The following is a 576716-nucleotide window of genomic DNA, read 5'->3' as shown; positions in this document are numbered from 1 at the left end:
TGGGTGAGATGGTGGCTAAAGAAAGAATGCATGAGAGGCTGCTCTAGTGTCTGTCATGTGGCAGAGGGAAGAGGGGAGTGGGGTGGTGAAGGACAGAGTCAGGAGAAACAGAATAACCTGAAAACAAAATAAATAACCCAACTGGCTAGACCTATCCACTTATCAGGGATGTTATAAAGGAAATTCCAGAGTCCCAGCTTGGAATGCTGTGTTTCTATGATGCTTCCAAGATCTGTCTGCTCACACATTCAGCGACACCTGCTTGGCCACTGGCATACTCAGGCAGGTCTAGCTGGTTTGAGGAACCTGTCAAAGCCCTCGCTTAAACTTCTTTCTCCTTCCTCTTTTTAATGGCTCCCTTCTTTTTTCCAACTAAAAGTGGGAACGTTTCTTATGGGAGACAAGTCAGAGAGACTGACTGATGACAACATTTTCTGAACCAAAGGTAGGAACCCCTGCGTTGACTCATAATCTGGTAAGGGAGTGGAAGAGCTGACGTGGGTTGTGTCCAGCAAACCTTGCACACATAACCCAGAACCTCCGGCACTGTTCTGAATGAACAGTCCCACTGCTCCACCTGCTGTGGGCTCTCACTAAGACCCTAACAGATGTTACAAAGAGGGAGAGTTGAAGAGGTGGAAGAAACAAAGCAGAGACTGCCCCTTCCTCCTGTAAAAAAAAGAAAAGGCCCTCTGGGAGGTTTTGTACCTGAAGTTCTCAGCAAATACATTAAATAGAGTTCACGCTTTGGCAAGAGCTCATTGTTGAAAGTCACTGAAACTGAGGACTAGACACAGGAGAGGCCCTGGGGGGGCGGGGGGGGGGGAGGGCAGTAGAGGGTAGGAGTGGCAGAAGGAAGGAAAGGAGGCTGATAAGGGAGGTGGGAAGGGCACCAGGGTTACCCTTTGCCCCAGGGCTGGCAGTTCATTCCTCCTGTCTTATCTTGCCCTTACACTGTTAGAGAAGTTGGTTTCCTTTCCCAGAGAAATTCAGTAGAGGATAAGTCTACTTATCCTGCTAGTCTCCCCAGAGAACGGTGTGTAGCAGCTTGGACTATTTGTAGCTGGGGTGTGTTAGCCTTTGTGTGCATTCCAGTGTGTTGGTGGATGTCTGAGGGCTGCGTGTCTTGCAACATCAACTAATCTAGAGAAGCACAGGTCTTTTTTTAAATTTTTCTAAATTTTTAATTCTATTTTTTTAATTTAGATTGCAGTTATCATATAATATAGCATATAATATTGGTTTCAGGAGAATTTAGTAATTTGTCACTTACATATAACACCCAGTGCTCATCCCATCAAGTGTCCTCCTTAATGCCCATCACCCAATTAGCCCAACTTCTACCTAACACCCCTCCAGCAACCCTCAGTTTGTTCTCTATATTTAAAAGTCTGCCTCTCTTTCTGGTTTTATCTTATTTTTCCTTCCCTTTCCCTATGTTCATCTGTTTTGTTTCTTAAATTCCATATATAAGTGAAATCATATATTTGTCTTTCTCTGACTTATTTTGCTTAATATAATACCCTCAAGTTCCATCCACGTCGTTGCAAATGGCAAGATTTCTTTTTGGCTGCTGAGTAATAGTCCATTGTATATACATACCACATCTTCTTTACCCATTCATCCATCAATGGACATTTGGGCTCTTTCCATAATTTGGCTATTGTCAATAGTGCTGCTATAAACATTGGGGTATGTGCCCCTTTAAATCAGCATTTTTGTATCCTTTGGATAAATACCTAGTAGTGCAATTGCTGGCTCCTAGGGTAGTTCTATTTTTAACTTTTTAAGGAACTTCCATACCGTTTTCCAGAGTGGCTACACCAGTTTTCCATCCCCACCAACAGTTCAAAAGGATTCCCCTTTCTCCACATCCTGGCCAACATCTGTTGTTTCCTGAGTTGTTCATTTTTGCCATTCTGACAGGTGTGAGGTGATATCTCATTGTGGTTTTGATTTGTATTTCCCTGATGATGAGTGGCGTTGAGCACCTTTTCATGTGTCTGTTAGCCATCTGGCTTCTTTGGGAAAGTGTCTATTCATGTCCTCTGCCCATTTCTTCACTGGATTATTTGTTCTTGGGTGTTGAGTTTGATAAGTTATTTATAGATTTTGGATATTAACCCTTTATCCAATATAGCTTCTGCAAATATCTTCTCCCATTCCATCGTTTGCCTTTTAGTTTTGTTTATTGTTTAGAGAAGCACATGTCTTTAACAACCCAAGCAGTGATAATGATGATGATGGTGGTGATGATGATAGCTAATATTTACATGGCTCTTTCTTTTTTTGAAAATTTTTTAAGTTTTATTTTATTTTATTTGAGAGAGACAGAGACAGTGAGAGTGGGGGCAGGATAGATAGTGGGAGAGAGAGAATCCCAAGCAATGTGGGGCTTGAACTCACCAAACCGTGAAATCATGACCTGAGCTGAAACCCAGAGTCAGGCACTTAACCCACTGAACCACCCAGGCTCCTCTACATGCTCTTTCTACATGGTAGTATGCTAGAGGCTTTACAGACATTTACTCACTCAGTCTTCACAACAACACTATGAGTAGGAACTGTATAATCTCCACTTTGCAGACAATGGAATTGAGGAACAATGTGGGTAAGTAACTTGTTCAGTCATGCAGCCTGCCAAAGGCAGAAACTGGGTTCGAACTCTGGCTGTCTGGTTCTAGAGACCATTTTTGTAACCATCAGGCTTTACCATCTCCTATATTAACTACAAACAGAGTTAAATAGGTGTTCAAGTAAAGAATACCAATTTTTTTTTTTTTGGCTGAAAGTTTATTTATTTATTTTGAGAGAGAGAGAGTGCGCACACATGAGCAGGGGAGGGACAAAGAGAGAGGGAGAGAGAAAATCCCAAGCAGGCTCCACGCTGTCAGCACAGAGCCCGAAGTGGGGCTTGAACTCACCAACTATGAGACCATCATAAGCCAAAATCAAGAGTTCATCGCTTAACCTACTGAGCCATCCAGGTGCCCCAAGAATACGAATCCTTAACAAGAGCTAAGAAGTAGTAAGCAGTAAGTGCCAGGCTCTATTTAAGCTTGTATCTCATGTAATCCACACAACAATCCTATGAGATTGGTACTATCATCCCTGTTTTACAAGTGATGATACAAGACTGAGGAGGTTAAGTTACTTGCCCACATTCATCTTGCGTGGATAAGACTAGAATTTGGGTATATTTAGTTAACAAAGCCGATGCTTGTAAGCAGGACCCTATACAAAAAGAAAGAATAAATGGCATCTAACTTACTATTTTAGGTTCTTCATTAAAGTCAACAAACAATTCGGGAATGTCCCTCTTCACTGGCATTTTTACTCCCATTATAGGACATTCTTTTACTTTGTTTCTATTTAGAAAATGGGTTGCCTGTGTCCCCCCTCCCCATGCTAGCATATCCACCTTTCATCTCCAAAAATCTACTTCAGTGTGTACCTTATGTTTTTAATGGCTTTCAGATGCCCACTCAACATGGATTTAGGTAACTCGGGCAAGCTATCAAAGGAATTAACTGGATAACTATTTCAGTCACTTTGCCACTTGCATAGGAACAAAATAGCAAAACAAACACTCTAATAATTAACGGGACTTATAAGCTCGGAAGATCTTCATGACTAAAACTGTATTTCATCCATCTCTTTTTAATCAAGCAGTAAAGTGCCTACTATATCTCTTTTTAAACAAATAGTAGAGTGCCTGGTAAGCACTCCATCAACATTTATTAAACCAGTGAATGACAAAACGGAGTTATGCTAGAATGGAGGAAGAGTTTCTAATTGTTTTGTCCTGTTCTATTTCAAATATTTATAGCATACAGAAAAAGAAACACAGGCAGTACAAGCAGACCGGTCTGAGTTTGAATTCAGCTTAGCTGCTGTCTAGGAAATCTTGACTGCCCCAACCCCTCCCGGCCTGTTTAAGAATGTATGGTGAACTTTGATACCTCACTATGTCTCCTGGCTTCTTTTTATTTTGCTGCTTCACTAAAGAAAGGAATGACTGGAAAGCAAAGGAAATGAGATTCAAATTCTTCCATTCTAGTTTTTCAAGCTCAAGAGTCAGACAAGTCAGAACGATGAGAACCCTAGAATCCTTCCTTTTATATTCCTTCCTGTTTATGACATGAAGCACACTGGGCTGTATTTAAAAATAATTCTCCCAAGGATTTTCTACTTCTGCATTTATATTTATTGAGTATGCACTGATACATGATGTGGAATTGTAAGGCCTACTTTAAGTCCGTACTGCAGAGGACACCATGGGACACTGTCCATGTCCCCCTTTAGAGGCCCACAGAAGCCCTCATTTATCTGCTGTCTTACAGAAATAGCTCAGCTACAGAAAGCGGATTCTCCCAAGGTCACACTCTGTTCCCGCCACGTTCGGCATCCAACGACTGGGCCACAAGCCGGTAAAAAGATAGCCCCTCACCCTAACTCAAGACAACTCTGAAGGGCCATCACAACCTCAGGGCTCCCTAAGGGGTTGCTTAGGCCCTCTCTGAGACTGTGCCATAGTCCCACTTATCTGTTCCCTAGTATTGCTTCCTTACCTTCTTCAAATGTGGATCCCAAGAGCACTCCCTAATAAACTTTCTGCTCATTAATCTCAGTCTTGGATTCCTCCCCAGAGAACCCAACCCTCGACAGATAACCTAATTGATTGATTATTAAACATTTTTGGTAACTTGGACCAAGATTCTCTTTATACAGCAAACACAAGGGGTGTCTTTCATTTCAACCTATATAATAAGAATGGCAACAAATGTATTGTAGATGGTTAAAACTTAAGCATATTTAAGGGCTATGCCCCTGGCAGTCCCGGATCTGTCTCTTGGGTCAACAGACCTCAGGGACGCCCCTTCATCCGGCCTCCCGCCACCCTCCTTTCCGGTCACAACCCACGCCACCATCTTCTCAGTCACCCTCGGCCCCGGGGATCAGCTAGCACCCTGTTTTCAGCCGGACTCCGGACTGCCGGTCACCCCTGAGCTCCCAGACTCGCCGGAATCGTTCCCCGGGACAACCACCCGCTGCACGCGCACCGCGGCTCCCTACTCACGGGTCTTCGGGCCCCCGTCTGCCGCCAGGCCCGGGCTCCGGACGGCGGGTGCCTCGTCCCCCGGGTGGCCCGGGAGAAACCCGACGGCGCCCGCGGCCCCTCAGCGTGCAGACCCGGAGGGCGTGCGGAAGCCCCTGCTCCCCGAGCCGCGAGGGCCCGAAGCCTGGACGCCGTGGGAGCGCCTGCGGCCCCGGAGAAGCGCCCGCGGAGCCCCTCGTGCGGCTCGTGCAGGCCCGGGGCCGCCCGCGCACGCGCACGGCTCCCCGCTGCCCGCACGACCGCGGGCCTGGGCGCGGGGCCCTGCCCCAGGCGCCCCCCAAGCACGACGAGGATCCCGGCAGCCTTTGGGGGCCCCTCGGGCCTCCGCCCGGGTACGGGCTTCTGCCTGAGCCTCTCTGGGCGGCCGCGAGGCCCCTCAGACAACCGTGGATTGAGGGGAAACAATGAAGCTTTTTGCAACAAAAACAAAACCAAAATCCAAAACTCAACTCCCCCCCCCCCAAAAAAAACCCATGCACATAAGGTTCTTATTTATGATTTATGCTTTCCTAATATAGAAACGTAATTTACCTAAAACTGGCTGCCTTAGTTGAGAACGGTTAACATAATTCATTTATTATTATTTTTTTAAAGTATTTATGGGGCTGGGGGGGCAGGGCTGGCTGGCTCAGTCCGTACAGCACTCAACTCTTGATTTCTGGGTTGTGAGTTCAAGCCCCACCTTTGAGTATCGTATCACTTAAAAATGAAATCTTAAAAAAATAAGAAGTATCTTGGTGCAAAGTTAATTTTCTATGAATTAATTTAGGAAAATTCGTTACCTTCTGATTGTATGGTATATTTCTCAATGTATGCAGTACTTCATTTATATATTAGACAATTTTCATGTTCACTTTTTAAAGTGTATTTTGTTTGTTTGTAATCTCTAGGCCCAATGTGGGTTCCGGGATTTACAACCCCAAGATCAAGAACCACATGCCTTACCAACTGAGCCAGCCAGGCACCCCTATATGTTCAAAATTACAGAAAGAGAGCCTACACATTTCTTTTCAAGGGAATTCCTAGATTTTTATGTGTTTTTATTGTAAATGTTTTATGTGTGTGTTTGCATTGACTTATAGACATAATAAAAGTCCAAATCTAGGGGTTTTGTTTTATTGTCTTCGTAATGATCCTAAAATTCACCCGGAATAATAGAGAAGAAGAGCTAAGAAAAATATAAAAAGACTTGTGCCCTAGCTGATATTAAAACACACAAGGAGGGTCTACTAAATACATATAGGTGATAAAAGAGTGGACAGATCAGCAGACAGAATAGTTAGATCAGGAGTAGAACCTTATTACATATATATATTTTAAAATATAATAAAATCTGATAAAGGAGGCACCACAGCTGAGGGGAAAAGAGAAGGAATTTTCACAACTGGTACTGGAATAATTGGTTAGTGATTTGGAACAAATCAATTTAGATTCTTAACTCTTACTCCTAGGTGGATGAAACAAATGGTGGAAGGGAACCCAAGTCATAGGAACTAAGGCCAAATTCTGGTGAATATTGTGTCTGTATGAGAAATAAACTTGTAGATGTACGAAAAAAATTCAACAGTTCATTGACATAGAAAGTTTAAACTTCTGAAGATAAAAAATAAAAAGAAAAAATTGAAAAGATGTATAATTAGCTACAATTATGTCTTTTGAAGTATAAAAAGCTTGCACAAATAGATTTAAAAACATCAAAATATTAGAACAATGAGTAAAGCATATGATACACAATTCATAGAAGAAATAAAAGGTCTAATAAGCACATTTTAAAAGTTCAATAAAATCAGTAACAAAAGAAATGCAAATTCAATCCAGAAATTCTTTTTCACTTACTAAGTTAATAAAAATGAGTGAAATTATAATACTCAAGACTGCTAAAGATGTAACGTCACAAGCACCTTCACATACTATCAATGTTTTAATGCATACTTTTTCTAGAAAGTGATTTTAAATTTATATCAAATATTTTAAAATATTGCTACACTTAAACCCTTTGATTCTACTTCTAGAAATTTATCTACGGAAATAGTCAAGGGTGCTTGGGTGGCTCAGTCGGTTAAGCATCCAACTCTTGATTTTGGCTCAGGTTGTGATCTCACAGTTCCTGAGTTCCAGCCTGGTGTCAGCTCTGTGCTGACAGCATGGATCCTTCTCTCCCTCTGTCCCTTTCCTGCCCGTGCGCATGTTCCCATCCCCCCTTCAAAATAAATAAATAAACATAAAAAAAGAAATAATCAGAGATGGGGGAAAAGTATTATGTGCATAAAATAAAATAAAAATCTGAAGTTAATGAGAATGCAAAAACCATATGATAGGATATTTTGTAGTCATTAAACTTTATGTTTTTGAAGAATCATTAATGATATAGTAAAATGATCATAATTTAATGTTGCTAAAAAATGCAAAACTGGACATGATTCTGAATTTTAAAAAGATGGGCACATATACAAAATTAACCAAATATCAATAGTGTTTATTTAATGGTCTATGAACTTAGAGATGAGTTTGGGTTTTTTTAGATTTTACTGCATTTTCCAACTTTTTTACAGTGAGAAACAATTTTGCAATTTTGTGTGTGTACATGTGTGTGTTAAATTTTTTTTAAATGTTTATTTATTTTTGACAGAGAGAGACAGAGCATGAGCGGGGGGGGGGGGGGGGGGGTCGGGTGCAAAGAGACAGGGAGACACAGAATCGGAAGCAGGCTCCAGGCTCTGAGTTGTCAGCACAGAGCCCCAAGCGGGCCGTGAACTCACAAGCCACGAGATCATGACCTGAGCCAAAGTCCGACGCTCAACCAACTGAACCACCCAGGTGCCCCTATGTGTGTGTTTAAAGAATGAACGGGAGGTAAAAACTTGGAAACATATTGTTAGCTATTCTTGGGGGAAACTTGTTCTTAAAGAGAAGGAAGATAAAAGCTGTACCTAGAGAGAAGTAAAATCCAGGGACATTTACTCCCTTTCTTTTTCCCTGTCTTCCTGTCTTCTCTTGTTTCCTTGCCCTTCCTTCCTATCTTATTTTTTTTTTATTATTATTTTTTTTAACGTTTATTTATTTTTGAGACAGAGAGAGACAGAGCATGAACGGGGGAGGGTCACAGAGAGAGGGAGACACAGAATCTGAAACAGGCTCCAGGCTCTGAGGTGTCGGCACAGAGCCCGATGTGGGGCTCGAACTCACGGACCGCGAGATCGTGACCTGAGCCGAAGTCGGACGCTTAACCGACCAAGCCACCCAGGCACCCCTCTATCTTATTTTTTTAATGATGAGAGGTTAGAATATTTTACCCTCTCAGTAGAGAAGGGAGTGAAAATACAGTAGTAAACAAATAAATTCAGGAGCAAGTTTCCAAAGGTGAGAGAACCCGATAAAGAATGCTGCCTTTAAAAGGAAGTAACTTTGAACACATCCGTTGAACACACGAATGAATGAACGAATGAATGCCAAGCAGTAATAAGACTGTTTCCTATAATTCTGCTCCTTTTCAAAATTGAGATCAGTGGATTAAAAATGAGAATCTGAATATAGACAAAGAACTATCATATTCATCATTAAATTGATATTGCTGAATGGTTTCTATCTTAACTATAGGATTATGTCTAAATTCTCATTTTTATATGAAAAGCAAGAAGGAAAAACAGAACAAACTGTAACTTTTTTTTTAGCACAAAATTTAATTAGACTGCGTTTACAAATGTTAATATCATGCAGAGAATGTGACTTGGAGAACACTGGCACATATCCAGAAAATTCTGGAAGTAAAAACGATACTTATTATTAAGGAAGTGGTTGGGGTTCTGAATTTCCCAGATAATTCACATAAACTAGAAAACTGTTAAACCAAATATATTACTTAAGAAAAATTTTTTAATGTTTATTTATTTTTGAGAGAGAAAGAGACAGAGCATGAGTGGGGGATGGGCAAAGAGAGAGGGAGACACAGAATATGAAGCAGGGTCCAGGCTCCGAGCTGTCAGCACAGAGCCAGATGCGGGGCTCGAACCCACCAACTGTGAGATTATGACCTGAGCCGAAGTCGGATGCTTAACCAACTGAGTCACCCAGGTACCCCTAAATATATTATTTTTTTAAACATAGGCTGAGGTTTCTTTTTTCCCTTTTAAGAATGACGTTCAATAGACACCCTTGGCATTTTAAAATTGCAATTTATTCATCACAAGATTCTAAAAATGGCTCTTCAGGGGCGCCTGGGTTACTCAGTTGGTTGACTGTCCAACTTTAGCTCAGGTCATGATCTCACAGTTCGTGGGTTCAAGCCCCACATTGGTCTAGCTGCTGTCACCACGGAGCCTGCTTTGAATCTTCTGTCCCCACCCCCCTCTGCCCCTTCCCCATTTCAATGCTCACTCTCTCAAAAATAAATAAATCTAAATAAATAAATCTAAATAAATAAATAAATAAGGCTATTCACTTGATACACATATACAGACTGCTAAACTTTCAAAACTTAGTTAAATGTACATTTGATATATATTTTGTATTTTTGTTATATTCCTTGTCCTTTTAGGGACCTGACATTTAAAGTTAATATGAAAGAATTAGAGCTATTTAGCTATAGAGATATTCTATTTAGTCATTCATACATTCATTAATTGGACAAATAATATGTATTGAACTTCCATTATGTCTGAGGAACTTGGAAACAGTTGAAAACACGCTATCTGCCTTTATGACGCTTGTCGACTAGTGGGGAAGGTGGTCTTTGAATAAATAATTTCAGAGAAGCATTTAAGCTAGTTTGGATTTCAGAAATGGCAATAGCTTCTAAACTGCAGTGGAGAGATTAAGTGATAAGAGAAGGGAGAAGGAGTTGCTAGAAGGCTCTGGGGGAAGCCTGACATGGAGTAACAAAGTAGACTGCAGGGAGAAAATATTGGAACTCCTCTTTAGATTAATACATAGATCATTGGTGACCCTCCCTCAGCCCACACATTAGATGGCCCCCTGTCACTTGCAGCACTCAGGGTATCTTGAGGAAGGAACCCAGGGGGGTGACAATGATGCCCTTGTTAATTTGTCACTTTTTGGCATATTGTGATGTATTGCATTTCTGTGTGCTTAGTTGATTAAAATTTTAAATTATGTTTTAGTTTAACTTGTCCTCCAAAAATGGACAATACAAGCATAAGGAAATAAGAAAAAGTAGAGCTGACACTTTCACTTCTCATAAGAGCTCTTTGGCCACATTGCAAGGTAAAGAAATGCCCATCTAAACAAAGGTGTTAAGAAGTCCATCAAAACCAATACGGAAGTATCAAGTAGGGTTTATGGGCTCACTTCCATAGTTATTAATGATGACCTTCATCTAAGCATACATTTGTAGATGAACAATGAATAAAATACATCTTTGTAAATTAGCGGATGGGATGAAGAAATGACTGGCTTCATCTGGTAAGTGTAGCCATCTCTGCACTGTCTCCACTGGGTCCACATGTGTCTATGAGGTTTCTTTTCTAGCTGCCACAGCCACTAAATTCAGAGTCAAAATAAATCAAATCTGGAACCAGACTTGTGAATTGCTGTATCACAGAGTGTTAAACACAATTTAAAAAGTGAAGTATACTGGGGTGCCTGGGTGGTGCAGTCAGTTGGGCATCTGGCTTTTGATTTTGGCTCAGGTCATGATGTCACTGTTTGTGGGATTGAGCCCTCCATCCGGCTCTGTGCTCACAGCACGAAGCTTGCTTGGGATTCTGTCTTCCTCTCTCTCTCTCTGCCCCTCCCCTGCTTGCTCTCTCTCTCTCAAAAATAAATAAATAAATATTTAAAAAATAAAAATAAAGTATACTAAATCAATTTACATCATTAAAATGTTAATATTTTGGGGCACCTGGTCAGTTGAGCGTCTGACTTCAGCTCAGGTCATGATCTCACGGTTCATAGGTTTGAGCCCTGTGTAAGGCTGCGTGCTGACAGCTCAGAGCCTGGATCCTGCTTCAGATTCTGTATCTCCCTTGCTCTCTGCCCCTCCCCTGCTCATACTTTGTCTCTTTCAAAAATAAAGATTGAAAAAAAATTTTAAAGTTAAATGTTAATGTTTTAATGACCATTAGGAATCTTTTTAGTAATAGAATAAAATAGTTAACAAATAAATACAAAATGTAAAATCCTATTTAATTGTTAAAAATTTGGGGGAACGTTTTTAAGGTACATAATAAGTGGGACAGTAATACATATATGTTATTGAGAAATACGTACATGTACATATTGTGTTGAGTAAGTATAATCCAGATCTTTTTAATGATTAAGTACATAATCAATGTTCTTTGGAAGGAACTTGGCCAGGAGTGAGTTGATGGAAGCTCACGCTAGTGATGGCCATGAGGATAGAGAAAAAGGAACAGATGCCAGAAGTATTTAGGCAGCAGAGCAATGGGACTGGCAATTATTCCTTTGAAAATGCACACTGGACCATGTTCATCACCCCTTCCCTATTAAAACCCTTAGTAAAGGGGCGCATGGGCGTCTCAGTCAGTTTAGTGTCCAACTTCGGTTCAAGTCATGATCTCACCGTTTGTGAGTTCGAGCCCAATGTTGGGCTCTGTGCCCACAGCTCAGAGCCTGGAGCCTGCTTCAGATTCTGTGTCTCCCTCTCTCTCTGCCCCTCCCCCAATCATGCTCTGTCTCTCTCCCTCAAAAATACATAAACACTAAAAAAAATTAAAAAAAAAAACACCCACCTTAGTAAGAAGAGGACAGAATCCAAGAAGGCTCATATCCTCAGGGGAGCCTCCCTGACTCCCAGGCCAGTACATGTTCCTCTGTTACGCTCACAGGGTCATGCTCTTTTCCTCTGAGCACTCCTTTCCATCTGTAATTTTCACATCCACTGCCAAAACCACCTCAGGAATATTGGCCTCCCACTCTAACTCCAAGCTCCATGATAGACCAGCAAAATGCCTGACACTTAGTAAATGTCAATTCGAAGAATTAATTAACTTAACATGAAGAGTGAGGGAGACAGCTAAGATACTCCCCTTCTCCTAGCTTGAGTGATTGTGTCCGTGGTGGTGCTGTTTCCCAAGATGGCGTCTACAGGAGGAGAAGGCCCTTTGGGTTGGGGAAAGAAATGATGAGTTCAATCTTGGACATGTTACATTTGAATAAAAACCTTGAGCATTTTATTTTAGAAGTACATAAATATATGCTGGTATAAAAAACTATAAATACTTATCAACAGAGGACTATCAGTTTTAAATCTCTTGTTAAAATTATCCCCTTTGTGATTATGAAGTAGCTTCGTGTGCCTAAAATATAACTGAATAAAGAGTCCTTCAAAATGGATATTTCTGGGTATTTCCTATTTTAAGAACAATCATTTAGAATAGAATCTTATTTTAGTAAAGCGTGTTACTCTACTCAAGTAATGAATAGGACTCTTCCCCCTAAGTACTGCCAGCAGTAAAAAATAAAATAACATAAAATAAAAACAAAAAACAGCCCCTCCTTCTCAAAGCTATCTTGTCATCAGAAAAGACAAAAACCCTTATTTCTCCCCAGTAAGATTGTAGCATCAAATAGCAGCATGAAAGCCTCCAACATCCTGAGATGAGCCCAGCTCTAGTCCTGCCCTGCCAGGTGACTTGTTTCAGACATTCCCGTCTCCTGATCTTGTCATTCATTTTCTCATTTTCTTATCTTTCTAATCTTTCCCTGATGCCTTTCAACCCTCACTCTTGGATGCAGATCCTCTCTCTAGGTCTATTGCCTTTGGGCACCCAAACTGATAAGAAAGAAAGAAGGATCACATTGGATCAGGATAAAGGACAGGTCAGCCCTGTATCCTCTTTCCCAAAGTATCTCTAAGGGCTTATGGAGGGTTTATAGCTCTGTCCAAGCCTAGCCAGTGTAGTATTTTATTTCAATAGGTCATTTATGAATTTATGTCATCCTTGCTTTATTTTATTAAAACAAAAATTTTTAGTGTTTATTTATTTTTGAGAGAGAGGCACACTGCAAGCAGGGGGAGGGGCAGAGAGAGAGGGAGACACAGAATCGGAAGCAGGTTCCATGCTCTTAGCTGTCAGCACAGAGCCCGAAGCAGGGCTCAAACCCACAAACTGTGAGATCATGACCTGAGCTGAAGTCAGTTGCTTAACCAACTGAACCACCCAGGTGTCCCTATGTCATCCTTGCTTTAAATGAATATTTATAAACATGCTTTTAACCTTTACTTGCCTGTGCCTATGCCCTCTGTGCTAGTAGTGAACATCTTTGTGCATTTTTCTTAGGATACAGGGTCTCAGAAGTGACACCAATGAAATCCAAGTTCTATTTATTGCCATACTGTTTTCCACTAACAATTTTCATTATTTGTTGAATACTTAAGATATGTGGTGAACTATTTTAAGTGTTTACACTTACTAACATACAAATTTCACATAACCTTGTGAGATAGGTATTATTGTTCATTACTGTTTTAAAGAAGAGGAAACTGAGGCACAAAGACATTAAGTAACTTCCCCAGTGTCACAGAGCTAGTAAGCTATGGAGTCAGAATTAGAACACAGAAAATCTGGCCCAGAGCCTACCCTCAACCACCTAACTTACTACCTTACAAAAAGTGGTACCAATTTACACTGGCACCATTAATAAGTAGAGACCATACTGTTTGGGAACACTTCTACTTTTTAATTAATACATTATTAGGTAGATCCTAAACTTTGCTTTCTCACCTTAAAGATAAGGTTGAGAGTTGAAATGGAGGGCTAACTATTCTCTGACACCGTCTGCCTCCCCATTCCCACAGTGGGACAAATGGGCTTAGAGGTGTGGGCTTGATAGTTTGTGCCTCTAAACTCAGGCTTTGAAAAGTCATTGCTCCATGCTTTTTTCTGCAAAGTGTGAAAATAATAACAGATACCATTTATTCAGCATTTACTATGTACTAAGCATCGTGGTAAGTACTCTGTACACACTGATGCACTTGACCATAAGATGGGTATCATTACCCCATTTGGCAACAAGCTAGGGAAATACACTCAGGCTGACCTGTACAATGATGCATAAGTGTCAGGTAAATTACACATCAATGACACTGATCTCAGCCCTGGTTCTCTATCAGCTTGCCATACAGTCACAATACTTAATGAGTCCTACTCCCTGCTTCCCCAAGATAAACAAACAAACAAACAAACAAACAAAGGACCCCACTAAGGTGCCCTGGGCCAAAATCAGAGACAATACACACTTTGAAAGAGGCCCACTCAGAGATTTTAATTTAAATTCAGTTTAGAGTCAGGGGGATTGTTGACCTCCTACCAGGACCAATCAATTACAAATCCAATGAGGTAGAATGTTCATTTTACTGCTGGAAGAGGTGACAGCAGGCTGTGTCACAGTGCTGTGGAGAGGGGTTAGAACACACAGTGCTATGTATCTGCAGAAAGATGGCTAAGACAACTGGGAACTTCAGTTGCAAATTGCTTTTTGCTGTGGCTGCTTAACTAATTCCTAGTGTCAAAATATTGTCATCTATGGATAAGATCCAAAGACCAACGATGGTAAAAAGGGTTAATGAGGCAAAGAAATGTGATTACATCAGTCAAAGGAAAGACCAGTAATGTTAAGGACCATCTGTTATTTTAGAGTGGACCCTATACATAGGAACAAAAAACTGATTTCAGAATAAATAACTTATTTTCTAACAAGGTAAGGTTTGTTCACAGATGGCTGTACTGCTTCTGTTACAAGCAGAAAAAGTACAGGACGCTTAGTCTGAATTAACCTCACCAGTTGACTTTTCTGGTTTCGCCATTCTTAAAATTCAGACTGTCCTAAAACAGTTCTTTACAGATTAAAAAGAAAAACTACATATTCAGAAGACAGTTTTTATCCCATTACTCAAAATTCATCCACAAGAAATATTGGAAAGCTCTGGAAATGCAAGGAGGAAGGCATAGTGTCTCTGTAAGTGAGCAGCTAGTGGTGACCCTTCCCACTGTCCTCCTGGGCAACCTGCAGCCCAGGTGAGTACGGGGTGAAGCTGGATTGAGAGCAGATGTGACTCAAGTTCAGGCTGAATCTCCTTTGGGGATCTTTCTTCACAAAGCCACCCCTCCTTCCTGGAACCATCCAGAAAGGACCCATGGGGTACTAGAAAACTCCCAGGTGACCCGAGAGGACTAAACTCTCCCTTCACAGTATAGATTCCTTTTCCGGCATTACATTCAGGGCAGACAGAGAATTTTTATTTTCTCAGTTCCATAGGGCAGCCCACAATACCACCGTTAATGTGTCCTGACCACCTTAGTACCTTTTGGGAACAATGCCCTTGGAACTCAGAAAGCCGTCACAGAGCAAACTAACTCCGTGGGCTCTCCGGAAACAGGGCCGTCATAAGGACCTGAAGGTGGAGTGGCCTGGGGCCTGTCCCACCTCCTGGCCCTCCAAAGAAAGCTGTTCACACGTCGGGGAACATGTTAGAGCCAGACACACAGAGAATCAGCTTTGGAGTCAGCTTGGGATTCTAGAGCTAGATGTGCCAATTAGACCTGTGTGAACTTGCGATGATTTGCTGAACATCTGAATCAGAGATTCAGATGGTCTGTACGTCTTAGGAATGTCTCGAGGATTAAATAAGAAACCATCTGTAAAGTGCTTATCCTGATGCTGATCTCTCAGTAAGCATCAAGTGAGTGGGGGAGTTGTCCCCATGACACCCTTGGTCCCCATTTGAGGCCACAGCTTTTGGGTTTAAGTGCTAAGCTACTCAAAGGAAGTTTCACCTACAAGCAGTCCTGAAGAAAAACACACTAACTGCAGTTACTGGCCGCTTGTCCTGAACACTACCTCTTCCCTCCTTTCCCCAAGCTCTCCACACAGCAGAAGTCCTTCATTTCAGCTTCCATGTTGATGCTTGCACTCCCCTTCCAGGTTGTCAACTAACATCCAGATGAGGCCAAAGATCTTTCTCAGCTCCAGGACCAAGAGTGTCTAGTTGCAAAAGGCTAAGACTCGAGCACAGACTTTCAGTTGAGACCTCACCAGGAATCACTTCCCGGTTTCCACCTTCACCTTGTTCTGCCTTCAGTGAACAAGGCCAATTCAGCCTCTTTGAACCTGCTTTCTTGTTTATACAAAGAGGATAATACCCAATTAATTGAGTGGTTGAAGGGATTAAATTAGATAATATTTATGTGTAAAGGACATAGCCCAGAAGCTGGCAAGGAGTAGAATTCAATTCATCACTATTGAATCCAATTCAAAAAAATGCCAGGTAATTGCAGCATTTTTGGTACCCTGAAACTGGCAAATAAGTTAATCAAAGGATGAGCTTGAGATCATATGTTCTCCAAACAAATATTGGTGAATATACCTTCTGTCCCATACGGTAAAGATTTCAAGAGACTTATAGAACCATGCTCACAGTTTAACCTACCTTGCCTATTCGGATTTCTTTCCTTATTTATCAGAATTATTTTGCCAGGCAAGATGCACACACTACTTGAAATTAGTAAGTCCATACTAAATTAGCTTCCTGTAGGAAAGAAATCAACTTTTTGAGGACCTGTAGAACATTACTATGATGTGGGTACAATTAACCCTCTGTTAGCAAGTTGGGAAAACAGGGCTAGGACAAAAGTGAGGCCTGGGAGGGCAGCACTGTCAGAGGCAGAATTTGAACACAGGTCCATGGGAGGTAAGCGACCATCATTCTGCCCCCTTCTGTTTGCACTGCATTTTCAATTTCTCGGGTTTATGCAAGAACATTACCTTCGAAATAGGGTTCTCAGGAGGCTACTGCTAAATTAACGAAACCCATTTACTGCCGCTCGAAAGGAAAAAGGATTTTAGTTGTCAAGAGTCTGAAATTTGGTTGTCTTCTCACTTTTCCAGCAGTGATTAAAAAATAAAAAATAAAAAAGTGATAGCCACTCCACTACTATAAGGGCGTATTCAGTCTGCCCGGTTGAAACGCTCCAGGTAGATTAATTTCTGAATTATGATTCACCTTCCCTTTCCTGTTTTGATGGAACACGGAGACTGAACGATTCCTGTCAATAAAAAGCTCGAGTTTCCACCCCGCAACTTCGCTCTATAATGACAGCCTAATTGGCTGGGACGCAGGTGGGATTTCCTGTCGCCATTTTACGGAAACACAACTCCCCTGCAGGGAAGTGCCCAGTTAAAAGGGTCTGTGTCTGAAACAAAGAGGAAGCAAAAGAAAGGGAAACTGGCCGAATTGCCCACTCCCCTGCATCCTGATCCCTCGCTCCCCACTGCCCCTGAATGAAGAGCGCCCCTTCGCGCCCAGGCAGGTGCGCGTTGCGAGCTCGGCAAATCTATGGGGTCGCGTCACACCCAGACCCCCAAACACAGCGCGAAAGCACAGGTCTCAGGGAAGGCTGGCTAGGTCTGCGGGTGCTGGATCCGGAAGAGGGGAGGCACCTCCCACCGCGGGGTGGGACAAAGGGTTTCTAAAGGTGCCCTTGCTGCCCCTCACCCCCGTCCCCAGCCGATCCGGCCCGTCTCGGTGCGGTCCCCCGAGCCAACACACCGCTCCATCGCCACCCGCAGCTCCAGACGCTGCCAGCCGCCTGCAGGGCTGCGCGCGGACCAGCCACTCCCGCGGCCATCCTCACGCTGCGCCCTTCCCACAATGCAACTCCCCTGGCTCCCTCGGCCCATCTGCGCTCTGGCGTACCCCGAAATGCTGCCCCCTAACACAGCCCTCCTTCGCCGGCGCCCTCTTAGCCGCCCCCACTTCCATTCCCAAGGGCTCCGCGTCTCCAGCCGGCCCCGCAGCAGGGTTCTGGGCCCGCCGCCAGGCCCCAGGGGGTCGTGGGGCAGGTGTCCAGGCTGCACGCCGCCTCCGCTCCCGGTGCCGCCGTCAGTGCGCCCGGCACACGCACGCCCCGCAACCCCTCCCTCGCCCCTTCCCCGATGCTCGGTCTCCGCCAGTCGCAGTCGCTGCATCCTCTGAGAGCGGCAAGAGGGAGGTCGCCAGGCGCGGCCGCCAGCGGAGACACCATGTGACGGGCACCGCTCAGTGACACGCAGCTTTGGTTAAAGAGCGGGCGCGCGGGAGGGGAGGCGGCGGGACGCGGGACGCGGAGGAATGGCCTGACTTTCCCCCTTTAAACCATCACGAGCCATGGATGCGCAAAGGCGACGCGCCCCCCAGTAGGAGAATGACTGCGATTCGAGACCCTCCGCGCCCTAGCGTGTGGATGTAAGTGCGAGGCTGGCGAGCAGAGTGTGGGTGGGGGTTGGCGGTGGGGGGAGACTCTGATGCAATCGGCCCAGAAAGGAGGAGGAGAGCCAGAGAGCGCGGGCTGGGGTGGCCACGCCGCTCTGCCTGAAGGTCGCCGGGAACCTCCGCCCTTCACCTTCCTCGGAAATCCGCCACGCCACGCCAAGCTTCCCCGCCCAGCCCTCGCTGACGGAGGCCACCTTTTCCCGGCCGAGACAGCCAGACCTTGATACAAAGGACATCACACGGCCGGGGGGGAATCCCGGAAGGGCGGACACCTGGTCTCCTTTGGCCACTTTTCCCTTTATTGCCCGAGGTAAGGCAATTTTGCTTTTCTAGGGGAGCTTGAGGGAGCGGCGGCGGGAAGGAAAGGGATGTTTTAGATGCGAGAGAGGCGGTAACGTACAAGGCACCCATGCGGGCATGGAAGGAATGAGTGTGCGGCTCTACCGGATGCGTTCGGATTTTGCTTTTAGGAAAAGTCCAGGTCCTCTGTTCTTTCAGACGCACTCGGCAGCGTAAGGAGGCGCAGGGGCCTCTGATTTCACCTTTGCGTGAGCTGTGGCTTACTTTTTGGGTCTGTTTTCATAGCGGGAGAGTGTGGCTCCAGATCTAGTTATCTAGTTAAACGATACGAGGGGTCAGGGACCACGCGGGTCTGGGGCGGGGGGGGGGGGGAGGAGTATAGCGGGCGTGAGGGCGCTGCTGCGTACGCGAGAAGTGCTCGAATCCTGGACTTTTGGGGGGAATTTCCTGCGTCCGCTTGGCCCAGAGGAGGGCAGGTGATGCCCCCGGGGGTATGCGTGCGTCCGGCTGGGGCTGGAGGCCTCGGCGCCGCGGGGAACCGAGCCGCCGAGCGCGAGTAAACAGGAGCACGTTTGCAGTCTCTCCTCCAGGTCTGCCTCTCTCCGTAGGGAGACTAGAGTAGGAGGATGCGGGGGGAAGGTTACTAAACGATGCCGGCGGTGATTCACTGCCCTTTCCCGCCCCGAAGAGGTGCTTTCTTAAATGAAGAAGGGGAGAAAGAGAAGTGATGTTCTGAGAGCTGGATTCCGCTGGCGAACAAAAGGCCACCGCTCGCGCGGGGCCCGGGCGCGGACTGCCCTCGCCTCCTCTGCTCCCGCCTCCCCCCAGTCCCCGGCACCTAGCTCGCGTTCCTAAATGTTGCCACAAAAGGCCTTTGAACTCGCCGCGTCGGTGCCGGAAGGAAAGCGCTCCTCGGTCCTAATGCACGCCCTGGGCGCCCGGCCCCCCCCCCCCCCAACTAATCCGCCTCCCTAGCGTCGAACTGCTGAGCACCCACTGCGACCCCACAGGTTACGGGGCTGCATGGGCGCTGCTTCCCTGCGGAATCGCCCGCCCCTGGGTTTGGGGTGAACTGTAATCAGGGTGTACGGGAGCCTATGGCGGCAAAAGGAATTTCGCGGTCACAGCGTCACCGCATTTCGGGATGCCTTTCACAGGCTGTCTGGGGCTTGAGAAGGTGGTGCTACAGTTGAGAGTCCTTTGTGTCTCGCTCTGCGGCGCGGACCCGGTTTTTATAGCACTGCTTCTCCGGTGGAAACCTTAGAGCCGCCAGGATCACGTACTTTCTGTGACGAATCCGTGGCGATGTTAGGTAGTTAAGAGTGAAAAAGACCCCCAGCACTAAGAAACGGTATTTATTTACACGCAAATGGGGATTTGACATCTCTGCAGTGAAGTTTAAAATTTTTCTTTTTTTTTTTTTTAACATAAGGGGGAGGAGAGAATAAATGTATGGTTTGCAGACTGCGGGGCACAGCGAGGCTGTAATTGTCACCTTGATAGAAGAAACTGTGCGGCAACTCGTGCTTTTTCTGACGTCAGAGGAACAACGGAAATAAAACCTGAGCTAGGTGACCGGCCGGCCTCATTCTTAAACATCTCACGCGGGGTGGGTTGAAAGCTATGTGAAACAGTCCAGCTGGGACACCGACCGGTTGTGGGTCCCAACTTCAAAACGGGTTTTACTCTTCAGAGTGGCTTCAATTCTCGGCATCTAGGAGGCTTGCCTAGTTTGGTTTGAGGTCTTGAAACCTTGATGAGGTTTATTTACTCTCCCCACCCCCCAGCACATTCAATAAATATATCGTACTGAGGACTTAACTATTTGTAACTGTATAAAGTTCCTGCTTCTGTGGGGGAAACATACAATAAACGCACATATAATGAATTTCAGATCTTTGTTAGCGCATTGAAGAAGTAAAACAGGATCACATGATAGGGATGGGTGCTTGAAATAGATAACCCTCTAGCGGGGCCTGTGTGGGAGGGTGACATTTGTCCAGAGACTAGGAGGCCAGGCATCTGGCTATCTAGTTTTATATTTTCCTCCCTCCTGGTGATAGTTGAGGACAAAAACCAATCTTACTCACTGTTGTTCCCCTAGTGCCCAGCACAGAGCAGCAGCTTAATAAATGCCTCTTGGATTGAGACCTTAGCCACCTCCTTCATTTCTTTATGCTACTGGTGACCATCCCTTCCTTTTTCTATCTCATTTGTTCCCTTTTCTCCCAAGTTTAAATATGAGAGGTTTTTTTTTCTTCCTTTCTTTAAACTCTGCTTCCCTTTCTTTAAAAAAAAGGTTTTTTTAATGTTTGTTTATTTTTGAGGGAGAGGGAGTGACAGAGCGTGAGTGGGGGAGGGGCAGAGAGAGAGGGAGACACAGAATCGGAAGCAGGCTCCAGGCTCCCAGCTGTCAGCACAGAGCCTGACGCAGGGCTCGAACTCACGAACTGTGAGATCTTGACCTGAGCTGAAGTTGGATGCCCAACCAACTGAGCCAACTAGGCTCCCCTGCTTCTCCTTCTTTCTTACCGTCTCCCTACTTCTCACCCACTCCCCTATCCCCTGGGTTACAAGGCCCTTGCAAATGCCTCTCCAACCTGTCTTCTCATCTCCATTCCCACTTGCCCAAGTTCAGGTTCCTGTCACCTGACCTAGACATGGCAATTCGAGTAGTGTGTTGGGATATGAGGACCATGAAACAGATGTGGAGGTGCCCTGAAGAAATCAGTGCTTCATGGAAGTGCGACATGTGGTTAAGAGTGAAGCAGGGAATGAATGAGGTGTTAACAGCTTTCTGGTTGCTCTCTTCCAGTACCAAGCTCTGCTCCCCTAATTCAATCTCCACATTTCCATGAGATCTGTATTTCTAAAACTCAGTTTGCTTTCCTAATGACTTTGCTTCTAAAAACCTTCAGGGGGTTCTTGGGGCGCCTGGGTGGTTCAGTCGGTTGAGCGTCCGACTTCGGCTCAGGTCACGATCTCGCGGTCCGTGAGTTCTAGCCCCGCGTCAGGCTCTGGGCTGATGGCTCGGAGCCTGGAGCCTGCTTCCGATTCTGTGTCTCCCTCTCTCTCTCTGCCCCTCCCCCGTTCATGCTCTGTCTCTCTCTGTCTCAAAAATAAATAAAACGTTAAAAAAAAATAAAAAAAAAAAACCTTCAGGGGGTTCCCATTGCCTAAAATCAGTCTCAATTCCTTGGCTGGACACTCAGGACCCTCCATGATCTGACTCCTTGAATCTTTCCCTCTCTTTCTCTCAGTTCACCCAATGCTCTTCCTGTTGCTTTTCTGCTTCAATATCGGTGTTGATTGTGGACTGGAATGCCTACTAAAATCCTACGTATCTGTGAAGGCCTAGCCCAAATGCCACTTCTCTGCCCTTTCAAATAAGTGTTCACTGATCATCTCTTAGCATTTCCTTTTACTTTTTACGTAGGATTTATCTTTTACTTCTTGCACTTTTGTCACTCCCGGTGATGGAAGGTAGGGGGGATGAGGCCAGAGGCTTTGAGTCAGATATGAATTCCAGATCCCAATGTACCGCCCAGGGATATTGGGCAGCTTGTTTAGCATCTCTAAACCTCAGGGTTTCTGCCTTGTTTTCTGTTTGTTAAATGGGAATGAAGAGAATGACAATGGTGGTGGTAGTGGTACCCATCTCATTGAGTTAGCCTGACGATGTAGTTAAGATAACGGGTATGAAGTGCTTGGCACCATGTTAGTGTTGCGTATGTATTGAATTAAAAGGGACTTTCGGTTTGTCATCTATCAGAGGTGCTGGGAAAGTTGATCAGCAAAGCTCCCCTTACCTCTGAAATTGTGTGCATAGTTAATCATTCAAAATGCTTTTCTCAAAATAATACCTTAATGGAAACTCTGAGAGGGGATGTGGGGGTGGGGGGAAGGGTGCGTGTAGAAGTAAGCACTTTCAAAATCACATCATAGACTTCAGAAAAAGACACCTTGGACCACTGACCCTAGACTGAGGCTTTTAAAAACGTTGTTATACTTATTTCTGAAATCGGACCACATTATAGTCACTGACTTCCTAGTGCCCACCTATGTGTTAGGGTTACCTACTGAGAGTGAAGGAATTTGGTGATCACAAAGGCACTATGTTTTGGGGAAATTTAGCGAGCACCAAGTTCACAATCCAGGAACTCTGCCTCAAGTAAAGTTACAATGTGTCTTTGCCAATTAACTAGCTGGGCACACTTGGGCAAATCATTTAACGTTTTTATGCCTCATTTTCTCATCTCTCCAATGCTAGTAATAGTTTTTGAGCTCCCTGACTCGCAGAGTTATGAAGATAACAATGAAAATATTGCTGAGGAAACCCTTGAACAAGTTAAAAGATCTATTCAAGATGTCATCCAAGATGACCAGTTATCTGGAGTTAAATGTGCTGCTAATCCACTGCTTTAGGGGATGAGTTAGATTAGTGATTCTCAACTCTGGTTTCATATTAGACCTACTTGGGGTCTTTGAAAAGCTACCAGTGAATGCCCAGATTCCATTTCTAGATCTTTAGATTTAGTTGACCTGGGGTGGAGCCCAGATTTAGGAGCTTTTTAAAAACACCAAGGATGATTCTAATCACAGTGGCTTAGATTTTATTTTATTAATTTTTTTTTTTTTTTTTTTTTTTTAGAGAGAGAGAATGCATGCGCGAGCAGGGGAGGGACAGAGGGGAGAGAGACAAAATCTTAAGCAGGCTCCATGATCCTCGCAAGCTTGACGCAAAGCTTGATCCCACGACCCTGGGGTCGTGACCTGAGCCTAAATCAAAGGTCAGATGCTCAACTGACTGAGTTGACTGAGTGGCTTAGATTTTAAAGCAAACAAAACAAAGTCAGAAATCAAATGAAGACCTCCGTATGTTGCTTGATAAAGTCTAAGTAATGCAGAATTGTGAGCTTGACTGACTTTTTCCCTGACTTGACTAACCCAACCAGTTTTGACATCATGGGACCATAGCCTTAGGTTACAATTTACAACCTGAATTTTCCCAGGCACAAAATCCTGTCCAGTGATACAGCCAGGGCCACACATAAAAGATTAAATGTGTGGATCTCAGTTTCCATGTTTTAGGAGTGATGAAGAAGATTGGAAAAGAAAGAGACAATGGAAAGGAAAAGGAAAGGGATAGGTTCTGACCCAGGTATAGGAGGAAGAGGCTCTGAGCAGGAGAGACAGGACAGAGTGCAGAGAAAAAGTTGTGTTTGATTGATGGGACTCATTTTGTTGAGGTTGTACACTGGTGACTATAAAGCCAAATAAAGTCTGTGAGTACATTTTGTGTGACCTACACTTTCTCTTAAAATTGTTTGGAATTAGTTGTCAGTATTTAAACATCAGATTTTCACTTAAAATCTGCATCTGTTGGAAAAAAAAAAAAGGGACAATCTGGCTTATTCCCACTGAACTAGATAGGGTACATTTTCTCCGGTTCCTTATGCCAGTCTGTCTTGCCCATTTTCTCGTGGACCTGGGCACTGTTTGCATTTGCAACCCTTGGTCTGCATCTGTAGACCTTAGTACTGGCTGCACGTTACACTCTCCTGGAAGCATTTAAAATATCCATGCTTGATCCCACCCTAGACCAATTAAATCAGAAACTGGTGTGTGTTAGGTTATTAAAAAAAAAAAAACAAAAAAAACTCCCAAGGTGATTCCTCTCTGTCTAGAACTGACAACTTCTAGCCTAAGTCACCTATTCAGAAGATTTGTCCACAAGCCCATTTCTTATCTCTGAAAGCGATCCATTAAGAAACATTATAGAATCATAAATTCAGGGGGGTTTAAAACTGGAGGAGATCTTTGAGAGAGCATCAGTTAATGTGATCTTCCTATTTTAAAGTGAGAAAACAGGCCTAGAGGGAAGAAAAACCTGTCCAAGGATTATTACATCATTTGGTATTAGGGAATAGTGTGTTTTCCATTTTCTATTTTCATGTAAAGGCATATTTGTAAATTTTTTTTTCTTTTACAAATGATCCTTTTTACATGTACCACTTTGTGATGCTTTAAAATTCTCCTTATTTCTATTATTTCTTGAGTATTTTTGTTGGGAGCTAGCTGTCATAGCTTAGCTAAGCCTTAATAACAAAGAAAATCCCATCCAGTGTTTTAGTTCAACCGTAATCAAAAATATAATTAGAGCAAAAATATACATGTGCAAAGAAAGAGAATTTTCTCAAAGGCTGAACTATTGCAGGTTGCTTTCAACTGTGTGTTTTTAGGAATTACTTACATCTATGAATTTTCAGTAGATGAGGAAGATTTTTTTAAATGTTTATTTATTTGTTTTAAGAGAGAGAGAGAGAATACACGTGTGGAGGAAGGGTAGAGAGGGAGAGAGAATCCCAAGCAGGCTCCGTGCTGTCAGCATGGAGTCCACTCGGGGCTTGATCTCCATGACCTGAGCAGAGATCAAGAGTCTGATGTTAACCTACTGAGCCACCCAGGAACCCATTGAGGAAGATTTTTAATTTTGTGGTATACACACTGGTCAGATACACTCGCTGTTCTCATTAAATTAAGTTTCAAGTGGATTTTTTTTAATGTAACATACAGTTTGTCGTCTTAAATTTACAGTTAAATACAGAGACTTCATTGACTTCTGAAGTTTATCAGTATTTTCTGTCTTAGAGAAATCACAGTAGTTTCAAAACATCTGAATGTGGATTAGGTTAATTCCCGGACATCATAGTCTGGGCATTTTGATAACAGACATTTGAAAGAGCATATAGGAACCAGAAAAGAAGAGGAATTCTGGGAGCCGTGAGAGCAAGGGTTGGGATACTGTGAACAAGGTAGGATGCACAGAGGTCAACCTGTTATTTTGTTTTCCTGAGAAAGTGTGTTTGTGGGGATCACTGATACATTATCTGCAGACAGATGATCATAGCTTGCTTTTTAAATTTAGTTATCATTATTATTGTTAACATATTTGCTGCTACCATGTGCTAGGGAGCTGTGAGGTTTATGGTCCCTGCCTCAAGGAGTTGAGATTATAATTAGGAAGGATGATAGAATGCAAGAAGACTATTAAGATATATAAGAATCCTTGTGTAAGCCAATGAGTAATCTATACAAAAGTCCTGAAAGAATTCATCACAGGTAAACAATCTGTCGTGGGTTGGTCATGGGAAAAAGATATCACAGAGAAGGTTGGTTTGAAATTAAAAAGAAAAAAAAAGCATGAAAGTCAACAAGCTGGGCTTTGAAAGAAATGTTGTCCTTAAGTAAGCATGGGCTTCACGGGAAGGGGGAAGGAAGCATGTTCAGGGCCAAAGGAATGGTGTGAACAAAGCAGAAGACTGCGTACAACTAGATCCGTGGTGGGGAATGGAAAGTTCAGGAGGAACATCACAGGAGAGAAAATTAAAAAGATTGTTATGAGCAATCCGTGTTGCATTGTAAGGGTCCAGAGATTAGACTTCATCCTGTAGACATTGGGAAGTTACAGTTGGCAAGAGGGGAAGAGAAGTGGGCCAGAACGTGTGTCTGCAGCAGGGAGAGGGTAGAGTCAGCAGGTAGCACGGAGGCACTGAACTCTGCAAGTTAGGATTGTGGGTGGAGAGGAATGAGGGGCAGAGAGGATGGGGGCACGTATGAAAGAATGTTGATGGGGGCTGGTGACTGATTAGATACTCAGCAGCATTAAAGTAATACCCAGACTCCAAGTCTGAGTGATGAGGAGAGGGAACGTTATCTTTAACAGGAATAGGACAGCTGATGCGTGAGGTCAGTGATGTGTTCAGCTCGGCATGCAGAGTTTGAGGTAATGGCAAACATCCACGTGGAGAAGTCCAGCGGGCAGCTGGAGTCTACAAAGAACTTGTGGAAATTTTTCTGAGCAGGAAGAAGCCTGAGAGATCCACTTTCCCTCCAGCCTTCTCATTTTACAGATGAAGAAACATGTGATGTTAAGTGACTCGATCATTATCAAGTAGTATTTACAAGGGAGATCCTATTGCGTAATGCAAAGGAATGCTAGTTTTATAAGATGAAAAAGACTGGGGAAAGAAATCGGAAAGATGCCTTTGTGGGATGAAGCCTGACACTACGAGCTTGAAACCTTAAGAAGGAAAGAATTTGGAGCGTGTGCCCGAAGAGCTACCCCTCTTCCCGCATAAGGGAGGAGTGAGGGGGCTGGTAAAGGAGGCCTGGAGGCAGTGCTCCGGAGCATGTTGGAGGAGGTCAGGAAGCAGTGCTCCCTGTTGTGGAAGGAATTGAGGAAAATGAGGACTGAGACAAGGCCACTTGCCTTGACTAGAAGTCATAGCAGTGGTAGCAAGCATAGTCACAGTAGCCTGTAGGCACCAGGCCAGGTACTGGTGTATGTGCTGCCCATGTGCCCAATAGCGGAATCTCCTTTTTTTTTTTTTTTAAATTTTAAGTTTACTTATTTATTTTGAGAGAGACAGTGTGAGCTGGGGAGGGGAAGAGAGAGAGAGAGAGAGAGAGAGAGAGAGAGAGAGAGAGAGAGAGAGAATCCCAAGCAGGCTCTGCACGCTCAGCACAGAGCCCGATGTGGGCCCCGAACTCATGAAGTGAGATCATGACCTGAGCCTAAACCGAGAGTTGGACACTCAATTGACTGAGCCACCCAGGCACCGCCCCCCCCCTCGCCGATCATGGAATCTTTATAACGACCGAATGAGGTGGGTATTCCACGTCTCCTGTTTGCAGATGAAGAAACTGAGGCAAAGAGAAAACCTCCTTGCCCAGGGTCCACAGCTCCTAATTGGTATAGCCAGAATTTGCCACTTGAGTGTGGTTTCAGGGGAGTGATGAAGACAGGAGCAAGTTGTTCAGACTGTTGGCAGTAAAGGGGGTGGGGGTGGTATTTCAAGGTTATAGGCAAAGTCACTTCCCAGATATGGAGCTGAGAGTAACTGGCGGAAGTCAGGGAAACCGGCGGAGAGGAAGTGGTGATTCAAACTGCTGGCACGGCTGAGGCCACTTGCACTTGGTTAAGACGTGAGTCTTGAGTAAGAAAGAGAGAAAACATCTACAGTTTGAGATTGCTTACTGGCTCCCAGCCTGTTCACTACCAAAAGGCACTTGTATTATTCCCCATGGTCCAAAGATCACAGATTTTCAAAGATTCTATCAGTTTTAAGCTTTTCTTTTTTTAAATTTTTAAAAAATATTTATTCATTTTTGAGAGACAAAGAGATACGGAGTGCGAGCAAGGGAGGGGCAGAGAGAGAGGGAGATACAGAATCTGAAGCAGGCTCCAGGCTCTGAGCTATCAGCACAGAGCCCGACATGGGCTCGAACCCACAAACCATGAGATCATGACCTGAGCTGAAGTTGGACGCTTAACCAACTGAGCCACCCAGGCACCCCTTTAAGCTTTTGTTTTAATTGAAATATAATTTATATGAGATACAATATCTAGATCTTAAGGATACCGTTTAATGAGTTTTGACTATAACCTTAATATATGAATTTATTTCCTATTTTTGTTATTCAAAGAAACATAAAATTGCCAGTTAGAATTTAGGATCATCACACCAAGTTAATGCAATCTAGTTAAAAGCAAGGATACCTGACATTTAGTCAACCTGTTTGGCATGTTTGAGGCCTTTTGAGATACACAAAAGCAGCTCATGGGTTCGCATTATTACCAGCTAAGAGCCAGGTGATCCAAGGATCCCAGGTGGGTAAACTGGCTCAGGCCCGGGAAGAGACGGCAGGAGGAAGAGGACCATCACTGGTCCGAAGGCCTAACACTCTCTAAAAACTACCGGCCCAGTTATTATAATTGATTCTCAGGAGTTGAACTAGGAAAGGTTTGATCTTACTAGTTTTTCAGAATAATAATAATAAAAAAAAACAAGAGGGATTCATAACAATTTTAGAATTAAGTATGTGTGACCAGACATTTAGTGATATTAAGGAATTATTGTTAGTTTTTAGGTTTGATAGTGATCTGTTGGTATTGTTTTATAAAAGCATTCTTTCACAAATATGTGCTAAAATATTTTACAGATGATACAATATCAGAATGCTTTAAAATAATTCTATGTGATGGTGGGGGTAAAACTTCAATAAGATTGGCCTGACCTGATAATTGTTGAAGTTGGTACATGAGGGTTCATTATTCTATTCTGTCTACTATTCTGTATATGTATTTAGAAGTTCCCATCATAAAAGTTTGAAAGGGGGGAAATAAAAATAAGAATATCAATTAGGGTTTAGTTGCATGTTGCATAGGAAGAGATCTTCCTATGTATGTTAAGTGAAAGAGATTTAATACAGACCACTAAATACCTGTAAGATTGTTAGAAGAGATGGCAGATGGCCTGAGGCTGGGTCTTTAGAAATAATTACCAGAATACCACCACTTAAAAACAGTCTGCTAAGGGAACTGCTACTTGTGCCTCTGTCACGAAGGCAGGAAACCATGAAGCCAGTTTCTTATTGTCTCAGCTGCGTGCTCCAGGAACACATTGCTTGAGCCACATCCAATGATCAGGAATCCATAGCCACACTGTTGGCTCCAGAACTCTCTGCTGCACCTGTTAGAATTGTACCAGCAGAATGGATGCCATCAACTTTCCATCATCTACAGAACTAGACTAGAAAGAAGTAGGAGCAAATATTGAGCAGGATCCACCACAAACTACATGAGCAATTGAAATTGTATTTATCCCTAAAAGTGATTTTGGACATTGTTTAAGTTATAGTATATTCTTTGGTTTGGTTTTCTTTCAGTTGGCTTTTACCAAACCTGTAAAACTTCTACTACTTAAGAACATGTACCTTGCTCCCTTTACTCTAGGTAGGTTCATGTAAATGGTCACTCAGGGCTGTTCTGTGTATATTTGGCCTGTGTTGTTCCCAGTACAAGCAATGCCTTCCCAACCCCCTGGTCTAAATCCACCTGTTTTTAGACATTGTTCAAGTTCTAACTCTTTGTAAAACCTTAGCAATTTCTCCAGGCAACCATTTATTTTCCTTCCTTCCTTCCTTCCTTCCTTCCTTCCTTCCTTCCTTCCTTCCTTCTTCCCTCCCTCCCTCCCTCCCTTTCGCCCTCCCTCCCTCTCTCCTTCCGTCCCTCCCTTCATACCTGTCTCCTTCCCTCCTTCCCTTCCTTCCCACCTTCCCATCTCCCTTCTTCCTTCCTTCCTTCCTTCCTTCCTTCCTTCCTTCCTTCCTTCCTTCTTCCTTCTCTCCGTCCCTCCCTCCTTCCCTTCCTTCTTCCTTCTCTCCATCCCTCCCTCCTTTCCTCCCTTCCTTCCTTCCTCCCTTCCTTCCTTCCTCTCAGCTCTCTTTCTTGCCGCCTTCCTTCCCTCCCACTCTCTCACTCTCCCTTTCCTCCCTTCCTCCCTCCCTCCCTCCCTTCCTTCCTTCCTCCCTTCCTCCCTCCCTCCCTCCCTCCCTTCCTTCCTTCCTCCCTCCCTTCTTTCCTTCCTTCCTTCCTTCCTTCCTTCCTTCCTTCCTTCCTTCCTTCCTTCTGTACATCGGTATGTCTGTATATCTCTGAAATCTTTCTGGATTTTTTCTTTATTCTGCCATATAGTTTGGTCTCTATCATGCAGATATTTTATAGTATACTGTCACTTTATATGGGATGGCCTTGCTTGCTTAAACAGGGTCAAAGCAATGTAAGGCCAGACAAGTTTTTCTGTAGATCTTCTCCTTTGATATATAACACTATGAAGAATAGAGAATAAGTTTATGTATTTTATGTTGGTACTATTAGTAAAATGTACTAATAAGCATACCAAGATCATGCTTGCTTAAGAGTACCTCACAAGATTGTGGTAAAGGATAAAAGATGTTCTGTGCTGAGTAAATTTTAATTTATAAGCTATTATAAAAGTTGAGAGATAGTAATTATGGTTGGGCTAACATCATGATCTTCACACAATGATCCTATTAGGTCTTTTAATTAATTGTATGTGATCTGATAATTGGCTCTGTATTTCAGTGAAACTGTAATTTTTTGCTTCTTGAGCTCAACTTGCACTTCCTGCCTCTGTGCCATTGACCATGTTCTCCTTTACTGAGACGTCTCAGCTCAGGCCCCATCTCTAGTCAGTCACTTGTCTGTCAAGCAGTGTGACTGTCCAGCAGTAAAGGTTGGATGTCAGTTTATCGCACAGTCAAGCAGATAAGCAAGCATTTGCAGTAATGGTGTAGGCCCGTGTTCACTTTCTCGACATAACTCAGGATAGGAGATCATATCTTGTTAAGTGAAAAAATACGTTTTAAAAACTCTGGTACAATTTCCATGTTTGTAAATGTATACCTATTTTTTATTTGTATTCATTCTTTTCATTTCACAGGTATTTATTGAGTGCCTGCTGTATGCCAGGCACTGTATCTATGTGCATAGAAAAGCCCTGGAAGGTCATACTCCTGTATATGTACAGTGATCGTCTCTGTTTGCTGAGATACGAGGTGACTTTTTTCTTTTTACTTGTGTTACAAACATGTATTTTCTAATTTTTCTATAAAGGTTTATATTACTGGTTAATAAGGAAGTAATGTTTTTAAAAAAACATTTCTATTCTCCAAAATGCCTATAATGTAATGCTACATGAAGAAAAGTAGGTTAAAAAGAGTCTAAAATCCCAATGTTAATAAAAGAGAAAGAGGAGGAGAGGGAGCTAGAGAGGGAAAAAGAAAAAGAAGGAAAGGGGAATAAAAAAGAAGAAAAGAAGAGAGGAAACACACCAGTATCTAACAGTGGCCCAATTTTGGATGGTGGGATTTCTTTTTTTTTTTTAATGTTATTTTAAGTTTATTTTTATTTATTTTGAGAGAGAGTTAGAGGGCAAGGCGAGGGGCAGAGAGGGATATAGAGAGCAGAGGAGGGGCAGAGAGAGATCAGCACAGAGGGGCTTGAACTCACAAGCCTGTGAGATCATGACCTGAGCCGAAATCAAGAGTTGGATGCTCAACCCACTGAGTCACTCAGGCTCCCCCGCAGGTGGGATTTCTTTTGCAAGTTCTGTTCTAAAGATTATACAGTGAGTATGTATTAGTTTTAGAATCAGTAAAAAAAAAATTCTTTTTCAAGAGGCAGTCCAAATGTGACTTTTCTACAAAGCTGCCTCAGATCCCTGAATTTGACCTTTTTCAACCTTTTAAATTCCTTAATCATCTAGCCTCAATAAATAAACTGAATAGAGAGTAATTTCTAAATGTGACCTCAGCCTTGGTGAGAGGTGTCACTAACTTTGTTAATTTACCCCATTTTCCAGTTTTCATTTTCAAGAACAAGTTAGATTTCAGATAGGTTATTTCATAACAATAAAAATTTATTCTAAAAAAAAAAAAGAAAGAAAGGAGATTAAGACACAGACAACACACAGACAGTGGGAAGACCACGTGAGGACACAGAGAGAAGGCAGCTGGCCAGAAGCCATGGACAAAAGCCTCAGGAGAAACCAAACTTGCTGACACCTTAATCTTGGACTTCTGGTCTCCAGAACTGTGAAAAAATATTTTCTCTTTAAGCCAAAGGGCGGGGGGGAAATTAATTCTGTGTGATTAACTTTGTACTGGGATTTGCCTAATACATATTTTCGTGGCCAGGACTTCCTCTAGTCTTTTTATTCTTTTGCTTTTATGCCCATTTATTAAATGATTTGTATACACACATGCACACACACACACACATATATATATTGATATGAAAGTTGAAATTCAAACAGGAGACTTTAGATCTATTATCAGTCCATCTTTCCTGTCCCCAGAAAATTTTTGTCCAGTGTCCTATTTTCTACCAATTTGGAGAGAGAAAAGGACTCAACCCAAATTGGAAACGCCATCCAGTGAATCAACTTTCTACCAGCCCTGTAGTGTCACTTCAGTATCTGAATCGGTATCACTTCATGTCACTTCAGACTCTGAGGAAGTTGTACAGGAGACAGCTAGTGTGGCAAGACTCCTGGGAAGTGCCCAGTCTAGCCCATCCATGCAGCTTTCATTAAGGCGGTCAGCAAGTAAGAGCACATGTTAACGCACTTCAGCTTTTATGAAGTAAAGGCAGTTGTAAACATTGCTGCTGTGTGAAGGCACAGAAAACAGAGAGGCCCTGTTGCTAGCTGGCTAGAAGAATCAGCCCTGAGCTGCCAGGTTTGCCTTAGCCCAGGAGACATGGCATTCAACTCTCCCTGTCCTGGCTTCCTGTTTTCCAGGAGAGGCCCTGCCCTGCAGGCAGGTGAGGCTCTCAAAACATGAGGCATTAGGAAATGTTTTCTTCCTTTTTTTTTTTTTTTTTTTTTTTTGAAGCCTACCTTCCCCAGTCTCACTGCTAGTGGGCAGTGAGAGTGTCTTCACAAGCAGAGGACAAAGATGTCCCCCTCTCTCTGGGGGTGTGGGAGGAAGCTCCAGGCCCCCATTCTGGGGTCCATTTACCCTGGCCCCATGGATCCCCATCCATGCCTGGTGTCTAAGGTTCTCCCCATCCTTTTGGGGGTCTAGGCTCAAGAGGACAGGTGCAAAGGGGAACAGAAGGTCCCCAGCACTGGGGGAATCTCCCTGCTGGAAGTTGTAAAGGATTCTGGAGCCAGGAAAGTTTCATTCTAGATGTGAGTCTGCATGAACAAACGGGAATACTGTGTGGCCTGGTTGTGGGAAAGAGAAGAAGAAAATTTCTAAAAAAGGTATCATTCTAAGGTACTTTCTATGGGTCCTGAAAATTTTATCAATTCGCAAAATGCTTCTTGGGATATACTAGGATGCTTAGCTGGGCACATTAGAGTTTTGACCCTTTATTTTTTTTAAGTTTATTTACTTATTTTGAGAGAGAGTATGTGTGTGAGTGGGGAGGGGCAGAGAGAGAGGGAGAGACAGAGAATCCCAAGCAGGCTCCACATTGTCAACGCAGAGCCGGATGCAGGGCTCAAACCCACAAACCGCAAGATCATGACCTGAGCCAAAATCAAGAGCCAGATGCTGAACCAACTGAGCCACCTAGGAGCCCCTAGAGTTTTGACTCTTAACTAGGCTACCGTCATCTTACAGGATTCAGGATCAGACAAAATGTCATCCAAAAGGGTTTACCATTGGAGGTAAAAAGAACAAACTTATTGGCATTCTGCTTCATTCCATGGTCTCTGTCCCCTCACTGGGATGATCCTGCTGAGGCTCCTCTATGTGCATAGACCTGGCTTTTTAGGTTGCGTTTCTTTTTTTAATTTTTTTAACGTTTATTTATTTATTTTGAGAGAGAGAGTGAACAAGGGAGGGGCAGAGAGAGAGGGAGAGAGAGAATCCTAAGCGTAGAGCCCAACACAGGGCTTGACTCCGTGGACCACGAGATCATGACCTGAGCTGAAATCAAGAGTCGGCTGCATAACCGACTGAGCCACCCAGGCACTCTGCCATCTGTTTCTTAATTTGTGATGTTGTGTGTCTGAAACTCTTTTCCTTCTTCTACACCATTGAAATGTAAGTTCTGCTCATCCATGTGGGGGAGAATATGAACTCTGCAAGTCTTTCGTTTCTGGAGAGGAAATATAGTTTTAGGTGGATTAACCTAAATCCCCAGAGTATGAGTTTTTAATTCCCTAATTCCCTGACATGGAGTGATTTCATTGAAGAGATTGATTTAATCTCTCGCAGTTGATGGATAAAGTGTTTGCTAAATTTCAAAACACAGATTTGTCCTTTGCTGCTTGACCTCCAGGTTGGGTAGTTGATCCCTCATGATGCCATTTATTGAGGATTTGCATTGTTATTAAACTGGGATTGCTAAATCAGAGGTGCTTTTGTGTCTTTGTCGTCTGCACCCACGATGTGTGTGCCCTGTGATCAGATGCACTAAAATAACTGAGTCGCTTTCATTTTAAACACACTGTTTCATAAAAGGGCATCGGTATTGCCTGCAGCTGACATGGTGTTCCTATAAACGTGAACACAAAGATTACAGGACATGATTCACTCTGTAGTTAAGATGGAGAGAGATTTATGACAGGCATAAAATTTAGAGATAAGCCTCTATAACTAGATGTACAAAGATTGCTTTAATGCATTAGATAGCAAAATGTGTTAAATTATCGGTAAACTTTTTTTTTTTTGCTTGTAATAGTTTATCTTTAATCAGTGGCGGTATTCATATGTTTAATAATGTTTTCTTGTGTTGTATTTTAGGGGTGTCAAGCTTCTATTTTTGCTGCTATCCCTTTGTAATACACTCAGAGCAGAATTTGGACTAATTTTTTGACCACAGATACTCTCTAAACATGATGCATTTCAAAAGTGGACTCGAATTAACAGAGTTGCAAAACATGACCGTGCCCGAAGATGATAACATTAGCAACGATTCCAATGACTTCACTGAAGTAGAAAATGGTCAGATAAATAGGTGAGTATTTTTCCACTAACACTTTCTATCCAATGAAAGAAATGTCTCTAAAATATTATTCTGGTTTTCAGTTTTTCCCTTGAATTATTCATTACTAAAGTTATGCTCCATTTGAAAATCTAATCTGAATTTCTTATGTGACATCTGTTGGGCACAGTATGCAATAGCAGATGAAACAAATAGGAAAGTAATTTATTCATCCTTTCAATTGAGTCTAATAAAAAAATATCAATACACTGGACCCCAACCAGCTCTAACTTTTCAAAGCTCTGTGCTTGTGAATTAGACAGACTACTGGAATTTCGCCGCATCCCGTATCTGAGTGTGTAACACTCTCGTCTGCCCTCACCCACATACTAATCAACAATGGTCCACGTCTTATTTGCCAATATTCCCATTTTAAAACTGCAAACACATTATTGCAAGCATCATTTATGACACAGCTTTTAAATAATAATAACAATGGGTTAGCCCCAGTGGCTCTCTGAGAAAATGTAGTAGAGAATTAGTACATGAAACAGAAAGAAAACAGAGCACGAGTGAGAGAAAGTAGGGAGGCAGATGGGAAGAGTCTGCCCTCAGAGTTCTCGGCCCCAGTTGTGACCTCAGCGTGTCCTTGCAGCTCTCGGGTCCTATGTTTCTTAAGTTAGAAGAGTAGGACCAGTGTCTTTTTTCTTTTTGGTTTGTTTATTTATTTATTTTGAGAGAGAGAGAGAGTGCAAGCAGTATAGGGGCAGAGAAAGAAGAGAGAATCTGTCAGCACAGGGCCTGACATAGGGCTCTAACCCATGAACTGTGAGATCATGACCTGAGCTGAGTGCAGATGCTTAACCAACTGAACCACCCAGGTGTCCCAGGACCAGTGTCTTTTTTAAAAAAGTGATCTGAGGCATTCTCTGACATACTGATTTTATAGCCAGCATATGTAGATCCCTTAGCAGGACGCTCTCCAGCTTGGGACTCAGTGTTGTGGTTTGCTTGAAGAATGCAGCCCTCCTAAAAGACCAGGGGAAGAGAGCAGAGTAGACACGACCCCTTATTAGAACACCACCGATCGACACATTTGGGGGGTGGGTGGTCAGAAGGAAATTGGGATCACCACCGATCTATACATTTGTGGGGTGGTCAGAAGGAAATTGGGATTGAGGAAAAGGAAAACATGTCAGCTCACCAGGCATCTTTGTGGAAAGTGTTTCTGGAAATCTGCTCTGTGTTCTGATACGGCGTACAGTTGGAAGTCCAGCAAAGGACTCAGCTGCCATCATTTACAAACTCAGAAATTCCGACCCTGCCTCGTCTCCCTTTTCCCTTCCTTAAATGTTCTTAGAGGTTAAGTCTGCAACCCAGACACTTCCTCGTTATTATCCAAGTTCACTGTGTTATGATGTTTCTTATTGTTGGATGCAAATTTGCTTCTTGCACCTCTTCTGAGTCATTATCAATAATATTTACCATTTCTTGAGCGCCAGGTGTTTTTACATATATTGCCATTTTTCCTTATAACCTCATGCAATGCATTCTTTTGCAAATAAGGATGGTTTAAAAATGCGTTTTACAAATAAGGAAACTCAGGCACCGAGAAATAAAGTAACTTGTCCAAGGGCACACGCAGGACTGTGAGAAATCCCTGTCATTCTGCTCCTCTCCTGCTGCCTCTGACTATAATGCTGGGGCATTAGTGAAAAAGATCGTCTTTACTGGTTTTATTTAACTCTACCAGTGCTATTTTAAGCTCTGTATACCTGGAGCGTCCCGCAGTCACTGCTGACCTCCACTTAATGGTGCATGGGATTCTAACCATTTCACAACTAGGACACTTTGGTTTGATAATGAAGCTTCATTCCCAAAGCAGTGCAAACCTGGAGGACCTTCAAGTGAGTCATTGATAATATTCAGTTTAGAATCTGAGCCAGATCTTTAAATGTTGTACTTACTAAACTGAAAATACTAAGTTTTTGAGGAGGTTACAGCTTGCAGTGACTGGAAATATCCATTCTCGCCTGTGGCTTGGGCACCTTGCCTGGGTGAGCTCACTTCCTCACAGGCTGTGACTCAGGCAGTAAGCAGCTACAGCGGGAGAGCTGGCTGGTGCTGACCGCTTGCTTTGTGGAATTTGGTTCCGCTGCTGCAAATACAGTGTGAGGCATTTCTTTCTTTAATATCCTCTCTTTCACTGACACAGTTCATGAATCTTGCTTCATTCCTGGCTCTAGGACAATTCAAATTAAAAACAGGATATGACAACGAGAAGCCAAAAAAAAAAAAAAAAAGGCAAATTAAAAACAAAAAAACAAAAAAGACACCCATCATGATTCCTGCAAAAGCTGTACCTAAATACCTTTCACACTTCTTGTGGCTTTTTCACATTGGTGAGAGGGAAGTAGGCTCAATTATATGAATCTAAGAGAGCCAACTCCCAAAGGAGTGAGTTTTTAGGTCACACTGCCTCTTTTTAGGAAGCTAGAGAGAATGTTGAAAACAAATGTTGGTCTCTCCTTACCTGGCATGTAACTGGTAACTTTGCCCAGAAACTCCCCACGAGGATACTATGAGAATCATCTTTTTTTGGGGCACCTGGTGGCTCAGTTGGTTAAGCATCCGACTCTTGGTTTTGGCACAGGTCATGATCTCGTGGTTTCATGAGTTCAAGCCCTGCATCAGGCCCTGCATTGGCATTGAAGAGCCTGCTTGGGATTCTCTGTCTCCTCCCTCTCTCTGCACCTCCCCAGCTAGCACTGTCTTTGTCTCTCTCAAAAAATAAAAAAAATAAACTTAAAAAAAAAAAAGAATAGTCTTTTTAAGTTTAGTTAAAAATAGAGTAGAGCCATTTTGGTATTAGGACACCTGCCCTTATTCCAGTTCATTTGTTTTCTTTCATGCCCTAATTTTTGGGTTGTAGTCATAGAAATCTATACCTGAAACAGCAAATCCTTTCAAAATGTCCACTAGACCAGTAGTGGTGATATTTTAACATGCGTATGAAACACCTGGAAACCTTGTTAAAATGCAGATTCTGGTTCAGGAAGTCTGGGATGGGTCCTGACATTCTAATTTCCAGCTAGCTCCCAGGTGATGCCTGTATTGTTGATCCATGGATTACACTTTAGTAGTGGCAAGCTCTAAACTTTCTAGGTGTAAGCTTAAGAGAAAGAGTCATCTTAATCATCTTTCTATTTCTTATACCTTGTAATGGTATGATATGGTATGATAATAGTGCGTGGTACAGGGTGGATGTTACAAAATATCTGTTAAATGAGAGAGAGACAGACAAAGACACACACACACACACACACACACACACACAGAGAACAGTTAGTGCATGGTTTGGATTTAGACTTGTATTGAATCCTGGCTCCATCAATAGATGTTGTGTGGTCTGATGCTTCGAACCTTAGTGCCATCCCTGTGGGACAGGGATGATAATAATACCTTACCTCATGGGATCGTTGGGGAATATTAAATGCAATACTGTTATACTGTTTGTAGGTTAAAATTCAGGCTCTGCATTCAGCCAGCTCATATTCAAATCCTGGCTCAACAGTTTTAGTTGTTAGCAATGTGACTTCGGTCAAGTTACTTAATTTCTCTAAAATGGAGCTAATAATAGTACTAGCCCGTGTAATTATTGTGAAAACAGATGAGAAAACCCATGTAAAGTACTTGGCAGTGTCCAGCAATAGTAAGCCTTTTAGTATGAGAAAAGTATGTATCAATAACAGTGCAACCCTCTTTCTTTGGTAAGCACGTCTGTCTTCTCCACCCCAAGGAATAACAGCATTGCTTAAGGTTTTGCATGGTGGCCAGTTATTGTTACCTTAAAGCTGTTGAAATGTTAAAGTTGTCGAAATATTAGTAGATTATTCTGTGTCCATGCACATATTCATGTATTTTAATATCTATCTACTGCTGTTCTCATCTCGATGTAGAGTTAGTGTTGTTACGACCCTAGAAGCATCTAACAAAATTTGAGTGTCTTACTAAGATTTTTCTTAAAAGAATCTGGGACAACTCTTGTCACTATGCCCTGTACTAGCCTTTGTTTTGGTCCCTCTGTATCTTTCAGAATTTATGTACTAAATATGTATCACTTGGAAGGACCCTTGAAAATTTAATTATCTTGTCTAAACCTTAGGGAAGGAGATTCCATAACTTCTTGAATTCAGTTTTCATGTCAGAAAATTCTTTCCTTTCTTTAATGGATCCTGTTCCAGTTAAAGTCTCCTTCCCCTCCTTTTTTTCTCTTTTCAGTAGAGTTTACCCATCAAGTAAGGCTTTGTTTACTTCTCAGTCTTCTCTTTATTTTTAATTTTTCATTAATTTATTTTTTAATTCCAGTATAGTTAACATACAGTGTAATATTAGTTTCAGGCGTGCAATATAGTGATTCAACAATTGTATACATTTTGTACATTACTCAGTGTTCATCACAGTAAGTGCACTCTTTGATCCCAGTCCCCTATTTCCCCTATCCCCCCACCCACCTGCCCTCTGGTAACCATCAGTTTGTTCTTTATAGTTAAGAGTCTGTTTTTTTGTCTCTTTTTTTCTTTATTCATTTGTTTTGTTACTTAAATTCCACATATGAGTGAAATCATGGTATTTGTCTTTCAGTGACTGACATTGTACTTAGCATAATACCCTCTAGGTCCATTCATGTTGTTGTGAATGGCAAGATTTCATTCTTTTTTGTGGCTGAGAAATATTCCATTGTAGATATATACCACATTTTCTTTATCCATTCATCTGTGAATGGATACTGGGGTGGCTTCCATAATTTGGCTACTATAAATAATGCTGCAATAAACATAGGGGCGCATATATCTTTTCAAATTAGTGTTTTCATAATCTTGGGGTAAATACCTGATAGTGGAATTACTGGATCATATGGTATTTCTATCTTTAACTTTTTGAGGAACTTCTGTACTGTTTCCCACAGTGGCTGCACCAGCTTGCATTCCCACCAACAGTACAAAAGGGTTCCTTTGTTTTCACATCTTCACCAACACTTACTGTTTCTTGTGTTTTTTAATTTAAGCCATTCTGACAAGTGTGGAGTGATATCTGATTGTGGTTTTGATTTGCATTTCCCTGATGATGAGTGATGTTGATCATCTTTTCATGTGTCGTTGACCATCTGTATCAGTCTTCTCTTGAAATGCCTTCCTGTGTCTTTCATTCTTTCATGTTTTCCAGTCTCTTTGTTACCTGCTTCTTTGCTCTTGTTCTTTTTTCCTTTTCCTTTTTAATAGATTGTTAACATTTCAGGGAAGGAACTCACAAAGGTCATTTAAGTTCAACCACTCATCCCTTTTGTGTGACGAATCTTCAAATGAAACACTATAATCTAGTAAGAACCTGATTGGTGGAGATTACAATAGGAAGATTTTCTTCTTGTTGTACAACCCATCCTTAACTGGATTGTTGTTGTTGCTGATTTATTTTTGGTTTTAAATAACTGTTCTATGTTTCTCTCCTCCTTTCACACTACCTCAGTATAACGCCTACATCCTCTTTAAGGCTTTGTCTATTGAAGGTCACCACGACAGACACTGTAGGTTTTTGTTTTGTTTTGTTTTGTTTGCAGAACAATTGGCTACCTAAGAGTTGGTTGAATTCTGCTTTGTGGGTACAGACCGACCCTGTGGAAACTCTTTTTTTAATAATACCTTTATCATCTGAGACCACATGTCAAAGGCACCCTTGCCCATAGCCCATTTTTAAGTCAGTAAATAGAAATTTTATTTCAGTTTCTTTGCCAGAGGTCAGTGCTTTTTAACACGCAATTGCATTTTTTAAATGGTGAGATAACAGAAACTTGTGATAAGCTGCATGACCTAGTTATTTTGAATAGACTTTTCCATTACAAAAAAGGTTGGCTTCATTTGTTTTTAGAAAATAGTTTACAGAAATACAAAGATATAAAGAGATATAAAGAGGAGAACATTTTGGAACAACACAAAGAGAATAAAGAGGCGTTCTTTCAGTACTTCATTCTTACTGAGCTAGATTTCCCTGCAGCCTAAGCTACTCCATAATTCCTAAAAAGAAGATGCATATTTGGTTTGTGGAGGGTCTTCTGAGTTGCTACTGCATGGGCAGGTACATTTGGAAGGAGAGGGAGTGAGGACACCACATAACCGCTCGGGATGCAAAGTGACCTCATGGCTCAGTCTGTGCCACAGAAAAATAGTAAATAGGTCAGAGTCAGAAAACTCCATTCAGACCAGAGTATAAGAAGACTCATGGAAGATGAGGGCTTTGAACTGGGAGGACAGGGGTGCCTGGGTGGCTCAGTCAGTTAAGTGTCCAGCTCTTGATTTCAGCTCAGGTCATGATATCAAGGTTCTTGAGTTTGAGCCCTGCGTCAGTCTCTGTGCTATCAGTGCAGAGCCTGCTTGGGATTCTGTCTCTGCCTCTCTCTCTCTCTCTCTCTCTCTCTGCCCCTCTTGCAGTCTCTCTCTCTCTTTGTCTCTCTAAATAAATAAATAAATACACTTTTTAAAATCTTAAAAAAAGAAAAAAAATGTATTTTGAACAGGCAGAACTGCACTGGCTGAGAGGAGGGTCTCCTGAAGAGAAAGTGGATTCCGACTGTAGTTGACCCTCGAACAACACAGGTTTGAACTGCACGGGTCCAATTTTTTTAGCAAATACAGTACAGTACTGGCAATAATTTTTTTTTTATTTTTTAGAAGTTTTTATTTGTTTTTGAGAGAAAGAGAGAGAGAGCAGGGGAGGGGCAGAGAGAGAGGGACAGAGAGAGAATCCCAAGCAGGCTCCACACTGTCAGTGCAGAGCCTGATGGAGGGCTCAAACTCACAAACTGTGAGATCATGACCTGAGCCAAAGCCACGAGTCGGACACTTAACTGACTGAGCCACCCAGACACCCCTGGAAATAATTTTCTTAATACAGTTTTTTCTCTAGCTCACTTCAGTGTAAGAATACAGTATATAATACATGTAACACACAAAGTATGTGTAATCCATTGTTTGTGTTATCGGTAAGTCTTCCAGTAGGCTATTACTAGTTAAGTGTTGGGGGAGTCAAAAGTGATACGTGGATTTCTGTTGCAGACTATGAGTCTGGAGTGCCCTCTTGTCCAGAAAGAGAGCAGATGCAGAATTGAATACAAGAGAGGCTAATGTCAGGGAGGAGACAAGAGCCCCAAACAGGTGTTTTGTCTCCGTATTTATTGAGCTCACAGGATATTACCCACATGGTGAGCATGAAGAAAACCAGATATTACACACTTGAGCATGGAGAAAACAGTCAGACAGTTATCATTAACTTATGTGTGTAAGAAGCAAAGGGTCTGGGGGGCAAGTGGAGTTTGTGATCAAAGCACAATAGTATATTGGCATCAGATGGAAAGTAATTTCCTGCAAGTGATATCACTCGTGATCCCATTATAATATCTTGCTAGCTAACCTTGGGTGCTTTCGCCCCATGGTGGTGGCTTTCTGTCCTAAACTTCTAACCCATTTATGGAAGCAAAACCTGTTTCCCCACAGATTTCCAACTGCACAGGAGGTCAGCATTCTTAACCCCTGTGTTGTTCAAGGGTCAACTGTACTTGTTTTTCAGAGTTTTCAGTCTCTGTTCTCAAAATGCACTGGTCTTGTCTCAGGCCTCACCCCTCTTGGGAAGATCATTTTGAGAAGCAGGGGGAGCTAAGATTGGGACATTGAGACAAAATTAAATTAAGCAGTACAGGGAATCCATACTTGAAGCTTTTTCAGTGGGGGAGCCAGTGAAGATTTTTGGGAAAACCTATTAAGCCTAACCTCCGCAGAAAGTAGACTGGAAGAGGCAGAATCAGGGAGACACTTGATACACATGTTTTCTAATGTGCTTTTTAATGGTTACTTGCTACTGTATGTCAGTTTATCATACTCCCCCTGTAGAAGTTCCGTAGGAAAGACCCAGCAATCATGCAGGGACTTTATTCTTTATCCTTTTACGTTGCACAATGTTTGACCCTACTGAATGCCCCTGGTGTCAAGGTGTCTGTGGCCCATCCCCTGCCCACCAGTCCTCTGCCACCAGCTCTGAGTGCCGCCAGGCTAGGAACTTAGATCTGCTGTCACAGGCGTTTTATCGGTGTTTGGTTTGGTTTCTTTGAAAATGTTGGGGTTTTTCTTTTGACTTAAAAATAATAGAAATTCTTGGGGGCACCTGGGTGGCTCAGTCAGTTAAACATCCGACTGTATTTCAGCTCAGGTTATGATCTCATGGTTTGTGAGTTCAAGCCCTGCAATGGGTTCTGTGCTGATGGCACGGAGCCTGCTTGGGATTCTCTCTCTCTCTCTCTCTCTCTCTCTCTCTCTCTCTCTCTCCCCCTCCCCTGCTTGTGTGCTCACTTGCGCACGCGCGCTCTCTCTCTCTCTCAAAATAAATAAGTAAACATTAAAAGAATAATGGAAATTCTATTTGGAAAACAGGTCCCTCCACAAGAAAGGCAAATGAGGGATCTTCTAGATGAAGATTTGGTTAGAATTGAGTTATTAAAATTAACCTGATTAAATAGAGCCTTTTACTTAATAGCAACGCCAAATAGGAGTCCATTTCACCCTAGCAAGTCCAGCATCCACTTTCTTTGGGCTGCCTGTGTGAAAAGGAAGACACCTTTCCCTTGCCCCTCTTCAGCCAGATCCGTAAACCTCAGTTCTGTGTAAAGATTTAAAATGTTAAGGGCAAAAGAAGGGCCACACCAATCATTAATAACAATGCTATCCAGCTGCCAGATTGGTCTCCAAAGATAATTTCATTATGTTCTCTTGCTAAGAGCCTGCAATACTATTTCTTAGGCGTCTGCCTTTGAGTTTCCTCTGGCTAGTCCCACCCAATAGAAGAAGCGTTTCCTTCTCTGGATTCCTTATCTAATCTCAGGTTTGCACAGTCAAACCTATTCTGGTTTTAGTGGCACAGTTTCTCCTGAGTTTCAGGAGACCGAGGTTTCCTTCTACCTCCTTTCGCTCTCTCACGGTAACTGGACAGGTTGTAGACACAGGCAGATGCTGAAGGGAATAAGCCAGAGATTGTGCTGCTTATATGAGGTGATGGTCCCAGAGGAAGTTTATAGTATGTATATTGCTTGTCTTTAGTTTGTCAGGGCAAAATGAAGCAAACTTGGGGAAGTAATGCCAGGGAGAAGCCAGACCTCTTAGATTAAAGGTGAAAAAGGTAGGTAGCTATAGTAAACCAACATTGATGATATCTGTCTTTCATTTAAAAATGTTTTATTGTGAAATACCACATCATTCAAAACAGCTTATGAAAATCTAGTGTACGGTTTAAAGATACCTGCTTGAAAATAGTCCAGTTCAAGCGGCTTCATGTTTATTAGTGAAAAAATTCACTGTGACTAGTTCTTGCTGAGGCCGGACAATGACATTTTCAGAAGAAGAGCCTAAAAGCATCCCTAACGTGTTTTACTAATACATACAACAGTTTACCTATGAATGGCCCTTTCTTTGACAATAACATTTGTTTTCTTAATGGGGAATTTTCTTTTTTAATTAGAAATTTAGGCCATAAAGTTCTTATATTAACCCTGAATATATTTGATGATTCTTAGAGCTTTCTGAATTCCTGCTTCAATTTTTTAAAACATACTTTTTAAAATTTTACTTATTAATTTTTTAAAGATTTATTTATTTATTTATTTATTTATTTACTTTTTAACGTTTATTTATTTTTCAGACAGAGAGAGACAGAACATGAACGGGGGAGGGTCAGAGAGAGGGAGACACAGAATCTGAAGCAGGCTCCAGGCTCTGCACTGTCAGCACAGAGCCCGACGCGGGGCTCGAGCTCACGGACCGCGAGATCATGACCTGAGCCGAAGTCGGCCGCTTAACCGACTGAGCCACCCAGGCGCCCCTCTTTTTTTTTTTTTTTTTTAACGTTTATTTATTTTTGAGACAGAGAGAGACAGAGCATGAGTGGGGGAGGGTCAAGTTTTTGTTTTTGTTTTTTTTTAGAGAGAGACAGAGCATGAGCAGGGAAGGGGCAGAGAGAGAGACACACAGAATCTGAAGCAGGCTCCAGGCTCTGAGCTATCAGCACAGAGCCTGACGTGGGGCTTGAACCCTCGGACTGCCAGGTCACGACCTGAGCCAAAGTCAGACGTTTAACCGACTGAGCCCCACAGGCGCCCCTATTTTTATTTTTTTTTAAATGTTTTTATGTATTTTGAGAGAGAGTGTGTGTGTGTGAGTGGGGGAGGGGTAGAGAGAGGGAGAGAGAGAATCCCAAGCAGGCTGTTAGCTAGGAGCCCAACACAAGGCTCGAACTCACAAACCTTGAGATCATGCCCTGAGCCAAAATCAAGAGTCAGACACTTAACCAACTGAAACCCAGGCGCCGCTCCAGTATTCTTTTAAATGCCAGCTTTATAGGGCATCTGGGTGGCTGTTGGTTAAGCATCCGACTCATGGTCTCACGGTTTGTGAGTTCGAACCCCACATCGGGCTCTTTGCTGTCAGTGTGGAGCCCACTTTGGATCCTCTGTCTCTCTCTCTCTCTCTCTCTCTCTGCCCCTCCCCCACTCTCAAAAATAAATAATCATTTAAAAAAATAAATGCCAGCTTTATAGTATCCTTGACATTACCTAATTTTCAGTTAGAGAAAAATCTACATAAAAGTTAACTTGTATTGTGTATAGTCATTTATTAGTATTGAATGATTCGAATCTGAATGATTCGAGATTATAGTTCTTTTTGATTTAGGGTTGTCTTTCATATCATCTCAGGATGAGCACCTGCTGTTAATAGTGTTTTGTACTAAGTACAGTGAGGGGTATAAAAACAAATGAGGTGGGGCCCCTGGGTGGCTCAGTCAGTTGAGCGTCCGACTTCGGCTCAGGTCATGGTCTGGTGGTCTGTGAGTTCGAGCCCCTTGTTGGGCTCTGTGCTGACAGCTCAGAGCCTGGAGCCTGCTTCGGATTCTGTGTCTCCCTCTCTTTCTGCCCCTCCCCTGCTCATGCTCTGTCTCTGTGTCAAAAATAAATAAACATTAAAAAAAAATTTAAAAACAAATGAGGCAAAGTATCTGCCCTTGGGACACTCATAGTTTACTTGGTAAAACAAGAGTGTAAACAACTAATACTGGCAAGGGACAAAGCAAAATAAAACAGAAAGGTGGTTGAATGGGGCTGTAAACTCTTAAGTAATTGACTGATAACTTTCCCTGTGTGATGTTTTGATAAGTAATAATGTTAACCTTCGATCATTATTGTGAAATTAAATTATTCTGCATGTCTTTACAGCAAATTTATTTCTGATCGCGAAAGTAGAAGAAGTCTCACTAACAGCCACTTGGAAAAAAAGAAATGTGATGACTATGTAAGTGTCATTATAATAAAGTTTGCTTATTTGTTTTAATCCCATAAATTGGGACAGATGTTTTTAATGCATGTAGCATCCTACCAAAAGTATAGCTATTTATATTCCCCAGGATATTCTATGGACCCTGTGTGTTTTCTCCTGAAACCCATTTTGGAAAATAACCAGACCACTAAACAAGTATTTCTTGAATTTTATTTCTGCACTGGTTCCTAATAGTGCTTTAAAGACTTTGACATGATGAACTTTCTTGGGGACGGTTTTGCTTATGTTTGTCTCTGTGTTTAGATTCCAGGAACAACCTCCTTAGGCATGTCTGTTTTTAACCTAAGCAATGCCATTATGGGCAGTGGGATTTTGGGACTCGCCTTTGCCCTGGCAAACACCGGAATTCTACTTTTTCTGTGAGTGTTGACAGTGCTGTAATTTCCATTTTAAAACTGTATTTTCTGTATGTTCCTGTTCATGTACAGAAGACACTGGAAATATTTCCAAGTAGTTTTTATTTCATTTTATGTTTTTACTAACTTGGCTAAGTTGTGAGTACATACTTTTATATTGTTTATTGGAATGATTTTCCAAGTTGCACCTAATGTTTATAAGAAAGTGGAAGGAGAAAATCTTTTCATTAATCAAAAACACCAAAATAAGCATTTATAAAAAGGGTTAAAAGATTTCAAGATAGCATTTTTTTGGTATTTTTGGATTCTTTACCTGTCATTTTAAATCTCAGCTAAAAGGTCAAAATATTAAGAGGTATTTAATCCAACCACTCACCACTTCGGTGTTTGGATTGCAGTGGAACATGTACTATATCCAAAGGTGATTGTAAATTTGTTTGTAATAAATAGCCAAGAAGCACAGATGAGAAATTAGCATGTACTTTTCTCTGAGAGTTAGTTAAAAGAAATTAGGCAATTTTGTTTTTAAATAACTTTTTCTCACACTGTTGAATGGGATTTTCTGCAAATGTACAGAGAGCTTATTTTTAGTTGGAACAAGATGAAAACAGACATAGAATTTATACCAGGAAAATTCTCACCCAGCCTGATTCCCTTCTCAAACCTCTAAGGAGTGTCAGGGGTGTTTTGCCTGATGAGGCAAGGAGGACATTCTCTTCTTCTAGCCTTTTCCCCACAAGACTACACTCACGTCTTTGTTGGCCTTGCTGAGTAGTCTGTATCCCTGGGTCGTTTAGATAGGAGCATCATCTATGCTTGGAAGCAGTGACCGAAATGGCTAGTAATCCTACAAATTGTGTATATACCTTTAGAAAGACTTAGAAAACTGCAGTGAAAGTACATTGTTACCCATTCCATTACTCAGGGATCAGTGATGTCCAGCCATGCTGTGCCATACTGGTCAGTAGCACTAGGGATTAATACTCTTTATAAATTAAAAAAAAAAAAGTTTTTATTTATTTTTGAGAGATAGAGCACTAGCTGGGGAGGGGCAGAGAGAGAGGGAGACACAGAATCCGAAGCAGGCTTCAGGCTCTGAGCTCTCAGCACAGAGCCCGATGCGGGGCTCAAACTCGTGGAACTCGTGAACTTCGAGATCTTGACCTGAGCCGAAGTCAGACGCTCAACCGACTGAGCCACCCAGGTGCCTCTAGGGATTAATACTCTTATGTGTAAATCACTAAAGATGTCCTTCCTAGACTTAAAACTCTGTATAGGACAGTGAATTCAATGCATTTCTTCTTCATTGTCCATCCAACTCAGTAAATCCAACTGTAGCCTCTTCTCTTTATTGCCCTGGGTGGATCTTTCTATGTAGCCTTTCTGTTTATGTATATCTTGAGCCAGGTGCCAGGTTTTAGGGTAAAATGATAAGAGTTGGACAAAATATTTCTCTGGCGATTTTTTTATTGGTATCTGTGGAATTCTGACCCTCTGAGGATGCCACGGGGTGGCTTGTGCAGCTGCGCTTGTGGTTTTCAGAGCAGTGGCAGGAAACACCCGACTGCTAGTCCCAATTCCTCTTCTAAATGGCTGTGTAGTCTTAAGCAAGTGACTTGGCCACTCTGAGCTTCAGTTTCCTATTCTGTAAAACAAGGAAATTGCCCTAGAAAAATCTCAGAACCTGCCAACCTCCGAAACCCTATGGTTCTGTGACTAATTTTAGTTATTCCAAAGCTGGAAATATGTTCAGCTCAGAAATGTGTTTTACATTGATTTACTTTTTTTTTTTTTTTTTTTTAGTTACTGCAGTATATCAAGTAGTTAGTTCTATGTTTAACATAGTGAAGGGTCCATTCTTTGATGATGGTAACAACAGCAACTCTTGCAGCTCTTACTTTGTAGCAGGTACTATTCTTAAGTGTTCTCTGCTGAATCCTTGCAAGTTTGTGAGATAGGTCCTATTAGTACTTCCCTGCTTGATGGATGAGGGAACCGAGACAGAGAGAACAGACTTCTAGTTTGGAATCTCTCTTTGTCACCATTCTGGGAATCCCCTTCACCTCTCTTCTCTGCTAGATCCCTTCCCTTGTTCCCCATGTTCCATTTCTTCCTCTTTCTGAATGTTCTTCCTTTTGTTGCTGAGAAGGGATGAATAGAAACAATTTTTTGAGGCCTCCATGTCTGCAACATGACTTTATTCTGACTTCACCTTTGATTGGCAGATTGGCTGGATATAGAACTCTATATTGGCAGTAAGTTCCCTTCAGAATTTTGAACGTATTGCTCCATTGTTTTCCGGTCTCTTCTGGTGTGAAGTCCCATGTCCTCCTGATTCCCCGTCCTTGTATAGCCAGGGTTTTTGTTTTATTTTATTTTGTTTCTGGAAATTTGTTGAATCTCTTTGTCCCCCATGTTCTGCAGCTTTACAGTGATGTGTCTTGATGTGGGCCTGTTTTCATCCATTGTGTCAGGCTGTTGGTACATCCTTTTCTTTTGGAAGTTCATGGTCTTCAGTTTGGGGACATTTTCTAATATGTTTTTAACGTTTATCTATTTTTGAGACAGAGAGACAGAGGCTAGGGAGGGAGGGGCAGAGAGAGAGAGAGGGAGACACAGAATCTGAAACAGCCTCCAGGCTCTGAGCTGTCAGCACAGAGCCCAACATGGGGCTTGTACTCAAAAACTGTGAGATCATGACCTGAGCCAAAGTCGGAAGCCTAACTGACTGAGCCACCCAGGTGCCCCAGGGGACATTTTCGTATACATTATTGTGTTAATGAATTTCTTCCTCCTCTTTCCCCTTTTTACTCTTTCTGGAACTACTCCCCGGATTCTGGACCTTTCTGGACTTGTCCTCTAATTTTTATTCTTTTCTTAAATTTTCATTTCGATAATTTTTCTCTTTAGTTTCTGGAATATGTGCTCAAATTTTTTCCCAGCTCTTTACTGAGTATTATTTCTGTTATTATTTTTTTATTTACAGGAGCTTTTAAAAAATTCTTGGAATGTTCTTTTTTGATATTCTGTTATTTTGTTTTATGATTTCAGTGTATTCTCCAAGGATTCTAATGACAGTCTTCCTCTTTTACGGAAAATTTTGAACATAAAGTAGAAAGAATAGTATGAGATTCCCATGTTCCCGTCATCTCCTGGCCTCACCTATTTAATCATCCACCTCACCTAGATTCTCTCAAAGCAAATCCCAGCTCTCATATCATTTCATCCATAAATATTTCAGTATATTTCTCATTATATATATATATATATGTGTGTGTGTGTGTGTGTGTATTACATATGTATGTATTACATATGTATACATATGTATATTTATTACATATATATATGTATTGCATATATATGTGTGTGTGTGTGTATATATATATAATGGACTAAAACATAACCATAATAGTTGTACCTAAAAATTATCAACAGTTCCTTAATATCATCAAATAGCCAAACAATATTTGAATCGCCTGTTTATCTCATTTTAAAAAAACCAATTGGATTTTCCAAATCAGTACTCAGATAAAGTCCATATAGTGCAATTGGTTGACATGTGTTCTAATTTCTTTTAATCTATAGGTTCCCCCAATTCTCTCTCTCCTTTGTATTCTATGCCATATATTTGTTGAAGAAACTGGGCCATTTGTCCTATAGAGGTCCCACAGTCTGAATTGTGCTGATTGTATCTCTGTTGCAAGTTCATTTTTAGTTTGTTTGTTGGCTTTGGATTCTTTCATTTTGGAATCTTTCCTCAGGTATCAGGTGGTCCTTCTTTGTCTGTTATATTTAAAAATAAGGGATGGGGGAAACCAGCCTAATTCAAGCCCGGCACAGGTGAGTGGGAGCTTGTTGGCAATAGCTTCACTTAAAAGGGTTGTCTACAGCCCTTTACTTGGGGAACCACCAGTGTCAGTAACTCTTTGGCTGTTTCAGATTGCCCAGCATCTTCCTGTCTCCTGCCGGAGGGTCTGAGCATTTCTGCCATCTTTCTGGGAACCAAGGTGGGGGTAGGGCTTGTGGTGAATATCTCACTTGCATGTGTTCACCGAATCCCAGCTTTCATGACAGTACCCACTCCCCAACAAGTTGTATTGAGTCCCTCACCCAGACACCTATATTTTATACTTTCCAGAGAATGTATCTTCACGTATATACTTCTGCCAGATGGAGGGGGAGCAATCATAGCTTTACAGAACAGGGGCCTGGTCTGGGAAATCTCACTATCTCTTGAAGATCCCCTTTATTCTAGCTCATCCCTTCCAGTGTTCCCTATTTCCAGTAATGCTCTCAGGGCCTTTTGGGAATTCTGTGGTGAAAATTAGATTGGTCTTGGCTTTCTCTACTGCTAATTTAAGGTTTAGCTTTGTCTGCTTTCCAGTTCTGAAATTTTGTTATTATTGTCCTCTCATGCTCTTAGGAGAGAGCAGGAGTAAGTTCTTGTATTCAATCTACCATTCCTAGAATTCAGTTGACTTTTAATTATAGTGATTCGGGCATAATTGATCTCTTGTCTCATGACTCTTTAGTTTCCAACTGAAGCAAAGAACTGGAAAAACTTGACTCTTATGGTTGCAGGAAGACTTCCCCTACATAAAATTATTATAGATCATTCGGTTATTTGCAAGATGCATGAAAAGCGGGCGCAACAAATCATCAAGTGAAAGCTCACGAAGGTAGCTGTATAAAGACCCAAACTTAAAGTTTTTCACAAAATGTAGAACAAGGACTCACTCTGTGTGTTGTAAAACCAGCTGCTCCTACAGCTGCTCAAAGCCAAGAAGCAGTTGGCAGGATCAAGATATTTCATCTGGTACAAGGCCCTGTTCCAGACTCATATTAGCCAACATGGAAAAAGAGTCCAAGCCTGTCCAAACTTCTTTAGAAAAGCAGCCGGAAGGCTCCTCCGAGTCTCCCTGAGGCTGGGTGCGGAGCTCTTCACTGGAGTCATCTGAAAACTTGCGGGAGTGATTTCTTTTTCTTGGATGAGTTTGGGGCTCATTTTTTTTTTGACCTAACCATAATGGCTGTCATCCCTGTTTAACACACATCTGATTCAGTTGGATTCGGCGAACTCTGCCCTGTTGTAAGAATACAGTTCAGTTTTGTGTTTTCCTGAATTCCGAAGCCCTATAATTCCATCTGAGGAACAGGAGGTATGGGAATGGGGAATCTCAGCTGACCATTGTTCTGACAGTAGGTGTTCTCTGTTGGAAACAAAACGGGGCCGTACCCGGAGGCAGCCGTTTGGGGATGTGCTGAGGCACAAGTATCTCAGGGTAAAATGCACCCACTGAAGTGAGTTTTCCTAAGAGTGGGTATCCTAGGAAAATGCAATGGGTACTGAAGAGTCTTCCACCGTAACTTCCTGTTCTACCACTGATTTTTTTTTTTTTTACATAGTTTCTCCTTAACTCTGTCATAGCCAAAGTGGCATCAAAAGTAAATATTGGCATGTAAGAATGGCGGGTTTTGTTTTTTATTTCACTTTACCGTCTCCCTCACTCTGGCCCAAAACAGGAAAGTTACATTTCTAAAGATATCTATTAAAGGCATACATTATATAGAAAGTTAATGTCTTTAGAACCTATCATCTCATAGTAGTAGGTAAATGAGAGGTTTATTAAACTACACAGAATCTGACAAAGCAATAAATGCTTTATGTTTTCCCATAACTTCTTAGCAGGTGTTATTGTTTATTATTATTTTAATAATGTAGCCCTTAGGTATAAAAGCATGAAAAAGGAGAATGTAATTCATGATACTTCTGAGAGCTCAGTGATGTCATCATTTATTGTAAACAGTGTGTTTTTAAACCATCTGTTTGAAATATGATTCTAAAACAACGTAACAATCTATGTAGACAATAGTTTAAATTTTATTATGGTTCATTACAACTCCAGACTTTTTTGAGTCTTGTTTTCTATTTTCTATGGCTGTAAGGATACAAAAGATAAATAGCTAAAAACACTTTGAAAAGTGGCACGCAAGAAGATTATGTACTGTTCCAACCTAATAGGGCTGCTATGAGAGAGTGTGTGGGTGTGTGGGTGTGGGTGTGTATGTTGTGAGTGTGTGTGTGAGCGAGAGAAAGAGACGAAGAGAGTACCAGTAATGTAACACCTGGTATTCAGTAGCACTATATAGTAAGTATTTGCTGAAGTATTAATTAGGTAGTCACTAAATAACAGTTAACATTTATTGAACACTATTCTACTTGCCATATTATCTCATTTAATCTTCATCACCACTCAGAAGTATTAGCTCCATTTTACAGATGAAGTAATAACTGAGGCTTAATAACTACTTAGCAAGTTGGGGAACCAGGGTTCCATCCAGGCTTTCTTGACTCTAGAACCTGTGTGATCTAAAACTATATACTATAAAACTAAAACTATATACTGCTTGGGTGCCTGGCTGGCTTAGTTATTAAAGTGTCTGACTTCGGCTTAGGTCATGATATCATGGTTCATGAATTCGAGCTCCACATTAGGCTCTCTCCTGTCAGCACAGAGCTTGCTTTGGACCCTCTGTCCTCCTCTTTCTTTGCACCCCCCTCTTCTCCTCGCGTGCTCTCTCTCTCTCTCTCTCTCTCAAATAAACATTAAAAAGAAAAAGGGACAAAACACTATACTGCCTTTTAGTGATGCCTCTTCCATAACCAAATTTGCATTATTACTGTACATCACAAGAGAAATTTTATTCTTATCAATAGATACTAGCAAGTTAATATTTTAGCTTTAAAATCACTTTGTATAGGAGGGCACTTGTTGTGATGAGCACTGGGTGTTATATGTAAGTAATGAATCACTAAATTCTACTCCTGAAACCAATGCTATATGTTAACTAACTTGAATTTAAATAAAATCTTGGAAGAAAAAAAAAATAAAGTCATCTTGTATAATCTGTCAGTATTCCTGGATTATTTTACTGTTTCGAAAAGAACCATTGTAATGGAAATAGTTCTGCAATATCAAATGCACCAAATTGTAGATCAGCAGTGGTCAAGTTCCTGGTCACAGCCAGTAAAATATATGCCTAAAGTATATTATAAAACCAATATAACTTCTGAACTGCTTCATATTTGTCATATCTACACCTGACTTGGTCTCATGTGGCTATTTAAGATTCCCCACTGTCTTCATGAGCCCTTGAATTTAATTCCTTCCAAAGATTTAAATTTTCTTACTGAGAATTAAAACACAAGTGCTAGCAATGTCAGATGATGCCAAGTCCATTATTAGGGAATTGCTTACATAATCATAGTAGTTCTATAAAATAAAATATTAGGCTACTATGTCAAAGAGTAAACTAGATTTATATGTACTGATGTGGAAAAATTTCCCCGGAATATTAATATGTGAAAAAACCTGAATGCTGGGTGGAAGTGAGCAGAGAGGAAGACTGTATACGTATATACCCTACAGACTAGTTGGGAGGGCACACAAGCAAGCTGTGGACAGTGGATACTTCTGGAGAGTGACACGGGGTCTAGGGTGGAGCAGAAGTGCAAAGTTTACACTCTTTGTATTTTCTTTCTCTCTCTTTTTTTTTTTTTTTAAAGTAAAGTTTATTTATCCTGTGAGAGACAGAGAGAATGCTAGTGGGGGAAGGGCACAGAGGGAGAGAATCCCAAGCAGGCTCCAAGCTGTCAGCACAGAGCCTGATGCAGGGCTTGAACTCATGAACCGTGAGATCATGACTGGAGCTGAAACCAAGATTTGGATTCTTAACCAGCTAAGACACCCAGGTGCCCCTGTATTCTCTTTTCTACCATGTGTTTTTGGGGGACGAATCTAGTTGGAAAAAAACCTTGTGTTTTAGAGAACTTAAAACCAATGCAATAAGGCTTTTTTTCTTCCCTCTTGCCTACAGAAAACTTGAGGAAAAACAGATTTTCAGTGTTGATGTTTAGACCACGAGAGCGAGAATAAGCCGTTGGTGCCGTGCCACCCGTTCCAAACTATATTTTCAACCCCATCTCCCTTTAGATTGCCTCCCTTTCAGCTACACTAATCCCCTTCTTTTCTGTAAAGGTCACCTGCACTGTCCTCGTTGCCTTGATTTTTTCACCTCCCTATTCCCGTGCCCGTCTCTGCTGCTGAATGCCAATAGGCCTGTAAAGCCCAGTTGGATGCCATCTCCAAAAATGCTTCCCTGATCCTCCTACGTGCAGGGGAAGCTCTCCCTCTCTTGTGTTTCCAGTGTAATCTCTACCTTTCTAATTACAAGTATTACTTCCATTAATTAGGCATATATTTTACCTTCCCAATTGAACTCTGAGCCCTACAAGAGCAGGACTAATGTCTAATTCTTACTTGTTCAAACATCCCCTCTGCCCCGACAAGATCTAGAATAGTTGCTTGCATATAAGATGATGCTCAATAAAGTTTCATTGAAATGAATGAATGAATGAATGAATGAATGAATATATAAGAATTAGATTTTGCAAAACAAAAAACAAGGCTTTAGGGAAAAACAAGGGCTCTCATAATTATTGCAGACTTATCAGAGGGAAAATATCAACCAAAACCCTTAGTTCACCCTCAAATTTGGAATGGGCTTTGGAGATGTAATGATAATAACAAGGTTAGCACGGGACTCACCACCAAGTGGTTACTTGGTTACTTTCCTGGGATTGCCTCCTTCATGTGAAAATTCTAAATAGTTCTGAGGCTGTTAAATACTGTAAGAGGTTGGTATTGCGTTGCTAAAAGGGCATTTGTTGTTAAATTGCTACTTGCAAAAAGGACAGTAATTGTCATTTTTAGTTTACAGCAATTACCTTCACTTTGTGGTTGAGTGTTTGCCTCAATTGTAGGTGAATTCTCTCTGTCTATTTCTTAATATTTACCTTTGTGGGGCGTTTTTTTTCATTATCCTTCCACCAAAAAGATGCAACATTGTATTACCTATAATTACAGTGTTTACAAACATACCAGTAAATAGCCATGCCAGTAAGGGTAAATCTAAAATATAAGGATCTCTGTAAACCAAGATCAGACTTCCAGGGGCCTTCGCCTACATAAAGGAAGACAGAAATGGAATTGGAACCAGAGACCCATCAGCACAGTGCCCTAAGTCCTGTTCGTGTCTTACAGGTATTTCATCATTATTATCCTGTCACCAAAAATGGGCTTCTCCTGATATCAGGAGGCTTGCATAAGGCTTACATAAGTGCCTCAGCATAGCTCTGAAGTCTGCATCTTTTCGAGCAAATTCTATGAGTTCGGGTGAGATTGCAGCACAGCTTCACAAATATGTACTCTGCAAGTTCAAGAACCGCCATTGCTTCGTTACTTTATGTAGATTCCCAAAAGTATGAATCACACTCGCCAAGAGGGTCACTTTGCTCTTAGCAGTAATGAAGATGGTCTGCGTGGCTATTTATCAGGTTCTTCCTTGTAAATGTTAAGTTGTCTTCCCCTGTGCACTCCTAAGCCGGCAGTTCTTTGCCTCTTGAGGAGAGACGACGCTGGATCTTGTGATATAAAAATGATGCGATTAAAGAGGAAGTCAATAGGGAAGCCCTGCTCTTCCAGTGATCCTGGGAGGCCCATCCGTATAGTCACATTCATCTACCCTCTTGTCAATCAGTTACTTGTTTTTAAAATTCTTTGAGTTATAGTCACCGTTCCTTAGAAATGATCTGAAGAGAAAATCGTTGCCCTTCAGCTGGCAGGGAAAATCACTGGCATCAGAGCCTCTTGTTTTGGGAATAATAATGCTGGAAGGGGAGAAGTGGCACATTCAGGCTTGCCAACATTTGAAATACATGTAGAAAGGACAGTGGCAGTGCCATTGAACTCTATTGAAATGCATTGGATTAAGAAGCTTTTCAGAAATAGGGAAATAGGAAAGTGGTTAATGTTGTGCTTAAAACGAGTGCCTCTTTTCTAAACGGAGAGCGTTGGCAAGCGTAGGAGAGGAGTCCCACCCATTGTTTTTAAAAGTTGAGCAGTTATGCTTAGTTGGTGAGTCATCTAAGATGTGTCTGATAAGGGGTTCCAAGAAGGCAGTTCTCGGGGCCCCAGAGAGGTGGGCGTGTGTGTGCAGCGCGCGGGCGCAAGAGCATGTGCGGAGAGTGGGCTCCGTCCTGTCGACGCTGAGTTGCACCTGCTGTCGGGCAAGGACGAGGACCCAAGGAGAAGAGCATGGCCTCTATTTTGTAGCACTGTGTTTTTCGTAGCCTGCAAGAGGCAACTTAAGTGTACTCTCTAAGGTCTTACCAGTGTTAATACCTCCATCATGCACACGGCCTTTTCGTTCACTTTCCTGGGTTGCAGTAGCCCAGATGTGTATCCGCACTGCAGATCAGCATAGTTCAGAAATTGGGATTTCCGAGTTAGCTTGAACTTTTACTACTCAGAGTGGTAGTTGGTTTAGTAGAGTGGAAAACTGCCCTGGTGTGGGCCAGTTAGTTTTGCTTTGTTCTATGGCCACAAGCTTCACCTCACATCAGGTACCTTGTATCAGTGATCTACGTCTATAGCCAGGGGTTGGCAAACTACAACGTACTGACCAAAACCTCTTCTGACCTGCAGCCTCTTTTTTTTGCGTGGCTTGCTGACTGAGAATAGCTTTTATTTTTTTTAAGAGTTAGAAAAAAAAAAGAAGATAGTTATAAAGTATACATGTGTCATGGGATCTTTAGAACAATCCCTAGTTATCATTCCTGTTTTATAGGTAAAGAAACTTAAGAACTCATGAGGCTAAGGAACTTGTTAGGATGACAGTGTGATTGGTGGTGGGGCTGGGGAGGGAGGGGAACAAGCCCCTGGTGTAGTCCTCTGAACTCTTCCATCTCTCTTTAGATGTGCATTGTTACCATGGAAACAGAATAATAGGGGGGGCACCTGGGGGGCTCAGTCTATTAAGGGTCTGACTCTTGACATCCGCCCAAGTCATGACTTCATGGTCATGGGATAGAGCCCCACATAGGGCTCTGCCCTGAATGTGGGGCTTGTTTGGGATTCTCTCTCTTTCTCTCTCTCAGCCCCTCATCTGCTCACTCCCACGTTACAGAATAAGGAAATAAACATTAAAAAAAAAAGAGACAGGGGCGCCTGGGTGGCTCAGTAGGTTAAGCCTCCGACTTCGACTCAGGTCATGATCTTGCAGTCCATAGGTTTGAGCCCCATGTTGGGCTCTGTGCTGACAGCTCAGGGCCTGGAGCCTGCTGGGGATTCTGTGTCTCCCTCTCACTGCCCCTCCCCCTCCCTCTCTCTCTCTCTCTCTCTCTCTCTGTCTCTCAAATGAATAAACATTAGGAAAGTATGAATGAAGCCCCAGATCCACCATTCCTGCTGGAGTGGAAGTCCAAAATACCCACCCAAAACAGCACACACCTTTATTTAATGGTTATATGGCATTTTTCTGTCACTCAGGAGATACATTTTAAGAATGTGATAAAGGGGGCATCACTTTCAAAAGTAAGGATCTAGGTTTGAGGGGAAAGTAAGCTAGTTATTCTTGTGGAGTGGAAGAAGAGGAAGGAGGACATGTCAAGTTATAAAGGGAGAGCTCATAAAACCCACAACCCCCTCTAAGGACTGGAGGCAAAAACAGGAAGTGGTGGTGGTGCACAGTTTTCTTTCTTACCAGTACAGCTTCCTCATTTAAAGTCAGACCTCCTCCTAAATTTTTTACCTCTTAAAGCACTAACTAAACCGACAAGTTCTATCTGCATACCTCTTTTCAATACTTCTTTTTTTTTTTTTTTAGGATTATACTAGATATTATTTGATTTGGTCATCAGTGAGACATATTTCTTTCCTTAGACAAAACAAAATACTTAACCAGCAGTGAGGTTAGTTTAAGAGCAACTTTGCACCAATTTAGACTTATCTACGAGGAAATAAATGGAAGGAATTGTACAAAGAATTTATCCCTGCCTGTTCCTGGCTCAGCCTTTAAAAACCATCCCTTTCATTCCCTAGTTTAATGTGTAAATATTACAAATAATTGCATGCTATCAGACCTGGTGTGCTGGTCCTCTGCTCCTTAGAATGTTGAAAGTCAATCAGGATCTAATGATAAAAAGTGCACTTTGGGACTGAATATTTACATTTTTGCTTCTTTTTCTTTTCTTTTCTTTTCTTTTCTTTTCTTTTCTTTTCTTTTCTTTTCTTTTCTCCTTCCTTCCTTCCTTCCTTCCTTCCTTCCTTCCTTCCTTCCCTTTTTCATGTTTATGTATTTAATTTGAGAGAGAGAGAGCAAAAGAGAGCACATGAGCAAGAAAGGGGCAAAGAGAGAGAGACAGGGAGAATCCCAATAGGCTCCATTCTGTTAGCCCAGTGCAGGGCTCGAACTCATGAACTGTGGGATCATGACCTGAGCTGAAAAAAATCAAGAGTTGGATGCTTAACTGACTGAGCCACCCAGGTGTCCCTCTGCTCCTTTAAAGTATTTTGTGAGCTCTTTAAATGAAATAGGGACAATATTAATGAATGACCTTGGGGGTTTAAACAAATGCAACTCTTCTCCCTCCCCCGCAAAAAAAGTTTCGAATAATAATACTACCATTTGAAATATTTTTCATTTTAATACTATTACTGTAAAAGTAAGATAATCATTAAAGACCATTTTGAAAGTACATAAAATAAATTAACTGTAAAGAAATCACCTGGAGTCTCACTGTTAGAACAGGCTCTGGTAACATTGTGGCGTATTTCATTCCAAGTTTTTTTGTCTTTGCTTAGGTTTTACCTTTTATACTCTCATTCTTCTGTGGACATTTGACTTTGGCAGACAATATAGCATGGTGGGTAAGGACTTTGGAATCAGACTATGAGGGTTTGGGGCTCTGATGCCAGCTGTGTGACCTTAGACAAATATTTACCCTCTCTGAACTTCGATTTCCTTATCTGTAAAGTAGTAATAGTACTACCCATAAGTGAAATATTTAATAAAAAAGGGCTTAGTGTGGGCCTGGCATAGTGGAAATATGCTAAATTTATTATTAGTAATGATCAGTGAAGTGTTTTAGTAATTATATTGAGTCCCTATTAAAGTTCTAGGAAATGCATTTGTATACAAAAGATAATTTTGAATTTTCCAAAATATTTAAAATTTTCACTGAATTAGGGACTCAGACACCTCATTCTTCTCTCCTCACTTTCAGGGATGTCTCCTTCCATCTGGGCTCTCATTAAATAGACAATCCTTCCTCTTGTCTCCTTCTGCTGGCATGCACCACCCTACCTCTGCAGTTACCCGCCGGACATCCTACTACTGACCACAGCCCCCTCCAGTTCCAGGCTCCTCCCTTGGATATTGCCACTGTGCCTGTCCTCTACTGTCATGGAGAACCTCTGGACTGTGCTGCTTTTCCTGTCCCATGTAGCTGTCACAAGCCCTTCACTTGAAAACCCCTCTCTTTCCCACACGCTAAAATTCCCTTCTCCACTGGCTCTCTGTCACACTAGCTGGAAACCCCCCAAAACTGAGCTCTATCTAACCACACAGATGGGTAACACTTTCAATTCCTCCTCAGTTGGGTTCTCCATGCTGCCCAACCCTTCCCTCATCCCCAGCTAGCGCTCTGCTCTCTGTGTTTTTAAATCCTTACTCACCTCATTTTGATACTTCCCTTCGGAGGAGTTGGCAGGGAGGGGATGGAAGAGTAGGGAGAGTTAGTGGAGATTAGAGATGAGGGAAAAGTGGAGAGGGGGAAGACAGGAAGGGGGAGACAGTTTGGAAAGGTAGGACCAGGGGAAGGGGTAGAAGAGAGTGAGGGAGAGACCAGTAATAAGGATAAGGACTGGAGAAAGATGGCGGGCCAGAAAACAATATGTTTCCTACAGTTTGTCCAATTCCCTTGTATTGGAGTTTTAAATTTTCTTGTAAGTATTCTGCCTCAACCAGCTTACATGTCTCTGAGTTTTGGAGAGAGGGGCTGTGGATTTGGCGGGAGATGATGGTAGGTAAAAGCAAGACTAATATTAAAGACTACTTTTCTTCCAGTGCTGGGAGTTTTTATATGGACTGTTCTAGCCATGAGGACAGTAAAAGTTTTAAGCTTTTTTTAAAAAATTAATTAATTTTGAGAGAGAGAGAGAGAATGCGATCAGGGGAGGGGCAGAGAGAGAATCCCAAGCAGGCTCCACATGGTCAGTGCACAGAGCACGATGTGGGGCTCGAACTCAAAAGGTGAGATCATGACCTGAGCCAAAATCAAGAGTCGGACGCTCAACCAACTGAGCCACCCAGGTGCCCCAAAAGTTTTATACTTTTAACCTGGTTTAGAAGAGGAAGAATTAAAAAGTGTGGTGAGCCTCAGATCCCTTTTGGAAGGAAAGAGACCTGGCTGGGGGGTGGGGTTGGGGGGAGAGGTCTGGCGTTGAAAATCATTTAAAAATATACACGTTGGTGAAGTAAGTGATGCCCTAATGCCCTGAGGAAGTCGACCAGACCTTGCATTCACACTGAGAGCCAGTCAGTGTCCCACGGGAACAATAATGATTCAGCTGTAAATGGTTCCCTTCACTGCAGTCTCACCTGGACAGCCTTGGGGTCCGTGTTACAGCTAATCACGTTGTGGTGCTGGCATGGCCCCTCACCCAGACAGTGTGGCAAGGCGATGCGGCACCAGTTCAGCGGTTGTGAGAAACAGAAACACTGCATTGTGTATGCCACAGGGCCAGAGCTTGCAGATTTAGATACGTGCTGGACCAGCAGCATCCGCAATACCTGGTAGCTTGGGAGAAATGCAGAATCTCGGGTCCCACCCCAGACCGACTGAGTTAGAACCTTCATTTTAACAAGATCCTAAGGAGATCTGTATAGAGCATTAAAGTCTGAGGACAGCTGCCTTAAACTTTGGCAAGGGAAGAGGACAGGGAGAATAATGCGGGGAGAGTAGTTGGGAAGGGTTCCCTTATGTTTTAAGAGGAGTGGGTGGGTCCTGGAGGAGTTGAAAGCGCTCACCTGCACGGCAGCCCCGAACACCCCCTTCTGCACACCCCCATCAATGCTATTTCTGGATCCGCAGCAGTGACTGCTGCCTCATCTCCACCTCTTTCCAGGGCTCTGGTGCTGGGTGGGGAGTGTGTCATATGATTTCTTGTTATTCAGCTAGGCTTTTAAAAGATAATCTCATCATCCATAAAGTGATGTGGCGTTGGTCCTTTGTTTTGTTTTGTTTTAGGTATAGTTTATATACAACAAAATTTTCCAATTTAAAGGATAGGATTTGATAAGTTTGCCCAAATCCAGTTGTGAAATCACCACCACAGTCATGGGATAGAACATTTCAATTGCCTTGAATGTTTTGGTTCCGTTTATTCTCATGGTTTTCCATTTTCTAAGCATACAGTGCTTTAAGAAATGAAATTATTATAAGGTCACCCATGTAATCTTTGGGTAAGTTATGGAAGAACAAAGAATTACTGTCTTATCAATGTGATTCAAAACAATCAATAAATGTTTTTGAAATAGATGTTTAGATGTTACTGTTTAAGGTAGGAGTCAAAATTTTCTTGCACCAAATACAGTAAATATATCGTGGACCGTGGAGAACAGTAGTATCGCCAGAGAACTAGAGACAGGCAAGTTTCATCCCAGCTTTCAGAAGTGGTAAAAAGTAGATCCCAAGTAATATTCTAGGGCAATTTATTAAATAGCTTGTTTATGTGCAAATACCGTAGAAAATATTGCTCCACAGAGGCCAGTAGTGTTTTCCTAAATAGTTGTGTTAAACTAGCTTCATCTTTTGAGACAACAGTGAACTAGTAGGTCACAGGACTGTCTTAGGCAAAGTGTATCTTGATTTTAGCAGGACATTTGGCATAATCTCACATGACTTACAAATGAGATTCTAATATTTTGTAAATGCACTTATTCTTCTTAGCTAAGAGTGTGCTTCGTTTGGTATTGTATGTAAACAGGCAAAGAGGATAGGCCATGACTCCAAATTAAACTGTCATGGCCTGTCCAGTAATGGAGGAACATAATAAAGCAATGAAATAAAAAGATTACTTGGGTGCTTGGGTAGAGGATGGATCATTGGGGGCAAGAAACAGGAGACAGATAGAGACTACTGTAATTGCCCAGAAATTATGGGTGATAGTGACTTGGATTGGAGTAGTGGCCATGGAGATTGGGGGGAAAAAGCATATGGATTTAGGATGTGTTTTGGAGGTAGAAGTGATAGGACATTTGCCAGTGAATTAGATATGAGGGATAAGAGAGTAGATAAAAGATCAAGGGTGACTCCCAGGTTTCTGGCTTGAGCAGTTGACTGGATGGTGGGCCCTTTTCTAGATGGTCTTGTTCTATTCAAAGTTGGTACCAGTGACTTGGATGAAGGCAAATTCAAGATATGAAGCTTGATGAGGTAGTTGGCACATAAGGAGAAAGGATCAACGATTCTAAAAGATGTCACAAGACTGGAAAGCTAAAATGTAGTGGAAATAAGTGCAGAGTCCTACACTTAGCTTTCAAAAAAAGTACATAGGATAGAACCAGGAAGAGTAGCCTAATAGCAGTTTACAGCAGAAGCTCAAGAATGAAGAATGTGGCATGGCCACCATAAAAACAAACACTGAAATAGGTTGCCTTAAAGAAAGCATGATGTCCAACTCAAGTTAATACTCTTAACATGCTTTGTACTGTTGGGCCTGAAACTGAGGTGACAGCATTGTGCTTTTCTTGGCATACAGCCATTAAAAAGTACAGTGGAGGAACTGGACCATGACTGAGATGTAGAGCCCGAGCACTCCATCACAGGACAAAAGCTGGAAGAACTGGAGAGGTTTGGGTCAAACGGTACAGTCTTAAAGTGAGTGCCCATCAGATGGACCGTTTAGTGGGAGAGGGTTTCAAGTAGATTCAAGTAGGTTTACAGGATGAAATGAGGACCCAAGGGTAGAAATAGCAGCGGTAGTTTCAGCTCAGCCTCAGTTCCCGTGCATGGCACTTTCCAGAAACACGATGGGTTGCATATGTGTCCCCTGTAAGATAACTCTATAGATCTGGATGTCTGTGTGTTGGATGGAGCATAGATGTTTCCTGTGCTGGGTGCAAAGCTGGACAGGGTGGCCTCTAAGCTGTCTCCCTGATCCAGGAGTCTAGAATTGTTTCCTAACAGGCCTCTTTCTTCTCAGGGGACACAAACTCTCCGAGGATGTCCCCACACCATACATATCTTCAAAGTGTTAATGACACAAGGGTTCTCAGAAGTTCCTGACCACATTCTTAACAAGAGAACTCTCCTGCCACTGCTTCCCCAGTGCCCATGTCCAGACAGACACATGTTCTGAATCCCCTTCTCTTCAAGGCTAAACATAAGTCTGAAATACCAACATTGACAGCTCAGTTCCTATTGCTGAGGTTTAGTTCCCACCGGAACACCTTTTTCAGCATGCAGCTTTTGCCGTAACCATGTTAAAACTTTTGGTCAATATGACAAGTGTGTCTAGATATCCACATGAGACGAAAACAATGCATCACATGTTCCTCTCAGAACACGAATTCCAGCTTATATTTCTCTTCCAACAAACCACAACTGTATACAAATATCTAACTGGACAAACAGAGGCACAATCACAATGCTCAAGACAGGAGAAATGTTCAAATAAGTCATTACATTCTCTCCCAACTCATTCTTCCTACTCTTGTTGATGTTATGTTTTGTGTCTTTGACATCTCTGGATCCCCTTACACTATTCTAGGATCTATGATAGCCAATTATACAACTTAGTGTTTCTAAGAATCTAGACAAGAAGGTGTCCTTCTCTAAATTTTAATTCTGTGAATACCACCAGATTCTCTTACAGCCTAAAGCAGTCTTAACATTTTACATACAGAATTTGTCTCTTATGACCTGATAGAAAAAGGGCTTTGTTTTATGTTAGTTTTCAGTTTTCGAAGGGAAGATTTATATTTTGGGAGGAATGGAGAAGATAGTCTTAGAGACTGGGTGGTTAAAGGCAGAGGTTGTCAGGCTCCTACTACAGGTCCTTTTGTGGGGGTGCAATGCTATGTCTCTTAAACATGGGAGTGGGAGGGTCATTTCCTTCACCGTGGGAGGACCTCGCTGTGCTGCTGTTCAGTGTGGGGAAAAAAATAGGTGAACTCCCTGCTAATATTTTCCCTGACCAACACTTTTCTCCCACTTGCAAAAGAAAAAGAGGTGATAGGAGTTTATGAAGAAATCCTTTTCTTCTTGCCAAGGGCCACAGGCCAGCTGAGCATCACCTACAAAGAGATTCAACCAAGTAGAACATGTTAAGAGGCAACCATGTGTGAGAACCATGTGGTCCCATGAGCTACTTAGCTGAGTAACCGATGTTTCCTGATAATGTTTCTTTTGCTAATAAATACCCAGTTCTTCTAGGCTTAGGGCCTTTGGTTAATCATTATGTAGACGTTGGTAAGTCTCTCTCCTGCTAGGCACATAGTCCCTGCAAGGCCATGCTCTTTACTCATTAGCCTGGGGCTCAGTGGCAATATCCCCTCTCCTCCCCAGGTCAGTTGCGGGAGAACAGACTCAATGGGGGACATGTCGGTCACTCCATGGCGATTCCTAAAATGACATCTATCCTGTCCCCAACTGGAAGTCCATGCTATTCTGTGTCACACAGAATTTCTCTGTGGCTTGTTGCATGCTCATGTAGGAGTTGCCAGTGTGTGTTCAGTGTCCCAAAAAATATGAGTGAGCTCTGAGTGAACTTCATAGCTTGCTTCTTTAAAATAAATATTGTTTATCTCTTCAAGATGAAAGAAAAGTCATACCACAATTGTGTCCTATATCTTCCTATCTGGCAGAGCATATAAAATCATGTTCCATTACCATATCTCAAAACTACTGGATTGGTTAATAAATGCTTGCTCTCAGTTTCTTGAGAAACTATCTATTTCTCGAGTCCCTCAGCCAGAATAGATAATAAGGGACTTACCCTCTTAATCACCCTCCTACTCAAGGATCTTAGCTAGGTCAATCTGTGTCTGAATGCACTTTCTTACAATCCTATCTTAACCTAAATTCCCCTTTTTATTAGCTGGTCAGTTTGGTCTTCACCCAAAGTGTTAGGTTTTTCTATTATTTCTCCCAGTGTTTTGTTTTACCTCTACTGAGCTCTGTCCCTCTTTTATGTTTTGTGGCCAGTCTCTGGCATTCCATCTACTTTGCAGTTAACCATTCTGTAGTCCCCACTTATCTCCTGATGGCCACACTGCACACAAGAGAAGCAAACTGCCATGAGAGATATAAGACAAGAGAGAGCCACAGAACTGTCTTTCTGCCTGGGGCAAGGGAAGGCACCCAAGGAGGTGACATCTGAGCTGGGCCCAAGGGCAGTGGTTCAGAGGGTGTGCAAGGTGGGGGAAGGGTTGGGAAGAGAGAGCCCACACATGATGTGCCAAGTACCTCTCAATGGCACTTGCTATAAAAATCATTGCCTTAATTACTCAAACGTTGAATCAACTGCAGTAACGTATTGTTCTAAGGTTGTATTTCTCTACCTCAGGAAAGTGAGTGGTTTCACTACGGGGACTAGAATTTTTTTCTTTTTAGTAAATAGGCTTTATTGTCAATTACTAAATATGAACCAAATGATTCCGAAATAATCTGTGTAATCTCCTGCATCATTTTAACTGTGCTTTTTCTTGAGGAGGGTTTGATAATGAGCCGGATGTACTAAAACAAAAACATGAGGTCGTCATTCAAAAAAGTCTTTTTATTTTTCTTATCAAAGTTTTCCCATCAGTTAAAAGAAGTGCTTTTTCTTTAAGAGTAAGGTACCAGGTGCAAAAAAAAGTGGATTATCTTTGTGGTCCAGTGTATAGATTCAAAAGTAGCCACAGAGTCATTAGAGTAATTAGATGAAAAGTACCTTAGACATCATTGAGCCTGTGTCTATGCTATAGGTAAGGAATCTAGGGATGGGAGAAATTGAGCAAGTTGCCTAAAGTCACACAGTCATTGACCTAAGAGTCACAAAAGCCTTTTCCTCAGCCCCCACCCTCACCCTATCCCCTCACCCCTTTCTCACACTTTCTCACTCGGATGTAAGGGAAAGTGCATCATAGACCATAAAAGCTATCTTTCATAATATTGTTTGAAAGTCATCTCAACTGAAATGACCTCAGAGAGCTATTTAGACTTTGAATTATGTAGGGGATTTGCACTGTTAGGGCTACTCTGATTCTAAATAGCAGTTCTTTATTGGGTAGAACATTTTTATTCAGGATTTTAAAGAGGGCATGACTAATAGTTCCCAAAATTTGGGTGCTACTAACGAATAGTGTTAACAATATAAACAAGCCTTTGCCCTTCTAAAAAATGTAAGGTCAGGGTATGTTCTTTTATAGTTATTACAAGACTTATTTTCTTTGCTTTAGGATACTTTTGACTTCTGTGACACTGCTGTCTATATATTCAATAAACCTTCTTTTGATCTGTTCAAAGGAAACAGGTAAGCTGATAATACGTCTATTTTGTGAAAGCCAGGGTACTGTGAACAAATGATGCCCTCCCAGTTCAGCCACCGATTATTGAAGAGCACGTTGGCCTACAGTCACTCGAAAACCTCTAGTGGTATTTACCCAGAGAAATAGATACAGCACCATAGAAATTAAATTGTCATGAACATTGAGAAAATAGCATTGCCATTTAAAGTGAACCCTCAATTATACCTGTTTTTCTAGTTTAAGATGACTCTATGTGAAAGGCTTCAGTTTTTCCTTAGTTCTTTATAAATTCAGAACAAGGATCCCATGTTTTGATATTATAACCTTCACGATTTTAAAAGTAAACAGAGCTTTCATTCTTTTTTGTGTATATTCCAAGGAGAAAATGTTACTCCCAAGGCAACGTGGGAGTGAGGGTACTGTGGAAAGGCTCCAAGTCCTGGGCAGTGTCCTACCTGAAGTGTTTATTTTCTATTCCTGGGACGAATGGATTCTGTTTGTAATACTCTGACTTTTACATTGGCTAAAACCACATTGGCCAGCTATTATTGTACATAGACGGCTCCATTTAACTGGGACATTTTGTAATAGATGGAGGATCTACCATTGTCTAGTTTAAACACCAGTCTTATGAAGGATTAAACAAAGGTTTAATTATAGTCTGACCCATATTGCTTTCTGTAAACATTTTGAAAACATGAGCTGAACCGTCATAAAGAAATGTAAACATGTTTTTTTAATGAATGGTTTAACAGTTTAGTATTTACTGAGATGAGCCAGTTGAACACTTTAGGATTTTGCTGTAGCCAAATTATTCTTTTGACAGATTTATCTATTGGTCTCTTTTGTGAGTGGCATATCTTTGAAGTAAATTTTACAAATGATCAAAATTCTGATGTTGACTATTATGTTTCTAAGTTTGTTACTCTATTTAGGACACATGAGGCATTCATGGAATATTATTAAGATAATTCCTTGTTAGCCTAATCAGTTCATGTAATTAATTCAAAAGGAAACTTTCATCTCAGTCATCAGGATTTTTATTTTTAAATCAAATCTTTATTTTAATGATATGCACCAAACCTGAGAATGAGGTCAGAGTAGGAATTTCCCCCCAGTAAAGTAGGAAGACTCTTTGAGATAGTCAAAAATAAGCCTTACGACCTAACAATTTAATTGGAATGCTTTTGTAGCCAACCTGAAAAAGGAGAAATAGTGGTCATGTCTGACATTTTAAAATGTCAAGAGGTTGCAACACCTTAACCCTTGCAAAGCCATAAAGGCCATTTGTGTAATTTTGAGAAAGACACAGAATAACTTGGGGAATAGTCAATAGAACGATGAAATCTTGGCTTTCTTTAGCTTTTAGAACGCTGTCATTTCTTGTGTCCTCAACTATGATTTTTAAATAGGCTGCATGGTTTATGAGAAGCTGGGAGAACAGGTCTTTGGCACCACAGGGAAGCTCGTAATCTTCGGAGCCACCTCTCTACAGAACACTGGAGGTAAAAAGAACTCGCTTTTCTATACATAACTTTGAAGTATGTGAATATTATTATCTTTTCTAATTCTGGTGGTTGGGTGGCCACATGAATTTTAACAAAATGGAAGCAGTGTCCTTCTCATTGCTTAAATGGCACAAGGAAAGTGAAGCAGAGAGAGCCCTTACTCAAAACCAAGTATACTGAGTATCTAAAACTGTCTTTGTGTCCTATTGAAGGTCAGTGTAAGAACAGGCTGTTAGCCTTTTATGCAGCCTGCAACGTGAGCCTTAGTATCTCCTTTCTAACAATGTTCTCATCTTCCTCTAGCAATGCTGAGCTACCTCTTCATCGTAAAAAATGAACTACCCTCTGCCATAAAGTTTCTGATGGGAAAGGAAGAGGCATTTTCGTAAGTTATGGACCATTTTTTTTCCTTTGTGAGATAACTAAAATATTTTTAACTTAAATGTGGACTGACCAAAGTTTGTGTTTTCTGAAAACCGCAGAAACCCTAGCTTTCCCTACGTTGTTTTTCTCTCTCTTCCTAGCTCCAACAAATTTCCCTGGGGTTATGTAAATGAAAGAAGCAGGGAAAGCTATTTGAATATGAACATTTAAAAGGTAGATTTATCTGTCATGCTGCAAACAATAGATGCTACATCTCCCCAAGCGCCTAAAATCTATGTCTGGTTTCTAGAAAATAGAACAGATAGGGAGTATTTTTAACACAGAAGTATATTTAACACAGAAGTGGAACATGCAACAACATGAAGACCCTAGTCTCTGTCTTGGAGAGCGAAATTTACATGAGCCAACTGGAAGACGCTACAGCTGCACCTGACATATCCCTTGTTTTGACTTCCTCTTTGACTGCTCTTGTTAGTCTTAGTTTCTCTGTTTTCTTTCAAGGGAGAATCCTAGAAGCCAGAGTTCCTAGTGGTGTAGCACCAGGGCTCAAGGTCAAGTACAAGAGATTAGGGAGAAAGCAATGCCTACCTGTGGTGACTTGTTTTTCAAGGGTATTAGCCAAACACAACAAAAAGGAACTTCTCCTTAAATAATTGATCAGACATGTTGTAATCTGACTGAATGCAGTGTATGCATTCAGCTTTGAAACCAGGTAACTAATTCAAAGGAATGCCACAGTTAGCGGATGGGGGAAGGGGAAATAATCCCTTTCTTCCATCACTTGGGAGAGACTGTAGTAAACAGGAGTGGTTGGTTGGGTTATAGTGCTTGGGTAAACCTGAATAATGATAGAAATTCATGGTAAAAATTAATAATAGCAAAAAATAGCAAAATAATAATAGCAATAATAGAAAATAACGATGGCAAAAAAATTAGTAAAATTGTGAAATGTTACATTTGAGAAAAAATAATACTTCCTAAGAAAATATGACCCAACCACTTAAATGCCTTTTTCAGAGCCTGGTATGTGGATGGCCGTGTTTTGGTGGTGGTAGTTACCTTTGGCATTATCCTCCCTCTGTGTCTCTTGAAGAACTTAGGTAAGGAAAGATCTTGCTTTTATCATAGTCTCTACAGTGCCCAACCCAGATGAATCAGAAACCTAATACAAATGAACAACTTTGCCCTCTACTTTCCCTTGTAGGGTCAAGATTAAGTGAGTGATAAATTACAAGTATTAATCAGGCTTTACTTTAATATGAGATAAAACACTGGTCAATATGTGACCTCCTTAGCAATCCCTCTACCGGGCTGTGGAGGGAAAAGGGAGGTTCTGGGGTCAGGAACACACACAGTGCTATGTCCAATAGCATAACCTACAGGCTCCTCTGAGAAAAGTTCCAAAAATGGAATTCTCCTTACACAAAATCTTATATATCCTGATTATTTAGATACGTAGATTTTAAAATCTGTTATCAAGACAGAAAGTTGCTTATATTTATCCCCAAAAGTATTATGAATCACTCTTAAATTATCAGTCTAACCATTTTCAATTATTTGCTTTACTGAGGAGGAAGGAAGAAGTGAAAAGTCAAACTCAATAGATAATCACTAAGTCCCATCCATTTGGTTCTGACATTTTTTTGTGTGTATTCAGAGACAAATGTGCCTGATGTTATGGGAATTTTACACATTGAGTAATGTGGCCAAACTGCTATCCAATCCAAAATGCATTTCCTTTAATTCTGGGCTAACTCCAGGCAGACATTTACCTTTAAAAACATTTTTTTTTAATGTTTATATTTATTTTTGAGAGAGACAGAGTGTGAGCAGGGGAGGGGCAGAGAGAGAGGGAGACACAGAATCTGAAGCAGGCTCCAGGCTCCAAACTGTCAGCACAGAGCCCGACGCCAGGCTCAAACCCATGAACTGTGAAATCATGACCTGAGCCAAAGTCGACATGCAACCGACTGAGCCACCCAGGCACCCCTCAAGGCAGACATTTTTAGATTAACGTTCTTCCCCAAATGATTGCTAACCATAGTGTTTTGTATGAAAAATATCAAGCCTCTGTAGCTGTTCTGTAAAATCTATAAATAGATATTTCTTTTTTTTTTTTTAATGTTTTTATTTGTTGTGAGAGACAGAGAGGGAGAGAGAGAGGGAGATTGAGAATGCAAGCCAGAGAGGGGCAGAAAGAAAGGAGAAAGAATTCCAATCTGCTGATAGCGCAGAGCCCACTGCAGGGCTTGATCTCAAGAACTGTGAGATCATGACCAGAGCCAAAATTGAGAGTTGGACGCTTAACCACTTGACCACCCAGGTGCCCCTATAAATAGGTATATTTCTTAAAAAATGACTTAATTTTCTGGTTTCGAGGTCTGTGTTTTGGCTTTTCTATGTATATACACATAGCTCTTTGCAGTTTAAGGAGGGAAGGCCTCTTCTTCTCCAGGGATAAGAATAGCGCATCCTCCCAGAAACAACTTAACTCTGCCCATGTGGAGGTTACGGGGTTGGGGGATTCCAAGGGCAGCCAGTGTGAAGATCCCCAGATGCTCAGTTTATTCCTAGAAATCACTTCATCTCCTCTGTGCATCCCCTTCATCTGAGAAGAGAAGCATTATAGCTGATATTCACCACGTGCACAATAGGTGCATAGTAAAGAACTATTGAGTAGATCAGAGTCAAAGAGTAAATGGATTTGGCAATAGGAATCCATCAGAGTATAGCAAAAGAGAGCAATGGCCACATTTGGGAGTCTCTTTTTCCCTAGATCTGGGAATCTGCGTTGTCTGGTGTTATCAGCGAAAACTGGAATCAAAACATTAATATGATGTTTTTATTTAAAGTCACCATTATATTGCCAAATCAAGTAGCACTCTCAAGTAATAAGTCTTATATTTACATAAGCATATTTGTATATTATTGGAACTATGCTTGAAATGATGCATTGGAGGAAACAAGGTGATATGTGAAATAATGACAATAAATTTTTTCAACTTTTCTTTTAGGGTATCTTGGCTATACCAGTGGCTTTTCTTTGAGCTGTATGGTTTTTTTCCTAATAGTGGTAAGTGCTGACGAAAATGGTTGGCTTGGTTTTGCCATAGTACAAGGCCACACAGCAATTTTTCATTGTTTGGCTTTATTTGATAAAGTCTATATTGTTTTTCCCATATTTCTTAATACCAGGTTATCTACAAGAAATTTCAAATTCCCTGCATTGTTCCAGAGCTAAATTCAACAATAAGTGCTAATTTAACCAATCCTGACATGTGTACACCAAAATATGTTACCTTCAATTCAAAGGTAAGTTTCCCTATCTTTTAAGTATAATAAAGAGCATTTTGTTAAGGGAATTATATTTTTCATATTTGTAGTTAAATTGCCTTGATGAAAATATTCATTCTCGATAGAACAGCATACCAGTACTTCCAAATTCCCACAATCTAGAGACCTTTGGGAAATAGACAAATATTATATTTCATGCTCTGTCTTGTCCAGTTTACATATAGGGCAACTTTAAGCTTTCTCTGCGAAAATCTCTCTCTGGATAATTGTCTCAGCTCCTCTCTTGCTTGTAGATCTTTAAAAATGATAAATAACATCTTTAGCCCACTGCACCTTATCTGCTGGTGGCAGAAATACAGATACCACCACAAACTGGCGCTTAAGAAACTTGCATACTGTTGAGATATTGTTAATAGTATGGGGAACAGTGGACTATAGAACCAGTCAGGCTTGGATCTAAATCCTTAGTCAAGTTACCAAACCCTGTGAAAAACAGGATTCTGTTCTGTATCTTACGGGATTTTTTAGAATGTGCCTGGTATAGTGCTCGGGCAGAATTGGAGCATGATATATTGTTACTTTTCTTCCTTCTTTTTGCATAAGAAGTCTCACTGAGTTTGAGTTTTAAAAAGTCTTATCTAAGAAAACTAAATAGATCTCTCTCTCTCTCAACTCTAATGATACAGCCAAAGTAGTGAATGTGGAAGTAGTTTTCTTTTTCGAGCCATCTTTTATGTCTGATTTGACACGCCCTATAAAGCAAAGAGCAGTGAAATAGAGGCGGAAGTCCTGGGCATGTCACCTAACCTGTTGGAGGGAGTAAGGAGAAAAGCAGTGGTTTGTCTACTAATCAGTGTTGTTGTAGAGACTCAGTGAAATAACGTAGGAAACATGCTGTGTGACCAGCCAGCACGATGCTATGCCTGAAGTATGTGAAATATGCTATAGGTGAGGTGAACCTCTAACCCCTCTGTGCCAAGTGCCTAATGTCTCCAGCTAGATAAGACCTCTTAGAAAAGCTGCTTCTATTTTAGAGATCAAAGCCCTCCTAATAACCAAATAATCCAGGGATTCTGAAGAGCTATCAGACAAAAAGACAGCTCAGAAAGGGGCATCTGGGTGGCTCAGTCTGTTAGACATCCGACTTGGGCTCAGGTCATGATCTCACCATTCATGGGTTCGAGCCCCGGGTCGGGTTCTGTGCTGACAGCTCAGAGCCTGGATCCTGCTTCAGATTCTGTGTCTCCCTCTCTCTCTGCCCCTCTCCAACCCACTCTGTCTGTCTCTCAAAAATAACTAAACATATTAATAATAATAAAAAATACTGGAGCTGAATAATGTTTATGGTAAGAATGCTTTTTCTTAATGTTTATTTCTCTCTTCCCAATAGACCGTGTATGCTTTGCCAACCATTGCGTTTGCTTTTGTCTGCCACCCATCAGTCCTACCGATTTACAGTGAGCTTAAAGAGTAAGAGATTTTTTTTCTCCCCTTAATCATTTTTCTCCCCATAATCTCCCTCATTAATGGGAAAAGCCTATATTAAAATAAATAGACTTGTATAATGAACCCCACAGACTCATCACCCAGCTTCAGCATTTACTTTCTCACATTCTTGAGCAAGTAGTATATTTAAAAAAAAAAAAAAAAAAAGAGCAAGAAACATCAGAAAGCTGCAGCATATTTTGACCATAAATATATAAAGCGGCCAAGTGTGTGGACTTTTTTGTTAAATTGATTTTTCAGGTACTGTGTTACTTAGGCGAGTTCAAGTATTTGTGTTGCTTTACGTAACTTATGCTTATTTTATAAGTGTATAATAATAATCAGGTTGCAAAATGCGCTGTGTCTGATTTGCCTCTTGGTTTAGATGGAAAAGGCTGTTCAATCAGGCAGAAAGAAATTAATGTTAAGGCCACAAACTGGACAAAAGTATATTATTATTCATTTTAAACTCTTAAGATGATTCTATAGATACGGTTTTGATTGCTGTTCTTGAGAAAATTAAAGTCCTGCTTATAAATTCCATCCTGGGTTCTCTTTTTAGCCCACTGTCAGCAGACTTTCCATACAAAAATAGTCATCATGGCATAGTCTTAAGCTCAGCAAATGTATACAGTATAGCTGTCTATTTCCATTTTGAAACAAAAATAAAATAGATGTCATTTAGCATTGATTCACTCAGGACTCTTTCATATGTAATTGATATATGGGTAAATTTTGAAATACCTACAGCTACCTATGTGTACATCAATCATAATGTACATCAATCATACTTTATGATCCCATACTTAGGGTATTTACATATGTCTTTAACATCTTTTAAATTTAATAGTCCAGCTTTTAATTTGTAATTTTCTGATGTGTGTAATTCTTAATTTTTCTTGTTTGCCATATTTCCTGTTATGACACAAACAACAGTTAGGACTATCATGGTCTCTTATTGAGCACAAGTCTTGTAGATTAATTATTTGGGCCATTAAAGCAACTTACAGGTTTGTCCAAACTCTCAGGGTAAACTTGACCTAAGAGTTAGGAGCCCTTCATCATCGTATCCATAACCACTTGTGTACTAATCGCTCTGGAAACGGAGACTTTCTGGTGCATCCCTGGCTACTCAGTGGGAAAAAAGGAACCTAAACTGCAGCTTTAGCAACAGAACACCTGAGGTCAAGTTCCAGCTTTGCCCCTGATCTCTGGGGCTGGGAGAACAGCATCTGAATTTATTCTGCCCTTTTCCTCGTACATGCTGAGTATGGAGATATCAAAAACAAATACTAAAAAATATTCTCTGCCCTTCAGATGAGAACCTGATATTCTTTCAAAAGAATGGGGAAGAACACTCAAGGGATTGTTAGTTCCATGAATCTCTCTGTCACAATACCCATTTGGTATAAAAGAAGTTATTCTAAGCTGGCGAAATTGCAGGGGGCAGGGGAGGGTTCAGGAAAGGGAGGTAATTTCAGCTGGTCAGATCTGTCCTAGCCTGATAGAAGGCTGTTATTATTCTTCAGTATTAACACTGGTGCTTAAATTCAGTAACATGGTTGTTAATTTTTAAAATTCCTTTATCTTTGTTCATAGTCGATCACAGAAAAAGATGCAGATGGTTTCCAATATCTCCTTTTTCGCCATGTTTGTTATGTACTTCCTGACTGCCATTTTTGGCTACTTGACATTCTATGGTAAGTTTCTTCTGTTAGCACATAAATAGAGGTGTTTGTAAATAAATCAGCAAAAATTAGTATCCAAATAACTTTTAACATGATAGCCCAAAAAAGCCACAAATCTACCCATTGATTTTGCTGGTCTTTCCTGATACAAATGGTGATGACTCCTTTATATATCTGTGCAGACTGCACAGTAGAATAATTACTGAAACAAGATACTGTATTTTTTTTCTCCTACTACTGTCTTTAAAAGAAATTGCATTTTATAAGTATTCCACCTTTACCGAGGAAAGTTTAAAACTATACCAGAGGAGGCTTTCTTAATTGCTATTGCGAATTGGGTCAGATTCCATTAATAGAAAAGAGACAGAGACAGATTTTGCAAGTGAGAAAGAGCAGGGCGCTACCCTCCTGACACTTGTGTTAATTAAAAATAAAACGCCTGACTGTTCACTGCAATTTGGAGCCCTGCAAAGATTTGAAGGAATGGCAGAGAAGGTTAAAAGGAATGAAACCTGAAAAAGAGATATACTGTATTTCATTTGTAATTTATTGACCTTGTATGAATAGTTTACCTTCTTTTACTAAGTCTTCATCCTCTCCTATTCAAATTATCCTCCAGCTGTATTTAACATGTTTCATTATTATTATAATTTGGGACCTGATTTAAATTTGAATACATATATTTCACATTGTTCTCTATTAAGTAATATTTCTCTGGGGCATTTTTTTTTCATAAACACAAATGCCTCAAAATTTAAACATGTTTAGAGATGATTAATTCAGCCTGGAGAGAAAGGCTACCTTGATTATATAGTTGTATTATTACCATTTTCACAAGCAGTGGCAGACAGCATTGTCTGATGAATCCATAAATGCCACATTAAATTTTTGTATAAAAATGGTGTTTCTAAGTTTCCTGCAGAGTTGCAGGCCTGGGAAAGGGGGTGGTAAAGGGAGGGAGGGAGAGCTTCATGTTAGTTGAACAGTCTCACTGTTATCTCCTCCAAGCTTTGAGTTTTCTTTGCAAATCCGTTTCTTTTTCCACATAAAGTAGAATACAAACCCTTTCATACTCTTAGGTTAAAGCGAAAGGCTCAGCTATTTTTAGATGGTTATGAGTTTTGAATCAAGAAAATTAAAACCAATGAGATTTTTATTACAACCTAGGCTCCTTTTTCCAAAACTGAGGCCAGTCTATGGCCCAGCATAGAATTGGAATCCCACCCCCAGACTCTTGAGATTGGTTCATTCTAGCTTTGGTTGTCTTTGAAATAACATTCAGAAGCTCAGAGTTAAGAAAAAGTTCAAAGTGGTACAGAAGATAAATACTTTTTTTAAATAAGAAAACCATACATGAAAGAGAATTACTTCCTGATTGTGGTGAAGTTCCATTACAACCTCTGTTGCTTGGCCACTGGAAGTTGTGTGAAAAGAGGAGGGTTTGAAAAACGCTCTATGTAGCCTATAGTCCCCTCAGCAAGACTGCAGCAATTTAGCATTGTTTGATGAATGGCAACAAGGGAGGGAAAATCTAGATTATTAGAAGAGTTTTTAAAGCATTTTAAAACATTTTTTAAAATATTAATTTTTGAGAGAGAGGGAGTGCGTGTGAGTGACGCAGGGGCAGAGAGAGAGTGAGACAGAGGATCCGGCATGGGCTCTGCACTGAGAGCAGAGAGCCCAACACGGGGCGCAAACCCACAAACCCTAAGATCATGAGCTGAGCCAAAGTCGGACGCTTAACTGACTGAGCCACTCAGGTGCTCCAGAAGGGTTTTGTTCTTCAGCTGTATGTTATTTTTAATCCCAATTCACACCTAGGTTGAATTTAGTATAAATTAAGCATCCCGACACTGTGTAGCTTCTTTCTAGTGATTACTATAAATTCCTTTTGAAGTTACATATGGACAGGTGGAGCATGTCTCACACCGGGGATTTTTCTTTTCAACTTTATAAATTGTTTTAATAGTTATTTCAACACCCAGAACATTGCTTTCCTTGCCCTTTAGTTTATAAATTCTTTGATGTTCAGAAAAACTGTCATTCGGCCATGTGCTTTCTTTCTAATACTCTCTTTTCCTCGGTTTAGAAAATGTGCAATCAGACCTCCTTCACAAGTACCAGAGTAAAGATGACATTCTCATCCTGACAGTGCGGCTGGCTGTAATTGTTGCTGTCATCCTCACAGTGCCGGTGTTATTCTTCACGGTGAGTAAAAGGCCTCGGTGCAACATGAGAAAAGTTGAGGTCTCGCCTTTCCTTCTGTGTTAAGGAGGCTGTTCCAGAGAAAGCCTGCTGCAGGTAACTATCCTGTGTCACTGAAACTGTATCAGGAAAGGACCCCGAGACTCGGTTGAGGCTCTTCAGAAAGAAAGTAGGATCAGTGAGATAGGGTAGCCTTTGATGGAATGAATCTTAATTCTAATTAATCTGTTCCTCCTTTACAGAGAAATGTAGATAGAATGTTTGAATCTTGATTGTCCATGATGAGAGAACATAAAAGGACCAGAAGAGAATACTTAGTCATAGATAAAAACAGAAATTACCAGGGGTGCCTGCGTGGCTCAGTCGGTTAAGTGTCCAACTTCGGCTCAGGTCATGCATGATCTCATCATGGTTCGTGAGTTTGAGCCCTGTGTTGGGCTCTGTGCTGACAGCTCAGAGCCTGGAGCCTGCTTCGGATTCTACCTCTCCCTCCCTGTCTCTCTCTCTCTCTCTCTCTCTCTCTCTCTCGGCCTCTCCCCCACTTGTGCTCTGTCTCTGTCTCTGTCTATCAAAAATAAATAAACATTAAAAAAATTTTTTTAAAAAGTGGGGGGCACCTGGGTGGCTCAGTCGGTTAAGTGTCTGGCTTCAGCTCAGGTCATGATCTCATGCTTCATGGGTTCAAGCCCCACATCAGGCTCTGTGCTGACAGCTCAGAGCCTGGAGCCTGTCAGATTCTGTGTCTTCCTCTCTCTCTGACCCTCCCCCTCTTGCACTCTGTCTCTCAAAAATGAATAAACATTAAAAAAATATATTTATCAGGGCCCCTGGGTAACTCAGTCAGTTAAGCTTCTGACACTTGATTTCGGCTCAGGTCATGACTTCATGGTTCATGAGTTTGAGCTCCTCATGAGGCTCACACCCTCTCCCTCTCTCTCTGCCCCTCCCCCTACTCTCTCTATCTCAAAATAAATAAATAAACTTAAAACACACACACACAGAAATTATTCCCCACAAAATAAAACTACCTATTTATAAATAAAAATACCTGCCTGAAATCAAGACCCCTGGTTGTAATACTGCACAAGGTCTTAGAAAACACTTCACAGATTCCCATGCACCAGTATGTTCGTTTCTGCTGAGAATGTGAGGGTTGCCAGGCCAGAGGCCCTCACAGAATCTTTGTTTTTTGATCCTGTAGGTTCGTTCATCTTTATTTGAACTGGCTAAGAAAACAAAGTTTAATTTATGTCGTCATGTCTTGGTTACCTTCATACTCTTGGTTATTATCAACTTGTTGGTGATCTTCATACCCTCCATGAAGGATATTTTTGGAGTCGTAGGTATGGCTTTATTTTATGCTCCTCATTCTACAACAGCTGCTTAGAATGCTACAGTTTCACCGTAACAACTTCAAACTTTTTTTTTTTTCTTATTTTACAGGAGTTACATCTGCTAATATGCTTATTTTCATTCTTCCTTCATCTCTTTATTTAAAAATCACAAGTCAGGATGGAGATAAAGGGACTCAAAGAATTTGGGTATGTCTCATGCCGGCCACTCTAAGTTTTCTGATTAGTTTTTCATTTAAATTTACCAAATTAATAGTCCATCTCCACCACCTAATCCTACTGTTAGTGACCTCAAAAGGGGACACCAGTCCTATAGTTTTCCCCTTTAGGAGATTTAAAATATCACATCAGAATCTTCTCTATTCTCTCAAAATGTGTTACTCTTACTGTGCCTTAGATTTTGCTCTGAGCTAGGGTTAGGGCCAGCTGTCATCCTATTTCTCTGTAAGGCAATGCTTTGTCTTTATCAAGACAGGAAAGGGAAAGAGACTCAAAGATTTCATGTAGCCCACTGTTTTCTGTAGAATTCCTAGTCATGCAACTCCTTCCGACAACCCAGGGAACATGGGACACCTTAATTAAGGTGGCTGAGTTAGCTTAAAGAGCCTTTTTATGATTTGACAAAAATACTTTGGAACAACAGACCTGGATTCAGAAACTACCTTTCTATATTGGGATTCTTGTTTCCAGGTCTAGTGAAGTTCAAAGGCATCTTGGAGGTGGTGCACTTGGAGACAGTGAGGGAAGCAGGGGTGAAGTGGCTGCTACATGAGTACCTTCTGGAGCACCATTTTGTTTGGCCTCGGAGAAGGCTTCTCAGCTGCCCTCCCAAATAGTGTAAGCGCTCCAACTGCACGTATTACAGAGTCAGCAGAGATGTAGGCAGGAGGGATCATCCTTGTACATTTAGGAGAGGCAGCACTGATGCTGATACAGCACCTACCTCCCCAACAGGATTATCCCTGAAGCCGCAAGTCCCAAACCCTTCTAAACCTTCCCAGTAGGGGTTTCACAAGGACAGAGAAGGAGCAGTCACTTTGGCGCAGCAGTAAAATATACTCAGATTAAATCAGAAAATGGTAGAGGCCTGTTGCCCATGAATTCGCTGGGCCTCCCCAACCCTGCTCCCATGTTAAAGCTGGTCATAGGATCTACCAGATAGCATTAGACAAGGGATCCTGTCCATGTGGGGACCCACTGGGAGTCAGACCAGCTCTCTGACGGTAAAGTCTGTACAACTCCACCATTCACCTTTTCTCCTTCCCTTCCTTAGCTCTGTCCTCCAGGCTCCAGTCCAGCCCCTTGGCTCTTCTGTTGCTTTATCCTTCTCCCTGCAAAGCTCTCATTGGACACTTTTAAGGCCAAGCAATTTCTAACCTCACGTTCTTCAGATTCTGGATTTAGCAACCTATCCCCACGCTGGCCTTCCTCAACCCTTAAAATAACTTAGTTGTGGATACTCACTTCCTATTTCACTTGATCAAATCTACTTTGCTCTTATATATCTTTTCCCCCCACTTTTTCAAACAGAAATGTTTGCCTGCCAGCGATAACCTAGGTTGGTTGGTAAAAAGCAACAAAATGACCTGTATGGTTTTAAAGGCCATTTTTCCCTTTTAGTTGTAGTCTGAGTTTGAAAGAAACTGTAAGGATACCCAGTGCGTTACAGAATGGATTCATTCTGAGGTGACCATGAAGTCAAAGAACTAGAATGGAGAGGATGGCCCTGCATAGCTTAGTCCTTGTTTCCCCATCCTTGGAGAATCAGATCCATACAGCCTTGGAATGATTCTCACAGGTCAGCAATGGCTGTAACAAACCCCAAATACAAGGGGACACAAAAAGAGAGGGAAGGCATTTCTCTTTTTTTCCCAGGTGTATGTGGTTGGCTTCACTGAAAATAACCCTTGCCTTTGTGTTGCTCCAGGCTGCCCTCTTCTTGGGCCTGGGGGTGTTGTTTTCCCTGGTCAGCATCCCATTGGTCATCTATGACTGGGCCTGCTCATCAAATAGTGACGAAGGCCACTGAGACCAGCTGAGGACAGGAGACATTTCCAGACCGCTGCTCGGCCATGTCACCCCACATCAGCAGTCTTCATCACTTCTTTTGCAAGTTTACAGAAGCAAACAGAAATTCACAAGATACTTAAAATGGAATAACATTTTGGTAGCAAAACAGAAACCAGTTTCTATAATGGTTCCAGTCCCTCTAAGATTTCAGATCAATTTAAGGATTGTGGATATTTTTTTTTTTTTTTTAAGTTTCATGCAATTGTGTATCTCCGTGCTCTTCACAGTTATTTTTCACTCTTCTAACTCTATTTTTTTGTTACTTCCTGGTCCCTTAAAACTTTGAAAACATGATCATCAATCATGTTTATTTATTACACATCCAGATTCTGTAATAATTTTCCTGCCGATGTTCCACTCACATCATCTGTACCTTTTTAGAAAAGAATCTTGAATTGTATATAGTTATTTTGCTTTACAGAAAAAAAAAATGGTTTCATAAGTATTTTGCCTACTTTGGTTAACATAGCACACAGGGATACTTGTAAGAGAGTGACAGGGTGTGTGCCATTGCTGGATCAGAACCTGCCCAATATTTGAGGTGGCTCTGATCACCCGGCAGCCGGGGGCTCTAGCAGTCCAGTGGCCTCATTGGTACTACATCCTGCTTTATGTAGAGACATTCTCCAATGAATGTTCTCAGCTGGGAAGGGGGTGAGAATGACTTCTTACCTTGGTAAACATATTAAACCACACATTTGGGTTACCTAGCAAGTGAAGTTTTGTTTCCCTCTTGGCAAATTGTGTCAAAGTTACTCTAAGCTGAGTCACCTTCCACTGAGGGAGACCCATGACACCTTTGTAATAAATTGAGAAGCAAGAGTATCCAAAATGCTTAAGAAAATATTCCTCTGATACAAATAGCCTTCAACCCTACACCTGTATTGTTGAAAGGAGAAAAAACATTTTCTTAAATTATGAACCCAGCAGCTTTTACTCATGTCCACCAGCTTTTTGCACAGGGAATAATGTGTATCTAGCCAAGGACGATCTAAGAGAAGTAATTCCTGTTTTATATTGGGTACTTTAGGGGGGTCTTTAAAAGACTTGTTTTATATCTATAAATTTAGGTTATTACAAATACAAGATTTTTGTACCTTAAATATAAGCCTCATTCCTATTTCTTCTCCATTAACAATCCACCCAGAGTCTTGAAAAAAAAAAAAAAAAAAGAAAAAAAGAAAAGAAACATAGCACCCTCAGAAATAGCCTTTGAGAAGAACTTGTGACAAAATCAGTGTACCTTGCTTCCCTCAGATGGGGACTCTGGTGCCTGTGCTGTTTCTTCTTCTTGTCCCTAACCAAGGAGTGGGCCATTACTGCCTGCCTGACGTGACCCACACAGAGGACAGAGTTGCCTCACACTCTTACCCCAGCCCCACTGTCCCCTAAACAGGGTAGAGGGAAAATCCACAGAGACTGAAAAAGAAGAGAGTTGGGGACAAGTCACACAGCTTGGAAAGTTGGGGGAAAGTAAGGAAACCTAGAACCACATGTTCCCTAAGCTGGACAATCACCTGTGATTGGACAGTCTATATCACACAGTAAGAAATGTTTGTGTTCTGTGAGCTGGTCTCTTGAAACAGGATTTGTATTTCATTTATATTCTGGTTGAATTTCTCAAAACACCTAAGTTCACCGAGCACGGATTTCTTATCCAGAGATCAGAATCTAACTGCAGACTCTTAGCAGGATTTCCAAGCACTTAGCTCTGAGTTCTGTTCCTCCTTCACTCAAATCCCCAAAGGCCTCTGCTCACCATTCACTGGGAGTAACCAGGAACTGTCCGCTCCCCCTTTACAGACTAATGTCCCATAGAAAAGGCATCATCAAAGTACCTTGTTGTGATCCTCTTTGGGAGAAGGAAAGGTTGTTTCCTGCATTTCCTGGTAGGATCATTATAGCTTTTAATGTAATGCTCCTGAATTACATCCACATTAGGTCAGACAGAGTCCAGGTAATTAGATATGAATGCCTACCTATACATGAATACCTAACCTAGTAAAATCCACAGCCACCTCTGTCCCTTTCAGCAGTATCTTCCATATTGGATGAAAAGCAAAGCAAGTCCTTTGGCCCTTGGAGGCTTGTCTAGAGCACCGAGTAGTGAAATAGCCAGGTAGTGGACTGACCCTCCATAAAAAAATACATAAGTTTAGTTTACAAGCAATATTAGGCTACTTTGTATTTTCCTCATTAATTTATAACAATTCATTTTACACTCACAAAGTCAGTTTAGAAAATTATCATGAACTCTTGGGATGTGTAGTGGTATTTTTGGATCTCTGGATTTTATGTGTCAGCACAAGGAATTTTTATTATTATTTAAAATATTTATTTAGAGGAGGCACGTTGTTGATGTCTGTGATACCATGGGTTTTTAAAATCTTTGTGTGTGATCTAAGTTCATTATCAACTGAATATAATAGACCCCACTGTTCATTTGTTATTTACCGCTGATTAATTACATCATTTGTGTGGGATTAGCTGTCAATGTACTGCAATAATTCTTGTTCAGAATAGTGAACTGGTAGCCAAAAATACATGTATCACAGATGTTAGGTAGAATTTAAACAACAGTCAAGTGCTATAGAAGTTTTTTCTGCTAAATTAGTAGACTAAAGAATATTATACTTTAGCCATTGGGAGCAGCACGTTTTCCTTTGGTAGATAGAACCTTAACACTAGTGAACAGTGCCAGTTTCATACTTTGGATTTAGAACTGTTCTCTAGTTCTTATAACACAATATACTGTAAATCCCTAATTTACTTAACGTTACTTACTGGGAGTGGAGTAGTAAACTGTGTACAGGAAAGAAATCTAGTCTTGTTAAACACGGGCTGTCCCCAATTTATAAGCAGATCATGTTACAAAGCCCTGTTAGTTGGTTGTTTGCAAGCCAGAATGTATTTTCCTCCAGGAACTATGTTATACATGTTGTTTAGGCTCCCAGAGCAGCTAGGAAAGATGATCAGACCCATGGTTTAGCAGAATAGGATAATGTAACATGATTGCTAAAAAGCCTAACCACCAAAAATAATATTGTTTCTAAGGGGTATTTGTTCAGAGTTGCCAAGAATATGTCATTCCTGTGAATGAAGTCTGGACTGCCCACGCCAGCCACACACCAGCTGCTGGATGGTGGGGGTAGAGCCACCACCAGTTAGTGGTGACCACAGTGGCCTGAAGCAGGGTGTCCAGCACAGGAGGGGGAGAATAAATCCAGGGCCACCAGAGAGTCTGGTGGTAGAAGGAGGATGAAGGAGGATGAGGGGACCTCTTGTGGGCTGGAAACCACCAGGGACGTGCCTCCCCTGCTATCCTTTCTTTTGCCTGGAGTTCTCAGGCTTGGCCTGACTCTTCTGTTCGTAGGACCTGTTGCTCCTATCGTTTGTCTCCTTCCCTGCCCATTACAGAAGAGGATGTTGCTGCCTAGCTTCTCCTATATGCCAGTCGTTGAAGCACACAGCACTTTTAATGGGTTTAGTGCTAACAAACCATTGTTTAACTGCCTAGTAATCAGATCAGTGTAAAAAAGCTCTCTGCTGACCTTCCTTCTTTATACTTCCAGACCGTGTTGAGAAAGGTGCACATGGGTGATGGTCATGGGGCTGGGGGTGGACAAGGAGCTGTGGTAAGATTGCTCAGTGTCTCAGGGGACACGTAAGACAGTTGCCCTGCAACGGACTTCTTTCTGGAGTTGGACTCAGGCCTCTAAGCCAGTGGTTCTCAAAGTATGGCCCCCAGATAAGCAGTGACAGCATCACCTGAGGCCTTGTCAGAATGCAGGTTCTTGGGCCCCACCCCAGAACTAATGAAATCAGAAGTTGTCAGGGTGGAAGCCTTCAGCAGTCTGGGTTTGAATGAGCCCTTTGGGCAATCTTGATGCACATCAAGTTTGAGAACCACTCCAGGTCACTTTGTCTTTCATTTGTTCTCCCCATTAGTCCTACCTCAGAGTATGTTACCTAGGAAACGTCGGTGCAGGTGCACAATCATAAAGGAAGGCTGCCTGCACTCGGGGGTATCTGGGCTGAGGCGCGCTAAGATTACATTTTTTGAAGCTGCGAAGGAGGTGAGGTGTTTGTGTGTGTGTGTGTGTGTGTGTGTGTGTGTGTGTGTGTGGAGAATGAAAACACACTCTGTACATGCATTCTTGGATACTGAATTCGTGTCATGAGTAAGCTCTCCACAGTGTTGGTGTGCGTTGTGTAATGACCCATTCTGTCCCTCTTTTAAATTGAATTCTCTAGAAAGTTCTGCACTTCATAAGCATCTCCAAGCTGCTCAGAAAAGGATGTAGAGCCCAGCTCCATTTCAACAGATCGGAATGCTGAAGGGCACATTTATTGGAGTGGGGAGGAAGTTGATGATAAGATCAGATTTGATTTTATGCCTTAGAGCAAAAGCCATTAGTTTCCCTCAGTTTATCAATGTAAATGGCTTGAGGCTTAGAAAGGGCGGAAGCTTTAAGAATAGAATTCCTCCATTCTGGTTGTGTAAACTTGTAGCTGCTCTCAAAACAAAGAAGGTACAGACTATATCATTTAGCAATGCTAATACATGGTTTTCCTTAGGGATGGCAGATCTGAGAATCCTTTAGCGAAGAACACACTTCCTCTAAAATATACACAGTGGATTATTTATGATGACATAGGGCTTTCAGGTACAAATTGGGAATGGGGTGTCTAACAACTGAAAAATATCACTAAATCTAAAAGGGAAAGTTCTTGAAAATTGTAACATTCACAAGGCTCAGACATTCTCCTTCTTTAGGGTTTTCTCAGAGGAAGGGGTTTGAACTGGGCCTGGCTGTCTACAAGTTTGAATTTGTGTTTTTAAAAGGAAGAATCTATGCAGCTGAGGTTTATTGTAGGAAGTACTTCGTTTGTATGTAAATATGTTGTAAATAAACAGGAGGCTGTATATTTTTTCAGTCGTTGGTCCACACTGAAATAGAAGTCTGCATATCAAGAATCTAGTCTACATATCAAGAATAAATGTTGTCCTAGATATTAGTGGTTTTGTTTGGGAACTAGACAGATTTACATTTTCTCCCAGGTAACATTGTTCTCTCAGTGTAAACTTGGAATCTAAAAATCTTAATTGTTTTAGAAAGCAAAATGTCTGAGAAATAGCTGTATTGATTTCTTATACTGGTATTAAGCTCAGTTATTTAAGAGATAATCCTCTGAGCTACAAATAAGGAATATTTAAACCCAAGTTATTGTCATATAGATATACTCAAAATGACAAATTGTTTCTTCATACTGCTCTTTCACTGTTAACACTGATACCACTATACAGTGTTTATAAAAACAGAAGTTGGGGAGAATTTTTTCCAAAATTGAATTGCTGCATTTCCCAAACTTTGGGATCTTTGAAAGGGGGGAAAAAACCTGCACATTAACTATGAACACGAATTTGAAGGGGCTGGGGGGGTGGGGGGAAGGACCATTTTATCAAGTTTTTGAAAATCTCGCATGTCTGCCTTTCATTTTCAGTGTTGACGCCAACATAGACTGTCTGAAGCCATTTTTACCCAAAACATTTGAATCTTGATCATTGGTACTTAATCCACTCTCCAGAGTCCAGTTGTATTTTAGACTTCATATAAGTCCAATATATGTAGCACACCACAGTTTTATTAATGTAAAAACTTGTAAATGACTTTCAGATGGGTGATAGAAGTGAATGTCACAAGTCACAAAATTTTGCTATTCATGGTTAATCAAATAGTTTATTTTCCCCCCAGGATGTGGTGTAAATAAAGAAATATAAGAAGTTCTGTTCTATAATTGTTCTGTTAACATAGTTTTTAAACATTAAAAATGTGAACTAAAAGTATTTTTGAACTTGCCTTCATTCTTTTGGGATGCAATACTAAAATGGGGGGCATTTGGTTGTTGGAGACAGATTTGCACACATTTGTCAGTGTTCTAGAACACTGTTATGTTCATGAGAGCTTATATTTACCTCCCCAAACTTAAAGTACTTCTGATAGAAATATATCTGATCTGAAACATTACATATTTCTCCATTCCTTGTAATCAGAGTAGGTTGAACATAATTCTTTCTTTTTAAACTCAGGTTCTTCAGGGGCGCCTGGGTGGCGCAGTCGGTTAAGCGTCCGACTTCAGCCAGGTCACGATCTCGCGGACCGTGAGTTCGAGCCCAGCGTCAGGCTCTGGGCTGATGGCTCGGAGCCTGGAGCCTGTTTCCGATTCTGTGTCTCCCTCTCTCTCTGCCCCTCCCCCGTTCATGCTCTGTCTCTCTCTGTCCCAAAAATAAATAAAAAACGTTGAAAAAAAAAATTAAAAAAAAAAAATAAACTCAGGTTCTTCTTTATGAATATTAATTTCTGTGGTATGTTGTAATCGAGACTTTAGTCTTCCTCTACTCATATTGTAGCCACCATGAAACAGAAACTTATATCAGTACTTCCATTTCTCCAGGAACTATTAAGAGAAAAGCTTCTGCAGCCTGGCCTTTGCTTTGTCCATCACTGACTCCTCCTCTCCATGATCTTAGGAAAGTTTTATCAGACCAGCAACATGGCCAGAGTCTGATACCCAAATTCCTTTTTTGGACAGGGTTACTGCAAAAACAACCTCATATGACTGGGTATGAGGCCCTTCTTGACTCTCCCTGAGCTGCCTGGTTGATAGCCAATTCTGCAGAGCACATGTGGATCTCAAGGTGGAAATTTGGGGCACAGGAGTCCAAGCTGTGCATTCCAATTTAGCTTCATTAACAATAAAGTTGATATTTTTATGCATATGAGCCTCTTGTCTCTATGTCTTAATTGATCAAAACTCCAAAGGTAAAGGGTGTAAGTAATTATTACTTTTCAAACTCAAGCAGTCGTTAAAAGTATGAACACCCAAAAGGCCATTGAGTGCATGAGCAGGTTTTGTTCTAAATCAAAAGGTCTAATCCACTAGTGGTTTTAATAGTTCTGACTTCCACTATCCATGAATGTCTGCCATTACCGTTCTAGTCTGCTCTGTTTTATATATAATTGTTGGGGTAAGAGTTATTCTCTACCTCCCCTAGGGAATAAACTATGGGTTTACTAACCCTGCAACTCAGAAGACCTGTTCGCCTACCTTCTGGACCTCTAGTTGTATTCTGTCTGAGTAGGATAGTCTGGAAGGAGTTATGAGGCCCAAATAACTGGGCCAACTTTTTGTATACCAATGTTTTATCTTTAAATGGTTTACATTTTAGACTAATCCAAATTGGCAGGGTAATCTCTTCTTCCTCTATGGGCTCAGTGCAACATCAAAATAACCTGTCAGATTATCAAAGCATATTATAAAGCTACTGCACTTACAACAGATTTTTACTGATGTGGAAATAAATGACTGGATCATAATAGCACATAAATGGCCCAAATAACATCAGAACAGTGGCCTTTAAATCAATAGGGAAAGTAAGGGTTACTCAATAAATACTGAAAAAAGGACTAGCTTTTAGAAGAAAAGTAAATCTAGGTCCCTGTTTTACCCCTTATATCTAAAGAGCTCAAATATATTTAAGACTTTAAACACAACACATGCATTAAATATGTCTTTTCACAAGTGTAAATCTATGACTCTCATAAAGCGGCCATGTATTGGAAATTTTATTTAGCTCATTATTAATGAAGGAACAAGATGTTTAACAAAATGGTTCAAAGGAGAATTCAAAGAACAGACACATACATAAGCAATCAGGAGCTGAAATGAATTTGCTAATAGATGCAAAACAGGCCTCCACAGTGAAATCAATTGTATCTCCACCAGCAGAATTCTTTTACTTCTCTGGGCAATGCTCATTTCTACATCAATTTTCTGTAATTTACAGGGCTATAAAATAACTTAAAGGCCAAAAAAAAAAGCAAAATGTGTATAGAATCAGATAACCCAGAAGAGGTATCTGGTATACCATCAAAGTATTCCCAGTAATTTTTTTTTTTTTTTTTTTTGCCCCTTTCAAAGTCTCCAATTTTCCTAACAACTTCCCCTTTTGTGACCATAAAAATCCCAAAGATTATTTTTGGTCATAAAAAAAGGCTGGACTCATTTGGTTTGGCCTGATCATTTTCATAGGTGCAACAAGTATTAATTAATCATATAGGATTCCCTGGTTTTGCTTTGAAAACTGAGAGCCAATGCAGTATTGAACAGCTACTGGAGCCACAGCTAATTGCACTTTTAAAAGTTTCTATTGTTTGCTAGCTCAAGACTTGGGAAGCAAGCCCAAGAAACTCTACCATATTTCACTTGCAGTATCTGTAAATTTGGGTGAATTCCTCTCTACTTGAGTCCCTCAGAAAAGTACCCCCCTACTTCTTACCACCTTTAAGGGCAGTACTAGGCCAGTTTTCCTGGAATGGTTTTGTAGGCATTGGCTCCATAAGTAAAATCAACCTTTGTTCCTTTGAGTTGTTGGACATAACTGATTACATGTGCATCATTCTCAAAAATGACATTCCAAAAAAGGCCATGGTTATACCATCAATTTTTTCCAATTATGTACCAGTAGAAAGGAAAATATTCTTGTTGAACCTATGCAAATAAGTGTATTGCTGTGAAAAAGTAAGGGAACTCAGAGCTTTTTAATTTAGGAGTGGTAAGAAGTTCAGTGAGAGGCAGAAAAAAATTTTAATGTCACTTTACAAAAGCTGAGTCTACTGGATTGTAGATTAAAAATCTCATAAGAAGAGGAATGGCCTCCTCATATATACAGAAAATAGAGCATTGAAACAGCCTCAACACAACCACAATAAAATTTCCCTCATCAGCTCATTTCATCCTGTGAAATTCTATTCTGTGGGATCTTGGGTTCAGCATTCTGCTCAAGTTGTCTGCTTCTGGAATAGAGTCCTGGATGTCCACACTTCTGCCACAGGTACAGACTGAAAGTTGTCGAAGCTGTGGCTGCTCAAGCTTGTACCCAAGGGTCTACTCTTTGAAGCATCAATAATTTAATGTACTTGGTACAGTCCAACTCCATGAGATTCTGGGGGAGTCTGTCTTTGCTTGAGAACCAGATTTTGGCCTGTAGTTAGTTACAGAACTTCAGGCAAAGTTTCAGGAAGCAGAAACCTATTTGATAATGAGACTGAAAGCTATGGCTAACATACTATGATAATTAATGGGCATCCATTCTATCATAGGTATTCTTCCACATCACCTTGAAAAGCCGGGTAATGTGCCACTGAAAGATCATTCAGTAATCTTTTTTACTCATTTCAAGGTCTTTCACAATTTTCCTGGCACTATCATTCTGTATCTCATATATATAAAATCTTAGAAGAAGGGAAGGCCTTTCTTGGTACAAAACACAAGAGTCACAAAGGAAGTAACTGACTAATAAATATTTTAAAACTCTCTACGATTATAAAAGTGCCAAAATGCAAAAACAAAAACAAAAACAAAAATCCCAGATTAGAGGTGAAACACATTCGCCACACATATGCTGCACTAGGTAAGATATCTCTCAAGTTTAAGGTCAAAATTATTCAAAATATTCCCTCGGTCAAATTACCAGATTATTCAACATCTCTTTCTTGATATTCCTACCTCCAAATTGTCTAAAAACCCTTGAGGCATTTGATCCCAGAGTTGCCTGCTTCCAAATTCCAGGCAAAAGAGAACTGGTGAATTTAATCCGTTCACATCAGGCCCCTTTCCCCACTGCAGTGCAGCTTCTGTTGCTGTCACATGGGGTCACTGTTGAACACCAGCACTGCACAGTTTGTTACATGTGTCTACTGCAACAATGGTGCCCTCACAGGTCACCTTCCATCACCTCATAGGAAGGAGGAAGGATGGTTTTAATCCATGCAGTGCTATGGTAGCTGTCACCTTGAGAGCTCAAGCAATGAATAGCTCCTCAGTTTGCCAGAAATCTCCTCCCAGTTCATGCCCTCCAGGCCATCTGGCTCAAAAGGGGCTCCAATTAGAGCTGCTCACTGTATCAGAGCCAACCCTTCCCCTTTCGGAATCCATGGGCATTTAAACCTGATATTGATCTCAGGTCTCAATTCCAAATGTTCCTTATGGTGAGTTTCCCTTTGAGACTCTTAGGACTGTTTCCTGCCCCTTCTGAGACTATCTCAATCTATAAGAGGGGTTTGAAAACTAGTAAAACTCAAAAGGGAAGGAATTGGGTAGAAGATACAACACTATCTTCCCAGGAGGTTTCCTGGTGCCTCTGCAAATTTGCCTGACCCTTTCAACAGTTCCTGTGTCAACACACCAAGGGATGTGTGGTTTTGGACAGTCATAGTTAAACCACAAAATGTTCCAGTTACATCTTTCCCTAGGGGTGATGCCTGCCAGTTTGGCTCCTATATAGAACTTAAGAAGGGCCATTCAGTTGAGTCTTCCTTGTTTAAAAGTGACTAAATTGTCTTCAAAAAGAAGTACTGAGAAGCTTCTTAAGGTTCTGCCCACACAGTCCTTGACTACACAGCATAGAGCTAATCTCCTTAATAAATCAAGTTTTAAAAATCACTAAGAAAAAAGCAATTTAAAGCCCAGTAGAAAAATGGGATCCACAGATATAAAAAGCTGACAGAAAAAGAAACACTTGAAAAGATGTTCAATCTAACAGTCTAAGTCATAGGTAAACAGATGGAAATTAGAGGGGGCACCTGAGTGGCTCAGTTGGTTAAGTGTCCAACTTCAGCTCAGGTCATGATCTCACATTCATGGGTTTGAGCCCCACGTCGGGCTCTGTGCTGACAGCTCAGAGCCTGGGGCCTGCTTTGGATTCTGTGTCTCCCTCTCTCTGTGTATCTCCCCTGCTCTCTCTCTCTCTCTCTAAAATAAACAAACATTTTAAAAAGTTTATATTAAATCAATGAAAATTAGAACATCTGTGTATGCCTTTTAAAATTATTCCTTTCATATTGGCAAAAATCAAAACAGTTGCTCTTATAGTTCTGGTAAGGATTTAAGAAACATCCATTTTCATATTTGGCCAATGGGAGTGTAAACTGTTACAACTTTTTTGGAGAGAAACTTGGCAAAATCTATTAATATTGTAAATGCTCTTAACTTTTGCCCTATCAATTCTGTCTGTGAATTTTTCTAACTCAGAAGGTACAAAAATATGTGAACAATATACTGTCAGATTCTCTTCCTCTCTCTTTATCTCAATTCATACTCCGGTCTTTCTTCTACTGTTTCTGTTGTCCTTTATTCTGTTTCTTCATCTCTTCTCTTAATAAGCCCTAGGACAGTCCGTATGTTAACATTCCCCAGACATAAACCCAGCCCCCAGCCCTTATTTTCCATACTCAGACTCCCAGTTAGCTTAGCTCCATATCATAGATAGAAACTGGAGACATTTCCTGGTCTTATGCATCAGAAAATTTTTGTTGGTAGATCCCTGCTCATCCACAGCTTGGCTCTTCATAGCCAGTTCCAAAATGGTGGTGGGTAGGGTTTTATGTATTTTATGAATTTAGGATAGCTTTTAAAAAATAATTATGCCAGGGTCCTTCTTCAGACCAATTAAATTATAATCTCTAGTGGCATAGCCAGAAATGTTTTAAAAACTACCCCCAAATTTAAAAATAAGACAAAGGAAGGATATAATATTGGACCAGGACATTATTTACCAATCCCACCCATACATTATTTAATCATCTAGAGGAATGTACTTTTTTTTTAACTTACTATTATTTTTTTTAACATTTATTCATTTTTGAGAGACAGCATGAGCAGGGGAGGGGCAGAGAGAGAGGAAGACACAGAATCTGAAACAGGCTCCAGGTTGTTAACACAGAACCCAATGTGGGGCTCGAACTCACCAGCTGTGAGATCCTGCCCTGAGCCAAAGTTGGACCCTTAACAGACTGAGCCACCCAGGCGCCCCTAGAGGAATGTACTTTTGTTTGATGCACTGTTTACTATTGACTAAAGGCCCAGGTTTTGTGATAAACCTATATGTTGTGATATTACATATTGTAATACTTAAATGTAATATGTAATTACATATTTACATATGTGGTCTGTAATATGTAATAACGTAATTACATATATGTTTTTATGAAAATATTACATGTTAGGATGTGTACTTTGCATGTTAAATGTTTACTTCTCGTTTTTTGTCTAATAGAGATGCAAATGATTTTGTCCAAGTGAAATACAACCTCAAAAACTTAGTATCTACTTTAGCAATCTTATTCTATCACCCCTTTTAAAAGGCCAATAGACAATCAGTTCCTCAAAATGCCCCTTAAATTGGTTTCACCATCTTACTCCAGGTTGGCTGTGTGTTACCTTTGGCTTATTATGTTTTTTAAGGAAACTATCCGAAGGATGTGAAATTCCTATCTCTGTTGTGATATTTTATATTGCCATACTCACTGTCCCCTAGCATAGGTTATTTTTTTTTAAAGGATTTTTTTAAAATTTATTTGAGAGAGAGCATGTTTGCACACACACACACATGTGCTCAGAGAGAGAGACAGAGAGAGAGAGAGAGAGAGAGAGAGAGAGAGAGAGAGAGAGAGAGAGAGAGAGAATCCCAAGCAGGCTCCACGCTGTCAGCATAGAGCACCACTTGGGGCTCAATCCCATGACTGAGGGATCATGACCTGAGCCAAAATCAAGAGTCAGACACTTAACCGACTGAGCCACCCAGACCAGCATTGCTTCTTTTATATCTTTGATTCTCAGCCTTTTATTCATAATATGAACACTCCGAACACAGAATAAATTGATACATTCTTTGGGGGCAAGATATATGCAGACAAATATTGCAATTCCAATTTTTAAACATAAGCAGCCAAACAAAGCATGTCTGAGAGCAGGATAGGTTCTTGACCACTAGTGGGTGCCTTTTTCCTCAGTCAGACAAGTGGCAACCAAGTCTGCATGAACTTGGATATTGGGCATCAGAGAAAGTATTATATACCGTCTATACCTTTTGAAAAGACAGCTCTTCTAAGTAGTTAAAAAAAAAAGCTGTCTTTTCTACTAGAGAAGCATCTTGCTTTCACTCTTCAAACATCTAAGTTGATGTTTGAGGCAAAGGTTTATTTTCCTGTGGAAGCATGATGGTTCGGAAGAGCATGAAAGGAAAACAGTGAGATATACTTTCCACTAATAGTTTTCAAAGACTCCTATGGCAGTCAAATGATGTCTTTATCCTGGACCTTTTCTCTCAGAGATTTTCAGTGGAGTCCGTTCTGTGATCTGTATGCCTTAGGATTTAGCATTTCCTCCCTTCCTACAGCACTTGACCAATGATGACATAAGGTGTCACTGATGTTAAGGTGTGAGCTAAATAGTGCAGCAAACTTGCCCTGATGGGGCCAACATGGAGGTGTGCCTCCTGTCTGCAGAACTCTCCTGTGCCATGGTGCCTGTTTCCGAACCTCGGACTTGATACTAGATGTTTCCTTGCTTAGTTCCATCCCTTCCCAGCCCCACTCTTGTAGCTCTTCTTAGGAACACTCCCCAATAAATAACTTCTACACAAATCAGCCTCAAGATTTGCTTCTGGGGAACCAACCTAAGACACTAAGCTTGCCTGGGCCTACCGTGTGTAAAACATATTTGAAATAATCATTTCCCCCATATTGTTGTGAGCTTTCTTGACCAATCAAAATCCTGGGGGTTTTATTTGTTTTGTTTTCGTTTTGAGGGGAAGAATTCAGGCCTTAGATAAGTCCTGTGAAGCCATCTCACCTTTGCTGAAAGTCAAACAAACAAACAAACAAACAATCCTCCTCTTGGAATAAAATGTCCTTATCAATTTTCCAAGATTCTTTCTCTGAATGGGATAACCACAAAACAAGCCACAGGACAGCACATTCTGTCAAGCAGGGTCCATTCCAATGAGGGTGGGATTTCTAATCGCTCTCTGGGATCCCACCTGGTTGCCCTCTCAGACTTCCCTGAAAACATTCCCAGGCCATTTGAAAATTCTCTTTTCAAATAATGCTCTCAGGAGACAATCACTGCAGCATTTGTGTGTGCAAATGGCAAATACTGTACTACCTTCAAATTTGAAATGACCAACTAATATCCATCATTGGTTAGTAAGTCACATCATGTCATTATCTGTTCGACATCCTCCAATTGGCTTCCCATACCACTCACAGAAAAAGCTAAATCCTTTATTTACATGGTTTTCCCATGATCTCTTCCTCCCTACCACCCCCACCCCAAAATGATCTTCTTAGTCCCTGAATATACCAAGCATACTGACCTCAGAGCATTTGCACTTGCTGTTCTTTCTCCTGTCACACTATTCCCACAGTTATCCACATGGCAGTTAGCCTCACTGCCTTCAGTTCTCTTCCCAAATACCACCTTTTCCCTAAGACCTTCTCTGACCATTCTACAACAGACAGCAGCTCACCTACCTACAGCACTCACTCATACCTCACTTCCAATACTCCTTATTTTGTTTTATTTTTGTTGCTAGAACCCTTATTTCCATCTGAAATGTGTTAGGTAGCTTGTTTATTTGTATATTTCTAGCTAGAATTTAACTCTGTCAGAGCAGGGTCTATGTCTATTTTCTTCACTGCTATATTCCCCAGTACCTGGAACAGGGTAGGTGTTCAAAACATATTTGTTGAATGAGTGAATGCATAAATAAAAGGGTTTACATTAAGTTACTTTCCCTCTGTAAGTGGAATAATTAGATGCAGGATTCAACATCATGTTCCCAGCTTTGTTTTTCTTCCCCTTTTTAATTTTCTTTTTGAGTTTTTATTTTAATTCCCCTTAGTTAATGTACAGTGTTATATTAGTTTCAAGTGTACAAAATAGCAATTAAAAGCCTTTAAAAATTTTTAGTTTAATTTTAAGATGTTTTTCTTTATAAGGGTTTTAAAAACTTATAAACCCCTCCTTGCAACAAGTCAAACATTACAGAGATGTATTAAGAAAGAAATGGTTAATGACAGGTGCCTGGGTGGCTCAGTATGACTCTTGATTTTGAGTCAAGTGTCTGACTCTTGATTTTGGCTCAGGTCATGATCTCACAATTCAGGAGTTGAAGGCCCGCACAGGGTTCTGTGCTGACAGCACGGAGTCTGCTTGGGATTCTCTGTCTCCCTCTCTCTCTGCCCCTTCCCAGATTGTGCCCTCTTTCTTTCTCTAAATAAAATAACATAAAATAACATAAAATAACATAAAATAACATAGAATAACATAAAATAACATAAAATAAAATAAAATAAATAAAATAAAATAAAATAAATAAAATAAAATAAAATAAAAAAGGAATGGTTAATGATTCTCTCTCCCTCTTCCTCTGCCCCTTCCCTGCTCATGCTCACTTATGGGTGCACACTGTCTTTATCTCTCTCTAAAGAAAAATAAATCAAATCAACTCAAAATTTTTAAATGGGTAATAATCTTCTTATAATCCCACACCTTGAGGTAGCCAAAATTATCACCTTTATTCCCTATGCTCATACAGATGTACATAGATGTAGGACTGGCTTTGTTTGTTTCCTTTTGGAACACTAGATTGATATACTAAACATCCAAAATATGACTTTCAGCATGGTGGTTGGACACACGGATTCTGAAGTCAGACTGCGTGGATTCAAATTTATCAGATCTGCAAGCTCAGACATGTTACTTTAGTATCTTAATGTCTGATTTTGCCTTTGTAAAATGGAAGTAATAACAGAACCTCTCCAGAGAATTGCTGTGAGGATTAACTGACTTAATTAAAATAGGAACAGAAACTCACAATAGTATACATCATAATGTAAATGCTAAGCAAATTATCTAGTTTGTTCCCCATTTAACAATAGATCTTGGATATCTCTCCAACACAGTACCTACAGATTAAACTCCTTCTATGAATAGGTACATTAGCATTCCCTGGTATGAATTAGCCAGGGATGTGTATTTTTTCAATCTTTTTCCTATGATAGACATAAGATTTTTACAGTATATATGCTACAATAAATATCCATGACTGTAGGACCTTATAAATTGGTGTATTATTTCTCTAGGATAAAAATCCCAAAGCTAAGATTGCTGGACCAAAAGGTCTGTTACTGAATTTTAATAGAAATTACCAAATTGCTTTCTAAACTATTAGTAGTAATCCACACACCCACAAATCATATACAATCTGCCCCTTTTTCGGCCTCTTCACTAGAAATGGAAGTTGTGCCACTTTGAAAGTTTTTGTCAAGTGATGACCAAAAAATGGGATATTGCTTTTATTTTATTTTAAATTGCTAAACTACCAATGAAATTGGTCATTGTCCCCATATATTTATTGCCATTTAAAAAAATTTTTTTTAAAGTTTACCTTTCCATTTTGAAAAAGGGTGCATGACCAAGGGGAGAGGCAGAGACAGAGGGAGAGAGAAATCCCAAGCAAGGTCTGACCTGTCAGTACAGATCCCAATGCAGGGCTCCATCCCACAAACCATGAGATCAGGACCTGTGTGGAAATCAAGCATATACTTAAACGACTGAGCCACTCACATCCCCCTATTCATTGCCATTTTGATTTCCTTTCTTATGAAATGCCTATTCAAATTCTTTATCCATTGTCCAATAGGATTGTTTGTCTTTTTCTTATTAATTTGTGTAAAAGGGACAAAGGAATGCTTTGTTCACAGCATGTGTTGTAAAATATTAATTTCTCCCCAGGCTATCATGTTTGTTTTGGGACTTTATGATATCTGGAATCCTTTTTTTTTTTTTTTTTTTTGCTTTCACACAGTCAAATAAAGCTACCTTTATTGTATGGGTTTTGGTTTTCCTGTTTCTATATTTATAGTCTTTATAAGAAATTCTCTCTTAGTAGTAATAAACATATCCTCCTAATTCCATTTAACATGTTTATCATTTTATTTATAATAGTCAAGGTTTTAATCCATCTGTAGTATATGTGTGTATGTGAGGTGGGACTAGAACTTTTCTTATAGATGAATATGTAATGAACTCAGCACCACTTATTATATAAACCACGATTTGTCCATTTTTTATGAAGTTCCTGTATTTGGATCTGTTTCTGGACTCTATTCTTCCTATCAATATTTGTAGTCCTGTGCTAAAACTTTCTGAATTACAGTCTTTTTTTAATTTTTATTTTTTGGTTTTCAATTGACTTAATGTACTTTTTTTTTTAAATGTCTGTTTATTTATATCAAGAGAAAGAGAGCACAACTAGGGGAGGGGCAGAGAGAGAGGGAGAGGGAGAGAGAACTGAAGGCAGGTTTTGTGCTGTCAGTGCTGAGCTCCCAACACAGGGCTCGATCTTAGGAACCAAGAGATCATGACCTGAGCCAAAACCAAGAGTTGGGACACTTAACCGCCTGAGCCACCCAGGTGCCCCTCTTTATTGTGTTGTAATTGACAAAATGGTAGGATATTTAAAGTGTATGACATGATGATTTGATACGTATATACTTTGCGCAAGGGGTCCTCCCATCTAGTTAATTAACACAACCATCAACTCACATATTTATCTTTTTGTGGTTGAGAATATTTAATTTCTACTCTCTTAGCAAATTTTAATTACACAATACAGTGTTAACTACAGTCACAGTTGTTTCATATAGTATTTTAATAACCAGTGAGGCATGCCCCCTCAGTCCTTCTTTTAAAAACATTATTGGATGGGGCGCCTGGGTGGCTCAGTCGGTTTAGTGTCCGACTTTGGCTCGGTTCATTATCTCTCAGTCTGTGAGTTCAAGCCCCGCTTTGAGCTCTGTGCTGACGGCTTGGAGCCTGGAGCCTATTTCAGATTCTGTATCTCCCTCTCTCTCTGCCCCTCCCCTGCTCTCACTCTAGCACACTCTCTCTCTCTCTCTCTCTCTCAAAAATAAATAAACATTAAAAATATTTAAAAAGAAAGAAAAAAATAAAAACATTATTGGTCACTTTTAGATTCTATTTTCACTCTAAATTATTTTGCCCAGCTTTTTAAAAACTTACTGGGATTCAAGCTGGAATGCCAATACTTGACTCTTATTTATTTGGGAAGAACAGACATTTTTCTTATAGTAAGTCTCCCTCCCATCCAGAACAAAAATATCTCCCAATTCATGTGAATCTTATTTTATATCTTTCAGCAGGATTTTCTAGTCTGCCTCATATAGGTCCTGTACCTTCCTTTTTAAAAAAGTTAATTCCTAAGAATTTTATAGTCCTTGTCACTATTTAAACTGAGTATTTTTCTGTCCTTATTTCTGATTATTAGCAGACTCCAGATGCTTTGTTTTATTATGTCAGTTAGAAGCACCTCATTCCCAGCATTGTCAAATTATCACTGACATTTTTTTTTCTTTTTAGCATTATCATTATTCTAGATCTGAAAATCTATAGTACATTTGGTAAGCTATTTCTGCTTTATATTACGTGCTTTACATATAACTCATATGATTTTCCTTTACCAGAACGGTTTCACATAGTGCTTAATTTTTAGCCATGGACTAAAGGAATGTTATGTGATCAAAATATTTATGAGAAAGATTTCTAGGTGTGGAGGATTTGGAGTTGGATCTAGGATTCCTCTGAAAAAGACTGTTATGTGTTTAGTACCTGCCATTTTTCCTGTGTCCATTTATAGATCCCCCCTTTGGTAGTATCTCATAACTCAGTCCTCTGACTCAAGTTATAAAATGGCCTGGTAGCATTCTGAACAGGCAGGGAGGTTAAGAGGTTCTGCGTGAGGATAGGCTCTTGAGGGAACACACCCAGCTGCCAAAACTGACTCTGAAGGTTTGGGGAGGTGAGGGAGGCCCAGAAGGAGTGTTGTACCAGTTTCAGTCATGATCAGCTATCTGTCAAAGCTACAGAGTCCAGGAGGAAAGTGGCTAGGTTCCTCCTAGTGGTGCAACCCTACAACAGGAAATCAGAAGTGATTCCCAGGTCAGGACAACTATGGGCATTGGCCAGGAAACTTTCCAAAGAAAACAGAGCCAGAGTCAACTGTCCTGGACTTCAGGGCAAGTCTCCAAGAAGGGACCAGAGTACTAAACAGGGTACTGGTTGGAACTTAGAAACCAGTACTTAGGCAAAAACAGGTGACACTGGTTGAGGCAGCAAGCAGGCAGAGCAACAGGAGGACCTCGCTGTCATATCTGATAATACCAAGCAGTGGTCTGGGAGTAGCTCTTGAGCCCAGTGGCCAATATAACGCCAGATCCCAGGTCTGACCTCTTAGTTCCTTGACATCCCCACCCTTGATGACTTCGTCTTTCACCCTACCCTAACCACTCACTCACAGCACAATATCCAGACCATCTCATTGTCAATACCTGCAATACCTCCATGATCTCACTTTTGACCTTTTTGAACGCCACCTACCTTCTACCTTTACTTCCTGTCTTTACTCCTTCTATTACCTGGGGGCCAGCTATCTTTTACTCTCACTGATGGCAATTCCTCTGTATTCTCACCATTCCTCATGCCCTTGATGTCCTCCTTTCCCTCTTTACACATCTGAATTCCATAGGCAACTCTTAAAATCACTCCCTTGCATATTGGCTTGACTCACGTGCCCCTCTCTTAGTCCAGTGCACTCATTCAGCGAAAGCACAACTCTGGTCCAACTGTGTTTGCTCCTCCAGATCCCTCTCCATCCTTCTCCACTCTGCTCTGTCTGTTAAGAGCTGCCCTTTACAGATGGGTCCACGAGGCTCCTTTACCCTTTAGCTACCAGTTAGGTTCAGCCAATGAAAGGTGCCAGCAGGAAAGGGGAGGAGAAAAAGGAGAAGAGGTATTAATCCTCTGCTCCCTCCAGGTCAGGCTGCAGTTCAGCAGTGGCTGTGTTTCTCTAAGGCCACATCCCTGGGTTGACAGGTCCTTCTGCTGCAACTGCACCTCTCACAGGGTTCAGATAACTACTCATCTCTTGCCCTTTCAGCCTGGAGGTGGTAATGGCTTCCTACTGTTGTTAACCCTGAGGTGCTGCACCACCCTTGCTGATTTCCTTGACATTGCTGGAGCCTTTGAAAACTGTCCCTCCGTTACATTTTCTTCAATCAACTCCTCTTGAAAGTGCCTTCCCTTTTCTCCCTGGGTTAAACCCAATCATCAGCCTATTCTGTGCCTACACCTGTGTAGCTAAATATGACTGGAGAAAAACCACAAACTCCTGACAAGTTGTACTTTAACTTCATACCCAGAAACCACAACTGGGCCCCTGACACCTACAGGCAATCATACCATATATGTCAAGATCACTCATTCTCCCGCTCAGATAACATTTTCACACCTTCTCTTCTTTTCTTAAACCCCAAAAACCTCATCCTCATCTTCATTCTTAACAGATGGTTTTATTTCCTACTTCACTGAGAAAATGGAAGTATCAGAAGAGAACTTCCCCAAACTCATACCGTCTCATGTGCCCAAATGGCATCATCTCCTACATGCTTGGCTTTCCTGCCCATTACCATAGATGAGCTACGTGAACTCTCTTACAAAGCCAGTCCCTCTGGCTTTGGGATTCCTACTCCTTTCATCTAATCAAGGATGTTACTCTAGCAATTTTACTTTGTCTCACCCACACTTTCAATCCTTTTCTTTCTATTGGATCGTTCTTATTAGTCATATAGGCGTATTTATATTTCTCCCACTTGAAAACAATGGTGATAACAACACCTCTCTTAACCCCATATGAGCTCCTACCTCATTTCTTTTCCTTTCCATTTGTAGCAGGATTCCTAGAAAGAATTGTGTATATTTATTTGTCTCCACTTACCTTACTTTTATTCCATTTGAACCCCCTCCAATCAGGTTTTACCCCCATTACTCTGCAGACATTGCTTTCAGCAGTGTTATCAATGACCTTCATGTGGTTAATTACAATGGTCAGACCTCAGACCTTGACCCGTTAGCAGCTTATGGTGCTCTCTCTCTGTTAATATTCTCCTGGCATACCACATTTTCTCATTGTGTCCTATCTCTCTGATTGCTTCCTTTCTGTTGCTGTTTGCTTTGCTTAGTTTATCCTCTTAATGTTTGAATTCCCCAAAGCTCAGAATTTGAACCTCTTCTTTATCTTTATCTTGATAATTTAAATCAGTCCCATGTCTTTAAATAAAAACTATATGCTAATGATTTCCATATTTACATTGCTCTTGAACTCCAAGCTCAAGAACTCGAGTGCCTACTCAAAGTCTCCACTTGGAGGTCTGACATTTCCAAAACAAACCTTTTGATTTCTCCGTTTCCTAAACTCGCTCCATGTCAGCCCTCCTACCCATAGCCCTCCCTGCCTCAGCTGATGTCAACTCCAGTCTTCTAGCAACTGGCAGAAAACAGTTGACGTTTTTCTTGACTTTCCCTACCATTATCTCTTATTTTGTCTCCTTCTATTAGCCTCTTATTCAATCTGTTCCAGTGACACTGGCTTCCTGACGATTCTTTGAGCAGGCCAGGCACAACCCTGCCATAGGGTCTTTGCCCTAGCTCATCCCTCTGACTACAGTGCTTTCCTCACAAATATCCTTTAACTCCCTCCCATCCTTTAATCCTTGCACAATTCTCAATTTCTCAATAAGGCTGACCCACATCACTCCATGCAAAACATGTGAAAACACACAGACATACACACACATGTGCGAACCTCCTGCTCTACTTTTTCATTTTTTCATAGCACTTATTGCCTTAATTATGTTGTTTGCTGTCTGTCTCCTGTACTGGAATATAAACTCTACAAGATTAGCGATCTTTCTTCTGGGTTCACTATGTATCCCAAATGTTTAGAACAATGCCTAGCACATAGTAGGCAGTCAGATATTGAGTAGGCACTCATATGTTGTTGAATGAATTGAAAGTGATTTAAAAACTAATCCTGCTGGTTTAGAGTAGGAACCTAAATCTGTTAACATCCTGCTTATTTCAGACAAAATGGGATTGGGAACTGGGCCAGGTCAGAGCTTATAGATGAAGTCTACCTGACAGATCTGAACAAGAGAGTCTAATCAGTGCAGAAGTAGGTGTAAGGAGGGGCGCTTAGGTGGCTCGGTCAGTTAAGCATCTGACTTCAGCTCAGGTCATGATCTCGTGGTTCATGAGTTCCAGCCCCGCGTCCGGCTCTGTGCTGACAGCTCAGATCCTGGAGCCTGTTCCAGATTCCGTGTCTCCTTCTCTCTCTGCCCCTTCCCAATTAACACTCTGTCTCTCTCTCCTTCAAAAATAAATAAACATTAAAAAAATTTATAAAAAAAAGAAAGGAGTAGGTATACAGAAAGGAAAAAAAAAAGGTCAGCAGCTCCCTTACACCCCCACAAGCTTGGAGAAGTGGAAGTGTTAGCTGAGAGGTCCCTTATCAGTCCTGGTTGGAGTTTGCAGAGTTCTACACGGTCCAGATATGAAGAAAGTAAGAAAGGTCAAAGGTTTATTCAATGTAAAGAAAGACTTTGCTAATGATGAAATAAGTACCTTAGAATATATTTGTAGAAAATATTAATAAGTCTAGAAATTGTAGGGGTGTGTGTGTGTGTGTGTGTGTGTGTGTGTGTGTGTATTGATGTTGCTCCCATTTTTTCCTGGATGTGGTTTATCTAATCCAGAGGGAATGAACCAAAGACGGTTCCCAAGAATCTAATCCTGCTGGTTTAGAGTAGGAATCTAAATCTCTGCTCCCAAGATACTCTGCTCAGCCTTCTCTCCCTGAAGCTTCTCTCCCTGAAGGACTATATTAGCATCTACAGACATTAATCTTTTCTTGAATGATTTCAATGTCTTTCAAAGTACGATCTGTGGTTGCCTGAATCAGAATAGTTGGATGTCTCTTAAAAATGTAAATTCCTGAGTCCTTCCCAAACTTATTAAATCATGTGGTAAGGCCAGAAACATATACACTCAATAAGCTCCCTACATACTTTTGATTCATACTGAAGTTTGAGAAACACTGCTATAAATGAAGGGGATTATTTTGCCCTAGTTTAATGTGTCTAGGCTGTTTAATTTTTTATTTGGTGTTTCACACTTCTTATTTCACTTTTAAAAACATAAAAAAGAAGAATTTATTTTGAAAAGAACCCATGTTTGGGATTAGTTAGGAGCTTAACGGATGAAATTGACTTGATTCAATAATTTCTGTGACCCATTTTATTCTGCTCTGCTTACTATTAGGTGGAGGAGTAGAAGCACCAATCCATATACTAACCAGGCATACAAATTACTCTTTTCTTCTGGCTGAACTTTTAAATTGCCTTGCCCCTAACTCCAGACCAATACTTCCTTTGAATTTAAGGATTGCCTCTTGGAGAAAGTGGACAGCTTCACACCAAATACAAGAACACAGAAGAAACTAAAGCTAAAATATGACTCCAGATATCAGTTAGCTCAAGATCAAATTATGCTAGGCAGCCTGTCATCTGTGACATCATCCATTATTTATGGCAATGTATTCACGAACCGCAGTCCTTGGCTATGCTTCCCTTGCAGACCAACCCATGGACTGAGCAGCACAGATATAAGGTCATATCTAAGAAAGTTCCTCCAAAAGCTATCACTTAATTTTATTTTAGCAAATAATTGGATAATCTTAAGATCCTCCAGAATATTTCTCAAAGAGAAGTTCAATAGAAGAAATTTATGTACTAAAATTCCTATCATTCCAGCTTTTCTCTAAAATAAAACAAGTCAGCTTTCATCAAAGAGACATTCAAAGGAAGCTCTTTTTGCCCAGTTCATTTCTCTTATCCTTGAGGCTGAAGAGAATTTAGCAGATTCTGGGATAATTCCAAACAGACCCATTTTTGGTGTTGAGTTATCTCACTATCTAAATCATACTCCAACTACCTCTGGCAATCAAGCAGAATGCCAAAACCCTTTCAGAGAATAGGAAACTTTCAACATACCCTGTTTCTGCAGAACCCAGTTGTCTTGAGAAAGAAAAGCTCTCTTTATCACCATTTCAGAAGAGTACACTGAAATGTTTGCCATTTTGGAATTCCTATTTATTTAGTATTTTATTTATTTATCTATCTATCTATCTATCTATCTATTTAAGTAATCTTTACGCCCACCATGGGGCTCTGACTCACAACCCCAAGATTAAGAGTTACATGCTCTACCGACTGAGCCAGCCAGGCATCCCTATTTCTGTATCATGTTTTAGTTGTGAGTTCTCAAAATTTTCCTCTCTTTGGGAGAGGTGGTCGAATACTTTGTAAATTTATTAAATCTAGGGTTGCATAACACTAATTACTACAGAGAGGAATTTGGTAGGCAGGGTCCATCTTATATGGCAAGTTGGTAAAGAGAATTGTTAATTGACAAAGGAGGTTGTCCTCATAAGGCAGTGTCGCCTACATATCAGTACTACAATACTGCCTCCAAAGAAGCCTTAGATCAAACCTCTACAGAAAATGAGAATAACACAGGAAACATGTCTTCCATGTTGCCAAAGAGGCATCCATGAGACCCTGCTTTTTAGAAAACTGGCTTGGGTCTCCCATTTGGAAAGTGGTCCTTAGGTGGTTTGGGTAGGGGAAAAGCTTCATTCTTGGGGTGGAGAACTGCCCTGAACAAAATGGTGTATCAGGGCCACCCACCACCAGCAGAGGCTTCAGGAAAGGAATGTCTTTTGGAGAGAGTTGGTGCCCTAAGCAGAGTGGAGACTCCCCCTCAGTCAACTCTACAAGTACTAATCCCATGTTGGATTGGGAGCAAACCTAGACTCGTGTGTGTGTGTGTGTGTGTGTGTGTGTGTGTGTGTGAGTGTGTGTGTGATACCTGATCTTCTCTTCCAGAATTACCCACACAGAACAAGGACAAATGTCTTGCCTTGGAGAAATTGTACATGGCTTTGAACTCAGACTGACCTTAGCTGGGATCAGGCCTCTACCACATACAAGCGATGTGATTTTGGGCAGGTTTCCTTAGTCTTTCTCAGTCTCAATTTCCTCAGTCATAAAATGGGAATAATCATAGCCATTCCACAGAGTGGTTGTGAGGAAGAGAGGGGACATTGTATATTGCTCAGTGCAGTACCTGTCACATAGTAAGCCTGTAACAAAGGTTACCTGTTATCATTGTGATGATCTTATCTGTGGGCCTGCATTCCACGTTTTGGCAGAAACCAGTGAGAAAACTCTACTCAGCAAGAACAAAATCACTGTGTATACCATGTTTGAGGCCAGAAGAAAAGCCAAAAGAATGTTGTAGTTAAAGAGAGTCCAAATGCAGCCCTAGCTCTTCTGGATTCCCAAATGGGCTACTCAAGGTAGAGTTGTCACAGTTTGTGACTAGACCATTGTATAAAAGCCAAACACACTGCTTGCTTTGAAGGAGTTCTTTTCACAGGGGTAATTGGCAGAGACTGATGCAGTCAAGAGTCAAAGCAGTGTAGATTCTTATTGGGAAAGTGTGCACAGAGCAGAGACTCCTGGCAGAGGACAGGGAGACTTACACTGTAACATCAGATCTGTGGTCTGCTGAGCCATAGAAACAGGGCCACAAGGGCAAAAGCTTAACAGTAAAAATTAATGCCAGTGGAAGTTTAAGGACACTAGTCTCCAAGAAACATGAAAAATTCACATGTGCTGTAGGACAGCCTGTTCCTTCAGTGCCTGAGATCATCGTCAGATTCAATCTTTTCCCATAATAATATATTACCCCTATTAATTTGCAGATGCCTGGGTGAGATAATATGAAAAGTACTAGATGCTGTGCAAATGGCCACTTATCCATAACTAGAAATTACGTATGTGGTAATTAGTTGGCTGTAGCTAAAACTGCGAGCCCCAACACGTCAATCTTGTACTCCACGGCATTAGATGCTTGAGCAATTTTATTTCAGTTTATTTTTTAAACTGTGTTTGGCAACTGCCCAATAATACTGAGAGTGAAGCAGTCCCCCCACCCCAGCTCTACATTTAGCTTGTTAAATAAGCTCCTTGAGCAGTAAGGGCAGAAGAGTGAAATCTTTTTCCCCTTCAGTTAACCTTTCCTTAATTGGGCAACAATGCATATTTCCATTCCTGACAAAAGAGAAATGCAGTTTTGGTTTTCCAGGAGCATGCTATTAAGACTGCAATTCATTTATCTAAATTCTAGCTTCTTAGGCACGCAGACTTAACATCAAAGAAATGAGCTCACTTAGATATACATACTCATTTTCATACTTCATGCTTCTTCAGACTTCCCCTTTCTTGCTTTTTCAGCAAGCAGATATTTAAAATCATCAGATCAAATAAAAAAACACTCTTAATTGTCTTTTAAAGTTTACTTATTTTATTTTGAGAGAGAGCGAGCAAGTGCAAGTTGGGGAGGGGCAAAGAGAGAGGAAGAGAGAGAATTTCAGGCAGGACACGGGGCCAAAAGGAACCATGAGATCATGACTTGAGCCAAAGTCAGATGCCCAACTGACTGAGCCACTCAGGTGCTCCCAAAAAACTTTTAACTTTTAAACATTAGCCTTTTATTCACCTCAGCATCATTCAGATTTGTGATTGAAGTAATAGCCAAAAACAGCTATTTGAGTGATTATAATTGCACAAATATTTTTGAAAGAATAGTGAACTCAAATAAGACATTACTGGTGAAGTCTTCTGAGTAATTAGTTGCACAAGTGTATTCACAATGGAGAGCTTTTGTTCACTTTCATATTCCCACATAGTAGGTGCTGTTTAAACATCTGGAATGGATTTGCAGATTCAAAAATTACAAGCTACTCCATGGACTAGGAACAGGGGTTTTCACACATCTGTTTGTGTGTCTCAGTACTGACCCAAGATCTGATATTTATTGGTCAAGAAAAAAAAATGAGAAAATGGAAGATATACAGTGAAAATTTTTATATATTTGAAATTTAAAGGGCTGACTTTTATTCCAAGATTTTGGTCTTCTATTTATCTCCATATTTCTTTTATTTTTTTGATTGCACTTGTCCATGTAATCTACATTCTGGGAACCACTGCTGGAATGCCTAGAAACATGAGAGTCAGTCAGTTGAGAATTGGCTGAGCTCAGTATATTCATACTGTGCAGGCCACAGAAAAGCTGCCAGCTTTAGGTTAATAACAATCTGGCTGATCTGGCTGAAAATGACCCCAGATGGAGTCCAGTCTCTTGTCCTTCTTCTGGTCTATTAAATCCACTCCCTCCCTGAATCCTGACCATCACTAGGTTCCTTAATTAAAAAAACCCATTTTTTAAAGTTTATTTATTTACTTAGAGAGAGAGAGAGAGAGAGAGAGAACAGAGGAGGGGCAGAGAAAGACAGAGAATCCCAAGCAGGCTCCACACTGTCAGCACAGAGCCCAATGTGGAGCTTGAACTCACAAACCATGAGATCATGACCTGAGCTGAAATCAAGAGTCGGACACTTAACCGACTGAGCCACCCAGGCACCCTTTAAAATACAGGAAACCTTGGACCAAACTCATCCTTTATGAATAGTGAGTGAGGGCTGGGTAAACCATGCTGAAACCTGTATGACAAAATAATCCCTGAATGAAAATGGAGGGAAACAAATATTCAAATATTCTCTCCTTCCTAAAGAAAAAAACAAACAAAAAAACAATAATCAGCCAACATAAGAAATCTGTATGCAGGCAGCATCATTTTGATTCAGCTAGACATTTTCACACTAGTAAAGAAAACGTTTTGGCAAAGAATTATTTTAAACAAGAAGTAAAACACAGAATTCCAATCTTAGCTAAGGCCATCTGTTATAACCCATATGAAAGCACACTGGAAGGAAATCTCTGTATCCATTGCATTGTAGTATTATCGATTCTCATTGGACCTCTTAACATTGAGCCCCAAAGTCAGTACTGTAACTGTAGCACATCTTGGGCTGAACTGCCTAAGAAATTGCATTCCCTAAAGAAAGGAAGAGCATGAGAATCCTCTGAGGAGAGAGATCCTCGTGGGGACTCTGGTTATGAGTCCAGCCCACAAGGATTTCAGATTGTTTGAAGTGTTTATGGTTCTATCCAGTTTTTCATCGAGGGGAAAAAACCCCACTACAAAGTCCTCACTTCATAGAAGATATTTTCAGATCCATATTTTAGATAATTCCAAGTTCTTTTACACAGAGAGCAAGATATATACAAAACTGTCACTTTGAAAAAGTCCTAGGGAAAAGTTAATCTGAGTTTATAATCCTATCTACTAGGATTATTATCACTAGCCATCCCTTCCCCTCTTCTCCCCCATAACTCTGATTAAATGAGAATCTTCACAGTGATTCTTTTGACTACATTTTATACCATAAAGAAAGTAGGCTTTCTGGATTTGACACGTGGAAAATTTTAGTTTTAAAAAGTCTATGGAATTGAGGGTAGTGATTATAAAACAGAAGTTTGGGGCAAGACCTTGTGGCAGTCTCCTCCTCTCCCATCTTGGTTGTTTTGGTCATTTCTCATGCTCTCCTACTTTCTCATGTTCTTCTCTTTCCTTCATGTAGTACTTCCTACTCCTCCCCACCCCAGAGTCTGAGGAGGCATTATTTAGTGTAATGAATAATGGCTTTTCAGTAGCTCTTTGACACTCACAAAATATGTTCACTTTCCTGCCATATTTCATCCTCACAGAACACATGCAGCAGATAATCTTATTATCCTCAATGCCTTGATGAAGAAAAAATAAGAAATTGAGGTTCAGAAATGGGTCACAACACCTAGAAAAAGTGGCAGAAGTGAAACTCCTATCAGTTTTCCTAATTTCATATCCTGCATTTTAACTAGCATTGGAGGCTAAAGAAGTCAGCACTACGTAGTCTGAGGTAGGGATCCCAACTTTGTTGGTTAAACATACTTTCTTTTTTTCTTCCAATTTGTGGAGATTTGTAACTCCCTGAGTTCCTAAGAGATGCTAAAACAACAACAATGAATCTGAGGGTAGCAAAGACCTCATCATCCAATTCTCTTCGTCTCAGGAAATGTCAGCCAATAGCGGGAAAGGGGCAGTGGGCAAGCCAAGTAAGGGTCTGAAAGATACAGGGAAATGTACAAAATCAGGACAAAAGTAGTAGTATCAATCCATTGGCTAAATCAGAAAGCTGTGCCCTGGAGCTGGAGAAGCAGGGCAAGAAACCAAAAAGAGCACCCTCTAGGGGTGGGAGAAGACAGGCTACCAGCACCAACCTGAACCCCTAGCACATCTTGCCTGTCCCACACAGACAGTGTTTGAACAGAACAGACAAAGGTACTGATTCTCAAAAGACAAACAAACAACCAAGATTATGCAAACATTTCAGGAAAAGTTAACACCTTGCAACAAAGGCCAAAATTCAACAAATAAAGAATTTTGAAGAATAAGATGTAAGAGAACTCACAAGGTTTCAGAATAAGTGTAAAAATATCTCTGGAAAAGTGTAGGAAACTGTAACTAAAACAGTTAATTAACTGAATATTGTAGAAATAAAAAAATTGATAATTAAAATAAAAGGATCAGTTTGGGAGTTAATAGTAGAATGGACACATAATGAGTAGCATTTTGAAATACCAAGCTGAAGAATTGTCTCAAAACATAGTAGGAGGGGGGCCTGGATGGCTCAGTCGGTTGAGCATCTGACTTCGGCTCAGAATGTGGTCTCGTGCTTCATGGGTTTGAGCCCTGCATTAGGCTCTGCACTGGCGGTGTGGAGCCTGACTGGGATTCTCTCTTTCTGCCTCTCCTTCATTTGCTCACATGCTCTCTCTCTCTCTCAAAATAAATGAATAAACTTAAAAAAAAAAACAAAACATGGTGGGAAACGACAAAGAGAATATGAAAGAAAAGTTAACAAAGATTGAGTCACAGATTCCCATAGCCATTTAATAGGGGTTCCAGAAAGAGAACAGAGAATATAAGAGAGGAAATAATTGAAGAATTAATAAAATAAAATTTCTCTCAGAAAAAAATTCATATTGGTGTCTAATGGGATTTAAGCAGGAAAAATGAAAAAAGACTTTACATCTAGATCCATTCTTGTGAAATTTCAGAACAAAAATAATAAAGAGGGTATTCTAAAGGCTCTAGAGAGTTGGGGCACCTGGTTGACTCAGTCAGTGGAGCATGCAACTCTTGATCTCAGGGTCATGAGTTCAAGCCCCATGCTGGACATAGAGCTTACTTTAAAAAAAAATAATGAAGGCTTTAGAGAGTAAAAAACAGATAACCTACATAAGAACAAAGATAATATTAACATCAGACCTCATCAATAATACTGAAATCAAGAAGATATTATACAACTTCAAAGCTCTAAGGAAAACAATTGACCCCCAAATTTTGACTTAATCAAAGTATAACTTCACTTTGAAAGCAAAGACATGTTTGTAAATATAAAGACTCAAAAAATTTATCAACCATAAATCATTTCTGAAAAAATTAGTAAAGAATGTAATTGCAAATAATGAAAAATAAACCCAAAGAGAAGACCTATAGGATAGATAAAACAAGAAAGGGTGGTGTGTTAAGAAACCAAAATAAATTATACTTAAACCTTAATAATTGTTGGAGGAGCAATAAAAAAATAACCATCAGAAATTAAAATCCCAGATGATCTCAGTGCTGGAGCAGAGGGAGCTAGTAAATGAAAGTTAATCTCATTTAAGGGCAAAGTTAAATGCTGCCTCATACCAGATGTAGATTAAAAATATGCTGAATAGGCATATTAAACATATAAAAATAACCATTAGAAAAGTAGAAATAGATTTTCTAACTTCCAAGCAGCTAGAGAAACTAAATGTAACTGAGACCAAACCAAAACGAACAGAAAACTTCAACAATTGAATAAAAGACCAAGAAGAAGAGAAAACAAGCAATGGAAAATACAAAACCCACAAAACAAGGTGATAGGAAATCCAAATCGAGGTACATTCTAGGATATAACTGACCTGTGCTCTTCAAAATGTCAAAATTGGGGCACCTGAATGGCTCAGTCGGTTAAGTGTCCAACTCTTGGTTTCAGCTCAGGTCATGATTTCATGGTTCATGAGTTCAAGCCCCATGTGGGGCTCTGAGCTGGCAGTGTGGAGCCTGCTTGGGATCCTCTCTCTCCTCTCTCTTTGCTCCTCTCCCATTCACGTGTGTGCACACGCATTCTCTCAAAATAAATAAACTTTAAAAAATAAATAAAATGTCAAAATAATGAAAATTAAAAGAAAGGCTAAAGAACTGTTCTGGATTAAAGGACACTAAAGAAACATGATAACTAAATGCAATGCACAATCCTGGAATGGAAGCAGGGGTGGAAAAAAATTGCCATAAGGCATATTACTGGGAAAAATTTGCAGATGGATTGTAGATTAGAGAATAGTAACATAACAATGTTTAATATCCTTATTTTAATAATGGTACTGTGATCTGTAGGATAATTTTCCTTTTCTTAGAATATTCACACTGAAGTATACGGGAATAAAGGGATATGATCTTTGCAGTGTACTCTCAAACGGTACATAAATGAAAAATAACGATGTATGTATAACTATATAATATATAATACATACCCATGACATAGGGCTACGTATATATCAAGAGACAGAATGATAAAGAATGTGGCAAAATATTAACAGATGGTGAATCTGGGTGAAAAGTATATTGGAGTCCTTTGGACTATTCTTACAAGTATTCTGTAAGTATGAAACTATTACAAAAAATAAATAATAAAGTTATAGGGCAGAAAGGAGTATAATAATCAATAGTCATAGCAATCTGAATGGATTGAGTTCCTTTATTAAAAAGCAGAGATTCTCAGGCTGGTCTAAAACAAAGCAAAATAAAGCAAAGAAAGAGACCTCAACTACATGTTATTTGTAAGAGACACGTTTGAAACAAAAAGGAAAATAAAGGCATTTTCCAGGCAAATGCTAAGAAATAGAAAGCAAGTATAGCAACATTCATATAAAGCAAAATAGCATTCAAGATGCAATGTACCAAGAAGAAGAACAAGGGATATTTCACATTACTAGAAAGAACAATTCACAAAGAGGGTAGAGCAGTCATAAATCCATTATGTCTCTAACATTACAGCATTCATAAATAAGGGAAAGACTGGTGGGCATGCAAAGAGATGTCAAAAAACTCCTCAGTTATAGTGGAAATCTCTAACATACTTCTCTTAGAGATGGATAAAGCAAGTTGGCCAAAAGTAAATTGCATATGATTTGAACCATGGTTAGAAAGCAGGTCTAATATATATAAAGAAGCTTGTGCTCAGAAAGTAAAGATTATACATTTTTTATAAATTTACCTGAAATATTGAGAGCAATGAAAATAAGCCCTTAGAAGGATGTTTTATTTCAGAATAAGTCAACCTAGATGGAGGGACCCCTTGGTCTTACAACTTTTGTTCCAGTAAAGGATAATATCGATCCCAGTCCTGTCCAAAGTACCTGCCTCAAAACCAGACACTTGAAAAATCAGATTACTGTTTTGCATATTCATACATTTCCTTTTCATAGGAATCACACCTTCCTACAACATGTTATGCATGTGACAGCTCTAAGATCATGCTACAATGGTATAATGCCAAGGAATTATCACAGGAACTCCATGCTACTTTAGAATTTATATAGATAGGTATATGTGTATGTGCATATACACATGTATACATATATGGATGCACATGCTTTTAAGCTTTATTATGATATAATTTATATACTACCAATTTCACTCATTTAGGGTGTACAATCCAATGGCTTTAGTATCCTTTCAGAGTTGTGCTGTCATCACTATAACCTAATTTTAGAACATTTCATCGCCCCCAAAAGAAACCTTTCATCCATTAAGTCAATTCCTATTCTACTCTCTGTTCCCTCATTCTCCAAAGTGGCTGGACCATTTTATATCCCTGTCAGCAGTGTGCAAGGGTTCTTTAAAAAAAATTTTTTTATTACATTTCTTTATTTTTGAGAGGCAGAGAGAGACAGAGCGTGAGTGGGGGAGGGGCAGAGGGAGAGGGAGACAGAATCCGAGGCAGGCTCCAAACTCTGAGCTGTCAGCACAGAGCTCAACATAGGGCTCGAACTCACCAACCATGAGTTCATGACCTGAGCTGAAGTCAGACGCTCAACCCACTGAGCCACCCAAGTGCCCCAAGGGTTCTAATTTCTTCATATCCTCATCAAGATCTGTTATGTCTGTCTTTTTAATTACAGACATTCTAGTACATTTGAAGTGGTATCTTAATTGTGGTTTTGATTTGTATTTCCCTTGTGAGTAATGATAAGATCTTTTCATGTGCTTATTAGCTATTCATATATCTTCTTTGGAGAAATGTCCACTCTAGCCCTTTGCCCATTTTTAAATTGGGTTATTTTTTTTTTTAATTATTATTGAGTTGTAAGGGTTCTTTATATATTCTAGATACAAGGGTCTTATTAGGTATATGACTTTCAAATATTTTCTCCCATGTGGTTGTCCTTTAATTGTCCTTTGAAGCATGAATATTTTTAATTTTTATGAAGTCAAATTTATCAATCATCTAAGATATATACTTTTGGTGTTGTATCTGAGAGGTGATTGCCTAACCCAAAGTCATGAAGATTTATTTATTCTTGTTTTGCTCTAGGGGTTTTTATAGCTTTAGCTTTTACATTTAGATCTATGATCCACTACAATTTATATTCTAAGTGTTGTCACACAACAGCCTGGGAGTTGGGAAAGGGGCCTGCTGGGCTTGGGTGGGGTAATGTGATATGTTCAGCTGTGGTCCCTTTGCTTTCTTCCAGCTCTGGTTGAAACAGTTAGAGATATTGTGAAAGAAAGGTATGTAGTGACCCATGGAATAAACCTTGTGGCCATGATTCTTTAATACTGTGTCTCACTACAAAAATCGGAGTACCTTAGGATTTGGGGGACAAGCTCCAGTAAAACCCCATAACCCAAGTTTTACTGATCCTTTGCTGATGACCAGTTTCCCAATAGATCAAAATTTCTTCTGTAATGTATTGTTCTTCAATGAAAGTTAATTTTCCTTCTGTATACACATCTCATTCTATGAATAAATAATTTTGTATTCCAAAGCAGAACTCTGCTTGAATTCTGATAAGTGTGATACTTATTCTCTTCTTTCCCTAGAGAATGGTGTTGCTAACCAGAAACCTGCCCCTTTGTGGGATTTTCTACTAGATTCCATAATTCTGCTAATGCTCTCTTTAGTAACTCTCCCCAGTCACTTGGCCTTGATGTTCCTAAATATTATCAGTTTGACACTCTTCCATAAAATGCAAGGTTGAACACTCCTAGGAAACATTTCACTTTGTCAGAGTTCTACCTTATTTTTGACATGTCTCAGATGATGAATTTTTTTTTGAAGATGATGAAATCCGCTTTCTTCAAGCTTTGTATGCATTCCAACCAACCATGCAGAGAAACCCCTTATTTGATCATCAAAACTTTGAGATGGTGCAATTGCTTTCTCACAAGGTTCCTGTTGCATCACCTTCGTGCACAGGTTCCTTTTTCCTGGTCAGAATTCAGGCCAGGATGGTCTTTGGAGTCTCCCAGGAGACAAAGCTGGCTAGCAAGAGAAGCTTGAAAAAGTGTATCCTATTCATCATTTCTGTAATATCATGCCTTAGTTTGGGTTTTGTAATCAGCAGTAGGAACACATCATCTCTTCCTTCCATTTGGCCAGTAATTCTTTGATCTCTGCCACAGCAATTTCTCTATTCCTGTTTCTTTTAAGTTGATATTTTTCACATTGCTCTACCCTAAAATTCAATGTTATTTGACAAATATTTACTGGGAGTTTACTGTATGCTAAGTACTACTCTCTGAAAAAAAACATACATCTACATATAGATATATTACTTCTCTATATACTTCTACCTTTTCACCACTTCAGTGAGATCTATTCCTTTTGACAAAGGTATGTGTCACAATCTTCTCAAAGAAGAGAATCATATATACTTGTTTTTATTTCTCTTGCTAAGCAGTTTGTCTCTTGGTAAGCTCAGAATTTTGGCCAACAATGGATATAATATATACCACTATTATGGGTACAACTAATGAGCAACTGCTTTTCTCTTTAAACTTTGGATACAAAATTATATTGAAACTTTAAGAATTGCCTACAATCAAGCTCTCACTTAGTTGTTCACTCTCTCTCATTCTTTCTCTCTCTCAGATTTACAGCATTATTTTTATGATAATCCTGCCAAGGGGAGCCTGGGTGGCTCAGTTGGTTAGCGTTTGACGCTTAATTTCAGCTCAAGTCATGATCTCACACTTTATGACTTCAACCCCCACATTCGGCTCTGCACTGACAGTGTGGAACCTGCTTGGGACTCCCTTTCTTTCCCCCTCTGGCCCTCTGCTGCTCTCTCTCTCAAAATAAATAAACTTTTTTTTTTTTGAAAAAAAAAAAATGAATCCTGTCCAAAAAATGCATCACCTGCATCTAATCATGAGGCAACATCAGACACACCCATACTGAAAAGTACTTTACAAAATAACTGGCTTACAAACTTCAAAAGTGTCAAGGTCATGAAACTCAAAGAAAGATTGAGGAATACTGTTCCAAATTGAAGGACACAACTAAGTGCAACACACGATCTTGAATTGGATCTTATAACTTTGAAGAATGTTATTGGGACAACAAATAAACTTGAATCATTTCTGAGAACTAGGTGGTAGTAATGTATCAGTGTTAATTTCCTGATTTTGATGGACATATTGTAATTATGTAGGAGAATATCCATGTTTGTAGGAATTATACTGTAAAGTATTTGTGAGTAATGGGGCATCATGTTGGCAATTTAAGACTAAATGGTGGTGGGGTGGAATTATTTTTCTTGCCCCACCCCAAAATTAACATATGATGTTGAATATGTGACTCATTTAACAGTCATACCATTATTAATTAATGATATCTATCATGGGTACAGGATATTTCTACCCATGTGATATATTTCTGATCTTAGTCTATAGACTGGTGACATCAAACAAGCCCCATTTAGCAGTGTGGCTGGCCCTGTTGATAGCCTACCTGTCATTCCTTCCTTCAACTCTTTCTTGTTAATAAACCCTAATTTCATTGAAATATGGATATCTAGTCCTTTCTTCCCCCAGAAAGTGAATTTTTATTGGTCTAAGCCAGTCATGGTTTAGGCATGGACATGTGTTGTATAATTTTGGCTAATGATATATGATATGTGAAAGCAGGTCTGCTGGGGTGGGAGTAGGGGTGCTTTAAGGAAAGATTTTCCCTCTTAATAACAGGAGGTCACAGAATGAAATGGCTCTTCTTCTGTTTGATGAGGTCATGCCTCCATGCCACACCTAGAAACTAAAGCAGTCATTTTGCAACCATGTGAAGAACAAGCCTAAGGAGAAAAGCCAAGATAGTGAAGATGACAGAGCAGAAAGATAGAAAACAATCTATGTCCTTGATAATGTCACTGACTACTAAATTAAGCAAGCCTGTAATCACCCTATCCCCTTGCCTGTTATATGAGATAATAGACTTTGCTTAGTATTTAAATATATGTTCAATATGCATAATTAACATATAGTTAATATATATTTACATCTCTATTATTGTCTTTGACCAGAATTATAGATTTGGAAGTGGTCTTGGAGGTCATTTATATTCTAGTCCAACTCTTTTATTTATTTATAAGAACAGTTTAGACAAGTGAGGCACCTTGCCCAAGACCAAACAATAGTAGTTGATGAGATTCTAGAATCCAAGTCTTTGGATTCCTTTCTGAGTCCACTGTGCTATCTACTCCTCTAAAAACAGAAAGTAGTTCCAAAACTTTCAGGACATTTTGACAGAAGGAAGGGGCATGGGAAATCTGATGCCTGGATAGGGAGTGGCTGATTTTCCTACAGTAAGTGTTCCATTCAATCATTTTTATATGGGCTTATACCACGGTAACAAATTCCGCACTAGAGACCAGCCCCTGCCCAGATTCACAGAACTGCTGAAGATCTTTCCCAAGAAACATTTGGCTTTTATCTAATTTAAGTAAATATGTGGTGATATTTTTTCCCTTAAGCATCCACAGTTATTCAGAGGGCCACATACATATATTCAGGCATTATTTCATATAGGAAATTTTATGGAAAGAAATTTTCACCTCTTGGGAAGTGACTTTTGAAAATAAAGACATGCAAGCATTTACTTTTCTCTCTTTACCACTTTCACACCAAGGAGGCCAAGCTGAAAAAAACAACACACAATAACAATAAAATGTTATCTAAGGCGAAAACAGCACTATTGGCAGTTACATATTGTGTGGCTTTAACAGTTTGCTTCCTTGTGTGAATTTGAATAGCACTGCCATTTTAACCACCTTAGACATGCTTTTGTCTTGAATTTTGCACCTTTTCCACAGGTTTTTATATCTTCATAAATGCAGCACGGTGTTTTGCAAAGATAAGGGCATTTTCTGGGCATTTTGCTTTTCAAATACAAAGGAGAGTGATGCACATTTTTACATTACTAGTCACTATAAATAAATATCCCACTGTCTTTTTGCTAAGTACATTGCTGATTAATCACTACAGATTAAAATAATCCCACACTGAAACAGTAATTTCTTAAGGTTAATAGAAATTGTATCCATATGGTATTGTTGTTTAAATGGCTTAATTTGCAAATAAAGGAGCAATTATAATAATCTACCTCTTAAAAAAATAAAAGATTTATAGAATATTTTCCTTCATGAAAACAGCACCACCATCTGGAACCCTACAGTTTGTGCAATGAAAGAATTAAATTGCAAGGTTTCGTCTTGTTTTGTTTTAGCTGGTAGAAGAGTAATTTGTCTCTTCCTGAGAGATTTTACCAATAAAAATAATGCAGAAATAGCATTTTGTTATCAAGTAAGAAATAACTGTGGTCTCTGCCTCCCCCAGTCCTACCACAAGAGATTCATGTAGTTTGTGTCCTATAGAAATGAACTGATTTGAATGGTATCAGACTCTCACATGGTTTCTTTTATAGCTAAAGTTATTATAAAATTAACATTTCAACAGGCATTAATTTTATATGACCTCCTGACTGCATTTTCTTCATGACAGAAAAATACATTTTTTTCTTTAACCTCATGTTAAATAAGTTTGATGTTCCAATCTTTTCCAAGAGATTAATCTGTATACATGAAAAACAATCGAAGCAACTCTCAAACATTTAAAAAAAAACTGTAAAAGAATTTTAAGCACTATACAAGTGTACAGAATTAAATTCGTTATAATTATTATCTAAATTAAAGGAACCATGAATAGTGTAACATATATAAGTATATACATGTGGATCAAATATAGCTTTCTATAATAGCTTTGCTAAACAGTATATAAAATTATGCAAACTTTAAGCTCTTCAAAAATGGAAAACACTATATAACGTTTGTTAAAATCCCTACTATTCTCATGAATGGAACAAAGCAATTCATTCAAGAATCAAAAATCACATCCAACACTCTATAAACAATCATTTTCTTGTATTGTTGGATTAGGATGTTTTAATCAATGGCCTTATTGCCATTGTTTTTTCATAAATCAGCCTTAAAACTGAACACTCCAGTGTTCCATTCAGTTGCCAAAATCAGTCTCATCCTGCATTGAGCCATGTGCATCCTCTAAAGTGGAGCCAAGTACAACTGAAACAACTGTTTCCTGAAAAACAAAGGCAAAGATTCTCCAGCTATGTCAGATGAACACTACGGATAAACATGCTTTTATATCTATTCCTAAACTCACTCTTGCATTTCAGCCTCTAGTCTGTGAGTATGTTACCAATTATCTCATTTGATCATCTTTTCTCCTTTACTAACATTCAAATGGCATTTAACCTAGTGGCTAACATTTACTGAGCACTTACATACAGTGTATCAACCCTGCTCTAAGTGTTTCACATGTATTCATTCATTCTCATACAATCTTATGAAGTGGGCACTATTATTTCCTCCCACATTTAAAGATGAGGGAGCTGAGGCCCAGAGAAGTTAAGCAAATTTGCCCAGGGTCACACAACTAAGAGGCACACCATGGATTTAAACACAGGAAGTCACATTTCTAATGCCCTAATTTAAACTACTCTAACGCTGCTTTCCAACCAGTATATGATGTCAGGGTCCTCAATGGTCTTTGACCTTGGCTACCACTTTACATTTTATTAATTTTAATCCCAGCTTATCTTGTTTTCAGTAAATATCAAATCAATTTGTAAGCCTTTTTTCCATACATAGTATTTGTTTTTGTCTACACATGTTTAAATTGCTTTTTCTTCAAAAGTCTTTCAGTATTCAATCACTATTGAAAGCCAACTATGCAATTTCTAAAATATTATCTAACTTTCAAAACTCTATGGTTTCGTTTGGCATTATCTATCAAAATTTATGATGCACACATACTTTGAGCTAGCAATTCTACTGCTATAACTTTATCATATATATATTCTCCCATATGTCCTTAAAGACAAATGTACAAGAATGTTCATTTTATCAATGTAAAACCAAAAGTTTGGAAGAAATCTAAATACCCACCCATAGGGGACTGGTTAAATAAATTAGGGCCCTTCCTTGCAATGGATACTATAACATCATTAAAAAGAATGAGTTAGAGCTTTATGTATACATATGAAAGTAGGTTCAAGATATATGAATTGAAAAAAAGATACTTAGAATATTCCTAATTACAAGAAATAAAATATATACACATATACCTATATTTAAATAGGAAAATGTCTAGTAAATGCCTTTGGAGGGCATTTGTAGGAGCAAAGACATATTTCAGTGTTACTCTTGTGCTATATAAATGCTTACTATGAACATATATCATTTTCCAATTAAAATAGAAACTAATCACACAGAAAGGAATCATTTATGCTTCTATGAGCAAAGCACAGCATTTGGAGCAAATATAGTTAATTCTGTCCCTGCCACCAAGGAAAGTAGCATTATTGTTATGGAATAGGAGCCATATACACACGCAGTTTTACTGCCAGGCAGGAATTTAAATGCTGTGAGTAGGAAGAATTCAAGTCAAAGGAGGGAAAGCATGTCTCATTAGGGTGAATAGAGAAGGTGCTGGGAGAAGCAGTGTTAGGACTGGATCTTGAGGCTTTTCACTGAGGCGGCAGCATAGGTTTAGGTGAGTGGATTCTGGACCTGAGCTCCCTGAATTCCAATCCGGCTTCAGCAATGATTTGTCATGTGATCTTGGGCAAGTTACTTAGCTTCTCTGTCCTCAGTTCCCTTGTTAATAAATTGAGGATAATAATAGAACCTATTTCACCATGTGATGGCAAGGTTTAAATGAGTTCGTACACATAAAGCATGCAGAACAGTGTGTATAATCACTACTGAAGTATTTGCTATAACAATTTAATTGAATAGGAGAAGGGCTAATTATTTTATGATAAACAATTAAAAAAATTAAGTTAGAACTCTACTTTATTTTTTTTTAATTTTTTTTTAACATTTATTTATTTTTGAGACAGAGAGAGAGCATGAACAGGGGAGGCTCAGAGAAAGAGGGAGACACAGAATCTGAAACAGGCTCTAGGCTCTGAGCTGTCAGCACAGAGCCCGACGCGGGGCCTGAACCCACGGACCGCGAGATCATGACCTGAGCCGAAGTCGGACACTTAACCAACTGAGCCACCCAGGCTCCCCTAGAACTCTACTTTATACGTTACCCCAAAATAATTGTCAGGTGGATCAAAGATTTAAATATTAAAAAACCAAAAGGGGGTTACATGGGTGGCTCAGTTGGTTGAGAGTCCTTTTGATTTTGGCTCAGGTCATGATAACAGGGTTATGGGATCGAGCTTCCTGTTGGGCTCCATGCTGAGCATAGAACCTGCTTGGGATTCTCTCTCTTTTTCCCTCTGCCCCTCTCCCAGTAAAGATATGAAAGAAAACATAGGTGCACTAATTTATCACAGTCATGAAAGACACATTTCTAAATATGATCTCAAAAGCCAATACCTTAAAAAATACGACAGACTGAACATATAAAAAGGAAAAACTTTTTCAACACACACACACACACACACACACACACACACACACACACACTGCCATAATCAAAGTTCAAAGAAAAACAATGAGAAAATATTTGACTTCACTAGTGATCAAAGAAATGCAAAATAAAAGAATGATAAAACTCAGTACTACAGGTAAATGTAGCAAAATAGGCACTTGCCTACAGTGTTGACCAGAGTAGAAACAGAACTTTTCTGGACAAAAATTTGGCATTATTTTTCCAAAACTTTGAAATGTATGTGTCTTTTGGCCTAGCAATTCCACCATTAGGAATTTATCATAGGAAAATAATCAGACAAGTGCAGAATTCAAGATAGCAATCCCAAGACATGTTTCTATATCAGCAAAAAATTAGAAACAACTTAAAATGTCCATTAATAGGAAATCAGTCCAATAATTTATGACACATCCAGATAGGAAATCATACTAAGAGAGATGATTCAGATCTATATTTATTAATAAGCAAAATGACCAGATTTATTTTAAGTGAAAAAAATCAGATTGCAAAATTGTATGATTAATACAATCCTTTTTTTGTAAAAATATTTGTGGGTATGGGTGCACACACACACAGCCTGAAATAATACATATTGCTAAATGCTTAATTGCTATGTAATAAGATTCCAGGTGAGTTTCACGTTCCTCTTTATAAATTTCTGCAGTATGTATTCTTTTTTTTTTTACAACGATTAGGTATTACTTTCATAGCCATTACATTTTTTGTGATGTTTTTTATTCATTTTTGAGACAAGACAGAAAGCATGAGCTGGGGAGGGGCAGAGAGAGACAGGCAGACAGGAACTAAAGCAAGCTCCACACTGACAGCAGAGAGCCCGATGTGGGGCTCGAACTCAAGAGGCTGAGATCATGACCTGAGCCAAAGTTGGACATTAATAGCCAACTGAGCCACGAGGTGCCCCACATGGCAATTTTTTTAAGCAGTATTTTTCACTGGAGAAATAAAAACGAAGTAAACCTTGAAAGGTGGGCATAATACACCCCCTCCCTATCACTCACTGCCTTTTAGGTCTGTCAGTGATGTTTGCTTGTGTTTGGTAGCAGAAGAGTGAATGCAGAACAGGGGGAAAAGTCTATTTCTATTACACATGTAAATACTTGATATGATGGCTTAACCTCTCAAGGCTAATTTAAATATAACCATCCTAGAGATTTTTTTTACTAAGGTTCAGAGGAAGAGGGTTTATAATTTCCTTAATCATCAAGTTTTTTAAAGGTTGCTGACTGGAACAATGATATTTTTGAACAGCACCATAAATAGGCTCATGAACTATAGCAGACAAGGTCTCTCCTTCAAAGATTTAGCCTCTTCACCAAACAAACATTTATTAAGCCCTGACTCTATGCCAGGCACAGAGGATACTAAATAAGTAAAACAGAGTCTCTATTTTCAATAGGTTTACTTTCTAGCAAAGGTCAGACAGACAAGAAAGCAAATAACAAGTCAACTCTGCTAGGTGCTGAAGTAACAGTAGCAAACACAGGGGTGCAAAAAAAAAAAGTCTACCTGCGCAGCAAGTGAAAAAAAGCTTCATAATGGGGTAACTCTTGAGCTGGAGCTGTCGAGATGAAAATATTTGTCTTAAGTCAGGAAGAGAAAATAATGACAGAATATTAGCAGCTAATGAAGGAAAGATGAAAAATACACCAGGGTTGGAGTGCTCAAAGAACAGGTTGCTTTAGCTTACAAAAGTAGTATGTCCTCCTAACAAATTAAACATTATCAAAAGCATTTTCTTTTATTTTTCAAATTTTTATTTAAATTCTAGTTAACATTTGGCATAATATTGGTTTCAGGAGTAGAATTTAGTGATTCATCAGTTACATATAACACACAGTGCTCCTCCCAACAACTGCCCTCCTTTACACCCATTGCCCATTTAGCCCATCCCCCCCACCCTCTTCCGTCCATCAGTCCTAAGTTTGTTCTCTATCGTTAAGAGTCTCTTATGGTTTGTTTCCCTCTCTCTCTTTTTCCCCCTTTCTGTATGGTCACATATGTTTCTTAAATTCCACTTATGAATGAAATCATATGGTATTTGTCTTTCTCTGACTGACTTATTTTGCTTAGCATAATACATTCTAGCTCCATCCACATTGTTGCAAATGGCAATATTTCATTCTTTTTATGGCTGAGTAATATTCCATTGTACATATATGCCACATCTTCTTTATTCATTCATCAGTTGCTGAATATTTGGTCTCTTCCCATAATTTGGCTATTGTTGATACTGCTGCTATAAACATCGGGGTGCATGTGCCCCTTTGAATCAGCATTTTTGTATCCTTTGGATAAATACTTAGTAGTACAATTGTTGGATTGTTAGGGTGGTTCTATTTGTAACTTTTGAGGAACATCCGTACTGTTCTCCAGAGTGGCTGCACCAGTTTGCAATCACACAAACAGTGTAAGAGGGTACCCTTTCTCCACATCCTCACCAACATTTGTTGCTTCCTGAGTTGTTAATGTTAGCCATTCTGATGGGTGTGAGGTGGTATCTCAGTGTGGTTTTTACTTGTATTTCTCTAACCATGAGTGATGTTGAGCATCTTTTCATGTGTCTGCTAGCCATTTGGATGTCTTCTTTGGAAAAATTTCTATTCATGTCTTCTGCCCATTTCTTCACTGGATTATTTGTTTTTTTGGGGGGTTGAGTTTTATAAGTCCTTCATAGATTTTTGGATATTAACTCCTTATTAGGTATGTCATTTGCAAATATCTTCTCAAAAGCATTTAAATAAAAAGCCCAAAAGTTTCATTATTTTTCCTATCCCCATTCCTCCATTCTCACTTCCTGAGGTAATAGAATTAACAGCTTGAGTGATTCCTTCTACACTTTCTGCACCAAACACAAGCCACATGCTTGCTTTTGGTTTGCTCTACTTTGGCAAACACGGAACCATGCTACACACATTATCATTCAACTTTTAGAAAATTATCTAATGGGGTGCCTGGGTGGCTCAGTCGGCTAGGTGCCTGACTCTTGATTTTGGCTCAGGTCATGATATCATGGTTTGTGAGCTGGAGCCCCACATTGTGCTCTGTGCTGACAGTGCAGAGCCTGTTGGGGATTCTCTCTCTCTACCCCTCCCCCTGCTCTTGCTTTCTCAAAATATATAAATAAAGTTAAAAAAATTATCTAACAATCTACCCAAGGATGTCTCTCCTGGTCAATGAATACAGATTTGACATATTTTTCAAATAACTGTATATTATTGCATAGTGTGGAATTTATTTAGTTATGTTCCTATTTTTTAGATATTCAGATTGTATTCATTTCATTCTTTTCCCCTCCCAATACAAACAATGATTTTATGACCACCACCCTTTTGTGTGTCCTACCTTTTATGCGTTTTTTATTTGCATGGGATGGATGTCTGAGTATGTATTTACCAAGTCAAAGCCTGTGTAGACTTTAAATCTTAATAGATATTAAAGATACATCTAAGGGAATAGCACACTATGCTGGAAATATTCCACCCTTTCCCACTAAATTGGAACATCATCTTAACCATGAATCTATTTCTGGAGTCTGTTCTATTCCAGTGATCTATGTATCTATTTCTATGTCAATATCATATATTTTTTTATTTCTGTACTTTTTATGACTAGCTTAGTAATCTTGAACAGGATGGTATTGTAGTTAAGGACGTGGGTTCCTGAAACCAAAGGCCTAAGTTTAGATCAGATTCCACCAACTTTGTGATCTTGGGCAAATTACTTCAATACCGTCAACCATAAAAGGGGGATAATAACAGTATCTAACTCATGGAGTTGTTGTGAGGATTAAGGACTGATGTATGTAGAGTGTTCAGAGCCGTGCCTGGCTCAGGGTAAGTGGGAAGTGTTAGCTGTGATTAGGGTAACTAGTAAGGCATGTCATTGATGGGATTTAGGAAATGCTAGCCCCCAAAATGGCACCTTGGCTGAAGGAGTTTGAGAAAACAGTGGAAGCAAGGTCACTCTCAACTTCCTGTGCCCTTTCCCCCTGAAACAGCTCATAAGACTCTCAAGTGAGAGGTGTCCTCCCTACTCTTAAGGGAAAGAAGCATCCTTATCTCTGAAGACAAAGGGATCCCAAGAAGAATCCTGATGAACAGGTCTTGCTGTTTCCCCCAGTTTACCATACTAATCTCATACTCTTTGACCTATCCTATTTCTTCACACCTATCTAATATTCATCAAAATAAAAAATACATAAAAATACTCAGGTCTAGAAGTGCCTGGGTGGCTCAGTCAGTTGAGCATCCAACTCTTGATATTGGCTCAAGTCATGATCCCACAGTTGTGGGACTGAGCTCCACATCGGGATACACATTGTACATGGAGCCTGCTTAAGATTCTCTCTCTCTCCCTCTACCTCTCTTCCCTATGCTGCCCCTCTCCACTACTCATGCTCTCTCTCTCTTTAAAAAAAATACTCAAGTCTAACTGTTTTTCCTGGTCTTTATTTTCTTAAGAAGACTCTTGTGTCACATGAAACTGACATTAAATAAATCTGCATGCTTTTTCTCCTATAAATTTGTCCTTGTCAGTTTTGTCAGTTTAATTTTCAGGCCCAGCCAGGGACCCTAAGAAGGTTGAGAATATTTTTTTTCTTCCTCTACATCATCTTTCACTATTCTTACACATAGTTTTCTTGTGTCTTCACTGATTTTTATGTTTCTCAATGAACTGAAATAATTTTGTCCAGTCCCCCCTCACAAAATTTTTAGGATTCCTCTTCATATATGCATCAAATATGCATTTGGAAAAGATTACAACAGACTTATAACCATAGTTTCCTCTATGGAAGGGAGTAACCTGGGACTTCATACAACTGAATTTTTAGCATATACATATATTACTTAAAAAATAAAAATATCTTCTGAGTATTTCTTTTTTATATTAGTATTCTAAGTTTAGTATTTTAATCTGAATTGCATTCATGTATACTCTAGACTGGTCTTGTGCCCTTAAATAAGAAATTAGGTGGTCCTGCACACTTCAAAATGGGTTCCTGTGGCTGAGGACTGGAAAGCTTCATAAGGAAGAAATGTGTTGTCTAGACCTTGAAGGATGAATGGGTGTCTTCCTGACAGAGAAGAGTGATTAGGACATTCCAGAGTTTGAGAATAGCCTTGCATGAAGACACAAAGATATGAATAAACACTGCATGTGAGGGGGCTGGGAATGTGGGGAGAAGAGAGAAGACTGACTTTGAGCAGAAGCCAGGGCTGAGTCCTGGAACGTAAGAAAGAATGTGATGGGATGGAAAAAAGTGCTTCCCCTCACCCCTTCTCACCCAGATAATTTCAGGGTGAGTTAGAGAAGGGCAGAACCAAGATAGCCAGTACAATGCTAGGCTGTAATCTCTGTGAAGACAAGGACCGCACCTGTCTCATTCAGCACTCTGTCCCCAGTTCCTAGGATGGTGCGCATAGAGGCCCCCACAAGTATTTGCTAAATGAATGAATGAGTGAATGAAAAGCACATCTAACAACAACAGCACATTTTTGAGAAAGAAATGAAAGCAAATGATAATGTTGAGTCAATTAAAATAATAAATGATAATAAGATAAATAGAAGAAACATCACCGAGCCATCTGTTGCATTACCAATGATAAATATGTGATGAATACCCACTGAATCAATGAATGCATATGATATGGGCATGAGAGCATTAGAAAAACACTTTATTTGAAGGAGATGCTCTTCCAAGTTCCTACTTGAAAACTAATACTTGAAAATGAGCTTTTAACAGCTCATTTTAACATAGAACTACAATAATTGAGACGGGATGGAAAAGCAAAATTGAGGGACTTTGGACAGTGGTCATAGATGCAGAACTGGCCAGAGAATCTGTTGAACAGCTACTTTATGGTATATTGTCGCCACTGCCAGGCTGGAGATAACAGGTAAATCAGTGGGACGAAGAGGCTGCCTAGTCTGGTGGAAGCAGCTCTGGTGCGGAGCCAGGAAACCTGGGCTCGCGTCCCAGCTCTCACGCTCATCCAGCAGCCCCTGTTCTCAGTTCCTCCAGCTGCTTATGTTCTCTAAATTCCCAGCCAGCTCTAATATTCGTTGGTGCTAAATCATGAAGAAAAAAGAGAGGAGAGGTTCCACAGGCTGGCAGTTGAAAGCTACAACGTTATCCACTGGCCACTGCAGTCATTTTAGGAAAGAAACATCCATTTGGTCAACAAATGTCTACCTCATAAGGCAGCGTGCACTGTCCAATGATAGAAAATTAAAACAGCATAACGCCCACTCTCAGGAGCTTACAGTTTAGTAGAGAAGAAGGCAATAAATATCTAGGAATAAGTAAAATTCAAGGCAGAGTGTGGTAGACACCATGGAAGAGACAGAAAATGTTACTAAGCGTGTAAGTGCTGTTGGGTGAGGCTCCCGGCCACTGTGGAGCAGAGCGTGGAGGTGAGTGCTGGGGAGAGGCTGATGTGGCTCCCCCTGCTACTCCTCTGCACCTGTGCCTGCTCAGTTTGCAGACAGCATCGACCTGTGGAGCTGTCTTCCTTCCTAGAGCTTCAGCTGCTTTCAGTGTATAAACAGTTCCCAACCAGCAAACAGTTGAACTCCATTCATTAGTTAGATGTTTGGATATTCAGAAGCCACATGTAATTCCTAATTGGTGGTCAGGTCCCAGAGCAGCCAATAAGAGCCAATTTAAGCCATGAGGTAAGTGAGATGTTAGTACTGGCAAGACTGTTTTGACATCATTTAACCCCAGACATTCAATACTGTACAAAATGCAATTTCAAAAGTAAGAACACATAATTTCAGGGCAGAACAGCCTTCCCCAAAAGCAGCTCCTAAGGAGATTGTCCCACTTATCTATTGATGGGGCACAAACTACCTTAAAACATAATAGCTCAAAACAACAACTATTTTGTTATAGCATGATTTTATGGGTTTGAAAAGATTTGAAGGAGACATTTTCTCTATTTATCTAGTTCCTACTTGAAAACTTTTAATTGAAATGGGATTTTTAAATGAAATAAGCCATAATAATTGAGATGAGAAGGAAAGGCAATATTTTTGACTGATTTTGGGTGATTTATATATTTCTCATGGTGTTGATGGAGGCCACTCTGTAGTCAGCTGGCATACAGTAGGTCTGGAGGATCCAAGATGGCTCATTTGCATGTCTGATGCCTTGACAGGGATGTCTGGAAGGCTGGAGTCAGCTGAGACTGTCCACCAGAGCACTTACATGTTGCCTGTCCATCATGGTGGTCATAGGTAGTGAGACTTCTTACATGGCAGCTCAGGGCTCCAAGAGGCAAGGCAGAAGCCACAATGTCTTTTCTGTCTTAGCCTCAGAAGTCACACAGCACCATTTACACACATTTACATCTATTGAGAAGTCACAAATCTCCTCAGATTCAGGGAATGGAACATAGATGCCTCCTCTTAATAGAAGGTGGATCAAAGAATCTGAGGCCTTGTTTTTAAAACTACCAAAGGGATGGAATCCATTGAAGGATAGAGGCACATATATCAAAGCATAAAAGCTTGCTCATTCTATGTATTGTAGTTCCTAAACAAAGGGACTTCTATAAATGTTTAATTGTAGGGAAAAGGGCAGTTACCCTAATGAGGCAGAGGATTTCTAAACTCTCCGAGTACCTGTTAATTCACATGTACCAATTGTTGGTAAAACACGTTAAAGGAAAACTTGGCCTCAGATCTCTTTTTTATTTTAAAAGATGAATGTACATCTAAATATATGGTAGCATATTCCTTTAAGTACCTCTGACAATTTAAAAGTAATTTTACCTATTTTCAAATAAGGAGTGATTACATAATAACACAACTTAATTAATATTTCACAGTTCAAATTTTCTTTATATTTGGCAAACACAAGCTTGGTTTTTGTGTGTCATATTTGATTTTCTTTCTCATTAGTGCCCTCTTATCACCCTAAAAATGAAGACACATATCATATAATTGTGAAGAAAACATTGTAAAATATGAAATCTTGGTCCTTTTCCCTTTTGTTCCCATTTGTCTGTTAAGTGATTTATTTCTTTAGAATGAATTCCAAAATACTGTTCCTGGACTGGGGAATTGCTTTCATAATTGACAATGTCAGATGTTGTACAAGATGAGCAGCCTACAAGAGAGAAGTGCCTTGTTTCACCTATCAAAGAGGAACTGCGTCTTCGAATCAGTGATGAGGCTAAGGATGGTCCTTTTTAAAAATGCCACTGACATTGTACCTCCCCTGCTTTCCACAGGCAATGATATGTGTATATCAAGACAATGAATCCTGGCTTTATCTATTTAGGATTCCAATTTGAAAGAGAATTAAGATAACTAAGTAACTAGTGGATCCAGTATAAAGGGCATCTAGTGAGAATTGGACTGGAACTGGGAAAGGAAGCTGACAAAAACAAGAATTTGATTTAGGTTTACATTAAGAGTTCTTCCCAGTTTGTGAATAGAGGATTCATTAATATTTATACTGAATCCTGATTGTGCTAACCCACTACCAGTTCATAAAGGAACACCACTGTGAGATCCTTTGGGAGTTTAATGGGGGTTTCCAAGGAGGGTCTTTCAATACACTTAAGAATCAGTCTGGGTCTCCATTTGCACTCGTCTCTATGATGCCATTTCATGCAATATTTGTGAGGGATCTTAGACAATGTTGAAAGGTGCAAAACTAAAGAAATACCATGCAGAAGGTGTGTGATGGCATATGGCTGTGTCTGCTCGCTCTGGTAATCCAAGCCATTCAGAACCACTGGCCTCAGCCATTCCAAGCTCTGCATGGTCTCTACTGTGATTCAGATTACTGATCATTGCCTTGACTACTAATGCTAGACATCTTCACTGTGCTCCTTCACAAAGTGAAGGAGATGCACTTTATTCTCTGTTGTGGGTTACTTGGAGGGTCCCACTGTGGAGAGTTACTTGAACTTCAAAACAAGAGGAATTTTAAATTCACACACAGAGATCCAGGCACGCTAGAAAAGGTTAAATGAGTACAGAGCCCATTGCCACACCATATATGAAACAAAAACTTCTCTCTATCCCTCAGTCAGTCCTCTTGCTAAATTTGGGTCATCATACCAGAGTCAACCTTCCTGCAATGTGACTGTATCATGTCCCCTGACACACTTCAAATGTAGCACGCGTGCACACACACACACACACACACACACACCTGTACCAAATATGTTTGAATATATCTACATTGAATTTTAAACACATTTCCAAGTTCTTATCCACTCTTTTGTGCAGATAAAGTAGATTCTGAAGGAAAGAAACGTTGGTTTGTTTCATACTTTAAACTTAGCCAAACCTCAGTTTCAACCTAACTAGGATGGCTACTCTGCTCTTGTTTTACCATTACAATTGAGTATTGTAACTCCTCCCTTGTTTATTTTCACTTCTAGACTGTGAGCTACCATAAGGGAGGAGACAAACCCAAGTCTCTTGGTCCACAAATACCTTCCTATATTCCTAATACCCAGTGTGATCTGGGGCATAAAATATTTGTTGAATAAATGACAAAGGAGAATTCAAAATGATGCCATAAGTCTACAAATCAGAAGAATTTCAGTCATTTAAATAACTGTCAACAATCTGTCTTCAATAATAATCATTTAAAACTTTTTTTATAAATTACAATGTATCTTATTTAATAAGCATGTCATAAAAAGATGACAACAATATCAGCTGGATTTCTAAGCACAACCTCACCAAAATGTGGGGTTTAATAGTCTATTCATCTTTGTATCATCTCTGAAATGTCATTGTTTCATATGTATAATCACAGCCCTGCCTACAAATGATTTTTTTTTGTCTCGGAAGTGAAGAGGACAGAGAGCCTGAGGAGGATTAAGTTCAAGAGAAATGGTGCTCACGGATTCTGTATGGGAAGGAGCATTAGGATGTGAAGAGGCATTTATGATTTTTTACTATAAATGGATAACATATCAATTTAATGTAAGTTATATGCAAACCAGAGTCTATTATTTCCAATAAACATCTTAAAAAGGTATTTCTATAATAAGGCTACTGTAGCAAAATCACATTACTAATAATAATCTCTCCAAAATTTTGTAATCAATATGATACTTTTTCAGTGGGACTTGGGAAATGAGACATTTCCTAAAACGAAGTCCATCAAACAAATCAAAGACAAAATGCACTGATTCTCCTAAGTGATGTGTGGGCTTGAGTTTGCCTTTCATGCCAGAGCTGAGGTGCCCTGGTACTGTTCATTTGGGGGCCACATGCGCAGGACAACAAGCCTTACAATGGTGTACCAGTGTTTCCTCACCCGGCCGCAGAGATGTAGCCCAGTGATGACTACCCTGTCCCTGGCCTCCCACTGGGCCTTCCAACAATGGTGCCACTTGGTACCAGCTCTGAGGCCCTGTGGCACTGAGACAGGACCACCTCATCTCCCGTGGATGAGAAAATAGTCTGCAGATGTCTACAGCCAAGTCATCACCAGCCTAGGTTGGATTTTAACGTAATCTAGAGATCCCCAAAATCAGCCTGTCAAATAGTACATACTTCCTAGATTAACAGCCATCCTTCAAAGGACATGTTTGTTAGATGAGTCTAATATAAAGATATTCCATTTGGTAATTTGACCTCATTGGACCATAAGGAAAAGCCAGGAGACATACAAAGGCCTGAAATTATCATAGGCCCCCAAAATAAAATAAAATGCTCAGCACAAAGGATAATGTATCTTACTCACAATTAAAAACAAAAACAAAAACAAAAAATGCTGGATTGTGGATTCTTTCAAACATTTCCACACAAAACTGGAAATGTAGACAAAACTTTATTATGTTGTGATTTGACAGAGAAAAAGAGGCTGTCTGTATCCACAGGGCTGCTGGATTAACAACCCCGACAGAACTGAGGTCAATTCTCTTAAGCAGTGAGGCAATTCAGATAAACAATAAGTCATTTAAATAAATGCTTGGTCTGATTATCTCTTTTTCAATGAATTAACTGGTTGCTTGATGAAAATGCTCAAAGGGGTCTGATATTTTAACATTGAAAGACATAAGTTGAGAATCTTTGTTAACTTTCTTTTTAAGATTTTATGCTTAAGTAATCTCTATACCCAACTTGGGGCTAGAACTCACAACCCAGAATTGCATGCTCCACCAACGGAGTCAGCCAGGCACCACTTTGTTAACAACTTTTTAAAAAGGAGAAAGAGAAATCAAAGCTACCTACCATATATTTTAAGTACCTCTGTAGGTAAAATACACCACAGTAACCACCACTACTTTTCATAAAAAAGATATGAAAACCTCCCCCCGCCTTTCACCTCAATTGTTCAGTTCAACAGCATTCCAGAGTGAAATGTCTGATGTATGATCAATGTCTGATTTTACTAAATGGTATAAGAAAGGGGATTAAAATAAAATATATTCTCTTCCACAACTCAAGTTCCTGCCTTGGCCCAGACAGTAGGAGCTTCTGCCCTCCCTTCCATTCCTGTCATTGTCCCCACCCAAGGGAAGAGAAGTGACTCACCCAAAGAGTGTGACTGCAACACCTGGGAAGCAGGACCTGAGGTCGCAGGGGCAGCTTCTGTCTGTCTCTTTCTTTCAGTCTCTCCGTGGCTCTGAATGTCCTGACCTGGGGATAAACACTCTTAGCTCAAACATTCAGGAAGTGGAGGGGGCCTCATAGTCTGTGATGGCCCCGTCCTGCCTGCAACAGGATGTGTGAACTCAGTGTAGAGACAAGGAGTTAGGAAGCCCACATGGGCACAGAGCTATGCTGTGGCCTCTAATCTGGTTTTTTAGTAATTAAGTTGAGATATTGGTCTTCTATCCCTCTGTCAGTTCCAAACTCAGGAGGCAAAGAGAGGGATATTATTTATTGCCCTTCCCTGAAAATCCAATACATTTAAAGTTTAATTATCTATTATAGTTAATATTTTGATTCTCCATTTGACTTTCTAATGCTGGCAACAGATTAAACCTGAATACAAGAATGGGAAAGCCTTGAATATCTATCTATGAATACTGATGTGCTGGTAAACATTCAACAACCAGCTTTTGGCATTGGGGGTGGGTGGGTGGGGAGGAAGTCCTGGTTTTCATACTTGATCCCTTCTGTGGTGTGAATACTGCTAAAATGGCCCATTTCAAGCTGCCACTGTGAGCGACATCACTGCTCACAATGGGCTCTCAGAAACTGGTATTAACTGGCTATAACACACCATTATCTATAATGAGGAGTATGAGGAGTTTCTGTTATATCCTGAAAATTAAATGCCAATGATTATTGTGCTTTTATAAACAAACAACCACTGTATCATCTATGGAAACTAATAAAGTGACTAGAATACTTATTATCCAGCTATATGTTAAAGAAGAATCACCCACTTCAACATCCAGTTCAAATAAAATAAGTTTAATTGTCCTTCCCTTCTTCTCTACATCATTTTTTTTTTTTTTTTTTTTTTTTTTTTTGGTCTCTCTCTTCTCTCTTCTACAAATCAGACTGGTTGTCAGTAAGTAGCAGCAGAAACAACCCTATGAAGGACTATTTGTGGCAATGTTCGTGAAAATTAAGAGTGGAGACACATTAAGAAGTATGAATACTTGTGAAGTCCCAAAGCTAGGTCCTCCTGAAGTCTAGAGAAAGTATGGTGCCTTGGAAAGAACGGGCTTGCAAGTGACAGAACTGGGTTTGAATGCTAGCTCTGGCATTTACTGGTGTTGCCACCTTGGCAAGGTGGTTAACAGCAGGCCTGTAACACACTCTTTCTCTTTCCTGAGGAAATGCCCCTAGGAAAGAAAGAAGATAATTTGGTCAAACTTCCTTGTAAGCATGTAACACAGACATCTAAGCAAACACACCAGCACTGTTTGTAGTGGGAGAATCCTTATCTATGGAATGCTTTGGGCAGGATGAGCTTGATCTGTTTAAGATTGATTACTATGGTAATCAGATCTATAACTTCTGTAATTTTCCTCCCTAAAAAATGTCATGTAATCCATTTAACTATTGGAGTATAACATGGAGATGTGTCATGAAAGAAACGGCTCTCTTCTGGGTGAAGCGATGTGACTGAGCACATCATGTAGAGATCCTATTTGTTGCTTAGGGCCAAAATTAGAGCCAGTGCAGCAGGAAATGCCCTGGGAGCTGTGTTGGTGGGTCCCAGACTTCTCCCTGCTTCATCAGTGCCTTGAAGTTATTTGTATCCTTGAAACTATTGGCAAAGCCTGCTACTGTGTGAGATATATGATCCTGTGGGCCTGATTTGATTATCTGGATCTCTGTGCTATCTCACACCCTAGCAGGTTAGGTAATCCTTTGATCATCAGTTTTTGTCTGTCATCTGCAAAATGGGGATGATGAGGCTTACCTTCCATAAATGCTAAAAGGAATAAACCAGATATGAGATGGAAAGCACCTAATGCATAGCAAAGTATAATAGATGTCCCTAAATCCTCTGACTCTCCACTACAGAAATCACGTTCTTGGGTGTAGGTGTTAAGTCTCCAGAACTCATTCTGTGATACTGTGATTTATTTATTTATATTTTAAATGTTTGTTTATTTTTGAGAGAACGAGAGACAGAGTGAGCGGAGGAGGGGTAGAGAGAGAGGGAGACACAGAATCTGAAGCAGGCTTCAGGCTCTGAACTGATAGCACACAGTCGGAAACCATGAACTTTGAGATCATGATCTGAGCTGAAGCTGGACACTTAACCGACTGAGCCACCCAGGCGCCCCTGTGATATTGTGATTTGTAATAAAAAATAGGGCACCTGGGTGGCTCAGTCGGTTGAGTGTCTGACTCTTGATTTCAGCTCAGGTCGTGATCCCAGGGTCGTAGAATTGAGCCTTGCGTCAGGCTCTGTGCTGGGTGTGGAGACTGCTTAAGATTCTCACTCCTCTCTCTGCCCCTCCCCTGATCTCTCTCACCCTCAAAATAAATAAATAAACTTATAATAAAAAATAAATGCAGATCTTCCTTGACTTGTGATGGGGTTATGTCCCAATAAAACCATCATTAAGTTGAAGGGTAGCATAAGTCAAAAATGCATTTAAAATGTCTAACCTACCAAATGTCATAGCTTAGCCTATCCTAGCCTAAATATGCTCAGAACACTTACATTAGCCTACATTGGGCAAAATCATCTAACACCACATCTATTTCATAATAAAGTGTTGAATAACTCATGCAGTTTATTGAATACTGTACTGAAAGTGAAAGACAAAATGGTTGTATGAATACAAAGTGGTTATAAGTCTATCAGTTGTTTACCCTTGTGATTGTATGCTTGTGACTGGGAGCCCTGGCTTGCTGCCACTGCCCAACATCACGAAAATTGGACTTAAAATTGGCATCTAAAGTAGGAGTGGACAGTAGCAGTGAGGGGTGGGGGAAGTCAGTCCTGTGAGACAGCCTTTAACCTGTGGGATCTGATGATATTTCCAGATAGGTAGTGATGAGGTTTTGGGGTGATGGTGGGGTTCGGAGCTTACCATGAAGAAAGAATTCTTGAAGACGTCTTTGATGTAAAAAGGTGATTTTATTAAAGCTCGGGGTCAGGACCCATAGGCAGAAAGAGCTGCCCAGGACCACAAGGAGATACTGATTATATACTTGGGAATTGGGGGAGGTAAAGTCAAGGGGAAGCTTCCAAAGGGATTTTCATATGCTAAAGAAGATTTACAGGGTAACTGAAGGCCTAGCTATTGTCAAGCTAAGGTTGTTTTTCCCTCTGGCAAAGCATTAGCATTAAGACAGTAGGGAGTTCCTAGAGAACTGTTCTAATCTGCCTGCCTCAAGTATCTGTTAATGGGATGTTTAATTTTACTCTCTTTTCCTTCTTGCCTTCATTCCCCACATCACTATGAAGGGGAGGGTAATACTAGGAACTCCAGGAAACTGAGTCTATAGGTTTCTGGAGATTAGGCTATTGATAAGATTGCCTTTTTTCTTGTAATTTACTAAGATATTTGTAAACTGATTGAGACCCATGTCCTGTATGACTGTGATGTCTATCAGTTAACCATTTGTTCCCTTTCCTTTCCTTTGTTCTTGGGCAACCAGGAGTACCTGAGGAATATCAACATATCCCACCTGGGGATGGGGAGTGCTAGCTTGTATTTTGCCTCAGCTTGCCTTATGCTCCCTCATCAGGTAGTATCAGAATTGAGTTAAATTGCAGGACACCTAGCTGGTTGGTGTTGCAGTATGCTTGGTGTAAAGAAAATCCCAGACGCATTGGGTATCAGAAGCGTTCAGAGAGTACTGTATATAATGTAAATGAAAAACAGTAGTTTTCTTTATAATTAACTTTATTAATAAAGTATCAGATGAAAGAGAAAGAGAAAGGTGTGTTGATTACGCAAATAGTGGAATATGTCAACTCTTTTCTGTATATTCCCTATCCCCCAAATTATGCACAAAGTCAATGGCGTGACAACTATAAGCATACTTTTTTTTCTTCTCTAAAGAAGAAACCCTGCTCTCTCCAGCTCCCACTGCCTCAGCAAGAGGAGCTGCCTCCACATCCAAGTCTCTACAACAGCTGTTCATGGGCAACTGCTCTCATTTTCCAGTCAAGAGGAACAAGCAGACACATAGCACCAAACACAGCAATCTGGAGACTCTCAATTGCTGCTACTAACAGGTGTGATACACCACAAGACTGTGGGCGAGGAGCTAGCAGCCCAGGGCAAAGGTGCCCCTAGTGGTCATGAAGTAGAGATCTGGCCCGTGAAAGCTGGCCACCTCCTACTTGGGGATTACTATCAACCAGAACACCCAGGACACCCTCAGCAGCATCTGGCACATGATCCACAAGAACAAGTACTGCTCCCCATCTGCAAACCACAGCCATCTGCAGAATGGGCATCATCTGTGCAGCCAGTAGCCAGTGACAGTGAGGAGGAAGCAGACCCACCCACCAAGAGCCCCAGACGATGCTCCTCCAACCCCCACAGTAATAAAGGTGTCACCTGGCTTGTCAAGGAAGGATGGAAGGAAGGAAGGGAGGAAGGAAGGAAGAAGGGGAAAGGAAAGGAAAGGAAAGGAAAGGAAAGGAAAGGAAAGGAAAGGAAAGGAAAGGAAAGAAAGGAAAGGAAAGGAAAAAAGAAAAGAGAAGAGAAAAGAAGGAAGGAAGGATCCTGAAATATGAATCAGTTAAAAAACTTCCAAATAAATGAAGTAGAAGATTTCTGGATTAAAATTCTGTCTAGCATGACTCAAATTCTGTAATAAAATAGATGGTTTGGTAAAGGTAAAACAACAAACAAACAAGCAGAGTCTCCACTTGTTTCCATAAGCATTTACTCATGAAGCATTTATTAAGCACCTCCTACATGCCATGTACATGCAAAGCCCTGATAATAGAGAGGTGAACAAAACAACATGATTCCTGCTCTTTCATACAACGTTTATTATCTGGTAGAGGAACCATCTTTAAACAAATATCACACAAGTAAATTTATTATTACAAATCCTGTTTAGTGCTGAGAAGAGAAAGCACAGACAGTATGAGAGAGTAGACAGGAGGACTATTTTGATAATGGGGCTTGGAGAGCAGGACCTTGAAGCCAGGACTCTAAGGATTAAAAGTGTTAGCCAGGAGATAGGTGAGGCATAGGGAGACAGGAAGAAAAGCCTCCCCAGTTAATTCTAAAAAAAAATTTTTTTTAACGTTTTATTTATTTTTGAGACAGAGAGAGACAGAGAATGAACGGGGGAGGGGCAGAGAGAGAGGGAGACACAGAATCGGAAGCAGGCTCCAGGCTCTGAGCTGTCAGCCCAGAGCCTGACGCGGGGCTCGAACTCACGGACCGCGAGATCGTGACCTGAGCTGAAGTCGGCCGCTTAACCGACTGAGCCACCCAGGCGCCCCGTCCCCAGTTAATTCTAATGTTCAGGCAAGCAGAGAACAACTACACACATAATTTCCCCCTCTTTGATTTCTTCCTCTCTTCGATGTTAGGCAGCCACACTCTCAGTTTTCCTTGTACTTCACTGTCCACTTCTTTTCATGGTCTCTTTTACTGGATCTGCTTTCTATACTGATTTCTATATGAAAGAACTCTACACGATTTGCCCCTGTTCTCTCTTCTCTTCTATTCTTTCCATTTAAGATTTCATCCACCCGTGGCCTTATACAATCTTATATGCTGTTAAAAAATCAAATATACTAAAAAATTTTTAATGTTTATTTTTGAGACAGAGACAGACAGACAGAGCACAAGCAGGGGAGGGGCATAGAGAGAGAGGGAGACACAGAATCCAAAGCAGGCTCCAGGCTCTGAGCTGTCAGCACAGAACGCAACACGGGGCTCAAACTCACTGACCACGAGATCATGACCTGAACTGAAGTTGGACACTCAACCAACTGAGCCACCCAGGCAGCCCCCAAAAATCAAATATATTAAAAAAATTTTTTTAATGTTTTTATTTTTGAGACAGAGACAGAGCATGAGCAGGGGAGGGGCAGAGAGAGAGGGAGACACAGATTCTGAAGCAGGCTCCAGGTTCTGAGGTGTCAGCACAGAGCCCAACGCTGGGCTCGAACTCACGGACTGTGAAATCATGACCTGAGCTGAAGTTGGATGCTTAACCGGCTGAGCCACACAGGCGCCCCTGAAGTCAAATATATTTTAAAGACCTTATTGGCTTTATTCAATGATTCATGAGTTGAGCACCATCCAATCTAGAAGACAGAAAGGAGCTCTGAGGAGTTGTGCAAAATGAAAGACTTTTTAGAGGCAGAATAGAGAAGAAACAAGAAAGTAATACCAGACAAAAAGCAGATTGGTTGTTACAAGTTTACTTTCCTTTTGGATATGGCAGGGGTCCGTCAGGCCAATTACCTAAGTAGTGAAGATAAGGCAATTCCTGATTGACTGGCTTAAGATTCTATTTCTGGGAGAGCTGAAACTATAATTAAGTTAAATCTTGGTTTGGTGAGGTGAGGCATAATATAAGCAACTCCATTTTGAGACTGTTGTCTTATTTTTTACCAATGCTGACAATGTCTGACTCCCTTCTCACCTCCAGATCCAAATATTCAACTATGTGCTTCAGTCTCTACCTGAGTATAGGTATGAACATGCCTGACTTAACATGGCAATACTGAGCTCTTGAGCCCCATCTGCCACTCTCTCCTATCTGCGTCCTCTCCTGAGTTCTGCATCCTAGTAAATGGTCCCACCAACCACCAATCACATATGCCAGAAACGTATGAATCATCTTGACACCTGCCTCTCCCCTCATCCAATCAGTCACTGAATTCTATTGAATCTATTCTCAAATGCATCTTACTTTTCCCCATCCCTAAGGCTACAGTCCTAGTTCAAGTCATCAAATTATGTTACTATCCTACTTAAAGCCCCTGAGTACTGCCCATTGTTAATGAAGTTCCACCCTAGACCAACTGAACCACAGTCTCAGGAAATCTTTTTCTCAGGGAAAATATCTGAGACCTGGATATATATTTTTTAATGCTCTGTGAGTGATTCTAATATGTAGCCATTGTTAAAAAGCATTGACCTATCATGTTGAAAGCTCTTGAAGGTTCCAATAAAACTCCTCTCACTGGTGTAAGGCCCTTGGTGGCCCAAGCACTAGCACCTTCAGTGGCCGGTGGGGATAAAGCTGGAGGGAGTGAAGAATGAATGAAAGTGAGGAAGTGGTGGCCAAATATGGGGGTAGCTCTTTCCAGAAACCTGACTAAGAAGGAGATCAGAGACATTGAAAGGAGAAGAAACTAGAGTAACTAGAGTAGGTTTGATTTTTTACCTTTGGCATTTACAAAATGTATAGGATCTGCACTAATTTATCATGAGATGTTTTTAAAGTTTTTTTTTTTTTTTTTTTTTTTTTTTTTTTTTTTTTTTTAGAGAGAGAGAGAGAGCGAGCAAATGTGTATGCACTTGTGCAAGCTGGGGAGGGGCAGAGAGAGTCAGAGAGAGAGAGAATCCCAAGCAGACTCCACACTGTCGTGCAGAGCCAGATGTGGGGCTCCAACTCATGAACCGTGAGATATGGCCTGAGCTGAAAACAAGAGTTGGATGCTTAGCCAACTGAGCTACCCAGACAGCCCACATGAGATGAATTTTTAATTAAATATAAAATATAAAATATGAGCAAAGTCAAACTGCCCAGCAGAAGGTGATGTGGGAAAGTAGGAAAGTTCTGGATTGGTGTTCAGAAGCCTCCAATGACACCTTGGCATCACCACTTTCTAACGATGTGCTCTTGGACAAATTAAGTTATCAGAGCCTCAGTTTTTTTTTCTCTTTGAAATAGAAAACAACACTTGGCTCACAGAAGGTTGTTGTGAGATTTAACAAAATGACATATACAAAGAATATGCGGCACTGGTCACATCAGTTCCCAAGTTCTCCATAGTCCTCCAGTGCCCTCGAGTGGCTTCCGAGACAGCTTGGAACCCTACAGTGCACCCCACAATACCACCCTCATGGGCAACTCAATATATTTTGGCACTTCTTGACCCTCTCCTCTACCACCAAACTTCATTATCTCTTATGCATCCCTTTACTCCACGATCTTAATCTAACTGGACAGACGTGAACTAGGGACACTGATACCCGGAATGAAATACATCAGCACTGCAGATGGTGCCGGGCACTGCAAGTGGGATATTCCAAACCTTAATAGAAGGATGGTCTTGCATGCAAATTTCAAACACTGAAGCTGGAAAGAGCTGGTTATTAAACTGAGGATAGTGTTTAGCACCTCCAAAATTGCACCATGAAGTGGTACCCCAAACACCTACTTTATGTCACATCACAGTTCTACCATGGTTAATTTTTGTGTGACACATTGGATCACCTCTTTGCTCAAAATCATTTAGAGGCTCTTTTCCTCCTCCCATCCTACCCTCCTTCAGCTGGCAGAACACTCCTTGCCAGTGCCCCCATCCATACCACTGTGGAGGGGAGTTGTTAGCACCAAAGAATAGAATATATTCTTACACTTCTCTTCCTCTTTAAACATTACAGAAGAATTTTCTGCCTGAAAATCTACTGAGGGTCCAAAAGTAAAGAAAGATTTCTTATCTTTCTCTTCCTTCTTCTCCTCCTCCTTCTTTGTCTTGGGGGTTGGGTGGGGGAGGTTGAGGCAATTTTTCCTTCTTCATTTTTTATTTTTATTTATTTTTTTATTTTAGGGAGAGAGAGTGAGTGGGGGAGAGGAGTGGATGTGGAGGAAAAAGACACACAGAGAGAAAGAGAGAGAGAGAATCTCAAGCGGATTCCACACTTAGCATGGAGCCCAAGACAGGGCTCGATCCCATGACCCTGAGATCATGACCTGAGCCAAAATTAACAGTTGGATGCTCAAATGACTGAGCCACCCAGGAGTCCCACCCCCCTTCACTTTTTAATAGGAGTTTTTACTGAGAAAATTGTAGATTCACATGCAGTTGTAAGTAATAATTGAGAAAGAGAGATCCCTTGTCCAGTTTCCACCAATGGTAACATTTTATAAAACTATAGAATAATACACATGCAATCAGTATATTGACATTGACACCACCCACCTATTTATTCGGATTATATTTCCCTAGTTTTACTTGTACTCTTTTGCATCTGTGTGTATTAAGTTCCATACAATTTTATCACCTGTGTGGATTGGAATATCCACCATTACATTTAAGATAATGAATAGTTCCAACACCACAAGGATCCTTCATGTTGTCCTTTTATAATCACACCACCTCCCTTCCCCCCAACCCCTATTCCTAAAACCTAGTGGTTACTAATCTGTTCTCCAATTGGAAAATCTGGCCTCTCATAAATGTTATATAAATGAATCATATGGCATGTAACCTTTTGGGATTGGTTTTTTTTTTTTTTTTTGACTAAGAATGATTCCCTGGAGATTCCTTCAAGTTATTGCACGTATCAGTAGTTCAATCCTTTTTATTGCTTAGTAATATTTCATGGCATATATGTACCACAGTTTGTTTAACCAGTCACCTGCTGAAAAACATCTGGATTGATTCCAAGTTTTAGCTATTACAAATAAAACTGCTATGAACATTTGCGTATAAGTTTTTGTATGAACATAAGTTTTCATTTTTCTGGGGCAAATGCCCAAGAGTACAATTGCTGAGTTGAATGGTAACTGTATGTTTCATTTTTTTAATAAACTGTCAAACTGCTTTCCAGAATGACTGTATCATTTACATTCTAACCATCAATGTATGTGATCCATGTTTTTACTTTCAGATCTTCTTTATTCCTTGCTTAGCCAAGATTCACTATCAGAAGGTGGATGGCTCTTTAATGGCTCTCACTCATAAAGATTCTGGATCAAACTCTGAAAACAGGAGGAAAAATTACTGCTACTCTTTTGGATGAGAGTAGCATTTTGGCATTTATTACATCATTAACTGTATGCCAGGCACTGTGCTAAATGCTTCCTGTGTACAAATCCATTTATGACTCAAAACAGCTCTATGGATAGATTCTATTATTTTCCCCAATTTGGAAGCTGAGGCTTAGAAACAGAAGTATCTTGTTCATGGTTACACAGCTAGTTAGGTGGCAGAACTAGGATTTGAATGTAAGGGGCTGTGCTCTCAAGCACCACATTATACTGTCTCCTGAATAATAATGAAAGAAACATCCCTATGTTTCCAGAAGCAGCTGTACAGGTTATTTTGTAGTTAGGATAATGTTTTTCTTTTGAAATATAAATGTAGATTTTATCATTTCTGGGAATTAATGTGTATCATTGAAGAGAGGGGGGGAGAGGGAGGGAAGGAGAGAGAGAGAGAGAGAGAGAGAGAGAGAGAGAGAGAGAGAGATTCAATAGGTATGCATTGACTTCCCCTCAAAGGCTGCACCCAGCTCCAGCTGATGTCTATTCCCATCCCCTCTATGTACACCTCGGGCAGCAGGAGAATGGTCCTCACCAGCAACTTGGAGAGGACAACAACATATCCTAGGTAGTATGGGAAGGAAGTATCTCAGAGTAAATAGAAGGTCTTGGCAAACGTTTTCTCTGTTAAGCATGAACAAGAGGAAAATAAATGATATGATGATGATGCAAATATACTACAGCAAAAAATAATAACAATTTAAAAGGTGAACAAATAAGAAGAAGCATATAAAAGGTGAAGGACCCAGTCTGAAAGAAAATATGACTCAAAAATTTAAAAAATTTCCCTGCCAGTATTTTTGTATTATATGAAAACACAATAAGACTTCAAAGACAAAAATTTGTAAAACAGCAGAGGTAAAAGGGATAGCGCTGATTGTTACTTGAGGACCCAAACAACACCATGAGAGAACTAATATATGCAAAAGATAAAGATCAAATAGACTGAGAATGGAATCGCAGTGCTGATAGAGAGGGAAGGTTCAGGGCTGTCACTGCACATTCAGAGAAAAAGGATAAAGGATTTTGACAATCAGAGAGGAAGTAACAGATGTGAAACAGAGGTGGTAATGATCCTATACAAGGATAATTGGTGTCTCTGATGTAGAGAACCAGACAAATGAAAGAGAAAACAGCTATTTTTTTTTTAAAGTTTTACTTACTTATTTTGAGAAAGAGAGAGGAAGAAAGAATGAACGGGAGGGGCAGAGAGAGAGGGAGAGAATTCCAAGCAGACTCTATGCTCAGCACTGAGCCTGACATGGGACTCTCCCACGATTGCAAGATCAGGACCTGTGCTGAGATCAAGAGTTGGATGCTTAACCAACTGAGCCACCCAGGTGCCCCAACAGGTATTTTTTAAAAGAAAAATTTCCCAAAAGTAATGAACAAGTAATTTTGCAGATGAAATAGGGAGTCCATGTTCCTGGAAAAACTGATAGATAATTATTAAAATGGATACATAACCTGGTTAGGCCAATTACCTTTGGGGATTAAAAGGAAGAGTTCAAGGAATCCAGGTAGAACAAATAAGTCACCTACAAGAGAGAACAAAATTAGACTGGCCAGCCTTCTCCACAAGAGTCAAGGAGGATAATGTTGATTCTTTGTCTACAAAATTCTGAAGGAAAGAAAGTGTAATTCAGGAATACCCAGATGTTTTTGTTGTTTGAGAATAAAGGCAATAGCACACATTCTCAACCATGAGAGGCCTTAGCAGATATAGCCCTTCTTGGGAAAAACTACCAGAGATGAAATCAACCTGGATATGCCAGGGAAAAAGCACTGGTATTCTCTTCAGTATTAAAAGGAAGCAGTGTATTCAGCGGGTAGTTCAGGAATTAGACCACCTGAGTTTAAATCTTGGCTCTGTCTACTCTGACTTTTGGCCTCAAACAAAGTATTTATCTCAGTTCCCTTGAAGATGATAATGTTGTTGTGGGTAGCAAATGTAATAATTCATGTACATTTCTTAGTATAGTGCCCAGCATTAGATACTATTATAAAAAAATTAAAACACAATTATTAAAACATAATAGCGCCAAAATTTTATGGCCTTTTGTAATCTTTTATAAATCTCTTACAATCAGTTTTCCTTAATTTTAGGGACTAATATTTTTGTGGTAAAGGAATTTTAAAAACACTGAATTCTGAAAAGGTGGACAACAAATTGGTAACATGGATACCTCTGGGGAAGAACACTGGATAGATGGGAGATAGAGTGAAAGGGAGAATTTTCATGACTTTTCACTAACATGCAGCTTTTGAAATTTGTACCACATGAATTTATTTCATTTTATTTTATTATTTATTTTATTTTATTTAGTGTTTATTCATTTTTGAGAGACAGAGCACCAGGAGGGGAGGGGCAGAGAGAGAGGAAGATACAGAATCTGAAGCAGGCTGCAGGCTCTGAGCTGTCAACACAGAGCCTGATGTGGGGCTCGAACCCACAAACCATGAGATCATGACCTGAGCCAAAGTCAGATGTTTAACTGACTGAACCACCCAGACACCCTTATTATCTATTTTTTAAGGCAACTAAAATTAAAGAAACATTTACCTAAGTTTCCATAATTCCTTCATTTTGATCATAGTTTCTTGTTTTACTTTTTAAATTCAAGTAGAATTAAATTTAATAATTTATGTAAAATTAGCATGTACTATAGTCCCATTTTTGCAAAACTATTCCTAGCCAGACAGCCTTTCACCTGCATATCTGCAAAGAAAGGGATCTGAAGTGATATCTAATGTTAACAATGATTATTTCCTAGGTGATGAAATTTGAGGTATTTTTTTTCTTACTCATACTTTTTAGAATGCTTGAATTTTTTACTAACTATTTATCATTTAAAAAATATCAGTGTTCCAAAGAAAGAAAAATTGTTACCAATTGTTAACTTGGTTGACAAGGAAGAACAAGGGGTTTGTCCCTACCTCATAAGGGACCGGGCTCTGAATGCCAAAGGCCACCCTGGAGGGCCCTTAATCTAGTCCCTTACTCTGGATTTAGTAACTGCATTGGCAGGGGGTTATTATGTACCACCGTGTGCCTTGCTGATTCTTTAAGTGGGAGCCTGATGCCTTGAGCTACTTTACAGCCACACTGGACTATCTGCTGTTTCCCAATACGCTTTTTGCTCCTTGTGTTCCAAACACCTATGAGAGCCTCTGCCTCACTGATCCTTAATTGCATATACCCTCCAAAGCCATGGCAGAAACTCTATCTTCCACATACCTTTTCCTAACCTGTCTCCTCGACTTCCCCCCTTGGAAGCCCCATAGCACCTTTTAACAACTATTATGGCAATGTATTAATTCAACAAATGTTTCCTGAACACACGCATGTGCCTTATATTTGTATTACATGTCTTACCCTCTGATTTAGAATAATTACCAGAGGGCAGGAAGTATGTCACACTCATTTGGTATTTCTATAGCAGCCAGCATAATACCCTTTACAGAATAAAAGTCAAAAAATGTTTGCTGGATAATTAAATAAAGGAGCACTATGATATGATAGAAAATATACGTATTGGTCCCAGTTTCTAGCACAGAGCTCCTAAAACCCTTATAAATTCCTAACTGAAAGAGCATGAGGAGTATCTTTTGTTGTAATCAGGTGACTCTGGGTATGTCCTAGATGGCTCCTGGATGGGGGCTGGTCACCAGAAACACCAACCCATGATTACAAGTTTAGACTTTTCAGCCCTGCTCCACATCCTTGAGAGAGGAGAGGAGCTGGAAATTGAGCTGGTAATTGATCATGCCTACATGAGAAAACCTCTGTAAAACCCAGTAATAAGAGGTTTGGATAGCTTGCAGGTGTGGACCTGAATGGTGAAGCACCCAACAGCATGAGGACAGAGCTTCTGCAGTTGGGACGCTCCCAGACCTCACCCTATGTCTGTCTTGATCTGGAACTAGTAAACATTTAAGTGTTTCCCTGAGTTCTGTGTGACACGCTAGCAAATTAACTGAACCTGAGAGGAGGTTGTGGGACCCCCCTGATTTGTGGCCAAGTCAGACAGAACTTGTGATTGGCATCTGAAATAGAATGGGAGCAGTCTTGTGGGACTGAGCCCTTAACCTGTGGAATCTGGCACTATCTCCAGGTAGACATTGTTAGAATTGAGTTAAATTGTAGAATACCTACCTGGTGTCACAGAGAATTGCTTGGTATGGGGAAAAGAACCCACACATTTGGTGACCAGAATAGTCAGAAAGAAGTGTTCTGTGTGAGTAGTAAAGGAGACAAAACTGAGTCTTTCCTAGAACAAGCACTCAGTAAGTATTTGTTGAATTGAACTGATTGCTTCGTCCTTATACATTTTTTTGAAGTTTGGAAGTCTTTTAGCTTTAAAACGCAAGTGTTTTACATTCCTTCAAAATTGAGTTTTTTTAAACAGCAAATATGTTCCCTTTCTCTAAAAGCACTGGCATGGATCAAAATCCTTGGAAAGAGGTAAGGTCCAAAGAGCTAAATAATATATTAGTGATTTTTATTTCCATCTGTTTTGCCCTAAGGAGGTACATCCACAATCCTGAAAACTGACATAGAGAAGACAACTTTTCTCTAGCCCCTGGGTCCCTAATGTCCAACATTTGCTCAGAGATAGCTTTCCAGAACAAGTTCACATTACTCAGGGTTTTCATTCCTTAACTGGCTCTTTAATTACAAAAGGCTAATTTCTCAAAACCTAAATAAAGCTAATTTGGTACATACAATTGTGTGCCAATGATGAGATAATGTGAATAGAATTTGAAATAAAGGCACAACAAATACAAAATAATGCATAGAATTAAAGGAAAACTTTTATGAGATAATGAAGATTATATATGGAAACTATTTGCCTTTGTTCTAGCTAAGGCTGGCTTTCCACAACAGGGTTTGTTGAAAAATCGATTTCCCCTTTTTCCTCCAGTGAACAAAAAATAATGTGCTGCCACCTACTGACACCTGAATGAAAGTGTAGCTCAGAACACAGAAAAGTAATTTTTAAAAAACTGTCAAACCAAAACTTCAGGATAGGTGTTTACATTATTTTAAACACAGTAACTGAAACCTGCAATACTCTTAACTCTAGGGGGGATAAGCATCATGCAGACTGGTTAAACTGAAAAAGAAAATCAATGGATGTGTTGTGAATGACCACATAAATTAAAGGTTAGAAAGTTTAGCTGCACACTTGAGTGGAGGATTGAAATAACAGTTGAATCATTCTGTTAACAAGAAAAAGGGACAAGGGAACATAAACATTTCTAGACTAAGATAAACTAGTGGTCCAGTCAGTCTAACAGAGGTTCAGTCATGTCACAGAGGAATTTTGTGCAGGGAGGTTATGGTCATTGGTGAGGACAGGGTAGGCTATTACTCACAGGGAGAGGGATCTGTTCCTAAATAACTCTACTTCCCCCTTAATGACCCTTTACATATCTATCCAATGAACCTACACCCTTTTTGAAAGCATGCTTCCAGTTGGTCCTCTCTTTGGGTGAGCAAAGTTTCACATCAACACAGAATGAATGAATGATGTAAACAGAGGAGAGCAAGGACCTGAAATTTTGTCTTCACCAATATATGTCTGGCTCTTTGTGAAGTCCCTACCACATGGTAGGTACTTTATCAATATTAGTTGAATGAACAAATAAGTAGAGCCTCTATTGCTCTTAAATTTTCTGTGTTTGAGCTCCAATGAGTGCATCAGAATCCAAATGATCCTATTTATATTTTGCTTTGGTTATTTGGATATTCCTGGTGAAAAAAATTAGCTTGGGCCTGAATCACTAAGATAGCTCCTCAATTTTCCACTTCAGTCAACATTATTTATCAATTAAGTTTTTAGTAAATTGTAAACTGAAGTATAAAACTTGGCTCAGTGCTGAAGGTTAACCTTCAATGTGTCACCCAAGAATGACAAAATCTAGGAAGAAAGTTGAAGAGGAGCCTATGTATAATTAGGAGGATTAGAAAGAGCTTTGAAAACAATTTGCTGAGACTTCATGATTAAAAGAAAATTATTTAGTTTGGTGAGGCACTTTCTCTTTTTTAATCCACTAAAACTAGACTCAGATAGCCAAAGTCAGGAAGGGGCCAAGCAATTTTATATTAAATTCATCCCCTAGTAATCACCTGTTTACATTGGCCAGAAGCCCATTATGGTCTAGATGTCTATTCCATTCAGGGTAGTTTTAAAGTGTCCATTGACTAAGAAGATAAATATACAGACACAGGCACAGAATATAACACCCTGAGGCATCACAGTTTTTTTCTGGGATCTTTGTATCAAAACATCCAACTTAATGCATTTCACAATGCATGAGTAAGAAAAGAGCTCCTGCCTTAGAAGAAAATGGGATTTAATTAGCAACAATAAAGTCAACAAGTGATTATAATACTTGAAGCTTAAGTTTCAAAGGAGTCTAAGATCACATCTGGTTGGAGGGTTTGTGAATGACCTCATGAAGGAAGTACAATTTGAATAGGTCTTTAAGGATAAAAAGAATTTTGTAGTTTGGGATTTGGGTAGGAAGAAAATTCACAAACAACATTTAGGAGACACCAAATATATCTGTGAACAGGATGTGTTCAATTAGTCTGCTAATAGCCTAGTTTTCACTGCTAAAAAGTGGCAACTAAGTTGATACAGCAACATAAGGCATAAGCTCTGGAATCAGGTGCCTGGAATTAAGTCCTGGCCTCCTTGTTTGCTGTGTGACCTTAAGCAAGTTACTTAGCATCCCTGTTCCTCAACCTCCTTTTTTGTAAAATGACACAATAGAAGGGCCTACCTCATAGAACTGTTTTCAATTTTAAATAAAGAATCCATGTGCTGCAGTCTGTGCCTAGGATATAGTAAATGTTCAATAAATATTGCTTACTGTATTTGGTGAGTTTGTACTTGATTTATGAAACAATGGGAAGCTATCAAAGGTTTCTGAGCAGCAGCGCTATATGTCTGAAGCTGAACCTTTAGAGTGATTAATTTCTCAATGAGACTTAAGAGGAATTAAAGGAAGTTGAAGAGGCCACAATTAAGGATACCAGATGAAGAATTTTACAATTGTCCAGAGCAGGAGTGACAATCAGAATTATAGGTAAGGGGATGGAAGATAGAAGGAGGAGAAGATAAAGAAAGGACAATTTTGAAAAACTTTGAGAGAAAGAATTCATAGGACTGCATATGAAGCATAAGGGATGGGGAGGAGGCAAGGCAACTCTAAGCCTTTGAACTTGGGTACAAAAAAAGCATTAGTGAGGAAAAACAGAGATATGAGGAAACAGTGCTTCAGAGGAAAGTCACCCAGGTGGAGATCCCAATAGACAGTCACAACTTTAAATATGCACCTTAGAAGAAAAGTCAAACTTAGATTAAGCATCTCCAATTTAAGAGGTGAAAGTGAAGCCTTGGATGGAGATAAAATCACTGGGGATGTGAAGGCTGAATAATCTGACTCAGAATTCCTTGTTCTTCCTACCTGTGGATATTACATGAATTCATATCTATCAACAGAAAGAGAAAGGGGCTTGTGTATTTTTAAAAGTGAGGTTCAGGAGCACCTGGGTGGCTCAGTTGGTTAAGGCTCTGACTTCGGCTCAGGTCATGAACTCACAGTTGGTGAGTTCGAGCCCTATGTTGGGCTCTGTGTTGACAGCTCAGAGCCTGGAGCCTGCTTTGGATTCCTGCTTTGGATCTACTTCTCTCCCTGTCCCCTCTGCCTTTCATGCTCTGTCTCTCAAAAATAAATAAACATTGGGACCTCATCAAAATAAAAAGCTTCTGCACAGGAAAGGAAACAATCAGCAAAACTAAAAGGCAACTGACAGAATGGGAGAAGAAATTTGTAAACAACATATCAGATAAAGGGTTAGTATCCAAAATCGACAAAGAATTTATCAAATTCAACACCCAAAAAACAAATAATCCAGTGAAGAAATGGGCAGAAGACATGAATAGACACTTCTCCAAAGAAGACATCTAGATGGCCAACCAACACATGAAAAAATGCTCAACATCCCTCATCACCAGGGAAATACAAATCAGAACCACAATGAGATACCACCTGACACCTGTCATAATGGCTAACATGAACAACTCAGGCAACAGATGTTGGCAAGGATGCAGAGAAAGAGGATCTCTTTTGCATTGTTGGTGGGAAGGCAAGCTGGTGTAGCCACTCTAGAAAACAGTATGGAGGTTCCACAAAAAACTAAAAATAGAACTACCCTACGACCCAGCAATTGCACTACTAGGTATTTATCCAAGGGATACAGGTATGCTGTTTCAAAGGGACACATGGACCCCAACGTTTATAGCAGCACTATCGACAATAGCCAAAGTATGGAAAGAGCCCAAATGTCTATCGATGGATGAATGGATAAAGAAGATGTGGTATATATCTATATGATGGAGTATTACTCAGCAATCAAAAAGAATGAAATCTTGCCATTTGCAACTACGTGGATGGAACCGGAGGCTATTATGCTAAGTGAAATTAGTCAGTCAGAGAAAGATAAATATCATATGACTTCACTCATAAGAGGACTTTACGAGACAAAACAGATGAACATAAGGGAAGGGAAACAAAAATAATATAAAAACAGGGAGGGGGACAAAACAGAAGAGACTCATAAATATGGAGAACAAACTGAGGGTTACTGGGAGGGGTGTGGGAGGAGTGATGGACTAAATGGGTAAGGGGCATAAAGGAATCTACTCTTGAGGTCATTGTTGCACTATATGCTAACTAATTTGGATGTAAATTAAAAAAAATAAAATTAAGTTAAAAAAATAAATTACTTAAATAAATAAATAAACATTAAAAACTTCTTTAAAATAAATAAATAAAAGTGAGGTTCAATTCCTGGATTTTCCATCTGATTCATTCCAGGAATCAGCTTACTCATCTGGAAAATAAAAACAATGCTAATACTTTCCTCAAGAGTATGATGAGGGCCTGGTCTTCTTCTGTCAAGTTCAACACAATCATCCTCAGGTATGAGATGAAATTTCTCTTCCTGAAGGTCCCTGATGCCCTGGGCTTGTTCCTAAATACTTCTATGCCCACAGTCTCTTTCTTTTCTTCACCAGTGAACACTAGAACTCATCTCTCCCAAATCTTCCAAGTCTTGGTCAAATTCTACAGGCTGCTATACCAACCACTCCTAACCAATTCCTGGACCTCTTCTGCCTCACTGCTTCCACTCCCACACAAATTCCGATGCTTCCACCAAACTACAAAAGATTATTCTTTTAACTTCCTCATTCTCTCCTTTCCCATTGTTTTTTCTTTCCTTTTCCATTTCCTTTTTCCATTTTCATTTTATTGTGAAAAGTCTAATCCCATAGTCATATCTAATCTTAGGTTATCAGCCTCATAATTATAGTTGTCTGTCAGTTAACTTTCACCTCAGTTCAAAGTCAGCATTCTCTACACACTTAAATTCATCATACATACACTCACATGTACATGTAACAAAGTTATCTTGTCCATAGGAAAAAATAACTATTGATCTCAGAACAAATTTTGTCTACTCTTTGACCATGAGAAGAGGAGATATAAAGATACCAATGTGAGTCGATTTGTCCACTGATCCATTCTCCCCTTCCCTCATCTTATCCAAAAAATTCTAAGCAAGTAGTTTTTGAATCTGCTTAATTTCATCTTGAGTAGGTCCCAGGACCTCCATAAATGATATTGTTTCTACTTAACATGAAACAGCTCAACAAGCTCAACAAGGCACCTTCAAATTTATTGCAAATTGCTGCAGAGTTGGGGTATCTTTCAGTTTCCAGGAAAGCCAGAATGTTCCTTTCTGTATTTTCTCAGCATGGTGACCTATAATTTCAGAATACTCTGCAGGCTGTATTTTGGTTCCCTCCCATTCGTTAGTCTGACAAATGTCTGCTATCACCTGAAGCATTTACATTCCAAGACTAAAATCAGTCTTCTACTCAGCATCTCTTTGTTCTCTAGAAAGCATCTGGGTCCTGCCAATAGATTTTCAAGTAAAAGCACACATTATAGTATATCTAGTACCGTGGGGCCTGGATTCTCACTCCAGACTTCAACACCAGCATCAAGTATAGCCTGGATATGTATCTTGCATCATAAGATAATCAATAGCATGTGTTATTAGGTGCCAGTTATGGACTCTGCACTACTTTATGTGATGTGGGAGATTCAAAGTAGAAATAATGCCTGCTTCTGTTTTGAATATGATTATATTCAGCCCCTTATGTAGGTCCTTGGCACATAGGAGATAATAAAAATATCAACTGAATGAGTGAATAGGAGTGCTGAAAAAACTAACACGTGAGAAGCTATAGATAATGATGCAAGTTAATTCACAGTTAATGACTCCCTTAGGTGGTGGTGCAGCTATAAGGGATACGGTAATTCAAAGAAGAAAGAAATTAATATGGACTGAAGCCATTATGGTGTGGCATGCACACACCATTTCACGGTAAGTGCTATTGGCAGAAGGACTAGAAAGACAGCCTGTATTTCAAGTGAAAAAAGAAGATCATAAGTGAAGGCCGAAAGGTAAAGTATTGAGTCAGTGAAAAAACTGGCTAACTAGACCATGGAGATATGAAGTACAGTCAAAAACAAGGTTAGATAATAATGGGACCAGATAATAAAAGCCGTTAAAAGACAGAGGAACCATCAGTAGATCAAGTGCCAAAATTTGTTTTATAGTTTGTTGTTTATAATTCAGAATATTTTTTTCCTATAAAACAAGGACACAAATCATGATCTAACTCATGAGTAGCCCTATATATACGCTCTTGTCTTCGTGAGATGTCTAGATTAGCCGGATCCATAATTATCAAGCATGTCTGTTCTTGGAAAATTTGTTTTCATCCTTTCACAACATTGAAATAAGTTCAGCTAAGCTCCAGAAACAACTCAGCAAGTCTTGCAAACAGACTTTAGTCAGCTCACCTTCCTTCAGTCCTCATCATTTCAAACATCAGCAGTCTCCTTAAGATCCTTGCCACCTTGCTTGGTAGCAAATGACTTGAGCTGTCACTTTTTGATCAAATAAAAAGCATCAGTGAACTTCTTCAATGTCTCAGCATGGCCTCAAAAGTGTATCTATTGCTCTTCTTTTTTGTTATTTTTATGTTTTATTATAAATTTAAAATTTATTTTTATGTTTTGTATTTTTATATATTATGTATCTTCTTTTTTATTATGTTATATATTTTTTTTATTATTTCTCTTCCCATACCTTCTCTCCTTGACTTTTCCCTCCCTGACCCTCCCCTTACCTCCCTTCCCTTCCTTCTCTTATCAGTCTATTCACCCTTCCATCTTGAGCTCCTCCCCATCCATAGCTCCAACTAGAAATATATCAGTACTTCCTAAAATCTGTATCACCAGGTAATTTTTTTTTTTTTTTTACCAAGCTCCGGGTTCCTCTTTACAGCTACACATAAGAAATTTCACTTGTATATACCATAGAGACTTCAAACTCAACTTGTCTAAAATGTAATTTTCCATCTCAGGGAGCATAATGGCCCCTCAAAGATGTCTACATCCTAAACCCCAGAACCTGTGAATATGTTAGGCTACATGGTAAAGGGGAATTAAGACTGCTAATCAACTGAACTTAAACTAGAGACACTATCCTGAATTATCCAGGTGGACCCAATGCAATCACAAGGGTTCTTCTTCCTCCTCCTCTTCTTCTTCCTTCTTTTTCTTCTTTCTTTTTCTTCTTCCTCTTCCTCTTCTTTCTTCTTCTTCTTCCTCTTCCTCTTCTTCTTTCTCTTCTTTTTTTTTTTTAAATAATCTCTATGCCCAACGTGGGGTATGAACTCACAATCCTGAGGTCAAGAGTCTTACACCCTACCAACAGAGCCAGCCAAGCACCTCCACAAGGGTTCTTAAAGGTAGAAGAGAGAGGCAGAAGAAGGGAGTTACAGGGAGATTAACTAGGGAAGAATGGTCAGAGACATACAATGTTACTGGCTTTGAGGATGTAGGTAGGGGAGTCAGATATGAACCAAGGAATGTGGGCAGCCTTTACAAAATGGAAAAGGCAAGGAAATGGAGTCTTAGAGCCTACAAAAAGAAATACAGTCCTGCTGACATCTTGATTTTAGCTTAGTAAGACCCATGTCAGATTTCTAACCAACAGAACTGTAAAACAATAAATTCATGTTGCTTTAAGCCATTAAGTCTATGGTAATAAGTCACAGTGGCAATAGAGAATTAACACATCATTTCTACCCCAAATCTCTGCCCTCGTGTATTTTGTTTGTTTTAGAGAGTAACACTTTGGTTGGTCATATTAATTTTTTCCTATCAGAAGATTTTAGCTCGTCTATAAGTTCATAGAATGTCAAAATAAACTATCTTTATATTGTTAAATTTTCAAGATAAAAATATGAAAATATAATTCTTTAAAGAGGAGGGGTAGAGAAACTTGGTAGTATTTGTTCAGAACATTCAAGGTCTAACACTTTCACATATCTTCTCTAATAAAATTTTATGCAAACCAATTTTTTTTTACTTAATTTAATACAGTAATGGGAATGGTAACATTCTTTTTATTAATAAGCTAATAGATTTGTAACACAGAGTATAAATATTGTTTTCCCCTGTGTTTTGAAGTATGCTAGATGAAATTGAGACCTTTAATACTATGTTGCTGAACTGCTGCTTATCTAAAAATCTATTTCTTAACTGATTCCTTATCACTTTTGAGTGTACTCTTCGCTTTAACTATTTTTCTGAGAAAATAGTTTATGTTTCCTTGCTTAAGAGGCATCTTTGTTTTGGTGGTTACAGTGTTGAGTGGATACTCATTCTGTTCATCTTCACATTTGCATTTTTTACTTCTACCTACTAGTATTTTTGAGAAAAACAAAGAAAGTGGGGTTGTGGTCAAATGGTAGACCAAGAAGACATAGAGAATTCTTTCTATAGACATTTAGAACACAAAAACAAATAAAAGTAAATGTGTATCTGAGCTTGCAGAAAAGGAATAAATTCCAGGTGCAGAAATGAAGCAGGAACTGAAAACTGGGACAGTGGTTACATAAGCAGATGCTGCAATGCTCTGGGGAGTGTTTACTAATCTCCATAATCCTCTTTGTTTTAACATCTCAAGAAGCAATAGAAGATGAATTCTTCAGGCCCATGGGAGGTGGGGTTGGAAGTAAAATCCCTGCATAAAAAAACAGGAATCTCAAAAGGCCACCCCTCAGTGAAACTGCACTCTAGACAAGCAGGAAGCAGGCAAGGAAGCCATTCTCTCTGGGTAGGAAAGCATGTCTCTGAGAAATCAAACCCCTGGTTCTATGCCTTGCACAAACCCAGGACTGAAATCGCACAACACTTATGGTAAAGGAACTCCTGTGCCAAGAAATCCACACTAAAACTGTCCCATGCAAGTGCTTCCCTGTTTGTGGAGCACACACAGCTAGTGTGGAGGGGCACTCTATCAACACACATCACATGTGTTTATCAAAAAACAAACAAATCCACAATAAAATATAACCAAACATGAGAAACAACCTGCCACTAGTGAGTGCCAAAAGACACACAAAAAAGACACAGCCCAAGGACTTGAGATGAAAAAGCAGTCAGAAAAAGACTATAAGACTATAAAGCCAGTAAGTTTGAAATTATTAGAATCATATATTATCAAAATACTAAGAAAATAATATTCCAATATAAAATTTGAAATTTTATAAGGCATTAAATAGAACTTTTAGAAAGAAAAAAATTCATAGTCCTTGAGAACTAGTAAAACATGGCACATTTAACACAGGCATTTACGACTACTCCTTGAAACCCCAACAAAATGAAAGTGAAGAAATAAAAAAGGCTTAAACATGTAAGGACAAGACAATAGGAGAACAGATAACAAGCGCCAACAGAAAGTTTACAAGCTGGAACTCAGATCTACAAGTGACAACTGGGTTGGTTATTGGGTTGGAGACAACATAAATCCAAATCTCTGGTGTTGGTGGTAAGAGGGAGACTGGTGGAGAGGAAGAGAAGCTACAAAGAAGCAAGGTAATTCAAGCCATTGAACCCCGGGAAGTCTCAGAATTGAGGGCACCAGGGGTACTAAAAGGGTCTGAAGGAACAAGGACTGGTTGGAAGCCTTTAAAAGGTAGGATTCAATCCCCCAAATACTCTTCTAACACCCAAGTAGCCAAACAACTACCTTTAACCCATTAGGCAGAAGAGTGAAAATTAAACCAGAAACGTTCTGGGCTAGGGGATACCAGGCTTGCTGAAGGCACATACTGAAAAAAGGAGAATTAAAAGAAAGTTTACATGCTGGGCAGTGAGACATCCCTTCCCTCTATTACCCACCCCTCACCTCAGTTCCCAGAATGCTGGCAACCAAGTTTATGCACACACTGAAAACAAAGAGAAAACCTTAAAAAAATAACCAAAAAATACAGGACAAGGAATAAAAATTAGGCACACAATCAGATTTCTGCTAGTCAGAAAATTCCAGACTGACTGGTTCAAAAATTCTGCTCCTGGGAGGGGCTCTTGGATGGCTCAGCTGGTTAAGCATCTCACTTTGGCTCAGGTCATGATCTCAAGGTTGGTGGGTTCAAGCCCCATGTTGGGCTCTGTGCTGACAGCTCAGAGCCTGGAACCTGCTTGGGATTCTGTGTCTCCCTTTCTCTCTCTATCCCTCCTCAGCTCATGCTCTGTCTTTCCCTCTCTCTCTCTCTCTCTCAAAAATAAATAAACATTAAAAAAATTTTTTTAATTAAAAAAAAAATTTCTATTCCTGGGAGAGGGTAAAACTGCATTTAGGTTAAGTATTAAGTCTTGGTGGGGCTTAGCAAAAGTGACTCTGTTTTGAGATTATTGTTTCTTTTTAACAATCTGAAACTAATAATAATGTCAATTATACCTTAAAAATTCTTTTTAAAAAACCATAAAGTGGACATTAAGGCAAAACCATTAACAGGAAAATCATCAATAAACATATAAAAAGTTCTTAACCCCACTAGCAATCAGGGGAATTCTTATTAAAACAATGATTGGATATCATTTCGCACTAGCCTGGCAGAGATTGATGTCTGATAACAAGGGTTGGAGAGGATATAAGAAATGGAAGCTATTTTTTCTTTTTTAATGTTTATTTATCTTTGAGAGAGAGAGTGTGAGTGAGCATGGGGGAGGGGCGCACAGAGAGACAGGGAAACAGAGAATCCCAAGCAAGCTCTGCACTGTCAGTGCACCCAGGTACCCCATGGAAGCTCTTATAACACATTGTTTGGCAGAAGTACACTAGGGCAACCACTTGGGAGGAGAATTTGGCAATAGCTAATAAAGCTGAAGATAAAAACTCTTTTAATCATATGCCCCTAGAGCAATTCTGTCCATTAGAAATATAAATGTGAACCACGTATATAACTTTAAGTTTTCTAGTAGCCACATTAAAAGAGTAAAAAGAAACAAGGGAAATTAATTTTAATATTTTTATTTAACTCAATGTATTCAAAACATTATCATCTCAATATGTAATCAATATTAAAAAGTATTGAAGCATTTTATGTATTTTTGTACTAAATCTTCAAAATCTTGTATGTACTTTATAATTAGATCACATTCAACTTGAATTTCCAGTGTCCAATAGCCACATGTAGCAAATGGCTCCATACTGGACAGAGTAGTCCTACAGAAATTCTTACACTTGTATCCAAGGGGAAGTATGTACGAGGAGTTTGCAGCAACATTTTTTTTTTTTAAATGCTTATTTATTTTTCAAGGAGAGAGAGACAGAGCATGAGCAGGGGAAGAGCAGCGAGAGAGGGAGACACAGAATCCGAAGCAGGCTCCAGGATCCAAGCTGTCAGCACAGAGCCCAACACGGGGCTTGAACTCACGAACCGTGACATCATGACCTGAGCTGAAGTCAGACGCTTAACCGACTGAGCTGCCCAGGAGCCCCTGCAGCAACATTTTTTTAATAAAAGAAAGTGTGTGTGTGTGTGTGTGTGTGTGTGTGTGTGTGTGTGTGTGTGAAATTGATAAATAAATGATAGTTTATACATACAAAATAATTCTATTCAATAGTTTAAATGAACCACAGCTACATTTACAAATATGTATACATCTCAAAAACATAATGATTAGTAAAAAGAGAAAGTTGCAAATAGACTTGAGCTATAAATCATCATATATGTGCAAATTCAAAACACATAAAACTCCGGCATATATTGTTTATTGTATCAACGCATGGGATTGAGATACAACAGCTTTAGGAAAATGATTACCTTTGGGAAAGGAGTGATGTGATAGGATAATAGGACTTGCACTTTAACAGTAATGTTATCTTTCTTTAGGAGAAAGATATAAAGACAATTAAAGGGAAAATGCTTACATCTATTAAATCTCAGCAGTGGGTACACACAGTGGACTAAAAATGAGCGTGAATTCTTTGACACTCTTCCCTTCAATTGCTGGGGGTCTCTGTCCCTTCCTCTTGACTCTGGGTGAGCTCTGTGATTACTTTAACAATTAAAATATGGAGAACATAACACTGTATCTGTTTTCAAGCCAACGTTGTAAGAGACTGAGTTTCCACTTTTGTCTCTTGGGATGTTCCCTTTGGGGAAAAACCAGAAGCGTGACTACTCTAAGATCACCATACTGTGAGGAAACCCAAGCTAGTCATGTGGAGATGACGTGCACGGAGTGAGAAAAAGAGGTCCCCTACTGTTCCCAACTATCCTAGCCTAGGCACCAAGCTAATAGTGAAGAAACCATCTTGGACACAACAGGCCCAGAAGATGTAATGTGAGAAGAAGTGAGAAACCCAGATGAAAGATATAATTGAGGTCCCAGACATTTAGCCCCACCTAAACTGTTCCAGCTTTCAAAAGCCACCATTACAGAAGCTGAAGCACTTTTAAACAAGCGATCCCCTCTGTGCTCGGCCAGAATTCTTCCTGATCCATCATATCATGAGCACAGGTACTATTTTAAGTCTCTCTATCTTTGGAGATGGTTTGTTGAGTAGCAACAGATGACCAATCAGCACACGAATTATGATATTATTTTCTGTACTTCATATTTAAAATAACTTATACTTAAATTTCTTCAAAAAGTTTTTTTTAAGTAGAGAAACACACCAGATTTTCTAAAGAATAAGAAATAAATCGGAGGGCCAGAACTGACTGAGCCAAAAACACAGCAATCGGTTGTCTTGCCAAAATTGAATGAATTATTTAAACACTGGATTTCCTTTTTCTCTGTAGACATAGCTACATTTTTTTTTAATTTTCTGTAGTTTCAGTTGTGTTATTAAAATACACAAGTATTGGTTCTTGCTCAAGTTTTAGAAACTCCACTGGGGAAGCAGCCAGAGCTCCAATCAACATTAATTTCTTCCACAAGTTTCTTTAAAAACTAACATTGCTAATCCTCCACCATCTATCTGGCCCAGATACTTAAGTACTATCTTAGATTCTTCACTTTCCTTTACCCTTTAAATACAGTTGATTCCAATTATTTGCAGATTCTGTATTTGCAAATTTGCCTACTTGCTAAAATTTATTTGTAACCTCCCAAATTAATATTTGTGGCACTGTTGTGGTCATTTGTGAACATGTGCTGAGCAGCAAAAAATCTGAGTCATCCCGTGAGCACATTCCCAGCTGAGGTCAAATAAGGTGACACTCTGCCTTCTTATTTCAGTTCTCATACTATAAACAAGTGTTTTTTTTACAGTGTATTTAGTGCCATTTTTTTTCTATTTTTCCTTTTTGTTGGTGATATCACTATTTAATATGGTTCACAAACATAGTGCTGAAGTGCTGTCTCATGCTCCTACCACAAGGCTGTGATGTGACTTTTAGAGAAAAATACATGTTTTAGATAAGCTTTATTCAGGTATGAGCTATAGTGCTTTTGGCCATGAGTTCAAATGCTGATGAATCAACAGTGTATATTAAATAAGAGAAACACACATAAAACAAGGTTATTTCTTGATCCGTTGATGAAAATGTTGTGGTCCGAGTCTAACAGAAACTTAACCCTGTATTTCCCTTAGGAACAATGGTTCAGTATTTGCTCATTGACTGTTCATGGTGACCTTATAAAATATAACTTCTGTAAATAACAAGAATTGACTGTAACTTATTATCAAGGCTCAGAGGGCTATGGCAGGGTGATTGTAAAACATAGAGCTTTCTGGAGATTTGGAGCAATTAATATTTGCATATTGAAGTTACAGGAACACATCTAAACTGCACTCACGAGAAAGGGCAGCTGGCATCACATTCTTGCCCACTAGACTGTAAACATCACAAAGACAGACAACAGATCTTTTGAATTATTATTAAATAATAAATGTCTGACAATAAATATCTGATTCAATAATTTCTTTATTCATTTAAAAAATATTAATTGAGCCTCTACTATGTGTCAGACTTTATGCTAGACAATGTACACATAAAGCAGTAATAAAATAGGCAACTTTCTTGTCCTCAGCTTACATTCTGGTGGTTGAAGACAAACAATAAACAACACTGAGAAACATAATATGTCATGTAATTAAATGAAGAAACATAAAAAAGCATGAACAGAATAGGAAGTATGGGTTTGGGGAAGGTTGCTGTTTTCCATAACTTGGTCAAAAGGCCTTTCTTATAAGAAAATTTTTGAAAAAGGAACCTAAAGGAAGTGAGGGAGGTGGTCCATCTGGATCTCTGGGAGAAGTGCAAAAAGCTTGAGCCAGGACAAAACCTGGCATATTTGTGGAGCAAATGCTAAGGAGGATGGCTTTCCATAGTGCCACACTTAAAAAAAAAGAGCCTCTCAAAATAAGATGGAAAGTGTATGGCTGGTTCTGTAAAGATACTGAATATTCCTACTTATACTCTTTTGGTAAGAAAGTCAAATAGTAATATTAAATAAAGATAGTATTTATTATCAAGCAGGATTACCCATCATGTGAGATGGGTCATCCCTTCTGGGAAGGCAGAAAGGGAGAAACATGATTTGACTGATATGGAAGAAAAATAGAAATATTTTTTCTCATATTATAAGCCTGAATAATACACAAAATATAATCCCTGGAGGATATTAACTACATAAATCCTTGGATTGCGAGTAACTTGTTCTGTAAGTGTTCAAAAGATAAGCACACATTTCTACTAAATTTTAACTTGATAAATGAGCGATGTCTTGCAATACGAGTAGTAAGTACGTGAAGCTGAACATCACATGATCACAACTGAGCCAATGGTTCTTCTCTCTCTCTCTTTCTCACTGTGTGATTGTGGGTGATCATCTCCCATTCTTAGATGCTGGGTCTCAGACCAAGGTGTTTGGCAGAAATCAGTGATTTTTCAGAACATTGGAAGGTGCCCACACTGACACTAGTGTATTTTTTGTCACTTCAAAGCACGTATGGACAGCCCTTTACTTTTCCATACAAGAGTAAGATTAGGAATGCTTTGCTTCATTCTAGGTCAGGCTGCCTGCAGATTTAAACCCTTTCCTCTGCTGCCTTGTTGCCAGTTACATCAAATACAGTGTATGACAAGAGTTTATTAATACTTTACTGTAGTCAACATCCATGCGAGCATATATAATGGCCCCCATGCAGAAAAAGATTCCACTGAGCCAATAGATAGCAGTGATTCTTAGTGATAGTGAAAGTTGTCCTACACAAGAATCTTCCTCTCTCTTGTCTCTCTCACACTAGCCAGGAAGGTTTTCAAAGGTAAGTGCATGTGAATTCATTTATTTTTCTTTATATTTTGTATTTTCTTTACTACTTTATATTATATTACAATATTATAATCATTTTTTTATATGAATATTTTTGAGTTGTGGACTGAATCATCTGAGTTCCCACTGTTTCTTACAGGGAAATTCACTTTGATATACAAGTGCTTTGGATTACAAGCCTGTTTCTGGAACGAATTATGCTTGCAAACCAAGGTTTCACTGTGCAAGCCAAACATATACTTTTAAACTATGACACCTGAGTTCTGAGCAAGAGGGTGCAACTGCTGTTTTTTTCATAACTTGGTTTCTCAGGAAAGCAAAAATCAAAAAGAAACGATACAAGGAAAAACAAAGCAAATTATAAGCTAACCTTCTGTAATGTTTCAGTTTTATTAGATATACATGGCTTTAAGAAAGAAGATATTTCTAGAAGTTCCTACAGATAATATTTATGCATTGTCTTACCATTTCTTATGTCAATTGATCAACAAATAATGTAACTAAGTAATTATAAACCTGGCCATTAGAGACTATGAGGTTATATTTCAAAGTTATTCACCTTTGTGATGAACAAATAAAATTTCATTTATTGTTACAACTTACATCATCATCAAAAATTCTATAGTTAGATACAAAATGTTAAAATCCCCATTGAAATAAAAAACAGGGAGGCCATAGTATATTTGTGTAGCTGTCATCTAATCACTGATAAAGCTGTCCACCCTTCTTTGTTTCCCTGGGTCTTTATACATCTCAAAAGAGTAATCCCCTAGAGGCCTTCACTTCTGATACATAAGGGAAGGAAAACATTAGCAGAGGGACACTGAATTTTGGGAAAGACTGCACCCAGTCATCAGTGCAGCTAGCAAGAATATTCCATTAAAGCCCATTACTTCTCTGCATATAAACTGTGGGGTAGACTCACAAACACTTAATTACAGCTTCGTAGAAATTGTGCATTCATATTAGTAAACGAAAATGAATTTCAAGCCTCAAGCTAGTAAGTAGTTAACAGAATTTGGGTCTCAGTACCATAAAAATCTACCTAGCAATTCCACCCAAAGCTTTAGGATGGAACCACATACACCAGATTGATTGCCTATCAGCCAAAGGCCAACAGAAATCCATTGGCACTCCATTGCCCTTCTAAAAACACTGTTAATGAGGGAGTGAGTCAACATGGTGGAAAAGTAGGGGGACCCGAAGTTCCCTTGTCCCTTGAACACAGGAATATTGAGGCCAGAAAACTTGGAATTCTAGGAATCCAGGCTGCACGGTGACAGAAACATCTCTAGGGGCCCACGGGGACAACTTGGCAGGCCATAGGTTTGTGACTGAATTGGGAGAGATAAAACAGATGGCATAGGCACAGAGGGGAGGGATCCCCTTCTGTGGAGAAATAAAAGGAAGAGAGAGCCTGCAGGATGTCCACTCTCACCACTGTTATTCAGCATAGTATTGGAAGTCTTAGCTTCAGCAATCAGACAACACAAAGGATTAAAAGGCATCCAAATTGGCCAGAAGGAAGTCAAACTTTCACTTTTCATAGATGACATGATACTTTATGTGGAGAACCCAAAAGATTCCACCAAAAAACTACCGGAACTGATCCATGAACTCAGCAAAGTTGCAGGATATAAAGTCAATGCGCAGAAATCAATTGCATTCCTATACACCAATTATGAAGCAACAGAAAGAGAAATCAAGAAATTGATCCCATTTACAATTGCACAAAAAAACCATAAAATATCTAGGAATAAACCTAACCAAAGAGGTAAAAGATCTGTATGCTGAAAACTATAGAAAACTTATGAAATAAATTGAAGAAGACACAAAGAAATGGAAAAAGATTCCATGCTCCTGGATTAGAAGAACAAACATTGTTGAAATGCCGATACTACCCAAAGCAATCTACATATTCAATGCAATCCCAATCAAAATCACACTGGCATTCTTCACAGAGCTAGAACAAGCAATCCTAAAATTTGTATGGAACCAGAAAAGACCCTGAATAGTCAAAGTAATGTTGAAAAAGAAAACCAAAGTGGGAGGCATCACAATCCTGGACTTTAGCCTCTACTACAAAGCTGTAATCATCAAGATAGTATGGTATTGGCACAAAACAGACACATAGATCAATGGAATAGAACAGAGAACCCAGAATTTGACCCACAAATGTATGGCCAACTAATCTTTGACAAAGCAGGAACGAGTATCCAATGGAAAAAAGACAGTCTCTTTAACCAATGGTGCTGGAAAAACTGGACAGCAACATGCAGAAAAATGAACCTGGACCATACACAAAATACACCATACACAAAATAAACTTTCTTACACCATACACAAAAATAAACTCAAAATGGATGAAAGACCAAAATGTAAGATAGGAAGCATCAAAATCCTAGAGGAGAAAGCAGGTAAAAACCTCTTTGACCTTGGCCACAGCACCTTCTTACTCAACAACTTCCCTTACTCTCTGGAGGCAAGGGAAACAAAAGCAAAATGAACTATTGGGACCTCATCAAAATGAAAAGCTTCTGCACAGGGAAGAAAACAATCAGCAAAACTAATAGGCAACTGACAGAATGGGAGAAGATATTTGCAAATGACATATCAAATAAAGGGTTAGTATCTAAAATCTATAAAGAACTTATCAAACTCAACACCCAAAAAACAAATAATCCGGTGAAGAAATGGGCAGAAGACATGAATAGACACTTTTCCAAAGAATACATCCAGATGACTAACAGACACATGAAAAGATGCTCAACATCACTCATCATCAGGGAAATACATATCAAAACCACACTGAGATACCACCTCACGCCGGTCAGAGTGGCTAAAATGAACAAACCAGGAGACTGTAGATGCTGGTGAGGATGTGGAGAAATGGGAACCCTCTTGCACTGCTGGTGGGAATGCAAACTGATGCAGCCGCTCTGGAAAACAGTGTGGAGGTTCCTTAAAAAATTAAAAATAGAACTACCCTAGGACCCAGCAATTGCACTACTAGGTATTTATCCAAGGGTTACAGGCATGCTGTTTCGAAGGGACACATGCATCGCAATGTTTATAGCAGTGCTATCGACAATAGCCAAAGTATGGAAAGAGCCCAAATGTCCATTGAGGGATGAATGGAGAAAGAAGATTTTATATATATATATATATATATATATATATATATATATATATACACACACACACACACACACACACACACACATACATACAATGGAGTACTTGGCAATCAGTAAGAATGAAATCTTGCCATTTGCAACTACGTGGATGGAACTGGAGTGTATTATGCTAAGTGAAATAAGTCAGTTAGAGAAAGATATCATATGTTTTCACTTATATGTGGAACTTGAGAAACTTAATGGAAGACCATGGGGGAAAGGTAGGGGGAAAAATAGTTTCAAACAGAGGGTGGCAAGCCATAAGAGACTCTTAAATATAGAGAACAAACTGAGGGTTGATGGGGGAGAGGTAGGGGAGAGGGGAAAATGGATGACGGGCATTGAGGAGGGCACTTGTTGGGATGAGCACTGGGTGTTGTATGTAAGTGATGAATCATGGGAAGCCAAGAGCACACTGTATACACTGTATGTTAGCTAACTTGACAATAAATTATATTTTAAAAATAATAAATAACTAAAATAAAAGCACTATTTATGAGGTGCTTGGGTGAATCAGTCGGTTGAGTGTCCGACTCTTGATCTCACCTCAGATCATCTCAGCATTGGGAGTTCAAGCCCCATATTGGGCTCCATGCTGGATGTGGAGCCTACTTAAAAAATTTTTTTTTAAACAACAACAACAAAACCCCCCAAAACACTGTTTACTTGAAAGACATTTAAGAGGAGGAGGTAGGGAAGATGGCGGCTTAGGAGGACGCTGGGCACACCGCGCATCCTGCTGATCACTTAGATTGCACCTACACCTGCCTAACTAACCCAGAAAACCACCAGAAGACTAGCAGAATGGAGTCTCCAGAGCCAAGCGCAGACGAGAGGCCCACGGAAGAGGGTAGGAAGGGCGGAGAGGCGGTGCGCGCTGCACGGACTGGCGGGAGGGAGCCAGGGCAGAGGGGCAGCCTGCTGGCCAAGCAGAGCCCCCGAGTCTGGCTGGCAAAAGCGGAGGGGCCGGACGGAGTGTGTTCCGACAGCAAGCGGGACCTGACATCTGGAAGGTTATAAGCTAACAGCTCTGCTCGGAAAGCGCGAAGGCTGGAGGACAAAGGGAGAGAGAGTTGCTGAGCCCCGCGACGACAGACCTCAGTTTGGCGGGGAACAAAGGCGCTCGCCAGCGCCATCTCCCTCGCCCATCCCCCAGCCAAAATCCCAAAGGGAATTAGTCCCTGCCAGGGAACTTGCTCGCTGCATGCAAACACCCAATGCTGTGCTTCTGCGGAGCCACCCCTCCGGCAGCGGGTCTGACTCCCTCCCGCTGCCACAGGGCCCCTCCTGAAGTGGATCACCTAAGGAGAAGCAAGCTAAGCCTGCCCCTCCTGCTCCCGTGCACCTTGCCTACCCACCCCAGCTAATATGCCAGATCCCCAGCACCACAAGCCTGGCAGTGTGCAAGTAGTCCAGATGGGCCACGCCACCCCACAGTGAATCCCGCCCCTAGGAGAGGGGAAGAGAAGGCACACACCAGTCTGACTGTGGCCCCATGGGTGGGCTGGGGGCAGACGTCAGGTCTGACTGCGGCCACGCCCACCAACTCCAGTTATACACCACAGCACAGGGGAAGTGCCCTGCAGGTCCGCACCACTCCAGGGACTATCCAAAATGACCAAACGGAAGAATTCCCCTCAAAAGAATCTCCAGGAAATAACAACAGCTAATGAACTGATCAAAAAGGATTTAAATAATATAACAGAAAGTGAATTTAGAATAATAGTCATAAAATTAATCGCTGGGCTTGAAAACAGTATAGAGGAGAGCAGAGAATCTCTTGCTACAGAGATCAAGGGACTAAGGAACAGTCAGGAGGAGCTGAAAAATGCTTTAAATGAAATGCAAAATAAAATGGAAACGACGACGGCTCGGATTGAAGAGGCAGAGGAGAGAATAGGTGAACTAGAAGATAAAGTTATGGAAAAAGAGGAAACTGAGAAAAAGATAAAAAAATCCAGGAGTATGAGGAGAAAATTAGAGAACTAAGTGATACACTAAAAAGAAATAATATATGCATAATTGGTACCCCAGAGGAGGAAGAGAGAGGGAAAGGTGCTGAAGGGGTACTTGAAGAAATTATAGCTGAGAACTTCCCTGAACTGGGGAAGGAAAAAGGCATTGAAATCCAAGAGGCACAGAGAACTCCCTTCAGACGTAACTTGAATCGATCTTCTGCACGACATATCATAGTCAAACTGGCAAAATACAAGGATAAAGAGAAAATTCTGAAAGCAGCAAGGGATAAACGTGCCCTAACTTATAAAGGGAGACCTATAAGACTCGTGACTGATCTCTCTTTTGAAACTTGGCAGGCCAGAAAGGATTGGCACGAGATCTTCAATGTATTGAACAGAAAAATTATGCAGCCGAGAATCCTTTATCCAGCAAGTCTGTCTGTCATTTAGAATAGAAGGAGAGATAAAGGTCTTCCCAAACAAACAAAAACTGAAGGAATTCGTCACCACTAAACCAGCCCTACAAGAGATCCTAAGGGGGATCCTGTGAGACAAAGTACCAGAGACATAGCTACAAGCATAAAACATACAGACATCACAATGACTCTAAACCCGTATCTTTCTATAATAACACTGAATGTAAATAGATTAAATGCACCAACCAAAAGACATAGGGTATCAGAATGGATAAAAAAACAAGACCCATCTATTTGCTGTCTACAAGAGACTCATTTTAGATCTGAGGACACCTTTAGATTGAGAGTGAGGGGATGGAGAACTATTTATCATGCTACTGGAAGCCAAAAGAAAGCTGGAGTGGCCATACTTATATCAGACAAACTAGACTTTAAATTAAAGGCTGTAACAAGAGATGAAGAAGGGCATTATATAATAATTACAGGGTCTATCCATCAGGAAGAGCTAACAATTATAAATGTCTATGTGCCGAATACCGGAGCCCCCAGATATATAAAACAATTACTCACAAACATAAGCAACCTTATTGATAAGAATGTGGTAATTGCAGGGGACTTTAACACTCCACTTACAGAAATGGATAGATCATCTGGACACACGGTCAATAAAGAAACAAGGGCCCTGAATGACACATTGGATCGGATGGACTTGACAGATATATTTAGAACTCTGCATCCCAAAGCAACAGAATATACTTTCTTCTCGAGTGTGCATGGAACATTCTCCAAGATAGATCATATACTGGGCCACAAAACAGCCCTTCATAAGTATACAAGAATTGAAATTATACCATGCATACTTTCAGACCACAATGCTATGAAGCTTGAAATCAACCACAGGAAAAAGTCTGGAAAACCTCCAAAAGCATGGAGGTTAAAGAACACCCTACTAAAGAATGAGTGGGTCAACCAGGCAATTAGAGAAGAAATTAAAAAATATATGGAAACAAACGAAAATGAAAATACAACAATCCAAACGCTTTGGGACGCAGCGAAGGCAGTCCTGAGAGGAAAATACATTGCAGTCCAGGACTATCTCAAGAAACAAGAAAAATCCCAAATACAAAATCTAACAGCACACCTAAAGGAAATAGAAGCAGAACAGCAAAGGCAGCCTAAACCCAGCAGAAGAAGAGAAATAATAAAGATCAGAGCAGAAATAAACAATATAGAATCTAAAAAAAACTGTAGAGCAGATCAACAAAACCAAGAGTTGGTTTTTTGAAAAAATAAACAAAATTGACAAACCTCTAGCCAGGCTTCTCAAAAAGAAAAGGGAGATGACCCAAATAGATAAAATCATGAATGAAAATGGAATTATTACAACCAATCCCTCAGAGATACAAACAATTATCAGGGAATACTATGAAAAATTATATGCCAACAAATTGGACAACCTGGAAGAAATGGACAAATTCCTAAACAACCACACTCTTCCAAAACTCAATCAGGAGGAAATAGAAAGCTTGAACAGACCTATAACCAGCGAAGAAATTGAATCGGTTATCAAAAATCTCCCAACAAATAAGAGTCCAGGACCACATGGCTTCCCAGGGGAGTTCTACCAGACGTTTAAAGCAGAGATAATACCTATCCTTCTCAAGCTATTCCAAGAAATAGAAAGGGAAGGAAAACTTCCAGACTCATTCTATGAAGCCAGGATTACTTTGATTCCTAAACCAGACAGAGACCCAGTAAAAAAAGAGAACTACAGGCCAATATCCCTGATGAATATGGATGCAAAAATTCTCAATAAGATACTAGCAAATCGAATTCAACAGCATATAAAAAGAATTATTCACCATGATCAAGTGGGATTCATTCCTGGGATGCAGGGCTGGTTCAACATCCGCAAATCAATCAACGTGATACATCACATTAATAAAAGAAAAGAGAAGAACCATATGATCCTGTCAATCAATGCAGAAAAGGCCTTTGACAAAATCCAGCACCCTTTCTTAATAAAAACCCCCGAGAAAGTCGGGATAGAAGGAACATACTTAAACATCATAAAAGCCATTTATGAAAAGCCCACAGCTAACATCATCCTCAATGGGGAAAAACTGAGAGCTTTTTCCCTGAGACCAGGAACATGACAGGGATGCGCACTCTCACCGCTGTTGTTTAACATAGTGTTGGAAGTTCTAGCATCAGCAATCAGACAACAAAAGGAAATCAAAGGCATCAAAATTGGCAAAGATGAAGTCAAGCTTTCGCTTTTTGCAGATGACATGATATTATACATGGAAAATCCGATAGACTCCACCAAAAGTCTGCTAGAACTGATACATGAATTCAGCAAAGTTGCAGGATACAAAATCAATGTACAGAAATCAGTTGTATTCTTATACACTAACAATGAAGCAACAGAAAGACAAATAAAGAAACTGATCCCATTCACAACTGCACCAAGAAGCATAAAATACCTAGGAATAAATCTAATCAAAGATGTAAAAGATCTGTATGCTGAAAACTATAGAAAGCTTATGAAGGATATTGAAGAAGATATAAAGAAATGGAAAGACATTCCCTGCTCATGGATTGGAAGAATAAATATTGTCAAAATGTCAATACTACCCAAAGCTATCTACACATTCAATGCAATCCCAATCAAAATTGCACCAGCATTCTTCTTGAAACTAGAACAAGCAATTCTAAAATTCATATGGAACCACAAAAGGCCCCAAATAGCCAAAGTAATTTTGAAGAAGAAGACCAAAGCAGGAGGCATCACAATCCCAGACTTTAGCCTCTACTACAAAGCTGTAATCATCAAGACAGCATGGTATGGGCACAAAAACAGACACATAGACCAATGGAATAGAATAGAAACCCCAGAACTAGACCCACAAACGTATGGCCAACTCATCTTTGACAAAGCAGGAAATAACATCCAATGGAAAAAAGACAGTCTCTTTAACAAATGGTGCTGGGAGAACTGGACAGCAACATGCAGAAAGTTGAAACTAGACCACTTTCTCACACCATTCACAAAAATAAACTCAAAATGGATAAAGGACCTGAATGTGAGACAGGAAACCATCAAAACCCTAGAGGAGAAAGCAGGAAAAGACCTCTCTGACCTCAGCCGTAGCAATCTCTTACTCGACACATCCCCAAAGGCAAGGGAATTAAAAGCAAAAATGAATTACTGGGACCTTATGAAGATAAAAAGCTTCTGCACAGCAAAGGAAACAACCAACAAAACTAAAAGGCAACCAACGGAATGGGAAAAGATATTTGCAAATGACATATCGGACAAAGGGCTAGTATCCAAAATCTATAAAGAGCTCACCAAACTCCATACCCGAAAAACAAATAACCCAGTGAAGAAATGGGCAGAAAACATGAATAGACACTTCTCTAAAGAAGACATCCGGATGGCCAACAGGCACATGAAAAGATGTTCAACGTCGCTCCTTATCAGGGAAATACAAATCAAAACCACACTCAGATATCACCTCACGCCAGTCAGAGTGGCCAAAATGAACAAATAAGGAGACTATAGATGCTGGAGAGGATGTGGAGGAACGGGAACCCTCTTGCACTGTTGGTGGGAATGCAAACTGGTGCAGCCACTCTGGAAAACAGTGTGGAGGGTCCTCAGAAAATTAAAAATAGACCTACCCTATGACCCAGCAATAGCACTGCTAGGAATTTACCCAAGGGATACAGGAGTACTGATGCATAGGGGCACTTGTACCCCAATGTTTATAGCAGCACTCTCAACAATAGCCAAATTATGGAAAGAGCCTAAATGTCCATCAACTGATGAATGGATAAAGAAATTGTGGTTTATATACACAATGGAGTACTACGTGGCAATGAGAAAGAATGAAATATGGCCTTTTGTAGCAACGTGGATGGAACTGGAGAGTGTGATGCTAAGTGAAATAAGCCATACGGAGAAAGACAGATACCATATGTTTTCAGTCTTATGTGGATCCTGAGAAACTTAAGAGAAACCCATGGGGGAGGGGAAGGAAAAAAAAAAGAGGTTAGAGTGGGAGAGAGCCAAAGCATAAGAGACTCTTAAAAACTGAGAACAACCTGAGGGTTGATGGGGGGTGGGAGGGAGGGGAGGGTGGGTGATGGGTATTGAGGAGGGCACCTTTTGGGATGAGCACTGGGTGTTGTATGGAAACCAATTTGACAATAAATTTCATATATTGAAAAAAAAAATCAATCTTATTCTCCTCTAAAAAAAAAAAAAAAAAAAAAAAAAAGAAAGACATTTAAGAGACCTCAATAGCGACATGTGCCATTTTGTGAAAATAATAATGAGCTAATACAGACACAAATTCTGATCCCAAATGTAAATTTTACAGAAAAGGGAGTAAGGCCATTTGTATTTTGTTCTGGCTTCTCCCCCTCTAGCTCTGCCAGGATTCTCTCACACTATGTTTGCCTTCAGGGTTCATGGCAGCAGCATCTCTGTGGTCTGCCCTATGCACATGAGTAAAAGTCAGTTTGCCATTTGCTAAATTATTTATGAGCTCAGCTGCTGTTTGGATTTTTTATTGCATAATTTTTTTAAGTAAATATTTTATAAGCAGCCAGAGGCTACTGGTATTTGACATATTTCAGAAAATTAAACAATAAAATTTAAATTTTGTAAAAAGACAAAAGGATCACCATGTCTTTGTTGATAGACCACTCACACTACACACACAGTGGATGGATTTAGGCATTTTTTTAATAGACTGATTATCAAACCATGCTTTTGAATGTAAATTCTCCTTTAATAGAGAAATAAAAAAAAATGCAGCACTTCATTTTCTTCTTTGATATTTAGTACAAAATTTGATTTTGATGTTCTTGGTGCTTTCAGAATTTTATGTGGGTTCTGGGTGCTACTCTGCATCTCAAATTTGCTAGTTTGCATTGCTTTAAAACCACTGCTCTAGTAGCAAATTTTATCAATAATAAATTGCCTACTATTTTCCAACTCTCCTGTATTTTGCCTAAAACTGAAAGTTTGGCTTCTTTTTAAAATATGAATCTAGTGTTGCAGTGCCTGGGTGGCTCAGTTGTTTAAGCGTCTGACTTCAGCTCCAGGTCAAGATCTCATGGTTTGTGGGTTTGAGCCCCGCATCAGGCCCTGTGCTGACAGCTTAGAGCCTAGAGCCTGCTTTGGATTCTGTCTCCCTCTCCCTCTGCCCCTCCCCTGCTCACGCTCTGTCTCTGTCTCTCTCAAAAATAAATAAGCATTTAAAAAAATTGTTTTTAAATATGAATCTAGTGCTTGCCAGCTATAGGATGAAATAAAAAAGATGAAAACCCAGAAGTTAAGTGCCTTTAGAAGCTGACTGAATAAGGACAAGAGAGAAGCCAAATAAAACCCTGAGATCTCAAGCTGATCTGTCTGGGAGAATGCTGATGCAGCAGCAGAAATAGAAACATCAGGAGAGGATTTCACTTGTGGGACAGATGATTAGTTTATTATCAGGAATGTTGAAGATGATATAAGTTGCTAACAGAATATTCAGGTTGTGTCTAACAAGTACCTGGTAATGTGGGGCCACAGCTTTGAATTGTGGACAAAATAAAGGAATGAATGAAATAATCAAATCCAGCAAATATTCACATTATCAGCAAATTATGTTGCCATTAGTACTGCTTTCTTTTACTTCTCTTGCCCTGGATTGCATAGCATAGCATAGTATCTTTCATGATGTGAAATATGTTTAGTTTGTGTGAAACTTTAAGGAAAATAGCTAGTGTTTCACCTTTAAGCTGATTGTTAACCAAAAGGCTATTTCTTCATGTAGATTTTAGTCAGTGTTTTCACCAAAAGTGTTATGTTTGTGTTTATACAAAATGTGGATGCACAATGCTTTATAGTTACATGATCCTTTCAACCAAAGAACAACAATATGCTGTGTTTATTATTTCCCTGAGTACATTACACATTGAGAATTGAGCTGCAGGACTGCAGATCATTATAGAAATTTATCTTGTGCAGTTTTCCTTGCAAATTGCCTTTCTTCTCCAGGATGTGCCTGCTTCCTAGGCTCTCTTATCTTCACACCCCTAGCCTTAGCCTATTACTAGGCCCCAATTCAACAAGGTAGAGACAAAGGTCAGTGTTCTTAGTTGCAAACAACAGAGTGCCTTCTAATTAGTTTAAGCCAAAAATTATTTTTATTAGAGGCTAAGTAGAAGGGTTGGAGAAATAGACTTGAGACTATAACTCCAGGAACAGTGCCCATGACCATCCCAAAGAATGGGTCCAATGAAAACTCGTCACTAAGAGCCAGAGACTCACCTTCACTTAAACAACTACTGTTGCTGCTTTGGTAACAAAACTCACCCCTGCAATTGATGCTGCTACCACACCAACAAAACAGAGGTGCCACACAGTCAGTATACACTCCCTATCATTGCTCATTTCCAAGCTGAAGTCTCCCTCACGGTCATCTATTTGGTGAAGAGTAGATCATCCCAGGTGCATGGGCAGCTGTGACTTATGTTCTGACTTCTGGTTCCTCTATCCTGAGTCTCCTTTGTTGTTCATGTGACTGAGGATTCAGGATCCCAGTGATGACCATTGAACTTCCCTGATAATCTCCTGCTGAGTCACAGCCTCCCCTGCTTCTGGGGCCCAAGTGTCCAGGACTGGCTCCTGCTTTTGGACAGCTGTACTGACTGTTCTTGCTCACTTACTTCCCTAGAGATTGGAATGCTGGCCTTTTGATTAGCCTAGCGCTTGGAGTTCTGCTAACCTGCCTTGCTCTGGCCAGTCTTTTTCATAAAGACCTCTGAACCCCAAGGCACATAGTAAGTGTACAATAAATGTTGGATAAAGAAAACATTCTACCAATGAAAAGACCTCCTAGATGACAACTACATATCTTTCCAAATCCTTTCTACTGGGAATCCTGATACTTCTCATCTAGAACCACCAATCTGCTGTGTTACTTGGATAGGGCACCTCCCCACCTGCTACCTTCCAGCGGTCCCAATTCCTGTCCCCTCAACCAGTAGATATCTGGCTGTTCCAGCACCATGTGATATGACTTTGCACAAATCTTTAATCATCACAGACCTTGTGTTTCCTCCCTATAGGGCAAGAGTTGTCTAGATTATATGCACAGTTCTTTGAAATAATTTTTCAACTGTACACAGTATCTATATGGGATATTACTATTAAATATTACATATTTCTTTTCCTTTCCCCTCTCATACAGTGAAGATCTGTGGTATTCAATACTATCATATTTTTTAAAACAGGTACACAGATATTCTTGAACTTACAGTAGGGGTGATGTCTTGATAAACCCATTGTAAGTTGAAAATATCGTAAGTTGAAAATGCATTTAATACACCTCACTTACCAAACATCATTGCTAGCCAAGCTTCCCTTAAACATACTCCGAACACTTAGACTACAGTTTGATAAAAATCATCTGACATAAAGCCTATTGTATAATAAAGTGTTGAATATCTCATGTAACTTATTGAATATTGCGCTGAAAATGAAAAACAGAATGGATGTATGGGTACAGCATGGTTGTAAGTGTATTGGCTGTCTATCCTTGTGATTGTGTGGTTGACTGAGAGCTGTGGCTCACTACTGCTGTCCAGCAACAAGATTGAGTATCATTCTGCATATGGCTAGCCTGGGAAAAGATCAAAATCCAAAATGTGAAGTATGGTTTCTACTGAATGCATATCACTTCTGCACCATCGTAAAGCTGAAAAATTGTTAAGTTGAACCATTGTAAATGGGGGGTCATCTGTATTGAATTTTCTCAAACAAAGGGGTGACACCAGCTGCAAAGAACCCTGTAGTTGTAGCTTGACCATCTTAGGACAAGTCCTAACTTCTCTACTCACTAGCTGTGTGTCACTGAGCAAGTTAGTTAAAATTTATGAGTTATCTTTTAACTCCTGTGAAATAAGGATATTAAGCCTGTGATGTTGTGATTTTTAATAAATATATTTTTGGGGTTTTGTCCACAGTTCCAGGCTCACAGCTTCCAAAACCCTTGCATTTTCCTGAGCATTAAGAACAATGGGAGCATCTTTCATCACATTTGGTCTTTTGTCCTCAGTTCCTGAAATTGTTTCAGATCCCTAAAGGTGAAATGGGTGTCTTGCTGTTCAATAACTAGCCCCTTTTTGGGGCGCCTGGGGGGGTGCTCAGTCAGTTAAGCGTTCGACTTTGGCTCAGGTCATGATCTCACGGTTCATGAGTTCGAGCCCTGCATCAGGGTCTGTGCTGACAGCTCAGAGCCCTGCTTCGGATTCTGTGTCTCTCCCTCTCTCTGCCCCTCCCCCACTCATGGTCTGTCTCTGTCTCTCAAAAAGAAATAAAACGTTAAAAAAAAAAAACAAAAAACAAGCCCCTTTCAACTACAAGAGTTTATATTAATGAGGTAACTTCTGGAAAAATCCCTAAAGATGGAGTGGTGGTACTGGCTGCCAAGGGAACAAACTATGATAGAAAGGTTGGAACTTTCAGTTTCACCCCCTAATTTCTGGGAAGAGGAGAAGGACTAGAGTTTGAATCACTTGCCAATGGCAAATGATTTAATCAATCATGCCTTTGTAATGGAGTCTTCATAAAAATCCCAAGGGATTCAAGAGACCTTCAGGCTGGTGATCCAGAATGCTACCACAAGCTACTATGCTGGGTCCCAGAGTCCACAGGGATACAACTCCTTTGTTTGGGACTTTGCCCCATGTATCTCTTCATCTGGCTGTTGATTTATGCCCTTTAATATCCTTTGTAATAAACTGGTAATCTAGTGAGTAAACTGGTTTCCTGAGTTTTGTGAGCTGTTCTAGAAAATTAATTGAACCCAAGAAAGGAGGTGTGGGAACCTCTGATTTATAGCCAGTTAGTAAGAAGCACAAGTAACAACCTGGACTTGCACCTGGCATCTGAAGTGGAGGGCAGTCTTGTGGGACTGAGCCCTTAACCTGTGGAAGCTGATGCTATCTCTGGATAGTGTCAGAACTGACTTGATTGTAGGATACCCATCTTGTGTTCGAAAATTTCTTGGGGATGTGTGATGGGAAACCTCACCACCATGGAATTTGGAGCAGAATTGTACACCTATCACGCATTTACTGTGAGCTTCAAATAAGACCATTTATGCTCAAACAAGACCAAAATGCTCTATAAATATAAAAAGCATAAAACAAATATGATATTATTAGTGTTGATGTCAAGAGTTTATAATCATCCATATTTGTAAAACTGCCTCCAAAATAGGAAATGAGATAGGCATTGAATTGCAGAATAAAGTCTCTCCTTTTAAGTTTATACCCATAATTTCTATAAAGGAACCTGAAACATCTACCATGTAAACCTCCTCATGGAAGCTTAGGAAATAGTCACAAAAGAGCAAGTGGGTCCATAAAAGTCATGCAATGATTGCTATGTACCTATAGATATTTGTCACGAGATGGAAGCAGAATATTTAAGTTGGTAGCACAATTTTCATTGAATTCTCTTAATTAGCTCACACCAGGGGAGTGAACATAATCCACTCTCCCCATTTCCAGAGACTTCCAATGTGTCAGGAGTCTATCTATTTTGATTACATGAATTGCTTTACAAATAAGCACAGTGTGAAGCATCAGTGCTTTATAAAAACTGCATTAATGCACCAACTTGTTCAGAAACCAAGATGAGAATAAGAGCAGAGCCTAGAGAGAATTTAATGGGCCCAGCTTGAACTTTTTTCCAGCCAACACCATTGAACACCTGTTAACAATCATGAAGAAGTTACAGAGAATATTGAGTGTCTAAGCACACTGCACTAAATTCCATACTCCAGCAGTGTTGATTTATTTTCTCCTGAGGTTCCTATGACTAAACTTTCTTATCAAAGGTTTATCCTTAAAAAAAAACAAAACAAAACATATCTCTCCCTACCAGACTTTCAGAGACATGTAGGATAGACTAAAACTGAAAGGTAACAATTTCAGTAAATTGGACTATGTTATGAGTTGAGGAATTACATAATAATAAAAATCTTTTGCTTGGAAAGAGACACTATACAAGTTTTTAAAAATGACAAATTTTTTTAGGGAGAAAATCATTGAGAGAAAATCAATGCAACATCACAGAAAAAAAAGTAATGGTCTTAATATGTAAAGAACTTCTTTTTTTAATGTTTATTTATTTTGAGAGTGTGTGTGTGCAATCACATGAGCAGGGGAGGGGCAGAAAGAGAGAGTGAGAGAGAGAGAGAGGGAGAGGGAGAATCCCAAGCAGGCTCTGTGCTGTAGCTCGATCTCACAAACAGTGAGATCATGACCTGAGCAGAAGTCAAGAGTAGGATGCTTAACCTACTGAGCCACCCAGGTTCACCCCATGTAAAGAACTTCTAAAAATAGGTATCAAAATCTCCACTAACCCTAGAGAAAAATAGGCTAGAGTCTAAAAAAAAAAAAAAAAAAAAAAAAAAAAAAAAGAAAGAAAATACAAATGGTTCTCAACCATATTAAAAATGCAAATAAAAACTTCAATGAGATATTGTTTCTTAAATATCCAAAAGTATATCTAAAGTACAATAAGGTAGTTGTTGGAAAAGCCTAAGGAACTAACACTTATATGTGGCAATATTTAGCAAAATTATATATTATATATGAGCTTATCCTTTATCCAAGAATCCCATATCTAGGCATCTGTCCCAAAGACAATACTAGCAGAATTATGAACAGATAGATATATGTATAAGGGATTCATTACACAGTTATTTGAAATAGAAAATACTTAAAGCAAACCTGCTGTGCATCAAGAGAGGAATAACTGAATGAACTATAGTCCAGTGATTTTCAAACTGATTTCCAGTGTATCAGAATCACCTGGAGATCTTTTTAACAGATTGCTGGGCCCCAACTCCAGAGTTTCTGATTCAGTACATGTGCAGTGGAGCCTGAAAATTTGCATTTTTACCACATTTCCAGGTGATGGTTGGTGATACTACTGGTCCAGGAGCCACACTTTGAGAACCATGGCTTAGTATGTCCACACAATGCAAAACTTTGCAGTTGTAAAAAGGAAGAGTATCATTATATGTTACTTTGGAGTCATCTTTGGGTCATAATTTTAGGGAAATAAGCAAAATAGAAAAAAAAGTTTGCTAATATTAAAAAGATCATAAAATTTTTTCAAGTGGTTATATCTGTGGGAGAAAAAATGGAGTGGAGTTAGACTTCTTGGTATAGATCTTGTTTTATAAACTTGACTTTGGAAGAATGTAAATATTTTAGTTAATTATAAAGCAAAATAAGTTTTCAGTAAAACTTCTAAAAATAAAAAAAATGATATGATACAAATGGACCTAAATGTGTTTTTAGTTGGTGGCAGAGCTACACAAAGAAATAATTCCAAGTGACTTTACAACGCAGTTATTTGAATGTACAGTTCTAGTTGAATAAGCCTTACAAAAAGATGTGTCAAAAATGAAATAAAATTTCAAACTCTTTTCACTAATCATACTGTTGGCAATAGTGTAGGTATTGTTATTCAAAGACTGCTATATGTAACAAAAAAAATTAGTAATTATAGGATATTTTAAGATATACCATTCTCAGTGTCATTGATAAACAGGATCCTTGGCATGAGAGAAAGGAGACACAATATAACATAGAAGAGTTCATATACAAATATTATGATCTTGAATTTTTATTTGAAGTATCAGTATGAACTCATAGCTCATTTTATCTTTTAAGAAACAACACAAAATAGGGGCATCTGGATGGTTCAGTCAGTTAAGCGTCCCACTTCAGCTCAGGTCATTATCTCACAGTAGGTGGGTTTGAGCCCCTCATCGGGCTCTGTACTGACAGCTCAGAGCCTGAAGCCTACCTCGGATTCTGTGTCTCCCTCTCTCTCTGCCCCTCTCCTGCTCGTGCTCTGTCACTCTCTCCCTCTCAAAAATAAACATTAGAAAAATTAAAACAACAACAACAACAACACAAAATAAAATATTTATTAGCTCTGTTTTCTAAAAAGGCAACTGCCATTTTCCACTAAAAGGAAACAGGGCTACTTGGAAAAAACGGTTGATTCAAGGTCAGAGTTAGATAATAAATGAGATCTCCAGGAAACCCTAAAGCACAACTGGGATCACATCACGAGGACTCAAGCCAACTAGAAACTCTCACTATTCAAAGAGATGATATCTTGAGGCTCAAAGAAAATAACTGTAATGGATTGAAGGACATCACTTATGCTTAAATCCATGAATTCATAATAATACTCAAAAAGAAATAAAGAAAAAAAAAGGAAAGAAAGAAAAAGAGGGCTGAATTGATCACCATTAACACATGCCAGTATACCAATTTATTACATGCTTCCTCTGTTATCTGAAAGTAGAGCATTCCTATGAAGCTTTTTGTAAACTGAAATGGCATAAAGTCAACAATTACCATTAATTTATATGGAAAAATTTTGAGCATTCCCAGACTCAAAAAATAACTTCTCTTAGGCTTTCTTACACTTTAGGACACATCTTGCTAACTGAGGCACAAAATAAATAGAGATAAACATAGAGCATAGATGTCCAGACACAGTTCAAAGCTATGGCAGCTTGATGCTGAGATGCTAAGTGTAGTTCTTGAAGAAGGAGCTTGGGGGCGCCACTCTCGCTGCTGTGGAGCACGCTGCTGCTGCTAATGGCTGGCTGCAAAGCAAATGCCTTTCTTTCTAAAAGAGAAGATCCTCATGGGATTTCTCCAAGTTAGCAAAAAACAGGTACTAATGTAAATCGTTGGTAAAAGCAAAGTGGTGCAACGTGAACGTTCAAAAAGCAGTTTAAAAACTGTTAAATAAATGAGAAGGATTCAAACACTCATTCTGCCTTACACATACAAACTGTACTACTGGGTTACCAAGTAGAAGATGAAGGGAGAGCCTTATTTATAGAAGTGTTCTACAATGAATTAGAATGAGAACATCAGCATTTGAACCTGTAATGAAATAATAGATTTGGTAGTAATCATCAACAGCTGACAACATCACCAACGTAGAGATCACCAAATATTATGTAACTTCTAATGAAATAACATACCACTTTATGAAGCAGTCTGGCTAAAGCCTGAACCTTGGTCTGATTAAAACTCTGGATCCAGCAACCAATTTACAGGACATTGAAAGGACAAAGAAACACTATAAAAATACAACAGTAAAATCCGCACTAGGGAATTATCAGAGAAACAAATTTGGTTCTTCAACAAATTGCACAACAAAAAAGAAAAAAGATGGAGGTGGAATCTATACATTAAAAGAGATAGTCTCTTAAGACATATCTACTAATTACAATAAGGGGACTTTATTTGAATCCTAATTCAAACAATCTTTAAAAAAAAAAGAGAGATACCTAAAAATTTGATGGCTGATGGGCAATTTGATATTAAAGAATTACTATTAATTTTTATATAGTATTATGGTTATGTTAAATAATTCTTTGGGGGGGCTGAAATATTTATAAAGGAAGTAATATCATGTCTGGAATTTGTTTCAAATAATATGGGCAGGAAAAGTGAGAAGGGTAGTGTGCTGGTAAATGCTAGCTTGGGGATGGGTTTCGAGGAGGCCTGATTTGTAGCATTTGCCCCATCTCTGATTGCCCTGGTGTAAGTACTCACCCTCTGACTGATTTCAAGCTACCAAGCTGTGAGACAGAACTTGGTAGTGTGAAAAGATGCTCACAATCCACTCTTGAGGAGATATGAGCTGATTCCAGCCTTGCACTGGAGACGGATACAGGCTAAAGAAGGCTGGCCAAGAGTTGGTAAGTTGCTCACCTCAGTGGCTGGCGGGGGGGTGGGGTGGGTAACAAGCAACTTCATCACCTTATCCTATAGGTTCGAAATTCTCCATAATGAAACATTTTAAAATGAAATTATTCGCTTTCCTTTCCTCAGAAAATATGCAAAATAGTTAGACCATTAGATACCTAAGGTAATAAGAAAATTCAGTAAGAGTTTTTTTCTGTTGTTAAGTGCTGCTTTGGACATAAATTGGTTTTTGGTCATCATCTGAATTAAGAGTCTTGCTTTTTCCTAAATCACAGGGATGATTTAGGAAGTTATTTAAAATAATATTTTAGAAATATGTGTGTGTGTGTGTGTGTGTGTGTGTGTGTGTGTGTGTGTGTGTGTCTCCAATCATCTAAGGGGCTTTGAAGTCCTTCCCTTACATTCCTGATTTAGGCAATGAGGATTAGAGACTACCTTCACAGGCATTTCAAGGTAAACTATGCAGAAAATATATACAAAGTTTCCCAGCTAAAAATAACTTGGAATATCTCTTTATGCTATTTTCCCAAGTAAAATAATCAAGAAAAACTTATAAAGGTAGAGGCCCCTATTATATTTGGGACACAGTAAATGACACAGCTTTATTGGACAGTAAGTTGTTACTTTTTTTCATAAATTCCAAGAACACTTCTCAAAAAACTCTATGATGTTTTATATTAAATTTAATGGCACGAAATCTAGACTTTTAATCATGAATATAACAATAATGACATTTATTTAACATTTACCAGGTGCCAGGAAATTGTTCTAGGCATTTTACACAAGCTAACTAACTTAATCTTTTCAACAGCACTATGAAGCAGGTTCTATTATGATCTTCATTGTATAGATTAGGAAACAGAGAGAGAGAGATTAAGGTTATATTACTAGTAAAGGGTAGAAGCAGGATGTGAACCTAGGTAGCTAAGTAGCTTGAGTCCCAGAGTTAAGCTGGGGACCCAGTGCTCATCAAGGAGAGAGATTAGTCATAATATTTACATCAGCACTTGCTCAGTGGCCAGTTGCGGTAGAGTGAAAAGTGCTGTCTTGAAATGACTGTGTCATTCTGAGCAAGTTACTAAATTACTTTGAGTTTCAATTTCTCATATATAAATTTTTTTAATGTTTATTTATTTTTGAGAGAGAGAGACAGACAGAGCACGAGCAGGAGAGGGGCAGAGACAGAGGAAGATACAGAATCCGAAGCAGGCTCCAGGCTCTGAGCTGTCATCACAGAGTCCAATGCGGGGCTTAAACTCACGAACCATGAGATCATGACCTGAGCTGAATGAAGTTGGACGCATAACCGACTGAGCCACCCAGGCACTCCTCAATTTCTCATTTATAAAATGCAGATCTCTTAAGGTTTTTTTCCAGGCTCCAGATTATAATGTTATCAATGGCAATTTTTATGAGTGATGTTGATCTTTAGCACACATTTAATCTATTTCCAAGATTCAAGCATATTTCCTCAATTTTGTCTAAAATGAAATATGTCTAAAGTTATAGAACCACATACCTCAGAGGGCTCTTCTGCAATCTAGACCCTGCATTTATTGGGCTTCATTTTGCTACAAATTTCCTGCAAAATGTTCCAATCCTCAATTTCAATCCAGTATCTCTGATACTTAATTTTTTAAAATTGTTACCTAAACAAATAAGAAAGCACTGTCCTTTGAAAAGTTAAATCCTGCTTTATCAATTAACTTATATAGAGTCTTTATTTACAAATTATAATGCTATTGTTATTCAGTTAATATTTTAATGGCTAATTCCTAATTTTTCCTATTTTACAAAGTATATAGGCATCTACATATACTTTGGACCCTTTTGGTTGAGAGGATTAGGAGGCACAGAAACTGTCATCATGAATTTATTTCAAATTTCCTGCCTGCCATTATCTAATTGCTTCATAGGCAGATATTCTTAATAAACCATGCATATCAGAATACTTTATACCACATTATTTACTTTAAATTTTACAACCTAAAGGGCAGCTTTTTATTTTCTGCTGCAGTTTTAAATTTCTCAGGGTCTCTATTTCCATTGTTCTTTTTTTCTTTACATTCAAAATTCTCCTGAAAAAGGACCTAATGCAACATTTTATATTGCTATTCCATCACCTAGTCTATTACTCAAGATATTAAACGTGGAGAGAGCAATCCCACTCAAACCTCACTTGGAGCTTCACATATTATTACCATGACCTTGTTATCTACAGACCCTCAGCCAGTTTTCATTGACTCATTCCATTTGTGATTGCTCATGTTTAAGTCTAATCTGAGTTATTTAAAATTGCATGAGGAATTGGCAAATGATTTGATAATGTTCAAATATAACTGCTGTCCCATAAGGGAATGATTTCATAATTCTATCAAAACTGCAATTGGTTTTGTCAGAAGCAATTTGTTTTATAGAACCCATTGCTTACTCCAAATTACAATTCCCTCAGCCTTTAGATATTTGCATTTCCTTTTTAATGTTTCTAACATTATGTGATGGTGCTGGGCTTAGATGAAAAAGATTTACTGCTGTCCTACATATTTAAATATGATGGTACACTATGTATTGAAGGTGTGTAGGGTCTGAGTGTTACACAGAAAGATATTTATCAACTATTCTCTTTGTGTGTTTGATTTTGCTCTGAAGGCCGCATGGAATTTGTGCGGGACTTCAGCCACCCAAATCTCCAGTTAGAGTATCTCAACCTCACCTGCCTGCTATTGTCAATGCCTTGTAATAATCTACCAAGATCCATTACCCACAGTGGTCTTTTTCCTGGACCACTTTCTTTCAGTTGTTAACATTTCTGGGGTATCTTGTCATCATTACTGCTGTTCTTACCGTTTCATTGTCATTACAATCACCATCATTAGGTAACATATCCTGAACTTCTATATATGCTAGAGTGGCACATATTACATAGAAGTCTCATTTTCTGCCTTGAAAGAAGATGAAATGGCTATATAGATTTTTCTGATCACTAACCTTGTTTTACTGACAACTACCATTCATTATTATGTGCCAGATACCATGTTAAGCAATTTATAAGCATTATTTTATTTAATCCTAAAGATAGGAACTTTTAGCTGCAGTTAAGAGATGATAAATTGAAATTTAGTGAGGGCAGGTAATTGGCTCAAAATCATACAGAAATGTATTAATGGAGCCCCACTTTAACTCTCGTGGGTGGTGGATAGATAGAGATAGAGGGACTTCTGACTACAAGAAGACAGAAGAGGGAGCTGAGGGGCATCTGGGTGGCTCAGTTGATTAAGCTTCTGACTCTTGGCTTCCGCTCAGGTTGTGATCTCACAGTTTGTGAATTCAAGCCCCACATCTGGCTCTGTGCTGACAACACAGAGCCTGCTTGGGATTCTCTCTCCCCCTCTCTCTCTGCCCTTCTGGTGTTTCTGTGCATTCTCTCTCTCTCAAAATAAATAAATAAACTTAAAAAACAAAACAAAACAAAATAAGGGAGCTGAAACCCATGTCACATTTATAGAATGTAAAGTATGAGCAGATTGGAGGCTCAGGGAAGAGAAAGTCTTCCAAGTGGATGGACGGAAAGAGAACAGGAGGTATATAGAAAAGAGGAACCTTGTTATAGAGGTCTTTACTTCATTAATATGAAATATCCTCCTTGGTTTAATTTCATACTTTTCACCTTGAATTCTAATTCATCTTATTTTAATGCAATAATTATATTGAATAAGTTGAGCTTAATAGGATAGTTATAAAGCAAATTCACTCTTTCCCACCACTCCACACTAAACTTGCTCCATCAGACAATTCATTCCCTGACTTCGGATGAAATCTTGGACAGGTCCCATGGTTCTTTGGATCACTCTTAGATAATATACGAATTATCTTTTTGTTTTGACCTGTAGATGACTAATCCAGTGCAATAATGAGAACTCCAAACTCCATTTTACCCAGTCTCTCCTTTACACAAGTTTGATTCTGCTCCAGTGTGGAAGTCTGCAACAGAGCAGAGGGATACGGTCAACCTCTCTCTCCTTTGCTTACCTCTTTCCACCAGGTCTGGACCTGGAGGAAAGGGACAAGGTATTATCTGCTTCTATTGTGATCTGGATGTCCCCAGCCCACTGGAATTTTGTGGGTTTCTCAGAGATTCCCCCCAGTGAAACATCCCACTGTTGATCTGCTGACACCAGCTGGCTATTTTCCATTTCATTCTCACTCCCGGGGGTTCCAATGGATTACCATTCAACTGGGTGCCATCATCCCTCTCAGCGGTCCTTTGGGGGAAGGGAGCTTTTCTAGACTTCAGGCCAGCTCCCTCATCCCACCCCCAACCCATGTGGTTCATTTTTGGTCCACAGGAAACATGCACCTTGCCCCAGCTGTCATGCCGCCACTAACAACTATGGGTTGCTCCCTAAGCAACCTTGCTCTCTCTCCTCTTCTGCTTCAAGCCAATCTAGCCACAGCTTCTTACATAGCCCATATGCTCTCCTAGTTCCAGGGACTCCAATCAAACACTCCAAATGAGAGTTTGTCATGAAGTGAAGGGGAATCACACCCCCCACTTTGCTCATGAGAGTTGAAGAAGCTCACAGCATCCAACAACTGTCTCCAATATAACCTTTCCTTCCTCTACTCTTTTGGAGGCTGAGGAAGCAGTTTTACCATTTCTTAGTATGTCCTATTTAGAGAGTCTTGATACTTCACTTTAGACTGTGGAGTCCCTAGTACCCACTATATTATCTTTAGCATTTGGGCCCTTAACCAAAACTGAGACACAGAAGTCACTTCAACATTCTCTTACATCCAAACTGCTACTCCTGTCTTCTTTTTTGTTAGTATTTGCTCATACAGCTTTTCCTATCCTTTATTTTCAACTTCCCCATATCATTTTGTTTTAGACATTTCTTATAAACAATCAATTGATTTTTTAACCCAATATATAAGTCTCTGAAATTTAATTAGGTACATTTAACTCATTCATGGTGATACTGAATTTATTTCGGTCATCTTATCTTTTCTGTTTTCCATGCTTTCTGGTTGTTTCTTCTCCCTATCTCCTTTTTTTTTTTTTTTGGCTTTGGATGAACAGATCGAATTTTCTTTGTTAATTTTTTTCCTTAAATGATTTGAAAATTGTACAGTTTATTTTTTAATGACTTCCCTTATTTACATATTAATTTTTTTCTAACAATACCTAATATTAATCAGAATCTATATCCCCTAAACAATATAAGGACCAAAATGAGATTTCATTGCTGTCTACACTTGACCAACCCTCTTCCCATCACCCATGTTGATTTAAATCTTCTTGGATTTTAATTACAGGTTATTATTTTTACAACCTAGGCCAGTTTCTAGGCTATCGGGTCAATTTCATAATGTCATTTTCCTAAATAGGCTCTTGAGCAAATGATCATTTTCCTCTGGACTCCACACATTTTCTCTTTACTTTGAGAAATTTCTAAAGCAAACTGGGACAGTTATCATTGGGAGAGGCAGAGACTAGAATGGCAAAGTCTCTGTGGCTGACCTTTGGCCCTTGTCCTTGCATTCCATTGCACCCTCGGAAGGAGCATTTTTAACCTTCCCTTGTTTCCTGAACTGCTCTCATCTGAACATGATCCTGACCACTCTCTACCCAAGCTCCTACACATCTATCCAATCCTTCTTTATTTTACTTCCTAGCACTTGAAAGAAAAAATGCAAAAAAAAAATGTATTTAATAATTTCAACATAGAATCCATAAAGTAGTTTGCTGGTTTCATTGTAGCTCAATTTCATGAGATGCCAGTTTTGGTCATTGTCTCCTGACAAAGTAGGAAGTCACTTGGTCTGCTGTACTTTAAAGCTTCTGATTCTTTGAGATCCTGCTCATCTTGTTCCACATGGTCAGGTAGAGCAGTATCCTTATGGTCCATTGTTTTTGCTTCTTGGGTGGCTAATAATTCTGCAGGCTGTGTAAGGAGAGGACTCTTTGGGCTCCCACACTTCAGGCTCTGGCACCCTCTAGTGGCCATTGACAGGCTTGCAACATCAGCTCTGGGTTCTAGAGTCTAGCCTCTAGTCTAGGCTAGAGTCTAGCCTTTTTTTTGATTTTTTTTTTTTAACGTTTATTTATTTTTGAGACAGAGAGAGACAGAGCATGAACAGGGGAGGGGCAGAGAGAGAGGGAGACACAGAATCGGAAACAGGCTCCAGGCTCTGAGCTGTCAGCACAGAGTCCGACGCGGGGCTCGAACTCACGGACCGTGAGATCATGACCTGAGCCGAAGTCGGACGCTTAACCGACCGAGCCACCCAGGCGCCCCACCTCTGAGCTGTTCTAACTGCAGGAGCAAGGATAAGGACTAAAAAGGAAAACTCAGCACACTCTCTTGCCATCACCTCCAACATTATCCTTCCTCCCACTATCACTCTTCCTGAAGAAATTCACAGATAGCTTGGACATTCCAATCTTCCTCTTTTAGAAGTGGATTTTATCTCTTTTATCTATAATTTTCAGGCAAGGCATAAAAGGGTGGTCCTCCGGGTCTCAAAAATTGAGTATCTGAAGATCAGCACTGTCTCTATTTGGTAGTGAACAGCCAGAAAACCCTCTTGGTTTCTTAGCAGCATTAACCTGAAGGTTTAGTGTCCCTACCTAGTGATATGCATACTGACACTACCTGTGACTTTGCCAGGAATCTGTCAGCAAACTCTACCCACAAGAGAGATACCTCATCTAAAAGCTGAAAGGGAAGAATTCAGTCATGAGGTTTTAGTTCCTAGAAGGAGTCCAGTGGGACTGAGTGGGAGGAGGGAATGCATACTGCCAGTATCTTGGGATTGCCTTCCCTCCAAAGGCCCCTACTCTGACACTTGCAGTGCTCCAGCCACATGCAGCATTCTACTCTCTCATGGCAGTGTGGTTATTGAGGGGCCTTCTACTCAGTAGGAAGAGACTCAGAGATGTTGGGCAGGTCTGCACCTCATGTGACATGAGGCTACACCACTATCGATAAATACTAACAGTGGGTCACAGAGGATGTTGTCGGGAGAGGAAGTGCTGCTTTTGCCACCTTGTGGGCCTTGGCCTTTCTTGACTCAAGGCCCATGATCAGTGATCTTCTAGGACAGAGGTTGGGAAAGTATAGCTCAAGGGTCAATTCAGCCTGCTACCTGTTTTTGTATGGCCCACAAACAAAGAATGCTTTTTACATTTGTAAAAGGTTGAGAAAAAAAATCAAAAGAATAACATTTCATGACACGTGAAAATTATATGAAATTAAAACTTCCATCCCGTAAATAAGGTTTTATTGGAACATGGGCATATTCATTTATGTATTGCCTATGGCTGCTTTCATGTCACAACGGCAGAGGTAAATAGTTGCGACAGAGACTATATGGCCCAAAAAGCCAAAAATGTTTACTATCACCCCTTAAGAGGAAAAGTTTGCTGACATTGCTCCTAGAAGATCCATATGTTCTAGTTCGTCACAGACTGCAGGGACCTGAGTGGATGGAGTAAGAATGTGTATGGAGCCTTGCGGGGAATGAAAATGAAATTACATAGTGAAGGTCCTAACTGAAGATTTTGGATTTAATCCAGTTGGCTATGGGGAGCCTTTAAAGTTGGTGCCAGGATCAAAGCAGTATATTCTGAAGACTTAACATGGTATAAGTGGGTAAGAAGGATCAAATGAGAAGAGAATTCTGAGGTAGCGAGACCAGTGGTGAGGAGAAACAATTGAGGGCCTGGAGTAAGGAGTGTCCAGGAAGAGGAAGAAGTGGTTACTGGAGACATGTTGGGGACAATGGCAGAGGGCGTCAAATAGGCTGTGACCAAAGAGGTGGAGACAAAGAGGCCAGGGCCATCAGTAGAATGTAGTCATGAGACACCAATAGCATGTGTTCACAAGACACAGTCACAAGACTATTTCTAAGAGTAATAGAGTTTTGCCAACAGGTATCATTCTTATCAGATGACCCTGCAGTAGATGGGATTTACGTCTGCTTTCCACTAGCATCTTTAAAATGCAACTTAGCACCTGACAGATTATGGACATGGAAGAAAGAGATGAACAGATGAGGTAAGCAGTTTGAGAGAGATGGGCATCGTTGTATAAATTCATGGGTAGAAATGGTTGGGGAACTCTCCAAACTAATAAGTCTTTTCCTAATCCCCATAAAGTAATAATGCTTCTGTCCAGATACCTCTAGGCTCCTTGCCATATGTTTCCAAAGAAAAGAAAGCTTACACAGTTTTTCCTATAAAACTATATCAGAAGATAAACTATTATTTCAGCCTTGAAAAGCTCTATAAGCAAATCTGTTAACTGTAAGGAAGGGGAAAGTAATGAAGTTAATATTTTTAAGAGGAAGGACACTGCAAAGTGAAAATAATTTTTCACATTACATGAACTTGGTATAGAGTACTATCTACACGACTCAGAACTTCATCTTTAGTTTGTGAATGTATTAGCAATTATAAGGTCAATTTTAAACTTTGAGTTTAAGACTTTGGTGAAGTGAACTGCAGTGGAAAGAAGTTAATTTTTATGTTTTACATTTCAGTTTTAGGGTGGAGAACTTTTTCTACAAGAACAGTTTAATGGCAGATTAGATTTTTGAAATAGATATAGATGGGATTTTTAAAAATGGCCATTCATTGTTGTAAAATAGTTACATAGCATAAATTTGAGGGTAAGTCCCTAAAATTTTGTACACGTTTAATTTTCTCTTACCACCTTTGAACTTCTTTTTTTAAAAAATTTTTTTAATGTTTATTTATTTTTGAGAGAGAGAGAGAGAGAGAGAGAGAGCGCATGAGTAGGGGAGGGGCAGACAGAGAGGGAGACTCAGAATCCAAAGCAGGCTCCAGGCTCTGAGCTGTCAGCACAGAGCCCAACATGGGACTTGAACCCACCAACCTTGAGATCATGACCTGAGCTTAAATCAGGTATTTATTTACCAACTGAGCCACTCAGGCTCCCCATCACCTTTGAATTTCTTACATTACTCTTAGTTCATCAACTTCCTACTACACAACTTACTCTCTCAAAATACTTTCCAAAATGAAAATTTATATTTAAAAGTGTATAAGAAGGCTATCTGAGATTTTTAGCCACAAAAAGCCAGTGATGCCCATAACATGCCCAGTGCCATACTAGAAGCAGTGATTAGGATCAGATTAAGACTTTCAGAATACCTAAACTATACAGATGTGAAAGTGTCCAAATGACTTAAAAATCATTTGAGAGGCAATTCTTTTTTTTTTTTTTTTTAATTTGAATTCAAGTTAGTTAACATACAGTGTAGTCTTGGCTTCAGGAGTAGAACGCAGTGATTCATCTCTTACATATGACACCTAGTTTTCATCTCAAGAAGTGTCCTCCTTAATGCCCATCACCCATTTAACCCCACCCCCCTACCTCCCCTCCAGCAACCCTCAGTTTGTTCTCTGGATTTTTTTTTTTTTATTTTTATTTTTTTAACGTTTTATTTATTTTTGAGACAGAGAGAGACAGAGCATGAACGGGGGAGGGGCAGAGAGAGAGGGAGACACAGAATCGGAAGCAGGCTCCAGGCTCTGAGCCGTCAGCCCAGAGCCCGACGCGGGGCTCGAACTCACGGACCGCGAGATCGTGACCTGAGCTGAAGTCGGACGCTTAACCGACTGAGCCACCCAGGCGCCCCTGTTCTCTGGATTTAAGAGTCTCTTATGGTTTGCCTCCCTCTCTGTTTTTATCTTATTTTTCCTTCCCTTCCCTTGTGTTCATCTGTTGAGTTTCTCAAATTCCACATATGAGTGAATATGACACGTCTTTCTCTGACTGACTTATTTATTTTAGCATAATAGCAAAACATAAACACTTTAGATGTGATTACAGAAATACCACACTACAAGAGGGAAAGAAGGAGAGAAATTTCAAAATCAGAAAGATACAAGAATAAAAGACAAAAACAGAGCAAACACAGTAAACTATTCTTGATGTTCTTTCTGCCCTGGCCTCTCCCAGCACTGAATGATTCACATCCATTCTCCTTTCTCACAAAAGTCTGTCAATAAAACTTCTGGTTTCTGGCTACTGTTGGCTATTGGTCCAGTTTGGTTATTGCTTAAAACACAGTATTTTCTTTGGAGAAAAGCAGATAAGTAAGTCATAAGTGCCAAGATAATCTGTGGGAGTTTGAGAGTACTCAGGAGAGCATTTTAGCCAGACTACCATTTTAGAATAATATAATACACCTAAATAGAGTTAAGTGTTCATACTTTGGGGTCAGAGGGTTTTATTCTGAATTCTGTCACTTCCTAGCTCATCTGAATGAGTTAATCTCTCTGAGCCTCAGACTCATAATAGGAAAATACTATGATGCATTATATATTTGCATGACACATGTAAATATATAACATATATTAATAGCTGTCTTTATAAGATTATTTAAAGGAATAACTGAAGTAAAGTAATAAAGCTTAGCATTGTGTTTGGCATATAATAATTACACAATAAATGTAAATTATTATTAGCTTCACTTTTCTGACAACCAAACCTAAAGGGTAATGGTGAGGCAACTTGTTACTTTTGCATGATAACAGGGTTTTGTCTCTAATTTTAATAACAGTCACTACAATTTATTAAGTGTCTACTATATGCCAGGTGGCTTATATACTGCATCGCATTTACTTGTCAAAGGATCCTGCTGAATATGTATTATTATTCTCACTTTGTAAGTTAAGAGCATGAACTAGAGAAGTTAACTTTCTCAGGGTTTCACAGATATTATAACTGTTAAACCTGGAATTAAACCCAGATATGTCTGGGTTATGGGTTTCATAGCCCATATTTTACAGCATAGATGGCAAATAGGTTTAATTCAAATTTTAAATAAAGAATACAAAAAAGCTATTGAAGACTACTGGGCCATGTCAGTAGAACTTAAGATACCTGTTGAGAGGGCTCTTACTTGCCAAATATAAGACAACTTCAGCATCAGAAACATTAATGACTGCCTTAAGTTGAAACACACAGGATGTATTATGAGTTCATTTTAATCCTTTTCTTTTAAAAAAAAAGTTCATTTGACATTTTTGGAGGCTGCTAGAGTACTAGGTCATTATTCTGAAAACGACAAACAAAAGAATAAAGGGAAAGTATCAAGCACTATTCTTGCTTTCCTAGCACAAACTATCTGGGAAAGATACGTGAATACATAACGAAAGCATTCCAGGCAAGTGTAAAGGTCCTGAAAAGGCATATGCCTGCCATAATAAAGAAAAAGCAGAGAAGCCATGTGGATGGACCCTAGCAAGAGAGGACAAGAGTACTGTAAAATGAAGGCAGAAGGGAAATCAGAGTGGGAGTTGCTATGTAGAGTTTTCTAGGTCACTGTAAAGGCATTAGCTTTTACTCTGAGAAAAATAGGGAGCCACAGGGGGGTTTTGAAAAAAGAAGTGACAAAATTTGACTTTTAGTTTAAGAGTCACTCCGACTGGTGTGTTGAGACTACACTACAGGGGGAACAAGAGTAAAATCAGGGAGGCCAGGTCATTATAACAATCCTATGTGAGATGATGGTGGTTTGAACCAAGATGGTAGCAGGGAAGAAGGTGAGGATGGTTGAATTCTAGATTTATCTCTTTTCTTAAAAAAGTAAACCTTTTTAAAAAATGTTTATTATTTTTAGAGAGAGAGCGAGAGCATGCATGAGTGAGGGAGGGGCAGAGAGAAAGGGAGAGAAAGAGAATCCCAAGTAGGCTCCACACTGTCAGAGCAGAGCCTGACTCGGGGCTTGATCTCACAAAATGTGAGATCATGCCCAGAGCTGAAATCAAGAGCCAGACCCTTAACTTACTGAGCCACTTGGAATAGCTGGTGCCCCTCTAGATTTATCTTGAAGGGAGACCTGGGAGAAGTTGCTAATGGATTGGATGTGGGAAATATGAGAAAGAGGAAAGATAAGGATGACTCCTGGGCTTTAGTTCTGTGTATACAGAAGTATGGTGTGCCTTTAGCTGAGATGGAGAAAACCACAGGAGGAATGGATTTGGGCAGAAGGTGGCATGGGGAATACTAGAGGCTAAATTTGGATATGTGAAGTTTGTGAAGCTTATTATACATCCAAACAAAATGACAAATAGACATCTGGATTCATAGGGTCTGGAGTTCAAGGGAGATGTCTGAGCTAGAGATACAGTCAAGAAATTGTTTCAAAAAAAGAAGGTGTCATCTATGTCAAATCCTGCTGATTGGTAAGAAATATGAGGCCTAAAATTAACCACTGAATTAAGCAACATAGAGGCCACTGATGTTCCTGGTAAGAGTAGCTCCATTGGCATGGTGAGACAAAAGTCTGACTGGAGAGATGTCAAGAGGAAATCAGAGGAGAGAAACTGGCAAGAGTCAAGGTATTCTGTTTGCAGAGTACCTGAGAAAAGAAGGAAAGAAATGGGACAGTAACCAGAGAGAAAGATGGGATCCACAGGGGGGTTGTTTGTTTGGTTGTTTTGGTTTAGTTTGGTTGTATGCGTGTGTGTGTGTGTGTGTGTGTGTTTTTAGATTGGAGAAATAATAGCATGTTTGTACCCGCATGAAAAAGATATAGTAGAGAGGGGAAATTATCAGCACATGAGAGGAAAACTGCTAAAGTGATGTCACTGAACAGGTGCTTGTTAATGGGAAAGGCTGCCTTTGCCAGAAGCAGATGGTTCCGCCATGATGCTGGAGAGAAGGTAAGAAGGTAAGAGACTAGACATGCTGTTGCCAACTGCAACGGGGTCTGGATGCATAAAAGGATGACGCTAAAGCTTACAGATACCTTCCAGAACTTCAAGCAACTGCAAATTTCCCAAAAGCAGTATTGTTGTTCTAAAAGGCAGTGCTGTCCTGAGGCAGAAATCTGCTGTCAGCTTTAGGTTCCTTCTAGGCCTGGAGTCTACAGGGTCAAGCATCCATGGCCACCTAGTGTCCACTCACCCTCCCAACCCCAGAACACCCTCCAGGTATGTGAGACTTTAGAATTCTCTTCACCTAAACAAACCATCTTCTAGAATCTGTATATGCCTCTTCCTGTTGTCTGTCCTGCTGAGAGCAGAGGTGACTTCTCCCACCCACCCCACCCCCTCTTCTTCAGGGTGTGGACACATAGGCATAAGAGATGGCTATTGGTAACTTCTGGGAAGTGGGGAGGAAAGGAGCTTAGACAAGTGGGATAGAGGGTCCATTCACACCCTTGAGTTATAGAGCAGAGCCACAGAGCCTCCATTTACAAATGGGGAGGGTCTGCTGAAAGGAATAGCTGGTTATTCTTGATAAGCAAGACAATAAAATCTAGTGGTCTCAGCCATCCATGAGGACAGAGGGTGCTATCCTGTAGAGATTCAATTTTACAACAACAAATGATAGTGAAGCAGGAGAGATTATATTATTTCTAATACCTAAGTCCAAGCCATCTGACTTAAATTCCTCACTGAAATGAGGTAGGATAAAGGAAGAAGATCCCAGGAGCCTTTGCTATAAGGCCCATCAATCTCTGGAAAGCCAGAAACAGGTTAAATGGACCCCCAGGGATTTAGAGAGAAGGTACTGGCAAAAAACAAAAACAAAAACAAAAACAAAAAACCCTTAGGAATAGGCTTGCCAGATAAAATATAGTATGCAATATTCACTATATTCTTATACTAAGAAATTATTCATTGTTTATCTGAAATTTAAATTTAACTGGGCATCCTGTATTTTAATTGACTACATCTAGCAATCCTTTCTAGGAGAGGTAGCAGGTCTGCTCTGGCTCATGCCTCAGCATTTTACCTTACTCTGCTCCCACCGTCTTTCCTACCTTATTCAGCAAACATGAATAATAGTCAGAAAGGCAGACAGAAAGAAGTGAAGGAGGGAGAGACAGAGAGAAGAGAGACAAAGAGAAGGACAAAAGAAAGGAAGGAAAGCCAAGGGAAGAAATGAGAAACAAGAAGAAATACAAGGAAGAACTTGAAGTTGTGGAAGGCATCTGTAAACTTTAGCTTCATCCTTTTATGCATCCAGACTACTCTGCAATTTTTTAGATACATGGCATATACCTAAAAAACAAAAATAAGGGGCGCCTGGGTGGCTCAGTCGGTTAAGCATCTGACCTTGGCTCAGGTCATGATCTTAGGGTTCACAAGTTCGAGCCCTGCGTTGGGTTCTGTGCTGACAGCTCAGAGCCTGGAGCCTGCTTTAGATTCTGTGTCTCCCTCTCTCTGCCCCTCCCCCTCTCATGCTCTGTCTCTCAAAAATAAACAAATATTAAAAAAATAATAATTCCAGGGAAATAGATTTTTAAAAGTTAAAGAAACAGCTTCAAAGAAATTACAAACATAACTTTACATTAAAAAGAGCTGAAAAAAGAAGTAAAATAATTCAAAGAAGAGCTTATAAGGCAATAGAAGGAGACAAAAAGTGAGCCAGCAAAGCTTAGGAAAGAAATGAGAGAAAAATTAAAATGTCATTGAGATAAAAAGTCACATTAGAAATAGAATAAACAGAAGTTAAACACAGTTCTGGGGAATAGTATGTATGAGAAAATAAAAGAGAACAAACTACTGGGATAGTTCTTGTGAACATGTTATGAATGGTAGACACAGCAGATATAAAATAGCTAGTATTTGCATCTCTGAAGCAGAAAGATAAAATGAAAAAAATTAAAAATCTAATAATAACATTAATGATAACAATGATAATTATAATAGCTACTCTTTATTTGAGCCCTTATGTGCCAGGCACTGTTCTAAAACTTCTGACAATTATCTCAGTTAACCTTCATAACAATCCTATTAGCTATTATTATTCTCCTCATTTTATACATGAGGTAGTTGAAACAGAGAGAAGTTAAATAATTTGCTTAAAGTTACACAGTTAGTGGTAGATTCAGGATTTAAAACTGCCTTATTTAACAATCTGTACTCTTAAACACTCAAAGTATTTCTAAAATAAGGAAGTCTTAAAACTGCAAATCTATAAAGCAAGAAAAATTTGATTCAGGATAAGTAACAATAGTTCATCTCTTGGCATAGTGACTAAAATTTAAGGCTAAAGAATGATGGGAGCATCCAGGTAGAAAAAAGCAGGTCATAGAAAAGGGAAAAAATTGTATTGGCCTTAGACTTCATCATAACAAAAGGCAATGCTAAATGATAGTGCTGCAATGCTTGTAAGGATCTGAATGACAGGGAGTGGAAGATGAAAAGCATGTAAGAAGCTGGATTGTCTTGTAAGTATAAAGGTAATAAGAAATCTTTTCAGCATGTGAAATTTCAGGAAATTCAGTACCAGTTAGCTTGTATCATTCTTCAGCTTTAGACCATTCAAGACTATGGGATGAAGTCCAAACTATGGTCAGCCTTCATAGATTCCTTTACAATCTCTCTTCTGTCTGCCTTTTCAATCTTCTCTATATCTACTCATTCCAGAGCTCTTGCTCTACTGAACATGTTTAGTCCTAAACCTTCCTTCATTGTTTTCAACACAACAAATACTTATCGAACACCTCTGATATTGCAGGCTCTATGCTAGGCATTGGGATACAGCAGTGCCGTCCTTAGGCAGCTTACAATCTACTAGGGAAGTCTGACTAAAGAAGCAATTATAGGAAAGTGTGGTTCAACATAGTAACCTAGGAAAACCCTGAACTCACGTCCACCTATGGACACACCACATCCACAGCTACACAGAGGACAATTCTTTTTGAAAAAGAACTGAAAACTAGCTGAACAGCTACTCTACAACAAAGGACAAAAAGACCACATTGAGATGGATAGAAGAGGCAGAGATGTGGTCTTGCCAAAACCCCACCCCAAACACAGTGGCCCACAAGTTGGAGAAATCTCACAAATATGGAGTATATCCCTCAAGAGAGAAGCATTTGAGTCCCACATCAGGCACTCCCAATCCTTAGGACCTACACCAGAGAAGTGAGCCCCCAGAATATCTGGCTTTGGAAATCACTGTGACTTATATTCAGGAGACCCAAAGGGATGGAGCAAACTAAGACTCCACTCCTAGGGCTGCCTGGATGGCTCAGTTGGTTAAGCATCTGGCTTCGGCTCAGGTCATGATCGCCCGGTTCGTGGGTTCAAGCCCTATGTTGGGCTCTGTGCTGACAGTTCAGAACCTGGAGCCTGCTTCAGATTCTGTGTCGTTCTCTCTCTCTGCCCCTCCTCTGCTCATGTTCTGTCCCTCTCTCCTTCTCTATCAAAAATAAATAAATATTGGGGTGCCTGGGTGGCTCAGTCGGTTGAGCATCCGACTTTGGCTCAGGTCATGATCTCACGGCTTGTGAGTTCGAGCCCCACGTCGGGCTCTGTGCTGGCAGCTCAGAGCCTGGAGCCTGCTTCAAATTCTATGTCTCCCTCTCTCTCTCTCCTCCTCCCCAGTTCATGCTCTGTCTCTCTCTCCTTCAAAAATAAATAAAAACATTAAAAAAATAAATATTTAAAAAATTAAAAAAAAAAAAAAAGACTCTACTCCTAAAGGGCTTGTGCACAGACTCACTCCACCTGGGTCCCAGTGCAAAAGTAGCAATTTGAAAAGCACTTAGACCATATGTAAAGAAGATTCATTGGCTACTTGTAAAGGGTCTGCTGGTGGGACAGAGGTCTGTTGAAACTCTGTCCAGGGATAGAGGCATGGTGGGCACCAGTTTTGCACTCTATCTCTACCTTGGCCTGGCCCAGCACCACCACCACCCCTGACAGCCCTGCCCCACTAAACCTAGCAGATAGGTCTGCCCTAGCCAATGACTCAAGCAACCCTACGCTGTTAAACCCAGCAGGTATAACCTGGCCTGGTACCCATGCTCCAAACTGTGGCCCTGCCCCACCAAAAGTGGCAGACACGTTTGCCCCAACCCAGCACTTTTCCACAGCCCCACCAAAACCAACAGGGGCATGTAGCCTACACAGGGACCCTTTGAATGCCTGGCTCTGGCGCCAGGCAGGCTTGCATTTCTGGGTCCCACAGGACTGAAACAATCAGAGTTCTTGTCAGGCTACAACTCTCCGGGAACTGCACAGACAAGAGACACAAATGCATCCCCAGTTTCCTGTGACCACTCCGTCAAGACTGGGAGAGATACCTGTTTTGCCTAATACATAGAAACAAACACAGAGAATCAAACAAATGAGGGAACAGAGGAATATGTTCCAAACTAAAGAACAAGATAAAACCCCAGAAAAAACAAACAAAAAAACAACAAACAACAACAACAACAACAAAAGCTTAATGAAACAAAGATAATTTACCTAATCAAAAATTCAAATGGTCATAAATACACTCACCAATCTCAGGAGAAGAATGGATAAACACTTATATAAAATATAAGAAAGTACCAAACAGAAGTAACAGAGCTGAGGAACACAATAAGTGAATTGAAAAATACTCTATAAATGGGTTCACTAGTAGGCTGGACAAAGCAGAAGAAAGGATCATTGACATGGAAGACAAGGTAATGGAACCCACTCAAACAGAGCAGCAAAAAGAAAAATTAATTTTAAAAAGTAAAGATAGCTTAAATCAGCTATGGGAAAACATCCATAGGAACATAGTCACATTATAGGGGACCTCAAAAAGCTTATTTGAAGAAATAATTATTGAAAACTTCCCTAACCTGGGGAAGGAAATAGACATCTAGATCCAGGAAGCCCAGAGTTCAAAATAAGATGAACCCAGAGAGATCCACTTCAGAACACATAATAATTAAAATGTTAAAAGTTAAAAATAAAGAGTAGGGAGCCAAGATGGTGGAACAACATGGAAGTTTTTTATGTGTCTCGTGTCCATGAAACACAGCCAGACCAACACTAAACCATCCCGCACACCTAGAAAACTGATTTAAGGATTAACACAACAATCTGCACAGCCTGAACCATAGAATTCAGCAGGTACACGGCACGGAGAGGTGAACTTGGGGAGAGAGAAGCTGCGGAGGGCAGGGAGCCGCTTTTGTGGGCAGAGAGAGGATAGAGACAGGTGTGGGGGTGGAGAATACAGGAAAAGCACCGCTCCCCAAAAATAGCTGGAGAGAAAGTGGAAAATTGGAAATAGCCACAGGGACTGAACTAAAAAAGGAGGAAGGAGAAAGGAGAGGATTTAAATTCCATTAAACTGTAAACAGGGAGAGTGCAGAGTCCACAACTCCACAGCTAGATACCTGGCAGTGCTCTGGTGGGAAGGGCAAATCCCCAGGAGCAGAATGGGGTCTGGGAGGTTCTCAGGCCACACAGGGAGAAGCGGTTCCACTGCTGGAAGGACATTTGGTAGAGACTGTGAGGCCACCTGGTCCCAGCAGACCCCAGAGAACGGCACATTCACTGGTGCTGGCACAAGGTCATTAAGGGTGAAGCCTGGTGCCAGATGTGTGTTGTGATTTTCCATAATCCCTGAAGGCTGCTGCTACACTATCTCCCGGACTTTTTCTGGGGTGGGCTGGCACCTGGCCGCAGTCTCTGGGCATTGGCAGCAGCATGGTCCTGCGAACATTCCTGGGTATGGCTGGCATTCGGCCATTGCTCAGTGAGACCCTCTTCAGAGGAGCAGAACGGGTCAAAGCCTCAGTCCCTCAGAAGTAAGGGGCCAGGGAAAACAGCCGCATCTGAGACAAAACTCGGGAGAGAGGTACTACCTGGGGCTTGGTCACGGATAGTGTAAAAGCAGGGAATGGACAAAAGGTGAAGACAAATGATGGGTGCGCGATTGCTAATCGGGGAGAACAGAGTTCCAATACTAGAGACTGGGTAGCTGGGTGACACCATTTTCACCGCTCCTGCGCATGTGCTTATGCACCTATGAGCGCCACAACAATCCACCCTGGTAGGCTAGCAGCACCATCTAGTGCAGAATGGAGCCATTACATTAAGCCCTGCCCAACTAGGCCAACCTTGCTCTTCAAGAACAGAAGTCTCACTGCCTGCTTAGTTTATGGACTATAAAGTGCTTCATAGTCTAACTTCTGGGGGAAAACGAAGTAATTTCAGTCATATTTCAGTCTGTTAGCAGGTCCATCTATTCAATTTTCTTTCTTTTTTCCTTTTTTCCCCCTCTTTTTGATTTCTTTTCTTTTTCTTGAAAACAGAAAGAGAAAAAATTCATGTCTATTTTTAATTTTTATTAACAATATTTTTATTTTTTTTACTATATTTTTTACTTTTGTGTAAATTTTTTCAAATTCTATTTTACTTCCATCATTTTATTTTAGTCTACTTCAGTGTATTCACTTTTTCAAATTTTCAAATGATTTCCTTTTTTTCTTTTTTCTCTTTTTCATTTCTTTTCTTTTTCTTGAATACAGAAGGAGAAAAATTCATTTTAATTTTTATTAAAAATATTTTTAATTTTTTTCTACTATATTCTTTACTTTTGTGTAAATTTTTTCAAATTCTATTTTACTTCCATCATTTCAACTTAGTCTACTTCAGTGTATTCATTTTTTCAAATTTTCAAACGATTTCCTTTTTTTTCCTTTTTTTCCCCCTTTTTCTCTATCAAGCCACTTTCTTTTTTTTCTAATTTTTTTTAACGTTTATTTATTTTTGAGACAGAGAGAGACAGAGCATGAACGGGGGAGGGTCAGAGAGAGGGAGACACAGAATCTGAAACAGGCTCCAGGCTCTGAGCTGTCAGCACAGAGCCCGATGCGGGGCTCGAACTCACGGACTGCGAGATCATGACCCGAGCCGAAGTCGGCCGCTTAACTGACTGAGCCACCCAGGCACCCCTCAAGCCACTTTCAACACCCAAAGCACACCTACGATCTAGCATCATTTATTCGATTTTGTGTGTGTGTGTGTTTTTAATTTTTTAATTTTAATATTAATTTTTTTTTTACATTTATTTATTTTTGAGAGACAGAGAGAGATAGAGCACAAGCAGGGGAAGAGCAGAGAGAGAGGGAGATACAGAATCCAAAGCAGGCTCCAGGCTCTGAGCTGTCAGCAGCCCCCAATGTGGGGTTCGAACTCATGGATGGTGAGATCATGACCTGGGCTGAAGTCAGCTGCTTAACCAACTGCGCCACCCAGGCACCCCAATATTTGTTTAATTTTTTTTTTTTTTAATTTTAATTTTTTCTACCTCATCAATTCCTTTTTCCCTTCAAAATGATGAAACGAAGGAATTCATCCCAAAAGAAAGAACAGGAAGAAACGACAGCCAGGGACTTAACCAACACAGATACAAGCAAGATGTCTGAACCAGAATTTAGAATCACTAGCTGGAGTCAAAAATAGATTAGAATCCCTTTCTGCAGAGGTAAAAGAAGTAAAAACTAGTCAGGATGAAATAAAAATGCTATAACTGAGCTTCAATCACAGATGGATTGCTGTGGGGGCAAGGATGGATGAGTCAGAACAGAGAATCAGTGATATAGAGGACAAACTTATGGACAATAATGAAGCAGAAAAATAGAGGGAGATTAAGGCAAAAGAGCATGATTTAAGAATTAGAGAAATCAGTGACTCATTAAAAAGGAACAACATCAGAATCATAGGGTTCCAGAAGAGGAAGAGAGAGAAATAAGGGTAGAAGGGTTATGTGAGCAAATCATAGTGGAAAACTTTACTAACTGGGGGAAAGACACAGACATCAAAATCCAGGAAGCACAGAGGATCCCCCATTAGATTCAACAAAAACCAACCATCAACAAGGCATATCATAGTCAAATTCACAAAATACTCAGGCAAAGATAGAATCATGAAAGCAGCAAGGGAAAAAAAAGTCTTTAACCTACAAGCCAGATCAGGTTTGCAGCAGACCTATCCACAGAAACTTGGCAGGCCAGAAAGGACTGGCAGGATATATTCAATGTGCTGAATCAGAAAAATATGCAGCCAAGCAGAAAAATATGCAGTCTTTATCCAGCAGGGCTGTCATTCAAAATAGAAGGAGAGATAAAAAGTTTCCCAGACAAACTAAAATTAAAGGAGTTTGTGACCACTGAACCAGACCTGCAAGAAATTTTAAGGGGGAATCTCTGAGGTGAGAAAAGATAAAAACATAAATAAATAAATAAATAAATAAATAAATAAATACGTACATATCAAAAGCAACAAAGATTAGAAAGGACCAGAGAACACCACCAGAAACTCCAACTCGACAAGCAACATAATAGCAATAAATTCATATCTTTCAGTACTCACTTTAAACATCAATGGACTCAATACTCCAATCAAAAGACACAGGGTAACAGAATGGATAAGAAAACAAGATCCATCTATATGCTGTTTACAAGAGACCCACTTTAGATCTAAAGACATCTTCAGATTGAAAGTAAGGGGATGGAGAACCATCTCCATGGTTCCATGCTAACGGTCAACAAAAGAAAGCCGGAGTAGCCATACTTACATCAGACAGTCTAGACTTTAAAATAAAGACTGTATCAAGAGATGCAGAGGGCATTATATCATAATTAAGGGGTCTATCCACAAAGAAGACCTAACAATTGTAAACATTTATGCGCCAAATGTGGAAGAACCCAAATATATAAATCAATTAATCACAAACATAAAGAAACTCATTGATAATAATACCATAATAGTAGGAGACTTCAACACTCCACTCACAGCAATGGACAGATCATCTAATCAAAAAATCAACAAGGAAACAATGGCTTTGAATGACACACTGGACCAGATGGACTTAACAGATATATTCAGAACATTTCATCCTAAGGAAGCAGAATATACATTCTTCTCCAGTGCACAGTATAGACCACATAGTGGGACACAAATCAGCCCTCAGCAAGTACAAACAGATCGAGATCATACTGTGCGTATTTTCAGACCACAGCGCTACTAAACTCGAAATCAACCACAAGAAAAAAAAATTTGGAAAGGTAACAAATACTTGGAGACTGAAGAACATCCTACTAAAGAATGAATGGGCTAACCAATAAGTTAAAGAGGAAATTAAAAAGTATATGGAAGCCAATGAAAATGATAATACCACAACCCAAAACCTCTGGGATGCAGCAAATGTGGTCATAAGAGGAAAGTATATAGCAATCCAGGCCTTCCTAAACAAGGAAGAAAGGTCTCAGATACACAACCTAACCTTATGCCTTAAAGAGCTGGAAAAAGAATGGCAAATAAAACCCAAAACCAGAAGAAGACAGGAAATAATAAAGATTAGAGAAGAAATTAATGCTATCAAAACCAAAAAAACAATAGAACAGATCAATGAAACCAGAAGCTGGTTCTTTGAAAAAATTAACAAAATTGAGAAACCACTAGCCAGTTTGATCAAAAAGAAAAAGGAAAGGGACTTTTAACAAGAGCAAAGTAATAATCTGAAAAAAAATTTTATAAATTGCTTTTTTTGTTGTTGTTTTCCTGAAGAGAAAACAAAAGCCCATGGTATAAATTAAAATAATTAATTAATTAATTAATAAAAATAAAATCAAGAATGAAAGGGGAGAGATCACAACCAACACAGCAGAAATAAAAACAATAAGAGAATATTATGAGCAATTATATACCAAAAAATGGTCAATCTGTAAGAAATGGACAAATTCCTAGAAACATATACACTACCAGAGCTGAAACAGGAAGAAATAGAAAATTTGAACAGACCCATAACCAGTAAGGAAATCAAATTATTAATCAAAACTCTCCCAAAAAACCAGAGTCCAGAGCCAGGTGACTTTCTAGGGGAATTCTACCAAACATTTAAGGAAGAGTTAACACCTATTCTCTTGAAGCTGTTCCAAAAAATAGAAATGGAAGGAAAACTTCCAAACTCATTCTATGAAGCCAGCATTACCTTGATTCCAAAATCAGACAGAGACCCCAATAAAAAGGAGAACTATAGACCAATTTCCCTGATGAACACGGATGCAAAAATCCTCAACAAGATATTAGCCAACTGGATCCAACAATACATTAAAAAAATTATTCACCATGACCAAGTGGGATTTACACCTGGGATGCAGGGCTGGTTCAATATCTGAAAAACTAAAATTAATGTGATTCATCACATCAATAAAAGAAAGGACAATAACCATATGATCCTCTCAATAGATGCAGAGAAAGCATTTGACAAAATACAGCAGCCTTTCTTGACAAAAAACCTCAAGAAAGTATGGATAGAAGGATCATACCTCGAGATCATAAAAGCCATATATGAACGACCCAACACTAATATCATCCTCAATGGGGAAACACTGAGAGCTTTCCCTCTAAGGTCAGGAACAAGACAGGGATGTCTACTCTCACCACTGTTATTCAATATAGTATTGGAAGTCTTAGCCTCTGCAATCAGACAACACAAAGAAATAAAAGGCATCCAAATCGGCCAGGAGGAGGTCAAACTTACACTCTTCGCAGATGACATGATACTCTATATGGAAAACCCTCAAGATTCCACCAAAAAACTGTTAGAACTGATTAATGAATTCAGCAAAGTTGCAGGATATAAAATCAACACACAGAAATCAGTTGCATTCCTATACACCAACAATGAAGCAACAGAAAGAGAAATCAAGGAATCGATCCCATTACAATTGAACCAAAAACCATAAAATACCTAGGAATAAATGTAACCAAAGAGGTGAAAAATCTATACACTGAAAACTATAGAAAGCTTATGAAAGAAATTGGAGAAGACACAAAAAAATGGAAAAAGATTCCATGCTCCTGGATAGGAAGAACAAATATTGTTAAAATGTAGATACTACCCAAAGTAATCTACATATTCAATGCAATTCCTATCAAAATAACACCAGCATTCTTCACAGAGCTAGAACAAACAATACTAAAATTTGTACGGAACCAGAAAAGACCCCAAATAGCCAAAGCAATCTTGAAAAAGAAAACCAAAGCAGGAGACATCACAATCCAGGACTTCAAGCTATACTACAAAGTTGTAATCATCAAGACAGTATGGTAGTGGCACAAGAACAGACACTCAGATCAATGGAACAGAATAGAGAACCCAGAAATGGACCCACAAACATATGGCCAACTAATCTTTGACAAAGCAGGAAAGAATATCCAAGGGAATAAAGACAGTCTCTCAGCAAGTGGTGCTGGGAAAAGTGGACAGCAACGTGCAGAAGAATGAACTTGGACCACTTTCTTACACCATACACAAAAATAAACTCAAAATGGATGAAAGACCTCAATGTAAGACAGGAAGCCATCAAAATCCTCGAGGAGAAAGCAGGCAAAAACCTCTTTGGTCTTGGCCGCAGCAACTTCTTACTCAACACGTCTCTGGAGGCAAGGGAAACAAAAGCAAAAATGAACTACTGGGACCTCATCAAAATAAAAAGCTTCTGCACAGCGAAGGAAACAATCAGCAAAACTAAAAGGCAACTGACAGAATGGGAGAAGATATTTGCAAACAACATATCAGATAAAAGGTTAGTATCCAAAATCTATAAAGAACTTATCAAACTCAACACCCAAAAAACAAATAATCCAGTGAAGAAATGGGCAAAAGATATGAATAGACACTTCTCCAAAGAAGACATCCAGATAGCCAACTGACACATGAAAAAATGCTCAACGTCACTCATCATCAGGGAAATACAAATCAAAACCACAATGAGATACCACCTTACACCTGTCAGAATGGCTAACATGAACAACTCCGGCAACAACCGATATCGGAGAGGATGCAGAGAAAGAGGATCTCTTTTGCATTATTGGTGGTAATGCAAGCTGGTGCAGCCATTCTGGAAAACAGTATGGAGGTTCCTCAAAAAACTAAAAATAGAACTACCCTACACCCCAGCAATTGCACTACTAGGCATTTATCCAAGGGATACAGGTGTGCTGTTTTAAAGGGACACATGCACCCCCATGTTTATAGCCGCACTATCAACAATAGCCCAAGTATGGAAAGAGCCCAAATGTCCACTGACGGATGAATGGATAAAGAAAATGTGGTATATATATACAATGGAGTATTACTCGGCAATCAAAAATAATGAAATCTTGCCATTTGTAACTACATGGATGGAACTGGAGGGTATTATGCTAAGTGAAATCAGTCAGTTAGAGAAAGACAAAAATCATATGACTTCACTCATATGAGGACTTTAAGAGACAAAACAGATGAACATAAGGGAAGGGAAACAAAAATAATATAAAAACAGGGAGGGGGACAAAACATAAGAGACTCATAAATATGTTGAACAAACAGAGGGTTACTGGAGGGGGTGTGGGAGGGGGGATGGGCTAAATGGCTAAGGGGCATTAAGGAATCTACTCCTGAAATCATTGTTGCAGTATATGCTAATTTGGATGTAAATTAAAAAAAATAAAACTAAAAAATAATAATAATGAATGAATAAAATGTTCATCTTAAAAAAGAAGTTAAAAATAAAGACAGAACCTTAAAAGCAGCAAGAGAAAAATAACTTTTTTACATAAAAGGGAAAACCCTATAAGACTTAGCAGATTTTCAGCAGAAACTTTTTAGGCCAAACAGGACACAATATATTGTAATCCAGAAATGGCACAATAAATTCAGAGTGCTAAAAGCAAAAACTCTTCAAGCCAAAAATACTCTACTGAGCAAGATTACCTTACAGAATAGAAGGAGCAATAAAGAGTTTTCTAGACAAGCAAAAACTAAAGGAGCTCACCACCACTAAACTGGCCTTACAAGAAATGTTAAAGGAATATCTTTAAGCTGAAAAGAAGGGACACTAGTTAGTAACAAGAAAACATGTGAAAGTAAAAATCTCATTGGTAAAGGTAAATATATAATAATGCTAGTGGATTAATCACTATAAAGCTAGCATGAAGGTTAAAAGACAAAAGCAGTAAAAATAATCATAACAACAATTAAAGGATACACAAAATAAAAAGATGTAAAATTTGACATCAAAAACATAAAATGTGGTGGTGGGGGGAGAGTTAAAAATATAGTTTTAGAATACATTGAAATATAACTTGCTACTGATCTAAAATAAACAGGTTTATATATAGCTGATATACGTAAGTCATATAATAACCACAAAGCAAATCCCATAGTAGATACACAAAAGATTGAGAATGGAATAAAAATATAACACCAAAGAAAGGCATCAAACCAAAAGGGAAGAGATCATGAGAAGAAAAAAGGTGCAGAGAGGTACTACAGAACAGATAGAAAACAAGTAACAAAATGGCAATAATCACATACCTATCTATAATTACTTTATATGTAAACAGCTAAGCACTCCAAGCAAAAGACAGAGTAGCTGAGTAGATAAAAACCACAAAACTCATCTATATACTTCCTACAAGAGACGTCAGGTGTAAGGGCACACACAGACTGAAAGTAAAGGGATGGAAAAAGCTGTTTCATGCAAATGGAAATTAAAAGCTGGGGTAGCTATACTTATGTCAGACAAAACAGACTTTAAAATAAAAACTGTAATAAAAGACAAAATGGGCTTATATAATGATAAAGAGTCAATCCAGCAAGAAGATATAACATTTAAAAATATTTATGTGCCCGACATATAAGCAGCAGAATATATAAAGGGGAGAGTTTTGTGGGGTGGGAGAAATGGGAGAAGGGGGACAAGAGGTACAAACTTCCTGTCATAAAAAGAAATGTCATGAAGATGTAATGTATAGCATGGTGACTAGAGTCTATAATATTGTGTTGCATATTATATAAATTCAATGGCAACAGGGGGAACTAGACTTATTGTGATCATTTCACAGTGTATACAAATATTGAATCACTGCTCTCAACAAAGCAGGTATAAAGGAGATGTACCTCAACCTAACAAAGCCCATATATGACAAGTCTACAGCTAACATTATATTCAATGGTGAAATGCTAAAAGCTTTTCTTCTAAGATCAGGAACAAGAGGAGGACTATTCTCACAGCTTTTATTCAACACAGAATTAGAAGTCTTAGCCAGAGCAATTTGGCAAGAAAAAGAAATAAAAGGTATCAACATTGGAAAGAAAAAAATAAAATTGTCACTATTTGTGGACAACACATTTTTTATATCTAGAAAACCCTAAAGACTGCACCCAAAACCTGTTAGAATGAATAAATTCAATAAAGTTGCAGAACACAAAGACAGTATGCAAAAATCGATTGCATTTTTATACACTAACAATGAACTATCAGGGAAATTAAGAAAACAATCACACCTGCAGTTGCATCAAAAAGAAAAAAATGACTATGAATACATTTAACCAAGAAAGTGAAAGACTTGTACACTAAAAACTACAAGACATTGATGAAAGCAACTAAAGAAGACAGATAAATAGAAAGATAATCCATGCTTATGGATTGGAAGAATTAATATTGTTAAAAATTCCATATTACTGGGGCGCCTAGATGGTTCATTTGTTTAAATATCTGACTTCAGGGGCGCCTGGGTGGCTCAGTCAGTTGAGCATCCAACTTCATTTCAGGTCATGATCTCACCATCCGTGAGTTTGAGCCCTGTGTCAGGCTGTGCTGACAGCTCAGAGCCTGGAGCCTGCTTTGGATTCTGTGTCTCCCTCTCTCTCTCTGCCCCTCCCCTGCTCATGGTCTGTCTCTCTCTGTCTCAAAAATAAATAAAAACATTAAAAAAATTTTTTTAAATAAATGTCTGACTTCAGCTCAGTTTATGGTCTTGCAGTTCATGGGTTCAAGTCCCACATTGAGCTCTGTGCTGACACTAAGAGCCCGGAGCCTGCTTAGGATTCTGTATCTTCCTCTCTCTCTGTCCCTCCCCCACTTGCACTCTGTCTCTCTAATGTTAATTAATAAACATTACAAAAAATTCCATATTACTAAAAGCAACGTATGGATTCAGTGCAATCCCTTTCAAATCCCAATAGCATTTTTCACAGAAATACAATAAACAATCATAAGATTTGTATGAAACCACAGAAGATCCTTAAAAGCCAAAGCAATCATGAGAAATAAAAACAAAGCTGGAGGCATCATGCTCCCTGATTTCAAACTATATTACCAAGCTAAAATAATCAAAAAAGTATGGTACTGATATAAAAATAAGACACACCAATGAATGGAACACAATAGAAAGCACAGAACCCCCTGCCCACCACATATATGGCTAATTAATATATGATAAAAGAGAAAGAATATATAATGAGGAGAGGACAATCTCTTCAATAAGTGGTGCTCGAAAAATTGGACAGTCACATGCCAAAGAATAAAACTGAGATGCTATCTTACACTATATGCAAGAACTAACTCAAAATGGATAAAGATTTGAATATAAGATCAGAAACCATAAAATTCCTAGAAGAAAACATAGTTTGTAAGCTCCTAGACATCCTTCTTTGTGATATTTTTTTGGATGTGACTCCAAAAGCAATGTCAACAAAAGCAAAAAATAAATGAGAATATATCAAACTAAAAAGCTTCTGAAAACTGAAGGAAACCATCAGCAAACTAAATAGGCAACCTACTGAATGGGAGAAAATAATTGCAAATCATATGTTCAATAAGGGGTAAATATCCAGTATATATAGAGAGAATTCATGCAACTCAATAACAAGAAAATGAACAATTTAATTAAAAATGGGCAGAGGATTTAAAAAGATCCTTTTCTTTTTCTTCAAATTTTTATTTAAATTCTAGCTAGTTAACATATAGTGTAATATTGTAGAGTAGAATTTAGTGATTCATCACTTACATATAATACCCAATGCTGAACACAAGTGCCCTCCTTAATACCCACCACTCATATAGCCCACCCCCTCACCCACCTTCCTCCATCAACCCTCAGTTTGTTCTCTATCATTAAAAAGAGTCTCTTATGGTTTCTCTCTCTCTTTTCCCTTCCCATATGTTCATCTGTTTGTTTCTTAGATTCCACATGAGTGAAATCATGTGGTATTTGTTTTTCTCTGACTTATTTTGCTTAGCATAATATACTCTAGCTTCATCCATGTCATTGCAAATGGCACAATTTCATTCCTTTTGATGGCTGAGTAATATTCCATCACACACACACACACACACACACACACACACACACACACACGCGCGCGCGCGCGCTATTCAGCCATAACAGTGAAATCTTACTATTTGGGACAAAATGGATGGATCTTGAGGGCACTATGCTAAGTGAAATAAGTCAGCCAGAGAAAGACAAGTATTGTATTATTTCACTTACATGTGGAAACTAAAACAAACAAACAAACAAAAGAAATGAACAAACAAAACAAAACTCACAGATGCAGAAAACAGACTGGTGGTTGTCAGAAGGAAGTGTTTTGTGATGTAAGAAAAATGGGAGAAAAGTGTCAAGAGGTACAAGCTTCCAGTAATAAAGAAGATAAGTCATGAGGATGTAATTACAGAATGGTGACTATAGTCAACAATATTGTATTACATATTATGCAAATTTATATGACAACAGGAGGAACTAGACTTATTGTAGTGATTTCATGGTATATACAAATATTGAATCATTATGTTGTATGCCTCAATTATTCTTTAATTAAAAAGAAACAAGCAATTACAAGTAGGATGCATGTCACAAATGGAGAAATATAGTCAGTGTATTGTCAAGGATGGCAGGGAAGACCTTCCTGAAAATATGGCATTTCAACTGAAGGATGAGGTAGAATTAATTGGGCAAAGGTGGGGCTTCAGACTTGGAAAGAACTGCAGGTAGAAGAAAAAGACATAGAGGTGAGGGAGGGTATTGCATCTATAAGGAACTAAAAAATTCCAGTGTAGCTAGATGTAACAATCAAGAAAAGAATGCTATGAGAAGTGGCTGCAGAGGAAGCAAAGGAAATCTGAGCAGCTGTACCTACAAGTCATGTGAACATATTGTTTGTGCTCAGTAAGAGTTATTAACAACCAAGTCTACTATGACTGTTGAGGGCAAGGCTCTAAGCCCAGAGCACCCTATCACTGCAGTCTCTTCTGACTCAGTGGGTACAGTCTTACTAGCACTATTAATGCATACGTCCAGTTGGAAGACCTTATCTACTTATATCACCCATGAATGCATCCTTACATGAGAAGTTCTATATATTTTCATTTTAGAAGAGTTATAGAACAGTAGCAAAAATAGAACATGATTTTCCATATACCTCCTATTTTCCCCTTTTGTTAACATTTTACATTAATATGGTACATTTGATACAACGAATAAACCAATATTGATATGTAATTTTTAACTGAAGTCTACCTTTTATCCTAATTTTCTTCATTTTTACCTGATGCCATTTCCATGATCCCATCCAGGATATCATATTACATTTATTCATTCATGTTTCCTAATGCTCCTCTATACAGTGCCAGTTTCTCAGACTTTCCTCATGTTTAATGACCTTCAGTTTTGAAATGTCCTGGTCATTATTTTGTAGAATGTTCCTCAGTTGGGTTATGTCTGATGTTTTTCTCATGATTGGACTGGGGTGTAATGCATTTTGGAAAGAAAGACTACAGATGTAAAGTGCCTTTTTCATCACATCACATCAAGTGGTACATACTATCAACATGACTTATCACTGTTGGTATTGACCTTAACCTCCTGGCTAAGGTAGTATTTGCCAGGTTTCTATACTGTGAAGTTGCTCTTTTTTCCTCCTTTTCATACCTTATTCCTTGGGAGGAAATTACTATGCACAGCCAACACTTGAGGGGTAGAGAGATATGTTCCACCTCCTTAACAGCAAAATATTTATATAAATAATTTGGAATGATTCTGCACAGAAAATTTGTATATTGTCTCACATTTAGTTTTTATTTAATCATTCCCTTATATCAATCATGGATATTTATTTTATACTTTGGGTTATAATCCAGTATTACCTTATTTATTTTGTTGCTAAAATTGTTCCAACTTTGGCCATTGGGAGCTCTTTCAGTTGGCTCTTGTGTCCTTTTGACACACTCACATTGTCTCAGTATTTACTTGAGAGCTCCTTTACTTACTGGAACTACAAAACACTCCAGGATCACCTTGTATATATTCCTTGCACCAGCTCTACTATCAGCCATTTCTCCAAGGAGCCCTGGTTCCTTTTGTTGAAGAGTCATATTAGAAATCAAGATCTGGATGTTGGGTGTGCTCATTGCTACTAGTGTGTCATTGCTTCTAAGCCCTGTTAGCTGACAGAGAAAGGAAATATATGTGTGTACTCACCCATATTACATACATATTTATAAATATTTCTTTATGCACCCATCTGTATCTACATTAAGCTAAACATGAATTCATACTGATGTCATACCTCTATGAGAAACATCTTTACCAACTAGAGTACAGTGCTTATTATGTACAGTTCTTTTTGCCTTTAACCTTAGTTCCCACTCTTTACCAAAGTTGGTAACGTGAGCACCTCCCCTCACTCCAATTTTCTTTTCTCAGAGTGTGCATTCCATCTTGAGATTGCCCAACCTCCTAAATGGGTATTTTAAAATTTACTACATTAAGGTTCACTCTGTGCTGTAGTTCTACGGGTTTTAACAAATATATAATGTCATATATTCACCACTGGCATTGTTTACAGAATATTTTCCACCATAAAAAAATCCCCTGTGCCTCACCTGTTCAACCCTCCCTGCTCCAAACACCTGTGGCAGAACTGATCTGTTTACCATCTCTATACGTTTGCCTTTTCCCAAATGTGACATAAATGGGTTCATACAACATACAGCCTTTTCAGACACTTCTTTTTCTTAACAATATGAATTTATTACTTAACAATATGAATGATTCACCCATGTTTTGCGTTGTTGCTAGCACATTCTTTTTATGACCGAATAGTATTCCATTATGTGGACGTACCACAGTTTGTTTATGCATTCACTTATTGAAAAATATGTTAAATTGTCCCAGTTTTTGGCAATTATGAATAAACTGGCTTTAAACATTTGCATGTGGGCTTTTGTGTGGACATAATTTGTTCAAATCAGTTTGGTAAATACTTAGGAGCATAATTCCTGAATCATATGATAAAACTATATTTAGTTTCATAAACTCTAATCTTTATTATTTCCTTCTTCTTGCTTTGGGTTTAATTTAGTCTTCTTATTCTAGCTCCTTAAGGTGGAAGCGTAGGTTATTGATTTGAGACCTTCCTTCTTTTCTTAATGTAATTGTTTAAAGCTAAAAATTTCCCTCTTAGCATTGCCTTTACTGCATTCCACAAATTTGGGTAAGCTTATTTTTCTTCCCCCACCCCCCACCAGCTTTTTTGAGATACACTTGATTTATAACATTGTATAAGTTTAAGGTGCACAATGTGTTGATTTGATATATATTGCTAAATTATTATTACCACAGAGTTAGCTAAACCTCCATCATGTCACATAATAACCATTTCTATTTTGTAGTCAGAACATTAAGGATCTACCTCTTGCCAATTTTCACTTATATAATACATATTAGCTATAATCACCAAGCTATACATTAGATCCCCAGAACTTATTCATCTTATAACTGTAAGTTTTACCTTTTGACTAACACTTCATTTCCCGCCCCCCCCCCAACCGCTAGTAACTGCTGTGTTTTCATTTTAATTTGTTTCAAGATATTGTCTCATTTCTCTTTGTGATATCTCCTTCTTTGGTTTTTCAAGGGCGTGTTGTTTAATATCCATCTGTCTGTGAATTATCTGGACTTCCTTCTGTTATTGATATCTACTTTGATTCCATTGTGATTGGAGAAGAAACTTTGAATGGTTTCTATCACTTTAAGTTTATTGAGACTTGTTTTGTGGCATAACATATAATCTATCCTGTAGAATGTCCTATGTGCACTTAGTAAGAGTGCAGAGTATTCTTCTGTTGTTGGGTAGGTTTACTTATCTTATAGTGTTGTTAAAGTCCTCTATTTACTTCTTGATTATCTAATTGTTTTACCCATTATTGAAAATGAGACATGGAAGTCTCCAACTACTATTATTGAACTGTCTATTTCTGTCTTCAATTCTGTTTTGCTTCATATAGTTAGGGGCTCTGTTGTTAGGTGCATATATAATTGTTACAACTTTTTGATGTATTCACCCTTTTATCAATGTATCATGCTCCTCTTTGTATTTTGAAACAATTTTTGGCTTAAAGTCTTTCTGATCTGATATTAGTATAGCCACTCCATATCTCCTTTGGTTAGAATTTGTATAGCACAACCTTTTCCATCCTTTCACTTATGATGCATTTGTGTTTTTAGATCTAAAGTGTGTTTCTTATAGACAGCATACAGTTGGATCATTTTAAAAATTAATTCTACTATCTCTGTGTTTTAATTGAGTTTAATCCATTAACATTTCATGTAATTATTGATAACTATTCTTAATGGTTACCTGGTGATCACAATTAACAATTTAACTTCTAAGAATTTAAAATACAACTGAATTTCAGTAGTATATAAAAACTTAGCTTCTACATAGCCCCATCACCTTTATGCTGTTATTGTCACAATTAGCTCTTTATGTATTGTGTACCTATTAATATATATTTACAATTATTGTTTTATACGTCTCTTAAATCATATTAAAAAAAGAGGAGTTACAAGCCAAAAATACATTAATACTTACTTTATATTCATCTACATAATTATCTTTACCCAGGTTCCTTATTTCTTCATATGGACTTGAAGTACTGTTTTTTTCATGTTTATTGATTTATTTTGTGAGAGAGAGCGAGAGAGAGCGCACAAGCAGTGGAGGGACAGAGAGAGAGGGAGAGAGAGAATGCCAAGCTGACAGCATGGAGCCCAGTGTGGGGTTCAATCTCATGAACTACAAGACCATGACCTGAGCTGAAATCAAGAGCCAGATTCTCAACTGACTCAGCCATCCAGGCACCCCTGAAATACTGTTTAATGTCATTTCATTTGAGCAAGAAGGAATCCCTTAGCATTTCTTGTAGAGCAGGTCAGTTAGCTCCCTCAGAGTTTATCTGTGAATGTCTTAATTCATCCATCTTTGAAAAATAGTTTGATTGGATATAGGATTCTCAGTCATCTTAGACTGCTAGGGCTACCATAACAAAATACGACAGTCTGAATGGCTTAAGCAACAGAAATTTATTTTTCTCACAGTTCTGAAGGCTGGAAGTCTAAGATCAAAGTATCAGGCAGAGTTTGTTTCCGGTGAGGCCTCTCTCTCTTTGGCTTTGTAGACAGAATCTTTTCACTGTGTCTTCAGACGGTCTGTTCTCTGTGCATGCATGCACTGAAAGAGATCTCTGGCATCTCTACCAGATTAGGCCCTACCCATATGACCTTATTTATCCTCTCACTAAAAGTAAGCTTTTCTTTTTTCTTTTTTATTAAAGGTTGCTCTGCTTCTTGCAAGCTTTTGTTAGATTCTAGAATCCCTTAAAAAGGTTTATTGTTTTTGTTGGTTTTTGTTTTTGTTTTTGTGTGTGTGTGTTTGTTTTTTCCCACTTACTCATTGCGTTTATGGAGAGAAGAACTTCTAGAGTTCTCTACTATGCCATTTCACTGATATCTCTCTTTTGCCCATTTTAATTTTTATTATTTTATTTTCAAAATTTTATTTAAATTCTAGTTACAGTGCAATATTGGTTTCAGGAGTAGAATTCAGGGATTCATCACTTACACACAACACCCAATGCTCATCACACCATTTAGCCCATCACCCATTTAGCCCATCTCCCACCCATCTCCCTCCATCAACCCCCAGTTTGTTCTCTATCATTAAGAGTCTCTTATGGCTTATTTCCCTCTCTCTCTACTTTGTTTCTTAAATTTCACATGAGTGAAATCATGTGGTTTGTCTTTCTCTGACTGACTTGTTTTGTTCAGCGTAATATACTCTAGTTCCATCCATGTCATTGCAAATGGTAAGATTTCATTCTTTTTGATGGCTGAGTAATATTCCATTGTGCATATATAACTACATCTTCTTTATCCATTCATTACTCAATGGACATTTAGGACCTTTCCATAGTTTGGCTATTGTTGACAATGCCTCTATAAACATTGGGGTGTATGTACCCATTCAAATCTGTATTTTAAGTTCATTTATTTAATTTTGAGAGAGAGAGTAGGGGAGGGGCAGAGAGAGAGGGAGAGAGAATCCCAAGTAGGGTCCATGCTGTCAGCATGGAGTCCCACATGGGGCTTGATCCCACAAACCACATGACCATGATCTGCGCTAAAATCAAGAGTCAGACACTTAACTGACTGAGCCACCCAGACATCCCTCAAATCTGTATTTTTACATCCTTTGGGTAAATACCTAGCAGTGCAATTGCTGGAATGTATGGTAGTCCCATTTTTAACTTTTTGAGGAACCTCCATACTGTTTTACAGAGTGGCTGCACCAGCTTGCATTCCCACCAACAGTGCATCCTCACCAACACTTGTTTCTTGGGTTGTTAATTTTAGCCATCCTGATAGGTGTGAGGTGGTATCTCAATGTGGTTTTGAATTGCATTTCCCTGATGATGAGTGATGTTGAGCATCTTTCCATGTGTCTATTAGCCATCTGGAAGTCTTCTTTGTAAATGTGTCTTCTGTCCATTTCTCAATTGGATTGTTTTTTGGGGTGTTGAGTTTTTGATAAGTTCTTTATAGATTTTGGATACTAGCCCTTTATACAATATGTTACCTGCAAATATCTTCTCCCATTCTGTAGGCTGACTTTTAGTTTTGTGTATTGTTTCCTTTGCTGTACAGAAGCTTTTTATCTTGATGAAGTCCCAATAGTTCATTTTTGTTTTTGTTTCCCTTTCCTAGTAATGTGTCTAGTAAGAAGTTAGTGCAGTCGAGGTCAAAGAGGTTTCTCTTGTTTTCTCCTGTAGGACTTCTATGGTTTTCTGTCTCACACTAGGTCTTTCATCCATTTTGAATTTATTTTTGTGTATGGTATAAGAAAGTGGTCCAGTTTCATTCTTCTGCATGTTGCTGTCTGTTTTTCCCAACAACATTTTTTTGAAGGGACTGTCTTTTTTTCCATTAGATATTCTTTCCTGCTTTGTCAAAGATTAGTTGACCTTATAGTTTTAGGTCCATTTCTGGGCTTTCTATTCTGTTCCATTGTTCTACGTGTCTTTTTTTTTGGTGCCAGTACCATACTGTCTTGATGACTATGGCTTTCTAATATAGCTTGAAGTTCAGAATCATGATGCCTCTAGCTTTGCTTTGCTTTTTCAGGATTGCTTTGGCCATCAGGGTTTTTTGTGATTCCATACAAATTTTAGGATTGTTTGTTCTAGCTTTGTGAAAAATGCTGGCGGTTCTTTTACCTATTTTTAAATGTTTGTTTTCTCATTGTTGAGTTTTAAGAGCTCTTTTGTATATATTTTGGATACAAGTCCTTTATCTGATATGTGATTTGCAAGTATCTTCTACCAGACAGTGATTTGTCCTTTCATTCTTCTAACAGGATCTTTTGCAGAGCAAAATTTTTGAATTTTAATAGAGGTCAACATCCATTTGTTCTTTTATGAATCATGTTTTTGGTGTTGTATATAAAACCTTATCACTAAGCTCAAAATCATGAATATTTTCTTATATGTTTTCTTCTATAAGCTTTACAGTTTTGCATTTTATATTTAGATGTATGATATGCTTTGAATTAATTTTTGTGAAGGGTATAAATTCTGTGTCTACATTAATTTTTTTGCTTGTGGATGTCCAATTGTACCAGCAGTATTTGTTGAAAAGACTATTATTTCTCCATTGAATAAAATCACCTTTGTACCTTTGTCAATAATCAGTTGACTATATTTGTGAAATTCTATTTCTGGGTTCTCTATTCTGTTTCATTGAGTTATGTGTCTATTATCTTGTCAATACCATCCTGCTTGATTAGTGTAGTTTTATAGTAAGCATGGTGGTGTGAGTTCTCCAATTTTATTCTTCTTTTTCAGTTTTGTGTTGGTTACTATATGTTCAGATCTGTGTCTGTGACCTTAATTATCTTTTTCAAACACACCATAACAGAACAACTGCCAGGCATGGTAAACTTTAAAGTATATAATATTAGGTAAATGTGTTTGAGAAAGAGGGATAGACACATTCCAAGGATCCCTTGCCATACAATCACAAAAAACAACAGGAAGATGTGTTGTAAAGGCATAAGGAAGGGCAGAAAATTTATGAGGATTACTGCTCTACACCACTGGAAAATGTACAGTTATTAACACTACGATCCTAGATCCCTAGGTTGCATATATGATTATCAGTTCAAAGACTTTTTATTTATTTATTTATTTATTTATTTATTTATTTTAAGTTTATTTATTTTTGAGACAGAGAGAGAGCATGAACGGGGGAGGGGCAGAGAGAGAGGGAGAAGCAGACTCCAGGCTCTGAGCCATCAGCCCAGAGCCCAACGCGGGGCTGGAACTCAGGGACCACGAGATCGTGACCTGAGCTGAAGTCGGGCGCTTAACTGACTGAGCCACCCAGGCGCCCCCAAAGACTTATTTAGGTCAATGTGTGAAGTAGTAAATCTACTCACTATCACCAAAACAATTTATAACACCTTGATCATGACAGAGATCTAATTTTGCTAGAATTAACACAAAATCTTTCAAATAAGTCTATCCTTTAAAAATAGAATAACTAAGAGCCTTGGGATTTTTATGTAAAAGTAATGTCTGTGACAAAAAGCACATAAGAGATGGTCTGTCATAATCCATACTAGTTTTTCAAGTGAAGAAATTTTAAAGTGAATTTGTTGCTAAGGTCAACAAGTGCCCTATACTTATTCCTCATGTTTCTGTAAAACTTGAGTAAATCTGAGAAAAAGAGCCAATGTGACAGAAGTTTCTTCTAAAGGACTGTAAAATGTTCTTAAGCTTAAGGGACAATTCAAGGCTGCCACAGAATTAATGTTCCTGATTCCAAATTAGTCCAAGTACTCAGAATGATGGATTTTCAAACAAGCAAGAAAGCTCAGGAAATTTTATTTTTATCACCATTTAGAAAGAAACATAATGCTCATTTCTTCCCTTGAGTCATATAAATTTTAGTGTCTTCTCTTTAGTAACTAAGTGTTTCAGAATCTTCAGGAAATGTTAAATGTTAGAACTAAAACAATATGATATTAAAATAATCAGTGGGGATTCCACTTGAAATAGCTTGGTCTCTACTTAAAGAAAACCATCTATTCAGTATCTTCCTCAGGAGACAATATGGCAAAATAGCATTATATGGTCAATTATCTAACATCTCATTTCGTTGTTCCTCCATAATATAGGAGCTCTTTGTTATAGGTTTTATAATGAGATAACTTTTTCTATTGGATGCTATTACAATTTCCTTTGTGTGTTTTAATTTGAAAGGAACAATGTTGATGTTGGTGGTGTCTAAATTAAGATTGCATTTTTTATAAAATATATTTGTTAGTGGAGTGAGTCATCAATTTTGTTTTAAAAAGTTAGAATGTGTCTTTTCTTTAACATGCATTATAAAATGCATTCTAATATGCATTATAAAAATATAAAAGTTCATTTTGAAAATGGCATATTGTGACTTACGGATAATCAATATTGGCTTGCTTTACCCCTTTGACATTATATGTAAGGCAACATGAGTTTTACTTTATCCTCTTAGCAGTTGAGTGACGACATTTAAGCAGAGGTTCTTTTACTTATTTGCTTCATACACTTATTGATAACAATCTTAAACCTATGATAAAAATCTGCTTCTTCTCACTAATGGTAAAAAGAGTAGAAAGGGCTTACGTGTCAAGACATTGAATGGATATTAATATAACATAGCCAAATTTCACTTGCATCACAAATTATGTCACGGTTTTATTAAGGCACAAGTTTTACTTCCTAGTTACTTACTAATGATGATATAACTTCTCTGATTCCTTCCAAAGTATCCCCTAAGTAATCCTAGGATATCTCACTTGTCCTAAACTCCCATATTTGTTCTACTGTGCTACAAAAAACCTCTCCTACTGTTTCATGTAGCAAAGCAATTCTTTGCTGATGACTACTGCTGCTCTGTTGAGCACTGGTGGGAACTTAACACCATCATATGTTGTTCCTCTGCATTTTGTAGTCCTTCCTGCAGCTATGCCAGGCACGGCAGTTTTCCAAAGACAAATACCACACTTAGCTCTCAAGGTGCCCAAACTGCATTGTTGTCCATAGCAGGGGTGGGCAGATCGCTCCCTCAGATTTCTAACTTACTCTATGAGTACAGTACCAAAGACATATGGGACCCAGCGGGTTAAAAATTTTAATGAAACAACACTTTTAACTTTTTCTTAAAGTCATTTAGTTTTGTCTCCCTGGGACTCAGAAATGTATTCAAGGGGCTAGACCCAAGATAGATTGAGTAATAATTATTGAACTGTACTAAGAATCCTTATTCGACCAACAGAAAATATAGTCAAATCTCAAGCTGAGAATCTATTATGCTTAATTAGAGAGAAGCATTAACAAATTGTTTTTTCTTTTCCTTTTTTAAAAATGTTTTATTTATTTTTGAGAGAGAGAGGGGGAGAGAGAGAGAAACAGCATTAGCAGGGGAGGGACAGAGAGAGAGGGAGACACAGAATCTGAAGACAGGTTCTAGGCTCTGAGCTAGCTGTCAGCACAGAGTCTGACGTGGGGCTCAAACTCATGAATGGTGAGATCATGACCCGAGCTGAAGTTGGATGCCCAACCAACTGAGCCACCCAGGTGCCCCACAAATTGTTTTTTCTTATTAAATATACAAATGAATAATATATTTGAATTGAATATTGATGATATTTGAATTGAAATGTACAGAGGAATAATATTTTCTTGAATTTTAAACTACCTTACATTTTATTCAACAATTCTTCATTACTCCTTCAATTTTCTTCATCATTAAAATGACATCATGGTACTTCTGGTTTCTAGTCCAACATATAAGGAGCATAGAAGTCACCACTCAATCCTGACAACAAGTAAAAGCTGAACAGATTGAAAAACCAAAAACTATTCTTATGACTGATGAATTTATGGAAACTCAGTGTGGACAATTCTGATAGTTAAGAATTTCAGGAAGACCCACTTATAGAAGGGCTTCCATACTTTGGTGAGAACTCCTGGAGCTCTACTCAATTCTCATAGTGAATATCAGAGAAAAATACCCTCATGCTTACAGCAGGGGGAAGGGAAAGTAAACATTTTTAAATATGCCAGAGCATTCTGTTCTTAACAAGGCCTATCCTCAAGAGAAACTGTTTCAGCAGAGCATGAGCTATTGGGAGTTTCATCAGATACTAACTGACCCGGAGGGAAGGAAATACCTAACACCAGTCCACTCTTCCCACCTAAGCAGGAAATGGGGGCACTGAGAAGCACTTGTGAAGCCCACAGTCCAGAGGGCAATCTTTACTAAAAGATTGAGACTAATCAGGGTGCCTGGCTGGCTCAAACAGTAAAGCATGCAGCTCTTGATCTCAGGGCTGTAAGTTCCAGCCCCACGTTAAGTATAGAGATTACCTAAAAATAAATATTTTAAAAAAGAAAAAAAAAGATTGAGATCAATCATAGGACTATAGAACACTTCTCCCCACCCCCTACAATTTACTATCATATTCTTAAAGGCCTACTTAAAGTAGTCACTTTCACCCAGTATGTCTCAGTCCATTGGGACCACCAAATTTTTGTTATAGTAGCTTATAAACTGAGTGGGTTAGAAACCACAAAAATTTAGTTCTTACAATTGTGAAGGCTAAAAAGTTCAAGATCAAGGTATCCTGTAGGTGCCTACTTCCTGGTTCACAGAAGTCATCTTCTGGCTAGGTCCTCAAATGGCAGAAGGACAAGGCAGCTCTCTGGGGTCTCTTTTTTATTTTTAGTTTCTTTAATTTATTTTGAGAGAGAGAGGGAGAGAGAGAGCAAGAGAGAGAGAGAGAGCGTGCGCACTGGAGCAGGGGAGGAGCAGAGAGAGAGAGAGAGGGAGAGAGAGAATCCTAGGCAGGCTCCGTGATGACAGCTGGAGGCTGACAGCATAGAGCCCCATGTGGGGCTCGGCCTCATGAATTGTGAAATTACGACCTGAGCCAAAATCAAGGGTTGGATGGATGCTTAACCAACTGAGCCACCCAGGTGCCCCTGGGGTTTCTTTTATAAGTCCATTTGTAAGGGCTCCACCCTCATGAAATAATCACCTTCCCAAAAGCCCTACTGCCAAATATCATCCCATTGGGGATTAGGTTTCAACACTTTGGGGAAAATTTTGAATTTGGGGAGAATGAAAATATTCAGTCTATAGTAGAATATATTAATATATTATGAATGGCTATAAAAAAATCACAAAGCATACTGAAAGGCAATAAACACAGTTTGAAGAGACAAAGAAAGCATCAGAACCAGAACTCGGATATGACAAGGATAACAGAGTAATCTGACCAGGAATTTAAAACAACAACTACAATTAGCATGCTAAGGGCTCTACTGCATAGACACATGCAAGAACACATAATAGGCCATGTAAGCAAAGAGATGAAAGTTCTAAGAAACAAAAGAAATACTAGAAGTCAAAAATATTGTAATAGAAATGAAGACACAGCTGAGAAAAGGATAGCCAAGCTTGAAGATATCACAATAGAAACTTTCAAAAAATGAAAGGAAAAGAGAACAACAACACTGACAAAAAAAACCAACAGAACAGGCTGTCCAAGAAGTGTGGGACAATTACTGTGTATGTATATTTTCTACATAATAGAAAATATATGTATATTGGTCTCTTCTTCTAGTTCCTGGTACAGAGATCATAAAACACTTTATTATTTCCTAAGTGGTAATGTATTAGGAGCATCTTTTCTTCTGCTATTTGGTCTTTTGGTCTTTGACCCCAGTCAGTGACACAAAGCTCCTAAATCTCCTGGAATTCCTGGGTGACAGGAGTGTCTTCTGTTCTAATAAGGTGACTCTTGGTGGGCTCCTGGATAGCTTCAGGATGGGAGTTGTTCAGCAGAAATGAACCAGAAATTTCCAAACCCCATCTCCTGTCAGGAAGGGGTGAGATACTAGAGACTGAGTTACTGACTGATCATACCTACATGATGAGGCCTCCATAAAAACTCCCAAAGTACAGGGGTCAGAGAGCTTCCAGGTTGGTGAATACATCCATGTGCCAGGAAGGTGATACATTCAACTCCACGGGAACAGAAATTCCTGCACTCAGGACTCTTCAGGACCTCACCCAAGGTATCTCTTCATGTGGCTGTTCATCTATATCCTTTTTCATATCCTTTATTATATAACAAACACAGAAGTAACTGTTTCCCTGGGTTCAATGAGCTGTTCTACCCAAAATTGAACCCAAGGAGGGAGGGGTCACAGAAATCTTGTTTATAGCTGGTTGGTCAGAAGAAAAGGTGACAAGCTGGGACTTGCAAATGACATCTAAAGTGGGAAGGGCAGTCTTCTGGGACCAAGCTCTTAACCTGTAGAGTTTGCACTAACTCCAGATAGTGTCAAAATTGAATTGAATTATAGGACACCCAGATGGTGTTGCTGAAAATTGCTTGGTTAGCGGGGGCAAAGCCCACATATCTGGTTTCAGAAGTAAAGTGTGGTAGTAGTGTGAGAGTAAAGTAAAACCAAGGATTGTTTTGTCCTAGACAACTACCAAAGGTGTAACATACTTGTAATGGGGATATCAGAAGGAAGAAAGGAGAAAAAAAGAAAGAATGAAAAGAGAAAGAAGGAGAGAGAATGGGAGAATAAAGAAAAAGGAAGAGAAAAAATTTGTGAAGCAATAATGACAGAATCTCCACCCAATTAATATCAGACACCAAACAATAAATTCAGGAGGCTCAGAGAACATAAACAATAGATTCAGGAGGCTCAGAGAACACTAAGCAGGAAAAACGCAAAAAAATTACAAAAAAGACTAAACCTAGGCATAGAAAAAACCTGTAGAAAATCAAAGATAAAGATAAAATGCTGAAAGAAGCCAGAGTTAAATAACACCTTACCTATAAAGGAGCAAAGATGAGAATCACATCCAACTTCTCAGAAACCATGCAAGCAAGAAGACAGTGGGGAATGACATTAACAAAATGGCCAGGTAAGATATGGCTCATTTGTAAGCACCCCCAAAATTTGGTATCCAAAGGACCTGGGAGGAGTACTGTCCACCCCATACATTTGGTAGTAGCCGTACTGACCTTGGTCTTGGCTATTGACCCTGTGATGGTCCATAAACCAGCTCCAATCCCTCTTGGTTGTGGTCTGGAAGCCCGTGAAGCATGCTGTCTTAGACAATCACCTGCAGAGCCTTTGTGAAAGTTCAGAAGTCCAGCAGAAAAGTTGCAGCACACTGCTGGAACAAAAAGATATAAGTTTGGACACGTTGGAGAGGGTAAGAAAAAGTCTGACTTTATTCACGTCACCCCTCCTATGAGGTAACACAGCTCAGTGTCAAGAGAGAGCTAATCAGCATGTTATTTCTCCTGCAGGGGAAAGTGACTGTGTATGAGTGAGTATCTGCTTTCTCAGTTGTGTGTGATGGAGTCAAAGAGGTTCATTTCTCTCTCCCCCACCCAAAGTAGTACTGAGTCCTGAGCTTCGCAACTGGCAGATGGGAAGTGGTTGGAAGGGCAGCAGATGGGATTCTCCGAGGGCATTAAACGGACATGGATCCTACTATCAGCAGCATGAACTCCATCAAGAAGCCTTCTCATAAGTCACTGGGGACACCTTATCTGAAGATCACCTCCAACTGCACACAGGTATCCCCAGCATTCAACCTGCCTCACCCACATACCCCACTCTGTGGCTGGCTCCCTATGTGCATTCTCAATGACAATGAGAGTAAGCTAATGAGTATAAACAGAAAGCCAGACTGTAACAGTGAGTCAAAGAGAGACCACAAATTTGAGCTTTAGTACTGCCCTTGGGAAAGCAAAGGGTAGGCTATTGGTGTCTGGCCTGTGTTGCAGTAGGCAAAGAGGCTTAAGAATTCTGCCACAAGATGAAAAGGAAAAGGAAGTTGAGCAGGCATATCCATGAAAGGTCTGAGAAAGTCTCAGAATCTGTAGCAAGGCTGATGGAAGGGATTTGTCTCTCAAAGTCACCCAGTAAAGGCTGAAGGAAGTGTGTGAAGACAATAATGCAAGACATTGGGGAACATGAAAATCAAGGAAACATGACACTATCAAATGATCACAAAAATCCTCTAGTCACCAACCATAAAGACACAGAAATTTGTGTTTTACCCAACAAACAATTCAAAATGGCTGTTTTAAGAAATCTCAATTAGCTTAAAGAAAACAAAGAGAACACATGAAATTGGAAAAATATATGAATAAAATGAGAAGTTAAGCAAAGAGATATAAATAATTAAAAACAAAAATTCTGGAGCTGATGAATATAATGGATGAAATAAAAAATGCAATAGATTACATCACATCAGAATGAATAAAACAAGAAAAAAATCTGTGAATCAGAAGACATAACCTTTATATTATCCAGTCAGAGGAAAATAAATAAAGAAAATGAAAAAGAATGGATTTCTGAGAGTTAAGGTGGCGGAGAAGTAGGGGGATCCTGGGCTTGCCACATCCCTCAAACACAGCTGTATTGAGGCAGATTACTTGGAATACCTGGGAAATCGATCTGCGGAGTGACAGAAGGATCTCCACAGTTGGAGGGAGATAGCTTGGCGGATATCTTGGGGGAGGGAAAGTGGTGGACCTGTGGAGGGGAGGGAACCCCTTCTGTGGCGAGACAAAAGGGAGAGAAGGAGGAAGGGGTTGAGATAGTGCAGAATCAAGTTAGCACAAGAGGAAAAGCTCTCTGGACTACAAACTGGGGAGCAAGAAGTACTGAGTTTCCCAGTTTTTGCAAACAGCTTCTGGAGTGAAACTCTGAGGTTTTGGAAGTGCATGAGTTTCCCCAGAGTGGAGCTATGGAGTGTACTCCTTGGGAGAAGGAGGGAGTGCATAGCGTGGTGTAGCAATCTTCTGGGTGCCCTGGAAGAGAACAATCCATTTCCTGGAACACTTTTGGAATAGGGTTTATTGCCTCCTCAAGGACAAAAGACCCTATAGGTGCCGGCCAAATGCCTTTCATCAAAAGGGTGGAGAGGCTCTACTCTGGGGCAGGGGAATGGATCCGCATTGTGTTGGGTGCCTTAAGACTGGGTTTTAAACCCCAGCCATGCATCAAGTGCTGGGTCCTTTAAGATCTTGGGTTTTGAATCCCAGCCATGCATCAAGGAAAGGGCTCAGGATAGTTGTGGCACAGGGTGAGCTAATGGCCCTCACTATTCTGTGAAGCCTGCCTGAGGAGCTAGGGTTGAGATTCCTGGTGCAGGGATGAGAGATTGAGATGATGCCATTTTTTCCCCCAACACCAAAATAGTGGGACTTCAGAGGGAAGCAGAGCAGCCCCTAGTGGACGTAGGATCCACCACTTACAGCAAACCTGCCCCTTCATGCCTGGCAACTGCTTATTTACTGGGCCAAGACTGACTCTGAGCCTACATAGCTGGCCTCTTTTCCAGACCAGCATAGCCACCACCCCCCAGGCACCAATAGAAACTCCTTTCCCCCCCCCTTTTTTTTTTTTTCTTGTGGAATCAGGCTCAGATTTTTTTTTGTCATTTCATCTTATTTTTCTTTTCTTTTTTTGAATCAGGCTTTTTTATTCCTTACTTTTTCCTTCTATCTTTTCTTTTTTCTTTTTTTTCCTTTTTTTCTCCTTTCTTTTCCTTGATATCAGCCTTATAGCTTTATGATTGTTTGGTTTTCTTCTGTTCCCTTTCTCTCTTTTTATGAGATCAGGCTTCCCCCACCTTTTCCTTTTTTCCAGTGTTACTTTAACAAACAAATCGAAGCAGACCTAGTTAAAGGCCCAAACACTCCACCACTGTAAGCAAGGAGGAGCTCTGCAGAGGACTGACTAGTGGGAAAGAGCAGCCTAAATGCAACAGCATAGTGCACATAACATATACCAGAAACACTTCTTGAAGTACCCGGGCCCTGGACAGTGTATGACCCTTTTTTAATATAGATGTACTCTCAGGTGCAGGAAACATAACAAGCTTTCAAGATACATAAAAGACAGAAACTTAGCCAAAAGGACAAGACTCAGGAATTCTCCCCAAAAGAAAGGTCAAGAAGAAATTACAGCCAGGGACTGACTCAAAAAAGATATAAACAAGTACATAGAACAAGAATTTAGAACAACAATCATAAGACTACTGGCTATGCTTGAAAAAAGCATAGAAGACACCAGAGAAACCCTTCCTGCAAAGATTAAAGACCTAAGAACTAGTCATTATGAATTAAACATGTTATAACTGAGATGCAAAATAAGCTAGACACAGTGACAGAGAGAATTGAGGAAGTAGAGGAGAGAATAGGTGGAATAGAAGATAAAATTATGGAGAATAATGAAGCTGAAAAAAAGAGGGAAAGAAAATTACTAGAGCACAAGGGGACACTTAGAGAACTAAGTGATTTCATGAAACAAAACAATATCCATATCATAGGAGTCTTAGAAGAAGAGTGAGAAAAGGGGGCAGAAGGTTTATTTGAACAAACTATATTCCCTAATCTGGGAATGAAACAGGCATCTAAGTCCAAGAGGCAGAGAGAAATCCCTTCAAAATCAACAAAACAGGTCAACACCATGACATACCATAGTGAAACTGACAAAATAGAAAGATAAAGAGAGAATTCTATTCTCTATTTCTCTAGGGACAAAGGTCTTTAACCTACAAGGGTAGACACATAAGGTTAGTAGCAGACCTTTCCACTGAAACTTGGCAGGCCAGAAGGGAGTGGCAGGAAATATTTAATGTGCTAAATAGGAAAAATATGCAGCCAAGAATCCTTTATCCAGCAAGGCTGCCATTCAGAATAGAAGGAGAGATAAAGGCTTTCCCAGACAAACAAAAACTAAAGTTCATGACAACTAAACTGGCCCTGCAAGAAATTTTAAAGGGAACTTTCTGAGTGGAAAGAAGCAAAGACTACAAAGGAACAGAGAACATCACCAGAAACACCAAATCTACAGATAATACAATGGCACTAAATTCACAACTTTCAATAACCTGAATGTAAATGGACTAAATACTCCAATCAAAAGGCATAGGGTAGCAGAATGGATTAAAAAAAAAACAAACAAGATCCATCTATATGCTGCCTACAAGAGACTCATTTTATTTTTTTTAATTATTTTTTTAATGTTTATTTTTGAGAGAGAGAGACAGAGACAGAGTGTGAGTGAGAGAGGGGCAGATAGAAAGAGAGAGAGAGAGAGGGAGACACAGAATCTGAAGCAGCTCCAGGCTCCAAGCTGTCAGCACAGAGCCCGATGTGGGGCTCAAACCCATGAACTGCAAGATCAGAGCTGAAGTCAGACACTTAACTGACTGAGCAATCCTGGCGCCCCAACAAGAAACTCATTTTAGACCTAAAGACACCTGCAGATTGAAAGTGAGGGGATACAGAACAATCTATTATGCTAGGACAGGTCAAAAGAAAGTCAGAGTAGCCATACTTACATCAGACAAACTGGATTTTAAACAAAGACAATACAAAGAGATGAAGAAGGGCATTATACCATAATTAAGGTTCTATCCATTAAGAATATCTAACGATTGTAAATATTTATGCCCCCAACTTGATCGAACCCAAAAATATAAATCAATTAATCACAAACATAAACAACTCATTGATAATAATACCCCATTATAGTAGGAGACTTTAATACCCCTCTTACAACAATGGACAGGACGACTAAGCAGGAAATCAAGAAGGAAACAATGGCTTTGAATGACACACTGGACCAGACGTACTTAACAGATATATTCAGAACATTTCATCCTAAAGAAGCAGAATACACATTCTTCTTGAGTGCACATGGAACATTCTCCAGAATAGATTGCATACAAGGTCATGAGTCAACCCTCAACTGGTACAAAAAGACTGAGACCATACCATGCATATTTTCAGATCACAAAGTTATTAAACTTAAAATCAACCACAAGAAAAAATTTGGATAGACCAAAAATACATAGAGGTTAAAGAACATCCTACGAAAGAATAAATGGGTTAATGAATAAATTAAAGAAGAAATTTAAAAAATACATGGAAGCAAATGAAAATGAAAACATGACAGTCTAAAAACCTTTGGAATTCAGCAAAAGCAGTCTTAAGAGGAAAGTACATTGCAATTCAGGCCTATCTCAAGAAGCAAGAAAGGTCCCAAATATACAACCTAACCTTACACCTAAAGGAGCTACAGAATAGAAAAGCAGCAGCAAATAAAGCCCAAATCCAGCAGAAGGGGAATAATTAAAATTACAGCAGAAATAAATGATATATAAACAAACAAACAAACAAACAAAAAACAGAACAGATCAATGAAACTAAAAGCTGGTTTTTGAAAGAATAAACAAAATTGATAAACCCTTAGCCAGTCTTCTCAAAAAGAAATGAGAAAGGACCCAAAGAGATAAAATCATGAATGAAAGAGGAGATCACAACCAACACCACAGAAATATAAACAATTATAAGAGAATACTATGAAGAATTATATGCCAAAAAACTGGACAATCTGGAAGAAATGGACAAAGTCCTAGACACTCACACACTACCAAAACTCAAACAGGAAAACATAGAAAATTTGAACGGGCCCATAAATAGAAAATAAATTGGATCAGTTATCAAAAATCTCCCAACAAATAAGAGTCCTGGGCCAGACAGCTTCACAGGGGAATTCTACCAGACATTTAAAGAAGAGTTAATACTTATTCTTCTCAAAGTATTTTGAAAAATTGAAATGGAAGGAAAGCTTCCAAACACATTCTATGAAGCCAGCATTACCTTGATTCCAAAACCAGACAAAGACCTTAGTAAAAAGGAGAATTACAGGCCAATATCCCTGATGAACATGGATGTAAAATTTCTCAACAAGATACTAGCAAACTGAATCTAACAGTACATTAAAAGAATTATTCACCATGATCAAGTGGAATTTATTCCTGGGCTGCAGGGCTGGTTCAATATTCATAAATCAATCAATGTGATATACCACATTAATAAAAGAAAGGTTAAAAACCATATAATCTTTACAATATATGCAGAAAAAGCATTTGACAAAATACAGCAACCTCTCTTGATAAAAAACCTTAAGACAGTAGGGGTAGAAGGAACATACCTCAATATCATAAAAGCCATATATGAAAGACCCACAGCTAACATTGTCTTCAATGGGGAAAAACTGACAGCCTTCTCCATAAAGTCAGGACCATGGCAGTGATGTCTACTCTCACCACTGTTGTTCAACATGGTACTGGAAGTCCTAGCCTCAGAAGTCAGACAACACAAAGAAATAAAAGGCATACAAATTGGTAAAGAAGAAGTCAAACTTTCAGTCTTTGCAGATGACATGATACACTACATAGAAAAACTGAAAGACTCCACCAGAAAACGGCTAGAACTAGTATGTGAATTCAGCAAAGTTGCTGGATATAAAATCTGCATACAGAAATTGGTTGCATTTCTATGCTCCAATAATGAAGCGGCAGAAAGAGAAATCAAGAAATCGATTCCATTTACGATTGCACCAAAAACCATCAGATACCTAGCAATAAACCTAACCAAGGAGGTAAAAGATCTACACACTGAAAACTATAGAAAACTTATGAAAGAAACTAAAGACACAAAGAAATGTAAAAAACATCCATCCTCATGGATTGGAAGAACAAATATTGTTAAAATGTCAATACTACCCAAAGTAATCTACACATTCAATGCAATCCCTATCAAAATAATACCAGAATTCTTCACAGAGCTAGAACAAATAATCCTAATATTTGTATGGAAGTAGGAAAGACCTCGAATAGCCAAAGTAATGTTGAAAACCAAAGCTGGAGGCATCACAATTCCGGACTTTAAGCTGTATTACAAAGCTGTAATCATCAGTACAGTATGGTACGGGTACAAAAACAGACACATAGACCAATGGAACAGAATAGAGACCCCAGACCACAAATGTATGGCCAACTAATCTTTGACAAAGCAGGAAACAGTATCCAATAGACAAATTCTCTTCAGCTAATGGTACTAGGAAAATTGAACAGTGACATGCAGAAGAATGAAACTGGACCACTTTCTTACACCATACACAAACTAAAAAATGAATGCAACCTAAATGTGAGACAGGAAACCATCAGAATCCTACAGAAGAACACAGGCAGCAACCCCTTTGACCTCAACCGCAGCAACTACTTTACTAAACATGTCTCCGGAGGCAAGGGAAATAAAAGCAAAAATGAGCCATCATCAGGATAAAAAGCTTCTGCACAGCAAAGGAAACAATCCACAAAACTAAAAGGCTACTGATGGAATGGGAGAAGATATTTGCAAATGACATATCAAATAAAGGGTTAGTATCCAAAATATATAAAGAACTTAACAACTCAACACCCAAAAAACAAATAATCCAGTGAAGAAATGGGCAGAAGACATGAATAGACATTTTTCCAAAGAAGACATCCAGATGGCTAGCAGACACAGGAAAAGATGCTCAACATTGCTCATCATCAGGGAAATACAAATCAAAACCACAGTGAGATACCACCTCACACCTGTGAGAATGGCTAAATTAACTCAGTAAACAACAGATGTTGGTAAGGATTTAGAGAAAGGGGAACCATTTTGTACTGTTGCTGGGAATGCAAACTGGTGTAGCCACTCTGGAAAACAGTATGGCGGTTCCTCAAAAAATGAAAAATAGAACTACCCTAAGACCCAATAATTGCACTAGTAGGTATTTATTGAAAGGATACAAAAGAGCTGATTCAAAGGGGCACATGCCTCCCCCCCAAAATGTTGATAGCAGCACCATCAACAGTAGTCAAATTATGAAAAGAGCCCAAATATCCATCAAATGATGAATAGATTAAGATGTGATATGTATATGTATATGTGTACATATGTATGTATATGTGTACATACACACACACACACACACACACACACACACACAATGGAATATTACTCAGTGATGAAAAAGAATGAAATCTTGCCATTTGCAACAACGTGGATAGAACAAAGGTATTATGCTAAGCAAAATAAGTCAGTCAGAGAAAGACAAATATCATATGATTTCACTCATGTGGAATTTAAGAAACACAACAGATGAACACAGGGGAAGGGAAGCAAAAATAAAAGCAGAGAGGGAAGCAAACTATAAGAGACTCTTAAATACACAGAACAAACTGAGGGTTGCTAGAAGGGAGGTGGGTGGGGGAGATGGGCTAGATGGGTGATGGGCATTAAGGAGGGCACTTGTTGGAATGAGGACTGCATGTCATATGTAAGTAATGAATCAATGAGTTTACTCCTGAAACCAATACTACATTGTATGTTAACCAACTTGAATTTAAATAAATGAATTTTTAAAAAAGAACAAGAATGAAGACACCCTAAGTGATCTGTGGGATAACACTGAAAGATACAATCTGTGAATTATTGGAGTCCAAGGAAGAGAAGGGGGCAGAAAAGTTATTTAAAATTATGTTAAAGAAACAATGGCTGAGAAGTTTCCAAATCAGGGGAGAGATTTGGGCATCCATGTTCATGAAGCTCATAAACATGAGGCAGTTTATCCCACTAGAACTGCTTTACAAGAAATGTCAAAAGAAGTTTTTCAAGCTGAAATGAAAAAAAAAAAACATTGAATTAGTACCATGAAAACATACAACACATGGGTAAAGGTAAACGTATAATCAAATTCAGAGTACTTTAATACTATAATATGGTAGCGTGTTAACCACTTAACTCTAGTATAAAGCTTAAGCAACAAAAAATTAAAAATACATATAGCTTCTTTAGAGAAGTGTCTATTCATGTCTTCTGCCCATTTCGTCACTGGATTATTTGTTTTTTGGGTGTGGAGCTTGGTGAGTTCTTTATAGATTTTTGGATACTAGCCTTTTGTCCGAATGTCATTTGCAAATATCTTTTCCCATTCCGTCGGTTGCCTTTTAGTTTTGTTGATTGTTTCCTTTGCAGTGCAGAAGCTTTTTATCTTCATGAGGTCCCGATAGTTAAATTTTGCTTTTAATTCCCTTGCCTTTGATGTGTCAAGTAAGAGATGGCCAACAGGTACATGAAAAGATGCTCAACGTCACCCCTCATCAGGGAAATACAAGTCAAAACCACACTCAGATACCCCCTCACGCCAGTCAGAGTGGCTAAAGTGAACAAATCAGGAGCCTATAGATGCTGGAGAGGATGTGGAGAAATGGAAACCCTCTTGCACTGTTGGTGGGAATGCACACTGGTGCAGCTGCTCTGGAAAAACAGTGTGGAGGTTCCTCAAAAAATTAAAAATAGATCTATCGTATGACCCAGCAATAGTACTGCTAGGAATTTACCCAAGGGATACAGGAGTGCTGATGCATAGGGGCACTTGTACCCCAATGTTTATAGTAGCACTTTCAACAATAGCCAAATTATGGAAAGAGCCTAAATGTCCATCAACTGATGAATAGATAAAGAAGTTGTGGTTTATATATACAATGGAATACTACCTGGCAATGTGAAAAAATGAAATATGGCCTTTTGTAGCAATGTGGATGGAACTGGATAGTGTGATGCTAAGTGAAATAAGTCATACAGAGAAAGACAGATACCATATGTTTTCACTCTTATGTGGATCCTGAGAAACTTAACAGAAGACCATGGGGGAGGGGAAGGGGGAAAAAAAAGTTAGAGAGGGAGGGAGGCAAACCATAAGAGACTCTTAAAAACTGAGAATAAACTGAGGGTTGAGGGGGGGTGGAAGGGAGGGGAAAGTGGGTGATGGGCATTGAGGGGGGCACCTATTGGGATGAGCACTGGGTGTTATATGGGAACAAATTTGACAATAAATTTCATATTAAAAATAAATAAATAAACAAACATGAAAAATTAAAGAAAATAAAAACAAAACAAAAAATACATATAGCTACCATACATTGTTAATGAATACACAATACAAAAAGAGGTATATTGCAACATAAGAAATATAAACAGAGAAGGAATAAAAGGGTTGAGATTTTTTATGCAATCAAAATTAAGTTTCAGCCACTATGGAGAACAGTATGGAAGTTCCTCAAAATATTAAAAATAGAACTACCTCATGATTCTTCAATTCCTCTCTTGAGTGTATATCTGAAGGAAATGAATTTACCATTTTGGAGAGATATCTGCACCCCTATACTCATTGCATCACTATTTATAATAGTCAAAGCATATTCATATTCAGAATATAATACCCAGAATGAATGTTCTGGCATTGTGTTTAAACAACCTGATACAAAGTTCTCTCAGGAAAAAGTCTCATATCTCTGGAAAAGAGCTAGTTTTATATGATCAAAAGGGAAAAAACCTAAATGTGTTATAAAGATCTCAATTGATGTCAGATTTAGGAAAATTTATTCCTTGAGCACTTCAAGTGACAACATGATTAGATAGGCATCAGATAAGATAAACTTATAATTCATAGCCAAAAATTCCACAAATGACCATGAAATCATCTGGCTTTAACTAAAAACAAAAACAAAAACAAAAACACCCCAGTCATATTATTCTAAGTTTCCTATTTCATCATGGAACTACTTTCACTTGACTCTAATGACCCCACCATCCTAAGAAATCAGTTACATAAAACTTTAGAGTGTTGTCATAAAAAGCACTTCATCAGTTTTTTAAATGTTTATTTTGAGAGAGCATGTGTGTGCACCCGTGCATGCACGAGAGAGAGAGAGAGAGAGAGAGAGAGAGAGAGAGAGAATCCCAAGCAGGTGGGGCTCAGTCTCACAAACTGTGAGACCATGAACCTGAGCAGAAATTGAGAGTCTGATGTTTAACTGAGCCACCCAGGTACCGCAATCAGTGGTTTAATAATGTAAAATTCTCTTCTGTTTTGCTGATTATTTATAATACTCTCAGAAAATTCTTTTTTGCATGAGGAAGACACTACACAATTTCCACTGTAGTGACTCTAATCCTCTGTAGAAAGAAACCCTAGTCTTCTTTAACCTAGAGGGATTCTAGAACCATATTGAGGTTGCTGTTTCTTCCTTCCTGCTAATCCAGACTAGGGTTGGAGTCTGAGCTTGCAAGAACTGATGGGAAATGTTATTTCTATCTTCAAGATATCTACCAATGTTCTATATGGACAGTCAAAAATGTAGACTTCTGGAGTTATTAAAAATGTATTAGATGTGTCTATGCTAACCTAGAAATCTAAGACACACTAAGAAAAGAAAGCTACATAGTATTAGGTATAGCTCAATTCAATTTTTTAAAAAGGAAAATCCTTTACATTTTAATATAACTGCGTGTTGAGTCTGGAGAGCTGGTAAGGAGGGAGATAGACTATATTGTTAATAATAGATACTTCCAAGCAGGTGGGAACTGACTAGGAGAGGAAAAGGGGAGTAATTTTTTCTTTGCATACGTCCATGTTCTTTTGCAGTCTGAAGAGGGCATTTGAGAAAAAATTTTAAATATATTTAAAAAGAAAAAGCTGAATAGAGAATTTTTTAGATGACTGAGTTAGCTCCTAAAACATTAACTCTTCTACAGATAACAAACTTTGGACAAAATACAGTAACTTGACGATTCTAAAGAGTAAGTAAAAAAACAACAGGAAGTTTGGGGAGGAAAATTGCAAAATTAGAAGAGAATGGCACAAGGCATTTTACATTTTTGGGTGGAAGATGGTTTAGCCTGAGGTCAGGCCAAAGTTGTGGCACAGTGCAGGGCTCCAATAACCTGTAGGCTTTCTGGCCTGAAGACCCAAAATACAGAGTTCAGGGCAACCTGTATCATTAAGGTGAGAGTGGAACCTTAAAAAAGACAGAACCAAAGACAGACCTCTAAATTCTGTTTCTAAAATAAAACCGAGTTTCTAGCTGACCCGCAAACTCTGAATACACTGCAAATAACTTAGATATAGGAGCTAAACTGAAATTTGACCTGTCACCAAAGAGTTTGCTGTCTTAATCCAACTGAATAAATTGCACACTTAAACAAAAAGATCAGCACTCTTTGGATGAGTATGACAGAAAACAAAATCTCCACAACATTAAATTCAAAATATTCAAGATACAATGCAAAATTATATGACATATAAAAGGATCAGGAAACTGTGATGTATTCACCAAAGAAAAGCTAATGAATGGAGGCTAATTTAAAGATGACTCAGATGTTGGTACCAGCAGACTGAAGCCAGCAGACAAGCACTTAATCAAGCTACTATAACTATGCCTAATGAGGTAAAGAAAAGTTCACGATAATAAACTAAAAATGGAAAGTCTCAGAAAAGAAATAAAAATTATGAAAAAGAACCAAATGGAAACTCCGATACACAAAAAAACAATAACTGAAGCAAAAAAATGCTTCATTGGATGGTCTTCACAGCAGAATGGTGATAAAGAGGGAAAGAATCAGTAAACCGGAAAATAAATCAATAGAAATGCTCCAATCTGAAAAACAGAGAAAGAATGATTGAAAGAAAATAAACAGATATTCATGAACCTGTGTGACAATACCAAAGGTCCAAAATTTAATAAACTGAAGTTATATACAGAAGGAAAATACAGAGGATGAAGCAGAAAAAAAAAAGTTAAAAAAAATAATGTCTGAAAATGTGCTCAATTTGTTGAAATAATAAAAAATACAGATACAAGAAACTCCCCAGTTCCCAAGGATAATAAATATGAGGAAAATAATGACTAGGCATACTATAGTTAAACTGATGAAAACAAAAGATAAAGAGAATCTTGAAAGCAGCAAGAGAAAAATGATATGTAACATATAGATGATATGGTTAATGGTTGACTTCTCATCAGAAACAATGGAAGCCAAAAGGCATTGGAACAACACAAAGTACTAACAATAAAAAACTCATCAAACTGAATTATTTATCCAGTGAAAATACCCTTCAAAATGGAGGTAAAATAAAAATGTGGATAAAAAAATAACTCAGAAAATTTATCTCCATCAGATTTTCACTGTGAGAAATGCTGAAGGAAGTTTTTTACACTGAAGAAAAATGGCACCAGAGAGTCTTAGATCTTCAGAAAAGAATGAAGATAATTAGAAATGCTAAATATCTGGATAAATATAAAAGGCTATTTTCCTCTTAATTTCTTTAAAATACATAGGATAATTCAAAGCAAAAATTATAATTTTTTCTTATGAATTTTTTTAAAAAATTTTTTTTAACCTTTATTTATTTTTGAGACAGAGAGAGACAGAGCATGAACGGGGGAGGGTCACAGAGAGAGGGAGACACAGAATCTGAAACAGGCTCCAGGCTCTGAGCTGTCAGCACAGAGCCCGAGGCGGGGCTCGAACCCACGGACCGTGAGATCATGACCTGAGCCGAAGTCGGACGCTTGACCGACTGAGCCACCCAGGCGCCCCTTCTTATGAAATTTTTAATATAGGTAAATATAACGCATGGCAATTATAGCCAAGAGGACAATAAGGGAGCAAAAAGATGGACCAATACAATTGCAAAGTTTTTACATTTTATGTGAAGTGATATATTTTTATTTATTTAAAGTTTATTTATTATTGAAACACAGAGAGAGAGACAGAGCATGAGCAGGGGAGGGGCAGAGAGAGGAGGAGACACAGAATCTGAAGCAGGCTCCAGGCTTTGAGTGGTCAGCACAGAGCCCGATGTGGGGCTGGAGCTCACGAACCCGTGAGATCATGACCTGAGCCGAAGTCAGACACTTAACTGACTGAGCCACCCAGGTGACCCTGTGAAGTGATATAATATTAATTCAAGATAGACTGTGAAAAGCTAAAGGTATATATTGTAATCCCTAGAGCAACTACTAAAAAAAAATGCAAAAATGTAATTAAAAAGACTAGATAAAATAAAGCCTAGGTAAAAATTTTAAAAATACAAGATAAAATGAAGTGAAATTTTAAAAAATAATTAAATAATCCAAAAGAAGTCAAGAAAGGAGGAAGTGAGGAACCAAATAGGGTGGACAATCAGTAAACAAAATAATAAAATTGGAACTAAATCCAATCATATTGATAATTGTATTATATGTTAATTGACTAAACAATCCAATTAAAGACAAAGATTATCAGAATTGATTTTTATAAAGGGAGACCCAACCATACGCTCTCTACAAGACACTTTAAATATAAATAACAGATGAGTTGAAAGTAAATAGGAAAAAAACCACATGAAATTATAAGTACAAGAAAGATAGAGTGGCCAAATTAGTACGTTAAATAGCTTCAAATGATTATTTCCAGAGACATAAGGGGGCATTTCAAACTGATAAAAAAAGGGCCAATTCATAGGAAGACATAACAATCATAATTCAATAACTGAGCTTCAAATTCATGAAGCAAAATTGACAGAATTAAAGAGAAAGATAATACCATAAATACATTTGGAGATATTAACATCTCTTTCTTACCAATTTATGGAACAAATAGGTAAAATATCAGTAAGAACATGGATGAGCTGAACACACGATCATCTATCTGACCTAATACAGAACACTATACTCAACAACTACAGAATAGATGTTCTTTTAACATACACATGGTACTTTTTTATCAAGATAGAGAAATACACTTGGTTATAGATAATGTCTCAGTAAATGCTGTATGATTGACATCAGAGAAATTATGCTCTTGGAGAACAGTGAAACTGGGAATCAGTAAGAGTAAGATATGTATGTTATCGAAGAAACTTCCAAATATTTGGAAATTAAATAACACCCTTATAAATACATGGATGAAGGGGAAATGACAAAAGAAATCAGAAAATATTTAGAATTTGGCAAAACTGAAAACACAATATATCAGAATTTGTGGGATGCAGTTAAAGCAGTGTTCAGTGTAAAGTTTATAGCTTTAAAATGTTTATATCAGAGAAGTTAAAATCAATGACTTAAGGATCCCTCTTCAAAAGTTTTTTTTTTTTTAACGTTTATTTATTTTTGAGACAGAGAAAGACAGAGCATGAACGGGGGAGGGTCAGAGAGAGGGAGACACAGAATCTGAAACAGGCTCCAGGCTCTGAGCTGTAGCACAGAGCCCGACGCGGAGCTTGAACTCATGAACTGTGAGATCGTGACCTGAGCCGAAGTCGGACGCTTAACCGACTGAGCCACCCAGGCGCCCCAAAAGTTTTTTTTTTAAGAGCAAATCAAACCTTGAGTAGAAAGAAGGAACTAATAATAAGCAGAAATCAGTAAAATAGAAAATAACTGAGAAAAGTCATAGGGGCAATTCTTTTCTTTGAAAAGATCAGTTAAATCACTTAAGTCTTAGCTGCACTGATCAAGATAGAAAGACGGCACAAATTACCAATATCAGGCATGAAAGAAGGGGTCCTCACCACAAACTTTACAGATATCAGAAGGAAAATAAGAGAAAGACAAATACCATATGATTTAACTCATATGCAGAATTTAAGAAAAAAAGAAACAGATGAACATATGAGAAAGTGGGGGGTGGGAAGAGAAGAGAGGGAAACAAACCACAAGAGACTCTTAATGATAGAGAACAAACTGTGGGTTGATGGAGGGAGGTGGGTGGGAGATGGGCTAGATGGGTGATGGGTACTAAGGAGGGCTCTTGTGATGAGCACTGGGTGTTTTACGTAGATGATGAATCACTGAATTCTACTCCTGAAACAAGATTGAATTGCATGTTAACTAAAATTTAAATAAAAAAATAAAAGTAAAATTCTAAAAAAAAGGAAAGGGAACATTTTTAATAATTTTATGCCAACAATTTCAAAACTTAGACAAAATGGACAATTTCCTTAAGAAATCCAACTTACCAAATTTGACACAAGATGAAAAGAAATTATCTTTTTTTTTTTCAGTTTATTTATTTTAAGAGAGAGAGAGAGAGTGCACAAGCAGGGGAGAGGCAGAGAGAGAGGGAGAGAAAGAATCTCAAGCAGGCTCCACTCAGTGCAGAACCTGATGCGGGGCTCAATCCCATGATTGCAAGATCACGGCCTGAGCCGATATGAAGAGTTGGACACTTAACTGCATCAGGAGTGCTGATGCATAGGGGCACTTGTACCCCAATGTTTATAGCAGCCCTTTCAACAATAGCCAAATTGTGGAAAAAGCCTAAATGTCCATCAACTGACGAATGGATAAAGAAGATGTGGTTTATATATATGATGGAATACTACTTGGCAATGAGAAAGAAGGAAATATGGCCATTTGTAGCAACGTGGATGGAACTGGAGATTATTATGCTAAGTGAAATAAGTCAGGCAGAGAAAGACAGATACCATATGTTTTCACTCATATGTGGATCCTAAGAAACTTAACAAAGACCATGGAGGAGGGGAAGCAGGAAGAAAAAAAGTTACAGAGAGGGAAGGAGGCAAACCATAAGAGACTCTTAAATACTGAGAACAAACTGAGGGTTGACGGAGGGTGGGGGAGAGGGGAAAGTGGGTGATGGGCATTCAGGAGAGTACCTGTTGGGATGAGCACTGGGTGTTGTATGGAAACCAATTTGACAATAAATTATATATAAAAAAATAAAGAACCATAATTAAAGCTTTATTGCAAAAAAAATAAAAAAATATAAAATAAAAATTTGGTTCAAAGAAAATGTCAGGCTCATATGGGTTCACTAGTGAATATTATGAAATATTTAAGGAAGAAATAATACTAACATTATACAAAACTTTCAAAAATTAGAGAATAAGGGAACACTTTTCAACTCATTTTATGAGGCTAGCATTACTGAAATACAAAATCTGACCAAGACAATATTGAACAAAACAAAGAAACTTCCTTTTTCAAAGCAGCTGGCAGTAAATATTTCTGTAAAAAAATATTCACTCCCAAAGGTTTGTAGACTCACACTTAAGTACCTGTAGGCTCACACTTTTTTACTTAGGTTGACTTATGATAGACATGGCTGTTTGAAAGTATATACTGGAATGAAATTTAGAGATAATTAAATAACACGGGTTTTTAGCATATTTATGTATGAATCCTTGTATAAAGCTTTCTTTATTTATATTTCAATTATCTTTGTATTGTTTTTATATAGTTTTGAATCCTTTTTAAAGTATGTGTAATAGAAACAACAAAGACATAATTGAAATATTCTAGTAGTTGGAAAGAAACATAGTTAATTAAATTGGGAGACATCCTCATAGGAATACTGTGGTGATTTAATTCATGTCAATCAAATGTCAATAACAAAAGTTTTATCACATACTAGTAACAAAAAATTAACACTTAAATTTGAACTATATGCAATGTATACTATACAAAGAAATATTGAAAGAAAACATGCATACATGAAAAAATATTTAAGTGAGATGTGATTGTCCATCATTCCTGCTCTGTATTCCAAAGTTACTTCACTGTTGTTGACTGTTCATCATAATTGTTAGAAGGTATGTTCCAATAAGGCAGGTTCTGAAGATGTTTCTTGGAAGTTAAAACTTAATCAAAGTAAAGACTGTATTTAAAATTTTTTATCGTTAGAGGCATTTGGGTGGCTCAGTCAGTTCAGTGTCTGACTCTTGGTCTTGACTCAGGTCATGATCTCAGGGTCGTGAGATCAAGCCCTAAGGTGGCTCCACTCTAAGCATGGAGCCTGCTTGAGAATCTCTCTCTCTGTCTCTCTATGCCCCTCCCCTGCTCCCTTGCTTTCTCTCTCTCTCTCTCTTTCTCGAAAAAAAAAAAAAGTTAACAAAGGGTTTTATTGTTACAGAAAGCATAAAGACTAAATTATTTTGAAACCAAATTCACCTAGGAAAATGTTTAATTTGGAAAATAACCAATTATTGCTTGCCTATATATTAATAGATCCTTCTGAGAATGACTTCATCTCAGAGACTTGCTATGTTATTTTAAAAATAAATCTATGATATAAAGCAGAAATCAGTGGATCTATTGAATGTTAGCATTCTGTCGCCTTGAGAGGTGTGCAAATACACTTGTTAAAAATAAGAGGGGTGTCTGGGTGGCTCATTTGGGTAGGCATTCAACTCTTGGTTTTGGCTCAGGTCATGATCTCACAGTTCATGGGATCAGGTCCTGCATGGGATTCCTTGCTGATAGCACAGAGCCTGCTTGGGATTTTCTCTCTGTCTCCCTCTCTCTCCGCCCCTCCCCCACTCTCATGTGCTCTCTTGCTGTCTCCAAATAAATAAACTTAAAAAAAAAAAAAAAAAAGTATTGCTGTCAGCTGAAAATTAGTGTGTAAATAATTTTTATATGCCAGATACCATTTTAAGAAAGAATATAGCCTTTTTAAAAAAAAATAATCTGTCTTTGATTGGCTCTATTATAGGACAGCTCTAGGGAAATGAGACTTCAGAGGAGTGGCTGGTTTATTAAACTGATGCAAATTTTCCCATATGTTTTCTTTCTTATGTTTTAATAAAGGAATTTCTCAAGAGTGAGTATATAATTGTCTAATAAAACCCACTGTGTCTTTTGGGTTACCAGTGTTTGAGAGAGTATTTTTTTTTTTTATTTCCTAAACAAGCTTCTAGAAAATTGCCAAAATTTTTAAAGAGTGACAATCTCACTTAATATTAAAAAATTTTTATTTAATTAGATAAAGTACCACTCTTTAGGACTGCTTTGAAAAGAACTGCCATCTTCTCTGCAGACTATTCCTAACTTTAATTAGTTGCATGATCATGAGCAAGTCATTTTATCAATCTGGGCTTCAGTTTCTTAATTTTTAATGAAGTACAGGTAGAGAAGAAAAGATAGGTAAACAAATATGATCTTGGGGCCAGAGGCAGTGAGTGGGAGAAGCTTTTCTAAGCATGACACAAAATCCAGAAGCCATAAAATAAAAGCCAGGAGGTTTTATTTCCTAAAAAATAAAACCAAAATTTCCACTTGGTGAAACAAACAAAACTTCATCATAAACAATGATGATGACAAATAACAACCAAGTGAAAGTATTTGCAACAAATATGATCATGTACTAATACTCCCTGTATATAGAGCTTAAAAGTATTTATAGGGATGCCTGGGTGGCTCATTTGATTAAGTGTCTGACTCTTGATTTCGGTTTAGGTCATGATCTCACGGTTCATGGGTTCCAGCCCCACACTGGGCTCTGCACTGAGTGTGGAGTCTGCTTGGGATTGTCTCTATCTCTCTCTCTCTAAGCCTCTGCCATGCAAGTGCATGCATACACACATGTGCTCTCTGTCTCTCTCAAAATAAAGAAATAAACTTTAAAAAAATTCACAAAATAACAAGAAAAAGACAAATATTCCGATAGGGAAAGGAGTAAAATCACAGGCAATTTCCAAAGGAAATGTTAGTCCCCAAATAATTTTAAAAAATGGAATACCCCTGGGCGCCTGGGTGGCTCAGTCAGTTAGGCATCCGACTTTAGCTCAGGTCATGATCTCAATGGTTTGTGAGTCTGAGCCCTGCATTGGGCTTTGTGCTGACAGCTCAGAACCTGGAGCCTGCTTCGGAGTCTGTGTCTCCCTCTCTCTGCCCTCCCCAACTTGCACTCTGTCTGTCTGTCTGTCTCTCTCTCAAATATAAACATTAAAAAGAGCTTTTTAAATTAAAAAAATGGCATAATCCAATGAATGCAAGTTTTTACAAGTGTAATATCCTTTGTTACTCGTCATTTGTTACAATAAAACATGGAATATCCAATGTGATGGAATGAAAAAAATTATGTGACTGGTTTGTCTTAAGAAAAAAGCTGTTTTTATTTACAAAAAGATCTTGATAACTTATCTGGGATTGGCAGGAGAAAGCAGAATTAGATAAAGTCTCTACTTAAAAAATGAACAGGAATTTTGGGATGTGGTAGGAAGAATTAAAAATAAAGAGAATGGAATAAAGCACTTGCGGAAAGCTAGAGCTTGGGTTAGGAGAAACGATCAAGGTTCTTTTTTAAAAAAGAGAAGTCAAATATTCAATTTTAAATTATTTCCTGTATGGTTCTTTGATGCAATAACTATCATAATCTCCTAAATTAGTAGTACAAGTCAAGTAACAGTAATGCCTTGCCTATATCTACTAGTTAATGTTAGTAAGAATGGACTCTGGTTGAATTAATAATAAAGGGTTTTAATACAAGGATATTGGGCAGCTCATCAAAGCACTAGGAGGGCTTGAGAACTAGGCTTGGGAGTAAGCAGCTGGTAAAAAGACCCAAATCATATCCAAACCTGGTTCTGATAGGGAAACACTTAACAGTGTGCAGAGAAAGAGAGAGAGCAACAGTGAGAGAATTTAACCTATTAGTGTCATTAGATCCCAAATTATATACAAACTAAGTGTTTCCAATTGATCATATGCCTCTGCTATAGCAACAAGGGAGATTGCAAAAGTGAATTGTTCTAATTCCTGATCCCTATCAGGACTCACAGAATTCAGATTCTAGGTACCAGAATAAATGAGAAATGATCACTACAGTGATATTTGGAGAAAAATTAATGAGAAACAGCTGTGCCCTATATTTGGGCTAATACCTGAACACTGATAAAGAATAAACTGCAAAATACAGAGGCAAACTAGGAAACCGAATCCAGCAACACAAAAAAGGACTGTACACCCTGATCACATGGATTTATCTTAGAAATGCAAGGTGGTTAATATCCAAAAAGTCAATTCATATACCATAACATTAGAATAAAGGAGAAAATGGCATGATTGTCTCAATAAATTCAAAAAGAGTATTTGACAAAATCCAACACCCTTTCATGATAAAAGTAGTCAACAAACTAAACAGAGAAGGAACTTCAGCAATGTAAAAAACTTCTATGAAAACCCACAGTTAACATCATACTTAATGATGAAACAATGAATGCTTTCCTCCTAAGATCAAGGACAAGGATGTAAGCTCATACCACTTTTATTCAAGAGTGTCATGAAGATTCTAGCAAGGGCAATTAGGCAAGAAAAGGAAATACAAGGCATCAAATTGGAAAGGAAGAAGTACAACTATTTCTATTCACAGATGACATGATCTTGTATGCAGAAAATCCTAAGGAATCCACTAAGAAACTATTAGAACTAATACATGTTTTCAGCAAAATTTCAGGATACACGATCAATACACAAAAATCAATTGTATTTCTATATACCTGTAATGAACAAACCGAAAATGAAAGAGAACAATTCCATTTTCAATAGCATCCAAAAAAATAATAGTAATAAATTTAACAACAAAAAAAAAGGCAAAACCTATACTCTGTAAACTATAAAAACATTGTTGAAAAAAATTAAAGATCTAAATAAATGGAAAGGCATCTCATGTGCTGGTCTGGAAAACTTAATACTGTTAAAATGGCAATAGTCCCCAAACTGATCTATAGATTTAGCCTGATCACTATCAAAATCCCAACTGCCTTTTTTGCAGAAATTGACAGGCTGATCCTAAAATTCTTAAGAAAATTCAAGAGAACCAGAATAACCGAAAGAATCTTGAAAAAGAACACAGTGGAAGGACCTATACTTTCCAACCTCAAAGCTTACTACAAAGCTATTTGTAATCAAGACAAAAGATCAACTGGCATAAGGACAGACATAAAGATCAATGGAATAGAATCAAGGAGTTCAGAAATAAACCTGCACATTTATGGTCAATTGGTTTTCAACACAGAAGCCATGACAATTTAATGAAGAAAGGAAGTCTTTTCAGTAAATGATATTGGGACAACTGGATATCCACATGCAAAAGATTGAAGGTGCATATACATAAAATTTATGCATATACATGCAAAAATTAATGGATCAAAGCCCTAAATGTATGAGCTAAAACGATTAAACTCTTACAGGAAAATATAGGTATATATCTTGGTGATATTGGATTAGTCAATGGTTTATTAGATATGACAGCAAAGCACAAGCAACAAAAGAAAAAAATAGATAAATTGGACATCATCAAAATTAAAAAAAAAATTGTTCTTCAAAGAACACCATCAAGAAATAAAAGATAAGGGATGCCTGGGTGGCTCAGTCAGTTAAGTGTCTAGCTCTTGATCTCAGCTTAGGTCATGACTGCATGGTTCATGGAATGGAGCCCTGCATCGGGCTCCATGCTTACAGTGCAGAGCCTGCTCAGGATTCTCTTTTTCCCTTCCTCTCTGCCCCTTCACACCTCTCAAAACAAATAAATAATAAAAAAAGAAAGTGAAGATAATTCATAGGGTGGGAAAAATATTTACAAAGCAAATATATGATAAAATATAAAGGACTTGTATCTAGAATATATAAAGAGCTCACAACTCAATAATAGAAAAATAGCCCAATTAAAAATAGGCAAATGATTTGAATGGACACTTCTCCAAAGATATACAGACAAATTAATACAGGAAAAGATGTTTAACATCATTAGCTATCAAAGAAAGGCAAATTAAAATCACAATGAGATACAAATTCACACTCGATAGAACAGCTGTAATCAAAAGCACAGAGTTACAAGTATTGTTGAGTGTGTGGAGAAATTGGAATCCTCATACACTGCTGATGGGAATATAAAATGGTACAGCTTCTCTGGAAAAGAGTTTGGCAGTTCTTCAAATGGTTAAACAGAGTTACCATATGGACCCAGCAATTCCACTTATAAGTATCTACCCAAGAGGAGTAAAAACATATGTTCACATAAAAACTTGTACATGAATATTCATAACAGCATCATTCATAATAGCCAAAAAGTGGATACAACCAAAATACCCATCAATTGATGAACAGATAAATAAAATGTGCCATATCCATATGACAGAATATTATTCCACAAAATAAAATTTAAAAGAACAAAAGAAGAAGTAGTGTTACATGTGTTGCCTAGGTCTAAAGGATTGGGACTGGGGGGCTGGAGAGCTGAGGAGTGACTGCTAGTGGGTATAGGATTTGGGGGAAGGGGGTGATGAAAACAATGTGCTTAATCATCCCCAATATCCCCACAATCATCCCCATTGATTGTGGGGATGCTTGCATAACTCTGTGAATATACCAAAAAATATTGTATTGTATGCTTTAAATGGGTGAATTGTATGTTGTGTGGCGTATATCCCAATACAGCCGTTACTAACAAACAAACAAGCAAGCAAACAAATACAGAAGAGAAAGAGAAATTAGTTAAGTGAGAAATTAAAACCAGAAGTGACTAGGAATAAAGTAAGTTCCTACAACTTTCAGAATCATGAGGAAGACTCTAGATTTATCCTAGAGTGTAAAACAGGAGTTAAAAATTTTTTTTAATGTTTATTTATTTTTGAGAGAGAGAGAGACAGAGAACGAGCAGGAAAGGGGCAGAGAGACAGACACAGAATCCGAAGTGGGCTCCAGGCTCCAAGCTGACAGCACAGAGCCCCACGTGGGGCTCTAACTCACAAACCGCAAGATCATGACCTGAGCTGAAGTCGGATGCTTAACTGACTGAGCCACCCAGGGGCCCCATAAAATATGAGTTTTTTTTTAATTAAGTTTATTTATTTATTTTGAGAGAGAAAGTGGTTGAAAGTGCACACACCAGTGAGCTGGGGAGGGGCAGAGAGAGGAGAGACAGAATTCTAAGCATTCTGAGTCAGCTCAAAGCCTGATGTAGAGCTCAAACCCACAAACTGTGAGATCATGACCTGAGTTGAAATCAAGAGATGGATGCTCAACGAACTGAGCCACCCAGGTGCCCTTAAAATATGAATTTTAAGAAAATTTTATATAGCCCTTATGAAAAGAGCAACCTCTACAGACATCAGGATTACACTGCTGTTGGTGGGTAGTATATGAGGGAACTGGCATTCTTATCTCCTGTTGGTGTATGGTAAATTAGTGCAATGTGTCAAAATTTTAAACATACGTACCCTTTAATGTAGCAAACCTACTCCAAAGGATGAAGGCATATAGATGTTCATTAGAGCATGCTTTGTAACATTAAAAATTGGAAATACTCTATCTATAAACAATGCTTAACCCTAGCCAACTCAGTCCCCTTTTTAAAATAAATATTTTTGCTAACACTTCATTTATAGTCCTAAAATGAAAGTCATAGATACCTACAACGAAATATACTAACTGTAATATTAAAGAGAAATAAAAGGAAAGCAATTAGTAACAAAATATGTATTTCAATATGTAAACACTCTATACACGAAACATACTCTAGAGGGCAGTACCATCCAGTTAAGAACTCATTATCTACAACAAGCTAGTTAAGCAATTTATGATATATCCAAACAATGGAAGGATGTATATCTAGATTTGCTGACATAGTTGAATCAAAAGCAGATTGCACAACAGTAATTACATAGGTAGTTTTATTTATGTAAATAAATAGAAAAAGATCTAAAAAGATGCTCACTAGGATGTTGATGATAAGAATTGTCTCTAATGATGAGATTTATAAGGGTTTTTGCTTTTCTCTTTATGTGTTTGCATATTTGAACTTTCTTGTCTATACATAAATTTAAAAGTTTATGGCAAGTCCCAATGGGAGAATCACAACATAGATTCCTAGGTTTCTGGAGTGAGGTCCTATTGTCTGCAATGGAGAATTAAATGCTTTTTTTTTTTTTTTTTAAGTTTATCTTTTATTTACTTTGAGAAGGAGAGAGAGAGACAGAGAAAGAGTGAGCACACATGACCAGAGGGGCAGAGAGAGAGAGGGAGAGAAAGAGAATCCCAAGCAGGCTCCACTCACCACAGAGCCCAGCGTGGGGCTTGAACCCAGAAACCATGAGATCATGGACTGAGATCAGGAGTTGGATGCTCAACTGATCGAGCCACCCAGGCACCCCTGGAGTCTTAACTATCTTTCATTGAATAGTTACTGGCCTTTCCCAGGCAGCTGCCAAAGATGGTGTTGGGGCTAGTCGTGGTACATGGATAGCCAAGGCCATCTCCTGTGTTGTCAAGTGAGCCTGATGGCTAAGACTTCCAGGCAGGAGGTTGGTGGTCATGCACTGTGAGGGCATCCATATTTCTGGCAATTTCTGCAGAAACAAGTTGCAATACTTGGTCTTCTTCCACAAATGCATGAACACCAATTCATCCTGTGGGCCCTACCTCTTCCAGTCCCCTAGCTACATCTGTTGAAAGAACGGTACAAGGCATTTTGCTGCTCAAGGCCAAGTAAGGTCCAGCCACCCTGGACTGCCTCAGGGTATTTAACAGGATCCCACTCCTGGCCCCATCACCCCTACCTCATAAGAAAAAGTGGATGGTGGTTTTTACTGCCTAAGGTTGTGCATCTGAAGCCCACTCAGAAGCTTGCCTACCTGAGGCACCTGGCTTGCAAGTTCTCCTGGAAGTACAGGCCATGATAGCCACCCTAGAGGAGAAGAGAAAGGAGAAGGCCAAGACTCATTATAGAAAAAAGTGGTAATTCATGAGGCAGGAGAAACAGGCCAAGAAGAATGTAGAGAACACAACTGACAAATACAAAGAGGTCCTCAAGACCTATGAACTCCTGGTTTGGGTCCAATAAAGATGATTTCTCATGCTTGGCTTGGCCTTCATTTCTTCCATTGGTACCCTAGGATGTAGGGGGCCTAAATGTGGCCATCCCAATGTCCAAGTGCCACAGGCAGCCACTTAGGAGTGGCCCTGAAAACAGCAGAGAGGAGAATACCTTTAAGTGGGCAGAGTTTTGACTTGTGCATCTGATAGTTTATTTTGAGTAGAAAGTTATGGGTGCTGGCAAAAGGCTTGTCTGCTTGGTCAGAGTCTGTGGGGAGAAAGACAAGAGATAAAGGGGTCTGGGAAAGAGGCGTACGGATGAATCTATAAAAGTGGATATGAGATGTGAAGATTTTTGTTTCACATGTTAATGCCCAACAGAGAGCATCCATTACAGAAGAGGGACTAAACAACAACAAGAAACAATAACTTGTCCAGATAACATCACTGAGTCTCTGCCATTAGTTACACCAGTATTGGTACAACAGGCACACAATAAGAATGGAGACAGGAATGGAGATTATACATGGGCCCAATAGCGTGGGCTCCCACTTACCAAGGCTTATCTATCTACTGTCACTGTCAAATATCTGACTTTCCAGCAACAAAGACCAATCAATACTTGGCCCACAATATGGCACCATCCCTTTAGAAGACCTACCAGGTACTTGGTGGCAAGTTGTCTACACTGGACTTGTTCCACCCTGGAAGTAGTATCAATCTATCTTGACTGGAATATAAACATATTCCAAGTTAGACCTATTGCTGAAGTGTCTTAGCTAGTACTACTGAGAATTTAAAGTGTTTGGTCCAATGACCAGGGCATTGGTATATCAGTGCGTATATGGGATCCACTGATCTTTTCATAACTATACCATCTAGACAAACTGCTAGACTCATAGAGCACTGGAATGACCCGTGGAAGATTCAGCTGAGGTGCTAGCTTGCAAAGGATACCTTGTGAGGAGGGACATCATCCTCCAGGACTCAATGTAAACTCTAAATTGATATTCATTATATGGTTCAGGGTTCCCAATATGGAGAATACATGGGTGCAGTAGCTGTAGCATGCAAGTAGGAATATTTCTGTACACTGATTACCAGAGATTCATTTGCGGGATTTTTAACCTTCTTTCCACAGTGGTTAGAGGTTTTGGCAACCTCAGGAAAAGTCCCATTAAACCCCAGCTACTCCTGGTCACTTTAGGATCTTCATTCCAAGAAACCAGCAGGAGAGTATAATTGAACTTGATCTTCAGTAGAACAGCTGTTATGCAATAGAGACAGGAAAGAATACATTTCATACTCAGGTAATCCATTTGGGTATCTTGGTTTCCACCTGATCAACTTAGGTAGTACATGGATAAGTGCAACAGCCACAACTTGAGAAGGACTTGGTGATCAATGGCTAAGTCCTCTGAGGGAAGAGGGTCTAGGTCATTGCACTAAATAAGCTACCTTGACAAGCAGAGGGTGAGGGGAATCTAGAATGGGTGGCAGAGACAGGAGATGATCAGCCTCAATTATGGCCCCAAGAACAGCTTTAAGGGCTGTAATTAATCTCACCAATGCTTTTTCTAATAAATTTCTCCAGGAAAAGAGATCTGATAGAACTTTGGAAGAGATTCTCCTAGAATGTATTATATATATAAACAGGTTGATGGTCATGGATATCATGGTACACTGCAGAGATCTCCCCATCCAGGACTGAAATCATTCCACCAGCTTCTAGAAGTATTGGAGGATGATAGATTTCAACTGAATCCTACTTCAGAATTTACTTCAAGTTCAAGTAAGCTCAAGAAGATTACTTTTCTGGGCTCAGACAAAATGACTGGTCACTGAGGTAAGCATAAAGTCCTCAGAGCTCTCTGTAGAAAGGCTGAGGTCTTTGCTGGATTGCATCACAACACAACTTCTTCCTCTGTTCAATCTTACTTCCTTTACTCTTTCCACAAGTGGATCCCAAGAGCACTCCCCAATGAAATTTCTGTCCCTGAGCCTTCATCTCAAAGTGTATTTCCTAGGGAATGTGACCTGTGAGAAGTTCCCCTTCCCTATGTACCTTATAACTGTTAAGACCTTTTGTAAAAAAACAAAATTTATTAAATAAAAAGGGGATTTATTGGCTCACATAACTGCACAGGTATCAGGATTGATTTGATTCAGTGGATTAATGATGTCAAGGACCCAGTTTTGCTCCATTTCTCTGCTCTGCCTTCCACAAAATCAGCATTATTCTAGAGCTAGTTTTGTTCACATTGACAGTAGCTGCAGTAATTCCAGGGTTTATATTCTCAGCCCTCACATTCCAAATGGAAAGAGAACAGGCTTTTAGTAGCTTTATTTAAAGAATAAGGAAAAATCTTTCTCAGAGTCACTAGCAATTCAAGGTTCAGAGACACAAATTGGTCAAAGGCTGGGTTTCTTAAGCCACTTACTGGCAAGAGGTATGGGATTACCTTGAGTGCTTTAAAATAATCAGTTCACTCCTGGAATTGTTGGTATGTTTTAATCTTTGCCTTCTACAACCACACAGATGGGGAGGGATGGAAGGGATGTTATGGAGACAGATATATTCATTTGTTAGGGCTGCCATAACAAAGTACCACAGCACAGAGTGCTTAAAGTAGAGAAATCTATTTTCTCACAGTTCTAGAGGCTAGAAGTCTGAGATTAAGACGTTGGCCTTTCTCCTTAGCTTAGATGACCATCTTCTCCTGCCTTTGCAGGGTTTTCCCTCTGCATGCATACATCTCTATGTCTTAATCTCCTCTTGTTATAAGCAACCAGTAATATTGGATTAGGGCCTACCCTAAGGACCTTATTTTAACTTAATCACCTCTTTAAAGACCTTGTCTCCAAATACAATTACATTCTGAAGTGCTAGGGATTAGGACTTAAATACATGAACTTTGGGGGGACACAATTCAGCCCATAACACAAACTCAACATCAGCATCAATTACATATTGAAATATTTCATTTGCTTGACTGTTGCAGTAAATTGTCAAGTCTTTAAGGGCAAGAACAGTATCTTATTTATACCACCTATGCCTAGCACAGAGCCTGGTACACACTAGGCAGTCAATACAAGATAACAACTGCTTGCTAAGGACTATAGTTTGTTGCACCTTGTAAGTATGAGGTCACTGGTGACTTTTTTGAGGAGCAGTTTCAATGGAGTGGTGGTGACATAAGCCTAATTGTTGTGGGTTTAAGAGTGAATGGACGAGTTTGACAGTATAAAAATTATGACTTTCTTATGACAAAAGCCACCATGAACAAAGTCAAAAGATGATTATGATAAAAAATAGTACCTATTGGAACACATATACATATATGGAACACCAAGGGTTAAGAGCTCTGACAAAAAAAATCCTATAAAAAGACCAGAAAAAGATGAAGACAAATAGTATGAAAACATACAAAGGCTATACACACAACCCAAAAATACATGAAAAAAAGTTCAGTCCTATCAGTACTCAGGGAAACACTAATTGAAGTAACAGTAAGATAGCATTTAATGCACATTACATTGACAAACGTTTAAGATTCATGCTTCAGTCCTGGCAAGACATGGATAAATAGACATTCTTTTACCTTTTGATTGGCATGTGAACTGCAGTAATTCTAGAGGTAATCTGGCAGTGTCTCACTCGAGACATCTTTGGTCCCAAGTAACAGAAAACCCAACTCACCCCCCGCAAAAGTTATTTACAGAGTCACATAACTGAAAATCTAGACATAGCTAGATGGAATCTACTTGAATGTTATCATTAGAATCTAGTTTCTTTCCATGTCTTAGTTCTGTCTTCCTCTGAGTGAAAATCATTTTCAGTACAGGTCTCTTTTCACAAATAGAGCTTATATACTTACAGCAACAATATAGCAGAGAAGAAAAGTCCCTAATCTAATTCTTATTGGCCTGAATGGAGTCATGTGCCCATCCCTGAAATGTAGAATATTATACCTATAAAGTGTGATATTATACTCTTAGTGACCAAATAGAGAAGCCAATGGAGGAGTCCATGCCATTTGTAAATCCACAGATTAATAGAGGAAGACTGATTCATCTAAAGATAATGAGGTGCTGTTACCAGAAAAAGGGGAGATGGATACTGGGTGTCAAAACAAGCAAACAAAATGCATATATAACCTCTACAGGCAGTATCTATCAAAATGTGCACATATCTTTTGTCTCAACAATCTCGCTTTAAGGATTTGATTCTGCAGAAAGAAACTGCACAGTTTAAAAGAGATACACATATAAGGATACTCATTCTATCAGTTTATAATGGTACAAAATCTGGACAAATCTACATTATCTACTAATAAAGGAATGGCTTAAAAAATTATGGCACATTGTTTATTGTGCAGCTAGTTAAAAGAATGAGGTAGATCAGAGTGCCCATGATAAACTCTTCAGTAAGAAAAAGGTGCAGAAAAATGTTGATTCATTATTTATAAAAATCAAAACTTTTATTTGTATGTGTTTCTATAACCATTGGGAAAAGTATGGAGAGAAACAATATTTTTAAGTTTATTTATTTATTTTGTGAGAGAAAATGCGGGGCTAGGGCAGAGAGAGAGGGAGAGAAAGAATCCCAAGCAGGCTCCACGGTGTCAGAGCAGAGCCTCATGTGGGGCTTGATCCCATGAATTGAACCATGAGATCATGACCTGAGCCAAAACTAAGAGTCATCCAGGTGCCCCAAATCATTAATCTTTTAACACTGATCTTATCTAGGATTGGGATGGGGAGAGGAAAACTATCCTTTTCTTTATTTGCTTCTGAATATACTGTTATACTTCTGTGTTGTCTGAATTGTTAAAATGAATGCTTATTACCTTTTAAATGAGTAGAAAGTGAAATGAGGAAGTAGTCTTAGATATAAACCATTTTTAGATTTAGAGAGAAGAAAGAGAAGTTAATCTCCGGTAAAGAAGAGATTGAAAATATTGAAGACAGAGTAACCCATAGGGTGGGCCCTGAGGGGATGGAGAGGATCCATTTCAGAGCAGAGTCCCAAGAGTACCAAGACTGTGATAGCTTCACTGTTCCACGGGGAAATGCAAATAAACAGCACAGTTAATAAAAATTTAGTTCTTTAGTGTTGAAAGTGCATGTTTTAAAAAAGAAATCCAGGTGATGAGATGGGAGGACTTTGAAAATGTATACTGTTATTCATCAAGATTAAAAAGTTAGCAGCCCTGTCTGTGTCGGTTCCTAAACTGTTAGGAATGTTAATGGTCTATAAATCCCAGAGTCTGGGAAAAACAGATCTACAACACAAGTAGAAGACCAAGCATTAAGCAACACCTAGCACTTCCTCCGTGGTGGAGGAAAACAAGTGTGCGTGAATGTGGACAGTTAGAGACAGATTTTGTAGGGATAGGGAAAGAAGGTGAGGAAGTTAAAGGCTATGGTGAGATCTTTTGTTGGGCTCAGGGTTGAGGGGCTCCGCGGCAGTGACTATGAGGTTGAGACTTGAGGGGAGTCGCAAAAAATGGTAAGAGGTGCTGTGGGGAATGGGAGACCAACCTAAGAGAAACTGGACTTTTCAATATGGAATAATACCTATGTTTTTGCTCAGATTTGGTCTTCTATGAAATTGTCCTTGGTCCTTTTTGTATTCTCTCCCTCATTTGACACTCCTTTTCCCACCCAGCCCTTTTGTTTTTATTCTTTTTATGACACTTATATTGTTTCTTAGTTTGTTTTTGTACTTGTCTTATCTGTACCCACTAAACTATATCTGAGACACTGGCCATTCATTCTATAACCACCTCACAGCACCTCTGACATAGTAGACGCCCAATTGATTAGTGCTGAAATAAATTTAATTCCACATAGAAAATGGGTAATCAGTATCATTTTGATTAAAATTCTTCACAGTTGTGAAAACAGGGATAAACCGTTTGCCCTTTTTTTTTTTTTTATTCCTGTAAACTAACTTTTCCCCATGGCATGTATTTTTCATTCCCTACAAAGATACTGTGTGTGTGTGTGTGTGTGTGTGTGTATATATGTATTTTTTTTCCTTATAAGAATCTTAAACCGTACACCCTTGGAATTCAAACACTCCTGTTATAAAAATGCCACAGAGATCATTAAAATAAAAATTTCCACTGTAATAGATATGAAAATTGAGGACCAAAAAACTTAGGCAATTTGTTCAAAACTGCAAAGGTATCAAGTGAGAGTCCATATTGGAGTCATGTTTCCATCTTAACTCAGTGTCTTTACACAGTGATTCTACTTCTTAATTTCAATTTTATTTTGCATTCAACTTATAGTAGTAAAATTAATTATAGCAGTTATCTCTGGTAATGCTCTGTCAAAATCAATACACTGATTACCCTTTATTTTTAAAGATGCCAGTATGGGTTTCTGTTGCTGTGGGACATGTTTGATATTTTAAGTGCCAGGTAAAATACAACAAGCCATTTGGGCATTCAGTTGAAGGTTGTTTTATGATGCGTATCATTTGTGTAATTTATGGTTATAATTGAATTTTAAATGTTGACAGTGATGGTTGGTATATCAATCTTTACTCTTGCATTTTACAGTTTATCATTTATTTAAAACTCCATATCTCTTTATTATATCATAAATAAAAAGTATTGGAACCACAGAGAGAGTAACAAATTGTCACATGCAAACATAATTAGGAGGATGCTGCATGTACAGAAATACACATAGTCTTCTCCCTGGGGAGGCAAGAGATGGCCTATTACAAACAACCACCCTCTTTTCCGTTTGCACATGAAAGTAGAAACCACTCGTGCATTAGTATTAAGAGCATTTTTCTCTTAAAACATGCTTACATAATACCTGAAGCCAACTGTAAAAAAGTGGAAATTAATTATCTGCTAGAGGATAAATAGATCAAAAGATTCATGTTGTTCAGTATGGCGCTTACTCAAAAAATTAAAAATGGAACTACCCTACGATCCAGGAATTGCACTACTGGGTATTTACCCCCAAAATACAAAACCACTAATTTAAAGGGATAAATGCACCCCTATGTTTACTGCAGCATCATTACCATTGCCAAACTATGGAAGTAGCCTAAGTGTCCACTGCTGGATGAGTGGATAAAGAAAATGTGGTATATATATGCATGATGGAATATTATTCAACCATAAAAAAGAATGAAATAAGTCAGAGAAAGACAGAGACCATTTGATATCATTCAAATGTAGAATTTAAGACACAAAACAAAAGAGCATAGAGAAAGAGACAAACCAAGAAACAGACTCTTAAGTATAGAGCACTGATTGTTACCAGAGGGGAGGTGAGTAGGGATTAATGAGTACACTTATCATGATGAAAATAAAATGATAAAGAGGAAATGGCCCCAGGAGGGGAAAAAAAACCCCAATTCATATTGCTTAGTTTTGCTGAAATGGTATAGTGCTATTGTTTTTTTTATAGTTTTCTATTGGCAGATATTATCATTTAACCTTTAATTAAACTTAAGGACGAACACTTTCTTAACAAATAAATATATTTTCACAAAATACCTACAGAAGAATGTTGCCCCATTAGTCTCCATCTGAAGTTACACTCCTGGGGCGGGGGGGGGGGGGGGTCGCATTCTCTCGGTTGAAGATGTACATGTGTACATGACAAAGCTACACCCTAATTCTGTTGGATGGCTCATTACAGTGCTTGTAGAATAGTGACAGGGAAAGGCGTTTGATAAAAATTTTGTTCTACCATCAGAAAAAAACATTTTAACTCCTCTAGATCATGGTTCCCTCAAATTTTTCAAACAGTGAAGCCCATCAAAATCCCCAAACCTTGTATCATTGTAAAACTCCAAAGACTTTGAAACAGACACAAGGCTGCTATTCATATATTCCTCCAGCAATATTTACCAAGTTCTTACCGAGTGACAGGCACTGTGCCAGGAGCTGTTGTTGTGAAAGTGGTAAGACATTGGCAGTGTGGGGCAGACACGGAGCAGACCGAACACGATGCATAGGATGACGGTGCCATAGAAGCGACCTCACAGTACGGGGAGCTGGGGGGGTGGGGAGGACACGGCAACTGGCCTGGTTTGGGCGAGGGCGGCGAAGTGGCCAGCCGGCGGGGCATCGAGAAAGCGGGGAGGATTGTCATTCTGGGCAAGGCTTGGCGTGGTTAGGGAAGCGCACTGCGCACAGAAAGGGAAGGGGGCTGGCAGCAGGGAAAGATGCGAGCCGCAAGGCTGGATGTGACTGGGACCTGGGGTAAACCATGTTGGCCGCCTCCCGCGGGAGCTGTTAGCTGGACGACGGCGGGGGCCCCGGACTGGAAGGGCCACCTGGAAGAAGAGGGGTGGATGCCGGCGCGGGAAGAGCAGTCAGGGGCGTGCAGAAACTGTACGCCAAACTACGAGGTTGAAGTCAGTGGCTTTGAAAAAGTGTAAAGGTGTTTCTGAGGTAAAACCAAAGATCTAACGACCCGACGGGAAATAAACAAGGCACACATGTTCCACGTCGCAGGTCCCGACAAATAATTGAATGATCACGTCATTGTCTGACCACAAAGTGGAGGTCCTCTAATCACAATCAAGTTTTTAATTTTTCGTTGTGGGAATTAAGATAAGGGGATATCCTAGGCTCGATGAGCCACAGGGAGAACCTTTCCCCTAGGCATTTTTTAAATGCCCGCCAGGAAGAAAAAAGAGTTTGGGTTTACAAATTAGGGACACTTCAACCTCCCTGTAGGGTGTATTTTAGGTGGGCAACGGTGCTGGGTGAAAACTCAATCCACCGCCAAACAACATAATAGCATTCTTCAATATCAGATTACCATAAATATAGGGTAGCAAAAGCCACGCAAACCATCTCACGTCCAGGTCCCCAAGGGCTTCCTTCATTGTCCACGGCGTCTTAGCCGACTGCGCCGCCAAAGCAGCGCCAACTCGAGCGCCTTACACACTGCGCCTGCGCAGATTCCGCCGAGTGGGAGGATGACAGCCTGCGGAAGACGTTTCCCAGAAGCCCGCGCCACTCGCTGCCGTCCTCCCTCCCGCTCTCAGGCCGCGTGACGTCACTCCGCCCGCCACGTTCCTCGTCGCTAAGGGTGGTTTGCCAGCGCCTCCCAGTGGTCCGGTTGAGCGCTGCAGCGGTACGCGCAGGGCCCAACAAGCGAGTAGGGAGAGGGCTGCGGGTGCTGCTGCCGCCGTCGTCACCGTAGCGCGCCGACATGTGGCGGCGCGGCTGAGCGGAGCGGAGCGAAGGGGGAGAAAGGGGGAGGGCACGCGCGGGGAGGGGAGGGAGGAGGCCAGACAAGGCGGGGGGAGGGGGAGCAGCGGTGGCGCAAGTCGCGCGGAGCAGCGCAGCCCGGGTCCGCTCCTTGCTCCGCCGCCACCTCCCGACCCGGCCGGTAGAGCCGGCGCTCCAGCGGCCCCCGGAACAACTCAAAGCGGACGAAGGAGTCCATGTTGGGGAACTTGGCGTCGTGACGGGGACCTCGGGACCTGCAGTGGGGCCGCCGCCGCCGCCGGAGCAAGCGCCTCGACCTCGGCCTGAGGTAAACACGGGCCGACCCCGGGGGCGGATGGGCTCAGGCGGCTGTCCGGGCGAAGTGGGGGCTGTTACGGGGCGGCGCAGAGCGGAGGAGCGGGCCCGGGGCGACAGGAGGGCGGACAAAGTTTCGGAATCGCGCGCGGCCCAGGCGGCGTCCTGCGCTTGGAGGAAAGTTGGAGCTGCCTCTCGAGGCAGGGGAAGCTGCGGCGGGGAGGGCCCCCCTTCCTTCTCGCTACCCCGCGAGGGAGGCCCCGCTTCGGCCGCCGCCGCCTCACAGTCCACACTCTGTCCCATTTCCTCCTTGTGGCCTACCCGCCTCCCCGCCGCTTCAGCCGGCGAAGCTTGTCCCCTGCCGGGTGCGGGGTCCGGTGGTGGCGGTGGTGGTGGGGGGGTGTTGAGGCTAGAGGTTCCACGACCGAGTCGCCACACAGGCACCCCCTCCCTGCAGTGGAAACGTGTCTGGCTGGGCTTCCGGGCGCTCTCCGACCCCCAAGTTCGCTTTACTTGGAAGACTTTGCTTTTGTCAATAGTGTCCAAGCCCGCTTGTGAAACCAAACTTTACTACGTCGTGACCTCTCAGTGCGCGAATAGGGAAGAGCCGGTGCTGTTAGGCATCGGCGTTTACCCCACGTCCTGAATTTCGAACTGTTCTCCCCCCCCCCCCCCCCCAATTTTTAAACCCTTTTCCTGGGCTGACCACAAAAGGGCCGGATCTAAACTTAGCTTAATGAGTCGCTCCTCGTCTCACCTAGGAATTTTGAACCATCAAAGACGTTTCTTACAGATTGCTGGCTGTCTTCGCACCCATATGCATTTTGAAAAATTGTTTTAAAAGTAAACACCTGGTTTAAGTAGTTGATGAAAACACTCAGAGATTCAAATGTTGTGAATTGTAAAATACCCCCAGCGTATTTCTGTAGCGTATTTCTGACAGCGTCTACGAGTTGAGTGATTATCATTAATATTGGATTACGTTTTAATTAACATCTTTTATCATACCAACAGTGAACTGAGATATTTAAGCAAAACTGATCGAAAAGTTTTTAATGTTTGGCTGGTAGATGGTGATGTTAAATTTTCCCAATTTGTGAATTTTCATTGAATTACGGAAAAAGCATATTAATAGATGTAATTTTCATTTTAAAAGTTAACTCAAGCATAGGACTACTTACCTCAGCAGAATATTGAAGGCAAAACATTCTTAAATAATTGCTGTTTTTGAATTTTATTGGTAATTGTATTAAAATTTTGATAAGAATCAAGTCTCTTTCCAGACCATTGCTTTCTCCTTCCTATTTCTTTGGCAGTTAGCTTAATCATCTCACCTCTTTGCTATTGGTTAAGAGCTGCAGTAAAAAGCTTGTGGGACTTTTATTTTTTTGTTGTTTTATTGGGCAGATGAAATTTTGAAATTGTCTTTGGATTTTTTTTGTTTTATTCTCTTAAGGATAATCTGAATCTACTTCATATTGTGTTTATGCAACATGGGTTTTCAAATTTGTAATTCTTACTGTAGCTGCCGCTTTTTCATTGTAATATTTTTCAGTGCTTGCAAATATGTTTATAATCATTCAGTTTTACTTCAGATGGTGACCTTTTTACCAGAGAATTTGAGTACATTTTAAGATTTTTGGTGGGCTAAGATTTGGTCGTTTGCTTACTCCTTGTGTACTCACACTGCAAAAACATTGTTCAGTATGTCATGAGGGTATAAAACTGTAGAAAAGAATAGAAAATTGTTTGTAAATATGCTGCCTGAAACGTGTCATGGAGAAAATCTTAAGGGTGATTTTGGGGGTACATCTTTATGTGCTGTTATTGGAGTCCATGAGTTAAAATCGAAATTTTTCAGGGGTCACTCAGCTTCCGCATTATTTTTTGGGCACGAGGCAGTGTGGCTAGGCATTTTTCCTGAAAAGCTGTGCTATTAACTAGAGATAGGATGAAACAGTGCAGTTACATGATGTTGTTGATCCACCATTAGTAGCATGTTTTAGTAGGAGGAGAGTACAGTATCATACTACTCATTGACTTATTACTGAACTTTTTAGGTACACCAGTGAGAGATGGTTGTAAAACCTAACTAAAGAGACTGGCATATGTAGAGGTAATAAAAAGAGTCAACCTCAGAATAATTTTCATTGGAACTTCCCATTAGGAAGCTCTGCCACCATCTATCCTGGTGTTTTAGTGATGTAGATTGGATCTTGACTTACCTAGTGCAGTGAAATAAAGAGGCTCAAAACCTAAATTGTTAATTATGGTCTCTGTCCGAAAGAATAAATGAATAGCTTTGCACCTTATCTTGCATCTGAATTGTACTAACTGGTATTAGTACTGAGTAGAGCTCAGAGTTAAAATCTTGGTGTTCCCAAGATTCATTTTTGTGTTGTCATTGTTGTCTTTTTTTAAAGTTGTGACTTTGTTCTTTCTAGTACTTAGGTACATAAAGTTTTACAAATATAAAAACAACACCATCATCTCTCACTTGCAAAATAGTTTCCGAAAAAGTCTCACTATGACTTCTGTTTACCTATGATGTTTAACACTCAACAGCCAGAGTGATCCTGATGAAACTTGTCAAATCATGTCACTTCTCTTTTCAAATGGCTTCCCTTCTCAGTCATAGTAAAATGCATAGTACTTATGGTCTACCAGGCTCTGAGTGTTTCACGTCTCCTCTTCCTCTCTGATTTGATTACCTCACTTTGTCCAGTCACCTTCCACTATGCTACTGAGAGTTTTCTCTGACTACTCTGTAAGACAGCAGACCTTCCCATGTTTCCTACCACTTTTTAAGCCAGATTTTCTCCATAGCATTTATCAATTTCTAATATACTGTATAATTTATTATCTTAAATTTATTGTATTTCTTCTTCGCTTTAATGCAAGTTCTGTGAGAATAGGGGATTTGTCACTTTGGGTCATTGTTTTGTCCCCAAACACCTGAACAATGCCTGGCACATAGTAGGTGCTTAGTAAATATTTAATAGATTAACCTGCTTTCAGCTGGAGACATTAAAGCAATAAAAATAGTAATTGTGGTTTGAAACTTTATGCAGTCTTTTGCATAAACTGCTAAGTTACTTTTATCCATGATTTACGTTCAGATCAGGGGACATATTTTTAAAGTAGAGGATGACAGAATGTGACCTTGGAACTGATTTATCAGGGTATAGAAGGAACTAAGAATACTTTGCTAAGGGTAGAGTGGTATAACTATCTTACTGTTTAAAATGCTGTCTTTTAGAAGCCAAATTATACTTATTTTTGGTAGTTACAGAAAGCAGAATTATGATTATGGTGATGGGTTTTGAAAGGGAGGAGAAGCAGCAAGAGTGGATGTGGGAAAATTAGTTAAGACTCTTATAGTAGTGTCCAGAAGAGATGAGGATAGCTTGATTTGGAGGTGGGCAAAAGTGAATGAAATTTGTAGTCACCAGCCCTCTGTTGATGGATCCAAAGTGAGGGAGATAGAAATTTCAGAGGTAAACAGCTGGGTGGAAGGTGATACCACATAAGGACCAAGGTTCTTTTGATTCTGACATACTGTATTTAAGGAACCTCTGGTGGAAATTTTTATAGGCAGTTAGATAATATGGTTCTAAATTTCAGAAGAGAGGTATCAGCTGGAAATAGAAAATTGAAGTCATTTATATAAGTAGTTGAAACTATAGGTGGAATTAATTGTCTAAGGGAGGGAATATAACTAGAATGGAATCACAGTGGCCCCTAATATAAAAAGTTTGAGGAAGCAATGTAAGCTCCCAAAGAATACTGTGAAGGTCAAATAAGTATGAGTTGAGTGTGGTATTGTAGAAACCAAAGGAAGAGAGTATTTCAAGGGGAGAGTAATCAGTAGGGTCAAGTGTTGATGAGAGTTGAGTAATGTAAGAGCTTAAGATTTTTCATTGAATTTACCAATATAAAGCTCATTGGCCTTTTTAATAAGCCAGATAGTAAGCTTCTTATTTTCAAACTGATGCTCCTGTAATTGCTTAACTAGATGTAAAAGTACTGATATCAAAGGTTAAGAAATTATCTGCCCACATTACAGAAGAGACCTAATGTTTGTCAAATATTTGCTATGTGCCAATCACTCTGTTTTAGACATTTTACATAAATTTTCGTTTGATCTTTTCAGTAGCCTTGAAATGTTGGGTGTATTAATCCATTTTACAGAAAGGAGTCTGAAGCTCTAGAGAAGTTTAATGACTTGCTAAGAAATACTCCACTCCATCTGACTCTTGGGCCTTTAGTTACTCATTATATTAGTTGGCCTCTCAAACTCTAGGTCAGTGCTGTCTAGTAGTAGACTTTTCTGTGATGATAGAAATACTGTGTGTCTGCTGCCAATACAGTAGCTAATGTGGCTGTTGAGCATTTGAAATGTTGAAATTTGAAATATGGCCAGTGGGACCGAGGAACAAAATAGTGGTTACTGTATTCGACAGTGGGTATATATAGTGGGTCATTGAGAATCCCATAAATAATAAAGCAGAGTCTTTACTTACAATAAGAAGAGGTGCAAACACATATTCTTCATTTGGAGGGAGTACCATTTTACTTATATGCTAGTTTTAGGTACTATAAATGAATATTGTAGATAATCTTTTTCTTTTTTTAAAACAATTTCAAACTTTTCAGAAAAGTTCCAAGTAGAATACAAAGAACTTTCTTCCTCTGAACCATTTGAGAATAAGTTGCAGACACCCATCCTGCTTAAGTCCCAAGTACAATGCAAAGAAGTTTTTTAAAACCTTTAGCCATTTGAGAGTAAGCTGCCGATGCCTTCTCATCACCCCAAAGATAAAGACTTTCTTTTACATAAAATATATCAAAATAAGGAGATTAACATCACTATATTACTACAATCTAACTCTCAGACCTTGCTCAGGTTTTGTCAGTTTCCACAGTAATTTCATTTGTAAACAGGAGGATCCAGTTCAGAATTCTGTATTGCATTTAATTGTAATGTCTTTTTATACTCCTTCAACTTAGAACAATCCCTCAGATTTTTCTTGATTTTCATGACCTTGACACTTCAAGAGATTACAGGTTAGTTTTGTTGTTAGATGTCCCTCGATTTAGATTTGCCTGATATTTCCTCATGGTTGGATTCAAATTGTGTTTTTTGGCAAGAGTGTCTCAGTAATGATGTTGTGTGTTCTCATTGCATCCTATCCTATGGCATATGATTTCAGTTTGTGCCGTCGCTGATGATGTACACTTTGATCACTTGAGTTAGATGAATTCTCCCAAGCTTCTTCACTAAAGTTTTTCCCCCCTTCTCTTAGTAATTAATAAGTATTTTGTGGAGAAGTATTTTGAAACTTTATAGATCTTTATCACATTTGCTATTTATTCTCAAAATGTCCCAGTTTGGCTACTGAAAGCCCCTTCCAGCTAGTTTCTGTGTTTTGACTTGCTTTGAGCACTTCCTTACCGTTTGATGCAAGAAAATGTCCCAGGTTCACCTTGTACATACTTTCCCTGCTGTAGCCATAGAATCAGCTGTTTCTCCAAGGAGTGGTTTCTTTCAGTGAAAGGTATTTAGAAAACCTAGATTTGGGTGATGTATATATTTCTGTGTCTGTATATAGAAAACCATGAGCTGGTACCAATTTTTCCAATTTCAAAACGTGTTTGTTTTCTAGCATTTGTTCTTGTTTTCTCCCTTTCCAAATTTATAACTCTCTTCTCTTACAAGGAGAAACCTGATTCCCAATATCCTTGGGATCAGTCACCAAAATGTAGCCAAATTTCTGTTGCCACTGCTGCTTTCTCTCCTGTGAATATCATTTTCACTCTTCTTAGGCTCTGATTTCTTGTGCCAAGATGCATTCCTCACTCTAGGCTCCTCAGATAGTTCATACTGAGGATGTCACCATTCTGCTTGACTTCTATCTAGTACCTCACTCTGGGCTTCCTCACCATCCTACATATGGACACCTTGCTCATTAATGTGGACTCCCAACACCTCCAGGGAGAAAACCAACATACAGATATGTTTCTTAAAGATTGTACTTATTGTTTCTATAAAAGATTATCACACCAAAACTTTTAATGAAAATTATGATCAGATATGTTCTCGCTTTAAAATTTAAACCCTCTTGAGACTCTCACATCTCTGTTAGCGATAAGACTAATCTTCCTCCTTATTTTCCCTTTTATCCGAGAGTTCTCAGATGTACTTTTAGGGGAATCTTCTTAACGTAATTTTGACAGTAAAGTGAAAATAGTTCTTTGGAGGGGCGCCTGGGTGTCACAGTTAAGTGTCCAACTTTGGCTCAGGTCATGGTCTCATGGTCCATGAGTTCAAGCCCTGCATCAGGCTCTGTGCTGACAGCTCAGAGCCTGGAGCCTGCTTCAGATTCTGTGTCTTCCTCTCTCTCTGCCCCTCCCCCACTCACACTCTGTCTCTTTTTCAAAAATAAATAGACATCAGAATAAATATAAACATAAAATAAATAGTCCATTCGACCTAGCTTTGCATTCTAGTTGTCCCATATACTGATTGTCACCTTTTATTGGTGACTTAATAGTGTCCTCACCTATTTTAATTTTTAAGTAACATTTGCCTAAGTCTAGTGGTAATAGTAGCTATCTCCATCTCTGTTGTTTTATACCCTTAAGTTAACTCCATTTAGTGATTTTCAAACCTTTTTAATGCAGTGTTACTAACGTTCAATGTTGGTGGTGTTTAAAAATTTTAAATGTACTGTAGTATGGTATTTTGAGGATTAAATGTGCAAAGATATATCAGGTGGTTTTAATTTTTAAAATGTACTGAGGTTTGGTATTTGAGTATTAAATGTGCAAAGACATGTCACAGTTTATTGCTGGATGAGCATTTTCCCTACCGATAATCTTGTGATCCAGGTTTGTTGATATCTATGTGTCTTTTAGGTCTGGGAATGAAACATGGCCTTTGCCCTTGAGGGGCTTATTCCTAATCAGGCCTACTTTATTGCTCCCCAGTATTCTTCCATTTTTTTCCTAAGTAGTTTTCCATACATTTCTTTCTTCTTCCACTTCCTGCTGCTGCATTATTTTCAAAACCCCCATTTTAAACATGTCAAAATAGATAAATGGGATAGAGGTGTACTTTTCCTTAGTGATTTTCGCTTTTTACAGAACAAAATTTAAGTCCTGCCTTGGACTTAAACTTTTAAGTCCATTTACATTCTGGCCCATAATTATTCTCCTTTGCTGTCCTAAATGAGTTCTTTCTAACTAAATTAGTCCTGAAAAATGCCTGTAGCTCACATTTGGCACTTAGCATATGCTATTCTGTTGTTCATCTTTTGTATCCTATTTCTCCAGCTCTACTTTTTGCAGCAGGAAGGGGTATAGTATCTTTATCTGTCTTTGTATTCCAATGCCAGGCTCAATACCCTGGCCAAAGTAGTAGTTCAGCAGCTTAAAGTAAGCAAAAACAAATATACATAGTAAAGAGAGCAGCCACAGCAACACTGCCTTGAAAATTCTCTGGGATCAGTGAAACAGCTTACAAATGATAAATGATGTTAAGGTAAATATACTTGTAACACTATTTTGTATGCTTAGATCACCTGTCAAGAAAATTGTTTCTTTAAATTATTGTTCTAATGGGAATAAATATTAATAACTTACAAAATTTGTAAGCTATCATTCACCTGAAAAGCTTATCATAGAAGAGCCTTCAGATAGGACAGCTTTAATGCATTAAGGCCATATTTCTTTAGGAACTGTTGTACATGTGCAGTTTCTTAGATGTCAACATGAGTAATATGAGGGAGATGCATGAAACAGAAAATAGCTTTATTTTTTCAAAACTGCTACAGAAGTAGATGAAACTAAAATTGAATGAAGGAGAAACAAAGCCAATCAAGCCCTTAAGAGAAATTTAAAATATATTTTATATTAGTATAGTCACTCCAACTTTCTTTGACTACTGCTATGGTATATCTTTTTCCATTCTTTCATTTTGACCTATGTCTTTGTGTTTAAAGTGAGTTTCTTAAAAAGCAGAATCAGACCTATAAATATAGAGAACAAACTGATGGTTGCCAGAGGGAAGGGGAGTGTGGGAGGATAGGTAAAATGGATAAAGGGGAGTGGGAGATATGGGCTTTCAGTTATGGAATGAGTAAATCACAGGAATAAAAGGCACAGCATAGAGAACATAGTAATATTCTAATAACATTGTATGGTGACAGATAGTAACTATACTTGGGGTGAGCATAGCATAACATGTAAAGAAGTTGAATCACTGTTGTACACCTGAAACTAATGTAACATTGTGTGTCAACTATACTCAAATAGAAAATTAAAAAAAAACAACTGAGTTTCTAGTAGACAGTATGTAATTCAGTGTTTTTGTAAAATCCAATCTGATGATCTTTTATTTAGTGTGTTTAGGTTATTTACATGTAATTATTGATATATACTATTTTGTTCCCCATTTCCTGCCCTTTTTTCAATTATGTGAATATATTTAATATTCTACTTTAAATTTGTCTATTGACCTTCTGACTGTATCTCTTTAAATTATGTTTTAGTGGTTGCTTTAGGCCTACTCTTGACAACTAGAAATGTGGCCAGTTTGAATGGAGACATAGGCTGTAAATGTAAAATACACACCAGATTTCAAAGACTTCTACCAGAAAAAGAATACACAGTGTCTCATTTCATAAGTTTTTTTTTACTGGTTACATGTTGGATGTTAATATTTAAGCATATTGGGTTAATAAAATATACTAGATTGATATTTTAACTTTTAAAATATGGCTACTAGAAAATTTAAAATTACGTATGTGGCTCACATTGTATTTCTGTTGAACAGTGCTGCTCTAGGGATTATAATATGTATACTGAGACATTCACAATCTATGTGGAGTTAATATTTTTACCACTTAAAATGAATGTAGAAGCCGGACAACTTCCCCAGTGACCTTTATGTTAAAGTTGTATGATTACATGTATATGGAATGAAAATCCACCAGACAGTAATGTAATTTTTGCTTTCAGTAATCATATATTTTTTAAAGAACTTAAGAGGAGAAAAGTAGTCTCTTATTTTAGCTGTTGACTATTTTCTTGTTCTTTGTTAATGAAATTTCAAGTTTCTCTCATTTCTCCTCAGCTTGAAGAATTTCCTTTAGTATATGTTTTAAAATAGCCTTGCTTTTTCTTTGTTTTTCTTAGCTGAAAACTTTCTACTTTCATTTCTGATAGATTTCTTTATTAGATATAGAATTCTGGGTTGACAGTTCTTTAGCACTAAACATGTCCTGCTTCTTGGATCCCATTGTTTCTGAAGTTTGCAGTAATTTGAATCATCAATTTCCTCTGTATGCTGTTTCTCTATTTTAAATATATTTTTTTCTTTTACCTTTACTTTTTTGCAGTTGATTATGATTTGTCTGAGCATGTTTATCTTTCTTTTGAGTTAATCCTATTCGGTGTGTCCTAAAATTTGTGAATTTTGAAATTTGGGAAGGTTTTGGAAATTATTTCTGCAAAAATTTGTTTATGTACCGCTCTTTCTCTCATTTTTCTAGAACTCAAATGGCAAAAATAGAACTTTGAATGTTGTCCAGAGGACCCCGAGACTTCATTTTCTTTCACTCTTTCACTTCTCTGTTCTTCAGATTAGATCATTTCTTTCTCACATTTACTGACTCGTTCCTTTATATTTCCAGTCTGTTGTTGAAATCTTATTTCAGATACTGTATTTTTCATTTCTAAAATTTCCATTTGTTTCTCTGTTTTTTTAAGTTTAATTTTTCTTAATGTTTGTTTATGTTTGAGAGAGGGACAGAGCTTGAGCAGGAGAGGGGCAGAGGGAGATGGAATCAGAATCCAAAGCAGGCTCCAGTCTCTGAGCCGTCAGCACAGAGATCATGACCTGAGCTGAAGTTGGAGGCTTAACTGACTGAGCCACCCAGGCGCCCCTGTTTCTCTATTTTTTATAGCTACTGTTTCTCTCCTGAGAACCTCTGTCTTCCATTTATTACTGAAGTGTTAATACTTTTAATATCTAGTGACTTGGATTAAGATCTGTTTTCTTTTCTGACAAAGGGCTAGTGAATTCCAATCCTACTACTTATAACTGACTTTGTGACCTTAGACAAGTTACTGAATTTCATTGTATATAAGATGGAGATGTCTTTGCAAAATATTGTAAAGGCTAAATGAGATAACTTAGGAAATGTCAGAATGTAATAGCTAGAAATAGTATGGAAAACATACCCAGAAGTCCAGCTCCTGGGGCATTTGAAGCATTTATAATAAAATTACATTAGGAAAGAATCCCAATATTTGCCCATGCCTGATGTGAATGTAAAAGAATGTTCTTTCTTTTTTTATTTTTAAAGTAAGTTTTCATTGTAAGTCATGTATTTCCAGATTAGAATAGTAATGTTTTATAGAAGTAGGATTGTGTAATGCCTTGTTATGTGTGAAATATTCATTTGAGAATACATTGATTATATACCTATGTAACATGAAATGGTATTTATCTGAGATAACTATCTAACAAGTTTAAGAAGTTCAGATAATAGGCAGAGCTGGAGTAAAGAGAGAGTGAATGTCTGGCTTACTACACAAACAATTGCTTTTTTTTTTTTTTCAATACTTGTTTGACTATAGCAATTTGTACCAATTTAGAAAGTATTAGAGAGTGACAATTCTTGAGGAACCAAAGAGTTCCTCAAGACATTTAGCATCTGTACAAATTAGAGACTAATTTCTGGAGTTGAAACTATAATGTAAGTAAGGTTGGTAAAATTTTGTTTAAACAGAACAGAGGAGTATTTCAAAAGCAGTGTTTTGAACATTGTCCCTTTTTTCCCTGTTGTCTTAGATGAAATCCCATTTCCATTCTTCTGCAACAAGCATTCGTATGCAGTCACTTATTGTCATTAATTCCTCTTCTTTAATTCTTAGGATTTGTTTCTTTATTTGCAGGTGTTTCCTGTGCTATATATGTTTTTGGGATGTGGGTTGACCAAGATTGCTGTTTCGGGTCAGGAGTCTTTCTAACATAGGACAAGGATTAAGTTAAAGATATAATTGACAGTGTTTCTGTTTTGGATTAGAAAAAAAGATAAAAAGATACCAGTTCTTCCTCTGCTTCCTGTACTTCCATCCAGGATGCCTTTCTTCTCTTGGCTTTTCTGCTTGTGAGAGGGTATGGTGTTGATCCCAACGGCTCCTCCTGGGATAGTTCTCTTGGGAAGTTTGATTGTGAAATGAATCTCTTCTTCTTCTTCTTTTTTTTTTTTTTTTTGTCTTTTTTTTAATTTTTTTTTTTTTCAACGTTTTTTATTTATTTTTGGGACAGAGAGAGACAGAGCATGAACGGGGGAGGGGCAGAGAGAGAGGGAGACACAGAATCGGAAACAGGCTCCAGGCTCCGAGCCATCAGTCCAGAGCCTGACGCGGGGCTCGAACTCACGGACCGCGAGATCGTGACCTGGCTGAAGTCGGACGCTTAACCGACTGCGCCACCCAGGCGCCCCTTTTTTTTGTCTTTAATAGGCATAATACTTAATCTTCTGAATGTAAACTCTGCTTTTCCACACTTGTTACTCTTCTCAAGGGACCTATAATAGGCATTGAGGAATTACTGATAAAAAAAACCCAAAAATGTAAGAGCTCTAAGTTTGCCTCTATCACTTGAATTAGTTATATTATTGTGTTTTAGTAGATGGGGATGCAAAAATGGAGAGGAGAATCTTGAAGACAAGTGAAGATTGCAGTCAGCTCCCCTTTCTGTTCCCTCCACCATACCTTAAGCAGCGGTGGAGTTATTAAAGAAGAATTGCATAAATATTGAATAGTTTTTTTTTAAGTTTATTTATTTATTTTGAGAGAGAGCACATGCAGGCACAAGCAGGGGAGGGGCATGGGAGAGGAAGAGAGAATCCCAAGCAGGCTCCACACTCTCAGCACAGAGCCCAATGTGGGACTTGATCTTAAGAACCGTGACAGAATTGCATGAATATATGTTGAAATTATTGGACGACATAAGATGATACTGCCCTATAATGTTTCTCATTTGAAGAAATAGTGGAAGCCTTTCATATGATTTATCAAACTCTTTATGGTAATGTATCCATGCACATAGAAAGCCCTTGTTTTTTGTTTTTGTTTTTTGTTTTTTTAATTTTTTTTTTAACGTTTATTTATTATTGAGAGACAGAGAGACATAGAGCATGAGCAGGTGAGGGGCCAAGAGATGGAGAGACACAGAATCTGAAGCAGGCTCCAGGCTCTGAGCTGTCAGCACAGAGCCCGACGCGGGGCTCGAACCCACAAACTGTGAGATCATGACCTGAGCCGAAGTCGGACGCTTAACTGACTGAGCCACCCAGGTGCCCCTTGTTTTTCTTTTTAAAATAAAGTATTGTGGGGTGCCTGGGTGGCTCAGTCAGTTAAGTGTCTGACTCTTGATTTCAGCTCAGGGCATGATTTAATGGTTGTGAGAGAGCCCTGTGTCAGGCTCTGTGCTGTGTTTGGAGCCTCCTTAAGATGCTGTCTCTCCCTGTCCCTCTGCCCCTACCTCGCACATGTATGCATGCTCTGTCTCTCAAAAGAAATAAAGTATTGGATCATAGATGTATTCTCATAGAGTGGACACCTGTCACATAAGAGTGTAACCCAATTGGGGAGTGAACTGTAGTGCCTTTCTTACCCCAAACAATGAAAAACTGGTCAGCTCCATACTGACCAGGTATTGGAACTGATCTATTAGTAGGGTATTGGAACTGATCTATTTCTACAACACTGCCCTTGAATTTAGTGGGGTTGTGGGGCGCCAGGGTGGCTCAGTTGGTTAAGCCTCAGACTTCGGTTCAGGTCATGATCTTGTGGTTCATGAGTTCAAGCCTTGCATTGGGCTCTGCTGTCAGCACAGAGCCTGCTTCAGATCCTCTGTCCCTCTCTCTCTACCCCTCCCCTGCTTGCTCTCTCTCTTTATCTCAAAAATAAACATTAAAAAAAAAAAAACTGGAAAAAAAAGAATTTAGTGGGGTTGTAAAATTGTGCCTGTTGCTTTTAATCTCTCTGTCTCCATGGGCTATAGAATACACGATCTTTTAGTGTTGCAGAAATGTAGGAACCAGAAATAGAACATTCAAATACCTCCTCTCAAGCTTATCAGTGGTGATATAACCGTGGGTGGCTTCTGTGTTGGTGATAGTATAGAACCATTGGAAAGACAGACTATGAATGTGTCAGTGAAGCCATACCTTTGTTAAAAATGTTAACAATTTATGTTCTAGCCCAAAATTGTTTTTTCATGTTAGTCTTTACTTTTAAAACATTTAAAATTTTACTAACATATGTTAAAATTGATCTTTTTTGGGTGTGTAGTTCTGTGACTTTTAATACATGTATTTGTATTACTACCATCAGAGTCAGGATTTAGAATGGTTTCATTACCTCCAAAAAGCTCCCTCATGGTATCTTTGTAGTTAAACCTTTCTCAGACCGTTCCCAAATTGTTATCAGGTGACCACTGATAACAATTCTTTATCATTACAGTTTTTACCTTTTGCGAATATCATATAATAATGCAACTGTGTAGTCTGTGACCTTTTGGGACTGGCTTCTTTCAGTATATTGTCTTTAAGATTCATTCAAGTTGCTGAGTGAAGCTCTGGTCCATTCCTTTTTTCTGTTTCTGTTTTTGTTTTTATTTTGTTTGAGTAGTATTCCGTTGTATGGCTGAATGCACCATAGTTTGTTTATTTAGATTATATCTAGTTTATCAGTTCTTTCTTATACTATCTTTGGTTTTGGTATCAGGGTAGTTGGGAAGTATTTATTTTCCATTTTCTGGAGGAGATTGTGTTGAACTGGTATTGCTTCTTTAAATGTTTAGTAAAATTCACCAGGGAAATTATCTGGGCCTAGGGATTTCCTGTTTTGGGAGGACTAGATTTAATTTCTTTAAACAGTACTAGGGCTATTCAGTGGTATGCTGCTTAGTTTCGCCAGAGGTTTAAATTTTATTGATTTTTTTCCCCTAAAGAATGGGTTTGGGTTTCATTGATTTTTCTGTTTTTCTGTTTTCAATTTCATTGATTTCTACTCTATTTCCTTCCTTCTGCCTGCTTTGTATACATTTTTATTTAATTTTAGTTTAGTTTTTTAACATAGAAATTTAGGTCATTGATTTGAGACCTTTTCTGACCTTTGATGCAGTCATGCTTTCGCTGCATCTCACATATTTTAACTATTGATATATTTGGATTTAATTCTACCATTTTATTTTTTTGGTTCCCTCTTTTCTTCTGTAACCTCTTTCTTTGGATTCTTTGAACATTTTTTAGTATTCCATCTTAATTGTGTTTTTGCCTATATATCACTTTTTTAATGATTACTCTAAGGATTATAATACGTCCATTTATTGTTCACAGTTTCCTTAGAATCAGTATTTTATCATTTCAGGTGAAATACAGAAATCTTATCACCCTGTAGGTGGTCCCTTTACCCTTTTCTCTGTATGTTGTAATTGTCTTGTGCTACATTTACATACATTGGAAATTCTGTTAGAAAGTGTTGTGATGTTTGCTTTTAATTGCCAAACATTTTAAAGAATTCAAGAGGAGGATAGTTATATTTATCCAGATATTTATCACTTCTGTTGCTCTTTTGTCGTTTCTCATGTTGTATTTAAGGATGATTTCACTAGATTGAGGATTCTAGGTTTACAGTTCTTTTCTATTTTAAGCACTTCAAGAATATTGTTCCACTTCCTCTGGTCTATGTAGTTTCTTTTCTTTTTCTTTTTTTTAAGATTTTATTTTTAAGTAATCTCTACACTTGATGTTGGGCTCCAACTTAAAACCTCGAGATGAAGAGTCACATACTCTTCCAACTGAGTCAGCCAACTGGCCCTGGATAAATGTAGTTTATGATGAGATGTCACTAGTTATTCAAATCATTAACCCACCTTCCTCTCATAATTAATTCCTTGTTTTTTCAGTCTGCTTGCAAGATTTTTTTCTTTGTAACTTTTAGCAGTTTGACTGTGATATGTCTAGGCATGATCATTATCCTGTTTGGAGTTTGTGAGACTCTTGAATTTAGAGATTTATATATCTTTCACCAAATTTGGGAGTTTCTGGCCATTATTTCTCTTCGTCTTCCTTTTTTTGTACTGCACTCATTTTCCTCTGCTCGGACTCTTGATGTGAATGTTAGGGTTTTAGTGTTCTCCCACAGGTCCCTGAAGCACTGATATTTTTTTCAATATTTTTTCTGTTGTTCACATTGGGTACCTTTTGATCTGTCTTCAAGTTCACTGACTTTCTGCTATTGAGTCCAGTATATTTTCTATTTTAGTTATTGCATTTTTCAGTTCTAAAATTTCCATTTGATGGTTCTTTAAGTATTCTTCTTCTTCTTCTTTTTTTTTTTTTTTTTTTTTTTGCTGTGACTTTCCAGTTTTCAATTTGTTTCAAGAATATTTGCTCTTGGGCAATTTTATACCTGCTTTCAAGTCTTTGTCAGATAATTCATCCAGTGCTCTAATATCTGTGTTATCTTAGTGTTGTTTCTGTTGATTCTTTTTTCCCACAGGAGTTTTGAGATTTTTCTGTTCTCTCTGCCAAGTAATTCTGGGTTGTGTTTTGGAGATTTTGAACATTATGATATGAATCTTAGTGTCTTATTTAAATGATATGGAGAATGTTGAGATTTTTGTTTGGGCAGGTAGTTGATTCAGTTGGATTTTAGGCCACAAGCTCCAACCAGCTTTCTTTAGGTTGCAGTTTTAATCTGTTCTGTTTTCAAAAGCTTTGCAGTACTATTTGGATTTTTCCCATATATGTACTACCCAGTAGCCAATCTGACCTGCATGAGGGTTTATCCTATATTTTAGTCTTCAGAGCCTCCAGTATGCTACTTAGGGTTAAATCTATAGGTGTGCAGCTTAGGGGTGAGCTAGGAGTTCATAAACAACTTATAAGTTGTTAAGTGCTTTCCTCTCTGTTATGTCCATGGTATTTTCTAGGTCCCTGGGACCTCCCCCCATCCCTTTTCTATCCTCTGGCTAGAAACCCCAATCTTCATTTCATTTGTTCCACTGTGGTGCGTATTTTCTACAGTTGTATCTGAAGCCAAGTGCCAGAAGACAGGAGAAAAATTGAAATTATTCCAGTTTCTTCAGTCAGTGAAGATGGTCCCTTTCCTTAAGAGTTTTAGGCTCCTGCTGGCTGTGCTGTTAGCACTGTTGCAGCTGTCACCGTAAGATTGCTTGGGAATTGGGTTGTGGGGAGTGAAGAACAGAAGAAAGAAGAGATTTCCCTTACTCTTTCTAAGAAGTTAGGGGACTCCTTTTCTACTCTTTGGATAGAAATAGAGGGCTTTTTCCTAGAGCTTTTGCTTTCTCCATTGTTACCAACAGCCACTTTCTGGGTTTTAGGCTCCATTAAGCTCAGGCTGGAGCAAAACTGGATGGGAAAAATTAAAAGCCCACTACCAGTTTGATAATATATCGGATTCTGGGCTCTTCCCCAGTCTACCTGCTATTATTTACTTTCTAAATTTCAATTAGCTGCTCCATTTATTCTGTCTGGGTTTTATAGTTTCAGTCAGTGAGATTAACAAGGTGGAATGTGCTTACTCCATTTTACTCAGAACCAGAACTTCACAGTTTACTTACCAATTTTGGAATGTAATGGCTACTTGAATCTCCTTATTTCGGTTAAATATGGTTTGTCAGTTACTTTTTTTTTTTTTTTTTTTTTTTTTTTTTAGTATATGTGTGATCTTGTAACAGTGTAACCTCTGTTGAGGAGATGATGTTACATTAAATGTAAAAGGAAATAGGAAATTTAATTTCTCTTTTAGAGCATAGCGTTCATGAATTCTAATTTTCCATAATTATTTAAGATTTGAAAAACTGTTTTCCTGTTTTCAGTTTAATCTATATTTTCTGCCTGAGGATTTCCGGCTTGCCTTTCACTTTGGAGATGTTTTATTCTTTATTCATTCTAACCTTTTCAAAGTGCTTTGTTTCAATAATTAAGTTATAGGTCACTGTAGAGCTTAGTATGAGGTGGCATACCTCGTATTGGTTGACTCTTTTGGCTCTCACATGTTGCAGACACTGCACAAGAATTTTAGAGACATTCTGAAGCATATCTTCACTTCCTAGATTGCTATGTGAAGCTGATTTTGTTATAAGACTGGTAAGTGTAGATGACTTCATCTTTTTTATTTTCAGTTTACTTGCTAAGCAACAAGATACGAGATTATTTGTTCATCAGTGAATAGTGCTTGGAAAACAAGCTTTTTTCTGGATAGCGGCCTAGAACCAAGGAATTGAATATGAGGTTCCTAGAAATTCCTGTTGTTGATCAGCTGCTGACAAGCAACCAAGTCACTAATAATCTTCTCAAAAACTGACCCAGAAAGTATTTCTAGGGACCAATGTGCAGTAGTAACTTAAAGCAGAGCTCGTGGCTTATCTGTTCAGGCTGCTGTAATAAAATATCACAAACTGGGTAGCTTACAAGCAATAGAAATTTATTTCTCATAGTTCTGGTGGCAGGATGGTTGGGTGAGGGCCCTCTTCCATGTCACATACTTAACCTTTGCATCCTCGTGTGGTAGACGGGGCTTCGGATCTCTCTTAGCCTCATTTATAATACAGGCCCTAATCTCATTCATGAGGGTTCTACTTTTTATGACTTAAGCACTTTTGAAAGGCCCCACTTACTAACATCATCACCTTTAGGAGTTAAGATTTCAGCATATGAATATGAATATGAATTTTAGGGGATGCAAACATTCAAACCATAACAGCGTGTAAATGAACCCACTAAAACTAAAATTGATTCAAAGTCTTGCATTTCATATCCATTTCAGTTTTACTGTTGATAGTTATAAAGTTCGGGTGAAATTGAAGCTATTGGTAGAAATGAAAATTTTGTTGCTGTTTTTGTAAATTTAGATGTCATAATTTGTTGGTTCTTTATTGTACTTTCTGGTCAAAAATTTTATTTTTAACTGAAAAAAAGTGATGTTGAAAAAATACATAACTGTTGTGATCACGAATAAAGAGAAATTGGTGTGTTAAAGGAATGAACATTTTTTTTATTAAAGACCTGTTATTTTTTTAAATTTAGGATGTTCAGTTAGATAATTCATATACTCGGATAATTGCATTGAAAAGTATTATTTTATAAAATTTGAAGAAAAAGATACTTCTATCAGTATGTATGTCCCAACCATTAATCTGAAAAACTTTCTTGGAGGATAAGCCTTCATGGTGTGGGTTCAGGCACAGAGGTGTCTTTTATGTTTGCCTGATGGTCATTTCCGTATAGGAAGTCTAACATCGTGAGAACTTCAGCTTACCTGTGTATCCTTTCTTTGTTTTGAAAATTAAAATTCTGTCATGTTAAAATTGGTAATTCCAGTTCTGAGTCCTTTAAGGATGGAAATGCCACAGTGGTACAGAATGGTCAGGGGGTTAGAAAAATATACTTTTAAATCTTTTGGTCTCAGTTGGGAAGCCTTTTTTACAAATGCACATATGTTGCAAGGATTTGGTGTTCATTATGTGCTCCTGTTAAATCTTGTGCTTACCCCCATTGCAGCACCTGGGTACTGCATTGTAACTGTTGGTTTCTGTTTTTGTTTTTGTCAGGTGTGTCAGTATGGAAGACCTAATGGTACCTAGAAAATAGGGACACTGACTAAATATTTATTGAATGAAAAAATAAGTTAAAGACAAGCTGTAGGAAAGTGGGGAGTCTGGTGTAGGCCTATTTGAAAAAAGAGGGGAAAAAAGTGATTACTAGTTAAGTGTACTTAAGATCTGGAGTTCAGGAAGTAATTTAAATTCTAGTAGTTGTTAAATTTCTGTATGTTTTTCTAAATTGTCTTCATAGGTGATATGACCAGTCTGTTAGTTGGGGTAGATTTTTTCTAATTCTCCGTTACATTGTTTTCAATTGGTTTTTTCCTGTATGCTGAAATGTGACTTCTTGTGCTTCTCTCACTAAACAAAATATTATTATTTTTGCCTCCATTACCTGTTTGTATCTTCATATGTGAAGGCATAGGCTTAACTGTGTCATGCATTCTAAATAAATTATCACATTCAGGGCCCTCTGGAATAAATCATTCTTTATATTTTGTTGTTCTCTTTTATTCTAAACCCAAGATAAATACGGGAACAGCTGGGTGAAAGTGAAGTAAAATAGGACTGATTTTCATAATTCCCTCCCCAGAATCATTTGATGGAAAACTGATTGCATAACTGCTTGACCTGAAGAATTTTAAAGGTAAGAGAGCTTGTGAATATTTGTATATATATAAAAATATATTTGTATTTTTATATACATGGTTTGCTGGAGTTGCCATATTAAAACTGCTTAGTAGTATTTTATCTCCTGTAATTATATAAAATAGGAAATATGATACAAAAATCCTAGGATTATTTTTTTGGAGTCCTAAACTTTGTCTTTCTTCAACCTTTTTACTTCTAGATAAATAGGAATTTTGATAAATACTATCAGTATAGAATAAAGAACGTATTTATCCTTGTATAAGATCTGTTTGAAAAGCTATCTGACAATTTAAATTTTGTGAACTTTTTACTCTTCACATTCGTTCTATATGTGGATATTTGAAATACAGAAGTTTTTTTAACAATGAAAATCTGTTCTTAGAGCATATAGGTTTACCAATCTTATATCTTATGGTATACCTAAGATTTTTGGGGCAGGGTGGTGGTCATGTTCTTGTGTTTGTGCCTCTGTGCTATTTGTTGAGTTCTTTTTTGCTAGTCTTGCTGCTAGGCACTTTAAAAGGATTATGTGATTATGTAATTTAGTCCTCATAATGACTGGTTACTACTGTTATCCCCATTTGATAGATGAGGAAACAGGCTTAAAGATGTTAAGGTCACTCAGCTAGTAAGTGGCAGACTAGTTGAAATTTGAACCTAGACAGGTTTCTTTGTAAAACCTGTACTTGAAGGGACATTCCTGTCTCTATACTGAACAGTACTGGTGTTAAACCTCCAGCAACCAACATGTAGGTTAGGGATATTTTAAACAAAACCATGTCAGAATAGCCCATTAGAAGCAAAGAAGTGTACTTACAAAGTCTAATAAAATTATACAGTAGAAATCAGGTAGAAAAAACAAAACTTTGGGAGCATTTTGTAAGGGACTTAAAAATCAACAGTGACAGGCAGGATTGAGTTGATTATGTAGCAGAGAGACTGGAAAGGAAATAATTATTAAGGTGAAGGAGTTCATTGCCTTAACCCTACTCTGAAGTGAATTAGTTGGAGGCACTAGAGCAAATATCTGTGATAGTTTAAGCCAGAATGATAAAATTAATGTAGATAAATCAACAAAATCTCAGAGCCTTCAGGGGAGTTTTAAAAGGAACTCAAGGACAACATTGCAGAACCATTGACTCAGATGTGTAATAAGTAACTGTTGTGCCAGAGTATGGGTTGAATATGAATGTAGATAGATAGATGCCTATGCTTAAGAAAGCTTGAAGAGTTCTCTGCAATGAGGGACTGAGCCACATCTGTAAACTTTTTATGGGAAGGGCCAAAACGTAGTTCCCTTAGGCTTTGCAGAGTATATGGTTTCTGTTGTAATTATTCATCTCTGCCATTGTAGTGCAAAAGTAGCCTTGGTCAATATATAAAGGAATAAGCATGGCTGTGCTTTAACAAAACTTTATTTACAGAAATACTCAACCAGTTTTTTGACCACTGGCCTACCATAATGGATACTGTCCCTCCCTAGACATCAATAAAAAATAGCCTTCCTATGGTTTCTTCAGCTGAAAATAACATTATCAAAGGGAAGATCAAATTTTTGAGTAGATGATTGGAAGGCACTTAATGCCTTTATTTAAGACTGGAAATGGGATGGAAGATCCTGCATTTAATAGTAATGGTTCACATTTAAATGCTTATTACTGCTAGACAATGTCATGAGCACAAGTTTGCCTGACACCAGTACCCAAGTCATTAATCACTGTAATATACCACTCAGAGTACCTTACTAAATACCCGCTCTTTTTTAATTGAATTTTTTGGACAGAGGATTGAATTTGGGGACTGGTTTATCTTGGATAGAAGATTGGAAATAAAGGAGAAAGAAAAATAGAGTATCTGAGAGAGGTTCTGGGAGTCACTGGATTCTCTGAATACCTTAGCCATGTGAATCAGCGTAGTATTTATATTTAGCATCTTCATGAAGATGTCCTTGGCATAAGTATACCCAACACAGGGCAGCTCTTACTTTTTCCCAATATCCCTTTCATTCAGACCTGGCTCCCATTTATCATATCCGTGCCCTTCATAATGGCAGGATTGGGTTTGGAAGTGGGGTGGGAAATAGAGTTAAACTGCCTCATAGCCTTTCATATGCCTTCTTTATTTGTACCCAAAGGATCTGATTGTACTTTTTTTTAATAAAACTTTTTTTAATGTTTATTTATTTTTGAGAGAGAGCGTGAGTGGGGGAGGGGCAGAGAAAGAGGGAGATAGAATCTGAAGCAGGCTGCATGCTTTGAGCTCTCAGCACAGAGTCTGACCTGGGGCTTGAACTCAGGAACTGCAAGATCATGACCTGAGCCAAAATCGGACGCTTAACCAACTGAGCCACCTAGGCACCCCGCCTTTTTTTTCCTTTTTTTTAATTTTTAGAGAGCACACAGATGGGAAAGGGGCAAGGGAGAGAGAGAATCTCCCGATGTGGGTTTTGATCCCATGACCCTGGGATCATGACCTGAGCAGAAATCTAGAGTTGGATGCTCAACTGACTGAGCCACCCCCTGCCCCTGATTGTACTGTTTTGACAGAATATTAGTAGACTGGATCAATTTAGTTTTTACTCAGAAATGTTATTTTGTATTTTTTCAGTCTTGTGTTTGCCTTTGTCTTTCACTTCTGTCTAGGGAAAACAAAGAAATGGGCAATTGACATTTTTGTTACTCTTCCCTATTTTTCTGTTCTTACTAGCACTAATAATAATAATAGCCATTTATTGCATAGCAGTGGAGCTGGGATTTGAATCTAGGTCTAAGTCTTAACTAGGATGTTGATATCTTTAGATACCATGGACTTGCTTGAAGGACAGTAGGGAGGAAGCAAGAAGAGTGAGGTTTGAAGTTGAACTGGAGAGGGAAGAAATTCTGTTTTGTAGTAGATGGAAGGAAACAGGTTTTGGAAGAGAAAGAGGAGGAGGAGAAGGGAAGGATAGGAATTTTAAATGGAGCTAGCCATGGCTAAAATGTTTGGTTTCTATTACCAGGAACCTCTGGTCCCTTACCTGATTCCTTGAAACTGAGGTGCTTCAGCGACTACTATAATAGAAAATACACTGTTAGCATCTCACCTGTAACTTGAAACCATTTTCTATTATAGAGGATGGTAGTTATATCCTAGGGCTGTGCTGTACAGCACAGTAGCCAGTAACCACATTGGATTACTTAAATTTAAATTAATTAAAACCTAAATAAAATGAAAAATTTAATTCCTCAGCTGTACTAGACTCATTTCAAGTGCTTGATTGAACAATTCCCCATTGGGCAGTCCTGTTCTAGAGAACTGAACTCTCTTCTGCACTGCTGTTAACTTGAATGCACTGTAATGGCTGGCCTGGGATTCTCACTTCCATGTATTCCAAGGTTTGTGTGGGAGAATGAGTTTTGAGTTCCTGAAAACTTATTTCTATCAGTGCTTTTTTTTTTTTTATTCCATGTCTAAAAGTTGATGGCTTTTATGATAAATTTTTTAAATTAAGTCATTCTTCCTAAACTTTTTATGAACATATTTGGAGTAGTATTTCTGATACATACAGAAGCAATATATAATGAAATAAAAAGGGTAACCTGGAAGATATAATTAAGATCATTATGTTAGGGAGACACCGGGGTGGCTCAGTAGGTTGGGTGTCCGACTTCGGCTCAGGTCATGATCTCACGGCTCTCGTGGGTTTGAGCCTGGTTGAGCTGTGCACTGACAGCTCAGAGCCTGGAGCCTGCTTCAGATTCTGTCTCCCTGTCTCTATGCCCCTCCTCCACTCACATTCTGTCTCTCTCTCCTTCAAAAATAAATAAACATTAAAAAAATTTTTTTTAAAAGATTATGTTATGGATCTTGGAAAGGTGGAACCTGGAAGACACATTAAAGATTGAAATTTGTAAATTAAAGTCCTCTGAAAAGTAAACAGAATTAACTTAAAGCCAAGAATGAACAACCATTCTTTGAAATTTATTTGAGGTAAACCAAAATTAAAAGAAAATTTGGTTTAATTTATAAATAATTAATTTACCAGACTTAGCCAAACTCATAAGTAGTCTAGGTAGAATGTGACATGATTAAGAGTCATAAATAGTTAATATCATGAAATTGAGTTATATCTAACTTTTTGGGTACCCACAAGGAGGGATAGTCTTACCGACCTACAGCTTATCTCTTAGGTTTTTTTTATTGACCACAGATTTTACTGGCTTAGGACCATGAGTCTGTATTGTATTCCTATGCTCACTTTACTGGAAATTTAAAGCAAAATAGGTATTAAAAAACATGGATTCTTAGATTAAAAACTGGAATCTAGGCAGATAGAACAAATAAACATGAACAAGTTAAAAGTTTATAAGTTGTTGAACTAAAACTTGTTGACTTTTATCTAGTGAAATTCTAAAACCCTTATCATTTTGAATGAATAAACTGGTAATGTGGCATAATTATTTTAAGTTATGACAGTAGTTATTTCATGATGTATTCAAGAAGAAGCACATAACTTGTAAGAATTTGGAACACAGATTTTACAGCAGATTTCTGACTTGAGGAAGGGCAGTCTGTAACTGATAAACTGTTGCTTATGTACTTCTTTGCATGAGTTAAAATAGAGAAGACAGTATTTACTGTAAAATTTTAATTATAATTTATATATTAATATAAAAATACAAGCTTAATATTATTAAGGATGGAAATGTGAAAACAGCATAGATTAGACTATCCAATAGGACATAAATTATTTAGCTACATAAAGGAATGGTGTATTGCATCTTTTGAGAACTGACTAGAACTTTAAAATATTGTTTTAATTTTCAAATTGACATTTTATCACATTTAATTAACTCTCAACTTAAATATTTTTTATTCTTAGATACTTAGGATGCCAGGGGAGATGGTATGGTATGAATTTCCTCAAATAAAGATTATACTCAAATATAGATCATACCAGGAGCTCAGTATGCCTGTAAAATCAGTTAAGTTGGGACTTTGTCTAGAACAATGTTTCTCAGACTTTAACATAGATAATGAATCAGGTGTAAATCTTGATAAAATGCAGATTCTTATTCACTAGGTCTGGAGTGGTGCCTGAGGTATCCTGCTTTTGTAACAAGTTGTCAAGTGATAATGAATTGATGAAGTGATTCTGAATGAATATCAAGTAGAGTAACCTATGACTATCTGAATATTTTTAAAGTAATCTTCTGTCAATTCCACTGTTGTGGTTGCTCAGGTCAGAATACTTTAGAATTATCCTATAGTCTTACTCTCTAACACATACCTCGCATTCAGTCTGTCTAAAATTCTGTTGGTTGTATTTTGAAAATAGCTGGAATTTGATCACTTTTCATCACCATTGCTACTATTCTGATATAGGCCACTGTCTTCTCCCTCCCTAGATGACTAGTCTCCTTGCTTTTTCCTTGGCCACCACCTCTGCTTAAAACCTGCTACTGGCCCATGTCACTCAGAGAAGAAGCCAGTGTGTTTACCTCAGCCTTTAAGGTGTTGCATGATCTTATTACCTCTCTGTCCTCATCTGCTACTTTCCCCCTTTTTCATTCTGTTCTAACTACACTTGTCTGCTTGTTTTTCCTTGAACATATCAGACGTGCCCCCCTCCCCCTGCCTTTAGACTTTCATATTTGCTGTTCTTTTCTGCCTAGAATGCAGGTCCTCTGGGTATTCACATAATTTTCTTTCTTGCTTCTTTCAGATTGCCAGTTAAAATGTCACATTATCAGAAAAGTTTTCCCTAAATACTTTGTATGAAATAACAGCTTCTCCACTCTCTCACTTATTAACCACACTAAGTGTATATTTATTTTATAATTGTATTATTTTATTTTCCTCAGCATACTAGATATTTTAGTTTATTGTTTCTCTCCTACTTGAATGTAAAGGCAGGAATTTCTGTCTTGTTCAGTGCTATACTTAGAACACTGACTAGAGTATACCTATGGCACTCAGTAAATCTTTGAATTAAAAAAAAAAAAAAAGCCCACAAGAAAGTCTTTGGACGTCTTTCTACCTCCCTTCAGAATAGCCCATTCCATTTGAAGGTGACTGCTGACCTTCTCCTTAAGCTTTCTGTTCTTCCAGGCTGACCATTCTACTACTTTACATTTTTTGTGTATGACATAGTTTCCAAGGCTGTTAACCAGTTTAGTCCTCTTTCCTGGACATTCATCATTTTGTTGTTTCTAAACAACAGTATCAGAACTAAAACAAACGTTGCAAATGTACGCTGAGGGGGAAGTTTTCTCTTGTTTTTGACTTTCTGCCTTTATTAAGGCAGACTGTTATTAAATTTAAATTTTTTTTTAATGTTTATTTATTTTTGAGAGAGACAGAATGCAAGTGGGTTAGGGGCAGAGAGAGAGGGAGACACAGAATCCGAATCAGGCTCCCAGACTCCGAGCTGTCAGCACAGAACCCAACGAGGGGCTTGAACTCACGAGCAGTGAGATCATGACCTGAGCCGAGGTCAGATGCTCAACCGACTGAGCCACCCAGGCGCCCCTAAATTAACTTTTTAAAGTAATTCTAATCCTCACCGATTCTGGCTTTTTCATTCTACTAAAACCTCTAAATCATTCTTCTATGTTCTTATCTTCTGCTTTATAGTTGGTTTTTGAACCAAAGTATGGGTCTTTGCTTTTCTGCTTATTTAGCCTAGAAGAGAATTTTCCTGGGCAATACATACGTAATACAAAAATTACTTCATATAAATATGGGAGAATCATAACTGGTGAGATTGGGGATTTCTTGTGCCTAGATATTCCAAAATGTATTTGAACAGCTCATTGTAATAATCATGTGTCTCGCATCAATTCAAGAAAAAGTTCTGAGTTGACTTAAAAAATAATTTAACCTCATAAACTTGTTCCCCTTGACTAACAAATTAATTTCCTTCCCCATGTTTCTCATTTTGCCTCTTGTAATCACCATTTTTCTTAGTCTCTAGGCCAGCATAATCTTTGACTCCTTCCCTGTATTTATTTAGTCACCATATCTCAGATTCTTCAGTTTGCTAATTCTTTGCTTTTCCATTCACTTCACAGCCAGTTACTATAGCTATGCAAATCTCTCTGGTTCTAATCTCTCCCTGCTCTAATCCATTTCTATGCTTTGCTGGCAGATCATTCTTATAAAATATTTATTTATTTACATCACTTTTATCATTTTCAGTCTTCTTCAGAGGAATCTATTAAGGCTGGATCTAAACTTTTCAGTCATTGGAGATCATCTGTCCCTACTTGATTTACATTGTTCTGCTTATCGCTTTACTTACCCATTACTGTAGTCTTTCAGATGAACTTCTTGGCATATATTGCTCCTTAGTACACATACAGTCTCTCTCTCATACTTTTATGCACTTACTCTTCTTGTTCTTGTCAGATTGGCCTAGTTAAATGCTGTTTTATTCCTTTATACTATGTTGTACCTTAAATGCCTTAAGCTCCTCAACACACATAACCTATATTACCTTCAGTGAAAACTCCAGTTCAAATCGATCTCTTTTCCCTAAGCTCCAATTATATTTATGCCTGTACCACAAAATTTATCATTTAGTCTTTGTTGCTTAATACTTGTATAAGGTTTTTACTTGAAAGACTGTGCTTGATGGCAAAGAATATAAAAGAGTACTGGATTATCCATAAAATTTATTGCCTTGGCTTGTACTGTATTCTTTTATGTGTAAAGTAATTTCTTACAGTTCTGGGTTTTTGTTTCTGTTTTTCGTTGATATTTGGAGAAGGCAAACATAAAAATTCTCTATTTTAATTCATCCTATAGGATACCCTTTTTCAAGGAGAAATGAAGAAGAAAACTGTATATACCCTAAATGTGGGAGATCAGGAGTATGAAGACATGGAAGGTAACCTTTTGTTTTTTATAAAGCTTGCGTGTGGAAAGTAAAACTTAGGTTCTAACCTGTTCATTTGTATGCATTTCAAAATATACAAGGAATTTTTTGTTTTCACTTATTTTTATTGTTCTTAAATTCTGAAATAATCTTCCTGAATAAGAAGTGCACACATTTTTTACTCCTCTTCCCATGTCTTATTTTTGATTGGCCAAGGTGTTTGGTTTGTTTCAGCCCTTTCTTTTTCCTCTTAAATTTTTATTCCCTACTGGTCTTACAATATACCTTTTTTGGTTTTTGATGTTGAAATCTTCTTTGTTGGTTTTTAAAATAGCATTGATCTTTTCCTCTGCTTCTAAAATTAATATTTGAATATTAACTGTTAATAGGAGAAGAATTAGAACGCTTTAACTCTGATCTTTCTACTCTTGATTTATAGGTTATAGTCATCCATTATTGATTTTTTCAAGCACCACAAATTAGTTGATTTTTTTTTTTTTTTTTTTTTTAATTTTTTTTTAACGTTTATTTATTTTTGAGACAGAGAGAGACAGAGCATGAACGGGGGAGGGTCAGAGAGAGGGAGACACAGAATCTGAAACAGGCTCCAGGCTCTGAGCTGTCAGCACAGAGCCCGACGCGGGGCTCGAACTCACGGACCGCGAGATCATGACCTGAGCCGAAGTCGGCCGCTCAACAGACTGAGCCACCCAGGCGCCCCAAATTAGTTGATATTTTAATATAGATAGTGTTTGGGGGAATTTCTTCTTCCATGTCTTTTTTTCTTCCTGAGAAAGACTTTTAAGTTCTTTTAGTGAAAGTATGTTGGTGGTAAACTTTAAACTTTTTGTATTTATTTTATTTTTTTCAAAACTGTTCAAAGATAGATATATAATTCTGGATTGATTTGTTTCTCTTAGCACTTCGAAGATATTATTTAACCATTTTCTGGTTTTCTTTTCTTGCTATCAAGAAATCTCTTTTCAGGCAGACAGCTTCTCCTCTGCTGTCCGGTCTGCTGCTCCCTTGGGGTGTATTCAGTAAACCTCTATCTCCTTTGTTCTGCCCTCAGCTGAATCCTTTCACTGCCTTTGCCACTGGCTTCTACCCAGTCATTGCCCCAAATTTGAGGGCTCCCATCTGATTGGACAGACACCTCGTTTAGACACCACAGGAACCCTAAAGACATGACGAAAGAAGCTGGCAGCACACAATTCCTTTTAAAGCTGGCTAGATCCTGTATTTCCCTATAAAACCCCCCAGTCTCTTCCTCAGGGCAGCCTTGAAGGTTTTTTGAAGTCTTAGACTGCTGCAGCCTCCTTTGCCTGCCAAAGTAATAAACTATTTTCCTTCTTTATAAAAAAAAGAAAAGAGAAATCTCTTTTCAGCCTAATTGTCAGTCCCTTATAGATGATCTGTCCATTCCCTCATTTGGCTTTTTAAAGTTTATTTATTTTGAGACTGAGCATGCACATGTGCCCAGAGGAGGGGCAAGAAAGCTGGAGAGAATCCCAAGCAGGCACACTTGGGGCTCAGTCTCATGAACTGTGAGATTATGACCTGAGCTGAAATCAAGAGTTGGATGCACCTGTGGACCCCACATTTTACTTCTTAGATCTTTTTTTTAAAATTTTATTATTTATTTTTTTAAATTTACATCCAAATTAGTTAGCATATAGTGAACAATGATTTCAAGAGTAGATTCCTTAGTGCACCTTACCGATTTAGCCCATCCTCCCTCCCACAACCCCTTTCTTCTTAGATCTTTTTATCTTTGATGTTGTACTGATTTGCTACATTTTTTCTGGCATGGATTATTTTTATTTTTCTTGTAGCATACCTATATGTCCTTCATCTTTTAGATCTTTTTTGTTTACTTTCTCCTTTCTCAGCCATTACTGCTTTAACTATGCATATTCTTTATTGTCTTCTGGGCTTCAATTAGTGTGTTAGACTTTGTTCTGACCTCATTTCACACTCTCCTTTCTCCTTTTATGTCTCTTACTTTTCTCAAATTTCTTCCAGTTCACAAATATTCTTTCCTTCTGGGTCTACCATGGTGTTTAATTATTCTGTGTGGTATTTGAAAATTCTTATATTTGAAGCCAATGGGTATCTAAGTACATTTATAGTTAATAAGTATAATATATAAAATATTAATATAAAAAATAAATCTAAGTAAATTCTTATTTCTGCTGATTCTTACTCAAGGCAACTTATTTTGTTTGGTTTGGTATTGTTTGATTATGAACTCACATTTGATAAATTTTATCTCTAGAATTCTGAGGGCCTAATAAGGAATGTTTTTCTTCAGAGGATTTGTATTTGCTTTTCCCTGAAGCCATGTTTTACTTTAGTCCCGTTGGGGATCTTAACTTAATATTAAAGTTTCTTAGGATCAGTTCCCCTATCTGGGTTGGTTGTAAGGGTTAGTCTGTAGATATGAACACTAATATGGACACTTGCTCCCAGGATAATCCCCATTTTTCCATTTGCTTTGTGTACATTGTTTGCATTTAGCTGACCATTTCTTTATTTTTGTTTCATTTTATGTTGAACCTTGGAGTTTCCTTTAGTTTTGAGCCAACAATGGATACTCTTGTAGGTTTAATTGCTGGTGGGCATTTAGATTAGTACAAACTGTAAGGGATGTAATTTGACAGTATCTATTCAAATTACAAATGTACATACATGTTGATGTAGCAATTTATTTTTTAGAAATTTATCTTGTAGATATGCTGTTAAAAATGTGAAATGACAGTTTTTCATCACAGCATTGTTTGTAATAGCCAAAGGTGGAAAACAAAGAGAATGTCCATCAATAATAGGTTAAAACAGAAAAATGCAGACTAGTGTGTATAGTGGTCTAGTATTTGTATGAAGAAGGAACTTTAAAAGGGCATGTTTTAAGAGTTGCTTGTCTATGCATTAAAAAAGAAAAAGGTCTTTGGAAGAACATGGAAGAACTTAATAGTTGTTACTTGTTGCATTCAGTGGGACTGGATGCATGGAGTAGAGCTTTAAAAGGGCATGTTTTAAGAGTTGCTTGTCTATGCATTAAAAAAAAAGGTCTTTGGAAGAACAGGGAAGAATTTAATAGTTGTTACTTGTTGCATTCAGTGGGACTAGACGGATGGAGTAGATTTGAATGGGAGATTTGTCACTGTAACATTTTTTTGCTTGAAGGTTTTTGAACCATGTTACTATTACTTATTTTAAAATTAATGAAAAATTCTTTTTACTCCCCTATTAAAAAAGCATAAATAAGTAAATGTTGAAGGTATTATGCTCAAGGAGTATGTTTATCTAATTACTTTGTAGTAGGAGGGCCCCTTAGAATATCTAGTTCTGGTTACTGCCACAAACATATGTCATTTGGTCTGGAGAACTTGAAAGCATATGTGACTGCTTTACTTTATAGGTGAAGAAAACAAAGATAATACTGCTACCACTGGTCTGTTGTACAGTGAAGCTGACAGATGTCCTATATGTCTTAATTGCCTATTAGAGAAAGAAGTTGGTTTTCCAGAAAGCTGTAATCATGTCTTTTGCATGACCTGTATTCTTAAATGGGCAGAGGTGAGTATGGCAGTAAATTAAATATTACTGTATTTTAGTTCCCTAACATGGTATCATTCCACCTAGAGTTGGTAATGCCTTTTATAAATTATTTCATAGTAACGTATTTTCCCCTTACTGTGGACAAATTTCCTTGTATTATTCAAATTCTGTTAGTATATTTTCTTCTAGTTTCTTTTTTACACATATTTTTTGTTCTTTATAATTAGATTTTAAGTGCATATCTTTAAAAAAATCTTATGGGAATAATAGATTAAATTTTTTCTCTTTGGTAGAAATGCAGTAATTCATACATGGTGTATTTGACCCTCTTGGGATAATACTGCTTATTACTAATATTACCTTCTACCTGTTTTATGCTTTGTATTTTTCAGAGAATTTTGTTGTTGTTTATTTAATTTAGGTAGAGAAAGGGTGGAGGGAAGAGAAGGAGAGAGAATCCCAAGCAGGCTCTGTGCTCTTAGTGCAAAGCCTGATGCAGCTCTCGAACTCACGAATTGTGAGATCATGACCTGAACCGAAACCAAGAGTTGGACGCTTAACCAACTGAGTTATCTAGGGGCTCCTTTGAGAGAATTTTTAAATAGATTATTTGATTTCTTCTTATATCAGCTTTGTGGAATAAGAGCAGATGAAGTAGTGTCCTTAGATTTCACAGATGAGGAACTTGAATTTTGTGTTCCTAGAACTTGACCAGGATTTCATAGCTTAAAGAGGCAGAGGTGAATTTAGAACTGTATTTTCTGATACCATTTTTAATATATTGTGAACTAATTTCAGAGTCTGAGTTAGAGACATTACTGAGATTCTTCATAGATAGATAGTAAGTGATTAAGAAACAATACATTTTAGGCTTACAGGGTATTATGTTGACTTAGTTCAGGCCAAGTAGATTATGGTACTGGTACCTTGAAGATGCATTATAAACCCCATTGTTATGAATTGTGAAGTAAAAATTTATTGTCATAGGAATCATGCTATATTTTTGAGTTAGTAGTTTTTCAGTGTGTAAAAATGAGATAAGGAGATGAATCTCAAAAATATTTTTAGCAGTAGTTGCATTCAAATTGTTTGATGTCCCTATAAGCACATTGGAATTAATTGCTTATTACATAGTTGGGGTTTTCAGAGTTCTGTGTTTTACTTACATTTTCATTAATAGTGTAGAAAGGAGAAGGTAACTGTATACTGACTCTGTGACCTAGTTCTGGAAGGAGGAAAAAAGATTTGTTATACCAGTTGAATTCATAGTATACTTGGAAACAGCTCTAATTAGGTTAAAGCCTAAACTGTTCTTGGCAAGAAGGGACTAAGGAGAGGTACAAATGTATTTTGGGAAAAATATATTGAGTTTAATTTAATTATTTAATATAATAATAAATCTCCATGTATTTGTAAGGGGCATTGACTAATGAAATAGGAATGCATATTTTTCTCTGCCACCAAATTAAAGATTTAATGTACCTTGGTTTGCTCTGTGATTAAGTATTTTAAAACTAGACATTTTGCTTCCAGTAGAGAAGCAACATTATGAGATGGGTAGAAGGTTTCAATTCAGTGCTTTTATAAGATTGTATTTAGTGATCACATAATTGTAAGGTTCAGCAGCATAGTCTGAGTATGTGCTTTTCTCTTTGAAATTGGAATGTATCAAATAGACCTGATTCTTTATCCTTATACTCTACATGCATCTTTAACACAGTCATGGTGTTTATCATGGTGTACACGCTCCAGTTTTCTTTAGGGTATATATCTAGAAGTGGAACTACTAGTAGGTTGTGGACTGTACATATATTCAACTCCACTAGACAGTCCTAAACTTATCTATGTTTTTAACTCTTGTTGAATGTTTTTAAGTTGAAAATACTTGATAACGTAGTGTTGCAATCAACACTTTTCTTACATGTAATATTTTCTTTCTTTTGTGTTACTGCTTTGGATAGAAACATTTTGCTGAAGCCAAATTGCATCCATTTCTTTCTTTCTTCTTTCTTTCTTTCTTTCTTTCTTTCTTTCTTTCTTTCTTTCTTTCTTTCTTTCTTTCTTTCTTTCTTTCTTTCTTTCTTTAATGTTTGTTTATTTGTGAGAGACAAAGTGTGAGTGGGGGAGGAGCAGAGAGAGAGGGAGACACAGAATCCAAAGCAGGCTCCAGGCTCTGAGCTGTCTGCCAGAGCCTGACACAGGGCTTGAACTCACAGTGAGATCATGACCTGACCCGAAGTCAGACGTTCATCAGACTGAGCCACCCAGGTGCCTGGAAATTGCTTTTATTTTACTTTTTTGAAAGTTTATTATTTTGAGAGAAAGAGCATGTGCATGGGGGAGAGGCAGAGAGAGAGGGAGAGGAATCCAAAGCAGGCTCCAGGCTCAGCGTGGAGCCCAATGTGGGGCTCGAAACCAGCACCATGAGATCATGACCTGAGCTGAAATCAAGAGTTGGTTGCTTAACTGACTGAGCCACTCAGGTGCCCCAAAGCCAATTTGCTTTTAGAAGAAAGTAGGGGGAGGAGTGCCTGGGTGGTTCAGTCAGGTAGGCATATCCGACTCTTGGTTTCAGCTCAGGTCATAATCTTGAGGTTCCTGGGTTGAAGCCCTGAGTCAGGCTCTGTGTTGACAGCGAGGAGCCTGCTTGAATTCTCTCTCTCTCTCTCTCTCTCTCTCTCTCTCTCTCTCTCTGCCCCTAGCCTGTTCAAATGCTCGCTCTCTCTCTCTCTCTCTCTCAAAATAAATAAAAAAAAAAAAAGTAGGGAGAGGCGGCAGGGTAGTTGTGGTATTGTTTAAACAAAAGTGATTTACCTTGGAAGCAGAGAATAACCAGAGAATGTTCTGAATTATTTCATTGTCCCTAATTGGGATAGCAGCCATCATTAAATTGAGCAGTAACAAGAGCACAATCCAATAAATTATTCATTATAAATAATAAATGAATATTGGTTAACAAAATCACTTAGGCTTTGAATTAAATTTTCTGTTTGAATCTTTTACTGGTATGATAAAAATTGGATGTGTTTTGAAGTATATATGTACTTTGACAAATAGAATCAGTTCTCAGATTCACTGGTGTTTTGTTTTGTTTTTTTCATGGCCATTATTTGTTAAGCTCTCTCCTCTCGTTTCCCTTAGCTGCCTTCTGTTTTTAAGGAGATGCATGCAGTTTACTTTGGACTTCATGATTAGGATATGTATATCTGTATTCAGATTCTTGTAACCAGCCAGGCCCTATACAAAGGCTTTTTAAAATACTCTTTCATTAAATTACCATGTCAGTGTTTATTTGATATTCAAGGGAAGGATTCTGAACTCTGATTTTTTGCTAAATACTTCAAGGGATAGCCAGAAATGAAAATAATTTTTAAAAATTGATCCGTTGTTTAAATTTTACCGATGTTCCTTTTTAGTAATAAGGTAGAAATCAAAGTGAGTTTTACAGTTAAAAATCTACATAATAAGAAAATGGTACAAAATGTATTGAGAATCATCTTCCTAGCTTATGTGTCTTTTAGAAATTGAGCTGAGCTAGCTGAAATTTGTACTTCAGGTTCATTGAGATATGATTCAGAATGGATATCAAGAACCAAAAAGAGGGACTCATTTATTTACTTTCACCTTAATATTTTAGGCATTGAAGAAATTCTCCTCTGTAATTAACTGAAGGTAGTGTAGTGTATTTATTTCAGACACCCTCCTGAAATTTTTCATGCTCCTAAAATACCCTATATCCAAAGTCAAATGTAGCTTTAATCTTTTCATGCTCTAAAATTTTGGCTCTGTGGTTATTTAATACAAAAGCCACGTAAGGACTTTAAAGTGATCAAGTAACTGAGCTTAGTCTGTAGGTATTTTACATAGTTCACCTTACTCAGGGCAGAAAGATTGAAGATAATGGAACCTGTGGTGGCCTTCATGGCCCATAACGTAGTTTCCTGCCCTTGGGGACACTAGAATAAGTTGAAATTAAGCATGTCCACTATGACCATGTTTAATTTCAAGGAACTCTATTGGTTTGTAAAATAATAATGATAATGATGTAGAAATAGAATATTGAACTAAACAGTAATTGACACTTGAGGGAAGTTGAAATTTTTATTAGTTTAAAGCATTAGTATTAGAGCTGAGAAATCTGAAACTAAACAAGACCTTTGAAGTGATAAAATATGTATAGAGCAATACATTAAAGTTAAGCAGCCACTCAAAAAGTTATTTTATCTAAATTATCTACCTATATTTTACTTATATTATATATCTTACCTGTGTTATACCAGTACAGTCTAAGCATATTGACAGTTTTTACTTTGTGCATAAGTTTAACCTTGATCCTCTGAGTTTGCACATTTTAAAGTAGATAATTAGAAAGGTGAAGGCTAGAGAAGAAGTCTACACACGACTGTAGTAGTGACAGCTGATCATAACTGTGATTTTCTATAGACAGTAAGATACCTTTTCCACACACACACTGGTTGAGAAAATAGGATTTATTATTTGGCGGATTGCCGAGAAGTTAAAATTTTTGGCCCTAAAACAGTTAAAGTTTAAGGCCTTGGAAGCATTTCATGTTTGAAGTATTTAAGAGTTTTTATTATCCTGTTCAAAGGGACACACAATATATGTGATTAGGAGGTTCTGATTACCCACTGGGTTTTTTTTTTTTTTTATCTGTAAAGTAATATAAAATATTTCCCTTACCTTGTAAATATTTTTTTAATGTGATTAACTTTCCTGCTATAAGCAAATTATCCTTGTTCAACTTATTTATCCCAGTCCTGCATTTCATACCAAATGCTGACAGCTTCAGTTTGAGAAAGTAAGGTTAATGAAACCAAAATTGGACAACTGGCAAAGGTATGTTTTCTTTTGTGAGGCTAGAAATGAAGAGAGTCTTACTGCGATGAGTACAGTTCTTGAAGAAGTCAGACGACAGTATTCAATGCAGTCGGGTGAGGAATATATTTTTGAATTAATAATACATAACAAAAAATCAGAATATGAACAGTTAGTTGACTTATATCCTGACTACTGATGTGTTTTATATACAGATGTTCTTTTATGCAGTGAGGAGAAATTTACACATTGTGGTAATTAGAATACTTTTAAATAACATAATCAGCAAAGCTTTAATTGTCTGGATTTCTTCAGTTTCTCCTGGAATTTTAATTTTTCTCTATTCCTAAACCTATGTTATGTAGTTCTCTGTGAACAAGAATTTAAACATCTGTGGAAGAATACTGTTAGTCCTTATCTTTTAAAATTTGTAAAGCATTGTCAAATACATCATTTCATTCAATTATTACAACTCGTGCAATTGGTGATTCAGGACTGTCTACCTTCATACTTAAAGTGGATAAGAGAGGTTGCTAGTTTTGAGCCCTCCAGAACTTGGATTTGTGACTAATTATTCCAAATCCCCTATGGTTTTCACCTTGTGGATTAATCCTTTGGTAAAAACCTTTGATAGAGCAAAGACTATTTTTTACATTTGAACACATTTTTTAATGTGAACACTCATTATCTAAAGTGAACACTCATTATCTAAAGCATAAATGTAATACATTTTCATTTAATACTGTTTTTACCAGTTGGGTAAATTAATGTGTATTTTTGTATAGCCTAGCTTTAAATGTTAGAATTTGAAAATGATTTATATGGGTAGTTTATGGAATTTTCTATTTTATTTTTCTAGAAAAAGAAAGTATTAACTATTACATGTAAAAAGAAGTTAGAATTAAAAGTTATTCTTACCCAACTGTTGTGTCTTATGAAGGGGTTCCTTTTGAGTAGTTAGATAAAATGCTTTCTTGGTGTTAATTTTTGTCACTGACAGTCATTTGTCCTTTAGGAATACATTCTGAGAGTTGTTAAAAAAAAACCTACAGTTTTACTAATTATGGATTGACAAGGATGTATTGAAAGAAGTAGTTAATTGTGATAGGGAACATGTAGTCTGACTACAGGTGAGCACTTTCTTTGGAGGTCCAGGCTAGGTATATTGGCACCATCAACAAGAAAAATAAGTTCTTGTAAACAGATTTAAAATAAGCCTCTAATATTATGCATTCCTAAATCATCTTTATTTGCTTTTGAACTGTAGTTTTATATAACATGCTCTATTTGTTAGAAGGAAAGATAGATTTTCTAGAGATTCCCATGAACAGACAAACCTACTTAATAAGCATAGGTACTGAGATTTAGTCCTTAAGCACTTATCTTTAACACTTGCTTCTCTCTCTCTAGGAGGGGCTATCTGTAGGCAGCCTTTGTGATTGAGGATAGAGCAGCAACAGGAAGCAAGAAATATTAGAAATCAAGAATCCTGAATTCCAAATAAGGAAGGTTTCCTGTTCTTACATTTAAATATGGGTTTGTCTGAGCTGGGAATTTACAACGCTTCAGAATACTAGGGTATGTTTTACTGAAATCATTAGGAAGATTTTTTTTCCTAGCAAAATTGCCTACTTAACTGATACAGCCTTAGTACAGAGCATTCACAATAAAATGTATGCTCTGTTTTTTAATACATATTACGGTGTAAAGCAGTGATCATATTCTATTAATTTTGTAGCTGTATCACAAAATTGAATGGTGATTGAATTACTTTATGAAACTAAATTAGATACTTACAAAGTATTGAAATGAGAGTCATATTGGTTGAAATAGGTGATTAATTGAAGACTAATTTTGATTGTATATGAGGAATAAAAATGGCGAATAATCATGGGGTTTTTATTTTGGTTGTATATAAGGAAAACAAAATTTGGGATAATTTTCTTCAAAACTAAAATCACATTTTTTAAGCACAATTAAGTATATTCAAAATTTTCTACTTTAGTTTAAATGTGTATTTTCAAAAACCTACAACTTAAAAACAAAATTAGTTATGTTAGTAACAAACTATGAAAGCTAAGTAAAATATCTGACATTTTCTGAATTGGTATCTGCTGGATTATAAGCGTGAAATACCCTTGGGACTGTCTTAAAAGTAAGACGGTATAAACCATTTTCAAAAACCTGTTTGTAAATTTTATTTACAAAAATTAACAAAAATTTACAAAAATTAATGTGTAATTTTATTAATACCTGCCAATGATGGTGTCTTTGAACTTTGCCATGTTAAGGTAGCCTTGTACTTTTGTTATAGTATACATTAACAAAAAAATTAAAGATCCTCTTAATTTTTAAAAATATGTTTTGATTTCTTTTTCATTCTTCTTTAGTCTTAATTTATTGAAGTATTCAATGAAGACTTGAGGATAACTGAATTTCTTTTCTGTTTCCCCTCTGAAATGTTTTGTTAAACTCTTCTAAGGTCAGAAAGGTATACCATCATTTCTCAACAGCCATTGTAAATGTACTTTGTCTACTATAGGTAGCTTGTTTTCTGACATGTGCTTTCCTTAACTGAGGAGGATAACTTGGTTTTCAGCATTTTTTCCGATGGCTGAGCCTGAGCCAAAGAAAACCTATTTACTTATTTTCTAGTAGCAACTAGATTTAGAAACTTTAAGTATATACAGATTGTGATAATATATATCAGTGGTTTTCCAACTACTTTTTTCTGTTTTCTTTCATTTTGTAATAGCAGTAGAACCCTTTCTTCAGATGAAACCTGAAACAAATCTGTGGCAGTTATGCTTAAGGGAAAAAAAGAACAAAAACAAAATCTTACTCAGAACCCCATTATTTGAAACAGATCAAAATGGAATGGCTCAGGTTGAAACTCTTAGTTTGAACACTAAAGGCAAGAGTGCCACTTACTGATGTCATCCGAGAAAATTTAATAAGAAAATAAGGTTATGCAATTTCAGAGTTTCTGAACGATTGGGTGCATCTGATATAGAGTAAATTTCTTGAACACAGTGGCTTTCTTTAGATCTTAGTGTTACAAATTGAAATAGATATAGTAAAATGAAACATTTTAATTTCCATGTATGCCATGAACTTTGCAAACCCAACAGAAAATCATTAAGAACTCCTGTCTCTCACATGCATGTATAATAATACATCATATTGTATTATCATTTTTGTTAATAAACCAATCTTTTGTTGTTGTTCAGTGAAGTTAGTTGATATTTAGAAGACTTTACCCAATGCTTAATGTATGCCATACACTTCTAAAGTAATTCCGTTGATTCCCTTAAGAACTTCAGAGATAAGTTCTGTTATCCCCATTTTCACAAATGAGGTAACCGAGATACACAGAGTCTGTGTAACTTGCTTAAGGTTATACATTAGGGCAAGATTTGAAAGTAGACAGCAATCCAGAGCTTCTGTACATCTTTCTTAATGGTTTTTTTTTTTTTTAAACATTGAAGGAAGCAAAAAAACATGAAGGAAGCATTGTTTTATCTTTTTATGAATGTTTATCTAAATTTACCTTTGAAATAGAAATAAGTATACTCTGAAACTTTGGTTATTTATAAGAAGTATGTGAAAGGTTTTACTTTTAAATATTCTTTTTAATTATAAACATATTAATATAACTTCTAGTTTAAGAAATTTCATATAGTAAATGCTAATGTAAACATTCACATTGTCAAATTCTTTGAACTAGAATTGCTATTTGCAGTGCAGTTTTTAAAAAGATATGGACAGCTTTATATCACTACTTGTTGCAAAGCTTCTTATGGTTGTTTTCTGTAGGGAAAGTAATAGCATCCTAAATCCATAGTACTTGGAACTAAGCTGAGCTGGCTTCTACCAGTCTGAACCGATTTAATATAGTAAGGTCACATTTCCTAATTCAGATGTGGTAAAGCATTTTTTCAAGGCCTACTTACTTAACAGGAAAGAAAAATTACTTTTTAGCACAGTAGTAAAGTAACTCAATTTATATTTTGGCTGCTCTCAAAGTGATTCACAGACTTTGTGAAAATGTATTCTATGACTAGAGGCAACATTTGTCTGATCTATCTGAACTTGTATAAGCATATCTTGATATCTTCCAAGGTCCAGAAAGGCAAAAATCACATTTTTCACTAGGGAACATAAGATAATTTGTCAAAATTCCATTACTATCTTGTGGTCTTTTAGAGTATTGCTAATTACATTGTTAAAATCCTGTTTTACTTTTGTAATCGTGTGTAGTAATGTCACCTTTTGGTATTTTCATATTGTAGAGAATCTTCCCTCCTGCCCTAGTGGACAATATACTCCATTTTAAATTATTTAAATAAGATTTTTTTTTATATTTAAGGTAATCTTTACACCCAACGTGGGGCTCAAACTTATGAGCCTAAGATCAAAAGTTGCATGTTCTACTGACTGAGCCAGCCAGATGGCCCTTAAATTATTTAAATAATATAAACCTATACAAATATTTAAATAGTATTAACAGAGAAACACTTAATAGTTGATACACATTAATTTTGAAAGTACAGGAAAATACTATTTTTATCAAAATAAAGTTCATTTAGAATCAGAGTGATCAAAAGACAATTTTCCTTAATCTATAAAGAATGCCTACATTTCTATTTGAAAAAGACCAGCAACCTAAAAACAAGGTTAGGCAAAGGGCGTGAATAAACAATTTAAAGAAAAGGAATTTTGAAAAGCCCTTAAAAATAGGAAAATATGCTCAATCTTACTTATAAAAAAGGAAATGTAAATTGAAACTGTTACAGCATATCGTGCTATTAAGAATGGGGCCACGCAGAAATAGTAATATAAACCAATGTAAGGTACATAATTAAGAGAAAAACAAAATTCGGTTTAGCTGTATATTAAGAAGGTACACCATATATGTGTATATGCATTGGATATCTCCTAAAGGATAGTATAAGGAATGACTTGCTGGTGCAACTGTCTATTCAAAATAATTGATTTGGAGAGAAATTAATTAAGTCATAAAAAATTAAAATCTGTAAGGGACCTGCCCAAGGCATTCCTTCTACCTCTGACTTAGAATTGCCCAAGTACTTTCTTTAGATAGCAGAGCTGTTGATTTCAGTCTAGTTCTCCTTTCAAATTGCCAGTAGTTCTCAACTGGGCAAGCAGGTCTTTGTAGGTATTCTCTTGATAACAGAGATTTTATCTCTCTTGTTGATCTTTGTATTGCACTTAACCTAGCGTAGAGTAGGAGCACAGTAAACATTTGAATGAATTGAACAAGTTTAAGGTATTTATTACTCTGTGACATGATACAAGTGGAACGTATTTTATCTTTATCTTTGAAAGAAGAAGAGATTATTTTTCTATTTCCTTTTCTAGTGGAAAGCTTAATGTGTTATAGTTTAATGTTGATCTAAGAAATGTTTATAAAGTTATAATTTGTTAATCATTTTTCAGATACTGGCTTCATGTCCTGTTGATCGAAAACCATTTCAAGCAGTGTTTAAATTGAGTGCATTGGAAGGTTGTGTTAAGGTAAAGCTTATATTTTACTTTGCAACATGAGCCGTATAAACTTAGTTGAGATGATTTCGCTTTAATAGATTTTCAGTTTGAGTATATTTATGAATTGTTCAACTTTAGGTTTAATCTGTGATTATTATTTCTCTTCAGCATGTAAAGCCTAGGCTTTACTACAAGGACAAAAATTCTGAACCTTTTTTTTCTTTGTCCTCCTTTAAGAGGTCAAATCCATGGTGGTCACCTTATGATTTTCCACAATTTTAGATGGTTTAAAAGAAGTTTCACATTTAGTGTTAATTGCAAGATATTTAAATTTCTAGAATGTTTTTAGTGTGAGGACTTTTGTATGTCAGAAACATTTACTGATTAATTGGATTGTGCTTTGAATACTTTTTTCATTGAAAAGGGGTTTGAAATGGAATATTAGATTCAAAAACCAAGCACACAAAAACTTAAATTCAAAATACCCACAAATTGTTTTTCATGAAAAACATTAAAATGTTTGGAAGAGTAAGCCAATAAAACTAAAAATAAAATGGTGTCTTTGCTTTTAAATGCTGCTGCTTGAAGGAAAGTGAGTGATTAGAGAAGGATAAGGGGGTTTGTAGGGATCCTGAGAGACTTCTCATAGTTTCCAGGTTGGCGTGGGCAGATGACTTTATTCTTTTATGAAGTACAATTTTATTGTAATGCTTAATCCTAATCACTTTCATGAAATTCACATATACATACCTTGTTGATGTTATTTATGATTATGAACCATGATTATGATTTGTATTTAGATTTATTTTTGGCTTATAAATAAAAGAAGAAAAAAGAAATAGGAACATATTCCTGAGTCAGTGAGTAAAAGGTGAAAAGAAAAGGAGAGTGAGTAGTTAAACTGTATGAGAAAAAGATTTCTTGAGGTATCACTAACAAGTCAGGAATGGTGTATAGCTGAAATTACTTTAAGAATTAAGAATTCTTGGGAGTATCTGGCTGGTTCAGTCAGTACAGCATGCGACTCCATTTCTGGGTTGTGAGTTCAGGCCCCACGTTGTGGGTACAGTTTACTTAAAAAAAAAAAAGGAGAAGGAGAAGGGGAGAAGGAGAAGAATTCTTATTATATATAAATGTGATGTTGTTGATGGGGGAAAAAACTGTTCTCAAATAGCACTATAAGTCCGTAATAGCTTGGAAGCAACATACAGCTATTTAAGCACATAAATACCTCAGTGTAGGTATTTATAATTTGTTTTGGTATATTCTTACCAGATGTGTCTCATTGACATAAGGAACAAATGAGACTGCAATTCAAATAAAACGACATATGTAAAAAATGATTTTGCTTGTTGTAATTCTATTAATTCTATTTAATTCTATTAAATTATATAAATTCGTATGTTTTAGAGAAAAGATACAACATTGTATAAATGTGTAATATTATGATCAAATTTAAAGCATGGCTTCTCTGAAAGACAGATTCTCTATTTTTCCAGACTATGTATATTATGTTGCTGAATATATATATATTGGCATGAACTAACTTCCAAAGATATTTTCCTATAAAATTTTGTTTTGCTGCTTCATGTGAAATACTGTTTTGTTGCTCGGAATAGAAATTTATGTTTTATTTAATATGGTTTATATTTTACTTAAATTAGAAGTTTGGTGTAGTGTTAGCCTAATTTGGTTAGACTTCAAAAAATATTTCTTATGGCATGATATTACCTACATACTCTTAAATGTTTTCCTTTGATCTTTACTTCTGAATCTTCACTTTATTATCTTTATCCCTTTCCAACTAAACTTGAAGGAGATATCTGTACTTGGCTCCCTCTTCACAATTGCTTTTTAACTCCCATTGAACATTCACCCCTATTGTTTTATTTTCCTAAATCTATCCTCACTAAGGTTCAAAATAATTTTTTGTTTTCTGCATGTGGTGCTCTTGACTGCCCTTTATTTTCTTTGGTTTATAGGATATCCTTTTATGAATGTTTGTATGTATGCTTGCTTGTTTTACTTATCTGACCTTTCACAATCTTCTTTCCTATCTCTCTGCCTTTTTAGAAATAATTTCTTAAATTTTAAGTGCCTTTCAATTTTCTAGGGATACTTTTTAAGACTTCTTGAGTACTCCAGTAGCTTTAAACTCTTACCTATATTTGTATGGCTTCTAAAATTCTATCACTAGCCGAGACCTCTTTCCTTAGAACCAGATTTATGTTTTCAACTACTTGTGGTCATCTCTATTTAGAATCCAGAATTCATCTGGGAGTTTTCCATTTTTTTCTCTCTCCATCATCTTTGCCTAGTCCTTCTGCATACTATCTTAAATTTGTTTCTTCTTCATTCCTCTTTTGTTACTTCTTTGTAGGCTCTCATGCTGTCATCCATACTTGTTCTGCCAATAGAAATATACTACAAGCCACTCTAAAATTTTTAGTAGCCACTTTAAAAGAGTAGAAAGATAACAGGTAAAAAATAATTTTACGAATATATTTTATTTAACATATCTAATGTAGTATGAGTACATATAGTATTTTCAAAGGATTATTATTGAGAGATTTTACCTATTTTTGTTGTTGTTCTATGTCTTTGAAATCCAGTGTATATTTTACACTTAAGGTACAATTTCAATTCAAACAAGCCACATTTCAGGGCTCAGTAGCCACGTGTGGCTAACAACTGTTGTCTCAGACAGTATAGATCTACACAATTATAAGAACTTTCTTCTGGTTTCCTGGCCTTTATTGTCTCTCCTTAACTGGTTCATTCTCCACATCACTGGCAAAGCTTATCCTAAAAATCAAGTTTGATCATCTTATTCACTTGCTTTAATAACTCCATTTATTTCCTGGTTCCCATGGAATTGTTTTCTTATTTGAGGGTCTTTACAGTGTGGTCCTAATATATGACATCAGCTTTATATCCTGCTGATATTTTCTTCCCTGTCTGTATTGGCTTCTCACTGTTCTTCCATTCAGAATATTTTTTCCTTCGATAAATTCCTACTCGTTAAGACCAACTCATAAATTACCTACTCATTTAAGTCTTCTCTGTTATCCTCAAATAGAGTTAATTTCTTAGTCCTACATGTATAAATAGATCTGCGCTCATGAGCACTTTATCTGTTTACATGCCTCTCACTATTTTGTTTCCCCAGAGCTTAGCACACTTACTACTAGCCTTATGGTTTAGCATGCTTGTGAATGAATAAGCATGTGTGTTTGGGCTACCTTTTCATTCAGACAATTTTGTTTCTTTAATTTTTTTATCCTTTCAAAGGAGAATTGGTATGTGATCATTTGTGATACTGGATTATCAACTCTAAACACATGATTTTGCTTTTCTTCTAGGTTCAAGTAAAAAGACAGTTGAGAGAAACAAAAGACAAGAAAAATGAAAGCTCTTTTAAGAAACCGCTCTTCTATCGTGAAAATTCTAAAAGCTGTATGAGGTTAGTGATGAACTGTAGAAGTGGAGTCCAAATGTGTAGAACCAGAAGATAGCTAATAAGAAAAGTGCTGGGGCGCCTGGGTGGCTCAGTTGGTTGAGCGTCCCACTCTTGATTTTGGCTCATGATCCCAGGATCATGGGATTGAGCCCCTCGTCGGGCTCCATGCTGAGTATGGAGCCTCCTTGAGATCTCTCTCTCTCCCTCTCCCTCTGTCCCTCTCCCCCACTTGCACTTTCTCTCTCTCTAAAAAAAATAAATAAAATTAAGAAAAAAAGTGCTTTTTTTTTTTTTAAACAATGTGGAGTTTAAATGTATTTAATTACTTCTTTTAAAGCACACACTTGGTAATTTTAAAAAAGACTGGTTGAAATCTTGAGAGTAGAATTTGAATTGTATCTTTGATGAATTGTTTTGTTTTAGTTTTTTTCTGTAATCTGTTCAGATATTTTTGTGAAATAAAAATGTTATAGCAGTGTAAATTAAAGCTTACTCATTTTTTGTATATGACAAACCAGGAATGAATAAGCACTGTTGCACTGACCGCATATTTTGAGTAGCACTGCTCTAATATTTATGGACAAAAAGTAGGAAGTAACTAATAATATAGCACATATTCTTCATGAGACAGTTACAATTGAAGCTGCTTATTATCTTTTTGATTTTACTTCTTTGTATTGTAGCAAGTGTAGCAGGCACTTGGTACCTACCATAACAACCATTTGTGTTTTAAAAAATGTTTTAACATGTTTGGATTTATTTCTTCAAGTACTGTTTTTAAAACATAATTGCCTAGAAATATAGTGCTTATTAGTACTTGAGTTTAATAGGTATTTAACATTTTTTGAAGTAAATTGAGTTAATAGTTTACTGGAAATTTATTATTAATACTTAAATTGTTCTAATACATTTAAAATTTAAGCCCATTTTGATCTGACATATATTCAGAGCTGTCCAAAATTGTATTCTTAAGAAATATATATTGTAAAATACATAACTAAATCTGATTCATTAGTACATTTAATCAGAATATTAATTTCTTAGAGTATATTTATTTAGTTACTAAAGCAGTTGACAGTAATTCTTAAGGTTTATTAAATCATGCCACAATTTATAATCCTGCAACTCTTCAGCTCTTTTTGGAAGTTATGGACTTCTTTGAGAATCTAAAGAAGGCTATAGACACCTTCTACCAGAAAAACATGTCATAAAACCTACGTTTGTATATGATTTTAAGGGATTTATGGGACACCCATTCCAAGAGCCCAACCATAAATCCAAGTTAGTAACTGCATTACAGAAATTTTATTAAGATTTTCTTTTAACTGTATGAGTCAGTTTTTGGGTTTTGCATTTATTTTTAAATAGAAGATAGTAGCACACTTTCCTCAGGCACACTGAAGAACTTCTGCAGCTTCATTCTTGATACATTATTACTAGCTATGACTGTCACGGACATGCATTTTTGTGCTTTCTCTGAATTACCCTACCTGAGAGTATAGTGGTCATCACTGTACATCCTGTAACAGAGTCATATCGTGGGTCTAACACAGCTGAGGTAGCCCGTATGTTTGACTGCTCTTTCTCAGAGATTTGTGGTAGTGTATGGTATACAGAAATAATAATTTGCTTTTATCCACCAAGTCATCCCCTTCATGATTCCTCCCAAGGTGGAAAGTCTATCAACTGTTGAATATAGTACATTCATTTTGGACTCTGGATGTTTTTAGCATCTCATTCAGTCTTATATTTCCTGCATGTAACCTAGTCTTTACAGCACTTAGATATCCATTCATTGTTGCCTCTCCCTTCTGAAGCAGTAAAAAACCCTGACACCCCCCCCACCCCCCTTCCCGATACTTTCTAACAGTTCCAGGGGAAGAGATTGTGATGGTTTTTTGTTTCTTGGTAATGAACCTCCATTGTAAGTCATAGGAGTGGGAGTGGCCACTAGTCATGCTTTCTTTGCTAGAATTTAAAACCTCGTGCATAATTTCATTTTGGTTGACAGTGAATTGTAAATAAATGAGCGGAGTGACAATTTTCTTTTAGTTATTTCACCTCTTTATTGATGTTTGCAGAAAAAAAGTTATAAAAGAAGATCTATTATGTGCAAAACTTTATGATTTGAAGATGACACACAGTAAGTGACTTTTTTTTTTTTTTTTTTTTTTGTATTTCCTACCTTTTTTTGTTTCTTACTTTAATACTTGTGTTAAAGTTCTTACTTTTGGTTTGGAAAATAGTCCTCCCTAGAACCCACTGAGCTCTGTACATTGTGTCAGTCTTATGTAAACTGTTTTCTTCCTGGAGTGGTTTTTGCTGTTCTCTGTCCCAACCCTTTTTATGCTCTGCTTGGAGGGAGGGAAGAGATTGTGATTGAGTACATGTGTGTACGCATGTGTATGTGTGTTTGTGTTAGAAAAGGAAGAGAAGAGTGTCTTCTAATTAGTTGGTGGTTAGCAGCGTGCACATGGTCTTACCCCAGTCATTAGTGCAGAAGTCCTTAGGGGAGATGAGATAAAATACCTTGCCGGCCAGAAACTGTAAGTAGCAGCCTTACTTACAGAGTAGTTCACAGTTTCCAGAAGTTGTGGTTTGGCCTCTAGCTACACTTCTAATTTGAAACTTTGTTTGGAAACAAAGCACCTCTTACATATTTATCTACAGGAGCAGTTAAATGTTACTGTCTTTTGTTCTTGTGTAGTACATGGTTCTCTCATACAGGAAAGCTTTGCAATAGGGCCTGAGAAAAATGGTATGGTAGTGCTTTGTGACTCTTCCTCAGTACTGAGGCTGTTCAGAAGAACAACTTACTGAGCTGTTTGTAAACAAGTGGTGAGCATTTATTTTGCAGGTTAGAGTACAGTGAATTTTTATTTATAGATAGAAGTAATGAATTCATTGTTCTTAAATGATAATCAACTCATTTTTTATACATTTATGAAGTTTGGATGTTGTTACTTTTTCTGGTTGGAATTAACATGACCTCTCAGGTTTATAGATCCTCACATTTCCTGCCTCTGAATTTACTATTAACATGAATTGCACTACAAGGACTTCCATGGTCAGATAGCATTTTTCTTTTGTTAAAAACCTTAGATATCAAAACTTTGTTTTTCTGTCATTGCTATATATTAGCATCCTTTTTTATGGATAGTCTTTGCTCAGTAACTCTAGGAACTGATATAAAATGTACTGCTGAGGAAGATTAAATGATGTTATAGATTTTCTCGCTATAATGTTGCATGCTTTCACTATAGTAATCTTAATTTTAAGACTATTGTAATTTCCTGTAGCATATATCTTCTGCCTGGACTTATTTTTTAGGGAGAAGACTCTTTCTGCCAGAAGATCTAACACTGTCCAAGGCCTCTAACCTAGTGCTGTGCCTACTTAAGATGCCTGAATTATTTGTTTGATTTAGGATAGTCAGAAATCTTCATTGTAGTTTATGAGTAGGTACTACAGAAGTACTGATGCACAGTTAATTATGAGGAAATGTTTTACAGGACTAAGAGATTAAGTTAATGTGAAGGTAGAGTTAATGGCAAGTTATACAAATTAAATACATCTTTGTTTACCCAGTTACACTGAACAGGAGCCATTGTGTCTTAAGGGTACTTTAAATTTCTTTTATAAAAAAACTTGAGAAAACCCTGTCCCTTTACCTGGGACTGCTTAATTTTAGAAGCAGGAATGTGAATTTATGCCTGAAGTTATTTATCTTTATCTTATATACTACTCAAACTAATGAATAGAGCATAAGAGGCTATGAAATTTTTTTATCTGGATTATAAATTATTAGTATAACATTATTAGTATAACATTAGTAAAAGTCTAGCAGGCCTCGTAGAGAATTTTATTGGAAGTTGGGCCTCTTGGGTTTTGTACTGGCTTTTCCATTAAATCATCTGTGACTCTAGGAAAATTATGTAAACTGTTTAATTTAGTTTCTTCATTTAAGGAAGATAGTGTTGCCTCACTGAAGATACTGAGGAAGGTCAGCTAACCTACCTTTTGGCAGATTTGTTAAGGAAATGTCACTTTTCATTCTTTACTAATGCTAGATAACTGAGTTGTCATATTTTTTTAATTTTGAACTCTTTCATCTACTTTGTTCTTAGAATGAACATTAATCTTTGGTTTGGGCTAATATTTTATAATTGATGTAGTTTATAAAAAGTATACCCTTTTCAGGCATTCTTAATGGAGTACTCCTTTAAGTATATGCTAAATCCATTTAATTATTGCTTTATTAACTTTGGAATCAATTAATCAAATTGTAATTGGGTCCCTGCCAAGTACTGGGCTCTAAGCTAAGAACCTTTTTTATACTAGTTTCTATCGTAGAAAAAGATGTTTTCATGAAACATCTTTTGGGATTAGTATTTCATGAAACATGTTTTAGGATATGCTGAATTCAAACAAGACAAGCTTCCAACTAAGCATACCAGATTGATAAGCATAGCACCTGTTTAATTCTCTAATCCTTCCCAAAACCCTACCAAATTGAGAACAAAGGAATGAAAAATTTAAAGCCACAAGACAAAGAACTGGAGAGAAGAGACAGCAGATAAAAGATGTTCACAAGTCTTGAAAGTGATTGTGTGAGGTGAATGGTAAATTGTCTTAGCAGATGGGGCTCCTAGCTGGCCTAGTTAGTAGAGCATGCAACTCTTGAGTTGTGAGTTCAAGCCCCACGTTGTGCGTGGAGTTCACTTAAAAAAAAATTGTCTTAGCAGAAAGCTGAAACCTAAACTTTTCATGGGGAGAGTGGAGTTCAGAAGAAATCAGTTCACATACCACAGATCCTTAGACTGTCTTGAATCTGAAGGTCTCCATTATCTTTGAAGGCAGAGATAAGGGTGGTGCCAAAAAACAGAATTGGTAAAAATGTTTTAAAGGACTTTATCCTGCAGATTCTTGGTTGAACAGGGTAGGGGGAGGAGTCTACACCCAGGCAAAGACTGGAGGCTTACTCTCTAGAAGGAATGATTAAACCAGATTAAACTCTGGCACAAATGAGGATAGAGGAAATAACCCTAAAGAGAGGGAAATTAAGGCAAATGTTAAGGCCTCTAGTTCTCTACCCATGGTCTTTTCCCAAAGCACTAGCAGTCTTGTGTATTTCCAAAGTGGGAGATAGGAGACATCTTCTGGGTTATTGTCTTGCCTAAGAGAAAAGACCTGAGATATTGATATTTGGGAGTCTATAAATGAAAAAGCGAGATCTTTGCTTGATCATCCTACAGTGAAACCCATTAGTTGAAAGGCTCTGACCACCGATCCTCACCATTTTCAATCAGTATTTTAGTGTCCCACAAATTAAGGATCACCAGGTATTTGAGGGAAACCTCCAATATAACAGAGGTCAAAAGAGAGATAAATAAAAGGAACCTGATAAAACAAACCAAGTGCTGGGAAATAGGGAACAACTTAAAAATTAATATGCTCAGAGATAAGAGAAGGGATACTTCCTCATTGAAACAGGAAAGACTAAAGAAAGAAAACTTTTGGAAATGAAAAATATAGTAGAAATTTTAAAAATTCAGGGATAGATGATAAGCTGAGAAATCTCAGAAAGTGGGATGAAAAGTTAACCAGACAACATATTAGTCTGTGAAGTTCAGTACTGAATAATAAAATTTCAAAAAGGAAAAAGTCCAAAAGGCAGAAAGTTATCAAGAAAAGTTACTACAAAGAAAACTTCTCAGAATAGTAGGGTGTGAGTATCCAGATAAAGACTTAACCTAACACCTGGTAAATTAGGAAAGAACTGACATGTTTCATAAAATTCCAGAACACTGCAGATCACAATTTCCTAAGAGGTTCTGGAGAGAGAACAGACCATGTATAAAAGAATGTTATCAACAACGGATGGAGCACTAGAGCAATGCCTTGAAAATTTGGGGGAAAATAATTATTAACCAAGGACATTCTAAACCTTGTTAAACTGTCAGTCAAGTGTTAGGGTAGAATAAATACATTCTCAAACATGTAAGAGCTCAAAAATTGATTCTCATACACCCTTTCTCAGAGTTCTACTGGAGGGTGTGCATGCTCCACTAAATGAGAAAATAAATGAACAACGTGAGATTCAGAAAATGAGTTCCGACCCAGCACAAAGATAAAGGGATTATTAGAATGATAGAAGATAGTTGAGAATGATCTGTTAAACAACTTGTAGAGAGTTACCAGTTCAGACTGGAGCAGGAAAAAGGAATAGTATTTCTAAGAGAGTGGGAAACAGACTAGGTGGATGCATTAATGTGTTTGTATTAAGAGGAAATGTATACTTGTAGAGTTAGTTAAATCAATGATAGGTGATATAGAGAAAATATTAACCTTAGGAAAAGCAAGATGTTGTAAAAGAAAAATAATAATTAAGTTCGTGGTTCAGCTGTGAATAATGTTTATATAGTTACAATAATGTAGTACTGCTTATATCAAATTTGATATATTAAAAGGAACAGTTGGTGGAAGCACCTAAGGATGTGGGTAGGGAAGTGGTAGAAGAATAAAGCCTTTATCTGCTATGGTAAAAAAAAAAAAAAAAAAAAAAAATAGAAAATACCTGAAACCAAAAAAATCAAGGTAGAGTAGTATAAGCATGTTATTTAGAAATAAAGAGGCAAATATTAGAAAAAACACTGAAGGGATTTGATGAGTGCTTTTAGGGAATGGGACTTTCTCTTTAAGCCTAGAAGTGCTGTTTGACTTCTTAAAGTATATACATGTATTACTTTATTGATAAAAAATGAAAAGGGGTGCTTGGGGGGTGAAATGAAAAGGGGTGTCTGGGTGACTCGGTTGAGCGTCCACCTTCGGCTCAGGTCATGATCTTGTGGCCCGTGAGTTCGAGCCCCGTGTCGGGCTCTATGCTGACAGCTCAGAGCCTGGAGCTTGCTTCGAATTCTGTCTCTCTCTCGCTCTGTCTCTCTGCCCCTCCCCTGCTTGTGTGCGCTCGCTCGCTTGCTCTCTCTCAAAAATAAATAAAGAAATGAAAAGGCCTATCATTGCTGTCCAAAGGTAGATTAGTAGGGTGGATTTGTGAAATGGTCTCTAGGAGACCACAATTTAGATAAATCCACCAGTATTGAATGTTTTTGAGATTGTTATTGGAGTTGCTCAGTAATTACCTGAAAATTACCCAGAAATAGGTGAAATACCATTTGGACTAGATACTCATATTTAACATTGGCCAGAAAACAAACAGTTCTTCCTGTAGAGAGCATTCTAATGGCTTCCTGAGATAGGTTTGCAAGTGAAGGAATGCTATGTAAACGCAGTATACTCAGTAAGTAGTAAATGAATGAAACCTGAATGAAAACAAAACCTTACCTACCCATTAGGGTGTAAAAGACCCTGTATAGCTACAACACAGCAAAACTATGTGTAGCTGAAGGAAATAGTTACTTCTAAGAATGTGGCTGGGTACCTATCACACTTTTTTTATTGCTGGCTTCTTTATGCAATTAAAAAAATCATTATCATCTTTTAAATATGCATTGAAGAATAAGAAAATAAGCTCCTGGAACTCAGCCAGCACCCCTCTTTCCCCATTGTTGAAATTACATTTGTTAGAACACTTCTGGGTGGGAAATGTGTGAAGGATGCAAAAATAGCAGGAAACCAAACAGCTGTTGTGTAGTAACTTAAAAGGAAATTAGTATGCTATTAAGTAGAAAGTAGCCTATTACCAACTGGACTGACAGAAAACACCCCAAATACACATGAGCAGGAAACAGGCCTCCTCACTAGAATGATTTATTTTTAACAAAGGCACTAGGCTCTTTGTGAGGCAAGCAAGGCAGAAGACTGAAAAGATCTATTGTCATTTTCACTGTATACTTTTTCTGGAGTTCTGAGGTGAGAGCAATGACCATAGTACCAGTAGCGGTTTATTGCAGACAACAAGTGTATTGATAGGTAGAGATGACTACTAATATAGGCTTCATGAAGAACAACTAGGAGCAGTAATCTATAAAGATGTTAACACAATTTTTGTGGTTAGCAGAAATTGTCCTTTATTTTTCTTAGTGTGGAAATTTGTATCCATTGAAATAAATTTGCAGATGTGACAGGTAAAACCAGAAACACCCAAATCATAAGCAGTGTAGCCATAAACATTGCTATAACAGAGGGCTATTTTATCAACACTTCTGCACTTCTTAATTTTAATTATAAAGTTTGAGGAAGAAGGAGGGTACTTGATGTTGGTGCCAGGAGCTAAATCATAATTTATGGTTGACAAGGGCTGATGATCCCAGTTCTCTGGTCAGCTCCTACTTGAGGTCAGTTAACTGCCTGATTTTTAGGTTATAGCTGGAAAGAACATATTAAGTGTGTTACTGATATTAAATAATTTGACATCTTGTGTGTGTATGTGTATTTTTTTTTTTTTTTTGTAACAAGACGGTTTAAGTTTGCATAGGCTGCCAGAAAATGTTGACTAGAATTTTCATACTGATGCTCTGAGCATGCTCCACACCAGTTGTATTGTGTTGTGGCTCTTTCTTTTTACCTGCAGCTTAACAAGATAAAATTAGCGTTTGGAAAAATTATATAAATGCAAATACTATTATTTTAAATTTAACTTTTCTACATATTTTAATTTTCTCTTGTCAGTATGCCAGTATATGCCACTATCAGTACTGGTTTACAACCTTTTGAAATAAAAATTAAGACAAGGTAACGGAGTCTTTTTATGTCTTTGTACAGGAAACCCTACACACAGTGAAATGGAAGGAAAGAAAAATGCAACAATAAAGATAAATAAGGTTTGTAAAAATAGGGGCACCTAGTGGCTCAGTCTATTTAAGCATCTGACTTCAGCTCAGGTCATGATCTCATGGTTCATGGGTTCCAGCCCTACGTCAGCACAGAGCCTGCTTGGGATTCTCTGCCTCTCTCTCTCTCTCTCTCTCTCTCTCTCTCTCTCAAAAATAAAATAAACATTAAAAAAAAAATCAATAAGTTTTGTTCAAAGAAAAATCTTTTTCTTATATAATAACACCTTATGGTTGTTTAATCCATAACTCTGTAACTCAGGTGTATCAAAATGTTTAAATTATAACTATTACCGATTATGGAGGTTTTTTGTTTGCTGTTTCACTAACTTCTTTTTACTTTTCTAGCCCCGAAGATCAAATCAGTGTACAAGTCAGTGCTTCAGAAATTTTTTCTCCAATATGTTTTCTTCTAGTAATCACATTGGAGAATCTTCTTTTACCTGTAGAACTTACTGGTTAGTATTTATTACTTTTAATGGATGCTTTTATACTTGATGTTTAATTATTATAATTAACTTTCAGTAAAAATTTAAGTTTTGGCTCAATAAACATAAAGGCTCACCTTGTATTTTGTTTTTGTTTCTTCTGGAAAATAAATTAGTTCAGGGAAGGAGATCACCTATTATTTTGTGACCCTCTGTATTATGTGATGACTGCCTATGGTCTCGTGGGTTTTGTTTTCATTAATAATAAATTGTTCTACACAGGCTTTTTATTTGATAGATAAGTAAAGCTACTTGCTAAATTTAATCAAGAAGAACCCTTTTAGAGTAGATCCAGTCGTCTTTGAATCTGTAGTGACTGGAATATGGATAATAAGTAGATGTTTGTGGAATCTGAAGATTAAGTTGGGGTTTTAAAATCACTTAGCTTTGGTTAAATGAAGAAGACAGGTTTAAGATTGTAGGATTTAATGTTAGAGCTTGCCTCAAGGTACCAAAGAAAACAGTAACATCTGAGTAGCCTTTTAAAAAGCTGAACTATATCCATTTTGATTACAGTAACTATACCTTCCTCTATTTTTTCCTTTTGTCTTACACTTAGTTTCTGTTGGGAAATTGTTGCAGATACAGTTTCTACTGGGATTGCTTGCTACAGCTTTGGTTCATGGTGGGTTCATGGTTCATAGAAAATAGTGTTGCTTTTTTCTCTCAGTAACATGGATATTATTCTAAATTGACTTTTTAAAAATATCCTGTCACCTAAGATATAAATTCAACCATTATTTTTATGAATCAAATCAATATGATTTTGATTTGTAATGTAAAAAATTTACAGGAATGAATTCATTTTGAAGGTGTTTAGAAAAAGGTACTTCTTTTAAATGTGGTTTATAATGTTAGGTACAAAAATTTTTCCTATTCATGATATAACCCACTTGTTATGCTGAACTTAAATTTTTGGAGTTCTGATGAAGGTCTAAAATTTATCTTTCAGTACAGAATTTATAGAGGTCAATGAAATGAATACATTGATTAGGCAGAAGAGACAGGAATTGGAATTGTCATGGTTTCCTGATACATCACCTGGGATTGGAAGGTAAAAAAAAAAAAATTGTTTACCAAAGTGTTTGCATGTTAACATGAACACAGGATACCATTAAAATACTTAAGCACAGAGGTATCTTAATCAATAGTTGTGTTTCTAAGAAAGTTTTGTGAAATTAAACGTGGTGTTTCAAATACCTAAAGAAGATTGCTATTTAAAGAACTCCTTAAAAAGTACCCCTATTTATCTGTTTAATAAGTATTAAGATATTTGAATCATTTAAAAGAGAGAGCACCAAAATGATAAGATTCATTATTAATAATAGTATTCAGATCTGTCATCCTTCTGTTTCCCCCATTCCAATCTTATCTTTGTGCTGTTAGCTGATGCACTGCTTTTGTCATGACCTTTACATCTCTAAAAGAGTCTTCTCAATAACTATTTGATCAAGTCTTTATACTTTGCCCTGGCATTCATGACTTTCTATAATACAGACCTTTCTTAGTTTAAGTCCTGAAGCTACTGTCACATTGCTAGGTGTATTATATATATACTTCAAGTTCCCATGTAAAGATTAAGGTCCTTGCCTGAGTTTTATATTTATTCCTGTAACGTTATAACTTTACCTTATATAAACAGTACAGTTCTGCATAGAACGATGGTGGAGCATCAATAGAAGTAAAAATAGGAAGTCCAGATACATATAAAATCTCAGAGTTATATATATTTTTGTGTGTGTACAAGTTGCACAGTGTTTTTGAAGCTTTTCTCCACCTAGTCCATAATCTCACCTTATACTGGATAAAGTAGTTTTTTGTTAGGAGACCTGAACTGAACAAATAAGAATCAGAAAAAAGCTGAGAGTGGATTGGATTTGGATGCAGAAACTTAAGTCCATAGGAACACTAGGAGCTTAGGTTGAGAAACTTTACAATATAATAAAGCAATAGAAATCAGTTCTTTTCTAAAAAAAATTATTTATTTTGATGTTTTTACTTTTTGATACATGCTATAAAACAAATCTAACAAAAATATGATAACCATGTCTGTATGATATGCTTCAAATTCAAGTGATACTGTTCTGTTTCTAAGTTTTGTTATTTATTCATGGACTGATTTCTCTTTAACCTTGCTAATTTCTTTAAAACCTTGATTTGATTAACTTGGCTAAATTATCTCTTTGGTTGTCCAGAAAGGGAAGGGGGGCGGTGCAAGGGGCATGAAGGCACTTTCTGGTTAGTGGAAATGTTGTTTCTTGGTTTGGGGTGGTGGTGGTGCTTACACAGATATATATATATATTAGTCACGGGTCATCAAACTGTATACTTAAAATCTGTGCATTTTATTTATTTATACATTTTATTATCCAAGTTGATTTTTTTTAGAATGGAGAAGAATAAAAGCTAAAAATTTTTTTGACAAAATATTACATTCAATTACTTAAAATAAAAACATGTATTATATATGAAGTTACCGTTCAACCCTCTTGCCATTAATTTATCAGAAAAACTTGCTTTTAAAAGGTTTTTCTTTGTAGCCAGTTGGCAGCCATCTTTGAACAATGAGTAACCTTGAATTTACATTTTTACTTATTTTGGCAAAAAATAATTTAAGTACACTGTATTTTAAAGTTGCTAACCTCATTTGGAAAAATTAATAATTTTAAATAGTTGGTGTAATTTTTTTAAAACATTTAAACAAAAATGTCTTTGTTTTGTTTTGAATTTTCAGAATTGGTTTTAGACCCTGGAATATTGAAACACAAGTGCTTCCTCTCATCTCTTCTGTGTTGCCAAGAACTATTTTTCCAACAAGTACCATATCTTTAGAAAATTTTGGTAAAGTTTGTGAAATGTTTCTCTAGTTTTTAAAAAATTATTAGCTTTTTTCGATATCCTAAAAAGTGTTAATGACCTAGAAAAGCTATAAAAATAAAATGTAGATAGTAAGTTCTATGGATTTCTGTAAATATTTGGACAGGCATTGACTTTTAAATTGTTCCAGTTAGAAACTTTTTTTTTTTTTTTTTTTTTTTTTAAGAAATTACATCTTCAATACTTTGAGGAACTGGTTAGAAGTCTCCTTTCTGTTTAGGGCTTCAGTGTCCAAAATGTAGATCTTTTTTTTTTTTTTTTTTTTTTTAACATTTATTTTTGAGACAGAGAGAGACAGAGCATGAACGGGGGAGGGGCAGAGAGAGAGGGAGACACAGAATCAGAAGCAGGCTCCAGGCTCTGAGCCATCAGCCCAGAGCCCGACGCGGGGCTCGAACTCACGGACCGTGAGATCGTGACCTGAGCTGAAGTCGGATGCTTAACCGACTGAGCCACCCAGGCGCCCCTAAAATGTAGATCTTTAGAAGTTACATCTCCTATTAATTATGAACAAATAGTTTCAGTCTTTATATATTTGTGGATGACTCTTGTTTCCTCTTGCCTACGTAATACCAAGATGGTAGTTGTCAGACCAAACATATTTTCTTTTTTTTTTACCCCTTTAAATTGCCCACATGAATTCAAATCTTGTGATAACTCATTTCCATAGCATTAAAAGAACCAGATAAATACCTGCTGTTACTTAGATGTTAGTAGCTATGTGCTTATTCATAATTTGATTCATAAGTATATTTTGTTTCACTCTATTATAGACATGTATTTTATGCTAACATAAGCTGAAGCCAGACTATTATCATTTATTGAAACAAACTTTTTACTTTAAAAAAATATATATCATTAGGTACCTCTTGCAAGGGATATGCATTAGCACATACTCAAGAAGGAGAAGAGAAGAAGCAAACTTCTGGTACATCAAACACCAGAGGATCAAGACGAAAACCTGCAGCAACAACTCCTACAAGGAGATCTACACGTAATACAAGAGCTGAAACAGTCAGTCAATCCCAGAAATCCCCAGTATCAAATAATTCTGGGTGTGATGCCCCAGATAACAACAATCCATCTGTAAGTGTGTCCTCTTCAGCCATGTCAGAAAAGCAAACAAGACAGGCTCCAAAACGGAAGTCTGTAAGAAGAGGAAGAAAACAACCTTTATTGAAAAAGAAACTTCGGAGCTCTATACCTCTCCCTGAAAAATCATCTTCCAGTGATTCAGTAGATGAAGAAACAGCAGAATCTGACACACCACCTGTGTTAGAGAAAGAGCACCAATCAGATGCAGAAAGTAGTAACAATTGTACTGTGCCAGCAAGTGTCGAAAATGAGTCTGCTAATGGCTTGAGAAGTTGTAATGAACAGGTAGAAGAAAGTGAGGAACATACTGAGAACCATGATACAGAGGAAGCAGTGGAATCTTCATATTCTGAGTCTCATACCGAAGATACTTCTGTACTAGTTGGAGAGGAAGAGGATATTCAAAAAGTCGAAAATACAAGTGTAGAGGCTAATGTTTTGTGTTTAGAAAGTGAGACTCCTAAAAATATGTCTGGAAAAGGAGGTGATCCATTGGAAAATCAAGACCAAACATCTGGACCTTCAGAATCAGAGGTAAAAGCAGACAAATGTACAGATTATCCTTCAAATGATCTTCCTACATGTTCAGGATCTGAAGTTGAAGTATACCAACCTGTACCAAGTTTAGATGAGTTACCAGAGAATTCAGAGTCAGTGGTTAATGAAGAAAAAGTTATGGAAAGTTCTGTAGCAGAAATTGTTGATCATAAAGATTCAACAGTAAAAACAGAACAGCTTGTAGATGGCCCCAAATTAGAATCTTCTGAGGGAAGCATTATACAAACAGTGAGCAAAAAATCCATAGAGGGCTCAGAGGCTCAGTTGCTTGAGCATGTTGAAACTGAAGATGTAGAAATAATTGCAACATGTGATACTTCAGAGAAAGAAAGTTTGAATAGTATTCAAGACTCTGAAAATAATTTATTGAAAAATAATCTTAACACCAAATTAGACAAATCTTTAGAAGAAAAGACTGAATCTCCTGTTGAACATTCCAGATCTACAGAATTGCCTAACACACACATTGAACAAATTCAGAAGCATTTTAATGAGGACAACAATGAAATGATACCTATGGAATGTGATTCATTTTGCAGTGACCAGAATGAATCTGAAATTGAACCTCCTGTAAATGCTGATACCACACAATTGAATGAAAATTCTGTGGAGCACAGTTCTCAAAATAATATGCCATCTTCTGATCCTGCAAATGGAAAGGCTGAAACTGTATCTCAGCCATCTGAAAGCCCAGTAGATGTGATGGAGAAAGCCAAAAAGCCTCGTACCCGAAGATCTAGATTTCACTCCCCATCTACAACTTGGTCTCCCAACAGAGACACTGCACGAGAAAAGAAGCGGTCTCAGTCTCCATCTCCCAAAAGAGAAACTGGAAAAGAAAGCAGAAAGTCTCGATCACCATCTCCCAAAAAAGAATCTGCAAGAGGACGTAGAAAATCTCGTTCTCAGTCCCCAAAGCAGGATATCACAAAAGAAAGGAGACGATCTCAGTCTCGATCTCCAAAAAGAGATAGCACGAAGGAAGGCAAAAGATCTGCATCACTCTCCCCCAAAAGAGACACTTCGAGAGAAAACAGAAGATCTCAGTCAAGAGTGAAAGATTCCTCCCCAAGAGAAAAATCCAGGTCTCGGAGCAGAGAAAGAGAAAGTGATAGAGATGGGTCACGGAGAGATCGAGATCGAGAAAGAAGAACCAGGAGATGGTCTAGGTCCAGATCTCGTTCGAGGTCACCATCAAGATCTAGAACAAAAACTAAGAGTTCATCATTCAGTAGAAATGACAGAGACACTTACTCTCCTCGGTGGAAGGAAAGATGGGCAAATGATGGTTGGAGATGTCCACGAGGAAATGATCGGTACAGAAAGAATGATCCAGAGAAACAGAATGAAAATACAAGAAAAGAAAAAAATGACATCAGTCCAGATGCTGAGGATCCAAATTCTGACAAACATAGAAATGACTGTCCCAGTTGGGTAACAGAAAAAATAAATTCTGGGCCTGATCCAAGGACCAGAAATCCAGAAAAGTTAAAAGATTCTCACTGGGAAGAAAACAGAAATGAAAATTCAGGGAATTCTTGGAATAAAAACTTTGGTTCAGGTTGGATGTCTAACCGTGGTAGAGGTAACCGTGGCAGAGGCACTTACAGAGGTGGTTTTGCCTATACAGATCAGAATGAAAATCGGTGGCAAAACCGAAAACCCCTCTCAGGGAATTCAAATAGTTCAGGGAATGAGTCTTTCAAGTTTGTGGAACAGCAACCCTATAAACGGAAAAATGAGCAAGAGTTCTCATTTGATACACCGGCAGATAGATCTGGGTGGACATCTGCATCTAGTTGGGCTGTGAGAAAGACTCTACCAGCAGATGTACAAAACTATTACTCAAGACGAGGGAGGAATTCTTCAGGTCCACAGTCTGGATGGATGAGACAAGAAGAAGAAGCAACTGAACAAGGTAACATACTGTGTTTATTTAGTAACACTTTTATTTGAGGAAAGGGATTATAAATTTAAAACTTCATATATATGAATTGTAATGATCTGTACTTACAGTTTAATAATGTTAAATCCCATTTAACAAGTCACTTTGCATTATGTAAATATATACATATATGTCAGTATTTATTGCCTTCTTTACTGCCCCTCCCTCCAATCTTGTCAAAGGCTTAACTAGGTTAAGTACAGTTGGCTACAATAGAAGAACTTGGGATTTTTTTTAATTTAAATTCAAGTTAGTTAACATATAGTGTAGTATTGGTTTTCAGGAATAGAGTTTGGTGATTCATCACTTACATACAATATCCATTGCTCATCACAATTGCCCTCTTTAATACCCATCACCCATTTAGCCTATACCCCCACCCAACACCCCTCTAGCAACCCTCAGTTTGTTCTCTTTAAGAGTCTCTTATGGGGACACCTGGGTGGCTCAGTTGGTTAAACGTCTGATGTTGGCTCAGGTCGTGATCTCACAGCTCATGAATTCGAGCCCCACATCAGGCTCTGTGCTGATAATTCAGAGCCTGGAGCCTACTCTGGATTCTGTGTCTCCTTCTCTCTCTGTGCCGCCGCCCCCCCCCCCCCCCAACCCCTGCCTGCCCCGCTCATGCTCTGCCTTTCTTTCTCTCTTAGAAATGAATGTTAAAAAAAAATAATGAGTCTCTTATGGTTTGCCTCCCTTTCTGGGTTTGTTTGTTTGTTTTTTTTAAATGTTTGTTTATTTTTGAGACAATGCAAGAGGCAGAGTGCAAGCAGCAGAGGGGCAGACAGAGGGAGACACAGAATCTGAAACGGGCTCCAGGCTCTGAGCGGTCAGCCCAGAGCCAGACGCGGGGCTTGAACTCGCAAACCATGAGATCATGACCTGAGCCGAAGTCGGATGCTTAACCGACTGAGCCACTCAGGTGCCCCAAAGCCTCCCTTTCTGTTTTTATCTTATTTTACCTCTCCTTTCCCTGTGTTCATGTTTTCTTTCTTAAATTCCACGTATAAGTGAAATCATATGATATTTGTCTTTTTCTGACTGATTTCGCTTCACATAATACTCTCCAGTTCCATCCATGTTGTTTCAAAATGGCAAGATTTCATTCTTTTTGATCACTGAGTAATATTCCATTGAGTATTCCATGAATATTATTCAGTGATATCAAACTGAGGGTTGCTGGAGGGGTGTTGGGTGGAGGGATGGGCTAAATGGGTGCTGGGTTAAAGTAATGAGGGCACTTATGATGAGCACTAGATATTGTATATAAGTGATGAATCATTAAATTCTTTTCCTTCTTTATCCATTCATCAGTAGATGGACTTTGGGCTCTTTCCATAATTTGGCTATTGTTGATAGCACTGCTATAAATATTGGGGTACATGTGCCCCTTCAAATGAGCATTTTTGTTTCCTTTGGATAAATACCTAGTAGTGCAGTTGCGGTCATAGGATAGTTGTATTTTTAACTTTTTGAGGAACCTCCATACTGTTTTCCAGAGTGGCTGTACCAGTTTGCATTCCCACCAACAGTTCAAAAGGATTCCCCTTTTCTCTGCATCCTCGCCAACATCTGTTGTTGCCTGAGTTGTTCATGTTAGCCATTCTGACAGATATGAGTGAGGTTATATCTCGTTGTGGTTTTGATTTGTATTTCCCTGATGATGAATGATGTTGAGCATCTATCTTTTCATGTGTCTGTTGACCATTTGGATGTCTTCTTTGGAGTAAAGTCTGTTCATGTCCTCTGCCCATTTCTTCACTGGATTATTTATTTTTTGGGTGTTGAGTTTGATGAGTTCTTTATCGATTTTGGATACTAGCCCTTTATCCAATATGTCATTTGCAAATATCTTCTCCCATTAGTTTTTTTTATTGTTTCCTTCATGGTGTAGGAGACTTTTATCTTGATGAAGTCCCAGGAGTTCAGTTTTGTTTTTGTTTCCCTAGCCTCTGACGACATGTCTAGCAAGAAGTTGCTACAGCTGAGGTCAAAGAGGTTGCTACCTGTGTTCTCCTCTAGGATTTTGATGGTTTCCTGTCTCACATTTAGGTCTTTCATCTATTTTGAATTTATTTTTATATATAGTGTAAGAATATGGTCCAGTTTCATTCTTTTGCATGTTGCTGTCTAGTTTACCTAACACCGCTTGTCAAAGAGACCATCTTTTTTCCATTAGATGTTCTTTCCTGTTTTGTTGAAGATTAGTTGACCATATAGTTATGAATCCATTTCTAGGTTTTCTGTTCTGTTTCATTGATCTTTGTGTCTGTTTTTGTGCCAGTGATGATTGCAGCTTTGTAATACAGCTTAAAGTCTGGAATTGTGATGCCTCCTGCTTTGCTTTTTTTCAAGATTGCTTTGGCTACTGGGGTCTTTTTCTGGTTCCATACAAATTTTAGAATTGTTTGTTCTAGCTCTGTGAGAAATGCTTTGTTTTGATAGGAATTGCATTGAATGTGTAGTTTTTTTGGTAGCATCGATATTTTAACAATATTTATTGTTCCAATCCATGAGCATGGAATGTTTTTCCATTTTGTCTCTTTTCCAGTTTCTTTCATAAGTGTTCTATAGTTTTCAGAGTACACATGTTTTATGTCTTAGGTTAAGTTTATTCATATGTATCTTACGGTTTTTGGTGCAATTGTAAATGGGATCGATTCCTTGATTTCTCTTTCTGCTGCTTCATTATTGGTGTGTAGAAATGCAGCAGATTTCTGTACATTGATTTGATATCCTATGACTTTGCTGAATTCGTGTAATGGTTCTGGTAATTATTTGGTGGAGTCTCTTGGGTGTTCTACATAGAGTATCATGTTTCCTGCAAATAGTGGAAGTTTGACTTCTTCCTTGCCAGTATAGATGCCTTTTATTTCTTTTTGTTGTCTGATTGCTGAGGCTAGGACCTCCGGTACTATGTTGAACAGTAGTGGTGAGAATGGACATCTCTGTCATATTCCTGACCTTAGGGGAAAAGCTCTATTTTTCCCCATTGAGGATGATATTAGCTGTGGTTCTTTCATATATGGCTTTTATGTTCTTGGGTATGTTCCTTCTATCCCTACTACTTTGAGGGTTTTTATCAAGAATGGATGCTGTATTTTGTCAAATGGTTTTTCTGCATCTATTAAGAAGATCATATGGTTCTTACCCTTTATTAATGTGGTATATATCATTTGATTGATTTCCGAATATTGAACCAGCCGTGCAGCCCAGTAATAAATCCCACTTGATCATGAATAATTCTTTTAATATGCTGTTTGGATTCAGTTTGCTAGTATCTTGTTGAGATTTTGCATCCATGTTCATCAGGGATATTGGACTGTAATTCTCCTTTTTAGTGAGGTGTTTGTCTGGATTTGAAATCAAGACAGTGCTAGCCTCATAAAATGAATTTGGAAGTTTTTTTCCATTTCTTTTTTTTTTGGAACAGTTTCAGAAAAGTAAGTATTAACTCTTCTTTAAATGGTAGAATTCCCCTGGGAAGCCATCTGGCCTCATACTCTTCTTGTTAGATTTTTGATTACTGTTTCCATTTCTTTGCTGGTTATTGGTCTGTTCAAATTTTCTGTTTCTTCTTGTTTCAGTTTTGGTAGTTTAGTTTCTAGGAATTTATCCATTTCTTCCAGATTGCCCAGTTTGTTGGCTTATAATTGCTCATAATATTCTCATAATTGTTTGTATTTCTGGAGTGTTGGTTGTGATCTCTTCTCTTTCATTCGTGATTGTATTTATTTCAGTCCTTTCTCTTTTCTTTTTGATAAATCTGGGTAGAGGTTATCAATGTTGTTAATTCTTTCAAGGAACCAACTCCTAGTTTCATTGATCTGTTCTGATGTTTTCTGATTTCTATATCATTTACTTTTGCTCTAATCTTTATTATTTCCCTTAGAAGAATTTGGGAGGTTCTTGTGTAAGATTTAACTTTGATATCTTTAAAAAAATTTTTTTTAATGTTTGTTTATTTTGAGAGAGAGGGTGAGCAAGTGGGGAGAGGGGCAGAGAGAGAGCGAGAGAGAGCGACAATCCCAAGCAGACAGAGAGAGAGGGAGAGAGACAATCCCAAGCAGGCTCTGTGTTGTGAGTGCAGAGCCCAACACAGGGCTCAGTCCCATGAACCATGAGAGCACTACTTGAGTTGAAACCAACAGTCAGATGCTTAACTGACTGGGCCCCCCAGGTGTCCCAACTTTGATTTCTTTTATCTCAGATGTGCACACTTGAATTTTTTTGATCATTGTTCTCATATAAATAAGTTAGCCTTCTAGTAATGATTTATCTTTCCTTGGCTTTTCTTATTAAGAACATTGCAAGAAAAAAGCTTTGTTAAAAAAAAAAAGATAAAAAGTTACTCTTGTAATTTAGCAACCTGATTAGATTAAAAAATTTTTTTAAATGTTTATTTTTGAGAGAGACCGAGACAGAATGTGAGCGGGTTAGAGAGAGGGAGACAGAGAATCCGAAGCAGGCTCCAGGCTCTGAGCTGTCAGCACAGAGCCTGACGCAGGGCTCGAACTGACGAGCTGTGAAATCATGACCTGAGCCGAAGTCAGACACTCAACAGACTGAGCCACCCAGGTGCCCCACCTGATTAGATTTTATATGATTACTTCTTTAGTAAGTTTCTTGAGGTGCTGATTCTTTGGTAATGTTGAACCAACATGAACCTGCTCTTAATAATTTTAGTTGAATGCTTCTTTTAACCAGTCCACGTTATTTAGAAAGATAGGATTAGACTAAATGATTAGAGATTGGTGTTCTGAGTCTGTTAATTGCTGTTGACTCTTACTATAACCAGTGGTTCTTTGCTTCTCTAAAGAAATTTTAACATGATTTTTTATTATAAGCCTTTTTTCTTTTGATAGATTCTAACCTAAAAGACCAAACAAACCAACATGGAGATGGTTCCCAGCTACCTATAAATATGATGCAACCACAAATGAATGTAATGCAGCAACAAATGACTGCACAGCAGCCGCCTATGAATATCTTCCCATATCCAGTGGGTGTTCACGCTCCTTTGATGAACATCCAGCGCAATCCATTTAACATTCATCCTCCGCTACCCTTGCATCTGCACACAGGTGTGCCTCTCATGCAGGTAGCTGCTCCTACAAGTGTATCTCAGGGACTGCCACCGCCACCACCCCCTCCCCCACCATCCCAGCAAGTCAGCTACATTGCTTCACAGCCAGATGGAAAGCAATTGCAGGTATGTTTTTAGCATCTAAAGTGTAATCAACATAGTCGCTATAAGAATTTAACTGTTAGCAACAGATGTTCAAAAGAGGGTTTCCTGGCATCCCCAAACAATTATTCGATTAGGTTTACGGTAAACTTTCATAGCCCCTCTTCACTGTCCTTCCTCAAACCTCCCACTCTTCAAATAAAATGAATTGGATGCATATTATTGAACCAAAGCTGCATATATGCTGTTGTTTATGTCCAAACAGGTTTGTTTTTTCAGGTTAAGACAAAATTTTGAGAATCAAATGATGGGTGTTTTAAAATAATTCTTAATTTATTGGACTTTTTAGGGGGTGGGAACTTGTGGTGATGCTTTTATTGTCTTGTTGGGACAAACGCCAGAGAAAGCTGTTCATTATCCATTACTGTCTGTATTTCATGTTCACGAGTTTACCGTGTTCAAAAAAAAGAAGTGCCTCTGAGGCATATAGAAATTTGAATAATACTTTGTAAACACTGTGTTCCTTATAGTTCTGTGCCTGCATTTCACAAATTCTAGAATCCTGATAGTGTATAATTGGAAGATAAGGGGGATAGGGTTCTAGAATTTGGGACCTCATACATTTTTCTGCTGTCAGCTCTCTGCAAGCTATTTGACTTCACTGTCTCCTTTTCTTCCGTCTTTAAAGTGGGGGCACATACTTCAGTTAATTTTCAGAAAGAGCCTTTTGGAAAAGATAACTTTTTTAAGTGCTATTCTTTTCCTTCTTGTTGCTTTTAGTGTTGCTGTCAGAACATCACAAGTCACATGTGTAATTTAAAAGTCACTTGACATATTTACATAGGTCTCTGTTTGAGAATGTTACTTATTTTTCTTCAGAGTCCTTTAGATATACATGACCTGAAATACGAATTTTGACTCACTTTGAATTTTTTTTGTTATTTCTAATATATGGCTAAAAGAATACAGTAATTCATTAACTAATGATAACTCTTTAAAACAGGGCGTTCCTAGTGCTTCTCATGTAAGTAATAACATGAGTACACCAGTCTTGCCTGCTCCGACCGCAGCCCCAGGAAATTTGGGAACAGTTCAGGGACCAAGTTCTGGTAATACTTCATCATCAAGTCACAGCAAAGCCTCTAATGCTGCTGTAAAATTGACAGAAAGCAAAGTAAGTGTTACAGTGGAAGCCAGCGCAGATAGCTCGAAGACAGACAAGGCAAGTTCAAGGTTGAGAGCAACCTACATAATTCTGTATATGCTAAAGATGAAAAAATAAATTATATATTGTATAATTGGTAAAGGGAATTTACTGTTGATAGTCTTGAATTCCAATGCTATTTGAAGGGTTCTGTCTAGATATGTTGATGCCCAGTGAGTTACTGGTAATATTTCATAATTATTTTTAGAAATGTTTGGTATGTGTGTTAATAACTTTTGTATTCATGACATTATTTGAAGAATTCCTTGAAATAATGTAAAAGTGAGGTGTTTTTAATTTCATATTTTAAAAGAAATTTTTTTAAAGTATGTGGGCAAATAATAATTATACTTTTTCCTCTTACCAGAAATTACAAATCCAAGAAAAAGCAGCACAGGAGGTAAAATTGGCCATTAAGCCATTTTACCAAAATAAAGATATCACCAAGGAAGAATATAAAGAGATTGTACGGAAAGCAGTAGATAAAGTAAGTTCTAGCTTTAGCAGAGTTATATATGTAATTGTTTTGAATCATCTCTATTTTAATAAAGGAATGCTTAAGTCTAATTAAAATAATAACCACTAACTTCTAATTCTGGTCTGCTTTTCTGCCTTTTGAGTAAGATCATATGAGATATGGAACATATAAAAATGTCTGATTATCTCTTTGGGGTTGGTTTTCACAAATCTTTCCATTTTGCTTTAATCCTTATAAAGTATGAGAAAAATATTCCCCTTTTTTCGTAGGTTTGTCATAGTAAAAGTGGAGAAGTAAATTCTACTAAGGTGGCAAATCTGGTTAAAGCCTATGTAGACAAATACAAATATTCACGGAAGGGAAGCCAAAAGAAAACCCTGGAAGAACCTGTGTCCACCGAAAAAAACATAGGTTGAAATGGGGAGCACTGTAAAGGACACTATCAAGATATCTGCAAAGTGCAATTTCAACTTGTACCTTTAACTGAAAATCATACATAACTGTGATTGAAATTTGGTTTTGATAAAATTATTTTTTTTAATGTAGAATATAAAGTTTTGTTCTGAATAAATATAGTTCTGCACTGCAACTTCTTTATCCTTTCCTCCTCCCGAAAATGAAAGCAATTCAAGGGAAAGTAAAGGGGTTAAAGGAGTGTGCATTTTTACTAGGACTCTTATAGTGTGGATACTGGAAGATGTACAGCTTTTTGATTTGAACAATGGAGTGCATAAATTAGAGTCTTCTAAGTGCACTGGTTTTGGAAAAGATATATATAATACATTTATTCTGTCAGGCTAAAAATAAAGTATGAATGATCTTTATGATTTTTCCCTTTATAGAAAGTTAAATAATGTATTACCATGAAGAATATTTCTAATAACAGAATATACCAGTTGCAGGGTTCCTAATGTGTATTTTTAAAACACACGTCTGAATAAATTGCTTAGATAGAAAACAGATTATCACCTGAGTAAAATTCAGTGTTCAAAACTTTGGAACACTGTTACTGAATCACCAAATAAAGGTTATGCTGCTTGTTTTTCTTTTGTGCCTTTTTTCCCCACCAATTGAAATGAAGCAGTTTGATTTGCTAGATTTACAATTTTGGAAGTCTAAAACTCTATGTGGAATTTAGAAGAACAGTTTGGAAAAAGTGTTGACTTTATAAAAATTATGTACTTTCATGATATCTTCTACCTGTCAGAGAAATGATAAATTATCTGTGCCAACTGGAGAATTGCAGTTGAGTGGTGACCCTGCCTTCCTTGGGATGAAGGTAGAATTATGAGACGCACTTCAGTGGCTTTCATTGGCTCATCTATCTAATCACTAATGAATTTCTTTTTACACTTGAGAAGTATCCAAATGCTTTACAGTGAGTAAAGTGTTAATTAGGTGACCATATGGTGGCCATTAACCATGTTGCAAAATTCTAGACATTAAAACCTTGGTTTTGGAAAGGGAGAGGACTTAATGGAGTCTTGGTTAGGCTTTCAGGGACTAGGGATTTGATTGTCTTTTTTTAAATACTAGAATATGTTAATTTTTACAAAAGGTAAGTTCAGAAGGTTATAGAGCCACTATTTTAATTGGCATCTTAGAAGAAAAAAATGGGTTATCCATGATAAACTTTCATTGCAGTAATAATTTTCAATAGATACCAAATAACAAAAGCTATTCAGATAAGATGTTAATGGCTCAGAAAGATATATGCATCAGTGAGACAGACTGACCCTTGTATTAGCTAAACTAGAGAGAGCAATACTCTGTAGGACTGTGCTTTTCTGAAGTAAAGATGATCTGTTTGTCAAGTTTATGTGCATAATACTTTCTTGGTGCTAGCTTTGATAAGGCAAATATTTTGAACTGTTGGCCCCAATAATGATTGTGCTAGTTCATAATCTTTACTAGATTAAGAGTGTAATTCCAAAAAGTGTTAGAAATATTTCCAAGGAGTCTTGATCTTTATTCTGCATTTCTGGGCATTTGTAATATGGTATTCTACTGATTTATATATATATTTTTAATTAAAGTTTGTGTTTAGATATGAAGGGGAAAGAAGTTTAGAAGTATATTTCTTCTAATAAAATATTAAGACTGTTTTAAATATCAACACACACCTCCTCATTTGTTTGTTTTGAACTCTAGAAACAATTGTGTGAATTTGCAATCTGTTTTCAGTTAAAGCTGGTTCACACTGAAAATTTTGTAGCAAATTGCCTAAGATGATTAATCACACAGTGCATACTTTTCCTACATTTTCTTTCAGTGATGTTTGGGAATACAGTTATATTTTAAAATTTGCTTTATACCATTTAAAAGTTTTGAAGAAAAACTAGGTGGTATGATGGTCAAGTCTCACATCTTTGGTTGCAGTGCCATGAATTATTTCCACCTGTCTTGAAAATAACAAGTGTGTATTCCATATCTGCTTGGGGTACTTGGTTAGACTGCATTTAAAATGCTAATGAAGAATGTTACTGGATTAGAATTCAAACTTTTAAAACTTAGAAATACTTAAGAATGTATTAGAAAGTGCATGCTTTATGTTAAAAAAAATGCTTTAACATTCCCCATTCTTGCTTTTCTCAGAAATCTACATTAATTTTGCATGTGCACAAACTGAATCAAAAACATTTTGTGGAATTATAAATTTCTTGTTATTTATTAAGATTCAGTATTAACTTGACCTTTGAAACCTTGGTCCCATTAACTTACTAGTCACATTGACCAATGTTTTAGGCTATAGTGATGCCTAGAATTTTGACTAAAAGTAGTTACTTACTATTTTAACATTCCAAAAGTTTTGTGATTTCTTTTTTTCCTGGTTACCACATTTTCTCCATGATCTTCCATTAAATGGCCGCAGTGTGTACTGTTTGAATGTTCCATCCAAAAGATACAGCTTCAGAAGCACAGTGGTTGCCCCATGGTCCATGAGACCTTGTTTGTAGTACAAGGATGGAGTTCTGTCTACTGAAACAATACTCTTAAAACAGAAATGTAGTATGTAATATTTTCTAATAAATTCTTTTGATAAACAAAGAAGTGTCTTTAACATTTTATTGTTCTGATTCCTGGGAAATGCTGACTTTTGCCTCATAGTAACTGTTTCCAAAGACATGTTGAAGTATTTCTCAGATTTGTACACATAACTAGCTAGGATCATAAATTAATGTCCAAGTTGTAAAGCAAGCTTAGAGTTAGCTATAAGCATATATTTTAATAGCATTTTTTCCTAATTACAAAATCATTGTAGGAAATTAGAAAAGCTTTATTTAAAAAAACTTGTAGAAGAAACGGAAAAATGAGAAAAATCACCTGTAATCCTGCCATTTAAAGGTAACAATGCCAATCAAACTGCCCAGAACTGTTGTAACTTACCCATTTCACTTAATGATGTATTCAGAAGTTTACATTTTAATAAAAATTCTACAGCATGATGTTTAACGGCTATATAGTATTCTATCACATATCGTACGTACCGTTACTTAAAAAAAAAATTCTTTAAGTTTTTAAATTTATTTTTGAGAAAGAGAGCAAGGAAGGTGCAGAGAGAGAGGGAGACACAGAAGCCAAAAAAGGCTCCAGGCTCTGAGCTGACAGTTCAGACCCGACACAGGTCTCGAAACCACGAACTGCAAGGTAATGACCTGAGCCAATGTTAGACCCTTAAATGACTGAGCCGCCCAGGCACACCTCTTCATTGCCTTTTTAACAGTACTTCATATTTCCTGTCCTGGAGATATTAAGGTTTTAATATTGAAGCCATCTTTCATGCATTTTCCATTCACATCCCATCTCCATTCTCTCAAACAATTGCTGTTTCCTCTATATCAAACTGGAATTCCTTTGCAGTGAAATCCAACTCCTTTAGTTCCCAGAGTGTTGCCATCTGACCTCTTTTAATAGTCCCAACTATGACTTAGATTCTATATGCGCCAGTTCATTGTAGACACTAAAGGACTAATCTTCTGATAACACAGCATCATTCAACACAGAGTGCCCACCTCGTGTGTTACACACTAGGGAAGAGTAAGCAAAACAATACTGTTTCTACTCACAGAGCTACATAATGTGGAAATAACATCTATTTATATAACTGGTAAGGAATGACAGGACTATAAGGTGACCCAAGGATCTGTGATAGGGTAATTGGACTTAACAGTGATCAGTGAGAATCCCTGGGAGAAATGGCACTTAAGAGCTAAAGATAAGAACTAAGCAAGGAGAAAAGAGCTGGCAGAGGAAAGAGGTGCAAATGGTCTGTGGCCTCAAAGTGTGGCAACCCCAAGCCTAAATTGGCTAGAGTGAAGACTGGTGGAGACTTCTTAGGGCAATACATTTTGTAAAGAAAAACTTGAAATCTTTCAAGCAGAAGGTGTTTGATATGAGCAGATATGCATTTTGAAAGATTACTCATAATCTTTCAATGGCTTAAAAGTGGTTAATAAACATGAAAAAGTGTTCAACTTCACAGTTAATGTTATAAATGTTATTTTATCAAATTGATAAATTTAATTCTGGCAAGAGTGCCATGAGGAAATAGTACTGGTTAGAATTTGTACAATTTTTCTTTCTAAAAGGCAACTTGTAAATAAGTATAAACAGCCTTAAAAGGGCTGCCATATCCCTTTTCCATAATGATGAAAACATACTGGTTCACATAGTCCTTTCTAGTATTTAATAGAGGAAAATTGGAGGGAATGGTTAATCTGTGGTTCATATGAAAGTATTTTACATCTGTGGTTCATATGAAAGTATTCTACAGCTGTTGTAAATGTTTTCAGGGGGAAAAAAACATTAAATGGAGAAAAAAATAGGTCACAAACTGCGGCTGACCTTTCAACAATGAGGGGGCTAGGACTCTAGCCAACCCCCTGCAGAGTCAAAAATCCCCCATAGAATTTGTGACTCTCCAAATACTTCAGTACTACAGCCTGTTGACTGGAAGTCTTACCAACAACATAGTAAACATATTTTGTATGTTATATGTGTTATACACCATATTCTTACAATGATGTAAGCTGGAGAAAAAAATGTGACACAATCCTTAGGAAGAGAAAATACATTTATAGTACTGTATCAGATTTATCTTAAAAAATCTGTGTATGAGTAGACCTGTGTAGTCCAAACCTGTGTTACTTAAGGGTCAACTGTATACATAATATTCCAATTTAAAATTAAGGCACAAAAACACAGATTATTATTTCTAAGTAGCAGAGGATCTTTTTAAAATGCTTTTCTTTAGCTTCCAAGTTTACTATAGTGAACAATAGTCGTATGATCAGAAAAAACGAGAAAATTGCAGCTCTCCTTGTTTGGTACATGACAGTGGGGGAATGGGCAGGAAGCTTTGCTCTAGGCTGGGGAGCTACCAACTTCCCAATTTAGAACTGGCCTAACGTCTCAGCTTGAACACTTGAGATAGGTGTCTGATGGCTCTCCATACTGTGCTCCATACTCCCCAGCGGGGAGCACAGCCTCCTGTGGTAGCTGATGGGTGCTAGTCTGTGAGTAGTCAGCACCCACTGGCTTTATGGGCTGAGACACGCCTTAGTCATAAAGAAGTAGACTTCCCAAACCGTAACTAATCTGGGCATATTTCCCAATCCTGCAATCATTAGAGAAGATAATCCACTTATAATTAGTAGGGGTCTTGGTTTTAAAGCTCACAGAGAACTGAGGCACAGCTTTCTGTGCCTGAGTGATGCTGATTATGTTACTAAACTTCTCTGAGCCAGAGCGGCCTATGTGAGGGTTTGCTGCCTACTTACCTAGAGGATTAAGTGAGATTAGATATGGGAAAGTCATAATTTCCTACATACTTACTTGGGATAAGTTCTGCTCTATAATTCAGACTGGTTTGCCCACTGTCTCATCTTGGATAATGGTGGAAATACAGTTTACTTGCACAATGGTTTCAATCTAGCTGCACATCCAGGGTCACAGCTTAAAAAAAAAAAAAAAAAAAAAAAAAAACACAAAAATCCCAAAAACAATACACAGAGACTTCTGAGAAGATGGTGGAATAGGAACATCCTAATGTTACATGGATACAACTAGGTAACACCCACATCAGTGTAAATAACCCAGAAGATGATCCAAGGACTGGCAGAACACACTCTCCACAGCTAAATGCAGCTAAGAGGCCAACATCAAAGAAGGTAGAAAAGGGGAAGACACGGTGGGGAGCCAAACTGATCTTAGAGCAGGTACAGGAGGCACCGGTAACTTTGAGAGACTTCAAGAACAAAAGAACTAGGTATTTATCCAAAGGATACAGGTGTGCTGTTTCGAAGGGATACATGTACCCCAAATGTTTGTAGCAGCGCTATCAACAATAGCCAAAGTATGGAAAGAGCCCAGATGTCCATTGATGGATGAATGGATAAAGAAGATGTGGTATATATCTATATGATGGAGTATTACTCAACAATCAAAAAGAATGAAATCTTGCCATTTGCAACTATGTGGATGGAACTAGAGGGTATTATGCTAAGTGAAATTAGAGAAAGACAAGTATCATATGACTTCACTCATATGAGGACTTTAAGATACAAAACAGGTGAACGTAAGGGAAGGGAAGCAAAAATAAACAGGGAGGGGGACAAAAACATGAGACTCAAATATGGAGAACAGAGGGTTACTAGAGGGGTTGTGGGAGGGTAGGGGGATGGGCTAAATGGGTAAGGGGCATTAAGGAATCTACTCCTAAAATCATTGTTTCACTATATGCTAACTAACTTGGATGTAAATTAAAAAAGTAAAAATTAAAAAAAAAAAAAAGAGCTGGCTGGCACCATTTCCCTCCCCTATACCCTGTCCCCATGGATACCTGTGGGAACCAGTGCAGCAGCAACACTCTCCCTAACTTGCTAACAGTGAACTTGCCTCTGCATTCTCCTGCAGACCTGTCCCTTCCAGCCAGGCTTCTAGGTCTCCTCCCACAGCAGGCCTATGCAAACCTTACTGACTGCATGGCCCACCTTAGCTCTTCTGTGAATCCGCCCACGCCATCTAACCTCCCCAGGCTTAGTCCTTGGCAGCTCCAGATCTCCTCTAGCAGCAGACCTGCATAGACCTTGCTAACAACCATACGCCCTGCTCCTGTTGTCCTGCGGATCTGCCTCCTCCAATATGCCCTTGGCCAGAGCCCACCCACCCAAAGTGGTGCCACAAGCCCGGCAGTGTGCAAGCAGCCTCCACCAGGGCCAGTACCACTTCCAAAGTGACTCGTGCTCTGGGGAGAGGGGAATATAACCACCGGTCTCAGTGCAGCTCCAACAATGGGCTTGGGGCAGACATCTGGTTTGAGTGCAGGCCCTGCCAACCATCGAAAGCTTCCCAGGACAAAACAGAAAGCACCCTGCAGTTTGGTGTTACTGCATCTGGCAAACACCTGGTCTGACTCAACTTAAGCATAAGGCACCCCCCGACTAGTCCACTAACAACACAGGGACCAAACTGCCCACACAGGCAGAGAACCACTGCAGACAACTGGATTAAAGGGAAAAGTGGCCCAGCCATACCACTAGGGTGCATGCAACGGACTTAAGAGACACCCCTGAAGTGTCAATTTCTGATGGACAGAGGACATTGCAGAGGACTCCAGGACCCCTTCTTCATAAGGCCACTACTTTCAAGAGCAGGAGATGTAGCTGACCTTCCTAATACATAGAAACAAATGTGGAGAGTTAGACAAACTGAGGAAACAGAGGAATATGTCCCAAATGAAAACAGGACAAAATCGCAGCAAGAGAGCTAAATGAAACCAAGGTAAGTAATATTTCTGATAGAGAATTTAAAAGATGATCATAAAGATACTCACTGGACTACAGAAAAGAGTGGAGAACTTGAGTGAGACCCTTAACGAAGAGATAGAAAACAAAAAAGAACCAATCAGAGATGAGGAATTCAGTTTTAAAAATTAAAACTACACTAATGGGAATAAATGTAGACTAAAGGAAACAGAAGAATGGATCAGTGACCTGAAGAACAGAGTAGTAGAAAGCAATCAAGCTGAATAGAAGAGAGAAAAAAATAATACTAAAAAATAAAAATAGATTTAGGGAACTCACCTACTCATCATGTGTAATAACATTCCCATTATAGGGATCCAGAGGGGAAGAGAGAGAAAAGGGGGCAGAAAATGTAATTTAAGAAATACCTGAAAGTTTGGGGAAAGAAACAGAAACCCAGATCCAGGAGGCACAGAGATCCCTCCACCAAAATCAATCTAAAGAGGTCCCCACCAAGACACATAGTAATTAAAATGGCAAAAAGCAGTGATAAAGAATTTAAAAGCAGCAAGAGGGGCGCCTGGGTGGCTCAGTTGGTTAAGCGGCCGACTTCGGCTCAGGTCATGATCTCACGGTCCGTGAGTTCGAGCCCCGCGTCGGGCTCTGTGGTGACAGCTCAGAGCCTGGAGCCTGTTTCAGATTCTGTGTCACCCTCTCTCTGACCCTCCCCCCGTTCATGCTCGGTCTCTCTCTGTCTCAAAAATAAATAAACGTTAAAAAAAATTAAAAATAAATAAATAAATAAATAAATAAATAAATAAATAAAAGCAGCAAGAGAAAACAGTTACATACAAGGGAAACTCCATAAGGCTATCAGTGGATTTTTCAGCAGAAACTCTGCAGGACAGAAGAGAGTGGCAAGATATATTCAAAGTGCTGAAAGAAAACAAAACAAAACAAAACAAAACAAAACAAAAAACTCTGCAACTAAATATTCTACCCGGCAAGGCTATCCTTCAGAGTAGAAGGAGAGATAAAGAGTTTCCTAGACAAATAAAAGTTAAAGCAATTTATCACCACTAAACCACCCCTACAAAACAATGTTAACAGGGACTTTTTGAATGGAAAGACCATAAGTAAGAGTAAGAAAAGTAGGAAGAACAAAAACAGTAAAACTTTATCTATAAAAATCAGTAAAGGGATTCACAAGATGAAAGGATGTAAAGTATGACACCATATACCTAAAACGTGGGGAGGAGGGAGAAGAGTAAAGAATAGATTCAAATTTAAGCTTAATTTCAACCATCAACTTAATATAAATTGCTATGTTCATAAAATGTTACGGGGATTAAAAGTACACTGATACCGATGGGCACTGAGTACTGTATAGAATTGGTGAATCACTATATTGTAGACCTGAAACTAATATAACACTGTATGTGAGCTATACTAGAATTAAAATTATTTAGTTAAAAAGGCAATACTAAATAAACTAAAATTATTTAGTTAAAAAGGCTGAGCCTAGGCTCAGCCTAGACTAATTTAATCAATCTCTGGGTTTGGGATAGTTTAAAATCTCCCCGGGCGGAGGCTAATGTGCAGCCAAGAAGCAAACCACTATGTAACTTTTTAAGATCCCCTGAAGATCACAGCTGTTCTGTCAGAACAACATAACTAATTAGATCACAGCTTATCTTTAAAACCATTTAGATTCTATCCTCCCTTTCAGAGGCAGCAACAGCACCTGACAGTTTGCCTGCAATCTTTTTTAAACTGTGTTTTCAAATGCCACTTTATCTGGGGTTTAGATCCCACTCAGCAGAGAAAGAAGATCTTGAACATTTCTTGGGTGTTCACATGGTTCCAAGGTGCAATGAGACTCTTGTAAGAACCCAGCTGTTGGTGAGGTCAGGCTGTGTGTGCTTAATTCAACATGTTTTTATTCACACACTTGCCTAAAGGAATTTTAGACATTTCTAAAATTACCATTGTAACACGGCTTTTTCTAAATCGTCATTTCTGGAAGTCTTCCTTGTACACTTTAATAGCTGACTGCACGTCCTCCTTAGCTCTAGCAAGTACAATTATGATTACCAATCACAGCAGCAGTGACTAACGTTGAGTGCTTCCTACTGACTCTGTGACAATATTTTATTTGCATTATCTCCCTTAAATTTTGTAAGAACTTTTAAAGTAGGTCCTATTATTAACCTCATTTTTCAACTGAAGAAATGAGGATGAGGTTCAGTCACTCAGCCAGGATCACTCAGACCTCAGAGGAGCCTGAGTCCAAAGCCTATCCTTGTAACCATCTCCCAATGCTGCCTCTTGGCTCATCACAAGATCTACCCAGCCATATGTGCCCCACACTTACTCTTTCTCACCCAATCTACCCAGTTTGGGCACCAGAAATGGCTTGTTTGTATTTCTATTTCCATTCCAAGGTCTATGTCTTGATCTGGGCAGTGGTTACAGAGGGGTTTGCTTTACGATACTAAAGCTCTACTCTTTATTTTATGCATTTTGTTACATGTGCCTGAGGTGGGGGTTTCGCAATAAAACTTTATTAAAAAAAAAAAAAAACAAGAGGCCAGCAATTAGCTCCGAACCATTGTTTAGATTTGTGACAGGGTCACCTGGGTGGCTCAGTCGGTTAAGCGCCTGACTGCGGCTTAGGTCATGATCTCATAGTTCCTGAATTTGAGCTCTGCATGGGGCTCTGTGCTGACAGCTCAGAGTCTGGAGCCTGCTTCTCATTCTGTGTCTCCATCTCTCTCTCTGCCCATCCCCCTGCTCATTCTCTTCCCCCCTCTCTCCCTCCCTCCCTCAAAAATAAATAGACTAAAAAAATTTAGATTTGTGATAGTCAAATCTTTCATTCTTCATCTTTTCTTTTAATCCAGTCCCAATGGGAAAAATAAATCATAAATTGGGGGAAAAAATTCCTATTGGAAGAATTCTGCATCGCATAAAATGTGCTTCTGTTTGGAAGCAGAAAACTTGAACAACAAATGTGCCAGTGCCTACTGTGTGCAAGAGAGTGAAGTCAGAGTGTGTGTACTTGAAATCGTGCTTTCTGTATTAGGTTGTGGCGGCTTTTGTTCCTTTCTTTCAGTTATTATTTTAACAAACTATGTCAATTTTCAAAGGTTGCACAACTCAGAAACGCCTGTTCCCGGACAACTGCCCAGCAAGAGTGAATTTGTGGTAAGGGTCAGCCCCCAAATTAGTCTTGTCTTTCACACAGTTTAGTTATAAACAGGGCATCATATCTGATCATTCAAATCAATAAACCCTCTCTAAAGCAAAGGCTAAATATTTCTCTATCAGTTTAGGGAAACAAAGTACGGTTCAGAGATTCTGGAAACCCAACCCTGCACCTAACCAAATGTGGTTCAACCTATTTGTTATGATTGATTTCCAGACTACGCTTCATGGAGCTCTTTACTTGGTGGCCAAAGCATGTCCCTGCTCTAGCAACATCTAACTCACACTGCACCATTTAATCTATAACCTCTCTTCTAGAACAAGACCTCTCCAAACTCAAACATTCTCTTACCACTGTTAAGTCTGTCAAATTTCTATCAGCCCTTATATTCTCCAAAAGACATTTTTACTACTCCACGAAGCCCTTCCCACTTTGCCTTCTCCCACTCATCAATCAAATGAAGCCTTCCACAGGACTGAACTCCCAAAACACTTTATAATTCTCATTTAGCCCATGTTTTACCTTTGTTACTGGTGAGCATTTGGAAGCTTGTCTCAGCCTCCGAGCAGGACTGTCTCCTTAATCTTCCAAATGAGCAGCAGAAGTTCTCCATCAATACTCAAGCTGAATGAGATATAAGGGAGGTATAAACAGAGGGAAAAAATCCTATTAACATCCTAGAAATGTTTTGAGTAACTTTGTTCAGAAGAATCAGCTATCAGTTGTTCAAGTTATACACCAGAGTAGATAGTTGTTGGTTGGAAGCTTTGTTTTCAATTTACCATAAACCCTAGTCTTAGAAATGTTCCTTTGTTAAGGGAATTCCCAGAAAGTTTCTGGCTCTAAGAAGTTAAGTGATGCCACATTAATGAATGAAATACTTGGGGGAGAAAATCTGAGGAATTAGGGAAAATCTTAAAAAGACAACACAATGCATAGGAAGGAAATACTATAAACAATGCAGCAAATACAAACAAAAGGGTCTGCATAAAAAATAAGTGTCTTATGTCTGACTCCTCCTGGAAAGAATTCTAATTACTCTCTACAATTAGCTTCACGCGTGCTGGTTAAACAGCTCCACTTACTTGCCATATGACCTTGGTCAAGGTACTTACTCATCCCACCCCTCTAAGTCCCCCCTTGTAACATCAGCTATCACATTGGGTTTTCGTGAAGACCCAGACAATACGTGTAAAATGCACAGCACGGTGAATGACAGAGGAATTGTGTTAAGCAAATGTTAGGGACCGGCGTAATTAAAAGTCTGTAAACAAGTGTACATCAATAAGGGGTCCAAATAATAAATCATCATACAGCCATACAATGGACTATATACTATATAGCTATAGAAAAGGATGTGAAAGCTCTTGACATACCAATATGGAAAGGTCTTAAGATAGTAAACATTTTTTCAAGAACAGCAGTGTCCAGCATAAAGTAGTTTGCATAAAAATAACATACCCCATTCGCTCTTTTGTAATCAACTCCAGAGGTGTACTTAAGAAACGTGACCAGGGGCCATCTGGCAGTGGGATCATCCTGTTGCTGTGCTTCTTAGCAGCTTCTGCTTGGGTGGTAAAGAACATCATGTTTTCTTTGTTTGATGTTTAATCACAGTGATTAAGATCAGGACAGAAGTCACTTATCCAAAACAATCTCATTTTAAAAAATCATTTTTATTGTCATTTTATGGTTAAAAAAAACATACATGGCATGACTATAAAGTAATGAGACGAGTTTTCACGTGTGGCTTGTATTACGGAGTCTCATTAGTATATAGTCACATCCTGTCTAGAGCTTGGAAGAAAAATATGCCTTGGCTATATGATTATCAATTTTGTTACTTAAAATTTATTGAGTGCCAACAGAGCACTAGGCACATATATAACACAGAATTGTACAGTCTCTATGTTGTAGACTATATTATTTACATAGATTTCTCAAAGATAACATTAAAGCATGTATTTACAGAACTTTAGACAAAATAACAATACTGGAAATCAGCAAGTTTCTGTCTAGCGAGGAGCACCTTTTCATGAATGAGAGGGTTATGAAGAACTTCTTGTGCAAGAGCACTTTAATTCCATTACCCAGAAAGTCCACGTTATTTCATTATATAGTTCTAGAAAGCTATACGAGAAAACCTAAGTGGGAAGCCATAATTGGTTTCATTAGGTCAAATACATTTAGAAAATTCTCTGTTGAGACCAACGCTTGGAGGGGCTACAGACATATTTATATTTCCATATCAAAGCACAAAAGCTAGAGCTACAGCACGCATGCAGTTCCAATGAGGTGGAAGAAGAGTGAATACGAAAACCATTTTTCTGAACCTGGAGTTTCTTCTCTTTCCGATCCAATTACCATCGCAGTTCCTTATTTTGCAAAGAAATGTATCTTTAAAACAAACACTCATTTTACACAAGATTATTTTAGGAAATTTTGAGATTTTTAGGCAAGGACAATGAATGTTGGCCAACGGATACCAACAACTGGGAGCCGTACAAGTGTGGGGGAGACAAGGCTCATTTTAGTGTTACTGCATGATCTCTGCGGCGTCTGCTGGCAGCCCCAATCTCGGGAGGTGGGCCAAGAATAAACCCCACAACCCTAGGAAATGATCGTGGCTAATGTTGGACAAAAAGTCTCTGAAGCATTCATTAGCACATGGCAGAGTGCAGCGCCAAGGTCCCCCTTGCAGGGACAAATTAGAATTTCCGTTGATACTAGTTGAATCAAACTATTAAATTTTTTTTTTTTTTTGTATATATATCCAAACTAAGATCCTTTTATTCTAAGAATCTGCTCCTAAATTCAAGTTGAAGATTTGGGTGCACTGTGGTTCTGAACCAACACTCCAAGAAACACAGTATCAAATAATAATCTGGGTTTGTTTTACATTGTAACAAATGGAAAATACTCTCAATCTCCTATCTCATGCAAATTTGTCACGTAAAGGATCTCTTTTATCTGTTCTCTATTTAACGAATTAAAAATCGATATATAATTAAATAGGTGACTGGACCCTGCTTTCAGCTAAATTTGGGATTCTCTCTATATTTTTAAAGAATGTTTTAAGCATACTCAGAAATGAAAGACTCAAGAAAATGTTCAGTCTTTTATTTAAAAACTATAAACAGTCACCAAAGTAAATAAAGCCATTCTATAACATAAACTGTTAGGTCTATATTTTTTACTGCACATCCTAAGGACACAGCAGAAATGGTGGTTGGGAGGCCTTCCACATTTTTGGATGCTAATAGAACAGGCAATAGGCAGTTATAAATGGATACATTTCACGCTGGGGGAAAAGACAATTTAAGGAAGTGAGCAGTTTCTGAGCAGGAATGTGGTACAGTATTAAGAATGGAAGAATAATACAATAAAATTCCACACTATATTAAGATAGAAAAAGTAGTGAAGAAAATATCATACCTGCACATAATGCATATATAACACAGGAGAAAACCTGTATAAAATTCCATGTATTTAAACCAATTTACAAATACAAAAAATTCTGTCCAAGCTCTGAGCTTGCACATGACAAACGTTTACAGTGGATACATGTTAGGGAAAACCAAAAAATACCTTCAAATAGTTTTTCTTCTACAAAAATGACATGAGATATATTATTCCATACTCTTTCAGCCAGCAAAATGAGTTCTACAAGGTGTATAATACAAAACAAAACAAAACAAAAAAAGAAAAAAAAGAAAAAAGAAAAAAAAGAAAAAAAATCACAGTTCCACAAAACTGTTTTGACTTTACAGCATCAGTACCTTTGCAGAAGTATTTACACAAATTTAAAGAACATTCATCCACTGCGTAGAATATATCACAATTACTTACAATTGACAGGAAAGTCTAGAAAACTTTAGAACCTACCAATAATGCTTCTAGGACACCACAGAATGTATTTCCAGTGGCTGCAGTGGCATGAAAGGTGTTCATTCTATTCACAAATATTTACAAGATCTATTCAGACTGGTAAATTTTTATGATAATAAATAAGTGAAAATATATTGGCTCAAGTAAGAAAACCAAGCTACTGATTTCTAAACAAAACACACAATCCATAGCTAGATATTGGTGGCCCCCTCTGAGATCAGGGGGTATAGGTGTGCTGAAATTTTTTTTTTTTAATTATTCAAACCAGCTTAAACGGTTTTGTAAATATAAAAATGTGCTCCTTTTTGGATATAGATAAAAATATTTAATGCTTCTATTTCATCTGCTCATGTAGGTTTTACAATATTCCATGTATATTCCAATGTGGATGGTACTGAATTCTGATCATACCAGTTTCCATCAGGATTTATCAGATCTGAGAGACATCCTGCAGATAAGCTGGTTGACAATCCCACAGCAGTTTTTTTCGTTTTCTTTTTAGATTTTTTTTTTTTTAAACAGAGAACAAAGGGATTCGCTCAGAGATCAGAATACGAAGCTTCCTCTCAGCATCATGGGAGGAGATAAAATAATTCATTCTATGGTCTCTGTTCCATTAAGACTTGGTGCTTTCTTCAGTAACAGTATGTGAAATGTATCTGACTTTGAGTCCCCACTAGAGAAGTGGAATTATTTTTCACTGCAGCATTTCGGAGTCTTTTTCTTGTTCTTTACTCTGAACTGTAAAATTAAGTTCATAAAGGCATTTGGCAAGGGTGGAGGAAGCTTCCATGTTACTAATGGCTAGCACTGATAAGTTGTTTTCATGTCTCTTTAACAATCTGGAAAAAAAACATACAGAAGTTCGTCAGTATCCAAGGTCAGTGATGATTTCTTACGGATTTTACGAGTTTAAAGATTTTAAGTTTTATTTCATTGAGAAAATGTGTTCCCTTTAGTGAATGGAATACATTATGAACTTCCGTGGATAAAAGATGTTTCTAAGCACGAAAGATTTCCTTATATCTATGTAGTGATTTTCAGTGAACAAGTGTGTTTACCACATCCATATACTGTTGCTTTTAATACACTTTGAAAAGCCACATGTATAAAAGATGGCTCAAAGAATGCTGGTAGTAATGTGGTCAGCTCTCAGACCAAAATGGAATGAAACCAGAAATAAAAGAAAGGTGACTGGAAAATCCCCAAATACATGATGTAACACTAAGTTATACATGGGTCAAAGAAGAAATCTCAAAAGAATTTTAAAAATATTCAAGATTAAATTAAAATAAAAATACAACTTAGTAAAATCTGTTGCGGAATGCTGTGAAAGCAGTGCTTTGAGGGAAATCTATAGCATTGTTTGAATGCATATTATTAGAAAAAAAGATCTAAAATCAATAATCTAAGTTTCCACCTTAGGAAACTAGTAACAGAATAGCAAATTAAATTCAAAGTAAGCAGAAGAAAAAATTCAAGGAGAAATCAATGAAATTGAAAAGAGGAAATCAATGAAACCAAAAGCTGATTCTTTGAAAATACCACCAAATCACTGAGTCTCTAAGACATGCTATCTAAGAAAAAAAGAGTGTGTATACAAATTACTAACATTGGAAATGAAAGAGGAAAGGTACCAAGGATCCCTACAGATCCCATGAACATTAAAAGCAATAAAGAATGAAAATGGATAACACTATGCCCACAAATTTGAAACTCTAGACGAAACAGACCACTTCCTTGAGAAAAATAGGCTTCCAAATGTCACACAAAGTGAAACAGACTATCTGAATCTATTCAAGATTGAAATTGAATCATAATAAAAAAAAGTAACCACCCCAAACAGAAAGCACCAGGCTCAGTAGTTCTCTGGTGAATTCTACCAAATATGTAAGGTTCCTCAAAAAAATTTCTTAAAAATAGAAATTCATATGATCCAGTAATCCCACTACTATTTACTCAAAGAAAATGAAAAAGCTAATTTCAAAAAATACATGCACTCATGTTTACTGAAGCATTATTTATAATAGCCAAGGTATGGGAGCACGTAAGTGTCCATCCACAGATGAATGGATAAACATGTGGTATATACACACAATAGAATACTACTCGATCATTAAAAAAAAAAAAAAGAAAAGAAAAGAAAAAAAAGAATGAGATCTTGCCATTTGCAACAACATGGATGGACCTAGAGGGTATTTTGCTAAGTACAGTAAGTCAAAGAAAAGCAAATATGATTTCACTAATATGTGGAATCTATAAAACAAAAACAAAGCCTACAAACCTCTAAATTTTCTTAGTGTTTATTCATTTTTGAGAGAGAGAGAGAGAGAGAGAGAGAGAGAGAGAGAGAGAGAGAGAGAGAGAGACAGCGTGTAAGCAGGGGAGGGGCAGAGAGAGAGAGAGAGAGAGAGAGAGAGAGAGAAACACAGAATCTGAAGCAGGCTCTAGGCTCTAAGCTGTCAGCACACAGCCCAATATGGGGCTTGAATCCACAAAGCATGAGATCATGACCTGAAGTCAGAAGCTTAACCAACTGAGCCACCCAGGTGCCCCCAAAACTCTGTATTTTTAAAGAAATAATACATAGTTCTGCACACAGTAATGTTAATATATTGTAGGAAAAGGAGGAATATGGGAAACAATTAGCTTAACCTGTTCAATTTACAGATGAGTAACTTGAGGACATCTTCAGGCATCCAAAACTGAAATGACTTTCTAGCTAAACAGTAGTGGCAGAATTAGCAATATCATCGGACTGTTTGACTTTTCTCCATGGTACCTTTCTAAACATAGGAGACTGCCAGGCATAATTCTGTATCAAGCTTCGTTCATGCTTAGAAAACTCAGATGTTTCTAGAGGTGTCAAATTCACAGAATAAAAGACTGAAATGGTGTTTGCCAGGGGCTGGGGCAAGATGGAAATGAGGATCAATGGGCATAAAGTTTCAGTTAAGCAAGATGAATAAACTTGAGAGATACACTGTACAACATTGTACCTATAGTCAACCATAAGGTATTATACACTTAACAACTTGTTGAGAGGTCAGATCTCATGTTAAGTGTCCTTGACAAAATTAAGATAAAACTAAATAAAAATTCAGATCATGTCAGAAAACAGCTGGAGAGGAATAAGATGCCTGCTTTTTTAAGAGAGGACTTGAAAATTAAAATTATATTCTAGGTATGATTAAAGTTTTTTTAAAAACTTTTTTCTTTAGTGTTTATTTTTGAGAGGGACAGACAGAATGTGAGTGGGTTAGAGGCAGAGAGAGAGGGAGACACAGAATCCAAAGCAGGCTCCAGGCTCTGAGCTGTCAGCACAGAGCCCGACGCGGGGCTCAAACTCATGAGCTATGAGATCATGATCTGAGCTGAAGTCAGACGCTCAACCCACTGAGCCAACCCGGTGCCCCTATGCTTAAAGTTTTATTCCCTTCATTAAGTGAAAGCAGGCAATATTTAGCTTATCATCTGAATGTGTCATCACTCCATAAAAGCAGCTATTTCTTTTTAATTATAACTTAAAAAAAATTTTTTTTTCTACAGAGTGATGCTGAGTGGAAGGATGGACAGTTATGTGGTAAGAAAAGCATAGTAAAAAGTCAATGGTAAAAGCTAGGTGAGGGGTGCCTGGGTGGTTCTGTCAGTGTCCAACTTTGGCTCAGGTCATGATCTCATGGTTCGTGAGTTTGAGCCCTGCATCAGGGTCTGTGCTGACAGCTCAGAGCCTGGAGCCTGCTTCGGGTTTTTGCGCTTCCCTCCTTCTCTGCCCCTCCCCCACTTTTTGCTCTTTCTCTCTCAAAAACAAATAAACATTTAAAAAAAAAGGCTATGTGACTGGTATATAGGTGTTCATTGCAAAATTATGCCAAGTTTACTTTATGTGTGAAAAATTTCACATTAAATGTCAGAAAAAAAAAATCAACCATCATTGAGATAACCCAAGAACTTGGTGCCTTCATTGAAATAACACTGGACTAAGGAGTTGGGCATTTTTTCATGTTTTTTAGCTATTTTGATATTGACTTTTATGTAGTTTCCATACTGTACACAGCCCCCAAAATGGCTAAAATTAAAAATTATAATACCAAATGTTGAAAAGTATGTGGAGCAACTGTGACTCTCCTACAATGCTGGAGGGAGCATAAACTGATAAAATCTCTTTCGAATTGTTTGGCATTATGTATTCAAGTTGTAATATCCTCTGAATCACCAATCATTCTTAAAAGTTCAATAGAAATATATACATATATGGCCAAAAACATGTACAGAATGTTCATAGTGGCACTATTTTTTTTTTTTAATGTTTTTATTTATTTTTGAGACAGAGAGAGGCCGAGCATGAGCAGGGGAGGGACAGAAAGAGAGGGCGACACAGAATCCGAAGCAGGCTCCAGGCTCCGAGCTGTCAGCACAGAGCCCGACACGGGGCTCGAACCCACAAACTGTGAGATCATGACCTGAGCCAAAGTCAGACACTTAACCAACTGAGCCACCCAGGCGCCCCGATAGTGGCACTATTTTTAATAGCCCCAAACTGAAAACAACCAATAAGCCTACCAAAAGTAGAATGGAAAAAACAAATTTGAGTATACTCGTGGAACAGAATCATATACTGCAAGAATATGAACAATGTACTGCTATATGTAACATGAATTTCACACACAAAAAAGATGAGTAAAGAAGATAACACAAAAGAATATATCCCGTATGATTCTACTTATATAAAGTTAAAACCAGGTAAAATTCTATGGTTAACATCAGGATAGTGATCCCACCAAGGAAAATGGGATAAAGGCAGTAGGGACTCAAAGGGGCTCTGCAATACTGGTCCTCCTCTTTGTTTTTTTTTTTTAATGTTCATTTAATGTTCATTCATTTATTTGGGGTGGGGGGGGGAAGGGGCAGAGAGAGAGAGAGAGAGAGAGAGAGAGAGAGAGAGAATCTTAAGCAGACTCTGCACTCAGCGCAAAGCCCCAGTGCAGCACTCAGTCTCATGAACTGAGATCATGACCTGAACTGAAATCAAGAGTCAGTAGCTTAACCAACTGAGCCACCCAGGCATCCCTCCTCTATTTCTGAACTTGGATGTTTCGTTATATGGGTGGTTCACTCTGTGATGGTTCATGGAGCTTTATACACTTCTGCTTTTCATATTTTAGGTATGATTTATTTAAAAAATTGATTAAACAAATTGTTTTACGTTTATTTATTCTGAGTGAGCGAGCGTGTGTATGCATGCAAGCTAGTGAGGGAAAGCCAAGAAGGGAGAGAATCTCAAGCAGATTCTGCACTGACAGCATGGCTCGAACTCACGAACCATGAGATCATGACCTGAACTGAACTCAAGAGTTGGATGCTTAAACCAAATATGCCGACCAACCAGGTGGTCCTAAACAAATTTTTAAATGAATTATGAAATTTCTACAATTTTTTCTAGAAAAGAAATAAAGTCCTATAAAACTTTTAAAGTAACTTAAATAATTTGAAAAGATATATGCACCCCTGTTTATTGCAGCATTATTTGCAATAGCCAAGATACAGAAGCAACCCAATTGTCCATCCATAGATGAATGGCTAACAAAGATGTGGTGTAAGTACATGCATGCACACACACACACACACACACACACACACACACACACACACTGGAATATTAGTCATAAAAAGAACGAAATCTTGCCACCTGCAACAATATGGGTGGACCTACAGGGTATTATGCTAAGTGAAAAAAGTCAGAGAAAGACAAATACCATATGATTTCACTCATGTAGAATTTAAGAAACAAAACAAATGAACAAACAGAAAAGAGACAAAAAACAGACCCTTAAATACAGACAACAAATTGGTGGTTGCTAGTGGGGAGGTAGGTGAGGGGATGAGTGAAATAGTTAAAGGGATGAAAAGTACACTTATACTGATGACCACTGAGTAATGTACAGAATTGTTGAGTCATTGTATCATACACCTGAAACACTTACATTATACTTCAATAATAAAAAACTTACAAAGTGGGATCAAATCGTTTTCCTCCTATATTGATGAATATTTTGATAAAGAAAAAAAACTTTCAAAAACTTCACCAATTACAGTATTTTTTCAAATTGATAGTTTAAAAATATTTAAAAATTTATTTTTAAAATAGTATTACTTAAAAAATATTTTACTTTGTTTTTAAAGTTTATTTATTTTTGAGAGAGACAGTGTGAGTGGGGAAGGGGGGGAGAGAGAGAGAGAGAGAGAGAGAGGTACAGAGGATCTGAAGCGGGCTCCATGCCGAGAGCAGACAGCCTGAGGCAGGACTCAAACCCACAAATTGCGAGATCATGACCTGAGCTGAAGTCAGATGCTTAACTGACTGAGCCAAATAGGCGCCCCAAAAGTATTCTTTATTATTATGTCACACGGATAAAACTTAGATTAATTTTAAATCACCAGGATGACTTTAAGGTAACAACTTCTTTTTTCTTCTTTCTTTCCCTTCTTTCTTTTCTTTTCTTTTCTTTTCTTTTCTTTTCTTTCTTTCTTTCTTTCTTTCTTTCTTTCTTTCTTTCTCATTAAATTATTTATTTATTTATTTTTGTAAGTAGTATCTACATCCAACATAGGGGCTCGAACCCACAACCTCAAGATCAAGAATCACATGCTCCACCAACTGAGCCAGCCAGGTGCCTTGTAACAATTTCATTTTTGATATAAATTAATATCTTCTACTTTTTGGGGTTTTAAAGAAATAAGCACTCACTAGATAAACAAAATATGCCCATTTTGTTGTATAAAATGGTATTCTTTCAATTTCAAATTTCAAGGTTTTTATTTTGTTATGTTTTACAAAGGATAAACATTGTGTCACTTTAATATACTTAATAGATAAGAAAAAATAATTTGTAAGTAGCATTAGTCAACACAATTTAAGACACTCAGCAGTTTGACAGAGTTTTTTCTTCTGTCCTTCCCAAAACGGTACCAAAATGATTTAAAGAAAATTTTCTGAAGAAATAAACCAGAAAAGCTTAGGACTACCGGAGGGTGAGGGATCAACTGAACAAAAATGAGGTCCTCTTGGTTTCCCTCTCCCATTCTGTTTCCAGAACACAGGATTTCACATTGACCCTCCTCCAAACTGCCCACCTCCAAAGGCAAGAAAATCAGAGATTCTTCTCTGGAGAAACAAAATCTCTCTTTAGAGACTGATATTTGAAGAGCTTCTAATAAACAAATTGGATCATTAGGGATCACCAAAAATGGCAATCACCAGTGACAAGTGGAGATCACATACTCAGAGCTTCCGATTAGCATGTTGATATTTTATTCTTAATTTAAAACATGAAGCCTGAATGCTCATTTGAGGAATTTACTTTTTTTGAGAGGAAAGAGAGAGAGAGAGAGAGAGAGAGAGAGAGCGAGCACAGGGAAGAGGGGAAGAGGGAGAGAAAGAATCCCAAGCAGGCTCCACACTCAGTTCAGAGCCCAACGCAGGGCTTGGTCCCAGGACCTGAGCCTGAGCCGAAAGCAAGAGTTGGGTGCTCAACAGACTGAACCACTATTGTGTCCTTTATTTGAAGAATTTGGAGGAAACAGAAAAAAATTTAACAATCCTAGCATTGATATCCTCAGAGAGATGAGAAAGCATTGTATTCAACATATGAACAGGGTGTTATAAAACAGCAACACTGGCATTCAGAGCTCTTAGAAATTAAAGCAGGATAGGCTAAGTAAGAATTCAAGAGTTGATGACAAAGTCAAGGAAATTCCCAGGAAATACATTAAACAGACAAAAATGAAAGCTAAGAGAGAAAAGAAAACTAGAGGATTAATCTGTGAGGGTCTAGCATCCAAAAAACTTAAGTTCAGAAATGGGGAATAGGGTCAATGGTTGGCAGGGAATTATAAAAAGAGACATTCAAGAAAAATTCCCATCTTGAAGGACATGAATCTCCTGATCGAAAGGATTCATTGAAATGAAATGCCCACTTCAATGATCACAACAACAAAACACCTACACTAAGACACAACATCATAGAATTTCAGAATATCAGAAATTAAGGGGAAAAAAAGATCTTGAACACTTCTAGGGGAGAAAATAGATCACAAACACAGGAATGGGAACCAGAAAGTTACAGACTTCTTAACAGCAAAGCTGAATGCTAGAAGACATTAGACAATGCCCTCACAGACTTTAAGAAAAAAAAAAAAATGGGGCGCTTGGGTAGCTCAGTCGGTTGAGCATCCGATTTCAGTTCAGGTCATGATCTCACAGCTCGGAGTTTGAGCCCCACATAGGGCTCTGTGCTGACAGCTCGGAGCCTGGAACCTGCTTCAAATTCTGTGTCTCTCTCTCTCTTTCTCTCTGCCCCTAACCCACTCAAATTCTGTCTCTGTCTCTCTCAAAAAAAAATGAACTTAAAAAAAAATGACTTTTCAATCTGGAATTCTAAATCTAGCCAAACTGTCATGAGTAAGAATAGGCTAAAGACATTCTCAGACCTGTGGAGTTTAATATTGGAGGATATGCTTTAGCACGATGAGGGAGTAAGTCAAGTAAAGGAAATAATTTGAATACAAGAGAAAGGGATTCAATATTGAAGGAATTCCTGAGAATGGCTATGTACTAGGCTTAGAAAGCAAGCTGTCTAGACTGCAGGGGAAAAAATGTAAAGGTGAGAGAGGTTTAACAACTGTGTTTGGGCATCTGGATAGCTTATATATGGGCTTGAGAAATAATTGTAATATATAGAGAAATCACCATTAGGTCCATAAAAAGCTAAACAAAAAGCAAGACAATCATTAACCCCAGAAATACAAAGAAAGAAAGAAAACTTTAATAACAGTAGCACTTGGATGAGCATCAAACAATCTGACAATATCTGATTTAAGATTTAACCGAAAACTGTGATGTAACAATGTTATGAGCAAAGGAAAAGCAGGGGAAAGAGAGGTTTTAAGAGTATTCAATTCTTTAGAAAGAATATCAACAGTTAATGTGTAAAACGGGTAAACTATGAAATAGTAACATAAGAATATTATAGAAATATGGAGGCAAGTACCAGAAAAATTAGTTCGAACTGTTGAAAGCTCCCTGTTGAAGGTCGGTAGGAGGAGATAAGTAGAGGACTACTATATTCCATTATAAGCTTTATATTACCATTTAATTTTTTAAATTAATCTTTATAGCTTTATTGATATAATTCATATACCATACAAATCACCCAGTTAAGTGTACGATTCGGTGGTTTTTTTAGAATATTCACAGAATTGTCTACCATCACCATGGTTTTAGAATATTTTCATCCTTCCAAAAAGAAACCTAATACCCATTAGCAGTCACTCCCCATTTCCCCCCAAATTCCTTTGTAGTTGTTTCAATTCCCTACTTTCTTTTGTGTATATACCCAGAAGTGGAATTGCTAGATCAAATAGCAATCCTATATTTAATTTTTAGAAGAACCAAAATACTGTTTTCCACAGTGGCTGTACCATTTTATATTTCTATCAGCAATGCACAGGGGTTCCAATTTCTCCACATCTATGTCAACACTTGTTTTCTTTTTCTTTTTCTTTTTTTTTTTTAGAGAGACAGAGAGAGCGAGAGATAGCACAGCTCAGGAGAGGGGAAGAGGGAAAGCGAGAGAATCTTAAGCAAGCTCCATAGTTAGTATGGAGCCCAACACGGGGCTTGATCCCATGATCCCAGGATCATGACCTGAGCCGAAATCAAGAGTCAGACACTCAACCTACTGAGTCCCTAAATAATAACCATCCTAATAACTGTGAAGTGGCTCTCACTGTGGTTTGATTTGTGCTTTTCTAACAATCAATAATGTTGAGCATCTTTCCATGTGCTTACTGGCCATTTGTTTATCTTCTCTGGTGAAATGTCTATTCAAGTCCTTTGACCATTTTTATTTTGTTATTTTATTGTATTTCATTTTTCGCTAAGTTTATTTTCAGAGAGAGAGGGAGGGAGAAAGGGTGCACATGAGTGGGGGAAGGGTGGGGGGGGGCAGAGAAAGAGAATCCCAAGTAGGGATTCTATATGGGACTTGAACTAACAAACCCTGAGATTATGACCTGAGCTGAAATCAACAGTTGGATGCTTAACTGACTGAGCCACCCAGGTGCCCCTGCCCATTTTTAAAATCAGATTGTTTTATGTTGTGGAGTTTTAGGAGTTTCTTATATATTCTAGATTTTAACCGTTTTATCATATATGTAATTTGCAATTATTTTCTGCCATTCTGTTATTCTGTTAGTAATGTCCACTGGTGCATAAGTTTCTAATTTTGATAAAGTTCAATTTATTTTTCATTTTGTTGCCTACACCTCTGGTGTCATATCCAACAAATTACTGCGAAATCCAATGTCATGAAGTTTCCTCAGATGTTTTAAGAGTTTTACAGTTTTAGCTCTTATTTCTGGATCTTTGATCCATTTTGAGTTAATTTCTATATGTGGTGTTAGGTAAGGGTTCAACTTTGTTCTTTTGCATGTGAATATCCAGTTTTCCCAGCTCCATCTGTCTTTTTCTCCTTGAATGGAGAACTGGCACCCTAATGCAAATCATTTGACCATATATGCCAGGACTTATGTCTGGGCTCTATTCTTCCACTGATTGATTATTATGTCTCTCTTTATGCCAGTAATACATTGTTTGGATTACTGTAGCTTTGTTGTAAATTCTGAAATCAGACACTGTGGGTCCTCCAACTTTGTTCTGTTTCAAGATAGCTGTGACTATTCAGGGTTCCATGAGATCACATACGAAGGTTAGAATGGATTTTCCTATTTCTGTAAAAAAATATCATTGGGATTTTGATAGGGATTTTACTAAACGTGCGGATCGCTGTGGGTAGTACGGACATCTTAACTATATTAAGTCTTCCAATCCATGAACACAGAATATCTTTCTATTTATGTCTGCTTTGATTTCTTTCAGCAATGTTTTCTAGTTTTCAGTGCACAAGTCTTCCACCTCCTTGGTTAACATGATTCCTAAGTATTTTATTTGACTGATATATTGTAAATGGAATTATTCTCTTTTTTCACTTCATTATTAGCATATAGAAAAGTACCATTTGATTATTAAATAAGACCCACATATTCTATTGATAAAGGTATATGAATCAAAAGGAAGAGATATATATTGCAATACTCCAGAGCTCAAAATTAATCAGAATGGAGATAAACTGCATTTAAACATTTTACATTATTCCAACTAGATTCTGCACTTCAAATTTAAAAACGTTGACATTTCATACTGTTCAGTATACTGTACAAGACTGAAGGTAAATTTCCACATATCTTCCTATCAACCTGCAATTTTCTTATTGCAGAGTTGGTTTTAGTCTAAAAAAAAAATCATACTCTGTTACTTATTCCACCAGAGATGGGAAATCTCAACAGAGAATAATCTTTTGCAGCTGATGTCCTATACTCTCTTTTTCACATATATAGGTTGCCAGATTCTGTAAGTATTCTTGCTAAGCCAAAATCTACATCTGGAGATGTCTGAGTGAGGTTCTGCAGTTCAACCTGGACTGGGAGGGTGAACGGTAAGAATTTAATGGATTGTTTTAATTCTTTTGGTTCTGCTATTCTAAGATCATAGTAACTGAAGATGTCAGAAGATGTTTGGAAAGTTCAGAGTTATATAGAAAATGACACTATCAACAACAAAACAAAAACAGCAAAATGAAAACTTTGGCTCAATAATTATATTAGATCTAGCCAAAGTGGCTCTGCTATAAGCCTAAGAATGTGCAATTTGAATGAGGTAAAATGCTAAGTTGTAAAATTTACTTTTATTTATTTTAAAGTTTATTTATTTGAAGAGAGTGGGGAAGGGACAGAGAGAGAAAGAGAGGGAGAGAGAGAGAGAGGGAGCAAGGCAGAGAGAGAAAGAGAGGGAGGAAGGGAAAGAGAGACAGAGGGAGGGAGGGAGGGAGGGAGGGAGAGAGAATCCCAAGGAGACTCCGTGTTGTCGGTGCAGAGCCTGACATGGGGCTCAAACCCATGAACCGTGAGATCATGACCTGAGCTGAAATCAAGAGTCAATGCTTAACCGACTGGACCACCCAGGCACCCCATATAATTTACTTTTAGAATTCGAATTATCTACACAAATTCTAGATCTCTAGAACTCCAGAAAAGAATGAATTTGTGAGACTTCTTTCCTTCCATGTGTCTATCAATCAAATACTTATCGAATTGCTATTACATTCCAAACACTACGGTAGGCACGGAGGACACAGAAATGAAAAATCAATATTCAATCCCTGCTTTCAAAGATCTCACCATCTAGGGTGGTAAAACACAATGTGTGAGGTGGACGTGAGGGATGTCAGAGGTGGGCTAGTGTGGAAGATGTCAGGAGGGGAAGAGGTAACCCCTGAGTTGAATCTTAAGGACGAATAGAAATTAGAAATTATCTACACATGTTAAGTACTGTGCCAGGTGTTCAGGCCACAAAGATTAATCAGAGAATGTCTACACATAGGTCAGTAGATGAAAAAAGCCATACAAAAACTATTTACAACACAAGATTAAATATTACGAGACAGGTTAAAAGAACAGAGAAGAACAAACGCTATGGGGCAGGGGAACATGGCACAGGAGGCAGCACACAAAAGCTGCTACCTGAACTGAATCATGAAGGGTTTCCAGATAATCAACAGACCACCACAGGGTAAGTATTGGAACAAAAGGTACCAAAGTGCAACGTGAAAGCGTCTAGCACAATTAGGAATCTGCACATGGCTTAGTTAGGCTGGAACTGAAATACAGGCTATGGACCACAGAGGGAGAGGGAAATACAGTAAGAAAAGGAGAAGAAACCATGTCACAAATGAAGAAGATGCTGGTGTTCTTATATGGTTACTACCCTTCATATTTCTTTTTTTGTGAAAAACTGCTTATTTTTCTTTTTGAATGTTAAGAATTCTTCTCATTCATCTGTGAGAACACTGTATACACTAAGACACAGTAACTCTGGCATTGCAAATACTGTTTTTTAAACTTTAGTTTTAAGTGTTTTCATCTTTAATTTACTGAAGTTTGATATACTCAAATTCATTGCTTTTTCTTTTGTAATTGATACCACTGTTTTTATGTTGGGAAAATCCAGTTGGATGGTTACTGCAAGAAATATAAAAGGACCAAAGCAAGGTCAAAATGCAGGGAGTGGGGAGAACTAAGGTAGATTCAGGATATATTTAGGAGATAGGACTAATAGTATTTAAGAGGAGAGAAACTCAGAGAAAAAGTCCCTAACTAGAAGTCAGGATGCCTCAGAGGACAACTTCTCAAGAAAAGAGCCTGAGTCAGTTGAAAACACAGAAGGAATTCTAGAAAATTACAAACAAGCTTCAAGGGAGACAAAGTCCAAAAGTAACCAACAGAACATTCCACATTTGCTCTCTTAGAATTATTGATTCTAGTTTCTACAGATCTATAAAATCCTGAGTTTCCTCTTGCTTAAGTTCATAAGAAAGTAAGTTTTAAACTTTGATGGCTTCATTAAAATGTCAATTACTGAACTAAATTCCATTCTAATTCCACTGGATTCAAATGACACACATTCACTTTCCAACTGATCCTAAGGTTTCCCTTTAGTAAATCCACTTTTTGCTCTGAATTCTATGGCCAGAAAGATTAACTTAATAAAACAAATTAAAAGAACATCTTCTAGTTGTTTCAGCGTCTACTTTTTTGGCTTTTATGTATCTATTTTTAAAGTTTATTTATTTATTTTGAGAGAGAGAGAGAGAGAGAGAGAGAGAGAGATAGCGTGAGTGGGGGAGGGGCAGAGAGAGGGAGAGACAGAGAATCCCAAGTAGACTCCATACTGCCAGTGCAGAGCCAGATGTGGGGCTTGAACCCACAAACCCCAAGATCATGACCCAAGCTGAAATCAAGGGTTGGATGCTCGACTGACTGAGCCACCCAGGTGCGCCTACATTTTTGGCTTTCGAAATCATGTTGGTCTGATGTTGGCATAAGCTTTTGGACATATTCACAAAATTGATGAGAAAAACAGTGAATAAAACACAGTTATCTAGTTTTATTAACTCACATGTAGAAGTAAAATAATCTAAATTCACTTTGGCTGTAGAAAACAGATTACTCACCTGCGACCACATTCTGAATATTTACCAATATTTTTTAATATTAAGGCAGCTGTTAGTCGGATGTGTTTAGTTATTGGTCCCTCTTTTTCATCCTTAAAAAGAAAGGAAAAGAAAAGAATAAAGATCTAAATCATACAGTGCTCACACCTTTACAGATAAGGCTTTCAAGGTTTGCTTACTGTAAAATCTCGAAAGACAAGGTTTCTTGATCCTCTCCTAAGGGCCATAAGGGCAGCACTGGGATGATTCACAATGGCCTTTTGTGCTCTAGGAGTTGAACTTGTGCCCCCTACAGCAGGCTGCCTACATTGAGGAGAGAGACAGAGATTGTTAACATGATGCTGCAGACAGACTGACAAGGATGACCAACCTGCCAACCCCTCAGGTGGTTACTTTGAAACCAGATATCAGATAAACACACGCTCCAATGGCCCAGCGTTAACTTTGTTTACTTTGTGTCAGCGGAGGCAAAGGGGCTCTTAGTATCAGGGTGAGGTTTCCAGTCTTTTATTTTCCAATCTATCAATTTTAAAGCTAACAACAGATGTTCTAGTGTAGTCCATCTTTAAAGTTACTGTGCTGGTAAACAAGCAATCAAAATCAATACAACACAGTATCAGAGCTATGGAGTTCAGATTTTGAATGTAATTTGAAGATTTTAAAGGAAAAGAAAATAGTCTACAATTTGAGTTGCGAGTTATTTTTGCTAAACAGTACCTAAGAGCACAATAATATCACCTAAGAATGTGTTGGTACAGGTATAGGTCATCCAGGAAAAGAGAACCTTATGGTAGTAAGGAATTACGCTAAACACCACGTTTTCACACTAGTACTTTGTTTCATCATTATCTGATTATTTCAATCAATCCTTTCGATTTATTTCTACTGTCCTTTATGAAAGATAGAGAATGGAGGGACTGCAGAGATAGGTTTTATATAAAAGATTCAAATTATGCTAGATTTCCTTGGCCAAGCAGAAAAATTGCATCACTATCTGTTGCATTCTTGTGAGGCAATGGTGGAAAGAACAATGGACTCTCACATGAGGAAACCCTGTCTATTTCTGACCCTGTAACTACATGTATGACTTTGAAAATTTCAGTTTGCCCCTCTGTGCTTCAGGTTTCATTCACATCTGTAGTATGGGTCTATTTCTGGCACTTCTACTTTTTTTTAAATTAATTAATTTTTTGAGAGAGAGAGAGGGCCAGTGAGAGAGAGCAGGGGAAGGGCAGAGAGAGAGAGGGAGAGAGAATCCCAAGCAGGCTCTGCACTGTCAGTGCAGAGCCTGAAGTGGGGCTCAATATCACGAACTGCAAAATCATGACCTGAGCTGAAATCAAGAGTCGGGTACTTAACCAACTGAGCCATCCAGATGCCCCTTATCTTCACATTTTTGAAAGTTAAACATATGATTTAGGTTACAGAATCTATAACTAAAGGACTCAGTCAGAAACAGAATAGGAGATAAATACTATGTAAATTTAATAAGGATCTTACGGGAATCTATAACCAACTAGAACTTGACCACATGCATTACAAGTATGTGTTCATGAAATAACAGGTAAATGAATAACCATATAGTAAGTGTGATATGTATACTCTTACAATCTTCACATGACACCCTGGTCTTTCCTGAGAGAAGAAGTTGTAAGAAGAAATCTCTTTGCCATTATCAAATACATATTCAACTATTTTCTCAAAGGACAAAGAACCATACATACATTTCCAGTTTACAAAGCATTTCTCAACTATCACCTGTCACTACTTCTCATGACTTGTCTACAAATTCGAATCAAAACATTACAGTTACAAATTATTAACAGAGCATGCAGTCTAGCCAATATGAAAAGTGATGTTTAGAGAATTTAAGCAATTGGGACAGGGCCCAGGACTGGGTCACGGCAGAGCTCCACCTAGAACCTAGGTTTCTGGTCTCCTAATGCATAAGGTTGTCTTTCATTGTTACTCTGTTTTGCCTAGTTTTCCTGCTTTTTCCTTTTGCATGTACAAGAGGAAGTAAACTCATGGTCCTTACTTGGTAGAAGATTTTTGACTTCCTGCTTGTCCTGGTTCATCTTGTTTTAATCCTGCAAGCAGGGCATCTTTTGAACAGTGCTTATCCTTTTTGAGAAAGAGGAAGTAAAAGGATACGCATCAAGATCTTTAATAAACCAGAGGAGTTACTGACCAAATAGTATTAGGAAGAAAGTATACCTGTAAGTGGGTAATAAAAGAAAACCTCTGTCGCTGAAAAGGCTCACAACCTTCCCAAAGACATTGCCCTGGATACACATCTTTTCCTCCATGTTCAGTTGCTGCATGGTAGAAAACCTGTGAGGGTGTCTGAAACCACCTAGAAAAATAAAATTGGTAGAAATTTTCTGACATTTGGATACATCTTTTGTAAATTAGAAAACCTGCTCTACTAATACAAAAGCCCAAGATCAATATACAGCAATACTAAACAAAATAGTATAGGCAAATCTCACATTCAGTTCATTTCAAAGAGTATTTTTAAACGATTTTGAAAATTTTGCTGTTTACATTTCTAAATCAAATCATTCAACTATACTGAAGACTTTTGGTAATTTGTTTTAAGTTTAATAGGCCTCATTTGCAAATCCCTACCTTCAATGAAAGTCAGCTAAGAATCTCTTTAAAGAAAGTATCACTTTAAAAACAAAACAGAGAAATAATTTTACAAACAAATACCATACTCTGTTATACCTTTAGAAAATGTTTCAGCATTTACTAGATTTCATATTACATATAATAAACTCCAGCATATTAGTTCTAACAATGTAAATGCTACAAATTTTGTTAAGTCTGGCTTTTTAGTTGAATTCACATTTTGTTTGTCCATCTCTCATTTCTCCAACATTATACTCACTCACATATCTGGGGGCTTAGCAATACAAATGTCTGAGTGGGTAAGTGGCCAAGGACACAAACCTGAAGAAAGTCAGATACTATTTTCCTTTACTAATTAGAATACATGGCAATGAAAAGAGAATACTGGAATCCAGACAGCAAAGAATACATAAAAGCCTTCTATTGCTAATTAGTAACTCAAATATCTGCATAATGAATATCTTTAAAGTTTATGGCAGAGCTCTCTTAAGACTTGATTTTTTACGCATGTCATAAAAGTATGTCTATATATAAACTAGTTTTTAATGTGCAGTATTTATACAATATTTCAAATTAGTAATCCTTCAGGAGATGACAGACATTTTAAAATAAATAAGTTTGAATTAAGAGTAATTAAATATTGAATTATAAAAGACAATGTCAAAAATCATCATATCATTCATATTCATTTATATGAATATGTTCCAAAAGTTTATTGTGAAGCTGTAATGGCTTAGAAAAATTAATATTGTTAAAATGTCCATACTACCCAAAGCAATCTACAAATTGAATGCAATCCTATCAAAATTCCAATGACATTTCCTGCAGAAATAGAACAATCTTAAAATTTATATGGAAACACAAAAGATTCAGAATAGCCAAAGAATCTTGAGAAAGAACAACATAACTGGAGGCATCACACTCTCTGACTTAAAACTATATTATAAAGCTACAGTAATGAAAACAGTATGGTATTGGCATAAAAACAGACACACAGATCAATGGAACAAAATAAAGAGACCAGAAGTAAACCCATACATATATGGCTGATTAATTTATGACAAAGGAGCCAAGGATATACAATGGGGGAAAGGACTGTCTCTTCAATAAATGGTTTTCGGAAAACTGGACAGCCACATGCAAAAGAATGAAACTGAACCACTATCTTACACCACACACAAAAATTAACTAAAAATGGATCAAAGACTTGAATGTAAGACCTGAAACTATAAAACTCCTAGGAGAAAACACAGGTGGTAAGCTCTTTGGTATCAGTCTTGGCAATGATTTTTTTGGATTTGATACTGACAGCAAAGGCAACAAAAAGCAAAACTTAGTAAGTGGGACTACATCAAACTAAAAGCTTCTGCACAACAAAGGAAAGGCAACTTATTTAATGGGAGAAAGTATGTGCAAATCATATATCTAATAGGGGATTAATATCTAAAATATATGAAGAACTCATGCAACTCAATAGTGAAAAATAACCCAATTAAAAACTGGTATAGGATCTTGGGGCACCTGGGCGGCTCAGTTGGCTGAGTGTCTGACTCCTGATTTCAGCTCAGGTCAATGATCCCAGGGTCATGGATTGAGCCCTGCGTCGGGCTCTGTGCTGAGCTTGGAGCCTACTTAAGATTCATTCTCTCTCTCCCTCTGCTCTTTGCCTGCTTGGCGGGTGCGCTCTCTCTCTCTCTCTCTCTCAAATAATAATTTAAAAAAACTGGTAGAGGATCTGAATAAATATTTTTCCAGAGAAGATAAATGGATGGCCAACAGGTACACAAAAGGGGCTCAACACCACTGTTACAGAAGTGCAAATCAAAACCACAATGAGATTTCACCTCACAGTCCTGTCAGAATGTCTAGTATAAGAAAAAAAAAAAAAAATTGACAAGTGTTGGTGATGGTGTAGAGAAAAGGGAATGTTCACTGTTGGTAGGAATGCAAAATGGTGCAGCCATTATGGAAAACAGTATGAAGGTTCCTCAACAAATTAAAAATATAATGACCATATGATCCAGTAGTCCTACTTCTGGGTATTTATCTGAAGAAAATGAAAACACTAATTAGAAAAGATATACACATCCCTATATTCATTGCAGTATTATTTATAAAAGCCAAGACATGGAAGCAACCTAAGTGTCCACTGGCAGATGAATGGATAAAAAAGGTGGTGGTGTACATATATGCAATGAAATATTACTCAGCCATGAAAAAGAACAAAATCTTGCCATCTGTGACAACATGGATGGACCTAGAGGGTATTAGATAAAGTGAAATAAGTCAGAGACAGCCAAATACTGTATGATCTCACTTATACATGGTATCTTAAAAAAACCCAACTAAGCTCACAGACAAGGAAAACAGACTGGTGGTTGTCAGGGGTGGGGGGTGATGGGTGGGCAAAATGGGTGAAGGGAACAAAAGATACAAACTTCTAGTTATAAAATTAGTCATGGGATATAACAACAAAGAAGAGCTTATTGTGAAACTAAAGTTAATAAGTACATTTTCACTTTTGGAAGTTCTTTTAATTTTTAGTACTCACAATATGACTGGAGATCTAATGATTGTCACCAGGAGGCATTTCTTATTGTGTTTTTAAGATTTTGCCTAAATACTATAAATTATTAATGGAAAAGTAAAGGTGTTTGTGCAAGCGCATGTGCACACACACATTCACCCAAATCCAAATGTACTGTTACTAGTCACTAGTCAAAATGATACCTGTATTGAACCTATTCTGTAGTACATTAAATTTTTACAATACACAAAATTGATGAATTTACCAGTCACCAGCAAAAGGGATAAAGTTAGTGCTTCTTGAAACCAACTTAAATTACTAACTATATAAAACTGTGTATATATACAGTTTTAAGATTACAGGGAGTTTCAAGTGTTCATCACTTTCCCTGCCCAGCACAGAGTCTATTATTTCCCTCTTATCTACTACCTTTCCCCTCAGTCTATTTTCTATTTATGCGACTACTCCAGTCATACAAACCACTCACTGATAATGGTACAAGGTGAAGTTCTAGTATAACTATGAATGGAGTTGGCTGCAGTGATCATATAAGGGCGGAAAGGAGTTAAGGTTTCCAAATACGTTCGTAAATGGAATATCTGGATTTCTAAAGCTTAAATGTAACTTCAAGGTAAAACAGATACTGAATTTTCCGAATCTTATGGATTTTTCTGGAATGGGGTAGGGGAGAAAATAAAGGTGGGATGCCACTACTGCTTACTAGTGTGTCTAGAACAATCTTCCTTACTACTACCTTTCCATCAATAACCTACCCTTGCCACCCAAAATAAAAAAACATGTTCATTTAAAGAAGCCAGAGAAATCGAAGAGTATCCAAACAAAAATAAAAATTCCCTGTGACTTAATTACACCTATATGGTGTATTTATATGAATTCAAAGAACGCCTTTCACTAAGACACTTTACTATTATCTGACACGTGCAATGTGAATGGCACTCCCCTCCCCCTGGTCCCCTGATGTGCACAACCACGTGGAAGCACTGGGCAAGCAACATTTCTGAAACGCATTCTACTTACTGGTAATCTTCCTTTCAGGGTGGTTATGAGGCTTAAATCTGATGATCCACGTAAAGTCATTTGGCAAATATTAGGCCAACAATAAGTGAGAGCTATTATCATGATCACTAGAAGTAGTCACAGCAGTCAGTGATGGCACTAGTGACTCTTGTCTTTTCACCTTGCCCATATGACTCACCTCCTACCCTCAGACCTTGTCCACAACTACTCCAAAACTGCCAAGCCTTGCCCCATAAAGTTTAGTCCACCTCCAAGTTAATGCTCCCGACTAGTAAGTGATTGTCATCATTACTTGCGACTCACTTTAATGATTTCTGCTCCTGAAAACATTCCCCACAGAAACTGCTCCAAACCTTTCACCTTTTGTTAAACACTAAACTTCAACCTGATTATTTCAGAGTTTGTCTTCCCCTGCATACTGTGAGTCTGTGAATTCAGGGATATTACCTTATTGTTATATGTCTGAAAAAAAGGGCAAATTACTGAAATAATTTAAGTTTATTCTAGGAGAACTGCCTTAACTTCTCTATATTAAATTTTCTGTCATTACTCCCACTTCCCCCTTCCCTTGGATCTTGGCCAGAAGTAGCGACTATTTCCAAGGTTAATTCCTTCACCTATATATTGGAATCTGTTATATTCCTTCATAAACTACCTCCTCTTTTGCATCTTCTATCTTTTCCTTTCTACTGAACCCTACACCTTTCTAAAAAAAGTTTATTTATTTTGAGAGAGAGCGCACGCACGTGAGTGGGGAAGGGGCAGAGAGAGACAGCTTAGTGTGGAGCCCCATGCAGGGCTCTATCTCACAACAGGAAGATCACGACCTGAGCCACTATCAAGAGTCGGACGCTTAACCAACTAGGCCATCCAGGTGCCCCATTAACCCTATACTTAAGTGTAACAATATATATGCTATTCCAACTAAAACAACAGAAACATTTTCCCTTTGACCTCATTACTTTCACAAAAGATAGGAACTCAATTTACAGTATCTGGCAAAGCAATGCTCAATTTAATTAATATTTAACACATTTATTACTGTAACTACATCTGACAATTTTTTTCCCCGTCACTGGCCATTTTTCAAAGATACATATTATTTTCAATTACATCATCAATACAATATATAATGGCTAGTTCCCTGCTTTACATAAATAACTGCAGTTGAAGCTCAGGATTCATTTTTATTCCTTCATTTAAACCCCCTTCACCAAATTCCTTTTTCTTTTAGCTGTTTGTTTCAACTGAACAAATTTTGCATAAGGCACTTAGTAGGTCCAAGTTTCCTGATTCCAGCTACCCTAAGCAGCAGCTTCAGGCTAAAACACTTGCAGTCAGGCTCTGTGCTGGCAGCTCAGAGCCTGGAACCTGCTTCAGATTCTGTCTGCCTCTCTCTCTCTCAAAAATAAATGAATCATTAAAAAAAAAAAAAAAGGCTAAAACACTTTTCACCTGAAAATAAAGCCAACCATTACTTTATTGGTGTTATTTATACAATGATTATTACTATCACATTTCCTAGCATTAATCAACTTCTTAGGCATCATAAACACATAAGTAAATGAAATAAATAAAGCATATTTTTTCTACTACCTTAAAGATTTTATTATTTAAAAGCCTACAATCTTTTCAGGTTATATATATTAATTATACATAATACACATGATTTTAATAATTTACCATATTTAAAAGAACAATTTAGAAACAAACAACAGAGCTAAGATTGTTTCCTTTGTTTTTAAAACATAAATAAAAGGGCTGAAAATAGCACTTTAGTTCAGATATTTTCATTTAAAGTTTTCTTCGTTGCTCAAGTTCTTGGCAGGCTGTTTTTAATGACCAAAAAGGATTCCATGTCCCTCTTAATAGCCCTCCGGCTGGAAAAACATTTAACTTGACTTGAAACATATGGGATATGTATATTTTTAATAGGAAAATTCTAGTTTAAAAGTAAGATGTGCATTTAAATGTTAATAAATGCACATAAATGATAGTACTATACATCAAAAAATCTACACTGCAAGAACAGTTTTTAAAAAAGTTATATTGTTAATTATAAAACAATTAACTTTTACTTCAACCTTTGACATCAGTTATACACAGATAATACTCTATGGCCAAAGAAATACCAAAGGTATACATTATTTTATATTCAAATGAGACTTGGTAACAAGCTGCTAAAATTTGGGGAAAAAAACCCAAACCAACAATGATGCTTGGGAGACTTACCAATTTTATTATATATCCAGTTGTAAAAGTTCAAAATGGAAAAACAAAAAAAGACAACTAACTTTATTATTAAAAGAATTTAATTTATTGCCTTAATAGAGGACTAAAAATTACAAGTGCAAACTGGACAGCCCCAAGCCAGCATGGGTGTTCTTGGAAAATTTCTAAATGCCTGGTCGCTACAGCACCCTCCACCTCTGCCACAGCCAGTCCAGATTCAAAGCCACAGGTGAGAACAACTGACTGATTGGCCTAAATGCCAAAGGTAATGCAGAAGAAAGCAAGTATTTGGCCTTTTCCTTTCTTCCTCCCTCCCTCCCTCCCTCCCTTTCTTTCTTTTCTTTTTTCTTTTTTTAGCTTTTGTAGAGAGAGAGAGGTCCTGCCTTCTAGTAGGACTCAAATTATGGGAAATATCTCAAACATAGGAAGGAAGTTTAGATGGGAGATAACCAAAAGCAATTGTCTTTGTCCCTATCTCCTTTCCTTCTAATAATAATAATATGGACAATATTACAATATAAATATTATTAGCGGTATTAATAATAATAGAGGAAAGGACTTGTTTTTGCTCTTTGATCCTCTAGCACCAGCTCCTACTAACCTACTGGTCTGTGAAGCAGTCACATATTTTACATAGAAAAGCACAAAATACACTCTCAGGGACCTCGTTTAAATAAGGTCTTTCACTAAAATTTCAAGTAGCATGTGAAAATAGTATGGAAGAGGATATGCACAATTTAGGCATTTCAATAAATATGTTACATTTAATCAACCAAACATAAGCTTGGAGATAAAATAAAAAAATAAAAATGAAATAAAATAAAAATATAAACATAAAAATAATAAAAATGAATAAAAATAAAAATACGTGTGTATTTGCATGTTTTTAACAAGACAAATAAAGCATACAAATGAATTTGACAATGGATATTCCCCTGGACTCCTTGAAAGATATGGCAGTTTATCACTTCACACTGTTCTTGACAAAGCTACCTAGAGCATAAAGTACCTCCCTACTGAAATTGTTTGCTCATTACTTACTCTGTATTAGCTCTATTCAAAAACATTGCCTTATTTGATTTCTATGTCTCTTTGATAAAGGTAAAATTACCCCCACTTTACTGTAGAGACAGTAAGAAAATCAGTAGTTGCATGAGGCAGGGGCAGGGAGGGGAGGCAGTAAAGAGAGGTGAGCAGATTAAACAAACAAAGCATTTTCAGGGTGGTGACTATTCTGTATAATACTGTAAAGATGAATGTGTGATATTATGCACTGTCAAAATCCACACAACTGTATAGCACAAAGAGTGAATTCTAATATAAAAACTATGGATTTTAGCTAATAATAATGTATAAATATTACTCATCAATCATAACATATATAAGATGTTAACACTAGGGGAAACTGTGCAGGGAAGAGGGAATACATGGGGACTCTGCACTACCTGCATAACTTTTCTATAAACCTAAAACTGCAGTTTATTATTAGCTAAAATCCATCGGTTACGTTAAGATTCAGTCTTTGTGCTATACAGTTGTGTGGATTTTGACAATGCATTATGCCACATATTCATCATTACAGTATTATACAGAATAATTTCACCACCCTGACATAAAGCTAGATTCATACTTCACTTTATGCATGAAACTAAGTTACAGATGGATCAAAAGTTAAAAAAAATTAGGGGCACCTGGGTGGCTCAGTTGGTTGAACGTCCGACTTCGGCTCAGGTCATGATCTCACAGTTTGTGGGTTCGAGCCCCGCATCAGGCTCTGTGCTGACCGCTTGCTCAGAGCCTGGAGCCTACTTCAGATTCTGTGTCTCCTTCTCTCTCTGCCCCTCCCCCGCTCATGCTTTGTCTCACTATGTTTCTCAAAAATAAATAAATGTAAAAAAAAAAAAATTTTTTAAAAAGTTAAAAAAAAGTAAAGTACTGGAAGGGAACAAAATATGGATTATGTGACCTAAGAGTTGAGAAGATACATCTAAGCATGAAATAAAAACCATTAGTCTTTCTAGTCTGTCCACTAAAAAGTCGAGAACAATGAAAGCAATGGATACTTCCTGGAGCCTAGTCTAAATACCATTTCTCATTAAAAGACACCGGACCTCCTTGGAGAAATCTGATTCCATGTGCGGTAGGAAATGTATAAGATAAGCCTGGAACATGACATCTAAAAGAAAGCAAGGAAACCAGCAAAGACTTATATTAAGATCACAACCAAAGGAACTGGGAACCAGCTTGAAAAGCCTTTTACTGGCCAAAGATGGGACAATTTGAACATCAAGAAATAGTAAATGCAAAAGGGGTACCTGAGTGGCTCAGTCGGTTAAGTATCTGACTCTTGATTTGGGCTCAGGTCACGATCTCATAGTTTATGAGATCAAGCCCTGCATGGGGTTCCATGCTAACAGTGCAGAGCCTGCTTGGGATTCTCTCTCTTCCCTTCTCTCTCTGCCCCTCCCCTGCTCACTCTCCTCCCCTCATCTCTCTTTCTGTGAAAATAAACAAATAAACACTAAAAAAAAAAATATATATATATATATATAGTAACTGAAATGGACTAAAAACACTTCAAATGTTTTTAAATCATAAGTTCATTTATAAGAATACTAAAAACAAAAAACAAAATCCAAACCTCATGGTACACTTTTCAGGAGTGTAGGTAAACAACACAGTATTTTGAAAATTGGTAAATAAGACATAAGTAACGTATCTAGATTTTTGTCTAGGTACTTACTATTCCTCAGAGAAATCAAAGAATTGATAAGAAGGGACTCATACATTTTACAACTCTTAATGAAATAATGGATCTAGATAATGATCCTCAATGGCTATTTACATCACAAAACAAGACAACAAGATATTACATATCTCCTGATAAAAGTACAAAATGCTCTCCATAAAACTCACACCAAAATCCATCAAATATCTGGACCTAACTACCAACTACTGAGTCAGAAGTAACACGTTAGCTAAACAACACCAGTAAAATCCAGATTGTGACATTCTTAAAGGACAAAAAACTTGTGTTTATCAACAAAAACTTACAAGGAAAAAAATTAACAGAGATGAAGGGGTAACATATAGATTAAAAGATACTTCAAAGACTTCACTAAAAACAATGTTTACATCTTAGTTTCTCATTCAAATTTAAGAAAACACAAGTGGAGAAATGCAAACACAGACTGGATATTTGAAGAACTCATAATATCGAAGGGATTAATGTTATTTTTCTGCAGGAGTGTAGATTATTTATAAAAAGTAGGATCCTCATTTTTTAGGAGATAAATTCAGATTAAAAAAGCAATTATTGAAATGTGGTGTTGAAGAGTGGCTGATGAAAAGAGTCTATATTATATGAAGTAAAGAAGAATTAGAAATACAAAATGACCATGTAAAATATGGTTGTACCACAGAACTACAAACAGGTTAAATGTATACCTAAAGTCATTTTTAATTCCATGAAAGAAAAAGAACACATGATCAGTGATTTCAAATTTATATATGGAGCACTTCACAATAATGTATCAGTGAAAGAAAAAATTTTAAGTAAAATCTGATGGAAACAAAGATTCTTTGTTAAACTTTTGGTATGTTATAAAAGAAATTAGAATACAGACACTTAGTGGACAATGGCAATGACACGTATTTTTGCACTTGGTATTAAAACTAAATCTGAGAGGAGAAGGAGTTAAGACGGTGCGATAATAAGGGGACTCTGGGCTTGTCTCTTCCCTCGAACACAGCTAGATCAACATCAAATCATTTTGAAAAATTAGGAAATTGATCTGAAGATTAAGAGAACAGTCTGCATAATTTGAGGGAGAGAACGTGGTAGGTACAGAGCACAGAGAGGTGAAATGGTGAAGAGACGTGGTACAGCAGAAGGGAGGAAGCCCTTTTTGCAGGGAGGAGAAACAGGGGAGAGAGAGCAGTGCACTGGGTTTGCGCAAGAAAAGCACTGCCCCTGAAAGCAGCTACAAAGAATGAAAACAAGTGTACGGGACTGCACAAGAAAACTGTTTCACAAAACCACACTGCCGGTTTTTATGAACAGCGAGGTACATAGTCTGAAGCTTCAGAGGTCAGCACCTGGCAGTGCTCTGGTGAGGAAAAGTGGCAGAGCCCCAGCAGCGGGCGGGCAGCACAGTCTGAGGATCCCCCGGGTCGCATGCGGATAAGTTGTTCCCCTGCTTGGGGTGCACTTGGTAGAGGCGATACAGCCCTCTACCTCCACAGGGGCCCTATACTCCGACAGGGGCCACAGACCTGCCCTGTTCACCAGTATAGGAAGAAAGACACTGGTTGAGGGCAGCAAAAACTGGTGCCAGCATTGTGTTGGGATTTATCATAAACTCTGAGCTGCTGCTGCTGCTGCTGCTGCTGCTGCTGCTGCTGCTGCTGCGTGGTCAGGTGAATGTTTTCTGGGGCACCCAGATAGCAGCCACAATGTGGTTGAGACCCTCCCACAGATCACAGTGGGTCCCAGCTGTAGGGGTCTCTGAAGTGTGGGGTTTTGAAACACAGCAGCTCCTGAGATAAAACCCAGGAGGGTGGTGCCACCTGGCAGGCCACCTTCAGCTCTGACAGACTGAAGGTGGGGAGCTGAGAGGAGCTGGGAACAATGGAGGAGTGACTGATCACACATCTGTGAGGGCTTGAACTTCCCACTGGAGGGGCTAGAGAAATGGGTGAAGCCATTTTTACCATTAGCCCATTAGAAACGTTTGAACTCAGGGAGCTAAACAGCACCACCAAGTGGCAAAGAGAGCTGTACAAGCACGAAGTCCCACCCACTGTGCCCTCCAGGCACATTTCCACTAGGGCAAGTTCACTTGAGAATGAGAGCAGAAATCCTTCCCTGTGAAGACCAGCACAAATCCCTTCTGTACTCTTAAGTCTACTGATCAGACTGCTGCAAGTTTCAGCTTGAGGGAAAACTGGATCCAGCTTCATTTGGGTTTTTTTGTTTGTTTTTGCCCTTGGATACACAAAGAGCAAAGTTTTTATTTTTTTTTAACTTTTAATTTTTTTATCTTTTTCTCTCCTTTTTTCTTTCTTTGATCAAGCTCCCATTAACAAGCAGACCAAAACACACATAGGATCTAGCTTCCTTTATTTGATTTTTTTAAAAACTTTTAATTTTAATTTTATTATTATTTTTGTTTTCGTCCAAAATGACAAGATGGAGGAATTCACCCCCAAAGAAAGAACAGGAAGAAATGATGGCCAAATCAATACAGATGTAAGTAAGATGTTTGAACTATGTTGTTAAAACAACAATTATAAGGATTCTAGCTGGGCTTGAAAAAAAGCATAGAAAACACTAGAGAATCCCTTACTGCAGACATAAAAGAGCTAAAATCTACTCAGGCCAAATTTTAAATTGCTACAACCGAGATGCAAACCTGAATGGATGCCACAACTGTGAGGATGGACAAAGCAGAGGAACAAATCAGTGATATAAATATAGATAAAATTATGGAAAATAATTAAGCTGAAAAGAAGAGCAAAACACAGGTAATGAATCATAAAGGCTGACTTACAGAACTCAGTGGCTTCTGAAAACAGAACTAACATTCATAACATAGGAGTCCCAGAAGGGGAAGAGAGGGAAAAAGGGGCAAAAGGTTTAGTCAAACAAATTATAGCTCTGAAAACTTCCTGAATCTGAGGAAGGACAGAGACATCAAAATCCAAGAAGTACAGAGAACTCCCATTAAATTAACCAAAAGCCAGCCATCACCAAGGCATATCACAGTCAAACTCACAAATTATATGAACAAGGAAAGAAACCTGAGAGCAGCAAGGGATAAAAAAAAAATCCTTAAACCTACAACAGATGACAGATCACATTTGCAGCAGATATGTCCACAGAAACTTGGCAGGCCAGAAAGGACTGGCAGGATATATTCAATATGCTGAATGGGAAAAATATGCAGCTAAGAATACTCTATACAGCAAAGCTGTCATTCAGAATAGAAGGAGAGATAAAGACCTTCCCAGACAAATAAAAACTAAAGGAGTTCTGACCACTAAACCAACACTGCAAGAAATATTAAGGGGGACTCTGAGTTGATGGGGGTGGGGAAGACCAAAAGTGACAAAGACTAGAAAGGATCAGAGAACATCACCAGAAACACCAACTGTACAGGTAACACAATGGCACTGACCTCTTGTCTTTCAATAATCACTCTGAATGTAAATGGACTAAATACTCCAATCAAAAAACATAGAGTATCAGAATGGATAAAAAAAAAAAAAAAAAAAAACCAAGATCCGTCTATATGCTGTCTACATAAGACTCATTTTAGACATAAAGATACCTGCAGATTAAAAATAAGGGGATGGAGAACCACTTATCATGGTAATGGATGCCAAAAGCCAGAATAGTCACGCTTCTATCAGACAAACTAGATTTTATTTTATTTATTAAAAAAAAATTTTTTTTTAACATTTATTCATTTTTAAGAGTGAGAGAGACAGAGCATGAGCGGGGGAGGGCCAGAGAGAGAGGGAGACACAGAATCAGAAGCAGGCTCCAGGCTGCAAGCTATCAGCACAGGGCCCGATGCAGGGCTTGAACTCACGGACTGTGAGATCATGACCCGAGCCAAAGTCGGACGCTCAACCGACTGAGCCACCCAGGCGCCCCTATTTTTAAACTTTTTAATGATTATTTTTGAGAGACTGAGAGACAAACTGTGAGCAGGGGAGGGACAGAGAGAGAGGGAGACAGAGAATCCAAAGCAGTCTCCAGGTTCTGAGCCTGATTCAGGGCTAGAACCCACAAACCAGGAGATCATGACCTGAGGTGAAGTTGGATGCTTAACTGACTGAGCCACCCAGGCACCCTGGGACAAACTACATTTTAAAACAAAGACTGTACCAAGAGATGAAGAGGGGGATTATATCATAATTAAGGAATCTAACCACCAAGAAGATCTAACAACTGTAAATATTTATGCCCCCAACATGGCAGCACCCAAATATATAAATCAATTAATAACAAACATAAAGAAACTCACTGACAATTATACAGTAATAGTAGGGGACTTTAACACCCCATTTACAACAATGCACAAATCACCTAAGCAGAAAATCAACAAGGAAACAATGGCTCTGAATGACACAGTGGATGGCACGGACTTAACAGAACTTTCCATCCTAAAGCAGCAGAATACACATTCTTCTCAAGTGCACATGGAACATTCTCCAAAACAGATCACACACTGGGTCACCAATCAGCCCTCAAGAAGTACAAAAAGACTGAGATCATATCATACATATTTTCAGACCACAGTGCTATGAAGGTTGAAGTCAACCCCAAGAAAACATTTGGAAAGACCACAAATACTTGGGGGCTAAAGAACATCTTACTAAAAGAATGAATGGGTTAACCAGGAAATTAACGAGGAAATAAAAAAGTACATAGAAGCAAATGAAAATGAAAACATGACAGTCCAAAACCTTTGGGATATAGCAAAGGCAGTCTCAAGAGGGAAGTATATTGCAATACGGGTCCATCTCAAGGAGCAAGAAAGGTCTCATATACACACCCTAACCTTATACCTAAAGGAGCTAGAAAAGCAAATAAAGCTTAATGCCAGCAGAAGAAGGGAAATAATAAAGACTAAAGCAGAAATAAACAATACAGAAACAAACAAACAAAAAAAACCCAGTAAAACAGATCAAGGAAACTAAGAGCTGGTTCTTTGAAAGAATAAAATTGGTAAGTCCCAAGCCAGACTTATCAAAAAGAAAAGACAAAGTACCCAAATAAATAAAATCATGAATGAAGGGAAGAGATCACAACCACCACAACTGAAATACAAATAATTATAAGAAATATTATGAAAAATTATATGTCAACAAACTGGGAAACCTGGAAGAAATGGATAAATTCCTAGAAACATACTAACTACCAAAACTGAAACAGGAAAAAACAGAAAATTTGAACAGACCAATAACCAGCAAAGAAATTGAAACAGTAATCAAAAACTCTCCCAACAAACAAAAGTCCAGGGCCAGATGGTTTCACAGGGGTATTCTACCAGACATTTATAAAGAAGAGTTAAAATCTATTCTTCTAAAACTGTTCCAAAAAATAGAAACAGAAAGGAAAACTTCCAAATTCATTCTATGAGGCCAGCACTACCTTGATTCCAGAACCAGACAAAGACCCCAGTAAAAAGGAGATTTACAGGCCAATATCCCTGTACATGGATGCAATGAACATGGATGCAAAATCTCAACAAGATACTAGCAAATTGAATCCAACAGTACATTAAAAGAATTATTCACCATGATCAAGTGGGGTTTATTCCTGGGATGCAGGGCTGGTTCAATATCCATAAATCTATCAGTGTGATACACCACGTTAATTAAAGAAAGGATAAGAACCATATGATTCTCTCAATAGATGCAGAAAAACCATTTGACAAAATACAGCATCCATTCTTGATAAAAATCCTCAACAAAGTAGGGATAGAAGGAATATACCTCAACATCATAAAAGCCATGTATGAAAGATCCACAGCTAGAGCCTATCATTCTCAATGGGGAAAAACAGAGCTTTTCCCCTAAGGTGAGGAACATGACAGTGATGTCCATTCTCGCCACTGTTGTTCAACATAGTAGTGGAAGTCCTAGCTTCAGCAATCAAACAACAAAAAGAAATAAAAGGCATCCATATTGGCAAGGAAGAAGTCAAACTTTCACTATTTGCAGACGACATGATACTCTTTGTAGAAAACCCAAAAGACTCCACCAAAAAAATTACTAGAACCAATACATGAATTCAGCAAAGTCACAGGATATCAAATCCACATACAGAAATCTGTTGCATTTCTATACACCAATAATGAAGCAGCAGAAAGAGAAATCAAGGAATCGATCCCATTTACAACTGCACCAGAAACCATAAGATACCTAGGAATAAACTTAACCAAAGAGGTAAAAGATCTGTACTCTGAAACCTAGAGAACACTTATGAAAGAAGCTGGGTAAGACACAAAATGGAAAAATATTCCATGATCATGGAAAGGAAGAACAAATATTGTTAAAATGTGGATGCTACCCAAAACAATCTACATATTCAATACAATCCCTATCAAAATAACACCAGCATTTTTCACAAAGCTAGAACAATTCTAAAATTTGTATGGAACCAGAAAGACCCCAAACAGCCAAAGCAACCTTGAAAAAGAAAAGCAGAAGTGGAGGCATCACGATTTCTGGATTTCAAGCTATATTATAAAGCTGTAGTCATTAAGACAGCATGGTAATGGTACAAAAACAGACAAACAGATCAATGGAGCAGAAAAGAAAATCCAGAAATGGACCCACAACTATACAGTCAACTAATCTTTGACAAAGCAGGAAAGAATATCCAGTGGAAAAAAATACAGTCTCTTCAATGAATGGTTTTGGGAAAATTGGACAGCAACATGTAGAAGAATAAAACTGGACTTTTTTTTTTTATTAAAAAAAAATTTTTTTTAATGTTTATTTATTTTTGAGACAGAGAGAGACAGAGCATGAACAGGGGGGAGGGTCAGAGAGAGAGGGAGACACAGAATCTGAAACAGGCTCCAGGCTCTGAGCTGTCAGCACAGACAGAGCCCGACGTGGGGCTCGAACTCATGGATCGCGAGATCATGACCTGAGCCGAAGTTGGACACTTAACCGACTGAGCCACCCAGGCGCCCCAAACTGGACCACTTTCTTACACCATATATAAAAATAAATTCAAATGGGTGAAAGACCTAAATGTGAGACAGGAAACCATCAAAATCCTACAGGGGAACATAGGCAGCAATCTCTTTGACCCTGGCCATAGCAACTTCTTACTGAGCACGTCGCCAGAAGGAAAGGAAACAAAAGCAAAAATAAACTACTGGGACTTCTTCAAAATGAAAAGCTTCTGTACAGCAAAGGAAATAATCAACAAAACTAAAAGGCAGACCATGGAATGGGAAAAGATATTTGCAAATGACATATCAGATAAAGGGTTAGTATCCAAAATCTATATAAAACTTATCAAACTCAACACCCAAAAAACAAATAATCCAGTGAAGAAATGGGCAGAAGACATGAATAGACACTTTTTCAAAGAAGACATCTAGATGACCAACAGACACATGAAAAGATACTCAACATCACTCATCATCAGGAAGATACAAATCAAAACCACAATGAGATATCACCTCACACCTGTCAGAGTGGCTAAAATAAAGAACACAAAAAACAACAGAAATTGGCAGAGGCAGAGAAAGGGGAACCTTCTCGCACTGTGGGGAGAATGAAAACTGGCGCAGCCACTCTGAAGAATAGCATGGAGGTTCCTCAAAAAATTAAAAATAGGGGCACTTGGGTGGCTCAGTCGGTTAATTGTCCAACTTTGGCTCAGATCATGATCTCATGGTTTGTGAGCTTGAGCCCTGCATCAGGCTCTCCGCTGTCAGCGCGAGCCTGCTTCAGATCCTCTGTCCCTCTCTCTCTCTGGCCCTCCTCTGCTATCTCTCTCTCTCTCTCTCTCTCTCTCTCTCATAAATAAATAAACATTAAAAAAGTTTAAAAAAAACAGAACTACCAAATGATCCAGCAACTGTACTACTAGGTATTTATCCAAAGGTTACAAAAATACAGATTCAAAGCGGTACACACACCTCAATGTTTACAGCAATATTATCAACAATAGTCAAACTATGGAGAGAGCTCAAATGTCCATTGACTGATGAATGGCTAAAGAAGACGTAGTATATACATACAATGAAATATTACTCAGCCATCAAAAAGAATGAAATCTTGCTATTTGCAATGATGTGGGTGGAACTAGAATGTATTATATACAAAGCGAAATAAGGCAAATCCCATATGATTTCACTCATACATAGATTTTAAGAAACAAAACAGATGAACATATGGGAAGGGGGAAAAAGAAGAGGAGAGACAGAAAAAAACCACAAGAGACTCTTAACAGAGAATAAACTGAGGGTTGATGGAGGGATGTGGGTGGGAGATAGGCTAGATGGGTGATGGGTACTAAGGAGAGCACCTGTTATGATGAGCCCTGGGTGTTGTATATAAGTGATCAATCACTGAATTCTACTCTGGAAACCAATACTGCACTGTATGTTAACTAACTAGAATTTATATAAAAAATTGGAAAAACAAAAAAGAAAGAAAACTAAAGAAAAGATTTTAAAAAAACAACAAAAACCCTAAATCTGAATAACAAATGTCATTACTGTCTTCATGCCCTAATGCCTTTGCTATCCTAAGCTTCTCATAGGTCCCTGGGCATACAAACTCCTACACATTCTTCAAGACCCAATTCAAAAGTAATGTCTGTAGTGAAACTTTCGTTAACCATCCCAGCATTACATGAACTGTTTGCTATGCAGCCAGTAACACTATGAAACCATCTTTTTACAGCTCTTTACATCTTTATACCGTAAATTTGTTTTTTGGATGTGCTTCTTTAAAGGCTGAAAATAATCTTTTTTATTTCTAACTCCTAGCACATACAGTCTCCTACAGGGTACTCAATAAATATTTGCAGAATCAAATGGAATCAGGATTGCAGCATCTAAAAATGGCTTTAACAAATGACTAGCTTTAAGAAGCCTTGTTGAGTCTTATTCAAAAAAGATTTCCAAAGAGGAGGCACATATCAAATTTTGTAACACTGATCCTACTAGCAGATGGGAAACTGTGCTATGCATTTAGGTTCATTAACCTTTTCAGCACTTTTTCTTCTTGAAATACTATAAGTGCTTCATCAGAAACAGCTATTCTCAAACTTTTTAGTCAACAAACAGGATTAGCTGACTACCTACTCTACCAGCTACCATTTGCCTGTTAAGACAAAAACGAAATCTAAAAAAAAGTAAAGAATACAACTGACAGTGGTGAAGAAAGTTTCAAATTAACTTACTACATAAAACAAGATGGTCAACTTAAATTAATCAAAGAAATAATCAGAGACAAACTAAAGCACTGACTTTTAAGCAACATTTTGACAAACAGATTTTACACTATAATCTAGTACACACATGCCTATATTAAATACAATAATTACCTTTACCGACATGATGGAATCTGATACATCTAATTTTCTTTTCATTGGAAAAACAAACAATCAATCAAAAACCTACCAGTAGAGACCTGCCAAAATGATTTCATGACACTACTACTGGGTTGAGATTTAAAGTTTGATAAACACTGTCCAAAGAAATTGTGTATGCTATTAATAATCCATACGCTACAGCAATAGCTATAATCCCATATCAAATACGTATATGAAGTCTACAGCAAAGTACAATGTCTGTAGTATATCATAAAAATTATGAATAGCAAATATAATTTTAAAAATAATGTGGTAATTTCTATCAGTAGTTAGAAAAAGTGAAATGGAATCTTTGATATCTAAAACATGAAAAAAATATTATGTCTATATAAAGACAAGTGCCTTAGTCCTAGACCTCTAAAAAAGTGACAAAGCAAAGGGTCTTAGCTGAGCACTGTTAAAAGAATGATTTTATTTTAATCATTATTCTTAAGTATTTCTTCAAGTGGAAGAAAGCCCTGTCTTGAGAAGTTCAGTTCTACTCATTGTTGATCTTAGTTATTAAATTGTGAGATATGGTTTTAAAAATAATTCTCATTGAGTGTCCAACCCAAACTCAAATTTAAGACAAGTCACTCTTCCTAACCAATTATTACCTTTAAGTTGCTATAATAAAGAAATTCTACAGCCACCATCACCTTTAAGTCACGTTACAGAAACCTCTTTTCATAGCCAAATAAGAAATCAACGCTTAGCTGATTTTGTTTTTTAAAAACTAGTATCAAAACACATTCCCCAATAGCCTACCATTAGGCAATGATGCTCTACCTATAATTTATATAAATTTCTTAGTTTAGGTGCTACCACATCTCCATAAACATCCCTCTTAACAGAAAATATTTTTGCTAAAACACTTCAGCGGCTTCAAAAGAAAATTTTCATGAAATGAAATGACAGAAATATAAATATAAAAGCATTCCAGAACAAAGAGCATTTATGTATATCAAATAAAATTGCCATTTACTTTTTACAAGACTGCCACAGACACATGAAGTTGTGTCCAGGTTTTCTCACTGGATCCCCTTGTTGACTAGATGCACTGAATGGAGAAGGCTGAGAAGTGCTGGGCTGGTTCTGCACCTGCGCAGCTGGTGAAGGCGTCATAGGAGTGTTCTGTGAAAAACACAACCACACGGTTTGTGAGATGACACTGAGAAATATTCACATTTTATACCACAGGTTTAAAATGAGGATTATAATGATGAGTGTATGATTATATTGATAGTTACAACTTCTAAAATAAAATTTACATTTGTAGTTTTCATAATTATTTTTTTTAAAAAATTCTTTAAAAAGATAACTACGGTTATGAAAATAATTAGGAAGTAAGATTCTTTTATTTCCTATGAACCACAAAGGCAAGATCATATTGTTGTTGTTACAGGATATACATTATTTTGAATTAAGAATTTTTTATTAATAAAATTAGGCAGAAACACAATTATAAATTAAAATAAATAAAGCTACTATAAATGCACCCATTTGATTTACTTACGTACATTCTTTACAAGAACAAATCAATTGCAAACTATTATTTTTTGGCATACATTTCCATTTAGATTTTTTAATCAATACAACAAAAAGCAAACAACACATAGCAAAAAGAAAAGAAAATTTCTGATGTTAAAAATGAAGTAACCATAAGTAGAATGTTGTAAATATTATTTTATAGTTAGCTGTTTTAACAACTTTAGTCTTTTATGTTGTCCAGAAAGAGCTTTTGATGGACAATACAAGTAAAAAGATTCTAATTATAGACATAAGTCTTTAAATATAAGCTATGTTTTCTTCTTCTATACCACATCCCTTTCTCTATAAAAGATACATAGGTAAATAATTACAATATATCTTAAAACAATTTGCGGCAATATGTTTTCTTTGAACCTTAATTCAGATTTATTAATCCTCACAAAGGAAAAAATAATATTGAATTTCTCATATAGAAATGGCAGCACACCATTTCAAAGCATTGTTTGAAGGCAATAAATTTAAACTTTGGGAAGATATTAAGTACACTATTCACTTATATGGTGATATTAGAAATACTTGGGCAAAACGAAGTTAAAAATAGCTGAAAACGTCAGATTAACATTCATAATAATTAGAAAAACAGATGAAACACATAAAAAGCTACAGCATAAAAAAAAGAGACTGAAATGCTGAAAAAAAAACATGTCTCTTAGAAATGTGAAGTCAGGGCACCTGCGTGGCTCAGTTGGTTAGGCATCCGACTCCTTTTTTTTTTTTTTTAATGTTTATTTTATTTATGTTGAGAGAGAGAGAGAGAGAGAGAGAAATAGAGTGCAAGCAAGGGAGGTGCAGAGAGAGAGGGAGAGAGAGATGATCCCAAGCAGACTGTGAGCCATCAGCACAGAGCCCATTGCGGGGCTCGAACTCATGAATGGTGAGATCATGACCTGAGCTGAAACCAAGAGTCCGAAACTTAACCAACTGAGTCATCCATGTGACCCAACATCTGAGTCTTGATTTTGGCTTAGGTCATGATCTCACAATTTGTGGGTTTAAGATCCATGTCTGGCTCTGCACTGACAACATGTAGCCTGCTTGGGATTCTCTCCTTCCCCCTCTCTGCTGCTCCCCTGCTCATGCTCTCTTTCTCTCTCTCTCAAAATAAATACTTAAAAAAAAAAAAAAATGTGGCATCATGGGGTGCCTGGGTGGCTCAGTTGGTTAAGTGTTCAACTCTTCAGTCAGCTCAGGTCATGATCTCACGGTTCACTGGTTTGAGCCCCAGGCTGGTCTCTGCACTGACAGCATAGGGTCTCTTGGGATTCTCTCTCTCTGCCCCTCCCCCGCTTTGGTGCATAGGAGCACAGGTGCGCACGCATGCTCTCTCTCTCTCACTCTCTCTCTCTCTCTCTCTCTCTCTCTTTCTGCCTCTCTCCCACTAGCTCTTTCTCTTTCAAAAATAAATAAACTTAAAAAAGGTCTTGGGGCACCTAGCTGGCTCAGTTGGTTGAGCGAGTGACTCTTGAGCTCAGGGTTGTGAGTTCAAGTCCCATGTTGGATGTAGAGATTACTTGAAAAAAATAAAATCTTGGAGCACCCGGGTGGCTAAGTTGGTTAAGTGTCTGACTCTTGATTTCAGCTCAGGTCTTGGCCTCATGGTTTGTGGGACTGAGCCCTGTGTTGGGCTCCATACTGCAAAGCCTGCTTAGGATTCTCTCTCTCTGCCCTTTTCCCCACTTGTGCTCTCTCTCAAAATAAATAAACTTAAAAACAATTTAAAAAAAAGAAAGAAATGTGAAGTTAGGAACTTTGGAGTTCCAAGCTCTAAGGAAAAAAAAAATCTACCTTTGGGATATAATTAAAGTTGTTTCTATAGTTGGGTCCCACCATTAAGATTTTATAATACGGTTAGGGAGAAAACATACATGCATATACATGCATGAAAAACAGGTGTCATGGATAGGATGTGAACTTTCTAGTCTGACAGATCCGTATTCAAACTTTAAATTTGCCTTTTGAACTAGTTATGTGACCCTGGGCAACCTATTTAACCTCTCTGATCCAAACTGTTAAGTAATGAAATCCAACTTTAGGAATGGTGGGAAGACTAGAGAAATGACAGATGAAGTGCCTAACTCTAGAGTCTCAATAAACGGCAACAGTTACTATTATTATTATACTAGAAGTCCAAATAGAGAAATCCAAAAGGGAAGTCGTATTTTGGAGGAAAGATGATGAGTTTGCTTTGGGAACAACTACAAAAGTTAATGCTGGAAACATGGATCTGACAATCATTCACCTGTGAATTCTATTTTTTTAAATCACTTAAAAAAAAATGTTTATTTATTTATTTTGAGGGAGAGAGCACAAGCACAAGCAGGGGCAGAGAAAGAGGGAGATAGAGAATCCCAGGCAGATTCCATGTTTGGCACAGAGCCCAGTGCTGAGCTGGATCCCATGACTTGTGAGATCATGACCTGAACTGAAATCAAGAGTGGATGCTTAACCAACTGAGCCACCAAGGTGGCCTCACCTGTGAATTTTTTTTTTTTTAATTTTTTAAAATGTTCATTAATTTTTGAGAGAGAGAGAGAAACAGAGAGACAGAGTGTGAGTGGGGGAGGGGCAGAGAGAGGGAGGCACAGAATCCGAAGCAGGCTCCAGGCTCTGAGCTGTCAGCACAGAGCCTGACATGGGGCCTGAACCCATCAACCTGAACTGTGAAATCATTACCTGAGGCAAAGTCAGACGCTTAACCGACTGAGCCACCCAGGCACCCCTCACCTGTGAATTCTTTAAGCCATAAAAACCGATGATGAGAAAGCAGACGGGGGTGGGGGTGGGGGAAGAGGGTCAGAGACAAAGGAATGGAACATTATAATTAGTTTATTTATCAAAAGAATTATGCAAATTGATTCCCTGAAATAAAAATATTACATTAAAAATACAGGAAATTCTAATAAAGGGGAGTAATCAAGAGGACCAGTTTCAGCCAAATACAAATATTAAAGAGTAACAAGTTACACATATCCCAGAATTTTAATTTAAGGGTAAATTTGCCAGAGGCATCAAATTTCCTCAGGATTAACCTTCTGGTTCCCTATACTTTCACCATTTAAATTAGGTATCTTATTGACTAGCTTGTCATATATTTGTAGATTAAGCTTATTTTTACTTTTATAAGTGCTAACAAATCTTTATCCTATTTTTTTCTATTATGGAACTCTTATTTGGTGTCACATAGAAAATTTAACAAGGAATCACAGGGTATTTTAACCCCAAATGTTAATGAGGGACATGGAAAGAATGCTCTCAAATTAACCTAAGCTGTTAAATTAAAAATGAACAAAGATACATTAACCAAATGCAAGGTATGAAAAATTTGTGGACCCTGATTCGAACAAGTTGTTTAAAAAACAAACAAAAAACCCACCACATTATTTTTTAAAGACAACTAGAGAACACTGACCATGAACTGGGTATCAGATAATATTAAAACATTACTATTTTTGTTAGATGTGATTTGGTATTGTATATATATCTAAATAGTTAAAAGTACTTTAACAATTAAAGAAATAGACTCTGAATTATTTATTGGCAAAAAGAAATAATGTTTGATATTTGTTTTAAAGTACTCCAACAGGGGCACCTGAGTGGCTCAGTCAGTTAAGCAACTTCAGTTCAGGTCATGATCTCATGGTTCATGGGTTCAAGCCCCACATTGGGCTCTGTGCTGACAGCTCAGAGCCTGGAGCCTGCTTCAGATTCTGTTTCCCTCTCTGTCTGCCCCTCTCTGCTCATGCTCTATCTCTGTCTCTCAAAAATGAATAAATGTTAAAAAAATTTTTTAAGTACTCCAATAAAAAAAATGATAGTGGTGAAGAACAGATGAAACTAAAAAGGCAAAATGATAATATTTTAAGCCAGGTAATAGATACATGATGATTTATTGGCTTTTGTGTATGTTTGAAAAATTTGTACAATAAAAAGTAAACAAATGACAAGAAGAATTAAATAGATCAAAATACACATCAGTGAAACAAAAAGAATTAAAATACTTACAGAATATACCAAATAAGAAATTCTAAAAGTCATGTTTTCTTTGACCACAGAGGTAATATTTCTAGGTTTCCTCTTGTATTAAAAAAATTACACATTTCTTTCGACAAAGCTAATTTTCAAATAGGTTGTATTATGCTGCAAAATTTTTAAAGTACCATTTAAATTATCTTTTAAGAATTAGGTCTTTTGTATGAGAGTGCAAAATGGATTTCTTTTAGGATGCAGTAGTTTACCTTTTCTTACTATTTATCATGAACTGCTAGACCATAAGCCATAACTCTAACTCAAGTGCAAATGCAAAAATAGGTTTCAACGTCATATTTTGGGAATGATCACTCTTGAGGAATATTCTATACCATCCAGTCTATTCAAGAGGAGCTATTTTTGTATATCAGGTTTTTTTTTTTTTTTTTTCAAATCAAAGTGGAAAAGTCACAACTCCAGCAGTGAGTGACCAGAAAAGTAAAATTACAAAAAGGATATAAAACAATTCTGTGATTTATTCTGTAATGTAAAATTAACTAAACCTTAGAATAAGACTAAAATTTAAACATTTCAATATGTGTTAGAAAAATACAAATTCATAATCTAGTCTCAAAATAAATTCTTTACTAAGTAGTAATGAAATACTGTGTTCAATTGTAGCTACAGATTTTGAAAGCCACTTATAAAATGGAACTGATTGAGGTAAATAGGATGATGAATAAACCAGACACAAGGACACCTAAGATCCAATTGAAGGAACAAACTGAAAGAGTGTCCTCTAAAACATAGGCAAGTAAAGAGAGATACTCTGAAACAGCTTTAGGGAACAAGAACTAGATTTACTCTAACTGTGATATAAAAGAGATGATACTTAGTCTAAATGTACAGATCTTTTGAGAACAGAATGGAAGGCAATAATAGAAATCTTTGGAAGAGAAATCTTTTTGAGTTTGGGAGAGTTAACCTCAACGCTTAAAAATGAGGGTTTGGGACAAAGTAATATCTAACAATCTTTCTACTATAACACTCTCTTATGCTCTTAAACTATCACATTTTTTTACTCTAAGCATAAACCTAGACAGACAATCAATACATATCAAGCCTGGCTTATAAAAACACATCGAAATGCAAACAAAAAATTATGTTTAGTGGTAATGCCTTTCTTAGTTTTTACAATGTGCTAGTCCGCCAAAAATCTAAGCGGTAGCACTCTTAAGAAAATACTGAAATGAGAATTCCTGTGGCTTTTGCTAAAATGACCTTGGCTATGACTAAATGCTGCCCCCCTGAGGCGACAGATCTGCCTTCTGATGGGTTAAGTAACTTCAAGCTCTTTATCAAAGAAAGGAAGGGATCTGGAAGATACCAAGATTCAGTTTATGCCCACCATATCAGCAATGATTCCTATGTGAAGAACATGGAACTGAGGAGAGGCATATGTAAAATACCTTAAGTAAATACATCCTTAAGTAAACTATTTTTATATACAAGAATTTAGTATGTCTTCAGATCATGGGATTAAGAGTAAGAGTTATGTTCAACATGTGTTTTACATGTTCCTGAAAAAGGCAAGTCTTTAGGTAAATATTTATAATTAATTTTATTTTTTACTCATTTTTTATTTTTTATATGCCAATCTATTTTTTTTTTTTTGGTCTCCAAAAAATGGAATTTATGAACAGTGGAAGGAGGCAGAGCCTTTGGAAGTAGTTATACTCTAACCTGAAAATATAACAGACTGAAAATAAGCAGCTACAAATAAAGAAATCTGCTTTATTTTGTATTTATATAAACTACACAACTAAATACTACTTAAACACAAAATCTATGGTGATATCATTTATTTTCATCCTCTTTTTTTGTTGCTATTTTTTTTCTGTAATGAAATTAATACAGCTGATTAATGGGATTAAAAAGGAACAAAATCGAGAAAAGGAACATGAAATAACATTGGTATTAGGAAGGATTACCTGTTGGCCATTCTCAGCAGGGACATTTCCCTGCAGTCTTTTCAGCCCTGCACATTCTGCAAGTCTGAGAGTCCCTTCTTGGGGTCCAGGTGCCTCCTTTACATCCCCAAACCCCTTGAAATGGTGGAAATAACAAGGTTTGGCTGAAAAAATCACATTTAAAATTCTCTATTTCATCTATCCCTTTAAGGTATCAATTCAAGCAGTGAATAAAATGGTGTTAAACCAAGGTCTATATAAAAGAAATGTAAAGAATCTGGGCAACAATGGAAATGGCTTTTTCTATTAGCAGGCTCTTAAGAAGGCCCAACAGCCTCCCTTCAAAGGAAACTTATGATCCTATCTTGAACAGTTGATCTTTTTTAGGCTTTATAGGTACTTTATGTGAAGGTAAAACACACCTATACCTTTATTGAGTGCCTAACTCTATAGCAGTTACCATGCTAAGTGTTACACATGAGAACCCTGGTTGTTAATTCTCACTCATAGACACCATGCATGCTATCTCTTTTTCCTTGCAAAGCTTTAAATTTCTACATGCCAGCCAAACACTAATTTTAAAAATAAAGAATGTAGCTATTTTAAATAAACTACATTCTTTGGGAGAATATATAGAAGAACACATTCCTCAGATTAGGAATAAAATGTAATAATTTTATGACTTGGATTAGGTGCATATACATCCAATGTGTTAAGAAGATGTCCTGAAATTATCATTTAATGGCATGCACATTTGGTAACATAATAGTTCAAATAATCAATATATTATATACCAAAGGACTTTCTAGAACTTTACAAAGAAATCTTTTTTAAAATAGTGCATAAATGGGTTAAGAGTATAAATCTTCATTTCAGACACACACCCAAGTGTTCAGTCCTGGACCACCGCATATTAGCTGGTGACCTAAGGCAAGTTACTTTGCATCTTAGAGCCTCATTTCTAAAACATCAATAACAATTTTTACCCAACAGAGTTACATAAAGGATTAACTGAGGAAATGCTTTAGTACAAAGTTCCTAACACAGGTCCTAGTTTTAAAAAGTATTGTTGTTTGTTCTTTGTTACTTAAGTATCATTATTGAATATAGTCACACTGGAAGATTAAGGACACAAAAAAATGAGGGTCAATAGTTCCACAATAATGGAGTTTTTCTCTCACTTGGCTTAGTCTATTGTAACTATTTAGGATTATAAGGGAATCTGAGAGGAAAAAACAGAGTTAGGAACATAATCAAGGTGAACTGGGAAATTATTAAATGTAGGAAAAATATAAAGATCCAACTTACTGAATACTATGTGCCAGACACTGCACCATTAAAAAAAAAAATTAATGTGCTTAATGGATGAAAAACTCAAAGAGCAGCATGGCAGTTTGAGTAAAACTGATTTAGTATTTTTCGCCAAAACTCAGTATTAATTATTGCCATGTATATACCATCAACTAAAGAATACTCAACCTATTTAGGTACCTTGCAATAAAGATAAACCTAAGCAAGGTAGTACTGACATATGAATTCAAATCTCATTATACCTCCAGACAGCACTGTCCAGTTTTATCCACCCACATGAAAAAAGATGCATATCAGTGGATGAAGTGTTCTGAACCAAGGGATTCTTTGTTCTTTCATCTTTTATTTTGCTGACCCCTCCACTGCTAAATTTGGTACTAATGCCAACAATGGCCATAGATCTGCTGTAAACACCAGAAGCACAGAGACAAAACCCAAGTCAGAAGACTGCTAGCAGAGCTGGTGAGTCATAGAAGGGTCTGGCTACGGAGTACTTAGCAAAGAGAGTGAAGAAAAAGTAATCCAGGAAATAGGTGACAGACAACTGTCTGTGAAGCAAACCCCTAGTTTCAGTGGAAACAGCATGCAAGACTGTCCTTAAAAACTTTACAGGCAGAATGACCCTCAACTCAGTAGCACTGATGTTAGAAAACACTTGTATTTACTAAAGTGTACAGATCAGATAGGAGATATTAAAGAGGGAATAGCAGAAACATGATAGTAGGGCAAAGGAGTAAGAAACACAGCAGCAAGAATATCAGAATTGCTGAAAGAAACTGAAATTATAACACTTTTTAAAGAATAAAGGCAACTAAGTCAATATGTAAATATAATAACACACTTGATACAGTTCTTATGGGATTCATCTTTTTTTTTTTTTTTTTTACAAAAGAACTGTGAAACAAGCCATAAAAACATACATCAAAATCAAATACAGCAACTCCCTTTTAAAGTGGTTTTAGCATCCCCTTCCAAAGGAGACCAAAAGGAGACTAACTTACATTTAAAAAGTCTCTAAACAGCACCTGGGTGGTTCATTCAGTTAAGCACCCAACTCTTGATTTTGGCTCCGGTCATGATCTCACAATTTGTGGGTTCCAGACCCGCACTGGGCTCTGCACTGGCAGCGCGGAGCCTGCTTGGGAGTCTCTCTCCCCCTCTCTCTGCCCTTCCCCCACTCGTGCACATGCACACATGCTCTCCCTCGCGCGCGCTCAATAAATAAACATTTAAAAAATTCTCTAAAAGATGTCAGATTAGCAAGTACTCCTCTATCTTGGGTCTATAAAATTACTAATTTGGGTCTATAACAAAATTGAAAGACTTCAAACCACGTGCTAAAGTTAACAATTGAAAACTGTATAATACCAAAAAACGCCAAAAAATAAGAGCACGAGAACCTGAGTACATTAGTGAGCAGACACAATTACCTTTTCAAGATGAGGCATGGAACAACAGTGCATTTTTCCCTAAAATCCTATTTACAAATCAGAAATTTCTAAGTGCAATATGATAGCAGAACGACTTACCTGTGGGACCACATTCTGTACGTATGTTGGTGGATGCTGTTGCTTTTGCTGAACAGCACTTTCTATTGCTACTTTCGCTACAGTGCTTGGATCTGCTCCTGCTGGCACGGCAACCATTGTTGCACTGCAGCCAGCATTGTTGGGGTCACTGATTGTAACAATTCTAACTCCTACTTTATTTGGAATTCCTGTGACTGTTTCCCTATCATTATCCTCTGCTGGCCTCTTTACAGTTTTGCATTCTGCTGTGCCATTTGTAGACCGAACGTCAGATGACAGGGCAGGAGAATGGGACACTCTTGATCCTGAGTGGGGAACTGCTACGACTTGATGCCCCTGTATAACAGAGGTTGTAGAATGTGGTGAGACAACTACACTTGGGCGTTGCTGAGGCACATCTGAATTCAAACTTGAAGCTAGAGGTCCATTAGGCAAATCAGTACCACTAAACTGCTGTGTCGCCACATTTGGAGCCTCCTGTATACTGCTCACAGATGGTGAACCACCCAAAGTTAATATAGGTCCATTAGAAATTCTTTCTAGTTGATCACCTTTGGCAGTATCTTGCTGAGTGGCATCTAAAGTCCCTTGTGGTTCCATTGGAGATATCTCGCCATTTCCTACGTGATTGGAAGTTTTGTGATTTGGAATGTTTTTGCTTAAATGAGAACCATCTCCTTTATCAAAATCACAGATTCCATTAACCAGAGGTTTTTTCAAATCACTTTTGATATCCTGCATGTCGATTTGTTCTGAGTTCTGTTTTCCGGACGTTCCATTCTCACCTAATTCTAACGATGGCCCATTACTGATTAGTGAGCACTGATTAGCCTCACTTTGAATTTTCCCTGAGTTTGAAGGAGGTAGACTTGAGTCACTGTACTTTCTCCCATTTAAAAGACTTCCCACCTGCATTTCATTTTCCTTTGTATCCCCATTGCTGGTGTTTGTGGTTCCTCGTCGGCAGGACGGGTTCTCCATGACTTCAATCTTACGTTCATGAACATGTAAACCTGTTGCTTCTTTTGCTTCCTCCTCCTTTTGGCAAATTATCTTATCACCTTTGAACGGGGGAGTAGCAGTAGTACAGGATGATTGTCCAGCTGGAGATGTCTGAGTGGCTGGAAGCGTTTGCACCTGAAGTCCAACTCCTGCTTGCGTCCCACTCATAGTAATTCCTGCTGGAGCAATGAGCTGAGTTGCATTTCCCTGACTCACAGTTGCAGTTGCAAAACTTGTATTTGGCACAACTGTTATGGTTACCTGGTTGCCAGAAGTCCCTTGGAAAATGGTTGCTGGGCTATTTGAGATCAGCGGGCCTGGCAATATTTGTAAGTTCGAGATGGGCACAGTTTGCACTCCCCCGGCAGGTGGCATTGCACTTTGGACCAACTGAACATTTTGCTGCCCAACCAATAGCTGCTGAGCTGAAGTTTGCCCCTGCACTCCAAAACCTGCTGCTTGGTTATTGGCCACCTGGTATACCACCTGAGGGCTAGGAGCTCTAGCATTATTAGGGGGAGGAATCTGTGGAGCTGGGAGAATTAGCTTACCACCTGGTGTTGAAGGACCACGCTTTGGAAGCAGCAACTGTTTTATCAGACTTGACTCACCAGAAGCAGGCTGACCAACGCCTGCGTTTGTCTGCTGTGGCTGAACTTGCATCTGTACTTGTTGTGGCTGCTGAACCTGTACTTGTACCTGTTGTGGTGAGGGCGCTGGTGAATGCTGCTGCTGCTGCTGCCTCTTCACAGACAGCATCTGACTGACGGTAGGAGGTGGTCCTTGTGACTGAGGGGCGGAAGAAGATGACATGGCAGTTGGGACTTGGTTATTAGTAGCTGGGACAGGTGATGGTGAGGAAGATGGAGTTATGTTTGGTTGCCCAGTTAGCTGAACTGTCTGACCAGCTGGAAGAGCTGCTGGATTAGCAAGAACAATTTGGTGAATGGCTGGTGCATAAGTTTGACCTTGTTGAGCCGGCTGGCTTACAATCACTACGCTTTGTTGGGTTGGCTGCTGTGGTTGTTGAATGGGCTGTTGTACCACTGTTGATGAAACTTGCTGAGAAGGGAGAGGTTTTGGTGCAATGTTCTGAAACCCTACTCTTGAGGGTTGTGGACTTGGGACACCAGCAATGGTAACCATCTGTCCTGTAGCTACCTGAAAATTCTGTACGGACGTTGCTGAGACAATATTGGATGCAGAAGTTGTTACGTACTGTGAAGGTGCTATGATAACGGTGTCTTGTGGCTGGCTACCAGCTGATGTTTGTTGAGATGAAGTTTGCACAGGCTGGGGTGATGTGGTGATTAACGGTTGACCCTGTGAAACTGTAGAAGTACATGCTGGTATGTTCTGTACTCTGCCAAATATATGACTCTGTGGGACGGCTTGTTGAATTACTGTAACAGGAGTGCCGGAAGGTATCTGTCCTGGTACCACTGTGTGTAATGGAGACTGTTGTGGAATTACAGATGGATGATGAAGCAATGTCTGGGAATTTACAACTGTAACGGGTTGTGGTCCTGTACTATGATTCTGAACCACAGAACTCTGAGCAGCTCCTCCTCCCACAGCAATACTAACAGGAACTGCTGTCTGGGGTAGAGAATTCTGAATTACTGTAGCCTTAACAACTTCACAAGGAATTGGAGCTTTATTTTGAATGACAGTCACTGGAGCATTTTGCTGCTGGTGGGTATGAACTGTAGGATTTGGTGGAATTCTTGAAACAGTCTGTGCCACAGTATGAACACCTTGTACTGGAAAAGACATTTGTGTTGCAGTCAAATTTGAAGATTGGTTGGTAACAGAAGTCCTCTGAAAATGGTTTCCTACAGTTTGTGGTCCATGAGGGATTCCTGAAAAATAGGAGGGAAAAGCCAAAATTTGTAATGAAATGACTGAAAGCTGCAGGTAGGCATTATTTTACTTAATACAAGAAAAAAATAGTTTTAAGAAATTAACATCTAACTACTTTGCATCACACGAATATGATAATAAGTAATAGAATAAGCAAGAAAATGCTACTGGAAAAACAAGGAAAAACTATACATTTTGAATTTATATAATATCCTTTTTCATTTTTTTACTTATTAAGTTAGTAATACCTAAAACTCAAAAATTAATACCTGCAGGTGAAGGACTTGGAGATACATCAGGAACAGAATCAACACGAACAACAGGAGTAGAGACTGGTTGCTGCTGATAGTACATCTGAATGGGAAGTGGTATAGCCCTCCGTTTTACTCCGACCACATGAATATGTGCCTGCCCGTTGCTGCTGGAATCCTCCACTCTCTTCACTGTATGATTTGGAAAGACCGTTCTGTAAAGTACATACATGCTTAGTTTTGTTAACTAGCACACGAGCAAAAAACACTGACTTCTAACAGTGTTTACATAGCAGCAGCAGGACATTTGCTGCTACTCATTATGAACCAGTATGATTCATATAGTTATAGATTCTGTAAGGATAGGGAGCAAAGAAAAAACATAAAAGATCAATTCTCCAATTTTTAAAATCATTATTTATTAACACTGTGGGGGTTTTAAATAATTCTATTGCATATATAATTAACAAAAAAGCTGCATCTAGGCAATCAGTGTCTATTTTATGAACTTTGCAAAATATCAAAAAGCCTTGATATCTGATGACAAGAGTATTAGCTATAGACTATTATTCAAGACTACAAAGGGCAAAAGTCATGTCTCTAACATATAAAAGTAGGTAGAAAAAAGTTTCTCTCTTCTTTCTTTGATAAGCCTTCTAATGTTCAAATACAAACACCAGGTTTGATTTCCAAAATTTCCTTGTATTTAAATTTTCACCCTTACTACAACCTAGCTAATATTTCAAGTAGTAGAAATATTTAAAACTGGATAGTTATTTTGTCTAAAGAGCAAGAGGTGTTCTAAGTGATATACATTAACTTTGTTTGAAGTTAACAACTATGCATCCTACCTAAGACATTTATAAAATCCAGTTGAAGTTAGGATTCCACCACGAGCTAATTTACTGCACGTTGAGAGGTACTCAGAATACATTTCTGCTCGAGAGACAGAACAATCTGGATTTACTTCAAAATGAGCATTTAGCCTAAAAAGGAGAAAAATAAATGGCATTATGCATAGTAGATTATAGAAGAGTTCATATTTAAATATAGCAAAACCATCTGAAGGCAATGTATTATTAAATAATATTTATGCCTATTAATCAAATTTCTCTCGTGTTATTAGCAAAAAATGCACGTTAGGTTTTAGATTGATGAAACCAAATAGAAAGAGATTAACCATGTAATCATATTTATTTTAGTATAAAAAATCATGAACAACAAATATAAAAACTGTGCTCACATCCCAGTGAGAACAGGGTTGGTCTGTTGGCAACAAATACTCACTCTACAACAAGTATTATTCAATGACTATCTACTCAATTTCCTGTCTTGCAATAAGTAAAATATAACAGAAAATCCCAATAATGAGCTATTTCCATCGGAGATGTGGAAAATGGAGGAAAAACTGAGCTAAAATTAAACGTGTGTTGCTTCTTGGATCAAATTCCTTGAGAAAAACTTACCCAAGCTTCCAACTACTCCTTAAACAATGATACTTCTTCCATGCTGCACACTCCCATTCCCCCATTTCAGAGACTTTTATTCCTAATCCATTACAAAGTAATTCAAACTTCAGTTTGTCTTTTTCATATAGTGACTTCCATCCATACAGAAGTTAGGATTGGAGGCTAAATTATCTTCACAGGATTCTTTTCTAGGATTTACTATATACACAACAGACCAATGTATAGCTGTTTATATAAACGGACTCAATACTTATGATAAGATAACTTTAAAATGATTCTCTCCTTCTCCACTAGAACTGGCAGAAATATGCAAATGAGATTTTTAAGGTCAAATTTATGCCTAATATACACACATTGTGCAATGGATGTGGCACATACTTTTTCCAACTTTCATAATTCTTTGAGTACTGAATTTTCAAAAGGACTAGATACAAAAAACTTTTTTTGGTTTCAGCGTAGAAGACAAACATTTCCAAGTATTATTGGAAGAGATTCATCAAGTATAAGGTGTAAAAATACAGAAGGTGAGGAATAAGCAAAAAATTAGAGATATTTAAAACTATACACCTTATTTGAGCAAAGTGGAAAAGTCTAGAGAAAACTGCCACAGGAACAAAGATACGAAAGCACCAAAAATATGGAACAAAGAATGACAGGAGCATGGAATGGGAGACAAACAATGTTCGAGAATGGGAGAAAAGGGATCAAAGAAAGAAAAATTTTAAAGTAATACACCATCAGAAAGTGATCTTTTACATTCAGTCTGTTAATCTTATAAAGAGTTTAAGTTGAAATTCATAAACTATGTGGAAGCTATTATCCATGACAAAATGAAATCTAACCAAGTCTCCATTTATTTTTTCAGAAAGTGGCTGACATAGGACTATTCAGTCTTCTCCATAAAATATTATTTTCAAGTTGCTTATTTCTATGTAAACTCACTGGCTCTTCTATCATTTGATTAGTTTCCACTTACTATTCCCAAAAAAGAAAAACTATCAGTGAACAAGAAGTATTGCTTGTGATGAAAAAGAAGGGACATTTAACAACAAAATCTGGTTTTATTTTCTTAAAGACAGTCCTGGTCAGTTTTAATAAAATACTGACTTAAGAAAAACAGATTTTATAATCTGAAAAATCTTATTTTCTACAAAGTCAAAGGGTAACATTTTAACACAAATTTTACTCTGAAAAGAAGTGGTGTAATTTAATGAAATTCTAGTCAAAGACTATTTTAATTCTGAAGATTATGATGAATATTTTTCTTTTAAACTGTTCTAAAATGCAGGTGAAATGGTTTTACATTATCCTTTCTTTGTATAAATGATATTCTACTCTGACTAAAAAGCAATACAGAATAAAACATTCTGGATGACTGTTGAAATACATTTCCTTTACCCTTTTGCTTTATTCTTCCCAAGGATAAAGCCTTAATAGAAATAAACCACTTACCACTGACAAGCAAACTTCTCACTATCTATTTCCACTATTCCTGGAGGTGGAGCAACATGCTGTGCTACAACTGCTCTGGAAGCTAAAGAAAAAAATACATTAGCTACATCATTTTTAGAAACTTACTTAGTTACTATATGCCATGTTCAGTTCATGGACACTGAAACAATATTTACAATGAATACCTTTTAAAAAAGGTGTATAAACATAATGAAAATATACAAATTTGAGAAAGAAACTTATAATGGAGCACATATTATACCAGGCACCGTCTTAGATGCTTTATATGAACTCTTTTTTAAATCTTGCAATCATTCCAATAATAATACTATGGATTATATTGGTCAATATCAACTCTGTTTTTCCCATGGGTCAGACACTGAGTTAAATACCTTACATATATTATTTTAATTCTTCTGTGCGGTGGGTATAGATAGGGAAACGGAGACTCACTCAAAGTGATTAAAATAACTAGCCCAAGGTCACACAGCTCAACACATCAGTAAATAAGAATCAGTTTAGTTACAGAAGCAGATAGCATCAGAAATCGTAACTTCACTTCTGAATCTAAAAGATTAACATTAACTCTCTAAGTGGCATATATAACACATCTGGGAAAAGGTGAAGAAAAAGGTGAACTAATTTAAAGTCCCACATTCAAGAAGGATTTTCCTAAGATTATTTTTCTGAAGAAAAAAAATCTACTGTAATAATAGTTTTAAAATATACCTATTGTCAGAGGAGAGGCAAGATGGTTGTGTGAAAGAGTACTAGCTGTTCATCTTAAGATGCATAACAATTTCTGAGATTTTACTTATGATATATTTTAAAACAATTCAAATCCAATGAATATGTTAAATAATCTATTATTTTCTAACAAGTTGAGTAGATCTGTAGAAAAATGTTTTCTTTTCTGCTGTATTATATATAAAGGAACTAATGAAAACATGAAAAATATAACATAAACTTAGTCATATGATAATAGGTTATAAATATGAGTCTTTATTTATAAAATTAAAAATTATACTGCTTCAAATAGTTTTTAAACTTATAAAATGTACCCACTATTTTTCAAATAACATTTTAGCAAAACTCAGGATCCTCAAACAGAACAAGTGTATTTCTAAATTATTAGAACCAAAGGAGCTCCAGAGCACAGTCAAATCTGTGAATGATCTAAAGCAATCCTTGACTTGTTTGATGAAGCCCCAAGCTTTCACTGGGATAAGAGCTAATAGCAGCCACTTAATGAACATTTACTCTGTATTAAGCCATTTACATTTACAAAACATTGTTTCTTTTTATCTTATTTGTAGGCCTAAATTTAATTACCCTCATTTTGCTAATGAAAAAATAAAGCTCAGAGATGAAGTTTGCAAAAGAACACATGACAGAAATGGCAGAACTGTGTATAGCTGGAAAGCCTTCTTTTAGGAGTACCCGATTTGAATCCAGGTCTGTCATATTTCAGATACCATACTGTGACATGCTGTTTCTTAACAGAACAAAATAATTAGAACCCAAACTATTTTCCTAGTGCAAGCCCAGCTTATCTTTTCTTCTCCTAACTTGATGACACAGTGACAGAAAATAGCCTTCTAGGGCCTGTACCTATATGGAAATCTTCCTCCTTTTTCTTCATCAGTTGTACTATGATTGTACTATGTACCCTACTCAGACTGAAATCTCCTGAATCAATTAACAACTAGTTGAGTGAAACATTAGAAATGATGTTGAAATTATCAATTTCCAGATACTCAACTTTTGTATATATTCCTTTTTAAAACTGCCCTTCTCCCATTTTGGAACAGAGAGTCTTACATCTCATCCATCCTTTAGAGCAATGCAAGTTATGGTTAAATACATGGCTCTGGAGCCAGAGTGGCTGGCTCTAGAGTTCCAGCACTCACTAGCTGTGTAACCGTGGGCAAGTTAATTAACCTCTCTGTCCATAAAATGTGGAAAAGTAACACTGACCTCATAGGTCATTATGAGGATTAGAGGAGTTTATATAGAAGCCACTTAAAACAATGCCAGGCACATAGTTTTCACTATATAAATGTTAGCTATGATGATGATGATAACAATGATGACGAATGATACAAAAACCTCTAGGGCCCCAAAGGGAGAATCAGAATTATTACAAACCACAAAGCTTCTTTTAACCAAGGTATTATGGTAGGGCTTTCTGTCTATATTTTATTATGCTTTACATATTATATTTAGGAGCAATGTTGGGCATTAGATATTGAGTATTCTGGTGCTTTGGTGTGTTCTGAATTCAAATACAGAGTGAAAACAATTTTTGTTTAATGTCCTTCCCTCCTCTATCCTTCAACTACTGTCAAAAAGGGTATTACTTTTCAGGTCGAATCTTGTATAAGTAAAGCATAGATAAATTTTTTAAAGGAATACTGAAGGTGGCGTCATCTTATTTCATTCAGATGACAAAGTCATGGCTTAACTATGTTAGAATTACAAAGTAAGGAGCGTGTCATGGGAACACCTATTAACCACACTTTCTTGGGTTGAAAAATAAAGTTGGACTTTATCAAAATAATGGAAAATGAGGTTGATTAAGCAAGATCCTTTTGATAATAAAGACTATTAGTTAGGTTATGTGGCAGACATTTTCTATAACTGAATGAGGTAAATCTGCAGTTCCAAGGTTTTAACACAAAACTACTCAAAGCACATGATAAAAGCACCTTATCGAAAAACTATATCGGTCTCAAACAATATATCCAGTTCCTAACCCAGTGGTCCTCAAAGCATAGTTCCCTGACCTGTAGCATCAGCATCTCATGGGAACTTGTTAGACATTAAAATTCTCTGGTCCACCTGAATCAGAAACTCAGGGTATGGAGCCTAGAAATCAGTGTGTAGGCCCACCAGGTGATTCTAATGCACCCTGAAGTTTGAGAACTGGTGTGCTGATACTTCTTGAATGTATCAGGTTAAATAAGGTGTATCTAAGCAAAACAGTCAGTGAGTATAACTTCTAGTCATATCTTATTAATATCTTTTTAATATTATTTTCAATAAGCTTAAAAGTACATGTACTGACTGGGCATCAAATTCTTTTCTGAGTCATATGTTGTTACTTTTTTGATTTCAACAAAATCAAAGAACTCACGTCAGAAGATCATTAAATATAATCTTAATAATTTTGGATAATTCTGAAGGCCAAAGGATTACTAAGTTCTAACCATAGCTATTTACTGATGTGAACTAGATTTTCAAATTAAATCTATAAAAAGGAAAAAGAGATAGAATTAATGTTGAACCCAGTTTCACTCAAGCAATAAAAAATATTCATTCTGGCACACACTGGAGTTAACACTTTACAGAGAAGTAGGGAAAAAAGTCTCGTCCACCTCATTAAGAGATGAACTTCCAATAGCTACTTTGTCATGTATTGTTTCACATACTGTTGATTTCTAAAACTCGTAATGATAAAATTTTAAACACTTAAAACTTCATAGAGCACCAGGAAATTGAAGAAGTTAAACTAAAATGTCTACATTTAGAGCTGAGAAGTACTGATACGAGTTCAAGGAGAAAGAGGGTATATAAAATTTCCGATATGAAGAGTTTATATATTTTTTTAAATGGATGTTGGTAAGTATCAAGATGATACTGGATACAAAAAGTATTTTAACTTTTATTTTAAAATGTCAATTTAATATAAACAAAAAATTTTATTTACAACTATTTAAGTTATAATGAAGAAATTTAGATTTCAAATTAAAAGTGGGTGAAAGGTTATATATAAGTATTCATAGTGATGAGGAAAAGTGAGCAAAAAGTTTGAAGAGGACCATTCCATAAGAAAGCAGTAGTAAACAAACAATGGGGGGGGGCACACTATGAATGATACCTAATAAAACAATTAAAAGTTGTCATTCATGATGAGCTAGTAATAAAGTAAAATGCTCATCAGCTCAAAGATGAACTCTCTTAGGTTGTCTTTACAGGCTTATTCCCACCTCTATCAATGAATTACTATATATATATATGTGTATGTGTGTATATACACACACATATCACAAACGCTCATCATTTAATTTCGTCCGTTTGCTAAATGAGGACCAAATCTTAGTTTAGGAGGTGGCTTCATTTGTTAAGGTCACTAGTGGGTCAATGACAAGGCAAAAAACAGTAGCCTTCATCAAAACTACCCTTAAATATTCTTCAAATGGACCATTATATTTCAGGTTATCAATGATAATTTATTAATTCCTTTCTTTGTTGGACATAGTTTCTCTACGGCCCTCAATTAATTTAATCTCTAGTTTCTTCTTTAAGGATAAGAACATACTCCCACCACACACCTAACTGGCAAAATGAACTGTTTCATTTCTTTGTTAAGGTTGAGAAACTATTAATATTTGACCACTGATTCCCCAACATGCATTGGCTATTTAACATCTATTGCCTGTGGGTGAAAGGTACTAACTAGATTAGTAGTCAAAATTACCTACTGTTTTCATGCTTTATAATTTGCCCAATTCTGTTAGTTGATATCAAGTAAGTTAAATGCACATATGATACAACTCTACCATATACTTTAGAAGGATGCAGTGGAAGTCAATAAAGTATGTGATATGTATTACATACTTTGTGTGAATAGAGTATATAATTGTGATTCTATAAGTTAGAGAAGAGGAGAGACTGGGACCATGATTAAATGAGAGCAGAACAAGGAGCTGGAGAGATGTGATGAAAGTCTGAACTGGGCCATAAGCACTGGCAGCTGAAGATGCCAGGGTATTTAGAAAGATTCAACAAGATTTGGTGAATAAATGGATGTGGTAGTTAAAGATAAAAAATAATGAGATTTTTGCTGTAAGGTTGTGAGGGAAGTTGAAAATGAGCTAAATGTATTTCTAGGCTGAAAGGAAGAAGCAGGTGAAAGATAAAGAGGTTTAAGATATATGAATGAGGAGATAGATGGATATTCAGAGCACAGATTCAGAAGAAGCTGACATCTCTGAAGACAAAGGGAAGTTGAAGGAAAATGAATTCAGACGCTAGTAAGTTTGTAAGTGAAGGGGTAAGAAGCTGAAGAAACCCATGCCACATGATTTCCATATTAATTGCAAAGTGAGAATACGATCAACTGAGGAAAAGAATATCCTATATTAAAAAATACAAGGAAAGAAAAATGTCTTGGGAATGGTAGGAGGTGGAAAGAGCAGATGAGGTGAAAGATGGATTGTTTTAAGACAAATGAAGTTGAAAAAAGCACTCCCAAAAAAGCTGAGAGTGCTAAAATATAAAAATGCTGACTCATATTGAGATAGGAGAAAGAAGTCCAAGGACTGAAGAGAATGATCATTATTTGACAGGTATGAATTCCAATTAAAGACATTTGAGTTAAACAGAACTGACCCAAGGGCCCCGAGGAAGGGTGCACAAGTGCAGGTATACATGTCCATATATGCGTCATGTGTACAAATGCACATGTGTCTAATCCAAGACTCTGATTCTATGGTTTCTGGTCCAAAACTGAAAGTTATTAGGATATATTATACTTATGTATTAGTATGATCAGCTAGGAGAATTATAATTATAAGGTCATTCTTGGTGTATTAATTTCCAATGAACAAAAATCACAAATAAGTCCATCGGGGCACTTCATCTTGTTCCCACAGTTGTAAATATCTAATCCCTCACACTCCTCTAAATGTTTTTTTGAAACTCTATTATACTATTCTTCCTCTGACTTACATTGGTCCTACTGCTCCTGGAATGTATAGTATCTAAGAAATTAAAGCTCACACTCAAGTTCTGCTTTAGCCTATTCCACTATACAATATCAGTTTCCTGTACTGCATATTTAAATTTATCCTTAGTATTACATCTTACACACCATTAACCATACTGAAAAAACATTATGTAAAAACACTAACCTGGGGTGGATGCTACATGGGTCTGGGTTTGGACTTGCTCTACAGCTTGTGGCCTAATTTCAGATAAAACTTGATGACTGGAACTTGGATGTTCGACGAGTTTTACTGCAGCTAGTGCATCAGGGCCAAACATCTGAATATCCATAGAAACCAGACACACTAACATGTCTAAAATAAATTAAAAACCAATAGTTATTAATCAATAATATTACCAAACAATGACATTGCTGAAAAACACATGCTGTATAGAATAACTGTTTCTCAAATGCCAGTCCACAAATCATTGTTCATCAGAATTATCTGTGGATCTTTAAAAAAGACAGTTAGGTTCAATCTCTGAAGACTGATTTAGTATCTCTGGGATGGGGATTTGGCATCTTTGTTTTTAAACAATTTCCCAACTGATTCTGATGTGTAGCCAGATTTAGGAACCACTGATATGGAAAGTAACATCTTAAATTTCTCAATAATAGTACTAGCAAGCCAAATCTCTATTAACTCTGATTTTAGTATTTACACCAAAGACAGAAATCATTTTAATCAATGAGTAAAATGTTAACATGATATACTTTCATAAGTATGTTTAAAACTGACAACCCACTAAGGGTGTGTTAAGTTCACTAATTTTAAGGATAGCAGCACTACCAGCAACTTCTAGGAACACAAGGAAACTTTTTCACTCAGCTTCAGTTGCTTAATAGTAGCAGCTGACTGTTTAAAATTGAAAGATCTGCTCTTCAGAGACAGCAGTTTTGTTGGTTTGAAATCTGATATGTAGTAACAGAAATACAGAAAGGGACATGAATTATTGGTAGCCACATACACCCTGGTCTCCATATGACAGAAGTTTCTCGCTAATCTTAAACAGGCAAAAAAGAATAGCACAAACAAGTGTATCTAATGGGTAATGACCCCTCAAAATAAACAGTACATCCTAAATATCAATTGTGATTTAGCACAGTACCAGACTAAATATTTTTTTTCCTCAATAAGGAAAATAAATGTTTCTTTGGTTTAGTCTTACCTATGCTCTTTTCTACTTTTGCAATTTTTGTGCAAGCGACATCTCCCATTTCGGTGAGCATATATAGCACCTCGAGTGTTGAGATTACAAGCAGCACATCAGGTAAAGTGAGATGACAAATGATCTCTCTGTATGAGTCCTGATCGACATATTCACAAATCAAAACACCATTATCTTCTGCTTTGCAAAGATTTCCCAAAATTTCCATGCCTGAAAAGCATACATGTACAAACATTTATTTGTTTTTTAACAGATGATAAAAATTTTGTGTGTGTTATACAGTGAGAAAATTAAGTAAGCGCTTACCCCTCATCTTTAAAAATCTATCCCTTGACATTAGGCATTTAGTAACAGTATGAAACATCAGATGAGTAGTTTTGAAATCAACAGGGTCCAATAGAAGCTGGAAAAAAGAAAGGACACTATTGTTGAGGCAGGCTTCTTCCACTGTTGTAAACGTCAAATTTAATAAAAATTAACAACAGTGTTGCGTATGTTTTTAAAAAATGTAGTTACTGTGAGAATAGCCATCACTAAATCTGGAGCATCATTTCAAATATTTCTTTTTTCTAAAAAAGTGTGTGATACCATACCACTTTAGGCAAAACTGTATGTAGGCCTTTCATATTCTGTAAGTATAGCAAATATAATAATCCTATATACTAAAATTTTAAAGTAAATATCATTGCTAACTATTAAAACTATTTTAAGTTACTGTCACATGCTTACCTCAGCTGCAATATTTCCTAATGTGTCAAGGCCTAATTGCCTTAGAGAAATAAAATGACTATGTGCAGAAAGTAATAGGAAACGAAGACAGGTACGATTAGCTGCCAAGAGCTTAACATTGCCCTCCTCAAAGGAAAGATTTCGCAAAATCACTGCAATCTGAAGTACCCGTTGTCCTTCAATATCATTAATGCCCAGCTTTCGAGGTGGATGAAATAACGATTCCCAAATCCATTCTCCTGATGTACCTTCTGTAATAGAAAATACACATTTTACTTAAATTAATATTTCATTTATTATTATTGATAGTCAAAGTTACTTAAAATTTTTCTTATTGACTTACCATGAGACTTGTTTCTGTCAGAAATGAGGTCACGTACTTCATTATCATCAACAATGTCCTTCCAAAACTGTAAAAAGAAATTATAATACTTAATTCTGACATTTGAAAACAACTCTTCTATTACTTTAAAGACAGTCACACATAACTCTATAAAATTTCTATTTAAAAAAAATTCATGTAGATATTATATGTTATATATTTATTTATTTGACATAAATGCTTAACTTTTTATAAGTTTAAGGTAGTTATAAATAAGGTATCATTTCAGACTAGAGTTTCTCAACCTGGGGTTATGGTGCTATTATCTTGTTACTTTTGTACTAATTTAGGGTCGTATTATCTTGTTACCTTTGAACTAATAAAGAAGCACACAGACTATTTGCTTTTCATCTCTTAAGCATTCTAGTATGTATATTTCAAAATAATTTATTTTATTTTTTTGGAATGAAGATTCCTTTGCATTTAAAGTCACTAGTCTGAGAAAAAGTCCACTACCAAAAGGATCCACTGCTCAAAAAACTCACGATAGAAAATGTTTGAGAATAAACAAGAACTAGGCATACGAAGAAAAAAAAAACAAAACAATGTTCAATAAACAAGAAAAAAGGGCCATAGGAAATCCAAATAACAAAGATATCAGACATGGAATGTTAGATGATCACAGATAATAAATTCAAAGAAATAAGAGATCGAAAAATTTGGCAAATAAATGAAAACTATAAGAACTGGGGTGCCTGAGTGGCTCAGTTGGTTGAGCATTTGACTTTTGATTTTGGCTCTGGTCATGATCTCACAGTTCTTGAGTTCGAGCCCCACGTCGGGCTCTGTGCTGACAATGTGGAGCCTGCTTGGGAGTCTGTCTCCCTCTCTCTATGCCCCTTCCCCACTCATGCTGTCTCTCTCTCTCAAAAATTGAATAAATAAATATTAAAAAAATATAAAAGCTAAATAGAATTTCTAGAACTGAAAAGACAACTCAATCTAACAAATGATTATATACGACTCAAGAAGCAATTAGTGAACTAAAAGAGAGTGCAGAAGAAAATAACAAATTGTCAGCAAAAAGAGACAAAAGGATGAAAAAAAAAAAGCATACAAGACACAGGGCATAGAGTGAAAGGTTGTAACATTAGGGTAATTGGAGTTCCTGAGGAAGATGAGAGAGAATGGGCAGAAACAATAGTTGAAGAGACAAGGCAAAGAATTTTCTAAAACAACTGAAAGATGTTAACCTACAGATTTAAAAAGCACTCCAAACTCTGAAGAAAGAGAAATAAAGATGTGTAGAAACATCACAATAAAATAATAAAATACCTGAAAAGCAAACACAAAACAAAACAGGGGCGCCTGGGTGATTTAGTTGGTCAAGTATCTGACCGGCTCAGGTCATGATCTTGCAGTTCATGGGTTGGAGCCCCATGTCGGGCTGTGCTGACAGCTTGAAGCCTGAAGCCTGCTTCGGATTCTGTGTCTCCCTCTCTCTCTGCCCTTCCCCTGTTTTCTCTCTCTCTCTCTCTCTCTCTCTCAAAAATATATAAACATTAAAAAAAAAAATTAAAACACACACATACAAACCCTCCAAAACAAAACCCAATTTAAAATGCAAAGACAGAGAAAAGAACAGATAATCTTGAAAAGGACAACTAAAATGACAGCAGACTTTGTAAAAAAAAATTAATAATAATAATAATGATGATGATGATGATGATAATGGAAGCCAGAAGACAATGGGACATTTTCTTAGTGATGGAAGAAATGATCTGCCAAACTAAAATCTTTATACAGTGAAATTGCCCTTCAAAAATGAAAACTGGCAAACGAAAACTGAGAAAACTTGTCATCTACAAACCAGCATGAAAGAAAAATAAATGAAAAGGTAGATGTAGTTTAAATCAAGATAATGAATGAATTACTTTAAAAATGTCTTATGAGGTACAAATACACATAAAATTAAAATCTAAGACAAAATGTCTACAAGAGACTTTTGTTCAGGCCATAATGGAGTAACTGGTACTTCAGTAGTCCTCTTCCTATCATAAAACTACTATGTATAAAACAACTGTTTTCAGAGATTGGACAACACAGCAATGCAAAACTAATCACTGAAATAGGGAAAACGAATGAAGTGAGTCCAATGACTGTTCCATAGTTTTACAGGACGCTCTTTCTAGACTACAGCAAAGGGACAATAAATCTAAGAGATCACAGCAAGCTGAGGAAACTGATCAAGGCCAACAGAACTAGAATTTGAGAGCAAATTTGCAAGAAAGAGGAGCAATGAAGAGAAAACTCCATGACTCTGCACAGGACTGCCTTGAATTGATTGATGTTATGACTTAACTCCAAAACACCAGGCCAAAAAAAAATAAAAAAATAAAAAAATAAAAATGTAGAGAAAAACTACTGAGGAGCTATACTGGACAATTCACAAAACAGAGAAAACTCATTAAATACCCTGTTAATTCAGTCAAAATCCAAACAAAGCCATGCCTTAGGAATAAGGATAAACTAGTGCTAAAGACTAATTTCTCTCAATCATAACAAAGCCTTAAAACAATCTTCTAAAGGATCAATATGTCACAATCCATATGTCAATTAAAAAGCATGCCAGAACAAAGTCCAAAATCCAAATACTCAATAATGTAACATTTGTAATATCCATATCTAATAAAAAATTATTGTCTGTACAAAGAAAGTAGGAAACATGATTCATAACTAAGACAAAAATACTTCAACAAAAAACAAATCCAGACGTAATAAAGATAATGGATTTAGCAGACAGATTTTAAAACATTTTTTAATAAAATTTTATTTTTTTACCAAATATGGGCAAAGATGTAAAGGGAAGTATGAACACAATTAGAAAAATGGGATGTTTTTAAAGAGAATCAAATAGAATCTCTAGAGTAGAAAAACATAGTATCTGAAATAAAAAACATGACTAGAGGGGCTAAACATAACAGAAACTATCCATGAAGAACACAGGAGAAGAAGGTCTAAAAACAATGAACAGAACTTCAGTGGCCTGTGGGACAATAAATGGTCTAACATTTGTATGAATATAGTCTGAGAAAAATAAGGGAAAGAAAATATTTCAAGGCATAACTGCCAAAACTTTCCAGATTTCATGAAAAATTACAACCAAAAGAGCTAAATAAATCCCAAGCAAGAAAAGTGCAGAAAACTTCAACAAGGCACATCATAACCAAAATAAAAATTGATGATTAAGCAAACACCTTACAAGCAGTCAAAGAAAACACATCACACACAAGATAATAAGAATAAAACTGACTTCTTGTCAGTAACAAGCAAATCAGATGGCAATGAAACATTACCCTAAAACTACTCAGATAATACCCTTAAAACATGTAATTTTATATTCAGCAAAAACATCTTTCAAACATAAAGGCAAAATAAAATTTTTAGGAAAATAAAAGCTAAGAATCAAAACTCAACCACATCAATAACTTCATAAAGTATAAATAAATGGTCTGAACACATTCATGAAAAGTAATAAATTACAGAAAAACTATAGTGAGGGAAGAGGGGAAAGCAAAACCCAACTATAAGATGTCTATATGAAACACTGTATATAAAACCACAGATGACAAGCATAAAGACGGAAAAAGATATATCATGAAAACATTAATTATAAGAAAGCTGCTATAGATAAATTATACCAGGGAAGTTACTTCAGAAAATGGGATATTACCAGAGGTCAGAGGAATATTTCATGCTGATAAATAAAAGCTGAATCATCAAGAAAATGTAAAAATCCTGGGGCACCTGGGTGGCTCAGTTGGTTAGGTAACTGACTTCGGCTCAGGTCATGATCTCACAGCTCGTGAGTTTGAGCCCCGTGTTGGTCTCTGTGCTGACAGCTCAGAGCCTGGAGCCTACTTCAGATTCTGTGTCTTCCCCTCTCTCTACCCGTCCCCTGCTCATGCTCTGTGTTTCTCTGTCTCTCAATAATAAATAAATGTTAAAAAAATTAAAAAAAAAAGAAAATGTAAAAATCCTAAGTGTATATGCAACCAATAACAGAGGTTCAAAATACAAAAACTGACAGAACTGGGCTGCCTGGGTGGCTCAGTCCATGATCTCACAGTTTGTGAGTTTGAGCCCTGAATTGAGCTAGCTGCTGTCAGCATACAGCCTGCTTCAGATCCTGTCACCCTCTCTCTCGAAAATGAATAAACACTTAATAAAAACAAAAACAAAAACAAAAACTGACAGAACTAAAAGGAGACAGAAACATTCACACTGTCGATAATTTTAACACTCATCTCCCAGGAAATCCTGGAACAATTATGTATAAAAGCAATAATGATACAAAAATTTTGAACACTCAAATACCTTGGCTTGTTATTAATAAATATTGCATTCAACAATAGTAGAGCATACAATGTTTTCAAGTGTGTATGAAACATTCATGAAAACCATATGCTGAGCCATAAAACAAATCCTGGTAAGTTTAAAAGAACTTATATAGAATATGTTCTCTGACAACAATGGAATGAGATAAGAGTAATAACTTTAACAATAATACTAATATTAAAAGCTACTTTGAAAGAAAACACAGTCAGATATTAAACAGCACACTTCTACATAACCCATAAACAAGAAATCATGAAGGACATGAGAAAATATCTTGAACTAAATGATAATGAAAACTCAACATAAGCAAACGTGTGGGATACATCTCAAGCAGTTTATCAGAATTTATAGCTTTATATGCTGACATTAAACAAGAAGGAATGTTTAAAACCAATGGCCTAAGATTCTATTTTAAGAGGTCTGAAAAAGAACAAAGTAATGTATAACAAGAGCAATACATAGACATCAAAAGTGAGTATATGGAGATGGGAGTTTGTTCTAGTGTCCCTGCATTATCTAAAAAGTGGTAAAAGTACTAATTTACTAAATTAGTAATAATGAAAATTATAATCTTGGGGCTCAGTCAGTTAAGTGTCCAGCTCTTGATTTCAGCTCCGGTCACGATCTCATGGTTCATGGGTTCGGGCCCTGTGCTGGGCTTTCTGCTGGCAGTGTGGAGCCAGCTTGGGACTCTCATATTCTCTCTCTCCTCCCCCCTCGCTGCCCCTTCCCCACTCACATGCTCTCTCTCCCTCAAAATAAATAAATATACATTTAAAAAATAATAACTAAATAAAATAAAATTATAATCTCTAGTGTAATCACTAAGAGAACAGAAAAAGTATAAAATACCAAAGTAACAGTATGCAGAATACTGAAGAGTAAACAATACTCAGTCAAATCAATTGAAAAAAAAAGTAAGAAAGGAGGAAGGGAAACAAAACCAAACCAAATAGGCAGGACCTATAGAGACCAATTTAATACACTGCATATTTAAACACAATCATATCAAAATTATATTTAAAATAAATTGAATAAATGCACAAATTTAAAAACAAAGATTTTCACACTGGGGGGAAGAAAGCCCAAATGTATGTTTTTATATATAAAAAAAATCTAAAATACAAGGATAAATAAGGACAGTTCAAGGCAGATTAACATAAGGGAAGGAAAGCAAAAATAATGTAAAACACAGAGGTAGACAAACCATAAGAGACTCTTAAATACAGAGAACAAACTAAGGGTTGCTGGAGGAGTGCTGGGTGGGGTGATGGGCTAAATGGGCGAGGGGCATTTAGGAGGACACTTGTTGGGGTGAGCACTGTTATATGTAAATGAATTACTAAATTCTATTCCTGAAAATAAATAAATAAAATTAAAGTTACTATTTTTGCATTCTCCCCAAAAGAGAGGTTCAAGGCAAAATATGAGCCATACAAACCACAGCCAAGTGGAAGATGATTTTATAATGATTTAAGACCAAAAAAAGTAGACTTAAAGGTAAAAAAGGTACTTTATATGTTCAGTTGACCAGAAAGATATAGCATCTGTAAGTGTGCACTATGTAACAGTCTTGAAATATAAAAACACAGAATTATAGACCTATAAGGAAAGTCATATCAATAATCACATTAGGTGTTTTTAATATACCTCTCTCCATAAATTAAGAAATAAATGGACAAAAGAGTACTGATATGGAAACAGGAGTATCATGATTAACCATGTTGGCCTGACATACATAGAAATTCACATCCAACAACTTCCAAATATGTATTATTTTCAAATGTGAATAGTGTTTATGAAATCTCATTAATGTGAGGCTAACAAAATAGTGAAAATATTTCAAAAGTTTAAGATTATACAGAGTATATTGTTTCTGCATAGTGAAATTCAGTTAGATATTAATAAGAAAAAGAAAACCGGAAAAACTTCATGTTTTTGGATATAAAAAACTTCCCTTCAAGAGATGATATTTACAAATGACATATCTGATAAAGGATTAGTATCCAAAACATGTAAAGAACTTGTAAAACTCAACACCCAAAACCAAATAATCCATTTAAACATGGGCAAAAAACACTGTTCCAAAGAAAAATGAACAGACATTTTTCCAAAGTAGACACATAGATGGCCAAAAGACACATGAAAAGATGCTCAACATCACTCATCATTAGGAAAATACAAATCAAAACTATAATGACATCTCACCTCACACCTGTCAGAATGGCTAAAATCAACAACACAAACAACAGGTGTTGGCAAGGATGTAGAAAAAGGGAAATCCCCTTGCACTGTTGGTGGGAATACAAACTGGTGCAGTCACTCTGAAAAACAGTATGGCGGCTCCTCAAAAAGTTAAAATAGAACTCCTTATGGTCTAGCAAATTGCACTACTAGGTATATACCCAAAGAATACAAAAATACTAATTCAAAGGGATACATGCAGCCTGATATTTATAGCATTATCTAAAGTAGCCAAATTATGGAAATAGCATCCATCAACTCATGAATGGATACAGAACAGTGGTCTACCTACCTACCTACCTACACATACAATAGAATACTATTCAGCCATAAAAAAGAATGAATATTGCCCTTTACAACAACATGGATGGAGCTAGAGAATATAATGCTCAGTGAAGTCAGAGAAAGATAGTATCATGATTTCACTCATATGTGAATTTAAGAAAGAAAACAGGGAAAGGGATACAAAGAGAGAAAAACAAAGAGAGAGAGAGAGAGAGAGAGAGAGAGAGAGAGAGACAGAGGCAAACCAAGAAACAGACTCTTAATGATGGGGAACAAACTAATGGTTACCAGAGGGAAGCTGGGTGGGGTGGAGGGTGAAATAGATGATGGGGATTAAGAAGTGCACTTGTGATGAGCACCAGTTGTTATATGGAAGTATTGAATCTCTATACTGTATACCTGAAACCAACATTGCATTGTATGTTACCTAACTGGAATTTTAAATAAAAACTTAAAAAAATAAAAAGAAGGAAACTTCCCTTCAAAATAATCCATGTAGAGGACATCATAATGAAAATTATAAGATAATTTAAGGTGACCTTTAATGAAAACATGAAATATCAGAATTGGGAGAATAAAATTAAAGGTGTGCTTAGAAGGAATTTTATGGCTTTAAATGTATGCATTAAAATGTATGTATTAGAAAAAATAAAAACAAAAATCAATGATCTAAGCACCAGCACAAGATTACAAAATGTGCAATAATTAAACCCAAAGAATACAGTGTACAAAAAGAAATAAAAAGAGCAGAAATTAATGAAAACATGCAAGAGAGGTGATCATCTAATCCTCTTCAACATATTTGTGTCTTCTTGATTTCAAGGGAGTATACTGACAACCCCCCCCCACCACTCTCCATCGTTGACTGCATAAGTAAATACACAATTTGTGCATCTTACAACTTTAATCACTATTTTTCTGGAATTAAAGAAATTATCTGCCTAACTACAACCAAAAGGCTTGGCTTTTAATGGGGACGGGGGAGGGGGGAGGAAAGAATACAGGATTTCGGATAAGCTTGTGAAGTGGGGAATTAATATGCAACTTTGTATCATGGTAAGAAATTGGAAGGTCTAATACCCTCAAATACAGGGAGCAAAAGGGGTTGACGGTCTCTACTTGAGCTCTGAGTTAAAAACAGTTTCCTAAGTATTTCACCACTAGCCTGCTCCACAGCCTCCATAGGTTTGGTTTTATTACAACAGTCATCAGAAAATTTCCAATAAGGAAACTAACATAAAATCAATTTAGACAGCTTTTCTTTTCAGGTCACTGGCAAATGCAAATAAGAAGTGAAGAAATAAACTCTTCATCCAATCTATACAAAAATCCCACAGAAAAGTCTGCTAAAGTTTATAAACTAACATTGTAAAACAAAGGAATAATTCGCCATGAATCAGAGTGACTAGAATGAGTTGCAAGAGGCTTAAGTATTAGAACTGTCAGGTGTGTGTGTTTGTACACATACATTTAATTTTTGCTGTACATGTATATATTTAATTTGTACATAATTTGAATATTAATACAATATATTTTAAATATACATTATTTGAATTATTAAAAGCATAAAAGACCAAAAGGGCGAATTTGAAAAAATATAAAGAAAAGTTCTAGAAATTAAAACACAGACACTAGGGGCGCCTGAGTAGCTCGGTTGGTTAAGTGTCCAACTTTGGCTCAGGTCATGATCTCACAGTCTGTGAGTTCGAGCCCCACGTCAGGCTGTGTGGTAACAGCTCAGAGCCTGGAGCCTGCCTCAGATTCTGTGTCTCTTTTTCTCCTCTGCCCCCTCCCGACTCGCGTTCTGTCTCTCTCTCTCTAAACAAAATATTTAAAAAAAATTAAAAACACAGACACTGAAATAACATTTAACAAGTAAATCAAGTAAAATATTAGATACAGCTGAAGAGTGACTAAGTGAACTGAAAAACAACCCTAAGGAAATTAGCTAGAATACTGCTCAGAATCTAGGTATTCTCAGATTTATTGCTGTTGTTATAGATTTATCATGTTCAGAAATCAATGTATAATAAAAACAGAACTTTATTTATTTGCTATTCCAAAGCATTTTTTACTCAATCACAACTCTGCATGGGTATCTGTATGTATTATACTAAGGACTGAAGTATAAATAGTATGTATACAAAATGAGCAGCCATTGATCCTTGGCACTTGGCAACATGTACTTCAAAGGCTCAATATTTTAATTTATGTGTTACCTTAACAAAATCTCTATCAGTCTTCTCCTTCCATTCTTCACCAAATACAGTAGAAAAGGATCCTAAAGCTAAAAGAATAAATAGTATATTCAGTAAAATGGAATTATTCTTTCACTTACTTCCTTAGTATGTAGGTTTAGAAAAAAAGCAAAAGTACATTTACGTATCTTCTTCACTAAAAACTATTTCATAGTAAATGATAGAAAGTCATGATAATCTCTTCTGAAATACAGTTTTTTAAATTACAGAATTTAAAGAAAACTTATCTTTCTACAAACTAAAAATATACAACTCATTTTTATAGTATTTATACAGACAATGTAGAAAAAAAGAATACTGTAACAGTTACTCTGCATTAGGTTTAATTTGTAGATGAGAAAAAAAAAGTCAAACTAATGCTATTGCTATTAGGTTGCCAGAATTTTAAATTTAAAATTTGTATATTAATTTCAAAAGTGATTGTGTAATAAATATTTCAAATAGGCTAAGGCATTCTTTGGAAGTAATTCCCACAAATAAAATCTCCCCTAAGAAACATACTCAGTACTATAGTTTCTCTACATTTGATAAAGTTGTTTTAGAAGAAAAATCAAATCATGCATTTCAAAACCTTCTTAATAACACCCAACGCTTCAGCTCCCCACAACAAAGGTTTAGGCATATAAGAAGATGTTATATCATTTTATTTCTTCTTTATGTTGCTAGCTCATATTATCAGTTATGGGAACAGACAATAAAAGCAGTAGGATACAAATGTCTCAAATGTGGGACAATAATAAGCATTAAGCCTTTAAAAATTAGGGAAATGTTTTTGGGGCATCTGGATGGCTCAGCCAGTCGAGCGTCTGACTCTTGGTTTTGGCTCAGGTCATGATTTCATAGTTTCGTGAGTTTGAGGCCCATATTGGGCTCTAGGTTGGCAGCACAGAGCCTGTTTGGAATTCTCTCTCTCCCTCTTTCCCACTTGCGCTGTCTCTGTCTCCCTCAAAATAAACAAACTTAAAAAATTAAAAAAAAAAAAAGGGAAGTGCTTTTGTCAACCATGAGATTAATTCTTTAATGAAAGCTACTGCTTTTGGAACACAGAAAGAAAACTATATAGTGGCAATAGTTAACAGAAAAACTAGTTTTGTGAACATAATTCTTTAAAAAACAAAAGTAAGCATCCTTAATGGATATGTTGTGATCAGCATATACATTTTCTGTTGTAAAAAGATTTATTGAATCTTTGTATTCTTATTATGCCTTAGACCTAACATTTTCTTAATAGTGAGTTAAGCAAAAGTTTGTTAAGTATTTAGGTTAGAGTAAGAATTTTCACTTAAACATACTAAAAAGGATGAAGAATAAATTTTAACATAAGTTTATCAATTAATTTCAATATTGATAATAGGGTCATGAAGATATGACAGAATAGATGTGAAAGTTTTTAATAAGTAAATAAACTACAATGACCTAAGGAAGAATTTCATAAAATATCACACTGACATATAAAATAGCCACTTAATTAGAAAAATGAAGCCCACATACCACTAAAGAGAAATAAGGTTTTGTTTGTCCTGAAAAAACCTTATAAAGAAAAACTTCACTGGGAAAAGAATACTAGATGGAAATATAAGACGGGAAAATTACACTTTTTGTCAAATAGAATTTTTATTATATTCTTCAAACATACAAAAAATATAAACATTCTACATTTTCTAAAGGAAGTGTCATGTATATTTATCTCTTATTAAAATCCCATGCCCTAAAAATAAATCAAACTGCTCAAAAGCCTAACCAAATCAAATATATTCATAATCCTCAGAGATCTAATGTAAAATCACTGCTTTAAGTATAGTGTCTTCATAAAGTCCCCAAGTACTCTGAACTCTAAACTTTTGACTGTTGGTATGATAGTAATATTCCTTAAATATCATTTGCTAGATTATTAGTTTTTGATTGCTATACTGCATAAGATTAATAAAAGTGACTAAAAAATGCATGAAGATAAACTAGGTCTGAAGAATGTCAGACCTCAGTAAAGCAAAACTGGTAAGATAACTTTTATTGTATATACACATGTAATCCTATTCATTGATTAAATGGTCAAGATGTCACTAAAATTATTCTGGTTTGAGAATATTTTTTCTAAAAACTTCATTTTAAGGTTTCTAAATGTGAAAAATTTAAACTTTATTCCATTTAAATGCTGAAATGTCCTTAAAAGACCCAAACAAAATATTAGGAACCATAAAACATGAAAGTGAGACAGAAATCCACCAAATTTATATCTCCAAAGTTATAATTCAAACTGAGAAGTACTTTGTTCCTCCCTCATATAACCAACAAGACTTTCAGGCAGGGTAAAAAACTAATTTCACTTTTGTTTAAACATTTCAAAATTGCCTTCATACAACCTTAAGTACCTGACAAATTCTAAGGTATCCTACTACTTAGTCCCAAATAAAATTGTTTGAAAAGTATACTACTTGACCCAATCAAATTGCAGAAAAATGAACTTATTTGCAAACATGTTACTATTTAAGGATAAAAACAATAATAGTCACAAATCTATAAAATACTATAAGAAATTCTCTCTCAAACTGTGTCTACTGTGCTATACATAGTGCCGATATGATAAAATAATTTCAATATATCAATACCTTACCTTTTTTTTTTTTTTTTTTCTTTTCCCTCATGTATCTGAGTTGTTGGGAAAGACATTATGCAAAGTTTGGTCTTGAACAGCTGAGTCCCTTCCTGAGGGGATAAATTAAATCCCTCTCTCCATGTAACTATGTGCACCCAGAATTTCCTTTTGATTCATGCTATCTACCCTATTTGGGATTACCCCCATACCTTACCCATTAGTAGTATATACTGCTGGCAAAAGAGGTTACAATGGCGTTCAAATAGAAGGAGGGTTGAGAAGAAAAAATTTTACATCAATAACATTCAGCCAACATAGATATTTTAAAAAGAAAAACCATGAGTGGAAAAATTTCGAAACATATTTTCTAAATCCCTATTAAACTACAATTAGAGAAATGAGCAATTTAGTCTTAAGAGTAACCTAGATTTACAGAACATATATAATTTAACTTATGAAAATCTTTGATGAGCAAATCCTGTAAGTAAAAAGGATATGGAATATTTGGTAACTCTTATTTTATTTAGGCAGCAAATTTAAATACATTGACCTAAACTTTTAACTAAAAATTATAACACACACTAAAAAAAAAAATTTCTTGCAGGTCCCAGTCTTTTCTATCAGGATTCTGTATCAAACAATCTTCTAACATCAAGAAACCCATATTATTACTCTAAGAAAAACCCAGGATTTTTATTGCAAAAGTTCTAGTGAGGTAATTACTATTCAAATATTTAAAGTTAAAGAAACAAATATTCATTATCTTAAATAGCACATTTAATATAATAAAAGCAAATAAAGAATGCTATTATACTAATAAAAAGTACTTTTCTCCTTAAAAACCTTCTTAAAAATCCCTAAGACCTTTATAGACTGATCATACAATAGGTTCAGCTTAAAACTTACTGTCGTCAAACACCCCGGCATTAGCAAGTAATAAAGTGATGATTTTAGGGTCTTTTTCGAGTTGCATGACGTGCTTGCTTTCATTTGATAGAAGAGTGCATACATTAATAGCAAAGTCCACTTCATTTGGGAGTCCAGATAACAGTGAAAGCACCAATTTATTATAATCATTTGGCGAATTGAAGTCCATAGATAGCCCATAACTTTGACGCAGATAATCTAAGACAAAAACAAAAACACCTTAAGTATATCAAGGATTAGAAACCATTGTGGTTAATATCTTGCAAATACAAGACAGAGGCTTGTTTTCTTTTATGAAATTTAAATTGAGTAGAAGGTTAAAGAGTTCAACTTTCTAAACTTAAGTGAAAATTACATTCTTCGGGGCGCCTGGGTGGCGCAGTCGGTTAAGCGTCCGACTTCAGCCAGGTCACAATCTCACGGTCCGTGAGTTCGAGCCCCGCGTCAGGCTCTGGGCTGATGGCTCGGAGCCTGGAGCCTGTTTCCGATTCTGTGTCTCCCTCTCTCTCTGTCCCTCCCCGGTTCATGCTCTGTCTCTCTCTGTCCCACAAATAAATAAATAAATAAATAAATAAATAAATAAATAAATAAATAAATAAATAAAAAGAAAATTACATTCTTCAAAAAGTATTAAAATACAAAAAATGTACTATATCCTCTTGGATATCATTACCAAATTATTATTGTATCATTATTTAAATTTACCTACTCTGTACTTTTTACTCCTGCATTTCAAGAATCTATTTCTGATTCTTATACACTACTAAGCCAGGGACACTGATTCTTTTGAAATTTTGACAATATCATGATTTTAGACACATTGTCTACCTTCTTTACCTAATTATAGGAGAATTATTACTTTTTTGGTCAGATTTATCACAATAATTAACACAGTAAAATTCATGCTTTTTAGTTCTATGAGTTTTGACAAATGAAGTCTTTTAACCACAACCACAATGAAGATACAGAATATTGCCACCACCCACAAAAGTTTCTTTATGCTCTTTTGCAGTTAAGCCCCTCTTCTAACCACAGACAACCACTGATCTACTTTCTGTTCCTATACATTTTTATTTCAAAATTCCAAATAATTGGAATTATATAGTATGTAATCTTTTATGTCTGACTTCATTCATTTAGCAAAATGCTTTTGAGATTAATATCCATATGGAGGTATATATTAGTAGTCTGTTTTTAATGCTATAGTGTGGGCATAACACAATTTGTTTATTCATTCCCTAGTTGAATGACATTTGAACTGTTTTCAGTTTTTGGCACTTATGAATACAGTTGCTATAAACATTCACATATTTGTACAGAAATATTTTTTCACTTCTCTTGCATTGCTGGGCCATATATAAGTGTATGTTTAACTGGTAAGAAACTGTGAAGCTGCTTCCAAAGTGGCTTATAACATCTTGCATTTCCAGAAGCAATCCACAGTCCTGTTGCTCTGCATCCCTGTCAGCATTTTAATAGCGTCAGTTTTAAATAATCTGAATGTGAGTTATTTATCAAGTATTTGTTTTATATTTTTTCCCAAACAGTGGCCTATCTTTTCAGTTTCTTAACAGTGTCTTTGAAGAGTGTAAGTTCTTCATTTTGATGAAGTGTGATTTATAACTTTTTACCTTTATGGTTCATGATTTTGTATCCTAAGAAATCTTTGCCTAATCCAAGGTAACTAAGATTTTCTGTAGGACAATTAATTCAAAACATCTTCAAAACTTTGAAGGTAGGAAAGATGGACTTACAGTAACATATAATCATAATATATAAGAAAATGTCAGTTTAGGCCTTGGTAGCTATGTCCTCAGACATATGCTCCAAATACATTTTCACATAAAGATATTAACTAGTTAATGGGAAGAGGTAAGAAAACAAGAAATAGAAAACTTCCAGATGAGACATTTCAGAAACACATGAATTTTTTAAAGGATTTTTTTTCAACCTTGCTAAACGGAATGCAAATAGAAATCTATTGTCATAACATGCCACAGAAGAAAATCATATAGGTAAGAAATTTCTTTATTTCCCACTGTAGACAGCTGAGGCAACACCTCTTCAATTCTAAAATATTCTAGGAATTTCTCCAATAATATAATAGCAAAGAAGGGCCACAACAGAGTTATAGATTACTATGACATATTCTTTACAATATTTAAAATCGAATAATACATTGTTTATTTTCTACAATCCTGATAAATGAAATTTCTAATAACAAGATAAACATAAAATCTGGAGAAAAGGTAACAAAACTTCTGTGAATATAGGAACAGATTAAGCTATTCCTGTCATACACTGGAATTGATGATGAGATGCCAAGTTTTAGGAATAGTTTTTAGCTTCCATGAAACTTTCAGGCAAATCTCTTGAATAGAAAAGAATTGGGAACCCAACTCAACATCTGTCACAGTCTTGTTTATGTGCTTTCAATATGACCTCAGAATTGTTGGCGTTTGCTACTGGACAATGACAGATGCTGACACTCAATTCTGTTCATCCTTACCTGAGTGACTTTGTCAAACACATCTCCAAATAAAATAAAATAAATAAATATGATATTAACAAAAGTCCTTTAATTGTATCAGGCTTGGTAAAGATTTCTAACATAATGTAGGAGAAAATGTTTCTAAGATTTTAAGATCTTCTCTCCCTTCCCTTCCCCAAGGAAATAGAATTTGAACAGCTATAATTTTATAATTGATATAGGATTAGAAATTTATTTTCAACATTCTTGACTCAAAGTTTACACAAACAGATCACTGCTGACAAACTTATAACAAGTGTAAGTAAAACTGCACTCCATATCAAATGTCCTAGGGCTATGGCCAATTGAAATTTCTTAATTCAAAATATTGTTTAAGAATAGCTTTTTTAAATATCAACAATTTAAGTGTCTCTAGATAAATATATTGATCCAAATACATTTGTCCAAACCTACATAGAAAGTACGGCCGTATGATCAAAGAGGTAGACACAAATCTTCTATAGGTTCTAACTAAAATTTCCTAGAGATTCTTAATCTACCAGTAGGTAATTTTAATTTGGTCTTTACTTAAAACACACCGATACACACACAAATTGACAGCTATGAAGCTTACTCTATTTACCTTAATGACACTTGAAAAGAACCTTAAAAGAATTTGTTTGTATAATGATAACTGTGTTAATTTTCAGAACACTGTCATAATGTTGCTATGCCTACTCCTAAAAACAACACCTTCAAATTCATAAATGCTGCCCTGAAATACTATCTCTTTTCAGTTTGAATTAGGTATGTTGTAGTTTGATGTTCCCTAGCGATTCTTACTTCCTTTCCTTTCCTGAGTCCCCAGTCTTGATTTTGTCAAATATGCTACATGTTACATAACTACTCAGATTCTACTTTTAAAAGAGACAACACATATATGACAGCATATCAGAAAGAAGTTATTTTAACGAAGTTAAGCAATTCTGTCATTCCCTTAACTTGTATAGATCTATCAATGGCTTTCACTAGGCTTCTGAAATACCAGAAATATTTCACATCTTTTTTTCTTGGGGTCATTAGTTTAACTAGGAGAGGAAAAAAAAGAAAAAGAAACACCAGATCCAGAAAAAAATTCATTTTAAACAAGAACAAAAGTAGAAATGGGTCAACACGGGTAGCGGTAAAAGCAGACACCAAACTCTATTTAAGTTACAAGAATGGACAGTTCTGCTATTGCTGTAATATAGGAACCACGCAGTTATATACAGTTGAAATGGTCTTAAAGGTCATTAATATAATGTCTCATTCAATGTAGGAATACCCTTTATAGTATCCTTGAATAAAATAGTGGTCATTAGCCCTTTTTAGGAATAGAGAGTATATTACCTAACAAATCACCCCATTTTATCAGCTTAAAGTATTTTCAAGATTTTCTACATGGTGACTTAAAATATTCTCCTTTAAACTTGGCTCTTGAGGTAATTAACTACTTAATAAACATAAAGTGAGGTTTGGTTTGTACTCATCACCACCAAACCCTGCCCCCATTATACAAAAGCATCATAATGATGAAGCCTCTTCTAATAATGATCAGATTCTAGAAGATTCTGTGTCTTACTGAACAGGGAAGAAATACAGAGTGAAATTCAACATGAAAGAATATTAGAAAATAGATAATGGAAAATAAAATTAGTGATACTGACACAATGAGAGAGCTTAATGATTATCTACAAGAGACTGGGACTAGCACTAATGAAGAATAATAAATATCTAAAGAACTGTGTACTTTGTCAATAATATACCCTTGAAAAAAACATACCTCCTCTTTTTTTAGGCCAAATGTTGGTGACTGAAGAAAAGAGATGCTTCATCTCTTCAGAGTTCTTTTCCTAGTCATCACGGTCCCAACACCCAAACTCCAAATACTGGAACCCCCATCTACTCTGACTTAATAACCTCTTTCTTAGACTTTCAACCTGATTATTTCCAATTTGAGTCCTGCTCTTTTTAGCCGCAGATTCCTCTATAGCCATTTTAAGAATGACTTAAATGGAAAAAAAAAAAAAAATCTTATCCTTGGTACCATGGAAAAAATGACATAGTTAGAAATATTTCTGAGGAATTCTGAGACTGGAAATTACAGTAATTGTAGAAAATCTAGTAGACGCTATCTGAGTATTCTTGGCCTTCCTAATCTTAGGAAGTTCTCATTTTGGTGACTATTCAGATTAAACTGACCATTAGTCGAAAAGGAAAAAAAAAAAGGAAAAAACTTCACTTGAAAGTATGGGTATTTCTAATTCTGAAAATTCCTGCAACTAAAAATCTTATACAGCCTATTACAGAAAGGACCCTTATATCAATTAGATGTGGATCTCTGAAAGTTGCACATGCAAAGTAAAGGATTAATTCATTGGATGATGTCTATTTTCCTAATTCAAAACTGTACAATTTCCAATGATATTTACCTGATACACTGTGTTGCTGGTAATTGTAGGAAGATGGAATTGCACCAATAGGAAGCTGTGGCTTTGGATTGCCTGGTGGTACCTCATCATCATCCTCCCCAAAATGATGAACTTTCTCGTATTTTTCTAGGTAACTGAAATAGAAAAACACAGCAGAGTTTTACAAATAGGTTTACATCTTATTTTTTAACTCCTACCTACCACATGATCTGTTTTCCTTCCCTAGAGGCCCTAAATTAAAAAAAAAAAAAAAAAAAAAAGATACCACAAGCCTCTTAGATTAAACAGTCACATCAACTGTGATACTACAGACAAACTCAATGCAATGGTTCTAAAGTGCTTTTATATTTTCTCCCTGGTGCTCTAGTGGCTAGGATTAAAAAAAAAAAAAAAAGTGTTTTTATATTTTCAGAAAAGACCACTCCACTACTCAAATAAAAATACAAAAGTAGGTAATATCAAAGGACAAACACATGTACATGAATGGGAGAACATATCATTTACCAATTAAAAAAAAAAATTATCCACGGTCATTGAAAAGCCAAGAGAAAATAAGAAGATTCTCTAACCTTGGTCTCCCCTAACCTCACTCACCAGAGATAATCACTAACCAGGTTCACGTGGTTACTGGAGTATATTTTCTGTGCAAAATTTTATTTAACAGTATGTTTTAGAGATCTAAGTATGTCAATACATTAGTACCACTTCAGTTTTTTCTTAACAGCTGTATAATATTTGATCCTCTTCATATATCATAACCTAATTATTTCTCTAGTGATACATTTAGCTACTTTCAGTTTGTTTTCTGCTATTACAAATCATGCAGCAGGAATAAGCTTAATCTGTTTGAATTTTTTTTGTGCAAATTTGTTTGAATATTTTCCTCTAGATAGGCATTGGAAATGGTATGCCCATTCTAAATAAATTCCCATCTAAAAGTGATGGCCTAATATATTTTAACTAATTTATAAGATAGTTCCTGTATCCCCTGCTGTGTTATCATTACTGGGTATGATTAATCCTCTTGATGTTAATTAGAATTAAATTTCCAAAATTCTCAATCTATCATCACCTACCAGTTTATAATAAGATTCCCAGGTAAGCTTTTAAAATGGGGAAACAATTGGTCAAACCCCTGCCAAATACAATGCTGCAGCTAACAAACTTGCTACTGTACTTCACAAATAAGGTGAACTGATTAATACAGTAACTTAAATTTACTACAGAAAAGTTCTAGATGTGTCTATTTTATGGATCACCCCTTCTACCATTCCTGATCCAAGCAGATACTAAGTTCATTAGTAGACATTTTCAAAGTCCTGTAGCTACCTACCCTTTGCTTTTTAGTTACAGACAGCTGAGATGAGGAAGGGGATTATTCATGAAGATATAGGCTGATCTCCGAAGTATTATTTTGAGTACCAAAACTTAACTTTCAAGGTGGGATAAATGGAAACTATAATTTTACAAATATGAAACACGGAAAATCATTACCATTCCTTATTTTCCCCTTTCAGTCTTATAAGGCACAGTAATTCACATCTTTGAGCCTGAAAAGGAATTAAAATGTCCCTTCCCTTTCCTTCTAAGTTCCCCATATAAGCTCAATTTGAACAAGAACTCATTCCTAGCTGGCAGTTTGATAACTAATGGATCCAACACTTTTCTGCTGGAGATACAGCCGACTAAAGCAGAGACGTGTGTGCAGATACAACCCTTGGGCATTGAGAAGAGTATGCAGATGCATACATTTCACCCTGACCCTGGGGATGTCCGCGGCAGATAGATTTACAGTGTAAAAACATAAAACAAAAGGATGATTAAAAAGAAGCAGTCTCTCTCCAGGATAGACCCACAATGGACTTAAATAGGAATTTTTAATGCAGATATCATAAAAAGAAGAGTATATATAAATTTAGACACAAACAGCTGCTCAAAAATTATGTGACATATTTTCAGCAAATGAAGGATTATCTACACTCAGGTAATAGTATTGATAGAGGTATTTTAGAGAGTATAGTCTTTCAGAATTGATTGAACTCGTTGTGGAATGGTTAAACACAAACTCAAATATCTTCATTAAATAATTTTTATCTAACTATAATCAAAATAACAATAAAGATGTAGAATTTTTTAAGTTTATTTTGAGAGAGAAAGAGAGAGAGCACAAGCAGGGGAAAGGCAGAGAGAGACGGAGAGAGAGAATCCAAGCAGGCTCGGCACAGAGCTCGATCCCGCCAATGACCTTGAGATTCCATGGGGCTCGATTCCATGAATTCTGAGATCATGACCTCAGCTGAAATCAAGAGTTGGATGCTCAACCAACTGAGCCACCCAGGCACCCCACAGACAAAGAATTTTAAGATCAAAATCTTCCATTAATATGTTTAAGATACTCTTTATAAATCTGTTATAACTGAACACAGCAGATTTGAAATTTGGGTTTGTTTTGTTTTTTTTATACCCAAACTGTGGTGCAAGCTAGGAGTGCCTGACAACAACACAAGCACTATATACTCATAATAAATGGTGTATTCTATACATAAAACCTTTTATGACTCAAATTTTCTTAAAATGTTAAAAATATGACCTCTGTCTGGTCCCTTGACACATTCCTCCAGATTCTTTATATAATTTCAATCCCCAAAAATCTGTGCTTTAGGCAAGTTGTTATGATTTTTGAAATTTTTATTTTCCTGGCTTGAGGGCCAGTACTTGTTCTCACTGTTATGATTAAGTATTTCCAACTAAAACTCAACCTCTCTTAGTTCAACCAAGGTTTTGGCACCCAGTTTTGATCTCTTGTCTCTCACAATAAACAAGCACAAAGTCTTTTGGCTTTTCAAAGAGTTATATACTTCTAAAAAGTAAAAAGTAATAACAGATAAGAGAAAGCTGCTAAAATACAGAGTTATATTTCAAAGTCTAAGTTTTCTAATTTAATTCTCTATCATGACTTAGAGCTTATACACTAACAGATATTTTGTGTTCACTCATTAAACTATAAATGCTAGACTGTACATTTCACTCTCTTTCTTCTCAAACTCAATGACATCACTTTGAATAGTTAATATATGAATCAAACCAGTATTTACAACATTTCTATGGTAATCTGCCTAGCACACTACATATTTTGTTTAAGTTTATTTATTTATTTATTTTGAGAGACAGAGAGAGAGCACATGAGCTGAGGAGGGCCAGAGAGAGAGACAGAGTGAGAAAGAGAGGGAGAGAGAATCTCAAGCAGTCTCCACACTCAGTGCAGAGTGCCATGCAGGGCTTGAACTCATGAACCGTGAGATCATGCCCTGAGCAGAAATCAAGAGGGGGACACTTAAGCAACTGAGCCACCCAGGTGCCCATACACTACATATTTAACTCAAGACTGGTAAAATATTGGAATCCAGATAGGAAAAGATTCAACTGGGATGAGTTTTATCTTCTTTTTCTTCAACTTGGCATTAATTTATTTTATAGTAGATTCTATATCACAGGTTACAGACTCAGAAGAAGGCAAATATGAAAAGTTGGCATGTAATACAGAAATTGTTTTAAATGGCACTGTTAATTAAAAGCCTTAATAAGTGTGACCAATCCCAATAACAATGCAGGGGGGAGTGTTAAGAGTCCATTTAATATAGCATCAAATAAGAGCACCTAGGTGGCTCAGTCAGTTGAGTGTCCATCTCTTGATTTCATCTCAGGTTGTGATCCCAGGGTTGTGGGATTGAGCTGCGCCTTGAGCTCCATGCTAAGTGTGAATCCTGGTTAAAATTCTCTCTCTCTTTATCTCTCCCCATTCTCTGCCCCTCTCTCCTGTTCCCACCCTCTCTCTCTTAAAAAACAAAAACAACAAAAAACCCCGCATCAAATAATATGCATGGCTTTATCATGAATGTGGGAAAATTTAACCTCTTGCAATGTTTGACAGATTAAGTACATTAAAAAAGTAAATTAGGTTTACAAGATTTGAGTATAATCGCCACTAAGATTGATTTATTAGACATACAATGATTTTCTTTTCAAAATTCCATGGAAATTATAAAACTGATATGTATCAATTCACACAGAAAATTATAGTAAATTTAAGATTAAATATTATATATGGCACATTCTTTAACCATAAAGCAATTCAAAGAAAGTTTTTTCTAAGAAGGAAATTAACCTCTTGGAAAATTAAAACTTTCATGACGTAAAATTCCAAACCTATATGCAATTATCTTCACAATCCTCTTCTAGATTATTTTAAAGCAATTCTCAGATATCATATAATTTCATCTGTACATATTTTGGTAGAGTTCTTGGAGATTAAAATCAACATTAACAACAACAATCAAGAAAAACTCTTGATTATTCTTGGATGAAGGAAAAAAATCAAATGGATATGATTAGGAACACTTCTATGTAACAATTTTTTGAAATGGTTTTAGTTAAAGATGACAGTTCAAGGACCCATAGTCATCTCTTCCCTTAAATCTAATTGCAATGACCTCTAAAGAATAAAAGTAGAGGAATACAGCATTATTTGTAAGTTAATAACTTTTAGAATTTCTGGTCCATTAAAAGCAACTTCAAGGATCCACAAGACTAACTTGCAAAACATTTGAGAGAGTAATGTGATCTAGTGGAAAGTGGATGAGATCCTAGGCCAGAACACATAAAAGGCAAGTACAGTTTGGATTTCCTTCAACCACTAAGGGATTAATAGAAAGTGAAGGTGTGTCTGACAATGGGATCTAGAGACTGTCAATTATTTAAAAAGAACTTACAGAAAGGTGGGTTGAACTCAGTGGTTGTTCAGGGAGGCAAAGTCATTTATAAACTTCACCTTTGAGGTTCTTTGTCAAAATAAACCCAAAGACCCCAGGAGTGTGGGGCACCTATGAAAGGTACCAGCATGGACAGACTGTCATTAAGTATCAACAGGTATTGGATCTCTACTGATGTGCTCTATAAATACACCAGGCACAAAATCAAGTGTGGTGGCTTTGGAAACCATAAAGGTAATGAAATTTCTTTGCCCAGGATTATTCTCCCAAAAAGGGGGCATGAAAGAGTAGATATGACAATGTAGAAGATAACCTGGGTAATGTAGAAGGCAAGCCTGAGAAACTGTTCCACATGTAAAAGAAAAGAACTAACGAAACTCATGGATAAAAATGAGATATTTACAATAAACAGGAGACCAAACATAGATCAAAAAAACCCAAACAAACAAAACACCTGGTGGTCCTCCAGGAAAGACTAGAGTAAAGGGAACAGAAGTGATAATCACTGTCATCATAAAAGAATTTCTTTAGCTAAAATGTGTAATATGTACATCAAAAAGCTCCCTGGAGCTGGGATATGAGGGCACATGGTTCACCAGGCAAAATTAATGAAAAGGGAAAAACAATTAGACATAACCCAATAAAAGATTTAAGTTTCAAAGATAAAGATTACTAGAAGTATTCAGAATCACTGCCATTACCCAAAAGTTAATAGAACAGTCAACTAGACTTTGGCTTCTCTTCAAAATTAATTGTAGAAGATAATAAGCAAATATTAGAGTTCTGAGGAGGAAAGTTATTTCACAACAAATCCCTACCCAATCATGTTGTTCAACTAAGACAACAGAAATTCATTTTCATATATGTAAAGACTCAGAATAAAGCAATATAGCTCTTTAGGAAAAAACACACACCCACACACACACAAATAAGTACAATTGACCCCTGAGCAACAGAGGGGTTAGAGGCACCAATTCCCACACAGTCTAAATCTGCATTATAACTTCTGACTTCCCTCAAACTTAATTACTATAGCCCACTGACCAGAAGCCTCCCCGGTAACATAAACAATAAGTTGACACACATTTTGTATTTATGTTACATACTGTATTCCTATAATAACATAAGCTAAAGAAAATAATAAGGAAGAGGAAATACATATATAATACTGTATTGTACAAAAGATCCACATATAAGTGGACCTGTGCAGCTCAAATCACGTTGTCCAAGGGTTAACTACACTCTAATGGATAGATGAATCAAAATTAACAAATGGTTAAAAAACAATAGAGATGAATGATAACCTACACAGAAACTATTTAAGATATTAGTATCATTCATAACTATTATATTTCAAAAGAGAATTCAAATGCCATTGGTAATTATGAAAGGAGAACCTAAAAAATGTAAAACTATTAAAATAATTTGAAAAAATATGCCTGATACAAAGTTTAAGAACTTGAAAAGAGAAAGAAGCAGTGATAGAAAACATAATACTGTTTATACACAATACATTTATACAGAATAAGTGAAAAAATGGATTTATTTTCATAGTTAAAATTAAGGAAAATATGTTCTTTGCTGTGTTTCTCATTTTTTTTCAAGTGTTTAACAGCATAATTAAAATCAGACTAATTACTGGGGTGCCTGGGTGGCTCAGTCGGTTAGGGGTCTAACTCTTGATTTCGGCTCAGGTCATGATCGCATGGTTGGTGAAACTGAGCCTGCATCAGTGGATGGCACAGAGCCTGCTTGGGATTCTCTCTCTTCCTTTCTCTGCTCCTCCCTCACTTGTCCTCTCTCTCTCTCTCAAAATAAATAAATAAACTTAAAAAAAAAAAACTGTTAGCAATCCAAATATTCATTAATGGTAGTATAAATAAAAACACTGTGGCACATTCATGCAGTGAAGTATTATATGGCAATGAAAATTAGTAAGCTAACATGGATGGATTCAAATGGCCATCAATAAATTAAGTAAAAAAAATCATTTCCAAAGATTATATAATTCCACTTATACAAAGAGCATAAACAAGCAAAAAATTTTTTAATATAATTTTTAGCAATAGACAAGTGGGTGCTAACACCACAAAGAAAAGCCATATAACAATTATCACTTAGAAAAGAAGTGAGGGTTTACCCCTTAAGAGAGAAATGCAATCAAGAAACACAAGCAACTTCAAAGGTATTAGTAGAGGTTTTGTTGTTGTTCTTATTTTGGTGTAGATAAACCTGTATATATTAAGCTTGTGTTTATATTCCACAATTAAAAAAATTTTTTTTAAAGTAGAGTTATTTCAAACTTTCAAATAAAACAAGTATTCCCATTGCTATATAAAATGTTTCCAGTTATAGAAAAAGATTAGAAGCTCTCTGAAAACTGTAATCTAGCAAAATTTGACAAACATCATAAAAACTGCAGTTAAAAAAGAATTACATATATAAATACTGGAAAAAATAATCTATTAATATATATGAAACACACTCAAGAAAAGATTTTATTATAGAAATCCAGTAATAGTTCAGTATTAAATTTTTTTTAAATGTCAAACTCACTTATAGATCAAAGGAAAAAAATGGTATTATCTAAACAAAGGATGCCAAAGGTTATTATGCTTCATTTAAAAAATAATAAATGAAGAATTCTAGAATACTGCTACTTTTGGATCTCTCATATGGCCTTTCATTGTGACATTCATAGCAAAGAATTTCCAATCTACCTCCTTTATCAATACAAGCTTCCTCAGAATATCATACCTCAACCTGATGCAGGTACTTGCTTCTGTAGAAGAGTACCCTTCAAAATGGGGCACACACACAAAATACTCCAATAGGGAAAGATATTTCACTTAGGAATCCACACTGTCTTCTCCCTCCCTCACTCCATTATCAGGCAGTCCAGATGTTACTCATTTGATGTGAGACAATGTGGAGGGGCTAAGAGTGGAATCCTCATTCATTCATTAGGGTTTGACCAGTGGAACCTTAACTATATGTACTAATAACGTCTATGTATGCCTAGGTTAAGGGGATTTAAAGATAATATTATCTAATTTTAGTTAAACTATCTCTCACAAAAAAGTTCAAATTTCTTCAAAGAAGTCAGTTTGAATAATGCAAGCAAAATAAAACAAGAAAAGGCAAAACTGACACTTCTAACATGAGCTCATCGTCAACAATACTATGAAGTAGAAACAACAGCAATGTGATCCAATATAAAAGAAGTAGGCCAAAAGATTTCTAAAATTATATTAAAAACAAATACCCTAACTGTGGATTTTCATGCCCTAACAATGATGATGAACCTTGCCCTACGTTACTATTATAGTTTTATGTTACTGACGGTTTCCAAGATGTTTAAAACTAAGTATCCAGAATTTGAAGAAAAACCTCTACATTTTTCTCAGTAGTATTTTCAAGTCACTGAAACTTAATCAAAACCATTTAAAATTTAAAAATAAATTTTATTTCAAGCAAGTGTATTGATAAATATTTATAAGAGCCTTTCAACGGCCAAAATCGATATCACTGGGAAAACATATCTTTATTTTCTCATGACAAAGATGGCTAAATTAATACATGGAAAATATGGCAACAAAACAAATATTGTTGGAAAACGGTAAGAAAACACTACTGAGGAGTTGAAAAAACAAGGATTAGAGCAAATTATACTGTGTGGGAGGTTTTCTGTATAGCTGAATTCAAGTACAGATGTTTCTAACATATCTGAGCTTGTAAGTATTTACTAGAGTCTCTTCCAAAGATGAAATTTGCGAAGAACTACTTTGGGGTGAGTCATTAAAGGAAAGCTGTACCCAAGAGGATATATTCTCAAAAGCAAATGACTTTAGAAAAAAAATTTTCAGGAAAACATGTTAATTCTACTTAAAGCCACAATGAAGAAGCAGCTGCTTTAACTGGGAAAGGGAAGTAGAAGTAGGGGGAGGAAACTGAGGAAGAGGAATGAGAAAGTAGGCAAAGGGAAGGGAAAAAGGGAAGATTATAAGACATGTAAAAATCATGTATTGCATCATCTACAAGCAGGGTAATGCAGCAAAGAAGCTGAAGTCAGAAGTGCCAAAAATGCTTCAGGATAATTTTAATGGGGTCAAATATACAAAAACAAGGTCTTTCAAATACAGAAAAATCTTCAAACATATTTCATAATGAGATGCGAAGTGATTAAGAAAAATATTTTGTACCAGAGAGGCTAACTGGATATCTAAATGAAGAGTACTTAAGTGTTGCCAATCTTGAGTGTTACACACTTCACTTTTTAAAATGTCTCAAATTTGCTGACTTTTCTCATGATAGCATTAGGTGATGGGCAGTTATCTTATCTAACCGATAATTTAAAAAGCAAAACAAAAAGACATCTAATCAACCCTTTAAAGTAAAAGTAAAATTTTAATAATGAATAGAATAATTACTTTAAGAAAGAGACTCATGCTATGGAGAGAGCATTTTCTCAAAAAGGATGTTTTTAAAACAATTTTCCTTCTGTGACATGATCTTGTTGTTGAAAATATTGTGCATGTATCATATATTAAAACTTTCATATCTACACTGCAGTAGGAAAAAGAATTTTCCAAAACTATTAAAAAACATCCACCAAACTCTGTGGGATTTGAACCCTTTAATATAACTTTTATATTGACATAATTCCATATTAAGTCACAAGAATACTACAAAGGACTCCTGTGTCCTCAATCCAGATATACAAATTATTTAGATGTTGCTTGTTTGTTTTATCGTATTCTCATTTTCTCAATCTGCCCTTCTCTCCCTGTCTACACATGCACATGCCCACACCACTCCCAACCCCCCAGTGCTTTTCCTGAACCACTTAAAATTAAGTTATCGCTCCTTGTTTGTAACAAGCTTGACATTTTTCAAGAATACAGGGCAATTACTTGTAGAATGCCCCTCAGTTTAGGTTTGTCTGATATTTCTTTATAATTAAATTACATAGAGAAAGCTCTTTTGGCAGGAATACCACAGAAATGAATGCATATCCTAGTGCATATTATCAGAAGGTGTATCATGTCCCATTGATGGTGTTGTTAAGTTTGATTAGTTTGTAAGCTTGGAATTACTAGGTTACATCACTAGGAAGTTACTCTTTTCCTTTTGGAAATTATTAAGTAACTTACAGGAGAACACTCTGAAGCTATGTAAATAACCTATTCCTTACCAAACTTTCACCCACTAGTTTTAGCCTCCATTGAGGATTCTTGACTGAATCAAGTATTACTGTAATGGTGATTTTTCTTAACTTCATTATTTCTTCCACTTTTATTAGTTGGCATTTATTCTACTGTAAGTGAGCTCTTTCCATCCTCTTCCACTTATTCATTTATTTACTCTATCATGGAATATTTCATAAACATTATATTCCTACCATTATTTATTCTCATACTCCAAGTGTCCCAGATTTGAGCAGTGGGAGCCCTTTCAAGTCAACTCCTCTATCTTTTGATATGTACCAATCATTTCTTGAGCAGTTTCTTGCTTTACAAGCATAAGATTATCAGGCTTTCTTTGTATTTTCCCTACTTCTACCCAAGCATCACTCTTTTCTCCGAGGAACATTCCTTCCTTTTAATGAGGAACAGTATTTAGAAACCAGTTATCTGGATACTAGGTTATGTTCAGTGCTTACAGTGGTCTCTTTCTTCCAGTCCCTTTTAATATATTTGTTAAATATATTTATAAAATATATATTTATTAAATTAATATATATGCATGCATATGTGTATAAATCCATTTCTGTATCAAAGAATGAGATCTTACACCTCTACTGCCAATTTAACACCACAGCTCTCCCCTTTCATATTTTTAACTTTCTTCTCTGATAATGAGAAATCTGGCTAATGTTTTCCCAATAAAATTGCACATTTGCTCAATCCTATAGTAAACAATCCTAGAATTCACAATAATTTTTACAGTTCCTTTTGACTTCAGATCAATATCATCTGAAACAGAGGTTCACTTGCTTCTGTTTATATTCTGTTTTAGATTTATTCTTCCACATTCTTGATTTTATTAATTTTTAACATTATTTACTCATTTTTATTAACTATCAATGTATTTTCAGTATGAAAACTAAATTTGTGAGTTATGGCTAAAACAGTAAATAATTTATGTGATGCATTTTCTTTGTTCTTTTGTTTTTAAATTGCTTTTGGCATGTAGGAAGGCCTTGTATTTTTGTTCCACTGGTTACCTTTGTACTTACACATTTACAATGCCTTAATCTCATTTTCTTATTATTCTATTACCTAGTATAGGTCAACTTTCAGTAGTATTTTCTCATTTCCAACTACTGCTTTTGTAACAATCAATAAGCTTTTTCTACTTTTCTGTTTACCTCTTCCTTTAAAGTTTCATTATTTCTACTTGGTAAGAATATGTAAGATTTACAGATTATTCTTTCACCTTTGTTGTCACCTATGTTTTACTATTAGATCTCCAATTACAATATATTTTAAATAACCATGGATTCTTCTGAAAATGCTTTCCTAGTCAACTTAGTTGGATAAAGCTCATACCCTAGTAGCTTCCTCAAGAAGGTTTCATGTATATAATATTCTCTGAGTTATACATGTTTAAACTTTCTTTGTATTCTTTGTATTTAAAAAAAAGCTTGGCTTTTTTGGGGTGCCTAGGTGGCTCAGTCAGTTAAGCCTCTGATTTCAGCTCACGTCGTGATCTCACTGCTTGTGAGTTCGAGCCCCGCATAGGGCTCTGTGCTAACAGCTCAGATCCTGGAGCTTGCTTTGGATTCTGTGTGTTTGTGTGTGTGTGTAGTGTGTGTCTCTCTCTACCCCTCCCCGCTCGCTCTCTCGCTGTCTCTCAAAAAAATGAATAAATGTTAAAAAAATAATAGTAAAAAAAAATGGCTTGGCTTTTTTTTTTTTTTTTTTAGTTTCCACAAAGTATACTTAATAAGCGTATTATATAAAATCAAACATTTAACATTTTCAACATTTTATCAATTAAAACTCACTGATAAGTAACTGGGACTTCTTTGTATTTTGGAAGATTACCTAAAATAAATATATTCATATTTACAACACATCTAAATATAACTGAAGAGCTACTTCAACTAATGTTGAAATTCACAGAACTCTAGAGATTTATAGGCTAAAACTGCCATAAATGTGTCTGTAATCAAGTGTACTGCACGAATTATGAACTTCTTAATAACTACTGAAAAGGAAAAAATTTGGAGGGAAATGTTAGGTTTTAAAGTTCTGTGACAAACTCTTAGAAGATAAAAAAAATTGTTAAATTAATTAATGACCAAGATTTCTTAATGAATCCCTGATGGTCATTTTTGGCAGCTCAATCCAATCTGCTGGGATGGTAGTGTGTTACATATGCTGTCGGGAACCCTCCACTGTTTCAGAGCCATGCTACTAAATGTTGTCAAAAGTAAGGAAATGATAACAACTTTGAGTGCTGTACATACCTTTCCTATACAAGGTGTGAGAACACCTTGACTTTACAAAATTCTTGGTTGACTCTTTTCCTTGTTTCTTGACGACACTACTCCACTGGCACTTTGCTTTGTATGTTTCCATTAAGAAGTGTGTTCCAGTTTAATTCTCTTGCCCTACAGGTTGTTTTGTTTTGTTTACCTGGAGGCTCTCAAAATTGTTTGTCTTTAAACTCTAACACTTTACTATAAAGATATGACTCAAAATGGACTGCTTAATATCAACTTCTCTAGGTACTCTACGGTCCTTTCAATATGTAGATGCACATCTTTTATTTTTGGAAATTTCATATATTTTTAAAATTTTTTTAATGTTTACTTATTTTTGTGAGAGAAAGAGCATGAGTGGGGGAAGGGCAGAGAGAGAGGGAGACACAGAGTCTAAAAAGCAGGCTCCAAGCTCTGAGCTGTCAGCACAGAGCCCAGCCCGGAGCTTGAACTCACAAACCATGAGATCATGACCTGAGCTGAACTTAGGCACTTAACCGACTGAGCCACCCAGGCACCCTTGGAAATTTTTTTTATGTTATAGTTTTAAATAATGTTTCCATTGTTTAGTTTCTCTAATTCAATTATACATATATGTTGAATCTCTTTTTGTCTCACTTCCATTACAACCATTTCTCTTTTACCTGTTTTACTTGTTTAATTCATTTTTCCTCGTCTTGATTATTTTTCTGACTTTCTTCAATGTTCTTTATTAAGTCTTCAGTTGAGTTCATTCTCCTTCGGGCATCCTAGAATTTAGAATTCATTTCTAAGATGATTTTTATCTCTTCCTTCCATATCTTTCTTGGGTTCAACCAACTTTCTTCCCATTTCTTCCTAGGTTTCTTAGTGATTTTATGGGTTCTGGGGGTGGGGAAATCAATTCTCTTTTGTTTCTTTGGTTTTAAATGTATGGTTCTAGTTGGTTTTCATATCTCTAAGTGTGCATTTGAGGGTATTTCAGCCACTTTGGAGAGCTATGTTATGGTTTTCTTCCACTGTGTGGTTGTTTTCTTTTTTGAAGTTGCAGGTGTTCATCTACTAAGATATTTTGATTCTTATGTTTTCTTCTTATAGTGGAGGCTTTCCATAGATTTACAAGGCTTCACCTATTTCGACTTTGAGATGGTCCACAAGATTCCTATTTCAAGAGTCTCTCTTTTGTTAGAGTACCAAAGTATGGTTTCTTTAATGGATAACTTTTTCTAGTGGTTGTGTTGTAAGGAAAGTATTTGTGCATCTTCTAATTTGGAGGAAGAGGTTTCTAATTTATCTTGCAGGACCTGAAGTTCCCCCCCTTTTGCTTCTTTTTCCTTCCCTACCCAATCTCCAAATGGTGCTTTTTTCCCTTCTCTTTTATTCTCTTTTCCCCCAGAAAAAATACTTTTCAGAGACTGCCACCTCAAATCACATACACTATTAAGCCCAAAGACTTATAGTCAGTGCTCTCTTTTGTACTTAAGGTGTGGTTTCTCTGACAGTGATTTTAGAGCAATCCTCGTTTCCTCCAGTTTTTCAGAACTGCACTTTTTCTCCACAAATGCTTGTGTCAGAAGAAAGAAATATCTCTGCTGGGATTTGGTATTTTATTTTTCCACTTGCAGGAAACTTGAAGTTTGTAGCATTCAGTCTTCTTGTCATGTTGAGGGCATGGATTTTGCACATTTTTTTTAAGATTGTTTATTTAAAAAAAATTTTAATGTTTATTTATGTTTTGAGATAGAAAGAGACACAGAATCCAAAGCAGGCCCCAGGCTCTGGGCTGTCAGCACAGAGCCTGACGTGAAGTTGGATGCTTAACCGACTGAGCCACCCACACGCCCCTAAGATTGTTTACTTTTAAGTAAGCTCTACACCCAATGTGGGGCTCAAACTCACACCCTCGACATCAAGAGTCGCATGCTCTACTGAGTAAGCCATCCAGGCACATCTGATTTTGTTGTTTTATTTGTTCTTCTTGTTGGTCTTTCATGATATTGGAGGACATATGGAGAGACTTGGATTTATCCTTACCTATCATTATCCTTACTTGCCCAGAAATTGATTTGAGTCCTTTTATAAAAAAAGTAAAAATGTGAGTGTCCCAGAATTTGCAAGAAAAACTGATTTCAGGCAAGATGGAAAAATGTTAATTTAAGTTTCAACATAAAAATAGTGCATAACTGACATGGAATTTTTTTAAAAGGAGGATCATAATTTATTGATTCATTAAATGTATACAATGATGCACTTGTTCTATCTTCATCTACAGATAATTCTTCCACTATGGAAAAGTATCGGAATAAACAACATAAAAACAGACTTTTTAACCAATATATGACACACTTGCTCGTATATGACAAAGTATTTCTGGGATAAAATAAAAAGACTATAATAATGGTTACCTTCATATTTTAAACAGTGCTCATGATTACTTTTTTAATGAAAAGGCTAATTACAATTAACACATTTATTAAAAGGTATAATATTAAAAAAGGAATGAAGATATATATTAATGGAATAGAACAGAGAAAAGCATTGTCCAATATAAAAAAGGTAGCATTTTGTGAAAAGATGTTCAACATCACTTATCATCAGGGAAATACAAATCAAAACCACAATGAGATACCACCTCATACCTGTCAGAATGGCTAAAATTAACAACATAGGAAACAACAGATATTTGTGAGGATGTGGAGAACAGGGAACCCTTTTACATTGCTGGTAGGAATGCAAACTGGTGCAGCCACTCTGGAAAACGGTATGGAGGTTCCTCAGAAAATTAAAAAGAGAACTACCCTATGACCCAGCAATTGCACTAGTAGATATTTATTGAAAGGATACAAAAGAGCTGATTAAAAGGGGCACATGCACCCCAATGTTTATAGCAGTGCTATCAACAGTAGTCAAATTATGAAAAGAGCCCAAACGTCCATTGATAACCAATGAATGGATAAAGAAGATATGTGTGTGTGTGTAACAGAATATCACTCAGCCATCAAAAAGAATGAAGTGTTGCCATTTGCAACGACAAGGATGCAGCTAGAGTGTATGACGCTAAATGAAATAAGTCAGTCAGAAAAAGACAAATACAATATGATTTCATTCATATATGAAATTTAAGAAACAAAACAGATGAACATAGGGGAAGTGAGAGAAAACAGAGAGGGAGGCAAACCATAAGAGACTCTTAAATACACAAAACAAACTGAGGGTTACTGTGGAGTGGGTTAGGCAAGCGATGGGCACTTGTTATCATGAGCACCGGGGTGTTATATGTAAGTGATGAATTACTAAATTCTACCCCTGAAATCACTATTACACTGTATGTTAACTACCTAGAATTTAAATAAAAACTTAAAAAATAAATAATAAAATAAAAAATAAAAAAGGAAACAAATGGCATATTCGTTAATTCTAGGATAACTAATTCATTATTGGAAAACAATTAAAAATTTTTACCTCATACCTTACAGACCAAAATAATTTCCAGATGAGTTAGAGATTAAATGTAAACTTAAAAATTAAAGAAAATACAGAAAAATATATGTTAACATATTTAGAATATTAGAGTGGGGAAGGCACTGTCCAGCATGAGAGGAAGCACGCACAAATTAAGAGTAATGTTTACCTCAGGGGTGCCTGAGTGGCTCAGTCAGTTGGGTGTCCGACTTTGGCTCAGGTTATGATCTCGCAGTCCATGAGTTTGAGCCCCGTGTTGGGCTCTGTGCTGACAGCTCAGAGCCTGCAGCTGCTTTGGATTCTGTGTCATTCTCTCTTTCTGCCCCTCCCTCACTTGCCTCTGTGTGTGTGTGTGTGTGTGTGTGTGTGTGTGTGTGTGTGCACTCTCTCAAAAATGAACATAAATTTAAAAAATTGAAAAAGAAAAAGACTAATGTTTATCTCATGAAAATTTTAAAACTTCTAATAAGGCAAAAAGTAACACAATGCTAAATGATAGACAATAACCTGGAAAAATATTTCTCATATATGCATATATGTATACACACACATACGTTTAGATCTTAAAGTTCAAGTTATTATGAATAGTACCCATATTATAATTTTTTAAATGAGCAAATGATATATTTTTTTAAAAAAGGAATATTTGATACAAGAAATGCAAATTGAAATGTGAAAGGAGTTTAAAAACCCTTAACACCCAATTTTGGCAAAGGTTTGGGTAAGCAGAAACTCATACACAGGGTAGAAATGTATACTGGTACAACCTTTCTGGAGGGGACTTTAGCAATATTCATTAAAAGCACTAAACACATGAGTATCATTTGATCTCAGAAATCTTTCCTCTAGCAAATTACCCTAAGGAAATAACTAAACATATAATTCAGAAATGTATTCAAAGATATATTCAAAGCTATTCATCACCATTTATAAGGATGAAGAACAATCTATCAGATAGGGAACTGGCACAAGTTTATGCACGAGAATTCTATGCAGTCCCTAAAAATGGTGTTGTAAAAGAATACTTAATAAAGTGAGAATATTTGAGATGTTATAATAAGAAATTAGAAAATGCAGTGGACTGTATGATTTATTTAAAATATATGTTTCATAAATAAACATATGCAAATAAGTCTTAAAGAACATACAAGAAAATGTTGAGAACAGTGTTAGAAGCAATTTTTTAAAAATATTTTTGATGTATTTGTAGTTACTGACTTGTCTACAGTAAATATGTTTTACTTTTATGTTATCAAGGAAAAAATAGAGTATAGGTATAAAAGTTATTCATTCTGAGTCTAGAGTGAGGAGAAAACAAGATGTTGATAGTTTTGAAGTGATAGGAAAAGTTTAAAAAGAAATCATATATACCAATTTCCATTTTCTTAATAAATTAAAAGGATATGTAAAAAGAGTATAGAAGCCAGCAATGCAATCTGTGGAATTTAAGCAAAATAATAAAATTTTAAAATGGCTTCTTTATACAAAGAGAACGTGGTCATTTCTTGAGATGGTACCCAAGTAGTAGTAGTGTTATCCAGTGTAAGAGATTTTAGTTTAAGTTGGAAAGAAGATGATTTGGGGAGACAAGAAGTAGGAAGGGACAGAAAGAGGAACAGAAAGGATATGAAATGGATGAGAAGAAGGGAAAAGGAAAGAAGAAATGAATTGAAAAGTATGTAAGAGAGAGCGGAGTAAAGGAGTAGAAGGGAAGAAAAGAAAGACCAAGGAAGAAGAAAGCAGGGCAGAGTACTCTAAGACAAGGTCGAAGATATCAGAGAGTTTATTACAAATGGAATGGGTCATCTTGAGGCTGCAGTGGAGCGTGGCAGTTAGCTAGAAAGCAGTGATTGCATGAGAACAGACTTGAAGTAGCTACACAGTGGGTAGAAATTATCCTTTACAGGGTGAAGGTTCTAGATGGAACTTTGATACTGGTACATAAATGAGGCACAAGATGTAATACAATATATACCTAAACTAAAACATACCCTTTATAAATATCTGGATTTACTTCTAAATCATTAGAAAAGATAATATTTACCCCATTTCTTAAATAATTTAAGAACTCTTCCACGTTTTAAAACCCAGAATATAAAAATTCCAAGAAAAAAAGGACAGAAGTAGAATATTCCAAGAAAGTAAGTTTCCCTGCAATGGGAAAAAGATTGGAACTTGTGGTGAAAAGTCTCCCAGAAATTAAGAGAAAAGGGAGTATATACTATCATGCTAAATTATTCAAGATCAAAACAATATCTAAGTATGAAGAATATTATGAAATTCCTGTTCAGAATCAGTTCTATCACATAATATTTAAATTAATTTCATTACTGAATAACTGTACTTTGTTTTGTGACCTAAGACAGTGAAAACTGGCCAAATGAAGAAGAAAAATCTACTACCCTTAGGGAAACTGTGCCTGTTTAACCAATTAAAGTACACAGGAAAAATAACACACATCCATTATGATAACACAATCAGAACAAAGAGCATAACCTGGAGCTGCAACTGGTCCTGGAGATCTGAGACCTGACTTAAAAATTAGCTTTTTGAATCACTCAATCCAAGTTTACTATTTGTATGCTGAGCTATCTGTCTGAATTCTCATTAGTCTTATTGCTACACACTCAACTGTGCCTTTGTAAGTGTATTATTCCAAACTTGATTAGGAAATGAATAAAATACAGAGACAGAGCGGAGAGTTCTAGGTCATTTATGTAAGATAGTTTCCCCATATTTCCCAATAATTTAAAAAAAGTAATCAATAACCAAAAAAAAAAAAAAAAAAAAGCTTAGTAGTACCAATGGACCCACAGAAGTATCCTCGTGTGTGTGTGAGAAAGAGATAGAGAAAATCACTAGGTTAATCATAGGCTATATGATCAGCCAAATATCTCTAGAAATTAATATTCCTAGAAAATAAATTACCTTTGAGAGCTTATGTCATTTTATTGGTCTATCCATTCTTACAAAGTCTGTAAATCTTTAGTTGCTTCCCCCCAACTTTTAGATCTATAATTAACTGACAGCAAGTATTCCACTGTCTAAATAGTATACATTTTATTACATTTACTTCTTAACAAAAAACCAAAAACATTACATATTAGGAATTCCTCCAGAATCTAAGCACCTAGCATGAATTTCTTCAATCACAACGTAGAAATCACCATGTAACTGTTTTGAATTCAGGAAATAGTTACCATTTCTTTTTTAGGAGAAAAAATAGATGGTAATTTTTTGTTGCACTTATTCAAAATATGCAACAGAAGTACGACCCACAAAGAATCAAGATACTACAATGTAAAACTTAGTCTAATGACTTGGAAGACTTCCAACAGATACCATGGTTTTAATAAAGTTCACAATGGAAACCTTATTTAATTAATACACACACGAATAAAATTATTAAGATTACAATGGAAACAAACAATGCTCTTCAAATTTATTGTTTTATTTAAAATGACCTATTAGACAATTTAACTTTCCCCTGAACAATTAATACTCTGTATAGTAACATGTGGTCTAGAAATTATATGTCAAAAAACTTTTGGACACTTTTGTCATAAGCCATGCTTCATTTTTTTAATCTACTGTTCCTGTTCTGGGAGAAGAAAGATGATACAACTTAGGTCAGAAAGAGGTCTTGTCTGAAAGCACAGTTTGTAAATAAGTAGAAGGAAAAGTGTACCTGCTGGAGAATCCTGCCCACCTCTTCTATCCCAATACCATCTCCTTTGTGGCTTAAGGTACCTTTGCAGAACACTTAGCAGCTCTATAAAGCAGTGTGAAAATTACTGGCTTGAGAATAGAACACTTTAAGTTGATTATTGACATATATTATTATACGATGAATCAGAACAAATAAGAATTAAAGATGAATAAGCATGTAGTCCTGAAAAACAATAAACATACCTTAACCTTTCTACTTCTAAGAATTAGAATTCTGTTAGGCAGTAAAAAGCTACCGTAACAAAGTTCCTGATCCAATTCAGTAATTCTCAATTCAGGGCAATACCATGCCAGAGACTGTCCGAAAAATTGTGGGGCCATTTTTGTCACATTTTTGTTTGGCAACATTATGAGTAATTAGGAGGCAGCAGTCAGGAATGCTAAAGGTACTATCAGGCATAGAGATCTGTACCATCTCAAATGCCAATAGTTTTTCCACTAAGAAATGCTGATCTTATTCATCTATAAAAGTAAACATTAAGAATTTCCAATAAATTGGGAAATTCCCAATGAATATCTGACCTATGAATATGCTTTCCAAACAAAGGGATGGGAACTCAAGAGTCCAAAGGCTCTGCCTCCGATGGAAATAAAAGTCCTAGCATAACTGAATCAAACCATCTAGAAAATGACTATACATTCTTTTATGCAGAGTTTAACAAGATGCTCCTTCCTAGAAGTATCTGTTTCCTAATCCATCCAACAAAGCAAACAAGAAAGAAAGAAAACAAAACACCCCATCAAGAATGAAGAAAGGAAGAGATATGTATGCTAACAACTGCAGAAAAGAACTTAAAATACTTTTTCCATTAAGAAGATCATTTGAAGGTGAAATTCTGTCACAAGTCGTTAATAAGTAAGCACTGGAGGCCAGCCGAGGAGTTATTATGACATTTCCATCAAAACTTCACACTCATTTCCAAACAACTGATTATAAGTAAAGTTACCAAATAAAACTCATCTATAAATTGACTGCTATTTTACAATGGCAAAGAACAACTATGTCTTTGACTTCAAAATGATTAGATTTTAATACATATAATTCTTGAGTTTGAAGGACAAACATATTAACTATATGTTATTGCAAATCTGTTTATCTTTTTTTTTTTTTTTTAATTTTTTTTTTAACGTTTTATTTATTTTTGACACAGGGAGAGACAGAGCATGAACAGGGGAGGGTCAGAAAGAGGGAGACACAGAATCTGAAACCGGCTCCAGGCTCTGAGCTGTCAGCACAGAGCCCGACGCGGGGCTTGAACTCACGGACCGCAAGATCATGACCTGAGCTGAAGTCGGCCGCCCAACCGACTGAGCCACCCAGGCGCCCCACAAATCTGTTTATCTTATTCAGGAGTATGTACTTTAAATTTACAAGCTGACATTTTGAATACATAGAAAATAGTATCAACTACTGATTACTTTGCCTCAACGTGGTAAAAAATAATTAAATCTAAATATCTTTACAAGTAGCTATGAACTGTGAAAAAAATTTATTGAAGAACTGTTAAATCATTAGAAAAAGACTACTCTGCTGAAAAATTGAGTACACACTGCCATATAGTCATATGAGTAAATCAATTCACAATTTCTCAAAATCAGAGTAGGGTTTGAAAAAAGAAACAACTAAAATGCACATATGCAATATTTTACTATTATTATTCTACACATTAGACTTCTTTCAAATAAGATAATCAAAGGATATATTAAACTGGAAATTACAGATTATTATTTAATCAGAAAATATGTTAATTAACAGAAGTGCAATGAAAACACTTGAAGGTGGGTTGTTTTTTAAAGAAACTCAAGATCTGAAATGGGTATTCTGCGGTGCCTGGGTGGCTCAGTCAGCTGAACATCCCACTCTTGATTTCAGCTCAGCTCATGATCTCAATGGAGGTGGGAGCAAGCCCTGTGTCTGGCTCCATGCTGGGTGTGGAGCCTGCTTGGGATTTTCTCTCCCTCTTTCCCTCTGCCCCTCCCCAACTCGTGGGCATGCTCTCTCACTCTCCTCTCTCTCTCAAAAAAAAAAAAAAAAAAAAAAAAGAATAAGAAAAAGAGAAAGAAATGAAATGGGTATTTTTACTTCCAGAAATGGCAGCATAGACCATTTAGAACCCATGTTCCCAATGAGAACCAGAAGAGCTGGAAAAATATGAATATTCATTTTTTTATGTTGCCCAATGGCATCAGAGAATGAGAAAGTAGTGAAGATTATTTGGACCAAGAGAGAAGACAGAAATCCAGAAAGGCATATTTATTTTTTTATTATTTTTTAAGTTTATTTTTATTTATCTTGAGAGAGATACAGAGAGTAAGCAGAAGAGGGGCAGAGAGAAAGAGGAAGACAGAATCCCAAGTGGGCTCCACACTGTCAGAACAGAGCCTGACGCAGGGCTCAAACCCACATACCGTGAGATCATGACCTGAGCCAAAGTCAAGAATTGGACACTTAACTGACTAAGCCACCCAAGGCACCCTCAGAGAGGCATATTTAGCATTGAAGGTCACATTTGCTTTGTACGAATTTTGGAAAAGGCAGTTAAGATTAAGCAGTATATTTGACAACCTGGAGAGTCTTAAGAGAAGACAAACAAAACCACTGTCCTCAATTGTGACCCTGAAAATTTTCATTCTAGCAGTAAGGTAAACAAGTAACAAAGCCTTGCAGAGACTTCCAGCTAATTTGGAGTTATTTCCGGAGCTCAGAAAATTTTAATCCATGAAATTGGATTAAAATTATCCTAGATTCCTAATTCTTGATTCCTGTCATAAGCAAACTATCCACAAATTTCTGGAGAAAAACAGTATAATTTCAGGTCTCAAATTATGTCTGTAATTGGTTTTCAAGTACAATCCAGTATACAGTCAAGAGAAAACAAGAAAAATCAGGAGGCAACAGATACAAGAACCAATCAAAACAAAAGCCAGTAAAAACAGTCAATGGAGCTTCATATGTTGGGATTATTCAAACACAGATAGTGTTTTAAAAAATCCGTATTTGCGTATTACATATAAAAGTTTTGAAAACCAAAGAAAAAAGAAATTATTAAAGGCAGTCAGAAGAAAAATAAGACAGATTATCCTCAAAAGAGCAAGATAAGAAATACATTCAAGTACTCACTAGAAACAACGGAAAACAGAAGTAATAGAACTACATTTTCACTGAGCTCTAAGAAAATAAATACAAATTTAAAACTCAACATTCAGAGAATAAATCATTCAAAAATTGAAAATATTATTTGATAACCTCTTTTTGCAATGTATGTCTTATTCATTGCTCCAAAAGAAGTGTGCTGGTTGGCACATGATAGGGTATAAAGTTAACTAAGTTTAATTCTTTCAGTCAGTAATTTCTCCTGTCTGTATTGTTTCCACCAAAATTTATATTCTATTGCTACTCTGCAGGAAAGTTGAGGAAAAGCAGTAACATTCTGAACACACAACAGATATTCAATAAATGTTTGCTGAGTACACAAATCAGGTTTTAAATTTATTTCCTAGATTTGAAAATCTCCATTCTCTAGTTTTTCCTCAAATTCTTTGAGATCCATTCCAAACTCCCCTTATAACACTTTAGTTCTCCCTAAGTGAGACAATGTACCAACGCTGGGGCATCTAAATTTAACCTACCCACAAACAAAAGATAGAACTACTGAGAAGTTCTGGTATTTTTATTCTCTGTTGAATATAAGTTGAATATAGAAAAAGCCATATTTCCATGGACAAAATACCTTTAGACAGTGTAATCTGCTGCCTAAGAATAAAATATACAATTAAAACAAAGTATTGAATTTCTTTTGCTTTATACTTTATATGAGGCTGACCAGGTAATAATGATCCATTCCTAAACAGTGATTATTTATATTATTACAACAGTTCACATTTTCTAGTGTGTTTTGAGCTTTGATTGTCTCCTAGTATTGATATCCTTATCTTTACACTTTTAAAATCAAGATACAAAATGATAAAATTATATAGAATATTAGCTATAGAAGCATAACCACAATGTTCTGCTGCAACCCGGTTATAGGCATAATTCTTTCTTCTTTCTTAAGATCACCCAGCTAGTGATCTACTGGCTAGTAAATGTGGCTAGTACAAATGACCTACAGTAAAATAAAATATTTCTCAATTTGATGTTAGCATTTCTTTGCTACCTTTTCAGCTCGAATATCTCCTTTAACAAAGAGTAAACATCTAGGGGAATGGGCTCATTGTTACCTTTGTATTCTACTGACTTTTTTAAAAGTTCTTTTCTTTTCTGGGTAGGTGTTACTATTTAACATGACAATGTATTATTTACATTTTATATACAGTTACTTAAGTTATAAGGGATCTAACTTAAAGAAAAAATATTAAGGAAGTAAGAATGGAGGTGATAGAATAAAGCAGACACTAAATCTTCCACAGTAATAAAAAATCCTCAAATTTTCGCTGGGCACATGCCATCAGAATAAAGGACACTTGGGACGCCTGGGTGGCTCAGTCTGTTAAGCATCTGACTCTGGATCTCAGCTCTGGTCATGACCTTATGGTCATGAGTTGAAGTCTGGAGTCGGGCTCCACACTGACTGTGGAGCCTGCTTGGAATTCTCTCTCCCCCAGTTATGCATAAGTGTGCACACTCTCTCTCAAAAAAAAAAAATAAATAAATGAACATTTTAAAAAAAGAATAAAGAATATGCTTCACAGGCTCCTCATTCTAGGTGTGGCCATATTCCTAAATTCTGGACAATTTAAGATCTAAATAAGGTTACCTAGGACAGTTTCCAGGAACCTTCCTTAAACACAGCTGGCATTTACCTTCTCCACCTTTTCATTCCTTTCTTCTTCCTGCTGAACCCTGATAATGGTGGAAACTAAAGAAGCCATCTAGGTTTGTAAGGTGACCTTGGCAATGTAGGCTATGCATGGCAGAGTAATGAGATAAAAGCAACCTGGATCCCTGAGTACTGTTTAACAGAGCTACTATAGAGCCTTTTATCACATATTTCCAGATTTTTAGGTGATGGCAAAGTAGACTTCTATATTGGTTAAGGTACTGTTGTTTGAATCCAATTCTAACCCTAACTGCAAAATATGGAACATGAAAGATATAAACAATGAACTAAGTGACCAGAAACTCCCAGAATGGATCACTGCCAGTCCCTGGAATTCATCAAGTGATCCACTAGCTATTAGCAGTTTAACAGGAAAAAGCAGTTTTGTACATAGATGTCACAACTTTGTGAAATATAAAATTATTTCCACAGAGATCCTATTGCGTTCCATGTTTTTAAATGTTGAACACATGTTACAATGACTAATATTTGGTTCATCTTGATTATATCCAGAGTTTAAAATTTGCTACTGGTCAAATCTGTAGTTTTTCATCATACCTGTTGTATTTCAGGTATGTCACAAAATTAAATGGCTACCTGAAAAATACTTCAATGAAGTATAAAGATGTTGCTGAAAACAGTACCAAACCCCACCACACGGATTAAGATAATTAATGTCAGTAGGGAATGACTCTAATGATAGACAATATGAATACTATTGAGATAAATAAACCTTTAAGTGTGATGATTCCACACACATCAGAAAAGTGCAAAACATAAGGTACAATAATTTTTAAACATTATATCATGTTTGACTAACTATCCATATGCCCCTAGAGCCCACTGTGTGGTCAATAATGATACTTTAACAAATAGTGATATAAAGCTGCTGAAGCCTCAATCACTTTCAAACCAGTGACCTCTTTGTAAAGTAACTAAATTTCAACAGAGCAACTCTTCACCCCACAATCCTTTCCAGATGGAAACTGGCAGACTTTGTCCAAAAAACTGAGGAGAAACCAAGATTAAAGAGGCAGCCTTTGAAGTTATAATGCTCACCAGAGAAACATAATTTACTCAATTGACAGGTTTTTAAACTAAGCACATGATATTTGCTTCTTAACAAATATTATGATTAGAGAAAAGCCAGAAGAAACTATTGGCAAAAATCACCTTATCAAATGACATTATATAGTGGCATATAACATTAGTGACATATGATTTGGAAGAGCAACTATTATCCCACATGCATATCCGTAGATAATTTAGAGTTTAACAAAACCACTGATGCATGAAGTATGAATCAACTCAGTAAACAGAGAACTGTATATGAAAGAGAAATGCACAAATTTCAATTCTATTTGTTATGGAAAACCCAACCTGAAGAGTAAGATTTACTCAGTTTAGTAAGCTGAATGCAGTTTTAAGTAACATTATACTCATGTGCATCAAGAAGGCTACACATGAATTCAATTCCATAATCTGCTCTCTTCCATAAGATCAATTAGAAGCTAACAATATGCTTTAAAAAAAAATTTTTTTTTGGTGAGGGTCTATCTCTGAACTTTATTTTTTTTAATTTTATTTTTTATTTTTTAAAATGTACATCCAAATTAGCATATAGTGAACCAATGATTTCAGGAGTAGATTCCTTAATGCCGCTTACCCATTTAGCCCATCCCACCTCCTACAACCCCTCCAGCAACCCTCAGTTTGTTCTCCATATTAATGAGTCTCTTCTGTTTTGTCCTCCTCCCTGTTTTTATATTATTTTTGTTTCCCTTCCTTATGTTCATCTGTTTTGTGTCTTAAAGCCCTCATATGAGTGAAGTCATATGATTTTTGTCTTTCTCTAATTTCACTTAGCATAATACCCTCCAGTTCCATCCATGTAGCTGCAAATGGCAAGATTTCATTCTTTTTGATTGCCAAGTAATACTCCATTGTATATATATACCACCTATTCTTTATCCATTCATCCATCGATGGACATTTGGGCTCTTTCCATATTTTGGCTATTGTTGATGGTGCTGCTATAAACATGGGGGTGCAGGGGCACCTGGGTGGCTCGATCGGTTGAACATGGGGGTGCATGTGCCCCTTCGAAACAGCACACCAGTGTCCTATGGGTAAATGCCTAGTACTGCAATTGCGGGGTTGTAGGGTAGTTCTATTTTTAGTTTTTGAGGAACCTCCATACTGTTTTCCAGAGTGGCTGCACCAGCTTGCATTGCCACCAACAATGCAAAAGATATCCTCTTTCTCCACATTCTTGCCAACATCTGTTGTTGCCTGAGTTGTTAATGTTAGCCATTCTGACAGGTGTAGGGTGGTATCTCATTGTGGTTTTGATTTGAATTTCCCTGATGATGAGTGATGTTGAGCATTTTTTCATGTGTGGGTTGGCCATCTGGATGTCTTCCTTGGAGAAGTGTCTATTCATGTCTTTTGCCCATTTCTTCACTGGATTATTTGTTTTTGGGGTGTTGAGTTTGATAAGTTCTTTATAGATTTTGGATACTAACCCTTTATCTGATAATGTCATTTGCAAATATCTTCTCCCATTCTGTAGTCTGCCTTTTAGTTTTGCTGACTGTTTCCTTCTCTGTGCAGAAGCTTTTTATTTTGATGAGGTCCCAGTAGTTCGTTAAAAATTAGTAAGGAAAAATTCACATAACATAAATGTAACTATTAAGTATATAATTCAGTGGTATTTAGAACATTTGTAATGCGGTGCCTTTGCCTCTATCTAGTTCCAAAATATTTTCATCTCCTCAAAATGAAACCCTGTACCCATTAAAAAAGTCACTCCTATTTTTGTTCTTCTGTCCCTATGGATTTGATTATTCTGGATACTTCATATAAACACATCATATGATGTGTAACTTTTTGTGTCTGGCTTCTTTTACTTTCTTTTAATGTTTTCAAGGTTCATCCATGTTGTAAGTACATTCCTTTTTTGTGGTCAAATAATATTCCATTGCATGATTATACTACATCTTGTCTATCTATTAATCAGTTGACAGACATTGGGTTTTCCCAACTTTTGCCTGTTGCAAACAGTACTGCTATGAACATTCATGAGCAAACTGTTTGAATACTTGTTTTCAATTCTTATCCCAACCTAGGAGAGGGATTGCTGGATCATAGGGTAATTCTATGTTTAACTTTTTGAGGAACTGCCAAAATTCTTCTACAGTGATTGAACAATATGCTTCTTGATCTCAAATCACTGTTTAAGAAAAGAGTGAAAATAGTAAATCTGATCAATTGTGACCACTCAGCACACATCAAGTCAGTGTTGTTTTAATAAAATGGAAATGAATAAAAGACTTCACTTTTCTACTTAAATGTAATCTAGCTGTCAAGGGAAAATACATAATGTTTTGAAATGGTGACAAATCATTTAAGTTTGATGATATTCCTTACCGTAAAAATTTCTGTGGTTTTATACATTGTTCAAGTATCATACTTTGAGTGATAAATTTAATGTCTACGGCTGAAATACCATGATTTTCAATGTAGAGGTAAGTTAAAGATGTCTTTAAGAAGTCCCAATATTAAGCAAGGAACTCTAAAAGATAGCTAAAGTAGTGCCAGGTCTGTAGTAACCCAACACAAATCTTTTTCCAAGAAAATCCCTCTGTTTAGGCACTCAGATTTTCTGAATAGTAAAATTATGATGACGAGGTCAGAAGCAAAGATTATCAAACACACATGGAAACATACTATGAGTGCTAGACAACATAAACAATAACCAGTTCATGAGACATATAAATGTGTAGAGAAACTTAAAGAAATAAAATATGGAATCAAAAAACTGAATAAGGAATAGGAAAATACAATAATAGTGTCTAATACATGCCTTATAAATGCCATTAGAATCCTCAAAAGATAAAATAAATAATACAGCAAAAAGAGAATTGAAAAGATAATGGCTATAAATTTTCTAGAGCTGATGGAAGACCCAAATTATACAAGAAGAAAACACACACCCAGCAAAATAAGTAAAAAGCAATGTACACCAAGCACATTGTAATAAAACTCCACAAGCCCAAAGAAAAAGAGAAAAATCTTTAAAGCAGTAAAAGAGAAAATGCAGATCACTGACAAGGGAATGGCATTGGATTGAAATGGACTCATCACCAATAACTTAAGGTAGAAGACAGTGGAATGGTATCATCAAAGTTCTGTTAGAAAAACATCAGTCATGGAAACAGAAATCCTCAGCAAAACTACCTTTTAATAATGTGTATTTAAAAAAGGCTTTCAGACCAACAAAAAGTTTATCACCAAAAGACCTACGCTAAAGGAAGAAATACTAAAGGATGTACTTCAAGAAGGAAAACAATTCTAGAAGGAAGGTCTTAGAGGGTCAAGTAATTGGTGAATAAACTAATAAACCTGCAAATAAATATAAAAAACATTCATATGTTCAACTATAAAATAAACAAGGACCTCTAGGAGATGGTTATACTTAAGATATTTTATACTGAGTTGTACAATTATGCTTTGTGTACTTTGTAAAATGTTTACTCAAATAACTAGTTCCCACCAAATTCCCACACTGTTCCTATAAAATAATGAAGATAATAACGTTTTTTGTTAAAGAGTAGACCTGTCCAAGAATTACAGCATTAAGATAAAAAAAAAGGAAGCCAGAATCAAGATCTGAACAGAGATAATCAGAGTGAAAGTAAGCTAAGGTCCTTTTATTGTTCAAGAGCAGAAGTGATAACTTAAGACTCTGCTAATACACATGGAAACATTTCCAGTGAGGCCTCTAAAAATAACAGAAATAGTGTACAATTTCTATGCCAAGTGTATTTATAAATGGAATAAAACAAATAAACCAAAACATGTATTATTTTTCAAATTATATAGACAAAATGGGAAAAATAAACAACTTAAAGTAAGATAGTAAAAAAAAAAAAAAAGTCCAAATATACCAGTAATCAAAATTAATAAAAATGACTACTAATGAATTTGAGAATTTACTGCCAGATAATAAAACTGGATTAAAAATCAAAATAGATATTATTTTTAAGATAGCTAATTCTTAAGTATATATAAAGGTTCAAAGGTTATACTAGTTATAGTCTAATTACATAAACTGGGAATTGCAATATCAGAAGAGAAAATAGGTTTAAAGCAAACAATATTTGGTTTAAGGAGGGTCACTATATAATGATAAAAAGTTCAACTTACAAAGAAGATATGATAATTCTAAAACCAACACACACTAATAAAATAACCTCAAAATATGTTAAGCAAAAGTTGTTAGAATTTACAAATTTACAAACACAGGGAAAATTACAAGTCTACCACTGCAGCTAGTGAGAGATTTCAACAGATTTGTTTAATTTACTGACAGCTCAGGCAGATAAAAAAATTAATAAAGATATTAGCTAGCTGAATCTAATATTTAAATTAGAAAATATACATTCTTCTCAAACACATGGGGAATATTTATAAAAACTGACCACATACTAAGCCCTAAAGTCTAAACACATATAAAATACTAGGATCACATAGACCACAATCTTTGACAACAATGCAATTATATTAGAAGTCAATAACAAAAAACAAAGAATGATTAACCCAGTGCAAGGGCTACAAATAGAGGAAGCGGCCTGAGATTCCATGTCCTAACCTAAATGCACCAGTCTTCTACTAGGCAAAGAAAAAACTTTATACTACCTCTCCCAGGGGGTCAATCTGAGGAGGGAGAATGGTGTTCTACTTGGCTTTATTATAACAGTCATGTTGTCAAGTAAAATTTTGTAGACGAGGAAACTGAAATAAAGTAGTGAGTTGCAGAGCCAGGATTTGAATCCAGGTGATCTATTGAACCCATAAACTTATCCACTATTTTGACTTTGGAGTAGGCATTTAATAAGTGTTTGTTGAATAAGTGAATAACAGGTTATCAGGCTTGCTTGACTATCAGATCAGCAGAATTGATGGGAAGCAAATGAACATAGTAGTTACATTTTTGATGTGTTACTCTAAGTTTGTAGAATGGAAAATCCCTTTTGATATCATACACAGTCCTTTCTTAAACGGGAACTGCTTCAAAATAATAGGTGATTCTTGATCCACTCTCATGACTTACCATCAGATGCTGGGAAACCTTCAGTTTAGAGAATATAAAAGAAAAGAAAATTTCCTTGAAACTTTTCAGTATGTATTATAAGCACCCATACTCTAAAGAAGAAAAAGAATAAACAAAGAGAAGTTTCTGATAAAAAAAAAAAAAGAGTTTCTTCTACATGTCTTTTCTGGAAACTTTTCAGAAAAGTAACTAAAGTTGGGAACCTGGGGAGCTCAGCTGGTTAAGCATCGACTTGATTTCAACTTAGGTCATGTTCTCAGTTTGTGAGTTTGAATCCTGCATTAGGGTCATTCTGACGGCACAGAGCCTGCTTGTGATTCTCTCTTTCTCTCTCTGCTCTTCCCCCACTAATGTGTGCTGTCTCTCTCAAAAATAAATATATAAACATTAAAAAAAAAAAAAAGGAAAGTACTAAAGTTAGTTGATTATTCCTGATAACCTAAAGACCTCTTTTAAAAAGAGGAGACAAGAAATACATAAAAGCATGAATTTTGGTATCTGTCCAATAGCTGTATTGTGACAGGGCAATTTCATTAAGATACTATGCATGGTATGAATCAACACAATCTTCTTCTTTCCAGGCATTACTGGAAAGAAAATTCTAGGCATTAAGATATCCACTACAGATTTAGCTGTAGTTAGTGCTTAATCCTCATGAGTGCTATTAATGAATGATACCATTCTAAACAATAAATACAGGTTTCACACAAAAACCAGAAAGTTATTTTTTCCTCTTTTTTACAAATATCAGGGAACTCTTAAGGAAACTACTGTTGATTTTCTACGGAATATAAAATGTCTCTGAGACTTTTCTTCCAAAAGGAACCAGAATGATACACTGTTCACATTCCTATGCATTAATAGTCAAGCAAGCAAATGTTAGCTTTAAGAAAAGTTTAAACACAGTCAAACATATTTAACCCCAAATGGATGATTATAAAATAGCTTTATTAGCTTATAAAGCTAAACAAACCCAACCATTAAAATCTAGTATAAATGGACTTGGTGCTCTATTTTATAGCTCTTAAGAAGAGAAAAATTTCACATGAAAAGATTTATAGGGAACGTTCTAACTATTGTTCTAACTCCTGAGGACTACAAACTTTTTTCTTAATCAACTATAGTTCATTTCCTAATCAAACTAGCTTGTTTCCGTGGCATGCGTGTGTGTGTGTGTGTGTGTGTGTGTGTGTGTGTGTGTGTGTGTGTGTGTGTGTTTATGTGTAGAAGCAATCATTCACAATTATTTGGAAGACTACTTATAAGATATTACCCAGGAAGACAATGTGGAGAGAAAAATTTAGAAATTTTTATATAGCTCATCTTTTCAAAGATTTCACAAATTTCTCTATTAAAATACAGACATATGGGGTCCATAAGAATACAATGTAAGTATTGGTTATGGAATCAAATCTAGATCACAATCACAATGCTGCCAGTATTAGATATATGAAATGACCTATACAATTTAACTTGTCTCATCCTTTATATGTAAAACAGATAATACCTACCTAACAGTATTGTTATAAAGGAGACTGTGTATTCATGTAAGCACATGGTGTTATGCATATAATAAGTAGTGGCTGATAATATGTTAATGTTCTCAATAGTATCTAATAACGTTATAGAACATTAAAAAGATCAATCGCCACAATAAAGTGGGACTTATTCCCAGGACATAACTAGTTCAATATTCGCAATTCAATGTCATATACCACATCAACAAAACAAAGGATAAAAATCTTACAATCATCTCAATAGATGCAGAAAAAGCATTTGACAAGACTCAATATTCATTCATGATAAAAACTATCAAAAATGGGGTTTAGAGAACATACCTCAACATAATAAAGGCCACATATGAAAAACCCACAGCTAACATCATCCTTAATCGTGAAAAATTGAGAGCTTTTCCTCTAAGATCAAGAATAAGACACTTGATCTTCCACTCTTGCCATTTTTATTCAACATAGTACTGAAGTCCTAGCCACAGCAATCAGATAAGAAATAAGAGGCATCCATATTGGTAAAGAAAAGTTAAAACTGTCAATATTTGCAGATGACACGGTACTATACATAGAAAACCCTAAGGATTCCACCAAAAAACTACTAGAACTGATAAATGAATTCGATAAAATGGCAGGATACAAAATTAATACCCCAAATTGGCAGTGTTTCTATAAACTAACAACAAAGTCATAGAAAGAGAAATAAAAACAACAAAAAAACAGCATTCTCAATTACAACAAAAAGAATAAAATACCTAGGAATAAATTTAACCAAAGAGATGAAAGACCTGCACTCTGAAAACTATAAAATATTGATGAAAGAAACTGAAGATGACACAAATGGAAAAATACTGCATGCTCATGGATTGGAAGAATTACTATTGTCAAAATGTTCATGTTACCCAAAACAATCTACAGAGTCAATGCAATCCCTATAAAAATACCAACAGCATTTTTCACAAAACTATAACAAATAATACTAAAATTTGTATGGAACCACAAAAGACCATGAATAGCCAAAGCAATCCTAAGAAAGAAGAAGAACAAAGTTGGATATATTATAATTCCAGATTTCAAGATACACTACAAATCTGTAGTAATCAAAACAGTATGGTACTGGCACAAAAACAGACACATAGATCAATGGAACAGAATACAAACCCCAGAAATAAACCCACATTTATATGGTCAATGAATCTATGGCAAAGGAGGCAAGAATATACAATGGGGAAAAGACAGTCTTTTCAAAACTGGTACTGGGAAAACTGGACAGCTACATGTAAAAGAATAAAGCTGGACTACTTTTTAACACCGTACATAAAAACAAACTCAAAATGGATTAAACATGGGAACTGAAAACATAAAAGTCCTAGAGGAGAACACAGGCAGTAATTTCTCTGACATTGACAACAGCAATGTTTTTCTAGGTATGTGTCCTAAGGCAAAAGCAAAAATAAACTATTGGAACTACATCAAAATAAAATATTTTTGCACAGCAAAGGAAACCATCAAGAAAACAAAAGACAACCTACTGAATGGAAGAAAATGTTTGCAAATGATATAAACGATAAGGGGTTAATATCCAAAATATATGAAGAACTTACACAATTCAACACCAAAAAAATAAACAGTCTGCTTAAAAATTGGGCCGAGGACCTGACTAGAAAATTTTCCACAGAAGACATACAGATGGCTAACAGACCATGAAAAAAGTGCTCAGCATCACTACATCAGAGCAATGCAAATTAAAAGCACAATGAGGGGGCGCCTGGGTGGCTCAGTCAGTTGAGCGTCCGACTTCAGCTCAGGTCACGATCTTGCGGTCCGTGAGTTCGAGCCCCACGTCAGGCTCTGGGCTGATGGCCCAGAGCCTGGAGCCTGCTTCCGATTCTGTGTCTCCCTCTCTCTCTGCCCCTCCCCCGTTGATGCTCTGTCTCTCTCTATCTCAAAAATAAATAAATGTTAAAAAAAATTTTTTTTAAATAAAAAAAAATAAAAATAAAAGCACAATGAGATATGACCTTACACCTGTTAGAAACAGCAAGTGTTAGCAAGGATGAAGAGAAAAGGGAACTCTTGTGTACTGTTGGTAGAAATGTAACAAAATGCCCAGAAATGTTAATGCAGCTGCTATGGAAAACAGTCCAGAGGTGCCTCAAAAACAGAGAAATATCATATGATCCAATAATTTCACTATTGGGTATTTACCCAGGGAAAATGAAAACACTAATTCAAAAAGACACGTACCCCTATGTTCACTACAACATTATAATAGCCAAGACATGGGAGTTACCCAAGTGTCCATCAATAGATGAATAAAGATGTGGCATGGAATATTATTCAGCCATAAAAAGGATGCAATTATGCCTTTTGAGACAGCATGAATGGACCTAGAGGGTATTATATTAAGTGAAATAAGTCACACTGACAAAGACAAATACCATTTGATTCCACTCAAAAGTGGAATCTTACAAAAAACGAATAAACAACAAGAATCAGAACTATACATACAGAGAACAAACTGATAGTTGCCAGAGTGGAGTGGGATGGCAGGTTAGGCAAAATGAGTGAAGAGGAGAGGGAGATACAGGCCTCCAGTTAAGGAATGATTAAGTTACAGGAATAAAAAGTAGAGCATAGGGAATACAGTCAATGATATTATAACAGGAATGTAACGGGACAGATAGTAGCCAATACTTGTGGCAAACATAACACAATGCATACACTTGTCAAATCACTAAGTGTACAAGTGAAACTAATGTAAAACTGTGTGAACTACACTCAACTATCAATCAATCACTTAGGGCAAAAATATATATATATATATAGAACCAAGTCACACTTTCTAAAATTTCAAGTTTAAATATTGAGTGCACACTATAAATGCTTGCTCAGATCAGAAAAGCGAGGTGACCAGAAATAAATTCTAGTAAGTAGGCAGGGTAGAGAAACAAGAATAAAAAACTTTGAAATCGTTACATCGTGTTTCAAATTCTAGCTTTTTAGTCCCCTAAAGTGATGTGACTTTGGTTACATAGCAACAAAGGTACTTTTACATAGGTAAAAGGGAAATAATAATTACCTTCATATCCTAATCAAGATAATACATACTAAAAGCCTAGCTTTATATTATGTCTCTTCATTTAAAAATTGTCCAGTTTAAAGAGAAAAAAAATGAACTTCAGGCACCTTGAAAAATCTTAGAACTAATGATTGGCAGAAGTATTATAGCATTGATATTATAATCACATTAATGTGAATACTATGTGGATCGTGAATAGAATGTATACAATATTGACTCTTTTCTACAATTTTAAGTTCATAAACTGTGTACATCTTTTAAAAAAGTAACAGTTTAAACTGCTCAATAAGAAACAGTGCTAGGAGTACTCTGAGTATTTCAGAGTGCTATAAGAATTAAATGAGACAATATATTTTAAAAAATCATGTATTCAAAAAATCATGTACGATACAAGTTAAAAACATTACTATCTTATTTTGGAAAGACTGCTAACCACTCTACATCCATCTCCTTTTCTCCCTTTCATAAGTCTTTCCCTTAACACAACTATTCTCTCCAAGCCTGTACATGTCCCATGGAACAAAAGATCTGAGAAGTACTACTGTCTTTGCTAATATCACTTATACTTAACAGTGATTATATCTTCTATATTTTCTAGGGCATTGATTTCAAACATTAAATCATGCTGTCATTCTGTATCAGAAAATGTATTCCAAGATTTGGTTTAAAGAGTATGGTCACCACACTTACACAGATTAATCCACACCCTTTCCATTCTATACAGCTTTCTGAAGGATTCTTTACTTCAGGCTGAGTTCTTCTTCCTTTTTATTTTTATTTTTTTTTTAGAGAGAGAGAGTGAACAAGCATGAAAGAGGGGCAGGGAGGGAGAGAGAGAAATCTCAAGCAGGCTCCATGAGTTCAGTGTGGAGCTCAAACCCATGACCCTGGGATCATGACCTGAGTGGAAATCAGGAGTCAGAGACACTCAACTGACTGAGCCACCCAAGCATCCCTAGGCTAGATTCTTCTTACTTTAAGTAACCAAAGGATCAAATGAACTTGTATATTACCTTTATTTTTCATTGGTGATGAACTAGAAATAAAAAAAGTAGATGTTATAGTATATTATATAGTATTTATAAGTGATATTAGGCATTCAACATTTTTTGAAATAGCTTTTCTTTTCATGCCCCTCTCTGTATTATACATATCCATTATATAATATCTATTATCTCAATGGATCTTCATATTAAGATGATATTTCTGCTTTAATGATAATATAAGCCCCAACTATTAGTAATCTGCCTAAGTAGGGTTTTTCCCACTAGCCTAAGGCCCTTGCACTCAAGCCTTTTGAATCATAGATCACTGCTGTTTGCTATCACATAAATTAGCAGGTATGATCATCTTCCCTCATGCCAGGGGAAGAGGCATAGGTAACTGAATCCTCTCACTTTGCACAATTAATGATAACGACACTAGTTGCCAATTATGAAATACTTACTATGCGGTAGTTATTACTAAAACCATTTAATAAGTTAGAAAACTGAGGACAAAAGTTAAATAATTTCCCTGAGGTCAAAACTAGTTAAGTGATAGAATCAGGGCTTAAACTTGTTCAACCTTAAAGCAGTCTACTGCTCTTATTTCTATAGTTTACTGCCTTCATATCATTTTCCATTACCTCCATTCTGGGAGAAGAAATAAAGAAAACAAGAAGGCAGGCTTAAAAGTCTGAAAGACTTACAGGAAATTCTCTGGTTAGAACATTTTCCTTTCTTATGTCCATTACAAATTTCAGCTGTTCACTCTTAATTAGGTAATCTACCATAATGGAAAGCTCTAGTCTTCAAGAACCAGCTTCTTAAATAACTAGCTGTATGGTATGGTATTAGGCAAGTCACAACCTTTGTAAGCCACAGCTGCCCCACCTAAAAAAGGGATGAAATTACCGATAATACTGACTATGGGGATTAAGTAATGTTTGTGTGTAAACTAGCTGTCCAAAGAATGCTAAGAGTTTAAATAACTTTTCCTTCCTATGTGGTTTGCTTTGGAATGAATCAAAAATATTACAATCACAAAGAAAACCATTAAGCACAAATATATACAAAAATAATATAAATGTATAGAATGGATAACATTTATTCTCTTGCAAAACAGCAAAAAAGGTTAGTATCAATAACCTTACCAATTCAGTACTTCAACGTGTATCAATATAATTTCTAATGCTGCTGACTTCCTTCTATATCACATAAGAAGCTACGTACGTTCTTTACAAAAGAATTAATGTAGCATATACCAAACTCCTTTAATTTCATAATTTCACTTTATAGTTAGTCACCTTTTTAAACCTACTCTCTCCCATTTTTAAAACTTATGAGCATCCTCCCTTCATCCTCATTTTTTTCCTTTAGTTCTCTACAACTTTTTTTATGTTAATACTTTTTACACCTCCCCTCCACTGGTCATTTAATAGTTTGAGAAAGCAGGGTTTCATCTTCTATTAAAGTAGTGCTTCCAAAACTGGTCCACAAAATATTTGTTCCTCAAGATCATAACAGATACTCTACCCACAAGGATTCCATGGTAAATTAACTTTCAGAGATACTGGGTTAAGCCATTTTCTTTAGCTAAGAGCACTTAATATGTTAATACGCATAGTGAATCTCTAAGTAGGATATAATATGCAGCTTTTCTCAGATTCACAGATCCTTCTGGAGATCCCCACCCTCAAACCCATGCATATCTTATAGGGCAATTTGTGGAATGCTACGCTGGGAAATACAAGGCCAGAAGGAGATGAATCATATTAAATCAGCAGAGATCACCTCCATTTTTAAATCCTGAAAACCAGAATTATGATAAGGTCCTTCAAACCAATCTGAAGTATAAAGCACTTATAAGAAAAACGAGCTTGTAACAGCTGATGTGGAGGTATCTTACCTTGTCTGAAAATATATCCATTAATCTTGCAATACTTGGTACTTAAATGGAAGGCCAGCAAATACTGATTGCTGAAAATGTGAACTTTTTCAAGTTTTAATGAATATTTTATACTTTAAAGGTTTAGTTTTATTGGTCAAAATATTCAATTTTGATAAAATTTAAGACCGGAGAGTTATCCTTAACTTAAAAATTCCAGAGAAAATTCAAGGCACAGCAAATTTCAACTATATAAATTTTCTTATTTCCTGTGTGTTCATCATGAAATCAAAGCTACCTCAAAGAAAACATTCTCACCTAGAAGTGGCAGAATCTGCACACTCAAGTTTAAAAGCTCCAGGAAATGCCATGCAGACATTTAGGGGCTAGACATCCTGACCCCTAAATTTTGCATCCCTTTATTTCAGTGTCATGCCAAGGAGTATAGCTTTTCTATATACCCTCAGATAAGTAGGAATTTATAAGTGAGTGCCTTTCTCATATACTTACAAGTATATTTGCCTAAAAAAGTACCCTTCCTATATACCAACAAGTCCTTCCACAGTACAAATTATAATCACGAAGATATTTCTAAGTTTTAATATATTGAGAATATATAGAAACTTAAAATGTAAAATACTGAAAATAAATTGGTAAATTTAAATTTAAGCATTAAAAAACATGAATGTATGGGACAAAAATGTATGTTTAAATTTGAAATTCTATCAATCACATTTTTGTTACATACTACACTGATACTTAGTCTTCTCTGAAACTAGCATTTTATACCTAACTTAATTTCAGAATTAATCCAGTAAGTGCATAATTACTTATAGATTGTAAGTGTATAAATATATATCTCATTTAAAATGTAAAGTTTATGAAATATAAAATCCAACATATAATGCCATTATCCTGGCAGATTAATTTCTTTTATTAGCTCTTCCTTCTATTACAACTTGAAGGTGATTTTTCATGTTTATCAAGTGCAGTCATATACTAATAAGTTCTCTGTAGGAATATTCAACACTTCTTTATAGCAGTAGCTCTCCACTAGGGCCCACTTTGCCCTCTAAGATACACTGGCAATGTAGAGATATTTTTGGTTGTCTTAACAGAGATGGGGTGTTACTGACATCTAGTAGGTAGAGGCCAGCGATGGTGCTGTACATTTTACAATGCACAGAACAGCCCCACAAAGAATTATCCAGCCAAAATTAGTAAAGGTGCCAGGATTGAAAAACACTGCTCTATATAGCAAAGTGGTGTCTCATTTCTCAAAAGGAACTATGGTTAAACCATTATACAAAAAAACCACTCTAAACAAAAAGACCTATTACTTTCCTATTCAAGGCTGCTGTCCTAAAGAATGTAACCAATATGAACATTTATAGCGTAATACCTGAAATAACTTGAGCTAATGAAGCTAATGAAGGTGTCTGTTCATTAGGAATCTTTAAGAGAGGAAAAAAGACCTAGAGTTAGCCACCAATCCTCATGTCCTTATCTTGCTAGTGATTTTGCATGAGACTTATTCTCTAGTCAAATTCGTCAGGAATAGAGGATGGGAACAACAATCCCTGAGTTTTCTACATATCAATTAAGATTTTTCACAGCTTTCACATTTCAAAGTCATTTTGCTTAAAATAAATCCACATATTACCCCTCTTGACTCACATTTTCTTTCCTTGAGTATCTTAAATGTGTTACTCTATTTCTTTTACAATAAAGCATTACTGTTAAAAAGTCTGATGACAACATGCACCTTGATGTTTATAGCAGCATTACCTACAATAGCCAAACTATAGAAACAGCCCAAGTGATCATCGATTGATGAATGGATAAAGATGTGGTATATACAAACAATGGAATATTATTTAGGCATAAAAAAGGATGAAATCTTGCCATTTGCAACAACTTGGATGGAGCTAGAGAGTATTATGTTAAGCAAAATCAGTCTTAGAAAGACAAATACCATATGATTTCACTTATATGTGGAATTTAAGAAACAAAACAAATGAACACAGGGGGCAAAAAAGAGACAGGCAAACCAAGAAACAGACTCAACTATAGAGAACAAACTGATGGTTACCAGAGCGGAGGGGAATGGGGAGGTGCGTTGAAAAGGTGATGGGGATTAAGGAGTGTACTTGTTGGGGTGTTTGGGTGGCTAAGTCAGTTAAGCGACTGACTTAATTTTGGCTCAGGTCATGATCTCATGGACAGTTTGTGAGTTTGAGTGCCACATCTCAGCTGTCAGTGCAGAGCCTGCTTGGGATTCTGTCTCTCCCTCTCTCTCTCTCTCTCTCTGTCTCTCTGCCCCTCCCCTGTTTGAGCATGCTCTCTCAAAATAAACATTAAAAACAAATGTTTCCTTTAATGAAAAAAAGATGTACTTGTGATGAACACCAGGTGATATATGGAAGCGCTGATTCACTATAAATTGCACATCTGAAACTAGTATTACACTGTATGTTAACTGGAATTTAAATAAAAACTTAAAAGATAATAAATTAGAAAAAAAAAGGTTATGCTAACCAATAAAAAAAAGTCTGTTGACAATCATATTTTCTTTATAAATCAGTGTTTGTGCCTGGTGCCCACAGGTTTTTTCTTTAAAGTTCATTGATTCTATCGTTTTTTGTTTTTTTTTTTAAGGTTTATTTTTGAGAACAAGAGAGAACACGAGCAGGGAGGGGCAGAGAGAGAGGAAGACACAGACTCCAAAGCAAGCTCCAGGCTCTGAGCTGTCACCACAGAGCCCAACGTGGGGCTCAAATCACAAACTGCAAGATCATGACCTGAGCCCAAGTTGGACATTTAACCACTGAGCCACCCAGGCGCCCCTCTATCAGCAATTTTATCAGTTGTCATTGTTTTGGGTCAATATTCTGGGGTATACAGTGTCTCCTTTTAATATGCAGTTTCAAAAAAATTTTTTTAATTTCAAAAATGTTTTTTGAATTATAGCTTTTAATATTTGTTCAATTTCTCTGTTTCTACAGGGATGTGGATTATCCATATATTGGATTGTCTTTGTTTTCGATATTTGTTGCTTTCTCTTAAATCTTCTGTCAATGTTTTTTCTTTTTCACCTTGTATCTCTTTACACATTACCTGTGATGTTTATTTACTCCTGAATTCTGGATTAGGGTTCATTTCTGAAATTTTATACCTTTATTCTGATCTTTCCTAAATTCTATCATCTAATTTCTGAGTTTTCTAATTCCATTTTATACTTTATACCATTTTAAAAATTTTTTTCAACTTGTTTTAAAAGACTATAGTACTCTTCTGTTTTGTGGGCACATCCTCCTGATTTGCATTTATTGTCTTGAAGAAGTCATTTTGCTCCTTATTCTCTTTTCTCATAATACTTTGTTCAGTGTTTTTCTTCTGTTATTTTTTTATTCATTTTTAAGTGAAATTACTTTTCTGGAACTTTTTTTTTTTTTAATTTTTTTTTAACGTTTATTTATTTTTGAGACAGAGAGAGACAGAGCATGAACGGGGGAGGGTCAGAGAGAGGGAGACACAGAATCCGAAACAGGCTCCAGGCTCTGAGCTGTCAGCACAGAGCCCGACGCGGGGCTCGAACTCACGGACCGCGAGATCATGACCTGAGCCGAAGTCGGCCGCTTAACCGACTGAGCCACCCAGGCGCCCCACTTTTCTGGAACTTTTAAGAAGGAGGTATGGTTCAACTCGAAGCTCACTCTGTTATTTCTGTGTGGTCTTTAAGAAGCAGCATGCTCTCTGAGATCTACTAAGACCCCTCCCTTGCTTTTAGTTGCATCTTTTTCTTTTATCTCTATGGTCCCTGCACTGCACAGTTTGGACTTTTTCCAGCAATTTCCTCTCAGTGTGGGTTTGTCCTAGAAGAGAGCTTTCGCTGCAGTTTCGAGAGTTCATAATGCCTAGAGGATCCAACTCCTTCAACCTTATCATGTATCATCTGCACCTATTCTAGTTCCGCTTACTTTTTGCAAATTGGTCTATTATGTTTTCTTGTAGATACTTAGAGGATATTTTGGTTTGCAGGGTATTTTAGGGTTTTCTTATTTTCTAGTCTGTGAGATGATCCATTATTTCTCTATGCTTACTCCCTCACAGACTACTCAGGTCTTATAGCTGTGAGCTACCCCCACCTCTGGAATTTAGGGCTCATGGGAATATCTTATCACTTAGTTTTTCATAGATGCTTCCCATGGATGTTTTACTTTGCTTTGCTTTGCTTTGCTTTCTATGGGTAGGCAGCTTCTAAAAAGGCTCCCAGTGATTCCTGACTTGTGACAGTTACTCATGTCTCTACGTAATTCCTCACATGCAGGCTAAACCTACTGCTTTGCTTCTCAGATCAAGAATGCAACAGAGGGAATATCACTTCTGAGATTAGGTTACATACAGATTCTGGACTCCATCTTGTTTACCTTGTTCTGTTCTCCAACTTGTTTGCTCCATTGGAAACCAGGTGCCCTATTACAAGTTGCTCTATGGAAAAGCAAGAACTGAGGGAGACATCCAGCCAACAAACAGCAAAGAACTAAGGCCCTCAGTTCAACGCCCCACAAGAAACGGAATTTTTCCAACAACCACTGAAGTTAGTTTGGAAGAAGCAGATCTTCCCTGAGACAAACCCTGAGATGAATGTAGCCCCAGGCCAACACCTTGCCTGATGTCTTGAATGAAACAGATTGACTGTGAGACTCTTAGCCAGAGTATACAGCTAAATTGTACCCACATTTAGAACCCACAGAAACTTTAAGATAACATATGTTTGTTGTTTTAAGTATTAGGTTTTGGGATAATTTGTTATGTAGCCATAGATAACTAGTACATTCTCTTGCAGCAATCTATTTTATGGATTTAAATATTCAAAAGTATTTCATAAGTCATTTTAAAGACAAATATTACTTTTAAAAATAAATATTACATCTCTCTCATTTTCAAGACCAATTTTATAGCACTTTGCTATTAGCTAAGCAAAGAAAAAGAATACTTTCTATTAATATATTTCAAAATATACATGTACTCAGCTGTTTAATTCTCAACAAAGCAATTCCTTCTTCCTTTCTCAAAGAAATAATTACAGCATCATTAATTCCAATATGCATTACCATAAAAACTAGATGCTTTATTTTCCAACAACTTGAGTTTGCCAAGTAAAGGAAAGCAGATACTAATCACATCATATTTCAAATGAATAAAAATCAAACAGAAAGCAAAAAAAAAAAAACAGTGCAAAGGTATTCCTCCCTCAACAGGCAGAAATCATTCTTCACCTGACTTTGTTATAAGGCCATTTATTCATATGAAGTCATTTATTCCAAGTTTTTAAAACTCTTGTTTGTGGTTACTCTATTTTACAAGATATTATCATCCCTTCTTGCCCCTAATTACAATACAAGGTTCATTAGGGATTTGTTAGTTTGTTTCATGACTGCATCCTCAATGTCTAGAAAGGGTGAAGCAAACTGTAAGTGCTCAATAAATATCTGTTGAATAAATAAATCTTCCAAAACCTGCCAAATAAAAACTAACATTTATTTAGCATTAGCCAACTGCCAGGCACACTGCTTTGTACTTTACATGTGTTATCTTGTATAATCCTTAAAAGAAATTCTTTTTTAATCTTCATTTAATAAAGAAACTGAGACCTGGAGACTAGATAATTTATCCAATATAAACATAGTAAGCAAGAGGCATAATCTTAATAAGATACTAAAGAATCTAATTTCAAAGCAGTGTTCTTAAAGCCATATGCTATTATTGCTATTGCTAAAACTTGAAAAACAGCAAGCACTTATTTTTTCAATGATAGAAAAATATCTTCTCAGTATGCATTTTCTCTTGCTTTCAGTTGCACTGTTTCAGTAATAATAAAATGGTTCCCAATGACCCTCAGACCATTACGATAACCTAATTATTTTCAACTTTCCTATTGTTGACAGTTTTCTACTATATTACATTCTCATTCAAAATGAAAAAGTCCAGGTATGGTTTTTCTAAAGTCTAATTAATCTATCTTAAACAACAACATAAAATAACAGTAATTTTAGTATTTGACGATACTTGATAGAATAAGACATGATTTTTCATGAAAAAAACAGACTGATTTTTAAACGCAGTAATATTTTGTGCTGACAAGGGTATTCCTTAATAGGTTATCTTATACACTGTGGGTAGAAGTTAAATTGGATCAATGTTTTTGGATAGCAATTTGGCAATTCACATTAAGAATCTTGAAAACATTTATATTCTCTCAGTAAGTCCCCATGTAGGAATCTAGAAGGAAATAATCAGATACAGATAAAGACTTATAATAAAGATAAAGATTTATGAACAGAAAAGTTCACTGCATGATTTCTACGGCAGTAAAAAAAATGGTAACAAATGTTTGACAATACAGAAAAAATTAAATTTTGATATAAAAATATTCAGTTATTTTTTAAGACTAGTAAGGATATAAAAAAATTCTTGCAATTACATTAGATTAAAAAAATAATAAAGAAGGATGTGAATGATCTCCATTTTAAAAATTTATTTTTTAGGGGTGCCTGGGTGGCTCAGTCAGTTAAGCGGCCGACTTCAGCTCAGGTCATGATCTCACGGCCTGTGGGTTCGAGCCCTGCATCGGGCTCTGTGCTGACAGCTCAGAGCCTGGAGATTGCTTTGGATTCCGTGTCTCCCTCTCTCTCTGCCTCCCCTGCTTGTGCTCTTGTCTGGATCTCTCAAAAATAAACATTAAAAAATTTAAAAAATAATAATAAATAAAAAATAAATAAAAATTTAGTTTTTAAAAGAAGGGAGGAAATATACCAAAACATTAAATGTGATTATTTCTAAGTGGCAGAATCATATGTGAGTTACATTTTATTCTAAATAATTTTCCAGAATTTTCCTCATTTTCTACAATTAGCTACTGTTAATTTCAGGATGAAAACAATCCCATTATTTTTCAAAGTATTAAATTTGGATGGTTAAATAAGAGTCTTTGAATTTTAATTCTGAACTACAACAAATCATTATTTTGTAAATGAAGTCCTTTTTAAAAAATTATCAATTTATTTAAGTTCAGATACTTAATAATGTACAAATCCTGAAAAGATAGACATTATTACTGAGCTAAATAAATACACTGAACAGTAAACTACATTTATTATGCATAATTTCAGAGCAAATACAGATCAATTCAGACCTTGTAGTCTTTTTATTATATTTCTCTCTCCCTCCCCTTTCCATCCTCCCCATCTCTACCTGCCTTCTTTGTCTATATACATAACTAGTATCAAAAAAGACACTAAGTACTAGCAGACATTCAACTTATTAACATTCTTTTTTACACTGCATGCAAATATCCTTGGCCTCTAACCTGTTAGGGAGGCTAGATGCCCTAAAGTTGGAAGTAAAACAAAAACAGCAAATTAACAACATACAAGGTTACCCCATCCTGCCAACCAAATCCTGAAACTATAAGTGTTCTCTAAAAGAGAAAAAAACAGGCATTGTCTGGGATTTTGATCATTCTTATTATTAGCAAAATGACTGAACAGTCCAGTTTGTTAAAATATTGCCTGTAAATATAATATAAACTTTAGAGATAACAGTCTCTAGACCTAGGACCTAACAAATATAAGACCTCACTAAAAAAGTCTAAACTAACGTTTACAATCTAAATTAATTCATCAACAAAGAGAAATAAAACGCAATACACATAGCACCTCTTTTGAAAGAGAACTAGGGGACAGACTCTAATTGGAGTTTAGTAGTTGGAGTTTCAACCTGCATATGAAAAAATATAACTTAGAGAGAAAATTAAGGTGACTAATTGAAATACCTCAATATTCAGGCATTGCTTATGCAGTAAGAAGTCCGAAGATTTGGAAGCTACAGAAAGCACAGCTTTGTAAATTCAACACTATTATATCTCCTGTATTCCATAGATAACAGAGTATCATTTCAGTGGTGATTATGAATACATTAATTAGAGCATTAATACTAATTAAAACTACATTTAAAAAAATATTCCCAGGTAGGCTAACAATATTATTACAGGTACCCAAATAAATTCTTTTTTTTTTTAACCTCTTCTAAAAAACACCTCTACAGTGTATGTATTTACATACACATGACTTTTTATAGTTTAAGATTTTTTTTCCCTTACAGGTACAGATTTCAGCATACTCCCTCTTTGATATCTATTATCATCACTTTAATTTCCATTTTAAAAGTTACTATGGGAGCATGTGTGGGTTTTTTCAAATATATATTCCTTGATTTCATGCCTCAGAAGTCTGTTTAACTTAGCAGCCCGAGTGCCAAACAATTATATTTCCACAATCCAGGATTTTGAATGAAATCTCTTAAGCGCTTCACTTTACAGTGATTTATACAAACACCTATCCTGATTGCTTGAAATAATATTTCTCAAATCTGCCCAAGAAGTCTTTCTTTAAACATGTTACATGTGTTACTTGAGGTTGGTCAATAATTTGGATATCTTATCTTCACACAAATAATACAGGTTTAAAATGTAATAAGAACAAAAAGAGAACAAGTGCAATGCATTAAAATGAAGTGAACTCAGTCCAACAACACACTCTCTGTAGAGAAGTTCCCAAACTTTACCACGTATAAGAATCACTGGAAGACCTTGGGAATGCAAGCTGGTGCAGCCACTCTGGAAAACAGTATGGAGGTTTCTCAAAAAACTAAAAACAGAACTACCCTATGACTCAGCAATTGCACTACTAGGTATTTATCCAAGGGATACAGGTGTGCTGTTTTGAAGGGACAAATGCACCCCAATGTTCATAGCAGCACTATCAAATAGCCAAATATGGAAAGGAGCCCAAATGTCCATCGATGGATGAATGTACACACACACACACACACACACACACACACACACACACACACACTGGAGTATCACTCAGCAATCAAAAAGGATGAAATCTTGCTATTTGCAACTACATGGATGGAACTGGAGGGTATTATGCTAAGTGAAATTAGTCAGAGAAAGCCAAAAATCATATGACTTCACTCATAAGAGGACTTTAAGAGACAAAATAGATGGACATAAGGGAAGGGAAACAAAAATAATATAAAAACAGGGAGGGGGACAAAACAGAAGAGACTTATAAATATGGAGAAGAGAGGGTTACTGAAGGGGGTGTGGGAGGAGTGATGGGCTAAATGGGTAAGGGGCATTAAGGAATCTACTCCTGAAATAATTGTTGCACTATATGCTACCTAATTTGGATGTATATTTAAAAAAAAATTAAAAAAAAGAAAGAAAGAATCTGTGGAAGACTTGTTAAACAGACTCTTTGGCTCTAACCCGGGTTTCTGATTCTGTAGGTCAGAGAAGGTTTCAATTGGTCTGAAAACTGGCATTCTAACAAGCTCTTAGATGATGGTGACGCTGCTGGTCTAGGGGTCTGACATACAGAACCACCACTATATAGTCTCATGAACTAAAATAAAGATTTTAACTCATGTGACAAGTTCTCTGGTTAAAAATAAAACACAAATCTATTATTTCAAAGCAAATACTGATGCCCAACAGTATATATTAGTTAGTTACCAGAAGTAAATTCTTTCAGAGAAAGTACCATTTGAAATTTCACCAAATCACTACTGTAATAACAGAGGGTAATGACATTCTTCAAAAGGTTAACATTTTACCTGCTAGAAATTACTGAGATAAACATCAGCAATGAAGTACTTGTGCAAGCAAAATGGAGGAAAAAAAGAGTCCTGAATAACTTACCAAATGAAAAGATTGGTTCTATAATATATTTAAGTTAAACTCTACTTGCATCTGTCTGGTAGAAGAAATATAGTATGCTTTTATGTCATACATAGCTAAGGCTGAATCATAACTTCACCAAACGACTTAGTTCATGTGACATTGCCTAAGCTAGTATGACTTAACATCACTCTCCTGTCTCATATGTAGAGTTTCAATATGGCAGACGTTTATAATACTTCATAATGCCTTCCTTCCATAAACTACTGATGTTCAAAGAATCAAATTATAAAAATAGGAATGAATAAATTTCCCTAAGCAGTTGGAAGCTTCTGAGAGAGAAGAAATTGAAAACTTAAAATTATTTTCTCACTTGGATTCAATAATTAAGTTCCATTAAGTGGGGGGAAAAATTCCATCAGGTGGAATGAGGGTATCTTGACTAAAATCAAAGGCAAAAGACAGCAATAAGGTCCTTGGATCACGTCACCCTGAAGGCAGAAACAGACATTTTGGTAGACTGGGTTGAGCATGGAGAACGGTGATCCAAAAAGGGCTGTTCTAGGTTTTCCCTGAGATAGCATACACCTAAACCTTTCCAGAGCTACATGTCCTGGTAGCCAGCTTATATCCTGAGGAATACTGGCATGAAAATATTACAGATGAACCAAAAACACTAGAAGAAAGTATCATTTTTCCTCAGGCCTTCAAGAGTCACTGCTCACAGGATGAAGGCAAAATCACCTTACCCAGCAATTCTCAGCCTCAACACTATTAACATTTTGGGCCAGATAATTTGTGGGAGGCTACCATGTACACTGTAAGATGTTTAGCAGCATCCCTAGCCTCTACCCACTAGAAACCAGTGGCACCCATAAGTTGTGGCAATCAAAACTGTTCCAGACATTATCAAATGTTGTCTGGCGGGAGGGGGCGGGGGGGAGGGGGAACTTGCCCCTTGTTTGAGAATCACTGCCCTAGCTTAAGATAAAAAATAGCAGTAAATTCAGAATTTCATCAAATAATTTAAGGTTTAGCTGGAAAAATTCTCTTGACCACAATGACTGATACTTACTCAGTAAATGTTAGCTATTACTATTATTACTTTGCATAAATCGGTTGTATGTACATTGGCAACAACTGCAATCTGAACAACCAGCTTCCTCTAACAGTTAACAAAAGGTTTATTGGTACTTACTTGTAAGGGAAGTTGTAATCAAGAGTTCCAGCACTGCCATGTATTGAAACACTAATGGAAAGCCATTCCAAATTGTAAAGAAGTATGCCACAATTGCTATGTTTAAGCACACACCCCAAACATATGCACACATTATGCATACATACACACAAAGAAAAAAGAATAGCTGACCTACTAACCTCAAAATTTTGTGAGACTCAACTGAAATATATACAAATGATCTTTGGCAAATATGCTATATAAATGTAAGTAAGGTCCCTTGGAAAAGTGTTAAACTAAGATGTAAAGAAGAAAACATAAATGGAAATGAAAAAAAAATTAGCAAAGTCAGCCCTAGCTTATACTACGTTAACCTTAGCCAAAATGATGGAAGGAACACATTAAGGTACTTTATTCTTATAATAACACTAAAATCTAGATTATTAAAAACCTGAAATCAGAAAATTTACTAATGCCATCAGAATGGTATTATAAAATTAGAACCAGTAAGTACAGCTAGTATTTGTTATTTTCTTGTAAACTCAAAATCTCACTATTTGGGGGATGCCTGGGTGGCTCAGTGGGCTAAGTGTCCGACTTTGGCTCAGGTCATGATCTCACAATTCCCAAGTTTGGGCCCCACATCGGGCTCTGTGCGGACAGCTCATAGCCTGGAGCCTGCTTCAGATTCTGTGTCTTTCTCTCTTCCTCTCCCCACTCACACTCTGTCTCTTTCTCTCTCAAAAATAAATATTTAGGGGCACCTGGGTGGCTGAGTCAGTCGAGCTACCGACTGGCTCAGGTCATGATCTCATGGTTCATAGGTTCGAGCCCCACATCAGGCTCTGTGCTGACAGATCAGAGCCTGGAGCCTGCTTTGAATTCTGTCTCCCTCTCTCTCTGCCCCTCTCCCACTTGTGCTCTGTCTCTCTCTCTCTCTCTCAAAAATAATGTAAAAAATTCTTTTTTCAAAAATAAACATTTAAAAAATGTTTTTAAAAAGCCTTGCTATTTGGAAATAATTTCAGATTCAATCATCAATGGATCTGCCTTCAGAGGGTTTCCCTCATTCAGCCAATACAATATTCTTTAAGGACATGTATAAATTGAAGTCTTATAAACCAGATACAAGATAATGAATCCAGGAGGCCACTACATAAAAAGAAGTTCTACTCAAAGCAAGGATGCTTAATGCTCCAGTCACAGGAGAAACTAAGTATCTTACTACTGCTTTTTCTTTTATGCTGTCACCCTTTCCACTTCACCAAGTGTACAGGGTACACATATCCCCAACTAAGTCTATTTTTTGCAAGAATTTGTAAAATAATTGGATTTGATTCTTTTTTTTTTTTTTTTCCATGTTTGGTAGAGCTCACTAGTGAAAGCATCTGGGCCTGGGTTTTTCTTTGTGGGTAGTTTTTTGATTACTAATTCAATCTTTTTACTTCTCATAGACTATTCAGATTCTCTCTATTTTTCTTGAGTCAGTTTTGGGAGTGGTGTCTTAGGAATTTGTCCATGTCATATAAATTATCTAATTTATTGGCATGTACTTGTTATTCCTTTACAATCCTTATTTCTGTAAGAACAATAATTATGTTCCATCTTTTACCTCTCATTCTGGTAATTTGAGTCTTCTTTTTTTTTCTTCTTGGTCAATGAAAAAAAGACCCTCCTAGCAAAAGTGTTTGTCAATTTTGTTGATATTTTCAAAGAACCAGCTTTTGGTTTTATTACCTTTCTCTATGGCTTTATTTCCTTTGATTTCTGCTATAATTTTTATAATTTCCTTCCTTTTCTTGGTGTAGTTTTAATTTACTCTTTTCCAGTGTCTTAAAGTAGCTTGGGTTGTGGACACCTTTCTTCTTTTTAAGCATACATTTAAAATTATAAACATCTTTCTAAGCACTGCATTAGCTACAGTCATGTTTCGTATGTTGTGTCTTCATTTTCATTCATCTCATGGTATTTCCTAACTTCACTTTTGATTTTCTTTTTGTCCCATTGGTTATTTAAGTGTATCTTGCTTAAGGCAGCTCGGTTAAGCATCTGACCCATGATTTCAGGTCATGACCTCACGGTTCATGAGTTTGAGACCCACGTCGGGCTCCGCACTGACAGCATGGAGCCTGCATGGGATTCTCTCTCTCCCCCTCTGTTTCTGCTCCTCCCCTTCTCCCTCCTTTCTCTCTCAAAATAAATAAACTTAAAACAAAAAAGAGTATCCTGTTTAAGTTCTACACATTTGTGAGTTTCCCAGGATTATTTATCTCTAGCATCATTCATTGTGGTTTGAAACTATGCCTTGTATTAATTCTATCTTTTTAAATATATTGAGGTTGGTTCTATAGCCTAGCATATGGTATTTCCTGGAAAATGTTCCATGTGCTCTTTAGAAGAATACGTATTCTGCTATTGTTGGGTAGAGTGTTCTATAGATGTCTATTACATATAGTTGTCTGTTCAAGACTCTGTTGCTTTAAAAAACTTTTTTTTTAATGTTTGTTTATTTTTTGAGAGAGAGACAGAGTGAGGGTGGGGGAGGGGCAGAGAGGGAGGGAGACACAGAATCCAAAGCAGGCTCCAGGCTCCAAGCTGTCAGCACAGAGCCCAACACGGGGCTTGAATTCAGACTGCAAGATCATGACCTGAGCCAAAGTTGGACGCTAAATCAACTGAGCCTACCAGGCACCCCTAAGACTTTATATTTCTTCTTAATCTTCTGCCTCATTGTTCTATCCAATACTAAAAATGGGGGAGCCATAACTATTGTCTATTTCTTCATTTCTGTTAGGTTTTGCTTCATTTCTCAGGGCTTTGTTGTTAGATGCATATATGTATAATTGTATCTTTCCTAATGAAGTGACACTTGTATCATTATCTCCAATGACTTTATTTTTTATCATTTTAAAGTGTATTTTATCTGATATTAGCATTAACCACTCCGGCTTTCTTATGGTTGCTGTTTGCATGATATACCTTTTGCCATACTTTTAGTTCTGATATATTTGTATCTTGCATCTAAAGTATGTCTCCTAAAGAGAGCATATGGTTAGATCCTGTACCTATTTTTTTTAATCCAGCCTGATAACAATGCCTTTTGATTATTTACTACATTTATATTTAATATCATCAATACAGCTGGATTTATGTCTATCACCTTACTTTTTGTTTGCCATGTGTCTTATATTTTTGTTGCTCTTTTCCTCCTTTACTGCTCTGTTTTGCATTAAGTGCATATTTTCTAATGTAGTATTTTAATCTTTTTAGTGATTTTTTTTTTAAAGTTACTCCCTTCATGCTTGTTCTAGGGCTTTCCACACATATTTTATCAGATTAGGCTTCAGATTTATACTAACTCCAATGAGATATAAAAACATTATTCCCATACAGCTCTATTTCTTTTCCCCCCTTTTTGAGCTATTATTGTTATATACACACTACATCTATAAATGTTATAAAGTCAATAATAAAATATTACTCAAAGTATAAATGTTATAACTATTACCTTATATTATTAGGACCTTTAAAGAAGCTGAGAGAAGAGAGCAAGTATATACTTATAGCTTTTATTAACCTCACATTTATCATTTCTGGTTCTCTTGATTTATTCCTGTGAATTCAAGTTACCATGTGGAGTCATTTTTTTAGTTTAATACAGCTTTGCTCCCATAAGCTTCCTTTATGCTGTTATGAGCATATATACTACATTTCTATGTGTTATAGGCTCAAAATACATTATATACTTATTGTTTACACAACTGCTTTTAAAATCAGTAAAAGGGAGGAGAAATATGCATTTATATTATCTTTTATTATCATGTAATTATCTATACTGATGCTCTTGTGTGGGGGGACTGGGGGGAGGGTGTTAGAATTACTGTGTGGGGTCATTGCTTTTAGCCTAAAGAACTTTCTTTAGTGTTTCTTATAAAGTGGGTCTGCTAGCAACAAATCCTCTCAGTTTTGTGTGAGAATGTTTTTATTTAGCCTTCCTTTTTGAAAGATAAGATTCTTGGCTGGCAATTTTTTTTCTTTTTTTTTTTTTCTTTATTTTTGAGAGGCAGAGAGAGACAAAGCACAAGTTGGGGAGGGGCAGAGAGAGAGGGAGACACAGAATCCAAAGCAGGCTCCAGGCTCTGAGCTGTCAGCACAGAGCCTGATGCAGGGCCCAAACTCACAAACTGTGAGATCATGACCTGAACCGAAGTCAGACTGAGCCACCCAGGCACCCAGGTTGGCAATTTTTTCTCTTTCAGCACTTCTGATTGTGTTTATCCCACTGTATTATGCCCTCTGTCTGATAAGAAATTAACTATTAATTTTACTGGGGGTTCCCTTGTAAGTGATGAGTTGCTTTTCCTGCTTTCAAGATTTTCTCCTTTTCTTTGACTTTCAGCATTTTTATTTTGAGGTGTGTGTGAATCTCTTGCAATTTATCCTACTTGGAGTTCACTAAGGTTCCAAAATATGCAGATGAATGTTTTTCAATTAATTTGGGAAGTTTCACCCACTGTTTCTTAAAGTATGCTCTTTCCTTCCCTTGGTATTTCCATTACATATATGCTAGTACAGTTAATGGTATCCTACATTTCTCTGAGATTCTGTTCATTATTCTTCACTCATTATTCTTCACTCTTTTTTTGTTCTTCAGAATGCATAATCTCTATCAATCTAACTACAAATTTGCTAACTGTTTCTTCTGCCAATTCAAGTCTATCATTGAGCCCCTCTAGTGAATTTTTCATTTCATACTTTTCAAACTCAGAATTTCCAACTAGTTTTTTATAATTTCTCTTAATTGACATTCTCTATTTGATAGAAACTGTCATCATACTTTCCCTTACTTCTTTAGCCCTGGTTTCTTTAGTTCTCCAAATATATTTATAATAGCTAATCTGAAATCTTTGTTAAATCTCACATCTGACCAACTCAATTGGCAGTCTCTGTTGCCTGCCCTTTTTTCTGGTATAGAGGTCATAATTTCCTGTTTCTTTCCATGTCTTCTAATACTGTTGGAAACTGGACATTTTAGATTCTGTACTGTACCGACTCTGGATACTGGTTGCCTCCCTCTGGGGTTTGTTATTGTTATTTATTTGTTTATTGTATTAACTCATTGCTTAAATCATTTCAGTGAAGTCTATTCCCTCATCTTTCCTCAGTGTGAAGCCCCTGGTGTTCCTCATCAGGAGGCACAGTCTTGGGTATTCCCAAAGTTACCATGAAATGATACCAGTTTTGGCAGGGCTCCCTGTCTCTTTCCCTTACAAAACCCAGCTTTTAAGCAGCACTACTTGTCAGCTCATTGCTCTATTGTTTTCAACGATGCTGAAGCATAAACTGCTCCACACAAATCTCAGTTCCTTTGGAGGGAGCTCAACATTTGCGATTTATTCTGACCCTAGGAGGTTTCCTTCAAGCTCAGTATTTTCCTGGTTCCCTCCAGCAAGCTAGCCAAAATATCCTTTATTTACCTCCAATGCATCTACCAAACTCTTCCTCATTGCCTTCACAACCTCCACTGTTTCTGAGAATATCCGTAGGCTTGATATTTTCCACATATTGTTACAAATCAAGTTAGTTACTTTGGAAAGAGATGCGGAACTCTCTATTGTATAACTCTCTGAGCCATGGGTCTGAGAGCAGGGATAGTGGCTCACTATAGAATGACAACCTAACTTTGAGACCAAAATGCTTGGTAGCGTGGAGGGAACTTGCATCTTTCTCCCAGTGTGGAACTGCTACCTGAAGAGCTGAGACATGAGTAATTCTCAGTGGCACTGTGTACAAGCAGCGTTTCTGCGCCATGAGTGGGATAGCAGAAGTAAGCCCCTGCCTCTCAGGCCCACATGCCCAGAACATGTAGCCTCAGCAACATGTAGCTGGGCAGAATGAGAAATCCTGATATCTGCTCCTCTCAGGAAGGTGCCCTCCAACTAGGTGGTGAGGAGAGAGGGAATCCTGTGTTCTTGGCTGCACCAGTGTGGAGTGCAGGTTCCATCTTGTTGAGTTAGAAAAGGGGAGAGAGGAAGCAAGTCTTGGTTCAAATACCACAGACTTGGGCTGTTCTTCCCAAGTTTTAGCAGATTTTCTTTCTTCATTTGTTGTAGACCCTTAGGACCATTTTCAGACTTTAAATGACTGCTATCAAAACAAGTAATTTTTGCCAGTTTCACTGGGAAGTGGGTCTGCAAAGATCCTTATGATGTCCTGCCAGAAGCGGGCTGTCCCAACAAAACTTACTCCTCAACTGTCTCTTAATGATTTAATGCATCTCCCTCACCATCCCCTTCCCCCAAAACAGGAAATGACTACCAGCAACAGGGGTAAAGAAGATTTTTTCACACACTACCAACGAGAAAGATATATGAACTATAGTTTTACAGAACTACAGTTTTACAGTTTTACAGAACTATAGTTTTACAGTTTTTATAGAACTATAGTTTTATACCACCACTCTCCCCAGAACCCACAGATTGTTGGTGTTTTTAGTGACTTGACATACTTGCTCAGTCATTAGAGATTCCTCATTACCTGGATTATTCAAAGCTTAGAAAAAGCTTATTTAAAAAATTTTTTTTTTAACTTCACTTATTTATTTTGAAAGAGAGAGAACGTGTGCAAGTCGGGGAAGGGCAGAGCGGGAGAGAGAGAATCCCAAGCAGGCTCTGTCCTCTCAGCATAGAGCTCAGCGAGGGGCTCAATCCTGTACACCATGAGATCTTGACCTTAACCAATTGAGTCACCCAGGCCCCCTGAAAAAATTTATTTTAAAATAACTCTATAAAAGAAACCATTTAAACAAAAATTTTAAGTTCTATTTCCCTAAATAGATCTCTTTTGCAAACAGAAATTTTCACCCACCTAATTGCCCTAAAGTGCCTTTAAGTCATTTAAGATACAATCATCTGAATTACTAAGGGGAATCCTAAATATATAAAACTGCACTTTGTATAATAAACTATTATTAATTTCTACTAGAAATGCCAACTTATCAAAAGGACTTAAATGATCACTAAGAGTACATTCATTAGGATTATTCAAATAGGATTATTTTTCTGCATATGACAAGGGGAGAGGAAAAGGAAAATAACAAGCATGTTATTTTGAAGGTGAAGTGACACATTGGTCTTATGTTAGAATATTAAGAGCTAGCTGAACTTAGAGTTAACTACAAGATACTAAAAAACTTCAATATTGAAATACTGAAAGCAGCAGATGAATATGTATATCTAGGAATAAGTCTAACTCATTTATACTATCTTTAAAGAATGAAAACTATCTTTAAATGTGTGATGTAAATATTATTGAAAAAAAAACACCCTAAAAAGCATGTAGTTAGGGCATCTAAAAGTACTGACTGAAGCCCAGCCATTAAATTGTAAATCATAAATCCTTAAAGCAAAGAGTGGAAACACTGGGACTTCTAATTTCAGCCAAGACAGATATAGTGGTCAGATTTTATGGAAATCTGGATGTACAACAAAAGAATAAGAGAAGGGAGAATGGTAACAATGTGAAAAAACACATGACATTTAAAAAAAAATGTTTAAATCTCTTTAAAAGGTAACTTTTAAAAAAATTAATTACTATGCAGTGTTTAGTTTACAACATACATAGAAGAAAAAAATCATTCTTATTCTTATTTTATATAAGAAAATAAAAGCACAAAGGCCAAAAGGGGAGAAATGGAAGTACAATATTCTAAGGTAATTATACTACATGTATAACATTAGTACATGGTAGACTACAGAAAGTTAAAGCAATCTCTAAAACAAAGAGTTACAGCTGATATACAAACCTAAGAGATAAAACTGAACCATAAAAATACTCAATTCAAAAGATGGCACAGGAGGAAGGAAACAAAAAGCAGACAAGACAAACAGAAAACAGAAAGATGGTGAATTTAAACCTAACCAGATCATTAGTCACATTAAATGTAAATGGTCTAAACACCCTCAACTAAAAGGCAAAGATTATCAGAATAGAAAAAAAGGCCAGCCCAACTATACTGTATGTCCAAAAATGCACTTTAAATATAAAGAAACAAATATTTAAAAAAAATTTTTTTTGTTGTTTATTTATTTTTGGGAGAGACAGAGCACGAGCAGAGGAGGGGCAGAGAGAGAGAGGGAGACAACGAATCTGACGCAGGTCCCAGGCTCTGAGCTGTCAGCAAAGAGTCCAACGTGGGGCTTGAACTCACAAACTGCAAGATCATGACCTGAGCTGAAGTCAGATACTTAACCGACTGACCCACCCAGGTGCCCCAAGAAACAAATAGTTTTAAAGGAAAAGAATGGAAAAAAAAACCAACCACATACCATACTGACATTAGTCAAAAGAATGCTAGAGTGACTATATGAATATCTGACAAAGTAGATTTCAAGTCAAAAATATTACCAAGGATAAAGATAATTTCTTGGTCATAAAACAGTCATTTTACCATGAGGACATACACTAGAAACATTTAGGTACCTATTGAGAGAGCTTCAAAAATACATCAAAACTGATAAATACCAAGGTGAAATAAGCAAATCCATAATTATTCTCAGAGATAAGCTATACTTCTTTGTTAATAACTAAGAGAATAAATAGAAAATCAAGGATACATTAGAGTTGGGTAACACTATCAACATATGTAACCTGACGTTTATAAAAAACCTCAATGAACAACAGCAGAATACACTTTCTTCTCATGTGCACACAGAACGTTTACCAAGAAAGACCACATTCTAGACCACAAATCAACTCTCAATAAATTTAAAGAGATCCAAGGCATTAAAAGTATGCTTTCTGACCACAATGGAATGATATTAGAAAATGGTAACTGAAGGATATCTGGAAAAGCCCAACATTTGGATATCAAATACTTCTAAACCTATGGGTCAAAGAAAAACTCAAAGGGGAAATAACAAAGATGTTGAATGAAATGAAAATTAAAATACAACATATCAATATTTGTGAAATGTCACTAAGGCATTACTTAAGGAAACTAGCAGTACTAAACAATCCATATGTGACGCATATGCAAAATTTTAGTCAAGAGTAATCATACATTTAAATATAAAATTGAAAACTACATATTATTCTACAGTGTATATATATATATATATATCAAATCATTACACTGTGCACTTTAAATATATATAGTTGTCAATTATTTCTCAATAAAGTTGAAAGAAAACACCTACAACTATAAAACACCTAGAAAACAGGAGAAAATATTTGTGACCTTGAATTAGCCAAAGATTCCTTAGATATGTCAAAAGCATGATACCTGAAAGAAAAAAACTTGATAAATTTATGTTTATCAAAATTAAAAATTCCTCCTCCTCATAAAAAAATGAAAGGGCAAGCTGTAGAGTGGGAGAAAATATTTGCAAATCACATATTTGATAATATTCAGATTATATAAAAAAACCCTCTGAATATAAGGAAAGCAAACCAATGAAAAGGTGCACCAACAATCTGGACGCTTCACCAAAAAAGATATATGAACAGCAAATAAGTACATGAAACATACATCATTAGTCATTAGGGAAAACCAAATTCCAACCATAATTTCACTACATGGGGTGCCTGGGTGGCTCAGTCGGTTGAGCTTCTGACTTCAGCTCAGATCAGGATCTCACAGTTTGTGGGTTCAAGCCCCATGTCAGGCTCTGTGCTTACAGCTCAGAGCCTGGAGCCTCCTTCGGAGTCTGTGTTTCCCTCTCTCCCTGCCCCTCCTCCACTTGTGCACTGTCTCACTCTGTCTCTCAAAAATAAATAAATGCAAAAAAACCACAAAAAACAAAAACCACTTAAAAAATATATCACTACAAACCTACTCGGATAGCTAAAATTAAAGGCTGACCATCAAATGTTGATGATAATGTGGATCAACTAGAACTCCTCTTAGACATTGCTGATAAGAATGTAAAATGTTATAAAACAGTTTGCCAGCTTCTTAAAAAGTTAAACACATTTACCATATTACCTAACCATTTCACTCCTAGAGAAACGAAAGTATAAATCCATTTAAAAGAAGATTTGTGCAACAAAAATTAATATATATTTATAATAGCCCCAAACCAGATATAACCCAATTGTGGCACACCCATATAACAGAATACTACTTGGCAACAAAACAAGACTGAACTTTGATACAACATAGAAGGATCGCAAAATAATTTTGTTAAATGAAAAAAGAGTACACAGTATATGATTTCACTTAAATAAATTCTAGAAAATGCAAACTAATTTGTAATTTAAAAAAATTAGTGGCTGCCTGTGACAAGTGGGATGGAAGAATTACCAAGGGACACACAGAGACTTTCGAGAGTGATGGATACGTTTATTATCTTGATTGTGGTGATGATTTCCCGGGTGTATACCTATGTCAAGGCTTACCAAAATGGATACTCTGTACATGTTTAGTTTACTGTATTAATTATTTCTCAATAACTGTTTTAGAAAACATACTGAAAAGAGAATAAAAAGACAAGCAACAGTTTATGAGAAAGTTAAGTGCAAATCATGTATCTGATAAATACTTTATACCCTGGAGCGCCTGGGTGGCTCAGTCAGTTGAGTGTCCAACTCTTGATTTTGGCTCAGGTCATGATCTCACAGTTGTAAGACTGAGCCCCATGTTGGGCTCCTCACTGAGCGTGAAGCCTGCTTATGATTCTCTCTCTCCCTCTCCTTCTGTCCTCCCCATGCATATATGCACTCACTCTCTCTCAAAGAAAAGAAAAAAAAAATAAAAAGGAAAACACTTGAACAGATACTTCACCAAAGAAGATATGTAGATAGCAAATAAACATAAAAAATGCTCAACATCACTACTCATTTAGGGAAATGCAAGTTCTAAGAACAATGACAGCCTATGACACTTCTTTTAGGATGGCTAAAAATAAGAAACGAATACTACCAAGCCCTTAACAAGCATGGGAAGCAACTGGAATTTTCATACATTGCTGATAAGAATGTAAAATGGTTCAGCCATTCCCAAAAATGGTTTAGCAGCTTCAAATACAATATGTATTAATAGTTTGACCCAGTAATTTCATTCTTTAGTATTTACCCAAATGATGTGAAAACTTCTATTCACACATAAACTTATATGAGAATGTTTACAGTATTTATAATCACCAAAACCTGGGGAAACCCCAACCTCCCTAAACTAAGAAATGATAAAGAATCTGCAGCATATTCATACAATGGAATACTACTTAGCAATAAAAAGGAGTGAACTATGGACACAGGCAATACGTATGATTTTCAGAAGCACTATGTTAAGTAAAGGAAGCTGGACTGAAAAGTCTACATATGGTATAATTTCATTAATCTGATATTCTTAAAAAGGCAAAATTAAAGGGGTATAAAACAAATAAGTTGTTACGAGGGATAGAAGATGGAATGCTAGGCTACCTAAAAAGGACACAGAGCAATTTGGGGGGTGATGGAAATGCTCTCTAGATCTTCATTCTGGTGATGCTTATACAACTGTTCACATGTGTCAAAACTCACAGAGCAATATACTAAAGAGTGACTTTTACTGTGTGTAGATTGCATTTAATTAAAAAAAAAAAAAGGTTTCATTGCCTAAATAATGTCAAGCAAAAAAACCCTCTACATAATTCCAGCAAGTTTCTTCCTTTTTTTAAATGTTTATTTATTTTTGAGAGAGCACAAGCAGGGGAGGGGCAGAGAAAGGGGGACAGAGGATCAGAAATGGGCTCTTCACTGACAGCAGCAAGCCCAATGTGGAGCTTGAACTCATGAACTGTGAGATCATGACCTGAGCTGAAGTCGGACACTCAACCGACTGAGCCACCCAGGCACCCCCCCAACCCAGCAATTTTCTAATCTGCATGTCTTTTCTTCTTCACTTCATACAATCATTGTTCTGGGTTCCACCAGCAAGTACAATCAGAAAGCACAGGATAATGGAAGAAAATTAGGCTCTGTGGTAAAGGTTAGTTTATTACTAAAAAATAAATTTAAACAGTTAAGCACATTAGTTTTATAGATGAAACTAGATGAGAAATAATGACCACTTAAACTGCTTTAGGAAGATGGAATGATTTATTTTCTATTTTCACATCTATGTGTAAAACACACAAGCATATTTATTTGTAACATTTTTATTTCTAATATTCTATAAATGTTAAATACTCTAAAAACAAAATGGTTCTGTCATCCATATATACCCCCTCAAACAAAAAACAGAGAAAGCTCATGAACTATATAAAAGTGACAAATTCTGTAAGTTTTAGTTCTCTCATTAAAAACAGTCTCTAAGTTTCCTCCTTCAATTATTTCCCTCTTCTACAGGTAAAACATTTTATCACTTTAATGGAATTTATTGCTGTTAAACTATGTGAGTATAATTTCTATCTTATAGAGTCAATAGTAATCCACAATTCTTATAAACCTATTAAGTTAAAACTTTTCACTGGAGAAATCATCCTGGTCTTTCACCAACAGTACATACATTTAGTACTACATTTATACTACATTTAGTGTAGTACCCAGGACACAGTAAGCACTCAGTAAATAGTAGCTATTACAGATCACAATATGTTAAAAGTCAATTATCCTATCATAAAAGGTATTCAAAATGCACTGTAACCAGAACAGCACAATTTTATACATGAGGAAGGAGACAGAAATTGTTAGATACATTTATTTCCTTCTTATCTCTTCATAAAAATACTTGAATACTCTTAAGATGTTCTGACAACTTGAAAAAAAATTAATAATCACTTATAGTAGCCATTACCTGTAAAAGTAAAATATGGCTTTTGATTCCTGAAAAGGTAAAAGACCAGCACCATCTGCTGGTTGTTGGTGCCTTCCCAGACACCAGGAACTCCACTCTACTCTGGAGAGGACAGTAGACGTTAGATTGCTGAATCTCAGAATCTAGTTCAAAAACAGTGGAGCACACAGATAATGCTAGGGCATGGTTAGGGAGTCACAGAGCATATAAAAGCCAGCATCCACTGATGGGGAGAATAAACTGAGGTTAGGAATTCTAGCTGTGTGCCTTTTTACTAGGCTGGATTTTCTTAGGTAGATTATCAGCCATGCTACCATTACCTTAGTATAGGAAAGCAGCAGAAACAGCCAGACAGCAGGACTAAAATAGAAAAGAGGGAGGCACCCTACTGAGATAAGCAGTGCCTGCAGAGAAGTATCCCTAAGAAACGAGAGCCACGTGTATGCCAAGAATGGTAGAACTCAGTGTATATCCACCTCTCACTCTAAATGCACCAGCATCTCGGGGTGTCTGGGTGGCTCAGTCAGTTAAATGTCCAACTTCACCTCAGGTCATGATCTCACGGTCCACTCCGTGGGTTCAAGCCCTGCGTCAGGCTCTGTGCTGACAGCTTGGAACCTGGAGCCTGCCTCAGATTCTGTGTCTCCCTCTCTCTCTCTACCCCTTCCCCGTTCACACTCTTGTCTCTCAAAAATAAATAAACATTAAAAAAAAATTTTTTTTTAATTCACCAGCATCTCAGGATGATAAAAGAGTAACAGGAAAAAAAAAAGGAGGAAATATTTAATAATTACTAATAAAGGAAGAGGAGACAAACACCCAAACCCACATCCACACCGAAAAGCACAGGAAATAACCTCTGAAGCAGAACTAATTGAAAGAAGAATTTTAAACATTCATAGTGTATAGACTTAAGAGAAACATGTAGTAGAAATATAAAGCAGGAATAAGCAGTTAAGAACAAAGAATATACTGTTTGTGATTTTTAAATTTTAAAATGGTTTGGATAACAGAATGGATAGAACCAAAGTACAATGTAGTAATCTTTAAGACTAAGTCCAGGAAGAGGCGCCTGGGTGGCTCAGTCAGTTGAGCATCCGACTTTGGCTTGGGTCATGATCTCATAGTTCGTGAGCTTGAGCCCCGCATCTGGCTCTGTGCCGACAGCTCAGAGCCTGGTGTCTGCTTCAGATTCTGTCTCCCTCTCTCTGACCCTCCCCCACTCATGCTGTCTCCCTCTCTCTCTCTCTGTCAAAAATAAATAAACATTAAAAAAAAAAATTTAAGACTAAGTCCAGGAAATGTCCCATAGAGCAGCAGAATGAGATAAAAAGAACTTTAAAAGTTAAAGTGATCTAGAGAGGGGTGACTGACTGGGTGGTTCAGATGGTTAAGTGTTCTGACTCTTGGTTTTAGCTCAGGTCATGATCTTACAGTTCGTGGGTTTGAGCCCCATGTCAGGCTCTGTGCTGACAGTGCAGAGTCTGCTTGGGATCTCTCTCTCTCCTTCTTCCTCTGCCCCTCCCTGGCTTGGTCTCTTTCTCTCAATAAATAAATAAATAAATAAATAAATAAATAAATAAATAAATATTTTAAAAAAGTGATCTAGTATAAGTAGTATAAGTATCAATATCTACCTAACAGCTATTCTATAACCAAAGAAAAGAATAAATGAAGGGGAAGAAATTTAAAAAATAATGGCCAAGAATTTCACAGAATTCAATATATGAGATCTTAGATTGAAATGGCTTAGAGTGCTAAGAATATAAAAGCCTATACCTAAGCATACTAGAGTGAAAGTTAGGCCTTTCCAAAACAAAACAAAAAAATTACTTAAAAGCTTCCAACAAGGGGAAGAGGAGAGATCACATACAAAAGAACAAGATCAAGTATCAGACTTTTCACAAGCAACTAACACCAGGCCAACAAGAGGACAATGAAAGCTTACCCTCAAAATATTAAGGGGGAAAAAAACCTCATACTTAGAATTTCATAACAAAGTAAATTATCACTTAAGCTTGAGTGATAAATAAAGATATTCTAGGTATATAACCTCTCAAAGTTTGCCACAAAAAGACCCTCTTTCAAAGCTTCTGAAGAATGCAACCTGGCAGGATGAGAAATGAACCCAGATAAAAGCAACAAAATAACAGAAGTCAGGAAAAGTTTTAGAAGATTCATCTTTTTATAAAAGTATATTCATAAAAATAATTAAAATATCACATCAACCTATTCCAACAAAATAGGGGTACCAAGGGGAGAGTATGCTAAGGATCTTGGTATTTACTGGGTAGGAAGAGGAGAGGACATAGACATTAAATTCAGACACTGAAGGGATAAAATATAAAATGGCAGAGATAAACTTTAATGTAACAATAATCACATTAAATATAAATGGATTAAACTCAAAAGACATATTCTTAGATTAAATGTAAAACCAAGATTCAACAAAAATAAAACATAAAGGATAACGAAAAGTATCTGAAAAATATGAACCAAAAGAGAGTCACTGTTAATATCAAAAGAATTAAACTTCAAGGTGGGGAGCCATAAGACACAAGTAGATATATAACAGCAAGATAAAATGAAAGCGAATATGCAGCCTCAATGTACATGAAGCAACAACTGAAAATTTTGGTGCACCAGCAATAGACAAACAATTCTAACTGGAGGTTTTTACATGCCTTTGAAAAAGTATGAAGCAAAAAAACAAATGCAAAGACTTGAAAGATTTGAAATATACCACCTTGAAAGCCTGACGACATGACATAAATGACATTACAACATAGAATGCATTCTTCTTGAGCTTACATAGAACGTTCATAAAAATCAATCACATAATAGGCCAGAAAAGATACCTTGTTACATGCACCTGGCCATCAAAATATAGGCTATGTTCACAAATTTTAAAGCAATAAAATTAAAACCAAAATAAAGAAGATAACCAAAAGAGAACTTTAAAAATCTTTTACCTGGATTTAATCTGTGGGTTAAAGAGCAGGAAATTCTAAGTATAATACTTAGTAGAGGATGACAAAGAAAACACAGGTCAAAAGATGTGAAATTTGGCTAAGTCTTAAAAAAAAATGTAAAGATTTGAAAACATTTATCGGAAAATAAGAATCATAAAATATAAAAGAAAATAAGAATCATTAAACAAGCTCCAGAATACTATCAAGTAATATCAAATACATAAAAAAATGCTTGTTTGGCTATAAAACCCCCTAAAGTATTGTGAAAAAATTGTTTCCTATTTGTTTTACTTGGAGCTCAATGTAAAAATTATTACACTAAAAGGAATTGTCATTTATGTTCATATTTTTATATACAAAATATTATGAGGTCTATAAAAATTAATGTATATATCTGAATACATTTTCCTTCACTTAAATAAGATGTACCAATTATCTTCACAATTTAAAAAATTACACTAATTTTATTTTGAAACAAGACCTAAAATTTCTTAGATCATACTGCAATTTAAGTGAACTATTACATCGAATCATAATTTTTTCCTTTGATGGAAAAAACTACACTCAAAAGTACTCATTTTAATAAACTACTACTTCATTCTACTTTTTTGATAAACAGTCTATAAATCAAGAATCTGTATATCGAATTATATTATATTCCCATACACGTGTACATAAATCACTACTCAAGAAATTCAATACACACTCAGACATCTTTTGGGCTGAATGCTTCATTTAACTTAATACACCACAAATTTTTAAACCCATAGGTTACTGATTTACAGAGAATTAACTTCAAGTTGTTAAGTACAATCTCTTCTTTCTGTGGTAACTCAGAAGGCACTTCAGCATCTGGAAACCTATCTCAGAATACCTCAGAATATCTCAGACTACCAGCTGTCTACACATACACTCACACACCTATATACCATGTCATGTATATAAGTATATACTTATATGTAAGTATATATATATATATAAGTATATAAGTATATACTTATATATAATCCGTGTGTGTGTGTGTGTGTGTGTGTGTGTGTGTGTGTATTCTCTTCTTTTACCTATTCTTTAAGCAATAAAAGTTTCCTCAAGACATTATCTGTGACTTTTTGGGGAATGTATGAAAGTGTCCTTTGTGGCTTGTTACATGATCAATTTTATGAATGTTCTGTGAAAGCTCAAAAAATACATATCCTAGCTTTCCTTGTGTGGCATGAATCTGACTAATGGGATGTAAATGGAAAAGGCATGTGCTCATAAGAGAAAGAGTTCCTCTTCTCTCTTTTTACTCTGTCCCGCTGGCTAGAATGAGGAGAATCTATCCATCTATATATGGTACCACCTATATATGGAGCAGCCATCTATATATGGTAGCATAAGATGGAAGCCATATGTAAAGGACAGGAAAGAATGGGCTGAGGCTTCCTTTATTTATTTTTAAATTTAATTTTTTTAAGTTTATTTATTTATTTTGAGAAACAGAATACAAGTGGGGTAGGGGCAGAGAGAAAGGGAGAGAGAATCAGAAGCAGGCTCTGAACTGTCAGCGCAGAGCCCAATGCAGGGCTCAAACCCACAAACCATGAGATCATGACCTGAGCCAAAATCAAGAGTCAGATGCTTAACCAACTGAGTCATCCAGGTGCCCTAAATTTAATTTTATTTTAGAGATAGAACATGTGCAGGGAAAAAGGAGGGAAGACGTGGGGGGCTAGAGAGAGACAGAGACACACAGAGAGAGAATCTTAAGCAGGCTCCAAGCTCAGCATGGCACCTGATGCGTGGGGCTTGATCCCACAACCTTGGGACCCTGACTTGAGCCGAAATCAAGAGTCGGGGTGAGGTGCTCAACTGACTAAGGCGCCCAGGCACCCCTGAAGGCTTCCTTTAGAGCTACCTTATCAGTCCTGGACTATTTACGTTTGCACTATGACACTCTAGAGAAACTTATGCCATGTGTAAGTCACTGTTATTTTAATGGGTATAAAAGAAATTAAACCAGTATCCAGAGACCATTTGGAACATCAACTGTTTATCTTGTAGAGTATTAGAAAATCTAAGAAGTTGGATGCATCTACCCTGACTTAATGAAATGTCCTCAAAGTTTGTTTTCCCTATTAATAACTTCCTAATATATATCCAATTATTTATCTCCTACTTTTTTCTCGATAAAGGAGTATGTGCTATGTCAAGAGATAATGTAAGCTTTCTGCTTACATAGATTCCAGAAAACCCAAAGTTGGGTTGTCCTGAAGGATCACTTTGTCCATGAAAATATAGTTCTTCATAAGGAACTGATAAATGGAAATTCATTATTGTGATCTTAGTATAATCACTTAAAGGACTACATTAGAAAAATACTGCATAGCAAATATATTTTTCATTGGATGTCCTTGCTAATGATTAACTGAAAGAACCACGCTGGCTATTTCAATTCAAAAATATAAGATAATTCAACAACCTAGAGGTCTAATTGAAATGCTTTCTCACATTGCATTTCAGAGGACAATAGGAAAAATCTGCAATGAAGTATCAAAGCCTAATTCTAACAACTCTCCATACTAAATATGTGCTAATTCACTTATCAAGGTTCATAACCTCCAGAGTTTAAAAGACTCCTCTCAAGGCACCCTATTCTGCCTGAGTATACTGCATCTTAAATCAAAGCCATTAAAACTTGGCTTCTCTTTTTCAACCAAGCTCTCTATGATTAATCATGTTTCCCATGCAACCCAGAACTGGGGAAGCAATGGGCTTTCACATCTATCTTAGTAAACTAGTTAAGCATTTTTCAAGACTATTCCAGCTGGGTCTATTTTATCTAGCAAGTTTTCTGCTAACAGCAGCATTTTCTAAACTTCACAGTAACCCTGTAAGTAGATATGCATGCTGGAGGCTGGTGAGGCCAAGAGTAGAAGGGATGGGACAATATGTGCTCAATGTGTTTGGAAAATTCCATAGACAGTCACAAGACAATTTATAAGCACATTAGTTTTGAAAAGTGTTGCAGAAAAGAACCATGTTTAACTCTTCTAACAAAGTTTCCAAACTGTATTTAACTCAGAACACTTTTTCCCATAGCTCACTAATGAACAGTTCGAGAATACTGGCCTAAGAACCCTTGTGGAGACAACCAGTCCTCAGCCAATCATCTCAAATTGTGCAATGAAGAGGACTTGGTATTTCTTCAAGAGTGTAAACTCCTTTTACTCATAATAATGACACAGAGAAAGGACTGGACTGAGCTATTCTCTGTAACTCAGGCTGCAGTATGGAAGGCTTACTCCTCCCTGCTGGGTAGCAAGGAGGATATTCCTGAATTTTCTCTGAATCCCATCAGGAGACTCCATATTTTGTCCATGTTACAACTTCCTCTGCTTTTATAGACAAAAGTAAAACCATTCCTGGGATGTTACAAGTAAAGAAGCACAGAAAAAATTACCTTTGTTCTAAATGCTGGATTATCATCATTTGGGAATACCAGTCTTCTCTTTTGTTTGTAGTCAGAATGTTGCTCAGTTACATATTTCTTCACATACTAAGATGAGTTAGAGTGGAGGCAATTTTTACGAGCCCTATGATCACTTTTTAAAAACAACTTACAAATGAATATAGAAATGTCCAAACCAAAGCAAATCAGTTTATTATCAAAATAAGATTCAAAATAATCGCAAAGCACTTTCAGGAGAATTTTGAGAAGATATGATCCTATGCACATCCCAGACCATTCTCCTTAGTCCTAAGCACCCTTTCCAAAAGAATCCCTTTTTCTTAACCATACATACTAGTCATACAAATGTGTGTCCAAGAATACCCTACATTAGAAAACATTCTAAAGAACTCTAAACATGTGAAATATGTTCATCTGTCTTCAGTTCAGTCTGTTTTTGTCATGACTCTGTCTACTTATCCCCACTAGACCCTGTCTCACATGGTTTTAGAAAAATAGAAAGGAGAATGTTGTTAAATTATTTAAGCAAATAAACAGAAGTGCTAAGTTCCAGAGCTTGGGGGGGGGGGGGAGTGAAGTTAGAGAAGAAGTTATAAAAAGTTCCTTCCAGCACAGAGATAGAAGGTAAAGTGAATTTACATATAAACTGAATCTACATATAATCTAAAATCTTACATGACTGCAAACTAATAATGATGGAACTACACTCCAGTAAATAAAATGAAGTGCAGCAATAGTCACTTTATCAAATTTACCAGCAACTGGAATTCTCTACTAACCTGCTCTTCTGTAAATTGACAGTCCAATGAAAACTGGTATTTAGAACAACAACCCTAAAGATACTACTACAACATTCTGAAGTACTTTCTGAATATGACTTCATTGTCTAGTATTTTTTAAGAAGTAAAAAGTTTTCCAAAGAAAACAAAAACACTAATTTAAAAGATAAATGTAGGGGTGCCTGGGTGGCTCAGTTGGTTAGGCATCCGACTTCGACTCAGGTCATGATCTCGCGGTTTGTGAGTTCGAGCCTCGCATCGGGCTCTGTGCTGACAGCTCAGAGCCTAGAGCCTGCTTCGTATTCTGTGTTTCCTCCTCTCTCTGCCCCTCCCATGCTCATGCTCTGTCTCTCTCTGTCTCTCAATAATAAATAAACAAACACTAAAAAAAATTTTTTTAAGATAAATAGGGCACCTAGGTGGCTCAGTCGGTTGGGTGTCTGACTTTGGCTCAGGTCACGATCTCACCATTCATGAGTTTGAGCCCTGCATCAGGCTCTGTGCTGACGGCTCGGAGCCTGGTGCTTGCTTCAGATTCTGTGTCTCCCTCTCTCTCTGCCCCTCCCCTGCTCATGTTCTGTCTCTCATAAATATTGAAAAAAAAATTTTTTTTAAAAAGATAAATGAACCCCCATGTTCACTGCACCAGTATTTGCAATAGCCAAGACATGGAAACCACTTAAATGTCCATCAATGGACAAAACAAGAAAGCAAATGTGGTATGTGTACACAATAGAATATTATCCAGCCATAAAAAAATATGAAATCTTGCCATTTGCAACAGCATGGATAGACCTTGAGGGCACTACGCTAAATGAAACGTCAGACAGAAAAAGATAAATACCATATGATCTCACTTGTATGTGTAATCTAAAAAAATCAAAAAACAAAAAAAGCCCTGAGCTCATGGATATAGCGAACTCATTGGTGCTTGCCTGAGGCGACAGGGTGGAGGATGGGCAAAATAAGTGAAGGGGGTCAAAAGGTACAAATTTCCAGTTATAAAATGAGTAAGTCATGGGAATGTGATGTACAGCACAGTAACTATAGTTAATAATACTATATTACATATGGGAGAGTAGCTAGGAGATTGGATCTTGAAAGTTCTAATCAGAAGAAAAAAATAACTATGTATGGTAACAGATGTTAGCTGGACTTAATTGTGGTGATCATTTTACAATACATACAAATATTGAATCATTACACTGTATACCTCAAACTAATATAATGTCGTGTTAATTATACTCCAATTTAAAAAATGTAAAAAAAAAAAAAAAAAAGAATTCACATTTATCTCAATACTTGATAAAAATAATATCCCACTGGGGCACCTGGGTGGCTCGGAGGTTAAGCGTCTGACTCTTGATTTCAGCTCAGGTCAATGATCTCATGGTTCATGGGTTCGAGCAGTGCATCAAGCTCTGCATTGACAATGTGGAGCCTGCTTGGGATTCTGTCTCTTCCTCCCACTTTCTCTCTCTTGCTCTCTCAAAACAAAAATAAACTTTAAAAAAATAATAATACCCCTTTTTCTGATCAAACCAGACAGGTGTGTTTGCTATTCCTGTCACTATTTTCTCCTATCTCAAATCTATCCCACACACCAGCATTAAGACTAATGTTCCCCAAATATCATTTTCATCAAGAAACTTCTGCTGCAAAACAAGTAAATAATATAAATCTCACACCCTCACTATATACAGAATAATAAAAGTCAAACATCCTGATCTGATTTTCAAAATCCTCCATCATATGCTACCAAACCTTGGTCTCCATCTTACCTTCCCCCAATCACATATACAAACCCTCCAAGGGAGCAGGGTTCATTAATACAATTAAAATACATTATCCATACCCTCATTTACTCTTTTCCTCATACCTAAAATGTCCTCAATCTTCCTTTTTTCTTTTCCATCTGAATCCAACTGGTCTTTCAATGCCGAGCTTGAGACCTCTTCCATAAGCTCCTCCCTACACTCAAACCAAAGTGATCTCCTTTCCTTATTTCCAATGACCCTTTCCAGTATTCATTCATTCATTCCAGTGGCCACACATTAACTCCTATATTCTAATAATCATTGTGTTATGATGATACAAAGATATACAAAAGCAAGTCCTTACTTCCTTGAGCTCAAAGTGTAATATGGGAGACTGACTTGAAAGAAATATGTAACAGTAGTGTCTATCCTAGAGGTATAGATGGGAGGAAAAGTAGGATAATAAGGATCATTTCAAGCTGTTACAGAAGATAAGAAAAGGCTTTTCAGGGAAGGTGACATTTATATTAAGTTTCAAAGACGGGTAGGAGTTATGTCAGGCAAAAAAGAAGGGAAAGGAATTCCAGGCAGAGAAAACAGCACATGCAAAGGCAGAGAGGCGAGAAAAACTTGGCATGTTTAGACTACTATAAATAGATGAGCATGGCTGGAGTTCAGAGTACATTAACTAAGTCTACCAACACTTACTGGCTTCCCATTCACCAAGCCTTAAAACAAATGAAAAAATGCAGTATCCCTTAAAAGAATATGCAAGGATATGGCACCTAATTGGTTGGCACAATTAATTCAAACAAAACAAACAGTACTGAGCACTTATTATGAACTACGTACCTACGGTAGAGAACTAAAAAGCACAGGTCTTGCTCTGAAGATGCTAACATTTAGCAGGAGAGACAGTCAGCTTTTGGTAGACAGATTTTAAGGTTCAATCCTTATGACAAAAGACTAGAAGAAAACATGCTAAGATATTAACTGTGCTCAGTTTTTTCCCCTTTGTATTTTCTAGGTTGTGTACAAAGAGCAAGTGTTACTATACTTTGATAATTACGGAAAACAGCTTATAACTGAAGTAGTACAAAACTTGACACCCAGTGGGTTCTCAGTAAGTCTCTGAGTAGGCATCTCTAATGTAAGTCTCAAAAGTTTTAGATTTAAAACTTTAGATATCTAAAATATGGCTATTTATCACCACCTCAACAACTATGAACCTTCTTGGTACAAAGTACCATCATTTCTCACCCGGGTTATTTTATTAACTCCCTAACAGGTCCCCTTGCTTTTGCCCTTGATCACACTTCATCTGTATTTAACAAAAGCACTCAGAGAGATCCAGACAATGGCACATCATGCTCGAAATCCTCCAATGGCTTCAGTATAAGGCAAAGACCTTTCAAAGGCCCCACAAGATCAGCTACCAGCTCTCTCTCTCTCTGATCTAATAATCTCCAACTTTTCTCTCTTTACTAACTTTGGCCACAATGGCCTCTTTACTGTTTCTAGAACACACCAGGCATGCTCCATTGCTGTTTGTTTACTCTTATCCCAGATATCCACCTGGTTTGCTCCTTCATCTCCTTTGAGTCTTTATTCAAATGTCATGCTCTATTATAAAGACTTTTTCCTGCCCACTCTATCTAAAGATGTTACTCACTCTCCATCAAAAACTACCTACTTTATTTGCTTGATTTGTCTCCTTGCACTTATCTAACAAACTGTTTTTGCTTATTTGTGTAGTCTCCTTTCATGAGCTCCAAAGGGGAAAGATTTTCCTGTTTTTATCACTGATTTATATCTAGTGCATATAGAACAGTGTCCAGTAAATGACAGATGATCAATTGTTATTCAGTGAATTGAATAAAGGGCAGTATTCTGCCTAGTGGTTACAAGTTTGGTCTCTAGAGGCAGCTCCACCACTTTGCAGTTGTGTGACTTTGTGAAAGTTACTTAATCTCTTTAAATCTTAGTCTCCTCATCTATAAAATGATGATGATGGTATCAATCTTACAGGATGGCTTTGAAGACTGTAATAATGCAAGATGAGCACAGTGCCTTGCAAATAGTAAATGTTCAATAAATGTTAGCTATCACTATCATGATAATTAACATTCTTTTTTTAAAAATGTTTATTTATTTTGAAAGAGAGAGAGAAAGTGTGTGTAAGCAAGGGAGGGGCAGAGAGAGAGAATCCCAAGCAGACCCCGTGCTGTCAGTGCAGAGCCCGATGTGGGGCTCAATCTCATGAACCATTGAGATCATGACCTGAACCAAAATCAAGAGCCAGATGCTTAACCAACTGAGCCACCCAGACACCCCTGATAATGAACACTGTTGACTCTCAAAATCCTTCCACTGCACCATCACATCATTTCCAATATCCATTTTTTTTTTTTTTTTTTTTTTTTTTCAGAAATAGTAGTTACTTTGCAAAATCTTTGGAATTTCACCTGATAGTCTGAAACAAAACTATTACTCTGGGTCAACTCTTTACCTTATATAAGATTCTATTCTGTTGTAGTTTGTAAAGAAAGATAAGAAAGGTTAGTGTCTATTTTACCTAAAAATACATATTTTAAGGACTATATAAAACAGCACAAAATGCCACATTTATCACAATGTTAATTTATATTCTACCACTAGAACTGACTCTTGGTACTTGTTTCATAAAACCACACAAGAAAAGGTTAAGCTTAGGGCCAGATCAATGAAATGCTATAATACTACCAATTCTATATTTTAGAATTTTTCACTTCTTTCAGAATTCCCAAGTTCGATTTCCCCTTTGCTGAGAGGTCTGCCATACATACCCACCTGGGTTCTTAAGGATCTCCCCAATGGCAGAGGATCTGATTCAGTTCAACTACAATGTATCAAAAATCGAATTAGAGGCTTTAAAAGGTACATAAACATAAAAAAAAAAAAAAAGTCCTTGACCTCAAGACTTGGACACTACAGTAAGAGCAGTGAATTATAACTCACAAAGCAAAACTCTAATCCTGACACCACTACATATTAGCAATGGTAGAGGCTTTTTTCCTCATCTATAAAATAGGATAATACTAACTTGTAGAAGTGTAAAATTTCAGTAGGGTGAGTATTTGCAGATATAAACTCTACTATAAATTGTACTGGAGCACCCAAGTTCTGTTGAAAAAAGATACATTAAAGGATTTTTTAAAAAATAAAAGCCACAATCCCACAGCTGCTTCAACTATTTTCATATTTTGCTTATCCCCTTCAAGTCCTTGTCTTCATATACTTTTTTATAAAGTTGTAATCCTGTGCACTAGGGGGAAAACAACATAGCATGCCTTTTCCAGAGCCAGATGGCCTAGGTTCAAAGACTAGCTCCTGAACTTACTGTGTGACCTTGGGCAAGATTCTTAAACCACTTTGTCCTATTTTCTCTTCTATAACATTGGTATAATAACAACAGTACCTATATCACAGGGAAGTATAAGAAAAAATGAGTTACGGTAAACCATTCAGTACCATTTAGCACATGACAAATTCAATAAATAGCTAAAAAGCAAAAAACAAAATATAAACTTGATGTGCTGCTTTATAAAAAAAAAAACTTAAGATGATATCATAAAACCAAAAGTACACTATTATCTAAAGTACCATAAGATTCTTTTAAAAGGACTCCAAGATACTTTACATTAACTATTTTTTAAAAAATCTCCTTGCCATCCCCTTGTCCAGATATTTAATAATGTATAATAAAATCCATCTATTGCTTCATACTTCCAGTAGAGGTCTCCATCTAAAACATAATGTACCAGACTGAAAACTTTAAATTAGTATTCCTAGTTATTAAAAAAAAAAAAAAAAAAAAAAATCAAATACGTCAGTTTAAGTTTTTGCAAGCAAAACATTAAAAAATAAAGAATATCTCTGAAGTAAAAAGTGATTTTTCCCAGTGATTGTTATACGTTTTATTATGGGCTTTCCAATACTACTTGTCTTATAAACCTAAGACAGGAAGGGGAAAGAGATAAGACTGTTGATAAAATGACAAATCAAGTACATAATTATCATTGCTAGTGGCCAACAATTTACCTATGCCTCATAGAAGGTATGAGTCAGGAGACTCATCTTAATGTAAAAATAAGGGTCACAATTTATAGTAGTAAAAAATTCTCTGACAATCTTCTACATTTATTCCTTTCAAATCAGAATAGAATAGCTAGAGTAATAAAGGCAACTCTGGCTTCTACTTGCCCCTTCCATCATTCAGTAATAATGATCTTAGGAAGGCCTAACAGAAAAAATATCCATATTTCTAGCTTACCAAAAAACAACGGTTAGACCATTTTCTTAAAATCCCTTCTAGTTCTAAGAATAACGATGCTATGTTTTGATAGACTAGGTAACCATATCCAATTCTAACTACATAATTCTTGTTCCTATCTTCAGGAATTTAAATTTTCAGATTCCATGAGCTATACTACTAAGGCCTCTATAAAACGTTACATTTGCATATAATATCTAATATCTACCTCAGCTTAACCACTTAAATGTGTAAGACCTGATAAATATCTTTAAGATTTGATATGTCCAAAAACTGACCGACAAATTATCAAACCGTTTGCTTAAAGCTAATAGTGTTGCATGTATGTGTGCATGCATGTGCGTGTGTGCACGCATGCACACACACACACACACACACACACACACACTTAAGTTAACCCCCGTAGTTTATAAAGAAGGGATATTCTAAGTCACAAAACTAGCAAGACTTTAATGTCCAAATTAGACCTAAATCTGAGGATCAGGTAGGCAGCGTAAAAACATAACATTTAATTTAGTGGTAATGAATCTGAATGGATTCACTGAAACAGCATGTAAGATTTCTGATTATAACTAATGTATGAATTTACTTTTCATTTCCACAGGGTTGATAACCTATAAAGATGATTTTTCGACCAAAACAATTACTTCTTGCCTTGAGAATATAAAAATCAAGCAATGATCATGGTTTATAGTAGTCTTTAATATAAACCCAAGTAATGAATTAAATTATTGTCTTATTTTTGCAGGTCATGCAACAGTCAGCAAAGTAAAGACTTTTTAATAGATAGACAGAATAGGAAAAGTAACTTTCCTCTGAAGTTATCATTTAGCATTTTAGCTGATTTTTATTTCTATGTTAAATTCCTAGGACATGAGAAATATGAACATTCAAATATAAGCTGTGAAATGGGACCTAAAAGTTTTAATATTCAGTATTAGCTCCCCCCTTGAATACAGATAATAAATAATTACAGATTTAAAAAAGTTAAAACAAAATGCTAGCAGATAAAGCATATGAAGGATATCTCCAAATCTCACTTCTAAGTCTAACCAGTAGTGTTCTTTCAATAAACAGATATGGAAATACCATGTTAGTAGAACATATAGAGTTAAGATTACATCAAGAACACATAGCAGGCAGTATGTTAGTCAATGAGGAAATGTTAGGTCAAATTAAGGTCAGCATCAAGACAAAGACACCTTCATCTTCCCAACTATTTTACAGTGGCCAATACAATTAGACAAAAGAAACTAATTAAAGGCATAAAATAATTAAAGGGATAAAATTTAAGAAAGAAGAAAAACCATCCCTATTTGCAGATGACATGCTAGTATATCTAAAAATGTTTTTAAATCAATAATAAAACTAATACAAACAGTAAAACAATTGAGTAAGGCAGATTATAACATAAAAAATCAATAACTTTCATGTAAATAAATGATAGCCAATTAGAAGATTAAAATAGAAGAAAAACCACCTTTACAGTAGGAACAAAAACGATAATATATGTAAGAATAAACTTTAAAAATGCCCCAAAACCTATATAAGAAAAAATTTAGACTCTTGCATGACACAAAAAGGCTTGAATAGGCAGACTTCCATTGTTCTTAGATAGCTCAATGCAATACCATCATCTCAGTTCTCTTAAGGTAATTTATAAATTTAATGCAATCCTTGTTAAAAACAACAACAAAAAATTAACAAGCTTTTTTCTGGAACTGGATAAAAGAATAGCCAAGAAAACTTCATATTAAAAAAAAAAACCCACAAAACTATGAGATGGGAATGGCACTATCAAATATTAAAACATGCTATGCATGGGGCACCTGGATGGCTCAATCGGTTAAGCATTTGACTCTTGGTTTCAGCTCAGGTCATGATCTCACGGTTCTTGAGTTTGAATCCCATATCAGCTCTGTGCTGACCGCGCTTGGGTTTCTCTCTCCCCTCTCTCTCTGCCCCTACCCCACTTGTACTCTCTCTCTCTCAAAATAAATAAAACTTAAAAAAAAATGCTATGTATGCCACAATAATGAAATATAGGGAGATACCATTTTTTAATCCCTCACATTAGTAAAACTTAAAAAGCTTGACAAGCACATAGCAAGGCTTTGGGAAATAGGCACTTTCATATACCGTGGTGGGAATGCTAAATAGTTCTTTCCCACAAAGGGAATTTGGCAATATTTAACAAACTACATATGCATTTACTCTTTGATTACTACATCAACACCCAATTTAGTAATTTGCTCTGAAGATATATCTCCAAAACTTTCAAACCAGGTTTGTATAAGATTACTAGATTTGCAGATGACTCATATGGCATTATTTGCTATTCTAAATATTGGAAACAACCTAAGTGTCATCATGTAGGGGACTGGTTGGATAAACCAGGATATATACACACAATGGAATACTATGCAGCTGTTAAAAAAAGAATGGGACTTTATGAATTTATTTAGAGTGATATTCAAGATACATTAAGTAAAAAAAGGCATAAGGCATTCTCCATTTCAACAGAAACTAAAAGTGTATATATAAATATATATATATACACATATATTCTATATATAATTTTTACAAAAAGAAACACAGGAAGGATAACCAGATGCTAAGGAAACTAGTTATCAACAAAGCCTAAGTGGAAGGGGTAGAAGAGAAAGGGAAGAGAAGAGGGTAACCTCTAAGTATATCTTAAATTTTGATTTTATAATTTTATTAACTGTTTCACATATTCATAAATAAAATTTAAAAAACAAAAATGGGGAAAAAACAAGAATGAACACAAATGGGAAAAATTCAAATTTTACTGTATTTTAAGTGAATAACAATAACAGAAAAAAAAGAATCCAATCACTGAGAATTTTTTAACAAAATACCGATATAGCTTCAGTTTGAACACTAAAAAAACTGCAAAGAAATTTGTAACTCTACTTAGCAAGTTTGTTGTTTGTAGTGGTATGGGTGTAATAATTCTTAAACTGTACTCTCTATATTACAGACCTGACCAGATGAGTAAATATACTGGTATTGGGTACTAGAGTTCTTAATGCAGGAGAAGGAAGATACACAGTATGGAAGAAGCCAAGAAGAAACTTGTGTGCATTGCAGCTAGAGATGTCAGTATATATAGCATTATCATTTTTTTAATATGTATATTTATATTTAATCTTCCAATCAGTTTTCTAGGTGGGGAGGATGGTTTAGTGTTGGTCTGGCTGTATTTCATGGACGCAAGACACATAAAAGGCTTCCATGCTGTTCCACCATCTTGGCTCCTCCCTATGTATATTTATATTTAAAATAAAGAAACTTCCTAGCTCTTCCTCTGCAAGAGCCTGGAAGAAAGACAATGCAACAATCGGTACACCTGCCAACCAGATCTTGGTTTCAGTATACCATTCCACACTAAAGAAACCCAGAACTCCCTGGAGAAATAGCTGATGCTACAGATAGGTAAGCAAAACACAAATTGACTCCGGAAGATCTTAATTTTGTCAGAAAGCATGGAAGAGCTCAAAAATAGGAACATGTTAAAGACACAGGAACCAGTTTGAAAGGGTTCCTACTGGCCAGACCTAAAGAGCAAAATACATAACACATATTAATCCACTGTATAAAATAAAAACATAATAAATAAGAATGAAAATATTATCCTTACCGTAGATTGCTAAGAAATGTTGAAAGAATGATAGAGCTAGAAAATAAGCACTATACATCCATTATAATTAACTGATTCAGGCAAGAATCATCAATGGACATTAAAACTACTGGGTAACAGTTTAACGGTGAGCAAGATATTTACATGCTCTTAAAGTATGTCCCCACAGGTTAATTATTAATTACAAAAGAGAAAATGAAAACTTTGCAGTAGAGAAACCAGAAGGACATCACCTTAAACCAAAGTTAACCTCAACAATAGGACAAAGTGACATTTGGCCTCCTGCCAAAAATGCCTAACCTAAATCTAATCCTGGAAAATCATCCGACAAATCCAAATTATAGTACCGTTGGCTTGTCCTGCTCGAAAATGGTAATATCATGAAAGGATGAAGAACTGGAGATATAACTAAATGTAATGCAAGATCATGGATTTGCAGGGTTGGGCACAATTGCTATAAAAGATATCTTTGGGATAACTGGCAAAATTTGAATAGTCTGTATATAATACAGATTAATATGATTATATCCATGTTACGTTTCCTGAATTTGATAATTGTATTATTGCTACACTAACAGAATGTTTTATTCTTAACATAACTCATATTTAGGAATAAAGACCATGATATTTATAATGATATCAAATGATTATAAAATAGTAATAATAATATATGTATACCATCACATATAAAGAGAAAAAGATAAAGCAAATGTGGCAAAATAATAACTGGCCAATATAACTAAAGTGTAAGCAAGAGTTCACACAGAGTCAAAAAAATTTTTAAATCTTTAAAAAAGAAAACATAGCAAGGAAGGAAAATGATTAGGTTTACTATTTCTCAGATTTTTTTACTATTAGATTGAATTAATGAATTACAATGTGAGGCTACCTGGCAAAACTACTCACAAATTCAGGGGTTTGACTTTTTAATGGTGTAAACTAAGAAGATAATACAAACCACTTAAGCACACTTCACCTATCACTTGGGAGTGCACTCGGAGGTAGAGTGCTAAGGTAGGAACTTCTATTTATGAAGTACAAAGTGGTCTGATCGGTGTTCAAATACATTGAAATTTCACTTAATCTATGAACGATTATGAAAAGTGTAATCAACCTGAGCATTACTACTGACAATTTTAAATTCTAAAGTACTACAAGTAAGATACTTTCTACATAGAACCCTAACTTATGGTCTCTTCTTTGACCTATTTTAACAGATAAATGTTCCTACTGGCCTCATGTGTGTTTCTATTAACATTTTATTTATTTAAAATGGGCTAGGAGAGGGACAAAATAAAATTTCATCTGAAAACACTTCACCATGAATGATGTATGATTATATAGTAAAATTCATCTTTGTGCACGGAGCAACTGACCAATGTACCCCAGAAGTGGGAATTAACCAAGGCCAACAGTAAGAACTCAGAAAGGTGAGAATTAGATATTGCCATACTTCACAATAAGATGTATCTTCAAGCAATAGATTCTTATACAACTTTCTCTAAATCCTGCTTCATAAGAAGCAACACTTTATTTTGGCCCCACTAAATGGCAATGACTAAAATCATTTACTGATAGAAACAAAAGGTAAATACAGCAAGAACATGGGCTATTCCTGAGGATTTAACAACTATAGATAATGAACGGTGGTAAGACAATGCTTTGTTAAGGCAAGTCTATCAACTAAGGAACGAAACAGAAAGGCAAAAGGGAAAAAGTATGGTCTGAAAATATGTTAAAAAAAAAAAAACAACTTTTCTACCAGTCCACTATGGCTGACACTTGAGATTGAGAGTTGGCTATTACCTATAGCCCTTTTCTTTTTCTTTCTTTTTTTTTTTTTTTTTACAAAGTAGCCCATTTGTGCCAAAAGAAAAGAATTTGAGTTGTGTAAAGAATTTTTTTCTAAGTGTTATTTTTTCTAAGATTAAATAACAGCAATTACTTCTGAAATTTGATGATAAAAATAAAATCTCACATATGAAAATGGTTTGAAAAATCAAGGCAGTGCATTAAAAAACAAGCTATTGTTAATATTGCTATTTTTATAGGAATTTAAACAATGTAAGTTAACTTCCCTAAGCAGAACTGGGACAGACCTACAAAATCCTCAAAAAGTAGAAAAGCATTCAGTAAGTTCAATAAAACAAATGGCATATCATTTGGAATATCATAAAGTCCTATATAGGAAAAAATAACAACAACAACACCCCACCTAGATATTAAGGAAAACTTATTTTTAATTAATTTTTAAAATCCAAATTATGTAAATACAGTTAAGAGAAGTCTGAATTGGTAATTCATATACCTTTTTATTCCCCTTAACTGAAGTGGAGCCCTTGTTAGCTTCTCTGGAGCCCAGAGACAAAGTATAGGGTGTGTCCAGGCTCTGTTTAGAGACGACAGGTGCAGCTTGAGCAGGTGCCCCAGACCAGATGTCATCTAGAGGTTTTATTCTGGATGTAGCCCTGGCCAACATGTTGATGCCAAGTTAAACTAGTTATCTCGGCAACTAAGTTGGTTTCATTACAATACTTCAATCAGCTGTTCTCAAACTTCAGCACACTTAAGAATCACCTGTGGCACACTTATTAAGAATACAGTTTCATACTACTACTATCTAAAAGCACCAATCAATCTTAGCACCACTAATATGGGACAACGAAATATTACATGTCTCATGATTCGATGAAAAGCACAGCACTATCTAATAAGTATGCCTGAAATACTGAAATTGAATGTTATCAACCTTTAGATGTATCAGTTTTCAGGAAATAAATACAGGGGATAGAAGAACAAGTTAACTGACACTAGAAGGAAGTGACCAACCAAATTGACCATTTGGTACAATCTGAAGAACAAATGACTCCCTTAGTTCAACAAATCAATGGCATGAAAGGAAAAGAAAAAGGAAACTGTTAAGAGACTAATGAGATAAAACAGCCAAAACAGATTCAGCCCCACCATAAAATCTCCTGCGGTAAGATGGGGTGGACCCTGCAAACAGTGACTTAGAAACTATTGGAATTATGGATCTATCGTTCTGGGACAACAATTCAGAATGTGACAGCTATTCCTAGATATCACCAAGAGATTGTAGTTCCAGCAACAGGTTATTGCAATGTACTTAGTCAACAGGGTATATATCTTGCAGACATGGATTAACTTCCACTTCACAACATAATGAATATGCAAAAAGTATCCAAGCACAAATGAGATTTCTTTATACTCTGAAACAGAAAAATACGTTAGACTCTTATTTTAGTAACACAATTCTTGGAATGCTTAATGAAATTCATAGATAATCCAAACATTACTGAGAGTAACAATTTATTCTAGGTCCCACCAAAGTTATATTTCCAAGTGAATACACCAATAAATTTTATGATAGGTAACCAACACCAATATCAACCAGCATATATGCACTTCTGAATAAACTGCATCAATCTGCCTATTTTCCTTGGTTCTACTATGAATAAACTGTACCAGCCAAGTTATTTAAATTTATTTTAAATTCAAAAGCCAGTATTTTTGCTTTTTGTAAAAACTGTGCTTATAACTTCAAGCCATAAAATATTTGACCACAACCTTTAACACTAACACCCTTATTTTTTAAAATCTTTTTTTTGAAGTTTTTTTTTTTTTTTTTTTTTTTTTTTTTTTGAGAGACAGAGAGAGACAGAGCGCAAGCTGGGAAGGGGCAGAAAGAGAGGGAGACACAGAATGCGAAACAGGCTCCAGGCTCTGAGCTGACAGCACAGAGCCCGACACGGGGCTCGAACTCATGAACTGTGAGATCATGACCTGAGCTGAAGTCAGACACTTAACCGACTGAGCCACCCAGGCGCCCCACTAACACCCTTATTTTTAACTCCAGCAAGTTTGGTTCTTAAACCAACATGTACTTTTTTTTTTCTTAACATTTATTTTATTTTTGAGAGAGAGAAAGAGACAGAGCGTGAGCAGGGGAGGGGCAGAGAGAGAGAGGGAGACACAGGATCGGAAGCAGGCTCCAAGCTGTCAGCCCTGCCTGATGCAGGGCCTGAACTCACCAAGTGCAAGATCACGACTTGAGCCGAAGTCGGCACTTAACAGACTGAGCCACCCAGGCGCGCCAACAAATACGTACTTCTAAACAGCTTTCCCTAACATTGAAATTTATGATCTGACTTCCCAATTTTTTAAGTCATAGAACTGAAGTGAATACAAAGTTTAAGCAGGACCATCACCATATTTCAACAAAAGTAATTACTACCCCACAAAACAATGTGATCAATAATTCTGCTCCAATTCTTTAAAGAGGCTTGTATGGACAAATTTAAAATCCAAATTTAAATATAAATATCCTGTTCTAAAAAAAACCCTCTAGTTTGAATGATGGACAACAGGGAAAATAGAGAGCAATTACTTGCTTTTCGAGGGGCTGCTGACTGGTCAAATAAAACTAATCATAAATTCTTTTGTCATGAAGAATATCAAGCTAATATGTGAACTACTGCCTGAGACTTAAAAAATCTTTATCATGTCATATTTTTTTTTTTTTGTCTTTCATAACATCATGGTTTAAATAGTAGAAAAAATATTGTTATGAATCTACAAGGACAGCTTTCTCCAGTCTGGACCAACTAAAGCCACTGCTTATCTTACAGGTTCAACTTCTTCTATTTGGACTGCAATATTTCTTTACCTTTCTTTTACTGGCAATGAACACAAGATAATTTTAACATCCCCCTATTTCAAACTAATATTTAACAAGTACTACCAATGTAATTTTGCACAGCCATTGATAAAGACATGCGAACAACAGCTCCAAAAAATTTACATTGGTATTTATGTATGTCTACATAAATATACACAATTACCTCTTATTTCTCATTTCCTTATTATTTTCTATATTTAAAATTTCTCTTCCTTAACCCTTATTTCTTCCAGTTCAGAGCTTCCCAAACTGCTCCAAAGAACCTACAAATATTCCTCAAACATGGGGTTTGGTACCACATTCCTGCGGTGTGTGGGAGTGTCAGGGAAACACCATTTACTGTGGTTGGGGGAAAGGAGGTAATAAACGGACTTTCTCCAAACTGTGTAGAGATCCATATGCACATTAACAAAATAAAGTCTCTAAGAAGTCCTGCAATTAACCCAAATTTAGCTGTACTGCTCAAATTCATTCGGTCTTTTTTCAAGGAAACACACTGACATTTCAAGAAAACAAGTATTTAAAAGGCACAAATTGAGAATTTCTACTCTAATTGATCCTGAATACCAAGGAGTATGGTAATGATGGCGGTGGCAGGTCAAAGAAGCAAAGACTGAGAAAATCCCACTCACTCTGCCCCACATGTCCTCTAATTCCCAATTCGGACCAACCCCATTTACACCAGTAAACTTTAGTAAAGTCTATACCACTCTGGAACATGTCCAGTAAGTAGACTACACCAAATATTAAGAAAAGTTCTAAACACTTCACCTAAAAATATGTATTGAATACTTGCCTGCAGACTAATATACCTAAATTCCAATGAATCAAAATGTTTGTTTTTCATTCCTTTTGAAACTTCCAATATTACTCAGTTTGGCAATATGAAGGATTCACTGCAGTGATATGGTTTTCTATCAGTTATAGTGGATTTCACACACAACCAACTATGAAAATACTGAATCCACAACAGAGTACAGGTAGGTTTACAAAAGAATGCTCCTATTTAGAAATACACATTTTTAGTTAAAGGCAGAAAATGTTATGTAAAAAACCGCAAACATTTTTGGGAGTTATAGTTAAGCTCCTAGTTGGTTACCTCAGTAAAATATGTGTCTTCAGTGAACGAACTATCTTGGAGTGAGTGAGATTTATTTCTACTTTGGGGCAAATTTAAGCTGTTTAAACACGATTTCTAAGACACAACATTAACCTGGCTGAGCTCTGATCAGTCTCACAACCTTCTCCACTTTCTACTCCTTTCCACAAGTCTGCATGCCCTTTAAAATGTAACAGACTATCAGAAGAGATCAAAATCAGGTTTGTTCAAAATGAAAGAATACAGTTTATAAAATTAAATTTAAAATACATACACGAATAATTTATTTAAGTACAGTTGTCCTTTCAATCTCTATATTACTTCTCTTTTTCTTCCTTGAAAAAAGCAAGTAATGTCTGCTTACCAATTCTGTTTAGCAATTCACAAACTCAGAGTATTACTTTATTTACTTACTTATTACAATTTTGAAGCATTGTTTCACTTAACATCAAGAGATTCATTAAATGCTTTCTCTTAAAAGAGATAACGTACATGGTATACACTAACTACAGAACATATGAGTGTATTCATTCTATTTAATTGATAAATGTAAACTCCTCCTGTTGGTATAATGTAAGGGAGGGCTTTATTCACCAAGGGGAGAAAAATAGAATAAACTCACAATGCAATTGAAAATTCACTCTGGTGGGTACAACTCTACAGTGAAGTTGCTGACTACTCTAAAGGTAGGTACATGTAAAAAAAATCATTTCATATTAGTTCCGTACAATATTTTTTTTTAATGTCCAAGATATTTCACCTCCTTTCCAAAAAATCAAGTTTTATAATAGAAATATCAAGTCAACCTTGACTATAGCTATAGTAATGCTGGCATAAGCTACAAGAAAATTCTTCAACTAAGTATTTGAAATAGTTACCTAAATCTTCATACCAAGGCTTCAAATTTTTAAATGGGACTAACAGTAGTAAATTGCCCCCCAGTCTTTGCACCAAAATAAAATTCACTGAATAAATATAGAACATATTGTGTATATTGGCCATACATTTAACCATATGTAACTCTCAACCATATTTTAATTTCTTAAAATCATTTGCGACTAACAAACTGAATTGATAATAGACTGATTAAATGTTACAGAACATGTGTCAGGAATACAACTTTTTTTGTCCAATTAACAAATGCCCCTAAAGTCATTTGGATTTTTTTTTTTTTTTTGCACTTTAATTTCTCCAACTACAAAATGTGGGAAATATTCCCTTACCATTTTATACTTATAGGGATATCCTAATAATAAACATTTGTGGAAGAAATTGAGATGTACAGGCCAAGAAAGGAACTAAGTGGAAACAAAATATATGTACATCATAAAGGATTAATACCCAATTTTTAAATATCGAGTACTGCTACTCATTACCAGTAGGCACTAACATTTAAAACATTAAATGCCAATGTTAAAACAAATCGTCAATTGCATTTTCAATTTTAGACTTTGAGAAATTTTTATACTCAATCTACAAATGAATAAATGTATGTTTGATACAATCAAGCAAACTTTTAGCAGACCACTAAACTCTAGTTTCTACATTCAATGACTGTCCATGTTTGTATGAAAACAAACATAGAAATGTTAGGATATATACATGGCCAGCATACTAGTTTGGTCTTCTTTATTTAAGTGTCTGTAATATTATGAAGATACATCATAACTTCCTTCATACTGGCTATATCTGGCTAACAGCCATCCATCTAATTAATAATGAAATTACAGAGGAATGTCAGCAAGTATTAAACTTGTAGAGTAAATGAGAACTAACATATATAATAACAGTCTTACAATAGGTCAAATGAAAAAGGAGTTCTTATTTTAAAAAAATATTCTACCTGTGATTTACAAAACACACTGCATTATCTGCTCATCAGAAACCATGATATTCAACATGATATATCAAAGAGGGGACTCACAAAGTCACTTCATTACTATCTCTTACTATGAAGAGGAACTCTTATAGTTAAGTCACAGAATTACTGTGAAAGCTTGGCATCCTGTCTGCCAGTTAAGATTTTTCAGAGGAAGGTGTAAAACCCAGCATAATACATGTCCTCTAATTACACCACTCTGGAAAAAAATCTTTCAAGGTTGGTAGTACCCAATCTTTGACCAGCATATTTCTCTTGTATTTCTTTACAAGCCATACAAATCTTCACATGGTTTTATTTTCCAAAACAAATGCTTCAACTTTTTTCCTAGTAGCCTAGCTACAACCCTACAAAAACAAACCTGGAGAGTGACATATGGAGGAAAAACAAGTTTAGCTAAGGACATAGTTCAAAAAGCAGCTTCTAATAGGAGAATAAAGCTCAAATTGATGTAAGAACAATGTGAAGAGTCGCAAACAACCCTGAAACTATATACTTAAAAACAGTACTTGTAAGTATTATCAGTGAATGATATGATCTCAGGATAGAAATCACTACTGGAAAAAACAATATTTATGTAACTTGTAAAAAACTGGAATTCAAGGCAGTTAATTGATTATGCTAAAACTTGGTTAGTATGCATGTAAGTTCTTCAGAAAAACATCTCACGAACCATATATATCATTCAGTACCTTTTGGGTATTAAATTTCAGTCAATCAATCCAATAAATATTAGGCATAACTTTAAACTGTGTTACAAAACAGTTTAAAATCCAAACAGTTCAAACTGATTATCAGAAAACCAAGACCTGTATGAATAATATTCCTCTCAATATTATAAATGGAAATGGGCAAGTGAGTATCACCATAAATATAAAATTCTCTACTTCTCACCACATTACTTCTCACCAAATCAACAGTTTTGGGGGGTTAATTTAATTTTACTTTGTTTTTCGCTTTAGATCTTTATTTAAAAATGTACGCACACCTACTGCCATCACAGACAAACTAGAGTAAATAACAACTAGCCATATTTAATATTTTCTAGACTTCTGTGCAACTCAGTAACTATCCAAAAAGTTCTGTGAACTCTTCAGCTTCAAGCCTGAAGTCAGTCTAAGATAGCCAATAGAAAGTACACCTGGGCAATTACTGCATTTCCTACTTCAGAGTGTTGAACTTAAGACAGAGTATCTACATTTGGATACTGCATTTGGAGCAATGAGAAGTGCCAAGCTCAATCTATGCAGAAGCTACATTAACTAAAAAAAGGCTATCCCTTAATATCATTATCAAAAAGCAATAAATATGAAGAGCATTATTTTAGTTTTAAATAACCACCACCAACTAAGGACCCTCTATGAGTAAGCATTAAAAATAAAAGATGACCTCATAACAGGTTACAATATGAAAATATTCCTAGCAGAAAAAAATAATAATACAGCTTAATCAGGAAATATCTTTTCTGAAGTGTATCACATTATCAACTGAATAAGCAATTTACTTTGTCATATACAGTCAAAGGAGGGAGAAAATGAAAAGAAAATCGAAATCATTGTACTCCACTTAGTAATCTTCCTACATATATAATAATCCTTTGGAACGTTTTGAAGTCACTCAAAAATTCCAAAGAACTCTAAAAACTCTCCTGGTCACCTAAGGCACGAACATGTTATGCAGTGTAGAAATATTCTACTGAAAAACCACTCCGTTACACGGTTCCACACAAGAGGTTTCATTTTTTAAAAATCTTAAAAGTCAGGATTTTAAAAAGGCAAAGGAGTTTCGAAGGCAAAGAAAAATTTTCCCAAGGGATACAAAGTTTCATTAACTATCTTAACTCTTTTACTAAGCATCACCTCTCTGCCCCTCCGTGGATATCAAGCCATCAATAACAATGTCACAAAAGAATGTTTACCAAGATGGGGGGTAGGGTGTCACCTGTAAAGATCCTGTATGAAAAATGTAAACAATCCTAAAATAGATGAGGAAAACTTTCACCTTCCTACAACCTCGCTTTATGGGTATTTGATGTTTCTCAGACTGAAAAAATGAACAGAAGTCTAGAGACTGTCTGCTGTGCAAGGTTTGTTTGGGGGCTTTCTTTTTGCTAAAAACAAATCTCCCCTTAAGTCCCTCGATTCCAAATACTGTGGAAGAGTCACTACTACTCACCGCAAGTAATACTGTTTTAAAGCAAAGGCAGCGTTAGAACAACTTCTGGGAAAGTTGAACTCTTCAACAATTTCTCCCCACTGATTCTTCTCAGAAACCTGTTAAAAACACAGCCACACTTGTCTGAGAGTGCACCATCCAAGAAAACTCTAACCTAACTGTGAAATAAATACCCATTCTACAGAGATCTGTAGATACCTCAAGCATCAGTGGGTGTTTCAGATCGATCCGTAAGAGTTCCTAAGCAAGGGCTGCTCGAATCACCGTGTTTTCACCCGAGAGCCCTGTATTTAATAGCACTTGTTTTGTTTGGGGGGCGGGAGGGGGGGGTGGTGGTGGGTTTGTTTTGTTTTTGAAGCCCGGACAATAACCAATCGCAAGTCCCTCTGTCGCCCCCTTTTAAATCTCAACGCGGTCCGTTTACACTAAAAAAAAAAAAAGTTCAAAAGGATCAATACTGTTCCGGACAGCGACGTCCGCAGGTTCTGGGGGGGCCGGGGCCGGGGCCGATTCCGATCCCTCTCCCAGATCTATCCATCTCCATAGGCCCTTCTTTGAGGCCTACAGCTTCTGCCTAGCCTTGAAGCCTAAGATGGCTATTTGGAGACAGGTCCTGGTTTCTTTTGTTAGCTGTATAAACCGAGGGCGACGGGGCCGAGGCTGTGCCCCCGGCTGCCGGGATCATTTCGCAGCCGATTATCGATGTTAAACCTGCCCGCGCTAATTTTGAGTTGCACGAAAACTGCTCTCAGAGTCTGTGTGTCTCTGTGTCTCCGCCTGTGCTAGAGCGGCAGCGGCGGCAGAGCTGACTCGCGAGCGAGCGAGCGGGCGGGCGGGCGCGGGCGCGGGGCTTGGGCGGGCGCCCCGCACGCCCGCACTCCCCGCCGCGGCGCTCAGACCCCGTCGGGCCGGCCGGGCACCGGGCAGGGCGCGAGCCGGCGCCGGGCCGCCCGCCCGCCCGAGCCCCGCGCCCGCCGCGCGCACGCGAGCCACCAGGCCAAAAACAGCCCCGCCGCCGTCCGCCTCCGTGCCACCGGCTGCGAGCGAAAAGAACGCCTTTTGCCCCCGCGGGCCACCCCCCCAGCCCCGAGCGCCCACTCCGGGGTCAAAGGAGACTTTTTGGAAGAGGCCAGCGAGAGGGAAATACAAATTAAAACTTCCACTCACCTTCGCGAATCCGCCTAAAGTAGTGACTCTGGTGTAGAGACCGTGAAGATCCAGCTCCTTCCCACCCACCGCAGGGATTTTTTTAAAAGGCGACCTGCGGGAGAGAGAAAGCCCCGCACTTGTCAGCCGGGACCCCGCGCCCGGCCCGGGCGGGAGAGCCCCGTTCGCCCCGGCTCGCCCCGGCGCTGCCCCCCCGGTTCTGCTCTCACCCTCTGCTGTGGTGGAACTGCCGCAGCTCGTCCAGGAAAGCGAGTCCCTTTCTCCGCTCGTCCGGAGGCGCCTTCCCCGTCGAGTTTGCCATTATTTTTTCAAAGGAGGTTTTAAAAAAACCCAGATCGGTGTTTTAAAAGCGCCCCCCGCTCCCTGCGCTTCCTACCAGAGCCCGGAGCCCATTCCTCGGCCGGCGGCGGCGGGGCTCAGTCATGGGCCGGCGGTGGCGGCGGCGGCGGCGGCGGCGGCGGCGGCGGCGCAGGGAGGGAGGGAGGGAGGGGGAGGAGGAGGAGGAGGAGGGGAAGGAGGGAGCAGGAGGCCAGGGGGAGAGGAGGGAAGGAGGGAGGGGAATTTCTAAAAAAGTTTAAAGAAATCGGAGCGAAACTAGAGGGGCAGGCGACTGCCGGATCCGCGCGAAGCCGCGGGGCGAGCGCGGCCCCCACCCCTTCCTTCCCTCCCTCCCCGCGGCCCGGCTCTCGCCCGCCTCTCAGCGCCGCCGGCCCAGGCGGCTCGGCCTGGGGACGCGATTCAACATGGTGCTGCTGCCGGGGGCGCGCGAGCGGGCGAGGGGAAAGGCGAGCCGACGGTGAGGGGCCGGGGCGGCCGGAGGCCGGGAGTTTCGGCGGCCGCGGCGGCGGGGCTGGGGCAGGCGGGGCTGGGGGTGGGGAGGGGGAGGTCTGTGTGGTGGTTTGTGGAAAGAGGGGTGACAGCGTGTATTCCGGCCGCAGCTCCGCGGGGCCCTCGCACACATTCACGCGCGGCCTCCGCCGCGGCGGCTGGGGCGTCCCCGGGCAGAAAGCACCGGCGGCAGCCGAGCCGCTGCGCGCCGCCCGCCCGCTTCCTTCCCCGCCAGCCTCCCTCTCTGCCGCCGCCAGCGCCGCCGCCACGGCCGGGCAGCCAGCGCCGCACAGCGACCCCCGAGGGCCGGCCGCGGCACTGCGCCTGGCTCCACACCGCCCCGGCAGCTCCTCGCGGGGAACAATAGACTCGGCTCGCCGGGCTTAGGGTTCATCTGCAATGTGCCGCACATTTCACACGCACACAAAGCCGGCGGAAAGGGGGGCGGCGCGGGGAAACGGCCACTACCGGTTGTTCCAGGGTTAGGGGTGGAGGCGATGTTCGCGTCCCCGGCCCGGCTGTTGGAAGGGCCGCCTCTGAGTCCCTGCCAGCCCGACACAACCGGTCTGGCGCTCGGGAGGGAAGGGAAGCTCCGAGGGGCAGCTCCTCACGCTACGCATCATTCACAGATCGGAATAAAGTCATATTTGTTACCTTTTTTTTTTCCCCAAGGTCTAAAGGAATCGGCTTTTGTGAGCCTTGTGCTAGTATTTTGGGGCCTGATTAGCACATTTTCCATGAATTATCCACAAACTAACTTTAGCAAACTGTAAATTAAATACAATGTGAACTGTCTGTCCTAGTTCTGTGGAAATACAGTAATGCTCTTAATTCATCTTGCCTTTGGTTTCACATATCAAACTAGATTATTTTATGCTGAGTTATGCAAACAGTAATTAAACTGGTTGGGAACCAATTCTTTGAACCTTAACAATAATTAACGTTTATATTTTTACATTAAGATATCTTAAAGGTAGAAGCGCTTAAATAGTGAATAATGCCTTGTTTTTCCTTGCTTTCTCTCAAATGTCTTAAATGCCATCCCCGTAGAAAATATTTTGAAGGTTAATAAAGCTGCTTAAAGGGAGACTAATCTCAACAAATACTCCCACCTAAGTTTGCATTTACAAGGGGTGCTGGAGACGGCCCTTTGCTACAAATGCTAATTAAGCTTCACAGTGTGAGGCGTATCTTTATTCCCATTTTAGTGATCGCCACTATTGGCAAAGTCATCGACTAACCCAAGGTCACAGGCTTATACAGGTCTGGATGATTATTTCAGGTAGTAGTTCCAATGGGAACATTTATTTGCTGGTGAAAAAAAAATTATGTAATGTAGTCCAGCATGCTTCCGGTGCTCACTCTAGGAAACGGATTTATTTCCCAAGTAAAGTTTGTCTCTTAAATGGGGTTGGAATGAGACTGTGGCTAGGAAGTTCCTGACACCCAAGGGCCAGTGAGTGTCTGAGACGGAAGCCAGTGAAAGGCGGAGACCCAGCTGGGGGAGTGGAGAAGCTGGGCCGGGGCCGGAGGCAAGAAGCGGGGGGTGGGGTAGGAGGGAGACCAGGTCATCTGTCCCTTCCCCCACCGGTCCTCTTAGGGGTGGTGGAGATGTGGGCCGCAGAGCTGCCAGGCCGGCGCTGTGCGGATTCCCTAAACGCCGCACTTGCGCACAGCCCCTTACGTAACTGTCAGCGCCGGGGATTCCCTAGAGGGGGTCATTCTATTCAACCATTACACACACCCCGGGCTGCTGCCGCCGCGCCGCCGCCGCCTCACAAAATGGCGGCGCCCATAGAGGAGACAGCGGCCGCCTCCTCGGCCCCATTTTGTGGGAGGCGAGAGATCTGTCAACATGGAATACCTCTGCTGAGGATGCATCCGAGTTTGGAAATCCTGCTGAAGAGATGGAGCCGAGGGGAATCTCGTTCAACGGAAAATGTCAACGACTTCTAGCACCTCCACGCTTTTTAAAAAAAATTATTATTTTCATTTTCTCGAAGGAAGCGCCAGAAGCCGCCGGGGTAATTGTAACTAAGGGGAGAAGGGAAAGCTGCGGCGTCTCGGTCGCTTTGGTTGCTCTTCCGCGCTCCCGGCAGCTGACCGCGATTTCGCGGAGGGTCGCCTGAGCCGCCCGTCCCGCTCCGAGGGGACGGGGACAGGGCGACGTGGAACGACAGCGGCGGCCTTAGTAGCGCCACTTGTGCAGCGAGACTTTTCGGTAGTTTTTAAATGCCAGAGTCCACAGCACCGTCGGTACCCCTCGTCAGAGTCGTGGGCTTTGGGAACCTCGGACGCCTTTGCTCCGGGAACTCGCGGTCGGCCGGGAGCAGGGAAGCCGGGTTGCGGGGAGCGGGCCGTACTCGGGGATTCGGGCCGCCCTGGCCCACCGGGTGGTCGCGATCCGGGCCCGGGTCCTGGATGCTGCTGGTGGGGCAGGAGTGAGAACGAGGGCATGTACACTGAAATTTAGGTCGTCCGAGTCGGGATCTAGGGTTGTGTGTTGATAATGTCTCCGGTCAGACGTCAGAACATCTTTCCTAGCATCCCACTCTGCAGTGGGCATATCGGTCTCATTTCATATCAAAGGGCGGAGTGGAGAAATGACATTTATTTTTATTTTTATTTTTATTTTTTAAGGGGAGGTTGCCACTTTTAAAGCACTGCTTGCTGTTAATGTGTGTTATGTGTATACACACCTGCATATACAATAGTGTGCTTTGCTTTTAAGTACGAGTATCGAAGGGCAAAGACCTGGAGTGGGAATCTAACGTTTTAATGCCCTTAAAAAAATTAAGATGTAATGTGTAACTGAAGAGTTGACTTTGAAAAAAAAAAATCTTTTTCTGAAAAGAACCCATCATATTCAAAATGGACTCCTAAAGTATATCTGATGGGTAGAATATAAATTCATAACATTTTGGATATTCTCTCGTCAAAGGAAAAAAAAACATAAAATTTGATGTTTCACAGATTACTACACGATTCAACTTCCCCAAGACCAGAAAAATGTAAGGCAAAAGTAAGCTATTAAGGGTATTCGCTTGTAAGAGGAATGCTTACATGGTAAGGGAAGGGGAGGTTCACTGATGAAACTTAAATGTGCATTATACGAGTAATTTATTTACAAAAAAAATTTTTTTTACAGTTGCAGCAATCATTTGTATTTGCATGACTTTTTCTTTTTTTGTAGGTGTTTTGGCAGTGTTGATTTTGACCCTCATATTTCCTCTCTAGGGCAAAGCTGCATTTTTCTGCAGGCTACGTCTCAATCACTAAGTTCCATGTCCTGCCGCACCCGAATGCTAGTTCTGGTGTGTGCATTACCAAGATACAGTTTCGGATCCTGTCTGTTCCTACTGATGTTCTTTATATTTAATAAATTTAGTGACCACTAACCAGTCTGTATCTCTTGCAAGAATACCCACCCTATCTTAGCACCCAAGTACCCAGAGAGTATTTTTTTATGGGATTGCACCTAACAGTAACCCTAGAGAATAGTATTACGTTTCTTTGTACCATACTGCATTTCCTATAGTGGGCAGCATAGAGCAGGTGGATCCTGGAAGAAAATGATAGAGAAGTGCAACAGTTTTACAATATTCTTTAATATTCTCTAATTTGATGATGTAAATAAAATATAATTCATAGTTTTCAAGCATCAATAGAAATCATTCCTATAAAAAGTACCAGTGACAGTGGAAATTGTTGAAACTCAATTTGTATAGTTTACTGTTCTGATGAGAAATGTTGACAAAGCCTTTTTGATGTGAAAAAATGCAAAAAGTGTGGTTTTTAATTGTAACTGCAAACCCTACACATCATAATTACAAGTTTGTTATTTTATATGCACCTCTGATCCTTATAATCAGTTTTAATATTATATAAAACTTAAAAAACTAAACCAAATTTCAAATCAAGCATGTCAGGTTATAAAATTACAACAGCTGAACTACCTTAATTGAGGAATTGGTACATCGATTCACTGGAGACATTTTTGGATTTTAAGTTACTCTATGGTTTAAAAGAATTGGTTGAACAAGGCAGTTGAACTTAAAAGTTTTATGTCTTTAAAGATGATCTTAAGAGGAAAGGAATTGTTGGTAAGATAAGAGAATGCTTTCACCATTTGCTGCTCTTGCCCGTGTCTACTGCTGTACTTTTTTATGTGGGCTAACTTGTCTTGTTTGAACCTTTGATTGTAATATCAAATCATAGATAAAGTCTTTCTTCATGATAGCGACTCTTAAGGATTACTTGTAACTACGCTTTTAAAAAGTGAGGATATAGTTTATTCTACTACAGGTTAAGGTTTTAAGTAGATATTCTGAATTTGCAGTGGACAGACTTTTGAATGGTTTGTTCCTAAAGGGTCTGATAAGTTTGGGGATATTTCTTTGTTGTAATTTCTTTTCAATAGATATTAAAGGCTATGCTTTGTACATAAATCCAGTGTAGTAAGACTTAATAATTTAAAAAACTATATTTTAGCCAATTATAGTGTTCTTTTGAGAGGCATCCCCAAATGTGCTTTTCACAGGGAGCTGTTCTCATTATGTCAGTTACCTAATCTTGAATTTTTTTAATTGTTACGGGTTTAAGGTGCTACATTTGTGCATTGTTATTTATTTCATCTAATTTGGTCACTAAAAAAGAACAGTAGGCCCCAAACTAACTGTGCTCTTTATAAAGTACCACAGTTTTTACTAGTTTAATGGTTTGTTTATAGTATTTTAAAAGTTATTAAAACTAGGAGAGCATAAATACTAAACCAAGGAAATAATTATTTTTTATCAATGCAGTTTACTAAGTCACTGAATAAATACTTATTGAATGCCTCCATTGGGCAAAATGGGAGAGGGTGAGAGAAATTGACTTGGCCCTCAAAGAAATTATACTCCAGTATACTAGATTTTTCTTAACTGCTAGCTTTAGAAGATTATAACAAAATATTCAGACCATAGAGTTCTTAATTTTTAACACTTAAGCAGGATGTTTAGCATAGAGTTAAATTCAAAATTCTGCTTAGAATAGAGACATTTAAATATAATTACGTACAAAATTATATTACTGTTAGGATCAGTGTAGTATTACTGTTATTCAAAGTGCTGTAAAAATATTAATAGCAGCATTTAAATCACATCCTTTGAAAACTCAGATCCACAAAAAATATGATTCCAGTAATTAACTTTTTAATTATGGGAAAAGCAAGGGAGTGTAAAAAATATACTACTGAGCAAACGAACAGGAATTGTTTTAATGAAATTTGATTTTCTGTTTCAATTTTTTGGTACATTGACTCTTCTGACATTGCACTTTGCTATTAATTTAAAAAAATTAAACTCCAAAGACACATTAATTCTGTATTTAATGCAAATTTAATTCTTGACTAGCTGTAAAGCTTAAAGAGTTGGCAGTCTTGTTGGTGAAACAATAAAATAGGAATTAAGCTGAAATGCAAAACTATGTAATAATTAGGTTTCATAAATACATATATAGGTTTTCCTCTATAGCTATATGAATCAGAGAAGTATTGACTTATAATAATTTATTTAGTTTTTGTTTTTCTCTGAAAACATACCACAAACTGCATGTCAAAATTGAAAGTCAACCAGAGCCAGTGTAAATTGTTGAGGCTTATTGCCATCCATTAAGGGAAATTCTAACCAAAGGTTTAGTGGCAGCAATTTTAAAGGTGCCATGGTTCTTTGACATAATTTGTAGTATGTAGAACTCAATTAAAAACATTCTAGAATAGTCTGTGTGTGATAATGTACATGAGAAATACTATCTGTTCTTTGGGGGTATAAAATACCTGACTTAATATTTACATGTAACTACAATGCTTGCAGGTGTTTTAAACAAAAATGAAAATTTTAAGAGTGTTGCACTACATCTTATAACCAAATTATTAATAACATAATCTCTTATTAATAATACTAATATTAAACAGCCATTAGTCATTATTGCTAGCCTAAATAAGTGTAAGTGTAGGTCCTGTTCTAATGTCTAGTAATTTTAACTGCATTTAAAGATAGATTTCCTCAAGTTTAATCAGGGGTTAAACAATGGTCCTCCTCTTCTGGAAACTGAAAGAAGCTTCCCTCCCTTTAGCATATGCAAGAATTTGCTTTCTTCCCACTGAATTAAATCCATCCTTGACATTGCCATTTGCTAACCTCAGTTGTTTTATCTGCTCCATTAAAGTTAGGGCCACCAAAAATAATGATACCAAGACCACAACACCCTGGGTGGGTTTGTGCCTACCACAAATATGCTCCTTCCCACCTTATCCTTGTTCTCAATGTCAGTTTAAGAGACTTTTAGAACATTACTCTTAGTATTATTTCTAAACTGGGTAAGAGAGTTGACTTGTGGTCTACATATGGTGTTCAAAGAATCCACTAACCCTGTGAAACACTGTGTTTGTTCATTCTTATAGGGCGAGGGTCTCAGCAGGCATGGGCATCTTAAAGGGCCCTGTGATACCCAAAAAGCTAAAGTTCTGTTTGCTAAAGACAAGTAGGAAGTTTAAAGCATCACTTCAGGGGCTGCTTTGTATTTTGTGTGTGGGCCTCAAGGGAAAGGCATTTTGAAACTTTAGTTAAGGAATACCTTGTAGTTCATCAGATTATAAGAATTACAGCCAACAAACAAAAATCTGTTTCTAAAGGACGATAGGTTTTTTAAGAAAGTTTTATTAAATGCATTTAACCATTTTTCAATTTGTTCTCTACTGAAAATGTATGGATAAGAAGTTAAATTAATTCAAAATGGGTCCCCAAAATAGTTCTTTAACTTCTTAGGAATGCCTAGGGATATATATGCATTTATTATAATTGCATGCATAGTAGTGCGTGTTTTGTGTTCCTGGGTGACAGTGATCAGAATGTTACCAATGGTGTGGCCAGGTCACACTGCAGTCTTCCTGTTCTCCTTTGTACTTACTTGCTCTGCTCTTCTTTGCTCCCTTTTCTGAGGAATGTCCCTAGAAGTTGTCCCAGACCTTGCTTTTGTGGAGATCTGTCAACAGAGCTTTATCTCCCAGCAGGGTCTTGTAGCTTATCTGTGGGTCCAGTGTATGATAATTAGAACTTAAAGGATACTAGTCAGACTGCAGTTCATCATAACCTTTTTTAAAAATGCTAAACCACTTCAGTCCTAACTGTGCATTTTCTAAATTGTTCAGTGGCTATTAGAAATACATTAATTATTTCTGTGCTCCTTTTTGGTTATAGATCCTTATATGCATAATTGTTATGTAAAATTTATAATTCCATGCATTGTTTTAGGGGTGGGGGAAGGTTAGCACCCTTCTTGTTTTCCATGTACACTAACATTAAGATTTTGGTGTACTCCCTACTGAACCAAAGGGAAAGGGCATATTTGAGAGAAAACATGTGCTTTTCTCAGACTCCAATAATTAGGCTGATGCACTTGATTTATGTTACACATTGAGTTCATTCTTAAGGTAAACATTTTACAGTATGCCTCCTGGCTCACAAATCAGTTCTTTTTCTTCTAAACATTCCTCTGTCTTGCTAATAAAATCCAATTTCCGGAATCATAGTTGCTAAGCAAATATGTGTAATACCATAAATTTATCTGAATCATTTATTATTTAAAGAATAGTGTATAAGAATTTAAACAGAAGTCATTGATCAGTGAAAGTGACAGAAAAGAAGCAAAATAAAAATGGAATTATGGTAGAATAAACTAAAAGGCCTTACTTTAGGGAATTATTGGGAAAACTGAACTCAGATATGAGGTCTGGGGCTTTGTAGGCAATACTTTATCTTAAATTAGAATCTGTAGGAATCCCTTTATCACTTAGACTTTCTTTGCCAGTGTGCATTGCTTGTTTAGTAACCAGGTAAGAACATTTGAAATACAACTTATATAACATATTTATAACTATTACTGCTACATATGGACTAACATTTTTAGGCTCATTGCTATACCTTGTAAAAATGTTTAATGGCTAAGTGCCCTATAAAAGGCTACCTGCCCATGTAAATAGGTCTTAGCTCTCAGTCTGGTACAGCTTGGCAAATTCTTTTTGACATAGCTTGAGTTGCCAGGAATGTAGGGGCATCATTCCTTGCCCATGAACATACATCCTCTTTGCTGGTGAAGGTGAAATCTGAGCCAGAGGATTCTGTAGGACCTAGTACGGTGGCCATCCTCTCAGTGAGCACATTTAGGGAAGCAGTCTTATTGCTCTCTTATCTTAATAATTTGTTATCTTTCTGAGATTGTGTATAACCTCACTTGGAATGTTATTTCCCTGAACCATTGTGCTTCACAGATGTTGTGACCGTTTCCCCTTGGGAAATATCAAGCCAGGCCAAATATGTATGACCATGAGTGTGCATGAACTTGACAAATGAAATCGGTATCTTTAAAATTATCATACTCTTTTTCTTAAAGTCACAATTTAAAGCTGGAGGCTTCACTCAAAGTGTCCGGTAGCATATTTGTCCGTTTGTTTGTTTGTTTAAAGAACAGCAACACATTTAGATTTAGTTTGTTTTCATGAGACAGCTACTTTTTTTCTTCTCTTTTTCTTTTCTTCTTTTTAGTGTAGTCCACACAATGTTACATTAGTTTCAGGTGTACAACTTAGTGATTTGATAATTTTATACATTACACTGTGTTTACCACAACAGGCAGCATTTTTTCTGTAGCCCGGAATAAGCTGTGTAAGAATTAAAGGACACCCTCTGCTGAATGTAAGGCAGGTACCTCCATTATTTTCCCACAAATTTTATCATGATAAACCAGTGCCATATTCCGAACTTTAAAGGAGGTTTTTACTTCTCGGTATCCAAACATTGCACACATTATTCAGGTAAAAGACACTGGTATCATAAGAGTTCCTCCCTTAATGTTTTTGCGGTAATTGAGAACAAACCCTGTATTTAAGGGATGTATTGTTACTGTATCTTTTGAGTTTCCACAGCCAAAAATATAAGAGCAATAACTAGGTACAGGTCTATTATTTTTAGAAAAATTAGTTTTATTCAGTCATCGATAAGAGACACTCCTCACCTTATAATTGAGACTCAGTAAACCACAAAATTCAAGAAGGGTTGTGTAGCAAGTTGCAACTCTTCCAGTGTTTGCGTAGTGTTATGCACTTGTCATTCTAGTGGTGGTCGTTTGCCAGTCTTTGATGGAAGAGAGACTGGCTATCCAGGTTTCTCTGTGTTGACTGACAGGTCTCAAGTAAGAATTTATTTTCCATGAAGAAAAGTAAATAAATGGAAAGATTTTCAGAACAGTAAATCTTACCCGAATGTTCCATAATCTCTGGACCCCGTTCAGAAGTGACCAAGACAAACCTCAAAACATAAAAGCAAAAGTCGGGCTATACTGCCGGGGACAGATTCTAACCTAATTAAGAACCATCAAATGAAGTCAGAGGTAAAACCTTGCTATTGACAGGCAAGTTAAATGATGCTGGCTCCTGGAGATTTTAGTTACTTCATGGTGGATTCTCTTGGTCTGGAAAGTTTTTTAGACATATCTGAAACATGAGATTGAATTTTCCTGACCAGAAAACCAGTGTTAGGACAGAAGGTCCATCAGCTATCTAGATAGACCCCGGTGCTACCAAGAGTTATCTCTGATCTGTTCCTGCTAGTCCAGTGCTTCAAGTGGGATGTGTCCAAGAAACTTTATTCTACACATTGTATCTGTAAGAAACTAAAAGTTAATGATAAATCTTTTGACGGGTGAGATAATCATCTTAAACATAAAACACAGACCCAAGACACAAGACCTTTGAATCTGACAAGTAGTCAGGAATACTACTGACTTAACAAGTCATACTTGACAAGTAATACTACTACTTAACAAGGCCGCCGTAGGTGAAGGTCAAGCTATATCTTGGAACCTAGGAACCTAGATGGAGACAAGGTAGTGGATACCTGGAAATCTCCTAGGCCATTAATATTTTAGGAATTTAAAAAGAATCCAGTCTCGTTGCCGAAAATTTTTTAAAAGTGGCCATTGTGCCTGGCCACTTCGATTGTTTCTTTAGAATCCTATGTGGATGTTATACTGCCCTTAGTGTTTCTAGATGGAGGTGCAACAGTTTTGAATAATCAGTAGGACTTGATAAGCTTCTTTTTACAATCTATCTGAAAAAGTATATTTCCTGATTATTACTAGACAAAATGATATTGATGGGCTTTAGCAATAAAGACTTGCCAACAGTTGTTAGGTCAGCTCTTGCATACGAGTATGTTCCTATCTGTCCTTCAAAGGCACACATAATCACTGGAACATAGTCTTGTGGACAACACAAATAATATTGACCTGAATATTTGCTGTGGACTCCTTAGGGGGATGATTTTATTTAGTTTGCAGCCTCATCTTGAAAAACAGTAACATCTGAATGAGTTAGCAGAGGAAACCAGTTGGTTAATAAAGATAAGAGCAGCGATGCCTGTGAACAAGAGGTCACCGCAGCCTTAGGTTAGCAAGAATAACAACATTTTGTAATAGCCACAGCTTGAGACTATAAGGACTACTGGATATTTTAGTTCCTCCAAAAGTGAGGAATTATTATTATTACAGTTATCTAAAAGAACTACCCAAAAGCTTCCGGAGAATCAATCAGTTGTGACATTTGAGAAATAAAAGTGTAATCTCAGGTAAGAAAAGCACTTTCTGCCATCTAGGAAGAATATGAAGATAGGAAGAATTTTTACTACTTTGTGTTAAAAATAGACTGCATATGCAGAGGCTAATTTATGTTTTTCTTTGAGCTATCATTTCCCTGTTCAGATACTTATGCTTAAGTATCTGTTTTGGTCATAGCACCATTTATTTAAATAAGATGAGTTGATGAAAACTCTTTCTTTAAATAAGAAATCATACATAATCAAAGATGTGTATGTGACCATTTATTTGAAAGAGATGTGCCGATGATTTTGTTCTCAAAACAAATTTGCAAACAAACTTTCGGAAATCAAAATGTCATTTTAGGTGTTATTAACAAGGCTACAAATTACTAAATCAGACAACCAATCTGAATTACGGCCTACTAAAGTTATGCTATTTTCACTGAGCATAGCAGCACTGAAGTACCAAGTGTTTAACAGGACTACTTTAAAAAAATCATATTTGCAAAGTCAGTTCTATGATATAGTATAGAATTTTATCTATTTTCCCACAGCTATGGGGAAGAGGGTACATTTTCCCCATTTAAGCTTCCTAAATTCTTTTCAAACCAGCATTTAGAAGTGCCTAAATACTAGGATTCCATTAGTTAGCACCAATAGAGAAGAGCAGGTACAAACTTAAAATTCAGGAAAGGGCAGAAAGATAATGAATGTTAGTACATGGAATATGGACCATGTAATGTCTTGCCTGTACATGTAAGACCATAAGTAAAATTTGTCACAGATTAAGATAATGTTTATTTGAAAGAATCTAAACAGCATATTCACATAAGGTAGCTGTTAGTAAAAGGCTTATATATTTAAATTACCTACTATTAAAACTTTATGAATATTTTTAGTCTTTATAAAACATAGTTTACAGTTACAGATAGTTTTCCATGGCTTGGGAAAGCTATTTGTTATTTTCTTCCTATCCCTTAACCCATCCATGAAATTATTTTTATAATTCCCAAGAATTTGTAACCAGAGGCTCTGTCTTTCACATATTTTCTGAAAATGTGAAAAGTGTTAAAAATTTGTGTTTTCAGTGCCTTAGGAAATCTATAGCAATACACTTTTTTAAAACTCTACACAAATCAGCATTTTTCAAAGTGTGCCATGATCTACTTATAGGTGTTAGGTGAAAAAAAAAAAAAAAGTTACATAATTTTGGGAAGTACCAAGTTAAGCAAAGTTAAAATTCTTTTCTGTAAAAAAAAAAAAAAAATTCTTTTCTGTAAGACCTCACAAGGACTTTAAGATCCCATTGGGTATTTCCTATTTTCCAAATATCCCTGGCCTTCTGATACAGTTGATGTTCTATCAAAAATACTGGAAAGTGATCCAAACATTGTTAAAAATTGAACACAAATGAAATCAAAAGATGCTGAATCTGTGCTTGAGTGTGAGCTCCTTGAGGGCAAAGACTGCTCTTTATTCTTTGTAATCCATATTGCATAGTACATATTATTGAATAAATTAATATAGGTCTAATAACTCTGGAACGTCCATTTTTAAAGTCAATCCTAATTAAGTTTATGATTTGCTAAAGTTAGTGATACAAAATAACTTACTTGTTTTCTTGTCTGTTATTTTTTTCTTCTCCATACCTGGAACAACTAGAATATTTTTTCAGTGGTCTATTTTATAGTTTCGTATTTAGGATGTTGACCAGGTATTTTTATTTCTGTTAAAGAGATGTAGACCGGGGCACCCGGGTGGCTCAGTCCGTTGGGCGTCCGACTTCGGCTCAGGTCATGATCTCGTGATCCATGGGTTCAAGCCCTGCATCGGGCTCTGTGCTGACAGCTCAGAGCCTGGAGCCTGTTTCAGATTCTGTGTCTCCCTCTTTCTCTGACCCTCCCCTGTTCATGCTCTCTCTCTGTCTCAAAAATAAATAAATGTTTAAAAAAAAAATTAAAAAAAAAAAAGAGATGTAGACCTAACCACATAAAAGATCTGTTCATAAACCATGAAGCACTTCAAAATTGCTAGGTACAGAAATCAGAAAATTTACTGGCACCTACATTTCATTTCACCCTAACATTTACTCCTCTGGGAATCTTAAACTTTTCTTATATCCTTCTTTACTCTTGCTCCTACCTCCCAAGAAGACAATTGGTCTGTGTGTGTCCCCATTCCGTTCTGGAGTCTAAATAATTTACCATAATTCATGGAATCCCCTGATCCATTTCTTGTTGCCTCATTAAAGATCTTCTAGTGTTTTCCCATAAATTTGCTGCCTCACCAACCAGAGGTTCCTTGAGGTCTTGAGGATTTTTTGGATATGCTAAAGAGTAGTAAGTATACCTACTCCAAAATGAAGGGACTTCATTGCTATGCTAGGTGTAATAGGCCCTCACTCTGAAGGGAGGACATTTGGGAGCATCTCAGTTACAAAGCATGATGCATATTTATAGGGAGTCTAGTGAACTTTGCCACCTTTTCTATTAGAGAAAAGGAAAATTGGGGTGTTCCTTGGAGATTTAGGGGCCTTTAAGGTACTCAAAGAGTTCTGCAGATTTCAGCTGGAGATCTAATTGATATTAAAGACCATAGTCATAAAATATATAGTGTCAGGAGCAAATGGGAAAAGGAAAAACATGCACAAATTCTTACATTAAAAAAGAAGAAAATGAGAAAGAATACAACGATCTAATCATTAAATCAGTTTCAAAATAGACACATTTGGAATGCCAGGCAAAACATAGGTTTTCTTAATTGGATTATGATTTTTAAAGGACCCTTATTAGGTTGTGTGAAAGTCATATTTTGATGATTTAGGTATCTTTTTTTACAGAGCCTTGTAAGAATTTCCTGTGTAAGGGAGAACTTTTAACAAGGGCTATTTGATAAAGAAAAATGTTTCTGATGAAAATTACAAGATGTCTTGCCTTGATTGCCTTTTAAAATAAGAACTTTTCATGGACTAGCTTAAGTGAATCTGTCTTATCGTGTAAATAACAGGAGAGCTCCCTAACACCCCTTAGAAACAGATGTTTTGTTGCTGTTTTTTTCTATCTCCATTCAAACTACAATTTATGGAAGGCTAGCAGCCAGGCAACATGCTAAGACAGGAAGCTGTTTAAAGAAGGTGCAGGGCCTGCCTTAAGGTTTTAGGGTTCATGAGTGATGGGAGGAAAGAGTGGACATAGAAATAATTTGACTATAGTAGATCAAGGAGTATGATGGAGGTGTTGGCCTTGCCTGGAGAAGTCAGGGAGCTTTATAGAATAAGGGGTATTTGAGTGTATCTTATAAGTATGTTCATAGTCGATGGTGGAAAAGGGTGGGCTAGGGTATTCAGAGGCTCAGAGGCATGAAAATATATGACACATTTTGGGACTGGTGACTAGACCATTGGTGAGCCCATTTCTGGCTTGCTAAGACCAGTCTGGGAGACGCATCTACAATGTTATGGAATTTCAACTTTTTTTCTTAAAGCTATTCTCAGCCATTTTTCTTTTGCCACATAAATGATAGATGTATGTATAAGCAAAGATATGTAAATTCATTCCTCGGCTTTGCCTTTCTTCTGCAGTCATTTCCATCCCATTCAAGCATATAGGAATACAAGAAAGGAAGTTATATTATTATAGGTAATTATAGACATACAGATTTGACTTTTTAAACCCATATTTGACTTTTACAATTATTATTTATGCACAACTGATAAAAGTGGTTGTCTTGACTTAAGTTTAGAATAAGAGGTGACTAGTTGTAAAGAATAACTAGTCGCACACTACTATCACAATGTAACAGGAGACTGGAAATGAAGGCTTGGGGATGGATTTGAGAAACCTTGGAGAAGTGCAACTGTGAGGACTATTCCAGGACGCATCCAGTCTCTACATGGGTCAATTTTAGTAATACTGCTTTCACACTCCCCTTCTTCACAAACTTTTTGTCTCTCTTTCTCTCTCACACACGCACACAGTACACATCTATTGCCTCCACACTGCTGTGGTCATGACCTCATCACTACTATTCTCCCATAAAGCAGGACATTTTTTTTTTAGCTGCTCTGACATGGGGTCATGCCTCTTTGAAATGGCTGCTTAAAAATACACATTTTAAAGAAAACTAACAACTATGCAACAGATATCCTTGGCCCTCATATTCTTTACTTTGATCATCTCATCCTTTTCATCATCTGTCATTTAGATGATGAAGTACAACACAAAGAAGTGTGGATGAGTAAGATGGTCTTGTACATATTGGTATACTTGGTTAAAAACAAAACATTTTAGACATCTTCACAATGTCCCTTGCATCAAAAGGAATACTTCAGAATGTTATGTACTACTGCACTAACATTTTCTTTTCCAAAAAGGTGAGTACTGATTTCTTTTTTCTTTTCCTCATTCAGAGGCCCATTTTTCCTCTGGATTCTCCTAATGTCCCTTTTATCCACTTATTCCAGCTCGCTGTTGCCTTTCAAGAGTACAACACCTGAAATTGCCTATTGATCCTTTGTGCAGATATACACCATGCTTTAGTACCAAAGTAAAATGAAGCTTTCTAGTTCTTATATTCTTTTTTTTTTTAATTTTTTTTAAATGTTTATTTATATTTGAGACAGACAGAGACAGAGTGGGGAAGGGACAGCAAGAGAGAAGGAGACACAGAATCTGAAACAGGCTCCAGGCTCTGAGCTGTCAGCACAGAACCCAGCACGGGGCTCGAACCCACAAACTGTGAGATCATGACCTGAGCCGAAGTTGGCCGCCCAACTGACTGAGCCACCCAGGTGTCCCTCTAGTTCTTATATTCTTGATGCTAAACAACCTGGCTGGTATTTAGATTTTAATATCTCTTTGATCAGGTGGTTTCAGGCAATAATTTATAATGATTGATAGTTCACAGTTCATCATAAATATAGAGCTAAGAGATCAGCTAATCTTACCTGCACATTTTATAAATGAGAAAATGGAGATCAAGAGCAGTTAAATATTTATTCCTGACAACACAGCAAGTTAGGCCTAGAAAGTCTCTAGATTCTTTGTCAGTGTCTTATGTTTTCTTCCCTTTCCTTTTTCTCTAATTAATTTTGAATTGCATAATATAGATCTATTTCTCTTGTAAAAAGTTAAAATGTTATTGGTTGTTTAAGGGCCTCTTTGCCCTCAGCAACACGACCTCCTCCCTAGCAGTAACCACTGTTATCACTTTGGTGTATGTTCCGTTAACACTTTTCTTTGCATTTGCCTATGTAACTATGTTCATCTGTGGGCGTATGTGTTCCTCAGTGGTATGGTGTTTTGTTTTGTTTTGTATTTTTGTCATTAGTGAATTTTTCAATGTACCCAGTCATCACGTAAGCATAGTCGGATTATGTTTTACAAATGTGTACCTTCCAGTGCACACAGGGACACAAATCTGCTGCTTATCTGTCCTCTCCCTTAGGCTCATTGGATGTTTGTCCATTTATTCATTCAATTAATGCTAAGTGCCCATTACATACCATTTTCAAGAATTTTATATTACACTTGTAAAAGTAAAACATGTACAAAGATAACTAATATCAAATAACATGTGCCATTAAAAATGTATAAGAGATTGTTCTGTTTTTTTATCTCATTACCTGGAAGACCTGAACAGCATAGGAAAAGAATTTTTAATATAATATATAAATTCTTTGATGTCATTTGTTATATTCAGTATTTGTTTCGTGTGAAAGTATTTTGCCCAGACTCCACTTAAATTGACCATAACTGGAATATTAAAGTATTATAACTGATACCTCAACTATTTTTGAATCTATGTAAGCTTAAGGAATAGCTTTAAATTAAAATGTTCGTCTTAACAGCTACTTTTTTTTTTTTTTTAATCAACTTCAGAGCCAGGTAGAATTGCAGAAGCTAACTGCAACCAATAGTCATCACAATAAAAACACAGTAACTAAAAACACATACTTGTTTTAGAATTGCATCTGACATGAGCAATGGTGAGAAACCAAAACTTTGAGTGTTGATTGATTTGAAAGCACTCTCACTACCCCGATTCACTTATGGCATCTGGATATCTGAGCAGAGGAAATCCTGGATCTTGTGACTTCTCATAAAGGATAGAATCTAGATTCAGATCTAACCATGTGCACACAGTACCTACTTGTGCCAGACACATTCATGAATGAGGTTTCATTCAGTCACTCATAGATGATTGAATCAGCTCTAAAAAGTTGAAATGGCTTTACCTGAGATGAGATTAATGTTCCCTGAGATCCAGAATGATAAAGTAATTATTTTTCCAGCACGGTTGTTTATTACAATTGAAAGGAAAGGAAATGTTATAAAACATTTTCCTCATATGCTCCTTGTTGTAAAGTGAACAAATTTATCTCTTTCAATATGATCAAATCCTAAAGCTTAAATGCTTTCTTTTGTAATTATTATAATTTATAATAATTTTAATAGTAAATAAGAATTGTCCAAAAGTATAATAAGAGTTCTGGATCTTACTAACTCTAGTACTAGTTCATTTTGAAATACTGAGTGAGCAATTTCAGAATTCTAACCTTACTTCTCTTTTGAATAGGGCAAAGACTTTCTGCTGAATATAGTAGATTAAATTATCTGAGAATGCTAGCTATAAGACAGTGTATAAGTTTGAAGTAATAACTGTATATCCTGGAAGGAAATGGTTTAGGTTGAAAGATAAAGGTGATCTTAAAGAACATTCCACTTCATTGGACTTTAAAAAAAATCTCTTTTGGTAGAAGTGATAAGCGTTTAAGAACTATATTCTTAAAAACAAATATTGCCCTTCACTAGAACACCTGGGTGGCTCAGTCAGTTGAGTATCTGAGTCTTAATTTCGACTCAGGTCATGATTGCAGGGTCATGGGATAGAGCCCCATGTGGGGCTCTGCAATGAGTGTGGAGCCTGCCTAAGATTCTCTGTCTTCCTCTGCCCCTCTACCCCCCTTGTGCATTCTCTCTCTCTCTCTAAAATAAAATGTATACATATGTAGATATAGATATCTGTATATATGTTGCTCTTCATAGTTCATCTAGAGAAAATTAAAACATGGGTGTTTGTATGGGATTCCCACGTGTTGACTCCACAATGGCAGGCAAATCATCTCGATCATTTGGGTCTGAAGCCTTTCAAGACATCAAATGTTAATTAGGATCTTTGTGTTCCTGTGTTAAAAAGCATGGAACATAGCTCATAGTCTGATTCCCAAGGTCTTGCCAAAGCTCAAGAGAAAAATAAATATTGGTAAACCAATTTGAACATAAAACATGTAAAATTCATTTATAACCCTTTCCTACATATTTTGTAATTCTGTGACCTAAATTTAAAATCTTGTCTGTAACTATAAAAATGCTAATATGTAGTGTTTAATATTATATTAGGTTAGGAAAAGTTTTATGGAAGAAAAGAAAAATCAGATTATTTTAAATGAGATGAAGACTATTTGGTGAACATGGAGAAAAATTATTTTGGTTTATTGAAGGAATGGAGAGGGAAAGACTAAGAAAGAAGAATTTGCCAATAGACAAGAAAGGGAAAGGCGGGAGAGAAAATTAAATAGGTGATAAAATTGACATATGTACCTTCTCAGATTTTTTGAAGTTTTTGAAAAGAAAAAGTGATTGATATGATACCTAAAAGAAAATTGTAGTTAGTAGTTTTTTTATGTGCACAGAGGAGAAGAAAGCTGGAAGCCAGTGAGGAAATGGCAGCAGTTGTTAACAACATATATGGGGAATTTAGATAATAGGACGTTGAGAAAGGAATGGGTCTTTAAAGTGTCAAGGAATTACTGTTAAAAATTGCTCCAAGGCCCATTGTCTGTACCAATGACCAAAGAGCCTAGCACTTCAAGATACAACCACTGTAATGCTGTCTCATTAATTTTGCCATTTCCTGGCTTATTGCTACCTTTTTTGGACAACACTGTTTAAAATACCTTGTTATCATTTGTCTCCTAGTCCCATACTGCATTAGAATGTAAATTCCATGAGGCTAAGAATTTCTCTGTCTCTTTTTACAACTGTATCCTCAGTGCCAGGATAGTATATGATAAATGAATTCTAGATATGACCATCAGTGTGTTGAATGAAATGTAGCCCCTCATTTCAATATTTAGGATCAATAAATGAAAAATAATCTTAAATTTGGTAGGGACCTCAGAGGTCATACAGCCCACTGTTTCTTTACGGCCTGTCTGTGGTCTTTGAGGAAGATTTTTACTACTCTGAGTCTTGCCTTGGGCTTGAGAATCACAATTGTGATTTAGTACTTTTCTCCTCTTCCTTTCTCCATTTCTCTTTTTTGGGGATCCAAAGTATATAATTTAACTAGTTTTCCATGTAACAACACTCATGTGGTTCAAATCTCCCACCTAATGCGGGAATTCCTTATATGGCATATGGTTCCACAGGGCCTTACGGGAGTGAAGAGCACACTGTTGGTGTGTGTGTGTGTGTGTGTTTGTGTGTGTGTGTGTGTATGTGTGTGTGCGCGCGCACACGGGTGCATATTTCATCCAACAAATATTCAACACCTATTATGTGCAAGACTAAGGATATAAATGTGATAAAAGATACATTCACTGCCCCCACTGGGCTTACAGTCTGGTGGAATTTTACAAACAACAAACGAAATTTCTAAACTCTTTCCCTACCTTGTCTTTATTCTCAAAGCTGGTTAGAAATAAAAGGCAAAATAATGGAAAGAAATAAAGAACAATGGGAGTTAAACTTTCAGTGAATGGTATTAACGGCAAATACCCACTTTTTAGTTTGCTGGGCCTTTAAATTCAATCCAATCCATTCAACAAACACCAGCTGAGCATCTCTAGCTCTTGGCTAGTTTCTGAAGAATGAAAGCAAAGTATGATACAGCCCCTAATCACAAGGGAGAAAAAATGAAAATGTATAAATACTCTTCAGTGTGATAAGTGCCACATGTAACTGTCTTTTGAGTGATCCATTCCATTGGGCAGTTTTAACTAATACAAAATCATTTTTTAGGCTAAACAAAAACTGCCTGTATTTAATTTCTGTTTGCTGGTTCCAATTTGTCCTCTGAGCTCTTCATTCATTTATTCGATCATTCATTTATTCGATAAACATTTATTGGGGATCTACCATGTGCCATATGTCAACAAGTTCTCTTCATAGACAAATAGGACAGATTCTTGCTCTCTGAAAGGTTAGGATATAACCTTTTGTGACTGAGGAATTTGCTTAACCTCTAAGCTCAGTTTCCTCCCCTGGGAATCAAAGGTAGTATTCGTAACTACTTTTTAGGATTGTTGTGAGGGTTAAATGAATGATGCCTGCAATGCACTAATACAGGGCCTGATACACAGCTTTCAACAAATGTTATCTATTATTACTGGTATGTTTAGTGAGGGATTCCAATAAGTAAATTAGCAGTTGCAGCCTTTGATATGAATGCCCTAACAGAAGTAAACCCAAAATGCCACAGGAATATGCCAGGGGAACACCCAATCTTGGCTGGAGAAGCTGGGCAAACACCCTGTGGGAGGAGATACCTGAACTCAGTACTGCAGAACTACATAGTGGGGGTAGAAAGGGCACAGGGAAAGATGTGAAAGAGAATGGTGCATTCCAGTTACTTCAGTTTAGATGCTACTTTTGGAAAAGTTACAATATGAATGGTTTTGGACGCCATGCTAAGTAATTAAAAATGTGTTGTGAAAATAATGGGGAACTTTTGGAAGCATGCTACACAGTTAAACTTTCTAAATTAGGGCAGTGATGTAGAAAGTAGAAAACCGATTGAAGAGAAAATTAGGATTTGACCAACTAAATGGAAATGTAGGAGGAAAGGAAAAGGAGGTGTCAAAGATAATTCCTAAATGACTACTCTGAGTGAGTGAAAGGTGATGATGTAGGGAGAATGGAGGGCGGGGGAAGATAAGGTCAATTGCAGATGTTGAGTTTGAGGAAGGCTAGGCACTTGAATATTCAGATCAGGCGTTTGGAACTGGTCTAGGGCTGCAGATTTGGGATTTGTCAACAGGTGTTAATTGAAGCCATCATGTATATCCTATATAGAGGAAAGCCAACAACATTAAGGGGTTGATCAAACAGCTCATAAAATTGACTGAAATGAATGTCCAGGCATGTTAGAGGAAAATCAAGAAAGCATTATCCCAGAAACTAAGGAGTTTTAAAAGAAGTTCACAGTCACCAATGCTGTGAGGATAAGAGAAAATTGTTCTTTGGATTAAGCAATTAGGAAGTCATTGGGCAAGAGCTATTTCAGAGTACTGAAGGGACCAGAGTGTAGACTGCTAGAGATTGTGGAGTGGATAGGAGGAAGTGAGTGCAGAAGACAGTGCCTGCAGGCCCCCTTGTCAAAAGGTGTGATGAACAGAGGAGAGATAGTGTAGAAGTCAGAGGACAAAGAGCAAGTCTGGTTTATTTAAAGATCCTGGAGACCTGACCTCCTTTCTGTGTCCACAGGAAAGAGCCTGGAGAAAGGGAGAGTTGCAAATACAAAATAGAGAGTAAATAAAAATAAAGAATTGCTAAGAAGGTGGAAGAGGTGACATCCTGTGGATTAATGTGTCTTGAACAGGAGAAAGGATACCTCTTCCACTAACCAGAGCTGTGTGAACACAGGTACATCTAAAGTGGGGAGCAGACTTGAATTGTTTAATGATGTCTCTGAGGTCGAGTCATCTTCTGAGAGTTGATAAGGGGGGTAGGGGCGGGACTGAGGTACAGGAACTTGAAAATGTCTCTTGAAAGGAGAAAAACCCTAGAAATAGTGGAAAATGGAAGCATTGCCATTTCGGGCCTCATGCTTTGTCAGTCTCCCTTTAGTAATAATGGAGCCACCCACAGTGAACTGCGCTAGATGGGATCTGACTGGCAGATACCCCTTTACCTGTTAGTTCTCTGGTCTGGAATCTTACATTTTTACTAACATAGCCTCAGATTGGATGGACTATTTTTTAACAGGTCCTTCAACCTGAAAGACCAAGGAAAAGCGTTTCTTCAGAAGCCAGAGTCAGAGGAAATTTTGAGTCAGTAATGATTACTTTTCAAAAGAACAAGCTACGTATATATGTGCTGCTGAAGCGAGCACAGAACAAGCTACTTATAAAAGTCAAAAATTACTTCAGAAATTTTTGTTCAAATTTTTTAAAATTTTGTAATACTTATTTAATTTACTGAGAGAGAGAGAGAGAGAGAGAGAGAGCAAGCCAGGGAAGGGCAGAGAGAGAGGAGAAAGAAATCCCATGCAGGCCCCATGTTATCAATGCAGAGCTCAATGTGGGGCTCTAACTTGCAAACTGTGAGACCATAACCTGGGCCAAAACCAAGAGTCACCAGACTGAGCTACCCAGGTGCCTCGGAAGTTTTTGTTCAAATTTAATTGGAAACCCTTCTAAATATGTTTTCAACATAGTGACAGACACAAGCAAGAATTAGTTGAAAAGTGAAGGCCTAGTTAATGTTTAAAAATGTCTACTGAACATTGGATGCAGATGGCATAGACCTGAAACCCATCATACGATATGGATATGTCATTATTCCCAACTGTCAGTCACTCAGTTGGAAACTAGGTTCAACTATAGATTGATTTTGTTTTTCAAAATATTGTTTTAAAATGTTTTATTCACAGGGCACCTGGGTGGCTAAGTCAGTTAAGTGAGTGACTCTTGATTTCAGCTCAGGTCATGATCTCACAGTTTGTAGGTTTGAGTCCCGTGTCAGGCTCCGTGCTAACATGCACAGAGCCTGCTTTGGATTCTCTGTCTCTGAGTCTCCCCCACCTGTGCACGCTGTCTCTCAAAAATACGTAAATAAACTTGAAACTAAATAAAGTTTTTTAAATTAATTAATTAATTAATTAATTAATTAAAATGTTTTATTCACTAACCATTTCCTATTATCCTACCCCTGGCTACTTGACAGTCTTCAGTTAATTCCCTTGCCACTGAACCCATTTGAGTTTGTTACTCCTGCCCCACTGTGCTCTAAAATCTACCATTTAACAAGATCAGCTGAAAGTTAAAGAACAGTCATGTTATGTTAACTTCAAATACAGCTGTTTTTACTGAATTGCTAATTTGTGTGCAATCATCGGCTTGTATTGAGGAGTGCGATAATAAAATATCTTCATAAAATATGTAGTTGTGATTACAGTAAGTAGGGTAAGTGTACATTTTGATTTTGGGGGGACAGGCTCAGTTTACACCTATTGTCCCAGCATAATGTCTAATAGTTCCCCTTTCACTCTCAAAAAATGCCACAGTTACATGATCAGGATGTTGTTCTTTTCATTATACAATGTCCTATTTATGAGGTGCTTTGTGAGAAACTTTGGATCCTATTCATAGGGATCAGTCATATCTGTGCTTCTGAACAATTGAGTTGTTTTTATTAGTTTTGTTATTATACATGGTGACTCATAACTACTCAGGTAGCCCTTTTCAAGTGGGTCTTAGAAAGCCAGATTTGCTAGCTCATAGCAAGCTCAATGGTACACATTTTTTCTTTTAATCTTATTTCTGTTTTTCCTTGTTTCTTTTTTCCTCACCGATTTCTAATTTATATCTTGAATTTTGTGCATTCTTGTCAGCTATCTTAAATTCCTTTTGAGATAAGGCAGTGAATAAAGCACAGAACAAATATATTGCTTCTAGAACTTATCTGATATTCTTGGATGACTGAAAACATCTCTTTTCAACTTGGCTGTTTTAATGTTTCCCATTTTTGTCTATTTCTTTGATCCATGATAAGTTTTGAAGAAATTGTCAGAGTTTGACCAAAGTTTTTATATATTGTTAAGAGATGAAGATCCTGTACTTCAAAGTTGATCTCTGATCATTTTGCCACCTTGAAACAAAACATAGCTGATAACATTTTTCAAATGGTTTTATCTTCTAAGATTGCAGAGCCTGAATAGAGAAGCAATCCAGCTTAGTGGTTTTGGTCGGGGGGGGGGGGGGGGGGGGCGGGGGGGGAAGCTCACAAAAATTTATTATCAAACCTATCCCTTCCACGTGCTATGTGACTTTGGGAAAGTCTCTAAGTATCTAAGTCTCACATCTTTCACCTGTAGCTTGTACGTACTATTACCTCATCCTTTGAGAAATGAGACAACATGCACACAGCGCCTGGCAAATAGATAGACAGTAAATTTTACCTACCATTATTGTTATTATCTTTACAATTTACAAATCACTAACAGTAAGAATTTTGCACTTGGTAAGAACTTTGACTTCTTTTTTAACAAAAAAAAAACATTGAAAATTTAACTATTTATGACTTATCCACTGGCAGCATATCAATCCAGATATTTTTTAAAAGGTTCTCCTACAGCTAAACACTTAGACACTGGATAAAGGACGATAAAGAAACATTTTTATTTTATTTTTTTTTTATTTTTTTTAATGTTTATTTATTTTTGAGGCAGAGAGAGACAGAGCATGAATGGGGGAGGGTCAGAGAGAGAGGGAGACACAGAATCTGAAGCAGGCTCCAGGCTTTGAGCTGTCAGCACAGAGCCCAACGTGGGACTCAAACTCACGGACCGCGAGAGCATGACCTGAGCTGAAGTCGGACGCTCAACCGACTGAACCACCCAGGCGCCCCAAGAAACATTTTTAAATGTACTGTGTAGCTGCAAGAAAATAAGGAAAATCCTCAAGATTCCGAGCATCCCCCAACAAAAAATAAAGCACCAAGCTGAAATCAGAGAGGTAATTAAATGAGGAATTGTGGATACTTTGGGGCTACATGCCAAGATTGGGGAACCTAGCATCTTGCTTATTATATAGCATTCAGGGATCCAGAAATGTATGTTCCACAGCCCAAACGAGTTAAGAGAATTCTGAGACACACCCCAACACACAGAATAAAACTGAGACACGTAAAGTGGCTACAGCCACAGTGAATGGACAACATGAAGAAGATCCCTGCAGTAGCACAGGTAAATTAAAAAAGCCTGTTTGGGGCACCTGGGTGGCTCAGTCAGTTAAGTGTCTGACTTCAGCTCAGGTCACGATCTCACAGTTTGTGGGTTTGAGCCCCGCATCAGGCTCTGTGCTAGCAGCCTGGAGCCTGGAGCCTGCAGCCTGCTTTGGAATCTGTGTCTCCCTTTCTCTCTGCCCCTCCCCACTTGTGCTCTGTCTCTGTCTCTCAAAGATAAATACATATTTAAAAAAAATTTTTTTTAAAAAGCCTGTTTATCATTGTCACAGCTTCAAGAGGAAAACAATTAAAATGATAGGATGTATAACCTATTATCACATGGACCTGAGTTGAAATTTATACATTCCTCATGGCCAGGGCCAAGAAATCAAAATGATCTCAAGTTGATTAGCCCCCTTGACATCCAGCAAAAATAATCAAATTTTTTCTACCAGAAAGCATTCTTTAATATAAGCCCCTCAAAATTTCCTGAAAATAAATTCAGCCAAATATGAGTTTACTGTAAAAAATTAAACAAATGCTCAAGGAATAAGAAACAACAAACAACAGGTTTAGACTTGTAAAGGACTTCAGATATTAGCATTATGAGATGCAGAACAAAAAAAACAAATGTGAAGTGTTTAAGTAAAAGATGGAATTGAAAACATAAGAAAAAATGGGCCATTAGTATGTGAGCAGACAGATTTTAAATGGAACCAAATACAATTTCTAGGAAGAAAAATATAATCATCGCAATTTACAAGGCAATAGATAGGTTAAATGGTAGATTAGGCATAGTAGAAGAGAGAATTAATGAATTGAAAGAAAATATGAAGATATTACCCAGAAAGTGTCAGAATTTTAACAGATGGAAAATAGGAAAGAGACATGAAGATAGAGTGAGAAAGAGATTAGAGAAAATAGGGAAAGGAAAAATATCTTTTTTACTAAAGTATAGTGGACACAATGTTACATTAGTTTCAAGAGTGTTATCACAACTCTACACGTTATGTTATGCTCACTGTAAGCATAGCTACCATTTGTCCATACTAACACAATACTGATGAGTATATTCACTATATGGTACCTTTCATCCCCATGATTTATTCATTCCGTAACTGGAGGCCTGTACCTTTGCCTCCCCTTCACCCATTTTGCCCATCTCCCCACCCCTCTTCTCTCTGGCAACCACCAGTTGGCTCTTCATATTTATCGATCTGTTTCTGCTTTGTTCATTTCTTTTCTAGATTCCATATATAAGTGCAATCATAAATTATTTGTGCTTCTCAGTCTTATTTCACTTAGCATGATAACCTCTAGGTCCCTCCATGTTGCAATAGCTAAATCTTATTCTTTTCTATGGCTGAGTAATATGGGAGAGGAAATAATGAAAATATATATATGTATATATGTACATATATAAATCCAGAATTCAAGAAAACATTCTTCTTCAGATTCAGGAGGCCCAGTGAATTACAAACAGGATAAATATAAGAAGTTGCATTCAGACACATTTCAGGAAAATTGCATTACCTCCCAAACAGATATATTGGTAACAAGCCAGAGAAAAGATCACCTTCAAGGCGGCAACAAATACATTAGTAGACAATTTCTCAACAGCAACAAGAGGCACCAGAAGACTTATCTTTGAAGTACCAACAGAAGATGACGTTCAACTTATAACAGTCTACCCAGCAAAACTGTTTCAAAATGAAAGTGGAGTAAATATGTTTTCAGATAAACAAGCACATTTTATGCTCCTGAGTTCAAGTGCCACATCAGGCTCTGTGCTGACAGCTCAGAGCCTGGAGCCTGCTTCAGATTCTGTGTCTCCCTCTCTCTGCCCCTCCCCAGCTTGTGCTCTGTCTCTCTCCCTCTCAAAAATAAATAAAAAATTTAAAAATATGTAAATAAATAAAAGGTTCAACATTAAGAGTGCTTGTTTTAGGGAATTAATAATTTAGTTGTAACAATACCAGCTAGAAAGTTAGGAACTATTCTACTTCTAAAAACCATAGTGAAATGGAAAAGAGGAAACTTTGTCATGCAGGATATATGTTCCCTACAATTTCCCTAGCATATATCTCTGTTTGGAGCCTATAGTGCTCTCTTTTAAATACTTCCGCATGTATATTAGATCAATAAAAATGTAGAACATCAATTTTGTAGAACACTAAACAAAATTATAGCCCAGTTCCATAAGCAATCAGGAATGATGCACACTGCAATAACTCAGGAGAATTATTTCAAATTTGTCCTAATAGATATAAAGGATAGTTACGTTCAAGATTTCGTTTGAAAAATGTGATAGATAGGCCATTTGAGATAAGCAATGATTTGAGGATTAGCAAAAACACTTAGCTACTTCTTCAGCTTTTTTTGATATGTAATTATTTGTGGTAGCAAAAACTTTCCCATACTCAGTTATTTAGGTTGGTCACTCTCTAGAATTTTCTACTGAATACCATTTCTCAAAGGACTGTAAAATGTGAGGAACAATCCAAAAATATGCCTTCCTTTTTATTATTGAAGTTATATGCATATCTCAGTAGGAACTTTGTATCTTTTATATAAAATTAGTCTTTCACTTGGATGTGGTGCCTGGAGATACTTTATGGTGACAGTGTGCTTACACAGTGGATCTGTTACATAGGACAGACTTTTTCTAGCATTATCAATGAGGACAGGTTAAGCTTTCAATGATCTGGTAGCAACACTAAGAGATTTAGGGAATTTAGCAAGCAGGACATTGACAGAGACAGAAAAAATAACAGATGGGTATAGGGAAGCAATATTCAAGAAATGAAATGGATACTCTATCACATTCCAGACTCTGACCCTTGCTGCAGTTATTATTTGAGACCCTGGAGAATGTGATAGCAAAGACAATTTCTTTGAGACTTTTGAGTTTAAGACCTGTGACACTAACTTGTGAACAGCTTGAGGTGAAAGATGTAGTGGTTTTCAACCATGTTTGTGCTCTCAATATGTATTTAAAATGTTTGCATCCAGAGACTCCTGGGTGACTCGGTTAAGGGTCAGACTTCGGCTCTGGTCAGATCTCACAGTTCATGAATTCAAGCCCTGTGTCAGGCTCCGGGCAGATAGCTCAGAGCCTGGATCCTGCATTGGATTCTCTGTCTCCCTCTCTCTCTCTCTGCCCCCTCCTGCTCATGCTGTCTCTCTCTCTTAAAAATAAATAAACATCAAAAAAATTTTTTAATTAATTAATTATAAAATGTTTGCATCCATACTTATAAATTATATTTTTTCTAAAGTATTTTTATCCAGTTTTTTGATAAAATACGTATTAGTCCTATATTTAATCCTTTCTATATATTAAGGATTTATCATAATTCACTGTGAAATTTTCTGCATTTTGTAGAATATGAACTTTGCTAATACATTTCTTTAATGATTATTGGTCCTTTGAATAAATATATTATAATTATTTTTCTAGGAATTATCATTAAACTCATAGTTTAAAAATATTTTTACTACAAATAATATTTATTTTGTGTTCTTTTACTTATTTTCCTTTTTGATCAATCTTATCAGTGTTTTGTGTTTTTACCTAATCATTTGAAAGCTTTAAGATTATGGACATTATTGATAAACCTCATTTTTCTTAAATCACTATCATATTTATTTCTGCTCTTACATTAAAATTCTTTTTCTCTAGAAAAATAAGTCTGTGATACTATATATTGTGTTTACAATGAACAGTCTGTGTATTGGGAGGTGGGGGTATTTGGATGAAACTGGCCAAAAGGTATAAACTTCCAGTTATAAGAGAAATAAATTCTGGGTTTACAATGTATAAAATGACAACTATATGTGAAATTTGCTAAGGATAGATTCATCACAAGGAAAAAACTCTTTTTGAGAGATAACTAGATGAAATGATGAACATTAACTGAACTCATTGTGGTAATCCTTTCACACTATATGTATGTCAAGTAATTATGCTGTGTACCTCAAACTTGTACAGTGCTATAAGTCAGCTACATCTCCTTAAAACTGGAAAAAAAAAATACTCCACAATGGAATATTATTTAGCTTTTTTTAAAAAAGGAAATCCTGCCACTTACAACAATGTGGATGAGCTTGGAGGACCTTATGCTAATTGAAATAAGCCAGACACAGAAATACAAATACTGTATTATCTCACTTATATGTGGAATCCAAAATATTCTAACTCATAGAAGCGGAGAGTAGAATGGTCAATTCTTTGGGGATCAGGGGAGGGGGAAATGGGGAGATGTTGATCAAGGGGTTCAAAATTTTAGTTATGCAAAATAATTAAGTTATAGAGATAAAATATACAACAATGTGACCATATACTGTATTGCATAGTTGAAATTTACTAAATGGGTAGATCTTAAGTGTTCTCACCATAAACATTTTTTAAAAAAGAAAATGGAGTGACATCACCAAGATGGCACCAAGAATGACATTATTCTTGACTTTGCTCCCCCTCACAAGAGCTATTCTAGAACAAGACACCACTATAAGAATCCTAGATGTGGATGATGCTGTAGCTCAGAGGCCATGACAGACTATATTAGAAGGATAAGAGCAGTGCTACATGTTGACCACATCATCCTCCCCTAGGCCAGCACAGCACATGCATAGCAGTCTCTCCTGAACCTCCTGATTTCTCCAGTGGGAAAAGAACCTGGGGACAATGAGCCTTCCCAGCATTGTGGGTCATTTTGTCAGAGCCTCTAATCTGATCTCATACCATAGGGATTGCAGAAGAATGTGCAGGGCTCAGCCACTGGGAATCTGACAGTGACAGGATGGGGGATTGGGCTTGCAACAACCAATACATGGATCTTGGCAGACTGAGTTCATACTAGCAGAGCCCAAGTAGTAATCCCAACCAGCAGCTTTGCTTACCCACAGAACCAAGTTGGGGATGGAATCTAACCCAGGAACTTGACAGGGTGCAGATGTGCCTGAATTAGATTCTCAAACAAAGAGTTTTGCTGGCCCTGGAGCCCACTTTGCCCATGCCTAAGTAAGGTGCTGTTATGGAGAGTGGCTCCATTTGACAAGAGAGCTGGTGACAACTCCTGGAAGCAGTGCAGTCCAGTGGTGCACCAGCTGAGAGGTGAGCATGTAGATGATTGTCTCCAGAGAAAAGCCAGTACAGATCATGGAGGGTTCCCATGCTATCATAGGCAGAGGGATCAATTCACAAACAATGCTGAGGGTAGCTCCATCCTCTCCCAACCAGAGAGCCTGTTCGGGAAATTGAGGATAGCCTGGAGCATCTCCTCCCTCTCCTACCCTGTCAAAGGGGGTGAGTACAGCCTTACCTGTTGTAGAGAGTGTCTTCTAGCCCCATCTGACCATACGGGGTGGCAAAAACGTCTGAAGGCTATGTGGCCCACAGTACTCAAGCTGAGAGAAGGGCATACAGAGGCAATAGTTTGAAGAGCAAAGCCAGTGGCATTGCCAAGGAACTTGGTGTGAAGAGCTTTACCAGTTTTAGAGCTGCTTCTCCCACTGTGCCGAGGGAGGGACTCTAATTTGTAGCCCCATTACTCAATATAGCCTTTAGCCTGTCCAACCAGGGAAATTGACCAGAATACATGGGAAGCTGTGTAGCCCATTCAACAGCCTTATGAACAGGGAGCACAGCCTGTGGGTTCCCCATCTGCAGAGCAAAACAAGTGGCTTCACCTGACCAGGGAATTCAATGCACACTCAGCCCTGATTTGGGCCCCCCCAAAATGAGCTGTATGGGCTCTGGCCCCTGGCCTGGTGCCCTGCCAGGGCAGGGAAGCTAATTCCTATCTCTCTTCTACTACTGAATATAGTACTCAGTCATGACCATCTAGTAACCCTGGCCAGAGAATTCAGGCAATTGCAGAGCTCATCCTACAGTCTCCCTTGGGTAGAAAACAAAGCCAGCAGTCCTATACAACTGTTCTCTAGTGAGTTACTCACCACCCCTGACACATCCCCATCCTTAGAGCTCAAATCAGTTGCCTTATCCCAAAGTAGACCAAAATAGTAGACCCTACTTGCTGAAAAACATTACCAGCAGACACATCCAGAAACTCAAGCTGAACTGACTAGTAAAGAACTATCTCTGCCAAGCAAACTTGTAAAATTTGGAAAAGGAAACCAATTACTCATATGTACAGATACGAAGAAAAGGAATCAAGGATCACAAAAAATCAGATAAATATGATACCACCAAAAGAAATTAATAAAGCACAAATAACTGACCCTACAGAAATGGAGATCTATGAACAGTCATAGAAAGGATTCAGAATATCCTTTTAATGATTAGTGAATTACAAGAAAACACAAATGAAATTAGAAAAAAAACGCAGGAACAAAATGAGAAATTTGATAAGGATAGCAACCATCAAAAAAAAAAATCCTAGATTTGAAATATACAATAACTGAACTGAAGATTTCAACAGAGTTTCAAAAGTAGATTCAACCATGCAGAAGAAATGATCAGCACCCTGGAAGATAGGACATTGGAAATTACCTAGTCAGAGGAAGAAAAAAAATAGAATGAAGAAAGCCTACAGGATTTATAGAACATAATGAAAAGAAACAATATTCACACTGTGGTAATTCCAGAAGGAAAAGATAAAGGGACAGAAGGTATGTTTAAAGCAATAATAGCTGAGAGCTTCCTGAACTTGGGAAGGGAAATGGGACAACAGATCCTTGAGGCCCAAGGCACCTCAAAGAGGTTGAACACAAATAGGGTTACACCAAGACACAATATAATTCAATTGTCAGAAGTCAAAAACCAGAGAAAGAATTTTAAGAACAACAAGAGAGAAGAGAGAAGTTACATACTAGGGAACTCCCATATGACTAGCAGTGGATTTCTCAATGGAAAATTTTCAGGCCAAGAGAGATGGGGATGATCTATTCAAAATACTGAAAGAAATTAACTGTCAGGGCACCTGGGTCATTCAGTTGGTTGAGCATCTGAGTCGTGATTTCAGCTTGGGTCACAATCCCAGGGTAGTGGGATCGAGCCCTGTGTCAGGCTCTATGGAACCTGCTTAAGATTCTCTCTCTCTCCCTCTGCCCTTCTCCCCACTCACCCTCTCTGTCTCTCTCTCTCTAAAACAAAACAAAACAAAACAAAACAAAACAAAACAAAACAAAACAAAACACTGTCAACCAAGACTTCTATACCTAGCAAAGCTGTGCTTCAGAAATGAAGGATGGATAGACTTTTCCAAACAAAAGCTGAGGGAGTTTATTACCACCAGACCTATCTTACAAGAAATCATAAAGGGAGTTCTTTGAATGGAAGTAAAAGAACACTAACATCATAAAAACACAAAAAGGTAGTGTAAATCTCACTGGTAATGGTAAATATATAGTCATAGTGAGATTTGATCTGATGCACAACACAACTCCAGTTTAAAAGTGAAAGAGAAAACTAAAGTAGAAAGATAACCATCATTTAATAATCTATTATTAGTTACACAATATAAAAACCATGTAAGTTGTAATAGCAACAATCTAAAATGTGAGAGGAAAAAGAAGTAAAAGTGTAAAGTATATGAATTCTATTAAAGTTATCAGTATAAAATAGGGTATTATGTGTTTAGGATATTTTATATAAGCCTCATGGTAACCACAAGTAATTACACTAAAGAACACACTAAAGAAGTCAAAGCATACTGATACCAAAAGACATCAAAAACAAAACAAAAAAGATAGGATAAGAAGGAACCACGGATCTACAAAACAATAAGAAAACAATGAAGAGAATGGAAATCCTTACTATCAATAATTATTTTAAACATAAACAGATTACATGTCTCCAAGACATTGAATTGCAGAATGGATAAAAAACAAAACCCAACAACATGCTACCTACAAGAGACTCACTTTAGCCTTAAACACATACACTGAGAGCAAAAGAATGAAAAAAGACATTTCAAGCAAATGATAGATAGCAACAACAACAAAAGTAGGGGTAGCTATATTTATATCAGACAAAATAGACTTTAAACTAGAAATGGTAAAAATAGATGAAGAAGGTCATTATATAATGATAAAGTGGTCAATATATCAAGAAGTGTAGCAATTGTAAATATTTATGCACCCAACATTGAGGTACCTAAATATATAAAACAAAAGATAATAGAGCTAAAAGGAGAAATAAACAGTAATTCAGTAATAGTTGGGGACTTTAATACCCCACTATAAACAATGGATAGATCATCCAGGCAGAGAATCAATAAGGAAACAGTGGATTTGAACACTATAGATCAAATGGACCTAATAAAATACACAGAGCATTCTTTCCAACAACAGCAGAATATACATCTTCTTATGTACAGGTAGAACATTTCCTAGGATAGAACATACATTAGGCCACAAAATAATCTTAGGTAATGCAAGAAAATTAAAATCATATCAAGTATCTTCTCTGACCACAATGGCATGAAACTACACTTTATTGAATAACCAATGGATCAAAGAAGAAATTAAAGGGGAAATAAAAAAATTTCTTGAGACAAATGAAAATGGAAACACAACATACCAAAACTTATGGGATGCAGCAAAAGCAGTTTTAAGAGGGACTTTCAGGACAATAAATGCCTACATTAAGAAGCAAGAAATATCCCAAATACACATCATAATTGTATGCCTTAAGGAACTAGAAAAAGAAAAACAAACTGAGCCCAAGTTTAGCAGAAGATAGGAAATAGTTAAAATTAGAGCAAAACAAATGAAATAAGAACATAAAAACAATAGAAAAGATTAACCAAACTAAGATAGTTTTTTGAAAAGATAACAATATTGACAATCCCTGAGCTAGACTATCCAGGGAGGAAAAAATAGAAAGGACCCAAATCAACAAAATTATAAATGAAAAAAGGAGACATTACAATGGATACCACAGAAATTCAAAAGATCATAAGAGGTTACTCTGAAAAACTATATGCCAACAAACTGGACAATCTAGAAGAAATTAAAAATTCTTAAAAACCTACAACTCAAGACTAAATTAGGAATAAATAGAAAACTTGAATATACAAATTACTAGTAAGAAGATTAAATCAGTGATAAAAAAAAATCTCCCATGAAATAAAGCCCAGGACCAGATGACTTCATTAGTGAATTTTACCAAACATTTAAAGAATGAACACCAATCCTCCTCAAACTCTTCCAAAACTCTTCCAAAACCTGAAGAGGAGTGAACACTCCCAAACTCATTTTATGAGGCCAGCATTATCCTGATACCAAAAACAAAAAGAACCCTACTTGAAAAGAAAACTACCAGCTACTAAGCCTGATGATTATAGATGCAAGGATTCCCAATAATATACTAGCAAACCAAATTCAGCAGCATAATAAAAGGATCATTCTGCATGATCAAGTGGGATTTATCCCTGGGATGTAGGGATACAGCACATTAATAAAATCATATGCTCATCTCAATAGATGCAGAAAAAGCATTTGACAAAATTCAACATCTGTTCACAATAAAAACTCTTAATCAGACATAGAAGGAATATATCTCAACACAATAAAGGCCAAATATAACAAGCCCACAGCTAACATAAAACTCAATGGTGAAAGGATGAAAGCTTTTCATCTAAGATCAGGGATAAGAAAAGGGTGTCCTCTCTGACCATTCCTATTCAACATAGTCCTGGAAGTCCTAGCTGAGCAATCAGGCAAGAAAAAGGATTAAAAATTATCAGATTTGGAAAGGAAGAAGTAAAATTTTCTCTATTTGCAGACAACATGATTTTATATAGGGAAAATCCTAAAGACTTAATTTATTTACTTATTTATTTAAAAAAATTTTAATGTTTATTTATTTTTGACAGAGAGAGAGAGAGAGAGAGAGAGAGAGAGAGAGAGACAGAGCATGAGCGGGGGAGGGGCAGAGAGAGAGAGAGAGACACACACATAGAATCCGAAGCAGGCTCCAGCTCCGAGCTGTCAGCACAGAGCCTGACACGGGGCTCTAACCCACAGACTGCGAGATCATGACCTGAGCTGAAGTTGGACGCTCAACCGACTGAGCCACCCAGGTGCCCCAAGACTTAATTTAAAAACCTGTTAGATATAATCAATGAATTCAGTAAAGTTGCAGGGTACAAAATTAATATACAAAAATCAGCAGTGTTTCTATACCCTAACAATGAAATTTCTGAGAAAGAAATAAGTTGATCCCATTTGTAATAGCATTGAAAAATAATAAAATACTTAAGAATAAATTTAACTGAAGAGGTAAAAAATAATCTCTTCATTGAAAACTCCAAGACAGCGATGAAAAATATTGAAGAAGACACAAATAAATGAAAAGGTATGCTGTATTCATGGATTGGAAGAATTAACATTCTTAAAATGTCAATACTACCAAAAGCCATCTACAGATACAATGAAATCCCTATTAAGATTCCAAAGGTATTTTTGTAAAAGTAGGAAAACCCTCCTAAAATTTGTATGAAACCACAAAAGACCCCAAATAGCCCCAAAAAATCCTGAGAAAGAATAAAAAAGCAGTTTTCACTCCTGATTTCAAGCTATGCCGTAAAGCTATAATCATCAAAACAGTATGGTAATGGCATAAAAACAGACACCTAGAGCAATCGCACAGAATTGAGAGACCAAGCATATGTAGTAACTAATGTATGACAAGGTAGCCAAGACTACTCAATGGAGAAAAGACAGTCTCTTCAATAAATTGTGCTGGGATAATTGGATATTCACATGCAAAAGAATGAAACTGGACCCCTATTTTATACCACTCACAAAAATTAACTTGGAATGGATTAAAGACTTAAATGTAAGACCTGAAACATTAAACTCCTAGAAGAAAACATAGGAACAGAGCTCCCTGACATGATCTTGGTGGTGATTTTTTTGGATATGACATCAAAAGCACTAGTAACAAAGGCAAAACTAAACAGGTGGGACTACATCAAACTAAAAAGCTTCTACACAGCAAAAGAAACTATTAGCAAAGTGAAAAAACAACCTGTGGAATGGGAAAGAATATTTGTGTACCATATACCTGATACAAAAGTGTATAAAGAACATAAACAACTCAATAGCAAAAATACTCAAATAACCTAATTTTAAAATGGGCAAAGGACCTGAATAGACATTTCTCCAAAAAGATATATGAAAGGCCGACCAGTACATTGAAAAGATGCTTAAAATCACTAGTCATTAGGGAAATGCAAATTAAAACCACAGTAAGATACCAGCTCATGCCTATTAGAATGACCATCAGGAAGACCAGAAGTAACAAATGCTGGCATGCATGGGGCAAAAGGGAACCCTTGTGCACTGTTGATAGGAATGTAAACTGGGAACAGCCATTAAGGAAAACAGCATGGAGGATCCTCAAAAAAGTAAAAATAGAACGGCCATATGATCCAGCAATTCCACTTCTGGGAATATATCCAAAGGAAAGAAAAACACTAACTTGAGAAAATATCGATACCTTCATGTTGATAGCAGCATTATTTACAATAGCCAAGACATGGAACCAACCCAAGTGTGCATTAATGGATGAATGGATATAGGAAGTTGTGTGATATATACATATGTTATGGAATCTCATTCGGCCACAAAAATGAGGAAATTGTACCATTTGTGACAGTGTGGATGGGCCTTCAAGGCATTGTGCTAAGTGAAATAAGTCAGACAGAGAAGGGTAAATACTGTATGCTCTCACTTATATGTAGAATGTAAAAAAAAAAAAAATTAAAACCTCAAACTCATAGAAAAATAGATTAAATCTGTGGCTACCAGAGGTGGCAGTGGGGAAAGGAGAGTTGGAGGAAGGTGGTCAAAAGGTACATTCAGTTATGAGATAAATAAGTACTAGGGATGTTGTATACAACATGATGAATATAGATATCACTACTATATGATATATAGGAAAGTTAAGAGAAAGTTCTCATCACAGAAAAATTGTTTCCTTTCTTTTCTTCTTATTGTATCTGGATGAGAAGGTAGATGTTAACTCAACCTATTATAGCCATTTCACAGTGTGTGTAAATCAAACCATCATGCTATACCTCTTATACAGTGATGTATGTCAATTATTTCTCAATAAAATGGGGGAAAAATAGAAAATGGTAGGAGCACCTGGGTGGCTCAGTCAGTTAAGTGTCCGACTTCAGCTCAGGTCATGATCTCACGGCTTGTGAGTTCAAGCCCCACATCAGTGCAGAGCCTGCTTGGGATTCTCTCTCTCTCTCTCTCTCTCTCTCTGCCCCTCCCCACTTGTGCCTGCTCTCTCTCTCTCAAAATAAATAAAGAAACCTAAAAAAAAAAAGAGAGAAAATGGTAACTATATGATGTGAAGACGCTTGATTAACGTGTTAATTACATTGTGATTACTTCACGATGTATATCAGAGCATCAAGTTGTATCTCTTATATATAATTATTTGTCAATTACATCTCAAAGCTTCAAAAACATTATTTTAAGTATTGGCACTCAATAAGTAGAAAATAACATATCATCTCATTTCGTAAAAGTATTCTTAATTTGAAACATAGACTAGTCTCTAAAGACCTGGCTAAAAAAGCAGAAAACATAAGTATAGTAACAAACACAATACAAGAACAGAGACACTTGATAAATATTTGCCATTAACTATTACTTTGGACAGGTCATCATTACCTTTTCATGTCTCAGCTTTCCTCTCTTAAATCAAAATGAGAACTTCTACAATTTCCTAATCAGCTAAGCATCAAGAGTTAATGTATTAGTGGTGTTTGAAACTGCTCTTGCCCTAGCTCCCACAGAACAGAACTAAGTGAAGAATTATGCCTGGGTTTTTTAAGACAGAAACTAAAAGAACTGAGAAAAGACGTGTACTTTATCAAACCTGTGTTGTACCCTGAACAAAACAGTTTTTCTCTGAAGGATCGACAAAGTTTGAATCAAAAGAAGTCACAGAATTGCCTAAACCTTAGAAGTCACATGTCCTGGAAGTACTAAAGTTAGTCTGTGATCTGAGACAGAGGGAGAAAATCTAAGTAATCTCTCTGTTGGATGAGGTCATCCACTCCACAATTGCTAATGTTTTTTTCTACTATTTTGAAGCAGGTCACGGAGGAATTTTTCAACGACTGCAGTTTCCTTTAGCATGCCAAGGAATGGAACTATTGACAGGTCCGGGGGCAGCCAGATGCTGGTTTCCATCTATTTATTACATGCATACTGTGTCATCAAAAAAAAAAGTCTATTTTAAGAACCCCTTTTGAAAACTTTAAAAGCAATCAATATTTGAGATGGTGAAAACCTCTCTGTCAAGCAAAACTTCAACTACGCTTCCAACCTTTTCAATTATGTCCATAGCATGTGCTGAAAATGGTAATCTTTGTATGGCAAAATGGGATGAACACAAAGGAAGAGACACAAAGTCTCTTCCAGAAGAGACTGTTCCCATTCACTTACTCCAAGGGTAGAAGGGATCATTGTGTCAGAACACCTGTAACCCATTTAGGCACAGAGGGTAGGGTTCTCTACTGTAGAATATATGTGGTATTTGGTGAAAAAAGGAACCCATGAATCAATGACTCTCATTTTTGATGCTTTGTCATTAAAGCCTTAGTCAATAGTCCTGGAAGAAGCCTTGCCTATTGCGAGGAAAGCCAGCGAGTCCCTTACAATAATTTTGTCATGAAATGAGAATATATGACATTCTTCTCAACTGCACAGAAATTGGCTGACTTCCCCCAAGAACAATCCTAAACAGCATGATTGAATTTCAAACATTTTACTTTAAGTTATTGTTTTTGGAAAGAAAACAAAGCCCATTCTAAGAACAGTGTGACAGGAAAAAGCCCATTCAAGGCTTCTTTGGTAAATTATTGAGGTGAATTTTTAAATACTGTTTAAGATTGTGAGAGGAGATTTAAGAGAAATAGCCATGGAAACTATCCAGTAGTGGAGGAAGTGCTTCCACAAATAAAGTTGGAGTGGGTGGGTAGGGGTAAACTTTATCAGTATTTCTGAAGGCAATAATCTACAAAAAACAAGAAACACTGTAAAACTCTAGGGGCACCTGGGTAGCTCAGTTGGTTAAGCGTCTGAGTTTGGCTCAGGTCACGATCTCATGGTTGGTGAGTTCAAGCTCTGAATGGGGCTCTCTGCTGTTGGCGTGGAGATGGCTTCAGATCCCCTGTCCACCTCTCTCTTTCCCCCTGCCCCACTTTCTCTTTCTCTCAAAATAAAAATAAACATTTAAAAAACAAGGTAAAACTCTTTTTTTTTAAATGTTTATTTTTGAGAGAGCGAGAGAGACAGAGTGCAAACAGGGGAGGGGCAGAGAGAGAGAGACACACACACAGAATCCAAAGTAGGTTCCAGGCTCTGAGCTGTCAGCACAGAGTCCTCCTATAAGAGGCTCAAACCCATGAACTGTGAGATCATGACCTGAGCTGAAGTTGGAAGCTTAACCAACTGAGCTGCCCAGGGCCCCTTTAGTAAAACTCTTTTGAAGGTTGCTTCCCCCGATAATATTAAAAATTGTTACAGACGTTACACATGATGTGTGCATTGCTGTGGTAAAGACCTCATTGTCAACTTTGCAATGAAGACAAACACAACCTTCTCAATGAAATTTTCTTTTGAGCAGAATTAAAGCTAGCTTTGTTTTCTCCAGCTTTTCCCCCACCCCCAGAATGAGCTGTTAATCTTTGTGTGAAAAAAAACAAGGAGGACATATATCTAAGTAAAGATTATTTTTTAACGTTTGCTGTGTAAGGAAAATAAATATTCAGTGTAATAAAAATAATTGCATGTGAACATTTTGGTGCATGCTTTATGAGCATTTTTCCAGAGAGGGGATCCATAGTTTTGATTTGATTCACCTGAGGGTCTGGCTCCACTCCTTCTACCTCAAAGTTTATGGATTACTAATATTCAGAATACTATTCAGATCCTACAATCTTTTCTTTGAGTTCCCAATACCTTACTTTGGTAGCCTTCAATGTCACTTTTAGTACTCGATATATTTTAGGTTTATTGTCTTCTCTTTATAACATACATCCTAGGGGTACAGGGATGCCTTTTCTCCCAGTTCAGCTGGCTATCCATGGCAAATTTTTATTTGGTTGCTAGCTTCATGTTTTTAAATTCTATTTTAGGATCAAATAATGTGGTGATACCTTAATGGACTGATGCAGGTATTGTGCTGATCGGTCAAGTGTGCTAATTTTGTACTTTTGAGAATTTGAATTACATTGGCCACAGATTAGATCTTAAGCACCTACTTCTCTTGTGTATACCTAGTGTAAGTTCTAAGTATTTTAACTTTACAGGATACCTTCCTTCTCCTGTAAGGGCAAATTCCCCTGAGTTTTTGCCCAGATTTTCCAGAGCACCTAGAGTTTTGCTTTGCACATAGTAAGTTCCCAGCAAATGGGGCAATTGTAACAATTCAATGACAGAATCAATGATAGGTGGGTTGCCTAAAAAATGTAGGCCTTTCCTTATGTAGTATGGATGCAAGGACAGGATGAAGAACACTTAGTACTGATTTTACTACTAACTTGGCATTGCCTTCCTTTTCTCTCTTCTTGTTCAAATTTTTGGTTGAAGGGATCAGCAGACCATAAAATAATACAGGTTGACAATTGTGACCTAAAAGCTCTGTCACCACTGACCCTGGACAGTGTCAGGTATTGGTATTTCTGTAGCAAACTCTCTTTATACGTCAAAGAGACTTTTTACCTCTCTGTCAAATTTGGTCATCTGGGGACGCTTGGGTGGCTCAGTCGGTTGAGCGTCCGACTTCAGCTCACGTCATGATCTCACAGTTTGTGGGTTCAAACCTGTGTCTTTCAGCCCCGCATTGGGTCCTGTGATGACAGCTCAGAGCCTAGAGGCTGCTTCGGATTCTGTGTCTCCCTCTCTCTGCCCCTCCCCCACTTATACTCTGTCTCTGTCTCTCTGTCTCTCTCTCTCTGTCTCTCTCTCTCTCAAAGATAAATAAAAAATTTTTTTGGTCATCTGTACAACAAATATAGTAACCAAGGCTAATTTTTTATTGCATACTTACTATCTGCCAGGAACTATGTTAAATACTTTACATTAATCTTCTCATTATAACGTTCAACAATCCTATGAAGGAATTACTGTGATTATCCCCATTTTACAGATGAAGAAATAGGACTCAGAGATGGTTAAGTATTTTACCTAATATCACTCCCATAGGGTGAAGCTGGGATTTGCATCCTGGCAGTCTGGACCCAGACCAAACACTGTTGACTACTTCAGGTCCTTTCATTTGAAACTGAGGCATTGCAATGGCAGGTAGTTGTCTTCTTCTGCTTCTATATTAACAAAGTCAATGTCATACTTTTCATTGGCTAGCGAGAACTTGGAGGGACAAGCAGGTTTATACCCTTCCTTCCTTCCTTCCTAAAGCCTTGTGTGTGTGTGTGTGTGTGTGTGTGTGTGTGTGCGTTGTGTGTGTTTAATGGGCAAGATTAATTCCTTAGTACTGCCTCATATTTTATGGTGTGTAGCTATTAATAAAATGTGGACCAGTATTTGAAATTAAAGCATTATACAATGTTATTTTAATCCTCATTTTTCATTTTAATAGGATAAATTTCAGATATATTTCAGGATTACTATAAATGTCCTTCTTCATGACTTTAAAGGGTTAATGCCAAGTACAGTTTTTTCAAAATTAGGATTTTCTGGAGTCAGCATGATATCAATAAGATTATTTCTTATTAGTCCTAGGAATAATAAATTGAGAACCTCACCATAGTATACTTTGATTTCTCCCCTCTGGATATTTATATTATTGTTGAGTATGTTTTTCGTGTATGCATATTAAACTTATATGTATACTATTTAGGTCTACATATATTATAAACCCCCAATACTGCTATTGTTTTAGTTTGAACGGAATTTTAATGCATAGAGCTTTACATATGAAACTAAATAAATGCTCAATAAATATAAATATTCTTTTTAGGGAGTGTATTATATGTCTTGCTTCCTGAATAGTTTAAAAGTAGCATTTTGTATAAAACACAACAAAATACACTCCTCAAAAAAAGATACTCAAAAAGGGTCAAGTTCTGATACACACTATTTTAATAAAAACTAACTTAATATGTGTTAAAGAAGGTTTAAAAATATTAAGTTTCAGCACACACACACACACACACACACACACTGATGGAATGTATTATAAGCGATTCTATATTTTTATGGTGATCTTTTAATTACATCTCTGTTCTTTCTTTACCATTGATTTAACATTTGAGGTAGTTCTCCAAAGTAGCTGTGACTTGGTATTTTGCAGAAAAGCAAACACTACTACACAACCCCAAAACCTGCTACAATGGAGGAAACTCCCTCCTTTCCCTGCAGACTCAGGAAAAGTTGGGGGGAACTTCACTGAAAATGGCTACTTAGCGGGTCAATATCACACTAATAACACAATTAATAACACTAAATCTGTTCCTTCTCACCATCATCCCTGATGATGTCAAGTATGAAGTGGGTCATCATATTAGATCTATGAGATTTGAAAGGGAATTTGCACATACAAAAGGTATGTGATGAAAATACAATTCCTTTTTTAAGTCTATGGAGACCTCAGAATACATACAAATACAGTATTTGGTTTGGTTTGCACGTTGAATTGTGTAGGCGTATGAAGGGTGTCTACTAGCAATTGGTTTCTCTTAAAAGTAAGAGTTTGGCATGCTAATCTGGCTTGCATAATTTCTGAGAAAGAAGTCTACAGTGATATTATTCCTAACAAAAATAGCACTAATTCTAAGTAATTTTAAGACAGGGAACATATGGTATTGCTCTTTATAGTCCCCACAGCACTCCAGCACAATACTGCACATGGAATAGGTTCTTAGTGTTGGTTAAATACACAGATCAGCAGGTCTCTGGTACACGCTGCTGCTGTCTGATGTGTTTCCTTTTATTTGCCTATTGATTGAATTTATTCACTGTATTTGGAAAAATTCTTTTGAAGCATTAAACTTAAAACATTAGAGTCCTCATTAACATTCTGTAAGACATATGGATCTCAGATATTTCTGCATTTTGTACAGTGACATATATAGGGAAGGCCATTGTAAAGATCTATCACTCACTTTTGTCCTGATGAACAAAATGGTTTCTGGCAAAGGTAAGATTTAGATAGGATTTAACCATTTAAGTGATTTTTGTTTATTTTTTTTCACCTAATTCCACAGGTGAACTCAAGAATTTAAGCATGCTAAATACTCAAATTATAGAGTCAGGTGCATACTCATAAACAGGTGCTCAATAAATACTGCACTTTTTAACTGCTAAAACAGGTGGTATAAAATTTACTCTATTGAAGGTGACCTGCCAACCACACTATTTTCCTCCTGGGTTTCCAGTAGATCCTTAGTTGTTATAAAGCCCTTTTAACTTAAAACAATGACTTCTTGGGAATGCAAGCTGGTGCAGCCACTCTAGAAAACAGTATGGAGGTTCCTCAAAAAACTAAAAATAGAACTACCCTACGACCCAGCAATTGCACTACTAGGCATTTATCCACGGGATACAGATGTGCTGTTTCGAAGGGACACATGCACCCCCATGTTTATAGCAGCACTATCAACAATAGCCAAAGTATGGAAAGAGCCCAAATGTCCATCAACGGATGGATGGATAAAGAAAAAGTGGTATACACACACACACACACACACACACACACACACACACACAATGGAGTATTACTCGGCAATCAAAAAGAATAAAATCTTGCCATTTGCAACTACGTGGATGGAACTGGAGGGTATTATGCTAAGTGAAATTAGTCAGTCAGAGAAAGACAAAAATCCTATGACTTCACTCATATGAAGACTTTAAGAGACAAAACAGATAAACATAAGGGAAGGGAAACAAAAATAATATAAAAACAGGGAGGGGGACAAAACAGAAGAGACTCATAAATATGGAGAGCAAACTGAGGGTTACTGGAGGGGTTGTGGGAGAGGGGATGGGCAAAATGTATAAGGCGCATTAAGGAATCTACACCTGAAATCATTGTTGCACTATATACTAACTAATTTGGATGTAAATTTTAAAAAATAAAAAATAAAATTAAAAAAATAAATAAATAAAATAGAATTTATAATATTCTAAACTCGTTAAAGAATACGTGAATTACTATGAATTCCTTTCTAATCTGCATCATTCATCAACAAGGTGAGTGATGAATTTAAACAACTAAACTTACATATCACATTGTATTGACATTTGTCTTCATAAACGATTTTGTGAAAAATAGGATCTTTGCAATATAATAAATATTTCATAGGAAGTTAAAAAAAACCAATGACTTCTAAGTTGCATTTATCGTATTCATGACTAAAGAATGGCATTTTCGGGGTGCCTGGGTGCCTCAGTCGCTTAAGCGTCCGACTTCAGCTCAGGTCATGATCTCGCGGTCAGTGGGTTCAAGCCCCGCGTCAGGCTCTGTGCTGACAGCTCAGAGCCTGGAGCCTGCTTCAGATTCTGTGTCTCCCTCTCTCTCTGATTCTCTGCTGTTCATGCTCTCTCTCTCTCTCTGTCTCAAAAATAAATAAATATAAAAAAAAAACAAAGAATGGCATTTTCCCTCGAAAACGAATAGTCCAATTAAAAAATGGGTAGAAGACATTAATTGGCATTTTTCCAAAGAAAACATCCAGATGGCCAAAAAACACACGAAAAGATACTCAACATCATTCATGATCAGGGAAATACAAATCAAAACTACAATAAGCTATTATCTCACACCTGTCAGAATGGCTAAAATCAACAACAGAGGAAACAACAGGTGTTGGTGAGGATGTGGAGAAAGGGGAACCCTCTTACACTGTTGATGGGGATATAAATTGGTGTAGTCACTCTGGAAAACAGTATGGAGCTTCCTCAAAAAGTTAAAAATAGAACTACTCTATGACCCAGCAATTGTACTACTAGGTATTTACCCAAAGAATACAAAAATACTACTTCAAAGGCATACATGCACCCTGATGTTTATAGCAGCATTATCTACAATAGCCAGATTATGGAAAGAACTCAAATGCCTATCGGCTGATGAATGGATGAAGATGTGGTGTATATATACAATGGAACATTACTCACCCATATAAAAGAATGAAATCTTGCTATTTACAATGATGTGGATGGAGCTAGAGGGTATCATGCTAAGTGAAGTAAGTCAGAGAAAAACAAATACTATATGATTTCACTCATATGAATCTAAAAAACAAAAACAAACGAACATGGGGGAAAAGAGAGAGAGGCAAACCAAGAAACAGACTCTTTAATTATAGAGAACAAACTGATGGTTACCAGTGGGGAGATGGGTGAAGGACGGGTTAAAAAGGTGATGGGGATTACGGAGTACACTTGTTGTAATGAGCACCAGATGTTGTATGTCAGTGTTGAATCACTAAATTGTACTCCTGAAACCAATATTACACTGTGTTAACTGGAATTTAAATAAAAAGTTTGAAAAAAGAATGGTATTTTTTCATCTTTCTTATTCTGGTTGTTGTAGAAATGAAGATGTTAATATATTTATTGAGCTGCCATGGATGGTTCCACAGATTAAGCAATGTGCCACCCCAGGGTTATTCATACAGACTACAAGAATGAAGCCTTCTGGGTTCCCAAGAAGCAGACCCCGAGATGAGGATTTGAGAGTTTATTTGGAAAGTTAAGGAAAACAATAGGGGAGGAAAGCAGGGAAGTGTTACCAGGAAAGAAAGATAGCTAATGAAGGGTGCATTATAAAGTCAGCTAGTGACTGGCTGTAGCTTAATTCTACGGGCAAACTCTGGGAAATAGTTAAAAATACGTACCTCAGAATGACCCCAATTGAGAGATGAGGAAGCTGTAGTATTTATACACCAATTCCTGAGATGAGTCACTGGATAAGGGCTTTTAGGGTGGGTGTGGGAGTGTTGATTCCTTGGCACCTTGTCCTGTTGGTAATAAGGGCTGGGGCTTTCTATGGTTCTGGGATGGGGGGGGGGGGGTGGGGTGAGTGGAGGGCAGGAGCCTTCAGGGGCAGAGATTCCGACACGGAGAATAGAAGTTGCTGGTCAGAGCAGAAAAAGTCTGCGTCTGCTACAGTCCCCTACAATTGGATAAATACAGTCCTTACAATGGCAGGTTGTGCCTTGGGTATATTGTTATTTAGTCTGATATTTTAATTCCATATCATGAATCCAATATTTCCTTTTTGCTCTTTTTTGTTTTCTAGGCAAGTTATTAAATACCACATTTATTTTTTATGATTGCCAGGCAGTGTTTAGTGTCTGAGTGTTGTTTGACAAATGCTGCATTATACAATACTATCTGCTTGGAATAAATGTATTAAGAGCTATCATCCTGGGGTTTGACATATATGTACCACATTTTAAATGTTTGTCTTGATTACCTGTTTTTTCCTCTGTAGAAATCTTAAATATGTCTTTTGAACTCAACTCTACTTAATTCTCTAGAGTATAACCATGGTTTCATTACTTTACAGTTCTTTAGCATTTCTCTTCCCATCCCCAAATATTTATTAAATGTTATATATATGCTCACAATAAAGAAATAAAACTGAATCAGAGTGTTACCATTAGCCTCACCACAAATCCCCATTACGGTCACCCCTCAGAAGTAGATACACTTAGTACACTGGCTCCAAAATTTAGTATTTGTGTGGTCTCTCTCACGCAAGGTATGTGATCAGTCTGTGCACCAATTTCCTCAGCAGTGAAACAGGGATAATGAAGTTTCACACCTCATAGGCATGTTTTGAGAATTTATTAAGATAATTCAGGTGGAGTTTTAGGACAGAGGCTAGCACCTAGTGTGTGTTTAGTAAATGTTAGCTACTATTATGTCTCTTTCCCACATGTAAACTCACGTGTGTGTGTGTGTGTGTGTGTGTGTGTGTGTGTTTCCACAATGGGACAAGAAAAAAATACAAGCAGTTCTGACACTCGCTTATATACACATCTACCTTGTTCTTTTTAATAATTGCCAGGCCTTTATTAATGAACCATTTTTGTATTTTTACAATGTTTGTCACTATATGCAAGGGAATTACCTGTATATTTAAAAATGAGATTTTTATATATTGCTTTTTTCTCCTGCTAGATCATCTGGTGTTCAGAATTTAGCATATGTTTGGAATTTTCTCACTTTATTATAATAGTCTGTATGCCTCTGTGCTCTGATGGTTATTGCTTATAAATATTTGGGCTATAAGATAGATAGATAGATAGATAGATAGATAGATAGATAGAATCTATTGCATCACTTAGAATTAGGTTTGCTTGCAAGTAACAGAAATCCAAGAGAACAGTGGTCAAATAAGACAGAATATTTCCCTTTTAGGTAGCAGTCTAGATAGTCTATGTAAATGGTACCCTTAAGGGTTGTGCAAAGCCTAGCTTATGAGGTCCAAGAAGACTGTTCCAACTCCAGCCATCACATCTGTATTCCAGCCAGCAGGAAAGAGGAATGAACAAAGAAGAGGGGGCAAAAGGCACACCAACTGCATTTTTTTTATGTGTGTGGTAAAATACATATAAAATTGACCATTTTAACCATTTTTAAGTGTATGGTTAGTGGCATTAAGTACATTAATGTGCATTAAGTACATTAATATACATTAAGTACATTCATATTGTTGTGCAATCAGCTCTGACATCCATCTCTAGAATTACTTTTCTATCTTCCCAAACAGCAACTCTGTACCCATTAAACGATAACTCCCATTCTGTCCTCTCCCCAGCCCCTGGCAACCACCATTCTACTTTCTGAATTTGACTACTGTCAGTACCTCCTATGAGTGGAATTATACAGTATTTGCCCTTTTGTGACTGTTTTATTTCACTTAGCATAATGTGCTCCAGGGTCATGCATGTTGCAACATGTGTCAGAATTTCCTTCCTTTTTCAGGCTACCACCTTTTGTTTATCTGTGTACCCATCAATGGACAGGTGGGTTGCTTCTACCTTTTGGCTATCGTCAATAAGACTGCTGTGAAATATGGGTGTTCAAATACCTGTTTGGCTCTTTGCTTTCAATTCTTTTAGATACATACTCACAAGTGGAATTGATAGGTCATATGGTTGTTCTAGTTTTAACTTTTTGAGGAATAGCCATTCTATTTTCCATAGTGGCTGTACCATTTTACATTCCCACCAGCAATGCACAAGGGTTCCAATTTCTCCACATCCTCCCTCAAAGTTTGCTGTTTTCTGATTTTTTAGGTAATAGCCATCCTAATGCACATGAGGAGGTATCTCATTGTGGTTTTGGTTTGCATTTCCATAATGATTAGTGTTATCTTTTCATGTACTTATTGGCCATTTGTAGATCTTCTTTGGAAAAATGTCTAACTCCTTTGTCTATTTTTTAATTGGATTTTTTTGGTTTCTGTAGTTGAATTGTAAGAGTTCTTTATATATTCTGGGTATTAATCCCTTATCATATTACATGATTTGCAATTATTTTTTCCCATTCCATGGGCTGCCTTTTTGCTCTGTTGATGGTGGCCTTTGATGCATGGAAGTTTCAAATTTTTATGTAATCCAATTTATCTATTTTTTCTTTTGTTGCTCATGCTTTTGTTGTTATACTCAAGAAATCATTACCAAACCCAATGTCATGAAGCTTATTTCCTATGATATCTTCTAAGAGTTTTATAGTTTTAGCTCTTATGTTTAAGTCTTAGATCCATATTGGATTAATTTTTGTACATGATGTTAGGCAAGGGTCCAATTTCACTCTTTTGCACATGGACATTTAGTTTTCCCAGCACTACTTGTTTAAAAGACACCAACTATCTTTTATAAAAAGAGTCCTGTAAACTGCCACATAATACTTTTATTTATATCCTATTGGCCAGAATTTAGTCAACAGGGTTGAACTTAGCAAGGAAGGGTGGCAATTAAAGTTGGTAAAGCTATTTTAATTTTTTAAAAATTTTAACAATTTAATTTTTCCTTTTTCTTCTTTGATTATTTTGAAGATACTATAAAATAGTGTTATATGGTGATACACATTCAGGTGTCTGCATTAATTTTGAGAGCAGGATAGTTGGATTTTATACAAGTGATATATTCTTAAAGATCTTGTGTAATATCCCAGTAGGAATAAATGTAAAATAAACAATGGGGGTGGGGGGGCTGCAACACTTTTTCAGAGCCTATAAATCTATTAAAGTGATATTGATCTTGCTGCTGAGTCACCAGTATTGTTTTTTCCATTATTCTTGCCCAGATATTTGAGGATTTTTAAAGGTTAAAGATGTATCTGCTATATTTAAGTGTCTCGGCATCATTTCTAATGTTTTGCAGTGCACCCTATTCTAAACAGACAGTACTGGCTGTTGTAGAGTTTGGCCTTCTTCAGAGCAATTTATCACATTTAACTTTTATTAGAAAATTATGGATAGGGGTGTGTTTTCAAGCACCAACACCAGCACATGATGGCATTTTTTTTGCTATTAAAAACAGTTTTACATTAAAATAATGGTGAATGTTAAGCAGCAAAGTAGTCACCAAAATTATACCATTCCAAACCATATAACTTGGGTGTTCCTAGTGTATGAAGGATAGGTAGGCATTTCTGTTGAGCAGTTCTGACAAAAGCATGAAAAATATTTACTTGTCTGCCAGCTCTGAAATTGTACCATTTTTAATAATTACCCAGTTCTTGATAATTTTTTAAATGATTTTTAAATTAGCTTCTAAAATGAGACTTTATTAATATTTCTGCTGTGCTATTTTAACATTGCATAAAGTGGTACTATACTGTGTCTTGGCATATCTTGTGTTTTGGTCATACGATTGATGAAAGAGAAATAGATATATGAAGTGTATAATTACTAAGTTTAAAAGTCCTATTTTTAAAGAGCCCTGTTTGGTTTAAAATACTGGGGGTGGAGGTAGGGGGCGGGGAATATAGATGAAACAAAATTGGCCATAGGGTATAATTATTAAAGTGATGAGTACATAGGAGTTTATTATATTATTCTCTTCACTTTTGTGTATATTTGAAAATTTCCATGATAAAAAATTAAAAACAAATAAAGAAGGCTTGTTTTGTTAACATGAAGTTATACCTAGTTAGACTGATCTCCTCTATCTTCATTTTTCTATCAGAATAATAGAAAAAGTGGGGGAGGGGCAGGGTAGCATACATCTATAGGTCAGCTTTTAATTTTATTAAAAAAAATTTTTTAATGTTTGTTATTTTTGAGAGAGAAAGAGAGAGAGAGCTCAAGCAGGGGAGGGGCAGAGAGAGAGAGAGAGGGAGACACAGAACTGGAAGCAGACTCCAGGCTCTGAGCTGCCAGCACAGAGCCTGATGCGGGGCTGGAACCCACAGACTGCGAGATCATGACCTGAGCTGAAGTCAGCTGCTCAACTGACTGAGACACCCAGGTGCCCCATGGTCAGACAACTTAAAAAAAAATGTTTATTTATTTCTTTTGAGAGAGAGAGAGAGAGCAGGGGAGGGGCAGAGAGAGAGGGAGGGAGAGAGAATCCCAAGCAGACACCCAGCTGTCACTGCAGACCCTGAAGGGGGCTACATCCCATGAACCATGAGTTCATGACTTGAGACAAAAAATCAAGAGTCCCACACTCAACTGAGTGAGCCACCCAGGCCCCTGGGAGCTCTTTTGAAGGGATGGGTATTGTTTATGAAATCGACCACCCTGAAAACAATATTTTTATTCTCTCAATCTAAATTTGAACACTCTAAGACTCAATAGAGATTTTCTGTGGAAGGAGGTAAACCCCACTGACAGTGTGTGGCATCCTCATATTGGATGAGGAAGGAGAACTTAACTCAGGTGTCACAGCCTCAGGTGGAGGCCTGTGAGTATTCTTGATAGACAGCAACCAATGAAAGAAACTATATTTAATTCCTGGGATTCACCCTTACAGCTTTCCCTCTAGACTCAGAGAATTAATTGTTTCTTCTCCTGTTGAAAGTTAACTCCCACACCTAAGCTGTTGATCACATTTACTCCATCTCCTGTGGGATTTTACTACACCAATTATTCCCTTATTCCCTCTCATATACTCAGCTTTTCTATGGTCTAGCTCCTTCCCGGAAGCGGAAAAGCCTGTTTAGATCTCCCGTAACTTCCCCACCGCCTTTAGCTAAGACCACCCCCAGGGAGCGCCTGGCTGGCTCAGTCCGTAGAGTGTCTGACTCTTGATGCCAGTTAGGGGTGGTTGAATTCAAGCCCCACGTTGGCCATTGGCCATAGAGCTTAAAAAAAAAAAACTGTTCCAGCCCCCTTTCTCCTTTCATTCCTAAATAATTCCTCAGTTGTATATACTTCTCTCCTCTCTTGTCTTAGTCTTTATTTTACTGTAATTAGACCATAACCACCATATTCCTAAAACTGCAATGGTAAAGACCACTAACTGCCTAATTAACAAATCCAATGGCCAGTTTTATTTCTTGCCTTATTTAATCTCTCTAATTGCTTAAAAAATATATAAGCCAGACACACCTTTATGTGCTGTATAAGGATTAGCTCATTTAATTCTATACTAACCCTATGAGATAGTTACCATTATTTTCCCCATTTTGTAGATACACAGACAGAAAGATTCAGTGATTTGTCCAGGATCACACCCATCTACTCCTTTATTCCTTTGATATTTTTGTTCAATTGATTGGTTTCTGAGATTACAGCTGGGGTAGTCAGAATAACTCCCACCTGCACCGCCTAATTCCTGGAATCTGTGAATATGTTAGGTTACATGGCAAAAGCGAATTAAGGTTGCAGATAGATTAAAATGACTAATCAGCTGTTAGGGAAAATAACCTGAATTATCCAGATGAGCCCAATATAATGACAAGGGTACATAAAGATGGGAGAAAGAGGGAGAGGAGAGGAGATGAGAGGAGAGTGAGGGAAAAGGTGATAACGATGGCAGGAGCAAGGTTGGTGTGGCATGATACCCTGTAGGTTGGACTTGCTGTCGCTGGCTTTGAACACAGGAAAAGGCCAAGGAATGTTGGTGGCTTCTAGGAGCCAGAAAAGCCAAGGAAATGGATTCTCATCTAGAGTCTCTAAAATCAAGTAATGTTCTGCTGACACCCTGGGTTTGGAGCAACAAGACATAGGTTGGATTTCTAAAGTGACGGAACTGTAAGATAATAAGTTTGTGTTATTTTAAGCTTACTAAAGTTGCGGCGATCTGTTACCGCATCAATAGGAAACTGATACAATAGCCTATCTTGGTGTCCTACTCTGACCATTTCTTCCTGGGCTCCTTTCCTGGGTCCTCTTACTTTTATCCCCTAATGGTTGGTGTTCCCCAGAGTTTTGTCCTTAGCACCTGTTCTCATCACATACATACATTTCCTCTGGGTAATATTACTCATTTTCCTGGTCCTGACCACTATTTATACTCTGATTTTGAAATCTCTAATTCTAACCCCACCCCCCAATTCTGAAATTGGGACCTATACATCTGAGAGCTTCTAAGATCTTCTACTTCGGTGTCTAACAGGTCCCGCACACTTATCATATACCCTCTTTTTATAAAGCATCAATTCCTCTTATATTTTCTGTTTAGGATGTACACCTGTAGGTAGGTAGGTAGGTAGATATCAGGCTGGAAACTCAGAAGTCATTGTTCTCTCTTTCCTCTTCTAAAACCCAACAATAGACAAGTCCTATTAATTCCACCTCTTTGATATTGTTCTACCAATTCCTTCTCTCCATCCTCTACCACTCTCCTGCGTCATTACCTGCCTGGTTCTTGTTATTTCCCTGGACTATAACAACTGCCTTCTGACTTTCTGCCTAGCCTGGGCCCCGTCGCTCACCCCTCCTCAACTTTTTTCCATATAGCCACCACAGGTACTTTTCAAAACACAAATCTAATCATGTTGCTTCATTGCTTAAAATTCTTTAGCGTTTACTCACTCCCTCAAATGCAAAGCAAGGCAAAATAAGACCTGGCCCCAGCCCAGCTCTCCAGTCTCATGTGCTCCAGTCATACTGAAGTACTTATGGTTTCCTGACAAGCTGTGCTATTTACTGCTTTATGCCTTTACCATACAATCCTTGCTGCTTGGAACACTGTCCTCATCTTTTCTACCTACTGTCAGCTTAAGCATTGCCTCAGGTGTGAAGCATTTCTTGCTCTTCTCAGGTAGAATTAAACACCCTCTTTTGTTTTTTGCTTTTCTGTTAGAGTAACTTTTAGTCACGATTGTATTTATTTTCCTGTCTACTTTCCCCATTAAACTGAAGCTCTTGGTGAGTAAGAAGCAGGTGTTTGGTTTTGTTTTGAGAGAAAGAGAGAGAGAGAGACAGAGAGAGAGAGAGACAGAGAGAGAGAGAGACAGAGAGAGAGAGAGAGACAGAGAGAGAGAGAGACAGAGAGAGAGACAGAGAGAGAGAGAGAGACAGAGAGAGAGAGAGAGACAGAGAGAGAGAGAGAGACAGAGAGAGAGAGAGACAGAGAGAGAGAGAGACAGAGAGAGAGAGACAGAGAGAGAGAGAGAGACAGAGAGAGAGAGAGACAGAGAGAGAGAGAGAGACAGAGAGAGAGAGAGACAGAGAGAGAGAGAGAGACAGAGAGAGAGAGAGAGACAGAGAGAGAGAGAGAGACAGAGAGAGAGACAGAGACAGAGAGAGAGACAGAGAGAGAGAAAGCAAACAGGAGAGAGGGGCAGAGGGAGAGAGAATCTTTGCAGACTCCATGCTTAGCATGGAGCCCAATTCGGGACTCAATTCTATGTCCCTGGGATCATGCCCTGTGCTGAACTCAACTGACTAAGCCACCCAGGCACCCCTTTCCATTCCTACCATCTAGCATAAAGTCTTGTGTGTGTGTGTGTGTGTGTGTGTGTGTGTGTGTATGACATCTATTGTTGAATACATGAAAGGTTTCTTGAGACTAGAGTCAGAAGGAAGCAGAGGTGAGGGGCTCTTAGAAAACCTCTGTGGCTACTGGAGGATATAAATTACTGTTGAAACAGATAATAAGAACTTGAGTTTAATAACCCTTGTGGTCCAGTCACTAATTTGGAAAGTCAGTAAGTACTCCCTATATCTCGAATAGCAGTTCAATGTCTGGTTGACAGTACATGGTTAAGAAATATGTACTAAATGAAGGATTGGATATGTAAAGGGATGAAGGGGAGGCCATGGTGGGGGTGAGGTTAATTGGGAAGGAAGAGTAGAACTCAGCTATTATTGCAGAAGGAGCAATGTCAAGAGCAAAGGTGTGGAGGTGGGAATGCAAGAAGTTAGAGGGAAAAAAAGGCATAGAGCAGGATGATATAAAGGAGGTATATAGGCAAGGGAGATATGTGAATGGAGGGGACAAACCTGACAGACAAAGAGGCCCAATGAGGTGCCTCAATGGTCCCAGTGTGAGGTATTGAAGGCCTAGACCAGGAGGTGGTATGGGATAGAATGGAAAAGAGCTGTGTGAAATGAAGGAAGGCTCATCAGGAGAAAAATAGGAGTGAATCCATAAAGTAAAGAGAGAAAGGAATAAGGAAGGATTTAAAGATTTTGAACGTCAGAGGAATGACCAAATTAAGCAAGCCCAGGAAAGGGAGCTGGGTTTGTAATAAAATGGAAGACTTTAGCTTTCCCAATGGTTGTATAAGATTGTGATAGAAATAGGAGGTGCCATGATCCCTTTAAAAAATAAGTTAAGGTAGGGGCGCCTGGGTGGCGCAGTCGGTTAAGCGTCCGACTTCAGCCAGGTCACGATCTCGCGGTCCGTGAGTTCGAGCCCCGCGTCAGGCTCTGGGCTGATGGCTCGGAGCCTGGAGCCTGTTTCCGATTCTGTGTCTCCCTCTCTCTCTGCCCCTCCCCCGTTCATGCTCTGTCTCTCTCTGTCCCAAAAAAAATAAATAAAAAACGTTGAAAAAAAAATAGAAAAAAAATAAATTAAGGTAAACAGATTTTTTTCCTTAACTCTGTAATAATAGTGTCTTGTGTGATCTATAAATTAAACATTACCATAATTTTCTTTACTCTTTTCTCTAATGGCAAAATAAAAATGCGATTAACACAGAGAGCTTGGAAAACACAAAAAGAAAAAAGAACTATCTGTAATTCTATTATACAACTATAACAACCAATGTCAAAATTTGGGGATAAATCATTTGAATAATTTTTGATGGATTAATATGTCTTCTACACACTGGTTTTCATCAGAAATACCATTATTTCCTCAAACTCCATAACCTTTGACTTGTCTTTTAAAATTGCATATATATGTCCCTATTCTAAAAATATTCAGATAGTATTGAATTACTCTTTACACAGAATTATATTTACATAAGACCTGTCTGTTCTAATCCTCCTTCCATTCTACCAATCCCACTCTTCTAAAGGAACCACAGTTTGTGCACCAAAAGAATTCTGAAAATAAATACAATCAGATTAACACACACTTAGTACAAATACATTGTCTATACATATGTATAGACCTGTATGTATTGTATATACATGAATCTCCTTCATATACATGTATACATACACGTACAACATAATGACTGCATAGTGTTCCATATTATCGGTGTATCACAAATCATTTAATACTCAATTGCTGAACATTAAAATTTTCATTTTTGTGCTTTAAAAAATAACGCAATAAACAAGTATGCTTGTTTTCATTCTGACTTTATTGTACATCCTTCTAGTGTTTCATTGGTAGATATGATATTAGTTTAGATAGATATTCTTTGTCATGGTAAAAGTAGGCTTCCCCTATCTCAGTTTACTGAGCTACTTTCCTTTAATTATGAAAAGCTGCCAAATTCTAACAAATACCTTTTTGGGGCTTCTACTGAAATGGCATTCCTCCTCTGCCTTCTTACTGTGATGAACCCTTAGTATGGATGGCCCCCAAGTTAATGATGACTTGATATAAGATTCTTTGCCTTGACAGCGGTGCAAAAGCAATACACATTGTGTGGAAACTCTATTTTAAATCCTGACCTTTTCCCAGTCCAGCAATATACTCTCATGGCGGTGGGCAGCCATAGCAGCAGCAGTGAGCCACGGCTCCCAGTCAGCTATGTGATCACGAAGGAAAACTTACAACTGTTCTGCTGATCACTTTCAGTACCTTATTCAGTAAACTATGTGAGATATTCAATACTTCATTATAGGTTTTGCGTTAGATGATTTTGCCCAACTGTAGGCTAATGTAAGTGTTCTGAGCATGTTTGAGATTGGCTAGGCTAAGCTGTGATGTTCAGTAGTTTAAGTATATTAAATGCATTTTCAACTTAACAATATTTTCAACTTCATGACGGGTTTATTGGGATGTAAGCCTATTGTACGTCAGGGAAGATCTGTGCGTTAATAATCCTTTCTTACTGGATTACCCCCTCCTGGTAAATGTTGTTACTCTTTTAATGACAAACTGTTGAATTTCCTTTGCAGATATTTTATTTAGGGTTTTGAATCTATATTCACTCGCTGGTATTTTTAACTTGACCAGGAACCGGCTTCTAGATGTTTAAAGGATGTGTCATTGCAAATATCAGAGGCTTGAAAATAGACACACACCCAGTGGCCTAGGAATCTGGGATGTCTTCCACATAGCTCTCATAATAAGCAACTGCTTTGTTCTCTATTAAAAATAAGGGAGAGGATTTCCAGCCCCTCCTGTCCTAAGTGATTCTATCTCTTCCCCAGGCCTCTATTTTGGAGGGCAGGGCCACAAAGCAAGTGTCTGATCAATGTGTTCATGCCCCCTCCACTGAAATCCATATAGCCGGGAATCTTTCAGAGGAAATGCTCGTTCTGTTATCTTTCTCTAAGGCTGGCCAACCGGGAGCCAGCCACCTCAACTTTTTGATAAGAAACAGGATCCAAACAAATTTAAAACTAAATTAAAACCGTAATTCACTTGGATATCTTAAATCCTTGCAGTTTTTAATATAAAAACTTAAGATTCTTAATCACTTTTGAAAACTGAATTAATAAAAATATATATTCATTTTTATAAATTATAATGTAAAAAAGAAATAACAATTTTAAAATTTTATGTTCTTTAAGATAGTTCTTCCCCACCCCCAGGAATGGAAAAGCCACAGGAGAGTTATTTTGAGAAAATACTGTTTGCCATTAGCTAGAGGAAGGTCCCCTTTGTGGATAAGGTAAAAGATTGTTAAGGGGGATGTGGTTGTGGTAACATAACGTCAGGTTGTGAGAACAGGTTTGAAGCATTCTAATACTTTCTCTGTTGGAATACAGGAAAGTGGCATTCTTTACTTTTTCCACTCCTAAATGTAACATGGCACTCTTTGTTCCTAAGTCATCTGTTGATTGGGGCTTTGGATTGTTACCTGGCACGTAGGAAGCCCTCAATAAACATTAGCTACTGTTAACTATTGTGGGGGTAAGCAGCTCTGACATGACTCCCACTGATTCTCACCTCCTGGCAGCTCTTGTGTAATCTCCTCATCTTGAGTGTGACTAGACGTGGTGACTTGCTCCTAAGGAGTAGAATATGGCACCAGTGATAAACTATCTCTTCTGTGATTACGTTACAATAGATCGTGACTTCCGTTTTGCTGGACTATTGTCTTCCCAGTTTGCACGCTTTGCAAACTGCCATATTGGCATAGAATTAGGTTAGCTTCTATCCCACTGTCTGCAAGAATATGAATCTTAGCAGTATGAGTGAGTTTAGAAGTGAATCCTTCCCCAATTGAGCCTTGAAATGATTATAGCATCAGATGACACCTTAATTGCAGTTCAATTGTATTTGGATTCCTAACCCAGAGACACAGTGATGCTATTTTATGCCCCTGAATTTTGGAGTAGTTGTTATGTAACAATGGATAATAATACAATTTCTATTAATATTGTGATTATTAGCAGTATAGCCAAGTCAACACTATAGGCTCTGGAGCCTGACTCTGGGGGTTGAATCCCAGCTATGTCACTTATTAACTGTTTGACCTCCTATAAACTACATAATCTCTCTGTGCCTCAGTTTCCTCATTTGTAAGATGAAGATAAATAATAGTTGTGAAGAGTAAATGAGAATACACCTAAAGGCTCTGGCACATAGTAAGTCTGTATGTGTTGGGTGTTATTATTTATATGAAGAAGAAACTTAGACTCTTGCTGCTCTCATTAGGCGTCACCTCTGGTTTTCTACTCAAGTCTTTGGTGAACAAGAATGCCTTCTAGTTTTGGTTTATAAGTACATTCTGCACAGTGCTGAAGTGAGAGACAAACAGAAGGAATAATGGTTTCTGCATTATTTCATGAGGAGAAATTGGAAGTCCTTTCAAGTAAGTCACCTTAAAGATGAAGAATTGGTTTATTTTTCTGCAAAAGAAGTGTAATTTCATACCGCCTTGTCTTTTCCACCCTCAAATCCTGAATTTTACTACAAGGATTATAGTTAACTAGAGTGTGCTCTCAGTTTACACTCACAGTTCTTATGTGGCAGGTTCAGCGTAGGCCTAAAATTAAATCAAGTCAAATGGAATCCAGAGAAGTAATAAATTCTAGTAGTGCAAGAAAGAGTTGGGCAGAAGCAAGGTCTAACGAAATAACTTCAATAGGTAAGAAATTAAATCTTGAACCAATGTAAGATCAAAGCAAGCTTAAGAGAGGTCATTTATTGATTCAGGGATTAGATGCCAAGGACCTCTAAAAAGCAAAAATGGTACATTTGTATAGCACTTCAGAGTTGACTGAATATCTTCACACACAGTATTTCATAAGATTATGTTGGAATCGGCACCAACATGTTATCGTCAGTTTGTGATGAGGCAATGGAAGCTCAGAGGAGTTACATTTCTTTTTTTTTAAAAACATTTTTTTTTTAATGTTTATTCATTCTTGAGACAGAGCATGAACGGGGGAGGGGCAGAGAGAGAGAGGGAGACACAGAATCCGAAGCAGGCTCCAGGCTCCGAGCTGTCAGCACAGAGCCCGAGGCGGGGCTCGAACTCACGAACTGTGAGATCATGACCTGAGCCGAAGTCGGATGCTTAACCGACTGAGCCACCCAGGTGCCCCAGAGGAGTTACATTTCTTATTTGAGGTCACAGAGCCTCTAAGTGGGATGAGATTCAAAACTTCTTTCCGATCTGTGTGATAGGACAGTTCGTCTCCATAGCTGTTGGGTTATTCTTATCTGTTTCCATGTCATTTGGGATAGAATTATTTAGGACTTCACATCCCTGACTAAGCATGTACCCTACATGAACACTGCATGACAGGGCAGACACCCTATAAGTGAGCTGGGAATTCTAAGTTCCAAATAGGTTTATTTTACTCCAGCTAACAGATACTGGTTTTCTCCATACTATTCCTGCTCTGCAGCTGTTTTGTGACCCTTTCTCCAAATATTTCCCCTGAAATCGCTTGATGAATAAGAAAATGGTATGTGGGCATTCAAAAATGATGATTCTCTATTTGAAAACTACCCTGAACCACCTACCTGTGCCATTGTCACAATATTTTATGGTATGACCTTAGAGGTGATTTTGATACAGAAACCCCATTTGGTATGATGAGAAAAATGGCCCTGGATTGTGCTTCTAAAAACTGTACCCGTCATATAGTGTTGTAATATGAGGGTTTTTATCTAACTTTAGGTTTATGTTTGAAGCAAATGGTGTGCTAGCATTAACTTTCTTGGCCAAATACTATGCATCAGTAGTCTTTATGAATGATCCATTATTAAATAGGAACAGTGTGCCTGGGACCCAGGGCCTTTCCTGGTAATGAGTGTCAAAAAGATGTAAAGCTATTAGGTCCGTGATGAGAAGTTTTGCTTTCCTCCTAACACTCAGTGCCTTCATGATGTAACTGGCTGAGTTGTTTCTCCCTGGTGCATTCCATTCAGATGTGCCATTCTCTGGAACCATCTCAGGATTCCAGATCTTTCTGCTACTCCCCTGATCCACTGAGTTCCAGATGCTATGTGAGACTATGCAAACACAGTTATTCATTAAACAACTGTTTACTGCCCTCCTAGAGCTGACATTCTGACGAGGGAGACCTCTAAAAAATAAGACAACAAGGTAATGAAGTAAAATATATGGTATATAGTGGGAAGTGCTCCTTAGCTTTAATAAAGCTTTAATAAATCAGAAAAGGTGTTTTGATATTTTTGATAGGTGGGCTGGAAAGGCCTTTCTGAGAAGGAGAATTCTGAGTAAAGACTAAGGAGAAAAGATTCAGCAATAGGACAAAAGCCGTGCTACAGTGGAAATCTGTAGAAGGAATTTCAGAAACACATGAGGACAGTGATGCAATCAGCTCCTCTCTGATGTGTGCTATATTCCAGGTAGTGGTGTAAGCACTTTAAAGAGATTAATCCATTTAATCTTCATGACCGCCTCATTCTAAGAAAGCAATCACCTATGAGAAAGCAACTGATTTGAGGGGAAAATGGAATGGAGATCAGGGAAGGCTGCCCAGAGGTGATGGCATTCCAACTGGCTCTAAACGATGACAGCAGTGGGAAGGAGCTACCAGATACAGGAAGGGGTAAGGGAAAGAGACGAAGGGAGACATACATGCAAGTGGAGAGGCAGAAATATGTTTGGTATGACCAAGGAATGTGTCTGGGAGTCAGAGCCATTTTTAAAAATAACTGTGCCTCGATATCTTTCTAAAAGGAAAAAAATCTGTTTTATTGGAGATAATAGCATTAAGGGGTAGAAGAGGAAGACTTTATATTTATGAAGGCACAAAGGATCTTTTTAGGGTCTAGGACTATATCAGAGTTGGGGAGAAAAAGGCTTCTATCTACCCCTGCTGACTTCTCTCAGGGAAGGCCAGGATTTAAGAAAGGAAACAATAGAAAAAGCCCTGTCTTAATCCCACTGCCCTGTTTTCTAATCAGGCAGCTATAACTGACTTTCAAATCATTTACATAGCTACCACCTTGCCTAAATATTGGGCCAAGTTCGGAGGTGCCACATGGTGTACACAAAATAGCCACATCTTCTGATTTGTGTGCATATCCTATTGATTTTCAATGTCCAAGAGAACTTTGAAATGCCTCATGGATTTTCTTATATAATTTTTCTCCAAACTGACATCAAGGTGTTTTGTGCCTCCTGTTAAAGAAATTCTATCTCCATGCTTCTGTGAAAACTCCTAATACGAAAGACAATGGTAATTTGAATATCTTAATGCCATTACATTAGCTAGGAAATTACTTCATCACATTGCCCCAATTTTTATTACAAACATAAGTGAATGGAAGGAAGTTTTTCTCATGGGATTATAAGGCTGTTAAAGGACCACAGATTTTTCTCCTGAAGTGGTCTACAGAGCTGCCCAAACCCTTGAAGTATTTTAATTGAACAAGTACCTTTAACTATTAACTTTCTTCTGGAGGTTCTTATTTTTTAAAGCATAAATGCTTCTGTAAATTAATTCAAATCACACAGGCATTAATCTATTGGCTGGAGAAATAAACCATCATCAATGACATAAGTAGGTGACTCTTTGGAATGAAAATAGGAGTTTGACCTTATGTCTCAGTTTATGAATATGCTAATAACTATTAACTTGCTCTGTTTTGTGGATTTTTGTTCCAGCAGATCTTTAAGAATGTTGAAATGGCAATCTGCCAGATCTCTCTCTCTCTCTCTCTCTCTCAACAGGGCACAGTTGTAGTAATATTTGAGTAATAAAAACAAAGTAGACAAATGAAGAGGAAAGGAGGAAATCATTTCAAGGTTCGTCTGTGTCTATTTTTTTTAATTAAATGAAAGATATAAAATGACCATGATTTGTGCAATATGTTCTGTTTTAGTTATGCAAATAAATAATTAAAACATATAAAAAGATTAAAGTATTAGCCCTGAGTTATTGTAAACAGCAACAGTGTCAACACTGCATACGCATTACTAAAATTAAATTATGGAATTTTCTAACCAGAGCAAATAACTGAGTTATTAAAATTAAAGCAGCAGAAGAAATCTATACCAAATAAGCCATAATTTGATACTGAAATGAACCATACATATTCCACAGGGGTCCACACTCAGTCCCTTTCTCTTTTCCCTTCTCTGTTGCCTGGGCATTGTTCTACCCGTATCTGTAAATATCATCCATGAAGGGATCATTGCCAAATCTCCTCCCCTCTGATGACTGTCATGAGTTACAGACTTACCTTTGTAATTAGTGTACCATTCCAGTTTGGGGAACCTAAAAGGCAACATATCCCCCAAAATTCTCCTCTTCTTTCCCCTCCCAATTTTTGGCACTGTAGTTCATCCAGGTATTCCAGCCAGAAGCCTGTGAATCGTCAAGGAGACTGTCTCTCTGTCAGCCCTCACATCCCATTGCTAACTATCTCCTTTTGGCTAGTCTATCTTAATATTCCCAGAATGCACCCATTCTCTCTTTTCACTGCCATTTCCCCATCCCAGTCCTCATCCCTTTTCACACAAATTCTAACTGGTGTTTACTCCTCATTGCCCTTCCAACTCCTCAGCTATACTTTGGCTGGAGCAATCTTTCTAAAATGTAGATCCGATCACCATGTTCTCAGCCTTGTCATCCCAAGTCTTGCCACTTACAAGACAGAGCGAACACTTTTTAGTGTAGTCACCCTTTGTCCTTGTTCCAGGTTCATATGTTGCTATTCTGTTGCACCTTGTGTTTGCAGCCACGTTGAATGACTCATGATCCCACAGATGATCCCTTTTATCTTTACGGATCATCTTCTGGAATGCTTTTCCTTTGTTCTTTATTAGAAAATTTCTTGACATACTTTAAGACTCACCTCAAATACAGCCTTCTTCAGGAGTCTTCTTTGTACTCCACAAGCACTAAAACACATTCTCCTCCATCCTATCCACAGTACCCTATTTATATTTCTAACCAACTGTAAATCTCACCTTGCTATTAATGTTTTCTTCCCTAAACTTCCCCTTTCTAACACTGTTAATGTTTTCTTCCTTAAACTTTGATTTCTGAAAGGCTGGAACAGTGGTTTATTCACTTTTTTCATATCCAATGCCTAGGATATAGCCAATGAATTTATAGAACCACACCGTATTTCAAGCACTATAGAAAGTACTGGGCTACAAGGGTGAATAATACAAATAGCCCAGGGCTTGGTATATACACATATCCGCCCATTTATCTACACACTGATCCTTCTATTCATCCAATAAATAACTGTTGAGGGCCTACTAAGTGCCCATACAGTGTTCTCTAATGGGAAGCAAAGGAATGTGAGCTCTATTCTTGTGAAGCTTATAATCTACTAAGAGAAATACACATTAAGAGTAAGTACGCTATTCCAAATTATGAAAATTCTATGAAGGACAAGAACAGAATATTATGAGAGAGAGTGATAGAAGGAATCTTGTTGAAATTGGATCATGAGGGAAGGCTGTTCTGAAGAGTGGCAAGTCACTAGATAGTAGGCTATATGTGTTTTGTAAATAAATGAGTGACCTAAAACAAAGTCGTAAATGGTTGTTCTGGAGGAAGCATATTCCTTTGCTCTAGCATACAAGGGGCCGGGGGGTTCCAGGGGTTGAATGGTTACAGGTGTTGAAGCTTCTGAAAGGTGGAAACTGTTTTCTGCCAGGACCATGGCCCTCGTCCGTGGAGTTGGTAAACTTACAGCTGTGGGCAAAAGAGACAAGGAGGGTGTCTTGGGGCTCCCTTCCCTAAGGTTTGAGTCTGTGAAGAGCACAATAGCAACAGAGAGGATTTCCTCAGGAAGGCTTCTTCAACCAGACAATCTTACTAAGGATTGAGACCACTTGGTGGCTTAGAGTTGGATTTCTTTACTATAGGATTCTCTCCTTTCTTTTTGATCTTCACTTGTCTTTGTACTCTGACTAGCTCAGCATCTTGACTCCATGTAACAATTTCTTACACCCACAAAACCTGTGATTTGATTTTTTTCTATTTCTTCTTAATTTACATTCTATTTAATCTTTTGTCTCCTTGTTTTCTCCTTGTCCTATTACACCACAGGTCCTCATTCCCAGAGTTAAGAGATTTTTAAATCTGTTTTATATTCTTATGATATTTTATTTTCTGATTTTTATTTGTATCCATTTTCCTTTTTATCACTTACTTTAATGTTTTGACTTTTGAACTATGATTCCTACACCAAAAAAAAAAAACTATTTATTTTTAACCTATCATTTAAGATTCTTGACTTTCAGAATTTTCCTGTTTTCTTAATGAACAATTTTTTTTTAATTTTAGAGAGATAGAGAGTGTGTGAGTGGCAGAGAGGAGCTGAGGGAGAGAGAATCTTAAGCAGGCTCCACACTCAGCATGGAGCCCAACGTGGGGCTTGATCCCAGGACCCTGGGATCATGACCTGAGCTGAAATCAAGAGTCAGACACTCAACTGACTAAGCTACCTAGGTACCTCAGAATTTTCATGGTTTTTGATTATTTAGTTTAATTTTCATTTTATTTTGCATATAATTTTAGTTTTTAAAATTAAACTTTCTGAGTATAAAGATGTTTGTTTATTAAATTTGCAAGACATATAAAAGTACAAAGTAAATAAAAATTATTTGCAATTCTACCATCCTGAGGTAGCCATTGCTAAAATAATATGTGTATACACTGTATTATGGAGGAGTATATTATATGCACATAAATGCAAATATATGTATCTATATATGTGTATCAAATACATTTTAGTGATATGTTATATGTTTAGTGATTAGTGATATGGAGTTTTGCATTTTATTTATTCAAATTTATATTTAGGGCACACTATTACATTATTAATATTCTTTAAACATTTCCTGGTGGATTCCAATATGAGCTCTTGGGCAAGGAGAGTGTTATTAAGCATTCTGAATTGGTCTGGACACTATATTCCCTCTTCCTTGAAAAGGATTTGACTTGGTCAGAGACATTCTGAAGAAGATACAAATCACCCCGGTGGGCTGGATACTGGGTATCAGAGCTTACCAGATCCCTTTATCAAAAATAATCCTAGTTCTCCTCTCTTTCTTAAATGTCTTAGGTGGTTGGAGCAGATGCTACACACATGGAGAACACATGGAGAAATGTGTTTTTTTGTAGCCTCTGCTACAGCATGTGGATTTGTAGAGCAATTAGTTGATGAACTCCAGTTCTGACACAGTATGGGAGTCTATGCACTGCTTATGCCTATGATAATTCTGCCTGTATTGAAGTCCAAACCACTGTTTGGTAAATAGGTCTTTAGTATCCAATCTGGGAAACTTTTCTATCTGATGCCAATTCTTAAGTATCCACAATATTATTATGATATGATGCAACAAGATCTTGGCCTGGGGGTAGTTTTGGCTCAGGTGTAACGCCTCCTCTGACCTCAACACAAAGCTACTCACACTTGCGTCAGATTGCCTTCGTCAGCTAAAGGTGAGTTGGTTTCTACAAAGCTTTCTTGGCAGAGAATATTGAAGGCAATCCAACTTCCACCTGGAAGTTTTAGATGCTTGGTACGATGGTAGACTTGGATGATGGTAATATTGACATGTTCTCAGAAAGGTGGATCACCTAGCCTGCTGTGAACAGGGTTACCATGTCCAAGTAGGTTTCTCCACTGCATGGTACTTGGAGCATGCTGTCTATATATTCATGACATTTTTAAGAAAATACTTACAATTTTTTTTAATGTTTATATTTGAGACAGAGACAGGGAAATACAGAATCTGAAGCACACTCCAAGCTCTGAGCTGGCAGCACAGAGCCTGACGCAGAGCTTGAACTCATGAACTGTGAGATCATGACCTGAGCCAGAGTCAGATGCTCAACTGACTGAGCTACCGAGGTGTCCCAAGAAAATATTTTAGACAGGAAGAAACTCTCATCCTCAAACTGGACAAGTGCTATCAGCTGAGATATCACAAGAAATAAGTGCAGTTGCAGAAGTTTCTAGAATTGAATCCTCCTGGGAGGCACTGAGCTGCAGGCATCTGTTTTGACCAGGTAGCACAAGTCTGTTTGGGGTAAGACAACATAAGAATAAAGGTAAATACGGTTTTTAGGCTTTTTAGTCCTTAGTTTCTCACAGCTGTTAAAACAAATCATCATAGACTTTGTGGCTTAAAACCACACAAGTTTATTCTTCTACAGTTCTGGAAGCCAGAAGTACAAATCAGTTTCAGCAGGCTAAAGTCAAGGTGTCAGCATAGTTGGTTCCTTCTGGAGGCTCTAGAAAAGAACCTAATTCTTGCCTCTTCCATGTCTAGTGGCTTCTGGCATTCCTTGGTTTGTGGTGGCATCATTCTAATCTCACTCTGCTCTAATTGTCACATTTCTATCTTCTGATCTCCTGCCTCCCTAAGGATCCCTGTGATATATTAGGCCCACCCTGATAATCCAGGATAATTTTCCCATCTCAAAATCCTTAATTATATCTGCCAAGTCCCTTTTGCCATAGAAGGTAAAATTGATAGGTTCTGGGGATCGGGATGAGGACATCAGCGGGGTCATTATTCATCCTACCAAAGCTCCTAAGATGCTACAGCAACTTCTGAAAATCATAAAAACCTTCCTGACTTTTTGAGAAGGATTTTTATTGGGGCAGAATAAAAACAGTAAAAATAATATGCAAATTGTGGGTCAAATTCCAGAAAGTGAGAATCTTTGATTTTCTGGAGAGTAGGTAAAGAAATGATTTCTATTCCAAAATTCCTGATAATTTGTTTGCATCATGTATACTCTCTAAATAGGATAAAGCATATACAAACAGGAGTCTCAAATACAGAAGTTCGTAAGATGCTAAGTCCAGATATTATCTCTTACTTAGTCTAAGAGGTCATCTGGAAGGTGGTATGGCCATTTCCTAGACCAGGCACCATTATGGTATACTTGCATTGATGAAACATGTTCTGAATGCCCTCTTCCATTCTTCGCTTTCCTGGATTCAGAAAAGTTATAGGGCCTCTGGGGTGTAGTTTGTTAAAGCTTGTGTCTCATCAAGTTGAGACAAGAGGCTAGAGAGTAGTAAATGTGGATAATGGTTGCAGATCGTGACTATTTAATGCCATGGAGGTCCTTGCATAGATCTCCCCACTCTTTTTTCTTTATGAAGAACATCAGGAATCCTGCAAGGAAAGTTAGAGGAACCCCTGCTTCGAGTTGGTGTCCATTATATTCCTGTGAAGGATCTCAGCTCAGAGAAAGGGAAATGAGTTCTTGGAATCCAGGCATGACAGCAACTGCAAAGTTGTCCTTTGATCAGAGTTGGGGTGACAAAAAAACCAATTGTTTATGTCTGTGAAAACAACCAACCCGGGCAGAAACTTGGAACCACCTTTGACTTGTCTCTTTCCTCTCCCTGCTAATAAATGCTCAGTCGTATCAATTCTAATCCCAGTATACCTTGACCTGGCTTTGATAAAATCTCCCCTAGATTTTTGAAACAGCCTCCTAATTTCTGTTCTATGTTTTATCTCCCCACCCTTATTTCATGTCACTCTCTGGGTCATTTCAAATCCTCTGGGAAGAAAATGCCAAGACAGACCTAGAAGTGAAAGAGACTTATTTGCTGGTGGGTTGGTTGGGGGCGGGGGGGAGGAATACTGTGAAAGATGAAGAAAAGAGAAAGGAATTTTTGGGGAGAGCCTCAGCTCCTGGTGTAGGGGAGGGGAGAGAGGGAAGGAAGGAGTACTGGATAGAAAGAGTCTCACACTTGACAAAGTCTTGGCGAGTCTGATGAGAAGCCTGAGAGCACGGATCTCCTATGAGAGGAGTCCCATAGGATCATAAGGGTCATAAGGGCATGGTTCTAACACCTCCATGACACTGTGCTTAGTCATGTGCTTCCCCTG

At 37.4% G+C, this 576716-nt stretch overlaps 4 protein-coding genes and 1 pseudogene across 15 annotated transcripts; 4 read left to right on the top strand and 1 right to left on the bottom strand.

The window, feature by feature from the left end:
* Nucleotides 1-18576: 18576 nt before the first annotated feature.
* Nucleotides 18577-87053, top strand: SLC38A1 (solute carrier family 38 member 1). Of its 4 annotated transcripts, XM_042992147.1 has the most exons (18): nt 18577-18657; nt 30956-31070; nt 33102-33283; nt 34773-34986; nt 46259-46334; nt 46623-46738; nt 67082-67155; nt 68563-68655; nt 68962-69043; nt 70060-70142; nt 72057-72115; nt 72238-72354; nt 73727-73806; nt 75421-75521; nt 77599-77717; nt 78916-79057; nt 79158-79255; nt 80994-87052. In XM_042992147.1, exons 4-18 carry the CDS (start codon nt 34865-34867, stop codon nt 81093-81095), a joined length of 1464 nt encoding a protein of 487 aa, XP_042848081.1. In that variant the 5' UTR covers nt 18577-18657; nt 30956-31070; nt 33102-33283; nt 34773-34864; the 3' UTR covers nt 81096-87052. The 4 variants fall into 4 exon arrangements, with proteins under 4 accessions (XP_042848081.1, XP_007072991.1, XP_042848082.1 ...); XM_007072929.3 differs by lacking the exon at nt 33102-33283; XM_042992148.1 differs by lacking the exons at nt 18577-18657; nt 30956-31070; nt 33102-33283 and adding an exon at nt 33585-33691.
* Nucleotides 87054-250255: 163202 nt separating this feature from the next.
* LOC102954868 lies at nt 250256-250860 on the top strand (annotated as a pseudogene).
* Nucleotides 250861-260273: 9413 nt separating this feature from the next.
* Nucleotides 260274-328543, top strand: SCAF11 (SR-related CTD associated factor 11). Of its 4 annotated transcripts, none has more exons than XM_042992145.1 (17): nt 260274-260360; nt 279595-279648; nt 287442-287523; nt 290933-291090; nt 301369-301446; nt 304779-304879; nt 306958-307019; nt 313601-313659; nt 314017-314126; nt 314716-314781; nt 315109-315210; nt 316891-316997; nt 317896-320604; nt 325497-325843; nt 326823-326993; nt 327391-327510; nt 327771-328543. In XM_042992145.1, the coding sequence occupies exons 3-17, from the start codon at nt 287463-287465 to the stop codon at nt 327915-327917; spliced, it is 4398 nt and encodes a 1465-aa protein (XP_042848079.1). In that variant the 5' UTR covers nt 260274-260360; nt 279595-279648; nt 287442-287462; the 3' UTR covers nt 327918-328543. The 4 variants fall into 4 exon arrangements, with proteins under 4 accessions (XP_042848079.1, XP_042848077.1, XP_042848080.1 ...); XM_042992143.1 differs by having other exon boundaries at nt 326823-327041; XM_042992146.1 differs by lacking the exon at nt 314716-314781 and having other exon boundaries at nt 326823-327041.
* Nucleotides 328544-330253: 1710 nt separating this feature from the next.
* ARID2 (AT-rich interaction domain 2) lies at nt 330254-508960 on the bottom strand. 6 transcript variants are annotated; one of them, XR_006219908.1, is made up of 26 exons: nt 508708-508960; nt 508499-508592; nt 507332-507429; nt 419021-419154; nt 414059-414277; nt 410521-410588; nt 401396-401462; nt 401053-401303; nt 400630-400726; nt 400324-400533; nt 399300-399467; nt 393385-393466; nt 391315-391449; nt 390482-390678; nt 387348-390211; nt 384529-384642; nt 378006-378154; nt 358689-358827; nt 358510-358595; nt 356651-356774; nt 356472-356563; nt 342754-343184; nt 339916-340018; nt 338977-339078; nt 333337-333456; nt 330254-330493 (listed from the first exon to the last, which is right to left on the bottom strand). XR_006219908.1 is itself a non-coding variant. In XM_042992142.1 (22 exons), the coding sequence occupies exons 1-22, from the start codon at nt 508797-508799 to the stop codon at nt 343040-343042; spliced, it is 5625 nt and encodes a 1874-aa protein (XP_042848076.1). In that variant the 5' UTR covers nt 508800-508960; the 3' UTR covers nt 341560-343039. The 6 variants fall into 6 exon arrangements, 1 of the variants encoding a protein (XP_042848076.1); XR_006219909.1 differs by lacking the exon at nt 333337-333456 and having other exon boundaries at nt 339916-340021; XR_006219907.1 differs by lacking the exon at nt 333337-333456.
* Nucleotides 508921-510099, top strand: LOC122240525 (atherin-like). The gene is made up of 3 exons (XM_042993688.1): nt 508921-508931; nt 509099-509294; nt 509437-510099. The coding sequence occupies exons 1-3, from the start codon at nt 508921-508923 to the stop codon at nt 510097-510099; spliced, it is 870 nt and encodes a 289-aa protein (XP_042849622.1).
* Nucleotides 510100-576716: the final 66617 nt, after the last annotated feature.

The sequence above is a fragment of the Panthera tigris genome, chromosome B4 (assembly GCF_018350195.1).
Source record: "Panthera tigris isolate Pti1 chromosome B4, P.tigris_Pti1_mat1.1, whole genome shotgun sequence".
Lineage (NCBI taxonomy): Eukaryota > Metazoa > Chordata > Mammalia > Carnivora > Felidae > Panthera > Panthera tigris.
Note: the sequence above shows the minus strand (reverse complement) of the source record. Positions and strands in the feature narration are given on the sequence as shown.

Bases quoted from the DNA above. Each gene is read 5' to 3' on its own strand.
- SLC38A1 (XM_007072929.3), top strand. From the start codon at position 34,865: ATGATGCATTTCAAAAGTGGACTCGAATTAACAGAGTTGCAAAACATG. The intron at 70,143-72,056 runs GTAAGGAAAGAT...CTTTTCTTTTAG, and splicing joins GTGTCTCTTGAAGAACTTAG to GGTATCTTGGCTATACCAGT. The intron at 75,522-77,598 runs GTAAGTTTCTTC...TCCTCGGTTTAG, and splicing joins TGGCTACTTGACATTCTATG to AAAATGTGCAATCAGACCTC.
- SCAF11 (XM_042992143.1), top strand. From the start codon at position 287,463: ATGAAGAAGAAAACTGTATATACCCTAAATGTGGGAGATCAGGAGTAT. The intron at 314,782-315,108 runs GTGGGTTCATGG...TTTATCTTTCAG, and splicing joins TGCTACAGCTTTGGTTCATG to TACAGAATTTATAGAGGTCA. The intron at 320,605-325,496 runs GTAACATACTGT...TTCTTTTGATAG, and splicing joins AGAAGAAGCAACTGAACAAG to ATTCTAACCTAAAAGACCAA.
- ARID2 (XM_042992142.1), bottom strand. From the start codon at position 508,799: ATGGCAAACTCGACGGGGAAGGCGCCTCCGGACGAGCGGAGAAAGGGA. The intron at 399,468-400,323 runs GTAAGACTAAAC...AATTTATTTTAG, and splicing joins AAAAGTAGAAAAGAGCATAG to ACATGTTAGTGTGTCTGGTT. The intron at 390,679-391,314 runs GTAGGATGCATA...TGTACTTTACAG, and splicing joins GGATTTTATAAATGTCTTAG to AACGGTCTTTCCAAATCATA.
- LOC122240525 (XM_042993688.1), top strand. The intron at 509,295-509,436 runs GTGAGGGGCCGG...TTCCGGCCGCAG, and splicing joins AGGGGAAAGGCGAGCCGACG to CTCCGCGGGGCCCTCGCACA.